The sequence below is a fragment of the Neovison vison genome, chromosome X (genome assembly GCF_020171115.1).
Source record: "Neovison vison isolate M4711 chromosome X, ASM_NN_V1, whole genome shotgun sequence".
In the NCBI taxonomy this organism is placed as follows: Eukaryota; Metazoa; Chordata; class Mammalia; order Carnivora; family Mustelidae; genus Neogale; species Neogale vison.
In genome coordinates, this window is record NC_058105.1 from 19,575,427 (window position 1) to 20,073,287 (window position 497,861).

The window sequence follows — 497,861 nt, forward strand, 5'->3', positions numbered from 1 at the left end:
TGTTTAGAGATACATGCTAAAAAGCACAAGAATAAATAAAAGCAGAGTGATTATATAAAAGTCAGAGTAGTTGTTACCTTTAGGAGGGAATAAAAGGGTTGTGATTATGGAATAGGCACAAATTGGGCATCAGCAATGCTGATAATATTCTGTTTTTTGACTGGGTGACAGTTAACATGGTTGTTTCACTGACTAAGCTGTACACTTAGGATTTATGCACTTTTCTTTAAGTGTGATATACTTCACCCACGCAAGAAAAAGCTTTAAAAATACAGAAGTAGGAAAAAGCCAAAGACAAATCCTTGTCTCAGACTGTGACCCTAAGTTTTATGTATCCTTTCAGTACCTTGCTTCCAGCAATGGATCCTAGACTTTAGACAGGAGATGGCAGAGATTGTGTCTCATTCTTCTCTGTATCCATCTGCCACAATTCTCCATTTTTAAAGCCAGCCTGACCCACACTTACACCTAAACAGCTGTTAGCCAATTGACTAGTTTCAGAGATACTATCTCTGTTGCTTTCTAGGCTCCTTCTCCTTCCTCCTATTCTTAAACTATTCTTGTTCCACTGCAATTCTTTCTCCTGAGTCTCTATTTTGTCTTTTATTTCCAGTCTTGTTCATGTCCTCTGGGCCAATGACTGAATGACCCTACTGGATTTCCTTGGCCTGAACTTCAGCAAGCCCTGCTTCTCCAAAACCTGAATAGCTACCTGCTTCACTGTGTATCTTCCTTTGCTCTTGGCTGACTCAGGTAGGTTATCCACCCCCACTATGCCCCCAGAGCTTACAGGGCCAAAGTGCCTTACGTAAAATCATCAGGGCCAAATAAGTTTCAGAATTCAGAATCTGGGAAATTTATCGAGGTAATTCTATGTGTTTGCCCATATTACATAATACCTCTAACGGGTTGTGGCATAGCTCCCCATGATCAAATACATTAATATTCTATCATGAAATACATCAATATTCATACTAAGTGTGACAAATAAAGACTGTGAATATGTTAATGTATGTTTAAAATGAATTTTAAGAATGAAACTTGTGAGAAAGTTTTTAGTTTTCAGAGTTTTGTCCTTTTGGAAGTACTAATAAGGATTGATGCTCTGTAGTAGGAACCCAGTGCTTATTTGGTAGGTGGATGGAAGCATGGATGGATGGGTGCAATACACTACATATGTTTATCCTTTCAAATAAGTGACAAAAGTGCATTTAACAATAGTATTCATAACTTGAACCAAGAGTACCCAATTTGGGATATTTTAGATTCCACTGTTGGCAAAAGGAACACTATTAGAAAAATCTACCACCTAGCCCTGCTACCACATCATGAATGGCCTGCTTTGAGTCAGGTGGCCATCCCTGAGCCAGTGGCCTCTCCTATGCATAAAACTGCAAGCCTTTTCCCTGACTTTGGGGCTATGGGCAAAGTAATACTAACTAGAGAGGAAAAATGGGCATGACAAGTACCCAGGGCTATTCTGTTTGGCTCTGATACAGAAGGAAAGGATGGCTATGTTTATCTTGAGGTGATCCTCCTTAAATAGTATGGCTCCCAACCAGGCTTTGAAAGTTATTGAGTAACAGTGAGTTTGAAGTCACCTTTCTGAGCAAGTATTAAGAGTGCAGTTACTTTATATTGCTACTTAAAGTTAAAGCTTGCTGTTTTTACTTCCAGTCATCTGGGGGTAGGTGTACTGTATCCTGTTGTGCCAGGATGCCCCAGAAACAAAGCAGGGAGTTCTAGAAGAGGCTTGCAAGGAATTAGAGTATGAGTCAAAGTCAAACCTTCAGGTTCCCATACTCAGGAGACACCAAGGAATCATGGGAAAATCCAGCAGGAGAAAATCACACAGCTACTTCTGGGACCAATGTCTATCGGGAAAACCTAATGAAGAAGGGGGATTGAAGAGAGGTTAGAAGGTTTAGCCTCAGAGCTCCAAGGAACTGGGCTGTTTGCTCCCAAAAGTGGAGACTATGAGTAACTAGGTCACATTCACCCATAGAAATGCCCCCAAGATTTTCAACCTTAAAACAAGGGGGTAGGATTTACATGATCTAAGATCTCTCCCTGATATAGTTTTCAGCACCCATGAATCTATGATTTTCTTCTAAAAATGTTTATTGTTTCTTGTGAGAGTAATACATGTTCTTTGTTGAAAGTTTTGAAAATTAGGTAAATACATGAAAGTTTACATTCACATGTCATCACACCTCTTACATATATGAATGTATTCCTTTGCTTTTAAAGTCTTAAAATCTCCCTTTATTAAACATGATTTAAAAGCCTTTGATTTGGGGAGGAGGAGGGGTGAGGGGTGGGGTCATGGACATTGGGAGGGTATGTGCTATGGTGAGTTGTGTGAAGTGTGTAAACCTGGCGAGTCACAGACCTGTACCCCTGGGGATAAAAATACATTATATGTTTATTAAAAAAAATGAAATAAATAATTTTTTAAAAAGCCTTTGATTTGTAAGTACTGAAAAATCCCTTTGCCTTGCTGGGAGTTGGGGGACACCATTTTTCTTTTTATTCTATTTATTTATTTATTTATTTATTTATTTATTTTATTATGTTCTTTTAGCCACTGTATTGTACATTAGTTTTTGATGTAGTGTTCAATGATTCATGAGTTATGTACAACACCCAGTGAGCATCACAACATGTTCCCTCCTTAGTACCCATCACCCTGTTAATCCCTCCCCCTTTCCCCTCTGAAATCCTCAGTTCTTTTACCAAGGTCCATAGTCTCTCATGGTTCATCTCCCTCTCCGATTTCTCCCCCTTCAGATTTCCCTCCCTTTCCCTATAGTCCTTCATGCTATTACTAAGTTCCATGTATGAGTGAAACAATATGATAATTGTCTTTCTCTGCTTGACTTACTTCACTTAGCATAATCCTCTCTAGTTCCATCCATGGCAGTGCAAGTGGTGGGTATTCATCCTTTCTGGTGGCTGAATCATATTCCTTTTGCTTGCTTGTTTTTATTTTCCATCTATTTGTAAAATTGTGATCATAAAATTTTGCATTTTGAGTAATACACTTAACTGTATCATGAGCATCTCTATGTCATTACAAAAGCTATGATTCTAGTCTAATTTGCATGTCCACTGGACATTGTGGGGCACACTAAAAAGAAGAGAATGTGTGCCTTATCCTTATGGAACTTACAATCTGGTTGAGAAGATGAGACTTATATACATGAAACCAATAGTGAAAAACAAGAAAGAAATATAATTAAATGTAATTTCTTGAGACAGACTGTAAGGAGAGTACGAATCCAGAGGGAGAGATTGATATGGACACTAGTAAGGGGAGGATTCCAGAGAAGGCAAGACTTAAGCTGGCCTTTAAAGGATAAGAAAAGGAGAATGAGGGGCGCCTGGGTGGCTCAGTGGGTTAAGCCACTGCCTTCAGGTCATGATCTCAGGGTCCTGGGATCAAGCCCCACATCAGGCTCTCTGCTCAGCGGGGAGTCTGCTTCCCCACCCCACCCCCCCGCCTGCCTCTCTGCCTGCTTGCAATCTCTCTGTCAAATAAAAAATTTTAAATAAAAAAGAAAAGAAAAGGAGAATGAAGAAAGAAGCATCATGGAAACAGAAGGAATTGGGGGAGGATGGACTGAGAAATAAAAATGCCTCTATGCTTTGTTGTTGATGATGAGGTACCTACGGCCAGGATTTCCAGACCCCAGGGGCTCATTTTACACACAAACAAATAAACCCAGGTCTCTAACCTAAAGGGGATGTGGAGGATAAATGCATGAAAAAATGAAGTTCTCATATTAATGTGGAAGTAGCTTAGGCTCAGACCTTTTTCAGGTTAATAATAGACTTGTTTCTTTGCTGTGTCTTGAATAGTAATGGTTCAAATGTTATGGTGTTAGTCCCCAGTTGGACAACTTCCTATGTAGATAGCTGATTACATGACTCCAGAGTCCTGGTAACAGTCAGTTCACTAATGTGGGTTGGTAATCACAAGAAGAGAGAAATAAGAAAATGCCTATGGCATAAGCCTCCTTCTCCATTCACTGAAGACACAGTTGAAAAACTCATTGAGAAAGTTAATTAAGCCACATCTGTGGTCTGAAGAGCTCCCCACTGGGACTAGAAGTTTCTTAGGGACAGGAAACCTGTGGTTTGAAAAACAATAGAAAGCTACCTTTACAGAAATACCACAATTTGAAATCCATTTGTGATGCATCAGAAAGTCCCCTTGTCTAGGGTCAGGAGACTTGCCACTAACTAGTTGTATGATTTTGACCAAATAATTCCATTACCTTTTTAAGTTCACCTCAGTTTTCTTCCTCATCTGTAAAATGGGAATTATTCCAAAGTTCCCTTTTGGCACAAAAACTCAATGAGTCTATGATTACTTTGGACCATCACAGCCTTTCAGATTTCAGGAATCCCCTATGACAATGCAAATAACTCTGAGAAAAGACTACTTCTTACCCTTGTGTTGCCAGTCACCACCACACCTGGGGATCGAAGTCCTTGGGGAATGTGACCAGGAGAGCAAGCAGGCCCAGCCTGCAGGGGTAGACACAGAAAGAAGTGGGTATGCCAAGATGTCACCAGTTAAGCAGGAGGATCTTGATAACTTCTCCTCTATCTGCCTCTCCCCTGAGTGCCCAGCAGCAGGCTGTGCCTGACTGGGTTCCTACGTAGGTGCCTGCTCACTACAGGGTGCCCTGGCTGCCAGCATGCCGTTCCAAGCCAATGGGAGAACCCTAAGGGGAAGTATCCTGGGGCCAATCATAGATGGCAGTATCTCTTTAATGGCCAGAGAGACTGCATCTTTGGCTCCTTTTCATTGGTTCAGGCCAACTGAAGGCTCTCTGGACTCTCAGCCAATGCTGAGCCATCAGCCAACAGGAGTGGGCTCGGCTGCTGGATCCTGTTTTCCTCTGAGGCTGATGGGTAGCCCTGTCGTAAGGGCTGCCCTGTCTCCCCACTGTCATCCCTCACTGAAAACTTTTGCCATGAAGCACAGAAGGCATGAACAGTGGGACCTAATCGAGGCAGCCTGATTAAAGGTAGGCATGCTGGGGGCCAAGAGCCATGCCCAGGCCCAGCTCCTTCAGGTGAGTGCAGGTGAACCAACACAGGGAGAGAAAAAGCAGGTTGAACTGGTATGAGTGGGCACTGCAGGAATGGAGCTAAGGACAGATAGTGACAGGTAGAACTCTTTTTATTTTTTCCTTCCCATAAGCCATTAGTATCCAAGTGGCTTGTCCACAATCCTATGGCGCCCTCTCTATTCTTGCCCTATAGCCCAAACCACAGCCAGGGAAGAGTTCCTCCTAAAAGGATGAGAGAAATGTGTTGGTGAAAGTGTTCTAGTTCCCAACTGGAACCTGTATTTCCTGCTTTAGGATGCCCGCAATGCCCACAGATAGATTTGGTGGCTCTGGACTCCAAGGACACATGGATCCTATCATCTATGCTCCTTACATCTCAGACTGCAGTCTTATCAATTCCTCATATGCTTTAAGAAAGGCTAAGGTTGTGCATTAAGCTCTTGCTAGTCTGGGTAGCTATCATTTTGCTCCTTGACCACTGCCACTATTATTAGTGCCCTCCAAGGGCAAAGCCCTAAACCTGGGCAGCCACTTAAGCAATTTGTACACAGGAGGCAGAATGAGACAGTATAAAAAGTTTAGTGCAAAGCCTTCCCCATTTCTGAAGATGTTCAGTCATTTATCAAACACTTGCTGAGTGCCTTTTATGTGACAAGCCCTCTGCTAGGTGCTAAGAGGACAAAGAAAAGTAAGACACATAGGCTTTTGGTGAATACCACCAGGGCAGGTCCAAGGGAAGAATGTGTCTTGAGCAGTGATTACAGACTACAATTTATGTCCTTTAGTAACTGACCTGATATTACAGTTGGTTTTGGAATCCTCCAGAAATGGCCCTTGGTAAAACCAATCAGAAGTGTCTCTCTTCAATGCCCTTAAGGTGCTCCCCTATTAAAACTTTTTTTTTTTTCAAGAAAGAATCTGCTACGAAAATTACTGTAAGGCCTTGGGCAAGTCAGTTTTCAATTCTATCTTCAAAATAAGAAATTTGGGGTAGGGGCTCTGAAGCACTTTGAAAATCTGAAAGACCATCTAGGAGTCTATAATAGTAGTCATTTAGTCCTCACTATAAATTTAAGTATCTATGTTCCTTCTTCCTGGGCATATATTTTATGCCCAGGATAATTTATGCTAAAATTTTCAAGCTTATTTTTTTCCTACAATTACGGAATGAAAGGCTTTGTCAACTGGTAAAGAAATTTCAGGGATCTGCCTACAAAAGGGAGAAGTATTTGGGAAAGGGGAATGAGGAGGAAAGGGAATATAATAAACATCCCCAATATCCTAATAATTTGTTTCATCAGGCTGTGGGACCCTGCGTTCTGCGGAGGCTAATCCTAAACCAGAGTTGCTGATAAAAGGAATCATTAAAAATAATAAAATAAAGCTCTCTTTGGGGCTTACAGTGCTTTAATACCAGGGGGCTCTTAGAGGGCTTGGTGGGAAGCTGTGAGTACATGATCCACAGGCCCAAGATGCAGGGATCACCACAGCATCTTTGGCCCACTACTCTCCCTCCTTCTTATTTCAGGTTCCTTTGGAGGCTAGATCTCACTCTCACTGGCCGTGAATATTTTGAATGACACAAAGTCAGGAAAAAGTACAGTGATTCAGAAATGCACATTATTAAATATATTTTATTGTAAAAGACAATAAGTATATTTTAAGTATATTTTATTGTAAAAGACATCTAATCAATCTGGTCCCCTGTCTGAACATGGCAGCTAGAAGAGGCAAAGCAAGGCTTTTGCATTTAACTTCAAACCAAAATAATGTGCCAAAGGGGGCAGGATCAAGGAATCCAAATCAGTGGTCTCTATTTATGTTTCTTATACGGTAGTGCTGATTTGCAGCTCTCCAGGTGCCAAATGGCATCTGGGAAACATTATTCCATCCTCCAATTGATGTAATAATTAGATTGCATAAATGGCTCCTCTGCACTCACTGCCAGCACAAAAGACAGATGTTATTGGTAAGCCAATCAATCTTTTCCCCTGTTAAAGTTTGAACCTGCGTCAGCAATTATGTTGTGGAGGTCGAAAGCCACCTAAACGAGTGAAAACTGGCAAAGATGAATTTGGGGAGGGGATTATACTACATTATTTCCTAACAGTGTATATGGTTGGGACCCAAGCAGGTACATGAACATATCCACAAGTAGACATACCACCAGGGGTCAAAAGAGGGAAAGATGGCTAGTGACATCTTCTTCAAGATTTTGCTTTTCTCTATTCCTGTAACCTGCTTCACATTTAGACAAACTTAGGGACTGAGAAAAGGATGTCAGGGGAAAGCACTAGTCACCCACATTCTAGTCCCCAGAACTTATGAATATTACCTTAGATGGGATTTTGCAGATGTGACTAAGATAAGGATCTTGAGATAGATTATTTTGGGTGATCTGGCTAGATATCTTGAATATCTTGAGTCGGAGGAAGTTTATAGACAGACGAAGAGGGGAAGGCAATATGACTAGAGATGCAGAGATTGGAGGGATGTGGCACAGCCAAAAGCCAAGGTATGCCAGCAGCCACCATGAACTGGAAGAAAGAAAGAACATAATCTCCCATAGAGCCTCTGGAGGAAGCATGGCCCTGTCAACACTTTGATCTTGTCCCAGTGAAACTGATATCAGACTTCTGGCCCCTAGACTGTGAGGTAACAAATTTAGGTTATGTCAAGCCTGACAGTTTGTGGTAATTTGCTATAGCAGCCATAGGATATGAAAATAGTCCTTCATTACTAAGCCTAGATCACAGGTCAAGTGATAAAGAATCTTCCTGTTTAGGTATGAAGAGCATCAAAATCCTCCTCTATTTAAAATATGCCTTCCATCTATCACAATGCAATGCCAAGTACTACAATCTAAAAGTCACAGGTACATGTCAATGTTTCTACTTTAGGGTAATTGTTTCTTGCTGATACACTGCAAACAGTACATATAAACCCGTGTTTAACATTAGTACTTTTGCATGAATTTATATACCCAATTTCTTCCAGCAATGAGGCAGGCCTTGGGGGGACAGGGAGGGACATTGAAAAGGTAGGGAAATACAGTAAATATGTCTAAATTGAAACCGCAATTGGGCTCAAATCAAATCTCTGTTAGTAATAACACTAAGTAGGGCCTTTAGGAAAACAAGTCATGGCAGAACTAACTTAATTTACTCTTCTGATAAGGTTACAAGTCTTGTGGATCAGGAGAATGCTGTAGACAGGCTGCATCTGGATCTTAACAAGGCTTTTGACTTAGACTTTTATAAGCCCTTTGTAGATCAAGTGAAGAAATACAGGCAGTAGGTGAGACTTCAGAGCCAGCAGGAGAGTGCGGATATGTAGACCAGGGTCTTCAGTGATAGGTCACAGGTCTCTATATCATCCCCAGTCAAATCACTTGTATCCATGACTTACATGAAGATCAAGCCAGCATTTTCTTTTTTTCTAAGATTTTATTTATTTATTTGACACAGAGAGAGAGAGAGAGATCACAAGTAAACAGAGAGGCAGGCAGAGAGAGGAGGAAGCAGGCTCCCTGCTGAGCAGAGAGCTTCGGTGGGGGGCTCAATCCCAGGATCCTGAGATCATGACCTAAGCCAAAGGTGGAGGCTTAACCCACTGAGCCACTGAGGCACCCCAAGCATTTTCTATGAAAATGGGGATGGTGGGGAGCTAGATGATCCAGCTGACAGATCAGATGTGAGGTTTCAGGATACAAAGCAATAATCAGTAGCCTGGAACATTGACCGACCCCTCTGAAATGAAATGTTCAGAACTAATCTAAAATTCTCATGTACAAAGACAGGTTTATATACAGAACAGCCATCAGAGTGTAGAAAACAGTGGGGGTCAGCAGGCACATTTGAGTCAGAAGAATGGTAAAGCTGGCAAAACAAAACAAAAACAAAGCAAAACTGTTATAACAAAAACAAAAGAAGCTAAATGTAGTCAGTGTGCCTCTCCAGAAACAATAGAGAACCATGTTCCAACTTGGGTATTTCTCATTGTCTAGGTTGTAATGGGGTTCAGTTCTGGGCAAGATTCTTTTTATCTCCCAGATGTATGTTTTCTTTTAAGAAAAAAAAAAAAAGCTTATCGAAGTATATAAAGTAAAAAGTGGCATTCTGACTGTCTCCCAACATCTAATCCCAAAGGTAATTATTGTTAACAGAATAGTATGTTTCCACACTTTTCTATGAAATTTTTTATTATATACAATTCATTAAACACAAACAAAAGCATGCTATACATACTGTTCCTGGATTTGCTTTTTATTGAACAATATGTCATGGGCATTTTCCCATGTCAGATATTAAGAGCTAATAATTATTAAACATTCTCCATGTGCCAAGTACATTCTAAAAGGCATTTCGTGCTTTAATTCACTTAAAACTCAAAAGAACCTCCTGAGGTGGGTACTATTATTACTACCCTCATTGTAGAGAAAAGAAAACAGGTTTAGAAAACTTTCTCAAGGTCACATGGTGATTAAATTTCATAGGTTGGATTTGAGTTCTGGCCCCTCCAGTTCCAGAGCTTGTGCTCTTAAAATCTATACCACGCTGCCTTCAGGACTTTGAGGGCTATTTCATTTTTAAAAATACAAACCAAGAGTTTATTGTATCTTCATCAGAATTTATTCAATCTTATATTAGTGGGCATGAGATTGTTACCTTCCAGAAGGACTTCTCAGAGCTTTAAATGTGCTACTGTGCATTATGACTCTCCTAAAATGGGGACACAGTAGGTACTGTTTCCCAAACTTCCTTAACCATCACATCCACTTGTCCTCATGGAGCATTTTGGGGACTGGAGCATTGGGGTTCAACATTTGAGGTGCATCTGCATCACTGGGGCTGCTTTTCCAATGCAAATTCCTAGGCCTCAACTAAAGTGCTTGTGATGGAGGTAGTTCATAGACCACACATTGAGAAACGCTGCCATATGCTATGAGGCTAATCTTCAGTGTAGAGAATAAATATGAGTGACTACACAACCACAGTTTTATTGGGGGGAGGGATTTTTTTTTATTTTATCTTTTCAGTGTTCCAAAATTCATTACAAGCCCAATTTTAGATAGACCAAGGGCATGAGTAGTTGGGGGGCAGCACTCTTTCTCCTTCCCTCCCAATCTATGTAATCATCTGCGACTTATCTGCTCCAATGCCAGAAACCCACAGCACAATGAAGCATTAATGTAAGATTCTCTGTGATTCTCTGTGATATAAGTTCCCAAGGGAATAAGACACCAGTAACAATCACACCACTCTACCTACATCAATAAAGAAATTGGAGAAGGAAGGAAGGAAGGAAGGAAAGAAAGAAGAGAGAGAGAAAGAGAAGAGAGAGAGAGGAAAGGAAAGGAAAGGAAAAGAAAAGAAAAGAAAAGGAGAAAAAAGGAGGGAAGGAGGGAGGGAGGAAGGAAGGAAGGAAGGAGGGAAGGATGGAAGGAAAGAAAAGAAGAAAGGAAGAAAGAAGTCACCACTGAAAGTATAAGCTAACAATAGAAGAATATTTCACATAGATCTGAACTCTTACTACTGGGACCTCTCTCTTCATTACTGTCATCTATAGAAACATTAAGAACAAATATCTACAAACCAAAAATTAATCCAATCAGAGGGGGAAAAAAACAAATATGAGAGAGTAAGATTTTTTTTAAATGGTAAACTTGGACAAGTAAAAGATGACCTGTTCATGGTCTCAAGTTATATTTGATATCATCAAATTCCATTTGCCCTTGCAGGTTATTGCTTAAGGATCACCTGAGGTTAGATTGGAGGAAGAAAAGAGAGGGAGGACTTAAAGAGGGAAAGTGGAAGGGGGTGAGCACAGCAGAATGAGTATTTAGCAAGGAGGCTCCTGGAAAGGTTCATCTCCAGTGAGTGGATAAGGGCCTTACAAGAGAAGGGACCTGAGTAACCTATTGCTGGTTTAACCCCAAGCTCTGCCCTTGAGACCCTCTCCACATATCACATGCTGAAATTTTCAAAATACCTTTACATTTTGAATCTCAAAGGATCCTTACTTCAGCTTTAAGAGGCTGTTGGGGCAGTACTACAGACCCTATTCGACAAATGGGGTTTCAAAAGTACTGGGAAGAGGGTATGCATGGGGGTTAATGGTACAGAAGGGAACTACAGATCATGATGCAGTAGAAAGTATACTGAAACACACTATTTTATATTTAGCAGAATCTCAAGCATGTCATATTGCATAGAACAAAGCTGAAAAGAAATATACATCTGATATTGACAGCTATTTCTGAAAGCTTACATTATGAGTGAACTGTATTTTCTTCTTTATACTTGTCTGGGTCTCTCCTCTCTTCAAATGCGCTGCAATGGACATTGTGGCTTTTATGCACAGGAGAAAGATAAATATTAAAGAAAAATACAGCATCAGAATGAAAAGTTCAAGTCCAGCTCTGCCCCCATACAAATCTCTTCACTCTCTGAGACTCAGTTTCCACAAGCTTCCTAAGAGCCCTAGGTTTTGGTGAAAACATTGACTGAGAGATAATGTGAGGAGTGGAAAGGAAATGTAAGGTTAAGACTGATAAGCTGCAGTAGTTTGGCTTATCTTGGGGAGTGGAAATGCTGCTTTCTGATTTCAGAGATGGTGGCTGTGAAAATGCTTTGTACATCAATGGCTGTTATGCAAGTGACAGGAATTATTGCTGTTAATGACTTCTGATTCTTCATACACATATACACACACGTACACACACACATACCTTCTTCAAACTGCTTAAAAATCCCCATTTTGGCTCAATTTTCTCTTCAATTTCCCTGCAATATTGCCTTGATAATTTCATTACCAACTTCAGGTAAAGTCTATTCTCTGCTTGTTACTAGCCAGTCTAGCTACACTGGAATCTCTACTATATCTGAGCTCATCCCCCTATACATTGTTCTGTCATTAACAAGTGTCATCTACATAACTCAAAGTCATGTCCCAGGGCTTTGCAGCAGCCTTCATACTGATTAAAGAAGCAGCTTGGTCCAACCAGGACAGGATCCGGATCTTCTTATTCCAAACCAGATTAATTGCCCCGCTAATGACCATGCTTCACCTGAGAACAGTATCTAATTTTGGAAAGAAAAAAGAAAACAAAAAACAAAAAAAAACCCTGTATGCTCCGTATCTTTCTGGAGCCTCACAGCAACACTGGGAGAAAAGTAGAGCAGGGATATACACTTTTGTTTACAGAGCAAAGAGAGAGAAAGTGACTTGTTCTAGATTCACAGAGTGGATAACAAACATCAGAATTCGAGCCCATGCCAGCCTCTTACCCCCACATCATGGCATTAGCTCACAACTGGATGTGGAGAAATGAAAACACAGAAAACAAATCACAGTGAACCTGAGCACTGAGAGATTTGGCATGATACATACCAAACCCTTTTTCTTATTGGAGTAAGACAAGACCCATGACTTGCAGTAAGACCCCATTTGGGATCTGGGGGTCAGGCATGAGAAAATTTTCTCTCTGAGACTAGCACTGAGTTCTTCCACAAATCACTTATTCTTTCCTTCATTCCTTCACTCATTCATTCACTAATCATTTATTGAACATTTGTATGTGCCATGCACTGTGCTTGGTGCTAGTGGATAAGACACAAAAAAAGGCAGAACATAGCTCAGGCCCTCAAGGAATTCACCACAGTCTATAGAAAGAAACTGGAAACAGACATGACTAACTCCAAACACATAATAAAGTAGAATTCATGCCTTGAGAGAGAAAAAATGTTCTGGTAGTCTATATATTCAGATATTCTGGAGGGGGGATCTGGGATGACATCTTGGTGTATGAGCTTGACTTATGAAAAATAAGTAGAATTTGAAGAAATGATAAATCGGTAGGAGTAGGGACTTCCAGAGAAAGAGAACAGCATGATTTAAGACAGACTTAAGAAACCAGATGGGTTGGATGGAAATCAGTGGATAATTGTATTTTGATGGAGCTGGGATTGAACATGAGAGAGGAAAGATAAGATGGGCAGATATGTTTAAGCCAGTTTGTGGTAGCTTTGAATACTATGGGCCCAGCTTCAAATTCCATCTTTCTCAGAGGCCAACCACAGTGAATGCCCAAGAAAGGATTTGGGGAATGCAACAAAAGATGGATGCTGCTCCTTGGGAGCCAGAACCAAGCCAAAAAAAAGATGATGTCTACATGGACTCCAGAAGGGGAGAAGTCACAATGAGGCTCCTTGGCAGAGTGGGTAATAATGGCGAACTGCTTTCAGAGAAAAGCTTAACTTAGTCCACTGAAATTGTTGCCTTGGCACTTTCCCCAGTTCATCTTCTGGGCCTTTACTTGCTAAATATTAAAACTGTTATGCCTTCGTCAGCCTCTCTCCCACCAATTTTGCTCATTGAGAAGTGGATTTATTTTTCAAGATATCCTCCCTGACCTTTGCCTCAGTAGTCCTCAGTTTCCCATAGCGAAAATCACTGACATCTGTCTACCCAGTTCCTTTCCTGGCTCCTCCTTTGTCCATCCTTTTAGGGTTAATCTTCCCCAGAGTTAAGTTTTTGAAGCTTTCCTCATAGTCTTAAGTACCTTACTTATCCCAGGTCCACATTCGTGGTTGCAACTACTATATCAATGACCTCTAAATCTGCAAATTCTCTTTTGAGTCTTAGGACCACACATCCAGCTGCCTATTAGACATCTCTACCCTGATGTGGCACAGTTAACTTTAACTCAAAGTATTTTCCACCATTTCAGAAGTAATCTTCCCACACAAAACATACTTTACTACCTAATGTACCATCATATGCTCTGTCATCCAAATTAAACACCTGAAAATTTTCCTTGACTCTCCCCATTCACTGTTCCCCAAACATCTAATCAATCAGCAATTCCTTTAAGTTTCTACTTCTTTAATACTGGTTGAATATATCTGCTTCTCTTCATCCCTACTGCTGGTCTCTCATCCGGATTTCTAAAAACAACCTTCTGTCTGGTTTCCTTGACCCCAGACCATGTATCACAATTCTCATGCAAGCTTTGAGTGGATATTTTTGTCAAATATCTCCTTTTCCAGGAAGCATCTCTTGGTCCCTCCCATCCACTGCTTTCTTCAAGAACTCTTCGGTCTTGCTAAGGAGATATTACAAAACAACCTCAGAAGTGTTGATATTATACCCTGTTTCTGCCAGAGGAAATGAGGGACAGAGAGATCTGTGCTTTCAGAAATGTTTCTAGGCATATACCATTGTGGAGAATCCTGAATTACATATGTGCCTAAGGCAACAGGGTCTTGTGAGTGGGCTGCAAGGGAAAAGCCAACTTTACCTTCAAACACTCTGAATTTTCTAATTTTGTACTTTTTCTTTGGCTTTCTCATGAAGATGTGACCCACTGCTACAAGGATTTGGGAAATAAAATGCATCATTAATCAAAAATTACTCTTCCCTAAAATAAAATATTAGCTCTGTTGGGTAGTTAATTGTATTATCAGAATGAACAGCTCATCCTCTTTTACAAGGGCTTTAAACCCTGATCGCCTAATAAGTGCAGGAATTATAGTTAATCTAGCTCAAAATTTAATTATGATGACTCATACCTCACAAAGCAAAGCACACAGGGGCAAAACTCTGGTGAAGTAATGTCCAAATGACCTTGACCCAAGCCTGCTGGCTGGCTCTTTTTAAGTGGGAAATTGGAAATCCTTCCTGTTTGTGAGATAGCAGGGCTATGCAAACAAGACCCACCCCAGTCTACCTCAGAGGTTTTATAGGAATGCCTACTTTAATCAAATCCTACCATGAGAAAGCCCAGAAGCAATTCTCCCTCCGGACTCTGCCTTTCCAGATCTTGTTAGGGTATTATGCAGTTAGATTTAAACAATATCGCTATAGTGAACCAGGCCGGGATGGAGTATTGAGGAATTGTATGAGACCTTCGAAATTTCAAGAATGCATCTAAATCTGGATTCAGAGACAGTCTGGGTTGATAGTGGCCTAAAAGGTCAACAGTTACTGCAGGTGATACAGCTTTGAGTCCTCTCATTCTCCTGAATGCTCATAGAACCGAGGACAATTTTCCAGGTGTTTTCTGAGAATAAAAGTATGATCAGACTCATTCATTTGTAATTTTCCACTTCTAATCATATAGTTTAAGAAGTTATTACCTCTCTGAGCAGTTACGGGCACCTAAGTTATTATCTCACAGGTTTTAATAATTCTTTATTTTTATACATATGCCAGTTGGACTCAATTGCATCACTTCTAATTAATACTTGCTAAATTCTATCTTTTATATTAAGTTATTATTCCAGCCTGTCATGACTTGGGGGATACTCTTTCTGCCCTCTAAAATAGCTGCTACTTTTCCTTACTCTTTGTCATCTGTATTTCTGAAAATTAATCCTTTTTTTCTGGCCTGTTTGAAAGTCATTTATATTCTGTCTCTACCACTTCAAGGAGTATCAAATGCCATAATTTATTTTTTGCTAAAGGTGTGTGTCCTTATCTTTCTTTCCAACCTCTAGGTTGACTTACTCCTCTTGGTATTTTGCTTCTTGGGAAAAAGAGATTTTACTGTAAGCCTTCTATGATGATAGACAAGTTAGTCATATTCCCCTCTTCTCCAGTCTGTTTATTTCTATGTAACAAACCACCCAAAATTCAGTGGCTTATAGCAACAGTTTTATTTTATTCACAATTTCATAGATCAGGAATTTAAGCAGACCTTAATTGGTAGTTTGTCTGATTTATATGATTGCTGCAGCACTAGGGCTGGACACTCCACTTTCCATATAGCTTCTTTACCTACATTTATGGCATCTTGGCCTTTCTCCCTCCCTCCCTCTCTGTATCTTTCTCTCTGTCTCTTAACATGATATCTCATACTTCAGGGCCTCTCCATATGCCTTGAGCTTCTCATAGCATTAGCTATCTCAGGGTGATGATGTGTTGGCTGGCTTTCAAGAGGTAGGAAGTGGAAACTGCCAAATTGGTTAATAGATATTCTAAGAATGGTCACAGCACCACTCTTACTGTATTTTATTGGTCAAAGCAGTCACAGGTCCCATGCAGACTCAGAGAAGTAGAAAAATAGACTCAACCTGTTGATAGGGGAATGACATTGCAGAACAGCATATGGAATGTGAGATATTGTTGCAGGTATCTTTGGAAAATACAAACTTCCATAGCTTCTATAGATTTCTGGACTTAAGTCTTGTGCTTTAAAGTACATGTGGAAAAACTGGACAATGATAGGGGTGAGGAAGAGAGAGAGGGAAAGGGAGAGTTAGAGTTTGAAATCATTAAATAAGATCAAATAAGTCTGAATAGAAGAAGCTTCAAAGAAAATTTAAGAAATTAAGGTGTTTAACTTGAAGATAAGATTATGTAGTAGATGAAACAGGGATTTGAATTTATGAAAATCTGGATTCAGCTCCTGCCATACCCCTTACCAATTTTATATCCACAGAAAAATAACTCTAATCAGCAATAAACATTTATTGAACACTTTTTATATGTTAAGCATTATACTAGAAACCTAGGGATACAGAAATGAAACAACGTGTAAACCTTTAAGTAGCTCAAAGTAAAGAAACAAATATTTGTACTAGAATATAATAAATGATATTGTAGTGGTATCATGTACTTTGGTGGTTCAAAAATAAAAAAGTTATTACCTGGGTGGCTCAGGAAATGCTTCACAAAAAAATGATCTCTTGAGCTGGATCTGAAAGAATAAGTAAGAGGTTATCATGCAGAAAGGTGAAAAGGACATTTTTAAGGGGGTGGGGAGCAGCCTAAGCAAAGACATAGAGTTATGAAACAAGGTAGTTTCTTTAAGGAACTGCAAATAGTCATCATGGATTACCCGCACAGAAGATTTACAAAAAGTTGTTACTAAAGTAGGTAAAGGATTATGGGAGTCTTTATATCCTATGTGAAGAAATTTGAGCTGTCTTATCCATGGGAACGTAGAGAATGGCATGATCAGATTTGCACAAGAGAAAATCATTCTGCGGTAAACAAGGTAAAGATTGGAAGAGACTACAAAGGCAGGAAAATTGTTGCAATAATATAAATGAGAAAGATCTGGAGCTTGAGCCGGTGCAGTGATGCTTTCAATAGCAAAAAGTGGAACAACTTACTCATGCTAAGGAGGTAAAACTGACAGAGTGTAATCATCAAATAGATGTTGAGTTTAGAGACTAAAGTGGTCTTCAGTGAAACCCATATATCTGGTTTTGGTAACCAGTTGTTTTGTGTTGCTATTCATTGTAATAAAACACAAAGGAAGAGATAACAGTTTCTGTGAGCTGAAGTGTCTTTGGGTCAAGCTTGGGGAGATGTCAAAGAGGCAGGCAGAAATACTGTAATACTGAATGGTCTGGACCAAAGATATAGTATTAGCAGTGATCAGAATAGAAATGATAACTGAAGTGGATGAGTGTGCAGAGTGAGAAGAAAAAGTGGCCCAGGAAAGATCTCTGGAGGAACATCAGTGTGTAAGAGGTAAATTGAGGAAGAGGAACCTGTAGAAAAATGGTTACTGGATTTGAAAACATAGCATTAGAAACTATCAAAAATTAAATAAAAAGAGAAAAAATGAAAAAGTTAACACAATGTTAGTGAGTAGTGAGACAATATTCATTAGGAGGACAGAAAAGGAGGAGAAAGGAAGAGAAAATATTGGAAGAAATAACCGCTAGGGGTACCTGGGTGGCTCAGTCAATTAAGCGTCTGCCTTAGGCTCAAGTCATGATCCCAGGGTTCTGGGATCCAGCCATGCATCCAGCTCCCTGCTCAGCAGAGAGTCTGCATCTTCTGACCTTCCCCCTCTCATGTTTGGTCTCTCTTTCTCTCTCTCTCTCAAATAAATAAATAAGTCTTTAAAAAATAGTGGCTGAACACTTTCTAAAATAGATAAGAATTACTAACACAATGTTAGTGAGTAGTGGGACAATGTTCATTAGGAGGACAGAAAAGGAAGAGAATGGAAGAAAAATTATTGGAAGAAATAATGGCTGAACCCTTTCTGAATTAGATGAGAATTCTTCAAATTCAAGAATCTCAGTAAATCCCAAACATAAAAAGGATGAAAAAATACCACAATGAGACACATCATAATCTAATTGATTAAAATTAGGGATAAAGGAGAAATCTTAAAAGGAACCAGAGGGGGGAAAAACACATATTACATACAGAGAAACAAATGGAATGACAGCAGACTTCGTATTGGAAATAATGCAAATCAGAAGGCATCAGAAAAAATAGTTTTAAAAGCACTTGAAAGAGAAAGATTTAATCATGCTAATAAAAGACAAAAGCTGAAGTGGTCATATCAATACATGCAAATTAGGTTTCAGAAAAAAGAGGGTCATTTCATAATGTCAAAGGAGTCCATTCATCAAAAATATGTAAAATCTTAGCTATTACACAATAATAGAAATTCAAAAATATATAATGTAACAGGGATAGATATGAAAGGAAAAAATAGACACACCTACAATTATATTTGAAGATTTCAATACCCTACTCTCAATAGTTGATAGAACAAGTAGAAAGTCAGTTAGGTTAGAGAAGACTGGAACTTGTGAAATTGATCTAAATGACATTTATAGAATACTCTACCAAAAAGCATCAGAATAAATAATTTCTCCAAGTACATATACATTTATCATGTTAGACCATGTTCTGGCCCATAAAACAATCCTAAACACATTTTTCAAACATTAAAATCAGTAATTGCACTACTGGGTATTTATTCAAAGAATGTAAAAACACTGATTTGAAGGGATATGTGCAACCCTCTGTTTGTTGCAACATTATTTACAATAGCCAAATTATTGAAGCAGCTCAAGTATCCATCAATAGATGAATGGATAAAGAATATCTGGTACATATATACAATGGACTTTAAAAGAATGAAATCTTGGGGCACCTGGGTGGCTCAGTGGGTTAAGCCGCTGCCTTCGTCTCGGGTCATGATCTCGGGTCCTGGGATCGAGTTCCGCATCAGGCTCTCTGCTCAGCAGGGAGTCTGCTTCTCTCTCTCTCTCTCTCTCTCTCTCTCTGCCTGCCTCTATGTCTACTTGTGATCTCTCTCTCTCTGTCAAATAAATAAATCTAAAAAAAAAAGAATGAAATCTTGCTATGTGCAACAACATGGATTGACCTATAGGGTATAATGTTAAGTGAAATAAGTCAATTATAGAGACAAATACCATATGATTTCACTTATATGTGGAATTGAAGAAACAAGACAAATAAGCAAAGGGAAAATAAAGAGATGAACCAAAAACCAAAATTATTAACCATAGAGAATAAGTGATGGCTACCAGAGGGGAGGTGGGTAGAAGGATAGGTGAAATAGGTGAAGGGGATTAAGAGTACACTTATCTTGACAAGCACTAAATAAAGCATAGAGTTGTCAAATTATTGTATTTTACACCCGAAACCAGTATAACACTCTATGTTAACTATACCGGATTTTTTTTTTTTAAAGTCCATTCCCCTGTGGGGATTCCCTCCAAATTGAATAATATAAAAATAAAAGCAGGCTCACATTCCCTCCCCCCAAAATTAAAATCATACAAATAGGGTCTCTGATCAAAATATAATTAAATTAGAAATAAATAACAGAAAGATAATATGAAGATTCTGAATATTTAAAAACTAAAATATACACTTCTAAATAATCCATAGTTCAAATAAGAAGTCACAAGAAAAAGTGAAAATATTTTGAGTCGAAAGAACTTGATAATGCAAGATGTCCAATTTTGTAGGTTTCAGCTGAAGCAGTGTTTAGAGAGAAATTTATACTACGAAAGGTTATATTTAAAAAGAAGACAGGCATTAAAGAGGGCACGTGATGTGATGAGCACTGGGTGTTATATGCAACTGATGAATCATTGAACATTTACATCAAAAACTAATGTTGTACTGTATGCTGGCTAATTGAACATAATAACAAAAAATTAAAAATTAAAATAAAACTTTAAAAATTTTAAGTTTAAAAAAGGAAAGATGTCACACTAAGTTACCAGAAATTAGTGAAATATAAAGCAAAAACACATTAGAGAAAATCAATGTGACCAAAATTAGTTCTTTGAGATGATCAATAAAATTGATAGACCTCTTATCAGACTGATTAAAAGAAAAATAAAGAAGACACAATTTACCAATATTAGGAATGAGGTAACAACACTACAGATTCTATAAAAAAGAAGTGATAAAAATAATATTATCAATAAAATAATGTTAAGCTAATAATTTCAAAAATTTATGTGAAATTGACAAATCTAAAAAAAAAAAAAACTACCAAGCTCACTCAAGAAGAGGTAACTTAGAGTGCCTAATATCTATTAAAGATATTAAAGAATTTGTAGTTTAAAACCTTCCCACAAAGAAAACTCTAGGTCTAGCTGGCTTTTCTGATAAATTCTACCAAACGCTGAAGTATGAAATAGCAGCAGTTCTATGAAAACATTTCCAGAAAAGTCAAAATGAAAGAATACTTCACTTCATTTATGTTTCAGCATTTGCCTGATACCAGTCAAAATTATGACAATAAAACTATAGACTAATATCCCCCACAAACATACCTACAAAATTCTTAATAAATTTTAACAAGTCAAACCCAGTAATATATTTTTTAATTAAAAAATTTTAAAATTTCTTTTCAGTGTTCCAGAGTTCATTGTTTATGCATCTCACCCAGTGCTCCATGCAATACATGCCCTCCATAATACCCACCACCAGGCTCACCCAAACCCCACCCCCCTTCCCTCCAAATCCCTGTTTGTTTCTCAGACTCCACAGTCTCTCATGTTTCATCTCCCCTTCCCATATCCACCATCTCACTTCTCTCAAGCTCCCAGTGTCCTCCGTGTTGGTCCTTATGCTCCACAAACCCAGTAATATATTTAACAGATACTACATCATGGCCAAATACAATTTATTCAAATATCACAAGATTGGATTAGCGCTTGAAAATCAATGTAATTTATTAAAAACAAAAGAAAAACCATATGATTATCTTAGAACAGAAAATGCATTAAAATTTGACATCCATTCTTGATATTTAAAAAAAAAAACTCTATGTAAACAATCCATAGAGAATATCTTCAAACTGATAAAGGACATTTATGAAAAAATCTACAGGTAACAGTATACTAAATGTTAAAAGACTGGATACTTCCCCCCCCCCCCCGCCACCACTAAGATGGGGAACAAGGCAAAGGATATCCATCTTAAACACTTCTATTCAAATTATGATGGAGGTCTGGGGCATCTTCATGGCTCAGTGGGTTAAAGCCTCTGCCTTCAGCCCAGGTCGTGGTCCCAGCGTCCTGGGATTGAGCCCCGTGTCAGACTCTTTGCTCAGCAGGGAGCCTGCTTCCTCCTCTCTCTCTGCCTACTTGTGATCTCTGTTTGTCAAATAAATAAATAAAATCTTTAAAAAGTATGCTGGAGGTCATACTCAACATGATGATGAGTGAAAAAGAAACAAAAAAAAACATACAGATTGGAAACAGATATTTTATTCCCAAACTACATGATCATCTTTGTAGAAAATCATAAGAGATCTACAAAAATATATATACCTGAAGTAATAATGAGGTTAGCAAGGTTGCAGGATATAAAATCAATGTACAAAAATCTATCGTATCCTAGTAACAAACAAAAGGACATTGAAAATTTCTTAAATATTATTTCCAATAGCATCAAATAATAGAAAATATTTAGGAATAAATTTGACAAATTATTTAGAAGACACTTACACAACATTGCTGAGAGAAATTTTAAAAGACTCATATAAATGGAGATACATACCATCTTTATGGATCAGAAGGCTCAATGTTATGACAATATCAATTCTCTCTAAATTGATCTATAGAATCATTACAATCACAGTCAAAATCCCAGCAGCCTTCTTTGTAGGTATTGACAAGTTGTTCTAAAATTTACATGGGAATTCAAAGGATCTGCATGTGCCAAAAACAACTTTTATAAAGAACAAAAAATAAACTACCTAGTTTTAAGATTTATTATAAAGGTATAATAAGACAGTATAGTATCGACATAAAGGCAGATATATATTATCAGTGGAAGAGAGTAGAGTTCATTAATAGAACACATATAGGGTCAGTTAATTTTTTTTTAAAGAGAAGTGTTTTAAAAAAATTTTAAGTATAATTAACATACAATGTTTTATTAGTTTCAGGTGTACAATATAATGATTCAACAAACTATACATTACTCAGTGTTCATCATAATTTGTGCACTCTTAATCTTCTCTATTTCACCTATCCATTTACCCACCTCCTCTCTGGCTTATCCACCTCCAGTTGTTACCAGTTTGTTCTCTGTATTTAAGAATCTGGGGTCTTTTTTATTTGTCTCTTTTTTAATTTGACAATGCAATATCAAAAAATAAATAAGCTGATTAAAAAAAGGGCGGAGGACCTGAATAAACATTTTTCCAAAGACGACATACAAATGGCCAACAGACATATGGAAAGATGTTCAACATCACTAATCATCAGGGAAGTGCTAGTCAAAAACCACAAAGAAATATCACCTTAACACTTGTCAGAATCATTAAAATCAAAAAGACAAGAAATAACAAGTGTTGGTGAGGACGTAGAGAAAACAGATATTCTATCCGTGGGAATGCAAATTGGTGTAGCCACTGTAGAACACAGGATGGAAGTTCCTCAAAATATTAAAAATAGAATTGCCATATAATCCAGTAATTCCACTAGCACTGGATGTTATACACAACTGATGAATCATTGACCACTACACCAAAAACTAATAATATCCTATATGGTGGCTAACTGAACATTATAATTAAAAAACAAACAAACAAACAAAAATCCCTGGTTATTTAAGAGTAAAAAAACTTGTAAAACACGGTTCAAAGAAAAAAAAGAAATAGAAAACACTACGTTAAAGAGATATATGCACCCCCATGTTTACTGCAGCATTACTTAAAATAGCCAAAATATGGAAGCATCTCAAATGTCCATCCATAGATGAATGAACAAAGAAGATGTGGTAAATACAGAAAACGGATGATTACTCAGCCATAAAATGAATGAGGAAACTATGGTGAGTTGAGTGTCAGTGGAATGGTATGATTGAAAGATCATGGGAAAGATAGGAAGTAAGGAAGTAGAGACAAAAGTATAGACTACTGAATTTGAGAACTTAAAAGATTGGGGAGAGCTTTAATAGTAGATGAAGGGGACAAGGGTGTCAAGATTTCTAAAGAACAGACACAGTTAAGCATTTGAATAACTTAAACCAAGGAGACCAGTAGAGGGGCACCTGGGTGGCTCAGTCAGTTAAGCATCTGCCTTTGGCTCAAGTCATGATCCCAGGGCCCTGGGAGAGAGTCCTGCATCGGGCTCCCTGCTCAATGGGAAGTATGTTTCTCTCTCTTCCCTTACCCCTCCCTCCTACTCATGTCCTCCTCTCTTTCTCTCTTTCTCTCTCAAACAGATAAATAAAATCTTTTTTAAAAGGAGAGTAGTATATAGGGAGGTAATAAGAATTAGACAATGAATAATAACATAAAGTTTAGGGAAGAGTTATGAGTAATAGAGATAGAGAATAAATAATAATGAATAATAATGGAAGAAAGGTTCTAGGGAAGATGAGGAAAGTGGGGAAGAGGAGGAGATAATAGAATAAGGGTGGAGGAACTAGAACACAAAGGTCAGTTCTTCTGAGACTGAAGGAGAAATATGAAGTGAGGGATGGTGAAGCTAAAGAGACATTTGTAGTTGTGGAGATGAGGATTTAAGGTTCACTTCAATTTTCCTCTGGGAAGTATGAGTCTAAGTAATTGTTGGGGGATGAAGGGAGAGGAGAATGAAAGGGGCTATTACTTGAGGGGAGTGATAAAGAAACTTGGGAAACAAAAATGGAAAAAGAAAGGTAAAAAGAGACGACCTGGGGCTTTTGAAAGTTTTGCTGAGTGTCCTGAGGGCCCAGCTGAGGTTGAAAATTGACTGTTAAAGGCATCAGAGTTTAGGGTGCTGCTCCTTTATCCCACAATGGGTATTATGAGATTAGAGAAATAAGGTGTTTGGAGGGACCCAAAGCTGAGACTAAATAGTGCAAGAATGGTATCTGCAGGGCAAACAGATGAAGATGCAGCCAGTGCTAAGTAAATGTGCCTGAAGATAGTGACTAGACAAGGGGAAAAATGAAGAGAAAAAGAGGGATTTGAGGTACTAGATGTCTCAATGAGGCCAAAGAGCCAATAACATAGAACCAGGTATTGCTAGGAGATTTTGGTCACAATGGAATATTGTAGTTGAGTCTCAAGGGTGAAGCTATGTCTTGTGATGTCAAATGTTTGGTAATTGTTAAGGTAATAAGAGGTTAAAGATGAGAGAGGTATGAGGCCAGGGTGTGTGGGATGAGTCTTCTACATGGATATTGTTGGGGTAACATAGGACGATGGCAGGACCTGGGGTATTAAGGAAGCCTGAGAGTCAATCCTCAGAAAATGGGGAAGAATAACCAAGAGCTTAGGAAATAATAATCACAAAAAGAGGTAGACGTTGGTTGCCCTATGCCATAAAGGAATATAATGTTCTCATATCTAGAGGGAAAGTATACTATTACTAAAAAGATTCATCTTAATTTCATTAAATTGTAGGGGCAAAGTTTTTCAATGCAGCCAATTGTGTTTTTCTCTCATGTCAGTCTTTGGAAGAGTTGGTTTGAAAACTTAGCTCATTACATCTCTGAGAGAACAAATTAAGATAATGGATTTAAAGTGTTCAGCACAGAACCTGGCACCTAGTAAGTGATCAGTAAATGGAAGCTGTGACTATTAATATTATTATATTTTTGATTTATTTTACCCATTAAGTAATGTTATCCCTTTGAAAAGGTCCTTTAGTGGGCTAGGGTTTTTCCTCTGATGCTGAAAGGCACACTTCTGTCTCTGAAAATGACAAATCTTTGCACTGACAACTATTCATAGACCCAATCACTAAAAAGATGGCCCAGATATGACTATATGATGATTAATTGACTTCAAAATATCAATGCTAGTTTCAATTTTGAGGATCTAGAAAACTGATTGGCTATGAATTCTATAATTAGAGATCATGGGGTTTTTTAAAAAAATCTTTTAAACTCAGCAATAGGCTTACAGAGGATATTCGATAATGTTCCATAAAATGAAATAAATCTTGACTCCATGTCATACCCTCAGGACAAACATGTCTCTTATTTTATTAGTAAAATTCAGTGGGCAAAGATTGTGTTTTATACTTAAAGTCAATTAAGTGGCATACCCACTCCAATTATGATTCTGGAACTTTCATGGTACAGCAAATGCATTTTGTCAACAGTTTCTCATTATCTTTCTCCCGCCAGAATGTAATCTAGTGATGAGGCAAGCCAGATTTGACAGTGACAGCATGCCCTATCCCCATCAGCTTCGAAACCACATTCTATTGTCACATGCGAGAGAGAATAGAAACAGGCACAGTGGAGTGTGTATGCAGTGGAGTGTGAATCATCAAGATCATTCCTCTCCAGCTGATGGGCACCCAGACATGGAAGACTGAGAGTCACTTAAATGTTGGACTCTCAGTTCCCATTTAGAAAAGTCTCTCTTTCCTCTAACCCTCCAACCTAGCATAATCTCTAATCTTCAGTCTCTGATCAACACAACTTCTACTCTCACTCTTGCCACAACTATTTTTCTGCATTCTGCTCACTATTTGGAAGGACTTTCTCCTTGCACCAAATTACTTCTCTTTCTCAACCTTGCCCCAAGGTTTCCTTCCACCCCTATTCCCCAAGCCAGAGAGTAGAATCCACACTGTGCAATCATTTACCTACTTTCAGGGGTCTGGATGCTCTTGAATTAAATTTTGAGGTGCTCTTCTTCAAAGATCACTTTCTTACCTACACACACCTTCCACCATTAATGTCTTTGGAAAAAAATTATACCCTCACTTCAGACCCCTTTTATTATGAAAATAAGGTAAGGCTTGATTTTAGAATGAAATCCCTCATTTTAATAGAAATCATCTTGCCTCCCTGCACACCATTAATACGATCCTGAGGTAGACAAAGAGGTCTCCTAGAGTAAAAAAGTTCGTATCTTAAAGGCCAGGAAAGTTTTCCTGTATATTTATAAGAACAAATACTGAAACACAGTAATAGACCCCTTAAATTTATAAATATTTTTCTGGTTATCTTGGCCTCAAGACACAGGCCTCACAGACCTGAGTCATTCATATTCTTTGTTTAATGGCGCACAGTCTTCATAACAAAGACTCTCTTTTTTGTTTTAATTAATTATATTTTTTCATCATTTCCAATCTCCACTCCTATTGGATTTCCTTCTGCCCCCATAGAGATCTATTCTAATATACTCATAAACATCTTTTCGATCCATCATTCACATATTTAAATGCGTATGTGATCTTGAAATTTATGGTATTTTTTGCATAAATTTTATTGCACCTTGAAACTCCCATTATTATTTCTTCACTCAACATCATTTTTTGTTTAAGATCTATTCATGTTGCTTTAGGCATATTGTTTTGGACTGAATGTTTGTGTCCCTGCCAAAACTCCTATGTTGAATCCCTAAGTCCCAGTGTGATGGTAGTTGGAGATGGTGGGCTTTAAGAAGTAACTAGAGTTAGATAAGGTCATGAGGGTGGGGCTTTCATGATGGGATTAGTGCTTTTAGAAGAAGAAACAGCAGAGAGCTTGCTTTATTTAATACAGGAAGAGAGCTCTCACCTCTCCAAAAACTAAGGACGCTATCACCCTGATCATGGACTTCAAACCTCCGGAGCTATGAGAAAATAAATGTCTGTTGTTTAAACCACCCAGCCTACAGTATTTTGTTATGGCAGCTTGAGCTAAGACATGTGTCTAGAGTATTAGTTCTGATCTTACAGGGTATTCTCATTGTATGCATGTATAACATTTTACTCATCTAAGTCCCCTAGTTGTAGATATTTAGGTTGCCTTCATTGCTATCACAAAATATGATTCCATAAACATCCTTGCACATGTCCCTTAATGGATCTGTTCCAGAATTATAAACTTAGTCATAAAGTTTATGCATATTTAATTTCATTAAGCACCTCCAAATTACTCTCCAGAGTGACTATACCAGTTCATATTCCCAGCAGCAGTCCATGAGAAAATAATTCACTGCATCATCATCTACTCATAATATTATCTAACTTTCTAATTTTGCCATTCAAAGGTGTGCTAAGCAATTTCTCATGGTTTTTCAAATTTACATTTATCAGAGTACTGTTGCAATCAGGTATGTTCCCATAACACCGGATTTCCTATTCTGTGAAATGTCAATTCACTTATTTCACTCACCTTCCACTGAGTAGATTTTTTTCTTGTTTGGAGATTTTGAAAGATATTTGTCTTATTTGTCATAAATAACTCCATCTGCTTCCAAAATGGATTTGAAATAGATTAAGATAAAAATTCAGAGCAATAGGGCAGATGAATAAAGATCAAAAGAGTGATAGGAAAATCATGTAGAAATGTCTATCCAATTGCTTTGTCTATTTTTAAAACTGTGTTATTTGAATTTTTTTGCTGTTGAGTTGGAGGAATTCCTTATATATTTTGGATACTAACTCCTTATCAGATAGAGGGCTTGCAAATCTTTTCTCCCAGTTCATAAGTTAGCTTTTTGTTCTGTTGGTTGTTTTCTTCACTGTGCAAAGGCAATTTAGTTTGATGCAGTCTCCACTTTCCTATTTTTACCCTTTTTGTTTGTGCTTTTGGTGTCATATCAAGAAATCATTGCCAAGACCAATGTCAGTAAGTTTTCCCCCATGTTTTCCTCTAGAACTTTCAAATATAGGCACTGAAATATTTATTAAGAAGGTAGATCTCATATTACGAGTTCTTGCCACACAAACACACACACACACACACACACACGAACACAAGGAAACTTTTGGATGTGATGGATGTGTCTGTTATGCTAATTTTGGCAATGTTTTCACAGGTGTATGCATATGTCTAAATTCATTGAATTATATACATTAAACATGTGCCACTTTTGTATATCAATTATACCTCAATAAGGATATTTTTCAAAAAAAATTTAGAAATGCCTTTCTAGGCAGAATGAAGAGTGAAATAGTTACCTCTACCTAACATATGTCTGAGTCTCCTAGCAGCCAAGACCAAAAGAAAAAAAATGATTTATTCAACACATAATTTTATGCTGAAGTTCTAGGATGTTAGGTCTCCTTGGTCTTTTGGCTGAGTCTGAAGAAGGAAAATAAATATGGTTTTGAGATTATAATCTGACTAAATCAAGTCTGCAAAATACAATCATCAGAACAACACTAGAAAATGTTATTTGGGGCTGAATCATCTCACTAATCATCATATCTGCAAAAAGCTTTTGAGACTTTTGTTTTGGATGAAAAATATCTTCAAGACATGTTGATTTTTAAGTTTTTTTTTAACTTTTGTTTTTAACAGTGGGAAGCAGAATGCATAAAATCATTTTGAAAATGTTTTCTCAAAACACTGTGATGCTAAACAGTGTTTAAAGAATTTAGATTTCCAAATGTCAACTTAAAATGGCCATGAAAATTGCACTCCTTGGTGCAAATGATTCTCCCACTGCTGGACTGGAGCCAGCTTGCCATAGCTTTTGGTAGAAGGCTGTACCAAGTCAACATTTTGAGGGGGACTCCCAGATGGGGATCAGGATCACTAAGAGTTAAGCCTTATGAACAAAACGATGCATGGTTGGGGAACACAGAGGCAGTACCCATAAGCCAGTGATCACTGATAGTGTCTCAAGAAAGGTAGATGGGTAAATGAAGAAATGTTCCCTTGGGCTTCAACAGTCACTCTGGGGGATCTGCTACCTGTTCAGCTAGAGTAAGTAAAATTTTGCAAACTACTTAGCCAACCCTGGTTGACTGGTACTTCTGGATCATCATGAATCCTAATGTCCCAAAGCAGGAAAAAACACTCAGCAAATAGCATTATCTATGTGTATACTATGTTCCAAGCCCTATGGCAGGCACTTGACATATGTTGTTGCATTCAGTGTTCTCAATAATCCCATGGGGTATACGATAATATTAACCCCATTCTAGAGATGAAGAAATCGAGGCTTAGAGACTTATGTGACATCCCCAAGGTCACACAGCTTGCAAGTGAAGAAACTGGAGCTAGAACTGAAGTTTCAAAACTCCAAAACCTATGCATTTAACCATTTCATTATATTGCCTATCCAATCAGCAGTGGGATCAGTTATTGAAATTATTTATTATATTAAATAATATCTTATATTAATATTGTCCTTTGCTGCTTACCTAACATTTTACATCTTTTTCTCCCTAACTAGATCATTCACTCTTTAAGGGTATAAACTGCCTTTTATGCTTCTCTTATGCACTAGTAGTGCCTAATACAGCTCTAGGAATTTAGGAGGGAAAGAAAGAAGCAAAGGACTAATATTTATATGGTATACCCTATGTCCCAGGTGCTATCCTGAGCATTTTATAAGCTTTATCTCATTAAATCCCCACACCCCTATGATGTACATGCTACTAGTATTTCTGTTATATAAACAAGGAAACTGGGGCTTAAAGTTTAAGTGACTCTCTCAGAAAAAAAGCCAGACACAAAAAAGTACATTCTGTATAATTTCTTTTGTATAAAGATTAAAACAGGAAAACTACTATATGGTGATAGAAGTGATAGGAGTAGCTACCTCTCTAGAGGGTACTGACTGTGAAGAGACATGAGAAGAGTCTCCTGGAATGCTGTAAAGTTTCTACATTTTAATCTGTATGTATGCATTTGTAAAAATTCATCAGGTTGCACACGTAAGACTGATGCACTTTTTTGTATATAAGTTGTACCTCAATTAAAAACAAACAATAACTTTGAAAAATGACTTCCTTAAAGTAGCATGATTAGTAAATGGTAGAGCTGCAATTTGAATCCAGGTCCATATGCTTCAACTCTGATGCTTCCAAAATCCCTGCCTCCTCTCACTTCAGCCACTTTTATAAGTATGGGGTTGATCTTCCTCTAGACAGTTTTTGCTTCTCCTCACAGCTTCCCTAGATGAACACAAACTGTGAGAACAGGATCCACTCAATATCCCACCCTCCAGCACCCGCCACACCCCTCATTCAACACACGAGCTTCCTTTTAATCAAGGGACCATATTTTAATCCTCATGATGTCAATAATTCAAGCAGAAGCATCCATCAAATGGACTTTAGTAATTAAAAGCTGGTGATGTTGAAATAATTATTCTGCTTACCTTCTAAACATTGGAGAGTTTTGCAACCATACAATGGAAGCAATAATAAGCAGTTTCAATTTAGTTCATCTTTTCAGCCTCACCCGTACTTATTGGTTAAAAATTCTGCAAAAGCCATTTGTTGGATCCAGTGAGGACTCCAAAGACAATGACTCTGTCAAGTGGGGGAGTCAAGTCAAGTGGGGGAGGTAGATGGGCAGAGGAATCTCTGCTCTGTCATGAGGTAAAACTCTCTGCATTTCATTCTGGTACAATATACAACTGCAAACTGCTATGAGAATTGAGAGGGAGATGCCGTTTTTAAGGTAAAGGGTGTGTCAGGGAAGCCTTCTCAGAGTGAGTTACTTTGAACTGAGCCATGAAAACTTGGACTTGAACTAAACAAAATCCACAGACTTATCCCTGATTCCTCTCTATTTCTCTCATATCCTACATCCAAACTGCAACCGAAGAAGTATTTTGACTCTGCGTTCAAAATACATCTTGTCCAGCTACTCTCTCTTCACTTCCACTGCTGAAACTGTGGACAAAGCCATAATCATTTGTCACTTGGCCTATTGCACTAGCTTTCTAACTGGTTTCTGTCCTTCCACTCTTGCCTCCAGGAATTTCTTCACCAGGGTTCACAGATCTATTAAACACATCAATCAATTGTTGTCATTTGCCTACTTAGAAATCTTTTGCTGGCTTTTGATTTTAATTAGAATAATATCTCAACTCTTTACTATGGCCTCCATAACCCTCTATGGTCTGGCCACTGCCTAGCTCTCTTACCTTATCTCCTCCCCATTTCCTTGCTCACCATACTTTGGTCATACTGGCCTCCTTACATTTCCTAAAATTTTCCAAGTGTATTCTTGCATCAGGGTCTTTGCATTCTTAGTTCCTATTACTTGGAATGCCTGTTTTGTCACCTCATTCATGTCTCTGTATGCCACCTCCTCAGAGAGGTCCTCCTTGAAGTCCCCAGCTAAAATAGGAATCCACCATTCTCTACCCCTTTTCCTTGCTTCATTTTTCTTCACAGTGCTCATCACTGCTTGACATTTGCTTATATAAATATGGCCATTGATTTATTGACTGTCTTTCCCACTAGAATATAAGCTCCATCAAAGCAAAAGTTTTTGTCTGTTTTGCTCACTGCTAAATTTCCAATACCTAGAACACTGCCTTGCACATAAATAGGTACCCAATGAATAACTTCTGAATAATACAATAAGGCAATAATACAATAAGAGATAGGGAGAAATATATTTCCAGTGGAAAATTCATTCATGCATTCATTCAAAACAGTACAAAGTACTGGGTGTAATGTATATCAGGGAAGGTAAGCCTGACAGATGTGGTCACTCTCTTCACAGAATTCCCAATCTAGTAAATAAGCAGTTGCAAACTCTGGGCTAAATTCTTTAATGGGGATGAACACTGTGGACTGTGGGAGCACACAGGAGAACTATGCTGTGATGACTAGCACAGTGACTAGCCCATGAATGGTATTCATTCATTCACTTATTCATCTACCGAACACTGTTGAGCTCCTGCTCTGTGAAAAACATGGTGCTTGGCAAAGGGAAATAATCAATTAACAAGATGACTAAGTTTCTTCCCTTACTTAGAACACAGTCAATAGAGGAGGAATGTGATTGATGTTGGGGTATAGAAAGACAAAGGTGATGGGTGGTAAATAGAAAGAAGGCAGGAAGCTGGGAGGTAAAGAAGACTGGGAAAAGGCTATTGCAACAATCCAGTCACAAAGGAAGAAGAGCTGATTTGGGTCAGAGGGGTTGGGGCTAGAGAGGAGGGGGCTGACATTGGCCCTGACCAGTCAAGTAAGATATGGCCATTTTCCCCCAAGGCACCCTTAATATGGCCTGAAGAACCCCATATCAGACCTTTTACTCTCTCCCTTCCCACCAGAATGCATGCTGGTTTCTCAACTCGGAGACCCCATTAATTCTTCCCGATATTTTACTAGGTCCTAGCACAGTCATATTCCATTACACAGAACTGAAATCTACTGGAAATAAAAATGGTGTGTGGAGGTGTTTTCTTACTGCAGGGCAAGCTATATTAACCCTACTGAGCAGCAAAGTGGAAGGGAGGCAGAAGGCAAGCAGGAAGCAGACAGGAGCCAAGAGGGGTGTGAGAGGAGGAAGGCCCCTCCCTTCTGCCAGCCAACTGGGACAAGAGAGCCTGACCAAGGACTGAGTTTCCAGAAGCCCATTCCATTTCAGATGACTTATTTAGGCATTACTTTATTTATACCCCTGCCTCATTCCACACTGCCTTCTGATATGATCTGTTGATCCTCTCCCCTCCCCTCACCCTTCAAATTAAAGGTCATCAGGATAGATTTCCTTGGGGGCCCAGGCTACACCTGTTTCTTGCACGTGCTCAAATGGGAAAATGGCCAAGGACTAAATACAACCACTTCGTCGTTGGGGAGAAAACCGAGACCCAGAGAAGTTGATGAAACAGCTCAAGATCACACAGCTAATAAATGTCTAAATACTGATTTTGTCTAGATGTGAGCCTAGGTACTCTGATATTCTTAGTTTGGGGACAACATTTTTTTATGGTTCAAATAACAGGAACTCACTTCCCAGTGGAGATCTTTCCTAAATGGAGTGAGAATGTCATTTAGTGGAAAAAGCAGATTCCCTTATAAGTTGAGGTACACTCAACTTTACAAGAAGCTAGGCTTATAAATGTGAGAGTGTGGGAAAGGAGTACATCCATGCCTATGTGGTGATTTCTATCAGTTCGTCATATACACACATATGTATACACACGGGTATACTTTCCCACTCTTCAGTTGCCCAGAAAACTGAGCCCATCACTAGTGCGAAAAGATCTTTTTAAGATGCAGTAACCATTTGAAATATGACTCCACAGTGGTCTGTAGTGCCTCAAAGTGGGTGAGAGGTGACTTCATCATTTGAGCCTCTTCCTGTTCGACTGCAGGCCCCAGTCTCTCCCTTTCTCTCTCTCACTCCCCCTACTGTCTGTCATTTTGTCTGTCACACTTGGTCTATTTCTCTCCTCTATTTCTTGTTCTCTCTTCTTTCTTATCTCTTTCTTTCATTGCTATCTCTGTCTGTATCTCTCCATCTCTCTCTCTTTTTCTTTCTCTCTCTGTTCACCACACTTCTTTTTATCTTAATTACTTGCACACCTGCTCTGTCTTTCACTCCTTCCCTTCCTCTCTCTATTGCAAAAAGCCCTCAAAGAATCTCAGGCTTCTAAGCTGACCAGCCAGAATTGGCCTGTTCAGCTCTTAACTGGCTATCTTCCTTAATCTTTCTATAAAAATAAGTCATAATTCCAACCTAGATTATTGGCCTCCCTGGGGAAAAAAAAAAACCCTGGGTCTTTGCTCCTGAACACCCCTCCAAGGACTTGGCATAGAGTTGGGAATACAACAGGTGCCCAAAAATACTCATTCCCCTGCCTTAGCCAACCCCTCCAATTGACTGTTCAGAAATCACAAGTCTATTCTTAACCTCAATACCTTCTCTTTTTTTTTTCTCTGCTTGACTTTTTAAAAAATTTATTTTTTTTCAACGTAACAGTATTCATTGTTTTTTGTACCACACCCAGTGCTTCATACAATCTGTGCCTTCTCCAATACCCACCACCTGGTTCCCCCAACCTCCCACCCCCCGCCCCTTCAAAACCCTCAGATTATTTTTCAGAGTCCATAGTCTCTCGTGGTTCACCTCCCCTTCCAATTTCCCTCAACTCCCTTTTCCATCTCCCCTTGTCCTCCATGCTATTTGTTATGCTCCACAAATAAGTGAAACTATATGATAATTGACTCTCTCTGCTTGACTTATTTCACTCAGCATAATCTCTTCCAGTCCCGTCCATGTTGCTGCAAAAGTTGGGTATTCGTCCTTTCTGATGGAGGCATAATACTCCATCGTGTATATGGACCACATCTTCCTTATCCATTCATCCGTTGAAGGGCATCTTGGTTCTTTCCATAGTTTGGTGACCATGGCCATTGCTGCTATAAACATTGGGGTACAGATGGCCCTTCTTTTCACTACATCTGTATCTTTGGGGTAAATACCCAGGAGTGCAATGGCAGGGTCATAGGGAAGCTCTATTTTTAATTTCTTGAGGAATCTCCACACTGTTTTCCAAAGTGGCTGCACCAAGTTGCATTCCCACCAACAGTGTAGGAGGGTTCCCCTTTCTCCACATCCTCTCCAACACATGTTGTTTCCTGTCTTGTTAATTTTGGCCATTCTAACTGGTGTAAGGTGGTATCTCAGTGTGGTTTTAATTTGAATCTCCCTGATGGCTAGTGATGATGAACATTTTTTCATGTGTCTGATAGCCATTTGTATGTCTTCATTGGAGAAGTGTCTGTTCATATCTTCTGCCCATTTTTTGATATGATTGTCTGTTTTGTGTGTGTTGAGTTTGAGGAGTTCTTTATAGATCCTGGATATCAACCTTTTGTCTGTGCTATCATTTGCAAATATCTTCTCCCACTCGGTAGGTTGCCTCTTTGTTTTGTTGACTGTTTCCTTTGCTGTGCAGAAGCTTTTGATCTTGATGAAGTCCCAAAAGTTCATCTTCGCTTAATACCTTCTCTTTGGAGCTGAAATAATTCCAACTGGAAAGGAGAAGAGCTTCCCAGAGCCCAATGAGCACATATGCCTCGAGAGGTCTTCAATTCCCCCAACCCCCAGTAGCGGTAAATCATTTGTCCCAAGACCTAGTCTCCTGGAGCCAGAGTAGGCCAGCCATTGGCACGGGTATTTTGGTCTGATTCCCACAATACCTCATTCCCCTCACAACCTTGCCTACAGATTTCCCCTATAGTCAGGTCCCAGTCTTTGTCTCATTGCTTACTTGTTGTATGAGCTCATGTTTAATGTTTGGTTCCCTCATTAGACAGTGGGTTCCATGAGGGCAAAGTCTGTGTCTGTCTTTTTACCATTATATCCTCAGTGCCTAGCACACCTGACACAGAGTGAGAGTGAATATGCATTTGTTGAATAAATCAGCAAACAAACCAATTATGCTCTGTAAATCTCCATTTTTCTCTCCTATAAGATGAGCAAAATACCAACTCCTTTCTAGGACTCTTAGGAGAGTGAAAGATGATAATATACGCAAAGTGACTAGCATACAATAGGGGTTCAATAAATGTAAGAACCTTGCAGTATTGTTAGGAAGACAAAAATCACATGACACATAGAGAATTAACTAGCACAGTGCCTGGCGCAAAGGAGGCCCCCAATAAATGTCCATGCCCTTCCACATCTTTACCACAACCTATAGCCAGAGCTGCAGAGGGACCAGCTAGGAGTGAGACCCCTCCCAGCTGCCTCTAGGAATATGGACTTTTACCTTCTGGAAGCCTATTTCAACAGCCCTAAGTGGGTGGACACTTCAACTGTAATCCCCGAGGCCCCGTCTTCAGCCCCTGCCCAGCCTTTCCTGACTAATTAGATGAGTAACGGTGTTTACTCTCTCTGGCTGGGCAGCTGACGGATGGTTGAGGCTACAGATCATTAACCTTTCCTGGGTTCCCAAATGTTCTCATTAAGGAGTCCTGTCCTATATCTTTTTCCAGACCCAAGCTGAGGGCTATGGGGTTGGCTGGCAGGGTGGGACTTGACTCCAGCAGTTCTGGGCAGAGTTCTCTGCTGTAGCCTCAAGGATTTTGTCTGTTCTTCCCCACCCACCTCCCACTCCCACCCTTTCCTTCAGAAAGCCTCCTCAGTGGGAAACCCCCACTGAGAATATATTACCTTTCTTGCCTCCTCTATATCTCACCGGGATGTGAGGATCAATTTGGGACTGAAGGGCTACTGGAAAGATCCTCAGAATTCTAGGATAATAGAGCCCCAGAACACCTGAGGCTTACCCTGATTCTGCATCTAATTGTCTCTGTGACTTTGAGCAAACTATCTTGCCTCTCTCTGACCTGTTTCCCTACCTTTGGAATGAGACTCTTTGGTCTTGAAGGACTTTTCCAGCTCCTGTGATCTCTGTTTCAGAGGCAGGGGTAGCGGCATATTACTATAAGACAGAACTCAAGAGGTGTTGCTCAGAAATTATGACTCCACTCCTGTACTCCAATCTATCCAGTTTCTATCTAAGAGAACTCTTTACTCCCTTCATTCTTCTCAGAAGATCTCTACGCAGGATCTTCTGTTTTCCTAGAGGTATACTTGATGATAAAACTGTAGGAAAGGAAGCCCAAAGAGCTGGTGGTCAGGATTACTATGGTAAGTAGTGACTTGTTTGAGAAAGCTGAGCATGTAGCATGACAGGGTTTGGAGGAGAGCTATAAACAAATGAATTCTCTAAACTCTCATGGAAGAAATATGCTTCTTGGTTCTGCCTCTAACTAGTAGTATGACTCTGGATGAGTCGCTTAACCTTCCTGAGCTTTAGGTTCTTTAACTGTAAAATAAAAATAATAAAAAACAGAGTAATTTAGGATACTCAGTGAGACAAATAATCTAAAGCTCTGAGCTCAGAGCCTGAATTTTCCCAAAGGGAGTCAAATCCTGCCCCATTTTATCTTGATCAAGCCATCAGCTTCTCACTGAAATTCAGGGGGTGAAATTTTAGCACATTTTCTTTCAACTTCACTACCAGCCAGTAACAGAGGCTTGGAATATCTGGCAGAAGAACGATTCTTTGAGGACCTATGGTACATATGTATTTTAATTGGGCAAAGGTATTGAATGGGAAGATGGAGTGGAGTGAGCTAACACATTTGCAGGAAGAAATTTACCTGATTAGTTTTTAGTACCCAGAGCACAGTGATGGGATCCAAACCAGAGAAGTGGAAATGACCAAGGCAAGAGTCATGGAAGGGCTGAAATATAGGACATTAAAGGAAGAAACCCTTCATGGCTCTTATTCTCTCTTTCCCCTCACTATATCCAATCAATTATAGAGTCTTATCTACCTCCTTGAATAATTCATTTAATTTAAACTCAACATTTCAGAAACTGAACTTACTGTCCCACCCTTAACATGCTCCTCCTCCCTCAGTGTTCCCCATTTCAGTGAATGGCACAACCATCTACCATAAGTCCCACATAAGACACGGGGCCACATCTTTCGCTCATTCTTCTCCCTGTAATCTGTAGTCAGTCTCCAAACCCAGTATATTTTACATCCAAAACATGTCTCAAATCTGCACACTTTTCTCTATCTTTACTCCCAATGTCTAGGCTATATTTTAAGCCAAATTGAATCAGAATCTTGGGAGGGAAGACTCAGGAATCAGTATCTTTTCAAACTCACTATATATGAGTCTAACTTATAGCCAAGGAGGAGAACCACTGCTCTATACATTATCCAAAGTGGTATTTTCAAAACACAAACCATACCTGCCACTCTCTTGCTGAAAACCCTTTCCTGGATTATCGTCGTGCTTAGAATAAATTCCATGCTCTGTCCTATGGCCTATAAGATCCTCTAAAAGGTAGTCCCTGTTGATATCTCTATTATCTATATCTTCTCCTTTCTTCTTACATGTCAGCCATGTTGGATTTTTTCTGTATTCCCAATACACTAAATCATTCCCATCTCAGAGACTGGCATTAACTATCTCAGTATTGCCAAACTCAAAGGCCAACATTGAAGTCCCTGCTCTGTTCCAAGAAGGCTATCTTGTCTGTACAAGGAAGGAAGATAAACTAAAAAGCAGTGAAGAGGCTTAGATTTTCCCTTAAATTTTCCCTCACTGCTTCTCCATCTAGGGCTCTGACATACTACTGAAATTGGTTCATACAGTGTTTCCCATACCGTCTGTTACTGTTTTGAGAGACTTGAGCTGGCCAATCCCATCTCTTCTAACAGTTTCATACTATGCACTCTAGTTAAAGTGGCCACCCAAAATACAAATTAAACCCACAATGAGATACCACTACACACACACACACACACACACACACACACACACACCAGAATGGCTAAAATTTAAAACAGGAACATCAGTACCAAATGTTGGCAAGGATAAGGAGCAACTAGAACTGTCATACTCTGCTGCTTGGAGTACAAACATATATAACCAGTTCAGAACATTTTTGACAGTACCTAACAAAGTGAAAAAAATATATCTACCTTATGATTCAGCTGTCCTATACATAGGCATATGGACAAATGAGTGTATATGTCTACCAAAACATGTATAGGAATGTTCATAGAAGCAACATTATTTGTAATAGCCCCTAACTGTAAATAACCCAAATATCCAGCAACAGTAGAGTAAATAAGTAAAATGTGCTGTATTCATACAACAAAATACTACCAATACAGCAAAAAAAAAGGAAAGAAAGAAAAAAAGAAAAGAAAAGAAAAAAGAAAAAGACCTACTAGTATACTCAACAATATGGGTGGATTTTAAAGAGATAATGAGTAAAAGAAAGCAGACACAAAGAGTACATTGAAGAACACGCAAAACTGTATTGATGCTTAGAAGTTTGACTAGTGCAATTCTTCTCAAAGCACCAGAAGCACTTGAGAACTTGTTATAAATGCACATTCTTGGGCCCCACCCAGATCTAACTGAATCAGAATCTCTGAAGGTGAGACCTGGTAATCCTTCTGTGGTACTTAAAACATTCCCCAGCATCCAAAGGTAATAAGTGCTATTATATAAACAAAGAGGACAAATTCTGAAAGGAATGGGCATGGGCTGGGTTGTGGAAACAGGACATGGAGGGACTGAGGGAATTAGAAGTGGCAGGGGTGAGGAAGGGAAGCGGGTATTTCCAGCTGGTGCTAATTACATTTTCCAGGCTACTCTCCATTTGAGCTCAGCTGCCTCCGTGTTCCCCAATCTCCACCCTCAGAATCCCCCTCTTCAAAATCCACCCCCATTTTTCCTACCCGCAGGGTAGTATTCACCATGAGCAATGGTTGCTGACCTCTCTGCCTTTGAAAGTTTCTTTCCAATTAATAGAACTCTCATTTCCATAATGGGATGAGCCAATTCTGTTCCAAGAGCCATTTCATTTGGCTGTGGCTCTGAATGGTGGTGGAGGAAGTAAGAGATCTCACCAGGTCTGCCAGAGTCATCATTTTCCTGTCCATTCCATCAGTCCACTTACTTTAAGAGCCTGTCAAGAAGAAGATGAAGTACCTAACTGGGGTGCTGTGTTCATAGCTGACTGTTAGGGTGCATGACCCTGCAGGCCCAGGAATTCACAGCACTCAACAGGTCAGCAACTAATCAATGCTGGCTTCTTGGGTACCTAGGAGCATAGAAGATTCAAATTAGAAGGACCTTAAAGAGTTTCTGGTCTATCCCCTCCTTGGATTCATGGGAAATTGAGGTCCAGGAACCCACAGCAAGCTAGTAGCTCCCTAGAAGGGTACTTAACAAATGTTCTAGATACATTATCCATGTATCTCCCAAAAGACGACTATCTGTATAAGTGAGTGGCTGCAGTTTCAGCTCTCTCTCTGCTCTTTTTCTCAGCAGAGGCTGTCTCAGAACAATGGGTTTGCAATGAGAATGTTTCCTTACTTCACTTCATTCCCAGAGAAGGAGCTTCCTTCCAGAACCCTGAGAGTTGAAGATGCCTACTTTAGGGACCTGAAGAGTCAGTTCCATGTGCTACAAAATGGTCTGACTCACCAGCATTCACACCTGTACCTGGCTCCAAAGTTTGGATTGGAGCAGCCTGGCTCTCATTCCATAGTTCATCTGTGCCTCATACTGAGCAGTACTGTAAACAATGGCTTTCCTCGACATGGGAGACACAGCACTCCTACTTGAAGAACACTGCTGTGATGAGAAAAGAGATCATGTGGTGTGGAAAAAAGATTACTGAAACTAAAGACAGAAAGACATGGATTCATAGTCCCAGGTCTGTCATTTATTAATCATATTAGTCAAATCATGTCATCTCTCTGAGCCCCATATTCTGCAACTCTAAAATGGAGCTCATATTATCTAATTTTCAGAGTCATTGTGCAGATAAAACAATGTCCCTGGAATACTTTACACAATGCCAGGCACATAGTTCAAACTCACTGAATGATATCTGATATTTTTATTAGCTGGGTAATCTTGAATAAGTCCTTCCACCTCTGGAGCTATCAGGTTCCATATCATATTTCAAATGGAGATGGTAATATCCACAAGATACAAGGATTAAATAAGGTCATGTTTCTAAAATGCCTTGCAAAATACCTGGCACATGGCAGGCATTCAACACCTGCCCCTTGAATTTGAATAGAGACCAAAGAGAACATGTATCTAGGTAGGGGCTAGGCAGGGAGGGCCTAAGCCACTGGTTTTCCAAAAGCAGGGGTCTTGACATTCAATTAGAAGAGCTGGTAATTGCAGAGCCATCAGCATTGGGTCATTTATCTTGAAGACAGGAAGCTGATCAGGGCTTGTTATGGGAAGATTTTATCCAGTAGCACCAGCTTGTTCAACATCACTTCCTGTCACTTGGATTTTCTATGTTTCTCAAGTTCTCTGGGTGACTGTGACAGGGTTTGTTTTGGAGAAACGGGAAGAGCAGAGTCCAGGACACAGACTGGCCACCGCCAGATGCCTTGATTCTATTCCTTGGACTATGGCAGCTTAGTCTGACTACTGCAGGGCAACACTCAGGCAAATGGAATAAATAGATGGTCTTTAGACAGCAAAAGAGTGTTAGACATGAGTCATGAATAAGTGCTTTAAGAGTTTAGGTAGAACACCAAAATGTCTGCTTTGGAGGGACCAAAAGGCCATTTCAGCTGGGCTTTGAAGGATGAATATGAGTTCAACAAGTAGGAGTCAGAGAAAGAAATAGTGCATGCAAAGTCAGGGAGAAGTAAAAACAGCATGGTATGTTTGGGAAAGGGATTCAGTGAGGGTTAAGTGCAGAATGTGTGAAGAATGGAAAGAAGGCTGGACAGGAAAAGAATTGTGAATTTCCTTGTAGGACAAAATAGAGTGTGGATTTGATATTTAAAGAAATGGGGAGTGTGAAAAGTTTTAAGCTGGCTTCCAATGACATGATCAGATTTGTGTTTGAGAAATCTTACCTGGATACACTGTGGAGAATGGGCTGCGGGGAGGAGAGATAGAGACATGGGGACCAGTTGGGGAGCTGTTGCAATAGTCTGGGTAAGAAACAAGAAAGGCTGTCCTAGGGTAGAAGTGATGTGGAGCAACAAGGATAAAGAAGAACTAGACCCTGGTGATCAGTGGAATGTGAGATTTGAAAGAAAACAGGTGAGGGGGTGACTCTGAAGTTTATAGTTTAAAACACTGGGTTAGTGGTGATACTGTTAACCAAGATAAGGAACGCACGGTGGGGGAGTAATGAGTTACATCAAGTTTGAGAGATATGAGAAAGATGTCAATGGACATGACAAAGGCTGCTATTTATTTTCTGTGTGCCCTGCATGGTGTATTACCCATGTTTATCTTACTGGACACTATAGTTTTATTTTCCCAGCTTTATTAAGATATTATTGACATATAACATATGTAAGTTTAGGTGTACAATGCGATGATTTGATTATCAGATATAGTGCTAGATGATTGCCACAGTAAGGTTAGTTAACACCTCCATTCTCTCACATTATTGCCATATTTTTATGTTGATAATATTTAAGATCTGCTGTCCCCACTTTTAAGTATATAACATAGTATTATTAATTATAGTCACCATGCTATACATTAGAAACAACCCTCTAAGGTAGACACTATAATTATTTCCTTTAGCTGGTAAAGAAACTAAGGCGCAAAGAGGGCCTGAGAGACATGCCAAGTCTAGTCTGACTACAGGCTTCCGGTATTTACATGTTACCCCTCTGCCAAGAGAGATAGACAAAGCCTTAAGGACAAGTTCCCTGCATAAAAGCTGTGACAGATGGGCCTATCATTGTTCTGCAAATGCCACCCAGACCCTAAATCGGCACTGTGCCAATTTCTAGTCATTTCCTATCATTCCATTTAAAGCAATTTTTAGGGGTTAATCTGGGAAAACCCCATCCTGGGAGGCTCTGTGCCACTTGGGCATTAGCAACAGAAAAGACCTTCTGATGCTGTTCTACCTGACCAGTACCTAGAAGCTTTCATGGGGTGCCATAGCTCCTTTCATTTGCTCTGGACCTAGGCCCAGACTCATTCCCAGTGGCTGCCAGAAAAATAACTATGGTCACAAACACACAGACATCACGCTGTTTATAAAGAAGCAGGCAAGTGTTGGGAGCTTTTAGTACCCAGGGGAAGTATATCAGGAAAGACTTTAGGAATTGTGGTATTTTGTCCATTTGTCTTTTTCCCAGTCTTAGATACCTCTCCATGCAAGAGGCATCCCTTCAACGATTACCCCCTGAATGGTCTTTCTTTTTTATTCTTTATTTGCCTCCTATCGACTACTTCCATCCTCAGGGGCTTTTCGAAGTCACTCCAAGACCTCTGTGGTTTTAATTAACCAAGTGGTTTGGTGCCATCAGCCTCCTTGCATCAATTTATTAGTCATTTCCTTCTTGGGCTCATTAATGAACATACTTAATAACACTGTTTCCAGCCCCGAGTCTCTGAAGCTTTCCCCTTGCCCCCCTCCCACAGTGCCTTTCTCCTTGCCAAGAACTGCTGGGACACTCATACCTTGGTCTTTTCGCTCTGTACCAGTTTGAAATTCATAAATATGAACTTACTCTCCAGGATTGAAGGAGAGTCTCTGGGTATATGAGTGGGCGTGGGGATGCATATGCATGTCCATGAGAGGGAGGGAGAGGAAAACTCTGAAAGAAACAGACATAAAGAGAACAGGGAAAGATAATGAAAAATTTTCCATAATAGGGTTTTTATCCACAGGCCTTTTGAAAATCAATGACATGTAATGCATATCCTTTATCCTCTCATCCACAACCTGCCCTCACTACCGTCACTGTGCCACCTCTCCCCTGAACATGAATCACAGGCTCATAAAATGTCACAACCAAAAGGGGCCTTAAAGACCACCTAGCATCAATTTCTGATTATTCAGATGAGAAAATTGGGGCTCAGATGGGACCAGGCTATTGCTCACTTGGGGTCACTAATAGAGGATCCCCCCTCACCCAACCACCTTGCTTCACTGAATGTGACAGGTAGTAAACAGACCGTTGGCTATTAGCAGTAGAGCACACACAGACACACATACACGCGCACATGCTCACTCACACATCTTCTACCTAAACTCCACGAGCAAATTCCTGCTCCAGGGTTAAGAGGACAGACTCAGGAACCTGCTGCTTGCGTTCAAATATTAGTCATTCCATTTGTTTAACGGGGCTGGTATAAAATTACCACAAACTAGACAGCTTAAAACAACAGAAATGTATTCTCTCACAGGGCAAGAGGCAAGAAGTCCAAAATCCTGGCATTCATGGGGTTGGTTCCTTTTGGAGAAATCATTCTATGCCTCTTTTCTTGCTTCTGGTGATTGCCTGCCATCCTTCATGTTCCTTGCCTTATAGACATAAACTCTATCTTCACATGGAGTTCTCTATTTCTGTGTCCTTTCCTCTTTTATAAGGACACCAGTCATTGAATGCAGGACCTACCCTAAATCCTGGATGATTTCATCTCAAGATCCTTAACTAATGACATCTGCAAAGACACTTGTTTCCCAACATGGTCACATTCTGAAGTTCACAGTAGACATGAATTTTGGGGAGCACTATGCAACTCACTAAAATCATAAAAATCCTCAGAGCTCCAGCCTCCTCATCTGTAAAATGGAGATAGTGATACTCCTTATATTCCTTATTCAAGGTTTTGAATATCAGATAAGTGAATAGGTAGTAAAACACTCAGAACTGTGCTTGGCACACAGTATGCACCATACTGGCATTTAAGTCCCAGTGAATCCTGAGGTCCTTAGAAAGTTCTGTCCATTTTTTCCCTTTTATTTTCTTTTCCTTTTCTTTTAAAAAAAACTCTGTATCTCCCAGACTGAAAACAGTATTTGGCACATAATAGGGGCTCGTTAAATATTTTTCAAATGAATCCATGGGTGTTTTGGAATCACACCCAAGGGAAGCCAATCTCCCCAGGCTAATGGGAACTTGAAGGACTCACAAAATTCTCTAACTGAAGAAGCTAGGATTCATCCAATCTCTTGGGGAGACAACTGAAATGCCATGAGGTTTGTTGAGGATGCAGGCTTACAAACACTGTTGAAGGACACTCTTGAGCCACTCATAGCACTAAGAGAAACCACAGAGTAGGGATATTTGAATCCCTTATCTCTGTGGATACAGCTACAGCTATGGGCGTGAGGGGAGGGAAGGAGAGGGGACACAGGCAGGCAGGCAGACTCCAGCTGCTGGCTGACAGGGTCAATGAATACCAGCAAGTCTCCGAGTACAATCCCCCAAAGGATTCTGGGGAAATTGCTAGTGGGGCTAAGAAAAACAGTACTGGAGCTCCCTATGGGCTGTGTCTTCTATCAGATATTGTCACCCAAATGATCCCCTTACTAGGAAAATTGCCTGGCAGACGCTAAGCCAGCTGTGCAACTGTCCTGCAGGGCTCTGTTACCTTTCATTCCCTACCCCCTGGGCAGGAATTTGCTCCTGAGGTTTGAATGGAAGATGCCTCTGTATATGTGTATGTATGTTTCAGTGCATGTGTGTTTCAGTGTGTGTGTGTGTGTGAGAGCATGCACGCACGTGTGTGTGTGTGTTAGGGAGAGAGAGAGTAAGAGAGAGAGAAAGAGAGAATGAGATATTCCTGTACCTGTTTGTTCGGAGGTGGGGGGGGTTTCTCTCAAGAGCAGGAATGTGTAAACTAAGCCAGCTTCCAAGGTTAGCAGAAGAGCTGAGATCCAAAATCAGCACACTTACCTGAAGCTCTAGACTGAATGCATAAAGGTGCATGTAGCAGGCAGCTGGCCAGGGTGGGCATGAGATAGAGGTATCAGTGAAACTGGAATTGGGTCACTCTTAGTGGGAATGCAGATTCATGGAGCTATCCCCCACCATCCTTCCCAGAACCATACAGTATGAGATGGCCAGTTGAGAGACAATCAATAGCTGGAATTTGGAGCTCAGTATGTGACCTGATTGGGAATTCAGTTCGTGGCCAAGATAAGGGCACAGAAATAGCAAACATGTTTTGACTAGGTACCAGATGCCAGGCACTGTGTTAAACTCTTCACTAACATTGGTCATTTTTTCCTCAGAATATCTCTGAGTTAGTTATCAATGGTATCCCTCTGTCCTAGTGAAAAAGTTGACTCTTGGAGGGCACACAGGTGGGAAGTGATAGAGCCAGAATCAAAACCTACACAGGTTGACTCCAAAGCCCACGCTCTCAACAATTTACCTGCATCACCCTCAGAACAGGGCACATCCCGAGGCCAGGGTACAAGGCTGGGGCTGTAACCAATGTTGGGAGTTTGGTCTTCAGACAAATTGGGGGCGGGGGGGGGTCTGCTTACTAGCGGTTGTTCCGCTATTGTTTTTAATTAATCGCTGCAGCAAAAATGTGAGGACTCTATGTGAGATAGTGCCCTCTTGTGGGTAGAACGGTGGTAGCAAGTAAATGAGGGATTTTTTTTGAAGATGGCGTTTTTTTCTTTATAGATTTCTTGTGTGTGATTGGACCCAGGGTACTTGGTGGGACCTAGGGTGCTTGCAGTCCCAGGAGGTCTGGCCGATGAAAAGGACAAAAGTTGTCATGAAAGTACCAAGAGAAATGTCCTCAAATGAAACAAACCGAAGACAAAAATCTGGGGCAATAATACGCTTTAAAACAAAGATGCTAAAAAGCAGTTGAGGGAAAAAATAAATATATCAGATTCAATTTCCCCTAAGAGAGCATTGGCACATGGTGAGTGCCTAATAAATGTTAGCTGTATGATGAAGACTCTCAAATTTCCCTTCTGAGCTCCAAACCACATATTCACCGTCTTCTTGGCATCCCCAATTGGATAGCTCTAAAATACCTCCAACTTGATATATCCAAAAGTCAAACTCATGACCCCTCCACACATCCCAAACTAGTCTTCTTCTAGTGCTGTTGTCATTGTGCCTCACACCATTACCACATAGCTATACAAGTCCTATCCTAGCAGTCAGGATTGTCCCCTTTCCCTCACTCAGCCCACATAGCTAATCCATCAGCAAGTCCTATAGTAATGAGTGTGAGAAGTTTAGCATCACTGGTAAAAACAGACACTTTGGAGTCAAACATGGTTAAAAGCTTAATTCTACCGTAATTAGCATGTAGCCAACCATCTCCAAGTCTGTGTTTTCATCTCTTTAATAGGGACAATAATGGTGTCTAGCTCATTGGATTGTGTTGAGGAATAAATGGATACATATATATGTCTTAGAACAATGCCTAGAACATTAAAAAAAACACTCAATAACTGGTAAATGCAGTTTTTATTAATGTGGCTTTTTTGGGGTAGCTGTTGCCTTGGCTTCCTCATTATTGTGACCATCCCTCCATGTGTTTACTTATGTAGGAAGCAGAACTGCAGGAAATGAATGTATGAAATGCTTGTAGTGCAATCTGGTTGGTGAAGCCCCAGATGACCTTAACTCAAGCAGAACAGCACAGATGGCTCAGATCCTCATCTATATTCCATTTTTGTTAGAGGGAGGTTGGTGTTGACCTGATACATACAACCTGGCATTTAGAGGAGGCCAAAGCCAGACCAGATTAAAACAATCATCAGAAACATTCATTTCATCACTGTAATTTTATTAACCGAATCCCTACTACATGCTAGACCCTGATGAGATAATTGAATCAGAAACAGCCCTGCCTTCAAAGATATCACAGTATCTTAAAGCTGCACACAAGAACTGTGGAGGCTTCAAGTCTCTGATTCACTCCCCACATGGCTGTGATTGAAGCTATTCATGGGGGATTTCTCAGCATCAGTTCTTCGATGTTTACCATAGGATAATTGCTAGACAAATCTCCTTATCAAAACCCTTACTTATATACCCCCAGAACCCTTGCCCTGAGGAACGGATCACAACCCCAGATCTAAAGTCACACAGACCAAGGGTTAAATCCCAGCTTTACTACTTTGTAGCTATGTAACTTGGAGGTGGTCATTTACATTTCCTAAGTTTCTGTCACTTCATTTGTCCAATATAGTTAATAATAGGACTACCTACCTCATGGGATTATGGAGGAGCAAAAGAGTTCATTTATATAAAGCAGTGAACGTAGTGCAAAGAGAAAGTGCTTGATTCCTATTGGCCATTATACCTAATGTACAAGGGTATAGAAATGTTCTGAGAAGGAATGATAGAGACCCTGTGAGTGTTCATGTATAGAAATCATGGAAGGGTGTCCACAAAATAAAATATTGTCTAATGTGCAAAAAGTCCAACCGCAGCCCAGTTTTATCACAGATTACCCAGTTGGGTCATAACATGGCTTACAGTGTGAAAAGTTGAGCCAGGCTAGAGGTCTTAATAATGAGATTAGAGGTCATGACGTCCTGGCTTTGAATCCCACTTTTGTATTCCAGAGAGAGACTTCTAGAAGTGGCATGTTTGTTCCACGGTAGTTTGCAGATAAGATATGCTGTCATTAACGAGAAAGTGGCCCTAGGTTGCAGTCTCATGGGCCATATAACTGGGGTTTTCATACTTCTTTGGCGGTAGGACAGAAATAGCATGCTTTTTCATGTGGTTTCATTGCAGTTAATGTTTTGTTTGTTTGTAAGGAGGCATTGTAGGTAGCTGCTGTGAATATGGTCTCTGAAATCAAACTGCCTGGGTTCAAATTCCAGCTGTTCTAATACTTGCTCAGTGACCTTGGGCCAGTCACTTCACTTTTTTGAGCCTCAGTTTTTTTTTTTTTATTGTTTAACATTTTTTTTCAATTTATTTATTTTCAGAAAAACATTATTCATTATTTTTTCACCACACCCAGTGCTCCATGCAAGTCGTGCCCTCTATAATACCCACCACCTGGTACCCCAACCTCCCACCCCCCCGCCACTTCAAACCCCTCAGACTGAGCCTCAGTTTTATCCTTTATTAAATAGTAATAATAATATACCTCACAGGATTGCACTGAGGATGAAATGAGATCACATATATGAAAATCCTGTCCCATATCTGGTACTCAGGAAGCTGACTCAGTAAGCTTCATCTCGTGGATGAGGTATTGAGGAAGAGGGAGGCTGACAAATACTCTTTACCCCAAATTCTGTCCTCCATAGTGCTTAAAATTCTATGATTACAGCCTTATGCCCTCAGTTAAGGTTTCCAGATTCTTCTTCTTGAAGCTAAATACACCAGAAGGGGCCACACCCTCCAGTGGAATCTAGCTGAGTAGAGATTGGGTCCCTGGCAGCTGGTATCCTGGAAGAGAACTGGGATAGTCACCAAGGAGAGAGGGGCCCAGAAGAGAAGTGAGCAGGTATCAGAAAAGAACTTCATCAGTCTCTCAGCTGCCCCTGCAGATGCTCTGGGCATGGTATGGGGATTGGAAGGGCCCCTAGGCACCTGCTTGCCAAGCTCAACACTTGTACAATTATGAGACGGAAGCATAATATGCAATTTTTCCCTCTACTTGTGCAGGATTTTCTTAATTAACTTGTCTTTGAACCATTAATTTTTATTGCTTGTTCTCTCCTCCCCCTCAATGGCTCAGCCAATGAGCACACCCACCTGGCACTTCCAGTCTTGTTTTTACAAAGACTCTGTCCTCAGAACTGCTTTGTGTAGTCTACTCACCCCTGACTCTGGTGGGCCCCAAATGAGCAGAATTTCATTCAACAAGTATGATTCCTAGGATCCTGTCTGGCACAGTGGAAGGAAAGTGAGCTGAGTAGCTAGGGATTTCTAAATTTGAACCTCAGCCCTGTTGTGTGATCTCAGCTCAGTTGCCTAACCTCTCTGGGTGTCAGTTTCTTTATCTTTAAAATAGGTATGAGGATACCCGCTGAAGATGATTACTGTGAGGACAGAGTGGTACGGCAGGTGTTAATACACCCTTCTAAGAGACTACCCACTTCTAGTTTCTGGAATCATTTAGCATGCAAGGAAGGATGAAGAATGGATAAGCAGTAGTGAAAAGAGCCTAGAGGAAAAGGGGGGATAATTAAAAGAGAGGTAGGTGCAAATGGAAGAGGGATGGGGAGTTAGCATACCAACTTATAGCTTCTATGCTCTGTGTTCTCTGTAAGAGAAGACTGGCCAGTGACAGAGTGTGGGGTGAGGGGGTAAGCAGGGAGGAGGTAAGCAGGAGGCTGGAGGAGCCCTGGGATCTGTCTTAGTGCTAATGTCCACATGGTGACTGTGTATAGCTGTTGGCCCCCTGCAGTGGGCTCACCACCCACAGTTCCAGAAATTGCCCTCCATCTCAGAAAACCTTTTTCCTCTCTCCTCTTTTCTCCCTCTCCACTTCCTCCTGTCCTTTCTATTTGGTTTTCTGTATTTCCCCTTTTCTCTTGTCCTCTAGAAGTTAATATCTCAATCAATATGTCTCTTCATCTCTCTGTGTCTGTCTCTCTCTTTTGCTACACACACACAGATATGCTGTACATACATCTTTATGTCTCAGTCTGTCTTGCTCTCTCACTCCTTCCCACTCCCTACCCTGATTCTTCTTCTTTCACCCTGATGGAAGAGTCTTTCTCACACTTTCTTGAACCCTGTGGAATTTCCTTACAACTGATGGAGAATCCAAGAAAACTCTTAAAAGAGGATGGCGGTGGCTGGGGCTAAGGAAGATTTACCACTGCCAGAGAAGGAGAGAGGGAGCTTTTCCTCCCTCCATCTATAAATGGCCTGAAAAAAGTCCTCTGGGACAACCCCCCCCCCAACTAACCACCTACAAAAGTGGCCCTACCATCTGTCACAGTCCCTTTGCGCCATGACGAACAGGCTGCCATCCAGGTTACAATACAGTGAAAGGAGCCTGGAAGGTGTAAGTCATCACAGGCCAAGAAAGCCTGTGGCAGATGATCATGGGAGGCTGTTACTAGGGACAAGGGAGGGGATAGATTTTCACACATTTGGCCTAGGATCTTTTCTGCTTGTCAAATGTTCACATGAACATCCTTAGATAATATGTCAAGGATCCTTGGTGTTGGGGACATAATGTTTGTATCAACCTTCCCCCCAAATGCTTCTTTATGTCACCCTAAACCACCAACCTCATCCTCACCCCCTGACCCAAGCACTTGGCTTATAGAGAGGCTCAAGCTTCAGGCGGAAGGCATGCCATGTGACCTTTTGGAGTTCGTCCAGTGTTCGACTCCACTGATCATATGCTATGTTTAGGTTCAACACCTGTTTCATAGCACAGTTCTGCTGCCTCTTCAGCAGTCCTGAGGTGGTGGTATGAAAAGAACCCTAAAACTGAAACCACAAGCCTTAGTTTGGGGTTCTAACTCCTATAGTCCTCCCATTTGCTACAGTGGTGCTCAGTGGTTTCAGGAAGCATCTCCTAGCTGAATAACCCCCCTGAAAAGGAAAAAAAAAAATATATATATATATATATCCCAAGTATTGACTCACTTTCATTACAGTGTTAAATTATGTACAAAGAGAAAACAAGCTGTAAGCTCTTGATGCTTATGGCTGATACACAATTATAAAGCTGAAACAAACTTCCAAATGAAGTGTAAACAGAAGTAAAAAACCAATAAAAATCACATGAACTGCAATGATTTTAACAAGGTGGATGATGTTGTTTTTCTAAAATTAAATTGCTGTTCAGATCGTGACTGCGGTGCCAACTGGGATGCAGGTTCTTTTGAGTGAGTCGTGCCAGGCAATGACTCAGCTCTCGTATTACTTTTTTCCTATCAGATCTACTGCTAAACTGTCACTCCTACCGCCCTCGGGGACATCATTTGGCCTTCACAGGGACTAAACCATCATTTATATACTAAGTGTTCCTGTTTTTTTTTTTCCCCTCATTAGTCCTTGACAGTGCAAGTAGGACAATGTGAAGATAATGAGATCTTTTACACAAAATGTGGCAGAGATTGCTAGTTATCTACCCCACAAACCACCCCCTTCTTCCCCTAATGTGCACAGCTAAAATGCAATATTCCACAGCCTCCTTTGTGGCTAGTGTGGCCATACCACAAAGCTGTGCCAGTGAGATATAAGTAAAAGTGTTACTTGGCATTTCTTGGAGATCTCTTAAAAGGTGAGGGGACTGGCCCTTCTTTGCCCTTTCCTCCAAATTATTTCTCAGAATGAGCAAGTATTAGCTGGAGCTATAGCAATCAACTTGGATCATGAGGACAAAGGGCATGCCTTAAGGACAGCAAGGCAGAGAGCTGGGAGGAGTTGGCTGTCCTTAACAACTGCAATGGAGCTACCTGCACACCCAATCTCTGGCCTTCTTTGACTTGATAGGGAATTAACCTTCTATCTTGTTTAAACCACTATCATTTTGGATTTATTTTCCTGTTACATGCAGTCTAATCTGATCTTAACACACCGAAGCAGATGTAAATGAGGGTCCAGAAACCCTATGGCTGACCTTAATTTTATAAGGTGGCCATCCAGAAGAATGATACAGAATAAGATTCTATCATTCAGTTTAGACTTTCATTGCAATAAAAACAAAATTTTAAAATTGTCACAGAGAACTCTAGTAACCCTTAAGAATATTCCATACCCAAAGAGACTTTCAGAGCCCAGAAGAAACTCTGACTTAGCAGTTATCACCCAGAAAGGATCTAGGGATGTAACACTCAGGTGATGAAGTACAGACTATTAAAGCTCTACTGGGGCTCCCCACACCCACCTACCATCCAGTTTCCCCTATTATTAATATCTTGCTTTAGTGTGGAACACTTGTTACAGTTGATGAAGCAATATTGATACATTATTATTAACTAAGGTCATCATTTGCATTAGGGTTCACCCTTTGTGTTCAGTTGTAGGGGTTTTGACAAATGCAAAATCTACTTAAAAAAAAAAAAAAAAGAAGCTCTACTGGGGATCACCCGATCCTGAACTTCTATCTCAGGCTAGAAGAAGGCTAAATGGGAAGCCTGGGGGAGCAAAGCACTTATTTGGGGGAAGAAGGCAGATGGCAGCCCCATGCTATCTAAACCCATGCCCCAGCCCTTTGTCCTCGCCCCACATAGTTGCATAGAAGACTGCTCCTGATGGTACCAGAAACCGGGAGCCAAGAAGGTGACTCTCATTGCTTCCTAGAATGCCAGGGGCATGAAGCAGGTGACAGGAAGGTTGAGGCCAAAATGTTAGCCAGAAAAGGTCAGCTTTCTATCCCTCCGTGGGGCCCCAGCTGCTGGACTTAGCCATGGCCCTGGAAACATGACCCCTATGACTGAAATCCCCATGCTAATTTCAAATTTAGCCCTGGGCCACAGGCCAATTCATAAACTGCCACCTCATTTGTTCCCCTTCCTACCACCTCCTCAGAGTTCAGGGCCAGAATTTGGTAGAAGAGGGGAGGTATGAAATATGAACCTCAGTTTGGCCTGCTTAACCTGTCTTCAAAAAATAAATCTTAATCAAGTCACTGGAGAGAATCCTTTCTGCCCTGGCCACAATGCTTTCTCTCTCTGCTCCCTTTGTCCCTCTTCCACTCACTCCCTTTTCTGCCTTCTTGGAGCCCTTGCCCTTGGCCAGCCAGCCTTCCTTTCCCCTGCAGTCTTTGCTGGGCCCCACAGGTTGAAGTCGTGGAAAAAGCACGTGTTTGGGCTGCAGAATAAAAGTTAATCCTGACTCTGCCATTTACGAACTGTGAGATCCAGGGCAACTGGCTCCCAACCTCTGAGTCTGTTTCTGCTCCTGGAAAATGGGAATAACAATTCTCCTAATAAAGCTGCCATCACAATTTAATTAAGTGAGACAAAATGTGTAAACATCTCCAACACCTAGTAGGAGCATTTGGTCAATATGTGTGTGTGTACACACAAGCATGTGTAGGTTCCACCAGCCGTAGCTACTCCCCAAACTTGACCTTTTTCCACTGCTTCCAGCCTCAGTGAACAGCACCTACTGCCAGCCATCCTTGGTCATTCCTTTACCTTCCATGTTTGATCCATCATCACGTAATCCCGCCAATTTTACATCCCTGTCTGGGTCACATACTGTCTCATGCTACCATGTACCTCTGTCACTGCTTTGCAACGTTACAATTTTACATTTATGGCTGTGATTATTTGTGCTTATCTGCCTTCCTATCACTGTATTCACTGTATCCACTACAGTGATGCTCATACACTTAGGTGCTTAATAAATATTGTCGAATAAATGAATGAGGTAGAGTAAGCCCAGAGTCACACAGATAGTAAGCAACCAAGCCAGGATTTGAATTAAGATTTGTCTGATTCCGAGCATGGAGCACTGGGTGTGGTGCAAAAATAATGAAACTGTTACGCTGAAAAAATAAAAAATTAAAAAAATAAAATAAAAAAATAAAAAGAAAATAGAGTAGAAAGTGGTTATGGGGGGCTGGGAGGTAAAGGGATTAGGGAGAGGTCTGAGGATCTACTGTATAACATGATGACTATAGTCGCTAACACTTTATAACTGAATTTTGCTTACAGAGTTAAATTTAAATGTTCTCACACACACGAGTAAATATGTAAAGTGATAGGTGTTTCAATTAACTAGATGAGAAGAGTCCTCTTCTAACGTACATGTATATAATATAATCACGATGTATACTTTAAATATTTTACAATTTTATATGTTAATTATACCTCAATAAAGTTGAAAAGTAATCTCAAAAAAAAAAAAAAAAAAGATTTGTCTGATTCCGGAGCTGGTGCTCTTAACCATGGTGCTAACAGTGATAAGGATGGTATACCAACAGCGTGGCACATGGGACAGCTATGGGGTGGGGCAGAAGGTCTCTCAAATAGCTTTTTGTCTATTTCTGCCTGGGGATTGGACCTTAGATTGAGCTCTTTCCCTTTACTAGTTATGGGCTGCGTCCGTGTGAATCTGAATTAGAATTCTAATCTGGTCAAGATGGGGTTTTCATCCTTTTCAGTGCTCATGCCAACTTGATCCAATTGGGAATGGTTATATGTGCATGTATGGAAGGATCAAGAAAAAGGGACAGGCAAGACTAGGCCCGGTAAAATGGAGAAAGGTGTGGACCAACATGGACTCCCTGAATGTTGAAGACAATAGGAATAGGGGGTTAGTATCACCTGGTGGTTGCACAGAAATTCTTTAAGGCTCCAGGCTCATTTCCAAGTAGAAAATAAGTGGGGACAAAAATGTTGGAGAGTCCAGGGTGGAAGTGTGGGACCAGAGTAGGAATAAGAATTATAATCATTATTGTTTAGTGTATTTGATGCTAGTTTAATCCTCACACTGATCCAGATCAGCAAAGACCAGAGTGGATAAGGGACTTTTTTGAGATCACATAGCTAGAAGTGTGTCAGAGCTAAGACTTGGACCCAGGTCTGTCTCTCCTGAGCTCACATTCTTTCCACTATGCCATGATGCTGTATATTGAAATGATAAGGAGTACGAGAAGGAAATTTGAAGGAAGAACAGAAGTCAGTGCTCAGGGCAGTTCTGCTCAAGAAAAGCAACAAGCCACAGGCTTCTGAGCCCTGATGTTCCCAGGCCCCCTTGCAAGCTGCTGGTAAAGAGCTGACAGTAATATCAAGATGACCAGTCATGTCTCCAGGCTTGCATGCTGGCCCGACACCCTATCCCTATGTCATCCCCCTCACTCTGCCTCATTGGCATCAAGTTCTTGATGCCCTCGTGTTTCAAAACATTAAGTACTACTCTCTTGGACCCCTTTCTACTCTGGTGCCTCTAAGGCAGGAGAGGAAGAAACTTTAGGAAAGCCAAATCATACAAATTTTGTTTGAATTAAAGTGAATTTAAATTTAAATGAATTTAATTAAAAATAGCTGAGTGTAGGGGTACCTGGGTGGCTCAGTGGGTTGAAGCCTCTGCCTTCGGGTCAGGTCGTGATCCCAGGGTCCTGGGATCGAGCCCCGCATCGGGCTCTCAAGCCTGTTTCCCCCTCTCTCTCTCTGCCTGCCTCTCTGCCTGTTTGTAATCTCTATCAAATAAATAAATAAAATCTTTTAAAAAATAAAATAAAGATAGCTGAGTGTCTATTCTAGAACAACATTCTAGTCTGGTTTTACATGGTCTTTAAGGTTATGAATTAAATGTACACCTGAAATACTGAACTCCTGGCTCTACCACTGACCAACTATGAGGGCCAACTGTTAGGGCAGTCACTTCCCTTCTCTGATTCTTGGATTCCTTATCTGTAAATGGAGATCATCCCTTTCTTTCAGTAGCATTGGGAAAATTAAGAGAGAATGTATATAAAACACTCCAACACAGTACAGGCACATGCACTGCTGTTATTAATGATGGGCTGTACCAAAGATAACATCTTTTTCCAGAAGATCTTAATCGTTCCTAATTACATGTTTAAGGATTGTGTTTATTTATTCATAAATTTCATTTTGAACACGATTGACAATCTTATTCTATTCAATATAAACCTTAGTGAACCTAAGGACCAAACTTTTGAGTGATCAAACTCCTATCTGTGACAAAGATGGGTTGGAAAGGTGTAGCACTTTCTGTCAAAAGTCTGCTCCTTGACTCAGGAACACATCCAATTCTAATGAATACTTTCATTTACTTACTAATTTTCAAATACATGAGGCACATTTAACAAATGTGATAAGGAAACTGTGATTTTTTTATTTAAATTCAATTAGCGATCATAACGTACACCATTAGTTTCAGATATAGTGTTCAATAATGTATTAGTTGTATGTCACACCCAGTGCTCATCATATCACATGCCCTCCTTAATGCATTTTTAAAGCAGTAAGAAAATACATGGTCAGAAAGGCCTACAGTCTCATCCCAGAATTCTGTCAATATCAGTGTCTATAAATAGGAAGGCTTGGTTTTCTCATGATCACTGGATGCTTGGCGCACATATTGGCTGAAGATATCTGTGAAATGCCCAACTGAATATTACCTACCTAACTGAATATTACAGACCACACCTTGATAGGAAACACTGGCAGTAAGTAGTCTGGAGCTCCCAGTGATGACAACAGCATGTTGGTTTTGAGGATGGGGTGGGCAGGGAACTACTGTGTTGAATGAACCCATAGCAAGACACACAGGTGAAATTGCAACACTAGAGCCTCCTTAGACATTAGTAGCAACTCCAGGGGCACCATTTACGTATACCATGAAATGTGCTCCCTCTAGAGTTGTACAGTGCGGTAGTCCTGTGCAGAACAACAGAGGAAAAGGAAATATATTCTACATAAACAGACAGATGATACATTTTCTAGAATACATGGCTTGTCTGAGTTGGTCAGAATGTAGCCTGACTGTCCAAGCCAGTCCATGGCTCTGTCTGATGTGTGTAGTTATCTCTCTGGTATGTCTGGACCTATCAGTTTCTCCAGAATGGTTAATGTTTCCAGTTTGTCAGTGTGTCCAGAGTGTTCTATCTGCCCATCAATCCCAACCATTGGTAAAACCTCTGGATTTCTTCTATACCTTTGCTAGGCCTGAGTGATGTTTCTCCAGCTTGATGTATAGCCCAAGAATGGCCATGGGTGAGCCTAGAGCAAGAAAATATTTGGGATACTTCAACAATTCCTTCTAAGACTCAGGCTCCTTTGGCCTTAGCAATGTCCCTTTGCCATGGTCCCATAAGGGAACTGTCTCCATTGGGAGGCAGGGATATAAGCCAGCTATAGAGGGAGACTTGACCCACTCTATCATATACTCCAGGTGGCTTAGGCAAAAGGGCTCTCCCTCCCTCAACCACAGCTTCTCTCCAAACCAGTCTTTCACCCCAATATAGCCTTGTCTGTGACACGACCTCTGTGGATCCAGGACCTGCCCTCTCCAACATTCTGGACTTTGTACAGAAAGGACAGGTAGGGCACTTCTGCAATAGCCATAGCTACTCTTTGTGACTATAAGGGACGACAGTTCTAGAGTCAGACACTTTGGATTTGAGGTTCTTTTTTACCACTAACCCAGCTGTGTGACCCTGTGTGAGTTGCCTAACATAATTCTTTGTTTCCTTGTCTATAAAATGGGGCAATAATAGCGTCTACTTTGTAGAGTCATTGGTAATAGTAAAAGAAATAATCCACATAAACTACAGCATATCCTTGGTCAAATTACTAAGCTTTTCTCTGTGTTAGTTTCCTTTACTTTAAAATTAGAATAGTGCCTACCTCATAGGGATGTTATGAAAATTAAATGTGTTCAAAATGTTAAAGCAGAGACCGGTACAGATTAAGTGCTATATAGGTGTTTGTTAAATAAGACAATGTCAGATTCTTCTTCACTCATTCCACAAATATGTGTCAATTACCTATCATGTGCCAGGCATTATTCTAGTCACTAGGGATGCAGAAATTAGCAAGATCAATACGATTCTTCATTTTTGTGGAGCTCAGAGGCCAGTGAGGTAAGATAGACAATGAGTCAACAGTAAAATAAACAAGACAAATGTAAAATAATTGTTTCCAGGAAGGAGGAGAAACAAGATAACAGAAAAGAGAGTGACAGGGAGAAGGCACAGGCACTGTTCCATAAGGTGACCAGGGAAGGCCTTCATGAGAAGGTGACATTTAAACCGGAACCCAAGTACAAAAACAGAGCTAGACTCCAGGAGACAGCCTTCCAGGCAGAGGAAAGAGATAGTGCAAAGATCCTGAGGTATGGTTGGAATAGAAAAAGGGAGGGATGAGCAGGAGATGAAGGCAAAGAAGCAGACACAGATATGATCACGTAGGGTCCTGGGGTCCATGTAAGAGTGTTCAAGATTTATTCTCAATGCAGTATGAAACCAGTTTCATAGCCCAACCACTTGTTTTACATTTGGTTAATGATGGGAAGTGACTGTCCAAGCTGACACATGCACACACAAAATGAGTAGCAAGTGTGGGATAAATACTAAAGTCCTGATATTCCCCAGTATCATGCATTCAATTCCCAGCCATATCATACTTAGCACAACTTATATCATATTATACCATTGCAGATTCATTGAATATCATTTGAATAAATGAAATGAATGACCCCAAAATGGGTTTCAGGTCCTCTATTCAACCAGTCCTTCTAAGCGTATGCTACTTGCTCAGCCCCATGCCAGACACTAAGGATGGATAAATGCCACAGAGTTTCTGCACAGAGAGGCACTGAAGCTGCCAGCCCTGCCTTCCAGTCTCCTGGGAAGGAGCAGGAACTTCGCACTAGGAGGTAAGATGTAGGAGTCTGGTGGGAGGAAAGCAGAACCTGCTCCTCCATGCAGGCAAACAGATGAAGTATCTATCTTCAGGAGGTCAGTCTGACATGGGGAATTGACTGTATATGCTATTACCTTCTGAAGATGACTAAAAAAAAACCCACTTATTTGTAAAAGAATGCCATTTCATATTGCAGAGGCTGGCTTTAGCAAAAGACAAAGCATCAGCAGAGCAGCCTGGACTGCTAGTTTTTTTTTTTTTTAGACTACTTTCATAATGCTCCTCTAGTTCAGTTAAGGTCATCTGGGACACCCTGTCATTCTCTTCCTGGTATTTTCAAAAACTATAGTTACTAGTGGTTATCTCTGATTATGGAGTTACAGGTGATTTTAAATTTCTTCTTTACATTGTATATATAAATGTGTTTTTGCTATCTAAAATTATGAATAGTGTCCCAATTCATTAAATATCCTCAAGAAACATGATCTCACTAATTTCTATGGAATAGTCTAAAATATATAAAATATATATATATTATATATATAAATAAAATATATAAATAAGTAAAATATATAAAATAAGGCATATAAAAATATATGCCTTAATTTATATAGTCTAACACTTAGTGTGGCAGTTTCCCAAGTGTGAAGATATTAGTAACTTTTAATTTAAAAATAATAATATTAAAAGAGGGATCCATAGTCAGGTGACTTTTCAAATTCTGACTCAAACAGAAATTCACAAGTTCCTTTTCGGTAAGACTGATCTCAGAGCCATATTACATCAATCTGTATTGGATTCTTTAAGGGAGTATAGTATGCAGCATTTCCTGTTTGTTCACGGATCCCCTTTATAGAAGTCCATCTTACTGGACTGATGCTGTATAGAAAAAACATAGTGAGATACCGCCCCAGTGTGGACATTTAGAATGTTGCAGTGCTTTACTCAAAAATCATTCTGTCATAATCATACTTGCATAGACATCTTTGCACACTCATCTGGCTTTTTTTCTAGAAGAGATTCATCTAAAAGAAACTATAGTTTATATAGTTCTAATTCTGTCCCATCTAGCTTTTTTGCTGGGTATCCATGAATCCCACTTTACAAGGGACTCCAAGAAGAAGAGTCTCCCTGTGACTGCGATTTTTTCTGCCCACCTCAGGGTCTGTCTTTTTGTACATGTGTTTGGGTGTGTGTGTGTGGAGGGGGGGTAAATAATTTTTTTATTTTAAAATGATTTTAGGTTGTAGGTAAAAAATGGGAAAATAGTACAGGGAGTTCCTTTATACTCAACATCCACTTTCCCCTATTATTAATATGGTACATTTGCTACAACTAGTGAGCCAGTATTGCTAGACTATAATTAAAGTCCATGCTTTATACATATTTTCTTTGTTTTTACCTAATGTCTCATTTCTGTTCTGGGATCCCCTCTAAGATACCATATTACATTGACTCCCAATAACTTCTTAGGTTCTTCTTTTTAGAGAAGACGACTTTGTTTGTGATGTTTGTTTCTCAGACTTTCCTTGTTTTTGAAGACCTTAAAACTTGAATATTTTCTAGAATGCCCCTCAATTTGGATTTGTCTGATGCTTTTCTCATGATTGACTGTAGTAATGCATTTTTGGCAGGAAGAAGTTAGAGGACAAGTGCCGTTCTTTTCACATCATACCAAGAGGATTCATTATTAATATAATTTACCATTATTTATGTTAATCATAGTCAACTAGCTTGAGATACTGTTTGTCAAGTTTCTCCACTGTGAAGTTACTCTTTTCCTTGCTTTCCATACTCTTTTTCTTTGAAAGGAAGTCACTCTGCCGAACCCAGATTTAAGGAGTAGAAGTAGTGCTCCATATCGGAGACCATTTTCAAACAGAAGATAGAGCCATTTATTTGTGCCTTCTTTCTTTGAATGATTTCTTTAGGTCCATATAGTGTGCAAGGCATCATGGTTATATTAAACAAAGTCTTCTTCTCTAAAAACTTCTTATCCACTTGGACACATGTTCCAGATACGATATCCTACAAACACAATGTAGTATTGACACCTGTGAAAGGTGGTTTGTTTGTTTGCTTTGGAATTCTGAATCCCCTTCAAGTTATAGAGAAAAGCAGGCACCAAAAAGTATATGGCAATGAAGGTACTCGCCTCCCAATAAAACAAGCATTAACTGGTAAAATTATTTTTTAAAAACAACACTTAAATCCTATCAAATTGTCCTAAGGCAATATGTCAAGTGAAGAAATATTTATTCAAGAAAATCTACTAAATCTTGGTAAGAAGAGTGACAACCCCGTGGCACCTGAGCCATGACTCCCTCCCTCCCTCCTTCTTCCCCCCCCCCAGCTTGATAGGGATCCTTATCTCTTCAGCCCCCAGTCAAGGAGCTCAGTAATTCCCTGAAAGGTACAGGACTCCAGAATTCCTCCTCCGCAACTATGAGCCCCGAAGGTTAAATTCCTAGTATGTGTGACTAAGAGGAATGGTGAAGGATTCTTTCCTCCACCCAGTCCCCACTGATAGAACAGAGGCTTTACCCCAGGTATGGCTGGATAAAAACACTGGGGGCCCAGTTGCCCTTGTCCCAGGTGTCTCATAGGGCAGAGGTCTGACATTAGGAAAGGCAAGCAGAGAAGACCAAAGCTCTGCCTCTGCCAAGCACCCTGGTCATAAAGCATAGGTGTCATTCTAAGAAAAGTGACCCACTGTCTGTCTCTGCACTCAGCTCTGGAACTGTGACTCAGAGATTTTTGGCCAGTGGTGTGGGCAAAAATTATGAAGGAATGACTAATTCTTGGAAAACACATTTTAATATACTCCTAGAGTCATCATAATCTTAGAAGAATAAAGATACATATGCAATAATCACGTCTCATTGCGTCACAGAGACTCCCCCAGCTCTCTGACCCCCACCTCCATCAACACACACACACACACACACACACACACACACACACAGAGTGCAAAAACAGCCCATCCTTTGGAAGTGAGAATGCTCTGTGGGCTCAGTCAAAGTTCACAGTGCAGTTGAGAGAGCAGTGAAGGGGTGGCAGATCTAGAGCTGGACAACACATCCCCATCCTGGGTTGCTACATGTTCAGTGGCCTCTTCCCTGTGTCTCTTCTGGTGCTTCTCATTTCTGCCTTATAGTTTAGGAAATGGGGCATGGCTTGTGAGGAATAAATGAACTCGTGGAAAATACCTTTAGCTTATAACTGGCACACAGTAGGTACTTAATAAATAGAAGCCCTTATTACCTCTCCTACTGATTGAATTTCCTTCAGATTGTAATTTTTATTCTAGGTAAGTGGCTCTCAGTCTTAATAAGACCCATTCTCTCTTTCTATTTTTTTAATATACTTTGTGACATCTCCATTATTATCCTGAAATGAAATTCACAGCTAATAAAACCTACACACCTACACACATGATTTCAAAAATACCAATATAATGCTCTATGATGTGAAAAAGAACAAAAAGAAGATAATTTATAATTATTTACATATTTATATAACATGTAAATCTCAGGAATTGACTACAGTAGAACACTTAAGATGAAGTGGTCTGTATGAAACCACCAATAAAGCATCAATTACAAATGCAGATTGACACAGGTATACTTTATCAGTGACTCTAATACTCTGAATGTTATTGATGTTGGTAACATGAATTTCCAAAGTGGAGAAAAACTTTTACAGCTCCTATAAAAAGTACAATTCCCTCTCAATTTACATTGCAGTTGGGTTCCTGAAAAATTTGGTGCCTACCAAAGCACTTTATGTTATGTATAACAAATTTCCATTCTAGGCTCTGATCATTTATAATCAAGTCTTTCACCTATATAAACGTCCAGCAGGACATCTGAAAGTCTAGTGACACACAGGAGCGGTTTTCATTGGGAAGACTGTCCTTCAGTTAGATTCCTGGATTCTACCTGCTATGTGTCAGTAAGAGCCCCCAGTAATTACAAAATACTCCTTAGGGCATGATATTGTCCTGTTGAGAACCTTTGGAACCACTTATCCAAAGCTGAAATCATAAGCAAAAAGCACACCTGTCAATTCATGTCTCTGTGTGTGTGCTTAGCTTTCAGATTCTTAAGGGGCAGGGGGTTCATTACCCCAAAGGAACTAAGAATACATGAAGGGATCCTGCTACATATATCTCTCTGTGTCTTCATTCTCACAATGCACACAACAATATAGAAGTATGTCACTGAATTAAACAGAATAATGTAGGTGCTGCCCAGTACCATGTGCTGGGTGTGAGGTTAGCTCAGTTGGTGGCAGAGCAGAACATGCGTCTAAAGGGGACCATGTAGTTTATTGTTTAGGAGTAGGAGTGCTTGCTCTTAGTCACATTGTCTTTTATTGTACAATTTAATATGTGGATATTTAATTCCTCTCCTGCCTCTCCTCTTCCCCAATCAAAGAAAAACTCTTACTTTCATGACCAATCACAAAGCTTTAAAGCCCTATTAGAGTCAATGCTTTGGTTAAGGCCCTAAGTCTCCAAGAAGCCCCTGAAATCGTGCACATATATTTCTCTTTTTTTAATTTATTTTTTATTTATTTTCAGCATAACAGTATTCATTATTTTTGCACCACACCCAGTGCTCCATGCAGTCTGTGCCCTCCCTAATACCCACCACCTGGTTCCCCCAACCTCCCACCCGCCGCCCCTTCAAACCCCTCAGATTGTTTTTCAGAGTCCATAGTCTCTCATGGTTCACCTCCCCTTCCAATTTCCCCCAACACCTTTCTCCTCTCTAACTCCCCACGTCCTCCATGCTATTTGTTATGCTCCACAAATAAGTGAAACCATATGATAATTGACTCTCTCTGCTTGACTTATTTCACTCAGCATAATCTCTTCCAGTCCTGTCCATGTTCCTACAAAAGTTGGGTATTCGTCCTTTCTGATGGAGGCATAATACTCCATAGTGTATATGGACCACATCTTCCTTATCCATTCATCTGTTGAAGGGCATCTTGGTTCTTTCCACAGTTTGGCGACCGTGGCCATTGCTGCTATAAACATTGGGGTACAGATGGCCCTTCTTTTCACTACATCTGTATCTTTGGGGTAAATACCCAGTAGTGCAATTGAAGGGTCATAGGGAAGCTCTATTTTTAATTTCTTAAGGAATCTCCACACTGCTCTCCAAAATGGCTGCACCAACTTGCATTCCCGCCAACAGTGTAAGAGGGATCCCCTCTCCCTATATACTCTCCAACAATTGTTGTTTACTGTCTTGTTAATTTTGGTCATTCTAACTGGTGTAAGGTGGTATCTCAATGTGGTTTTGATTTGAATCTCCCTGATGGCTAATGATGATGAACATTTTTTCATGTGTCTGTTAGCCATTTATATGTCTTTTTTGGATAAGTGTCTGTTCATGTCTTCTGCCCATTTTTTGATGTGATTGCCTGTTTTTTGAGTGTAGTTTGAGGAGTTCTTTATAGATTTTAGATATCAGCTCTTTGTAGTGTCATTTGCATAAATATTATCAGACATCTCATTTGTTTTCATGTTTGCAGTTGGTATTCTTCATTTAAGACCTGTAAGACTCAATCTAAAAGCAGGTATCAACCTAAATGAATTCTCTCCCTCTATCTCCCCACTTCTCCCCTTTCCTCTCCCACTCTCCCTCCCTCCCCATTCTTGGGCCTCTCAGTGGTCAGTGTTAGACAAATATCCTTGTAGTACTCCTACCTATGACTACTATGGAATAGATTTCTAGAAGTGTGATGGCTGAGTACATGTTTTTCTATATCTTAGGTGTTAATTTGTATTTCCAGATTGCTTTCCCTTTTACATTTGCACCTTCAATGTAGGAAAGTATACTTGACTGCACACCACTTGGATTATGGGTTTTCACTCTCCTTTATTTTGTATCAGTCTGATAGGCATAAGTAAGGTCTGTTTCATCATTTTATCCTAATTTCAACTTGCAATTCTCCACTGATAGGAAAGTTCTTTTCAAATATGTGTTTGCCCTTTTGTTGAGTTCCTCTATGAATACAATGTTTGACTGCTTTTGTCCTTCGACTTTGTTTTCAATTTGAAAAATCCATATGTTGTATATGACTGATATATCCATGTACCTGATATATATATATGTATATACATACATATACATATATCCATTTCCCCTAATCTACCTTTTCTTCCCACATAACTTACCATATTTTTAAAAGATTTGATTTATTTATTTGAAAGATAGAGATCAGAAGCAGGCAGAGAGGCAGGTTGGGGGGGGGTTGGAGCAGGCTCCCTGCTGTGCAGGGAGCCTGATGTGGGGCTTGATCCCAAGACCCTGAGATCATGACCTGCGCTAAAGGCAGAGGCTTAACCCACTGGGCCACCCAGGTGCCCCAACTTATCATATTTTTGCCTTTCATGTTTTTATGAGTTTAAAAATGTATTTTATGGTTAATAAATGGCTTCTGGCTTTCGAAAAATTAAAAAAATAAAAGCAGACATCAAGCTTGTCTTGTTCATCACCATAACCCTAGTCTCTATAACACTGTCTTATGTACAGTAAGCTTTAAATAAACATTTGTTCATTGAATAAAGAAATGAGTGTACATATACAATAGCTATTACAGTGCTTAGCATATAACTGATGTTCAGTAATTATCAGCTACTGCTGCCATTGTCATTACTGTCATTATCACCATCATTACTATAAGACCTGAGCTACATCTATAAAATGAGATTTTGTTGTATTCCTCACTTGCTGTGAACATACTGGATTCACTCCTGGAATAAATGGTAAGTAGTCCCACTACCTATTTGGGTGACTTTGGAAAGGTCGCATTTCTTTCCTTTCCAGAGCCTCAGGTTTATTCATATATGTATATGGCAATATTACATAGTGGTTCTATACACAGGTTCTGGAGCTAGTGCCTGGGTTTACTACCAGGCTTTGTCTTCTTTTACTAGCATTGTGACCTTGGAGAAGTTACTCATACACCTTAGTCTAAGTTTTGTTATCTGTAAAATGAAGATAATAACAGTATCTAACTGCATAAAGTGGTTGTGAGGATTAAAAAAAGATGGTACAGTACAATGCTTAGCACAATACCTGGCACATAACCAACATTCTAATAATAATAATAATAACAACTATAACCCAAAACTTCATCCTCTGGCAGATCTTATGAAAAGCCCTTCAAATAAATGATGCCAACTCAGGTCAGTAGGTGAAAACCTGTCAACACTCAAATGCTACTCTTGACAGTGCCCCTAGCCATTTGATCACCACCTCCTGCTGTTCCACTTCTTCCCACTGTCAGGACATCATGATTATGCTAAACCAAAATGGCAGAGTAAATTGAAAGTCGTATCTTCCATTCTGATGCACAACCCACATCCCTGAGCTTTCCTCAATCAAAATACCAAGGGATGCATGTGTCTCTAAATCCCAAGATAAATCATTTGGGCACTGGTGCCACTCAAGATTATCTGCAAACATGTTCACCTCCATCAGAGGAAATAATTAAAATCTCACATAGTCCCTTAGAGCAATATTCTTTTGCACTTGATTCAGTTGGATGACTATGTTTATAATTCCTTACATTTGTAAGTCTGATAGCTTTCAAAGAAATAACATATTAGTCACTTGGAAGGATGCAATCATCTGCAGGGTGAGGAGGTTTGGAGTAATTCAGCCACTTTGAAACTGAATAAACAGATGTCTCAGACCTCCTGACTTTTAGTTTGGAGAATTTCTCTTTGGTACCCTAATTCTCCAGGGAAAACTAAATCATTTACTTCTCTTAACAGCCAGAAAGTGGTCTCTTCATCTTGTAACAAAATCTCTCCTACTTTTCCACCTAGCAAATTTTAACCACTTTCTGAGTAATCCATATCTGGCTTACAGTGTGGGTGACCCTGCTGAATTATTGATGCTCCCACTCCTTTCCCTCATCACCTCTGCATGCAAAATGCACTCCATTCCTCTCGGTCTTGGTCTTTCCCAGTTTGACCCATTTGTCAATTTTCAATCTTTAGTTATCACTTACCACCCAGGTGCTTATTATAAGCTGCCAGTACATTTCCATCTCGTCCATCTTCTCAGCCTCTGAATCTACCACGTGAAAGGTCGTATTTCTCTATTCCAATTTCTGCTAATGGCCTTAACAACACTAAATGGGAACAGAAAAGGATTTCACCTTTCAAAAGGTGTCGATCAACTTTCAACAGATTTCCCATTAATTCTGACTGTGTTTCCAAGGATTAATTGAGCAAGACTGCTGACGTCCTCTACCCTGGGGTTGCTTCATGATGTGTAATGTTCTGCTAGATTCTTTCTGTTGTCTTGAGGGTCACTTATAGTCTAGCAAGTTATATTTAATCATAATCGGCATGCTTGACAAATGGTCTTAGGGGGCTGGTTATCTCCCAAGCACATTAGCTGTCCACTTACAGTTGAGTGGCACCCCAGAGCTACCAAACTGCCCACCTTTTTCTCACAAAGCCTAGATCCGACTTCCTAAGCTGAGGAATTGGCATACATTCCCAGTCCTAGGCTATGGTTCTGCTGTGCTTGAGGAATTGAAGCAAGGAAAAGTGCTCAACATGTAGTGCTCACTGAGTTGGTGGTGGGAGGCTGCAAAAATGGAGTAACATATGTGTAGAGACTTGCAAAGGAGTCGGTTTTTGCAAAAATGTTCCAGGACAAGACAGGCAAGAGCTCTAAAGAGTTGTTCGGAGATGCTGCAAGTGACTCACATGACATTCCTTATCCATCATCCCAGCTCCTGCCCACTATACAACTTGTTCCAGCACACTTATACAGAATAGCAGGAAGAAAGTGGAGAACACTGAAGGGAGAGCACATCCATTCTTTGTGTGAGAACTCTTGCAAATCCATGGGGAGACAAAGTTGAAGACAGAAATGAGGACTGTGCCCTCAAGCGCTGTAGTCAAGTCAAGGAGACAGAAAAGTAAGTAATTACATTAAAGGGCAGTGGGAAAATCACTATTAAGGGGGAAAATACAAGGTGCTATGATAACACGAAAGGGGTACCTGGTATCAAGGAGGATCTCTTTGGAAAAGTAACACCCATGCTGTGAAGGAAACCAAAGAGGTAGACTAGTGAGTGAAGGTGAGTGCGAAGGAAGAATGTTCTAAACACTGAGAACAGCTGCATACAGCCAGGTGGGGAGAGAGACAGAGAGACAGAAATAGAGAAACAGAGAGAAAGACATACATAGAGACAAAGAGAGAGAGAAAATGCATGCCTGATATATCATCACTGAAGTTCAGTGAAGGTCAAAGATAAGGCTGGCATAGTGTGCAGGGACCAAACCACAGAATTCCACTTGTATAGACTGAGCAAGGAAATGAGTTGGGATTTGAATAGACCTACAATTTCTATTGTCTTCTATATACATAGCATTAGTATGAGGTATTTCAGGGTCAGAGGAAGTGAAAGAAATTTAAGATGTGGTCCCTGTCTTTAAGGTATTCTGAGTTCATTTGTAGTGCACAGTCCAGATTTGAGAAAGACTTCAGAAACCCACAAGGCGTAGTGGCAGGGATCTGGTGTGTCCATAAAGTCTAGATGTTTACATAGTAGCTGCGGTACCCTAGTAAGCCCTAAGGAGTAAGGAAATATTAGGGAAAGGAGAGAGCTTTATTTAGAGACTCAGGCTCCATTAGCCCCCTCATACCAGCCCCTTGGCCCTAGACCACTGTCTTTTTTGGGGTTAGCTACATACATCCAGCAAGTCAGCTAAGGTCCTTGTCAACACTATAAGGCAGACAATGACCTTCAGCTGCATCTCCTAATGTTCTGAGCTTCAATATGGTTATCTATGAAATAGGCACAGGTGAAATCAGGGTTGGCTTCAGTCACCCTAAAAGTTCTTTCCAAAGAAAACTTTCTACACCCTGCTCCCCAAACACCTCATACTACTTCTTCATGGTGGTAGTTTGCCTTCAACATAATCAGCATTAATTCTGTCCTTCTGTGCACACTATTGTCCTTCCCCTGTGCACAGATAGAGTTTATTCCTCAAGCCCCCTTGAATCTGGGCTGGTCTGGGGCTGCTTTGACCAACTGAATAAGGTGGAAGTGCCATTACTCCAGTGCCAAGCCTAGACTCTAAAAGAACTGGCAGTATCTACTTCTTACTCTTGAAATGATGCCATATTGTGAGAAATCCAACCTAAAGGGAAAGGCCATATATAGATGCACTAGTCAACAGCTCCTGCTCAGCTCCCAGCTGAAATCCAGCATCAGCTGCCAAGCATGAGAGTGAGCCATCCTGAATGTTCAGCCTAACTGAGCTTTCAGATGACTGTATCTCCAGCTGCCATATAATTGTAACCACATAAGAGATACCAAATGAGAACTTCCCAGATGAGTCCACTCAATCCACCGAACCATGAGAGATAATGATAAATTGCTGGTGCCAGCCACTAACTTTTGTTATCATTTGCTAGGCAGCAAATGCATGCCTGATCACTCAGGTCTTTGCTATTGTGTAAATCCAGGGCTTGGTAAATTTTTCTATAAAAGGTCAGGTAGTAAATATTTTTGGCTTTGCTGACCATTCATCTCTGTCACAACTATTCAATTATACATTGTAATGAGAAAGAAGCCACAGACAAATAGACATGGTTATGTTCTAACAAATTTTTATTTATGAAATCAGGTGGACAGCTGAGGGCTTTGCCATGGTTTGCCAACACCTGGGCTAATTGAATAAAACAATCATTGCAGAATAAGAAAGACTGATAAGTAACTAGGCCTTTCCAGTAAAATTAATCTTTTAGCCAAAGTTTTCTGGAAACATGAATCTTTGACTCAGTGTTTCCCAAAGTGGATTTTGTAAGATAGACATAGAGGGAAGAAAACGTGTTGCTGTCAAATAATCTTTTTAAAGCTCTGGATTAAATCTGTTATATAAAGTTGTATATTGTCAGATTCCTCAGAGCCTTCACACACTTATCCTAAAGAAGGATACTACTAGAATTTCAGACTCAGTGCTAGACTGCTTGGGGAGGAATTTTGAAATGAGGGAATTTGGGACATCGGTTCTTCCTACATGTAAAATCCTTCCCAACTCATTTCCTAGAGCTGCTGCTATTTATCCCTCTTCATTCACCTTCTCTCACTGCTCTTCTTCAAGATTACATTTTCTATAACACCCTAGCTTTGCTGACAATAGCTCATTGCTATTGGCATTTACCCTCCCCAGGCCTTGGCTTCCCTGTTATGTAAAGCTAACAATTCTTGTAACAACTGCACTCCAAACTCCCATTCCAAGGTGATGGAGCATTCCTAGCAATGTGAAGAGTTAGAGTGAAAGCTATAACAAGGCAGTGGCCTGCTCTGCTCAAGAAACATCAAGGAAGCCACTGTGGCTGGAGCAGAATAAGTGAGGGGAAGAAGAGTTGGAAATGAAGTTAGAGAGGTAAACAAGAGCCAGATCTTACAGAACCTTGTAGACTACTACAAGGACTTTATCTTTAGTTCTGAATGAAATAGGGAGTTATTGTGAGGTCTGCAACACAGGAAAAGCATAATCTAATTTAAGATTTTAAAAACATCTCCCTGTATGCACCAAAATACAGAACCTCAAAATAAATGAAACAAAAATAGGCAGAGGTGAAAAGAGGAACAGACAAATTCTTAATTGTAGCTGAAGAACTTCAACACTCTCCTCTCGATGATTGGTACAATTAATATTCAATCGTTAAGGATATAAAATACCTGAAAATGCAATTAACCAATGGGTTCTGATTGATATGTACAGAACACTTAACCCAACAAGAGCAAAATACACATTCTTTTTAAGAGTTTATGGAACATGGGCACCTGGGTGGCTCAGTGGGTTAAGCCTCTGCCTTCGGCTCAGGTCATGATCTCAGGGTCCTGGGATGGAGCCCCACATCAGGCTCTCTGCTCAGTAGGGAGCCTGCTTCCTCCTCTCTCTCTCTGCCTGCCTCTCTGCCTACTTGTGATCTCTCTCTGTAAAATAAATAAAATCTTTTTAAAAAAAAAAGTTCTCAGCCCAGAAACAACTCCTTACTTTAAAAAAAAAAAGGGGGGGGAGTCTGTGGAACATTCCCTAAGATAGACCATATTCTGGTATGTGAAACAAGCTTCAGTAAATTTAAAATAATTGAAATCATACAGAGTATGTTCACTGACCAAATGGAATTAAACCAGAAATCTAGAACAGAAAGATACAAAGAAATACCCAAACACTTGGAAACTGAACAAGACTTGAATAATCCATGGGTCAAAGAGAAAGTCTAAAGGGAAATTGAGAAATACCTTGAACTGAATGAAAATAAAAATTTGTGTTAAATATCTAAAGTACTGCCAACAAAAAATTTATAATACTAACTGCTCAAAGTAGAAGTAAGGAAATGTCCCATGGCGCCTGGATAGCTCAGTCAGTTAAGTGTCTGACTCTTGATTTTGGCTCAGGTCATGATCTCGGGGTTGTGGGATCGAGCCCCCATGTTGGGCTCTGCACTCAGCACACAGTCTGCTTCAGATTCTCTCTCTGTCTCCCTCCTGCTCACTCTCTCTCTTTCTCTCAAATAAATAAATAATATCTTTTTTAAAAAAGAAAGAAGAAAATGTCTCAAGTCAATAACCTAAATTCCTACCTCAAGAAACTAGAAGAACAAAACAAATCCAAAGCAAGGAGGAGGAAGTCATTAATAAAGACAAGAACAGAATAAATGAAATTGATAACAAGAAAACAATAGAAAAAATCAATGAAACAGAAAGCTGGTTCTTTGAAAAGACCAATAAAATTGACAAACCATTAGGAAGACTGACAAAGGGAAAAAGAGAAAATGCAAATTACCAATATCAGGAATAAAACAAGGGATAACATTCAGTACCTGCAAATGTCAAAAGAGAATAAGGGAATAATACAAAGGACTCTATACAGTGTGGAAGTTCCTCATAAAGTTAAAAATAGAGCTATCTTATGACCCAGCATTTGCAGTACTGGGTGTTTTCCCCAAAGACACAGATGTAGTGAAAATAAGGGCCATATGCACCCCAGTGTTCATAGCAGCAATGTCCACAATAGCCAAACTATGGAAACAGCTGAGATGCCCTTCGATAGACGAATGGATAAAGAAGATGTGGTCCATACACACAATGGAATATTACTCAGCCATCAGAAAGGATGAATACCCAACTTCTGTATCATCATGGATGGGACTGGAGAAGATTATGCTGAATGAAATATGTCAAGCAGAGAAAGTCAATTATCATATGGTTTCACTTATTTGTGAAACATAAGGAATAGCATGGAGAACTTTAGGAGAAGGAAAGGAAAAATGAAGGGGATTGGAATCAGAGGGGGAGAGACCATGAGGGACTGTGGACATCAGGAAACAAACTGAGGGTTTTAGAAGGGAGGGGGTGGGAGGACGGGTTAGCCTAGTGATGGGTATTAAGGAGGGCATGTGCTGCATGGAGCACTGGGTGTTATATGCAAACAATGAATCATGGAGCACTACATCAAAAACTAATGATGTACTGTATGGTGATTAACATAACATAATAAAAAACCAAATATTTTATTTATTTATTTGAGAGAGATCATACAAGCAGGAAAGGGGCAGAGGGAGAGGGAGAAGCAGACTCCTTACTGAGCAGGTAGCCCAATTCAAGGCTCAATTCCAGGACCCTGGGATCATGACCTGAGCTGAAGGCAGATGTTTAACGGACTCAGGAACCCAGGCCACCCACCAAACTGATTTTTTTTTATTTCTTTTCAGCATAACAGTATTCATTGTTTTTGCACCACACCCAGTGCTCCATGCAATATGTGCCCTCTCTAATACCCACCACCTGGTTCCCCCAACCTCCCACCCCCTACCCCTTCAAAACCCTCAGATTGTCTTTCAGAGTCCATAGTCTCTCATGGTTCACCTCCCCTTCCAATTTCCCTCAACTCCCTCAACTCCCTTCTCCTCCAAACTGATTTTTTTTATAAAATTGACAAAATTTCTCAATGGAGGAAGAATAAACTTTTCAACAAATGATACTGGAGCCATTGGATATCCATGGACAAACAACAACTACAACAATGACAAAACAACATTTAAAAAAAATAACCTTGGGGATCCTGGGTGGCTCAGTGGGTTAGGCCACTGCCTTCGGCTCAGGTCATGATCTCGGGGTCCTGGGATCGAGTCCCGCATCGGGCTCTCTGCTCAGCGGGGAGCCTGCTTCCTCCTCTCTCTCTCTCTCTGCCTGCCTCTCTGCCTACTTGTGATCTCTGTCTGTCAAATAAATAAATAAAATCTTTTAAAAAAATAACCTTGCATCTTATTTAAAAAAAAAAAAACATTCAAAGTAGATCATGAATGTCAAGCAGAAATACCAGTTACCAATGTCAGGGAGGACTCCAACTTCACAAATGACAGCAAAGATCATAACTGTGTCAACCACCATGATTCGCTCTGCATCTTGGTGTTGTAATTGTCAAGAAAAATAAAACACAGTTAAGCACTGAATAGAACAGTGTTTTACTTACATAGAGAGAAGGCAAGATGGGCTTCAGTAGTAGGTATAGGTCCCTCCTGGCAAACACAGAAGGGCAACTGGTCTGCCTATACCACTCACATCCCTGCTGTGGACAGATACAGCTGTGGAGTTGGTTAGGTGCTATATGATGTACACACGTAAGCATAAAAAAGAGTCACATTGAGTCTGAAGCCGACAAAGATATTCTCACACGAGATGATAAGCATGGCACAGGCTGTGAGGGCCCCTTATCTCTTGAGAGAAACTTCACATTTCTATCTCTTGATAGAAATTTCAGGTCCAAGGCTCTGATGGGCAAGTCTGGGAAAAGGCAACAGATCATATAGTGGCTGCTTTCCCAACAATGCACTTAAATGTAAAATATAAAACTATTTTTTTCCAATTTATTTATTTTCAGAAAAACAGTATTCATTATTTTTTCACCACACCCAGTGCTCCATGCAAGCCGTGCCCTCTATAATACCCACCACCTGGTACCCCAACCTCCCACCCCCCTGCCACTTCAAACCCCTCAGACTGTTTTTCAGAGTCCATAGTCTGTTTTTTTTAACAATAGAAGAAAATCTTCAAGGTGTTGTGTTAGGCAACACTATTAGACTTGACACCAAAAACATGATCCATAAAAGGAAAAATTGATAACTTAGACTTCATCAAAATAAAAAGGTTTTGTTTTGCATAGAACTCTGTTAAGAGGATGACTCAACAAGCTACATATTGGGAGAAAATATTTGCAAATGATGTATCTGACAAAGGACAAGTATTTTGTATATATAATATTTTTCCAAGACATAACATTTTAAAAAAAATCCAATTAGAAAAATGGGTGAAATATATGAAGAGATTACAGGGGGGAGGATATATAGATGACAAATAAATACATGAAAATATATTCAGTATCATTAGCCATTAGGGAAATGCAAGACAAACTACAATGAACTATCACCACACACCTATCCAGAACCGCTAAAATGAAAAACAGTGACATCACCAAATGCTGACAAGGATACAGAGTAACTACTCGTGGGAATGTAAAATGGTATACTCTGGAAAACAATTTGGTAGTTTCTCAACATATTAAATATCAAGTTCCCACATGACCCTGTGTTATATGGATGAGCCAAAGACAGCCTCAGTATATTGATCCTATGTTGTTTATTTCTTCAAAGCAGATCAGGACCCATTAGCTCAAAAGCCCACCAGGGGGAGGTTTAATTTTTATACATCCTTTTGTTTTAAATATAGCTCAAACAAACAGGTTTTCAGCCATTTAGAACCTACCTTCTTGGCATACCCCACAAAACTGCGCCCAACATTTGCTAACAATAGATAAGGTAAACTCCAGGACTATAAAGCCCCCAAGCCACTGTTGTCCTTTAGAGTCCTGTGACCCAGAGACTCCCCCACCATACTGCTGAGTGACATCACCTAAGCATGTAAGCTCCCTGTTCAATCCTCCTCTCCCTCTGCAGTTCCCTTGCCATTCTCACTTTAATAAAATGAAAAAGGGGACAATTTGGACACATAGACAGACATGCACAGAGGGAAGATGATGTAAAAGGGCCATGTGATAATGTAGGTAAAAGAGGACTGATGCAGCTACAAACCAAGGATTCCCAGACAGCACCAGAAGCTAGGAAGAAACAAGGAAAGCTTCCACAAAGACAAAATCTTATAGGGATCATGACTTTGCCAACACCTTGATTTTGGATTTCTAGCCTCCAGAACTATAAGAAAATAGGTTCCTGTTGTTTTAAGCCACACAGTGTATGGTACTTTCTTACAGCAGCCCTAGCAAACTAATATAGCATGGACTATTACTTGGCAGTAACATGAATGAACTACTGTTAAAACTCAACAACTTAGAGAATTACACTGAGGGAAAAAAGTCAAATCCAAATGGTTACATACTGTATAATCTCATTTTTATATCATTTTGAAATGGCAAACTTTTAGAATTGGAGGGCAGTTTCATTGTTGCCATTGTTTAGGGGAAGGGCAAAGAGATGGGAAAGGAAGGGGATGGATATGGCTTTAAAAAAAGGGCAACACAAAGGATTCACATGGAAACGCTCTGTATCCTGACTGGTGGTGGGTACATAAACCTTTATAAGTGTTAAAATTGTACAGAATGTAATACACACATACACGTGTGCACATACACACAGATGAGTACAAGTAAAACTGGGGAAATTGGAATAAAACCAGTGAATTATATACCAATATCCTGGTTGCAATATTGCACTATAGTTTTAAAAATATTACCATTTAAGGAATTGGGCAAAGTATCAGCAATTATTTCTTATGACTGCATGTGAACCTACAATTATCTCAATAAAATTATCTGTTAAAATAAAGCATCACTTGGCTGTTAAAAACAGACATCAAAGGGAAAGAGTGACAGAAGGGACAATAGTTAAGAAAACTTTTACAGAAATGCAGGAGAAAAATAGAAGGTGGCTTCAATTAGGATTATACTAGTAAGGTAAAAGCAGTAAAGAGAAGTAGATGGATTCTGGAGGTATAGTGTTTTGTAGGTGAAACCAACAGAATTTGCCTACAGATGCCTGTAAGATGTAAGAGAAAGAGAAGTGTCAAGGATGGCCTCAAGGTTTTAAGATGTAGATGGAGAGGGTTTGGCAGTATAATGGTAAAGGAAGGGATTAAGATAGTAAAGTTTGGGGATTGGGTATCATCAAGGGAATAATTGTAGGTAGAGAAAAGGGGAAAAAAAAACTAAGAACCGAGACTTCAAAGAAAGTTCTCAAAGAAGGGCACAAAAACAGACGAATAGATCAATGGAACAGAATAGAATGCACAAATAAATAAATGCACAAAGGTATAGTCAATTAATCTTCAATAAAGGAGGCAAGAATATGCAATGAGGAAAACACTATATCTTCAATAAATGGTGCTAAGAACACTGGACAGCAATATGCAAAAGAATGAAACTGGACCACTTTCTTACACCATTCACAAAAATAAACTCAAAAGGATTAAGAACCTAAATGTGAGACTTAAAACCATAAAAATCCTAGAAGAGAGTACAGAGAGTAATTTCTGACATCAGTCATAAAAACATTGTTTTAGAGATGGTTTCTGAGGCAAGAGAAACAAAAGCAAAAATAAGCTATTGGGGCTACATCAAAATAAAGATTCTACACAGCAAAGGAAAAAATCAACAAAACTAGAAGACAACCTATGAATGGGAGAAGATATTGCAAATCACATATCTGATAAAGGGTTGGTATCCAAAATATATTAAAAAAATATCAAACTCAACACCCAAAAAAACAAATAATCCAATTTAAAAATTGGCAGAAGACATGAACAGACATTTTTTCAAAGAAGATATCCAAATGGCCAATAGATATATAAAAAGATGGTCAACATCACTTCTTCATCAGGAAAATGTAAATCATAACTACAATGAAATATCACCTCACACTTGTCAGAATGGCTAAAATGAAAAACACAGGAAATAACAGATGTTGTTGAGGATGAGGAGAAAAAGGAACCCTCTCACACTGTTGGTGGAAATACAAACTGGTGAAGCCACTGTGGAAAACAGTGTAGAGGTTCCTCAGAAAATAAAAAATAGAACTACCCTATGATCTAGTAATCAACACTACTGGGTGTTCACCCAAAGAATATGGGAATGTTAATTTGAAAGGATATATGCACCCCTGTACTTATTGCAGCATTATTTACAATAGCCAAACTATGGAAGCAGCCCAAGTGTCCATCAATACATGAATGGATAAAGAAGGAGGTGGCATGTATATACAAGGAATATTATCCAGCCATAAAAAAGAATGAATTGTTCCATTTGCAACAACATGGGTGGATCTAGGAAGTATAATTCTAAGTGAAATAAGTCAGTCAGAGAAAGACAAATGCCATATGATTACACTCATATGTGAAATTTAAGAAACAAAACAAATAAACAAAGGGGAAAAAAGAGAAGAACCAAAAAAGAGACTCTTAAATCAGATAACAAGCAGATGGTTACCAGAGGGGAAGTGGATGGGGGAATGGATGAAATGGGTGATGGGGACTTACCCTGATGAACTCTGAGTAATACATGGAATTGTTGAATCACTATATTGTACACCTGAAACTAATATAACCCTGTATTTTAACTATACTGGGATCAAAATAAAATAAAATAGAGAAAAAAATGTATCTTAAAAAGTTTAGGTTATTCAATTATGAAAGCACAGAATATTCAAGTGTATGGATTCACAGGCTATTTGCAATAATGAGTGTGTAGCCCACAGGGTGGAGATTATTGGACTAGGATATTTTAAAAGGGGACATGGGGTCTCATGACTTGAATTCATATGCCACCCAAGAAAAGTACCTCCCCCCACTGAAAGAAAAAAAAAACTCAGATAACACAAAACAAAACCCAGCAGGCTCAAAGTGGCTGCTTTCATATTCTGCAAAACCATCCCCAAGTGAGGGGAGACTTACTGTGTAAATATTGTAAAGAATTACTTCATTCTGCCACCTGATTCAGTCTTTCCACTGAGAGCTTGGCTGCTTCTCCCAGATCCAGCCTGTCAGTCTCATGGTTGATACAGGCTCCAGGAGATGTGCATCTCTGGCTGCCACCCTCTCTGTCATGCTTCTCAACCCATCTGTTGGTTGGTTCTTAATTTTCTGTACTAGTATTAGAATTTCCTTCTGGGAACCCAATTAGGGCATGCTCACCAAGCAAAACTAACATGCCCCCATATGAAATGTATACAGCAATCTTCAACATGTTAATTTGGGGGGGCTCAAAGCAACAAACAGACAGCATCACCATAATGCCTGTCACCCCTGGACAGGACCAGAGGGAAAATAGAAAGGAGGGAGGAAGGAAGAGAGAATGGGGACACTTTGGGATACAGCTGCCACCTACTGCTGTTCTACCATGCCTGGAAAAGCAATGAAACTAAAGACAATTGCTTATTTACCTAGACTCCCAAGTGGAACAACAATATCTCTAAGCCAATTAGTTACATAGAGGGTGGTAAGGTTGCTCAATCTGGACAAGTGAAGCATGGAGAGGGTTGGAGAGGAGACAGAAGCTTTCAGCTTTGAGGAACATGGTTGTCACTGTTGTTGACATGGAAATGAGTGAAAAAACTGGTTTCTGGATTATGACTTCAAAGCTCAGACCTAATGTCAGCAAAGTATGAAAGGCAGAGGGAATAGGTTTAGGTGGGGACAAACCTTCCTATAGCCAGAGCCTGCCTGCCCGTCAACTTGCCTCCACATCATCCCCGGTGTAGGTGGCTGGTACCTTCTAGGACATCCCATCATTGCAGACATAAGGGAGAGGAGACAGATGACCAGAATTCGGGGGCACTGGTTAAAAGCACAGACTCTCAAGGCCCACCCTTTCAGGCCTCCTGAAAAGGATTCTTTAAAGGACGGCTCTGGGAAATCTGAATTTTAACAGGCTCCCCCAGATAATGCTGATCTGAATCTTCTTTCTTTCTTTCTTTCTTTCTTTATTTATTTATTTATTTTGCTATTTATTTATTTAATTTTTATTGTCTTATCCACACAGTAGTCTTTGGAAATCTCTGAGTGAATGGCCCTTTAAGACCCCTTCCAAGAAGCTAGAACTGTAGTCTCTAGTCCCAATTCTAGCGAATGTAGTCTAGAAGAGAAATAGGTCAAGGAAAAAGTTGCTTTGTAGAGCCAAGGAAAAGGAGGCAAGTGTCTCCAAAGAAAAGACTAACTTTCAAGAGGCTCCAGCTCTCCTTGTGAGGGATGGTACTGTTGTAGGAACACCATGTCAAGAGTCACAAATCACTCCTGCCCTCAGTGGCTACACTTTAAGCATTTATAATAGCTCAGATAGACTGAAAGTTTACATGTTCAAATACTTTTACATATTTTTTTCTTCCTTATTTTCATTTATTTTTTTAGAGAAGGAGGGAGGGGGTGGAGGGGCAAAGAGAGAGAGAGAATCTTAAGCAGGCTGTGTGCCCAGTGAGGATCCCAACAAGGGGCTTGATCTCACAGTCCTGAGATCATGACCTGAGCCAAAATCAAGACAGACACTTAACTGACTGAGCTCTTTTTACTTCCTTATGACAGCCTTCTGAGATAGATATTATTATTGCCCATATTTTATAGGAGTAAAAGCTAAGGCTCAGAAAAGGAAATGAAATTTGCCCAAGGTCACATAGCTCTTTTTAAAAAGATTTTATTTATTTGTTTGTTTGTTTATTTTATTATGTTGTGTTAGTCACCATACAGTATATCATTAGTTTTTGATGTAGTGTTCCATGATTCACTGTTTGTGTATAACACCCAGTGCTCCATGTGATATATGCCCTCTCTAATACCCATCACCAGGTTAACGCCCCCTCCCAACCCCTCCCCTCTAAAACCCTCAGTTTGTTTCTTGGAGCCCATAGTCTCTCATGCTTTGCCTCCCCCTCTGGTTTCCCCCCATTCATTTTTCCCTTCCTTTTCCTAATGTCCTCCATGCTATTCCTTATGTTCCACACATAACGAAAACCTTATGATAACTGTCATTCCATAAGATTTTATTTATTCATGACAGACAGAGGCAGAGGGTCGAGCAGGGAGCATAATGTGGTTTGGGGATGGCCTGGGTTTTAGTAACTTTCAGGTCAAATACGGATTATTGTAGGGGGTGATTGTATGCTTCTTTGTTGTTGTTGCTATTTTTTTTCAGTCTAAACAATTATTTTTATTTTTATTATGTTCAGTTGGCCAACATATAGTACATCATGTGTACTATAGATTAAATAAATTAAATAAATAAATACATAGTGTTCAATGATTCATTAGCTGCATATAACACCCAGTGTATGCCTCTTTGAAGTGGCTTTTCTTCCTGCCTTGAGTCTCATTATTTCCCTCCTGTCTCCACACCAGGACCCATTCTAATTAACACATCACCTCTGTGAGAATTCTCCGTGAGAATTAGAAAAATGTGTCCCTTCTAAGACATGTAGCCCAATGGGCACAGGGCTTAGAGAGTATTTCAAAATTTAGGGCAAATTAGAAAAGGATGATGCTCTCTCTTGACCGACACAACCCAGAATCAGTGTATAGATTAGGAAGTGAAGAAAGGGCTGGATTACAGCCTCCTTAAACTCTTTGGCCTTACAATTTTGTGTGGGGTCTAATCTGCTCAGATATAGACAGCAGACCTCTGTCCACCCTACCCAATACTATGTCTTGTCTCTAGACTCAGAGGTTGCCCAATCTCAGGGAGGTGAGGAGTGAGGGAGCTCTTCACCGAGGGACACCCAGCTGCTAGAGAAGAGAACCAGACTCTTACTGAGCTTCTTGAATGTGTAGATCAATACCCTTTGTCCAGTTTGAGAAGTGTTTAGTCATTACCTTTTCAAATATTCTTCCACTCCTTGCTCTCTCTCCTTCCCTTCTGGGACTCCCATTATGCTTATGGTGGCATATTTGATGGTGTCTCACAGGTATCTGAGACTCTGTTCAATTTTTTCATTCTTTTTTCTTTCTGTTCCTTCAGCTTCACTAATTATTTCTTCTGCCAGCTCAAATCTGTTATTGAGCCCTTCTACTGAATTTTTCATTTCAGTGTTTATACCTTTCAACTCCAGGATTTCCCACTGTGTTTTTTATAATGTCTATGTCTTTATTGATATTCTCTATTTGATGAGAAATTGTCAATATACCTTATTTTAATTCTTTTTAAAAATTATTTAAATGTGGTTTCCTTTACTTCTTTGAACATGTTTATAATAAAGTCTTTTTCTGCTAAGGTCAATATCTGGGCACTTTCTATTGCCCAGTTTCTATTGACTGATTTTTTTTTTTGCTTGTGTATAGCCCACACTTTCTTGTTTCTTTGTATATCTCATAATTTTTTGTTGAAAATTGACATTTTAAATAATATTGTAGCAACTCCAAATTCTAATCTCCCTCTGAGGCTTGTTGTTTGTTTTTTTCATTTGCTTATTCATTTGGTGGCATACTTGGACGAATTCTGTGAAATCTATTTCAGCTGTAGTGTGTAGCCTCAGGTGTCCCTACTGAGATTCTTTTTCCCCTTTGTTTTTAAGTCTGGCTTCCTAGGGTTTGCACCTAGGTCAGCATAGCTTAGTGGTTAGTCACTGGTTGGCCAGAAGTTGTGCATAAATACCCAGATCTGGTGTGGCTTGGAAATTGCTTTCATAGTTCAGGAGAAAACTGTTCAGTCAGGGAATTGTATTTTGGAAGTACTTTTCCTAGTCATCCCTAAAAAAGTGTAGCCTTGAACACAAAAGTGTTCCATATCATAGGAAATGATTGTAATTTTATCAGGACTCTCTTTAGACTGTCTCCTTCCCTGATGTACCTGTTAAGCTTATGGCTGATTTCACTCTATTGATATCAGCAAGCTGTTATCCTCCTCTGATTTTAGCCTCTATGATTTTTTTTAATTTTTATTTAAATTCAATTTAGTTAACATAGGGTGTATGATTAGTTTCAGGGGTAGAATTTAGTGATTTATCAGTTGCATAGAATACCCAGTGCTCATTACATCATGTGCCCTCCTTAATGCCTACCCCCCCACCTCCCCTTCAGCAATCCTCAGTTTGTTTCCTTTGGTTTGCCTCCCTCTCTGTTTTTATCTAAGTTCATTTGTTTTGTTTCTTAAATTCCACATATGAGTGAAATCATGCATTTGTCTTTCTCTAACTTACTTTGCTTAGCATAATAGCCTCTACTTCCATCCACATAGTTGCAAATGGTAAGTATTCAACCTTTCTGATGGCTGAGTAATATTCCATCATATATATACATACATATATATATGATGTGTTATATATATATAACACATCATCTGTATCCATTCATCTGTTGATGGACATCTGGGCTCTTTCCATAGTTTGGTTATTGTGGACATTGCTGTTTTCATAGCATTTAGGAACCTCCTGGGGGGCAAGAATTCCTTCATTCTCTGATCCAAATAAAGTCTACTCTTTGTCTTAACCAGATCTTCCAGTCTCTGCAGATTGCCCCACACCCCTTCCCGGACAGAACCTCAGTGCCATGTCATGGGAAGATTTGGGGACACTGACTTCTCCACACAGATGCTTCCTATGGTGTGGATGTTGTGGATTGAGGAAACAGATATTACCAACTGGCTGCTGTAACCCACCCAGTGTAGATTTTTGCAGCATGGAAATGGGAGAGATGGGATATTAATGAGCTTCTACCACCTTTCCAGTGTAGATCTTGCACACCAGGGGACTAGGGATGATATAAACTACTTTCCAGGTTGCATCTGCTGAGTCCACCCACTGTGTGTCTAACATAGCTTTTCCACACAGGGAGCTGGGGGAGAAATAGATGCAGCTCTTGTGCTAAGGCCTGGCACTGTTCTTAAAGGCTTCAATCAAATTTGTTGAGCAAAACCTTCCAATTTCGTATAAGCTGATTGTGCCATCTCCAGAGATGTTAAGTTTTTCTTAGATAATTTTGACCACTTTAATAGATGTCTCTCTGAAGGAGAGGGTTTTGTAAGCTCCTCACACCAGAGAAGGGAATGTGTGAACTTTTCCTGTAAGCCTGAGATCAAGATCATGGCTGCAGGTGATTGACAACCAGAACCAAGGGTAGTATTATTAGCTGGGTGGGAAAATAAAAACACCATCATTAGTAGTATGGCTCAATACAGAATCAGGCAAGAAGAAAATGCAGCTATGACACATGCAAAATATATATGCTATAGCCACACTTGAACTGAGTTTAGAACTAATTCATCCTCATAGGATGTCAAAAATGGTTCTCTTTGTACAGCCAGCAACAGACTCATAATCTTTTGAATTTGTATAGCACTTGCCTTCTGGGATGTATGATGCTTTCTTTGGGTTCACCCCTCTCACTCTTCCTAGAGCTAGCAAGTATAAATTTGGACCCAGTCCTAACCAGGACTAAGGAAAAACTCCTTAGAGGTTCCCCCAGATAGATGATGGAGATAGGACATACATCGTGGGGGGGGCTCTAAGTTGCAAGAAAGAGACAAGGGAGGCTACAAAGTGAGACCAAATCTTCGCTTGACCCCCCCTACCAACTCTGTGACCTTGAACAAGGGCTTAACCTCTCAATTTCCTGATCTTGTCCTCATCTTTAAAAAACAGGGCTATTGATGCTTACTTTACTTGCTCTGGGAGAAGGAAACTTGCTGCCATGTTAAATAGACTTATGGAGAAGTCAATGTGGCATGTCAAAACAGAGGCCTCTGGCCAACAGTTGGAGGGGAACTGAGGCCTTCCTACAAGTTCATGTAGTTTGTACTCAGCTTAGTAGCAGATCTCAGTCCCTCGCTGACAGCTTAACTGCGACCTCACGAAAGATCCTGAGCCAGAACTATCCAGCTAAGTCACTCCTGGATTCCTGATCCTCAGAAACTGTATGAAATAATATCTCTTATTTTAAGTCACTACATTTTAAAATAATTTGTTATGCAACAATAGTTAACTAATGAAGCTATTAAATTATCTTGTTGATTTACCTTCTCTGCTCTGTCCCTAAACCTTTTAGTGGACTACTGAGTTTAGAGAGAGCACAAGCATTTAATATGGTGGGTATACTTCAAAACTTCACTGGAGGGCCTGGAAAGGCTTTATTTGATTATTATACTATTTCTTGTTTCATGGAAGAGCACTGGACTAAGAATAGAAGTATTTTCACTGGGTACATGAGTGATCTTAAATAAGTCATTTCCCACTTCTGAACATTCTCATCTCTCACATAGGGAAATAATACCTGTCATGCACACCTGTGAAGGTAATATGAAGATGAAATAAGATTATCACTGGGAATCCTAGTAAAAGAACAACCAATGTCAGGTCAGCATCAAATTGCCACTAACAATTATTTTTGTTGTTGTTCATGGGTAGGTAGAAAAACATCTTCTGAATTTAAAAAAAAACATATTTTGCTACTAATTCCTACAGCATTATGTGGAATTAAATATTCTAAGGTATTTATATTACACCAATATGCTTCATTCTAATTTGACAGTTTCCCAATTAGCAATCTTTCTGCCAGAGCAAAGATTTTCGCCTAATGAACCAAGGGGTATCAACCCTAAAAGAATAGTTGAAAGAGGTTCTCTAGTCAGAAAGGAGGTAACAAAAAGAATCTTGGAGCATCAGAAGGGAAGAAAGAATACAAAAGGCCCAAATATGGGTAAATACAAGAGACTTTCCTTCTTTTTTTAAGATTTTAAATGGAGTACGATGTGTAGAACAAAAATTATAACATTGCCTTATATCGTTCAAAATATACGTGAAAGAAATATTTAAGATAATTATAAGTGTAGGGGGTATTTAAGGATATAAAGGGAGGTTAAGTCTTTACACTGTACTTGAACGGATAAAATAATGAGATCTATAGACTGTGATTATATATACTTACAATTGACTCATTATTCACTATAGTTATGGTTTATAAAGCTGCTTGAGCAATGAATTTGTGGCTACTGAAACATTACTTCTAGTATAATAAATTGTATTATATATTTATAGTATATGACAGCATAGTAGTCTATATATTGCTGGATTTTATTTACTAAAAATTTTAGGATTTTTGTATTTATGCTGATGACAGATGTCGGTGCATAAGTGTCCTTTCTTTATAATGTTCTTGCCAGGTTTTGATAAAAAATTATGTTGGCCTTATAAAACAAGTTTCCAAGTATAACTTGTTTTTCCTTCCTCAGGAAAAAGTTGTGTTAGATTTTTTCCCCAAGTATTAAAAATTCACCAGTGTTGTCATCTGTCCTGGTATATTTTTTCCTGGGCCAAGGTTTTTAATTATTTTTATTCCTTTTTTAAAAAGATTTTATTTACTTATTTGACACAGAGAGAGCACACAAGCATGCAGAGCAGCAGGCAGAGGGAGAAGCAGGCTCCCAGCTAAGCAAGGACCCCAATGTGGGACTTGATCCTAGGAACCTTGGATCATGACCTGAGCCAAAGGCAGAAGCTTAACCAACTGAGCAATCCAGGTGTTCCTATAATAATTTAACAACTACAGAAGGTTTCACATTTTCAGTGTTGTTTTTGGTAAAGTATGTTTTTATATGAATTTGTCCATTTCATTTATATTTTCAAAGTTATTGGCATAAAGTTCTTCATAATAACTTATTTAATATCTATAGGATGTATAGTGAATGTTTCCTTTATTATTTGTGGAACTGTTAATATTTTGTATCCACTTTTTCTTGATCAGTCTTGCTAGGGGTTCATATTATTTTTTTAATGTTTTTTAAAAACCAACTTTAACCTTTATTGATTTTATCTATTACATTTATATATTTTTTAAGTTTTTTTGAAGATTTTGATTATTTATTTGACAGAGAGAAGGAGAGCACAAGCAGAGGGAGCAGTAGGCAGAGGAAGAGGAAGAAGCACACCACCACCCCCCGCAGAGCAGGGAGCCTGATGCAAAGTGGGGCTTGATCCCAGGGTCCTGGGATCATGACCTGAGCCCAAGGCAGCCACTTAACCCACTGAGCGGTCCAGGCGCCCCTATTTTTTGTTTTTTGTTTTTTTTCCTCACAACTTGGACATTTTATTTTACACTTTTTTAAAAATTTCTTATCAGCATAACAGTATTCATTGTTTTTGCACCACACCCAGTGCTCCATGCAATCCGTACCCTCTCTAAAACCCACCACCTGGTTCCCCCAACCTCCCACCCCCCGCCCCTTCAAACCCCTCAGATTGTTTTTCAGAGTCCATAGTCTCTCATGGTTCACCTCCCCTTCCAATTTCCCTCAACTCCCTTCTCCTCTCTATCTCCCCTTGTCCTCCATGCTATTTGTTATGCTCCACAAATAAGTGAAACCATATGATAATTGACTCTCTCTGCTTGACTTATTTCACTCAGCATAATCTCTTTCACTCCCATCCATGTTGCTACAAAAGTTGGGTATTCATCCTTTCTGATGGAGGCATAATACTCCATAATGTATATGGACCACATCTTCCTTATCCATTTGTCCGTTGAAGGGCATCTTGGTTCTTTCCATAGCTTGGCGACCGTGGCCATTGCTGCTATAAACTTTGGGGTACAGATGGCCCTTCTTTTCACTACATCTGTATCTTTGGGGTAAATACCCAGTAGTGCAATTGTAGGGTCATAGGGAAGCTCTATTTTTAATTTCTTGAGAAATCTCCACACTGTTTTCCAAAGTGGCTTCACCAACTTGCATTCCCACCAACGGTGTAAGAGGGTTCCCTTTTCTCCACATCCTCTCCAACACATGTTGTTTCCTGTCTTGCTAATTTTGGCCATTCTAACTGGTGTAAGGTGGTATCTCAATGTGGGGTTTTTTTTTTTTTTTTTTTGGAATGACATCTTTTTAAATCTTATCATTAGGAATTTTACATTTAGTGAAATATCTTTAAAAATTAAAGTGAAATAGAGACATTTTTAGACAGATCAAAGCTGAAAACATTTGTACCAGCAAAATTGACTACAAAAAATGCTAATGGTTCTCATTGTGTAAAATTTTAAAAGTTTTTTTTTGTTCAATGAATATTTATTTTTTAATTTATTTTCAGTGTAACAGTATTCATTTTTTTTGCACCACACCCAGTGCTCTGTTTTAATTTGAATCTCCCTGATGGCTAGTGATGATGAACATTTTTTCATGTGTCTGATAGCCATTTGTATGTTTTCATTGGAGAAGTGTCTGTTCATATCTTCTGCCCATTTTTTTAATATGATGGTCTGTTTTGTGTGTGTTGAGTTTGAGAAGTTCTTTATAGATCTTGGATATCAACCTTTTGTCTGTACATTTGCAAATATCTTCTCCCATTCCGTGGGTTGCCTCTTTGTTTTGTTGACTGTTTCCTTTGCTATGCAGAAGATTTTGATCATGATGAAGTCCCAAAAGTTCATCTTCACTTTTGTATCCTTTGCCTTTGGAGACTATCTTTAAATAAGTTGCTATGGCTGATATCGAGGAGGTTACTGCCTATGTTCTCCTCTAGGATTCTGATGGATTCCTGTCTCATGTTGAGGTATTTTATCCATTTTGAGTTTATCTTTGTGTATGGTGTAAGGCAATGGTCAAGTTTCATTCTTCTACATATAGCTGTCCAGTTTTCCCAGCACCATTTACTGAAGAGACTGTCTTTTTTCCACTGTATATTTTTTCCTGTTTTGTCAAAGATTATTTGACCATAGAGTTGAGGGTCCATATCCGGGCTCTCTACTCTGTTCCACTGGTCTATGTGTCTGTTTTTATGCCAGTACCATGCTGTCTTGGTGATCACAGCTTTGTAATAAAGCTTGAAATCAGGTAACATGATGCCCCCAGTTTTATTTTTGTTTTTCAATATTTCCTTAGCGATGAGGGGTCTCTTCTGATTCCATACAAATTTTAGGATTATTGGCTCCATCTCTTTGAAGAATGCCGGTGGAATTTTGATTGGAATAGCATTAAAAGTATATATTGCTCTAGGCAGTATAGACATTTTAACAATGTTTATTCTGCCAATCCAAAAACATGGAATGGTCTTCCATCTTTTTGTGTCTTCTTCAATTTCTTTCATGAGTGTTCTGTAGTTCCTCAAGTACAGTTCCTTTACCTCTTTGGTTAGGTTTATTCCCAGGTATCTTATGGTTCTTGGTGCTATAGTAAATGGAATTATTCTCTAATTTCCCTTTCTGTATTTGCATTGATAATGTATAAGAAAGCCACTGATTTCTGTATATTGACTTTGTATCCTGCCACGTTGTTGAATTGCTGTATGAGTTCTAGTAGTTTGGGGGTGGAGTCTTTTGGGTTTTCGCAGAATCATGTCATCTGTGAAGAGAGAGAGTTTGACTTCTTCATTGTGAATTTGGATACCTTTTATTTCTCTTTGTTGTCTGATTGCTGTTGCTAGGACTTCTAATACTATGTTGAACAAGAGTGTTGAGAGTGGGTATCCTTGTCGTGTTCCTGATCTCAACAGGAAGGCTTCAAGCTTTTTCCCATTGAGGATGATATTTGCTGTGGGTCTTTCATAGATAGATTTTATGAAGTTCAGGAATGTTCCCTCTCTCCCTACACTTTGAAGCATTTTAATCAGGAACAGATGCTGGATTTTGTCAAATGCTTTTTCTGCATCAATTGAGAGGACCATGTGGTTCTTCTGTCTTCTCTTATTAATTTGTTCTATCACATTGATTGATTTGCGAATGTTGAACCATCCTTGTAGCCGAGGGATGAGTCCCACCTGGTCATGGTGGATAATCTTTTTAATGTGCTATTGTATCCTGTTTGCTAGGATCTTGTTGAGAATCTTAGCATCCATATTCATCAGTGATATTGGTCTGAAATTCTCCTTTTTGGTAGGGTCTTTGCCTGGTTTGGGGATCAGGGTAATGCTGGCTTCATAGAAAAATGGCTATCAGACACATGAAAAAATGCTCATCATCATTAGCCCTCAGGGAGATTCAAATTAAAACCACATTGAGATATCACCTTATACCAGTTAGAATGGCCAAAATTAACAAAACAGGAAACAACATGTGTTGGAGAGGATGTGGAGAAAGGGGAACCCTCTTCCACTGTTGGTGGGAATGCAAGTTGGTGCAGCCTCTTTGGAGAACAGTGTGGAGATTCCTCAAGAAATTAAAAATAGAGCTTCCCTATGACCCTGCAATTGCACTACTGGGTATTTACCCCAAAGATACAGATGTTGCGAAAAGAAGGGCCATCTGTACCCCAATGTTTATAGCAGCAATGGCCACAGTCGCCAAACTATGGAAAGAACCAAGATGCCCTTCAACGGATGAATGGATAAGGAAGATGTGGTCCATATACACTATGGAGTATTATGCCTCCATCAGAAAGGACGAATATCCAACTTTTGTAGCAACATGGACGGGACTGGAAGAGATTATGCTGAGTGAAATCAGTCAAGCAGAGAGAGTCAATTATCATATGGTTTCACTCATTTGTGGAGCATAACCAATAGCATGGAGGACAAGGGGCGTTAGAGAGGAGTAGGGAATTTGGGTAAATTGGAAGGGGAGGTGAACCATGAGAGACTATGGACTCTGAAAAACAGTCTGAGGGGTTTGAAGTGGCGGGGGGGGGTGGGAGGTTGGGGTACCAGGTGGTGGGTATTATAGAGGGCACAGCTTGCATGGAGCACTGGGTGTGGTGAAAAAATAATGAATACTGTTTTTCTGAAAATAAATAAATTGGGAGAAAAAAAAAAAAGAAAGAGGTTGGAAGTTTTCCTTCTGCTTCAATTTTTTGAAACTGCTTCAGGAGAATAGGTGTTATTTCTTCTTTGAAAGTTTGGTAGAATTCCCCAGAGAATCCATCAGGTCCTGGGCTCTTGTTTTTTGGGAGGTTTTTGATCACTGCTTCAATCTTGTTACTAGATATCGGTCTATTCAGGTTGTCAATTTCTTCCTGGTTCAAGGAATGCATCCATTTCATCTAGGTTGCTAGGTTTATTGGCATATAACTGTAGATAATAACTTCTGATGATTGTTTCTACTTCCTTGGTGTTAGTTGTGATCTCTCCCTTTTCATTCATAATTTTATGAATTTGGGCTTTCTCTCTTTTCTTTTGGATTAGTGTGGCCAATGGTTTATCGATCTTATTGAGTCTTTCAAAAAACCAGCTTCTAGTTTCATTGATATGTTCTACTGTATCTCTGGTTTCTACCTCATTGATCTTTGCTCTAATCTTGATTTTTTCCCTTCTTATGTGTGGAGTTGGTTTGATTTATTGTTGATTCTCAAGCTCTTTAAGGTGTAGAGACAGTAGGTGTATTCTGGATTTTTCAATTTTTTTGAAGGAGGCTTGGATGGCTATGTATTTCCCCCTTAGGACCGCCTTTGCTGTATCACATAGGTTTTGGACTGAAGTGTCTTCATTCTCATTGGTTTCCATGAATTGTTTAAGTTCTTCTTTGATCTCCTGGTTGATCCAAGCATTCTTAATCAAGGTGGTCTTTAGCTTCCAGGTGTTTGAGTTCCTTCTGAACTTTTCCTTGTGAGTGAGCTCCAGTTTCAAAGCATTGTGATCTGAGAATATACAGGGAATAATCTCAGTCTTTTGGTATTGGTTGAGTCCTGATTTATGACCCAGTATGTGGTCTATTCTTGAGAAGGTTCCAAGTGCACTTGAGAAGAATGAGTATTCTGTTGTTTTAGGGTGGAATGTTCTGTATATTTCTATGAGGTCCATCTGGTCCAATGTGTCATTCAATGCTCTTGTTTCTTTATTGATTTCCTCTTCGATGATCTATTTCTGAGAGAGGCATGTTAAGATCTCCTACTATTAATGTATTCATATCAATATGACTCTTTACCTTGATTAACAGTTTTCTTATTAATTGGCTGCTCCCATATTGGGGGCATAGATATTTACAATTGTTAGATCATCTTGGTGGATAGTCCCTTTAAGTATTATGCAGTGTCCTTCTGTATCTTTGTCTACAGTCTTTAGTTCAAAATCTAATTTATCTGATATGAGAATTGCTATTCCGGCCTTCTTTTGAGGCCCATTGTCATGAAAGATACTCTCCATCCCTTCACTTTCAGTCTGGGTGTATCTTTAGGTTCAAAATGGGTCTCTTTTAGACAACATATGGATAGGTCCTGTCTTTGTATCCAATCTGCAACCCTGTGTCATTTTATGGGCGCATTTAGGCTATTCACATTGAGAGTGATTATTGATAGATACATTTTTATTGACATCATGTTACCTTTGAAGTCTTTCTTTCTGTAGATTGTCTCTATATTTCTGTTCAATTCTCTTCTTAGGATTTTTCCTCTTTTATAGAAACCCCCCCCCCTTAATATTTCCTGCAGTGTCGGCTTGGTGGTTGCATAGTCTTTTAAGCCTTGCCAGTCTTGGAAACTCTCTATCTCTCCATCCATTTTGAATGTCATTCTTGCTGGATAAAGTATTCTTGGCTGCATGTTCTTCTCATTTAGTCCCCTGAATATATCTTGCCAGCCCTTTCTGGCTTGCCAGGTCTCTGTGGACAGGTCTGACGTTATTCTGATGGGCTTTCCTCTGTAAGTAAGGAGCCTCTTTGTCCTAATGGCTTTCAAGAGATTGTATCTACAATTATGATTCCTCAATTTGACTATCAGGTGCCTTGATGTTTTTCTGGAATCTATAATCTTTGGTGGAGACCGTTCGGCCTCTAGTACATGAACGCTGGTTCCATTCGCAAGATTGGGAAAATTTTCATGAAGAACTTGTTCCACTCTATCTTCTAGACTTCTGTCTTTCTCCTCCCCTTCAGGGATTCCAATAATTCTGACATGGAACGTTTCATGGCATCATTTATTTCCCTGATTCTGTTTTCGTGACTTCTAAGCTGTTTGTTCCAGGCTTCCTCCTGATCCTTTCTCTCTAACTGTTTCTCCTCCAGATCACTAATTCTATCTTCTGTCTCAGTCACCCTAGCTTTGAGAGAATTTAGATTAGATTGGAACTCATTGAGAGCATTGTGAAGCTCATCCCTGGTAACTTTCAGTTCTGCCCTAACATTGTGAACATCACCCCTGGTCGCTTTCAGTTCTGCCCTAATCAATTCCATTTGGTCATCCATGGCTTTCTCCAGCCTAGCTATTGTCTGGATAATTGTTAGCCTGAATTCTCTTTCCGACATATTGTCTATGTTGATAGCCATTAGCTCTGTTGCAGAAGGCCCATCTCTGTATTTTTCTTCTGTTGGGCATTCCTCCTCCTTGTCATTTTGGTGAGAGATGACCGAATGGATGTATCAATCGTGGTGCAGTCAAGGTGCACCCTGGAATGCTTCTGAGCAATCAGGATTCCCCACCCAAACGAGAGAAAAAAGAAAAGAAAAAGAAAAAAAAGAGAGAGAGAGACAGGAAAAAAATGGAAGATAAAAGAGAAGGTTCAGCCCAATTGGGCCCCAAGTTAAGATTGAGGTCCCAAGGTAAGTATACAAACAAAAACAGACAAACAAAAAGACTGATAAAAGTATATGACAAAGAAAAAAATATATATATAAGCAAATAAAGGAAGAACCTCATCAAAAAGAACCCCAAGTATAAGATTTATATACTATCAGGACAAACACAAAAACACAGAAACACTGGTGGAAGAAAAAGTTGGGAGAGTGGTTATAAATTCTCAGTGTGGGCGAGGGAGGTTGTTTTGATTCTTCCTGGATGTATCTTGATATCTTTGTTAAAGGACTCAACTTTCCTAAGATAAAGGGGGATTAAAAATTGGTTTACCTATGGGGTAGCATTGATTGGGGAAAGGGGATTACCTTGAAGTTTAACTCTATATGAATATTAGAAAATAAAAATAAAAAAGGAATAAACTAGACTAAACTAAACTAAACTAAAATTTAAAAAAAATTAAAAATAGAAATGCAAAAGAAAAACACAGGTGTATGTATCAAAAAGTTCAGGTTAGAAGGCTATTATGGAATTTGATGTACTCGACAGCTCACTGGTAAATATGTTAAAAAATCATCTATATAAAATAAATGAACCAGAATAGTGTGAATGACCCAGAAAGACCAGGCACTCCCAGCCTGGGCCAGCAGGAAAATCTCAGGGAGCGATCGCTGCTTGGAACCTCTCTGGCGGTCTGGAGCTGCCCAGACAGCCGCTGCTGCCATGGTTTTGGGTACAAGCAGAAGATCCTGCATCCCCAGGGACCACGACTCGGAACCTGCTCTGCCAGCGGCCAAGGGGGAATTTATATGGGCTCTGCAGCACCCACAGGGGACCAGGCTGAGGCTTCTCTCTGAGAGGGAGGTCAGGGTGCAGTTTGCTTTCCTCTTAACCTACAAAAACCATCAAAAGCAGTCAAGGTGAGAGGGGGGAAAAAGGGGGAACAAACATAAAAACCTCCAGAGAACAAAAGCCTGAAAAAACCGGTTTCCTCAGAGCCCACCCCCTTGAGGGGGGTGGGAGGACTTAACTCAGGGAACATCATTGACTGAAAACCTCAGTCTCAGGCTCTGTAGCAGGGCTGTGTTCTGCCAGCTGGCGAGGCTCCCAGCCCTTCACAGGAGCCAGACCCCACGCATACTCGGGCACGCTGGGGGCTCAGGGACCAAGACGTGGTTTCTCCACCGCACTCTCTCTGGCTCAGCACCAGGGGAGGCTGTCCTGGGCCCAGGGACTTAAGCCCCTGTCCCTAGCCACCCCGATTCCCACAATTTCCCCACGCGATCCTTTGCTCTTTTGGAGTGCTTTCAACCAGTCTCCAAGTTAATGCTGGTCCCCAGACGCAGTGCACTCTCGTATTAGGGGTATTACTTTCCAGTCAGTCGCCTCTGGTGGCTCCCTCCCCCTTTTGTTTATCTTCCGATATCAGTCCCCGTTCCCACTCCGCTTTACCTGCCCACTGGCGTCTTCTGCCCCTGTAGAGATCCAGACGTGTATAATTCTGATCTCAGGCTGATTTCATGGGTGATCGGAGTTCTTTGGTAGGTAATCAGCTCACTATAGGGTACAGGTTGAAACAGCGCCTCCTCCTACTTTCTGGCCATCTTGTCTCCCCCTTTTGGGGGTTTTTTGTTTGTTTGTTTGTTTGTTTTTACTTGTAGTTAGTTAACATAGAGTATAATACTCTATGTTATAATAATAATAATTATTATTATAATTTCAGTTTCAGATGTACAATATAGTCAGTCAACACTTCTATATATCACCTGGTGCTCGTCAAGATAAGTGCACTCCTTAATCCCCATCACTTATTTCCCAATCCTCCCACCCCTTTCCCTTATAATAACCATCAGTTTGTTCTCAATGGTTAAGAGTCTGTTTCTTGGTTTGTCACTCCTTTTTTTTCCTTTGCCAATTTTTTGTTTGTTTCTTAAATTCTACATATGAGTGAGATCATATGGTATTCTTTCTTTGACTTATTTCACTTAGACTTATACTCTCTAGCTCCATCCATGTCATTGGAAATGGCAAGATTTCATTCTTTTTTATGGCTGAATTCTCTCTCTATAGATAGATAGATAGATAGATAGATAGATATCTCCAGTGTGATTGCTGTATTGTAGGGTAGTTCTATTTTTAACTTTTTGAGAAATCTCCATACTGTTTTCCAGAGTGGCTGCATCAGTTTGCATTCCCACCAACAGTACAAGAGTGTCCCCCCTTTCTCCACATCCTCACCAACACCTGTTGTTTCTTGTGTTTTTTATTTTAGCCATTCTGACAAGTGTGACATGATATCTCATTGTAGTTTTGACTGACATTTCCCTGATAATGAGTGATGATGAGCATCTTTTCATGTGTCTGGTGGCTTTCTGCTATTATTGTTCTCATTTTCTATTTTCTTTGAGTGAAGTTTTCTTATATTTTTCTAGCTTCTTGTGTTAGATACCTAGATTGTTGATTTTTTATCTTTTGTGTGTGTGTGTGTTTAACCATACATTTCCCTATCATAAGCACTGCTTTAACTATATCTCATAAATTTTATTGTGCATTTAGGTATAGTTACAATTAGTTAAAAGAACAGATCTTAAACATACAGTTTCATGAGTTTTAACAAAAGAATACACTTGTATAATCAAAGCTCCCTATCACTTAGAAAGTTCCCACGTGCTCCTTTACAGTTAATCATGCCCCTTCCACTCAGAGGCAATATTTTTGAGTAATGTCCAATTATGTTAATATACCACAGTTCTCTTTTTGATGAACATTTAAAATGTTTCTGCTGTTTAGCCATTCTGAACAAAGTTGCAATGAATGTTTAAGTGTTTTGGTTGACATGTTTTAATTTCTTCTAGTAACTACTTAGGAGTACAATTACTGGATCATAAGGTAGGTAATATGATGGTTAATTTTATGTATTCATCTGACTAGTTCATGGGGTGCCCAGATATTTGGCTAAACATATCCCAGTATATCTGTGAGGGTGTTTTTGGATAAGATTACCTTTTTGAATTGATAGACTTGACTAAAGCAGATTGCCCTCCTTCATGTGGGTTAGTGTCAACTAATCCACTGAAGGCCTAAACAGAATAAAAAGGTGCAGGAAGGGTGAATTTGCTTTTTTTGCCTGACTGCTGAGCTGGGTTATTAGTCTTTTTCCGCTCCCATACTACGCCTTACACCATTGACCCGAAGGTTCTCAGAAATGTACCACCAGCTTTCCTGGGTCTCCAGCTTGCGGATGGCAGTTTGTGGGACTTCTAAGCTTCCTTAATCACATGAACCAATTCCTTATAATAAATCTCTTTCTGTATATGTATATGTATATCCAGTTTTTCTGCAACCTCTGCAACATTTGATATTGACAGTCTTCTTAGAAATTTTATCCATTTTAGTTTGCATGTAGTAATACACCATTGTGGTTTTAACCTAATGTTTAATGTTGTTGAGCATCACTATTAATTATTGGGAAATACTATTCTTTGAAATGTCCATCTTTTATTCAGTTTCTTATTTTTATTATTGATTTGTAAGAGTTCTTTAAATGTTCTGAATATGAACCATTTGTCAGTAATATATTTCGCACATATACTTTTCAGTACTGTGGCTTGTCTTTTCATTTTCTTTATGATGTCTTTGGTTTCATTTGGTCTGCTTTGGTTTTCTAATGATGTCTTTTGATGTCCAGACATTTTAAATTTTTATGAAATACAGTCATCTTTTATCTCCCTTTTTCATTGTGCTTTATGCATTTAAGGACCCATTGCCTGCTTTCCAGTTCACAAAGATAATTTTCTATGAGTTGTTAGAAGAGTTTTATATTTTTAAGTTTACATATAAGTTTAAGACACATTTTGAATTAATTTTTATATATGGTGATGAATAAAGTTGTGTTTTTTTCAGTATCAATACCTAGCTGTTCCAACACCTTAATGCCTTTGTCAAAAATCAGTTGATGAAACCATAAGAGACATTGAACTCTAGGAAACAAACTGAGGGTTGCTATAAGGGAGGTTCTTGGGTGGATGGGGATAATTGGATGATGGGCATTAAGAAGGGCACTTAATGTAAAGAGCACTGGGTGTTATATGCAACTGATGATTCACTAAATTATACCCCTAAAACTAATAAGACACCATATGTTAACTAAATTAAATTTAAATAAAGAGTATTTTTTTAATCACTTGGTGATATGTAAGTTGGTCTATTTCTTGAGGCCATTTTGTTCCATTGATCTATTTTTCTTATGTAAGTACCACACTGTTAAATACTGAAGTTTTATTTTAGATAGTAAAATCAGATAGTATAAGTTTTCCTACTTGAGATCTTTTTTAAGATATTTTGGCTATTCTAGCCAAGATGCATGTGTATATAAATTATACAAATGGCCTACTTATGTATATAAAAAAGCCAGCTGAAATTTTAATCAGAATTTATTGAGAATGGAGATCAATTTGTGGAGAATTCAAATGTTAAAAATATGAAATAATTCAAGTTGTGGATGTGTTATATCCTTCAGTATGTTTAGGTCTTCAATGTTTTGAGTGTTCAGTGACCTACATATTTTTCATTAAATATATGCCTATACATCAGATAGTTTTGATGCTTTTATAATTATTTTCTTATTTTTCATATTTCAATTACTTGTTACAAAAGTACAATTGATGTTTAAATATTGGCCTTTTATCTTGTAACCTTATTGTTTTTTGAAGATTCCATAGGATTTATATGTTAACAATTGTATTGATTGTAAAAACAGAAACTCAACCAAATAGCAACAGTTCAACTTTCTTCTCAATCTTTGTGCTTTTTATTATTTATTGTTAAAAATCAATATTTTTCCTTAAGATAGTTTATTATATGTAAAATAATAAGGGTAATTATGATACACGAATAACAACATAAACTTACAAATTGCACAATCCATAGGATAGGCAGTCATGAAGAGAAGATCATGAGCAGGCTCAGACTCCACAGACACAGACCAAAGTTGTCGTCCACAGGCAGAATTTCATCTGTCTTTTAGAGAAACCTTAACCTTGCTCTTAAGACTTTCCATTTGATTTAATTAGGCCCATTTAGATTATCAGGATTATCTTCCTTACTTAAAGTCAATGGATTAAAGGCTTTAATTTCATCTGCAAGATCTTATTATAGCAATACCTGGATTAGTGTTTGATTGAGTAACTAACTGGAGGCTGTAACCTAGGTAAATGGACATATCACAAGAACCATCATGCTATGGGTATATTTACCATGTTTTTCTATGTGGTTTCCTTTTTTTCCCTCTTCATATTTCGACAAGTTTGTAGCTTGTTCCAGTGCTTACCTTGATTATTACCAACCTTTTATTATACCTTTATTCTCCTTCTACTATCTCATTTATCTGATTTAATCTTTGCTTCTTGTCTTTTTATACCCAAACATTCCCAGTGCAACAATAAAATAGAATATTTAAAAGTATAATAAAAAAAAAACTCCAGGGGCACCTGGATGGCTCAGTTGGTTAAACATCCAACTCTCGATTTCAGCTGAGGTCATGATCTCAGGATCATGAGATTGAGCCCCTTGTTGGGCTCCATACTCAACAGGGAGTCTGAGTCTCTCTCTCTCTCTCTCTCTCTCTCTCTGCCTTTCCCTCTGCTTGCTCTCTCTCTCTCTCTCTCTCTCTCTCTCAAAATAAATAAATAAATAAATCCTAAGGGAAAAAAGCTCTAGAAAAAAAAGTAGATCTGGATCTTCTCAGTGATATGGGTCACCATATACCTGGAAAAACTGACCCAGCATAGTTAACACTGAAAAATATCCCAGTGCAACTATTAGAATTTAAAGGTAAAGAAATAATGCTAAGGGCAAAAAATGAAGCAGCTTCATATGAATGTAAACCACCTTAACATCAGACTTCCCAACAACAACATGAAAAGCAAGCAAACAGCAGAGCAGCATTTTCAGGAAACTCAAGGAAATAAAGTGTGAGCCAAAGATTTTATATCTAGCTAAGCTGTCCTTCAATGGCCAATTACAACATAACCATCATTTCTATAATGATCTTATCTTCAATTACTTCCCTGAATTCAGTCAACTCTTGTTTCACATCTGTCTGTTTTTATGACCACTTAATATGTGCAGATTTTTGTATATTAATTACACCTGATAAAGCTGTTAAAAATTAAAAATAATGAATTTCTTTTTTAAAATTTTTTATTTTGTTAATTTCCTTTCAGTGTACCAGAATTCATTGTTTATGCACCACACCCAGTGCTCCATGCAATACGTGCCCTCCATAATACCCACCACCAGGCTTACCCAACTTCCCACCCCCTACCGCTTCAAAACCCTCAGATTGTTTTTCAGAGTCCATAGTCTCTCATGGTTCATCTCCCCCTCCAATTTCCCTCAACTCCCTTCTCCTAATTTCTAATTTAAAGGGTTTTTTAATTTTTTTCTTAATTATTTTTATTAACATATAATGTATTATTTGCTCCAGGGGCAGGTCTGTGAATCATCAGGAATAAACATTTCGCAGCACTCACTGTATCACATACCCTCCACAGTGTCCATAACACAACCACCCTCTCCATACCCACCCCAGCCCCAACAACCCTCAGTTTGTTTTGTGAGATTAAGAGTCTCTTATGGTTTGTCTCCCTCCCAATCCCATCTTGTTTCATTTTTTCCTTCCCTACCCCCCCAAACCTCCTACTCTGTCTCTCAAATTCCTCCTATCAGGGAGATCATATGATAATTGTCCTTCTCTGATTGACTTATTTTGCTGAGCATAATACCCTCTAGTTCCATCCACATTGTTGCAAATGGCAAGATTTCATTTCTTTTGATGACTGCATAGTATTCCAGTGTGTGTGTGTGTGTGTGTGTGTGTGTGTGTATCACATCTTCTTTGTCCATTCATCTGTTGATGGACATCTAGGTTCTTCCCATAGTTTGGCTTTTGAGAACATTGCTACTATAAACATTCAGGTGCATGTGCCCCTTCAGACCACTACATTTGTATCTTTAGGGTAAATACCCAGTAGTGCGATTGCTGGGTCATAGGCTAGCTCTATTTTTAACTTTTTAAGGAACCTCCATGCTGTTTTCCAGAGTGGTTGCACCGGCTCGCATTCCAACCGACAGTGTACGAGTGTTCCCCTTGCTCCACATCCTCACCAACATCTGTCATTTCCTGACTTGTTAATTTTAGCCATTCTGACAGGTGTGAGGTGGTATCTCATTGTGGTTTTGATTTGTATTTTCCTGATGCCGAGTGATATGGAGCACTTTTTCATGTGTCTGTTGGCCATCTGGATGTCTTCTTTGCAGAATTGTCTGTTCATGTCCTCTGCCCATTTCTTGATTGGATTATTTGTTCTTTGGGTGTTGAGTTTGAGAAGTTCTTTATAGATTTTGGATACTAGCCCTTTATCTGATATGTCATTAGTGAATATCTTCTCCCATTCTGTCAGTTGTCTTTTGGTTTTGTTAACTGTTCCTTTGCTGTGCAAAAGTTTTTTAGCTTGATAAAGTCCCAATAGTTCATTTTTGCCCTTGCTTCCCTTTCCTTTGGCGATGTCGCTAGGAAGAAATTGCTGCGGCTGACGTCAAAGAGGTTGCTGCCTGTGTTCTCCTCAAGGATTTTGATGCATTCTTTTCTTATATTGAGGTCCTTCATCCATTTTGAGTATTTTCGTGTGTGGTGTAAGGAAATGGTCCAGTTTCATTCTTCTGCATGTGGCTGTCCAATTTTCCCAACACCATTTGTTGAAGAGACTGTCTTTCTTCCACTGGACATTCTTTAGTGCTTTGTCAAAGATTAGTTGACTATAGAGTTGAGGGTCCATTTATGGGTTCTCTATTTTGTTCCATTGATCTATGTGTCTGCTTTTGTGCCAGTACCATAGAGTCTTGATGATGATAGCTTTGTAATAGAGCTTGAAGTCTGGAATTGTGATGCCACCAACTCTGGCTTTTTTTTTTTCAACATTCCTCTGGGTATTTGGGGTCTTTTCTGGTTCCATATAAATTTTAGGATTATTTGTTCCTTTTCTTTGAAAAAATTGATGGTATTTTGATAGGGATTGCATTAAATGTGTAGATTGCTTTAGGTAGCATAGACATTTTCACAATATTTGTTTTTCCAATCCATGTGCATGGAACACTTTTCCATTTCTTTGTGTCTTCCTCAATTTCTTCATGAGTACTTTATAGTTTTCTGAGTATATATTCTTTGCCTCTTTGGTTAGGTTTATTCCTAGGTATCTTATGGTTTTGGGTGCAATTGTTAATGGATTGACTCTTTAATTTTGCTTTTTTCTCTGCTGCTGTTGGTATATAGAAATGCAACTGATTTTCTGTGCATTGATTTTATGTCCTGATACTTTACTGAATTCCTGTATGAGTCCTAGCAGTTTTGGAGTGGAGTCTTTTGGGTTTTCCACATAAAGTATCATATCATCTGCAAAGTGTTAGAATTTGACTTCTTCTTTGCATTTGGATTCCTTCTGTTTCATTTTGTTGCCTGATTGCTGAAGCTAGGACTTCTAGTACTATGTTGACTAGCAGTGATGATAGTGGACATCCCTGCCATATTCCTGACCTTAGGGGAAAAGATTTCAGTTTTTCCCCATTGAGAATGATATTTGCTGTGGGTTTTTCATAGATGGCTTTGATGATAATGAGGTATGTACCCTCTATCCCTACACTGTGAAGAGTTTTGATCAAGAAAGGATGCTGTAGGGGCGCCTAGGTGGCTCAGTGGGTTAAAGCCTCTGCCTTCGGCTTGGGTCATGATCTCAGGGTCCTGGGATTGAGCCCTACATCAGGCTCTTTGCTCAGTAAGGAGCCTGCTTCCTCCTCCCTCTCTCTCTCTCTCTCTCTGCCTGCCTCTCTGCCTTGTGATCTCTGTCAAATAAATAAATAAATAAAATCTTTAAAAAAAAAAGAAAGGATGCTGTACTTTGTCAAATGCTTTTACAGCATCTATTGAGAGTATCATATGGTTCTTGTTCTTTCTTTTATTAATGTATTGTATCACATTGATCGATTTGTGGATGTTGAACCAACCTTGCAGCCCAGGAATAAATCCCACTTGGTTGTGATGAATAATCCTTTTAATGTACTGTTGGATCCTATTGGCTAGTATTTTGGTGAGAATTTTTGCATCTGTGTTCATCAAGGATATTGATCTATAATTCTCTTTTTGATGGGGTCTTTGTCTGGCTTTGGGATCAAGGTAATGCTGGCCTCATAAAGTGAGTTTGGAAGTTTTCCTTCCATTTCTATTTTTTTTTTTTTGGAACAGTTTCAGGAGAACAAGTATTAATTCTTCTTTAAATATTTGGTAGAATTCCCCTGGGAAGCCATCTGACCCTTGGCTCCCATTGTTTGGGAGATTTTTGAAGACTGCTTTAATCTCCTTTCTGGTTATGTATCTGTTCAGGTTTTCTAATTCTTCCTGGTTCAGTTTTGGTAGTTTATATGTCTCTAAGAATGCATCCATTTCTTCCAGATTGTCAAATTCGCTGGCATATAGTTGCTCATAATATGTTCTTATAATTGTTTGTATTTCTTTGGTGTTGGTTGTGTTCTCTCCTCTTTCATTCATGATTTTATTTATTTGGGTCCTTTCTCTTTTCTTTTTGATAAGTCTAGCCAGGTGTTTATCAATCTTATTAATTCCTTCCAACAACGAGCTCCTAGTTTCATTGATTTCCTCTCTGATCTTTATGATTTCTCTTCTCCTGCAGGGTTTAGGCTTTATTTGCTGCTCTTTCTCCAGCTCCTTTAGGTGTAGGGTTAGGTTGTGTATTTGAGACCTTTCTTGCTTCTTGAGAAAGGCTTGTATCACTATATATTTTCCTCTCATGACTGCCTTTGCTGTGTCCCACAGATTTTGAACAGGTGTGTTTTCATTTTCATTTGTTTCCATGAACTTTTTCAATTCTTCTTTAATTTCCTGGTTGATCCACTCATTCTTTAGGAGGATGCTCTTTAGCCTCCATGTATTTGAGTTCTTTCCATCCTTCCTCTTGTGATTGAGTTCTAGCTTCAGAGCATTGTGGTCTGAAAATATGCAGGGAATGATCCCAATCTTTTGGTACCATTTGAGACCTGATTTGTGACCCAGGATGTGATCTTTTCTGGAGAATGTTCCATGTGCACTAGAGAAGAATGTGCATTCTTCTTTGAAGAATGCTTTGGGATGGAATGATGTGAATATATCTGTGATGTCCATCTGGTCCAGTGTGTCATTTAAAGCCTTTATTTACTTATTGATCTTTTGCTTAGATGATCTGTCCATTTCAGCAAGGAGGCTGTTAAAGTCCTCTACTATTATTGCATTACTGTCAATGTGTTTCTTTGATTTTGTTATTAATTGGCAGAGGCTTTAACCCACTGAGCCACCCAGGTGCCCCAAAAGCCTCCATTTCTTTTTTTTTTTTAATTTACTTGACAGACAGAGATCACAAGTAGGCAGAGAGAGGAGGAAGCAGGCTCCCCGCTGAGCAGAGAGCCCGATGCAGGGCTCGATCCCAGGACCCCGAGATCATGACCCAAGCCGAAAGCAGAGGCTTTAACCCACTGAGCCACCCAGGCACCCCGAGCCTCCATTTCTTATTGCAACTCCCTAATAGCTTTTTTGTTTTTTACTTGGTTAGATTTTAGTTCTTTTATTTCTCCAGAAAGGGTTTCTCTAATATTGTCCATGCCTTTTTGAGTCCAGCTATCACCTTGAGAATAGTCATTCTGAGCTCTCGTTCTGACATATTATGAATGTCTATATTGATTAGGTCCCTAGCCATTGGTATTGCCTCTTTTTCTTTCGTTCTTTCTTTCTTTCTTTCTTTTTTTTTGGTGAGTTTTTCTGCCTTGTCATTTTATCCAGATAAGAATATATGAATGAAAGAATAAAATAAAAAAGAGAGGCAAAGATTCCAGAAAAATGTATGTTAACCAAATCAGAAGAAACACAAGAATGGGGGGAGAAGAAAGGGGGAAAAAGAAATAAAAATAAACAATGAAATATATATATTAGACTGGTGAATGGAACAGAGCCAGCCACTTGATTTTGGGTGTATTCTGGTCTCTTAGAAAAAATTACCTCCCAAAATTTCTAGGAAAGAAAATCTTATACATATACAAAAATAAGAGTAAACATGATGAAGAGATGGACTATGACTGTAAAGATGAAAACTTAAAAAAATTCTGAAAAAGGAATTGATAAGATAAGTTTGTTGGAAAAAGAAAAAAAAAGAGGAAAGAATGTACTCGGGCTGGAGACTAGAACAAAGCCATGTCATAGATTTAGGGCATATTTTGATCTATTAAAAGAAGTTATATCCCAAATTTAAAAAAACCTATATGTATACAAAAAATAAGGTTAAATACAATGAGGGGATAAAATATGACAATTACAATGAAGGTTCAAAAGGATTTTTTAAGAAAGGTGTTGTTAAGATAAACTAGTTAAAAAACGTTAAAAGAGGAAAGAGGAAAAGGTAAAAAAATAGAATAAGAATAAAACAAAATTTTAAAAAATTAACTTTGCAAGACTAAAGGATCATGGGGAAAAAGCCACAAATTCTATTCATTGCTTTCCCCTAGCTCTGGAGTTCCGCTGTTCTTGATCGGTGAGCTTGGTCTGGCTGGATGTTCTTGCTGATCTTCTGGGGAAGGGGCCTGTTGCAGTGAGTATCAAATGTCTTTGCCCAAGGCAGAATTGCACCGCCCTTGCCAGGGGTCAAGCTATGTAATCTGCTTTGGTTCACTCTCGGTAGCTTTTGTTCCCTGAAGAGTTTCCACAGAGCTCTGGAGGACAGGAATGAAAATGGCAGCCTCTCAATCTCCTGGAGGAGCCAAGAGCTCAGGGCTCCACTCCTCAGTGTGCCCTTAGAGAAAAGCAGTCAATCCCTCCTGTCTCCCTGGTCTCCAGCTGTGCTCTGTGCTCACCTGGCCTGTGACTGAGCATTTCTATTTCTGGCACATGGCCCATTTGGAGTCTCCAAACCCTGCAGATTCCTGCTGCCTATTGCTGTACCACTCCTCGTAGAGGAGGAAGGAGGGAATTTCTCCAGATATGCCACCTGTGGGGTCCCTGCTCAAAGAGCAGTGGTCTGACTGTGCCTTGGATCATGGTCTACGGTAACCCCAAGCTGAGAGCTCACACTTCGGTTTTGTCTGTGTAGTTGGCTTCCTCTCTCTGATACCTGGGAACTCTGCAACATTCAGATACTCCTGACCTTTCAGTGACCCCGTGGGACCTGAGACCACACTGTCCCTGCAAGGGCTCCACCCCCGCTTATCCCCTGGAGCGATGCCCCTCAATGGAGCAGACTTATAAAGTTCTGATTTTGTGCTCCACTGTTGCACGACCTGCCAGAAGCCGACCCTTCCCACTACAGTCTATCTTCCCATCACTTCGGATTCACTTCTCTGCACATCCTACCTTTCAGAAAGTGGTCGATTTTCTGTTCCTAGAATTGCTGCTCTTCTTCTCTTCTATCTCCTGTTGAGTTTATAGGTGTTCAGAATGATTTGATAACTATCTAGCTGAACTTCTGGGACCTGATGTCGTTTCAGTCCGCTACTCCTCTGCCATCTTGGCCCCCTACCTAAAGTTTTGTTTTGTTTTGTTTTTTAGTTTTGTTTTGTTTTATACTATTTTGTGATGTATTATAATTTTATTTTGTCTAATGCTTAATTTGGGGAGAAATTTTCATATCACTGAAATACTTTCATTTTAATTTTCTGATTTTGTTCACAGTGGCTTTGTGTGAGTATCACAGCCATTTTCTGTTCATTTTTAATACATTTTTAAACAATGTATTTCTCTGGAAACAATAAGGGTTGCATTAGAACATAGAGTCTAATTCGTGTTTTGATTCTAGAGTGCCCTTTTCTGTGGTGCAAAGATATGGGATTTTTTAATTTTTGGTTTGGGTGGTAGTATTATGAACTCCTCAAACTCAACACACACGAAACAGGCAAACACATCAAAAAATGTGTGGTAGTATTGATAATGATGGTGATGACAACTGTGGCATGTTTTCTTATTCTGCCATTTTTTGTTGTTGCTGCAGGATTTTTAACTTCTCTCTCTCCTTCCCTTCATCACCAAGTTTCTATGGGGTACTACTTTTCCAGTTTTTCCCTTCTCCCCAGAAGAGGTAACTTCCTGTGTCTACTTTCTGTGGTCCAAGGAACTTCTTTTTAATTAAAATTTTATTTTAAGATAATTGTAGATTCATATGTATTTGTAAGAAATGATACAGACCTCCTGTGTACCTTTATCCAGTTTCTCCCAATGGTAATGTCTTGAAACAGCATAGAAAATCATCACAACCAGGATACTGATATAGGTACAGTCAAGATACAAAACATCCCCACCAGGTGGTGGGTATTATAGAGGGCACAGCTTGCATGGAGCACTGGGTGTGGTGAAAAAATAATGAATACTGTTTTTCTGAAAATAAATAAATTGGAAAAAAAACAAAAAACAAAAAAAAAAACCACATCCCTAACACCACTATGATCACTCACCTTGTCCTTTTATATTCACATCCACTCCCCTCCTACCGCTACTTACTTCTTGACCCTTGGCAACCACTAATCTGTGTGCAACTTTTATAATTTTGTCATTCTAAGAATGTTATATAAATGGAAAACATGTAACTTTTGGGACTGGCTTTTTTTGCACAGCATAATTCTCTGGATATTCACGCAGGTTGTTATATCATAGTTTATTCCTTTTTATAGTGTGCAGGTACAACAGTTTAATGACTCACCCATTGAAGGATATCTGGGTTGTTTTCAGTTTGGTGCCATCACCAATAAAGTTGCTATAAACATTTGTGTATACATCTTTGTGTGGACATAAGTTTTTATTTTTCTGGAATAAATGTTCAGGAGTATGATTGCTGGATATATACCAGCCATATGTCTAGTTTTTAACAGAACATCAAGCTGTTTCCCAGAGTGGATGTACATTCCCACCAGCAGTATGAGAGATTCATTTTCCCTGCATTCTTGACAGAATTTGGTATTGTTATTACATTTTATTTTAGTTGTTCCAATACGTAGGTAGTGTGCAGCATTGGTGGTATAGTGGTGAGCATAGCTGCCTTCCAATATGTAAGTAGTGATATCTCTGTGGTCTAATGTTCACTATACAAATGGCTAATGATATTGAATAATTTTTCATGTATAATGTTAGCTGTAGGATCTTCACAGAATCTCTTTATCAATCAAGTTGAGGAAATTACCCTCTATTTCTTTTATTTTTCTGAGAGTTTTTACTATGAATGAGAGTTTAAATTTGTCATATACTTTTTATGCATTGATTAATATAATCATATGATTTTTCTTCTTTAGCTTTTAGGTTGATTACATTGGTTACTTTTCAAATATTGAACTGGCCTTTCAGCCCAGTATTAAATTCCACTTGGACATGGTGTATAATCTCTTAATGTGCTGATGAATTCCATTTGCTATAATATTTTGAGAATTTTTGTGTCTATGTTCATGAAGGATATTTGTCTGTGGTTTTATTTTTTGTATTGTCTTTGTCTGGTTTTGGTATGAGAATACTGCTAGCTTTATGAAAAGAAGTGGAATATTTTCTGGAATAGATTGTATAGAGTTGTTGCTATTTTTATTTAAACATTTGGTAGAATTCTCCACTGAAAGCATTAGGGCTTGGAGATTTTCCTTTATTGAACATTTAAAAATTATGATCCAATTTCCATAATTGTTATAGAGCTCTTCTGCTATCTATTTTGCATTCTGTGAGTTGTCGTTGTTTGTGCTCTCTGATGAACCAGTCCATTTTTTCTAAATTTTCAAATGTATGTGTGTAGATTTTTTCATACCATTCCCTTTTATACTTTTTATGCCTGCAGGGTATAAAATGCTATCCCTCGTTTCATTCCTGATATTGGTAATTTGTGTCTTTTCTCTTTGTTTTTGTCAGTATTGCTACAAGTTTGTCACTTTCACTGATATTTTAAAAGAACAGTTCTTCATTGTATTGATTCTATTACTTTTCTGTTTCAGTATCATTGATTTCTACTTTTATTTTTATATTTCCTTCTTTCTGCTTGCTTTGGAAATATTTTCCTCTTCTTTTTCTATTTTCTTGAGGTGGAAATTTAGATTATTGATTTGAAATATTTCCTCTTTTCTAATGTAAGCATTTAGTGCTATATATTTCACTCTCAGCCCTGTTCTGGCTGTGTCCCACAAATCTTCATATGTCATATTTTCATTTTTATTCAGTTCAATGTATTTCTGTATTTCATATTTTTATTTTTTTAAGTTAATAATTTTATTCAGAGATGCAAATTTATAACACAACACAAGCAATTCTGAAGATAAGGAGCAGTCCTGCCTGAAGTGTAGTGGCTCTAGAGAGATACCATGTAGTGTAAAATAAACCCTAGGAAGCAAGGAGTCAAACTGAGACTATGCAATCAGATACCCATGTAGACCGAAGAACTCATTAACTGACTCTACTGCTCAGTTTCTCATCTGTAAGATGATGCTCTGAAAGTATATTGCTAGTTTCCAAGTGATACTTCTCAAACTATAAAGCAACTTCTACAAAGATGCTTTAGGTTTTCAGTAAATGAAAGGGTGTTTTTCACCAAACAATAAAATTTCAGTTTCCTGAGGAACCCATTAGTTCATCAGTTTTATTTATCTATTTGACATTTCAGATTTCCTGTGCAATGAATCTGTGGAAAAGAAGGTTTTGGTATGTTTTTCTTTTTTTAATTTTCCTTGAAACTTCCTCTTTGGCTCACAGATTATTTAAAAGTTTGTTGATTACTTTCCAAGTGTTTAGAGATTTTCCTGTTATCAATCTTTATTTATTTCTGTGTTCTTTTCCATCATAGTTGGAAGACACACCTGTATGATTTCAACTTTTTAAAAAATGTGTTGAAATTTATTTTATGGCACAGAATATTGTCTATCTTGGTATATGTTCCATGCACACCTGAAAAGAACATGTATTCTACTGTTGGATGTAGCATTCTATAAATGTTGATTGGATCCTGTTGGTTGATAGTACTGTTGAGTTCTTCTACATCCTTGTAGATTTTCTTATTGAAAAATCATATTATTGAAACAGGGATGTTGAAATCTGCAACTATAATTGTGGATTTATTTGCTTCTCCTTTTAGTTCTAGCATTTTTTACTTCATGTATTTTGCAGGTTCATTGCTTGGTCCATGCACACTTAGGATGGCTTCATCTTCTTGGTGGATTGACCATTTTATCATTATATATATCACTCTCTGGTAAAGTTTTTTCTATGATGTCTACTTTATGTAACATGTGTAAAGTTAAAAAAAAAACTGAGTTGCCCACAGTACATGTTTCCAGCAACACAAGGCTCTGCTTCTTGTTTCAGGTTACAATTGATGACCAAAGGATAGAGATGCTCCAGGAAGCTCTGGCTCTCAGGACAGTTGGATGGAGTTTGAATCCCAGCTCTGGTGCCTATTAATGGGGCAACCTCAGGCAAGTCACTTAACACTTTTAATCTCTTTCCCCCTTTTTTCGAATAAAGAAGGCTGATTCTATCAGGATGAGTTGGCTTTCAGATTTAAGATGATAATCTCTGTGAGAAATGTACAGATATGTACTTGGAACAATAAACATATAGTTGCTCTTAGTACAGTAAACTGAACTCTATCAGAATTAAAGTATTTTCTCTCTGAAAGACACCAAAAAGAATATTAAATGTCAAACCACAGATTAGGAGAAAGCATATACAGAACAAATATCTGACAAAAAGTTCTATATAAAACACATAAAGATGTTTTATAACAATAAAGCAGGCAAACTTTTAACAATAAAACAGGAAAACTTTTAACAGGTACTTCATAAAGGCGATAATACAGGCATGGCAAGTAAACATATGGAAAGATGTTCAACACTCTCCAAAATAGCCAAAATTTGGACTATTAATAAGAAATGGTAGCAAGGATACAGAGAAACAGGCAACCTCATAAATTGCTAGAGGGAATGTTAAGTGGTACAACCACTGTAGAAGAGCTTGAGAGCATTTTACAAAGTTGAACATAAACTTATCCTACAGTTCTTCAATTAAACTCCAAACTATCTACCTAAAAGACATGAAAGTGTATGCACACACAAAGACCTGTACATAAATATGTGTAGCACCTTTATTCATAATAACAAAAAATTGGAAGCAACCAAAATGCCCATCAACAGGTAGATGAATAAACACATGTATTTATATCCATGCAAGTAAATACTCAGCAATTAAAAGAAACACACTACTGATATTGCATGGAGCACTGGGTGTGGCGCATAAACAATGAATTCTGTTACACTGAAAATAAATAAATAAAAAAAGAAACATACTACTGAAACATGCAACAAGATAGATTAATCTCAGAAACATTTTGCTGAGTGAAGAAGCAAGAAACAGAGAAATGTGTACTGTATAATTTCATTTACATACAATTTTTAAAAAGCAAACTATCGTGAAAGTGTGCATATCAGTGATTGCCTGGAGTTAGGGGTGAAGGAACTGACTACATTAGAGTACAAGGTAATTTGAGTGTCAGGGAGAGATGGAAATGTCCCATAGCTTGATTGTATTGGTTAATCAGGTGAATATAGTTGTCTAAACTCATCAAACTGTACCCTTTAAATTAATACATTTTATTTCATGTATCTTATAATTCAATAAACTTGATTTTTTTAAAAGGGCAAAATACTTAAACAGGCACTTCTCAAAAAAAAAAAAGAAAGAAAGAAAAAAAAAAGAAAGGATATCCAAATGACCCATAGGACAAATGAAAAGGTGCTCAACATGAATGCTTTTCAGGTAAATGAAAATTAAACCTACCAATGAGTTATAACTACATGATCGTAAGAATGAATAATACTAAAAACACTGACAGTAACAAGTGTCAGCATGAAGGTGTAACAACTATAACTTTTATATATTGCTGGCATAGGTAAAAATTATTTCAACTGCTTTGGAAAATTATTTGGCATAAAATATTGAAATTACCCATATGTCTACCCTGTGATGCAAGTAATTACACTCCTAGATATAGTTCCCAAGATAAATGAGTATGTATGTCAAAAAATAGGTTTAAAAATGTTCTCATTGTATTAGTCATAATAGCCCCAAACTGAAAGCAACTCAAAATTCCAGTAGCGGTACATGGGATAAATGTTAAATTTATACAGTAGAATACCACACAGAAATGTAAAAATAGACTACTAATAGATGCAACAATATGGATAAATCTCATTAAAATATATTAAGTGAAAAACAAAAACAAAGACTACATATTGTATGATTCTATGAGCATTACATTAAAAATAGACAAAACTAATCTATGATAATAGAGGACAAAGTAGTAGTTTTTGATAGGAATAACTGAGAGGAAGGGAGCACTACAAGCTTGCTAAATGCTGGAAATGTTCTATATTGTGGTCCGGTGGTAGTGACAAGGTATTTACATGTATAAAAATTCATTAAGCTGTATATTTAAGATTTGTGCATTTTATTATATATAAGTTATACTTCAGTAATGCACTCAAGAATGCAAACATAATAAACAATTTAGTAAAAGGACAAAGATTTTCAAATTAGACCTTGAAAACCAAATTCTGTGCTCTTTAAAGGAGGTGCTTTGCATAAAGCACAGAGAAAAGTCAAAAGTAAAAGGCTGGGAAAAGATATATACCATGCAAGCACTAACTGAAAGAAAGGTGATACAGTTATATTAGTATGATGCAAAGAATACTTAAGGAAAGAGGAATATTGCATAATGACAAAGGATAAATTTGACAAAGGAAATTGGAGGAAGATATGAAAATCATTAATTCATGCGAGATAATCCATCTTCAACAGGGAGCTTGAAAAATCATAACTCTTCATGCACACGACTTCATGTCTTCAAAATATATAACATAAATTAACTTAAAGCAGAAATTGACAAATTTACAAACATTGTTGGAGATTTTAACACATCTCTCAAAGTAACTCAGAAAATGCAGAGAAAAGATCAATAATTATACAAATATATAAGCTACACAACAAAGTTGACCTAATTGATATATATAGATAGATAGATACATAGATATAGATTACCATCTGCAAAAATTGCAAAAAGCACACTACATTCAAGACCTCACAGAATATTTGCCCAGATAGACCATATGTTGAGTGATGAAGCAAGTTTCAATAATTTATTAAGGATTGAAATACTATAGAAGAGCATCTGTTAACAAAATGGAAGTAAACTAGAAAACTAGAAACCAATAAGAGATAAATAACAACAAAAAAACCCCTAAATGTTTGGAAATTAAGCAACATCTTATAAATAACCCAGGAATCAAAACATTTCAGTGGGAAGTCAAAAATATTTTAAACTGGATGATAAAAAGTATACAAACTATGAAAATGTAGGATTCAGCTAAATCAGATTCCAGTCAGAAGATTATAGATTTAAGTGCATGCACTAAAATCAAAAAGGTTGAGCATCAGTGTTCTAATCTTCCACCTAATAAAAGCCGGTAAAAATATCAACCTAAAGAATGTAGAAGACAGAAAATGCTAACAAGAATAGAGGTCATTGCAATAGGAAGCCAATGTACAATAGAAAAAAAGGTTTTCGGTACAAAATTTGTCCCTTAAAAACATAGAATTGGGGACGCCTGGGTGGCTCAGTTGGTTAAGCCGCTACCTTCGGCTCAGGTCACGATCCCAGCATCCTGGAATCGAGTCCCATATCCGGCTCCTTGCTCAACGGGAGCCTGCTTCTCCCTCTGCCTCTGCCTGCCACTCTGTCTGCCTGTGCTCACTCTGACAAATAAATACATAAAAGATTTAAAAAAAAAACCATAGAATTGATAAACCCAGAGCAAGACAGGACAAGACTTAAAAGAACACTAATTACTAATAACAGGAATAAAAAACTATATATCTATAGGTTTTACATACATTAAAATAATAGAAGAAGTTATGAAAACTTTGTATCAGTACTTATGATAGTTTAGATAAAATGGACAAATTCTTTCAGAAACACCACCTAACAATACTGGCATTAGAAGAAATAGAAAATATGGGCAGTCTTATCTATTAAAGAAAGTGACTCTGTTGTTAAAACCTTTCTCACAAAGAAAACTCCAGGCTCAGATGGTTTCATAAATTATTTCAGATGTTAAGAGAAAAAGATGACACCATTATAAAAACATATTGTCTCAAAAATAAAGGAGGAAATAACACTAATTCATTTTATGAAGTCAGCATTATCCTTTTTTAGAGATTATTTATTTATTCATTTGACAGTGAGAGAGGGAACACAAGCAGGGGGAGTGAGAGAGGGAGAAGCAGGCTTCCCACTGAGTAGGGAGCCTGATATAGGGCTCCATCCCAGGACCTTGGTATCATGACCTGAGCTGAAGGCAGGCACCCAGGTGCCCTGAAGTCAGCATTATCTTAATACCAAAATTTGACAGAGATATTATAATAAATAAAACAATAGACCACTATTCTTTATAAACATAAATGCAAAAATCCTTAACAAAATATTAGCAAATTGAATCTAGCAATATATAAAAAGCACAACATATATGACAAAGTTGGTTTTATCTCTCAAATGCAAGATTTTTTTTTCCAATTTATTTATTTTCAGAAAAACAGTATTCATTATTTTTTCACCACACCCAGTGCTCCATGCAAGCTGTGCCCTCTATAATACCCACCACCTGGTACCCCAACCTCCCACCCCCCCGCCACTTCAAACCCCTCAGATTGTTTTTCAGAGTCCATAGTCTCTCATGGTTCATCTCCCCTTCCAATTTACCCAAAAGCACATACCCTCCCCAATGTCCATAACCCTACCTCCCTTCTCCCAAACCCCCTCCCCCCAGCAACCCACAGTTTGTTTCGTGAGATTAAGAGTCACTTATGGTTTGTCTCCCTCCCTATCCCATCTTGTTTCATGGATTCTTCTCCTACCCACTAAAGCCCCCATGTTGCATTACCACTCCCTCATATCAGGGAGATCATATGATAGTTGTCTTTCTCCGCTTGACTTATTTCGCTAAGCATGATACGCTCTGGTTCCATCCATGTTGTGGCAAATGGCAAGATTTCATTTCTTTTGATGGCTGCATAGTATTCCATTATATATATATACCACATCTTCTTGATCCATTCATCTGTTGATGGACATCTAGGTTCTTTCCATAGTTTGGCTATTGTGGACATTGCTGCTATAAACATTCGGGTGCACGTGCCCCTTTGGATCACTACGTTTGTATCTTTAGGGTAAATTCCCAGTAGTGCAATTGCTGGGTCATAGGGCAGTTCTATTTTCAACATTTTGAGGAACCTCCATGCTGTTTTCCAGAGTGGTTGCACCAGCTTGCATTCCCACCAACAGTGTAGGAGGGTTCCCCTTTCTCCGCATCCTCGCCAGCATCTGTCATTTCCTGACTTGTTGATTTTAGCCATTCTGACTGGTGTGAGGTGATATCTCATTGTGGTTTTGATTTGTATTTCCCTGATGCCAAGTGATATGGAACACTTTTTCATGTGTCTGTTGGCCATCTGGATGTCTTCTTTGCAGAAACGTCTGTTCATGTCCTCTGCCCATTTCTTGATTGGATTATTTGTTCTTTGGGTGTTGAGTTTGTTAAGTTCTTTATAGATTTTGGACACTAGTCCTTTATCTGATATGTCGTTTGCAAATATCTTCTCCCATTCTGTCAGTTGTCTTTTGGTTTTGTTAACTGTTTCCTTTGCTGTGCAAAAGCTTTTGATTTTGATGAAATCCCAAAAGTTCATTTTTGCCTTTGCTTCCCTTGCCTTTGGCGATGTTCCTAGGAAGATGTTGCTGCGGCTGAGGTCGAAGAGGTTGCTGCCTGTGTTCTCCTCAAGGATTTTGATGGATTCCTTTCTCACATATTGTGAAAATGTCTATGCTACCTAAAGCAATCTACACATTTAATGCAATTCCTATCAAAGTACCATCCATCTTTTTCAAAGAAATGGAACAAATAATTTTAAAATTTATATGGAACCAGAAAAGACCTCGAATAGCCAAAGGGATATTGAAAAACAAAGCCAAAGTTGGTGGCATCACAATTCCGGACTTCAAGCTTTATTACAAAGCTGTCATCATCAAGACAGCATGGTACTGGCACAAAAACAGACACATAGACCAATGGAACAGAATAGAGAGCCCAGAAATAGACCCTCAACTCTATGGTCAACTAATCTTCGACAAAGCAGGAAAGAATGTCCAATGGAAAAAAGACAGCCTCTTCAATAAATGGTGTTGGGAAAATTGGACAGCCACGTGCAGAAAAATGAAATTGGACCATTTCCTTACACCACACACAAAAATAGATTCAAAATGCAAGATTGGTTTAACATTTGAAGATCAATATAAGTTATCATATTAGTGGTAAAAAGGAGAACATCTATATGATAGTCTTAACATTTGCATAAAATGCATTTGATAAAATTCAGTACCAATATTTCAGAAAGTAAAAATAGAAAAGAACTTCTTTAACCCGATAAAGGACACCCACACAAAACTTAAACCCAGCATCATAGCTAATGGTGGGAGACTGAATATTTCCCCCCAAATATCAGGAGCAAGGCAACAATGTCCACTCTCACCATTTTTATACAGAATTGTATTCAAAGACCTAGCCAGCACAATAAGGCAAGAGGATGAAATGAAAGGAATTCAGATTAGAAAGAAATAAGTCAAAACTGTTTATTTGCAGACATGATTATGCTCAGAGAAAATTTCAGGGAACCTGATGAAAAAGAAAGCTACAAGAACAAATAAGTGAATTTAGCAAAGTCACTGTATAAAAGGTCAATATACAAATATTGATTATATTTTTATATTGTAACAATGAAAAAAAGAGAAAATGATACTAAGGAAATAATTCCATTTACAATAGCATCTAAATATAAACACATTTGGGGTAAATTTTACAAAATATTTTACAAGTTCTGTACAGTGAAAACTACAAAACACTGAACAGAGAAACTACAGAAGAAACAAATGTAATAATGTGACAGGTTCATGAATGGGAAGACTCAATAATGAAAGATCTCAATTCTTCCCAGTTTGGTCTATACATTTACTGTAATAACAATCAAAATTCCAGCAGGTTTTTGGAAATTGACAAGCTAACTTTAAAATGTCTATGAAAAGAAAAAAAATATATATATATATAAAATCAAAGAACACAGAATAGCCAAGATAACAAAGGAGGAGGAGAAGGAGGTAGATGGAGAGAGAGAAGGAGAGAATCATTACCTCATCTACCACCACCAAGCTGGAGTACTTAAACTACTAGAGAGGAACAATTAATGCAATGCTATAGCAACTGAACAGTGTGTTATTGGTGAAACTACAGGTGAACAAATAAGTGGAAGAATAAAAAGGGCCATGAAACAGTTCTACATATGCAGTAATTTGTTTTATGACAAAGGTATTATTACCACTCACTGGTGAAATGATAATGCTGGGCCAAGTGATGATCCATAAGGAAAAATTAAACTTGACCTCTACCTCACATTATACACAAACATTAATTCTAGAAAAAAAACATAGAAGAATTTTTCATTACATTCAGGGAGACAAATTTTTCTTCAATGGGGCACAAAACCCAAAAATGACATATTAATAAATTGGACTTTATTATAGCTAATAGCATCTTTTGATCAAAAGACAAGATAAATATAGAGTGAAATGGCCCACCAGACTGGAGGAAGGTATTTATACATATTGACAAGTATCCATTATATATAAAGAACTACACATCAACAAGAAAAAGATTGGCAAACCAACATTTCTTAATAATTGACATAAAAAATTGCTCTCAACATTATTATTCATCAGAGAAACATAAAACAATAAAGAGATCACCTACCCTATCCCTTTCCCAATCAGAATGGCTAAAATTAGAAGTACTAATAATAGTGTTACTGAGGATGTGAAGCAACTTGAACGCTCATACATCACTGGCAGTAGTGTAAATCTGATGGAATATTCTTTGATTAAGTAGACATATATTCACGTAAAAGTCTATCAAGGTGTACACTTGAAATTTGTGCATTTTACTATCTATAAAGCACACCTCAATAAACAAATACACAGAAAAAATTAGAAAAGACATGAGACATAGGAGAAATTTGGACAAAAATGTATATTTGCTCATATGAAGGAATTAGTATTAATTTGGTAGGTGTGAGAACAGTATTGCAGTTAGGTTTTGTTTAAAGTCTCTATCTTTAAGAAATGCATCCTGAAAATTTCGTAGATAAAATGATATGATGTATGGAATTTACTTCAAAATAATCCAGCTTGGGTGAGAGGAAGGAGATGGAAATACACATAAAGTAAGATTGACCCATGTGCTAATAATTGCTGAAACTGGATGATGGGTAAAATGGATTTCATTACACTCTCTACTTTTAATTTGATTGAACTTTTCCAAAATAAAAAAGTCCTTATTCTAAAAGATTATAAGCTCTGTGGGCATGCCAAGCTCCCCTACTGATTAGTGTGTTAATATAGAAAAGTTGCTTGACCTCTCTGAACTCTTGTCACCCCCACTTTTAAATGGGGATGCTTATATAACCTGCCTCAAAGAAGTTGGAAGGCTTAGGTAAGATCCTGTAGTTAAGCACTCAGCATATAGTAAGTGCTCAGTGCTGCCTGATTCCCTTATCTTCTCCTCTTTTACCAAGCTATTCCCTAATTTCCTGATGAACACAGATGGCATCCGCTTTTGATCTTTTGCTCCCTATGGGATAGTGTTTTCTAAACATATCTCAACATAATAAAGGCTGTATATGTAAAACCTACAGCTAACATCATACTCAGTGGTGGAAAACTGAGCTTTTCCTCTAAGATTAGGAGCAAGACAAGGATGTTCATCCTCACCACTTTGATTCAACATAGTACTGGAAGTCCTAGCTACAGCAATCAAACAAGAAAAAGAAATAAAATGTATCCAAAATGGTAAGGAAGAAGTAGAACTATGATTATTTACAGATGATATGATACTATATACAGAAAACCCTAAAGACTCCACCAAAAAACTATTAGAAGTAGTAAATGAATTCAGTAAGGTCACAGGATACAAAATTAACATACAGAAATCTGTTGTGTCTCTATATGCTAATAACAAAGTAATAGAAAGAACAATCAAGAAAGCAATTCCATTAATAATAAACCAGAAAGAATAAAATACCTAGGAATAAACTTAACCCAGGAGGTAAATGACCTATACTCTGAAAACTATTAAACATTCATAAAAGGCATTGAAGACAACACAAACAAGTGGAAAAATATTCCATGCTCATGAATTGGAAGAATTAATATTGTTAAAGTGTCCACACTACCCAAAGCAATCTACAGATTCAATCCTTATCAAAATTTGTATGGAACCACAGAAGATTCTCAAATAATCAAAGCAATTTTGAAGAAGAAGAACAAAGCTAGAAGCATCACAATCCTAGATTTCCAGGTATATTACAAAGCTATAGTAATCAAGACAATAAAGAATAAGCACAAAAATAGACACATAAACCAATAGAACAGAATAGGGAACCCAGAAATAAGCCCATGGTTATATGGTCAATTAATCTATGACAGAGGAGGTAAGAACATATAATGGGGAAAGACAGTATGTTCAATAAATGGTTCTGGGAAAAGTTGACAGCTACATGTAAAAGAATTTCACTAGACCAGTTTCTTACTTCATATACAAAAATAAACTCAAAATGGATTAAAGACCTAACTGTGACATCTGAAACCTTAAAACCCCCAGAAGAAAACATAGGCAGTTATCTCTTTGACATCAGCCTTAGCAATAGATTTATGTGTATGTCTCCTCAGACAAGGGAAACAAAGGCAAAAATAAACTTTTGGAACTACACCAAAGTAAAAATCTTTTTAAAAAGTGAAAGAAGCCATCAACAAAATGAAAAGGAAGCCTACTGAATGGGAGAAGATATTTGCAAATTATATATCCAAGAAGAGGTTAATATCCAAAATATATAAGAACTTACAGAATTTAAAAATAAATACAAATAATGTGGTTTAAAAAATGAGAAGAGACTGGGGCACCTGGGTGTCTCATTTGGTTAAGCATCTGCCTTCGGCTCAGGTCATGTGGGATGGAATCCCACATGGAGCCCCACATTGAGCCCCTCCCTGCTGAGCAGGGAGCCTGCTTCTTCCTCTCCTTGTGCCCCTCCCTCCCTCCTTCTCGTGCCCTCTCTCTTGCTCCCTCTCTCACTCTCAAATAAACAAAAATCCTTTTTTAAAAATGGAAAGAGGACCTAAATAGGTTTTTCCAAAGAAGACATGAAGATGGCCAACAGACACATGAAAAATTGCTCAACAGGGGCACCTGAGTAGCTCAGTCAATTAAGTGTCTGCCTTCAACTCAGGTCTTGGGGTCCTGGAATGGAGCCCCATATCAGTCTCCCTACTCAGCTGGGAGCCTGCTTCTCCCTCTGCCCTCCCCTCTCTGCTTCTCACTCTCTCTCATATTCTCTTTCTCAAATAAATAAAATCTTTTAAAAATGCTCAACAAAACTAATTAACTGAAATGCAAATCAAAACCACAATGAGCTATTATCTAACACTTGTTATAATGGCTAGTATCAAAAAGACAAGAAATAACAAGTGCTAGGAAGGATGTGGAGAAAACGGAGTCCTTGGGTACTTTGGGTACTGTTGGTAGGAATGTAAATCAGTGCATTCATTGTGGAAAACAGCATAGAGGTTACTCAAAAAATTAAAACTAGAAATCCCATATGATCCAGTAATTCCACTATTAGGTATTTACCCAAAGAGAATGAAAACACTAATTCAAAAAAATATGTACACCCTTTTTAAAAAAAGATTTATTTATTTATTTGACAGACAGAGATCACAAGTAGGCAGAGAGGCAGGCAAAGGGATGGTGGGGGAGCCAGAGAGCCCGATGCGGGGCTCGATCCCAGGACCCTGAGATCACAACCTGAGCAGAAGGCAGAGGCTTAACCCACTGAGCCACCCAGGCGCCCCTGTAACACCCTTTTTTACAAGAGCCAAGGTATGGAATAACCTAACTGTCCATTTATACATGAACAGATAAAGATGTGATAGATAGATAGATAGATAGATAGATAGATGGATGATAGATAGGTAGATAGATAGATATAATGGGATATTGACTCACCCACGGAACAAAAGTGTGATCTTGATATTTGTGACAACATGGATGGAACTAGAAGGAGTATGCTAAGTGAAATAAGTCAGACAGAGAAAGATAAATGCCATATGATTTCACTTATACATGGAATATAAAAAACAAAACAAATGAACGAGCAAAAAAGCAGAAACAAACCCATAAATACAGAGAGTGAACTGGCCAAAGGGGAGGGGAGGCAGGAAGAGGATGGGCAAAATGGTTGAAAGGGAGTGAATGGTACAGGCTTCCAGTTATGGAATGTATAATTCACAGGGATGAAATATATACCATAGATAGTAGCTACACTTGTAGTGAGCATAGCATCTTATATAGAGTTGTTGATCACTATGTTGTGCACCTGAAAGTAATGTAATATAAGTAATGTAAGTCCATTATACTTTAGTTAATTTTTTTACTTGTTTCTTTAACTTTTTAAAATTTTATTTTATTTTTTCAGTGTTCCAAGATTCATTGTTTGTGCACCATACCCAGTGTTCCATGCAATACGTGCCATCCATAATACCCACCACCGGGCTCACCCGACCTCCCACCCTCCTCCCCTCCAAAACCCTCAGTTTGTTTCTCAGAGTCCACAGTCTCTCGTGGTTCACCTCCCCCTCCAATTTCCCCCAACTCCCTTCTCCTCTCCATCTCCCCATGTCCTCCATGTTATTCCTTATGCTCCACAAATAAGTGAAACCATATGATACTTGACTCTCTCTGCTTGACTGATTTCACTCAGCATCATCTCTTCCATTCCCGTCCATGTTGATACAAAAGTTGGGTATTCATCCTTTCTGATGGAGGCATAGTACTCCATGGTACATATGGACCATGTCTTCTTTATTCATTCATCTGTTGAAGGGCATCTTCACAGTTTGGCAATTGTGGCCACTGCTTCTATGAACACTGGGGTACATATTTAGCCATCAGGGAGATTCAAATCAAAACTACATTGAGATACCACCTTACACCAGTTAGAATGGCCAAAATTAACAAGACAGTAAACAACATGTGTTGGAGAGGATGTGGAGAAAGGGCAAACCTCTTACACTGTTGGTGGGAATGCAAGTTGGTGCAGCCATTTTGGAAAATAGTGTGGATATTCCTTAAGAAATTTTTTAAAAAGCTACCCTATCACCCTGCAGTTGTACTTCAGTTAATTTTAAAAGATATATTGAGGGATGCCTGAGTGGCTCAAGCAGTTAAGCATCCCACTCTTGATTTCAACTCAGGTCATGATCTCAGAGTCATGAGATTGAGCCCCCCATTGGGCTCTGTGCTGGGCATGGAGTCTGGTTGGGATTCTCTCTCTTCTCCCCTATCCCTCCCTGCACCCTCTCTCTAAATTAAAAAAAAAGGCACAATGACACACTCCTCCACCTGAGGGCTTTAGAAGACCTAGAGTGTGGGGGTATGGGCACAAAGAGATGTAGCAAGTAATACTGGCCTACTGGGATTCCTGGGGAAAATTACCCTTACAGCCCACAAAGCCCTGGGTAGTTTTAGGTGTGCAACATAGTAACTCTTTTTTTTTTTTTGTATAAAAGAGTTTATACATTATTTGGCTACAAGTGTAGTTACTGTCTATAACCACACATCATTATTACAGTATCATTGGCTATATTCCTTATGCTGTGACTTTTATTTCTGAGACTTAATCATTCCATAACTGGAAGCCCATATTTTTTTTTAAATATTTTATTTATTTATTTGACAGAGAGAGATCGCAAGTAGGCAGAGAGGCAGGCAGAGAGAGGGGGGGAAGCAGGATCCCCGCTGAGCAGAGAGCCGATATGGGGCTCGATCCCAGGACCCTGGGATCATGACCTGAGCTGAAAGCAGAGGCTTTAACCCACTGAGCCACCCAGGTGCCCCTGGAAGCCCATATTTGAAGGTGGACATGATAGAGGTGGAGGGGTGTATGGTACCACTGATTCCCTTCCCTCCACTGGCTCCAGAGCCCGCCTGACCTAAACTCAAGGTATTTAATGCTCTTCCTTGTTTTTTCTAATTCCACACCATATAATTACCATTGGAATTTGCTACAATTTATAACACCGTGATTAAAAACATGAACACCATTTCTGCTACTAACTAGCTAACTCTGTGAGTTGCTTAACCTTTCTGAACCTCACTTTACTTGTCTGCTTCAAAAAATGGCTGTAAGATTAAGTTTTACAAATACATGTAAAATTTTTAGCTCAGTCCTGGCATGTGATCAGCACTCAGCGGTACGTTTTGGTGCATTAGAGTCTGTAGGCCAGGGGCTTTACACATACCATCTCTATTGATCTACACTCCTCGACTCCCTTTCCATGTTCCACCAGCCTGGCCAGGCACCCACTTGCCCTAAGGGTGCCCTAGAGCCCCCTTGCCCACTACAGCACTTCTCCGGAGTCCAGCCTCTCTCCTTCCCCTCAAACATAATCGCTCTATTTCCTATATCCTAGTCATTACTTGTTCTCTTTTCTCCACAAGGTGGCACCAGAGAATGCGAGGAACCAAAAAGCTGAGTGGAAACTTTGGGTTTTTTTGTTTTGTTTTGTTTTGTTTTGTTTTTCCAATTTATTTATTTTCAGAAAAACAGTATTCATTATTTTTTCACCACACCCAGTGCTCCATGCAAGCCGTGCCCTCTATAATACCCACCACCTGGTACCCCAACCTCCCACCCCCCCGCCACTTCAAACCCCTCAGACTGTTTTTCAGAGTCCATAGTCTCTCATGGTTCACCTCCCCTTCCAATTTACCCAAATTCCCTACTCCTCTCTAACGCCCCTTGTCCTCCATGCTATACTGGTTATGCTCCACAAATGAGTGAAACCATATGATAATTGACTCTCTCTGCTTATTTCACTCAGCATCATCTCTTCCAGTGGAAACTTTGAAGCAGCTTAGGAATTCTGAGAAGTTTCCTGGAGAACTAAACAGGAAGTTATTCTGCGAGAAGAGGTTTTTTTTGTTTGTTTGTTTCTTATCTGTTTGAAGTCTGCCCCAAACCAGACTTCAGGGACTGATAAAGCCCATAAGTCAGGCTATATAGCCCTGCCCATACTTTTCTTTCATCCTTCCCTAACCCTTCCTTTCCAGCTTTTGGACCAGAAGGCCTTTAAGACAAAGTATGCCTCTGAAATCCTTTCCAAAGGTTCTCTGAATCCTCTTAATCCCCTCTGCCAGGAGACAGCTGCTCCACCCACACTTCTAACTTCTCCCTGTTTCCCCAAATTCACTCGCTGGTACTTCCTGGAAAATGTCCTGCTGAGGACAGGTCAATGAGGTGGGGAGTAGCAGAAGGGAAGAGAGATAGCTATGGTTGGTTAGATTTTCAAGTCACCTTGGCTTGGGAATCCTCAAAATTCTACAGTTTGAGCATTTTCTCTTATACACTAGAACATTATTGGAATAAAATGTTATCCAAAAGGGTGCCTGGGGGGTTCAGTCAGTTAAGCAACTACCTTCGGCTCAGGTCATGATCCCAGGGTCCTGGGACGGAGTCCTGTGTTGGGCTCCTTGCTCAGCAGGGAGCCTGCTTCTCCCTCTCCCACTACCGCTCTCCCTGCTTTTGCTCTCTCTCTCTCTCTTTCTGTCAAATAAATAAATAAAATCTTTTTTAAAATGTGATCCAAAAAAAATGTGATCCAAAGATAAGACAGTTCATTAGTGGGGTTCAGGGTAGAGGGAGAGAATCAAGAAAATAGCCCTGAGAAAAAGAGGTGGTTAGAGAGTATTTAAAATGCTTCGGTTTCTACCTGTAAAATGGTGACCATAATGGTTATATATAAGGTTCTTATAAATAATAAGAGTTGCTCCTTGTAAAGCAGTTGTAGCAATACCTGGCATGTAGGAAGTGCTATTTTAATTTTATTTTCTAAGATTTATTTATTTATTTGAGAGAAAGAGTGGGGGCAGGGGAAGAAGGAGAGAGAGGATCTCAAGCAGACTCTCTGCTGAGCACGAAGCCCCAGTGGGGCTCGATCCCAGGACCCTGAGATCATGACCTGAGCTGCAATCAAGAGTTGGATCTGTAACTGGCTGAGCCACCCAGGGGCCCCAGAAAGTGCTATTTTAATTTATAGAAGTGTAATACTATGATTATCTTATTATTACCAGTCCTTGGTCACACTGAAACCCTCCAGAGAGGTTGCTTTAGGAGGCTGACCTTTTCCTCGTTCTCAGTTCCTTCAGGGACTTCAGATTCCTACTCACTCTGAACTGTTTCTGATACACCACAGGATCTACAACATTCTCCTCTAAAATGTCCTTGTTGATGAACCACCACTTTTAGCTAAAATCAATGGGCAACAAGAGGGCTGGGGATGAATAAGCAGAGAGGTGTCTCAAAAAGCCAAAATATGGCCTACTGGTGGGACCAGCCCATGGCTAGATGTCAGAGTGAGGAATTGTTAACACCAACAAGAGACCTGGAACCTTCTCCCTGATCCCATTTCCCCCATTCCTTCTGGTTAGGAACTCTAGCAACCGGACTCTGCAGCAGCTTCCCATGTTGGCCTGAGTGATTCTTTCCTTACCCTACCACACCATGTCATCATGCACTGCTTTCTGTGACTCGACTGTTTATTTCTAGTAGGTTGGGAAATGTGCAGTGTTTAAAGTCATACAGTAAAAGCCACTAATCTTAACAGAAACTGCTTCAACCAAGAGGTGGCAGAACACTTGCTTAAAGTCACAATGCCAGCTTGTTCATCTCTTCCCAAAGACTCTAGGCTCCTTGAGGGCAAGGACCTTGATTTCTACTTGATTAGTATTTCTCTCTATATAACATCTTAGACGGTGGAAGGCCAATGATATCATAGAACTAGAACTTGTCGTAAAGTCAGAAACCTTGGGTTGTGAGCAGATATCACTTACTAGCTGCATGTCCTAGGTTGAGTCACCATGCTCCTTAGATTTGTTTCTGCCTTTATAATACAGGGTTAATCATCCCTGATTTATCTTCTTTACAGAGCATGGCCAGGATGAAGCGAGAGGATGGGCACAGATGTTACTTATAATCCAGGAAGTGTCACCCAAACTGAGGCACTTAATAGGTCTGAGATAGGCATAAAGAAGCGACCAAATAAATGTTCTCTAAATGAAAGTCTTCTGTCATAGGACCACCAGCAAAGTGACCAGGACCTCAAAAGGCAAGGGTACAGGCAAGGTGTCCAGAGTCTTGAATAAATGTCTCTCTTTACGATCTTGGGAAAGGGATAGAAGAGCAACATCTCACCTCCAGTTTTCCTGTGACACAGGGCCCATTGCCCTAAATCTACCCTTACTGCCTCTCATGCCTTCTATATCCCTTCCACCTTTTCAGCTTTCTATAAATCCTTCTCAGGGAGTGAGGTTATAGGTTTCAACAAAAATTCCCAATAACAGTAGCCCCCCAGGAACTGGTCCACGCCCCACCTCTTCACAATTTACTAGCATGCACTAAGGGCAACTGCACTGCACAATTCTGGGGTGGAGGTTGGTGCAAGGGGCACCGTGATCCTTGCCATTATCACTGTGGACTCTGTGACTAGCTCCCTCTGGTGAGCAACTCCTGGAATACAGTGGGACTGGTGCCCCTGCCTGTATGTACTTCATTTCTGTGTCTATGCCCATACACAGGCTATTTCCTTTCCTTGAAATGTCCTATTCCCATTTTCCCCACCCATTCAAATCCTCCCCATCCACTGAGGTCCTATTCAATGTCTAACACCTCCACAAATCTCTCTCTGATTTCCCTAGCTGAAGTTGATCTCTTGCTTCTATGAATATCTGACACGTCAAAAGTGCAGTCCTAATTTATCTAATTGTAGCACTAATCTTTTTTTAAAAGACTTTATTTATTCATTTGAGAGAGTGCGCACATGCACAAGCAGGGGGAGAGGCAGAAAGGAAAGGGAGAAGCAGATTTCCCGCTGAGCCGGGAGCCCAACACGGGGCTCGATCCTAGGACCCAGAGATCATGACGTGAGCTGAAGGCAGACACCCAACCGTCTCAGTCACCCAGGTGCCCCTACACTTATGTTATTATTAGCAGTCTTTGGTCACACTGAAGCCCTCCAGACAAGGTAATAAGCCTTTCCTGACTCTCAGTCACTTCGATCTCTCAAGACTCCTATATGCTACTTGCCCTTAAAGTCAACACCCCATAATTTAACATGTTTAAAGGTTCTCTAGTTTCTTCATGTACTTTAATCTTCTCCCCTTAAATGTTAAGTAGTAGAGGGCAGCAACTAAGTCTTAGATTCCTCCTGGTGTAGTGATTAACATAAATAATTTTACAGGAATAATAAGAGGTACTATTTATTGAGCACTTGCAATGGGTCAGGCACATCAAATGAGACATGCTTTAAATAAGTATATATCACTCAATCCTCATGGCAACCTCGTGAGGCAGGTACTGTTCGTCATTTTTCACAGATGAGGACATTGAGGTTGAGAGAGGCAAGCTAACTTGCCTAAGCCTACAGCCACTCACTAGCAGCCTGGCTGCAGTGGTCATGCTAAACAATTATCCTCCTGGTTCTCAGAATGTGTTCTGCATCAACCACCTACATTAAAATCATTTCAGATGCATGTAACAAATAGCTACACACCCGCTCCATCTGAGCTGAATCAGAATCTCTGAGGATAGGCTCTAGCAATATTGGAGGTTTACTCCAGGTAGTGGACATTAGACTGAAGTTTGAGAACCCATGTACCATACTTAACATGGGCGTGCTAGCTGACACAGAATCATGCATGTAAATGCATATCCATGCATGCACATACATAAAAGCATACCCATCAACACATAATATTTTACATCAGAGTGGTCTTTAGGTATCCGTGAGGGAACATTTCCATCAAGTCTGCTTTTGCAGCCAAATCATCACATCATGAAATTCTCATAATGAATTCCACATTCCTGCCTCCATAGGAAAAATGGATATGAAAATATCTTGGCTTCACTGGGTAGCTGACTGGCTGGCCACCCCAACTCAGAGTTTGTCCAGCCCCCTTCCCACCCCACACACTGTGTAGTCTTTACATGAAGTTATGCCATAAGCCAATTTTTAAAGAAGGTGAAGGTGCAAAAGAGGCACAATGTGTATCAGAGTCTATGCTTGGCTAATTCTTAGTTGTGTGGACTTGAACACATAATCTCTCTTACTTCAGTTTTTTTTAATCTGGAAAACTGAGACAATAATGATAATAGTACCCATTTTACAAGATTGTTATGAAGGTTAAATGAGCAAATACATCTAAAGAGCTTGAATTATAAGTCATAGAACAAGAACTCGCTCAGTTGTACTCAATGTTATTATAGCAGTAGTAGTTATCAGGTTTTGAGTTTAGCATCCAGACCTTGATTCCAGCTGGATTTCAAGTATGTCCCTAGACAGAGACCCCCTAGAGAGCTTGTCAATATGGTGTGGAAGAATATTATTTTATGAGACTGATGCGCTACCTACTGCGCTAACAAGGCACCTATATTATTTTAAATATAACCTGGGGTGGGAGAAAAAAATAAAGTTATTATTAAAGTTCAGTGGACCCATTCCCTGGCCCTGACAGATGTTGCCAGGTTATGAGATAAAGTGAGTAGGGTGGTTTCAGAATGAGACAACAAGGAAGAAAAGATGTTCATGTCCAAAATTCCTCATATAGAATCCTTAGGGTCAGGTGTTTTCTGAAATTCATAATTTGGAGGTCTTTTAGACTAGTAATATGGTGAATACATAGTATATTATGTAACTCCCTTGGTAGGTGTTACAAACACTTCAGTATTTCAGAGCAAAATTGGTAGTCACATGAATAGGTTAAAGACTATAAACAGCAACACATCAGTTTGGGTCAAGTTTTGCTGCCTAGCTAGTTTTGGTGGCAAAGTAATGAAAACTTTAGGCTTTTACAAATTACTGAATTTGGGGATTACAGAAAATGTATCATGGTCCATGGTTGGGTAGGTCAAAAATGAGAACAAAGGAAATTAGGTGAAATTTACTAATGGGGCCATTCCAAAGGCTCATTAGTTGTAGATTGGAGGCCCATTTTGCACTTTCTCCAGCCAGCGATCTCAATCTTCCTCTAGCCTGGTGTCCCCAAAGTGCATATGACTTGAGTATAGGACTATGGATCGGCCTTAAGGCAAAGTTATTCCTGCTATGCATGCAGAGAACACGATCTTGGGGTAGTAGCACCTCATACACCAGGGCCAAGTGTTGACCATGCGTTGCATCAGGAATCCAAGGACTAGAACAGAGCAGTTCTGCCTTGCTTTTTATTTTTTTTTAAAGATTTTATTTATTTCTTTGACAGACAGAGATCACAAGTAGGCAGAGAGGCAGGCAGAGAGTGAGGAAGGGAAGCAGGCACCCTGCTGAGCAGAGAGCCCGATGCGGGGCTCGATCCCAGGACCCTGGAATCATGACCTGAGCTGAAGGCAGAGGCTTTAACCCACTGAGCCACCGAGGCGCCCCCTGCCTTGCTTTTTAAATGTATTGAGTTCATGCAGTAGATTTTATCTGTAGAAAGGGTACTACATTGTAACCAAAGAATATGTCAACCATACTATTGAAAAGTACATTGAATTGTATAATTGAAATTTTCTAAGTGAGTAGAACTTTAATGTTCTCACCAAGAAAAAAAGAAAAGAAAAGAAATACAAACATGTTAAGTAGTAAATGTGTTAAGTAACTCAATGGGGGGAGGGGAATCTCTTGCAATGTGTATGTATCTCAAACCAACACATCATATACTTTAAATATCTACAATTTTATTTATCAAGTACACCTCAATAAAGCTGAAAGAAACAGGCCTCTGATTTTATTCTTTTTTGAGTTTATTGAGTTCTCAGATGCATGAACTTGTGTATTTCATTAAATGAGAGACAATTCTGGCCACTATTTCCTCAAATATACTTTCTGCCACCTTTTCTCTTTTTTCGCCTTATAGGACTCCCATTATGTTGGTCTACTTGATCGTGTTCCATAGGTCCAGTAGGAGTTTACCCTGCCATATGGAAGGCAGAATAATAATCAATCCCTTTTGACCTTAGCATAAAAACTTCTTAGGGGAAGATGTGGATGCCTGATACAATGCAGATAAACCAAATCAAGAACAGGCTGTGGAAATTATGGAAAGTTGGCTTCAAGTTCTCTTAGAAATACTATTTGCAAGGCTGGTCCTTGGACAGAGAAAAAAATACGGAGGCCCATGTCAGTGATCATCTACCTTTTTTCTATCCCCTTATCCTTCATACATACAACCCACCATTAGTAATTTTCATTTTGTACTCAGGGAGGGATTCTGATGGAGGGGGTGCCCTACAACTACATGTAACCTCATGGAGTTTGTTGTATACCCCCTTGTGGGTACTTTCAGTCCCTCATAGGTTCAAATCACCGTAGTAAATGACATAGTAGAAGACAAACGTGTTCCTACCACGAAGTCCATCCCTACATCAGCCTGCACCAGAGTCCAAAAGGTCCATCAAAAGTCATTCCTGGAAGCTAAGGTATTTTGAAACAGCAAGATAAACCAGGGAATAAAACTTCCACTGAGGGTCAGACATATTTAGGTTCTCATCTCAGCTCTGCCCCTTATTAGCTATGTGACTTTAAGAAAAATCACCTAACCTCTCTGAACATGTTTCCTCAACTATAAAAAGGGGATAAGAAGGAGAACCATTTTACGGAGTTATGAGAATCAAATGAGACAAAGTTTATAAAGCTAAGGGGCAAAGGTGAGATGTAAATCTCACAAGCTTACTACAAACAAAGGGGTGGCATGAAAACAGAATGGGAGATTGAAATAAGATAAAATTGGATTCAAAACGTGTCTCTGCTTTTACTAGCCCTGTGACCCTTTTGAGGTTTTTAAATTAGCATGACTGGTTTTCCTTGTCTGTGTATTGAGGATAAGAAGACTTATCACAAAGGACTGTCATGAAGGCCCAGTGGGAGAATACAAGAAAACCAAACCTATGTACATACATTCCACAAATATTTATTGAACATACACAGAATATGACAAAAGAGCTCAGCAAATGGGAGATCCCATCCTTTGTCAAGTTTTCCATCCTATACCACTTCAACCCAGACAACTTGTAAAAAGCTTCTCTCCTTTAAGAAGCGTGTATTCACTTTCTTCAGGGGCGGGTACCAGCTCCCTATTTGCCAGTTTTTTCCTTTCCCCTCAGTCTCCTGTGTTTGCCCTGCCCCTCCTCACCTAAAATTCTGAGATAGCAAGGACAACACTGGTCTTGATTCAGTAGTCAGCCTCTTGCCCTGGTTCCTTCCCTGTATTGTGCCTATTTCATTTGTAGGAATCTTCTTTGCTTTTAACTTTTTCATGACAACTCTATTCACATATAATTAATAAACTACTATCATTCAACATCCCAAGCAGCTGGTCTCTTAAGTCTGCTCAGAGACCAAGCTGCCAACCCTGAATGCAGTTCTTTTGTTTAACCCTGGGCACCAATGAAAAACCTAACCCAATACATAGCCTGAGTACCTCACTTTGGACTTGAAGTCTTAACCCTAATTTCACACCAAGCCTTTAGCCCTAGCTCCAAAGGGAGACCTTAACTCTATCCATAAACTGAGCCCTTTCTGGACTTAACACTCCAAGGCCTTAACCCTGATTCAGTGGAATCTTTGGGTCTGGTCACATACTCACTGTCTATGACTGCTTCAAGAGTAAATACCTATGACTGGTATCTGACTGAGTCTCTAGCTTTGATCTCCTATTGAACTGTAACTATGGCAGCTGATAAGCTTTCTTGTGATACAGAGATCCAACCTGTCCTCAGACATGGCCTGTTACAGGCTGAGTGTCAAGCCTGATCTACAGACTGTGACCTAACTCTGGGATATACTTAATATCTTACACTGACCACAAAATGAGTACTCAGCATTGATACGGACAGAGCTCTAACCCTGACCAAAGACTGAGGCTCTTACTCAGTCACAGCCTGAGATTTAATCTTGGAAACCAACCCAGCTACAATTTCCACAGACTTAGCACTAATCAGAAAATGACCCCAACACTGGCAAGAGAATGATTACTAATCCTGGATTCACACAGAGACAAAAACATGTACAGAGACTGAGCTCTAAACTTGGCCAAAGACTGTGCCTTAATCCTGGCCAAGAAGTGAAACCAAATCATCTACAAAACTTGAGGATATATTCTGACCACATCATATGCCCTAATCCTGCCCACAAAACCCTGAGCATAGACCCAGCCAGAGACTTAACTCTGTTCAAAGCTCAAATTATGAACCTGGCCGGAAACTGGGTCCATAAATCAGACCACAGAATAATCCACTGAACCTGAGACAGACTGAGCCTTATCACTGGCCATAGATTTGGCCCTATATCTTATAGCTTCTAACTTCTTAAACTGAGTTTCTGGCCATAGACTGAATTCTTAACTCTCAACACAGACTGAGCCCTTAAGTCTAACCTCCAACCTGAGTTTTCACTCTGAAAATAGAACTGATCCTCCCCAAAATGTTAATGACTGAGCCTGAATCTTCGACATAGACTAGACCCTATCTCTGGCTAAATGCTAGCCCCAGACTGAATCCAACTGCAACTTTAACCTTAACTCTAGCCACAGACAGATTCCCAATACCAGAAACTGAACAGCATGCTAACCCTGGGCTAGGACTGAACCCAGGCCTTGAACATGAATTAAGGACCAAATGAAACAAATACTTTTCAGATTCTTTGTGTGACACCTAGCAAGATATTGAACTTTAACCCTAAGCACAGATCCAACTCACCAAGGCCAAGATCTGAGCACTATTCCTGGCTACATATTGAGTACCACTCAGGGATGAAAAATGTAAAACCTGTCCACAGATCTGAGGCCCAAAGTCTGAAGCCTATTCCTGGCTAAAGAATAATTCATCACACTGCAAGGTCGAATCAGAACCCTCCTTGTATTATTAGGCTAATAACAGGCTGAGACTGAGTACTAACCTTTGTCACAGACTGGGCCTTAAACCCATAAACAAAGTTTACTATATTAGAGGCCACAGAATGTGTCCTAGCACTAGCTTGAGGTTGAGCAATCAGCCTGGCCACAAACCTAATCCTAAATTGGGAGAGATATATCCATGACACTGGGCACAGTAGAGGCACTAAAAATTAGCACAGATTGAACTCTACTACTGATACCAGAATGCCTGCTACGCTAGCCAGAGTCTAAATTCCCCAAAGTGACAACAGGACATGAACACTCTGAACTCAAACCCTGGCAACAGCCTGAGCCTCTAAACCTGAACACAAGCTGGATCCTATGTGTTGCCTATTTACTAACCTTATTTGTAGAGTGACACATAACATCAACAACCTATATGAGAAACGTGTTTACACTCAGCCCTTAAAACCTTCTTCATAGTAAGCCTTAATCTGGCCATTGGTAACCCCTAAACTCCGGTAAACGCTTAATAGGATACAAAAATCAGCTGCATCTCTATATATTAACAATGAAATATCTGAAAAAAATTACGAAATATCCCATTTGTAAAAGCATCAAAATAATAAAATACAGGGGCACCCTGTATTGAGGTGGCTCAATCATTAAGCATCTGTCTTCAGCTCAGGTCATGATCCCAGGGCCCTGGGATTGAGCCCTGCGCCAGGCTCCCTGCTCAGTGGGAAGCCTGCTTCTCCCTTTTCCACTCCCCCTGCTTGTGTTCCCTCTCTCACTGTGTCTCTCTCTGTATGTCAAATAAATAAATAAAATGTTTTAAAAAATAATAAAATACATACAAATAAACTTAATCCAGGAAGTGAAAGACTAATCCACTGGAAACTATAAAAGCACTGATGAAAGAAATTCAAGCATATCAAATAAATAGAGAAACATACCTGGCTCATAGATAGAAGAATTAATATTGTCAAAATTCCATACTACCCAAAGTGATCTACAGATCCAGTGCAATCCCTATCAAAATCCCAATGGCATTTTAAGCAGAAATTTTAAAAACAATCATAAAATTCATAAGGACCTGAACAGACAGTTCTCCAAATGGTCTTATATAAATGACCAACACGTATATTATATGCAACTAATGAATCATTGAACACTACATCAAAAACTAATGCTGTACTATACATTGGCTAACAGAACATAATAAAAAAAGGAAAAAATGAAAAGATGCTCATTGTCACTAATCATCAGGGAAATGCAAATTGAAATCACAATGAAATGTCACCTTTCAACTGTTAGGATGGCTATTATCAAAGAGGAAAGACATAACAAGTATTGACAAGGACAGAGAAATTGGAACTCTTTTTTTTTTGAGAGAGTTGAAGTTTATTTTGCATCCTTCATATCCTCTTTTTTCTAAATTTCTTTTCAGCGTAACAGAATTCATTGTTTTTGTACCACACCCAGTGCTCCATGCAATACGTGCCCTCCATAATACCCACCACATGGCTCCCCCAACCTCCCACCACCCGCCCCTTCAAAACCCTCAGGTTGTTTTTCAGAGTCCATAGTCTCTCATGGTTCACCTCCCCTTCCAATTTCCCTCAACTCCCTTCTTCTCTCCATCTCCCCATGTCCTCCGTGTTATTCATTATGCTCCACATATAAGTGAAACCAGATGATAATTTACTCTCTCTGTTTGACTTATTTCACTCAGCATAATCTCTTCCAGTCCCATCCATGTTGCAAAAGTTGGGTATTCATCCTTTCTGATGGAGGCATAATACTCCATAGTGTATATGGACCACATCTTCCATATCCATTCATCTGTTGAAGGGCATCTTGGTTCTTTCCACAATTTGGAGACCATGGCCATTGCTGCTATAAACATTGGGGTACAGATGGCCCTTCTTTTCACTACATCTGTGTCTTTGGGGTAAATACCCAGGAGTGCAATTGCAGAGTCATAGGGAAGCTCTATTTTTAATTTCCTGAGGAATCTCCACACTCTTCTCCAAAGTGGCCGCACCAACTTGGATTCCCACCAACAGTGTAAGAGGGTTCCCCTTTCTCCACATCCTCTCCAACACATGTTGTTTCCTGTCTTGCTAATTTTGGCCATTCTAACTGGTGTAAGGTGGTATCTCAATGTGGTTTTAATTCAAATATCCCTGATGACTAGTGATGATGAACATTTTTTCATGTGTCTGATTGCCGAGAAATTGGAACTCTTGTACACTGTTGGTGGAAATGTAAAATGGTGTAGCTACTATAGAAAGCAGTATGAAGGTCTCTCAAAAAGTTAAAAATCAAACTACCCTACAATTCAGCAATCTCATTTCTGGGTATATATCCAAAGGAAATGCAATCAGTATCTCAAAAATAAATTAACATATCAATGTTGACTGCAGCATTATTCACAAAAGCTAAATATAAAAACAACCTAAACGTCCATCAACAGATGAATGGATAAAGAAAATGTGGCATAGAAATACAATGGAATATTACTCAGCTTCTAAAAAGGAAGGAAATTCTAACATTATGACAACACAGATGAATGTAGAGGACACTATGCTAAGTAAAAAAACTAGTCACTGAAGGACAAATATTGCAGGATTCCACTTATATAAGGATTCTAAAATAGTCAAACTCAGGGCCCCTGCGTGGCTCAGTTGGTTAAGCGGCTGCCTTCGGCTCAGGTCAAGATCCCAGGGTCCTGGGATCAAGCCCTGATTTGGGCTCTCCTTGCTTGGTGGGGAGTCTGTTTCTCCCTCTCCTGCTCCTCCCTGCTTGTGCGCTTGCTCACTCGCTCTCTCTCTCTGTCAAATAAATAAATAAATAAATAAATGATAAAATAAAATAGTCAAAGAAGCGGGGAGTAGAATGGTGATTGCCTGAGGCTGGGTGGAATGAATATAATGTTTCAGTTTTGCAAGATGAATAAGTTCTATATATTTACTCCACAGCATAGTGCCTACAATTAAAATTACAGTATTGTGTACTTTAAAATATGTCAAGAGGATAGATCTCATGTTAAATGTTCTTATCACAACCCCCCCCCACACACACAAGCAAGGAAATTTCTGAAGGTGATGGATATGTTAGGGCCTTAATTGTGGTGGTGTGATGGTATTATGGGTACAGACACTTATCTAAGCTAATTGATGTCTGATGGTATTATGGGTACAGACATATGTCCAAGCTAATTGAAATATATACATTAAATATATGAAATTTTTGTGTATCAATTATACCTCAATAATGCTTTTAAAAAATGGAAGGGCCATTGCCCATGATTTAACCAGGAAAATAAAATTTTCCACAAATCAAACCATATTTCCTTTTGTGCCTCATTGATATAAAAAAATAGCACCTAAGAAAAAGTAGTGTTAAATTTAGAGTCTGTATTTTGAGGAGTATAAAGCAAGGGGATATTTTAAAGGTATTGGGTTAACCAATCAACAGTATTGCCCCAGCAAACCAATATCATTATTAAACAATCTATTTTAAAATGTTTGATAAGTTGTCCCAAAACTCAATTCAGCTACTGATCATTATAAGCCTTCTTCAAGTATCTAAATAAGCAAAAAATATGTGTATTGTGTATAGAATAATACTGGAATTACATCAGTGAAAATGTTAATAGACAAATAAAAGCTTGATCAGATGGCACTAATAGCAGCACTCGGTGAACAGAAACTCTACACAGAGTCAAAATAGGACCACTATTTGCAGAATCAACTCTGACACAGGCCAAGTGTAAGTGCTAACACAGGTCACTGACTGAGCTGTGCTCCGGCCACAGAATATGGTACGACATTGGCCACTGCATGAGGTAGCTCCACAGATCATTTCTGATAAGGGATTTCAATGAAGAGAGAACATTGACCTTGGCTAAAGCCAGAAATTACACCTTGGGCTTTCTCTGGCCAGAAATCCATCCCAAATCCTATTCATATGCATAGTTGAAATCCTGGCCACAATCTCTACACTCATATTGTCCGTGGATGAAATGCTCTAACACAGGTCACTGACTGAGCTGTGCTCTGGCCACAGAATAAGGTATGACATTGACCACTGCATGAGTTAGCTCCACAGATCATTTCTGATAGGGGATTTCAGTAAAGAGAGAACACTAACATTGGCTAAGGCCAGAAATTACAGCTTGGGCTTTCTCTGGCCAGATATGCATCCCAAATCCTGTTCATATGCATAGTTGAAATCCTGGCCATAATCTCTACACTCATATTGTCCGTGGATGAAATGCTAACATTGATCTGAGACAAAACTCCAGGGCATATCACAGGTAATGACCTAAAATGACAAAAGATTGAATATTAAGCTTAACATTAACTACAGACTGAGTCCAATGCTGGACCAAGAAAAAACTTTAACCGTGAACACTAATTGTCACTTCAACTGATAAAAGACTGATCATAAATCCTATTCAAATTCTTATTTAGCTTTTTCCAAGGCAACAAGATCATCATGAACAGCAGCCACTGGCAGAGCCATCACTGGTCTTTGTTGATTTCCAAGCCTATAAATACAAGTGACTCCAACACTGACCAAAACACTAAAGTCAAACCTTGAGCTGAGCCCTATCCCTCTTTGTAGTCCATCTAAGGCTGACCCCCAGACAGCTCTGACATTAGTTTTATAATGAAGCCGCTTCCTACCTACAGTCTAAATCTTCATATTGGCCAAAATTTGAACCCAAATCTTGTATACTGACTTCCCAATGAGGTATAATCTAGGCCATACTGGAATAATGAGCGCTTCCAAGTGAGCTTTCATACCAATCAGAAACAGACTCTAATCCTTGACACAGACTGAACCATGGCTATACTTCTGGGGCCTAATGTTGATATCAGGCTGAGCCTTAAATTTGGTTACATGGTCCTTTAACAAGGGATCCACACCAACTTGTAAAGATAGCAACAGACTGACTAAGCCTTAACCTAAGCAAAGCCTGAAGCCAAAAGCATTCCACATTATGAACCTGAACAGTAACCATGGCTTGAACTTTACATTATCTCTTGACAAAACCTTAACATGGATTGATCTATAAATCCTGCCAGACTAACATACCCAGGGCCGTTATTTCACAAATTCATCTTCTTAGACTCAGGTATTTCTTTTCCTGGATATATTTTCAGGCATACTTTCTACCCACAATCAGGAGTCTCACCTTTCTATGTGTAATACACACACACACACACACACACACACACACACACACACTCTAATAAGTCTTGCAGAAATACTACTTGTCACAGCTATGTATTTTAATTATTAATCTTATTTATTGATAGATCCCCCCCAATTAGAGTATAGGTTCCAAAGGAAAGGGATGTTACTTGTTTTATTCCCCACTTCTCTAATCCCAACATCTTGAATTATGCCTGGAAAGTTGTAGGTACTCAAAAAAATATTTGTTGAATGGATGAATGAGTAGTTCCTTGCTACTCTTCTCCTTCTTATTTGACCTCTCTATGTTATATTCTAGTAATTACACTTTATTTCCTCTTGGTTCATCTATGTGGCCATTTCTTCTCAGCTCCTTTTGAAAGCAAGGAAGCGTGACTTCCTCTACCTACTCCTTGAATATATTTGTTTTCTAGGATTCCAAACTTAATCTTTGTCCTCTAGAAATTATTATTCAAAACACTAAGTGAAATTTAATCCATATTTGCTTAGTTAATTACCATCTATATACTGAAGTCTCTCAAATGTTTAGTTCCAACCCAGACCTCTCTCCTGTGCTTCAGACCTATCCTTCCTTGCAGCCACTGGTTATCTTCACCCAAATGTTCCACAGACTCCTCAAATTTTAAGTGTCCAAAACTTAATTTCTCCTATCCTTCACAAAACTTGTTACTCTTTCTGGGTTCCCTATCTAAATGAGCGGTATGACCACATACTCTGCCTTCCAAATCAGAACTTAAGAGTCCCGAGACACTCCATCCTTTCCCTTACTTTCCATATCCAAATTATCACCAAGTCCATCTGATCATACCATGTCCTTGCTTAAGATCCTGTGATAGTTCTCTACTAATTTCAGGTTAAATTTTGAACTCATTGGTATGGCCTCCTATTACTGTCTGATCTAATTTTTTTGTGGGAGGAGGTAAGGGGAGGTGTTCTCTGCACTTTCTCACATTCTTATTCCTCAGTATAAAATATGGTTGACCTCCCTACCCCCAGATGCCTTACCAGTTCTTTAAATCTCACCATTCAAGCATGGCTTCTTCCAGAAGTAGAATGAGTTTTGTCACTTCTATTGTCTTGCAGAGCCCTATGCAGACCTTTTTTAGAGCCTTTTCACATTGTATACTCCATCTCCTCTTATAGATTGTGAGCTACTTAAGGGCAAGGGCTGGTTTCTAATTCTGTAGCAATAGTGCTTAGCCCAGAGCCTTCCACAAAGCAGTTTGCTGAGTAAGTTATTCAATCCATTAAGTCCTCTTATTTTTTCACTTCTCTTTTATAATTTTAGGCAATTACCTTAGCAAAATGCAATCCCTCTTTGTTTGCATTCATTCCACTTGTGAGTCGAAAAGTTGTCCTGATCAGTAAAATTGTAGTAACCCAACTGTAATGATCAATTCAACTATAAGGATTAATCTCTAACAAAGAAAAAAAGTCAAAAATTAGGAGTGAAATCAACTTTAATAAACTATCATTTCCCTCAGCTTTTAAATGGCTTGAAAGTGCTAGATGTCTCCATCTATTTCTTTATCTACCCCTTTTAGCACAACTTTTACCAAAACAATAGTTTACTTTTTTAAGATTTTATGTATTTATTTGACAGGAGAGAGACTCATGCGAGAGCAGGAACACAAGCAGGAGGAGTGGGAGAGGAAGAAGCAGGCTTCCTGCTGAGCAGAGAGCTGGATGTGGGTCTCTATCTCAGGACACTGGGATCATGACCTGAGCGGAAGGCAGATGCTTAACAACTAAGCCACCGAAGCCCCCCTAAAACAATAATTTCTTAAAGAAATATACATTTATTTCTTATTATTCATGTTGTACTCTCTATCTGTTCTAAAACTGTTGCATTACACCAGTGACGTGGAAATTGTTCATCGTGACAACGACATGGTTTCCTTATGGGGTAAGTGAGCTTCTGTTGGGTGGGCTTAGATCACATTGCTCTGCCTCTTATGATACTACTTCAAAGGAAAAATGTGATACCCTACTGGAAACATGGTATACATTTCCCCCAGAACCTCTGAAGTGATTCTAATGCAGATGGTTCACAAAGAACACACTATGACAGGTTTAAAGGACCAGTTATTCTAAGTCTATCAGAGCATAAATAACATTTTTAAAAGTCGTTCAACCAAACTCAATGAGAATTTTAAATCACGACATAAAGTGCTTCCCCCAAAATGCTAACAGATTAACCAATAGTAAAATAAATCTTGAACCCCCACAAGCACAACACCATACCCCAAGAAGCGAGAGTCTGTAGGGCACTACATTGCAAACTACAACACCCACAATACCCTCCCACAACTGAACTCAGTGTTGATCCGACTGGAGGTAGGAATTGTGGGTATTCAGAAAGAAGGGCCTCAACTCCATCTCCCATAATCCTTTGTCCTCACTTGAGTCTCTCCGCCAATGCCGACACTAGATCCCCCCAGGAAGCACAGCCTCCAGCGGCCTAAAACTACATTTCCCATGAGGACAAGGGACTGGGCCTCAGGCTTCCCTGGTGACCAGTAACCAATAGGAGAGGCTGAAGCCGCCGTGTTGTGGGTGAGAATCTGGCCCTGGGCCTGAGCGTCCGGCCTAAGCCGGCTAGCACAAGGCGGGGAGTTGAGAAGACCGTGGCGTGACGTTTGGCGCCGCGAGGGCGCTGTACTCTCAGAAGCTGTCACGCCGGCCCGATTTTCCACGGCTGTATAAGAAGTAGCCCTTCGGTAGCCGGGGTGCTGGAGGTCAGAGAGGCAGAAAGCCCGAGTGGCTATGGCTGGGGACTGTGGGACCGAGGGGGGCTAGGGAGGAGGGTGCTTCCGGGCCGCTGTCTTCAGCGTTTAACTCCGCCCAACTCCGCCTCTGCCGGGGAGGGGGTGTCGGTACTGGGAGTCAGGGGTGGGTTTTTGAGTTTTTCCACGGCAGTTTCCTTGAGCTTTGAGCCTCGGGAGCGCGCCCTATTCTTCTTCTTTTCCTACTTCGCCCGCCTTCTTTTTCTCCTTACAACGCTATCGTCTGTCCCCGCTCCCGTCCGGTGCCACCTCAGAAATCTGAAGTTAGGGTTCTCTACCGGGATCTTCCTTAGGCGACGTCTGGACTCTTTTTACTACTGGGAGGAGTTTCCTCACTTCCCTCAGTCTACATTTCAGATTTGGACACACACCATTCCCAATGTACACACTCCCCAGTTTCCTCTGGGGGCGTGGGAATTCCTCGCCACGCCTAGGGAGTGACTTTTTGCCAAATTTTCACTTTTTGCTTCCTTGCTGGTGAGATGAAGATCTTTATCTCTTTATTGGCTCTTCCAGCCACCTGGCCCTTGCCTGACCAGATCTTTGGAGTGGAAAGGGTTTCTCGTCAGTTTCTAGAAGGGGTGGGGAGTAGTAGATAGAAGAAATTTCGCTTTTGAGGAACATGTGGTTAAGGTTCAGTGCAGTGCTTTGGTGAGAGGCAAAGGCAAGTTAGACCTCTTTTAAAAACCGAGCGCTTTTGGGTTTTCCAGTACGGACTCATACAGCACTGATATTGACAATGATTTAGGGGGCATACTGACTGCGGAATAAATTAGATGGCGAAACAGACCGTATCATTTATTTTATTATTACAAAAACGTGCAAAAAATTTGTAATATTGATGGGGTTGGGAGTTGACATTGTCCTCTGTCTTCAGACCAGTCCTGGTAGGCTTTGTGGAGGAGGTGAATTTTAAATTTCAGCTCCAAAGGAGTAAAGAGGATTTGAAATGGGCAAAGAGTAGGGAGAAAATGCTTTCTGGTACCGGAACTGGTATCTGGGAAGGGTAGATTAAAGAGAGAGCACTTTTGTGAAGGGCGGGCATGGGTATGCCTGACTGGAATAAAAGGTATCATCAAGGAGAGATTGTGAAAGAAAGAGTGTTGGAAAGCCTGGGGTCATAATAACAGGATACTTTAAAGCATCCACATAGTTTGGATATTATTCTATATCAAGCAAAACTAAAGACAAAAAATTAAGATTGGGTGATTTTTGTGTGTGTTTTTCTTTTCATCCTAGGGGAACCTGATTTGAGATCATTTCTTGGAGAACACAAAGAAGTGTGGTGGTATGTTCCAGGTGTGAGTTTAATTTAAATCCAAGAAAAACTTTGCCTTATACATGTTTTATTAGTGGCTATTCTTAGCTACACCCTACAGCTGTCATTTTAAAGCCTGGTGCTGTAAATTTATTGTCTTAAGAAATGTATTTGCTGTCCTTATACGCTATGTTATCTGAATTGTCATTTCACTGGGCAATAATAATCACTATTTATTGAGCCCATGTAATGTTCCAGGCACTATCATAAGCACTTTGTTGCATTATCTTAAGAGTTTTACGAAGTAGGTACTATTTTTCCCAGTTTTCTAGAAGAGAAAGCTAAAAGGCAGAGAAGTGAAACAATTTACCCAAAGTCATATGGATTGTAAGGAGTTGATTTGGGTTTTGGGTGTATAGATCTCTGGCTTGAAAGCCCATGCTCTCTCTGCCATGGTTTACTAGTCTCACTGTTCACTTTTGTTCTTGACTTTTTATTTGTGATAAGGAAAGATGATTTATTGTGTTGATCACCCTGGCAGAAACCCAAATGATTCACTTTTAGTTTCTACGTCAGTATGTGTGTGCTGTAAAGTAACTGCCAAAACCGAATTAGCTTAACTGCTATTGCAGCCGTAGCTAATTGTGTCTGCCAAAACTATAGTCAGTATGGCTATTTCTGAATCAGATAAATTCTCTTTAAAAGACATGCCTTACATGTAAGCTATTTGGACCTGAACAGTACTTTAGGCTTTATTATAGCTTTTGTTTTAAATGACCTCCTATGTCACTAGGTCTCCTCCGTGACCTTTGCTCACATGCAGTGCTCAGGATGCAACAGTGTATGAGATGTGAGCTCTCCCTAGGTCCATCTGGGGAGGTGTATGACCGTAATTCTGAGATAATGTGTAGTATAACAGAGATAGGGACAAAGTGCTATTGGAAGGGTAAAGGAAGGAGTGTCTAACTGTCAGGGAGAAGTCTTCTGTAAAGAGGTGACCTGACAGGTCTTGAAGGATAATGAGTTTTCCAGGCAGAGAGCAGCAGAGAGGAAGCATTCCAGATTAGAAAGAACAGTCTGTGAAAGATACGTGGCTATAGAAGAGCAAAGCATGTCCATTCAATATTTAGGAATTCAGCATGGCTAGGGTATAGATTGTTTGGGGGAAAGGAAGGTTTGTAATGGAAAAATAGGTTGGGGCTCATTTGTGAAGTACTCTGAATGCAGTGCTAAGAAATTTGGATGTGCTCAGGGTGCCTGGGTGGCTCAGTTGGATAAGCATCCGAGTCTTAATCTCAGCTGAGGTCTTGATCTCAGTGTTGGGAGTTCAAGTCCTGCTTTGGGCTCCATGCTGGGCATGGAGCCTACTTAATAATAATAATAATAATACTTTTTTAAAAAAAAGAAAGAAATTTGGATGTGCTCCCATAGGCCATTATTTTTTAAACTGTAGAATATCTGCCAGTGGTGGTTATGTTGTACTTCCACAAGCATTTTAAGTTTTAGTAATTATATATTCTGATGTGTCTCATAAAAGGTAAAACTGAATTATATCATCAAACCTAAGGTTATGGAGGAAATGGCTTAGTAAAAATAGAGAGTAAACAAGTTTTATGTTTATTTAAAGACAGATGTTAAGTAAATAATAGTGTGAATATGTTAGTACTCAAATAAAATTTGGGAATTAATGATTGTAGGCAATAAAAAACATTAAAATATTTTAGGAGAGGAGCACCATAATGAGATTTTTTACTTTAGAATGCACTGGAGGGGGGGCCTGACCAGTTAGAAGCTAGAGATGTTGAGGACCCAAGGGGGATGCATATGAGAGGAGGGAACAGATAGAAGAGACATTTAGAAGGTAAAATTAGTAGGACTTGGTAGAGGTGATTATTATATTCTGTCAGTGTCATCAGATTTATATTTGAAAGTCTCTATGTCACTTGTCTGTTATCCTTTATATTCTAAGATGTGCATGTTATTGCCCAACTCAGTCCATGGACATGATATACATGAAGGTAACACTGGAGGCTGTTTTCACGAATGGGTTTGGATTACACACAGGCATCTTCACTGCCTTATTTAGTGCCCTTGACAGCAGTGGCACAAATATTCAAGGCACTGGTAAGGAATATGAGTATGATCTGTGACCCTTAGTCATCTGAGGAACTCCTCCTTCAAGTCTCTGTTCAAATATCAACACCTCTTTTTAAAAAAAAATTTTTACTTATTTTTTAATTTCTTTTCAATGTTTCAGAATTCGTTGTTTATGCACCACACCCAGTGCTACATGCAAAACGTGCCCTCCGTAATACCCGCCACCAGGATCAACACCTCTGAAGCCTTTCCTGCAACTCTCCCTGCCCCCACACTACGCACAGACACATGCAAGCATACATGAAACAACGTTAGGCTCCTGACCTCTATGGAACCCTGCACTTACCTCTGTCCTAGGCTGCACCACACTATAGTGTGTCAGTCTGTGGATGTGTCTGGCTCTCCCCTAGACTGTGAACTCCTTGAGGGCAGAGGCCAGATCTCTTTTATCTCCGTACCCGGAGAATCCAGAACAGCTCTTAGTACTTGGTAGATAAATATAAAATGGTTATTGGATGAAAGAGATGGATACACATAGTCATATGAATGTAATTCAGAACTTTGGTACCATAGTGCCAAATGTTACGAGAAGATGAGCTGTTTGCTACATTAGCTGCTTTTGCTGAATAAAGCAGTAAATTAAAGTGACCTGAATGCATAACTTCACTAGAGGTTTCTTTCTTCCTCATTTTTTCATTTTCCTTCACTCTCCTGTGGTCCCCTTAACTTTTTCATTCTCCTCAATTATCCACCCAGCCACCTGTTCCTTAGGCCTGCTCATTGCTTTGCTCCACTTGACAGGGTTCACATTGTTCCCGTCCCAATAGTCTGCCAAGGAGCCATTCCTCCTCCACCCACCAAATGCAGTTGACTCCATCCTTGAAATCACTCTCAAATGGGTCTCCCACTCGTAGATGCTACTACTGGGACTGTAATTTGATACAACCCTTCCAGAGAGAAATTATCAGTATGTATCAAAAATCTTAAAATTGGACATAGCTTTCTATCTACCACTTCAATGTCTAGGGCTCTATGCTGAGGAAGTAAATGTGATATTTCCAGAATTTTAGCTCTCAGGATAAATATCCCAGGAAAAAAAGGAGAAAAACATAGCATTTTAAATGTCCCCAACGCTAGAGATTTGGATTGAATCAATTATGCTATATCTGTAGACTAGATTACTGTACTAAGGAGCCATGTAAGTTGATGTTGCTAAAAAAATATTTAATGATGTTGAAAATTGTTTATGATATATTAAGAGAAAATTCAGGTTATGAAGCTGACAAATTCCAGTTTAAACACACACATACACATGCACATGGTGCCACACACACACACACACACACACACATCCCCCTATGCATGCATACATTGGAAATTATTATCCTGTAATGTTGAACACACAAAAATGCAATAGTGGTTTGCTGTAAATGGTAAGGTATCATGAGTTCTGGTTTTAACCTTTTACATAATTTTCCTTTCTAATAATCTATAATAGTGTATTTGTTACTTTTTAAAAGTATTAAAAATGTCTTTCCCGTGTCTACCCCTATTATCATTACTTTAGTTTGGGGCACACCGCCCCCCCCCACATATACCCTGCAACACACACACACACACACACACACACAACTTCTAGCCTGGATGACTACTGTCTCCAACCTGCTTCCCTTCCAATCCATTTTCCACCAGTGCTGACAGAATGATTTTTCTAAATCGCAAATCTGAAGCTATCCAGTTCTGTATAAAATAGTTCAGAGACTGCCCATTGTCCTCAAGATAGAATCCAAACTTCTTAGATTGGCTTATAAAACTTCTGAAAATCAGCTCTCTGCTTTTCTCCCCAGTGTCACTTTTTCCTCCTGTGATTTACTTTTTCTTGGTGTCTTAGGCCAGTGCCTTTCATTTAATAGGAGTTTAGTTAATGCTAGCCAAATGTTGATGTGGACTGTATGGGTTAACTCTTGTGCACCAGGATTTCATTCCATCCTCAGTAAAAATATTAAATACATGCAATAGTTATCCCTACTTTACAGATGAGGAGAATTAATTTAAATACGTAGAAGTGGGAAGAAAAATCACCATCATAAAGAACATTTTTTAAAGGAAAAAATTGAAACTTCTTTCTGTAACACAGTTCTCTTCATTTTCCTGCAGCCTCGGCCAATCTTAGTATACGCTCAGACTTTGTACATTTATTTGGGCAAGTTCTATGTGACCACAGCTTAACAAGAATGGTCCAGACTGACATGATCTCACCATGTCACAGTTCACATTGCCCTATCGTACAGAAATCTTTCCTTTGTGTACATAACACTTCATGCAGGAGACACAGAAGAGCTCCAATTGCTTTGTTTTTCTTTCTGTTTTGAAATTCTGTCTTTTGGGATGGGGATGTCAGCAGAGAGCTACGGAAAACTGTGATAGAATTGAATGTACAAGAAACAATGTGTCTCATGGGAGCCAATGTCATTGGTTAATTTATTTTTTTTAAATGTCACGTAGATGTATTTTCCAGCAATCTCTCCCCAGGGAAGACCTTGGTTGAATTCAACTGTTAATCCTATTTACAGAATGCAGCCCATGCGTGCACTATATTCCTGCATTGTTAAGTGGTCTTAGACGTATGTAGTGGATTACCGTAAGGACATACAATCAGGTGAATATGGGATATCTGATTTTCTCTACAAAATGTATCAGTGTTCGTATTGTCAATCAGGATCCTGCAGCGTGGTCTTTCCTTCATTTGCCTTACAAATAAAATCCATTGTGCAGAAATGGATGCTTTTAAGGGATAGAAGTCCTAAGTGTGAATTGTCTGGATAAAATGATATTACTTTATAAGGAATTATTGCTTTTAAATAATCCAAGAGAAAGGATCTATAATTCTCTTGTTCCATGATCAGATAAGTTCCATGATCAGATAATTTCTGAACACAGAAATTACAGATAGAGGTTCAATTCATTTAATGGATTATTGTGGGCTTATTATGTGCAAAGCACTCTGTTAGACACCGCACTAGATACTTATAAATACCCTCTTTCGATGCCTTCCAGACAGAGAGGCAGAGACAGAGGTTGACCTAATGTACACACAAGAATGAGTGTGCAAGAGCAAATGACAGAGAAGATTTTAACAAGCAGGTCCATCATACAAATGAAAATCTACCCAGCTGAAAACTGGGATATGCGCCAGTAGGGACTTGTTTTTTTTCCCCCCTTCTTTCCTCTCTGGGATATATAGGCAAAAATGAGCTACCAGATAGCTGATAAGCAAATGATCTACTTCTCTGTTTACAAACAGTTTGAGAGAAGGAACAGTGACTGTGTACGGCCAGCCCTGCACAAGCCTGCTAGTGATGTGAGAGTTATGACTATGTCAGCTTTTCCAGGGTTTCTCTCTGCTGCAGAGATTTGGCAGACACCTCAGACAAATTTTATGTCTCTTAAATCTTCTGCAAGCTAGGCTTGGCTTATAGATTTATGTGTACAAAAAAAGCGAAATGTTTACCAGTTTGACATTTTTGAAGATCAAAACAGACTCAGTTTTTTTTTTTTTTAATTCAGCATACACCTCAGTTTAGTTTACAGAAGGGGCTAATTGCTTTTGCTGTTTGTTTAAAACAGCTGAAATGTTTACTTTCCAGAAGTGGCAACAGATCATATGTCTAAAGATTTATATTCCAGGCCTCAATGTTGCTTCCTCTTTTTCTTGCCTATGAGTGTCAAGTTTTGCTAAAGTCTTCATTTTCTTTCTTTTTTTTTTTTGCCTGTACTGATACACGGTATAAACCAATGCAGGACGGGAGGTGCTGTGAAATATATAGGCAATGTAGAAGAAAAATAAAAGGTCATTTTTATTAGTTCTGCCCTGCCCCCCTTTTTGGCTCTCAGTTTTTCAGTGGTCCCGTCCCAGCAAAAGGTTGTCCCTTGGTGTAATAATGACAGGTGAGAATGTGAACTGGAGAACTCTGACTACTGGTTAACAAGTCTGGTCCATATGTATCTATCTGTAGGCAGAGCACAAATGGAATTTTGGCTGTAATTCAGAAGAATCAAAGCACTGTGTGGAGAATGTTATGTAAACAACTTTACTTCATTCAGTGCTGAACTGTGAAAGATAACGATGGGGAAATCCCTAGTAAGGGCCCTTCTTGGCCACTCCAGCTGTTCTTCTTTTAGCCAGTAACAGCGGCCAGTAAGAGCTTCCTGGGGTAGAAACTGTGCCACAGTAAGACCCCATAATATGTCCTCCCACCATTTCTCCTTCCGTCAAGTCCTCAAACATACTTCACTAGGATTACTTTGGTCACATAATATTCTAATTTTTACGTTTGGAGAGATGCTGAGTTTGAGTTCAAGGAGCACTTGATATCCAAGCTCATTTATTCAATAGACATTTGAGCACATATACAGGACCAGACCCTGTGGTAAGCACTAGGAAGAGTGATCATTTAGAAGCAGTCCCTGCCTGCCCTTAGAGAGCTCACAGTTAAGTGGAGGGGGTGGAGATAAATGCCCAAACCAATAATTATATTACAGTAGGAAAGATACATTACTTCGGAGAAGGAGGTAATATACAAGGTGCCCTGGAAACATGATGAAGGGCATAATTGGTAGAGGTGGGTAACATAGACCAGAGTCTGACTATGGCAAATCACAAAGATGAGTCGAAATTGCCTAGAATTCAGGTGGAAAGAGAGGTAGGTAGGGGGAGCACCAACGCATGCAAAGTAGTCACAGGGCAGAATGGATAGTTTCGAAAAAGCTAAGATCTTGTGTGTGATTCACTGGGAGTTGGGTGGGGGACAGGACAATCTGAAATGTACCTTGTGGCCAGCTGGTGAAGGAAGTCTGCTTGCTAAGGAGCTGGGCAGGGGTGATCCAGTACAGGGTGTTAAATGTGTGAGTGACATGATTGGATTAGAGGATGGGCTGGGGCGGGGTGGGAAATGAAAGATAGAAAACATCCACCTTTTAGTTTGGAAGTCTTGAGAGGTAATCACTTGCAGTATATTTAACAGTGTCATCTGCACTAGGTTTTCTTTCAGTGTCCCCAAATCACTTTGAACAGTTGTTTCCTTCTACACATAGGACATACCTTCCTGTACTTCTTCACATGTTGCTTAGCTGAATATTCATTTTTCCACCTCAAATCAATGATCTCCGTAGTAATTGGGGCTTGATTACCATGAAGGAAATCAGAGATTCAGAGCTTAGCAACTTGGTTTAAAAAACTGTATGAGGCTTATTTATTGCTTACTGAGTCAGCAGGGCTGAGGTGAGTGCTGGGCAACTCCCCTTGGGGGTTGGGGGACGGAAAGGGACAGAGGCTGGAAAGATGACAGAAAGTGTCTGTTTTAAAAATGGGCAGCATTCAGAAAGTTGAAAAACCTTAAAGGCCACATCCACATATGGGAAGTAGATAGAAGGGCCGGAAGTATATGAATATAAAACAAGTACATGTTGAGGGTACCTGTGCTTCAGCAGACTATACTATCTAACCTGTCGGTTAAGAACATATTCTTTCCCCGACTCAGATATGTAAATGGCTTGCCATTATCCATAGGATGAAGTCCAAACTCCTTTGCATGGCCTTTGGACTTTCTGCCATCTGGCTCCAACCTACCTTTCCAATCTTCATACTTCTCTCTTACGGAATTTTTCTCCTCCAGCCAGTTACCCTTTCAGACACTGCTTTGTTATGGCCTCACCTGCATTGTGAGCCCTCTCAGGGCAGGGACTGGGCTTATTGTGTTTTTGCATCCTCTACAGTGCCTAGCATGGTGAGTTGCATATAGTAGGCACCCAAGGTATATCTATGGGTTGATTATTGAGCCCCCATTCTTTCCAGTTTCTCCACTACTATTGACCCAATATCCTCTCTACTAAAAATGGCAACTCAGACATTAGGTAAAAGGGGTCAGCATTCAACAAATTATCTTTTAACCTTCTATTTTGAAATCATTTTAAATAAAATTTTCAAAAATAATACAGGACTGTCATGCTATTCACTCAGATTCACCAGTTTTTAACATTTTGTCCTATTTTGGTTTATGCTGCCTTTTTAAAAAAATTAAAAATATATTTATTGGCGGGGAGGGGCAAAGGGAGAGGGAGAGAAAATTTCAAGCAGACTCCTTGCTGTGCATGGAGCCCAAGGCAGGGCTGTATCCCAAGACCTTGAGATTATGACCTGAGCCGAGATCAAGAGTCAGCCCCTCAACCAACTGAGCCACGCCGGTGCCCATATGCTTCTTTATATAAATACGATATTTTGTTCTGAAACATTTGAAATTGAGAAAGCTGTACTCCTTATCCCTCTCCTTTATTCTCAACCTCTTATGGTGAAAAAATTTAATATACAGAGACCATTAATGAATTGTACAGTAAGTACCCCTAGATCCACCACTTAGATTCTATATCTAACACATTGCTCTATTTGCTTTATCACCCATCCATCCATTTATACATCTTTTTATGATTTCAAATTAAGTTGTAGACAACCATACTTTTTTTCTAAATTCTTCAATATGTATATCACTGACTGGATGAACAAACTACTTTGTGCTCTGAAATCAACCAGATCATTTTGTTATATCTGCATTTACTATATTGCCAAAACTCCAGTCTACCTGTGTATCTTTGATCTATTAGGCCATGGAACACATGTCTCTTCAGTTAACTTTTGGATGTCCCTCCACTTCACCTAGTGCAGTGCCAGGCACATTCCATAAATACCACTTAATGTGGATGTACAGAGACAGAGCTACGGCCAAGGAAGGAATGATAATAAAACTAGAATAAACCGAGAGAAGAGAGGAGTATATGAGAAATGGGCCAAAAGTGAATGGGTGAGAGAGAAGGTAGGGCTTGAAGAATTGAGGGGAGAAAAGGGTTAGCCCACCTGGTACTACCAGTAGTACTTCTGTCTGCTACTTTCCAACCCTCTCTTTGGAAGGATAGGTTCCAGGAAATGAGGGACAATTGCTGCTCAGCAGACCGCATGACAAGTCTTCTTGCTACTACTTAGGCACTGCCAATTAGTATATTCATGTTGTCTCATGAATATGCTAATCTACAAGATGCAGCTTAGTTTTAGAGGGTACGGGTGGGCCACTGAAAACTTCTTTCATGCTAAGTCTGTTCTACAGGCCAGGGAGCACTTGAGTTCAATGAATCTTGGTTTTCTTTTTCTTTACAACTTTTCCTTTCTTGTTCTGTTATGAGTTCTTATGAGTACAAGGATAGATCTAATATGCATTTATTGAACAGTTTTGAGCCAACCACTGTGCTAGCTGCTATCACATCATTAATGTTTCTCAACAACCCAATCAGGTGGATACTTCTTCTTTTCCCATTTGTCAGGTGAAAAAACTCGAGAGGCAGCATGATTAAGTACTTTGTCCATAAGCCAGAACTCGAGCAACTGAGGTTTGTTTTACTTTAAAGCCCAGTGGTCTTAACCACATTGTCTGATGAAATTTTTAAAAAAAAATTGCCAACCCAGTGCACGTGCAAGGAAGTTTGTTTTCACTGTATTGACTCAGCATGTGATTTATTCCCTAAGCAAGTCCATCTGAATCACTGAATTCAGAAGGAATTCAGTCATTCAGACTTTAATCATTAGAATGTTAGTATAGTAGTGGATTCACATTGCTTGAATTCAAATTCCATTTTTATCACTTATCAGTTGAGTGAGTGTAAGCAAATCACTTAACATCAGTAAGCCTCAGTTTCCTTACATTAAAATGAAGATAATGTTTAGCATATAGCTGTGTTGTGAGGTCTAATTTAAGAAATAATGTAAAGTACTATGACTTGTCTGGCATCCAGTAGGTGCTCAGGAATTTCTAGATTACTTTCTTTCTTCCCCTTTTCCCATTTTGGGCCAGACAACTCACCTATAGCTTTCATTTGAAGAAAACAAACTGCTCCTGGGACATTTTTTTGAAAAGAAACATTCTGAAGAGGAATATTAGGTTTACTGTTTCCAAGGCTAAGCAAACACAGTTGCTTAACTCTTCTGTGAGCGTATTTCAAAGTAAGCTAGAAACAGAAACCATGAGGAGAGTTAGAGGGGTCCATCTCTCTCCTTCCTGGAAATTAGGGCCAAATTGTGACAGTTGTTTTCTATTTTGTCACTAGAGTAAATTTCACAATCGGCATAGACTATCGACCTGGAATATTGGTAACCACAGCCCCAGCCATTCCAAAGTAAGCAAGCTGAGACCAAAATCGTATATAAGTGACTTGACCAAAGTCAAACAGTGGAAAAATTTGGAGAACCCAGCTTCTTATCCAGTGTTGATTTTATGGTTCCTCTGTGGGTTCGTAGGCAGGTGAAACCAAGTTTTGATGTGTGTGCTCTTTGCAGGAATTTGGACTGATTGGACTCTCGGGGTTTGTTACAAGTTTGATTGATTCAGGGAACAGGAGGTTTTTTTTTTTTCTGGTTCAAGTCAGCTTACTGGTTGCTGCGTTCAGACTGTTAGTATTACTATTTCGTTTGGGGTTTTGCAAATTGGTGTTGTTTCTCCCTGTTTTAAGCTCATGGTTTGATTCAAGTTCTTGGTTCTTTGAAATCTTCCACTGGTATTTTTGTTTTTGGCAAAAATATTCATCAACTAAGGTGGTTAATGGTGGGAACTCATTTGAAAAGGTGGGTCAGGCTTATTGATGGCTGCTGTGAGGCGGCTTGGGTGGATTAGGGAACCATTAGTGCTTGCATTCTGGAGCTTGAAATCAAGATAATGGAAACATTGCAAAGGTTCTTGGTGCATATGTTTGTGTGTTTGTTTTTATCAGGATGCTCTGATGCTTTCATTCCCATTCTTGCTAATCTGGATTGAAACTGCTGCCTCCTACTTCATTGCCTTTTGATATATGCTGTCAGTGATGTTCTTGATGTTATCCTGATCTTTTCACTGTGAGAAAGAAGCTAACAAAAAATTATCTTCCTTGTACTTTTACCCTTTACTTTGAATCACCCTACTAAGGAACTTAGGGAATATGAATTTCAAGCTTAAATGTGCGGAAGAGTTCAGTTGCAGTGCCCGAAGGCAGAACAGCCTGATTCTGAAATACAGCCTTTGTTCCTTTTTTTACCAGTGTGGTTTAAAAAAATCTCAGGCAGCCTCCTTTGCCAAACCTGAAATTTGGCTGACACTTTTGTTAGTGGTCAGCCATGCCACAGGTAGGGCTGTGGTGGGCTGGGGGTGGGGGTTGCAGTTATGAAACCTCTGGAGAACTGTATCCCACCTGCCTGACTTTCCACATGCCGGATGAAAGTGAGTTCTGGTGCTAGGGTTGTCAGTGGCTTTTTCAAGCTGTTGACTGTTTACCTAAGCATTTGAAGGCTAGGATAGCAGCTGTGGTGGTAAAAAAAAAAAAGGCTATTTCCAATACCTCAAAAGGCAGGCACTTTCTAGGAGGTGAGGTTTTGGATGATTCCAGCTAGTATGTTTCTGCTTAGAAAAAAAAAGCTCACACTTTGGATTCATTTGCTCTCCTTACCTCCTCTCTCTTGCCCCCCTTTTTCTCTCCTCCCCTCCCAGCCCCCTCCTTTCCTTCCCCCTTTTAATAGTTCACTTCTTAGCTACCAGTCACCCAACTCTTTGTGATTCATATTATCCATTTTCCCTATTGACTTAACATAGATTTTGGATACATATTTTACTGGCATTTTCAGTATTGGCAATGGCATTCAAAGGGGGCAATTAGAGAAAGTTTTCTTTCTTCTCTCAGGAAGTGGACTCAGAGCACTTGTTTAAGGACACAGGTGGCATTAGAGGGGGCCAAGGAGAGCTGACATCTGATATTTTTGCTATAGCTCCCACTTTTTTTTGGCTGCTTCAGATTTAGCCCATGTGGACAGACACACACTTGGGTAACCACCATACAGATGGAAATCAGGACATGTGGGATTTGGCTGAACCATAGCTCCCCAAATGTTGCCTGGATCATTTAGTGCCCCAGGTGTGGCCACCCAGGACTTCATGTGCTAAAATTGTGTTCCAGCTTAAGCCAGCTGGTCACTGTATATATAGTATCAAGGCAGCTTGGAGCCTCATAAAACATGACTTTGGATTTTTACCTTGTGGATTTAGACTTTGCTGATTAACCTGAATCGCTCCACGCACACTGGGCAGTAAGGATATACCAGGTTAATAGAAAGATTTAACAGAAGGTGGTGCTCATTGTCCTGTAGCTTGGATTCTAGATGGGACATAATGTTAGACCATGCGAAAACAAATGAACTGACTTTCCAGAAAGGAAAGACGGAATTAGAGCGCTTCTGTTTCTTTAATAAACTTTGATGTATTATGTATCAGATTTAAAATTTTTTCCTTTAAAACAGTTTCCCCTCTGTGGCACTTAAAGAGAACAGTGCTTCCTTCCAACTTTAAAACTGAAAGAATTGAGAATTCTTTTTATGAAATTATATTGGCTCTTTTGATTTTTCTTATGTGATAGAGGTGCCTGACTTCAACCGTTTGGGCAGACTTTGTTTCAGAGTGTAACAATAATAATTCCATACAATTGTATAGTCTTTTTAAAAAATTTACAAAAAGGTTTTTATATCTATTATCTCATTAGCTATTCATAGGAGTCCTGTGAAGCAGTCAGGATAGGTACTATTGTGTAAAATTTATAAACAAGGGAACTTAAGCTCAGAGAAGTTAACTGACTTGTCCAAGGTAACACAGCTAGAAAGTTGTAGAACTGGAGCCTGAATCCAGGTTCCCTGATACCCAGCCCCAATAGTCCTTCAGTTGAGTCATGTTTCCTTTCTAAGCGACTGTCTGCTTTTTGTTCCTACTTAGGATTCGTCTTCAAATTGGTTTAAAAAGTGTGCTTCAGTTTAGCAGATGAGTAAAACTGAAGCACTTAGAGGCAAAGTGCCTTCTTAAGGTCATCTGTGGAGAGAGGCTTGCATATAGCTTTTAGCTTTTCATCTTGACTTTAACCGAACTGTGTTTAGGTATATGTAGGTTGTTTTCCAGTGTTAAATAGATGCACAAAAGTTGTGTGATCTTAGTGTTTGTAGGTGTGAAAGCTGCACCTGGGGAATGGAACTAGGGATGAAAAGTTGACTTAAAATAATTAGCTTCTTGCCTTTTTGTTAAGAGTTGTCTGATTCAATATAATTTAATTTCTTCATACTTCCTTTGCTTCCAGCATTTTAAATACAGTTCTTTAGGGGAAATTAGCAAATATTCATTTTGAATGTTGATTTCTCAGGAACAGGAGTAGCTAGAGGAAGGAGAAAACAGAGGGGTGACTTTTTATGCTCTATAAGACTGGGGAAACATTATTTCGTTTGGAGCTATGAGCTAAGATTTCTTCTAAGGCATGCAAATCGTAAAGTTCTGATTTGTCAACTGCATGCTGTTTCTTTAGGCACTGATGTATGAAATCCCGAACGAATTCTCCGATGAACATACTGCTAATTGCTTCTCCACCTGCTCTCCAACCTCCTCCTCCCCACCCCCTCCACTCCCAATTCAGCCTATAAGTGTCCGTCATTGGAGATGGATGGTGACACATGCAGTAATAGCAATTCATAAAAGCCAGTTCCAGCCCTTGTCTTCAAGGCTCCTGGATTTTCCACTGCCTGCTTTTGTGTAAGTGAAGTGGATGGAAGTGCTACTGGCATCAGAATCCACCTCCCTATGCTCCGTTGCTAGAGCTCAGTTGCTCGGCTGGAGCTAAGCTAAACAGAAGCATCGCATCTAAGCTGAATTATAACTGGGTTTTTTTTCCTTCAATGGGGGGGTGGGTTAGGGGTAGTGTGTAGTGAGGTTTGGGGTGCTTTGGCTTTTCTTTTTGTGGAGAGAAGAGGGTAAGGGGAGAATAACTCACATTAGGATACAACGTGAAACAGTTCCCTGAAGAGTGTCACGATGTTCCTGGTACAATATACAGGTATAGTATGTTTTATTTTATCTGAAATTTCCCTTTTGTTTCAAAGTGCATTCCTTTCTTATTTTGCCTCCAGTTCTACTGTACCGAAGGACAAATAAGGTTCTAATGAGCTAAACAAAAATATCTGCATGAAACATGCCTGCCCCTTACTATAATGTTTATACCAGATTGCTATGTAAAACCTGGGTTTTCTGTTAAATTGGTAATCCTGATTCCTTAATTGTGCGTGCTTCTCTGCTGTATTCTTGTGTTGAATTTTTGAAGTCTTATGTCTGCAACTGGTAGTATGCGATATAGCCCAGAGTGTTTGCACAGAAGACACAGTGCTTTGGAAGCAAAAAGCAATTTTTAAACACTTAGTGTGTTGTGTTTCTCTTGAGTTTTTAACTCTCATATTTGTTAATTGGTTGTCTGGATTTGGAATATAGTTAAGAGAAGGGAAACATCAAATAGGAGCATTCCAGGATACATTTAGTTTGGTAAATTTATTTTTATTTCGTTATTTAACTCAGATTGATGAACATGATCTATTATTGTTGTTTGTTCTCCTGGTAGGAAAAAAAACTCCTGGAAACAGCAAGGCTAAACATGCCAGTGGCAAATCATTTTGTATTGTAAAGTATCATTGGACCAGAAGTGTTCCCTAAGTATTCTCTTAAGCTTTCAGAAACATATTGGTCCATAATAATGAAGGAACTTGAAGACTGATCAGATATTGGTGAATGTTGTTTAAAAGACTTCTTATACAGCAATTAGAAAGGATTCTTCCAAACGAAGAAACCTCGAGAAAGTTTCAGTTTCCTACTGAACAGAACAGAAGCTGAGTTCCTACAACTATATGTTTTTATAAGTTTAAATATCATTTATTGTCAAGGACTCTCACCTCCATTCATGCTTTATTGTCCTCAAAATACTGTGGTCCTGTGCTTAAGAGGTAAAAGATCATGTTCTGTTTTGATGCGTGGTTTGACAGTTGATTTCGCTCCTCATTAATTGGGCAGCATGCAGATGATGTGGAGAAGTGAGTGAGTGACAGTATTTCAAGGTTACGCTGCAGAGCATACAGTGAACCTTAGTGCCTGGACCAACAGCTGCTGAATTGAATTGTCTGCAATTAAAGCAACAGCAGGTTTGTGTAGTCTCCCTGCAGCCTGTTTATTTGAATTTATAGCTTCAGTTTCTTCTTTGGGTAGTGGTTGGTTTGTTTCACTAAGTGTTGGAGAGTTGCGCTTTTTGGATGTTTTCTCCATATCCCGATGCGTGCTTGACTACAGAAGAGCCATCTCTGTACATTTTTAATGTGAGAAGTTTGTGGTTTTTCTCTTTGGATTAAAAACAGAGACTATCTTGTTTTCTCTATTGAAAAAGCAAATAGATACATTTTCATGGAAAATATTGCTTGGTTCAATAAATAGAGGTTTCTCATGGACCTGTCTTACTGGTTTAAATTGCTGGCAGTGAAAAATGTTGGACTTTGTTATGCTATTGGGTTACTATATCTGGGAAGAAGTTCTCTGTGCTAATAAAAGTGTTTATGTTAAAAAGATAGACATTTCTCAATTCCAGGGTGACTTAATGAATGATGTCAAACCCAGCTAGGTGCCTTTTATGACTGAATTTTATTTGCATGTCACTAATGAATACATACTTAATTTCCTCATAGTTTTACCCTATTAAAAATAACTTCTAATTACAGTACAGTTGTTGGTTATTGGCTGATAGTAGATGTGGTGTAAAATTTTTACACAGTGATTTCACATATACTTGATCAGCTTATCCTCATGGCAACCGGGTGTGAGGGCTGTGGCATTATGATCTCCATTTCAGAGATAAGAAAACTGAGACTTCCAGGATAAGTAACTGGTCTGAAGTCTCACACCGAACAAGTGGCAGAGCCCGAACTCATGGGTTAAATTATCTGATTCAAGAATTTGTGATTTTTCTCCTCATATATTGGACTGCCTCTCAGTTGTTGGATCCAGGGTAAATTTGACTTAAGCTGTTAGTCAAGAAAAGTAAATGTATTCATTTTCTTAAAAGAAAAAAAGGTCTTATTTGATAGAACTCTAGAGATTTTTTCCCAATATTTTAATATTTTATTTTAATATGTGCATGCTTTCCAGATTAATTTTATAGATATATAAAAAACATTAGTCTTTTGATTAATTTATACATCAGTATGAATGAAGGTAGAGCCTTGTGAAATTTGGGGGAATTAAAATGTTCAATCAAAAAGGTTAATATGAAATATTTTCCTTCTAAAGCAAGCTCATTTGTTTTTAATATTCTGTTTAATAAACATATACAGCTTTTTTCATGAAAGTATATGTATTTTAAAATACACTGGCCATGAATGCAAAGTGGTAAATGTTTTCAAGTTTGCATATTTTATCCAGATCAACAGAAAAAATATACAGCTAACTCGGTTTCGTATTTTTCTTTTTGTTTATCTTATCTATCTACCTATCTAAATAATTAGGCCATCTTTCTCATCTTTTTAAATTTCCAAATGGTTTCTCAATTTTAAATTCAATAATTTAAAGGGGAAAAAAACATTTTCTGTCCTACTGAAGAAGGGATTACTGTTTAAAATTGTGTTACCACTTCAGCAGACAGCCCAGATACTTAAGGAGTTCCTAATAGTTCTCTGGTAAATGGTTTTAAAAACCTCTTTAGGAAACATTCTTGAAGCCATCATTCTTAGCTCTGAATTTATTAGAGACTGTGCCATAGACTGGAGAAATGATTGGATGCTCACACCATAGACAACTCTTCTTCAGTGTTTGACAATGAATATTTGAGGATATTGTCAAGAAAAGGAACCAGAGATAGGGCCAGTATTATTGGGACCTATTTATGAGACTTTTGGAAAGATGGGAATGGATATATTGTCTCAGAGACTGTGTAATTAGAATTTATCCTTATCTAGGATGACATATTTATATTTTAACAGATCTTAAGGTAGAGCTATTATTCCTTGCTAGCAAAAAGGAAAAGAGGATGATATAAAGCCCTTTTTATCACTCTTTAAACTTAAATGGAATTTGACCCTTAAAAAAATGCAGGAGGAACTTGGGGGAGTGGGTCAGGGTTAGAGGGAGAGGAACTGGGAAAACTGGGGCTTTGGATTAATTGGAAGCTACATATTAAACTTGGTTGCAGGTGACACATTTTCTGTGCAGTTGAAAGCTCTGGCTAATACTCCTCACTCCATTCCTCTTTCTGGGAAGAAACACTAAATATAAATGAAAAGGGGCTTATTAGGACTTCTTAAAATTTGGCATTTTCTGATTGGAGAAAGGAAAAGTGTTTCATCTGCAAAACAATCATTTTTCCCCCCTGTGTTCTTTGAGGCCAAGAGAATTTAGAGAGGGAGTAGATTTCTAGGATCTGGCTATTCAGGGAGCTGAAGTTGGTTGTCTGGTGAATTTTTCCTTTCATTATATCTCTGAGTATGTTGTAGGATCATGAAGTCAGGTCTTATAGATGGTGGTATGAGGGTAGTATACACCGGCCAGTGGTGTGCTGGAGCTGGCTTGCACTAGCTTATGTAAGGGGATCACTAAGAATATCTACAAATTTAAAAATTTACTCATATCTGTCTTTTTGCAAAAAAGACTTAACGTACTCATTATGTGCAATAGTTAAGGCATGCTGTCTATGCAGGACAGTATACTGCAGATGCCTTTTGATCCTCTGAACTACACTGATCCCCATCCCTTGGATACAGCACTAATGCCTTTGAGGGTTCTTGAACCTAGCCACAAATAAGTGTACTTATACACATGATAACAATAGCTAACATTTACTGAGTACCTACTGTGTACCAGGCCATGTTATAAATACTTTGTATGTATGAACTCATCAACTTTCATAGCACTCCTATGAAGTAGGTAGTATTATTTCTATTTTAATGTTAGGAAAACTGAGACCCAGAGTTTAAGTAACTTCTGTACCAGGCCACACAATTACTAAGTAGCAGCATCAGGATTCAAACACAGGAAGTCCATCTACAGAACCTATGCCCTTAACTACTATGCAGTATGTTCTATATCTTTAAGGGCACTTCACTGAAGAAGCTGTTTGCCTTTGGTATGCCACCCATTGTCCGTACTTTTGGAAGACATAGAAAGTGTAGAGCTGTCTTTCTGCTTACCAGACTGTGGACAGTTTTGCTTTTTTCTGACCCTCAGTGCTGGTCCTCTGTGGCCAGAGTCATGGTGGATCGTTGTATCCCCAGCATCTTCTAAACATTGCCACTAGACATGTTCTTTCTTCAGATGTTTAACTAAAACAGAATCTCATCTTCTGTTGCCTCTCTCTCAATTCCCAGCTTTTTGCAAGAACAAACATCGTGAGCCAGGGTGCAGTTTTTCTTCCGTGCAGCCAAATAACCAATCATGGGACATCTTCCCTGCATCTACTCTCACTCCATTTTATGCCTAGCTGTTGGAGTGTTCTTCTTAAATGCTGATCTTGTTATATCACCTTTCTCCTTAAGCATCTAAAGGCTTTGGTTGGTGTTTTTTGCTGTTTTCCAAACAGGCATTCAGGACCATTCATGGTCTTGTCCTAGAGACACGGAGCATTATCTCTCACTATGCAAATTTCTCTAAACGCTGTTCACTTCTAGACCACTTCTAGGTCATGAGGTACACCCCAAATTTTCAAGCTCTTGTGCTTTTCCTCATGCTGTTCTCCACATTTTGAGTACCGTTCTTCCCATCTTTGACCACGCTAGCGCCACTAAACAGTTCAGCTCAAACGACACCTTCTCCTGTCTTGTAATACGTGTTTGTGGTCTGTCTTCCCCCACTAGACTGAGCTCTTTGAAGTTGAAAAACTTATTTTAGTAGGCTCTTAGCACCTAGCCTAGTGCCTTGTACATACTTGGCACTTACATGCAATTTTTAGGTCTTCAGAAGCTGTACCAAAGTTTTTCTCCTTTCCTGCCAGCTCAGGGTTCAAAGCTCTTCCCAGAGCCTGAGAGCTCCAGAAGCTGAATGGCTAGATGGCTTCTGCCCTGCCTACATATTATAGAATATTCTGTTTAGAAGATTTGTTTTGTTTCTAGCATGACTATTTCCTTGATTTTTTTCTCTGTATTCACCTTTGTTCAGATCTACTATACCTTGAAAGCTCCTTCTTTTGCCTTTGTGGAATACTTTGCACGTTTGTAGAGAGACAAGGTCTTGCCTGTGTACACATATTCATATTTATCCACACAAGAAAAATGAATCAGAATGTGTAAAATGATCAATGAAGATTTCTAATGCATAATCATAGTGTTTCTCAGGATGTGGTTTAGTAACTAGTTTGTCAGCGTTACCTAGGACAGGCGATTCAAATGCAGATTCCTGGACCCCCACCCCTGATGTACTGACTCACTCTCTGAGTTATCTGCATTGAGCAAAGTCCAGATGATTCTTCTGTACAACTGATTTTTGAGAACCACTGTCCAAAGTCAAAAATAAAATGTTTAATCCTAATCTGTATTCTCTACAGATACGAATATTAACTGTGTTCTGAAAAAAAACTGTCATTAAAATTGTTTAGATTTTTTGGTCTGACATTTTAAGTCTTGGTCTTCTTATATTTAACCCAGTACTGTCCAATACAACTTTCTGTGATGGTGAAATTTTCTATGACTTCATTGTTGCATAGCAGCCACTAGCCACATATGGCTTTTGAGCACTGAAATGTGACTGTTGCAACTGAGGAACTGAATTTTTAAATTCAGTTAAATTGAGATTTAAATAGTTACATGTGGCTATTAAATGCAATACTGGAAGTGTAGATCCAGAAATGTTGGCTATCCAGAATAAATAATTTCCTTGGGGTCTAGATGGCTATAGTGATCATTATATCAGTAAATAATCAAACAGGAAAATCATTTTCTTTGACATAGAGGACATTGCATTTCTTTTTTTGAATAGTTTAAAATTTAAAAATGGCCTAAAGTGAGTTATCCTCAGAAATGATTTAACCAATTTTGATCTCAGTTAAATTTAAATGAGATCTACACTCTGCATTTCTCATCAGTACTATTTTTCTAATCATATTGTTTTGCTATTGAGAACTGGCTGATAAAGTCCTGGTTTCTGAGCTAGGGGTAAGAAAGTTGAATTAATCAGAGGAAAGAGCTCCTGGCTCCAGTGTTTAGGTCATAGACACTTTCAGAAATTTTAGCTCTCATAGACCTGTTAACCTTTCTCTTTTGGATTGATTAGCCCCTTAGCCACTCATTACTCATTACTTTTCGGCTTCCATTTCTTTTTCTGACAAATCTTCCATGAACCAGTAGTATATATCCCCTTGCAGCATGATTTCATTATTTAAATAGCATTGAGACTTTGGAAGAGTTTGAATCAAAAATGGATTATGTTTACATAAAGAGACATAAATATAGGTACCCTGTTTTAGTGTGTGAAGTTCATCATGTGTATTTTTTTATACTTGGTGGCTTTCTAAATGAACTGAGTACCAGAATCTATGGTTTGGGGGGAAAAACATGTAGGTAAAATAATGTACTAGACTATTGCTATCTGTGGAAACTATATGATAAATAATTATGCCTGTCTGACCTGCTGCTATCGCCTGGATTCCAGTTCTTCGTACTTTTTTCAGTTGCTAAAAATTTTAGCACATCCTAAAATTTCCTTTTCTCCCTTCACATTCTTCACTTGCTTTGGCTCTGGTTTCTGTTTTCAGTGGATAACAGACCACCCCCCTCCCACCCCCACTTTTTTTGTACCATTCGGACTCCCAGAATCTATTGTATCCAGCCTCACTGAACTGCCTAGAGGAGTTCAGAGCACTCTGTAAATAGGTTCTTTTGTTTTGAGAACTGAAGAGATAGTATCACAGCTACAGTTTTGAGAAACGCATAAAGACAAAAGCCCATTTGAAACTAAAGGAAATGGTTATCCCCTTGCCTCTCCCTTCCCCCTAAAAACAAACTACATCTATAATTTTCAGTGACATTTTTACTTTATTTAGGAAGCCAGATATTTCTGCTTACAGTGAAAAAGCTTACTCTGATCAGGACTCTTCATAATTCAAACCAGGGTCGAGAAGGAAGCAAATATATTTTAAAGGTATATTATAGAACTATGCTAGGATCTTTATGTAAGTTATTTCATTTAATCTGCATTAGCTGTCTAAACAAATGTTGTTTGTCTGCATTACCCAAGGATGTATATACCGCTAACTTGTCTCCAGCTCTGTGCCTAGACTCCAAAGCTTGCGTCCCTGTTGCTTTTTTACTTAACACGTGAACTTAGGAATGGTGGTCTTTCCTATCTGGGGTGTGTGTGTGTGTGTATGTGAGTGAGTGAGAGAGAGAGAGAAGGTTCTCAGCACTAGGGTGTTTCCTCACAAAAATCCCAGATGAGAGTAAAATGAGAGAATGTAAAGAAAGCATTCTCTGTGTTTGTTAACTGTCTACCAAACAGGAGTTGGGATGTATCCAGTTAAAGCTTCTGATGAAGAAGTTGTAAAGAAAGCCTTCTTTAAATTCTTCATACACACTACTCATTGCCACTCCCATCTGCTGTGCTAAACTGCTACCTCTTGCTGCTAAATATGTCTGTCATTTTCCTGAACACTGCCCTTTAGGTGGGGCCAGAACTGCAAAGAACTAGAATTTTAATGTCCTTTCCTGAGAAATTTCCTATAGAAAATTTGCCCAGCTTATTCAGTGGAAATGGTAAATCTGGATTCACCTAAACTTTTGATAAGGACTGTGAAGAATATAAAATAATTGTGACAATGCATATTTAATAAAAATTACAATAATCTGCAAATAAGTCAGACTATTCTAGGAAAGCTTTTTGCGTGGCATATTACATTTTTTTTCTTGGTTGCAAATGTCATACAAAGTGTTTATCATCAAAAGTAAATTTGATTCATGCTTTTAAAAGTCTGCAGGTGATGAGATAGTAAATTATATGAAGAGGGCAATATGATCTGACATTTAAAAAACGAGTATATTTTTGAGTAACTGGCATGGATATAGACAAATAACTTCTTAGAGCAAAGTAGTGAGAATCCCTTTTTAATTGGTAATAAGACTATGCTGAAGTTTCCATTCTCTGGAAGTGAGATGCTTGAAATGGAAATGAGCAGTTGAAATGTTTAAAGGATCCAGGGAGAGTGGTTTATAAAGGTGGGATACAAAGTAAATACAATAAAGATCTCAGTTTGATTAGTTAGTGACTGTTGGTTCCCATGACTGTTTTGAGTGGCGTGAGCAATAAAGAGCACGATCTGGCAGAAAAAAGGATAAACATAGGCAGAAATATGACCATTGGAGAAATGAGCCTGAGATTCCAGTAGTATCTTTCCCCCTCCCAAATCGCATTCCCTGAGTGCTCTCCTCTTGGGCCTTGTGAGGGTTTTAACAAGAAGGGAAAGAAAAGGTCTGGAGAGAAAAGGTCTGAAGGACTTGAAGTGACAAGGGCATAATTGTTTTGTTAAATATTTACAGTTGTTTAAAATAAAAAGAATTCCCACCTAGCACAAACTCCCCAGAACATTTTCTTTGCTGGCCTCATATCAAGACTAGATGAATCACGAGCTGTGGGGAAGAACCTCACTCTAACATGGAATATGATCTCAGGCAATGCCCTTCTTGGAACTTCTCCATGGGGATTTATTACTGGAAGTAACAGAAGAGCTATGTTAGAACATTAGAACACAGTTCCAAGGCATGAACCCTGAGGTTAGGATTTATAGTACAGCTCCGTGTACTAGCTGGACAATGAGTACAATTTCATTGCAGATGTTTTCCATTTGAGATTTTTGATATAGGGATTTTGTGTATGCCTAAGATATCAATGAGCCAGGATAAGTCAGAATTACTTTTAGCTGGTACTGACTATATGTGTTGCCTGTACTTCACCAGTCCAGGAGGAAGGTACTTGACTTGAAGTTGTTTAGTCATTTCTGATTCTCAGGTCCACTATTGGTAAGCTGCCCCTAGCAGAATATTAAACTGCCCCTTGCTCTTATGAAACAGATGATGGATAAGCAGCTTTTCTCACTGTGTCCAAACTTTCCTTCTTCAGTATGGCATCATTCCAGCTAGTTCTAAAATGTAAAATAGAGTAGAGGACTGCTATCCCAGAAGGCTTTAAATCTAGATCATAATGGACCACCGGACAGATGATTGCACTTTATGATCCCAAGTTAAAGTTATTGACACAGAGAAAAAGCATTATAGAATGGAGTGCCAGTTTCTTATGGCATTCATGGATTCAGGCCAAAATATTTGAGTCCTTCAGCCAAGACATTCATTCTGGAGCTTGGGAAGCAACTTGTAAAAATCAGAACCCTGCATATTCTATATCTGATGAAAGGACAAAGGATGATAGAGAGAAAAGACAGAGTCCGGAATGATTTGTATTCATTAACTTGATTATTATCAGTATTAAGTGCAATGTGGGATCCTATTCTTATTAATATTTATGAAATGCTACCCTTAAAGCCATAGACTACAAAAGAGTAATCCAGTAGATGGGCCATTCCTAAATGATTGAGCCAGAGATAGCATATAAATATTAGAAATGGCCTAGACCACAGCATCAAGTTTTATTATTTCATAAGAAATCACTGTTGGGGCTTATGAATCTGGGGGGAATATGTAAATACTCATTTATTCCTGACTAATGAGGAAATGATTAAGAATGAGAAAAAGGTTTATAGATGGAAGTTTATAATATATGCATTTTGATAGAATCTTAGGATTATAAGAAACAATAAAGTCTGTTGTGTCTCCGTCTCCCACCACATACATCTACAATCTGTTACATGAACCCATCTACTCAGTCTTCAAATGGTCATCCAGCTTATGCTTTGATACTTCCAGTAATTTGCTACTTTCCACTATGAAGTAGCACATTTGATCTTTGAATAGCACCAGTTATTAAATGTTTGCATAAATGAGCCAAAATATATCTTCAGTGTCCATCCAATGCTCCTAATCAGGCATAGCACCGTTCACACAAAATGCAGCATGAATTGAACCCTTTGGGGTTATATTGTGTGCTGGCCCTGATTCTGCTTACCTCTTGGGGCTTACACCAAGCAACCTCTCCCTGTTTCCATATGGTAACCCCTCAAATGTTGGAAACAATTATCGTGTGCTTCCTACGTGACTGATTTATTTTTTATTAATGGCTTTATTGGGGTATAATTTACATACCATACATTACTCTCATTTTAAATATATAATTTAATGTTCTTCAGCATATTCAGTGCTATACAATTATCATCAAAAATTCAATTTTATAACATTTCATTACTCCCCAAATAAATAAACCCTGATCCCTTTAGCCATTATCTCCCTAACTCTGCATTCTCTCCAGTGTTAGATAGCTACTAATCCATCTCTCTATGGATTTGCCTCTTCTGGACATTCCATATGAATGGAATCATGTGAAATATGTGCCCCTCTGCATTTGGTTCCTTTCACTTAGCGTATTTTCAGGGTTCATGCATGTTGTAGCACATAGCAGTACTTCATTCCTTTTTATAACTACACACTATTCCATTGAATTGCTATACCACATTTTGTTTATCTGCTCATGAGTTGATGGACATTTGAGTCATTTCCACTCTTCAGCTGTTGTAAATAATGCTGCTCTGAGAATTCATGTACAGGTTTTTGTGTGGACATATGTGCTCATTTATTGTCAGTATATACCTAGGAGTGCATACTTGAGGCATATGGTGACTATGTTTAACTTGTTGAGGAGCCATCAAAATTGTTTTCCAAAGTGGTCACATAATTTTATAATTCCTCCAAGTAATGAATAATGGTTCGAGTTTGTCCACAATCTTGTCAACAATTATTATTATCTAATACTACTAAGGAGCCATTCTAATAGGTGTGAAGCGGTATCTCATGGTTTTGCAAATACTTTCTATCACTTTATAGACTTTCCACTTTCGTGATTGTACCATTTGCAGTACAAACATTTCTGATTCTGATGAAGGCAATTTATCTGTTTTTTTCTTTTGTTGCTTATGTTTTGGTGTCATACTTAAGAAACCATTGCCTAACTCAAGGTTGCAAAGATTTATTCCTGTTGTTCTTCTAAGAGTTTTGCATTTTCAGCCCTTATGTATAGGTTTGTGATCTGTTTTTAGTCCATGTAGTGTACAGTATGAGATCAATATCCATCTTTATTCTTTTGCATGTAGATATCCAATTGTCCCAGCACCACTTGTTAAAAAGACCATTATTTTTCCATTGCATGATCTTAGCACTCTTGTCAAACAGCAACTGATGGTAAATATAAGGGCTTACTTTTAGATACTCAATTCGGTTTCATTTTTCTGTATGCCTATCCTATGACAGTACCATCCCTTCTTGATTATTGTGGTTTTATAGTAATTTTTGAAGTTGGGAAGTGGGAGTCTTCCAACTCTGTTCTTCTTTTTTAAGGTTGTTTTTGGTTATTCTGGGTCTCTTACATTTCTACATGAATTTTAGAATCGGCATGTCAGTTCCTTTTTTTTTTTTTAAAGATTTTATTTTTATTTATTTGACAGACAGAGATCACAAGTAGGCAGACAGGCAGGCAGAGAGAGGGGGCGGGGAGGAAGCAGGCTCTCCACTGAGCAGAGAGCCCAATGCGGGGCTCCATCCCAGGACCGTGGGATCACGACCTGAGTCGAAGGCAGAGGCTTTAACCCCCTGAGCTACCCAGGTGCCTCTTCGTGTGTCAATTTCTTTTAAAAAAAAAATCTAGCTTGGATTTTCAAAGGGATTGCATTGAATCTACGTATAGAGTAGCTTTTGTTTTAAAAGGCACAAACATCATTTAGAATGGGACCCCAGGAAGGTGACTCCATACACAGTTTCCATATGCCCTTTCTTAGTAACTACACCACCTCAGAACTAAAGCTTATACCTTTTACAACTAATCTTTTATTTCTGAAGTAGCCAGAATCCCCGTGGTGTAAATAATATAAGACAACCAAATGAAGTGCCCGGTTCAGTGACCAGCACATCTCTTGCATTTGACTGAGATTTTTCCTATCAAAGTGAAGAAATCAAGAAACAACGTTGAAGGAGAAAATTGGCTAATCAGAGATGATTTCTTTTCATTCAGTCCTATCCTGGAATGCAGGCATATGTGTGTGTGCGCATTTGTTTTTTTGTGTGTACGTGTTTTGATGTCAGTGTCTGTGTGAGTGCTGAGTGGCTGTGTATGTGAGTGTGCATGTTTCTGTTTTAATCCATGTGCTCAGATGTGTGCATATGCTTATATGTGCAGTATGTATGTGTGTGTTGTTCTTGTGTCTTCTGTGTTGTTTTTGCTTTTGAACTCTAGATAATGAAATAGAGTGTTGCAAATAAGCATTGTGTCATTTCATCCTTTTAGCTGAGCTTATTGAGATTTCAGAGTTATACATGAATATGGCTGTCCCCCCTATAAAGGGGGTTTATAATCTATTTTTTATTTCTCTGCCTTTTCCCCCTATATTTATTCGCTTTGCTTTATACCATTTTCTGCATTTGCTTCTTGGTTATTGAACAATAGCTCCATTAGATCTCTGTAGTTCAACCTACCTCTCTGCTGCTGTGATCACCTGTGCTAACCTTGGGATACTGGTTTATTGACCTTTGTTCTTTTTTTTCCCACCTCTTACTACCAAGGAGTCAGTTCTACAAAACCTTTCTAATTCCCTCCTACCCCATGCCTCAGATGGTGCTAGAAGTGCTTCCCAATTACAGATGAAACAACATGTTTCTAGGCCACAACAAACGCTTCTTAGAGTATGGAGTATGAAGCCAGTCCTTAAGAATAATTCAGTTTGTACATTGAACCTTAGTCAGCTAGAAGGCTGGTGGTATATATATATATATATCCTCTAGCATTTTTTTAAAAAAATTCTCCCTGCTTTTCTTCCTTCTTTTTCTTTCTTTCCTTTTTTCATTTCTCTGATTAGTATGATGATCATGCAGATGTAGATTGGAAATGAAGGTAGGTAATAGTTGGCAAGTATTAAGTCTAGGCCAATGTTGAAATCAAGTAGAGAGGGGATATTCCACCTTGGGGAAATTTCAAAATATCAGGGGCTGGGGAGACATCTTTTGAAAAGATTTCTTGGAGATTTCTGATATGATCTTCAGTGGGTATTACATCAGCCTGGTTGAGGATCACTGAGATAAATAAAATGACTGCTCTGTCATCCATAAGCATTTTACTTTTCATCAATCTGAAATGACTCTCTGTATCTTAATAATTGCTTTTGCCTTACAAAATGAAACAAAAGAACAAATGCTGGAGACAATAGAAACTTACTTAGAGCAACTTCACAGACTGTTCAAAATGTTTGCAGTTTGCAATATCCGGGAGCCAAATGAGGTAAAGAAGCTCTTGTGCTCCCTGCAGTGATTCTGCATCTTAAATTCTAGCAAATTATGTGGGGATGGGAACACTACTCTCTGAAATGGACAAAGAAAAGAAAAATGCTCTGGGGGCCTCTCCTAGCTTCAAAATACCTTTTTCATATAATCGTACTAATGAGAGATTTTTTTTCCTTTAAGATACCGATGTCCAATGAGAAGGTTAAACCTCAATCATATTTTAGCATCAATTATCTTAATCAGCTATTCACATCAATTCTTATCTGAGGTTTCTGCCTGAGTGGCTTAAAAAGGAAGGTGTAAGAGAGGTGCATGTGTTTCCTTATCTTCTTTACCTGTTTGATGGTGTTCTGCAAAGGAACTTTCAAAAACACTTCTGTGGTAAAGAACTCAAGTGTTGGGATAGGATGAAGGTACATGATATAGGTTAATTTGATTCTTAGTTTGTCCCCCTTCTTCACCTTTCTAAATCCTATCCAATTTACCAAACTCAAATTCTACACATTACAAAAGGCCTCCCCCTTTTTGGCCAGGCTACATTGATTCCCCCTTCTCTGAATTGCAACAGTAGTTACTCTGTGTACCACCCAATCCAATGTTCAGTTTGGTATTATGTCTCCTCCTGTTCTTCAGTGAGTTTATATGTGCTAAAATTGTTCTCCTTATACAGGACTAGTGATATATGTGTACTATACGTGACTGCTGGAAGGAAATGATTGTAAGTTCTTGAAGGCAAGGACTGTGTCTTTCTTCTGTTTTGTTTTTTTATTTAAGTTTTTATTTATTTGACACAGAGAGACACACACAGCGAGAGAGGGAACACAAACAGGGGAGTGGGAGAGGGAGACGCTGGCTTCCTGCCGAGCAGGGAGCTGATGCGGGGCTCAATCCCAGGACCCTGGGACCATGACCTGAGCTGAAGGCAGTGACTTAACCAACTGAGCCACCCAGGTGTCCCTTATTCTTTGCTTTATTATTCTTCATGGCATATAGGATGGTATATTTGGGTCCAGGGGAAAAATAAACATAACTACTGTTACAATTTAATATTATTTTATGTTGTTACCTTTCTTAAACATACATTTGCAAGTGGGTGCTTATGATTGATACGTTTCTTGAAATGGTGTCAGTCACTCTGCCTAAGCTGAGCATTCTTTTCTTGCTTTGCACATAACCTTAGCTCAACCTTAGCCTTAGCTTAGGCCCTGGCTAATCCTGATGGCTAAGGCCTTGATTCTGGCTTTTCTCATATTGAACAGTGAGCAATTAGAAATACCATTTAGTAGCTTCATGAAATAGGATAGGTCTATTGAAGAAAATGTAGTAGTTTTCTCTTATTTCCCAGATTTTCAAATCTGATATATGTTTATCAATTCATCACATTGTATACATTAGACTTACACAGTGTTGTATGTCCATCATATCTCTGTCTGGGGGAAAAAGGTCTCTACCTGGTAATCGCAATAGTTTCTTTGTTAAAGTTGTCTCTGTAGAAATAGTGGGAAAAAGTTTATTTAGACAAAACCTTTTTTTTTAAACATAAACTCGAAAGGGCAAGAAAAAAAAGACCCTTCTAGAAAGACAGAGTAGCTTTTAATTCTCCTTAGCAGTTACTAGAACAGTAAATCACAGTAGCCATTGGCAGAATGTGTGTTAAAGGGATTTATATATTTAATCATTTCCCCTCTGCATTTCCTCACCCTTGTACTTCATCCTTGTAACATCAGGTAGAATACAGTGCTAATGATTGCTTCTCTTACCCCCAGGTTTAAGCTTAAAATTATGAACACTGTATAATGAAATGGTGATTTTTATTCTGTCCTGGTGGTAAAAAGGGATTTGCTGATGTGTAAAATGAGACAAAGATAAATAACAAACAGATGTTCTCACAAAATGTTCATTAAATCCCTGCCTAGTGAAAGATGCTAGATTACATGTGTTCAAACTCTAAATGTGCTAGAGAATAAGGAGCTTTTATAACTTAATGCTCAATTTAGGAAAGACTGTATAGCTTTCTCTGTAAAAATCATAGTAATCAGTGACTTATAGTCTCTTCCTCATTTCAGAGTGGCTTGTCATGACTGTTTTAAAACTTTTTTTATTGATTTTGACAGTTCCAATTATCCAAACAGACATCACCTTATTGAGAGATTATGAAGTAAAGTTTAAGTGTCCTGGATTGTAAGGCCCCACATAGGGGTTATCCAACATGTAGAAGTTAAGACTTTTCCTTGGATCATCTCCAAAGAACTGTCTGCTGTGGGGATAAGATGGTGATTGTTGGGGAGTAAAGTTGATAAGGGGGAGCAGGAAAAATACCACCTTCACTTTGTTCTTCTCTTTCTTTCATAAAATGTAGCTTATAAAATTATAGTTCTTGGCATAGTTTATTGCTTACAGCAAGGACTACCTGCTACTGGTAAGCCACTGTTCTGCTGTGCTAAGTGCTAAGCAGGTGTTTGTTTCTGGTAAGCTGTGATATCTAGTTGATGTTTCAAAGCTGTGAAGGAGTACCCAGCTACCTGGGGAAGAGGGTAGCCAGAAGAGGTAAGTTCAAAGAGATAATATTTAACCTGAATCTTGAAATATGGAAGAATTTCATTAGAAAATAAAACAAAAACTTCTCAATCAGAGTGAATAGCCTATGCAAAGACACAAAATCCTGAAATGACATGAGAAACTATAGATGGACTCCTAATGATTCAGTTTGGCTTTGTGCTTCAGTTTTTTTCATCTGGAAGTTAGGCTAATAATGATACCTGTCTTAAAATGGTTGTAAGGACTAGTAATGAGTTAATGTATGTAATTTGGACAGTGCCTGGTATTTAAGAAGCGATTAATAAGCCTTAGCTCTTACCGTAATATTGATAACTGGAGTTTGGCATTTGGATAGGAAAGTGTATAAAAGCAAAACTGAAGTAAGAAGTAGAATGGGGAAGATTATAGATTAACACTTTGATAAGGGATATATATATATATTTTTCTTACAGTTAATTAGAAACTATTATGAAGTTTTAAGCTGGAATTTTAAATAAGTGACCAGATTCACATTTTAGGTCACTCTGTTTGCCTTTTGAAAGATCTGGATGGGGCAGGGAGGGGAAAGTATTTGTGGGGAAATTGGAGCCAGAGGGATCAGTTATAAGACTATTGCAATATTCTATGTAAAAGGTGATGGAGGACCTATATTAGAAGAATGGCAGTGGAAGTGAAAGACAAGTGCAAATTCAGGAGCTACTTCAGAGATACTCGGTATCACAGACTGGCAACTGACAAATAGTTTTTTTTTTTAATTAGATTAATTTATTTATTTTCAGAAAAACAGTACTCATTATTTTTTTCACCACACCCAGTGCTCCATGCAATCCGTGCCCTCTCTAATACCCACCACCTGGTACCCCAACCTCCCACCCCCCCACCACTTCAAATATGTTTTGTTTGGCCCCTGAAGTGTTTGAATTTGAATGTCTTTATTTATTTATTTGTATGTAGGCTCCATGCTGGAGCCCAGTGCAGGGCTTGAACTCACGACCCTGAGATCAAGACCCTAGCTGAGATTAAGAGTTGGATGCTTAACCGACGCAGCCACCCAGGCGCCCAAGATTTGAATGCCTTTAAATGAAACATGCATTCTCTAGTTTGACTTGGGCTTTGTTACCTCTTATTGTATTACAGTATTGATGTTATCACAATATCACAAATTGATGTTATCGGGCCCTTTATGGGTGAGTGAGAGGGAGGAGTTAAGGATGACCCCTAGATTTCTAGATTGGATGGCTGGATGAACAAAGGTACCTTCAGCCTAGATTGGGAATTCAGGGCTATGAAAGAATTTGAGAGAAAACATGAATTACGTTTTGAGTATATTATGTTGAAGGTATCTGTAGGATATTAATCAGAATACATGTCTGTGGGTCAGGAGGTGTCTGCATTAGAGATACATATTTGGGGAATTCATTAGTTTATAGGTGGTAGCTAAAACCATTTAGGCAGATGATGTCACTCATTAAGTAGAATGCTAAAAGAAGAGGACTACACTCAACAAGAAACGAGTCAAGTGATCAGAGGTAATGTGAAAGGAGGAAAGAGCCCAGGCATAGTGTAGACCTCAAAATGTAGACTCCTAGTGTAGATTCATAGTATAGAACCACTTTGAGTGGTTCCTAACATGTGGCCCATGGATCCATGGGCTCCCCAAAACTCTTTCAAGGAGTCTGAGAGGTCAGAAACTGTCTTCCCAATAATTCTAAGATGTTATTTGCCTTTTTTTAAGTTGACATTTTTACCGCTGGTGTAGGAGCAATGGTGGGTAAAACTGCCAGTGTCTTAGCAGAAATCAAGGGAGTAGCACCAAATTATGCTAGTTAGTAATTGTATTCTTTACTACCACATACAGTTAAAAAACAAAGTCATTTTCACTTAGTAATTTCCTTGATAAACCAGTAAATATTACTAATTTTTAAAAAATCTCGACCCTTGTATACATCTTCTTAAAACAACTTTATTGAGGTGTAATTGATACACAAAGAACGGCATGTATTTAATGTACACAATTTGATCCGTACATATCTTTTAAATAACCTGTCTATCAAAATGGAAAGTATGCATAAAGTACTTCTGATGCATACATAAGTATGATAGTGTTTCCAAGTAAAGCACCTGCATGATTGAGTTGCAAACTGAACTAGCAGCTTTTTACATAGAACTCCAATTTTACTTGAAAGAACAACTAACAAACTACTCGGACTTGGGTGTCTGGCAACCATTTTCTCAAAAATAAGTAAGCCCATCACTTTAAGGAATGTAGCTGACAGTATTTATCAACAGTAAAATTAGAGCTTTCTAGTGAAAATGAGAATTTTGGAACAGTTGTATCTGCCATCATAAGCTTGAGAGCTCCCCAGTATTATAGCTTTTTCTGATGAGATCAGCAGTGATATTACTAATGTGATTTTTAAAATATTGTATAATGAAATATATCAGCACTTGGAAGATCTGCAGAACTCAGCAAAACAATATTTGTCAAATGATCAATGCATGATGTAAAAGCATGCCTGTGTAAAAGATCCATAAAATATAAGACTACAATTTAAACAGTGGATTTTAATATAACAAATTCTAAAAAGTTCATGAATATGGATTCAGATTCCCCATTACATTTATCTTAAGGAAACTATCACTGTCAAATTTTGGTGTAGTATTAGAGAAGAATATCCACAACTATCTGAAAAGACTACTCAACTACTGCTCCATTTTCCAATTAAATATTTACATGAGGCTAAATTTTCTTCATACACTTTAACCAAAGAACATACTACAAAAGACTGAATACAGAAGCAGACATAAGAATCCAGCTGTTTTGTAGTAAACTCTCTGTAAAAAACGATTTGTAAGTTTTTAAAACAGTGCCATTATTCTCATTGTTTTTATTTTGTTTTTGAAAATATAGTTATTTTTCATACCCATATTATTTATGCTAACATGTATTAGATTAATGGTTCTATTTAAATAAATAAATCAATGCTTAAGATGTTATAGTTATAATTTCTAATATAGTAGGGATTAATCGATATAACCTATAAAAATCAAAGGCTCTTTGAGATTGTCAATGTTTTTAAAAAGTATAAAGGGGTCTCAAAAGCAAAAAGTTTTGGAACTGCTGTGGTAGACCACTGAAAAAGGTGGTGGGGGCTACAAATGATGACACTTGTCTTACTGTTAAGTAGCCTTGGCTCCTACAGGGAAACTGAGATCATGAAAAAACAGTATGGAAAAATATGACTAAGTGCCAAAGCAAGTGACATAGACAGTAGGCACTAACCAAGAAAAAGAAGAGTGTGAACTAAGGTGGTAAGGGATTTGTTGGAATGGGAGACCTGGGCATAGGTAGGATTCTGTAAAACAAGAGTGGGGAAGATTATCCAAGCTCGACAATCACCATGAGCCAAGTCCCAGAGGCCAAAATAAGCATAATGTGTTCTAGGAATAGTAGGAGACCATCTTGACTGGAGTAAATAATTTGCAATGGTGAATGGCAAGAAATTAGTTGAATAAAATAGACTAGAGCAGATTATGGAAGGCTTTAAATGTCAGGGCGAGGAATTTTGATTTTACAGACAATGAGAAGCTATTAAAGCTTTGTGATTTGGGATGATGACATGATGAAAGTGATATTTCATGAAAATTAACCTAGAAGTAGAGTAAAAGATAGATTGGAAATAGAAAGACTACAAATCAATGAGGACAATAATATTGAGGACAATATTATAGTCATCCATGCATGAAGTGATGAAGACCTAGTTGTGGGAATGGAAAGTAAATAATGGATACAAGAGATAATGTGAAGGCAGAATGAATAGGACTTGATCACTTAGGAAGAGGAGATTAATTTTGTGATTGGATGACTGAGAGAATAACGCTGTCATTGATGGAATATAAAAGAGCATAGGGAGACCCATTTTAAGTAGTCAGTGATGACTAGGTAATTAACTTGTTTGTTCAAGGTATGGGATCCTCCTGATGGAAATATGTATGCATAGGGGGTCACTAGATAGGAAGTTGGATGAGAAGTATAGAACTGAGAGACAACAGGGGCACCTGAGTGGCTGAGTGGGTTAAAGCCTCTGCCTTCGGCTCCGGCCATGATCCCAGGATCCTGGGATCAAGCCCCATGTCGGGCTCTCTACTCGGCAGGAAGCCTGCTTCCCTTCTTCTCTCTGCCTGCCTCTCTGCCTACTTATGATCTCTGTCTGTCAAATAAATAAAATAAGATCTTAAAAAAAAAAAGAACTGAGAGACTACATTAGGGAGATGATTATTGGATTTGAGGAAATGAATGAGTTTTCTGAGAAACAAATTATATAAGTCAGAAGCCCAGGAACTAAGACCTATGATCTAAAGTATTGGGTTTTGATAGGGAATCAGGGTAGAAGACTGAAGAAACAATTGAAAACTTAGGAGAACAGAATAGTATCAGAATACAGAAACCAAGGAAGGATAGAGTCAAGAAGGAAATAGAAATCCACCATTTCAGATTCTACAGAGAAGAGATTAAATATATAATGTAACCTCTGTGAAAGCAGGGTTCTTTGTATTGTATGTTTTATTCAATGATGTTTTCTAAGTACCTAGAATTGTACTTGGCACATAGTGTATATGATGAATAAATGACTATATTTGGCTACTGCTGCTTAAAAGTTTTCCAAACCTTACAAATATAAGAAGGAAAATAATTAATGAGCAATGTCCTCAGATACAAACCTCTGTAGATATATTGATTCTACTTGCTTATCAGGCATGTTATTGGCAGGCGAGAATTCTACCACTGAACCACCCATGCTCAGGCATGTTATTGGAAGCTAGCAGTGTTGTTTAAATGCACAGTGGAAATGGAGGCGGATTCTTTAGCTACTGACTTGCATGTGAGGCAGCCAGAGAAAGGTAGATGATGTATGTCTCTTTGCATAACTCCACGACAGAAACACATCTGGTAGCCTTACCTTCCAGTCCTTTTAGTCCATGCTGTTCATCCGTATAGGATATATTCCTTTACTGGTGGTGTCTGATGCAGCAATCCTTCATTGAAATGAATAACCACCTTAGAATTTAAACAGAATCAGAGCCATTAAGAAATTTGATTTTTACATTTATTTTGGTATCCTTTGTAAATTTTAGTTGCAAGTCTTTCGAAAGCTCAGTGCTTTGGTTAGGTTGAAAAGACTCTGTCCAATTTGGTGGTTAAAGTAGTTTCTTTTGTTTCAGTTTTGGCATGGGTTGCCGTAATGGATACTAGAGAAATAGAGGTGAATTTACTGGAGGGAATAAGTTATTTGATATTCATGGATTTCCTCACAAATGAGTTATATAGCAATGACTGAGTTTTAAGTTTGGATTTTGGTATTAGTTATTATCAACTGCTGTGTAAGAAAGTTATCCCCAAACATCACATGTTAAATAGCAAACATTATCTTATGGTTCCTGTGGGTCAGGAATCTAGACATAGCTTAACTGGATGCCTCTGGCTCAAGATTTCTCATGAGGCTGCAGTCAAGCTATTGGCTGAGGCTGTGATCTCATCAGATGGCTTGAGTGGATGGATGCTTTTAATCTTACTTGTATGGTTTTTGGTAGACTTCAGGTCCTTGCTATGTAGGCTGCTCCACAGGGCTGCCCCATGACACAGCAACTAGCTATCCCAGAAGAGTGATTCAACAGAGTGAGGCGGAATGCCCAAGACAGAAGCCAGTATCATTTTATGACCTGATCTGAGGTGTGATATTCCATCACTTCAGCATATTATAATTGTTAGAAGTAAGTCAATACATTCAGACCATATTCAGGGGGAGGAGATTACACAAGGAATTGTGGACACCAGGAGGCTGAGCTCATTGGGAACCAACTTAGCAGCTTCCCAACCACAGGTTTGATGACACCTGTTTTACCTTCATAACTCACAGCTGAAGTTGTAGAAGGAGAGAAGATTCAGAGCTAAAGTCAACTGCTTTGTGATGAAACCAGGAACACATCCTGTCTCCTGAAGTATGAAAATTTGTATCTTCTTCTGTAAAGGATTTTAGAAAAGTGCCTAAAGCACTTTGTAAATACACATGTATATTAAATTATATATAATTTTATAAACACACACACATGATTTTTAAAGACATAGTGTATTTACTGAAACATAGTGTGAGAAGTAACTGAAAAGACAAGTGAGAAAAAATTAACAGATATAAAATTTATCTTTAAGTGATTCTTTCAGTTATAAAACCACCAGAAAGCAGAAAATGTTTGACATCAACAGTAACTACATTTTAATTTCTGTGCTGTTATTCAATTAATGTAAGTTAATATGAAATAAGATACAAGCTACAATTAAATGTAGCCCCCATATTTTTAGTGCATCTTTGAAGGCAAAGATAAAGTAGACTAAACCCGTGAGGAATTGAATTCTAAAAACAAATATAGATTACCTCATAGTTCCTTTTACCTTTTATTTAGCTCTATTACCTTTTAGTTTAATAACTAAAATTATAAAAATACACATTTTTGATGATAAAATGGTAATTTAGCAGGAAGCAGAACAATAGTCTTGCAGCAGATCTTTAAATTCAGTTTTTAACTGAATTAATTTCATGAGGTCTGAGTTGTTCTATCTAAGTCCAGAAATTATAGTATTCATTGACATTCATAAACCATTTCCCATTTACTCTGAATAAAAGATACAACCCTGTCCTTATCTATAGAGACAAAGAAAGGAATAAAGTAAGAGAGAAAAATGCTTTATTAATCATAACAAAATCAGATGCCTGTTTGAAACTGAGGAAGGAGAAAATACGTATATTTTTTAAAAGAAGTATATTCATGTATGTGTATTGCAAAAGGGTTACATTTATGAAGTAGTCACTTGCAAAGACAGACAACTTTGCTCTCAAAAGGGAAAATAAGTGAAAGAGGAAGAGCTTGTATAAGATGGTCTCTAAGGTCCCTCCTAGCTTAATGTTCCATGTTCAGATTAAAAATTTGAGGTTTACTGTACCACTGGGGATAAAAATATATTATATGTTTATAAAAAATTAAAAATTAAAAATTAAAAAAAATTGAGGTTTAAGTATTGGTTATTTGTCTTAATGAGAATGAGAGAACATACACAATTAAAATCTGTAGATATCCCTAAACTTCATTTTAACCTAAACTTTATTAGAATCAATACCAAATGTATGTGTGTGTGTGTGTGTATGCATGTGCATGCATGTGGTCAAGGCATCTGGGCTTGGAGGTTATGGAAGTGGAGCAGTGCTGTGTATCTTGCAATAGGATACTCAAATCTTTCTGTGGCCTACTAGAGAATGTAGGTAGTTGCTTTACAGGTAAACTATCTTTGTATTTTCTCTAGATTAGGAATCCATTAGCATAAGAAGAAAGCTGTGATTAGTCCTCCCTATGCCCTTGGAAATTCTGTTCAAATAGGCCTTTTTTCTCAAATTCCCCTACTAAGGTTGTTGCTCCATATTTTCTCATTCCCGCATAGGTTCTGTTTCATACTCATTTATTCATCAAAATTTTTGAGTGCTTGCTATGTGCCAGGCATAGTTCTAGGTGCTGGAAAAACATCTAGTACAAAAAAAAATCTCTGCCCTATTGCTTAGGTTCTAGAAGGAGAAGATAGGCAAATATTATACACACACACACACACACACACACACACAGAGTCTTCAGTGATATATGTGAGATATATATATATGTATATATATAAAACATGATAAGTAATTATGTGTGTATATACATATATGGTCAGTGGTATGGAAAAAGTAAAGCAGAATTAGGGGGATTGAGAGCTTTGGTAGGATGCAGGTTGTAGTTTTAAATAGGATATTCAGGGTAGCCTCACTGACAAGGGATATTTAAACAATTATTTGAAGGAGAGTGGCTATCTGAGGGAAGGGCATTTAAGCAGAGGAAACAACCAGCACAAAGAACTTCAGTTAAGAGAGTATCTGGATGGTCAAGGAGCTAGTGTGGCTAAGGGTAGAGTGAGTAAGGGAAGCAGTAAGAGATTAATTCAGAAGAATATAATTGGGGGAGAGGGCAGCTCTTACAGGGCCTTGCAGCCATTGTAAGGCTTTGGCTTTTAGTAAAGTGAGAAAACTTTGGAGGGTTTTGAGCACAGTAGTAAGGTACTCTGACTTTTAAAAGGATGGTGCTGGCTGCTATCTTGAGAAGAGATTATAGGGGTATGGGTAGGGTAGAAGCAGGGAAACCAGCTAGAAAGCAGCTGCAGTAATCCAAGCAAGAGATGATGGTGGCTGGGAGCTGTATGGAAACACTGTTAGATAGTGAGAGAAGATAGATTCGGGATATCTTATGAGAATCTAACAAACAGGATGTACTGATAGATTCTTTATGGGGTATATAAGGGGAAAGTCAAGGATGAATTGAAGGTTTTTTGGCCTAAGGAAGAAGGGGACTTTTATTGAGATGGGACTGATTAGGTGGAAAAAGCCTGACATGTACGAGTTCACTTTTGCATGTTTGTTTGCGATATTTAATAGACTTGTAAGTGGTAATATCAAGTGGGTAGGTGGGTATAAGAGTGTGTAGTGCAGTGGAAAGTTGTGGGCAAGAGCTATACCTTTGGGAGGCTTGTACATATGTAGTATTTAAAGCCCGGGGGTGAAGACAGAGAAGAGATCCAAGGACTGAGCCCTGGGTCAGTCCATTATTAAAGAGCTGGGAAGGGGGCGCCTGGATGGCACAGTTGGTTGGGCATCCGACTCTTGGTTTTAGCTCAGGTCATGATCTTGGGGTCATGGGGTTGAGCCCTCAATGGGTTCCACACTTAGTGGGGATTCTGCTTGGGATTCTCCTCTCCCTCTGCTCCCCCTTCTGATCTCAAGTAAATCTTTTTTAAAAACCGTGGGGAGAAGAGGAGGAACCAGCGAAGAAAACTGAGAAAGAATGGCCAGTGAGAGGTAGGAGGAAAGTCAAGAAAGCATGGCATCTTGAAAGCCCAACTGAATAAACTGACCGTTGATTATAATCTCTTTTGTTCTCTCTATTGCTATTGCCTTCCTTAGTTCAGCATCACATCATTACTTATCTAACCTATAACAGTCTGTTAATTGGTCTTCATGCCTCCCTTCTTATCCCCTCTGATGCATCCCCTACACTGCCCAACTTTTCTATTTAAAACACAAATTAGATCCCATCACTTCTTTGCTTAAAACACTTATTCTATTTGTAGTTTGTGCACACTCTGGTGCTTCTCTCCTCTGTGCCTCTGCCTCTGCTCATGTAATCCCTTGTGTCTGAGATACCCTCTCTACATTTCTCATTACCTAGTTAACTCCTGCTTGTCTTTAAAAACTCAGCTCAGGCACTGTCTCATTTAGAAAGCCTTCCCTGGTCTTTCCTCCGTACTTCAGTCATGCTTATATTTTTATTGTTGCTCTGAACATACTATTTTGTAATTATCTGTTTTTCCCATTTAGGCTGTTATTTCTTGGAGTACAGCAATGATATTTTACCTATCTTTAAATGTTTGGCACCTAGCACAAAGCCTGACACATAGTAGGCACCTAATAAATGTTGAATGAATGAGTGAATGAATGAATGGTCACTTTTTCTGCTTTAGATATGTTGGTTTCAGTGTAGAGGGTTATAAATTTTTCTCTATAACTTTGTTTCCAATTCTTCAATTTAAAATTCTAATGTAATAGTTACAGGACAGAATAACTGATTTGCATCTCAGATGCAGGAGCAACATGCTGAATAATAATATGCTATGGGTTTGATAGCACTGGAATATTATCTCCCCCAGTGTAATCAATATACATCTGAGTTACTGTAATACAGCCAATCCTCAAGATAGATTCGTTAGGTTCTGCATTTATCTCTCTGGGATATGTTTACCATGTAAAATAAGTTCTTATGGGAAGACTGAAATTTGTTTGTACCTCTGGGGAGAAAGAAAGAAGGTATTGCCATCCTGGACTTTTAAAAGGGTACTTAATTCTCATTTATTGGGGCACCTTGGTGGCTCAGTCATTAAGCATCTGCCTTCAGCTTGGGTCATGATCCCGGGGTCCTGGGATCAAGCCCAGCATCTGGCTCCCTGCTCAGCTGGAAGCCTGCTTCTTCCTCTCCCACTCCCCCTGCTTGTATTCCCTCTCTTGCTGTCTCTTTCTCTGTCAAGTAAATAAATAAAATCTTTTAAAAAATACTCATTTATTATAAGCTAAAAGCGTAAATTTTTTTTCCCACTGGTGGCCTTTATTTCGTAGGTAGAAATGTAAAAAATGTCCATGATGTTGCATACCTGTCATCCACCTGATTCAATAGGGTTTTATTAGAAAATAATCACATGTCCACCTAATACCTCAAATAGGTCTCAAAATAGGTTAGAATAGGTTAGAAGTATCCCTGGGAGGGAAAAACTTGTAATTTCTTTCAATAGTCCATTATAAATCTATTGTCTGTGATTTTATATAAAATTACTTGAATTTGTTCATTTGTAATTTTTAAAAATTTCACTATATTTGAGACAAAAGAGTTTTTTAGTTATGTTTTGCGTTTAAAGAAATACTTTTTAAATATTGAGGTAAAATTTATGTAATGAGATGCATCAATCTTCATGTACATTTAGGTGGTTTTAACAGATGCTTATACCCTTATAATCAACACCAAAAGGGAGAGAGAAAGCATTTTCATTATACTAGAAAGTTTCCCTATGATCCACGCTAGTTGATCTCTAGCCTACACAGGCAACCTCTATTCTGACTCCTGTCACCACAAATTATCTGTTACAGAACTTCATAGAAATGAGATCAGGTACTATGTACTTTCTTGTGTCTTGCTTCTTCTCGTCAGCATTTTTATTTTTTAGATTAACCCATATTGTTGAGTGTTATCAGTAGTAAGTTCCTTTTCACTGTTGAGTAATGTTCCATTGTATAAATTAACTATAATTGATTTAGTCATTTATCAGTTGATGCATTTTTGGGTTGCTTCCAATTTTTGTCTGTTTTGACTCTTTGCTATGGACGTATTAATGCTGTACATTCTGCTATAAGCACTGCTTTACTCTATCCTACAATTTTTTTGAGAGGGAGCAGTGGGGAGGGGCAGAGGGAGAGGGAGAGAGAAAATCTTAAGTAGGCTTCACACCCAGCACAGAGCCTAACATGGGGCTCCATCTCACGACCCTGAAATCATTGCCACTCTTCATTTGCTGTGAATGCATTTCTTGATCAAAAGGGATTCTATGTGGAATTCATGATGGTGGATGAGACATTCAGTATGTTTTTATGAAACTGACAAACTTTTAGAGTGTGCCATTTTAATTCCCACTGGCAGTATGAGTGATCCAATTTCTCTGCATTCTTGACAGCATTTGGTGATGTCATTGTTTTTTATTTAAGCTATTTTGATAAATGTCAGTGATATCTCATTGTGATCTTAATTTGCATTTCCCTAAAGGCTAGTGATGTTGAATGTCTTTTCATCTGCATATTTGCCATCTGTATATCCTCTTTGGTGAATGTCTCTTCATGTCCTTTGACCTTTTTCTAATTGGATTGTTTGTATTTTCACTGCTGAGCTTTGAAAGTTTTTTATATATTTATGTACATGAGTACATTGCCAGATATGTGCTTTGCAAATATTTATTTTGTTTTGTTTTGTTTGCCAGTCTGTAGCTTGTCTTTTCATCTGCTTAATAGTCTTTCACAGAGTAAAATTTTAAATTTTTGATGAAGTGGAGTTTATGAAATTTTTTTCTTCTGTGGATTGTGCTTTTGTTATGTCTAAGAAATCTTCACTGCACCCTAGATCCCATTGACTTTCCCTTATGTTGTCTTCTAAAAGTTTTAGTTTCACATTTTACAGACCCCATAATCTAAAATGAATTAACTTTTGCTTAACATGTGAAGATTACATTAATGTTCATTTCTTTTGCCTTTGCATATCTAATTGCTCTAGCATCATTTGTTGATTACTGTAGCTATATAAACCTTGAAATTGGATAGACTGATTCCTCTTATGTTATTATTCTTTTTCAAAATTGTTTCTTTCTATTCTAGTTCTTTTGTCTATCCAAATATATTTTAGGATGTTTATCTATATTTAGAAAAAATCTTGCTAAAATGTTTTAGAGAAAAACATTGCATTTAACCAGTAAGTCATTTTTAAAAGATTTTGTTTATTTATTTATTAGAGAGAGAGAGAGAGAGAGCACAAGCACAAGTGGGGGGCAGAGGCAAGAGGGAGAGGGAGCAGCAGGCTCCCCAGTGATCAGGGAGCTTGATGAGGGGCTTAACCCCAGGAATCTGAGATCATGACCTGAGCTTGAGGCAGTTGCTGAGACACCCATGTGTCCCCCCACCCCATATGTCAGTTTGGGGGAGAATTGACATCTTTATTATGTTGAGTCTCCCAATCCATGAACACAGTAAATGTCTCCATTTATTGATATCTTTTATTTCTTCATCATTTATTATAGTTCTCAGCATATAAGTCATGCACACATTTTATTAGGCTTATACCTAAGCATTTCTCTTGTTTTTGAACAATTATAAATGGTATATATATTTTTAATTTTTGTGTTCACATGTGTATTGCTTGTATATAGAAATAAAATAATTTTTGAAGTTGGTATTGTATCATCTGAGTTTGCTGAATTCCTCATTATTTCTAGGGGATTTTCTACATAGACCATCGTGTCATCTGCAAATTGGGACAGTTTTATTTCTTGTTTCTTGTTTTTATGTTTCTTATTTCTTTTTCTTGCCTTATTACACTGGCTAGAACTTCCAGTATGGTATTAAATAAGGGTGGTGACAGAAATTATCTTTGCTTGGTACTAATAATAGGAGGAAAGTATTCGGTCTTCTACCTTTAACTAAGATGTTAGGTGTAGTTTTTGGTAAGTATTCTTTACTAAGTTGAGGAAACCCTCCTGTTTTCTGAGACTTTTTCAAATTCTGTTTCTGCATCAGCTGATATAAGTATGGGATTTTTTTCTTTTTAGCCTGCTTATATGGTGGATAATATTGACTGATTTTTAAATACTGAACCAGCCTTTCATCCCCAGAATAAACCCCACTTGGACATGATGTATAATTTTGCTTATACCTGATGTCATTTTAATTTCCTTTCCTTTATAGGTAAAGGTATTGTTTTTCTCTCAAATATATTTTCTCTCAATATATTCTCTCATATTTTCTCTCAATATATTTCTCTCAAATACATTTTCCATATATTTTCTTTGTCTTAGTTTTCAGTACTTTGATTATGATGTATGCTGATGTGTATTTGTTTGTTTGTCATATTTGGGGTTAGCTTTTTGATTCTGTAGGTTTATTGTCTTTGGAAAATTTTCTGAAAATTTCACCCATTATTTCTTTGAATAACTACTCTCCTCCTCTTCTGGGAATTCAATCATACAAATGTTAAATCTTTTGTTATTAACGCACAGCTCCCTGAGGATCTGTTCACTTGTTTCAGTCTATTTTCTCTTTATTGCTCCTATTAGCTATTTCTATTATTCTGTCTTCAAGTCTAGTAACTGTTTCCTATGTCATCCTATTCTACTGTTGAGTCTATCCAGTGAGTTTTTTATTTTGGCTATTGTATTTTTCAGTTCTAAAATTTCCACTTGGTTGTTCTTCGTATCTTCTAGTTCTTTGCTGAGACTTTCTATTTTTTGATTTGTTTGAAGCATGTTCAGAATCGCTTCTTTTCAAGCATGTTCATGATGGCTGGTTTTAAATGTTTGTCAGATAATTTCAACATCTGTGTGATGTTTTCCTTTAAGTTGAGACTTTCTGGGTTCTTGTTATGACAAGTCATTTTTTAATTGAATCCTTAGCATTTTGAGTGTTATGAGACTGGATCTTATTTATAACTTCCATTTTAGTAGGTCTACTCTGATGGTATGCTGGTAGGGAAGTAGTCACTGCTTCATTACTACCACATGAAAGTAGAAGTTTAGCTTCTCTACTCAGCCTTCACTGATACTCTGGAAAAGTGGATGGGGACCCCATTACTCCTGATTGGTGTAAACTCTAGACCTTTGGTCCCCTCTAGACCTCTATTACCCTGACTGATGGAGGGAGTGGCACCTGATTCTCTGCTCACCTTGTGGCCTCTGCTGACATTGCTGGTTGGGAATGAAGGACCCATTTCACCTTCTCTGTTACACCACCCAAGTAGACACATTGGGAAACCTCATTAGAGACTAGAGAGGGTGGAAGTCTAGGTTCCCTACTTAGGTTTTGCTTATGGGGTGAGGGTAAGGCCCAAGTTTTTCTTATGTTTTTTTTGTCTGTAGTAGGGTAATTATTGTCTAAAAGTTTTCTGTGTTGCTGTTTGCCCCTTTCTTTTACTTTTGGCTAGAGAGATCAGGTTTTCTTGAAACTGGTTTTGTCTGTGCCCAGCGGCTTCTCCAGTATCCAGTCTGGGATATATAAAGTAAAAGAATGCCCACAGAAGTCACCACTTTGTCATTGCTTGGGTCCTAAAGTCTCCAGCCAGTCTGCCTTCTTTTCTCTACCTTTTGGAGTCTTCTTATGATTGTTTTGTATGCTTATAATTGTTTTATTTGTAATGGCCAGGTTTTTAGCTGCACTTAGTAGGAAAAATAGGGAGAAGCGTATCACTTTTAACTTTTCTGGAACCAGAAATTCGGATATACTTTTTATTATTCTAATTTACAACCTATAAGGTGCTTTTATACAATTGGTTGTATCAGCCTACAGACTCACATTTGTAATGTTCAAAATGGTAATTGAAATTATTTATTTCAATCGTGTCTTCTCTCAGCTATCTTTCATCCCTTGAATCATTTAGTTTACCTTCAGTGAATGATCTTTTCAGCTTTATTATGACTTCCTTGAATATCCTGATGGTTTTCCACAAATTTCTCAACTCTGTATCTGTTCTTACTTCTGACTCCAAACAAAGTAATTTTAGTGACCTCCTGGATTTTTTTTTTAAATAAAGGGAAAAGCCTCAACAAGTCTTCACTTCATTCACAGCTGTGCTCTATTGTCACTTCTTCAAAGTTGCCTTTCATGACCATTATATGTACACTTACTCTGCACACTTACTTTTTCTTATCACTTAACACTCTGTGATATTTGATATCTAGGTTGTTTGTTCATTGTCTCTCCTGCCCCCAAATAAAACCTTTTAAAGACAGGGATTGTGGTTTGTTCAGTGCTGTATCCCTCATGCTTAGAAAAGTCCCTGGCATATACTAGGCTCTAAATAAATATTTTAATGGGCTGAATGAATATACACTTCATATAGGATTTGAGTATATGACTGAAGGGAAAATACTAAGTCCTGGACACTTAGTCTAAGGAATTCCAACTAACTTGTGTGGCACTAGACAGTAACTTCCAGATTAGACATATACAGAGCAAACTTAGATTAAAATGTGTGAGGAGAAGAAAATAATTTTTCACTCTCATTATTTTTTTCCCTCTCATCTGAGCCACATTTCTTGTTCTATGAAAATATTTTAGAATAAGAACAAAGTCTTCCCAAAGATGGCATTTGTAGCCCTCTGATGGGGAATGGCAAATTCAAAAATTGAAGACTCCTGACCAAAGATTTCCACATTTTTCTTAGATAATGGGAGTAAGTGACAGTTTGGCCAGCTTCCCCAGGTGCATTAAAACTCACGTGGTCCCTAGAGTAACTGGATTTATTCCAAATCCAAGTCTTCCAAATGAAGCTCAAGACCTTGAGTTAAATCCAGTTTTTACAGGAGGGTAGTTAAAATGAACAGAAGCAAGCAGTGATGTCATCTGTTGTCTGCAGTCAGAACCTTGCCATATTTCTCCCCACAATGTGATTTTTGTTGCAGCTACCTATGAAGCCCCACATAGACTGGGATCTCTTCACTGGTTACAGCAAAGGAAGGGATGTGGCCTTTTCTCTTAAGATGTCATTGCACCTTGGAAGAAGGCTAGAAAGTAATGAGCTATTTCTTACTTTATATTTTAGCTTGATACCTCTCTAAGCAACTCATTCCAGGCACTGTAGATGGGGGGGGCTGTTTTACACCCTCCCAGGATGTTCATAAAAATATGTCCATTCATAAGACATATTCAGAATAGGACTTGTATATAGTATACTATAATAAAATATTAGGGCTGTGCTAAAACAAAAATGGAATTTAAACTCACTTTAATGTCTTTTCAAATGTAATAACCTTCTAGGGAAACACAATTCAGGTTTGAGAACATTTGTTATATTCAACACTTGTCCTGGATAACTGATAACACCTGAGCTATAAAACTACAGAACCACCTGGCCCTTTCCAGAAAGATTTCCTCCTGAAATTATATTATTTCTTAAATAGGCAAAGCTTTTACTCAAATGAGCTGTCTCTAGCAAGCTTTCCGTTAAATTCTCTGCCATTGGTGCAGTTGCCTTAATTTTACTAAGTGCCTGCTGGCTGACTTTGACTCCAAAAAGACAAAGCATATCTTATGGGACAGAATTTAAGCTTGGGAGGGAAAAGAAAAACAGTTGCCTTCTTGACCTCTCTGCCTTTTCCCACTACTAATGAAGATGAGAAGGAGGAGAGCCAGAAAATGGCCCTCATTTCTAACTTGATTTACCCACTTAAGAGACTTACTTATTTCTTGGAGCATATGAATATCTCTGTATTAACAGTCTTGTTGAAAGGTTGAAATGTTTCCTGCCAAAGCACAGTTTAGTCTAATTATTTGCTCCCACAAAATTATGTCTCAAATGGTTGAGCAGAATTTTGCCATTATTTGTTCTGCTGACTCAAGTTGGAGGAGGGGCTAAATAATGGAGTATACTTTTTGCTTTGTTTTTATTCTAATAAAACATTATAAGCAATTGTAGACAGTAGATAGAATGAATAATGAAGAAATTTGGTTTCTTGTAACACTGTGCTTATAAGAAAAAATTCTCTAAATTATGGAAAGTGCTTTTAACTCTACACATTTTGGCTGAACTGCAGTGAACATGAATAAGAGAACAGCCTTATCCATCCATCCACCCATCCATCCATCCATTTATTCAGTATTTATTAAGTGCCTGCTAACTCCAGGCATTGTTGATACAGCTACAAAAAAAAAAAAAGAGAGAAGTGGATCTTTTCTTCCATTTAGTGGGCCTTGATGGTGTCCTGCTACTTAAAACCCTCTTTCCTCTGAAGTCCATCCTCATTTTATTTATTGTTGTCTTCCACAACACGAGGGTGAATATCTCCAAGGTGGAAATCCTAGTCTGTTTTTTCTGTGATATTAGACAGTCAACAAATACTTGGATTAGATTGTACAAAGATTTTTCAAGGTGTAGGTGAGGAAAGTTTCAGGGTTAGCCATAGGAATATTAGATGTAGAAGGGCCCTTAAAGGTCTCCTAGCCGATAGACTTCAAAAGGTATCTATATAGGTACCTTTAGGGCTGTTTCCAGGGAATGGGGAAAGCCCAGCAGAGGGATTGTGGAACTGTTATGACCTTCACTGTGCTTCTAGCACAAAATTTGCACTTCCAACCTTTTTTATGGAGGGTATTTCTATAATATTTTATTTGAAGAAAGGTTTGGCTGCTTAAAACAACAGAAAACCACTGATTGGTCCAATACCTCTACCTTATAGATATTTTATATAGGCCTAAGAAGGTTAGGTAATTATTTTCTAGGTCACATATTTAGATACTCATACTCTTAAAACTAAAACCTAAATTTTCTAATTTCCAATTTGAGGTTCTTTTTATGACATTCTGTTGTTTACTAGTTCACAACTTTTGCATGACTAACATAATTCTTGATATAACTGAAAGAAGGAATGTTAAAATCTACTTGATCCCCCCCTTGGACATGGTTCAGTATCTCTGCGCTTAGTAACGTGACTGGCACACATAAGTGCTTAATGGTAGTTGTTGTATAGGTGGTAGTTATCCATGACTGATTCTTTCATCTGTCCAGATTGTGAACTCTAATCCTTTTAGTCTTTTCTCATAGCACTTCCACCTTCCACCATAGTTGCAGACAGCTTTCTTGCTCTTGTTCTCTGACTGCAGTCATTGGGGTGGACTGGGTGTGGAAACTGGCCCATGTATAGGAGGTTCTAACCATAGCTACCACTTAAATGGTTTTAGCTTACATGTTTAATTATTCAACACTCAACAGTTGTCTGTCAAGATTAAGAAAATAAATAAATGGTTGTAAAACATGAGCTGTACTAAAACTGCTTTTGAGAGTTTTGTTAGGTTTTTTGTTTGTTTGATTATTATAAAATGTAAGCATTATTGTGCCATCATTTGACTGTACCCTTCTCACTGCATCTCTACAGATGCAAGTTTTGTTTTAATGAGTAGTTTTAGCTCTTGCTGTGGTAGCTTCCACTTTCCTTCACCTTGCCTGTTGCCTATTTACTTCCTTTTTCAGTTGAATGTGAACTGAATTCTCTAGTTTGGATTACCAGTATCACTGACGAGGATTTTGAGCTTTCCTCAAGGGGAGGTTTCTTGGAATTGTAGTTTTTCCTAAAGGACCAGTTTAGCCATAATGCCCCCTCTCTGACACAGATATTTAAGATTGCTTTAGAGCGGGTCTGCTGCCACCAGCCACTACTACTACTGCCATTACCAGTGCAATGGGAGAGAGAGGATTGGCTTGGTAAGGCCAGACAAAATTGGGTTTTCTTTGTTTTTCCAGTTTATTCTCACTCTTGGAAGCTGTTACTTCATTCTTATTAGCATCCATAGAGAAAAGCGTTGTAACAAAAGTTTAGAAATGAAAGGTGGATCTCACCTCCACTTTAAAGGTTCATACTAAGTTTGCAACATTTAATTTAAGGCTACTTTCACAATTTTCACAGTATTCTTTTGCTCTCCACTTTTTTTTTTTTTTTGCCTTAGGGATGACTTTGTTATAATGAATGACAAGTATATTGTATCCTTGCCCATCATTTTGAAATGGATGATTATCATAAGGCAGTGTATCTACTGTGGTATAGATTTTGATATCATGTAAAATTCAATCTTTTGAATTTATAATTTAATCATTTGGGTATTCATTTTTATTTGTTTACATCAATAAAGATAACTTTGGCTTTTCTGTTCATAAGAACCACATTAATATCATTCTTAATTATAATAATTAGGTAGTACAGTTATCATTTTTAAAGTCTAGGGTTAAAGAAACCTGGATCATCATCATTTCCAGATAGAGGATGGCCAAACTATTTTTAGAAGAGATTTGAAACTGGGATCATTAGATGATTTGAGAGTATGAGACAATGACTTGGTTAGCTAGTTAAGTATGTTCTATTACTAATTCAAGTTTTTTTAAAAAAAGATTTTATTTATTTATTTATTTATTTGACAGAGATCACAAGTAGGCAGAGAGGCAGGCAGGGGGTTGGGGAAGTAGGCTCCCTGCTGAGCAGAGAGCCCAGTATGGGCTGGATCCCAGGACCCTGGGATCATAACCTGAGCTGAAGGCAGAGGCTTTAACTCACTGAGCCACCCAGGTGCCCCCTAATTCAAATTTTTATACTGTTAATGTATATAGATTATTCCTTAAAATGTATATCTAAGTTAAACAGAAGACTAGGCAGCTGTCTGGGTTTTAGTCCTGATTTTTCTGTGGATCCTCTGTCTGCTGGCCTTTTTTTCTTAGAGGTTACCTAATAGATGCCACTTTGCTAATGCATCAACTTGATTATTTCTTATAATTGGACTCAAGAAAACATCTATCACAAATAGAATTAATATCTAAGTGATATTTCTGTGCCATAGAATAATCTATTTTTACAAACTTGGGGCATTTTTTAAAACACTATATTCTGATAGGAGTCAACAGCTGCACATAAAACCAGAAATTGTTCATGTATATTAATATATACAGACAGTTAAAAACAGACTCAAGGTTTATTTATTTGTTGATCTTAAGTATGTCAGACCAATACTTATAGTGTAAAAAACACCTTCTCCAAGATCTATAAAGAACTCCTCAAACCCAACACACACAAAACAGATAATCATGTCAAAAAATGGGCAGAAGACATGAACAAACACTTCTCCAAAGAAGACATACAAATGACTAACAGACACATGACAAAATGTTCATCATCACTAGCCATCAGGGAGATTCAAATCAAAACCACGTTGAGGGCCAAAATTAGCAAGACAGGAAACAACATGTGTTGGAGAGGATGTGGAGAAAGGGGAACCCTCTTACACTGTTGGTGGGAATGCAGGTTGGTGCAGCCACTTTGGAAAACAGTGTGGAGATTCCTCAAGAAATTAAAAATAGAGCTTCCCTATGACCCTGCAATTGCACTCCTGGGTATTTACCCCAAAGATACAGATGTCGTGAAAAGAAGGCCATCTCTACCCCAATGTTTATAGCAGCAATGGCCACGGTCGCCATACTGTGGAAAGAACCAAGATGCCCTTCAATGGACGAATGGATAAGGAAAATATGGTCCATATACACTATGGAGTATTATGCCTCCATCAGAAAGGATGAATACCCAACTTTTGTATCAACATGGTTGGGACTGGAAGAGATTATGCTGAGTGAAATAAGTCAAGCAGAGAGAGTCAATTATCATCTGGTTTCACTTATTTGTGGAGCATAACAAATAACATGGAGGCCATGGGGAGATGGAGAGGAGAAGGGAGTTGAGGGAAATTGGAAGGGGAGATGAACCATGAGAGACTATGGACTCTGAAAAACAACCTGAGGGTTTTGAAGGGTCGGGGGGTGGGAGGTTGGGGGAACCAGGTGGTGGGTATTAGAGAGGGCATGGATTGCATGGAGCACTGGGTGTGCTGCAAAAACAATGAACACTGTTATGCTGAAAAGAAATAAAAAATTTTAGAAAAACCACATTGAGATACCACCTTAAACCAGTTAGAATGGCCAAAATTAACAAGACAGTAAACAACATGTGTTGGAGAGGATGTGGAGAAAGGGGAACCCTCTTACACTGTTGTTGGGAGTGCAGGTTGGTGCAGCCACTTTGGAAAACAGTGTGGAGGTTCCTTAAGAAATTAAAAATACAGCTTCCCTATGACCCTGCAATTGCACTACTAGGTATTTATCCCAAAGATACAGATGTAGTGAAAAGAAGGCCATCTCTACCCCAATGTTTATAGCAGCAATGGCCACGGTCGCCAAACTGTGGAAAGAACCAAGATGCCCTTCAGTGGACGAATGGATAAGGAAGATGTGGTCCATATACACTATGGAGTATTATGCCTCCATCAGAAAGGATGAATACCCAACTTTTGTATCAACATGTATGGGACTGGAAGAGATTATGCTGAGTGAAATAAGTCAAGCAGAGAGAGTCAATTATCATATGGTTTCACTTATTTGTGGAGCATAAGGAATAACATGGAGGACATGGGGAGATGGAGAGCAGAAGGGAGTTGGGGGAAATTGGAGGGGGAGATGCACCATGAGAGACTGTGGACTCTGAGAAACAAACGGAGGGTTTTGGAGGGAAGGAGGGTGGGAGGTCAGATGAGCTTGGTGGTGGGTATTAGAGAGGGCATGGATTGCATGGAGCACTGGGTGTGGTGCATAAACAATGAATTCTGGAACACTGAAAAGAAATTTTAAAAAAAGCAATAAAAATTTAAAAAAACCCTACCTTATCCTCCATTAAGTGAGACCTTAGTGCTTACCTTACTCTGAGCTCTTCAAAGATTCATTTTTAACCAAAATGTGAAAACACACTCCTTTCCAAATATAGACAGTTTAATTCACTCTTTTCAGGAGACTTTTAAGTACCTTCTTACCTCTCATTTATTACATTCTGAATTTAGTCTCAGGCCTCTAAAATATTTCCAAAAAAATGTTTTTTGGTCCCTTTGTCATAAAACTCTACTTCTCATTGGGAACAGTGATTTGTTGGATATTGTCTCAGTCTCCTCTTCTTCCCTCTTCTGCCTGCGTGCCACAGAACAGGCATTCTAAGCTTTACGGAGACCCAGCATGCCCATACTCAAATTTATAAAAGAAAAATCAAAGCAAGACCACATGAAGCTTGGTGGTACAGGGATGCCACGTTTTATTTTAAAAAAATGTGTTTCTAAGAAACCAAATCTATAAATTCCGTATCTATAAAAACAAATCTTACTTGAATGTACAATATTAGCTTTGCATTTTGAAATATTCCTATGTGGACTGCATCTGGCATTTTAAAATATTACTATGTGGGAATCTATCCCCAAATAGAATTTTTCAAGAAATGATTTGGATTCCTCAACGTGATCTCCCATGGTCTCTTGTGGTTTTATCCCAGTGAGTCAGGTGTACTTTCCTGCCCCTTGATCTCTGTTTTGCTGTCACATATTAATATATCAAAATGTAATTATATATTTCTATATTTATATGTGAGATATAGTTAGAATTTGTATAGGAGCCCTATAAACTATGTATTTATCTATTTACCTAAATTCCATGGTATCCAAGATGCAGGCACAGTGGGCATTGTTAGGGGTTGCTCTCTTTTTTCTGTATGTTGCCATTTATACTAAATATTCTTATTTTTCCTCTTAACCTTTACGTAACATACTAACTCTATCCACTGCTGAAGTGTAACCACTTCTGAAGTGAAACGGCATCTATCTAACAGTGTTGAAAATGCTGTTGGTTCTCTTTAGACTAGAAAGTGGACACTCTTCTTTTTTCTTTGCACCAAAAGAGTTTAACTCATCTTCAGTGTTGGCAAAGATAATGTTCTTTCGATTTGTTTTTAAAAGGATATGCACTTGTAATCTCATTTTAGACTTTCATTTTCCTCCTTAACTATTCTGCCCCTTGGCTTCATTTGCCTCTTTATAGGGAAGAATGCATCTGAGGTTTTCTTTGCTTCTACTCTTGCCATGATATGTAGACTAGTTTATGGAGAAATACATCAACTGCCTGCTGTGCATTTAAATTCCCCACTTCCCTGCTGCATTTGTGTGCAGCAGCTGAAAGACAAATAGATGAATGCAAGGCCATTTTTGTCAGTGAAAGTTTTTGGATACATACATACTTAGCACACATATCATTAGATACGAGTTTAATATCTGGAAGCAAAAGTGGTAGTATATCAACTTTGTCCACAGAGGAGAAAAGGGGTCACTGTTTATGAGAACTAAATGGAAGCATATTCTTCCTTATCAATCAAGGAAATTAAGAGATGGGCATTGGTCTTTTAGGTCATCTGGTCCCTGCCCAGGGACCAGTATAGGATTGGTCCTTGCCTTATTATATTCTTAGCGCTGATTATTTTTGTTACCTATTCCTGTAGTTTTTCAGTAACTTCAAATGCTTCTGTAACCATGGTTCTTCAACTTCTCTTGACCAGAGAAGTTCAGGTTGTATGTCACTTCAAAAGAGATGTCCCCCTTTCTTTTAGACTTTCAGTAAGCTTTATTTACCAAATTTTGTCAAGTTACTGGGACTCAACCTTTTTAAAATAACTTATGTCTACTTGGCCCTAACTTTTTCCTTACCTGTTTTTTGGGGGTTCTTTTTTTGTTTGTTTTTTGTTTTTTCTTACTGTTCTGAGTGCTCTTAAACAATTTTAAGAATTTTGTCATCATACAGTAATTTAACATTGTTAACATCTTAAAATTAGACTTCTGAGACCAGCTATCATTTCCTACAAAGGATAGAAATGGGAAGGGAAGGATGTCCAGAAACTGCCTTACTATGTTTTGTTTCCCTTTTCCTCTCCCCTAAACTCTCTCACTTCCTTTCTTCCTCTTCTCCTTCTCTTTCATACACACAAACACACATATACATATTGGTTTTATGTCAAACCAGATCATCATGGATGGGGGTGGGGCATGTAGGGAAGAGAAGGGAGGACCTGAAGTGGAATTTGGGGCATGAGAATAAGATATGTTAAAGAAGCAATGAATTAGAGAATTTCCAAGCCATTAGGGACCAGACCAAGGAGAATGTTTCCTTAGTTACACAAATGAGGAAAGTGAGGCCTAGGGAGTTAAAGCCAAATTAAATTGGCTGACTTCTCTGGAGTCCATTGTTTTGTTCCTATGCTAAGTTGAAGGCAAAAAATTATGAGAGAGAGTCAATTATCATATGGTTTCACTTATTTGTGGAGCATAACAAAAAGCATGAGGACATGGGGAGTTAGAGAGAAGGGGGTTGGGGTAAATTGGAAGGGGAGGTGAATCATGAGAGACTATGGACTCTGAAAAACAATCTGAGGGGTTTGAAGTGGCGGGGGGGGGTGGGAGGTTGGGGTACCAGGTGGTGGGTATTATAGAGGGCACGGCTTGCATGGAGCACTGGGCATGGTGAAAAAATAATGATACTGTTATGCGGAAAATAAATAAATTTAAAAAATTATGAGAGTTAAGAGTATAGTGTCAACATCCTAGATTTCCCATCTGTCCATTAATTCATTTAGTTAATCATTGTATATTTATCGATTAACTGTTTTGTGCCAGACACTGTGCTGGGTGCTAGAGAAACCATATGGCCCCTGACCTCAAGGGGTTTATAGTTTACCAAACCCTAGGAGGAAATAGTTTACCAAACCCTCGGGGGAAATAGAGAAGCAGAGAAATAGGCAATCACAACATAGAATGATTTATTTCCATAGCACATGTAGAATGCTAGCAGAGTATATAAAAGGCATCCCCTAACCCATCTTTAGGTAGCTGGGGATAGGTTCCTGGCAGAGGTTACCCAAGCCAAAGTGAGGCAGAGTGTTCCAGGCTGATGCTAAAGTATATGCAGTCCCTGAGGCAAGAACTGAAAATGGTTCAGTATGCCTAGAGAATATAGAGTGGTTAAGGGTTGAGAGGAGAGGGGGTTAAGGGGGTTAGTTAAGGGGACTGTAGTGTATGGGTAAGACTATAGAGACCAGCAGGAGGCAGGAGCCAGGTCATAAAGGACCCTATTTGTTGTGTCAGGGAGTTTGAAGTTCTGTGGTCTAAGAGTGGTAAGTCGCTGAAGAGTTTTTAAGCCAGGAAGTGACATGATCATGTTTGTCTTTTAGAAGGATCTCTCTAGGGGCTTCTGGGTGGCTCAGTCCATTGAACGTCTGACTCTTGATTTCGGCTGAGGTCATGATCTCAGGGTCATGGGATCATGTGCTGCATCAGGCTCCCTACTGGGCATGGAGCTTGCTTAAGATTCTCTCCCTCTCCCTCTGCCGCTCCCCCCTCACCCCACTCTCTCTCTCTCTCTCTCTCTCTTTTTTTAAAGATTTTCTTTATTTATTTGTCAGAGAGAGAGGGAGAGAGAGCGAGCACAGGCAGACAGAGAGGCAGGCAGAGGCAGAGGGAGAAGCAGGCTCCCTGCCGAGCAAGGAGTCCGATGTGGGACTCGATCCCAGGACGCTGGGATCATGACCTGAGCCGAAGGCAGCTGCTTAACCAACTGAGCCACCCAGGCGTCCCCCCTCTCTCTCTCTTAAAAAAAAAAAAGAAGAAGGATCACTCTATCTGCAGCTGGAGAGCTGACTGGAGTCAGAAAGATATGTGAAGAGCCTGTTGCAGAAATCCACGTGAACTGAGAGATTGATAGTTGGGGTGACAAGAAAAGTTCACATTTGAGATAGGAGGTAGAGTCCATAGGACTTGGTTACTAGATGTGGAGAACAAGGGAGAGGGAAGACTGTGGATAATTTCGGTACTGAATAGCTAGGTGGGTTGTGTGCTGTTCACGGACATGGAGAACATAGAAGAGAAAGCAGGATTATTGAGTAAAAATAATGGGTTAAGTTTGAAGTACCCAGGGCTGCCCATACCAAGAACAATCTGGACTAGAGATATGATATAGATATCAGCGTTATGAGCCTATATAGAGGTATGATTTGAAGTCATAGGATTCCCCAGAGCCAGTCTGAGGATCAGTTGCCCTTAGACTTTATTTGGCCATACACTCTTTTAGGTATCTGACAACTATAGACCCTCTCGCCATAAAATTTGTAAATATACTTCTGCATGCAATTTTAGGAGCTTCTTAGACCTCTTGAAGTACATCCGTGAACCCTTATGATGTCTAGATTAAGAACCTGTGGTTGTGGAATTAGAAGAAAAGCAGTGAGGCACTGGCATCGAAGAAGTGAGTAGAGGGAGAGGAATCCGTGAAAGAGACAAAAAGAGAAACCAGAGAGTTGGAGAGTTTCACAGAAGGCAAGGAAGAGTTTCAGGAAAGCAGGAGTGGTCGGCAGAGTTAAGTGCTGTAGTGAGATAGAATGAGATAAGGACTGAAAAATGGTGACTGGCTTGAGCAGTAAGACTGTCAGTGACATTTGCAAGCATTGTTTCAGGAAAATGCTGTGGATGGAGTGCAGTGATCAGAAGTGGATAAGAGGGGAGGAGGTAGGGACAGGGAGTGCTGGCCACAAGTTTCCAAAGGGCAGAGGATGGAGGGGAGGCTTGTCTTTTAAGACAGAATTAACAGAATTTTGTTAATACTCAGGGTACTGAGTATCTTTTAGAATTTTCTTTAAATTTGTCATGTCGTTTTCTGAGTTCTTGCCATCAAAAAAGAAAAGGACAAATAAGCCAAAGAAATTAGGTCTGTAAGAAATAGTTTCACAGCTTTCTAGTGCTTCTGTTGAATATTAATAAATGATGAATTGTGGTTTTAAACCCTTACAGTTCTATATTTTTTCTTCAATTTTGCTTAAGGTGTCCATCTATCCAGAACCTACAATGGCTCAGGCAGTACTAAATTAGCGCTATAGGTGTATTCAGGCCAGCCTGGCTGGGAATGAGAGAGGCAATAAGGCTGGCTTTAGACCCTTGATTGAGGAGCCAGCATTGTAACACCCAGCTTAGTAATTATGGGGGCTTTGTGTTTGCGTGCGTGAACCTTAGTTAAGCTTTGTCGTAGGTTTTCCAAAACAGCTGGGGCTTTTGGTCTATGAAGACATTAATTTGTGTCTCCAGGGGCTATGCATAAATCAAAGTGGGAAAGAGGGAGGAGGAGCGAATTTCTTTGTGTGAGTCCCAGTTCCCTGTTAACTGTTTAATTGAGGAGAAGGAAAGAGTCCTATGACAATTACTGAATTAGAGGTGCACTATTATCTTCTGCTTGATGTATTCGTGCTTGGTGTATTTATGCTAAGAAAGGCAGTAAACCCTGTCTCCTCTAAGAAGGCCCTGCTTTGTTGACCTTCAGCAGAAATGTAGAATCAGATTTCACAGTCCCTGTTGTTTCAAAGGGAGGCTTAATGTTGGTGGTGATGGTTGTTAATATAAACTTTGGTCCTCTTTTCTTACCATCTGCTGCGTAGTGGCCTCTCTGTCATAGTTCAGGGATAACAGCAAGAATCCCACCTGGGGAAAGCAGAGTAATGGCACAGGCCTTTGGAAATTTTGCTGTTTTTTTCCCCCTCTAGCCACAGAGAAGATAATTGGGAGACCATGTTGTCATGGAAGGAATTGTCACATTGGAGTGAATTAGCAATGGGAAGTGATCCTGGACCTAAATTCTTATGACCTTTAGAAATAGCAATATAAAAAAAGAAATATCAGCATAAATGATGCTGTGGTAAGCCAAGCCATCCCCACAACTATTGTGGATTTATTGTTCAGCCACTGCATTAATTCAACAAGAATGCCAAAATGTTGAAAAACAGAGGTTTTTCTTATCTTCATATATGCTGCCTTTTTAGTCTGATGGAGAAACAGGTGTTAGCAAATAGAATATACTCTGTAAAATACTATAGGAATTCCTACCTTACCGGTGTGTGTGTGTGTGTGTGTGTGTGTGTGTGTGTGTATGTGTTTTACTAAGCATTCTTAACATTTAAAAGCATGATCATAGAGGGTAAGGATCATGTTCTCCTCTAAAATAGTCCTGTGATGCGATTGTCAGAGTTCAAATACCAGAATTCATAGCCCATGACTCATTATGGTGTTCCTTGACATAGAAGCCAAAACCCAAATTTTATAAGTGTTTTATCAGATTTTTAAATTAATAAATATAACTAGCAGTGTTGCTTCTTAAGACTTCTATTGGTGTTGTATCTAGAGATTTAATAAGAGTAGAGTAACAGCCTTCATAGACTGTCTTCTTAGAGGATTATTTAAAAAGGGGGTAATCTATCTAAAAGATCAACTTGCACATTGGAAATCTCTCATAAACCGATTATTTTATATGCACCAAGAGTAAAAGGCATTGTTCTACAGTAGTTTGACTATTATCTTAAGATTTAAATTAATAACAAAAATTTTAAACATGCTTATGGTATGATTGCCCGCACAAGGTAATGGGTGATGTATGTTCTCAGACATCTCCCAGCATATTACTGAGTTGAACTATGAGGAATGTAATATCTACTCAGGGTCCGGTTCCAAGTCATTCCTTATGGTTAATATATTATACAAGTCTTGCTCAATGTAGCTCTCTCTATTGTACCTCAGTTGCAGACATTGAGCTTTCTCCTTCAGCGTGGCTATATAACAATAATCTTTGTAAAACACAATTTCATTAACTGCTTTAAAATTAAATAAGCAAGAGGTTGGAAAAATAAATAGTCAACTATTTCAGTTCTCTATTTAAATGATAAAAGTTGTTTAAAAATCTCATTTTGTCTGGGCTATTCATCAGCAATAACCGATTTAAAGTGTAAGTATGGTATAGGAAAATACAATTTTTAATTTATCCATAAAGCACAGAATAGAGCTATATATTTATAGATCCAGAAGAGACACTACAATTTAATCCAACCTTCTCCTTTTACAGATGTGGAAACTATGATCCAAATAGGTAAAATGACTTACCTAGGATCATATATTAAGTTAGTGGCATATATAGGACCCTATCTCAAGTTCTGTGATTCTTGCTTAGTGATCTTCTCAGAATTCTGTACTGCCTCCAGAAAATTGGAAAGGTGGAAACTGAACTCCAGCCTTATACTTTCAAAGCATACACTCTACCTCTCTAACGTGCCTGGAGGTGCTTAATCAGTACTAACCAACAAGATTAAAATTATTATATTTTTAATTCAATAAGTTACATAGGAAAGCAGCCACACAAAACGGATTGGAAGAGACACTTTGGCAGTAATGCCCGTCAGTATATGTGGCAGGAATTAGATTTACTGCATTATTATGCATCATAACCTGCAAAGAAAGCAGAGTCCCAGGAAAGAGCTACTGGACCTGGCCAGTACAACTGCTCTGCTTCAGTAAGTAACTTGAAGTTTTGATGGAATTGATCACTCATTAGCCTGTGGGCCAGGAAAAAGGAAATCAGTGAGCGAAAAGAATAATGGTGATACGAGAGTACACCTAACCTCTACCTTGCCCACATATGCCTTTACCTGAGCTGTATCTTCCCAAGATTAAAGAACCTTAAGATTAAAGTCCCACTCTACTCTGCACGGCATACGTGGGTCAAACCTCTGGAATAATGCTTTCTATCCCAGGTACTACATCTTAAGAAAAACACTTGACAAACTAGAGTAAAACAAAGATGGTCAGGGGCTGCAAAACCTGCCATATTAAGGAAGGTTAGAAACTGCAACTTTGTGCCTGGAAAAGAGAAGAGTTGGGCATGGAAAATAAGAAGGAGACTGATGTATTTTTAAGTACCTACTGTGTGCCAGGCATTCCGCACATACCTCCTTTCATCTTCATACAACTCTATGATCATACTCCTAATACAGAGTTAAGAGTAATAATACATTTTAAGAGTAAAATAAACTCAAAGATCCATTTCAGCTCTAAAATTATATGAATTGAAGTTGGTACATCTACTGGTTAGTGAGCAGCCATGCTCTTTCTAGGCCTTTTGTGGACTTTGTTGGGTACTCAGAGCTCACAGTTGGACAGGCTTTACTTCTGTTCCTATGTAGATGAGCTATCAGCACAGGTGAAGTGTAAGTTAATGCCCTGATCCATCAAATGGAGAGAAGCCATTGCAAGGGTTTGGTGCAAGAAGAAATTTAGAAATCACTGGACAAGGTCAAAAGAAATCCATTAATGAAAATTGATTAGCTTCCAGGGTTCTCTTTTCTAATCGCAACAGTTTATAATCCAAATGAATTTAGTACCCACTTTCACATTCCAGCTCTTTCACTTTATCTTAATAATTCCTTGCATTAGCTTACCATATGGTTCTTCCTTTTCCAATCTTATGATAATGTCATTTATCTATTCTTTCAGACATCTTTGTATTTCTAATATTGGCCACTTACAAAAGCCATCTATGATTCATATAGCATTCTCACCTAGAGCACAAAGGTTTTCATTTCATTTAAAAATACAAGTGTATACCATGCCATGAGGAAAATAGCAGCTAGCTAACTAACCCTTTCTCCCTTGCCTTCAGCCTTCCTTTAGCTTTCTTTGGCTACCTTTCTAAAATAAAGTATTGTATGAGAAAAATGAGCTCTTTAGGAATTCCATTACTGTCAGTGGTAGAAGTGAGAAGACACCATCATTAACCTCCTTTGCTCAATGGCTCTTGAGAGAATTGGAAAGGCAGCCAGGAGTATGGCTTATCACCATTTCCTATGGCAGAGATGACAGCGGGCTGTCACCTGGGAAGGCAAAGGGGCAGAGAGAAGCTAGTGAAGAGCTACTCTGGAGAAATACAAACATAAAAACTTAAGACTTTTCAATCAGTTGCTCCTCCAACTGGCTGGAATCCCTATAGAAAGCCAACTGAGTCTTTAAATGTGTCCATTCTTTTTGGAGACTCACTAATCAATTTGGCATTGTGTATTGTACAAAGGATCAAAAATCAGGGTCTGCCTACACTGATTGTGATCCAGTGTGTCTTGCCAAAGTTATGTGAGGTTTTTATAAAATTCCCAGATGTTCAGTCCCCTAGAGAAGGGAATTCGCTATGGTCTACTTATGTTTCACAGGTAGCCTTTCTCCCAATTTAACTTTACTAAAAGCACCAATGATATTTCAGAAACAATGTATGAGACTTATATTGTTAGAACCATTTTTATTGACCTGAGGCCTTTGATTTAGTCACCCATAAACACTTTCTTCAGAAATTCTATGATTCTAGGCTTTGCAGTGACCCTGTAAAATGGTTTTCTCTCCATTTAGTTCTTGCCAACTTAGCCTCGACCTGGAGGTCCAATATACTTGTAGACTGTCATCTTTAGTGAAGATTAACTGAAGCCTCTCTTTGGCTGATGGTGAAGGAGAGTTCAAAGATTGTACTGGCAGCACCATTTGCAATCATAAAAAAAGGTTCTCCTTTTGAAATCCTCTCCCTCTTTTTAGCAGATCTGCCTATGTCAGGGGTACACTTTTTAGCGGAATCTATTCCTCAAGTTGCTTTCAGTGTACATTATCCCCAAAGGCGAAATATTCATGGTGATACATAGGACATAACTTATGTCAGTAGAGTAATAGAATGGCAGGGCTAAATGGGATGCTATAGAACTTCTAGCTTGACATCCTTATTTTGTAGATGAGGAAACTGAGGCACAGAGATGTTGAATGACTCATCTGAAGCCATACAACTAATTAGTGTCAGACCCTAGAGAAGAACCCAGGTCTCAGGACTCCTGATCAAGTGCTTTTTCTGCTAGGTCATGATGCTTCATGCCTAGCTATTTTTAGGATTTATCTGTTATAAATATACATATATATTATATATAAGCATATATTATATAGATATGTCGGTTATGTATTCCATGAGTGGCAACATAGCCTAACAGGTAAGAGTAGATCTGGGTCTGAATTTTACCCCTTATTACTTGTGTGGATTTACACATCTAACTTAATCTCTGAGCTTCAGTTGCCTCATCTGTAAAACTGAAATAATGATACCCACCTGTTAAAATTATGGTGAGAATCAAATGAGAAAATGTATATAAAGCACTTTGCATAGTGCCCTAAACATAGTAAACTCTCGATGAATGATTGCTATTTTTACTATATAGCTTTTTTCTACATAACTCATTCAGTTCTCCCTCCCCACTCCTAAGGTTGAGAATTCTCCTGGAAATCTTAATTTTATTAACATAGTATGCAAATGTGTTAAAATGCAGCAAAATGGTTTTCACTAACCCGAGTCTAGTGTATCAGGTTTTTGCTAAGTTAATTGCAACCTAATTTGGTTCTGCTCAGTATCACATCTATTTCCACAAACAGAAAATTGTCTTTTCTAGATTTTGATTGGCAGGAATGGTCTTAGAAACTTTATTGAATTACATTAGTGTTGCTCTGTGGTGGAGAAGACACTTTCGTTATAAGCCTCTGTTCCTATGTGCTTATCTTTTTCATAAAATTACCATTTGGACTGAAATATTTTCAGCTTGTTTTCTATTTAAGAAGGGATGGAAAAAATTGGAGGGTAGGAAAAAATGGAGAAATTTCATATAACATTTTATTTGACTACTGAGTAATCACATTTTAAGATTTTCCTGTTTGAGCCTGTGGTTTCAAAATGTTAAATCCCCATAAGAACCCAGAAATGCACAACACAATTATTTTTAAAAAACAGCTTGCAGAAATTCCACAGGAAGCAACCGTGTATATATGAGATCAGAGTCTTATGAAGACATGGTACCTGGCCCCGGAAGCTTTCTTTTTCAAATTATTTTGACAATTCCAGTTTTTTTAAACAAATAAATTTATTTAAAATTGGGCCATGCTGTTTTATATTTCCAACTATCTTCCTTTCTCAACTTGGTTAAGAAATATTTGTCAGGAAAAAAATAGAGGTACAAAGTAAACAAAAAGAAAAGATTACAGAGGAATAAAGGAAAACAAGGATTCATGCATGGAACTGGAGGCTCAACTAAGAGGCTAAGGAAAGGCTAACCAGAGATTCTCAAGATGAGAAGCCAGAGCCCAGTGAATCCCCTGGTGATTTGGGTCAAATTGATGTCACCAAGATCTAAGAAAGATAGGGTCCCATTGCAAGGGGAGCTCTGTTCATTAGAGATAGTCACACTACGAGGAGCATGTCTGAAGACCTGAGAGGGCCGTGGAGGCAGCTGAAAGAGAGAGCAAGCATTTAGGCTGGACGTAGGAGTAGAAGTGGAGTACAGAAACATCAGAAGCCATAAGAATACATAGATGGCAAAGTTGGGCTCTAGAGTAGAAGCTAGAGAAATGAGGAACAAGAAGGGACTGTAATCATGTAAAGCAGTATTAAGCTACCTGGTTATTACAAAATTGACTGCAGTTTACCTTGACAACCCTCATTTAAATTGTAAACTCCATCAGAGTAGGAGTGATCATCTGTTTGTTTACTGCTACATCCCCCACACCAAGAGTCATCCTTGGCTCACCATAGGTCCTCACTAAATATTTTTTGAATGAATGAATGAATGATCTGTATAGAAGTTTAAGCTGAATAAAGATCATTATATATGTGAACTGCCTGATTGTGTTGCATTGGAGTAATGAGGAGGAAAAGGTGAAGAAGGACCTTCAACCCAAGATGTAAAACCAATGGCAGTGGAGACCCAGGCTCAGGGCAGGGGTGGTTTGGAGGGCTGCTTTTGGAGAGGGTTCCATTTGCCTTAGAACAAAATTGCCTTCATTTTTCGGATCTCCTTTTGCTGGGTCCTGAGCTGTGCTATGCTGGGATTAGAAAGGAGGGAAGCCAAAATGATGTCGTCCTGAGGAAGAGGCTCCCCATTTGATATCTTACCTGCTATGGACAGCCTGTGGTTGCTATTCCATTGCCTGATTAAAAACAAAAAAGAAATAGCCTTAGAAATCAGAAAGGCTTCTCTCCTGTTACTCTCTTAAGTTCATTTGAACCTGTACAACCCCTCTGTGGGCTTGTTATGCCAGCTTCTAGAACAGTGCCTAATACCTAGCAGGCACTCAGTAAATATTCGTGAAATGAATGACCCTCCCTGGTTATGCAGTTTTGAAAGACCACCCAGTATGCTGGGCCCTTTTCCATAGTCCCTTAAAGAAGACAGGGCTATATCGGGATGAACAGTTACAAAGAAATTGGTGAAAAGGAATGGAAAGTAATTATAATTTTATATATTCCCAAATTCTGGTGCATTTTGGGGCATCCCCTAAGTGCCTCAGTTGAGTTGCAACTCCAAATCAACATATAAAGCAGTTCTTTTAAATGTGCAGTACCAAGACTCAGGGAAGTTTAACACCTCCTTTCCTTCTAGGGTGAAAAGGAAATTTTGTGCATTCTATATGTGTCATTGTACCTGAATACTTACACTTGGGGTGAAACTTAAAACATTTATGTCTTTCTTGTGTTTCTCTGGCCCATCTGTTAATAGGTTATACTTAGATATGTAATTCAAGACTTCCTCACTCCTAATCCCAAAGCATTTGAGCATAACCACCGTTTTGCTAGAAGGGGGTGGCGTGTGTAGGCAGATAGGCTTTCTACAAGATGAAAGTTGGAATTTGAATCCCAGAAGGTTTATAAGCAGGTTTTGGAGGCTCCCACTCTAGAAGCCAGGAAGCAAAACATCATGGACAATATTTTTAATACTATGCTAGATGTGTAGGATGTGAAACTAGTACAGGAAATGTAGAACAAGAACATTTGGCAACTGTGTGCTTCCTGTCTAAAATAAGTGTTATAGAACATTAGTGGGAGGTAGTATACTAGAGTGAATTTTATCATTTTCCTTATTAGACTCCTTATACTACTGAATAATATTATACATTTTTTTCTCTTATTTTTTGTTCTTAGGTCAGATCCCAACTGTGTATGTATAAGGGGATATCTATATTTAGTTTCTATCTTTAGGTACATTTGTTTTCTTGAGTTACCTCTTCAACAACTGACATCGTATTGTTCGGGCAAGACATTTTTATTTTGAGCTCTATAAGGCTTCTGATGGGAGTGCTGTAAACTCCAGCTCTAAATTGATGTTGAAGAATCAATAAACTACTTAGCAGAGGAATAAATGGCTCGAGGTAAAAATAACCAAGTAAAATGTAAGTCCTGCCTTCTGTGCAAACATGTATAGTGAGAAGGAGCATATTTGATAGAGCCTTAAATGGTTATCATCCTCAAGGTCCTGTCCCTCATCTGGATTAACTTTGCAGATCATTTTTTTCTTTCATTCAGAGAGATATTATCACAAAGGAGATCAGAACCTGCTGATTACAGTTTGACAAAATGTTTGGGATCGTGAAACCAGCCAGATTCTTTTCCTAGAAAAGTCAGAATTATTGTCCCCCATTTAGAGTATCTTTATTTGCTAGTAATGTGTCAGTTAGTGATTGTAGAGGACCTAAAGAAGAACTCTTGCCTTCTTGAATTCTTCCTTTTTGTGATTTATTCTAAGGACTCTGTCTCTCCCCATTTGATCATTGTTTCAGATATTTTTCATGGGATCCAGGGATTAATTAATTCATTTCATAATTCAGCAAATAATATATTGAGTACCTGCTTGGTGCCAGATACTCTGTTAGATATTGTAAATACAACAGTAAAAAAAAAAAAAGATATACAAAGTTCCCTTCCCCCATTGAACTTTGAGGCAGACAAGTGAACAGAAATAAATGAGTACATATATAAAATTCTTACTGACAGTGATAAGTGCGAGGACAGACAGCTATGGATGAGAAAAAAAATGGCAGGACCTACTGAAATACCATGGAAGGAAGGAAGGTTTCTTTGAAAAGATGCATTTCAAGCTGAGATGTGATGAAGAAAAGGTGTATGTCACACAAATAGCTTGGGAGACAGCAAGCACAGGTTAAGGCAAGAAAGGCTGAAAGTAGTATCAGCAGGAGCAAAGTCTTTGAGCAGGCAAGAGATGATGGCATTGGGGAACACTCTTTCCATTTCAACAAAACAGAAGAGAAAGAATGGATAAGGATGTAGGTCAGTGTGTAGACTTGGTGATGGGAAGATGAGAGAGCTCTTTCTGATGGCTTTTGTTTTCACAAAGTATGAGGCAAGATCGTCAGCTAAAAGCAGGAAGCGGGAGAGAAGTGGAAAAGATGTGGAAGGATTGAGGAGAGAGGTGAAGATCTATCATGGTCACTTTAAAGAATGGGAAAGCAAGTTTGATGCAGAGATAGCATTTTGGGGCAGAGATGAGTGCTCAGTTGAGGCTTGTAATCATATTGAATACTTCAAATGAAAGTAAAGCCCATCAACTCAGCTATGTGAATTTTCTGCAGTCACGTTCAGTAGCTCAGGTGCAAGCCCACAAAAGGCAGTTCAATTGAATTTGACTTGTATCTTGCCATATGAATGTATCTGGGAGAACATAATGTGGTAGAATGGAACGAACGCATGACTAGGGTTTAGAGAAGACCTGGGCTGTAACACAGTCTCAAGATACTTGCAAACCATGTGACTTTAGGCAAGTCCCTTAAACTTGGTCTGCCTCCTTTTTCCCATTGGTAAGATAAGAAGGTTGGACCAAATAATCTTTAAGGTTCTGGCTCTGTGTGATTACTGTGTGATGACTTTTTCTCTTTGGGACAATTCCTAATCTCAATCAGTTTCTCATTAATAGAGTGTTGTGATAAGTGTGTATACTCTGGAGCCAGACTGCTTAGATTTGGATTCTAGCTCCACCACTTCCCAGCTGTGTGACCTTGAGTAAGTCATTTTACCTTTCAGTGCCAGTTTTCATTTTTGCAATGGGCATTACAATACCACATATTTCACTTAGTAGGGTTGCCGAAAGGATTATATGAGTCAATGCATGTGACACTCTTACAACAGCTCCTGTACTGGGTCATCAACAAATGTTAGCCATTACCCCCAACAAGTTCTAGTTTTACATCATCCCTTCAGACATAACGTGTCAGAAAGCTTGGAATTTCTTCTGCTTGCAGGCATGCATATCACCTGACCCCATATTTAGAGTACATCATTTTGTTATAGATTGGCAGTGTGGCATAGAAAAATTATCTGGGACCAGATGAGCCTTGGTTTAAATCCTGAGCTTGCCATTTACTTAGCTGTGAGATCTTGAGTAAATAAATTAATGAACTGATATTCAAAGTCCTCTTCTTCTACAAAATAAGGACAATAGAAATATTTATCTGATTGTTTGTGGGAGAAAATGAAATGAGATAGTGCATGTGAAGCACATGATAGTACAGGGCTCAGCATACAGTAGGCATTTAATCAAAGTAATTATTATGATTATGGTACCCTGCCCTAATATTTACCTTCTTATGTCAGTTCTTGAGGTATAGACAACTTTTGTTCCTGTTACTTGTTATTTTCCTGAAGCACAGAGAAGCAACAAGTAGCCCATCAGAGAGAAAGACCTGAAAATAAAAGCAGTATTGGCTAGTACATTAGAGACAGGGTAAAGCCAGAAGGGTTGGATTAAAGGGGCGCACATTGTTATTTGTTAAAATAAATACTGTAGACACATAGATTTCTTTTTAACATTGAAATCTTCCTAAGTTTAAATATTGTCTGCCAGTGAGAACAGGTTACTAGAGTCCAAGAAAATAGTATGCCTGATCTATTCCACTCTGTCTGAGAAGGTCACCATTGCCTTTCACTTCTGGACAGTGGTACCTTCCACGGATCCCTGCTGATCAAGCTCCAGGGAAGTGGCTGTTCCTGTGAAGTCCATGAGCTCCTTGACGGCAAGGCTTCACGTGAGGCTGAAAATGTAATAAAATCTCATTCATATATGACCCTCAGAAAACTGCTTTGGAAGCAGCACCTACTTTGGTTCCTATATTTGAAAATGCCCTACGGAGTTGTGTTGTTTTTTTTTTAAGGAAAAGAAATAGGGAGGAGAGCAGTTCGTTCCAATGCTCTCGTGTTCCAGGATTCAAACTAGATCATTTATAAGGCTCAGAAGGAGCTCAATTAATATCAATGTTTTAATCTCAAGTGTTATTTTCCACATGGCATTAATTAGGAAGATGAATCAGACTCAACTTTTTTCTTATCAGTTATAGTTCAAAAAATATCATATTTAATTCTAGCTGAAATCTTGGTCATTCTTGTTAAATGCATTGCATCTTACCAGCCTGCTGATTCTTGTGCTGAACTGAATGCCTGGTGTTAATGCCAAACTTTATCAACTTAAACGAAAAGTAAGCTTTCATCCCAGTCCCAATATTTCCTTATATATACTAGTTAAATAAGTAACTTAAACTAAGAAGCTAAATTTCCTTTATGAGAGCCTACAAAAAGCGGATTAGCCACTGTGAATTAAGGGCTTGCTTTCTGTCTCAGGTATTTGCTTATGTCTCTTGCTCCAGCTCTAAAAAGATTGTGATGGTACTTGTGATCTTACTGGAAAATACTGTTCTGGTGGCTGAGGCATCAACTTGGCTACTGTGATTTGGCAAGTTCACTTCACTTCTCAGTCCATTTTCCCTTCAGAAAAAAGACAATGATAATATCTGTCCTTATTTATTTTGTTTGGAGGTTGTACGATTAAATGAAACATGGATGGAAACCGTTTGAGCATAAATATATAAATCTGAAAAATTATGACTCCTCAGGAATTATTTAGGTCTACTTGTATCTGTGTTCTTAGAAAGTCCCTCCCTCTCCATAAAGAGATGTGTAGTATACTCCATCACCATCACATTTAAAGAAACACACACAGAGCCTCATGTTATCTAATATATACTTCTAAAAAATGGTTACCTAAAAAAAAAAAAAAAAATGGTTACCTTGCACTGTATAGAGTTTGATCAACACATTAATATTTGGCTATTTATGCATCCATCCATCCACTCATTGATATATTCAGCAAATATTTGTCACATTCCTGCTATGTGCCAGGTACTGTGCTTTGCTGGATGAAATTTTTAAGAATCAAGACAGGACTGATTCTGGGCTCATGAGTTATGGTCTAGTAAGGGAGACACCAGAAAGTTAATATAAAAGTTAAGTACTATCTTGGATGATTGTCAGAGTGTAATAGAGTACCAAGAAGAAGTTATAGAACCTGAGATATAGAAGGTAGAGAAGTTGGAAAGACTTCATAGCTAAGGCCCAAAGAATGAGTCATTGTGGCCTCACAAAGCTGAGGAGGAAAGACTATTCCAGAAGGGACAGTATCACTGCACAGCTCTGCAGCATTTTGGAATGTGTATCCACATTGAGAAATCAGCTCATTTATAGGTACCTCTACCTAAATTTGGAGGTACTTCATGGCTTTTCAGACCTTGTGGGTTATTGGCTCTGTTCCTGGATATACTGTGTAAACGAAATCCTGCCTTAGCATGAACTGATTTTGCTCTTTGATTACTTTTCTAACTCCGGTCTACGGTCAAACCACCCTGAATGTGCCTGATCTCTTCTGATTACTTTTCTAACTCCTAAAAGTCAAGTTCTCAATTTTAAATGTTTTATTAAGGCCTTCTTATGGTTCTGAGTGTTGTTTATATTGGTTATCACAATTGCAGATAATTGCATTTGCATTTAACATGAATTTAAATGGTTTTAATGAGTTTCTGAATTTTGACTGGGTTAATTAGTTTATTAGTAGGGAATTGTGTCCACCAACACAAATCTATTTTATCTATATAAACCCCAGCAAGTGTGTATAATTTTCTAATATTAGCGTAGGTTCAGAAATCACTCGTCTGTGTGATTTAGATAGTGACCATTTATTTATAAACCATTTATAGAACCATGTGAATCACTGTTAAAATTAGTTAAAGTCATTTCCCTCCCAAACTTTCTAGGATTTTCTTCATCACTGAGTTCTGGCTACTAAAGAGTTTGCAACTGTGTATGTTTGAACTATTTCTTGTTCACTTTTAAGAATTTTTCTATACAATATCAAAGCATCAGGCTGCTGCCTTGTGTTTTCCTCAAGCTAAAAACAGCTTACCCTCCCAATTAATGTATGGACCTAATGCAAGCATGTCAAAGTTCACCTGAAAGTAAAGAACCTTGTGGGTAAACAACAATAGGGCATAGTGAGTCATCTCACTGGATTGAACATGGAGCTACTGTTGGCAGATGCTATCATTTTTTGAGGCACAACAAATGAGTGACTTAAAATGTAATCCTGGTATGCACTTGATAGTATACTTAGTGAAAGTTTATGATATGTTATTACATATGCTTATCTCTTTATGGAACTTTACTTAAAATAAAAAGGGCACCTGAGCCCAACTCTCTTTCACTTTGGAATTTAAAAGCTGATGGGTGACAAAATAGGGCTCAGAGTTAACATAATTTCTACCATATGTCTAAGTTTAGTTTTTGATCAAAGTGAACATCGATAGTTGTAATGGAAATGTACTTCTCTATTCTTTTATAAAAGTACTGTATTGTGAAAAACTTCAAATACGGGCACCTGGGTGGCTCAGTTGGTTGGGCAACTGCCTTCATCTCAGGTCATGATCCTGGAGTCTCGGGATTGAGTCCCACCTTGGGCTCCCTGCTCAGCAGGGAGTCTTCTTCTCCCTCTGAACCTCCCCTGACTCAGACTCTCTCTGTCATTCTCTTTAAAATAAATAAATAAATTCTTTAAAAAACCTTCAAATACAGAGAACATGGTATATACGGTTATACCCACCATACAGATTTACCAAACATTAATATTTTCTGTATTTGCTTCCAGTCCTTTAAGGATACAAATGTCGTTGAGCAGTTGACGTTTACTTTGTGTCCCTCCCTGATCCCATTTTCCTACCGTCTGAAGTTGGTGTGAGTCTTTCCCACCCATGTATTTGTACAAATTTTGCAGCTAGAAACAGTATTTGGCAATTTTAACATTTACAAAATTTGTATCTTACTATACATATCATTAAGCAACTTGGATTTTTCACTCTATTTCTGAGATTTATCTATCTTGATGTGCATACATGCCTATTCATTTTAACAGCTGTGGTATATTTAATTTTATGAATATTTCTCAATGCATTTATCCACGTCCTTGTTGATAAATTTTGTAGGTTTTTTTCTCATTTTTCACTGTTATAAAAAGTACTCCAGCATACATCATTGTACATGTCTCCTGTGTATGTGTGAGATTTTCATCTTGAAGTGACGTTACTGGGTTGCAAAGCATATGTATCTTTCAACTTTATAAGAGACACCTAAGTTATTCTTCAAAGCTGTCATGCCACCATCTTTAGCTTGGGCTGCTATTATAACAACTACCATAGACTGAGGAGCTTATAAATAACAGAAATTTATGTCTCACAGTTCTGGAGATTGGAACTCTGAGATCAGGGTGCCAGGATGGTCAGGTTCTGGTGATGGCTCTCTTCCAAGTTTTAGACTGCCAACTTATATATCCACATACGGTAAAAAAGAGGACTAGAGAGCTCAGAGGGGCCTTTTATAAGGACACTAATCCCATTCTTGAGGCCTCTACCCTCATGACCTAATCAACTCCCAGAGGCCTCACCTTCTAATACTAACACATTGTGGGGAGGTAGGGGTTTCAACATATATATTTTGGGGAGACGTAAAGCATTCAGTGCATAACAACTACTTTATACTTTCTTAAAGTGGTAGAGGAAGGTTCCTATTGTGTTGTATTGTGTATTAATATTGTTCCTATTGTGTTGTATTGTGTATTAATATTGTTTTAATATGCATTTTCTTGTTTACTAGTGAGGTTTAATATCTTTCCATGTATTTATTAACTATGTAGGTTTCCTCTTCTGTGAATTGACTATTCATTTCATCTATTTTATTCATCCCATTACTCTGTTTGGTTGTTAGTCTTTTTATTATTGATCTGAAGGAGATTATTCTGCATACTAATTACTGTGCTTTGTAAATATCATCTCCCAGCCTATGGCTTGTCTTTTAACTTTGCTTATGCTGCCTCTGTTGAACAGATGTTTATTATTTTAATTAACTATAATTTATCAAAGTCCCTATTCTTTAAATATAAAACTGTATGGAAGAAAATAATCATTCCCATATGATCTAGAGTCCTCAGTAAATTAAAATGAAGCAACTTGAAGTAAGAGACCAGATTGTATTGCTAGCTTCATATAACATAAACTTGGGAGGTTATCTAGAAATGCACAAGAGTTGCAGTCACTAAAAATACAATGTGAAGGGACCATTAAAGAAAGTACATAAAGTTATATAAGATGAGGGGCTCCTGGATGGCTCAGTCGGTTGAACTTCTGGTTTCAGCTCAGATCATGTTCTCAGGGTCATGAATCAAGCCCCACATAGGGCTCCATGCTCAGCAGAGAGTCTGGTTGAGATTCTCTCCCTCTGTCCTCCCCTTACTCTCACATGCTTTCTCTCTAAAATAAGTAAATGAATCTTTATTTTTTTGTGTGTTATGTTATCACCATACATTACATCATTAGTTTTTTTTAAATTTATTTATTTTCAGAAAAACATTATTCATTATTTTCTTACCACACCCAGTGCTCCATTCAAGCCGTGCCCTCTATAATACCCACCACCTGGTACCCCAACCTCCCACCCCCCACCACTTCAAACCCCTCAGATTGTTTTTCAGAGTCCATAGTCTCTCATGGTTCACCTCCCCTTCCAATTTACCCAAATTCCCTACTCCTCTCTAACGCCCCTTGTCCTCCATGCTATTTGTTATGCTCTACAAATAAGTGAAACCATATGATAATTGACTCTCTCTGCTTGACTTATTTCACTCAGCATAATCTCTTCCAGTCCCGTCCATGTTGCTACAAAAGTTGGGTATTCATCCTTTCTGATGGAGGCATAATACTCCATAGTGTATTGGTTTTTGGTTTAGTATTCCATGATTGTTTGTGTAAAGCACCTAGTGCTCATCTTTAAAAAATACTTATACAAGATGAAAAACTCTAGAGATTTGCTGTATAAGAATGTGCATATTGGGGGCACCTGGGTGGCTCAGTGGGTTAAAGCCTCTGCCTTCAGCTCAGGTCATGATCCCAGGGTCCTGGGATCGAGTCCCACATCGGGCTCTCTGCTGGGCAGGGAGCCTGCTTCCTCCTCTCTCTCTCTGCCTGTCTCTCTGCCTGCTTGTGATCTCTGTCTGTCAAATAAATAAATAAAACCTTTAAAAAAAAGAAAAAAAGAAAAAAAAAGAATGTGCATATTGTACAGTAAGTAACAATACTATATTGTACATTGAAAAATTTGTTGAGAGGGTGGATCTTATGTTACATATTTTTTTGCCATAATAAAAAAGAAACTAAATCATTCAGTACAAAAAAAGGTAATTTGTGGGAAATCTAAGTGTTAGCTCCTTTATTTATCAATGACTCTATTCCTTGGACAAGTCATTTCACCTGTCTTCTAACTTTTTTCATATGTAAAGTGAGGAAATTATGTGGTCTCTTAAGTCCTATTCCAGCTCTAAAAGATCTATGGTATATGGAAATAAAGAATGGTTTGGATATGTTCTTACGATTTCAAACATTCATTAAGAACTTTCCCAATTTCAGGGGCCGCATGGGTGGCTCAGTGGGTTAAGCCTCTGCCTTCAGCTCAGGTTATGATCCCAGGATCCTGGGATCGAGTCCCGCATCGGGCTCTCTGCTGGGCAGGGAGCCTGCTTCCTCCTCTCTCTCTCTGCCTGCCTCTCTGCCTACCTGTGATCTCTGTCAAATAAATAAAATCTTTAAAAAGAAAAAAGAATTCTCCCAATTTCAGGAGCGCCTGGGTGGCTTAGTCAGTTGAATTATCGCCTTTGGCTCCAGTCATGATCGCGGGTCCTGGGATAAGGCAGCACCAGCCTTCCTCTCAGTAGCAAGTCTGCTTATCCAGCTCCCTCTGCCCCTCCCCCTGCTTGTGCTCTCTTGCGCACATGTTCTCTATCTCTCCCAAATAAATGAAAAATAAAATCTTTTATTCTAAAAAAGGTTTTCCCAATTTCAGACATACAGATTTTCAAGAATCCTACTAGTATTTCTTGGAGGCCTCCTAATACACATCTGTACTCCCTTTTGAACCTTGGGACCATCGATAGTGCTAAAGCAATTCCCATGCATGCTCTTAGAAGACCTAAGCTAAGAGAAGCAAGAAGAATGAAGAACAACAAGTTGTAGAAGATCAGAAGGGAAAGAGGGAGTGAAGATAGGTGTTTGAAGGGGAAGCCTTGGTACTGTTCCGTATTACTAAAGGCATGTGTTGGTGTTCTGTGTTCCGAAAGTCAGAGAAATGCCTTTACTTTGATTAAAAAAGAAACAGGTCTACTAGATAGAGGTAAACTGATCAAGTATGTGGTTCTTGATCAAATGCATCCATCAGCAGTATCTTCTGTAGAAAGCACTTCTCTTGCCAATTTAAAGATGACCCTTGTCATGGCTACTGATCTTTGTTGGCAGATGTGAATGCCTTTTGCACACTACTTCCTTTACAAGGGATAGTGAAAACTATCCCTTGATTTACAGTCAGAGCCATTACTAGATTTTTTTTTTTCAATCTGGCTGTGCTGTGGACACTCTGGGCCCAAATTCTGCTCAGAAACAATTACCTTGGAGCACCTGGGTGGCTTGATCAGTTAAGCATCTGCCTTCAGCTCAGGTCATGATCTCAGCGACCTGAGATTGAGCCCTACATCAGTGGGAAGTCTGCTTCTCCCTCCCTCTCTGGCCCCTTCCTCCCTTGTTCATGCTCTCAGTCTCTGTCTCTCTCTAAAATAAATATGAAAAATCTTAAAAAAAAAAAAAGAAACAACCATCTTATCCGTAAGGTCTGCTCCCATACCCCAGCACTGTCTCAGGTAAATAAAGACATTTAAAGATGTCTTTAAAACATCCCTCTACTTTCCATTGTCCAATTTCTTTTTCCTGATTATCTTTCCATTTCACACCTTTTTTCTGCCCGTTTGTCTATATGTTAGTAGCCTGGTTTCGTTAGAGAATCTTAGTGTGATTGGTATTCTTGTGTAAGACTTCTTGATGACGGGGAGCCTGGATGGCTCAGTTGGTTAAGTGTCTGACTTGGTTTTGGCTCAGGTCATGATCTCATGGTTGTGAGATGAAGTCCAATGTCAGGCTTCACACTCAGCAGAGAGTCTGCTTGAGATTCTTTCCCCCCTCCTCTCCTTCTCCCTCTGCTCCTCCCCTTGCTCACTCATGCAGTTGCTCTCATAAATAAGTAAGTAAGTAAGTAGGTAAATAAATAAATATTTAAAAATACTTCTTGGTAATGCTGATGAAACTATGCAAGAAGTCAGATAGCATCCAAGGCTCATAGCAAAATAAAAGGATAGACATGGCTATTCTGCCTCTCAGTACCCTTTTACATTATACTGAAGCCCCACAAGACACTAACTTTTCCTTGAATTTACTTTTATATTCTGCAGTCTTTGTCTCTGCTCCAGTGATCCCTTTTGCCTGAAATACTCTCCTCTCTTGGTCCTTCCTTCCATCTGCTTTACTTATTCTTTAAGAACCAGTTCAAATATGACTTACTGAAGAGGTTATGGAAGAATTAGTTACTCCATTTTTTAACCTCTTTGTTTATACTCTTCACATTGTGTTATGTCTGCTTGTTTACATCTGTCCTGTAGGTTCCCCAAACACACACACGTACGGGTGCACGCACACACACACACAATACACATTCTATAAACTTGTTGTGTAAGTGGAGACTTAATTTTCATTTGTAATAAAAATGTGCCCCTTTCCTAATGGGAAATATAATTTTCCTTGTAAACCGTTCTGTCCACAATTTTAATACATAAAGAATGAGAAGAGGGGGGACAAATACAAGGAGTGACTTGGTTGTGGGAATCAAAACAAACTTCATGTTAGTCCGGTCCAAGTGTATTTATTTTCTCATAGGGAGAAAATAAAAAAACGAATTCTTGGACATATGCCTGGGCCTTATTTAAAGGACCATGAAAGAGCAAATTTTCACTTCCACTCCAGTAGAACCAAGTTCTATAGCAGTGATGCCAGTCTTGGCAAGTGTGGAACTAGAATCATTACTTTAGGTAGTATACTGTCAACCTTCTTCATGACAGTGTTATAGATGCTATCTAAAGTGGGTATTCCAGCATCAACACTTGTTAAAATTGCAGTGACTGGTTCATTGTGTTTTCAACAGCTGCACATAAATCAACTCCTTCTCTGTAATGGAATGGCTAGGGCAGCTACCAACAAAGATGAAACAATTGTAATTTTCTGATACCTTTAGGTAACTAAAGCAGTATGTCTCTGTTAATAAACTTAACAAAACTCTCATGAATGTTGTCACTTCCTCCTTGTGTCACCTTTATCACCATTTCTTATTGGTCAATAGGGACATAATAGAATTTACTTCCAGGACAAAGGATTTTGAAAAACATATTGACTAGTCGTAGTGAATCAACTAAAAATCTACTGATTTTATATCATACATGAGGGCTACTGGGAGACTACCAAAAATATGTACTCCATGGCATGCTGAAAGATAAGAAATTGGTGGTTTAGTCTCTCCTCCTTTGAAGCGAGCAACAATGACAAAATGAAGACCTATACATTCCACAGCTCAATAAGATGATAGAAACCAAGTGCTTGGAGAATACAAATCAAGGAGAGGTCCTTACTTATGATATACATTTTTCCCAGAAGGCTTTTTTTGTCTTGTTAGGCTATTTACTCTCCCACCCAAATCATATTTGCTTGTTTGAGGTCTACTGTTTCTGCTACAATAAGTTGCAGATATCTGAGAACTTTGTAGATGTTACGAATTTTGAAATTTCTTCCCAAATTGAATATACCCTCCTTTATACCTAATTGGTGGTGATTTTATGCACATTTTGTTTGTTTGTTCCAGTTTTATAGCTTAATATTAGAACCTGCTCTCCTATTCAGTAAACTAGAACCATTTTCTAAACTGTTCAGATATATAACTTACCTAATCATGATTCTATCTCATTCCTCTTTACTCCTCAAGATTAGAAAGGGCCATGTCAGGAAGCCTTAGTTTTTGTTGTCCAAACTCAAAAAAACAAGTAGAGGACAAGAGACAATAAATGCTTCTGAGAACTTGAATAGGTCAGTGTTTTTGTTAATAGGCCTAATCTAATGTACCTACTGATTTGGACAAAGCACTTTATCACTATTTGACATACAATATATTTTACTTATTTATTTTGTTTATTTTCTATATCTGCTACTGGAATGTGAGCTCCATGAGGGCAAGGATATTTAACCTCTTTGGTTCACTCTTGTATTTCCAGACCCTAGCATGTAATAACTGCTTGGTAAATATTGGTTCATTGAATGAAAGGAAAGTTACACACATCTTATTGAGGCCAGTATTAGCTCATGTACCAAGGGTAACTACAAGTAAGGAAGAGTGAGTAAAAGGTAACTCACTTTTACTGAGTATTTTGCTCAGTATCAGATCTACTGTTGACTCTGTTTTACTTGTATTATCTCAAAAGTTGTATGAAGTAGACAGTATCCTCATTTACAGATAAATTAATGTTCAGGAAGTTAATTGTCTTGCCCAAAGTCACACCGTCAGTAAGTGGCAGGCAAGATTGTCATGCTAGAGTTCAACTCCAGAGCTTTGTTCTTCTACCACACCACTCTGATCTCGGAAGTCCAGGAGAACATTTATCTGTAATACAACCTGCTGGCATTTAAGTTGTAATCTAAGGGAACTGTATGTTCCCAAGTAGGGCTATATGATAGTCACCTTTATTAAGCAAACAAATTTATGTGATAGGAAATCTCTTTGGCTGACACCTATAGAGAGGATATGAATCTCTGCTCCCATGGGGAGTTCTGTCAATAACCAGGCTTGAGTCTAGTTCTGGATCTCCCTCCCATTAGTGAGCCATCACTTCGCCCCTCAATTACCCGAGTTCTCAGCAAAATGGTGTGGGGGAGTGGTTGGGCCAGATGACTGCCACAGTCCCTCCCAACTCCAGACTTCTTTTCTTTGAATATGAATGAATGGAAGGTATAACAATTTAATAGGCATTGTTTATTTTCATAGTGGGAGCTCAGATGGCTTTCTAAATGTAACTTTTCCCATTATGTCTTACTGAAAGGTCCCTTTCCCAGAAAGTAATAATGATAATTGGCCCATCATTTTTTAAATACCCTACAAAATTTTCAATCACTCTATTCCAAACGTCACAGTGACTGAACACTGAATATCTTATGCTTTCAACTCACGGGCCTTATGTTACCAAAATACATGGTTGTATTAATATTCATAATGACTTTTTCTTTCTTATTGGAAAGTAAATGATATTATAAACCACTCTGGAATGTAGCTATAGGACTCTTTGCATATGAGCAAATGTAGTTAGGGAAGGTAGCGTAATAAGTTCATTCATTAAGTCAGTCAACAAATATTAAAATTACATATGTGTCAGGCACTGTTAGGTGCTAGAATACTAAATTTGCTGTCTTTAGACCAATTCAATACCCTAAAAGCTATATTGGACAAGTTAATATCTTTAAATCCCAGCTTTCTCATTTTTAAAGGAAAATAATAATAATTGCTCTACCAACCCCAACCCCCAGAGTTATAAAAATTAAATATGAAATGGTACAAAAATGCCTTTTAAAACTATAAGACACTATAGTTATAGTGTCTTATAACTATAGTGTTATAAAACTATAGTATTGGTAGTTTTTTATTTTGGACTCCATGTGTAGGATTTTAATTAATGAGGTTCTTTAGTCCTTGGACCCCATTAGGATATTTCAGAATAAAAATCATGAACATGAATTCAGTTCATTGATTCATCCGAAATATCTTAAGTGTGTCATTGGTAATTCTAGAAGCAGAACTCTAGCTCTACTAATGATAAAAGTTAAATTATAGTACCTCTTGCTGATTTAGAAAGACTTCTTTTAAAAATCCTTGTGATGCTTGTTCATATTTTAACATTCTATAGATCACTCATTGCTCTTCTTTTTCACAGGAATTTATAGAAATATTTATGCAATCATGCATTCCTTATTTGTTTTAAATTAGTTTGTATGGGTGTTAACAGTATTTGAATCTGTGAAATGGTGGGTGCTCTTAGTGGGGCAGAGATAGCAATTTCCTATGTAGTCAGTCACACAAGGGTAGTATTTAACAGCAGTGTTGTTCTGTAACAATAGAAATGTTTGAATGAAGTGAAGTGTGCTATAGGCTGCTGCCAGGATGGGTTGTAAACTTCTCCTCTTCCCTAACAAATGTTAAATATCAGCCAGATTGTGTATATGAAAGCAACAGCTTTGCTGGTTCTATCTGCTGTAATCCATAGCATCCTTGATTTAAATGATGATGCACCCAAAGACCATATCCTGCCTAGTCTGGTAAGAGGGAGTCACCTGCAAATAGATACAACTATGTCCATGTATGTGAACTCCATCAGTTAAGCATATTATTGCAGCTGTTGTGTGGCATATGATGGACTGCTGGTTTCTTTACAAGGAAGCCTTGAAGATGAACATTTCCAGTTTGGTTTTCCTCTCTTCCCCTTCAACTGCAAGCAGGATCAGTAATTGTCATCACAAAATAAAACTCAATTTTGGGTTTTGACATTGGCATTGCTCCCTAAGTGAAGCCAGCAATAACTCCATTCACTGTCTATCTCAGTCCATGTCTCTAAGGAAATGAGGATAAGGAATGGTAGAAAGAGAATGAGTTATCAGGGAAAGATGTCCAGAGGATCATTATAAAATAGGTCCTCAGGCATTTATTGTCTGTGGAGTACGGTGTGGTATGATGTACTGCAGTGTATAAGTGTGTGTGTGTGTGTGTGTGTGTGTGTACACTTGTGCTGGGGGCAGGGGCACGGTGAGCAAACGAGATGTCATCTGCTTAGATGAAAGAAACTGTACTTACACAGCATGGCTTGGAAATAGTTCTAAACTAAAAGGAATTCAGGGAGAGTATGGAATGGGTAGCTAGGGTAGGAGAAGGGTGCTAATAGTGTTGACATGATCACAAGTAGTTAGTTACTGATGCCATCTCAGACATCATTCCTAGGAAGCTACCTTTCTCTAAGTTAAGGAATCCTGGACTTTTATTTCTTAATGCTTCTACCACATTCAGCTTAAATTTCTCCCAGAAGCGCTTACTCTTTCCCCTTTATTGATGACATTATTTGTAGAAAGAACATTTTTGAAAATATGGAAAAGCAGTTTTGAAGTCCAAAGCTGCCTTGAAACCATCATTGTAGTGGAACAGGCAGTTTTACCAAGAAGTGTGAGATCTCTGGGAATTGAAGTACTAATAGTTTATATAGCAGGGAAGTTAGCAGGTTTGAGAATGCGGAGTTGAGAAATGAATTTGGATCTGAGTTGAGTAGATATCACAGGAAGCCAGTCAGAGACTGATGTGAATTCTAAAGATGATATTAACTACTTAGTGGCAAGGGATAGGTTGTGTTTTTGTGCAAAGATCCCACACATTGAGGAATGAGAAGTAAGAGGAGGAAAGAAGCTTTAAAGCAAAATCAAAGAGAAGGGGTTGGTGAATGCAAAGGAACAGATCCCCCACAGCTAAAGTCTAGTACATGCATTGAGAGGGAAATCTGATGCTTAATTCCTAAAAATACACTGATGCTACTGGAATGTTGACTCCTAATGAATCAACTCATCCTGCCTAAGGAACAGGAAGTACTGCTTTCAACCATCTCTTCTAGTGTTCAGGGCTCCTACAAGGGTTAGCAACACCTCTGGGTACCACAGACAAGTGAAATAAATAGAGGGACTGTCAAGATGCTACTAATAGTGGTCCCAGTACCATCACTGGTTTGGCCATCACTCCCCACTACCCCGTTCCTCCAAACAGGGGTTTAGAAAATAAACCGCAGGTCTGTGTTTGAGATGCTAAAGAAGAGTATAGAATGATGGGTCTGAGTTAGAATGTCATCTGCTAAATGTCATCTGTAAAATCTTGATTATTCAAGAGCTCATTATTGGTTTGTAGATTTTCCATACCCTTGGTATTCTTTATTCTCCATTCTGCTGTCTGCCTTTTGGTAATTTTACTGCTTATTTGTTATTTTATAAGAAGGTGGACAGGGAAGGAATAGGAGAATGACAATTTTATCAGCCAATTTTGCTACCTATTAGTGAAAATTATGATGGGGAAGGAAATAGAAACCATGGGCCAAAATGAGAGGTTTGAGGTCTATATGAATTTCATTTTTCTTCACAGCCTCTATCCCCTGTGAAAAGGTGAACTAATTGTATGGCTTTGTGGGCGGGGGGTGGGGACAGCTTCCTGATAAATGGCGTAAAATCAGTCCCTTTAAAAAAGTGCTGAAAGTTCTGTTTTTCAGACCCTTTTATTACTATTATTAGGCCAGAAAATACACTATCAAGCAAGTGTCCTTTGGTTCCTGGTAAGGGGTAGATTAAAAAAATTAATGTGACATTTGTAATAGTAAGTTGTGAATTTTTTTAGTGGTGGTGGTCAGATTTGTTCATTTTTGTGAATTACCTCTAACAAGTTTGTTATTCATTAACACTATCATCTATGTTTGACCTCACATAGTTATCCCAGCTCCTATTTTAATCCCTTTTACTAGAATGACTGGGCTGTGTTCTGTTTAATTCATTTCCTTACTCCCAAACTAATTATTTAGGGCTGCTAATTAAGCCACATATGTCATTTTTGGCTTATTTATGAAGCACAGATCTAATTGTGTTATAATGCATGTTTTGGAAATGTTAAGGGTTTTTTATCATGGGTAAATTGATTTGGATCACAAAGGGCTATCCTTTGTGGTGGTCCAGGAAGCAATAAAAGTGACATTTATTTTAATAAAACGTAGCATGTAATATAGCTTGTGGTTACTTACAACGAGGGAGAAAGAAGTCAAAGGCTTAGAAAAATCACTTAATAAAATCCTAGGTAATCTTCAAGAAGAAAAGGAGTTAGAAAGATGAAGAAATACAATTGTGTTTAATAAAATATTTTTAAAACAAAATGTTAGGCAAATCTATATTTGTAGAATTAAATAACAAATGATAATAAAAAGTCAGAAGTTCTTCAGTTTTTGTATAAATTATTCATTTTTAAAAATATTACATATGTTCCAGCAAGAAAATTTTATATCACATATACATGAAACTAATATTCTTATGTTTTAGAGGGAGTCTAGAAACAACAGAAATGCCTCATAAGTAATATCAGATATGCCTTCAGTATTTGTGAGTGAAAGATGTATCATGGCATAACTAGCTCCATTCTTGCAGAACTAAAAGTTCTAGTACAGAAAAAATATTAGTACTGTTGTTTTTGTTTATTTAAATCCTACCTTTTAGGGCTTAATTAATGTTCAATTTAGAAGGATTGCAGTTAAGGCTCAGTGTGCTTGAGAGAAGTTCTTTGTTCAGAATTGCCTGCTTACTGCGATGGCTTCCTCACTTCTTGTTTCTAGGAAATCATTTCTAAATGATTAACTAGGCATTGGTACAAACTGACATAATTGATTAGTTTTTCATGACTCCTAGTACTTCTTAAAAATACAACTCTCCTGATGTCTAGAAGCCCTAAGGACCTGATCCTTGGAGTGGTTGTTGGGAGACCCAACCCTGCCACTCTCCTGCTGTGGGACGTCAAACAAATCACTTAACCTTTCTGAGCTTTAGATTATCATATGTTAATTGTATAATCATACTCTGGTCACTTCACAAAGATGTGAGATCGATATGAAGGAGAGTTGAAAAGGAGCATAAGGAATAACATGGAGGACATTAGGAGAAGGAAGGGAAAATGAAGGAGGGGAAATCAGAGGAGGAGATGAACCATGAGAGACTACAGACTCCAAGAAACAAACTGAGGGTTTTAGAGCGGAGGGGTATGGGGGGTGACCTAGCCCAGTGATGGGTATTGAGGAGGGCACATATTGCATGGGACACTGGGTGTTATATACAAACAATGAATCATGGAACACTACATCAAAAACTAATGATATACTGTATGGTGAAAAATATAACATAGTAATGAAAAAAGAAAAGGTAATAGCTTCATTCTTTTGTATGTTGCAGCTCATTTGTTGAAGAGATGGTCTTTTTCCCATTGGGTATATTCTTTCCTGCTTTGTCGAAGATAATTACATAATTTTGGGTTTATTTCTGGATTTTCTTTTCTGTTCTATGGATCTATGAGTCTGTTTTTGTGCCAGTATCATACTGCTTTGATTATGACAAATTTGTAATATAACTTGAAGTCCAGAATTGTGATGCCTCCAGCTTTGCCTTTTTTTTTTTACAAGATTGCTTTGTCTATTTAGGGTCATTGTGGTTGCATATAAATTTTAGGATTTTTTGTTCTACTTCTGTGAAAAATGCTGTTGGTGTTTTAATAGGGGTTTGCATTAAATATGTAGATTGTTTGAGATAGTATAGATATTTTAGCAATATTTGTTCTTCCAATCCATGAGCATAGAATGTGTTTCCATTTCTTTGTGTCATTTTTAGTTTCTTTTATCAGTGTTTTATAGTTTTCAGAGTACAGGTCTTTCACCACTTTGGTCAGGTTTATTCCTAGATATCTTATTATTTTGGGTACAATTATAAATGGAATTATTCTAATTACTTTTTTCTGCTGCTTCATTATGGATGTATGGAAATAAAATAAGTTTCTATACATTAATTCTGTATCCTGCAACTTTACTGAATTCTTTTATCACTTCTAGCAGTTTTTCGATGGAGTCTTTCAGATTTTCTGTATAGAGTATCATGTCACCTACAAAGAGTGAAAGTCTTATTTCTTTCTTACCAATATGGATGCCTTTTATTTCTTTTTGTTGTCTCCTGTAGCTAGGACTTCCAGTAGTACTGTGTTGAATAGAAGTGTTGAGAGTGGACACCGTTGCCTTGTTTGTGATGTTAGGGAGAAAGCTCTCAATTTTTCCCCATTGAGGTGATGTGATCTGTGGGTTTTACTTATATAGCCTTTATTATGTGGGGGACTGTTCTCTCTAAACCTACTTTGTTGAGGGTTTTTATCATAAATGGTTGTCATTTGTCAAATGCTTTTTTTGCATCTTTGAAATGATCATATGGTTCTTATCCTTTCTTTTATTGATATTATGTATCATATTTATTGATTTGTGAATGTTGAATCACCCTTGCAACCTATAATAAATTCCACTTGATTTTGGTGAATTATTTTTTTAACATATTATTGAGTTCAATTTGCTAGTATTTTGTTGAGAATTTTTGCATCTATGTTCATCAGGAATGTTGGTCTGTAGTACTCTTTTTTAGTGGTGTCTTTATCTAGTTTTGGTATCAGGGTAATGTTGGCCTGATAGAATGAATTTGTAAGTTTTCCATCCTTTTTTATTTTTTGGAACATTTTAAGAAGAATAGGTATTAACTCTTCTCTCTCTCTTTTTATAGAAGATTTTCTATTTGTTTATTTGGCATATAGAGTGAGGGAGGAAGAGAGACAGAGAGCGAGCACAGCAGGGGGAATGGCAGCCTCCCTGCTAAGCAAGGAGCCTGATGTGGGGCCTAATCCCAGGACCCTGGGATCACAACCTGAGCCAAAAGCAGCCATTTAACCGAGTCACCTAGACAACCCATATTAACTCTTTAAATGTGTGGTAGAATTTGCCTGTAAAGCCGTCTGGTCTTGGACTTTGTTTATTGGAATTTTTTTTTGATTACTGGCTCAATTTCTTTGCTGTTTATTGGTCTGTTCAAGTTTTCTAATTCTTGTTTCAGTTTTGATAGGTTATATGTTTCTAGGAATTTACCCATTTCTTCTAGTTTGTCCAGTCTGTTGGCATATAGTTTTTCATAATATTGTCTTATGATTGCTTGTATTTCTCTGGTATTGGTTATTATTTATCCCTTCTCATTTCTGATTTTATTTATTTGAGTTCTTTCTCTTTCCTTTTCAAGATTTTTATTTATTTATTTGAGAGAGAGAGCATGAGAGGAGGGAAGGTCAGAGGGAGAAGCAGACTCCCCATGGAGCTGGGAGCCTGATGCGGGATTCGATCCCAGGACTCCGGGACCATGACCCGAGCCGAAGGCGGTTGCTTAACCAACTGAGCCACCCAGGTGCCCAGTTCTTTCTCTTTCCTTGATAAGCCTGGCTAGAGACCACTTTCTTACACCATACACAAAAATAATTTCAAAATGGATTAACAATCTAAATGTGAGACCTGAAACCATAAAAATCCTAGAAGAAAGAACACAGGCAGTAATTTCTTTGACATTAGCTGTAGCAACTTCTTTCTAGCTTTGTCTCCTGAGACAAAGGAAACAGAAGCAAAAATAAACTATTGGGACTACATCAAAATAAAAACCTTCTACACAACAAAGGAAACAATCAACTAAACTAAAAAGCAACCTATAGAATGGGAGAAGATATTTGCAAATGACATATCTGATAAAGGGTTAATATCCAATATATATATAAAGAATTTATAAAACTCAACACCCAAAACCAAATAATCCAATTTAAAAATAGATGGAAGACATGAACAGACATGTGTCCAAGGAAGGCATACAGATGGCTAACAGACACATGAAAAGTTGTTAATCATCCCCATCAGGAAAATACAAATCAAAACTACAATGAGGTATCATCTCATACCTGTCAGAATGGCTAAAATCAACAACACAAGAAACAATAGGTGTTGGCAAGGATGTGGAGAAAAGAGAACCTCCTTGCACTGTCGATGGGGATGCAAATTGGAGCAACCACTGTGCAAAACAGTATGGAGGTTCCTCAGAAAGTTAAAAATAGAACTGCCCTATTATCCAGCAATAACACTACTGGGTATTTATTTACCCAAAGAATACAAAAACACCAATTCAAAGGGACATGCATTCCCATGTTTATAGCAAACATTATTTACAATAGCCACTATATGGAAGAAACCCAAGCATCCAGTGATTGATGAATGGATTAAGATGTGGTGTATATATACAATGGAATATTACTCAGTGATAAAAAGAATGAAAACTTGCCATTTGTCACAACATGGATGGAGTTAGAAAGTATATACTGCTTAGTGAAATAAGTTAGAGAAAAACAAATACCGTATGATTTCATTCATATGTGGAACTTAAGAAACAACAAAAAAGAGGGGGGATAAGAGAGAGGGAGAGAGACAAACCCAGAAACAGACTCTTAACTATAGAGAAGAAAATGATGGTTACCAGAGGGGAGGTGTGGGGGTCAGGAATGAGTTAAATAGGTGGTGGAAATTAAGGAGTGTACTTGACATGGTGAGTACAAGGTGATGTATGGAGTTATTAAATCACTATGTTGTACATCTGAAGCTAATATAACACTGTGTGGTAACTAATTGGAATTAAAATAATAACTTCAAAAAAAGGTAAAGGCAGTCTCTGAATATTAAGTTATTATTGTTAACCTAAGAAAGTCAAGTATTTATTTAATGATAACAGTATGGAAATGTTCCTGCTTTTGAGGCTTTTTTGAATTTATCTACATTTTGTCAATAAGCTCCAACTTCTCATTGAATCAGACAAGACAGTACATTTGGTGATACAGTTTGCCACTGTGCTGAGGGGCAGAAGCAACCATTTTTTTTTAAAAAATGTAACTTTCTGGATGATTTCTGGGAAACAGCAACAGATATATTGCCATTTTTAGCCTAATCATTTTGTTGACCACAAGGCAGAACGGCAGCAAACTCAGATGGGAAAACTGTAGTCATTATCCAAAGGTCAGACTTGATAAGCAGACTGCTCTTTCTTCCCCTAACTCCCATATGTCTGGAGGGGCATGTGGGCACAGGGTAAGTCAGAAATCTTACTGTCAAAAAAGTATTTAAGTGATTTTTTGCAAATAGAACTGGATATATTCTGAACAGAATAACAGTCCTGTCTTCAAGGAGTTCTTAGTCTCAAGAAATGAGGCGATAGCAGGAACTTCAGGCAGAGTCCATATCTATCTTGTTGCTTGGCTCAAAGTGGGCATTCCATAGATGTCATTTGTATAATGGGCTGAGTGAATGGTTGGACAGATGAGTAATGAATGAACAATAAACTCCAAAAGGTAACTCCTTGGCGTTACTGTTTGGGGAAGCAGAGACAACAACTTGAATACTTTTAGCAGTGTATCTTGAGAGTCAAGCATCAATTTACACTAGATATTGAAGTAATTGAAATTTAGACCAAGGGTGGAAAATACATTTATTATTTTTATTAATTTATATGTAAAATGAAAATGAAACTTAAAATTAAGAAGTCTAGCTCTTCTACACTCCATTGAAATACTGTATTATGAAGATATAAGTTATGTTGAATAGTTTATCATAATTAATTTTTTAAAATCAATTTGATTTATTTTCTACCAAAACATCTTGGAGGTAGCATTTACACTTTTTATTTCACTGGTGGTGATCTATCCATCAATAAAAACTTCAATCCTGTATAAACCCTATAAGGAAGGTAACATACTACAAGGGAAAGGATATGTAGCCAGAAGATGTGGGTTCCAGCCCCTCTCCATATTCATTATAACTTTGGGTAAATCACTGAAGCTTCCCTGAAATACAGTTTTCTCATCCACAAACCAAGGACATTAACCCTTTTCTTCATCATAGGGATGTTGTGGAAGTACTTGGTAAGTATAAAATTCTATAATAATGTCATTTATTGTTAGGGAAAGAATTAGAAATAATGTTATAGTGTTCCAAGGCTTTGGTTTCTGACATTCTGGTGTAGAAGGTGGAGTGTAGTCCCTGAATGTTGGCTACCACTCTGAGTGGTAAAGATGGTTATATAGAAGATTCCTGGGGTGCCTGGGTGACTCAGTTGGTTACGTATCCAACTCCTGATTTTGGCTCAGGTCATGATCTCAGGGTCATGAGATTGAGTGCTACAACGGGCTCCAAGCTGAGCTCAGAGTCTCAGAGTCTGCTTCAGATTCTTTCTCTCTCCCCTCCCTCTGCTTCTCCCCCATTCTCTCTCTCTTAAATACATACATAAATAAAATCTTTTAAGAAAAACATTCCTGAACATTACCTTTAAATAAAATGTATTTACATTTAATTGTTGAACAGATTGTAAGGTATAAGTTTACAATCCATTTAGATGGTAGTACTCTTTTGAAGATTTCTCTTTATATATCTAGGCTTTATTTATATTTGCCAATCTATGTGGCATATACCATGCATTTCTCTGGTCTTCAGTGACCAGAATAAAGTTGTTTCATTGATAGGCCCTCATAGCATTTGACAAGCACCAAAGTTGTTAGAAGCTTTGCTTTAATATAAGTGTCACTCCCACTAAACTGTAAAATAACCATTTCAATTTGGAGGCTTATTCTATTAAAACATAAATCAATTCACTGTCCTTTAAAATGTAACTACATTTAAGAGCAATAGGCAAGCCACAGCCATTCTTTGTGTGTTGGATGAGGTTGTAAGTGTGTCACCAAGTGCCCAAATCTGGTTGTTACTGAAACACAATCCAAACTCCAAGAGGGAAGACAACTATTAAGAATGAGCTTAGAAAAAAGACATTTTATAGATGTATTAAAATAGAAAACATAAGCTGATTAGGCAAAGTTCCAAAGATTCATTAGTTTATTAAAGTAGATTGAAATGAATGTTTGAGAGATTTAAATAAATTAACCTTTAATGAGTACCCGGGGGCCAAGGAAAAAGAATGACAGAGGATTAGGAGTATTTTGTCTGATTGTTGCATAATGCACAGTGATTAGGTTTTTTTCTGAATGCTCATTGCTGTATAACAATACTAATAAATAAAAAAGATTAAATTTAAAATATCTCCAGATTGTAATTGTTGCCTGCTCTTATGTGCACACAAATACCATGCTTGGATTTAATAGCAGTCCCTATAACTCCCGCAGAGATAGATGAAAATTTTTGTCATTACATCATTATTTTTTGAAATGTCTCATATGTGAGCAACGCTTTGGTCCAGTTAGGGTAATTTATTCCTGACATGCTGGACAGGCCTTTATCATTTTGGCATTAGATTCTTATTCTGAGTTTTGCAGTACACGTGCTCTAAATAATAGTAATTTATAACAAGTTACTTAGAAGATGTATTGGTATTTAAACATCTTTTTAAAGATTTTATTTCTTTATTTGTCAGAGAGAGAGAGAGAGAGCGCACAAGCAGGCAGAGTGGCAGGCAGTGGTGGAGAGAGAGGCAGGCTCCCTGCCGAGCAAGGAGCCCAATGTGGGACTCCATCCCAGGATCCCGGGATCACGACCCGAGCCGAAGGCAGTGGCCCAACCGACTGAGCCACCCAGGTGTCCCTAAACATCTTTAAAAAAAAAAACCACACAACGTTTCTGGACTTCCTTACAAGTTCTGGTTTATAATTGGAAAAATTCTTTTTTTTTTTAAAGATTCCATCCATTTATTTGACAGAGAGAGATCACAAGTAGACAGAGAGGCAGGCAGAGAGGAAGATAGAGGGAAGCAGGCTCCCTGCTGAGCAGAGAGCCCGATGCGGGACTCGATCCCAGGACCCCGAGATCATGACCTGAGCCAAAGGCAGCGGCTTAACCCACTGAGCCACCCAGGTGCCCTATAATTGGAAAAATTCTTAAGGAGAGTTTTTGGGAGCAGTGTTAGAAATGCTTTGGGTTTTTTTCAGGGTGCCTTAACAGTATTACTTTCAAGTCATTTATTGACTGTTTTGAGTTGGGGGTACTAGGACAGCATTCTTCTAGACCTCCCTCCTCTCTGATTTTTTTTACCCCATTACTGAGTTTTATATCAAGTTTTTATTAATGTCTTCCAGCTACATTTTTGTTTTTGTTTTACCTTAAATTCAGAGCTTGCCGATCACATGGTTCTACTCGCATTTTTTAGATGAGGAAACCTCAACAAAGATCGACTTGCTCATTTGCCAGCTAAGTTGATGGAAAAGCAGACACCATGGCCTGTGTCTTTATGACCTGTTCTTCCACTATACCTAACTGCCTCCCTCGCATTTTTCACATTTTACCAGACTGTTCTTTAAAAAAAAAAAAAAAAGATTTACTTATTTATTGGGGGGGGGAGAATATGCATGATGGGGAGGGGCAGAGGGAGAGAAATCCTCAAGCAGATTCCCTGCTGAGCATGGAGCCTGACGTGGGGTTCTATCCCACAACCCTGAGATCACAACCTAAATCGAAACCAAGAGTTGGATGCTTAACCGACTGTGCCAACCAGGCGCCCGTTAACAGATCTTTCTTAAAGTTCCAGTTTTATCACTGAAGAATCATTGAGATTGCAGGTGACATAGGCAAACCACACTGTAGCCTGATTTTATTAACAGTAGTTGTAGTTTAGACACAGTGCTTCTCCGCATTCTTCACGACATTGTACATATAGTTAAGTAAAAAGAATGATCTACTTGAGGGCAGTGGTGACTGGCTTGCAGTCCCAAGGGTTGTAAGATCTGAAGCCAATCCCCTAGGCAGTTTGGACTCTTTCTCTGGGGATAAGTAGAGAGACACAATATTTTGAATTATTTTAGCTGGTATCTCCTGGAGCAAGGAAAGGAATGCAATCCCATAATTATACTGCCTAAAATTTTTCCAAGACTTGTTTCTTTTTGTTTTTGCCAGCAACCCTTCTAATCTTTCTTTCCATTTTTTTCCATAGAAGCGTCATAAAATGGACAAATTTAGGTCTAACCAATTTATACCACACAACCAATGCAGTTTTCTGCATATTGTAGATAATGAGTAAATGAACTTACCCTCTAAGTGTTGCCTGATTTTATCTAAAAAAACAAACACACTTTGGTCAGCATATACTCATTTGCTCCATTTATAGCAGTGGTTTTCAGTCCTGGTTGCACATTATAATCACCTGGCATCTTTTAAAAACTAGATCCTAAGGCCCCACCCAGACCAATTAAATCAGATTTATAGGGGGGTAGGGCTCAGGTGTTGGTATTTTTTTTAAAAAAGTTCTCCGGGTAACTTTAATACGTAGCCAGAAATGAGATGCACTGCAAAGTATTGATCTTTCCGGGGACACTCCTAACAAATCTGTGAGGTTAGGGACTGGGTCAAGACAAAGTGCTTGCTGAAAAACAAAGGAATATGGGAGCTTCTTTTGACATTGTTCACTTTGTGGCAAACCCGATTTGGGTCACATGTGTATCAGAGAAAACAGTTGCCTTTTAGGAGCCCAAAGGGAGGACTCCTAAATACAGTTGGTTTAATGCACTGCAACTATATGGTCATGCTTGGCATCTGCCCAGGAAGCTAGGCTACTTGGTTAGATATTCATGGCCTTAGTTCATTGCTATTCTGTTTCTTCTTTCCACCATCGTCTAATGCAAGTGTGCAATTTCCAGGAAAATCTGAGCCTGTAAATATACCAAGGCTATAAATTTATCAATCCACATCTGTCTTCAAAGAATGCCTTTCCCCAGAACATAACAACAAAAAGAACCAAATGGAAGATGGAAATGGATTCAGTTAGGGACAAAATACAAGTTGGAATGATCTTTTAAATCAAAGTAACCCATTCTAAGATCTCAGGAATGTCAGTTGGACTGAAAGGATGTTTGGGTCTATTCTAGTCCTGGATTCTTCTTAAAGGCAGTTTTAGAAAGTTGCTGTGCTTTCACACTCTGACTTCACCTGGTACAACAGATTCCTCTATAGTGTAATCATTATAATTGAACTGTCCATTTGCTGCCTCTGGGGTGCCTAGAACTCTTAGGTGCTAAGGATCTGTGCAGTGTTTAAGGCCTTTACCTCAGGAAGTAACAGAACTTTAGTTTCCATGTAGTGCTCTTGTGTTGCAGAGAAATTCTTTTTTTTTTTTTAAGATTTTATTTATTTATTTGACAGAGATCACAAGTAGGCAGAGAGGCAGGCGGAGAGAGAGAGAGAGAGGGGGAAGCAGGCTCCCCACCAAGCAGAGAGCCTGATGTGGGGCTCGAACTCAGGACCCTGAGATCATGACCTTAGCCGAAGGCAGAGGCTTAACCACTGAGCCACCCAGGCGCCCCCAGAGAAATTCTTAAGCTGAACCGTTCATGGAACTGAATTCGGCTATAGGACTCTTTTTTTTTTCCAATTTATTTATTTTCAGAAAAACATTATTCATTATTTTTTCACCACACCCAGTGCTCCATGCAAGCCGTGCCCTCTGTAATACCCACCACCTGGTACCCCAACCTCCCACCCCCCTGCCACTTCAAACCCCTCAGACTGTTTTTCAGAGTCCATAGTCTCTCATGGTTCATCTCCCCTCTTTTAATGCAATCTGTCACTTCACAATCTCCTAGTAACCCTGACTTACTCTGTCAGTTGTTTGTCTCAAAGCATCTTTCTGAAATGAATTTACCTTAAAGTTAAAGATGATTAGAGTGCTTCTTCTCCAGTAGACAATTACATTGCTATATTCTGTGGCAGGGTGAAAAACAACATAGCATTAATTTTTCCAAGTTTTCTTTGAGTATTGTTAAAAGGAGAAACATCAGCTTAATCCAACATACTATAATAGCCAAAAGACAACTGCTACTAAAATGCAAGATTTTTTAATAAGACCATTTTGAGGAGTTCTTTTGGGAGGAGAAGAAAGAGAAATATGAAGGGAAGAATGGAAGGAATTTAGTAAGTCTTCCTGACCTTCAAATATACTTTGTCAGTGAATGTTGTAGACAAAATAAACCAAGTCTGAGAGCTATTATTAAAATGTTTTTCTCTCTCCTTAGCCCAATAGTATGTTATCCTGCCTCTTAGACTATTGTGCTTTATATTTTCTGGATGAATTGATATCTTTTGACAGGCTTTGTTAAGAATACATAGTAAAGGTCAAGTATAAGCCATTTGCTGGCATTCCCTGGCAGCCTTTATTTCATGGTAAATAGAGATTGGAAGTGGTTTTATTTTCAGCATAGCTTTGTGGATATGCTTCCAATGGATTGTGCTTTTTCTCATACTGAAGCCCACAAAACTTGTATGATTTTCAAGACTGAGATTTAAGAGCTTTAAAATGGAGTCATCTCATACTCCGTGCTTCCCCTCAACTCCCAGATCTAATTAGACACCAAATCCAGAGTATTCTACTTCATGAATATCCTGAAATCCACTCATTTTCCCCCATGCATTCCCACTGTCTGAAATAATGTTACTGTCATCTCTCCACCATGTCACTCTGGTGTTCTCACTGGTCTCTCTACCTCTGGTGACTTCTCACCTCCACTGTATCCTTCATTCTGCCATAAATGTAAGCTTTCTAAGGCACAGATCAGATCTTGGCAACCTTCCACCCATAGTACACAACAACCCACAAACACCCAGAAGGAACCCCAAGGTCCTAATAAGTGCTCTGATAGAAAGTCACTGTGTATTTCTGTGGCGTGAGCTTTTGGGAATTAAGAAACATTTCACTGAAGAGGTAACATTTCATCAAGGTTTTGAAGGATGAATAAAAGCTCTCCAGGTGGAAAAGGGGACAATTATAGTTCAAGCAAAGGGAATGGTATGTACAGAGCACAGAAAAGAGAACCCAGAAACAAATCCATGCATAGAGTGTCCATTGAACACCAACAGGGGTGCAAAGAATGTACCATGAGGAAAAGATTCTCTTCAATAAATGGTGTTGAGAAAACTGATACCCACATGCAAAGAATGAATTAGACCCTTATCTTACACATACACAAAAATCAACTCAAAATATGTTAAATATTTAAATATAAAATTTTAAACTAAAATTCCTAGAAGAAAACATAAGTACAAAGCTTTATGACATTGGTCTTGGCTGTGATTTCATGATATGACACCAAAATCACAGGCAACAAAAGCAAAAACAGACAAGTGGTACCACATTAAACTAAAAAACTTCAGAAAGGAAACAATCAACAGAGTGAAAAGGCAACCTACTAAGTGGGAGAAAACATAAAGGGCTAATCCCCAGAATATAGGAAGAGCTCCTACAACCCAATAGAAAAAAAACCCCTAATAACCTAGTTTTTAAAAAAGGCTAAAGACTTGAATTGACACTTCTGCAAAGAAGATGCACAAATGGCCAACATGTAAATGAAAAGATGCTTAATGTCACTACTGTCAGAGAAATGCAAATCAAAACTATAGTGGATATCACCTCACACTTGTGAGGATGACTGTTAAAAAAATGAAAAGTGTTGGCAAGGATGTGGAGTAATTGGAACCCTTATATAATGTTGGTGGGAATTGGAAATGGTACAGCTGCTATGGAAAATATATGGAGGTTCCTCAAAAAATTAGAAATAGAACTACTATATGATCCAGCAATCCCATGTCTAGGTATTTATCCCAAAGAATTGAAATCAGAATCTCAAAAAGATATTAGCACTGGCATTCTTGATAGTACTATCCACGATAGCCATAGGAAATGACCTAAATATCTGACAGATAAATAGATTAAAAATAGTAGGATTTACATACCATGGAATATAATTCAGCCTTAAAAAGGAAATCCTATAGAATGTAAGAACATGGATGAACCTTGAAGGCATTATGCTAAGTGAAATAAGCCTGTCACAGAAGGAAAGATCTTGCATGAGTCCACTTACACAAAGTATCTAGAATAGTTGAACTCATAGAATCAGAGTACAGAATGGTGGTTACCAGTGGCTGAGGGGCAGGAGGAATGGAAAATTGCTAATCAATTGGCATGAAGTTTGAATTACACAAGATGAACAGATTCTAGAGATTTGTTGTATAACATCATGCCTGTAGTTAACAATCCAGTACAGTACACTTAAAATTGTGTTAGTGGTATAGATTTTATGTTGTGTTATTACCCAGTAAAACAACTTTAAAAAAAAGAAGCTAAGATATGAAAAGGCATAGCATGTTTGAGGAATTTGAAAAGTTTGTTATGAATGAAGCAAAGCATATTTGTGGAAAGTAACAAGAGACGAAGCTGATGTAGTAATTTGGGCCAGATTTCCTGTTTATTTATCTGCCTTCCTTTCTGATTGTAATCTTTTTGAGGAAAGAAACTGTGTCTTATTGAGTCCTGAAATGCTAGGGCCTAGCACACTGCCCAGCACACAGAATTGTTTGAATGAATTTGATGAATGAGAAGAGACTATCTGTCAATATTATTTCATAGATTCAGTCATTGCAATATACATCGAATATCTCAGACTCCACGCTGGAGCAAATTTAAGATCCTGCTTATTCTTTTTTTTTAATTTTATTTATTTACTTGACAGAGACAGAGAGATCACAAGTAGGCAGAGAGGCAGGCAGAGAGAGGAGGAAGCAGGCTCCCCGCCTCATAGAGAGCCCGATGCGGGGCTCGATCCCAGGACCCTGAGATCATGACCTGAGCCGAAGGCAGAGGCTTTAACCCACTGAGCCACCCAGGTGCCCCTGCTTATTCTTTCATAGAGCAGCAAGTTAGACTTGTTTCAAATACAGATTAGTTCTTTTTTTGCAGGCTTTTTCCTTTATAGTCATGTTATCTTCTCAAGGAGTAGATTCTAGCTTTGGCCTCAGTAGTAGGTTTGACTTCAGCCCAGGGACATCTCTAGAGGAGCTAATCACTGTTGACACCCCGATACTCAGGTGGTGAAGCTATGGATCTATAAAAGATGAATTATCATGTTACAGAAATCTGTTTTCTCCTGTGTGTTTAATTTTACAGCTTATGCAGAGTTGTTTTTCATACATTCCTGATAAAACTAATCCAAAGGAGGATCAAATATTAGGAGTGCAGTAAGCATAACTCCAGAACAGTAGAGATATAGTATAGCAGAATTAATGGGGTTGGGGAGGGAAGGAGGGAGGATAAAATTTTTTGAACGTGTGAATGAAGATTTACTGTATTACCTTTAGGGAATGCTAAATATCATAAACCCATCATTGGTTAATTAGAAGGCAATTAAAATTGTAGCACAGTGATTGGATAAATAGTTAATGAAGGCTAAATGAAATGAAAAAAAAGGAAATCTAATGAAATTAGTGTGTACATTTTAGAGAAAACAAAGATAAAAACGTTATTCATGCAGTGCCTCAGTCTTGAAGGATACCAATATCCTTCTAGCATTAATTGATAAAATTAACTCTGCAAAGACCAGTCCAGCTCTCACTCTCCCCCCACCAAAGCATCCAACACTGAAATGCAGATTTATCTGACTGCTACTTTGATTTTCACTGACTTAGAGCATGTGAAATTATTTTGCTGAACCTTGTTTACAACGTATTTACTGGTGTCTTAAGAATCTGTTAGAACGAATTGCTGTGCTCTGTGTTTAGTAACTGTTCCTACTGAAAGGGTTGGCTCAGCTGAGGCTCTTGACCAGATCCAGCTGACTTGCTAGTTTTCAAAACCAGCCTAGTGGTTTCTACAGGGAGAACTGTGCTTGCTTTTGATAATTACCTTAGCTTTATGAAATCAATCAGCCTGAAGGGAAGACCTCATTACAGATCTGACAAGGTAGACTCCAGTTTCAATGCCAGAACAACTCTCTGTCCTCAGGCTCTGAAATCTGCAATTATTTATTTTATTTAGACAGAGACACCCATAATACAGTGCCTCTGGGCACATTCTCAGGCAGGTATTAAACAGATAACCTAATGGTCAGCCTGTTAGGAACCTGCCCTTTTGCTGTCATTCAAGTGGAAAATTGGTCAACAGGAATTGTAGCATGGCCTAGAGCTAGCTCAAAGCAGGCACTGATGAATCACCATCTTTCTAATCCCCACCCTCTAAGATGTGGAGAGAAGGATGGTTGCTGTGACTGTTCCCTGGGCTAAACTACAGGAAAACAAGACATTTTCTTCTGAGTTCCTCTGAAGACTGCCAGACTTTATCCTAGGGAAAATGATAAATCGCCTACCATCTGTCACTTTGAACTGTTCTATCAAATCAACATTTTTTTGAACTTTGTATCTCTGCAAGTTAACTATTTGTTTTTCATTAACATCTGGTCCCTGTGGCACCACCGCCTAACCACGCTGGTGATATATGACTAAGTTGTTTTTTCAGGTTTTAGCTAGTTCCTCTCATCTCAAGTCTCGTATGCAGTGTCAGCTGGTTAGGGACACTCAGTAAAATGGCTTCCCGGCCTTCAGGATGGCCATTCTTACGCTAACCCACTCTTACAGTTTTCATCGAGGAATGCGATTTTGCTGTGTTTCCCAACCCTTAAATTGTATAGGGGAACAGAATCCTGAAGCATTCTTCTTCTTGAAGTTAAAAATATATATTTTGCTTTCCTGCTCATGGAACTCAAGCATCTTAACAGATTTAGTTGAGACTTTTCTGGAATAATTCACCTTTTCTAGCCCTGAGACATGTCAGCCCCACAGGAAAAACACAGAGAACATTCTGAGCATAGGAAAATATGGATTTGGAGAGAAATCTTCCTTCTCCATTCCAGCTCTCATGTCACTGTTTGAAATGTTCTCCTAATATAGTAGCCAGCCGAAACAGCACTGATTAAAGCTTCGAAAGGAGGCATTTCAGTTGTAAGGCTAAAGTGTGGTTCTTTTATGTTGGAAAGTTCAAGGTGACAAAGATGGTCTTCTCTCCTAGAAATAGTATAACAAAGAGCCATCAGTGACTATTCCCAGCATTATTTATTGATGTTTTACCTTGATGGTTGTGTATTATCTGAAAGAAAAAGAGGGTTATAAAATGGATGCAGAGCTAGCATCTCCCAAACTGTAAATAGGATGTAGCCTGGGGACCTAAAGAGCCAGCCACTCAAACTTTCTTATTCCATTTTTGAGACAAATTCATATAAACCCTCGATTAGACTAGAAGAAGGGAGCTGTATGCTTATTTAGTGTCTAATATGTGCTAGACCCTAAATATACATTCTCTCATTGAATTTTCCTCACTTCCCTATAGGAGGGAGCATTATTTCCATTTTCCGGTGCAGAAGCAGTCTCAGATCAAGGGGCTTGCTTTATACCTCTTGTAAATGATACACCTAGTAACTAGCAGGTGTGGGTTTGAATCCTGGTCTATTCTAGAGTAGCACTGTCCAGTAAAATTTTCTATGATGATGGAAATACTCCGCACTGTGCTTACTACTACAGTAGCCACTAGGTGCATATGGCTACTGAGCACTTGAAGTGTGGCTTAGTGCTGCCCACAAACTGAACTTTTCATCTCATTTCGTTTAAACTTAGATTTAAATAGTTGTATGGCTACTGTGGCTAAAGGCTGCTGTGGTGGACAGCACATCTCTAGGAATTGCCTTTTCTTGGCTGTAGTTTGTAAAACAGAAATCTGTAACCTGGCGTACATAGAACTCTTAAGAAAAGATCCATATGTGGAGTTTCTTTTATAGTGTTTTCTCATATAAGGGTCTTAGTGGAAGGACAGTTTTGCCTTTGGAAAGGGAGAATGAGGTTATGCAGAATCAAGGTTAGGGGTAGAGTGTATGATCATCTACACCACTCCCCAAAGAGTCTTCAGGCATCCTAGGATAGAGGGGATACCAGGAATGCTGAAGGAACCGCAAAACCATGCCTTCTTTCCTTCATGACAGCCCCAGCAGCAGGATGGTTGGCATCCAGGGTGGGAAACAGGACTGTGGTACTCAAGTTGTAGCTGAGTTCAGTTCAATATGCATCTCTGGAGTGCTCTGACATTGTACAAGCCATCGTGCGGAGCATCATGGAGGAGGAGATTTTAACAATGACTGGGATGTAAAGTGTGTGTTAAAGCAATTTACAACCTAGTGGCAGTGGGTAAGGCAGGAGAGAAGGGAAGATAAGACAAATACTCAAAGAACTTTTATAAAGCAAGGTATGCTCTAAAGGGCATATGAAAAATGCAGATAAGATCTGAGGAGAACCAGAACAGTGTTTTAGAATTAAAAAGAAAAAAAGCCCAACTTCCTTGCTGTATTATTAGCTGCATGACCATGGGAAATTTAAACTCTGCAAGATTTCCTTTCTTTGTTGTAAAATGGGAATAATAACTAAAAATAAAACTAAGAGATCATATTTGTAAAACATTTAAGTTTGTAAAGCATTCTTAACAGCCAGTGAATGGTTGGTCCCCTGGTAGCCCCACTCCGTTGCTGTATATGTAATGGGTTGGGTGAAAGTGGATAAGGAAGAGCATCATGATGGAAATAGCATCTGAGACAAACCATCAGAGAAGGATAGTGTTTTGAAGTCTGGAAATTAAGAATTAGGTGGTGGAGCAGTGTGAGCTAAAGGTGTGGAGATAAGAAAGTAATGTACGATTCATTGAACACCAGGTAGTCCCATTTTGCTAGAGTGTCAGTCTTTTCTTTTTTTTTTTCTTTTTTTGTGTGTATATGTCAGTCTTTCCTACTCAAAGTGTGATTCCCCACACCAGCAGGATCATCAGCATTATCTGGGACTTGTTAGCAAAGCAGTCCACAACCCAGACTTTTTAAAACAGAATCTGCATTTTATTATTAGTGTTTTTTAGAATCTGCATTTAACAAGCTCCCTTGAGAACATGTGTGCACATTAAAGTTTGAAACGTGTTGGGGTAGAGTACAAGCTGGTGCTTGGTAAGAGACAGTGCTCAGAATGGGTAGGGCCTTATTTTGAAGGACTTGAATACCTGACCCAGTAGTTTGAGGAGTCCCTAAAAGTTGCTGAATGATCACAGCCAATAAAAATCTGCCTGTCACCTGTATCACAGCTTGAGTGACATAAATGTACATTTTTCCCTGGAAATGTTTATGTTCTCCATCATTCAAGCAAGTTTCTTAGTAGAAAAGGATTTGGGCCCTTTTCTTCTCTTCTCTTTTCTTTCTTTTCTTCTCTTCTCTTTTCTTCTCTTCCTTTTCTCGTCATTTCCCTTGTTCTCTTCGCTCTCCTATTAATCTTTTACGATGACTCTTGTTTCAACTAAACCAGTTACACAGAATATTGAATTCATGAAATTGACGAAAATAGGTTTCGTTTGTTTGACATCAGCTAAGACCTGGAACTGAGAAATGTTCATTGGTTTTGGCTGCTAACCCCTGTGGCTGGACAGTGATATTGCAGCCCAAATCTGTGACACATTGCAAATACTCTCTTAGAAGTAGCAAGTGGAGCAGCTCAGTAGTGAGAGCTGAAAAAAGGGAGTCAGACATTTTCAGTCGAGGCTCCCAGGGATGGATAAATCCTACAAAAGTACCTGCGAGCACATTAAGGTCCTGACCATTATCCCAATAACCCCGTGTTTCTCCAAAAGTTTTGAATTAAAAACTAATTTGAAGACCATCTACTTTCCCTTATTACCATGGAGTACCATGTCTGATTTCAAAATGAAATCACTTGGAAAATAGGACTCAGGTTACAGAAAATTGTTTTATACATGAATTAGCTATAGTGTTACTTTTGCCAAAAATTGATACTCTATTTTTTTTTTCAATCTAAATGTCTGTCTGGAGATTACTGCCTTGAATTGAATTCACCAGGTTTCTTGGGACCTAACCATTTGCTTTGAAAGGGAACTAATCCAGAGTATAATTGTGTTTCCTTTTTGCTAAGATTGTGCCACCTTAAGTCTATGGGCCACAGCTGCAGATAAGAAGTGGCTGGGACCCATAGGGTCATATTTCCCACGATTACCTGGAGCAATCATTAAGTGTTAGATTGCATCTTGAAGGTTAGCCCTCATTTGACCTGATAGTGGAAAGCTCTGTAAAGTGAATTGTGACAGTAACTATAACAGCAGCTGGGCACAAAGAGAGCATTGATCTTCTTTCACAAGAGTCATGAAAATTCTTCAGTGCTCTCCTCAAAGCCCAGGAATCATTTGCATCTGTATGGCAGACATCATTGTGTGAACTCACTGAGAACCACACTTCATTCGGAGATATTTAATTTGCTGGTTCCATTGCATGAGAAATGTCATTCTCCAAGGACCCCCACCTCCACCCTTCCCTAATATGCATACTCTCTAAAGTAGGCTCATTTGTGTTATGAAGTCAGATAATCTGTATTTTTTTTAGATTTTATTTATTTATTTATTTGACAGACAGAGATCACAAGTAGGCAGAGAGGCAGGCAGAGAGAGAGAGAGAGAGAGAGGAAAGCAGGCTCTCCACTCAGCAGAGAGCCCAATGCGGGACTCGATCCCAGGACCCTGGGATCATGACCTGAGCCAAAGGCAGTGGCTTAACCCACTGAGCCACCCAGGCACCCCAGATAATCTGTATTTTGACTTGACATGAAATAACAGCTGGTCAGCTCTCTAAATCTGTCAACCTGGTTGTAGATGAGATTATATTACTACATGGATTTGATTGTGATCATAAGCTACAGCAGTAGCAAAAACCTATAACACCAATGTTTATTGTTTTCCTTTTTTTTTTATCAATTTATGCTTCCCTTTAGACAAACTGTATATTTTGTGGGATTAGGCAGTGAGGGGACTAGGTGTGAGGAGAAATGAATGAGCAAAGTTCAAAGTTTTATTAAATTTATCCTCAGGAATAAAAGGGTAAGGACTATGAGAACTATGTAAGACTTTAGAAAATTTCTCTTTTTTAAAAGATGTATTTATTTATATATATGAGAGAGAGAGAGACAATGTGGGAATGAGAGGCAGAGGCAGAGAGAAGGGGAGAGAGAGAGAGGGAATATCCCAAGTGGACTCCCTGCTGAGCACAGAGCCCAACACCAACTGCATCTCAAGACCCTGAGATCATGACCTGAGCTGAAATCAAGAATCTGATGCTCAAATAACTGAGCCACCCAGGCACGCCAGACTTCAGAAAATTTCTAACATTCCTCTGTTAACTATTCATGAGTCCTTCATTTGTTTTTCTTGCTGTAATTATGAGTAGAACCCTTAAGAAGTTAGACATGCCTTGCTCTCATTTTAGGGACAATAAGAAAGTTAATAGTTGAATAGAATGCATCATTCTTCACAGGCAGTTTGGGGGAGATGAAAGGAACCCTCAAAATAAGGAGGCGTTAGTTTTGAAAAAGGTAAGCAAAGCAAGGTGAATCTCTGGGAACACACAAGGAATGGTCCCCAGACAAAGAAGCCCCACTACGCCCCTCAGGATTTAGACCTGTCAGGAATTCTATAGATAAGATTCCTATATTGCTTAAAAGAATGAACTAAATAACCTCAAAAGTTTCCTCCTCAGCTAATATTTTCCTAACTTAATTCCTACTAGAAAAATAGGAGAAATAGCTTCCATAAGAGATTTGAAGATAAATTCTGTGGTTTTGGTGAGAATTACAATGTGGTCATTGCTAATATTTTACATTTAAGTCGTAATTTCTGCAGTAAGAATTCTTAAAATTAAAACGGTAGTTTTCTTTTAAGAATTTAAATCATTTTATTGGGGCTGTTTTATTTACCGTAGCACTCAGCTTGAGTCACAAATACATGACACAGAAAAGCCTCTAAGTACCTATTGATTTACTGATTTATTGGTTTATTTAGTGTTGTCTTAGGGAAGAAATAAAACAATACAATCCAAGTGTCTAGAAAGCACTGGTGCCAAAGGATTTTGCTATCTCTATAGCCCTTGTTCTTAAACAACAAATCTTTGGAGACTGTATTGGGTCCCAAATAATACAAAATGTGGATTCATATTCAATGAATCAACTTACTGAGTTATATGTCTTTCTCAACTTGATTTGAGAGCATTTTCTATAAGAAACTAGGCCTGAGGGGCGCCTGGGTGGCTCAGTGGGTTAAAGCCTCTGCCTTCAGCTCAGGTCATGGTCCCAGGGTTCTGGGATTGAGCCCCACATCAGGCTCTCTGCTCGACGGGGAGTCTGCTTCCTCCTCTTTCTCTCTGCCTATCTCCTCTGCCTACTTGTAATCTGGCTGTCAAATAAAAAAAAAATCTTAAAAAAAAAAAAGAAACTAGGCCTGATATGGTGTGCTAAATTATCAGGATTTTCACATATCTGGATCATATATGAGGTGGATACACAGAAAATACTTGAAATCTCAGTTTTATTTAGTGTCAAACAAATATCTATGTGCTAGTATGAGGAACAAAATACCTAAATCCCTAAAGTTAACATCTGGGACTAAATAAAAGGCAAAACAATTACAGTCAAATATCTATGACTGAATACTTTTAATTTAGCAGATTCCTTTCCCAAACTCCAACTTTTCAAACAGCAATGAAAAGACTCAGTGAAGAAAGTAGGTTCTGTCTTTCGATCAGAGCAAATTCAGACCACTCTCCTCACATTGTACATCAATGATTCTAGAAGTTGAAATGGAATAGAAATCAAATTTAAAATATGGTAGTGGCAGTTAATATTTATTGAGTATCTGCTGTATGCCAGATATAATGCAGAATGTTCTACATACATAATTTCATTTTACTCCTTTTAACAGTCCTATGAGCTAGGCACTGTTAATAGCCTCCTTTTATAGATTATGGCTCCAAAGTTCTATAACATCTTCAGTCAGCGACTTAATAAGGCAGGGAAATGGACTAATATATTATTCTGTAAAATTATCAAATGCAAAACAAAATAAGAAAAAATTTTCTGATTAACCGTCATTAATCAGAACCTCCTAATTCCTGAGCATTCCTTTTGATCAAGCTTTCACAGTCCTGCAGTATGGTACTCAAATGATGGAGATGCATTTGAAATCTAATTATTTTAAGTAATGTTGATATAATCAGCATCAGAACTTTTAAGTCGTGGCATTAATTCTTGATTATCAGCTGTCACATCTTTACTCTAACTACATAGGTTAATAGAATGAGTCACCTACCCCCTCCCTATTGAGTATTAATTCATTCAACACTCACTATGTGCCAGGTGTGGTAATGGGCACCAGGGTTACAGATGGGGGTGAGGAGAGAGGGTAGAGTGTTGGGGAGGAGATCCTCTTAAGAAGAGTTTACAAACTTACAGGGAAAAGTTTTTTTTAAATTTACTTAGAATAGTAAGATAATAACTTTAAGTATATATATATTTTATCTTTTTTATGTTTGCAACAACTGGGTACAAATGTTATCAGTCCTTTTTTACACATTATGAAACTAAGACTAAGGGACATTATAAGAATTGCCAGATCGTAAAAGACACAGCCAGGATTTTAACCCCAATCTGTCAGCCTCCAAAATACATACTTTTTCCCCAATACCATGCCATCTTACATGGAATTTGTTTTGTTCAGTATAATACTGCAGGAAGAAATACCAAGAAAAGTTTTGCAATAGTACACTACTCACATTTGACTTGGACCACTCAGGTGCAAGAAACCTCTTCATTTGTAAATTGTATTAAAATCTTGTCCTTGTAAATAGTCTTGGTCATTATTGGAATGTTTTTTAATACATAGCAATGGTTGTTTGTTTCTTTAGTTCTAATCATGGTAGGGATTTAATAGAACATAGATATGATGCAGTGAACAGTTGACTTAAGACACAGAAGTAAGTTTTCATTCATTCACTTACTCAGGTGATATAAGGAAGAATGTTTAACAAGTTCTAGAAGACTTTTAATGGAGGTATTCCAAGTGGAGTCTGATTGCTAAAGGAATGGTATTTGTTACATGGGCTGAAACATTAGCATAGGGATACTTTTAACTAAAAACAATAATGTAAGGACATTTTGTTAGAACTTAGCATCATTTTACTGAAACTTGATTGATTTTAGCTGACCAGACTCCAAGCTTTTATTGACCTTTTACAACATTGTCTCAAGGATTAGGGGGGGATTAGGGGGCACCTGGGTTGACCCCTGCCTTTGGCTTGGGTCATGATCTCAGGGTCCTGGAATCGAGCCCCACATCCCCACATCGGGCTCTCTGCTCAGTGGGGAGTCTGCTTCTCCCTCTTCTTCTGTGCTCTTGCTCTTTCTTTCAAATAAGTGGATAAAATTGTTAAAAATATATTTTTTTAAAAAAACAAAAAACAACAAAAAAAGAGAATTATACAGCTATGGGCTGCAGAAAAATTGAGCCATGCCTAGTCAACCTGATTCCTCTTTTGATAGGATTAGAGAATCAGTGGCTAAAAGGCTTAAGAGAGATCACCTAACTTTGGTCTTTAACAAAGCTTTTGATTCCACCTTTCATGAAGTTTTAATTGAAACACTTGAAATTCCAGGTGCTGCTGCCAGAGGAGTAAGAAACTTTCTGCATGTCCCTGGCTAAACCATGTAAGACTTGGAGAGTAGACAGTGCCTTTTGCCATTTTAGATGGTGCTGGAGCAAGTAGTAAAGTAATCATGCTCCGGCATCATTTGAAAAGGATAGGAATAACGTTACCCAAACCTGGGTCATAACTCCCCGTCACTCCAGCTTACCCCTTGCAAGTTCCATATCTTTGTTTTCTTTTCTTGTTTGCTGTAGTTGTGGTTTCCTTTTTTAGCAACTGCTCTGTTATCATTGGCAGTGACTTTGACACCACAGTAGTCTAATAATTATAGCTACATTAACTCAACAACCCTTGCAGTGAAAGAGAGAATGGAAAAATGTCAAGAGATAACTGGAGAGGGGCGTCTGGGTAGCTCATTCCATTAAGTGTCTGCCTTTGGCTCAGGTCATGATCACGGGGTCCTGGGATCGAGCCCCAACTCACGTCAGGCTCCCTGCTCAGCAGAGAGCCTGCTTCTCCCTCTCCCTTACCCAACTCGTGCTCTCTCTCGCTCACTGTCTCTCTCAAATAAATCAATAAAATCTTCCGAAAAAGAGAGAGAGAGAGAACCTGAGGAAAACTTTTTCAAAGGAAGAGTATGTTCAGCCATAGCCACATTTAATGAGGGTCCTATCTCTTTAAGGAAGGAGATAGGAGATAATGGATAGCTTGTGGCCAAAAATGTTAATTTCCCAGAAACATCAGGGATCTTCTCAAAGATGAGCCACAGTCTTATAAGACCCTTTATCTTAATTCTGTACTCTTCAACAGAATTTGGAAAAATTACACCTGGCAACTAGCTTTAAGGAACTCATCTGTTATTCCTAGGCTCTTGAGATTTAGAGAGTTTTCCTCTAGTGGCTCATAATCTAGAGACATCCCAGTCCTTAATAGAGTCTGGATTTTGGCTTTCTTTTTCTTCTTTAGGATTGAACCAGCTGCCCTTTGACCCTGCCAACAACAACGAACCCCTGCAGTTTGGTAGTGCCAGTGGCCCTCTGGTCACAGAAGGCCTCATTGAGAATGGAGGGGAGTCAAGCAAGAAAAGAAAGAGAACAAATGCTCCTTCAGGTAAGCTAGGCAATAAGGCACCATCTTGAGCCAGTGATGTTGAGTCACCATTTCCCCAGAGCCTAGTCAGTGACTGGCACTGTGTGGGCATTTGTAAGAACTACAGAAATGAGAGAGTCCCCTGCCCTCAAGGAACTAATGGTGGGATAAAGAGGGGAGTGGGAAAGCACAGAGGTGAATAACTCTAATAATGAGGGTATCACTGGTGCTGTGGTTAAGTGTGGAAAAGGGGGAAAAACCAACGGGAGCACAAACGGGGAAGAGTGTAATTCAGCCTTGTGCCTCGTGGAACACTTCACAGCAGAAGTGACATTTGGGTGGCTCAGGCTGTCAAGTGTCCAACTCTTGATTTCAGCTCGGGTTATGACCTTGGGGTCATGAGACTGGGCCCTGAGTTGGGCTTTGAGATCAAGTCAGGCATCAGGCTCTGTGCTAGTTGTAGAGCCTGCTTGAGATTCTCTCCCTCTCCCCTTCTCCCCACCTCTCTAAAAAAAAAGTGATATTTGTAGCTGACCCTTGAATGGGTAGGCTTGAGACAAAAAAAGATGAGTGAAAACATTGATTTAAGTAGGAGCATTGCATGAATGAATGGTTTCATTGTATGTTTTTCCTTGTATGTACATGTGGTGTGCTACCTTCACTTTTACTTGTAATGCAGATAACTGCATATATCTGCCCCCGCCCACCGCCCGCCTTGTTTCCCACAGTACACACTCTGCCACATGCATTTTATGCCCTCATAGCTCTCTTGGAACAGGTAATGAGAAGATTTTCTTAAATCGTTTGTAACAGCCAACTTTTTGTCCTCCCCTACAATCCCCCTTTACCTTCATGTTCCATTAGCCTATTCTCAGGTTAAATTTCTCCAAAATGAGTAGGGAAGCATTAGGAGAACCACATTTTAATTCATCATTTGGCATTTTCAAATGTATCTCTTTGTTTCTTGGCTATTCATTTGAAAACAGTATCCACAGTATGTAGAGACTGACTGAAATTTGGGGGCGGGCCTAATACACATGTTCCTGGTGTTTTTGTTTTGTTCTGTTTTGGTTTTTTTGTTTTGTTTTGTTTTGTTTTGTTTACTATTACTTTTATGTTCTCTTTATAACATGGAGCATGTTTGCAAACATATAACATCCTATCAGATTCTTAGATTATAGGTCCTTCCTGCTTCCAAATCAAGGTATTTGTCAAATACAAGTTCGAAAAACAAAAACACGGTAAAACAGCTATCTGGATCCCTTGAGAAAAGAGTGATTTTTAGAGAACTGTATTTTCTGAAACATTGGAAAGGTGTAGTTTCTAGCTAAGGAACTGGTGTGAGTTCTAATCCCAGCTCTATTTCTGTCTGTGGCCTGGTGGTATTTTCTTAACTTCTCTGAGTTTTACTTTCCTCAGCTGTAAAGTAGAAATGATACTAAAACCCACCTCTTAGGATTTAAGTGCAATTATCTAGGTAAAGTGCTTAGCATGATATCAGTAATTATTTAATAAATGTTGCTATTGTTTTAATTATTATTATAATATTATGAACTTTAACTTTTTGAGCATCAACACATTTCAGGTTAGGTTAACCGTTATGGATTATTTTAGGTTAACTGTTATGAATACAAATTGTGTGTGTGTGTGTGTGTGTGTGTGAATGGATCTGCATTTTTAAGGCATGTATTTAACTCTGCTTGATCATTTAGAGGCATAGTTGTTGTACTGCATCATAATACTGTATTATAGTTTTCAGAGTTTGCTAACGAATATATAGGCCTTTTATCTCTACTCCAAAATGTCCTAGACTCTGGTAGCTTTTAAGTTATTACAGCCATATTTTGTATATATCCTGTCTCTTTTCTACAGCCTGCAATCACTTCCGATTTCTCAGTGTCCTTTCATGCAACAGCCCATTTTCTCCTTCTAATCAGTTACAAACTTTAAAACAAAACAAAACAAAAGCCCAGCCAGCTCCAAGTTGGTATTTCAGATTAGTATATTAAGTAAGAGTTAAATCAGCTGTAAGAGAACCTGCTATGGAGAGAGTTAAAGGATTTAGGGCATCAACTTTTTTTTTTTGATAAGGAGTAGTGTTATTTATTCAGTTATATTTTGTAACACCTTTTTAAAAATTTTTCTGAATTTCTTTTCAGTGTTCCAGAGTTCATTGTTTATGCACCACACCCAGTGTTCCATGCAGTACGTGCCCTCCATAATACCCACCACCGGGCTCACCCAACCTCCCACCCACCCCCTGCCCCTTCAAAACCCTCAGATTGTTTTTCAGAGTCCATAGTCTCTCATGGTTCGTCTCCCCCTTCCAATTTCCCCCAACTCCCTTCTCCTCTCCATCTCCCCATGTCCTCCGTGTTATTTCTTATGCTCCACAAATAAGTGAAACCATATGATAGTTAACTCTCTCTGCCTAACTTATTTCATTCAGCATAATCTCTTCCAGTCCCATTCATGTTGATACAAATTTGGGTATTCATCCTTTCTGATGGAGGCATAATACTCCATAGCATATATGGACCACATCAACTTTAATGCATCTATTTGGGCTGCGCTGAGACCTTTTTTGATCACTTACTCATTATTCCATTGTGTTCATGATAAGTGATGTGCTAGTTTAGAGTAATACCTCCTGAACTGTAGTTAACTCATAAGGGTGGGGAAAGGGGTATGGGTTCATCTGTGAACTAACTTTAAAAAATTGCAGTTTTATTTCTAATGAGCATATTCAGTGAGAGCGAAGTAACTGTTGCAGATATAAGATTTTAACAGCAGATTATGCTAATCTATAATTAGCCGAATCAATTTGCATTCAAATAATGAATATGCTGAAGTTCTTAAAAAAGACTATTTTCTTTAAATAGGTGAAATGGGCCCTGGCAGGCTAAATTAGCTCCCTTGCAATCTTTTTCACTCTTTGCCTGGTGAACCCTTTCTTTGTAAGTAGTATCCTTTCTTTGTAACTCCAGCCCAGGTTAAATTACCACGAATTACAAAAAGGTGAAGTCCAAATTAATGAGGTTTTACTACATAGCGAGTGTCTTATAATTGTTCCGTTGACAATCTTATGGTATTATAAATGAGCAGATTACTTTATAATCATTTTTTCTTCCTATGCAGTACTAGACATAAGGAGGAGAGAAGATATTTTGTGAGTAGGAACTTCCTTCTTCCTTTGTCACTGCCCCCTCCCTGCATCTTGGCAAGGAGGAAGGCTAGGGTTGGAAGTCCTTAACAGAGTTACCAACCATTTCAGTTCTAAGCTGAGCTATACATCCAGCCATTATATTGTTCAACCCTGTGACCCCTTTAAATCAAAGCCATCTTCTTCCCTCTCCTGTCACTGCAAATGAGGAGGGGTCTTTGACGGTAGTTCTAGTTCCTCACTATACTTTCTGCTTTTCTTCCTTTCCCATCCATCCCTCTCAGCTCATCTTATCTCATCTTTGTCTACGATCTACCGCTCTCCTTTTATATTAAAATTGATTTCTTAAAGGTCACCAGTGATCTCCAAATTGTCAAAGTCAGTGGTCTTTTGGCTGGTCTCAACCACCTTGACCTGTTTGGTTCATTTGTTGCTATAAACAACCTCCCCTACCTTGAATTCTCTCTACTACAGCTTTCCCTGGCAATATACTTTACAGATTCATTTTCCTTTGCTGTCTCCTTCAAGCACTCTTTCTCCTTTTTCTCCCTACCATTACTTTCAGTGAGTATACTATTATCCACATTTGTAGGTGAAGAAATAAAGGTATGGTAAACTAAGAGTGAACATCTAGCGAGTGATTTAGTCAGGCCTATAACTCCACATCCTATCTCTAATTACTATGCCACATTTTCAATGCTTATAGATATTGGGAGTCTGGACCTGTTACTAAAATGTATGTTAAACATTGGTGGCACACTAGGGAAATCCGTATTCATGTGAGAATAAGGTGAGCAAAGCTTAGATTTGATCATTTCTAGGATCCTTTCAAACTCTGAGATACCGTGGCCTCTTCTTTTCAGCTTTTTGTTTTTCCCTGCTACTCCCCAAAACAAGTCTTCTAGTTCAGGCAAGGTGATCTGCTACCAAACAAGCATTGTGCCCACCTACTTAGTCCCTTGCTAATGCCATTTTTTTTAATCTAGCATGATCTCTGTCTTCTTTAACCTATCAAAATCCTGTCTAACTGAAAGCGCCTAGTACAGGTCCAGCCTTCTCCAGGAAGCCTTCTGGATCATCCATTAGAATTATTCATTTGTACCTCCAAAACCTCTTGGTCATTATATTCATATGACTCATTTGACACTGATTATAGGTTACCTTGCAGATATCTGCTCATAGGAATATGTCTTAGCCTTTTAACTCAGTCATTAGACCCTTAATGGAAGGGCCCTTGACTCACATGACTTTTAGCAGAGATACAGGGTCTTGCACACAATAGATGCCCAAGAAATATTTGTTAAGTGGTGCCTGCATGGCTCAGTCAGTTGGGTGTCTGCCTTTGGCTCAGGTCACGATCCGAAGGTCTTACAATCGAGCCCTGTGTTGGGCTCCCTGCTCAGTGCGGAATCTGCTTCTCCCTCTCCCTTCCCCACACTTGTGCATGTATTCTCTTTCTTTCACTCACTCTCTTAAATAAATAAAATCTTAAAAAAAGAAATATTTGTTGGTTGATCATGTCTCTCACTAAATAATTGCTTTATTGGTCTTAATATTCACTGTTATTCTCCTATCATTGCTAGAGTGGAGCCGTGTATAAAACTGGGCACTTGGTATCTAATGTTGATCAGTTGATTTCCTCACTTGACCCTAAAGGTCAAACTCCAGACATTTGTAAGATTATATCCTTAGATAAGTCACACATCAAATCTGGGTGCTTGTGAAAAGAATACCTGGCTCTAATGGAATCTTTGACTCTTTACTAGGTGAAATTTCATGAGTTCCCAAGGGAAACTCATAGGTGGAGTTTGGGTGTCCTGGCCCAAGTCCTCTGTGAAGTAGAGCAGTAATCTGGATTAGACAATACTGCAGTTATTCGACCACAAACTCCTCCTTTATAGATCTGGCTGTTTTGCATCCTTTATCTTTTTTATCAGTTTTTTGAGGGGGTAGGAGGTGGAGGGAGAGGGAAAGAGAGAATCTTAAGCAGCCTCTGCACTCACTGCAGAGCAGGACATGGGGCTCTATCTCACAACCCTGAGATCGTGACCTGAGCCAAAGTCAAGAGACAGATGTTTAACCAGATGCTGAGCCACCCAGGCACCGCTGCAGCTTTTATCTTAAGGTGAGCTCAGCACTCTCTACTGTGTTTGCTCTCAAATTTCACCTTTTCCCAATGGAAGTATTTCCTTGGTGATGATACAGTAACACAAATTGTCGAAGATTGCAGAGTCCACTTATTCAGATGGTCCTCTATGGCTAAAGGGTAGACCACTATTAAGCCTTCATCAAATCATGATGCCAAGTTCCTGTCCATAAGATGCCAGCCACCCTCTGGTGTGAGATCCACCTGAACTTGCAGAAGCAGAGGTACCAATCTTCTTTCCAAATACTTCCACAAAAATGAAGAATCCATGAGTCAATATGGCCATTGAGATGATGACTAAAATCGAATGCATTGTTTTAAGCAACATCATGATATATTAGTATTCAAAGGAAGTGTCAGCTCTCTGGAGGAGTGGGCAACTCACCTGGGGATAGTTATGATACCAGAGTGATGATGCAGATGTGGACATTGTCTTGTTTCCATTGTCTTCTTTCATAGACCTGTTTTGAAAGAGGTTTGCACTTAAAGACATGATGCCCAGTACTAAACAGTATTATCGAAGTTCATGTGAATAATGAATAGCTCAGTATAAAAAGAGAGATTTTCAGCCATTTTCCTTTTGTAATAATGACTGAATCCTAAGAGTTCAGGATCTCCAAGAAGACCCTTCTATTCAGTAATAATTTGCATTGGTATGGTGATTCTTTCTTTCCTTAATATATTTTTAAAGTTTTTTTTTTATTTTTTTAGAAAGGGTGCAGGGGAGAGAGAGAGCAAGAGGCAGAGGGAGAATCCCAAGCAGGCTCCATGCCCCAGCACAAAGTCCAACTTGGGGCTCGATACAGACTGAGCCACCCAGGTTCCTCTCCTTAATATATTTTCATATTTGTTTCATTTTAGAGATGAAGTACTAATAACCAGAGAGAAATGACTCACTAAGGTGGGCTAGCATCTTCAGGGATGTTTGATACAATAGGGACTTCTAGTCCCTACACTCAAATCATGGAGCTCCAGATAGTATCTAAACTTGATCAGAGACCCCTAACTCAGTTTCCAAGGTTTCCTTTATAATTTCTGGAAGTCAAAATGAGACTTGACAATATGAAAGATGGTGAAGAGTTCTAGCACTGCCAACGCAAGATTAGTAAGAGGAAGTGGGCCTGAGCAGCAATAATGAGGGGTTGGTCAGACTTAAGGAAGAAATATATTGGAGTGAATTATTAGGGAAAGTTGCTTAAGCCCATTTGAAAGAGAAATATAAAAATGAGATGAGCACTCATCTCTTTGGGAGTACTTTCGTTTTTTTTTTTTTTTCCTTTCTTGCCTAGAAGAGGGGCAATGAAGCAGGAAACTTCTATGACACTTAACAGCCTTTTGATTTACCTTGGACTCACAGGGATGAGACTTTTATTTCACATGTACTTTGAAGTCCATAAATGAAAGCACTGATTGTTTTAAAAGAGAGAAAATGCCACCGTTTTATATCTTGGTGTTTGGTATTTCTAGCATGTCAGCTGAATTATTATATTGCCAAAGGCAAGAAGAGCCTATTGTTCCTTCAAATGGAATTAAAATAAGAAGAAAACTAGACTAATAGCCCTACTCAGTTTCTTTAGTCCTTTGGACATTTTTATCTGATTATAGGTTCAAGAAATAAAGCTGTATCTTGATAACTAGAGGATCAAAAAAGTGCACTGACTTCTGTCTTTCTCAGGTTGATAGAAACTCAGTGTGAAATTTTTATCTTCATGGACTGTCAGAGGGAGGGCAGATTGAAGGTGACACAAAAGAGGATAGGGATGCCTGGGTGGCTCAGTCGGTTATGCATCTGCCTTCACCTCAGGTCATGATCCCAAGGTCCTGGGATCAAGTCCTGCATCAGGCCCCCTGCTTTGTAGGGAGCCTGCTTCTCCCTCTACCCTTCCCCGTGCTCTTGTATTCTCTCTCTCTCTCACACACACAAATAAATAAAATCTTTTTTTAAAAAAAAGAGGCAGGATAGAAAAATGCAAATGTTTCTCTCTTAAGTTGACCCAACCATGGGAATAGCTTTGGAACGATTTTATGACTTTATTGTATCTAAGCTTTTAGTACTTCTCTCAGCAGACATGAAGTGTGAGTCAACTTTATGTGATGCTAATATAAAGGCTAGTTGTAGATGTTGAATCATAGTATTTTAGAGTTGGAGGCAACCTTGTCTAACTCCATCATTTTTACAAATGAAGAAACTAAGACCTAGAGAAGGGGCTTTTCTAAAGTCGGATGGTTAATTAGTGGCAGAACCAGAACCGATTACTACCAGACCCATATAATCATTTCAAGTTCGTTAGGGCTGTGGCATGCAGTTGATTCATTCGTACTGCAGAAAGTATGTCTATAACCTAGAGGAGCTAGGTTCCCCCGTGCTAATAGTATTGCATGATTTGTAGCAAGCTAACACAGTGGTATATGACATCCCATATCTGTTCTACCTGCTACACAGGGGAGGGCCCTTTGATCTCAAGCTACAAAAGGAGTTTGAGACTGGGAAACACCTATGAGGAAATTGCTTCTGTAGAGCTGAACTTCAGCAGCTCAGAAAATCATAGAATAAGCTCTTGGTGACCCCTGCTTCCTTGGCGGGGGATGGTTTGTGTTCCCTACCCCAGCCCATCCTTATGGCCACTCCATCCAAATGGGAAAAAATGTATTGTGTTTATGATTTTATCATTATTATTATTAATTATTATTATTATGTTCAGTTAGCCTACTTATAGTACATTGTTAGTTTCTGATGTAGTATTCAACGACTCATTATCTGGAGGATCTCTTTCAGTTTCTTGATTTCTAAGTAAAGACTTGTCTGGAAAAAATCAGTTTTAGAGTTCAGAGTAAGAGAATTCTTAGATTTGAAGAGGTGGTTTTCCTCTCCTGTTAACTTAATAACATTATCACAGCTACTGTCCTTCTTGGCCTTGAGGTCTGTTCTGGCCTGCTTGGCTTTATTAGGAGAAAAGAGTGTACTCACACATGTACTGAAAAGAATACTGAAGATTGTAATTTGAGTACTGGACAGGCCACTTAGGAGTAGTACTTTGACCCTGGGTAAATCACAGAGGCCTTTGTGTGTAAGCCTCACTTTCCACATCTGTTAAATGAGTAAAGCATTTTGAAAATGGCCAGATTTTTACTTCTTTTACTTTTATAGTTCCTGTTTCTGCTTGTTAGGGTTTGAGAGGGTGAATGCTTTTCTCCTTCCAGTTCTAAAACAAACTGAAAACAAACACAAAATGCCATGTGAGGAACAAAATTTGGTATCAGCTTTATTATAAGTAAAACTCAGTGGAAGAACATGGCTTAAGCCTAAGGCCTAATGAGGCTCCCTACCATCTTCAGCTCCAAATCTGTATAGTTTGATATCCACCTATGGAGAAGATTGAATCCGCAAAGCAGGCTACTTACCCACCCACTGTCATTGAGAGCAATGACTTGTGTCACAATTCAATGGAAGCTACAAATTAAGAGCAAGGTGGGCCTGTGGGCACACCACTAGAAAACATTGGGAAACCAACCATTAGAGTCCACTGTGTGGTACAAAGAAATAGGGTTGTTTTCCTATGTGTGTCAAGTATTCTCCATGTATAAAATCAAGACAGACTCCAGATGAAGCTCAACCTCCTATCATTTGATTTAGCCTCAAAGTAGTACTTCACAGTGAAGAGATTTCATTTTCACACATTTCAAACACAGAATACCGCTGCTACCATTTTAGCACGGTCATTCACATGGGGTTGCAAACTCTACAAATATTCCTTTCTCTTCCATGACCCCAAGGTATAATAATTACTTTATTACTACAGCTAATACTATAGAACACTTACTTTGGCCAGACACTATTCTAAGTATTTCAAATGTGTCAACTTATTTAATTTTTCACAGCAACTCTATGATTATCCTTGTTTTACTGATAGGGAAACTTAAATCCAGAGAAGTTAAGCAATTTGTCCAAATAGTAAACGGAGGAGATGAGATCCAAACCCAGGCAGAGTAGCTCCAAAATCAGTGTCCAGAATCAACTGAATCAGAATAGAAATTGAGGGAGGGGGCAGGCATCAGTGTTATTTATTTGAATCAGAATTGATTTATCTGATGACTGGGATGCCTGGGGAGCTCAGTCAGTTAAGCCCAGGACTCTTGATTTCAGCTCAGGTCCTGATCTCAGGGTTCTAAGATTCAGCCCTGCTAGCGAGATTCTCTCTTTGCCTCTCCCTCTGCCCCTCACTCCTCCCACGCTTGCACACACTCTCTCAAAAAGGAGAAAGAAAAAAGAATTGATTTAGCTGATGACTAAGGATAAAAGTAAGTGCTCCTTCAAGGCTTCACTTCTGCAGTCTGGCTTTCAGGTCAAAATGCCCTTGAGTTAAAACAACCTCTGTCTCTTATAAAGTAAGCAGAGCTTTGTCAGGGCACAGGCACACACCCCAGATGATCCCACTTACACAGGCAGGCTTAAGAACTAGTATAGCTACCCGTACTGCATCAGAGTAGTACGTATTCCTGGACCACCATGGTTCAGAATGTTAGACGTTTGTAGTATTCCATGACAGAGTATGCTTAGAGTCTTCTGCCAAGAACTGAAGTGACCGTAAAGCAGTAGACCAAAAGGTGGCAAATAAAAGTGGTTGTGTAAATGTTGGCTAAGTATTACAACACAGAGCAAAGAGACCTCCTAATTTGCAGTTTTCTCTTTTTCTGCTCTATTTCCTTATATGCATTTATTATCTATCAAAATAAAAATCCATGAAATTCCCTCTCTTAATAGGGTAGGAGACAGTCTTGATTTTTTTCTAATCTTCAATTTCCTTGATAATGTGAGCTATTCAGTGTAAGCCATGTAGGTTGTAGCATTTCACATTGAGCAACTGCTTGTGTTATAGAATGAATTTTAAAAATATTTTGCTTATTATACATTTGAGTTTTAAGCAAAAGCAACTTTCATCTGCAAGTCGTTTTCTGGAATGTGGTGAGTGAGGGTCGATGAGAGTGGCACAGAAATCCAGTAGAGATATGTCTGACTGCTGAGATGGAGGGCACTGTTCTGGGAGGGGAACGGGTTTCTGCAGGTGGCATTCCCTAGCTCCACTTACTTCCTTCTGCATATTGGATTCAATGGCAATAGTACAGGAGTAACAACTCTTATTAAATACCTGTTATGGGGCACCTGGGTGGCTCAGTGGGTTAAAGCCTCTGCCTTTGGCTCAGATCATGATCTTAGGATCCTGGGATCGAGCCCCACGTCGGGCTCTCTGCTCAGCGGGCAGCCTGCTTCCCCCTCTCTCTTTCTGCCTGCCTCTCTCCCTACTTGTGATCTCTGTCTGTCAAATAGATAAATAAAATCTTTTTTTTAAAGATCTTATTTATTTGTTAAAGAGAGAGAGAGAGACAGAGCACAAGCACAGGCAGACAGAGTGGCAGGCTAGAGGCAGAAGGAGAAGCAGGCTTCCTGCCGAGCAAGGAGCCTGATGTGGGGCTCGATCCCAGGACGCTAGGATCATGACCTGAGCTGAAGGCAGCCGCTTAACCAACTGAGCCACCCAGGCATCCCAATAAATAAAATCTTTTAAAAAATAAATAAATATCTGTTATATGCCAACAACTATAACCAAGTGCTTTACATATACAGGCTCAAGAAAACTTCACAATAAATGTATAAAATAAATACCACTTTCTGTTTTGTTTATCAGTAAGAAAACTGAGGCTTGGAAGAGTAAGTAAATCTTCCCATGCTGCAGATAGTCAGTAGTAGAATGACTTTAACAGAAGGGGACAAGATAGCATTGTTAATAGCATGCACTCGGAGTCCTGGCTTTGACCTTAGGCAAGTTATTGCAGCTCTTTGAGCCTTGGTTTCTTCACCTATGAAATAGGAAGAATAATACCAAGAACACAGGTTATTTGGGGATTGAGTGAGACACTGAATAAATAGTGCTTGGTACACGGTGTTCGTTAGTTCAGTGAGTATTTATATGGTCTTAATGAGTGTGAGGCACTGTGGTAGGTATCAAGAGTACAGCTGGAAATAACACAGACTGACCCTGGCCTTGTGATGCTCACAGTCTAGTGAGGAAGACAGTCATTAAGCAAATAACTGTGCAAGTAATTATTTGCAATTATGCTGAGTGCTGTGAAACAGTGACTGCTTGCAGTGAATACTCAGTAAATAAGAGCAAATATTTACTGGGTGCCTATTATATGCTCGGCGCTATTCCAGGTAGAGAACTGAGTGCAAGTGCACCATTGGATGAAGAGTGGAGGCATTTTCATGGAATTTTATTTCAGATCAGGCTTGAGGTTAACAAAGTCATCTTTGTTTGTCTAGTGCAGTCAGGGAAGTAGGAGAAAGAAGATAGACTTTCAGAAGCTGTTTGGTTAGTTCACTGAGAAGAGAAGATACCAAGTTGAGAATGTATCTTCTTTCCCCAAAATTAGTTTCTGGGGCTTATGCAACTTGTTTAATGTAAGAGGCATCCTCAGTACGAGTGGCCTTTGTATCTGGCAAGATAGAGCTTTTAAGAGGCTTGTGTGAAAAGCCACAGGGACGAGGCTTGCTGTCTAAAATGAATGCTAAGTGCTGAATTTGCCTTAGAACTTGGCATAAAGTCTGAGCAGGAAACAAGTCATAACTATATACTGTTTTCAAATGCTGATTTAAATATCATCCCATGTGAATATAGTGGTTCTACTGGCAAGCTATTTTCTAATCTGTTCTTTTTTATTCCTCTCCATAATTACACTGATCTAGGATGAACAGCCTGAGAAACATTGACTAATGCATCCTAAATTATCTCAGCAGGGTAGCCACAAAGATTTCAGCTTCTCTTGATTTTGTGCCAGGTCTCTGTTAAGCAGTTATTACCAACATTAAGTGCGTGCAGAGGGAACTGGCGATTGCCATCAGTGAAGACCGTTGTCCTTTGCCATGAGGTATCCCTCTCTCTTGGGCATAACAGGCCAAGAGGGAGATGGCTTTTACTTTTTGTCCTCCTGTCAAACAGCTGGAGAGCTTTGTGTTGAAGCCAGACTGCCCAGAAGTGTTCTCTGTCTTGGTCAGAGTGAGTCAGATAAAGGTATCTAAGGAACTTGATTCTCTGCCTTTATTCTGGAACCGTAGCTAATGAAGTTAAGTTTGGTTTGGAACTTGATGCATCTGTACCTGAAAGTCTGTTCTACATAGCTCTGTGAAGGAGGTCCAAAATTAATTTGGACTTGAAAGCGTTCTTTCATGTCATGGAAATTAATCATTTTTTCTGTCAAGTGTGTTGCAAATGTTTTCCCATGAATTTTAACATTGTTTATGTTGTCTTCTTTCAAATCAAACCTATTTTATAAAGTTATTTCCTTCTTGTAGATTCTGTTGTCATTCCTGTTAATGTAGAAAAGCACATATTTTGGATTTTTCAGAGCAGCCCTAGTGTAACAGGTTCCAGCCTGTTGTCTCCAAAATTACAAGTACATACGTCAAATCATGCTTTCTCAATTATAGTCAGAAAATTTAATCATTCCACCTATGGTGGTTGGCAGTACAGTTCTTGATCTGTATTCCAGACAGGATCCAGGTGCTCTTTGAGGGAAAAAAATAGGAGAGCAGAACACACATGTCTCATAGCTCTGGAATCTGGTATGTGCTAAAGGGAATGTGAATATGGTGTAAACACTGATCATTGTCAACACCGTGTCCCCAGCTGTCTTCTAGTGTGACACTCAGACAGCTTGTGTACTTTGGAATGTTTGGTTGCCACTTGAAAATATTTGGTTACACAGAAGAAGGTCTGGAAAAGTTCTGCCCGGTGTCTGTAGAGGGAAATGATCTGCTTCTTTTGGGACACGGAAAAATCTCTTAAATTCCCACCTGTATTCTTTGAATCTAAGAAATAAAAAGTTTGCTTATCAAATTTTAAAGATTTTCAGATTGTATTTAGCCTATTTATGCAATCAGTTTAAAAGCATTCTCAGCAGTAGGCAATTGCAAACAAATAGTATGCTAATGTATTTATTCAGTAAACTTTTTTTGGATGCCTACTGTGTGTCAGGTGATATTGTATGGCAGGGTAAATGATATGCTAATTTCTAGCAGAAACTGAGAGATGAATAAGACCTGGCTTTTGTCCATAAGATGTCTATATCTGGTAAATAGAAATTATTCCCTTCCACTGATGAAAAACACATCCCTGTGAATCCTAAAGGGACCATATTGGTTAGTTTTTAGTCAGAATTACTGAGTTTTCTTAAAAGCAATAAAACTACATTCAACTTCATTTAATCAGTACCAGTACCTGTTTCCCATATTTTTCTCTCAGGAGCCCCATTATTATACACTGTTTTCAGGAAAAGCTTGTATGAACATTCAAGTAAGCAAAACAAACTTGTCTTGTCTTTTTCCAAAATTTCCTCTGTCCAAGTGTCAGTGATGCCTTTAGGATAGATAAGAAATGGTGAAAATAATTTTGGTTTGAACTGATGGGTATTTAGATGGTAGAAATAAGAGAAAATGGTAATTTCGGGGCTTTAAGCCTTTTTAAGCCTTAAGTGCCATAAGGAATAACACATTTTTCACTGAGAAATGTTCTGGGGGTGATAATTGGCTTCCTGTTGCATACTGAACATGGCTTGAGAAGAAAATGCTTCCCCTCGATTATGAAATAGGCAGTGTTGGTATTGTATTTTTAAAATTAACTCAATAAACATTTGTTCTGATAATTAGACTACATAGAGCTTCATGCTGAGGGTACATTTTCATTTGTGTATGCAATTTAAAAGTTTCTTAAGAGTAGGTCAGCTTTAAAAAATGATTATGAATATTGGACTGATCATCTTTTCCCCCCCTCCTACCCTGCCCTCTTATCTCCATCAAGGCTTTATTTGATGTTTAGACCCCATGGTGAAGTTCTAAAGCATCAGAATTTCAAGGATAGCTCTGCAACTTGGAATGCCATCTCTCTGCACCCTGCCCTCCTCACAACATACATACTCACATCATTTCTCACAATTGTTCTTTGAAAGGATCAAGGTGACTTTGCTTCCAGGGGAGCTCCTGAGTTATTTTTACAAGTTAGCAGCAGCCCAGTAGTTCTCTCCCCTTCCTTGTAGAACAGGCTCTCAAGTCTTTCAGATTTCTTTGACCATTCTTGGCTAGTTTGCTTCCAAGATGAGAGTTTGCAGTCCTGAGCATCACCAGAAGGGCTCAACGACTCCTGTGGAGCGTGGGAGATGGTCCTCTGTTATACTGAAAGCTTAGTTTGGAATAAGAAGAGAATCAGAGCATGGAGTGGGGGTATTGGGAAGAAGAGACTTATGGAAGAAGGGACACTCCGAGATCATCTAATCCAGTGATTCTCAACCAATATGCCAAAGGGATGCATTCATCTCTGTATGTTTTTATTTGTCACTACAGCAGTAATCCTTGTGACAGGGTATTCTAATTGGAGTGGCTACTAAGAAAGAATATATGTGTAGTTGTTGTTGTTGTTGTTGTTGTTGTTGTTGTTGTTGTTAAGTGTCCTCTCCTCTCATTTTAATTGAATTGTTTCCAAACATCATGCAACAGTTCAGCGTCAGAACTGCGACTTAATCCCAGATCTCTGGACTTCTTATTCCCTTTTCTTTTTCCTTTTTCACTGTGCTCTGCTGTAAAAAAAAAAAAAAAAAAGAAAAAGAAAAGAAAAGAAGAAAGGCAGCAGATGAAAAAGGAAGGAAAGGAAAATAACTGTCTGTGGTGGCCTGCCTGCCTCCACTATCACTTAGTCCTTAAAAAGTTTCAAATGGCCCAAATTCTTAATTTCAGATCCCAGCCACACTATCTTTCCAGCCTCATCTCCTACCAGCACCCTCCCTAGAGCCTTGTTACAACAACAATGGACTTCTTGGCAGAATATGCCATGTGCTTTCAATCCATTCTCCCTGCCCAGAATATCCTTTCTCTTAGCCAGGCAAAGTCTAGTTCGCTCCCCACAGTGAAAATTATTTATCGTGGTGCTGCATACTTTGTGCCAAGATATCTGCAAGTAGTAGCTTTGGCTGAATAAATACGTACTAAACTTACACGATTTTCACCTTCTTTGAAGGAAAACATTGCCAAGCCCAGCTCTACAATGACCATGTGTAGCATTAAGCTTGCCTTGATCTCCCAGTCTGAATAAAATTCTTTCTCCTGTGTTCAAATTACCATTTTGTTCCTCTTGTAACTAGTTAATATTTCTTGTCTTATATTGTAGAAATTTATATATGCACACATAGATTCTACTAGCTTGTAAGTTCATGAAGGCAAGGATTGTGCCTTATTCATCTTTATACTCTTTCTTCAGTACACATCACAGTGCTACAAACAAAGTAGGTACCCAGTAAATGTAGTAAATGAATGAGTAAATTTTTCTTATTTTCATAATTTGTCTTGAACTAACATGTTCCTTGCTAGATTGTCAACTCTTCAGAGACTGAAGTCTTATCTTGTATATTCATTCATTCAGTCATTCATACATACATGCATACATTCCCTAAATACTTGTCATGTGCCTGCTATGTGCCAGGCATGTTTTAGGTGATAGACATATTGCAGTTAATAAAACAATGTTGGTTCCTGCCCTCATAGAGCAGACATTCTAATGAGCGAATCAGAGAATAAACAAATAGATACATAATATCAGGTACGTAGTAACCTAAAAAATAATAATAAAGCAGGTTAATGGTTCAGAATGGACAAGGGCTACAGTTTGGATAGGGTACTTAGGGAAAGACTGAGTAAGTGACATTTGAGCAGAGACTTTGTCTTGCCTTTATAACCTACTCCCAACTCTACCTCAAACCACTTTATAGCTAGTATAGAGCTAACTGTATAGTTTACCACCTATGATATTTACTGACTTTTACTATATCCTTATGAGGTAGTAGGGTAAGAGCCAGTATTAATTATTGCTTAAACCCATGGACTCTGGAGTATTGGGGTTGGAGCTGCCACTAGTCTGTGATCTTAAACAAGTCCCTAACAAGTCCCTAACATCTCTAAGCCTTTGTTTCCTAAATCTGTAAAATAGAGAAAATAGCATCTACCTCATGGGGTAATTTTATGGATTACATGAAGTAATTTATGTTAGGTTGCTTCTTATGAAGACTGCATGAAATAATTTAAATTTTTACAAATGTAGTAGAAAACCCAGGAGTAGACCTATACATGTATGGAGCTCTGAGGTAGCATGTCAGATCAGTAGGGAATGTAGAGATTATTTAATAAATGAAGCTGTAATTATGGTTATCCATATGGAAAAAAGATTAAAATAAATCCTGTCTCATAGCATGCATAGGATCAATTAAGAGTATAAATTTCAAAAACAAAATCTTAAAACTCTTAGCAGAAATTGTCAGTGAATATCTTCCTAACTTTGAAATAAAAAAAGATACCTTAAAACACAAGAAGAATTGACTATAAAATAAAATATTGATAGATTTAACTGTTTAAAATTTAAAATGTTCATTAAAATATACCTTAGAGAACAAGAAAATACAAGTTACAAACTGGGATAAAATATTCACAAAGTACTCTGACAAATGATAGCAAGAATAGATGAGGAACCTGTAAAGATTATTTTAAAGCACAAGCAATCCCATAGAAAAACGGACAAAAGACATGAACAGACATTTCACAGCATTGTAAACACTTATGGCCAATTAACTTAGGAAAAGATTCAGCACCATTATTAACCAGGAAAAATTTACATCAAATCATAATATGATACCACTTTATATCCAGTTGGTTGGCAAAAAAGTGTAAGGTGACAGTACAAAGCAGCCTTTCTTGACTGAGGTTACTGGAGAGAACAAAGTACTAATGCCCCAAAGCATCAGTTGTAACTGAAGAATCAACTTCTTTCCTGTGCACTAGAATGATATCAGTTATGCACCATCCTTGAGAGAATTGAGAAGATAGTCAAATAATTTTCAGTGTCCTGTGGTTCAGAAGATGAACTCCAGCTTAGAAAGTAAAGTAACTCAAGAACATGATTTTCTACATATTATTGGTAGGAATGCAGTAGTCCCCCCTTATCTGTGGTTTTGTTTTCCATGGTTTCAGTTATGCATGATCGACCACAGTCTAGAAGCAGATGATCCTCCTTCTGACTTATCATCAGAAGGTCACTAGTAGCCTAACATTGTATCATAATGCCTAGGTCTTTCAGTCTCACTTCATGCCATCCCCTGGGCATTTGATCATCTCACATAATCACAAGAGGAAGGGGGAGTACAGTACAATAAGGTCTTTTGAGAGAGAGAGAGAGAGAGAGAGAGAGAGAGAGACCACATTCACACTTTTATTACAGTATATTATCATTGTTCTATTTTATTATTGTTAATCTTTTATTGTGCTTTATTTATAAATTAAACTTTATCATAGGTATGTATGTATAGGAAAAAATATAGTATACATATAGAGTTCAGTACTATCCACCATTTCAGGCATCCACTGAGGGTCTTGGAACAGATCCCCTATGGATAAGGGGAACTACTGTCTAGATAAATTGCTGAGAGGACTTTGGAATGTATTTTTTCATTATCTCCTAAAGTTGAACATTCATATTCCTTATGACCCCAAAATTCTACTAGATCAATACCTAAGAGAAAACCTCTTATTCATATATGACAGAAGATACATACAAATATGTTTATAACAGCATAGCTCACAGTACAAAAATTTAGAAACAACCTAAATTCTATCAACATTAATAATGTATTAATAAAATGTAGTATATTTGTGCACTGGAATATTATATGGCATTCAGAACAAATGAACTATAGCCCTACATAAAAAAATGAATGAATCTTAGCAATAGTATCTTAGATGAAAAAGTCCTAAAATATTACAGAGCATATTATATTTTGATAAAGTTAAAAATAAAATATTTAATTTTTATATTACATATAGGTGTGATAAACCTAATTTTTAAAAAGCAAAGGGATAATAAACACAGAAATCAGGATGATGGCTGAAGGAGGCTGTCCTTGGTTGGGAAGTAGAGGGGATGTAAGATGGAAGTGAAGGAATCTTTATGATTAGATTTAGATTATTGTCAAGGTCTTAATTTTTATCTTGGGCTGTGAGTTTGCAGGTGCTTTTTACATTATGAAAAGGAACTAGCTAAATAAATAGGGGACCAGTGCTAAGAGCATGTCATAATGAAGTTTTATGATTAATCCAATTGTATGCACCTGAAAGCCTAAAATAAATGTATGCATAATGAAGTGCTTAGTCCAGTGCTTTTGATATAAAATAAAGTTGGGTATATAACTGTTGTCATTACGGGCATTTCTTCTTCCTCCTATTGCTCCTCATTTTGCCTCCTGTCAAGCAATCACTCTTTTCCTATTGTGCCTGAGAATTAATGATTAGAAATATTATTTTGCATGAAGTTATACCAAATGACTGAGAGAACCATGTTCAGAATGTAACAGTTCCTGAGTTTTCAACCTTTTATAAATCCATGAGACCTCTTTCACTAAATTGTGCTTTTAAAAAAAAGTACTCTGCATATATATTTTTAGGATATTATCAACAACAAAAATTTTTAATCTCTGTATATTATGACTTTGGTACTCAGTATCATAATAGTAATCTAATCTAATAGTGGCAGATGGTACTGAATTAAGAATTAAGACACTCTGCTAGAAGATTATAGTATGTGATGAATGCCTAGTTAGAGGAAAAAAATTGCATTCTCAGCGTGGATCTGTAAGTCTGTCAGCTATGATTATTTAATTATTTATTAGACATTACATAGTACCTTCTCTTCATTCTCTGCCACAAATATTACTTTGTTCCCACCATCAAAAGAGCTAAACTATAGCTTTTTAGGAGAGTACGTTTTCTTCTGTTTTACCATTTTATTTTAAAATTTTAAATTTGAGTAGTTGACTATGGAATGCAATATGGAGGTTCCTCAAAGAGAAATACCATATGAGCTAATAATTCTAGTACTGGGTTTTTACCCAGAGGAAAAGAAGACTCTAATTTGAAAAGATACAAACATATATGCACCCTGTTTATTGCAGCATTATTTACAATAGCCAATATGGAAGTAATCTAAGTGTCCATCAGTAGACAAGTGAATAAGGAAAATGTGGGGGAGACACACACACACACACACACACACACAGAGAGAGGAATATTACACAGCCATAAAAAGGATAGGATCTTGCCATTTGTGACAATATAGATGTACCTACAGGGTATTATGCTAAGTAAAATGGTCAAACCAAGAAAGGCAAATACCATATGATTTCACTCCTTTGTGGAATCTAGAAAACTGAACAAATGAATAGGAGAACAAGTTTTTAATGTCACAGTGGGGGAAAAAATGACTTGGAGGTTGTTGTCTGATTTTAGTATCTTTTTGTGGTACAGAATTCAGTGCAGTATAGAAAAAAGAATCCTATGAAAAATTAGAGGGTAAAGGCAAGGAAAATGGAGTAGTACAGGGGGAGGAGGGTGGAAATATAGGAACGAGAAGCCAGAAGACCTGGGGTTTAACTAAGCTCTGCCCTCATATCATTATTTGAACTTGGGCAAATTATATACCTTCTCTAAGTTTCCATTTTCTGGGATACAATGAAGAGATTAGACTCTGTCTCTTTAAGCATGACCATCTTTAAATGTAAGATAAATAGGGCGACTTCTGCTTCCAGGAAGATGGAGTAGACATACTTTTTCCTGTTCTTCCCACTGAGTACAAGTAAAAACTCTGCATATTATCTATTTTAAACATCATACTTTTTCCTGTTCTTCCCACTGAGTACAAGTAAAAACTCTGCATATTATCTATTTTAAACATCATAAAGACTAAAAGATACAGAGATGGCAGACTATTCTAGGGACATTGGAACCTGAGGAATGACATGGTGATGAGTTCCCTGGGTTTTCATTTGCCTCATATGTCTCACACTTGGAGCTAAAGAAACCAGCAACCAAGAAACCACGAATGAGTGCAGATAAAAAAACAAAGGCCAAATAAAAGCTTGTTCTCTCTAGCCAAAATATCAGGAAAAGAGGAGCCTCGTAAGATGGAAAATCTGTAGATAGTAGCTAAGTGCTCTATTGTAGCCAAATAGCACAGAAGAACTGGCCCTATTTCCACCCATTCTCAGCCAAGAGGGAAACCTGCATTTCCATCTTCAAAAGGCTCTAGCAAGGCGCTCCAGTACCCCTACCAGAGACCCCTGCCAAGGTAGTATCAGAGAAGACAGGGTACCTAGCTAGAATTTTCAACCCCATTGGCCAACAATGAACCACCCTTCCCCCACTCTCCCAGTGTTATCAGGGGGGGATCATCTGGGATGCTTGGACTTGGACTTCTCTCTAAGAGTTGACAGTTGTAATGCTGTCTCTCCCCACTGTTGCGGTGTTGGGGAAGTATTAGAAATTCTTGTCATTATCACCCAGGAGTAATAAAGCCTCCCCCACCACCCAGTGTCATTGGAGATTATGTGGGTGTCTGGAACTCATACACCTGCCCATCAGTAATGAGAAGACCACCCTGCTCAGATGTCAGTGGAGGCTGTGGAGAACTTGGGCTTCTACCTCTATCTGGGAGTAATGAGGCAGCATTCCCTTCCTCCTACTAGAATGATGTTAAATAATGCCCACTAAAACAGAAGATTTAAATAAAATCCAGAATATATCCAAAATATACAGGCTGCAATTGAAAATCACTCCTCATACAGAGAACCAGGACAGTTTCAAACTGAATGAAAAATAATATCAATAGATGCAAGCACTAAAACAGATTAGAATTGTCTGACAAAGATTTCAAAGCAGCCATGATAAAAATCTTTCAATGAGCAATTATGAACATGCTTGAAACAAGTGGGAAAAAAAACAGAAAACACCAGCAAAGAAAGTCTTAGCAAAAATATAGAAGTTATAATGAAGAACCAAATGGAAAATTTTAAACTGAAAGATACAGCAATGTCCAAAATAAAAAGCTCCATGGAAGAGATTAGTGAGAATAACAGAGGGGAAAAAATTGGTGAACTGGAAGATAAAGCAATAGAAATTACCCAGTCTGAACAACAGAGAGGTAGTAGACAAAAAAAATGAACAGAGATTCAGGGACATGTGACACTACAGTAAAAGATGTAACATTCATTTCATCAGAGTTCAAGAAGAAAAGAAGAAAAAGGGTGCAGCTGAAAAAGCACCTGAAGAAGTGATGTCTAAAAACTTAACAAATTTGGGAAGAGATAGAAACTTATGAATTCAAGAAGGTGAGCACGCCCAAAGAAAGAGAAGCAGAGAGCGAGGGAGAGAGGAACTCAAGCAGACTCTGCACTGAGCCTAACATGGGGCTCAGACTCACAGGCTGAGATCACGATCTGAGACAAAGCCAAGAGTCAAATGCTCAACTGAGGGGGTATAGCTCAGTGGTAGAGCATTTGACTGCAAATGCTCAACTGACTGCACTGCCCAGGTGCCCCTAGATTTCTGAAAACGAAAGGAAAATAAACAATCTTGAAAGAAGACAGAAAAACAACACCTTACCTACAGTAGAAAAATAATTAAAATGACAGCATATTTAACATCACAAACTATGGAGGCCAGAAGGAAGTAGCACAATATAGTTCAGGCACCAAAAGAAGTATCAACCCACAATGCTATACCCATGAAAATGTTCTTCAGGAATGAAAGGAGAATCAAGACATTCTCAGTTGGGGGAAAACTAAGAGAATTTGTCATGGGTAGACCTTATGTAAAAGAATAGCTAAAGGAAGTTTCCTAAGTAGAAAAGAAATGATAAAAGAATCAATCTTGGAATATGAGAAATAAAGAAACAACACAGTAAGCAGAGTTATGGACAAACAATCACAGGAAAGCAAGAGTGGTTATATTAACAAAAGATGAAGTAGACTTCAGAGAAAAGAAAATTTCTGTGGATAAAGAGGGTGACTATATAATGATTAAAGTATCAGTTCACCAAGAAGATAATAGTAATCTTTGATGCATATGCACCAAATTAAAATGTTGCAACAAAAACTGATAGAAGTGAAAAGGGAAAGAGAGAAATCCATAATTATAGTTAAGTAGCTTACCACCATTCTCTCAACAGTTGATAGAAAAACTAGACAGGAAATACATATTGATATAGAATAATTCAACAGTACTGTCAAACAATAGGACCTGATATTGATAGTACACTCCACCCAACAACAGCAAAATACATTTTTTTTCAAGTTCTCTGAGAAGATATACCAGGATAGACTATATCCTGGGCCCTAAAACAAATCTCAACAAATTAAAAAGAGTTGCAATCATGCAGTATATGTTCTCTAACTCCAATGGAATCAAACTAGAATTCAGTAACAGAAAGGTAATAGAAAAGTCTTCCAAACACTTGGAAACTAAACATCACACTTCTAAATAACCCTTGAGTCAAGGTAGAAGTCCCACGTAAATTTTTTTTAACGATTTTATTTATTTATTTGAGAAAGAGAGCACAAGCAGGAGAGGGAGAGGGAGCAGCAGACTCCCCACTGAGCTGGGAGCCTGACGTGAGGCTCAATCCCAGGAACCTGAGATCGTGACCTGAGCCAAAGGCACATGCTTAACCAAGTAAAATTTTTAAAAAAGAAACAAAACACATTGAACTGAAGGAAATGAAAATCCAATGTATGAAACTGTGTGGAAATCAGGTAAAGCAGTGCTGAAAGGGAAATTTATATTCCCAAATACATAAATTAGAAAAGAGGATAAATCTCAAGTCAACTATCTAAAATTCCATTTTAAGAGTGTAGAAAAATAAGAGCAAGTAAACCCAAATCAAGAGAAGGAGGAAATAAAGAACAGAAGTCAATGAAATTGAAAACAGACAGTAAAGAAAATTACTGAATCTGACCCTTTGGGGAAAAAAAAAACAGTAAAATTCACAACCCTTTAGCAGGATTGACAAAGGGGAAAAAAGAGAAAAAAGAAAAGGGAGAAAAAGAGAAAACACAAATTGCTTATATGAAAAATGAAACAGGGGATAGCACTATAAACTGCAGATATCAAAATGTTAATAAGGAAATACTACAAACAATTCTGCAGACCATGTAAATTTTTTCCAGCTTTATTGACATATAATTGATGTAGAACATTGTGGACATCTAAATTACACAGTTTGATGGTTTGATACATGCATATGTTGTGAAAATTACACCACAGTCAGGTTAGTTAACATATTCTTCACCTCACACACTTTCCATTTTGTTGTTGTTTGTTTGTTTGTTGTTGTTGATGTTGTTATGGTGAGAATGTGACAGCTCTACTCATAGCAATTTTCAAGTATATAATACAGTACTGATAACTATAGGCAACTATGCTATATTAGGTTCCTGAAACTTATTCATCTTATAACTGTAAGTTTTTACCCTTTGACCACTAGCTCCTTATTTCCTCCATACCTCAAAAACTGGCAACCAATATTCTACTCTCTATTTCAATGAATTTGACTTTTATATATTCCATATGTAAGTGAAATCATATAATATTTGTCTGTCTTTGTCTGACTTACTTCACTTAGTGTAATACCCTCAGGGTCCATCCAAGTTGTTCCAAATGCCAGGATTTCTTTCTCTTTTTTTGTAGAAGAACAGTATTCCTGTGTGTGTGTGTGTGTGTGTGTGTGTGTGTGCGCGCGTACCACCAAACATGTACTAGAGTTCCCTTTTCTTTACATCCTTACCAGCATTTGTCATCTCTTACCTTTTTGTTAAGAGCCGTTCTAATACATGTGAGGTGATATCTCATGTGGTTTTGATTTCATTTCCTTGATGATTACTGATGTTGAGAATCTTTTTATATACTTGATCATTTGCATGTCTTTTTAGGGAAAATGTCCATTCAAGTCCTCTCTGCATTTTAAAATTGAATTGTTTGAGGGTTTTTTGCTATTAAGTTATGAGTTCCTTATATATTTTGGATGTTAATCCCTTACCAGGTAGATGGCTTGTAAATATTTTCTCCTATGCCTTAGGTTGCCTTTTCATTTTGCTGGTTGTTTCTTTTGCTGTGCAGAAGTTTTCTAGTTTGATGTAGTCTCATTTACTTTTGCTTTTGTTGCTTGTGCTTTTGGAGTCATATTCAAAAAATTGTTGCCAAGATCTAGTAATTTTACAGTTTCAGGTCAGACGTCTTTAGTCCATTTTGTATTAATTTTATGAGTGGTGTAAAATAGGGATCCAGTTTAATTCTTCTGTGTATGCATACAGATTTATCGAAGAGACTATCCTTTCCCCATTCAATATCATTGGCTCTCTTGTCAAACATTAGTTAACTCTGTATGCATGGGTTTATTTCTGGGCTCTTGATTCTTTTCCCTTGGTCTCTGTGTCTGTTTTTGTGCCAGCAGCATATCATTTTTATTATTAAAGCTTTGTAATGTAGTTTGAAATCAGGAAATGTGATACCTCCAGCTTTGTTCTTTTTCAAGATTGCTTTCGCTATTTGGGGGTCTTCTGAGGTTCCATATGAATTTTAAAGTTATATGTTCTATTTCTGTGAAAAATGCCATTGAATTTTTTTTGCCATTGAAATTTTGATAAGGATTGCATTGAATCCATAGATAACTTTAGGTAGTAAGGACATTTAAAAATTACTAACTCTTCTGATCCACGAACACAAGATATCTTTCCTTTTGTTTGTGCTTTCTTAAATTTCTTACATCCTTGTCCATGGTTTTTGGTATATTCGACTTTCATTTCTTTGGTTCAGTTTATTCCTCAGTATTTTATTAATTTTGATGCTATTGTAAATTGGATTGTTTCCTTCATTTATTTTTCAGGTAGTTTATTTTTAATGTCTAGAGAGGCTACTAAGTTTTATATGTTAATGTTGTATGCTACAGCTTTACTGAATTTATCCCTTAGTTCTAACAGTGTTTGAGTGGAGTCTTTAGCATATATACATGACACATACTGTCACTTTGTGTATTAGATATATGATATATAAATGATATATAAATATCTAATATCTATATTAATCTATAAATATCTAATATAAATATATTAGATATATGGTATATAAATGATATATATCTAATATATACATATAACATGTGTAATATTACATGTCATATGTAATAATAATATGTAATATTGCATAGAATACATGTATATATTATATATACACATATGTGTATATATGTATATGACATGCAATATTATATATATGACATATGTAATATTATATGTGTATATAATCTATACATATTGAAATGAATATATTCATAAAGAAATGAAATGGTCTTTGCTGATGACATATGTAATATATATAATATAATATATAATATATATTATATGTCATTATATGTCATATGTAATATTATATATAATATAATACATAATATAATACAATATATAATATATAATAATATATAATATATAGTAATATATAATATAATATATTATATATTATAATAATATAATATTACATATGTCATATATGTATATATACATATATAATATATACATATATAATACATATGTCATATATGTGTGTATATATACATATATATAATATTACATATGTCATCAGCAAACAAAGAACATTGTTCTAACAAACCCAATTTGTTACTAGTTTTTGTAATAAAACGGTGTTAGATTTTGTCAAATGCTATTTTTTTAATCTATTGAAATTATATGATTTCATCTTTCATTCTCTTAATGTGAATTTGTTAACATTTTTTATTAGCATATACTGAACTATCCTTGTATCCCAGGGGTAAATACTCTTTGATGACAGTATATGATTCCTCAAATGTGCTGTTGAATTCAGTTTACTAGTATTTTGTTGAGAATTTTTACATTTATATTCACTAGGAATATTGGCCTGTAGTTTTCTTTTCTTGTATTATCCTTACTTGACTTCGCTATCAGGATAATGCTGGCCTTGTAAAATAAGTTTAGGAATATTCCCTCCTTTCTATTTTCTGGAAGAGTTTGAGAATAATTAGTATTAATCTTATTTAAATGTTTGGTAGTTGCTGGGGGGAGGGGGGTTGGGAGAAGGGGGGTGGGGTTATGGACATTGGGGAGGGTATGTGCTTTGGTGAGTGCTGTGAAGTGTGTAAACCTGGCGATTCACAGACCTGTACCCCTGGGGATAAAAATAAAAATATATGTTTATAAAAAAATAAAAAAAATTTAAAAAATGAATAAATGTTTGGTAGAATTCACCTGGGAAGTCATTTAGTCTTGGGCTTTTCTTTGTTGAGAGGTTTTTGGTTACTGATTCAACTTGTTATTGGTCTGTTCTGTTTTTCTTATTTCTTTATGACTGGGTCTTGGTAGGATGTTTGTTTCTAGGAATTTATCTGTTTCTTCTAAATTGTACAATTTGTTGCCATATGATTGTTCACAATAGTCTCATGATCCTTTATATTTCTGTGGTATCAGTTATAATGTCTCCTCTTTCACATCTGATTTTATTTGAGCCCTCTCTTCATTTTTCTTAGTCTAGCTAAAGGTTTGCCAATTTGGTTTATCTTTTCAAAAAAATGAACTCTAAGTTTTATTGATCTTCTCTATTATTTTATATTCTGTATTTCATTTACTTTAGCTCTGAGCTTTATTATGATCTTCCTTCTGCTAACATTAGACTGTTTATTCTTGTTTTTCTAGCTCCTTGAAGTATAAGATTATTTATTTATTGTCTTTTTTCTTAATGTAAGCATTTATCACTATAGAATTCCCTGTTAGCACTGCTTTTGCCACATCCCATAAGTTTTGGCATTTTCTGTTTCCATTTTGTTTGTTTCAAGATATTTTTTGATTTCTCTTGTTTTTAAAAGATTTTATTTATTTATTTGACAGACAGAGATCACAAATAGGCAGAGAGGCAGGCAGAGAGAGAGAGAAAGGGAAGCAGGCTCCCTGCTGATCAGAGAGCCCGATGTGGGGCTCGATCCTAAGACCCTGGGATCATGACCTGAGCCGAAGGCAGAGGCTTTAACCCACTGAGCCACCCAGGTGCCCCCGATTTCTCTTTTTGATTTCATCTTTGACCCATTGGTTGTTTAGGAGTGTGTTGTTTAGTTTCCATGTATTTGCGAATTTTCTGGTTTTCCTTCTATTACTGATTTTATTTTTCATAGCATTTTTGTAGGTAGAAAAGATACTTGGTATGATTTAAATCTTTTTAAATGGACTGAGACTTGTCTTATGACATAATATATGTTCTCTCCTGGAGAAAGCTCCATGTGCACTTGAGAAGGATGTGTATTCCAGTGCCATTTGATGAAATGTTCTATATATTTCTCTTAGGTCCATTTGGTCCAAAGCATAGCTCAAGTTCAGTGTTTCTTTGATAATTTTCTGTCTAGGTGCTCTATTAGTAGTTGAGAATGTGGTATTAATACCAGATGTTAGATTGGGAGTATGTATTGTTATCTATTACTCTGTTCAAATCTGTTAGTATTTACTTAATATACGTAGGTGCTGCAATGTTGAGTGCATATGTATTTATTAGTTGTTATATCCTCTTGATGAATTAACCTCTTATTATTTAATGACTTTCTTTGTCTCTTGCTACAGTTTTTGACTTAAAGTCTATTTTTTCTGATGTAAGTGTAGCTATCTCTGTTCTCTTTGGGATTCCATTTACGTAGAATATCTTTTCCCACTCCCTCAGTTTAAGTCTACATGATTCTTTGAAGCTAAAGTTAGTTTCTTGTAGGTAGCATATAGTTGGGTCTTGTTTTTTACTTCATTCAGCCACTCTTTGTCTTTTGATTGGAGAATTTATTCCATTTACATTGAAAGTAATTATTGGAAGGTAGGGACTTACCCTTGCCATTTTGTTAATTGTTTCTTGGCTCTTTTGTAGTTTCTTTGCACCCTTCTCTCCCTCTTTCTGTCTTCCTTTGTGAATTGATGATTTTCTGTAATGGTATATTTTGATTCCCTTCTCTTTATCTTGTTTGTGTCTACTATTGGATTTTGTTTTGTGGGTACCCTGAGGCTTACTTCAAACATCTTATAGATATAAAAGTCTATTTTAAGCTGATAACAACTTTTATCTCATACAAAATCAGTCCTTTTACTTCCCTCACACACATTTCATGTTCTTGAAATAAAAATTTGCACGTTTTTATATTGTGAAACCACTAACAAATTATTGTAGCTTTATTTTAACTATATTTTTCAACTCTTTTAACTAGCTTTAACTAGTTTAACTATGATTATTTTAACTATAAGTAGTATTAATACTTTTGTCCTTTAATCTTTATACTAGAGTTAAGTGATTAACACAACACCACATTACAGTATTAGAGTGTTCGGAGTCTGACTATATATTTACCTTTGCCAACATGTGGTATATTTTTATATATGTTTTCACATTACTAGTTTGTATACTTTTATTTTTATCTTGAAGAACTCTTTTCAGCCTTTCTTGTAAGGCAGATCTAGTGGTGACAAACTCCCTCAGCTTTTCTTTATTTGATAAACTTTTTATCGCTCCTTCATTTCTGAAGAACAGTTTTGCTCAGTAAAATATTGTTGGTTAGAGGGGTTTTGGTTTGTTTTCATTTTTGTTTTTGTAGCACTTTGAATATATCATCCCATTCTCTCCTGGCCTGCAAAGTTTCTGCTAAGAAATCTGCTTATAGCCTTTCCCTCATATGAGATAATTTTTTTCTTGTTGCTTTTAAAATTCTCTGTCTCCATTTTAGACAGTTTTTTTATAATGTGTTTTAAAGAAGATCATTTTGGATGGAAATTTTGGGATGACCTAGTAACTTCATGAGCTTGGATATCCAAAATTTCCTCCAGGTTTAAGAAGTTCTCAGTCATTATTTCTTTAAATAATCTTTGTACCCTTTTCTTCGTCTCTTTTGGGACTCTAGTAATGTATAAATTACTTCTCTCAGTGGTGTTCCAGGTGTCCCATAGTTTTTCTTTATTCATTTTTATTCTTTTTCTTTTTGCTTTTCTTACTGCATAATTTCAAAAGACCCGTCTTATGTCTGACTGCTTCTTTCTTCTGCTTCGTTCAGTCTACTGTTGAAGCTCTTGATGAAATTCATTACTTCAGTCATTGTATTCTTCAGATCCAAAATTTCTTTGGTTCTTTTTTATGTTTTCTATCTCTTTGTTGAACTTCTTATTTTGTTCTTATATTGTTTTCCTGATTTCATTTAATCATTTATCTGTTCGTTTGTAGCTCTCTGAATACCTTTAGAACAACTATTTTAAATTTTTCTCAGGCAATTTATGCATCTCCATTCCTTTGGAGTCAGTTATTGGAATTTTACTGTGTTCCTTTGGTGATGTTGTTTCTCTGATTTTTTGAGATCCCACTGTCCTTGCATAGGTGTCTGTACATTTGAAGATGAAGATGGAAAGACCTGCATATGGGGGCTTGCTGGAGTGTGATGTGACTCCGAGTCTAGTAGTGTAGGGAACCATGTGTGGGGGCCTATGGTGGTTCAGGGTTCAGGGGGGCATGATAACTCATCAGTGCAGTTCACTAGGGTCCACAGCATTGATGAATTTGTGGTCCTTGCAAGTGCTCTAGAGGTCTGCAGAGGCTGAAAGGGCTATTGGGGTCCTTAGCGGCTCCTTCAGGTACAGCAGCTAGGGAACATGGAAGGCAGCAGTGGTGGCCAGAACCAGCAGCGGCCAGCTACAGCTATGTGCCTGTGTCATAGTAGGGACAGGTTGCAGACACACATATAGTGATGGGGGCCAGGACAAGGAGCAACAGGGAGACCACACGCATACTGGCCCCTGGCTGTCAACATGTACTGCTGTGGCTGCTGGGTCTCACCACAAATACACAGCAGTAGAGGCTGGTGTCAGATGTTAGATTGGGAGTATGGGGATACAAGGCTAGAGGGACTAGTCCTGCATGCAGATATGATAATGGGGGTTAGCCATGGAGATCTAAGCTCGTGTCTCGCTTTCCTGCAGCTGTAGATGTCTGGGCTGGTGACTGATGCAGATTTCAGCCTCCAACAGGGGAAAGAAGGATCAGGGAGAAACTCAGACAGCTGGCATATTTGAATGTGAATATCTAAGGAGTGAAAACCAATGAAATCTACCGGAGATCCACAGCAACTATGCTGGACATTGGTTTCTTCAGTATCAAAAGGTGTCGGGATTGTCTGCAAAGCAAATCCCTGGGAACCATAGTAATTCCTGCTTTATAGCTGGTATTGGTAGCCCCTGCTTTTTTTCCCCTTTTCCTGGCTATCTCTGTACATCTCTGCTTTGCCAGTCTCTGGGTGGAATGAAACCAAAGAGGGTCATTCATGTGGTGCCCTGCAAGGCAAGGGTAGCTGGTTGCTCATCCCACTATTTCTTTCCCAGCAAGGGGAGCTCTTTCTAGCTGGGGTGTTCCCTCTTGGGGAACACAGAGTGCTGGCTTAGTGCAGGCAAAATGAAGTTGTTCTATGCTTTCCTTGTTGCATGGTTCTTCTCAGGGTTTTTTTTGTTATTGTTGTTGTTCCATGTATTGCTGAAGTTTCTTAAATGGACTCCAGAGCTCTCCCAGAGCTGTTTTTAATTGTGGATAGCTACAGAGTCTCTTCCAGGAAATAGAAGAGAGATCAATTTCCAATTGATTTTATGAAGCTAATATTATCCTGCTATCAATATGAGACAAAGACAATACAAAACAGAAAACTATTAGACCAATATCCCTCATGAATATAGATGTAAAATCCTTAACAAAATATTTACATACTGAATTCAACAGTATATAAAAATAATTATATACCATGATCAAGTAAATTTTATTTTAAGGCTGCAAGTGTTGTTCAATATTTGAAAATCAAGCAATGTAAAGCTAAAGTTGAGAAATTTAAAAATTATATCAATCAATACATAAAAATAATTTTAAAAATTAAATATCAGTCATGATAAAAAAAAAGTTTGAAAAAATAGGAATAGAGTATAATTTCCTCAACTTGATAAAGAGCATCTACTAAGAACCTACACCTAACATTGTGCTTTCTGATAAAAGACTAAGCTGCTTTTCCCTTAAGACTGGGAAAAAGGCAAGGATGTCTACTCCCACTACTCTTATTCAACAAAATGTTAGCATGTTTAGCCAATGAAATAAGGAAGGTAAAGGAAATAAAAGGCATACAGATCAGAATAACACTGTCTTTCTTAGTAGATGACATGATCATCAACATAGAAAATTCTGAGGAATCTACAAAGAAAAAATTTCTCCTAGAACTAATACATGAGTCCAGCAAGGTTGCAAGATATAAGATAAACATACAAAAATAACCTCTGTTTTTACTGAATCACTATATTGTATATCTGAAACTAATATGACACTGTATGTTAACAATGCTGGAATTAAATAAATAAAATAAACTGTATTTTTATGTGTTAGCAATGAGCACATAGACACTGAAATTAATAACACAACCGTTTAAAAAATCCAAATGAAATGAAATATTTAAATACAAATTTACCAAAACATGTACAAAAATCTATATGCTGAAATTTATAAACATCTATGGAAGAAATCAAATAAGACCTAAATAAAGGGAGAAACACACTGAGTTTAATTATCAGAAAGCATGATACAGTAAAGATGTTGAAACTCCAAACTGATCTTCAGGTTCAGTTCAATTCCTATCATATAATTCCAGCAAGGTATTCTCAGAGACATAGACAAACTTATCCAGACATTTATACGGAACGGTACAGGCCCTAAAAGAACTAAATCCATCTTGGAAAAAGAATATATTTGGAAGAATCAATCTACCCCATATTGTCTTGCTCTATAGCTACAGTTATCAACACTATGTGGTATTGATGGAACAATAGTAACATAGATCAACAGAACAGAATAGAAAACAGAAAAATAGACCCACGTAAATGTACTCTACTGGTTTTTCAAAGGTACAAAATTAACTCAATGGAAGGAGGATCATTTTCAACCAATGGTGCTGGAGCAATTAGACATCCATAGGCAAAAATAAAATAAAATAACCTAGATCTAAACCCCATTCTTTATATAAAAGTTAACTCAAAATATGATAGACTTCATAGTAAAATGTAGTGTTATAAAACTTCTAAGGCAAAAATAGAAAATCTTGGGGCACCTGGGTGGCTCAGTGGGTTAAAGCCTCTGCCTTCGGCTCAGGTCATGATCTCAGGGTCCTGGGATGGAGCCCCACATCGGGCTCTCTGCTCGGCAGGGGGCCTGCTTTCCTTCCTCTCTCTGCCTGCCTCTCTGCCTACTTGTAATCTCTGTCTCTGTCAAATAAATAAATAAAATCTTTAAAAAAAAGTTTAGAAAAAAAGTAGAAAATCTTCAGGACCTAGGGCTAAGCAAAAAAGTTTACTTACATGACACAAAGGCAGTCCATGAAAGCATATATTGATAAATCAGACTTCATCAAAATTATGCTTTTATTCTGTGAAAAACTTTATGGATAGGATGAAAAGGAGCTATAGACCATGAGAAAACTTTTGCAAATCACATATCCAACAAAGGATAAATAACCAAGATATATTAAGAACTCTCAATGCCAGAAGAGAAATAATCCAATGAGAAAATGGCAAAGGACATAAACAGCTATTTTATCAAAGAATATATACATATCATTAGCCATTAAGGAAATACAAATTAAAATCATGAGATATCACTTATCAGAATGGTTAATATTGAAAATAACACCACCAAATTCTGGCCAGGAGCTGGAGAAACTGAATCACTAATACATTGCTGATGGGAATGTAAAATGGTACAGCCACTGTGAAAAAGTTTGTTTTCTTAAGAAAAAAAAACTAAGCATGCAACTATTATATAGTCTACCAGTTGCACTCTTGGACACTGACCCCAGAGATATGAAGACTTATGTTCACATAAAAACCTTTCCATGACTGTTTACAGCAGTTTTATTCCTAATAGCCAAAGGCTACAAACAACCTGAATGTCCTGCATGGGATAGATTATTAAGCAAATTTTGGTATATCCATACCATGGAATACTAATCAGCAGTAAAAAGAATGAAAGTATTGATACATGGAACAACATGGATGAATCTTTAGAGAATTATGCTGAGTGGGCAAAAAAGCACCAGTCCTAAAATGTTACATACTCTATATGATTCCATTTATATAACATCTTGAAACTACAAAATTATAGAAATAGAGAATAGATTGGTGGTTTCCAGGTGTTAAGAAAGGAGTTGGTGAGAGATGTAAGTAGATATGACTGTAAAAGGACTACATGAGTAATCCTTGCGATGGAAATGTTCTCTATCTTGACCACATCAGTGACAATATCCTGGGTATTATATTGTACTATAGTTTTTCAAGATGCTACCATTGTGGTTAAGTGGGTAAAAAATACACAGCATTTCTCTGTATTATTTCTTATACCTGCAGGCAAATCTATGATTATCTCTAATTAAAAGTTCAACTACAAAGAAAAAATTAAGACCGATGAATGACCACTCAAGTGTCAAGATTCTTAAAGACAGCTGAATCCCCATTCTGAAAAGCAGTGCCAACAAAATTGATATAACAGGGATTGAGCAGAGCTGTTTTCACACTGATGACCAGTCCACCCTTTCCTCTCTGGCCATCTTGAGGCATGGACAAAGGATTCAGCTGTGGCAGTGTTTTTTGTTTTTTGGTTTTTTGGTTTTCTTTTTCTCTTTTCTTTTTCTTTTTGTCTTATCTTTGTGTGTGTGTGTGTGTGTGTGTGTAGCCTATCTAGCCTTATTGCAGAGAATGTGAAAGTGTAGGAATCAGGCTGTATTCTTTCTGGAGGTATGTTGTGTAAATTATATGGATCTGCCCCCTAAGGCCTGTAATCCTTAGTATAGAACTTTGTTCTTTCACCTGTGCAGTTTGGACAAAATGCATTGTGCATGACTGCAGGGTTGAGGACCATGAATTTGTAAAGAAACAAGCATGTGTATGAGTGAGCACAGGTATGCTAATGCTGACAAGATTAGGGAAACAGAGACAAGACAAGGCATTAAGGACAGATGAATGTTGCCACATACCCATAGAGATTCTGACATCCTCATTCCAAGGAAAATATTAGAAGATGAAGAAAATAGGAGATTAGGTAAATAAGATTTGAAAATGTTTGTAGAATGTGTGGAAATTTTATGCTTTAATGATAAGAAATATTCTGAAAAAATATGTAGCATTATACCTCCAAAGGTGAAAATTCATTTACCACAGTGCAGAGTACATTATGCCAAGACATTTGGAAGTAATGGCTTTTGCCTGAATAAATATGTTTTGTGCTGCCACAGTTTTTATCTTCTTCAGAAGCAACCATTGCCAATTATTTACTCTAGTTAATAAGTTAGAATTTTTTTAAAGATTTTATTTACTTATTTGGAAGATAGAGATCAGAAGTAGGCAGAGAGGGGGGGGGAAACAGGCTCCCTGCTGAGCAGAGAGCCCGATGCGGGGCTCGATGCCAGGATCCTGGGATCATGACCTGAGCTGAAGGCAGAGGCTTTAACCCACTGAGCCACCCAGGCACCCCAATAAGTTAGAATTTTTATGCCATGGGTTTTTGTCTCAGGTCCAAGGTCAATTTGCAGATCAATACTCTTCCTTTTCCCGAGTAGGCTTCCGCCCCCTGTTTATCCATCCAGAAAATGGGAATACTGTGCAAAGAGATTATATTTTTGAACACAGTTTTAAGCATGAAATCCATTCTGTCTGGAGAAAATATTAATGAGCTTGCCGGTAGTCAAGTTACAAACCCAAAATACCAAAAATGTAAAACATAGGTATATACTAACACAGTTCTTCAGAAGCTGCATGGAAGAAGCATTTTCAAAAAAGAAATCAATGTTGAATGTTGGATGTTAAAGAGTCCCTAACTTGGGGGGCACCTGGGGGGCACAGTTGGTTGGGCATCTGACTCTTGGTTTCAGCTCAGGCTGTGGTCCGTGGGGTCATGAGATCCAACTCTGAGTCAGGCTCTGTGTTCAGTGCAGAATATGCTTGAGACTCTTTCTTCCTCTGCCCTTCCCACCACTTCTATTCATTCATTCATTCATTCATTCATTCTCTCTCTCTCAAATAAATAAATACATCTTTTTAAAAAGTCCGTAACTTGGAAGGTGATTTAACCACAAATTGCATCCAAAGTAAAGTACACTATCCACACACAGTATTCCAAAACAAAGGGCAACATCAAGGTACAGCATTCCTAGGGAAGGCAGAATATTCATTGGTAGCATCCCAAGAAAGATACAGAATCCATGAATACAATTCCCGGGAAAAGTGCAAATCCACATATAGCAATTTAAAGCCAAGTATAACATCCCTCCCTACAAAAAAGTATGACACTAGCTAATAAGGAATCTATGTCTTTGTCTCATTATGGAAATGTCCACTACCACAACTGTTTAATATGGGCAACATTGGAGAAAGAATTAGAATGAAAATTGGTCCAGAATTTATGTTTTTTCTTGTGATCCTGTGAGAAGTAAAGAAGTCAATGAGAAAACAGAGGCTTTAGATGTCAGGTTGGCTTTAGAAATATTTGAAAGTCAAAAGTTTATCTGTATGGATTATTTCTTTCCTTGGTAACTGACAGATATGACAAGACTTTGAAGAAAAAAAATTGTATCATGGAGCCTGATCTTAAGATATGACCCCATGTGCTCAGTACTTAGACACATATGGAATTCTAGCTCCATAGAACCATAATGGAGCTTAGAGGTACATCTTCATTCTTTAGATAAGGAAACTACCCAGAGAGCAGACTTGCTGTTAGATGTTTATATAATAATAACAATGGCAACAATTATAATAATAACAACAATAGAAATAATCATAACTAACATTTTTTGGAGGTCCTATTATGCCGGGCATTATTCTAAGAGCTTTACATGGATTATTTCATCATTCCTCCTAACAGCCCTCTCAGGTTATTTATGATCATAAGCCCCATTTTATAGACAAAGATACCGAGACTCCGAGAGGTTTAGTAACAGTGTTCCATATATATTCCCATGTGATTGGAACTTTTTAATCAACCTAGACTATCGGGCAAAAATCAAGTGAATGTTCTGATATAATACAGTCTGCAGAATTCTGGGCTGCTCTGTGTTTCAGTAAAGATAAAATTTTCAGAGACAATCTACTCAGTATCTGTATTTTATGTGATCAGTTCCTTAACTCCTGTTCTCATTAGAATAGATTTTCTCAACATTCTTAACTTCTGGAAGCTTGCTTAAGATGTAAACTCAGTGAAAGATTTACAAGACATTCTTTTTTTTTTTTAAGATTTGCCTGTGCTCGCTCTCTCCCTCTCTCTCTCTGATAAATAAATAAAATCTTTAAAAAAAAAGATTTTATTCATCCATTTGACAGAGAGAGACACAGCAAGAGAGGGAACACAAGCGGGGGCGGGGTGGTGGGAGAGGGAGAAGCAGGCTTCCCACCGAGCAAGGAGCCTGGTGCAGGGCTCGATCCCGGGACCCTGGAATCATGACCCAAGCCGAGGGTAGATGCTTAATGACTGAGCCAACCAGGCATACCCTACAAGACATTCTTTTTTTTTTTAATTTTTATTTATTTTTTAAATTTCTTTTCAGTGTTCCAGAATTCATTGTTTATGCACCACACCCAGTGCTCCATGTAATACGTGCCCTCCACAATACCCACCACCAGGCTCACCCGACCTCCCACCCTCATCCCCTCTAAAACCCTCAGTTAGTTCCTCAGAGTCCACAGATCTCTCATGGTTTGTCTCCCCCTCCCATTTCCCCCAACTTCCTTCTCCGTGTACATGTCCTCCGTGTACAAAAATTTTGTTATATTTTTTAGTAATGGACAAATAAGTAACAGTGCTTAAAGGATATCACAGTTAGTGTATACTTGTGTTTTAAAGGTACCAAATCAACGTATTAGATTTCTATTTCAGAAAATCTGTATAACCTGGGCATTTTTGGCAAGCCAGGGACTATAAGTCATTTCTCTGAGAAACGTGTGTTCAACTGGCAGAGGTTGGAAAGAGATTTACAGTTTAGCTCTTATAACAGGTTAGTGCCATTAATATCAATTTCCATAGCTGCTTCAAAGGGGAAACAGAGATGGACAGCTGGCCAGGAAGAGATAGACGAACAGTCAGAGAACTAGGAATGGACAGAGTTCAACAGAGGCAAGAATAGACAGACATGGAAGGAAGACCAAGAAAGAGACATAGAGATGGGTGGGAAAAAAGAAAGGCAAAGAGAAAGGCAGATAGTTATAGAGATCAACAGACAAATTAGAAAGAAGCATATCAAATGAGATGAACAGAAAGATGCAGATAGGCAGATAAACTGTAAGGGACATGGGAAAAGGGAAGAGGGACAGAGGCAGCAGTAAGGAACAGGAAGAGAGGTGGAGATAGAAACATGGAAAAGATAGAATCAGGGAGAAAGTCAAAGAAGAGAAAGGAGTACAGAAAGAGAGAGACTCAAAAGAGAGGAAATTAAAGAACTAGAGGAAAACAAAGGCAGAAACTGAGGGAGGAAGAGAGGGTCAAGCAAAGAGAGAATGAAACTGACAGAAAAAGAGAGTCACACTCATAAAGCAAGACAGCCTGAGACACAGAAAAATGGGGAGGGGGAGTTGCAGAGAGAAACAGGAATAGATTGGGGACAGGAAGACAGAGAGAGACAGAATATATAGACTAAGCAAGAGAGAAGGAGCAAGGGACAGAGAGGGAAAGGAGGCCATACACAGAGCCAGAGCCAGACCAACAGAGAAAGAGACAATACAAGAGACAGAAAGGGACTCTGACAAAAAACCAGACAGACAGGGAGTAAGAGAAGGAAATAAATAGTGAGAGAGCCAGTGAACAGTCATACAGAGATAGTTGGCCAGAGATATATTGGAGAAGCAGGGGAGCGAGACAATGAGACATACTAAGAGATTGACAAGAGAGAAATAGAGAGACAGGCAAGGAGAGAAACAGGAAGAGAAAAAAAAAACTGTTGCAGAGAGACAGACAGATATAGAAAGATAAAGCAGAAGAGTCAGAAAGAACATGACAGAGAAAGACGCATGCTGAGATAGACACTTATGGAGACAGAGATGGAAGGAAAAGGCAAACACAGATAAAGAGGGGCGGATGGACAGAGATGGGTTGAGAGAGTGACTAACCAACTGACACAAGAGAGAAACCAACAGAGATCAGAAAGAGCAATACAAAAAAGTAGATGGAGAGATAAAAGAAGAGCCAACTAAGTGAACAGAGAGATAGGTGTGCTAGGGCTGGGGGAGAGAAAAATAGTGAAAAAGAGGGAGTTGTTGGCAAACAGGAGACTGACAGGAAAGCAGAGAAGCTAACAGAGAGGAAGGGGAGAGGAAACAGCGGAACAGTGGCGAAGGGAAGGGAGAGGGAGAAAGAACAAACAGACATGATAGAGACAGATTGATGCAAAAAGACCAACAAAAAAGTAGTCAGAAACAAGCAGACAGACTCAATCTGTTAGAAAGAGAGAAAAAGAGATGGATGTTAACTAGGTTTATCGCAGTGATTATTTCAAAATATATACAAATAGCAAATCATTATATTGTACACCTGCATCTAATGTAATATTATAGGTCAGTTAATATCTCAGTATTTTTTGAGAGAGAGAGAATGCATGAGCTGAGTGGAGGGAGAGGGAGAGGAAAAGAGAATCTTGAGCAGGTTCCATGCCCAGTGCAGAACCCAGCGTGGGGCTCAGTCTTACAACCCTGAGATCATGACCTGAGCCAAAATCGGCATCAGATGCTTAATCAATTGAGCCACCCAGGCACCCCTATATCTCAATTTTTTAAAAGTATGTAAAGCAAAGGTTGAGGGGATTAATAGACTGGGAGGAAATACTTGCAAACTATATATCTGGTAAGGGTCTAGCAGGCAGAACATATAAAGAACTTTTACAACTCAGTAACAAAAAGACTCAAACAAACAAGAAAAAAATGGGTTAAGGACTTGAATAGGCATTTCTCCAAAGATACGCAAGGGGCTGCTAAGCACATGAAAAAAATGCTCAATATCATTAGTCATTAGGGAAATAGAAATCAAAACCACAAGATACCACTCTGTATCTATTAGGGTGACTGGAACTTAAAAAATGGAAAATATCAGCTGTTTTCAATGACTTGGGAAATTGGAACCCTCCTAAATTTCTAGGGAGGTTATAAAATGGTTCATCTGTTGTAGAGAAGTTTGGTGGTTCCTCAAAAAGTTAAACGTAGAATTACCATAGGACCTAGCAATTTTACTTCTAGATATATACCCAAGAGAATTGAAAAGGTATTCAAATAGCATGTACATGTATGTTCATAACAGTAATATTCACAATACCAACAGGCAGAAATAGCCAAAGTGTCCATCAATGGATAAATGAATTGTGATGTATCTCTACAATGGACTATTATTTAGCCATAAAAAGAAGTGAAATAGGACTGCCAGTATCCAGTTCTACATGTAAGGAGCTTATAAATCACCACTCCATCCTAACAATAAGTTAGATGTTGGGGCGCCTGGGTGGCTCAGTGGGTTAAAGCCTCTGCCTTCGGCTCAGGTCATGGTCCCAGGGTGCTGGGATCGAGCCCCGCATTGGGCTCTCTGCTCAATGGGGAGCCTGCTTCCTCCTCTCTCTCTCCTGCCTCTCTGCCTACTTGTGATTTCTGTCTGTAAAATAAATAAATAAAATCTTAAAAAAAAAATAAGTTAGATGTTTATAACAGTTTTATGTGAGTGCCAAAACTTGGAAGCAACCACGATGTTCTTCAGTTGGTGAATGGTTAAATAAACTGTGGTACATTCCAGCAATGGAATATTATTCGGCACTGAAAAGAAATGAGTTATCAAGCCATGAAAAGACATGAAAGAAATTCAGATGCATCTACTAAGTGAAACAAGCCAGTCTGACAAGGCTACATTACTATATGATTCTAACTATATGACATTCTGGAAAAGCCAAAACTGGAGATGGTAAAAAGATCAGTGGCTGCCAGGATTGGGGGGCAACTGAGGATGAATAGGCAGAATATAGAGGATTTTTAGGGCAGTGAAAATATTTGTATGATACCATAATGATAGGTACATGTCATTATTCATTTTGTCCAGGTCTGTAGAACGTACATGAAAAGTGAGCCTTGGGGTGCCTGGGTGGCTCAGTGGGTTAAGCCTCTGCCTTCGGCTCAGGTCATGATCTCAGGGTCCTGGGATGGAGCCCTACATCGGGCTCTCTGCTCAGCAGGGAGCCTACTTCCCTTCATCTCTCTCTGCCTGCCTCTCTGCCTACTTGGTGATCTCTGTCTGTCAAATAAATAAATAAAATCTTTAAAAAAAAGAAAAGTGAGCCTTAATGAAAACTATGGACTTTGGATGATTATGATGTGTCAACATAGGTTCATTTGTTGTAACAAATTATCCCACTCCGGTTGTGCAACTCTGATGAGGGATGTTGATAATGGGAGAGGTTATTATGCATGTGTGGGGGCAGGGAGTATATGGGAAATCCCTGTCTCTTCCTCTCAACTTTGCTGTGAACCTTAACCTTTTCTAAAAAAAAAAAAAACATAGTCTGCAATAAAGGAAAAGGGAAAAAAGAAGGGGGAAAAAAAGAAATGAAATAGTGATACATGTTACAACATGGATGAACCTTGAAAACTTCTGCTAAATGGAAGAAACCAGATTCACAGTTTCATGGGTTATGTGATTCCATTTATATGTAATAACCCAGAATAGGCAAACCTATATAGACAGAAAGTAGATGGTGGTTGGTGGGCTTGGGAGGAGGGAATGGGGAGCAACTGCTTAAGGCCATCTTTCCTTTTAAGGTGAAAATATTTTGGAACTAAATAGAGTGATGGTTGTACAACATTCTGAGTGTATTAAGTGCTGCTAAATTGTTCACTTTCAAATGATTAATTTTATGTTACATGAATCTCATGTCAGTAAAAAGAGAGAAATAGAGAAGAAAAAGTGAGACCAAGAGAGTGAGACAGGAAGTTATAGAGAAGAAAAGACAAAAACAATGACAGACAAAGTGACAGAAAGAAAGACAGGAAGACAGTCTGAGGGACAGAAGGCCAGGCAGAGAGGGAGACTATTTTTTTTAAAGATTTTATTTATTCGTCAGAGAGAGAGAGAGAGTACACACAGGCAGACAAAGAGGCAGGCAGAGGCAGAGGGAGAAGCAGGCTCCCTGCCGAGCAAGGAGCCCGATGCGGGACTCGATCCCAGGACCCTGGGATCATGACCTGAGCCGAAGGCAGCAGCTTAACCAACTGAGCCGCCCAGGCATCCCAGGGAGGGAGACTATTAAAGGGAAAGGTAAATACAGACAGACAGACAGACACATAGGCAGGCAGGCAGAATACAGGGAGAATAGAGATGGAGTGAAATATTAACGAAAACTGAGAGGGACAAAGAGTCAAAAGACAGGGAATTAGAGACAGAACATGTAGATGCAGGGAGAGAAGAATGCTAAGAGAGGGACTAGTGTGAGGTACTACTAGAGTATGACACAGGCAGAGAGAAACAGAGACAGAAAAGAAGAGAGAGAAAAGAAAAATCAACAGAGACAGACTGGCAGAGAAAAAATAAAGAAATCAAGAGACAGACCATGAAACAGACAAACAGAGCGTTAGGAAAGAGCGAGGGAGCAACAGAGACATAGGGAGACTGACAGACTGTATGATAGACGAAAAGACAAAAACAGAGGAGCTAAGAAAGAAACAGCAAAACAGACCGGAAGAGAAACAACAACAAAACAGGGCAGAAAGACAGATTGATACAGAGGGAGGAAGAGAGAGGAAAAATATATAAAGATAGCTAGACAAAGAGACAAACAGAAGTTCAGACTGATATAAATATATGCAGACAATCAAAGGAACAAGCAAGGGTGTTGGAGAGATAGGCTGACAGACTGGGCAGATTGCCAGAGCACAGACAAACAGATACGTGTAGAAAGAAAATGACGAAGAGGGAAACAAAAACAGATATATACAGAGATAGAATGACAGATAGTTGACAGAAATAATTGACAAACAAATGAATAGAAAAAAAGGCAGAGTAGCAGAGAAACTGATAGACAGGAAGGCAGACATACAGCACCAGACAGACCAAAAGATGGACAGACAGACTGAGACAGACATGGGCAGTTGAACAGAGACTGATGTACAGAGAGAGAGAGAGAAAGAAGTAGAAAGAGATGGTCTGAGGTCATTGGTCACAGACCAGAAGGCAGGCAGGCAAAGAAAGAAACATAGACAGATAGAGTGAGATAAAGGCAGGCAGAGAAAGGGAGAGATGGGGAAGGGAAGAGATAGGGAGGTAAGAGATTGTGAGAGAAAGAATGCACAGCGGAAACCCACAAAGCAGCAGGAGGACAAAGACAGACAGAGAGACAGAGCCTGAGAGACAGACAGATAGGAATCAAGAAGGTAGGCAGACAGAGAGTGTCAAGACAGCCAAGGGCAGACAGGAAGACAGAAAGAGGTGCAGACAGACTGGGAGACTAAGAGAGAAACAGTCAGAGGAACAAAACAAAACAGCAGTCAGAAACAGACGCTGACAGAGAGACACAGGAACAAAAATGCAGGCAGAGCACCAAATTGCAAAATGTAGAGGCACCCTCTCATGCCTAACCCCCACGCTCCCTGCCATCACCACCAAAAATGCCCCTCACTACTTAGCCTTAGATGGGGGACAACAGGGAGAAATTCCAGCAGGGTACCTGAACATGCTAGAGATTTAGAGGAAGGTGGTGTCTAACAAAAATCATTCAGATCATTCTGGGAAGGGGTTGAAGTCTGAACTTTGCCTTTTGGAAACACTCCAGGGCCATGTGCTATTAGGTAGGATAGCACTGGTCTCGTGTCAATACTGTGAACATTTGTCTCTTATCAATGCCATAGAGTTTGGGTTGTTGTTATTTTGTTTTTAAGAAAACGTGTGAAATTTCTCAGAAGTCCATTGTTTGCCGATTTCCCATCATGCTTCCTTCCACCCTGAAAGAAAATGCTTTGTTTCTTTGATAATGCAAACTTATCACTTTTCTCTTTTACGGTTTTCTATTGAGTGTCTTGTTTTCATAGTTTAGAATTCATACAGCTCTCAGGCAAGTTTCTCTAAGATGTTTCTATTTAATATTCAGCTGCAGCTCCAAGGAGTTTAACATTATTTTTTAAATAAAAATTTTGTGCTTTAAAATGAAAAATCTGGGGAACTTTCTCTTCTTCCCAAAGGCATTTCACTTTAAAAGTCTTCAAGGGACTTCTGGCTTTTTCTTATTTATGACTGGCATCTGATATTTGCTGTCACGAATTATATAAATAATGTGTTAATAAATAAGATGGGCTTTATGCGTGGCCTTTTTTTGCTCCAGACTCTCAGGTGATCTTAGTCAGCCCAGTTCCTGCCCAGAAGGAGAAAGGTATGGAAAAGTGAGCTATATACTGAGGACCAGCTCAGCCTCCCTTCTAGAACCACTGGGCATTCACCATTTGGCCTGAGGGAACTAGAGGGTGAGAGAAAAACTGTATGCTTTCTGCTTTGCTAAGGTGGGGGTGCAGAGATCAGAAGTGGCCTTGTCTCCTAGAAAGTTCCCCAGTCTGCTTTGCAGAGGCCACTCATCCTATAGAGAGGAGAACAGGAAAGTCAATCCTCTAGGGTATCACCTAGTGTTCCCAGGAGAAAAAGTCACACAGCTTATGATTTAAGGTCCAAGTTGGAATGTTGTCTACTGAAACTGTATCCACACTTGGCTGGAAGAAGGATAGCTTTTTTTCTCTCACTTTCTATGAAATTACTGGGTTTTTAGAATGAGGAGGATTCCAAGACCAACCATTCCATAAATCCCACTTATAAGTGAGGAAAAAAAGGAACAGTGGTGCTATAGTAGGCAGTCAGTGTAGCCTAGTAAGTAGGGAGCTTAGTGTGGAAGACAAGCAGTGATACAAAGAAGTTAGCATCAGACAAACCTGGGCTCTGTATACGCTGTGTTATGTTCAGCAAATGTTTGACTTCTCTATGCTTCCTTCTCCTAAAAGGAGGAGATAATAGGAATCACAGGGTGGTTGCAAAGGAATAAATGAGATAATGTAAGTAAGAAGTAACATACCCCACAGCTTCTGGAACTTAATAGGTGATTGATATGTTCACTTTTATTAGCTTAGAAAGAAATGACTCAGTAGAATTAAGGCTTCTTGATTTCTGCTCTCATTCTCTGAAAACTGGGATATAAGTAGCACCCCTGAATATGTAGCAATGTACTTAATATGCACCCTACCTTTGCAGCATCAACTTTCTGTGCCCTTTGCTGTTGTTATTGTAAATTTTCACAAATTTGGGACAAATGAGAGCCTAACAAGCACTTTCCTCTAGATACATCATTTCACATTTACTTTAATCTTTAGTTACTGCCTGCAGGCCTTCTTGAATAGTGGCTACAGCCTGAGCCAGATTCCAAATTGTCCACAGGCCTCCACATGTTGAATAAACACATCTGTCCAAAGACTGAAGATTCTAAAATCAATCAGAGCCACTTTCCCAAATTGGGGGCTTGGTAGATCTGAGTAATATTCCAAGTCCGGTGTGCATTGCTGCAAATCTCTGTTACTGGGAGACACATCAGATGCAGAATAGTTTGTCTGCTGGTTGAGCCTAATAGCAGTGTGCAAAGAGCTCGCTCAGCAGAGAAGCTCTTTGAAAAGCCCTGCTTGGGGGGGGAGCACTAGGCTCACAGCTCAGAGCTGCTTTGCATCTTAAAACAGGTCATCTGTACACAGTATCAAGAGTCACCTGAGGGGTTTAACTCCGAAGTAAATTCAGGGAGATAGTGATCAATATTCTGCTGAAACCAGGAGGCACTTGGGCTCCTTTTATCTGCATGGACCATTACAAAGTTGAACAGAGGAATTAAATTCTAAAAATAAGCTGAAACTCTTGGTATTAACAGGGTCTTAAGCTAGGAATTGATTCCAGTTTCTTTTATAGTTCAGCCTTTTTCATTTGAAAGGCCATTGCCCATATAAACAGGTTTAAGGAAATTCAGACTTTCTGCTAAGTGCTAATTGCTGCCTTAAGTATACTGGGAAAAAAAAATAGAAACTTGGTAGCCTTGTCTCCTATCTGTTAGGAGAGTATCATCTAAGACTACATGTCATTTATAAGGGCTTCACTTAAAGTTCTGGTGCTTCCCTTCCTCCCTGGCCAAGGAAAATGCCTCAGATCACCCTTTTACCCAAATTTAAAAGCTTGGGTTTGATGGGACTAGCTGCTACCATCAGACAATTTTGACGGCGCCAGTCTCCATCTTCATGTTGCAGTTAATATTTAAGAGTGAGAGATAAGCATGGATGGCATTCCTTTTACATCTTCACTGTCACCAGCCTATTTTGTGCTCTAAGAACCTCTTAACTGGCCCATTGGCCTTCCGATGTTTACTCATCTGGCTTGCACACAGCTGTCCTGTTGTGATGGAGAGAGGGGACCTTCACTGGGGCCCTGGTTCTGTCTGTGCCAGGGCCCACCGTGTGGATACAACCACCCAGCTTGGTTTGGGGTTGGGGCTAAGGGGACAAAAATGTAGTCAGCTTCCCTTGAATAGACCCTAGTCTCACTTTCACCTTCCTCATCAGCTAGTTGGAAATGGGTTTGCTTCGTGCTTAGGGACTACCTTAATTGTTCTTTCCCTTGTGGTAGGCAGTTTTGTCAATAGAAAATCCTTGTTGAAGGGAAAGGGGAATCCTAGGCCCATGTCAAATTGGAGGTGATGGCAGGGATATTTAAAAGTCGTGCTGACCCAAAAAAAAAAAAAGTCGTGCTGATTTTTTTCAGAGTCCATAGTCTCTCATGGTTCACCTCCCCTTCCAATCTGAGGGGTGGGGTGGGAGGTTGGGGTACCAGGTGGTGGGTATTATAGAGGGCACGGCTTGCATGGAGCACTGGGTGTGGTGAAAAAATAATGAATAATGTTTTTCTGAAAATAAATAAATTGAAAAAAAAATGAAAAAAAAAAAGTCGTGCTGATTAAGGCAGGAAGAAATCTGGCCTCTAGGAGACACGAACTGATTTGCAGCTATTGTACTAGTATCCTCAGTACCTAAAACAAGGAGGGTATCTCAAGTAAAACGTAAGAGAAGGCAAAAAGCAAGGTCCCAAGGTAAGGAAAGATGAGGCTGAGTTTATGAGGACTCATGTGTTGACAGTGAAGCAGTTACACATGAGTACACTAGGGAAATGAAGCTATGTCAGGCTACAGATGTGGCTGAAGTTCATGATTCTGTAATTGTTCCTGGACTCTCCTGTCTGGATGAGAAAAAATGGTGAGTACAGTGTTTGCTGGCAAGCCCATCGACTCTCATTAACAGGAAGCTTAAGAGGCATGTGTAAGCTGGGAAATGCACTGGCCTTTCACCAATTGCTTGAATTGTCACAGTAGCAATTTCTCTTCACACCACTGATGCCTTCTGGGAAGTAAAAACTTGAGGTCTGATTGATTCAGGGGTTTTAATTCATCACAGGCTGTGGAGAACAAATGGCAGGTTTGTTGGGTTTTGTTTATTTTTTTTATTTTCAGCATAACAGTATTCATTATTTTTGCACCACACCCAGTGCTCCATGCAATCCATGCCCTCTATAATACCCACCACCTGGTACCCCGACCTCCCACCCCCGCCCCTTCAAAACCCTCAGATGGCAGGTTTTGAAAAAGGGCTTGAAGTTGGAGCTGGTCAACCAAATCTTTCCTGGCAATCTTTAGTACTTCATTGCCCTTTTTTTTTTAAAGATTTTATTCACTTATTTGACAGACAGAGATCACAAGTAGGCAGAGAGAGAGAGAGGAGAAAGCAGGCTCCCCTAGAAGTAGAGAGCCCGATGCGGGGCTCGATCCCAAGAATCTGGAATCACGACCTGAGCCGAAGGCAGAGGCTTTAACCCACTGAGCCACCCAGGTGCCCCTCGTTGCCCTCTTTTGTCTCTACTTTTTAAATCCTACTTAAGAACAAGTTGAGCTCAGGACTTTGTCTAAACTTCACTCATTTATACTAATGGGGGAGGGAGGGTCAGCATGACACTCCCATCAAAAGGAGGACTGCCTTTGCAGCAAGAGATCTTAGACTGATCAGGAAATTCGCAGCATTGCTGTAGAAACTTCATCAGTGGCACCCTTCAACTGGGACCACCCCCATCAAGGGAACTCAGTCCTTCTTCCCCTAGATCTTCATACAATGGACATTGCAGGGTTCTTCATGTAGTGAACAAGCAGTAAGTGATATCATATGCACTGTTCGGTTTCCCAGCTTTCTCATCTCTCAGCAGTTTCGAATCTAGATTGCAGGAAGTAGAGGAGCACCTTTCACTGGGCCGTCTTCCTCCAACAGTTCTTCATGCACCTTCTTTTTCTCTTAAAATCAAATCTATAGAACAGGTCAAGAATCTCCAAATTTTTTCCCATCTGCGCTAAAGAGACCAGGTGTTATGTTAAAATGTAAAGTTTTTTTGAGGCAGAGATCATGTGAATCTGGATGTTGGATGTTACAGTTGTTTATCAGTTGTGCTTTTAATACCTTCCTATCACAAGTGGCCATTTCAGAGTGCATTTTCAAAGTGCTTTGTGTTAACAGAGGAAAGAAAAGGCAAGAAGGGTTTTTGATTTAGTGTAGTAGACAGTAGAAATCAGAAATACCTGTGTTCAAATCCTGGTACTCCTGTGTCCTAACTGTGAGATCTTGGATATGTTGCTTCTTTTTGAGACTGTTTCCTCAAACTTAAAATAGAAATAACATCTTTATACCAACCTTGTCAGGTTGTTTGAAAGATTAAATAAGGTAATACAATGAAATTCTCTAGCATAGTGATGGATACAAAGCCAGAGTTAGGGCTTTGTAAATTATTATCTTTATACTCCACAAAGACAGAGCAAGAGAATCATCCTGTGATTCAACCATTGAGATGAAATCATTTTTATATTTGTATTTTCTAAATTTTTGTCATTGTTTTTGGAAATGTGAGGTATATTTCAGTTTCTTCCTATCATAAATATAGCATATGCTCTTTTCTCACTTTATTTGATTGGCTTAATTAATAGATTGAATGTTGTAGGATTCTAAATTATGAGAAGCTTCCATATATTCAGATAGTATCCTTAAGCTTTCTTCTTAAACCCTGGTCTCTGACTTAAACAAATAAAAGTATGTGTGTGTTTGTGTGCACATATAGACACATAGCAATCTTATGAAGAGTTCAAAATGCTATGTTTGGACTTTCATATTACAGTGTGTAACAGTTTATAGTGTTTCATGTTTTAACGTTGAAAGCAAATAAAGTAGATTTACTGAGTCTTAGATTAAACAAGGCTTCACACGGTCATTTAATTCAACTCCCCCCCCCGACCCCACCACTTCAGTACAAAATTAAATACGACACATTCCTGCCAGGCATTCATCTAACTTGTGACAAATGCTCCAAGTGACATTAGGATCCCTATTTTACAATGTAGCCACTCCCCCTCCATGGACTTCATGGGTTCTTGTGGGGAGCATGAGATATGTCAACTGTAGACCAGTAGTGCTGGCTACCTAAATGTTACCTATTATTTTTAACACTCTGTGGTTGGACCACTCTATTAGGAAATTTTTCTTATACTGAACATTAAGCTGCCTCCTGGGGTCCTAGGTTTGTCCTATAAAACATGTCAGACCAAGTATAATCTTTTTTCCACATGACAGTTCTTCACATATTTGAGTATAGCTTGCATGGTCCCAAGTTTTCTCTTCACTGAGTTAAATATTCTGGTTACCACAAAGTGTCCCTCATAGGGGAAGGTTTCCATATGCTTCACCTCAGTCACTTTCCTCTGGGGATGTTCAAAATTGCTTAATACCTTCCTATCACAAGAGAACCCAGTGGCCAGAACAAAAGATAGTGTGCCTGTTATTCCTTAGGCTCTAGAGTCCACTTAAGTCTTCCATTAATATAGTCTGAGTTATATCTGCTTTTCTAGAAGCTAGTTCATATTGTTATCTCGTGTAAAATTTGCAAAGTAAATGCCCTGTTTGTAATATGAGTCACACAGAGGTCATATTTTCTCCATCCTGTTCTTCTATGGCTTTTTTCCCCCTATATTACATTCCATTTTCATATTTTAGGGCTTGTCATTCCAGCCACTTTGCCTCATACAAATAAAGATGATACAATAGCAAAGCCAGGAAATAGTAACAGTCACTGTCTTCTAAGTGAGAATATTCTAAGCAGATTATATGTCCAAGTGCTGGTTTTCATCATCACTTTAGCAACACGCTGGTCCTTCAGAAAAGCCATGGTAAATCTATATGGTCTGATTCTTTCTTGTTTCTCAGAGCTTTCAGCCTCTGCTCAGTTTGGTCATATCTTCAAGAGAAATCATATTCTAGGCTAGTTTGTCAAGACAATGTAGAGTAGTAGCTGGCAGTATAGTATATGAGAAAGAGCATGAGCTTTAATAGCAGACATGTTTGGGTTTAAATCCTGGCAATGTCACTTACTAGCTATGTAGCTTTGGACAAGTTATTTAAAACCTAAGACTTAATTTTCTGTGGTTTTATGATATCAGTAAGACAGCTTATATACAGTAGTGTCTAGAAGATAATAATTGGTGGTGGCAGTTATTTTTGAAACTCAATTCTATCAATAAGTTGCATATACTTTCCAGCTTTGTCTTACCTATAGTTGTAACAAGCAAGCCTATTATACTTTTATCCGAAAATCATAGATTAAAATATTGAACAGGACAGGGGCCCTCCAAATTGTTGTCAGTCCATTCAAATTGTTGTCAGTCCTCCAAATTGTTGTCAGTCCATTCATCACCACCCTTTGAGCACAGTTCTTCAACTAGGAATCCAGCCAACTAAGCTGTCATTTGTTCCATATTTCTCCATCTTTTTTATAAGGCAATTGTGAAAGATTTGCTGTAAAGCTGTCATTCTAGTATCCTTTTCAAAGAAAAAAAAGTAAACAAAATTATCTTTACCTAACCAGACATGTTCTTACACCTGCTTCTCTGGTCACCACTTACTTTCCTAAGTGCTTGCGTATTGTCTGTTTATAAACCATTCTTTAACAGTGACAGCCAATAAACTCAGTCATTTTTAGAATGTGTGTTTCCCTTCCCTTTTTGAATAAGAAAGGGGAGAAAAACATAAGAAAGATTATATGTGCTCATAGAGAGTGGCTTCCCAACATTACTTAAAAAGCAACTTTGCATGGAGGACAAGGGGCGTTAGAGAGGAGTAGGGAATTTGGGTAAATTGGAAGGGGAGGTGAACCATGAGAGACTATGGACTCTGAAAAACAGTCTGAGGGGTTTGAAGTGGCGGGGGGATGGGAGGTTGGGGTACCAGGTGGTGGGTATTATAGAGGGCACGGCTTGCATGGAGCACTGGGTGTGGTGAAAAAATGATGAATACTGTTTTTCTGAAAATAAATAAATTGGAAAAAAAAACAAATCTATAGCAAATAAAAAAAAAAAAAAGCAACTTTGCCATTCACCCTGGACCAAAGAAAACTATATATGAAGACTATTTGAAAACATGTAATTATTTGAAAACACTTAATTTGGCATAGTTTCTAAGATGTGGTTAGAGTTACCTGGAGTTCATGGGGTAATTTTGTCAGAAACAGCTAGTTTCACTCTCTTGAGTTCCTCACATTTAAATATTACATTGTTCTCTGTCTCTCCCTCTCTATCCCCCTTTAATTAGTGTATCCATCTGTTTTCCTGGTACTAAGGGAAGGCTTATTGGTTGGTAATTACAGCAATATCCCTGGGCTCCCATTTTGAAAATGTGTTCCACATTCATGACCTTCCAGGCTCAGGTAACAGTTGCTCTTTCCTGGGATTCTGTCGCTTCTTGTTGTTGGCACCTGTTATTTCTTCCTACTACACTCAAGCCAGGAAGTTACTTCCCTAGAGTTTCTCAAGCAGTTCCTCAGTAAATCTGACCCTTTGCTTAGATGACCCTAATGTCTTATTAGAAAGTGATTATACCCAGGGCCTCCAGAACAAAAATGCGAATTCAAACTTCCATCTGTCGGGAAGTGTGTGTGTGTGTGTGTGTGTGTATACATGCACACACACATATACATATGTGTATATATATATACACATATGTGTACATATACATATGCATGGTGTGTGTGTATATGTGTATGTGTATGTGTATACATATACATATACATATACATATACATGAAAGGAGCCCAGAGTGTCAAATGGATGAGTGAAAGGAGGTAAGGATGAACAGTTTGCAAGCTTGGGACACTTTTGCCAGCAGTTGGCTAAGAGCCCTTGAGCTGATTCCTCTACCTCCTTCTCCTTAGTCAGAAGTCATATGTATTCCCCACAGGACAGTCTCTCAAGCCAACCATGAAGGTCCTGCAGGATCTGATCTTAACTTTTCTTTTTTTTTTTTAAATCTTAACCTTTCTGTTCAACACCATCTCTTACTCAGTCCTCACTACTATGGTTATCATGTTTTTGAATCAAAATCTGTTTAAAAAATAAAAACAAGTGATTGGATCAAAAACACTTTGTGCTTTTTTAAAAAATCATTCTTATTAACATATAATGTATTATTTGCCCCAGGGGTACAGGTCTGTGAATCATCAGGCTTATACATTTCACAGCACTCAACCATAGCACATACCCTCCCCAATGTCCATAACCCAACCACCCTATTCCTACTCCCCACCCCCCTACAGCCCTCAGTTTGTTTTGTGAGATGAAGAGTCTCTTATGGTTTGAGTCTCCCTCCTGACCTCATCTTGTTTCATTTTTCCCTTCCCTAACACCCCCACAAACCCCTGCCCTGCCTCTCAAATTCCTCATATCAGAGAAATCGTATGATAATTGTCTTTCTCTGATTGACTTATTTTGCTCAGCAGCCACGTCACTTTTTTCTTTTTAATGTGTCCATACGAAAACCTTCAGAAAGGTATAGGAGTAAATTCTCATTCAATGGATCATCTATATTAGAGTTCACATTTAGTGAGGCTTATTGTGTGCCAGGACTTTGATAAGTACTTGATGAGCATTATGTCATAGGCTCTGCATTACAGCCCTATTTTACAGAGAAGGAAACTAAACCCCAAGAGGTTAATTAATTAACCCAAGGTCATACAGTAAGTAAGTAGTAATCCTGGACTCAAACCCAGGTCTGTCTGACTCCAGAGCCAATCCTTTTAAAAAACCATTGTTTGCCTTCCATGTCATTTTATTCATGAGTGAATAGAATGATATGAAAAGCAGACAATCCTGTGCCTGAAAACGTAGAATGAATCTGTAGCTTTATCAGACATTCCTCCACCTTTCACTACTCAGATCAGTGTCCTCACAGATAGCCAATCTCATGTATGCCTGCCCCTTTTGCCTTAGCTGTAGCAATGCTCTTCCCACACCCTTCATTCACCCTTCAGCCTAGAATTGTCTTCTTCCTCCTCTCTGCCACTGAAATTCTGCCTATCCTCTAACTGCTTAATTCAATTCCATTTCTTCCACAGACACTTCCCTCATGACCTCTCCCTTTCCCATGCCCCTATAGCACTTACTGTGGCAACTATAATATTTAGCACTTTACTTTACACTATTTAGTATTTATGAATCCCTTTTAGATCAGCAGTCATGTTTTATATTTCTGTTTACCTCCATATAATCTTGTGCAGGGTCAGTTATAGAGATGTTCAATAAATATTTGCTTTGACTCTAGTAGATATATAAAATGATCAACTGAATTCATTGTGTCAAATGTACTTTCTCAGAGTTCTCCTAGCCACTGATCCCATAATGAGAAATTAAACCTATGTCAGAAGTCTTCAAATGAGTGTAAAATTACTTTGCAATATCTAGACACAGTACTAAAATCTCTGATCTTTAACTTGCACTCCTGATAACACCTAACAATAAGTATAACAAGATAGTTAAAAAAGTGTATTGGTGAATTAGCTGAACCAGCTAAGATACGGATTCTGCTTTCAGCTCTGCCACTTACTATGAGACCTGGGATAAATCCTTAACTTCTCTGAGCCCTGGTTTCCTTTTCTGGTAAATGGGGAATAATGATTTTCGTCACCTCGGTGGGTCGTTAAGAAAATGTAAAATGAAAAAAAGACATTAATTGGCATGTGTTGTAAAATGTAAAGCTTTATGCAAAAATCGGTCATTATTATTATTTTATTTTTTAAGCATTTTAAATTATCTAGGAGAGTCACAGTTATCAATTATTTAGAAGTAATTCCATCACTTCCTGTGGAAAGGACTCCAGCTTAGTCCTCAAAGCAAGTGTTAGACTCGGCACAGGGTTTCTGTGAGTTGGCTGGGATTCCTTCAGTGATAGAATCATATGTTCCTGATCTAAAAATTGACCCGTGTGGGTGCAAAGAGGAAATCACTTTGTTTTCACTGGGTAATAGGGCAGCTCTCTCTGGCTGCACAGTTGGGGCCTTTTATAATAGTACTCGCCTGCTGTGCTGCCCATGGGGTGAGTTAATGAACCACTAGAGAGCTGCTCTGAATTAAAAAGGTCATACCTGACATGAACCATTTCAGCACAAACATCCTGTTCTTTTCACCTCTTCAAGGGGGAGATTTTATTTAAGATCATCCAGGATTTACCGAAAACTTAAATTGTGTGGATGGCAGAATGGCCCTTACAAATAAATATCAGGAGAAAAAAACCCACCAGGAATCACAGAATCATAAAATGTGAGAGGCGAAAGAGCCTTTAGAGAGTATGGAGTCCAACCTTGTCATCTCACAGGTGAGGAAACTAACATTCAGAGAGGAAAAGTGATTGAGTCAAGATCACACAGAAAACTTAGTGACAGAGCTGACACTTGAAGCCGGCTTTCCACAAGTGTCCATACTTCCTGTTCACTGTGCTTGCCTCTACATGAACTCATTTAAGTTGAATGTTTGAAACTTTTTAGGTAGTGATAGCAATTTGAGTATCATTCTCCAAACTGGAAAACTTTCTCCAGTCTACTAGCTGGGAGCAGCTGGAATGACCCAACCCCATTTATTCGGAATCTGGCACTTCGTCATTTTAAAGCAGTTTGCACACCTTAAAAATTTCTGCCATTTCCTCAGAAGAGCCAAACAACCATTTTATACCTATATACTACACGGTATTTTTCTTAAGTTTTTTAAATCTTCAGGAAGGTGAATAGGCACCAGCTTCGTGAGCCGCTGCGTGGCATGGTGGGTTATAACATAAGAGTAGAAATGGAAAGAGTGAATTTTCATTTCAAGGCAACTGACCTGGTACCTTGGACAAGTCCCTTAACCTGCGTCTGTCGGATGGCAACTACAGGACTAGCAGCATGTCCGCTCCTCCCTTTTCATACTTAGCTCAACCAACAGCTTGACTCCATCACCCATTCCCTTTTGAATCTTCCAAACACTGTCTGTTAAATTTTCTTGGTTCTCTTGAAGACCTTTTCCTGCTTCCCTTTCCTTTTCCCACCTGAGCTGAGCCCAACTCTCTATTCTTCTGAAAGGGCTGTTGTGTTAGGCTGGTCCACAAGTGCCCTGGGCTGCCTGCAAGTCTTGAGATTCTCTGTTAGTACAGTTTTGGTGCTGTATGCCCAGTTTTCCCAGGTTAGGACTTCAGGACATCTAGGTCTGCTGTAACCCAGAATCTGATTATCTGCCTCTGGTTCCCTGGATCCTGTACCTAATACATTCAGTTCTTACATGACTTCCTATGAATGGCTAGACTATTAAATGTGATCAAACAATATTTTAGGTAGAAGGATAAGGGTGATCTGGAAGCTGTGTTTTTGGAAGCATTTTCAGGGGTGTGTGTGTGTGTGTGAGAGCAATAATTTAATCTTCCTTACTTTGAAGAAAAAAGAAGAGGGAAAAATACTCTGTACAGATTGGATATGTCAAGTAAACTGCTTGAATAAACTGTAGCACTGTAACTGAAGGCAAAGGCAAACACGTGAACTAAATTCTTCTTACACTGCTCTCCTGGGAATCAGGTGGACTGTTGGTGACTTAAAGTGCCTGGCCATCTTACCTAAAACTTCCCCTTTTTTCCACATGTGTATTGTGACTCAGCTATGTAAGTCTTTCAAACTCTTAAATTAGGCTGTTGTTGGACATTTTAAGATTCTTTGCAAGTTTTCCTGTGGACAGATGTAATTACTTGTTTATGAAGTAATGAAAACTTGTTTATGAAGTGTGTTAATACTTGTGGGCTACAGGAAACATTTATTCTTTTGGGCTTTCTGGGTTTAGCTAAATTCGCTCAGTTAGTGATTACAAGTTCTTCAACCCATTTGAGTTCCTTAGGGGGCTTCTGTAACCATGGCTTTATCTATGGCATATCTAGGGTTCACTCTGGTGGGCAGAGTAGCCTAGATAAAGCATGGCCCAAGTATGGAATAAGAAAATTCTCAAACCAAGAAGCAAAAAATAGGAAGTTCCAGTGATGTCTCCAAGCCATTTTGGCCTCAACTTCAGAGAGCAGCAATCTCTCCCTTGTGTGGGCCCAGGAGAACAGAGGAAACCAGATTAACTCTCAAGGCACATGGAACTTCAACTGCCTCTGTTTAGCACTCTGGAACAGGGTTTTTGGTAAGCTACAGCCTGTGGTTGAGATCCAGCCCACGACCTATTTCTGTAAATAAAGTTTTATTGGAACATAGTCATGCCAGTTGTTTACGTATTATCTCTGGCTGCTTTAGCATTCCATGAACAAAGTGGAGGAGTTATGACAGAGGCAACATGGTGCACAAAGCCTAAAATATTTACAGTCTGGCCCTTTACAGAAGAGGAGTTTGCCAGCTTCTGCTCTAGATTAACAACTAGGGATTGGATGGAAATATAAAGGTTGCTCATACTGTAATTATAAGTAAAAATAGTTTATAAATTGTATAGTTACAATCCCATAATGTTTTTTGGGTTTTTTTGTTTTTTATTTTATTTGATGGGGAGAGAGATCACAGGTAGGCAGAGAGGCAGGCAGAGAGGGGGAGGAAGCAGGCTCCCCGCCAAGCAGAGAGCCTGACGTGGGGCTCGATCCCAGGACCCTGAGACCAATTTAATCATATTGTACATACTGGTTTGTAGCCTGATGTTTTTCACTTATTAATGTATCTTGGAATCTTTCCATGTTAGTAAGCATAAATCTACAACATCGTTCCTACTGGCTACAAAGTATTTCATCATATAAATATATATCATTTAATTTATTTAACCAATCCTCTATTACTGGATTGTTGGGTTATTCCTAATTTATTTTCTTCTTTTAGCAATGTCATAAGAGACGTTCATCACATGTACATCTTTTCACACTTGTATTTCTTATATACTTTTACAATTTTTTAGAAATCACCCATTAATTTTATGATGTCAGAAAAAACCTACAGCCCTCTCTTCTGAGGGTGAATGGATGCTTTCATAAATGGAAGAGGTTTCAGTTATATTAATGTAGACACAGAGCCAGAAAGACTAGGAGGTCACCTTTCCTCACGGGTAGGTTGAAATAGTGTATTCACCCGAGATCATTAAATAACAGCTTTGCCACTTAAAGCATGTGCATCTCAATAGGTTTTTGTGAAAGCTTCTAGTCACATTAAATATTAATGACTGACGGCAAAGCATTGCTTCAGAACATAATGGCCCAAAGGATACCAGAAGGCTCTATTAAAAAACAAATAGACACACACACACAAACTCCACAACACTTCTAGCAGTATCCAATTTCTGATGGAGATAACAGAGCTGGCACCAGAAGAGAAGGTGGGAAGGACAGGAAGGCGCTATGCCATGTGGAAATGGGCTGAACACAAAGTGGAAAGCCCAAGAAGCCCCTGTCTGCCCCTATAACATCAGGGAAGGTGGGAAATGGGCAAGTAGAGCTATCTCTGCACTACTCTCAAGAGACAGCCACATCCCTATTGCTGTAGCAGACATTTAAGTGAATGGAGTTCTTAGTTCACCTAAGAATGCCTTAATTCAGACACATGTAATATTCACCTAACCCCAAGGAATGCTGCTGATTGTAGGAAGACCACCTGGGCTAAGCATTTTTCAGTGGCTCTGTAAACAGAGAACCCGTGTATGGGGAGGCCTTAAAGTCAGTGTTAATCAAATCGGATAGTTGAAAGACATCACAGAAAAGAAGAATGAGAAAGGCTATAGTGTTTGTTTGAAAATACTCAGCCAGTGTATGAATGCATTCTCCCATTAGTGATCCATCATCCAGATGGAAAAGCAAACTGGTCCTTACTGTTTCTTTCAAGCATTCACCTGTGAACAGTTATCCTTTAGAAATGAGGTGTCAACACTCAATTGGTCTTTACTCAACACTTTCCTTGGAACTTGCCCGAAGTACTACATGGTACCCATGATAGGTGAAGAGATGCCCATTTACCCAGACACCTGGAGGCAGAGGAATTTCTGCTGTCTTCTTTATCAAGCCTGTAATCCTCAGTCTTTTCCCCTTGACCATTCTCAGGTTTCTCTTTCCTTTCTCCATGCTGTCTTTCAGAAGAGAGTGTCCTGTGGCTGCCCTCTGTTGTCTCTTCTCTTCAGAAGCCAAGCAGAAAAATTCTGTTGTGCTCAGACATCTCCTCTGCTTAAAGGATCTCAGAGGAGGATTTGGTACCAGCAGCAGAGCTGCCTACAGGACTTTTAGGAACTTAGGTAGTTCTGACTTGAACCCAGAGCTTCTTATTAACCTTCATTAATGGTGTCATATATCCCCCAGTATCCAAATTTGTAAGAGCAATAACTAATAACTAATATCCCAGTGAGAGGAGCAAGTACGGTCTCTGCAGGAAAAGCCTGCTTTGCTCCTACACTGTGGGGGGAGCTCTGCACTACACTGGATTAGCTTGCCAAACTGGAAATCCTACTATAATCTGGGACACATACTTGAACTGTATCAAAAACAGAAGGATCTGTCTCTATGCCGCTGCTTCTGTCTTTCCACATCTTTCTCCCCCCCTTCCTTTTTTGAAAAGCTAAACTTCTTTTAATTTTGAGATAATTGAAGATTCACATGCAGTTTAATAGATAATACAGAGAGGTCCTATATACCTTTTACCCAATAACATCTTGCAGAACTATAATATAGTAGCATAACCAAGATATTGTCATTGGTACAGTGAAGATGCAGAACAGTTCAGTCACCACAAGGATCCCTCATGTTGCCCCCCCAACCACTGCCTTATACCAGCTACTAATATATTCTCCATTTCTGTAACTTTGGTATTTATATAAATGGAACCACACAGTATGTGACCTTTCTAGGTTGTCTCTTCTCACACAGCATAATCCCCTCCAGATTTATTCAGATAATTGTGTGTATCAATTCAGAGATTGTGTAGTATTCCATTGTATGGATGTGCCATAGTTTAATATTCATCCGTTGAAAACATCTTATTTTTTCCACTTTTTTGGTATTTTGAGTAAATCTACTATTTACATCCATGTACATCTTTTTATGTGAATGTAAGTCTTCATTTCTCTGGGATAAATGCCCAGAGTATAATGTCTGAGTCATTTGGTAGTTGCATGTTCAGTTTTTAAAAGAAACAGCCAAACTTTTCCAAAGTGCTTGTACCATTTCACATTTCCACCAGTAATATATGAATGGTCCAGACTCTTCACATCCTTGCATATTTGGTGTAGTCCTTTTTTCCCAGCTTTACTGAGGTAAAATTGACAAAATTACAAGATATTGAAAGTGTATGTGATGATTTGATATACATATACATTGTGGAAGGATTCATCCCATCAACTTAATATATCCATTACCTCATATATTTACCTTTTTTTGTGAGAACATTTAAGTCCTACTGTCTTAGCAAATTTCAGTTATACAATACAGCATTATCAACTATAGTCACCACGTTATTCATTAGATCCTCAACCTTATTCATTTTATAACTGAACATTTGTACCCTTTTGTCAGCCTTTTCCTATTTCCCCTATCCCATAGGCCCTGGCAACCGCTTTTCTACTCTGTTTCTGTGAGTTTGACTTTTTTTTAGACTCTCTGTATAAGTGATACCATAATGTATTTGTCTTTCTTTGTCTGGCTTATTTCACTTGGCATAATATCCTCCATGTTCATCCATGTTGTTGCAAATGACAGGATTTCCTTCTTTTAAGGTTGTATAATATTCCTTTGTATATATCACATTTTCTTTATGCATTCATCTGTCCACAAACACTTAGGTTGTTTCCATACCTTCGCTATTATGAATAATGCTACTATGAACGTGGGAATACAGATATTTCTTCAAGGTACTGATTTTATTTCCTTTAGATATATACCCAGAAGTGGGATTGCTGGATCATGTGGCAGTTCTGCTGTTAATTTCTTGAGCTTCCATACTGTTTCCCATAGTGGCTGTACCAGTTTCCGTTCCCACCAACAGTGTACAAGAGTCCCATTTTCTCCATACCCTCGCCAACATTTATTACCTCATCATTTTTATTATTATTAGAGACATCCTAACAGGTGCAAACTGATAACTCATTGTGGCTTTGATTTGCATTTCCCTAATGATTAGTGACATTGAGCACCTTTTCCTGTACCATTTGTATGTCTTCTTTGGAAAAATGTCTACATAGGTCTTTTTTTCCATTTTTAATTGGGTTTGTTTTTTACTGTTGAGTTGTGTGAATTCCTTGTATATTTTGGGTATAAATCCCTTATTGATATGTGGTTTACAAACATACAATTTTTCAAATTTTAGCCATTATGACAGGTATGTAATGATCTCTCACTGTGGATTTAATTTGCATTTCAATAAGGGCTTATGATGTTGAACACCTCTTTGTGTGCAAATTTGCCATTTATATATCCTCTTTGGTGAAATGTGTCTTCATATCTTTTGCCTAGTTTCTAATTGAATCGTTTGGGTTTTTTCTATGGAGTTTTGAGTGTACTTTATATATTGTAGATACTGGTCTTTTTTTTTTTAAAGATTTATTTATTTATTTGATAGATCACAAGTAGGCAGAGAGGCAGGCAGAGAGAGAGGAGGAAGCAGGCTTCCCACTGAGCAGAGAGCCCGACGCGGGGCTCGATTCCAGGACTCCGGGGTTATGACCTGAGCTGAAGGCAGAGGCTTTAACCCACTGAGCCACCCAGGCACCCCTGTAGATACTAGTCTTTTGTCAAATGTGTGGCTTGCAAGTATTTTCTCCCACTTTGTAGCCTATCTTTTCATCCTCTTAATAGGGTTTTTCATAGATCAGTAGTTTTTAATTTTGATGAGATTGAGCTTATCAGTTTTTCCTTTTAGAGCTCATGCTTTTGTTATCAAGCCTAAGCACTCTTTATAGCACTATATCCCAATGATTTTGTTTTTCCTGAGGTTTTACATTTAACATTTAAGTCTGGATTTCATTTTGAGTTAAGTTTTTTATAAGGTATCTATGACTTAGGTCAAGTTTCTTTTTTGAATTCTTTTTTTTCCCCCACATATGTCCAATTGCCTCAGCAGCATTTGCTGAAAATCACTGAATTGGTTTTGTACCTTTGTCAAAAGTCAATTATGAACATATGTGTGGGTCATATCTTTTTACCCCCAGCAACACCACCTCCATCACCGGCAAAAGAGAGGAAAGCAACTGAGGACATAATGACAATGTGCCTTTTAAATAATAGTATAGAAATAATAGTAACTAACATACATAGAGTTTTTGCTGTTTGCTAGTAATGTTATTTATTCCTCACAACATCCTATAATGCACATACTACTGTTTCCATTTTGTAAATGAGAAGATTGACTCAGAGAGGTTAAGTACCTTGCTTATGGTTAGTGGTGAATCTGAGAGTCAAATCCAGGTCTTGATCTCAGGACCCATCTTAAGTGTTAGGCTACCCCTCCTCTCAATTCCACTTCATGTGGCAGACCAGCCAACCACCCTGGCTAAAAACCAATAATCTTGAATCATTATAATGACAGCAACAGAGGACTGATTCCTATTTTGAAAGTGAAGGCAAGTCTGCACTGGTTTACAGCAGTCCTTGGTTTCTATCAGTGTCCTTCTGACTCTTCAGGAAGTTCTAACCGGGTCAGCAAACCCCTGCATATCACCTATTCTACCTGTCCCTTCAAGCTGCTACAGTACAAACCATCAAACTTCTCTGAGGCAGTGCTCCTTTTCTCATTCCATTCTTAGCTATGTGAGCCCTCTGTGTGTATATGTGTGCATATATGTGGGGGATGGAGAGAAAGAAGGAAGGCTAGTGAAGTTTTACAGGGACTTGGGCCTGGGCCGAAACTGGAAGGAGCAAAACAAGAAGGGAAGAAGAGATACAGTTGGACTGATTTTCTGAAACTGAGGTTGGTTAGTTTTCTAGCTGGAGAATTATACTATGTAAAATGGCTCAAACTTCTCTCTTTTCCCTTATGCTGATTGGGATATTCACCTAGAACATGAACATATGGTGCTCTGGGTGATCCAGAAGACAACCAGGAAGCCTCTCGAAGACCGTAGGCATTATAGGCAACTCCAGCTGAATGCCCTTTATTAAAACCTGCTATGGCTACAAATGTGGTGATTATTGCTGTGAGGCCCCTAACACATGGGAAGTGTATACTGGAAACTTCCTAGTAATTGAGCAGGCTGGCTGAGTGTCTCTGAATTTGATCTGGGCCAGTGCTTCCTAAAGTCCCCAAAGAATCTTGTATCATGTATAGGGAGCATTTTAGTTGATTATCAGACCCTGAGATTTACATTTCCTTATTCTCTCCTACTTAACTGCTTTCCATCCATTTTGCATTTATTGAGTTTTGGAGAGGCAGTACTGCCGTGTGAGGTGGTGGAAGGGGAGGGGATGCATAAAGGCATAAAGAGAAAAAAAATTAGAGAGGTGGTAGTTAATTACCAACATGTGTTTGAGAAAATGTTTTATTGAAATTCAAAAAGAACTCAGCTGTACAAATCCATAAGTAATACAAAAATTATGAAGATGTTCTGTCACTGTTGAAAACCATTTCCCTTGTGGCACTTGGAAAACATCATGACATACCAACTCCAAACACCTAACTTCTAGCAGAAGTTTTTCCAGAATTCATAACATTGCAAGCTGTCTGGAAATTTCTATAAATGTGTTCACAAGAAAGCCAGGTCAAAACAAAAAGAAAAGAAAGAAAATATTTTATCTCAAGTGGAGGAAACAACCCTGAACTTTGAATGAAGGATTCTGTGGGAAATCAGAGAGTTTGAATTCAGTATTCATCATTTTTGAAACGAGCATGGTCATTTTGAGACCATCTTCCCAAATAACCACTTCTCCTTTGGAGCACCTGAACTATGGAACTTCAAGTACAGTTTGGACTAGGAATGATCACAAACCCTTTAAGTCTCATGTCCCAAGAAGTCGTCAGGCTCCACTTACCTTTCCTATCTAGCAGGTCTTTCCTCCTCATTGAAAGAATTCTAATAGCTAAGAGGCAATGGGTGTTCTAAGTCATTTTCTTTAGTGGAAAGTAAGACAGAGAAGATATCTACTGCCCCCTGAAAAATTAAGATGCTATTTTCTCTTTAGACCTTGTTTCCAGAATAAAGCCATCCTTTTTACCTACACTCCCTTCCTTTGCCCTATGAATCACCTTACTTTGAGCTCTAGGAAGAGGGAGTTATCCATCTTGGTCTGGGAAAAATCAAGAAAGAGAAACAGCACAGTGTAATTAAACAGTACTATAAAAATGTAGGAATAGCAGATCTAAGGAACATCCACTATACCTACTGCTAATTTAGAACAACCAACATACAACCCTTTCCCCAGGGGTGGGATTAAGACCTTATAGTAAAGGGCACAGTTATGGCTCACTGGATTTAGCAGAGAAATTTCTGTGGTGCTATGCCAGCAGAGCTTGCTAGAATTCTGCCTCCTGGAACTTTGTAGAAATCTACCCTATAGAACTTCTGGGAAACCTACTCTGCACAGTGCCAGGGAAAGCTGCTCACAGGGAGTTTTCTTAGCATAGGCACTCCACTACAAAACCAGTCAAGCAAGGGATACTGGGAGATGCTGCTGGATGCTGCTGATTACCATGTACTACAGGAACTGCATGCTGGGAAAGCTGCAGGCACTGCAGAAGCCTGGGGCTGGGGAAGCTGTGTGTGCAGCTGGAGTGAGGCAGTGGGAAGGTGGGTGTTGGCACTGCAGGAGCCTGCAAGGCAAGCACACCAGCACATGAGTACCAGAAAGAAAACTCCCATCCTTCTAAAATGTTTCTCTTGTATCCCTTACTGACAAAGCTTAATATTGTGCCAACTGGCAAAGGCAAGATGTTTAAAAGGCCCAGAACCCTTTGCAGAGAGAAAGCAACAAGGGTGAATTTGGAGCTAAGAAACAATATATCCTAACTGGCACACCAGGCCAGCTCTCTCTAATCATCACTCTCTAATAGTGTTAGCTCCTAGATCCAGCTCCTGTTCTGAGTGGTCTCTCTTCCTCTTATAATTAGGGAAAGAAGGGATAGACATCAGTTACCTTTGTCCTTTGTCTTTAATTGCCCCTCACCACACCCTGTGTAAAACCAGCCCTCAGGGAAAATGACAGCGGTAGCGCTAGCTCCACTATTCAACCTCTCCTGCTCTGACTACTAAATTCAAGTTACCTTCAACCCGTTGTTCTTCATCTGCCTTCACTGTACCAGCTGCAGTGGGGACAATCATTTACCAAATGTCTAACATGTAGAGGTAGTAGAGTTCAGTGGTTAAGAGCCTGGGCTCTGGAGTCTGCCACTTACTGCCTCTGTGATCCTGGGCTAGTTGCTTAACTTCTGTGAGCCACCATTTCTTCAAATGTGAATGAAGATGTCAAACCTGCAACTCAAGAAGGTTGTGAAGACTAAGCATAAGCAATGTACCAAATATAATGCCGGATACCTAGGGTTAAAGGATAGAAACCTTCATTCAAATCTTGGCCCATCTTTTACTAGTTGTGAAACCTTCGAGCAAGTTACTTAAACTTTAAAGACTCAGTTTGCTCTTCCATAAAATGAGAACCAAAATACCTGCCTCCTAAGGTTGTTATAAGGATAAAATGCATATAAAACACTTTCTGCAGTAAAATGCACAGAGAAGGTGCTCAGTAAGTGGTAATTATACATAGAATTGTACCCACTGGACATTGTGCTATATACATCTGTTAATTTGTTTACTGTCTATGTCCATTGTCCTCCCCACACTCACCCTAGCCTCTCTACTCCAGTGCCTCTACCTCCAGAAGGAGCACAAACAATATTCTTAACCATGTGACTGCCTGTTGCTCTAGTGAACAACCCTAGACTGCCAGCCAGACATTGCTCTTAGCCCAGAGGCCCTCTTGAGATAGAGACAGAAGGGCCTAGTTATTCATTCTGGCTTATGACAAAAGGTCTTCATCTCTTGGCAAAGAACTAATTTCCTTAGTAGTTACACAGTTGCTTCTTTGAAGTTGGTCACACACCAAGGGAAGAAAGAGCCAACTCACAGACCTCTAAATCATCCTAAAATCGAAGTCTCATTCTACTTCCAGTCATTAGAGACTGTGAAGAAAAGGGAAATGAGACTAAATCTTTTTGAAAAGAGCATGTTTTCCTAATGTCATTGTGATATGCCCCTGGCAGAATACAGACCAAATGACACATAAAAACTCCTCCTTTATCGAAAAAACTTTAGGTGCTTCACAAGGAGCTATTTATACTCATATATACATATTTGGTTGGTCTGTTGCATAAGTGAAATCCCTTGGTAAGGCATCTTAACCTGTGTGTTGGAAGCTCATACAACTTAGCAGGAGGCAGGGGTAGGTGTGAAAATTGGAGGAGTCTAACTGTCCAATCAATGTCTCCCACTGGGCATGCTTGTCAGAGCTCTTCTGTGCTGTCTGCCCCCAGCCATTATTTTCAGTGTATATTCCATAGGCATTAATCCTACCCAAGGAACCTGTGTTTCACAGGGTAATCTCCTGCACAAGTAAAAGGGCTTTATTTTATTGGAGTTCTCTTTATATTATAGTCAATGAGGACTAAAGGCACTGTTTGGGAAATATTTCCTTGGAACCCACAAATAAAGACTTGTAGCAAGTTGTCTGCCTGGTCACATACTGAGCCAGTATGTGACATGCCATTTGAAACTGTTTATTAGTGTGTATCCCAAGTTTTTTTGTCTGTTCAGCTTGCAGTCTGAGAGGTGTCCCAGAAGGTAAGGCATACATGATGCTCCTGTGATATTTTTTTAACATAAATTTGTGAGAATGCCTACTTTCTCATTTGATGCTATTCCTAAGTGAAAATCTCAGGCTTGACTCCCCAGCACTAGAGTGTGCTGAACACCCCGTGCACAATATTATTTGTTTAGACATTCCCTCCAAGAAGAAATTATAATCTAACTCACCCTTTTACCAAGCCTGTACCTAAGGAACTTGCAACTGGCATCTACTCACAATAGATAGTATAGCTGCAACCGCTACCTCTAGAGAAACAGGGATCAAGTCACCTTGCCAATTTCCCACATGTCCTAGCCAACTTTCTGAGCAATTTCACTAGCATTCCTACAAAGTAAACTTAACACTAAATGGCAAAGACAAGGTTACCCAAACCAAGACCTTGGAACCCAGCTGGTCTTCTGGCAGAGAAATAATTGCTGCTCATGGCAACCCAGCTCCAGTAAGTGGACATGTACGGGTGGGAATGGGTGACACAAGGTACCTCAGCAGCTACTGATTGTCAAGGTGGGTTACGTCGACCACCCAGAGACGAGGATGTTGTTGGATTAGGATAAAAATGATTTTTAAAAAGCACAAAAATGTGGCACTTTTTTTTAAACGTGGCACTTTAAAAAAATCATTTTATTTATTTATTTGACAGAGATCACAAGTAGGCAGAGAGGCAGACAGAGAGAGAGAGAGAGAAGAAAGCAGGCTCCCTGCTGAGCAGAGAGCCCCATGTGGGGCTGGATCCCAGGACCCTAGGATCATGACCTGAGCTAAAGGCAGAGCCACCCAGGTGTCCCCCAAATGTGGCACTCTTATTTCCATTGATTCTGATGGTCTGAAGGGAGATCTCTTTGTTATTCAGCCTCTGCCATTGTTTTAAAAATGCTTTTCTTTCTCCACTCAAGCAGGAGAATGCAAGGACAGTTACTGAGATTCCCACTATATGTCTCTGCTTCTTGGTTACCCCTGCCTGACTCACCTATTACAGGGGGTGGAAAAGCTATAGATGTTAGGATTTATTTTTCTTTGTAGGCTCAAAAAAACCCCAATTTTAAATAATAACTCCTTTAAAGGGAAAAAACACATTTAACAGATAAAGAGTGGCTAGCCATTCATCCCCTGGGAAGACAGAATAAGAGAAGATAGATTAATATTTCTGTAGGAAAGGTTTTTTTCATGTGGGCTTAACACAAGGAATAACTTTGATCTCCAAGGTTTCCATGAGGATTAAGACAGAATGTTTAAAGAGACTGTAGCTGGGGGTAGGAGTATCTGCTTACTTATGCTGCATGTTTAGGTCCCCTTCCTCCAGGCAGATATTCAGACAGTGTACACTGAATGGCCTTACCAGTTTAATATTACTGAAAAAAACCTCCTGTACCAGTTGGTAAATAGGTACTGCCAAGAACCCCGCAAGTCATCATAGGCTACCCTGGCCAAAAAATAATCACTGTCCAGATCCCCCTAAATGACCACCTGTCACCCAGGCCACCCTGATCCTCCTGGCATCCCCCTAGGCTTCCCCGTGGCCTAGCAATAACGGATTGCCCCCTGGCACAGCCAAAGGGTCTCCTGGGCCCTGCTCTACTGCTAAGGTTCAGCGTCCAGTTCTGTTTGCTTATGTGATACTGGTGTTTGAATATCGTCTCTGGTTCCCTGATTTTATTCCCATGACTTGATATCATTTTGGTAGATAGAACCAACCAGTTTATCAGAGGTATCCTAAAAGAGTTTATTATTCGCTTATAAGTTAAGCTTACAAGTTAGTGAAAGAAAAAATTAATGTGGAAAATATAGCAAGATTAACTTAGGAAACATTCTTAGAAAAGTTAAGGAAAGCATTTCTATTTAATAAAATAACCTACAAGTAGTGTTAGCCACAATTATTATCAGGTATTACAGTGCTGTCAGCAGATTGAGGTAGGTAAAAACTGATAGTGCTATGCTGGCTATTTGTTCCTTTACTATGTCATATCCTGAGGATAAGTTAAAAGTACATGAGGTACCATTCCTGCCCCCCCTCCAAGTTCTTAAAATCCCATGGGGGAAATTTTGCAGACACACAGTTAGCTGTTCATACAAGGTCAAATGCTAACAGCCATTTAGAGAATCACATTAGTGCTAAGTATCTCTTCGGAGACAAGGTCAGCATACTTTCTGTGGTAAAGAACCCCCAGACTGGAAAATGTTCAGTTCCTATGAAACAAAGTAAGGGGGTTCACTTAGAAAAAACCAGGTTATCTGTGATGTTAAATTAGTACTGACTTTGCAATGATGAGTAATATTTAATGCTACAAATCCTATTAAAGAAAAACTTATTGGAATCAGTACAATGATGCAAAACAGAGCATAGAAGGATTCCTTCTGCTCCCATGGTGGAAACATATTGGATGATTTTGATTCACTTACCATCTTCTGAAATTATATTTCCTAATAGAATGCAAACATCATTGGTAAAGAAAGAAGAGCAGAGATGAATCATTATCATGAATGTTCAAATACAGAACATCAGATTCAGAAAGTTACATTATTATGTTGCCTAAATAAAACCAATCAGGATTTTCCACTGCAAACAGTCTTAGGCCTTTATATACAACACACTTGTTAAAGTGCAGCAACTGGAACACTGACGCCTTCTGGGTAATGCTGGAATTGGTACTGCTGGTTCGGAGGCTTTCTAGAAACCCGGCATTGTTCTCCTGTGTGAGGTTCTCTTAGCCCTTTTGGGGAAAATGCATTCTTCTTAATTCATTGGTATCTACTTTGCTTTCTCCATTTCCATTTAGTAATCTTCTGCCCCAGACTTCCTGCCACCAGCAGGAACTGGAAGGGGAATACAGAAAGATGGCATGTCTTGTACAAGCTTCCAACACACTCACCTTCCAGCCTTACCTTGGGATCTCTGGCACTTGCAGAATGGCTTTCCTATATGAGAAGCTCAAAAGGATTGAAGTTCTATGTGTGTATATGGTGGGGAAGAGGCTCTCTGGGTGTCAGACATGAGATTTGTGTTACTATTTTGCCTCATTCAGTGAATCAGTTCTCACTGATTGCCTACTGTGCACCAAATGAAACTTCTTCCACTTTATTCCTAGAAATCTGTCTGCCTTTTTTTTCCACGTGGGTTTGGCCCATTCGTTGGAGTCCTGAAATGTATCAACCTCAGTTCTCCTCTCTGATGAGCTTAAGTGGAATTTAATAATCCCTGCTAAATTGTCCTGTGACTCTGTCACATGGATAAAGTCCATGGACTCTAGGTTAGGTTGTAAGCATCAAATTAATTTTACTACAAAGGTCAGGCTGCTCTCCTGGCATTCTGTTTTGCTTGAAGGTTACTCACTGCATGCTTGACCAAAACCTTCCTGTCTGAGCTGTATTCAAAACAGATTTCAAGATACCACAAGACTGAAAAACAGACATTTGGAGATAAAAGACAGTGTACCCTGACCCCTGGAAATAGCAAGCAGCTGTAGTGATTTTATGTGTGCATACATCATAATCTCCAGGAGATGATAGGCATTAAGCTCAGCACCTCTTGCTCCCAAAACAAATGTCTGCTCATCTTTTCCACCTAGCTGCTCATGTCAGAGGAAAGAAATATTTCTTCCCAAATGACTTCTAAGCTTGCTTGCCCAAGAGGTGCTGCCCCTGGGGAAAGAGGGCCTATCAATGGAGTTTGACTCAAAAAAGACATAATTGTATTCAGATCATGGCAGACACCTCCATCCTGGTTCCCTTTAACCTTCATCTGTCTTCCTAATCTACCACAGGCTTTCTTTCCAGCTCACCTCCTTTGGCCAACCTTGTGAGTTCATGCACTCCTGGTGTATGTGTCTAATATACTTGTCAGTTCAAGTTCTACAAGTAACATTCATGTAATAACTTGCCATTCATACTCCTGGAAAAATCCAGAGATTAGCCATAAATTCGCATCCAGTGTATTGTCAGAACTACAATACCTTGGAGTGCCTGAGTGGCTTAGTCGGTTAAGCGGCTGCCTTCAGCTGAGGTCATGATCCCAGGGTCCTGGGATTGAGCCCCGCATCAGGCTGCCCGCTCAGTGAAGAGCCCACTTCCACCTCTCCCTGTGCCTACCACTCTGCCTGCCACTCTGCCTACTTGTGCTCTTTCTCTCTCTTTCAAATTAGTAAATAAAATCTTTAAATAAATGAAAAAAAAGGACTACAATACCTTGAAGCTATAGGAGCTGGAGTCACAAACTTCTAATAGCGTGACAGTTTCCTTTGGGCATAATTGTGGTCTCTCAAATTTCCCATAAAGAGGTAATAGTGGTAGAGGTTAGGTCCTGTAGAGGGAGATATAGTTGGGTTGCAATTCTGAATGTAATCTTCTCAATGAGAAATTTACAAATAGATCTGGGGGAGCTTTTTAGCCTGTAGCTCCTTATGATGTCAGCTTTCACCTGTGACAGTCACACTGTTGGCCACTGTATAGAGGACAATGTGTGTGTTCAGTGGTTGAGTTTTCTAGAACAATCTACAACCCTTGCCCAAGTCTCCTACAGCCAGCTCTGTTTGCAAGATAAGGCAAGGTGAGGTGTGTAGCCTGAGGCTGTGGATAGGGGAAAGTGGGAAGTGAAATGGCTCAGGAAGGCATCATCTGGAATACTGATGAATTCCGGCTAAGTCACTAGAACAGATCCAAAATGCTTTTTTCAGGAAAATTCACTCTTATTGTAGGTACCCTATAAGTGGGCTAACACCCCACTTGCACAGACACGTGAGTCAAACACCTTCATTTATTATTTTTCTTTTTATTTATTTTCAGTGTTCCAGAATTCATTGTTTATGCACCACACCCAGTACTCCATGCAATACATGCCCTCCTTAGTACCCACCACCAGGCTCACCCAACCCCCACCCCTCCAAAACCCTCAGTTTGTTTCCCAGAGTCCACAGTCTCTCATGGTTCATCTCCCCCTCCAATTTCCCCCAACTCCCTTCTCCTCTCCATCTCCCCATGTCCTCCGTGCTATTCCTTATGCTCCACAAATAAACGAAACCATATGATAATTGACTCTCTCTGCTTGACTTATTTCCCTCATCATAATCTCTTCCAGTCCTGTCCATGTTGGTACAAAAGTTGGGTATTCATCCTTTCTGATGGAGACACAATACTCCATTGTATATATAGACCATATCTTCTTTATCCATTCATCCATTGAAGGGCATCCTGACTCTTTCCACAGTTTGGCAACTGTGGCCATTGCTGCTATGAACATTGGGGTACAGATGACCCTTCTTTTCACTCCATCTGTATCTTTGGGGTAAATACCCAGTAGTGCAATGGCAGGGTCATAGGGAAGCTCTATTTTTAATTTCTTAAGGAATCTCCACACTGTTTTCCAAAGTGACTACAACAATTTGCATTTCCACCAACAGTGTAAGAGGGTTCCCCTTTCTCCACATCCTCTCCAACACATGTTGTTTACTATCTTGTTAATTTTGGCCATTCTAACTGGTGTAAGGTGGTATCTCAGTGTGGTTTTGATTTGAATCTCCCTGATGGCTAGTGATTATGAACATTTTGTCATGTGTCTGTTAGCCATTTGTATGTCTTTGGAGAAGTGTCTGTTCATGTCTTCTGCCCATTTTTTGATGTGATTATCTGTTTTGTGTGTGTTGAGTTGGAGGAGTTTTTTATAGATCTTAGATATCAGCCCTTTGTCTGTACTGTCATTTGCGAATATCTTCTCCCATTCCGTGGGTTGTTGCCTTTTTGTTTTGTTGACTGCTTCCTTTGCTGAAAACACCTTCATTCCCGAAGTAGAATGACAATTTGGCCACTTTGTCTAACAGCTGAAACATGTGGGCCACTCTTCGGCCCACAACATAGACTATCTGCCTTCCATGTGCTCACCAGAGTACTACATCTCAAACTATCTGTCCTCTAATTCTTAGCTGTACATAGGGACATGCCAACCAAATGTACTTGCCTGAGTAGCACTATCCCTAAGGAATCAGGCTCTATCAGAATTGTTTGGTTCAAAAAGGACATGATCAGGGTGCCTGGGTAGCACAGTCAGTTAAGTGCCCCACTCTTGCTTTTGAAGGTGTTTGATCTCAGTCAGGGTCATGAGGCGAATCCCCACTCAGTGCAGAGTCTGCTTAGGTCCGTCTCTCTCTCACTCTCTATCTCTCTCCCTCTCCCCCTCTGCCCCTCCCCTCATTGTGCTCTCACTCTCTCCCTCTCTCTAAAATAAATAATTTTTTTTAAAAAAACAACACGATCGTATTCAAATAATGGCAGACACCACCATCCTGGTTCCCTAACCTTATCTGTCCGTCTAATTTACTTCATGTTCTCTCCTGTTCCTCTCCTTTAGCCACTGTTCTTGTGAGTACTTTATTACTGATGGAAGTGTCTAATATACTTGTAAGTTTACATTCCCCTGATAACATTCATGTAGGAATGTACTGACACCCTACCTTTCAGGTTTTCTCACCTTTTTCCTTTAATGAGTAGGACAAACAGAACTGTCACTTTATATTTAGGTCTTTTATGAGTTTTCCTTGGTCTTTATTTTGTGTGTGAATTTGCCCACCTCCACCCCCAAGTAGGTAACAAGCTGTCCAAGAGAAATAACTGTCTTTTACTTCTCCTATATGCCTTTCAGCCACTAACAAAAAGTATAAGAGGGCCTCAATAAATACTGTTCATTCATTCATTCATTCATTCGTGCCACTAGGAAATACTGTCCTAGATGGTTTATACTAACTTATGAATTCAGGTGTACTCTTTTTTTTTCTTCTCAGAAGTAAAATTTTGGGGAGTACCTGGTGGCTTAGTCAGTTGAGCATCTGACTCTTGGTTTTGGCTCAGGTCATGATCTCATGGGTCATGGGATCAAGCCCTGCATCAGGTGCAGGCGTCAAGAGTCTGCTTGAGATTCTCTCTGTCCCTCTCCCTCTGCCCCGTGCACTCGCTCTCGCTCTCTTTCTCTCTTTAAGTAAATAAATGTTTTTTTTAAAGAAGTAAAATTTTATTCTGAGCTTGTATTATAATATGCCAGAGTTAAAAAGTATTCTGTGGTTCTCTGCTTTGTGCTACAACTGGACATTCCAACTGTAGTGACTTAAAGAATCTATGCTTTTCATTGTAGCTGAGAAAGTGACTGGAAGCTGATCTACCATTCAGTAAGCAGTGCCATCACTGAAAGAGCAGCCAAAAGCCCTTTGTTTCTGTACCTTGGCTGTCTTTATAACTCAAATTCTATTATGGAATGGTGGTAATGCCTCTGCTAATTTTCACTTAACCTCTCCATGTCTCCCTGTTTTCTTCAAAAAAGCCCATCAATATTGACCTGCCTTCCAGGGATGTTTTGAGGACATAATGTGGTAGCCACAAAAGGAGAGGACACTCAGCAGTAATTGGGGGCCTGTTCAGCCACCCAACCACCCATTATCACTAGTACTCAGATTGCTTCTAATGTATCATAATAATGCAACTTGTAATCCACATATGGGGGTAATTTATGTCAGGTGGTGATTGTTAGTAATAACAAGCTATTTGCACATATTCAGAATATAGTTGTATGCATCTCTTGTTTCTTTTCCTTTGTTTGCAAGTCTCATTTTATAACCTTTTGCCCAATCTGTTTTTACCTTTTGCACTGCATATACCATTACTTTTATTCTTTGAATAAGCTTAGTATCTCAACGAACAGCTAGAACACAGGAGACTGATTTGGAAAAGCAGTTTAAGTAGCCAAGTCCAATTAACGAATGGTGCTGGATTTTATCACTCAGCTTTATTAATGGACTTCATTCCCGCTGTATCACATTTCTTTCCCTAACACATTTGTATAAAAGCCCTTGCCTCTCTCGTTAACCCCTTTGGCTGGTGTTAACTCATTCCTGGGCATTTGTTGCCATAGTTGCAGCCATCCCTCAGCTGGAGCCCTCCTGTTAGCCCCTGCTGTGGCCATGCGGGTCTGGCTTGCTTGTTCCAGGCGTCAGCTGTTAGGCGGAGGGCAAGAGCCTTGCAACCTCAGAGGTCAAACTGCTGTCCCATATACTTAAGCCCTGTCTATATTTTTTTCTTTGCAGCAGATGGGCATGTGGCTGTCCAGCCTCAAGGCTGGGAAATGTGTATGGGAATATTACCAGCCCTCTTCTCTCTCACCCCCTCCTGGGCACCCAAGCAGGTAGCCTAGCTCCATATTCAAAAAGATGATCGATATTCCCCCTCTGTTGTTTGAATCTCTCCCTTCAACACCTGCGGCAGCTGTGGGGAATCATGCACAACTTTTGTCTGTTCAGTGAAATAATTGCCAGCAGTTTTATGGAACATTTCTTGTGTGTATTTTTACCCATTATAGATTTGATTATATCGTTTGTAGAATGGAAACGTGGCTTTTCACTGCTTACTCTCATTCTCACAAATCTTCAAGGAGAGACTCTTTCAAAAACAAAATGGAAATAACATGCAAATGGTTATGTTAATATCACACAGGCAAAAGTCAGGATCTTCAGGTGGTTCCTTAGGCACAAACTGATCAGATGATGAGCACATCCTGCATACATTTCTGTTCAAGTTACCAGCTAGAACTGTCCTATGAGAAATGACTAAGAAGAGAAAATGTTAGATGCCTGTAATGTGTGACTCCTTTCTGCCCTAGGCTCCAGCACTGACGTAGGCCAGAGCAAACAAACTCCCACACACGCAGATTGGACAGGTACAGTGGGATTTGAGGAGGATGTTTGTAGGTGGAAAGTTTCCATGTAGACACTAATACAGAGTTAGGAAAGAAAATTTAATTTTGTCTGCTCTGTGCCAGCTTTGCCAGACAGCTGGCAAGGGTAAATCTGGGAATTATCTCCAGACGTAGAAAATTCATAACTATCTAGTCTTCTACTTTGACGTTAACAGAACTGATACTAGAGCATCATCAACAGCATTAACAACTAACATTTATAGAGTATCTCATAGCTTTCAAACACTTTTACAATTGCTATATCTTGTCTAACCATCTCACCAACCCTCTAATATCAGTATTATAGTTGTCTGCATTTTTGTGATGAGGGAGCCAAATCTCAGAGATGGTAAGTAACTTGCCCAAGGTCATACAGCCAGTAAGTAGCATAGTCTTCTGATTCCAAAATCCTGAGATACCCCTGCTAGGCAATACACATAGCCCTGTCACCCTCTTTTAGCCCACTGCCATCTCCATGTCTCCAAACCTCTGGGTAAACAAATTAAGGCCCATGCAGTGATTTGCTTGGAAAAAAAAAAAAAACAAGGAAAAAGAAGAAAAAGAAAGTAACCATATTATGAAAGAATTACTGTCTTTCCAAGTGGTGTAGCCATACACCATTAAATGATATCTTTTTTTTAAAGATTTTATTCATTTATTTGACAGACAGAGATCACAAGCAGGCAGAGAGGCAGGCAGAGAGAGAGGAGGAAGCAGGCTCCCTGAGGAGCAGAAAGCCTGATGGGAGGCTCGATCCCAGGACCGTGGGATCATGACCTGAGCCGAAGGCAGAGGCTTTAATCCACTGAGCCACCCAGGCGCCCCATTAAATGATCTCTTTAACACACATGTTCGTTCATGGATCACAGACTACTACTGGAAAAGCTGCATGGGGTGGGCAGAGAAGCAAGTGAAAGGAGAGAAATGTGAGAGAGAATAGCACAAAGCAAAGCTCTTGGCAACTAAAGAATCCTTCAGAAACTCAGACAAAATATTTCTGAAGAGATAGCATTGCCCTATCTAGTAGTACTGTAAAGATACACAAGTAATGATTAACACAAAATTCAGAATAGTGGTTACCTCTGAGGGGGGATGGAAGGAATTAGGGAGGGGCATGTGAGGCCTTTACAGGTAATAATTATATTCTTTTTCTTAAACTGCATGTTGGGTACACAATTTTCATTGCACCCTTTTTTTAATACTTTACACTTATCTCTTATAATTCCCCCTTTGTACCTATTCAGTTTATAGAGAAAGACAGTGTGAATCAGTGAACAGATAGGATTTGACATATAGAAATTAGCTTTACATTTTTAAAATAGGTAGCCACTCTTGAAAGCTAGTTTCACTTTAGTTAAAAAAAAATTAAAAAGTAGCCACTTTGCTCTGACAAAGTGTCCCAGGGACATACCACTTGGTTTCTCAGGAAGTTGTGATGTCTGGGGAGGGCGTGCTTTCCCATAATTATCCCAGGGTCTTTGAGCATTTCAGCTGTCTTGTCCCTCCCCTCTTCTTTCTCACCGTGAACTTCCAGGTTCTAGGAGAAGAAAGAACAGTGGCACGGTCATTTGGAAATTTGAAATTAAGTGCTTGAACTATAACCACGGATTTACAGGTTGTTACCCAGAGAGTTATTATCTTTTGGCTTTCCTTGGTGTTGAACCTGACAGCAAATGCAGTGAACCAGTGGGCTTGTGTATTTATTTTCGTCACTGGTTGATTTCTCTCTGACCAATCTAGGAATTCTATAAGCACAGGCTGACACGAATTATGGCTTTTCTTCCATGTGGAAATAAGTGGATAAGCAAATACTCCCAGCCTGATTTTCTTTCCAATTCGTTATTTACAGGGAATTCACCCTCTGTAATCATTTTCAAATCAAATTTGCTCTACCAATCCCTGTAAGGTTTGCTCTGGAGATCATCACCAACGTTAGACATCTTTTACTTTTTAGCAGCTTATGCCCCCTCCATGTTAATGCCAATTAAAAAAAAAACATGAATGGATTAAAGGTGATGTCACTTGTGGCCTGGAGATTAACTCAGGAAGAAAATTTAAGTCACAGCAGAAATGGATAAAAGGAAGGAAAGTCAATAACTCATGCTTGTTTGCTATTTGGACTACTATTGCTGTATTAAAATATTCAAGAGAACTATTGCATTAAATGGGGAAAATATATCGTATGTAAGATAGATTCCGGGAAAGGTACTATTATTAATATCATCCCAGAATCACAAAGTGCCGACCAAATCACTTGCATATAGATTGTTCCTGGAGTAGGCTGATACAGTGGGTGTCCTCTGCCCAGCTGTCAGAGGTCACAGCTGTGGCCATAACCTCTCTTTGTCTTATTGAAAAGATGGCCATGAAAAGCAACTTTTCCCGCCTACCCTATTGCCTCCATCCTTGTCATGGAAATGAAGAAGTGATGCTAAGTAATTCTGGCTTTCCTGCACCACAGATGGGGTGATCACAAGTGAGAGCATGGATGTAAATGCCATCCATGCTTTTGGGAAAAAAGCAAATAGGTTTTGGCAGCAGGTCTGATGGGTTTGGGGTATATATAGTGGAGGAAGATGGTTAACACTGGAAAATATTTTGAGGTTTTATTAGCAGTACCACTTTAAAAAAAATGTAGCAGATGAGAAGCATATAAATTATTCCCACTGTTCTTTCTGGCAGCTCTCTTGGTAAAGAACTGGTTAGAGAGAAGCCATATTGTTCTTTTCTGTTTAAATACATACCCCAGTATTACTAATGGCTAGTTCCTCTAATGGTATTTTCCTGTCTTTTTCATAACTTAAGGAATTATAATACCCCCTTCTTTCCCCGCCCCAAATGACCCCTGTTTTCTATAAGATATCAGAGTTAATGCCCACTATTGTTAATATATTAATAATAATTACTAGTATTTTACTACCACTTACTGAGCTAGCTGCTGTGATGGACTTTTTTTTCACGTATTTTCTCCTTTAAGCCTTACCACAGCCCCACGAGAGAGATATTATTGTTGTCCTCATGTTTCAGATGTGGAAAATGAAGACAAGAGACATTAAGTTACTTCCCAAGAATCACACAACTAATAAGTGATAGGCCAGGATTATATCTAATATAAAAACCATGATCTTAACTAGTTATAACCTCATTTTTTTTTAATTCAGGGTCACACAGCATTAAAGGTTGAGAGTTTATCATGCTTGGTCTGGCCAAAGGCATGATGGGGGTTGGTGAAAGTGTGTTGCAGTTTTGAAAAAGAAATCATTTACTTTAAAACATGATGTTGGGGGGTTGGCAATGTGAAGTTCTGTATGGTACAAGCTATTATTTTCTGATTATTTGTTCAATTAAGGTGAAGTCTGAAAACTCGACTTAGGCTGCTTGTCGAGGTAAAGAAGCTAGAAAGGGCCAGAATTGCTGGCACAAGGCAGAGCCATTAGTCACTGCTTCCTGTGGCTGTATGCGTATATATAGCATCGCCCTTAATATCTGAAGATGACTCTGCTGAGGCAGCCAGTTCTCAAGCCAAAGTTCCTATCTTCAGTAGAATTTAACACTTGATTTGTTTATAGTAGTCATGGCCAGTGTCCCACCCCTCTGACTTAGACCATAGCCTTGTAGTTAGTGACTCACAAAGCAATTCAGCAACAGTCTAATACCCATCCTCTTAAAGTCCAACCAACTGGAGAATACAAAATTACTCTAGTTTTTAATATTATACTTTTAGGAGAGAGGAGTAATAAGTAAACTGATACAGAAAATATTCTCTGCTCACGCCCATTCCCCCAAAGACAATTTCTATTCTAGCTTTTAGACCTGGCACAAATACAGCCTTATCTCCTACACCTTTTAAGATACCCACAGTACCATCATAATTGGTTTATCCTTCGAAACTTACTTCCATCGCTTCTCCAGATTAACATCACTTCCTCTGTGTTCTGCCTTCCTCTCTACCACCACCTCTCCTTTCCTCCCAGCAGAGTAACTGCCTCCCCTTCGTATCTCTGTTTAGCCAGTATCAAGCTATGCAGTAATTTGTCTATCTTTCCCACTAGTCTGTGAGCCCCTTTAAGGGCAGGGAAACATGGATTTTTCACTCTTGTACTACCAAATAGTGCATGGATTTAACATGTTTGTTAAATTAATATTCAGAATGGATCCTGAAGCCCTGCCTTAATCTTACTCAGTGATTCAGCTAGAGCTAGCACAGATTGACCACTTGTGTTTTCACCACAGTCTTGTAAAAGGAGCGGCATCATTCTTATTTATACACGAGGAGACCAAAGTTCTGTGTTTCTTTAATTTGTAGGAGGCCTAAGAGTTATCTTGGGTACTTGCTCAACAGGCAGATTCCTCAGCACCACCCCGATGGAAACCTCAGCTGTGGACCCTGGAACATGGCTGGTTAGCAAGCACCCCAGGCGATTGTGATGCACATGATTGGACCGCACTTTGACAAACACAGGTGTGAGTGATTGCTACACAGCAAGAAAAGAGTCAAGCCAGAGTTGAAACCCAGCCTCTAAATTCCAGATCTAGTTATATTTCTCTTTGTTGCACTCTGTCTCCTATGGCAAGCAAGTAGACTCAAACATGTTGGAAAGATTTTCAGGAACAAGGGCTAAAGTAAGATGGCTTATGGATTAACCCCAGGACTACTTTTTTTTTTCCTCCAAGAGATCTTGCCAGACTTCCAACAGCATAGCAGCAGGGATGTCAAATTACCTCTTACAAAACTTACGTCAGGAAATCATAGACCACAGAGCTTTGGGAACTTACAGAATTTATGCTTCTCTTTTTTTTCTTTCTCTGTCCTCCCCCTCCCCACCAACCATACCATTAACTTAGAATCTGTTGTTCAACAGGCAGTTAGCACAGACATTAAAATAGTTGGGGGGTAAGGTATTGTTTTTGTGGCCCATTTATGCTTTTGGTGTTTTTGTCTAAATATTAGGTAAGGAAATATGGAATGAATGCAGTGATGCAATCTCAAAACTAAACCACCATAGTCGACTATTCAACCTAGACCAGGGTAGTATGAGTTCACTGGGGTCTCAGAAGCCCAGGAGGCCAGGGATGGGAATGACAGACCTTAGTCCAGAAAAGCCCAACAGAGTCTCCAGTGCAGCTAGCCCTTGCTTTTCCTGACTGAGAAAGCTTCCAAGATCCTAATGGTGGAGCATATTGGACTTCCCGGACCCCTGCCTCCAACCTCAACCTATTCTCTTGGCTCACATACAGCTTATAACCTTGAAGTGACAAGGACTATTCTGAGATTCTTCAGTCTGTGCCAGCCCATCTTGAAATAGCAAAGGAGGCCCCCAGCTTCAGCTCAGAGAAGGGGGAGAAGAGACCCCCACAGGGCAACCAAATGGTTTTTTTCTTAACGGGAGCTAAAACAGTGGAAAGATAAAGATTAAGTGGGGTTAAGATCATGATTGATTATTTGCTCAGCATTCTTTATAGTATAGTTGTATATAGCTCAGGGGTTAAAAGTATGGACTCTGAAACTGTAACTGCCTGAATTTACATTTCAGTTCCAGCATTAACTCCATCTGTGACCTTAGGCAACTTCTAGCTTCTTTGTCTTTCATTTTCCTTATCTGTAAAATGGGTATGATGAATATTACCAACCTCATAGGCTTGTGAGAATTAGATTACGTAATACATATAAGGCCTTAAAATGGTGTTTGGCACATAATAAGCATTTAATCAATACTAGGAATTAATATCATTATTGTTAGGTGAATAATACAGGTGAGTAAAAAGGCTAAAAAGTGTGCGGAACTTGCCTAAAGTCACACAGCTATTAAATAGTAGAGCCAATATTTGATGTGGCGTCTGTCTGGCTCAAAATCTATATTTCTTCCACTATACCTTGTTGCCTTTACAAATGCAGGATATATGCTGTGAGTTCCTTGGAGAGGTGTATGCCAAGACCTGTGTCCTTCTTCTTCCTTGCTAGACCCCACCCCCACTGCAGCTGCCATGTGGAGGGCTGGCTTGGCACTCTAGCTTCTTGTATGTCTAGTTAAAAACCTTGAATATCCATGGGACACCTGGGTGGCTTAGGCAGCTAAGTGTCTGACTCTTGATTTTAGCTCAGGGCCTGATCTTGGAGTTGTGAGATCAAGCCCCACTTCAGGCTCCGTGCTGGGCGTAGAGCCTGCTTAAGATCCTCTCTCTCCCTCTCCCTCTCCCTCTCCCTCTGCCTCTGCCCCTCCCCCATCAAAAAAACTACCTTGAATATCCTTGTAACTGCTCTAGTATGGAGGTGGCTGCGTCCAGGACCCTCCAGCTTATCGACTAAACCAATGAAGCTTCCAGGATGAGGGTTAGTTTGAGAAACCACTCTCTACACTGAGGTTCTCGTCTGTATACCTTGACAATCAAGTTATTATCCCCCAACCTCTACCCTGCCACTCTCACAGCCCTTGTGAAAATGATTACCTACAATATAGGCTAGCACAGAACCTTTCCCCTTCCCTCCCTACCCTTCCTTCCTCTTCCCCAAGAAAGAATATGTTGTGACATCCTGATCCCCTTGAGGGTCTCTTTGATCCATTCATGGAAACACTCATAGGGAAATAAAGCCCTTGCTTGTCTAATAGTATCATCTTTCTCAAGCCATCTAGGAGTCGTGTCTTACAAAAGCTCCTGTCAGTTCTCTCACCCTGCATAGCCATGAAGCAAGCTGTGGTGTCATTGCTGGTGACGTCTGGAATCAGAGAGAGTGGGATGTGCCTGGGGCTTCAGTGCATTGTTCACAAATAATGATGGATTGTTAATTTTCAAAGAAAATGAAGAGGGATTCAAAATAGCCCCTGCAATGCACAATATATTGTTTCGTGAGCAATAAATACCAAACAAGATAAAACCTTGAGCCCTAGGCTTAATGCAGAACCAAAACATGATTTATCCTGCTGTTTACTTTCCCTTAGCCAGAGAACAGAAAGCACAATGTTACTCTGTTCTAGGACACCCAACACTGCCCTTTTGCCATAATCTTTTACAACATGTACTTCTTGAGTGCCTACTGTATGTAAGGTCCTGTATGTTGTGCTAGAGATGGTGTTTTCTTCTGTGTTCCATGCAAGTATTTTCTAAACTTCCTCTCTCTTTCCTTTGTCACTGTATTCCTAGTGTTATTTGCAAGACTTCCAAGGCACCTAGACTCTCCACTGTGAGGATCATTTCTTTGGTGTGAAGCATAAAATTAGCCATGCTAAAAATGTTAGTGGATTCTTGATGGAGGAAGTGGTCCTATTTGTTTTGGTACAGTGGCATAAGGGAGTAGCTGGGAAGTGGGATTGGCTGCACATGTGGTAAATGGGAAGGGATTGTGAGGAAGCCAAGGGTATGGGATACCAGGGTGGCTCAGTCAGTTAAGTGACTGCCTTCAGCTCAAGTCATGATCCCAGCATCCTGGGATTGAGTCCCACGTTGGACTCTCTGCTCAGCAGGGAGCCTGCTTCTCCCTCTGCCTGCCCTCCTCCTTGTGCTTGTATGCTCTGTCTCATTCTGTCTCTTTCTCTGAGACAAGTAAGAAAGTAAGTAAGTAAATAAATAAATAAATAAATAAAATCTTTAAAAAAAAAAAAAGAAGAAGAAGAAGAAGCCAAGGGTATAAAGCACTCTCCAGTAAGAACACATGGAAATTGCTGCAGTGGAGCAAGGTTTCTCAGCCTTAGCACTATTGACACTTTGGGTCAGATAATTTTTTTTCCTGTGGCAGGGATTGGAGGTATCCTGTACATTGTAGAATATTTAGCAGTATCCCTGGCCTCTACCCACCAGATTCCAGTAGCACCTCCTACCGCCAATCATGATGATCAAAGGTATCTCCAAATATTGTCAAATGTTCCCTGATGCAGGAGTGGGCAGCTTAGCCCCAGTTAAGAATTCCTGCTATAGAGGACCTAGGGAAACACCCACCTGTGTAATGATGAACTCGATAGCCCTCCCAGCTCAAGTATTTTATAACTTTATGCTTTCTGTCGTGTAATATCGTATAGTGGTTAAGAGCATGAATTGTGGAATCAGACTGCCTAAGTTTGAATCCTAGCTTCACTGCAAGCTAACTGTATGACCATTGACAGGTTGCCTAACCTCTCTGTTCCTGTTACTTCAACAGAAAATGGGGATGATGAGAGGTCTTACTTCATAGGGTTGCTGTGAGTTTTAAGTGAATGTACATAAAGTGCCTAGAACAGTGCCTGGCACATAATAAGTATTAAATAAGTATTAAGTATCTTTAGTCTTGTTATAATTACTATCATTAACACTATTATTCACCATTTATCTAAGTACTGGTATGTTCCAGAGGTCTGTTTCACCCAGCTTTGGACCACTATCTTCCTTCTGCAGAAATGACTAGAGGGCTAAGCCCACGGTGCAGTACTACACAATGCAAAGAGATTTTATTTGGCTGTGGGTCTATGAAATAGGCTTTGCAGGTAAGCCCCACTTTATACAGTTGCTGGGTTCTTCCAGAGTTCACTTATTTAAAAGAACACTAATTGACACCTACTTTGAGCTAATCATTGTTGAATATGATAAAAGTAAATGAGATTTATATCCCCTGCCCTCAAGGAGCTAACAAATATGGCTGCTACATTCACATTTATTTTAGTAAGTTTAATTACCCTTAAATTTTCAAAGAAATTCAGTCAGTTCCTTTTTACCCAGGAGGAATTCATTTATGATGAAAAACATCTTCCCATCTACAGATAAATCTTCCTTAAAGTTTGTATTTATGTAATTGTTGTTTTCTTATATATAATCAGCATGTTAAGATTATAACACCTCAAATAATCACCATTTATCTTCCCCTCACTCTCCATTTAAAATTTTCAATATTTAGTCCTCAGAAGAAACCCACCAAAAGAGATTTTATCTTAATAAAACAACAGAGTAGTATCTGAATAGCTTGGCACCTGCTATACACCTACCTTCTTCTGGGAAGAAGAATGTCTTTGCAGGACCCTCCTACCTATGTCATATATTTCCTCATGCATTTGTTTAAAATCATTTATTAAACATCTGCTCTGTGTCAGAAACAGTGTCTAGGCACTAGAAATAACAAAGAGGAATAAGGGAATCCAGAGTCTAGGAGGAGAGGCAGACACAGAGAGGTGATCAAGAATACAATGTGAAAAGGGCTATCATAGTAATGTGTTCAATGAGCTAAGGGAGCATAGAAGATAAAGGGCTCTTTGAGAGGGAGTTCAGTGAGATGGATAAAACTGTGGGCATTAATACCAGAGCTGCCTGGGTTCATTTCCCTGTTTTACCACTTATTAGCTGTGCAGTATTAAGCTGATCACTTAAACTGCCTGTGCCTCTGTTTCATCATCTGTATAATGTATTGTTATAATTCCTGTATATGCTTTGTCTCTCAGTAGACTTTGAATCCTTCAAGGGCTAGGACTACTTCATTATGATCATCTTAATTATTACCATGTTACTGTTACTACCTACCAAGTACTTACTATGAGTCAGAAGCCATGCTGAGTTCTTTACCCACATTATCTAATTTAATCTTCAACAAGCCTATGAGGTCGATACTATCACCTTCCTAAATTTGTAGCTTGCCATTTTTTTAATCATCAAACCCAGTTCTTTATTCAGAAGACATACCATAGTATGTAATTATTTTATGTTTGTCTGTATTTTAATATCTACCTCTTGCACTAGAGAGCTTCATAAGAACAAGGCTGAGGCCTGTTTGACTCACCATATTGTCTGCAACGTCTAGGATGGACCCTGACACATAGAAAATGTTCAGTGAACATACAGCAAATATAAAAGGAAGCCTGGAAGGCAGACCGGCAAGAAGAAAAGAAAAGGGAGAAACAGAATGAGCATATTATGGTTACTTAGTAGAGCTAGATTCTGGTCCCAAATCATCTGACTCTCAAATGCATATTCTTGATCACTAGGCAAGATTGCTTCCTACTCTTAACAAACCTTCCATAAATGCTGGTTGACAAAACTCTCTCCTCCGCTTTGCACAATACTGTGTAATAAAATTACGGCTAGCATAAAAGCCAATGGATATAAGCCTGGGCATAAGAAAGAGAATTACAGGAGAGTAAATTGCCAGAGAAGGACAGCGTTGTCTTAATAAAAAGAGTATGGTTGATGAGATAACACCAACATACTGAACTTGTTTCAAAGGAAATAAAGGAAACATATGAAATAATTAATTCTACTATAGAATGGGTGTACCACAGAATGTGTCTGTGTGTGTCTGTGTGTGTGTGTTTTCTTCAAGATCAAATAACTGACAATAATTGACTAGTTCAATCAACTGAAGTATAATATAAAAATAAACAGATGGCAATGACTTGATAGTTATGGAGCAATACCACGTTAAAATGGCTAATTACTTCCAAGTATTTTATTCTTCTGGCACTAATGAACTTTTGCTCCAAAGTGCCATAAATTCAATCAACTTACCCTAGAAGGCATTCATTCACAATTACTCTACAACTTGTGATCTCTTGAGGAGTCACCACACAAGGCAGAACGGAAAACCAGCATAACAGGAGATGTTCTTCAGATGGGTAAGGAATTTTGAAGACTATTTGACAGCACTTGATACTTGACTTCTCAATATTCTTGGCCACTGCCAGTGAATGTAGGACTTATGGGAAAATGAGCAATCTCTTCCTTTAGTGACATGGGACGACTTTTATAACACACTTAAGGAAATTGCTAGATGTCCATTTTTAGTCTAGAAAGTGAATCAGGTCTGGACTTAACTTTTCCACCATTAAGTGATGATTCTAAACAGATGTTCAGCACAGCATATTTTGTTACTGCAGACCTTAAATCCAGATTGCTGCCAGACAGAAGATCATCTGGGATTTCTCTTTGAAAGTAAAAATTTACAAGCTTGCTGATATGTACGACTGTGCCTATATGGGAGAAAGATTATAGCTAATGCTATCAAACTAAATTATTAGTTGGGTTCATCTATCTCTAGTTGTAACCCTCAGTAAATTTCTACATGTCAATTCAGTTGTCCTGGAAAGAGAATTAGTTTAGCAAATATGCTATCCCTTTTAAGACAATTTTATCATTCTGAAAAGGTATATAAATAATCAGTTGCCACTGCATGGATTGCTTTTTGCTCAAAATCAATGTAAGTTGACTTTCTTTATTCATTCATCCAAATTTTTCTTGAATTCCTACTTTATACCAGACACTGAAAAGAAACAAAGACACCTAAAACCAAGTCCCTTATGTAAAGGAGCACACAGGCTAGCTAGCAGAAGAGAAACATGTAATTCAAGAGAGACTATAATTCAAGGCAGTCGATGATAATGTTCAGTTATTCTTGCTTCCTAGAATGCCCTTAAACCCTAATCCTCCATTTACTACCTGGAGGAAAATTCTATCCCTCCTTAAAGACTCATTTCAAATTATTCTTACGCAGTGAAACCTTCCCTAGTATTCCTCTTTCTCTCTGTGCCCCAAACACATACAACCAAAAGCCATTCCAGCAGATTTAATTATTCCTTCTCTATTCTCATAGCACTTTCCTCATAGTTTTACTGCAGCACTTATTAAAATAATTTATATTTAGTTGTTTATATGTCATGCTCTCATTGTATTATGAGTTTTTCCAGAGCAGTAAATGAATTTTGTTCATCTCCATATTTCTAGTCACTAACATATGACCTGACATATAGTAAGACTCAATAAAAGTTTGGTTTAGGGGAAAAGAATGAGAGAATAAGCAAACACATAAAAATCAAATTCTAGATAAAATGTTAATGATAATACACTAGGAGGGAGTAATTGATTCCAGGGAGGTGGTTTCACAGACAAGGTAACATTAGATGACCCGTGAAAAATGAGTAGGATTTGACAGGTAGAGATGGGTGTTGGGGGAATGAAGGGAAATGAAAAAGCAGAGCTCCTTAAGAATTTAAGAACTGAATTTATTGTAGCAAAATAATGCTGTTAATTACACATGGTCCTTATCTAAACCATCTGGTTCATGTAAACAAGCCTATCAGGAACTCTACTTGCTAACATTTTAATAGGCACTGAATTAATATGTATTTTTAAAATAGTAATACTGTGCTATCCTTTTTAAAAAAAAAAACTGATAATTTAGATAATTCTCTCCCCTCCCCAGAAATTAGTCCAGAGTTTGGCTAGGTTGGTACATTGTAAATTCTCATTTTTTGATCTCAGAATTCTTTATTAAGAATAATTCTTGGGTTATGAACATTGGGGAGGGCATGTGCTATGGTGAATGCTGTGAACTGTGTAAGACTGAAGATTCACAGACCTGTACCCCTGAAGCAAATAATACATTATATGTTAATTTAAAAAAGAATAATTCCTGATTCTCTTATGTTTCCCAGAACTACAGAGCCAACGAGGAGCCAGACTCTTGCAAGAAATTATTTTTGGTATGGGGGCCCAGTCCTTCTAAACCTAGATGTTTCCTCTTGAAGTCATTCTGCAGCTATTAGAGAAAATCAGGGTGCACATTCAGTAATCTAAAAAGGCCCCTTCCAGCTATAATATTCCCTAAAACGTGTCTCACCTGGACTGGAGATTGGATGTTCAGATGAACCAAATAGTCAATATGTAAACTCTTGACCCAAAGGTTATTTGATGCCCCATGTTTGTTTCCTTAATAACATTTACAGGGAGACTATTTCTAGCCATAATATGCCTTCATAGGAGAGCACTGAAAACTGGGTGTGAGGGCTAGAGTTTCTACCCATAGAGAAATTACCAGTTCTGAAATGTGACTTCTGACTATAGTAACAAATGCTTAAGGCCATTAGTCACTCTGTGTGGGGGCGGAGGGAGTGGTTTATGGAGAAGATACATAGACAACATAGAAGAATGATAAAAACTAATATTTCAGAAATAATGTTTCTGGAAATTTGCATTTACTTGTTCTGACCATTTAGTGCCCAAAAATAGCACTTTTCTTTAAAAAAAAAAAAGGCCAAGAATCATCCCTGATGTTCCCAGGTTAGAAGGATGTGATAGATGTTAGCAAATAGCAAGCTACTATTAGAAGGGTTGCCTTCAGGAGTATAATTGGCAGGAGTGTACGTGAGAGGTAGGAGAAGAGCCATGGAAAGATTTTTCTAAGGCAATAATTAATCAGAGGGAAATTTCCCAAAATAAGTCTTTCTGTGCTCCAATGACTTATGATTATATATCTCCCAACTATGAAGTATATACATGCACACGCACATATAACCCACTTCAATGTCTGCTTATGTCATCACTCCCCTCTTGCTTCTGTATCTAATAACTACCCATCACTCAAGACATGCTCTATAGAAATCTGGCCCATTTGTTCAAATCCTATCTTCTCCAGGAAGTCTTTCCCACCTACTCAAGCCACAGTAACTTTTCATTCCATAAACTTCAGTAACATTTCTGGTCAATTCCATTCAATTCTTTGATTGTTTCTTAATTGTTCACTGGAGATAATAAAGTGAAGTGGCTAAAAGTATATAACCTGGGTGACCTCGGACAACATAGGTGATCTTCAGAAGCCTCATCTATTAGGGGTACCTAGGTGGCTCAGTGAGTTAAGCATCTGACTCTTGGTCTTGGTTCAGGTTTTGATCTCATGGGTCCTGGGATCCAGCCCCAATCACGATCCTGCTCAGTGGGGAGTCTGCTTAAAGATACTCTCCCTCTCTACCCCTCCCCCACTCTCTCACGTGCACACACTCTCTCTAATATAAACAAATCTTTAAAAATAAATAAAATAAAATCCTCTCATCTATTAAATTGAGATATAAATAGTTCCTCCTGTAAAGTTGTTTTAAAAGTTAAATGAGAATAATGCATGCCAAGTGCTTTACCTAGCACGTAGTGAGTGTTCAATAATTATTGGTAGTAATGGATGAAGGTGGTGAGAGTGGTGATAATAGTAATAATCATTACCACCATCACTGGTCCCTCAAGTTAGATTGGAGAGCCTTTGAAGGCAGGGACTGTGTATTCTATCTGCTTCTATCTATACTCTCTGATGTACCCCTAATTCCCCAAACATTTAGTTGGCTAATTTGAGATCTGTTGATTGTGTGTCCATTTCTATTCAATGCTACTCCCTCAAAGATATGAAATAACATCAAAAATATAGTTTTTCATTTCTTATTGCTACTATGGAAGCCCTTGGATGATTTTTCTTCGTTTGCATGCATGAGTAATTTGGATGGAAGCTGCTGAAGTAATTGTAATTCAACTAGAATATGAGAAGAATGAGAAGCATCCCAAGCTCCTATGGTATATACAGTTGGGGAAAAAAACCCAGAAAACTATAAAACTCTGATGAATGAAATCAAAGAACTGGGGTACCTGGGTGGCTCATTCAGTGAAGCCTCTGCCTTTGGCTCAGGGCATGATCCCGGGGTCCTGGGATCAAGCCCTGCATTGGGCTTCCTGCTCAATGGGAAGTCTACTTCTCCCTCTCACACTCCCCTTGCTTGTGTTCCCTCTCTCACTGTCTCTTTCTCTCTGTCAAATAAATAAAATCTTTAAAACAAAAACAACAAAAAAGATTTCAAAGAACAAAATAAATGGAGAGATATTTCATGTCCATTGATAGGAAGACACAGTACTGCCAAGATGTCAGTTCTTCTCAACTTGATTTGATGCAGTCCCCATCAAAATCCAAACAAGTTATTCTGTGTATATCAACAAACTGATGCTTAAGTTTATATGGAGAGGCAAAAGGCCCAGAATACCCAGCACAATATTGAAGAAGAACAAAGTTGGAAGGCTGATGCTACCCAACTTCAAGATTTACTATAAAGCTACAGTGATCAAGCCAGTGTGGTACTGGTGAAATAATAGACAAGTAGATCAGTGGAGTAGAATAGAGAACCCAGAAATAGACTCCACAAATAGAGTCAACTGATCTTTGGCAGAGGAGTAAATGCAATACAATGGAGCAAAGATGGTCTCTTCAACAATGTGCAAGAACTGGAAATTCACATACCAAAAAAAAAATCTAGACCCAGATTTCATACACATCACAAAAATTAACTCAAAATGGATCATAGACCTAAATGTGCAATGCAAAGCTGTAAAACTCCTAGAAGATAACATAAGAGAAAACCTAAAGGACCTTGGATATGGTGATGGCTTTAAATACAACACCAAAGTCATGATCCATAAAAGAAATTATTGATAAGCTGGAGTTCATTAAAATTAAAATCTTCTCTTTTGCAAAAGACACTGTAAAGAGACTGAGAATACAAGCCACAAATATTTGCAAAATATGCATCTGATAAAGGACTGTTGTCTAAAATATACAAAGAACTCTTAAAACACAGTAAGAAAACAACCCAATTTTAAAATGTGTCAAAAAAATTTTAATAGATACCTCATTTAAAAAGATATGCAGATGGAAAATAAGCATATGGAGAGATGCTCCACATTATGTACCATCAGGAAAATGCAAAGTAAAACAATAAATACCACTAGACAACTATTAGAGTGGCCAGAATCCAGAACACTGACAACACTAAATACTGGTGATGCTATGGAACAACAGAAACTCTCATTTATTGCTGATGGGAATGCAAAATGGTACAGGTACTTTGGAAGATAGGTTGACAGTTTCTTATAAAGCTAAACATGCTCTCAGTACAGTCCACTGATTGTGCTGTTTGGTGTTTACCCAAAGGTGGTGAAAACTTATGCCCACACAAAAATGTGCACATGTATGTTTATAGTAGTTTTATTCGTAATTGTCAAAACTTAGAAACAACTGCAGTGTCCTTCAGTAGGTGAATGGATAAACTCTGGTGCATCCATATGATGGAATATTATCCAGGACTAAAAGGAAATGAGCTATCAGACCATGAAAAGACACGGAGGAACATTAAATGCATACTACTAAGTGAGGAAAGCCAATCTGAAAAGACTGCATGTTGTATGATTCAAACTATATGACATTATAGAAAAGGTGAAATTATGGAGATAGAATAAGATCAGTATGACCAGGGGTTGGGGGCAGGGAAGGGTGAATAAGCAAGCACAGAGAATTTTTAGGGTAGTGAAAATATTCTGTATGATACCATAATGATGTATACATGTTATTATATATTTATTCAAAACCGTGGAATGTACAACATCCTAAAGTAAACTGCAGCATTTAGGTGATTATGATGCATCAGTGTAGACTCATCAGTTGTCAAAAATGCGCTTCTCTGGTGCAAAATGTTGATAATGAGGGAACTGTGCATGTGTGGGGGCAAGGGGCACATGTGAAATCTCTGTAACTTCTCCTTAATATTGCTGTGAACCTAAAACTGCTCTAAAAAAAGTCTTCATTAAAAAAAACACACAAGGGAAGGAAGGAACAGAGGGAGCAGAGAGAAAGAAACACACTAAAATGCCATCTGGTAAACTTCTTTCAAATTCTATGACTTACTGCCAATTCAAGCCATATTATTTTAACCCTTGTAAAGAGCTGGCATTAAGGCCCCATCTACCATTTGTCCATCAGTCCATTTCTGTAAAGAGTTTGATAGTTTGTTAAGCAGACTACATACTGAAATCTTAATACAACTAATTATTTTGCTTGTCATTTCTCTTTAGCTGATAATAGTAGAACTCTGAATGTGGATTCCACTGCAATGACACTACCTATGTCCGATCCAACTGCATGGGCCACAGCAATGAATAATCTTGGAATGGCACCACTGGGAATCGCTGGACAACCAATTTTACCTGGTATGCTATTTTTAATCACATCACAAGTGTTTCTTTTTATTGGCCATGTGGTAATAAATATAACAGTATGACACAACTTCTTTTGAAGTTGGCATTTACCAGATTCTGCCTAGAGCGTGCATTTTTTGTAATATGAGCTTTGTGGGCTGGGTGGCCAGAAGTTACTAGTATACTCCCTATCGCACTATGGGCAAGGTAGGAATATATCTGATGCAGGATATGGTCATTAAATATTTAAATAGCTCATTGAAATAAAAGACAACAAGATTTGGCAAGGAAGGGGACAAACACGGAGTGGAAATGAGATTTGACTTAGACATCTCAAAAATCAGATTCATAAAGTGGGGAAAAGGAGATGGTGGGACCATCCCAAAGTTGTTCATATTGAATAACTGTTTCAATTTTTTTAAACAAAGTAACCAGTAAGAGAATGGGCATGGTGTACTAATGCCATCTCCACTAAAGATAAAATCAGAAGAAAAATGCCACGGCATCTGAAGCATTTGGTTTAAACACACACAAAGAAGTCTTCTGTGCTGTCAGAACTATTAACTATTAAAATGGATTTGTGAAGACATTAGGAAATTGCCATCTCAGGAAGCCTTGGTTGGGTTCTTTTAAAATACCCTAAACATTAATCTCCCCAGGTTCATTTAATTGTGATCCTTCTTAAATGAATGACAGAACCAGGCTGATCAAGTACCTTGCTACTCAAAATATAATCTGCATAATCCAGGAGGTGTTAAGAAGCCCAGAATTTTCAACCCCAGCTCAGAGCTACTGAATCAGATGCTGTATTTTAACATGATCCCCAGGTTATTGACAAATACAGTAAAGTTGAAAAATGGATCTAGAGTGATGCCACTTTGTTGTGCCATTTGTTTATATAGTTAATGACCCCCACTCCCCCCAAAATAATTTCACAACTCCAGTTCATATTTTGAATCCTTGTAAGTTATAATGGGAATGTGGTAGGGAAGGCAATGATGCTTAATAATCTTAATAATAAATTAAGAAATGTGATTACATAGAAACTGGGAAACCAGCATTAAAGTGGCCAAATATAAAGAAAAAAAATATGTGAACTAGAAATGGCTGGAGAGCAAAGGAACTTGGATTTTATATATGTCAGAGGCAAAGAACTCTCCCATCGAACTATACTTCATGCTCTAGACTATAGTTGACTAGATCGCATCCTGCTCCGTTAGACCAACATGTTTGAAATGAGCAACCAGGGATCCTTTGAGGGCCGAATGATTGGACCATTGAACTCCTTGGATTTTGAATGACTATTGGGGGCAGTCTGGAATCAACAGGTGCTATGACAAGAGCCAGTATTACATAATAGTTAAGTGCTCAGAACCTGGAGTCAATCTGCCTGACTTCCAAGCCTGTTTCTTTCACTACTTTATTTTGAGTTGTTAAATATCTTCTAGGAGACTCAGTTTCTTCATTCATAAAATCAGACTAATAATACTTAACCCCTAGGGGTTTTGTGACAATTAATTGTGCTTAGAATGATGCCTGGCACGTAGTTAGTGCTCAAACATGTTGGCTATTGTAATACTTTAAAATCATTGTTAATATATTTCTTACAGATATTTCTAAAGGGTATAATAGGTCTTTAAATTTAGTTCTTCATTATTTCACTGTAATACAATTTAAAACTAAAACATTATATATTATTTTATAGCTCCATATGGAGTTGTCCTGAGTCACAATCTCTTATACTATAGAGTTTATGGAAATCTGAACTGTATGGATCTATGACCTGGGAAAAATATTGAGGCCGTATCTGCTCTGATGCCAAGGGGACTCTATGTGAGTTATAGCAGATAATTTGTAAATTACCACATCAAAACATAAACCTGTGCTCACACAGTAATCTTTGATACTTAGCCACCTGTCTATAATGTGGAGGGAGAAAAGCTTAGCATTGAGAGTAACAAAATCATCCAAACCATCATTATAGGCCCAAAGCTTATGCTGGGGACAATAATTGGCCTAAAAAACTGGATAGGTTTTCTTAACAGTAACTCAGAGTGCTGTTCTTGCAGAGAAGGTATCTTGCTTAGTATTTAACAACATAGCAACATAACATAACAACATAACAAGCAGTCAAAGACAGACTGCTTGGGTTTGCGATCCTTGCTGTGCTGCTTGCTAGCTATATGCCCTCTCTCTAGTTACTTGACCAGTCTGTACCTCAGTTCCTTCATCTCTAAAATGGGAATAACTGTAGTATCTACTTCATAGGATTGTTGTGAAGATTAAATAATATACTTAGCTCAATGTTTGGCCTATAATAAGCACTCCATAAAGGTTTATTATTACTATTAGTGGTACTATATTCTGTTTAAGATAAAGGAAATACTAAAATACCTCCTTCAAATGGCTGCTAAGCTGACACTTAAATTGAAACATTTGGGTGCTGTGCAGCCACTGTCAGCTCTAATGAGTGTTCCTCACATCCACTTCCAACGAGACATTTGAAACGCCGAGAGTGATTTTAATTTCTACTTCTAGCCCCCTTTATCTATATCCTATTTTCTTAAGCACTATGAAGAAATAGATTCTCAGGGTCTCCTTCAACTTTGTGATTCAGTGATCTTTTAGCTATGCTCTAGGGAAAGTTATTTGACTTTTTGGAAACCAGGTCTTAAAAATGCAGATTTTTTAAAAGATTTATTCATTTATTTATTTGAGAAAGAGAGAGAGAGAGAGGTTGTGTGCATGAGAGGGGGAAGGGACAGACAGAGGAGGAGAGAAGCAGACTCCCTGCTGAGCACAGAGTCCCACACCACGCTCTATTACACCACCCTGCCATGGTGACCGAAAGCCCAAAACAAGAGTTGGATGCTGAACTGACTGAGCTACCCAGAAGTACGGATACTTAGTTTAGTAGTGCCCTTCTTGTCTTAAAAATACGTGGGACAGTAGTATTGGGCTGAGACATACTTTGTGAAGCTACCTATAAAATTGCTTGAATTTTGGGTGAACTAATTTTTCTCCTCTCTGTATTATTTTAGGAAGTCAGTTTAACGACTGAGATTAGAACATGGATTCTGGTTCTGGATTGCCTAGGTTCAAATAAATCTGTGTTCTACCATTAAGTAGCTGTGTAAACACTGGCAATTTACCAAACATCTCTAGACCTCAGTTTCTACATCTGTAAGACAAAGATAATAATAGCACCTATGTCATAGGGTTGTTGTGAAGATTAATGAGTAAATAAATACGTTAAAGTCCTGGAATGATGCCTGGTTCACAGTAACCTCTCAGTGAACTTAACAATTATTACTGTCTCAAGTTCACATCTGATATATAGCTCACAAAAAATTGAATTATGCCTCATTTGTATTCTTAGCAACAGTGAAGTGTAGTGAATGCAGAAACAAAATCTTCCCCAGGAAAGGTGCTGGATGATGGCACCATTGACTGCTCCCTGTAAATCTGCAGGGGTGTCCACAGAAATGGAAGGTTGGCACCACACTCCAATGCTGCATGCCCTTCTTTTTTCCCAGGTTTTGGGAAAGTGTCCCTATTATCTTTATTATGTAACATTTTAACCGAATGGGCTAAAACGTCCCCAATCTTCTCTCTGCTCCCTCAAGATTCCTTAAAATGGAAACGGCAGCCAATGAGCCACATGGAACTGTTCCCTGAGGTCACCCACTAATGGCTCAGTAATTCAACAACTTTTCTGCCCCTTAGGTTTCCTACTGAGACAGCATACCTTTTTTTGAGTGTTGTCTCATCTGACCTGTGACAACAGAAAAGGCTTTCAGCATTGATGAAAAACAAATGATACATAAGCTTTCTCGACTTTCCCTGAAGAGCTCAAATCCATACTGTCATGGAAGCTGAGTCTCTTGGACACATACTTGTCATCAGGGCAGTGGGGAGCAGAAACAGGCCAACTCTGGGGTTTGGTTGGGAGCTCCCTTTCATCTAACATGGTGTTTTGTACAGCTGCTGTTCAGTAAAGTTAATCCATAATGATGGCAGATTAGGAGGTTCCCTCTGACTGGCAGCTGTCTTTCCTGCAGGAATATTTGTTTTTCCAAGCTCGTCAAATAAGACTAATGTTAGTTTTCACATGAAGAGAGGGACCAAAAAGAGTCAGACCTTCTGTTTAAGGAGTATTGTTCTGCCCATCATTGCAGATGAATCCAAGAATGAACCAATTATTGAATACTGTGTGCTGCTTCCTTTATTTCCCCCTCAATTAAAATATCCTTAGCATCCAAATGTGGAGCCTATAAAGTCCCAAAGGAGAGAGTCTTTTATTATGGTGTCTCCACTTTATTGACTGTGTCACCTCCATAATAGGAGATGTTGGAAAGTATGTACTTACGGATCTTATTCCCAGAGCAAGACACTGCCCATCCATGGGCATTGTCCTTTTTAAGAAGACAGTGCTCAGGATGCCTGGGTAGCTCAGTCAGTTAAGCATCTGACTTTGGCTCAGGTTGTGATCCAGGGGTCTTGGGATCAAGCCCCCCATCAGGCTCCCTGCTTCTCCCTCTCTCTCTGCGCCCCCCCATACTCTTTCCCCTCTCAAAAAAAATCTTTTTTTTTTTAATTTGTCAGAGAGAGAGAGGGAGCGAGAGCGAGCACAGGCAGACAGAATGACAGGCAGAGACAGAGGGAGAAGCAGGCTCCCTGCTGAGCAAGGAGCCCGATGTGGGACTTGATCCCAGGACGCTGGGATCATGACCTGAGCCGAAGGCAGCTGCTTAACCAACTGAGCCACCCAGGCGTCCCAAAAAAATAAAATCTTTTAAAAAAAGGCAGGGGAGAAGAAGAAGACAGCTCTCACCGAACCCAGAAGGCCAACTCTGATGGGAACAGAAAGAAAGAATGGGATGTGAGACACATGACAGGCCACTGCTCTCCAAGCTCTCCAAGGAGAGCCAGATTTGTGGTTCCATTATTTTTAATATCTTCCACAAAAAGAATATGCCTTCAGTGGCAGATAAGGTTGAAATCCTGAGAAAGGAGAGCACTATTCATCTGCATGGTGGACACTTCACTGAAAGCCAATGACATGTAAAACACTGTAATGAACAGAATTAGTGCCTCCATAAAACAAGCTTAAAGCCTACCCAGTGATCATATTCTCAAGACTCCCCATGGAAACTATTACAAAACGTGGCCAAGTGATATCATTTGCACATTCATTCATACAAGAAATATTTACTGAGGTCTGCTATATGTGAGGTACTGTGAGAAGCCCTGGGGATAAAGCAATGAACAAAAAAGACAAGTTTCCTGCCTTCATACTGGCCTCAGTACTTTTAGAACCCCCATGTTTTCTCTCTAATACATCTCATGTGTGAGATGCCTCTTGAATGACAAATCAGCGGCTTCCTATCCATTTTGTTCATTTGTGCTTTTATTCATCCATCCATTCATTAAAAGTATATTGAGCTAGGGTCAGGGGGATCCAAAATGGGCATGGCTCAATCCTTGCCTTCAAGCTCAAAGTCCAGTAGCAGAGGCAGCAAAGTCAATATCACGACACTATAATGTAACAAATGTCTACATAGAAACATACAGAAAAGTACTGTTTTAGCCAGGATAGGATTGATAGGTAAGTGGTCATGATCTAGGAACATTCACAGAAGTGGTAATATTTTAGTTCAGTATCCAGGGATATATAGGAATGTGGCAGGAGGGAAAAAAAGAGCTAAGGATAGTCCAGGAAGCGGAAATGATGCATCAATGACTGAAAAGTATGTAAGAGTGTATGGTACAGGGATAATGATTAAATGTTGAGTGGAATTACATCACCCCATTCCATGAAGACTTTGAGGCAGCTTGTAAGTAAGGTTATAATAAAAAAGAAAAATTATAAGTAAAATAAACCAGTATCTAGGAAAATATAAATGAGTATCAGAGGTGAAGACCAGGTAGGGAGGTTAATTAGAATCCAGATGTGTAGGTTATAGGATCCTACCCAATTTCTAAACGTGAGCCATACAGTGACCAGATAACCAAAACAAAAAGGGAAACCTGATCAATTACATAATTTGCATTTTCCATGAGGAGAAAATACACCAAACCTCAGAGAAGTCAAACTTTTCATAGCCCTTCACAATTTTGTGTGTGTTCGATATTTGTGTTCTGAAAGAATCTTTTCACAGGGAGCTTCATATATAGGAATGGAGACTAAGTGTGGTAGCTGAGTGATTTCTGAAGCCCAAGCATGGGTGTGTAGCCCAGGACTAGTCAATTACTTTCCCTAGTTTGTTGCAAAATGTAAGAACTAAAAATATAGTGATTTCTACATAAAGCTAAATTTGCACAATTGAAAGCACTGTTCTTTATTCTGAGATTATAGACTTTCTATATTTTTGGTTTTAAAATATTCTGTCTTTTATGAACTATGCAAATGGTACACTGGCTAGTTTCTGCTATTTTTCTCCACACCTTCTCTTGGTAAATTAAGAGGGCGATAATTAAATGTATACATGTATGTAATTTTATTTTATTCCTCTCTAAAATCTTGAAATCTGGGAACCACAGATGTAGTGTGAAATGTCCTCACTAATGCCCCTCTACAGGTGTTCACAACATCCCATGGTGAGAGTCAAAGTCATGATCCTGAATCTGTCAAATGTTCCAACAAGGCAAGAACACAGTATAAATAAATAGGAAGGAATAGGTGGAAGATTGGCTAGAAAAAGTAGATATTTGAAAAAATTCATACTAAAGAAATAAAGCTTCATTAGTAGAAATTTGAAATCAAAGTTGAGACTTACTAGGATGAGTCTTTGTGAACTAAAATTGTAACATATAACCCACCCAAGCCTAGTTTGCGACCTTATTTGCCGTTGTACATGAACCAGGCCCTGCTTCAACTTTCTGGCTGGCCTGAAGCAAGGGTTTGGATGATCTTCTGCAGAAGCAGGCAAATATTGGTAGAACTTGAGAGTCATTTTGCAAAAATTTGGAGACTTGTGCCCTATTTCCAAGAGGACTAATGATAACTGCAGGATCATCTCACAGTGTAGCCAGGCTGTCGTAGAAATATGTATTCTCTCTTCACCTCAGTGTGCAAATGATGGCTTGAAAAGTCTTTTTGAGGATTTGCATGAAGAGGAGGCAGTCAAGACTATAATGGGTTAACATTTCTTAATACCCAGGCATAATTCTTAATTTTCCAGTGAATTTTGTAGGAGCTCTAAAGAAAAAGCAATAATGTCCCAGAAATGTGTACCTGAATTGGAATCAAAATTCTCTGTGAAATACCTTAATATATTTAGATCCCATTTGGAGCACTTATTTTAGCCTAATCTGTGGTTGCATTACAGTGGTTTTACTGTGAGTGCAAACTACCCCCTGGTGCTTAAAGAGTCTCTGGAACATCTAACAGAATAGAAGTACCTTTATGGGCAGGGCAGCCCTTGAATGGGGGGAAGTCACTAAGTTCAGCAGAGCATTCTGAGGGCATGAAGGGGCTCCCAGCTAGCCAGAACCAGGCCCCGGTTCTAAAAAGGTAAGAGCAACAGTAAATGTGTCGTCTCCTACCTTTGCCCACCTCCACTTCATACACTGCCACAGTTTCAACTTCTTCTGTGGGTCAAAGTTGAAACAATGGATTTAAAACAAAAGCTTCTAAATTACCTAATAGTGTGGCAATACATAGATCAAACATCTCAACAGGAAGTTCTAGGTATAGAAATAAGCAACTGGATGATAGCCTTTTGGACATAAATATTTGAAGGCCTGCTCCAGGTTGAGTAGTTAGAAACAGAGTTTAATCTGACAAGGAGTATCTTTTTCTTCCTGTGGATTCATGGACTTTGTGGGAAGCAATATAGAGTAATGGTTGAGAGTATGGTTAGTAAAAGCCACCTACAAAATGGCCTTACAGTGTTAATTCTGAGCCTCAATTTCCTTATCTGTAAAATAGTAATATATTGCCCATTCCTTAGAATTACGAGGATTAAATGAGGTGATATGTATAAAACCAAATCATAACCTAGAAATTAATGTACACTGAATTAATGAGTAGCAGTATTATGGACACCATCCCTCTTCGCCTGCCACAGAAATGCAGTTTGCATTTTATAGGAAGAACACCACTGTGAACCATCCTGCCAGAAAGTATCAAGGACTGAACCATGAAATTGGCATGTGTGGTATCTTTGTCAAGCTTCAAATATGGTCAGCCTGTAAGGTTCCTAGTGTTTTGTAGACATCTATAGTCTTAGTCCACCTAGTAGAGTGTTAGTCCCCTGACATTGTTTCAACTGGCCCACTTCCACACAGCAACAGTACAGTGACAACAGTTTCTCAAGATAGTGGCTCTGGGGCCTCGGAAGGTCACAAAGCACCTTTCAATAATCTAAGAAAAATCATGATCAGTCTAGTTTGGGGGCTTAGTGTACTATCTCCATTCATTGAAAATAGCCAACTCTGTTGACTAATCACATCCCATTCCCTAGCCATACTGCATACTTTATATATCTACTGCTGTATGACAAACTATTTTATAACTTAGCTTAAAAAACGGTCATTTTATTCTATTTTATGAGTTTCTGGGAGAAGAATTTGGGTAGGACTCATATGGGCAATTCTTCTGTGCCATATGGTATCAACTGGGATGTCTCAGCTATGGTAGGCTTGTCTGGAGGTTCCAAGACAACTTTATTCATATGCATGGCAGCTTGGAAGGGACAGATAAAAACACTGAGCTCAGCTGGATCCCTCTCCTTCCATTTACTCTAAGGCCCTCTCCACATGTCTCTCTATAACCATACTCCAACATGTTACACGGTCTCTTGAAGTTTCAATAGCAGGTGTTCCCAGAAACAAGAAATGGAAATGGTATCTCTCTTAAGGCCTGAGCCTGAAAATAGACACAAGACTTCTTCTGTCAAAGTAGTCTGGAGCCCATCCAGATTCAAATGGGGGTGGGCAACATAGACCTCACCTCTTAATGAGAGGAGTCTCAAAGAATTTGTATCTACCTTTAATCTGTCACACTGGGACCAAAAAAATGTATGGAAGCACTTTGTTGCTCATCTGCTTTTTTTTTTTTTTTTAGAATTTTTTTAAGGTTTTATTTATTTATTTGACAGACAGAGATCACAAGTAGGCAGAAAGGCAGGCAGAGAGAGAGGAAGGGAAGCAGGCTCCCTGCTGAGCAGAGAGCCTGATGTGGGGCTTGATCCCAGGATTCTGGGATCTTGACCTGAGCCGAAGGCAGAGGCGTTAACACACTGAGCCACCCAGGCGCCCCTCATCTGCCATGTTTTTAATCATACCTGTTTCACCTTACACCTATAACTGAGTTAATTCATTAAAACAATTGTCATAGTATACTGAGAGGCAGTGTAGTGGTTAGGAGGAGCATTATAGTTAGACCAGCCTAGATTTGAATCCTAGTTCTGCTTCTTACTGGCTTGTAATCATGGGCAAGTAACTAAATACTCTGAGCCCCAATTTCTGTATAAAATGAAGGATAATAACAGTAGCTGGTTCACAGGTTTGCTGGAATGTGATTTTATAAAATGCTTAGCACAGTGCCTAGCACACTGTAAGCACCCAGCAGTTTGGGTGTTGATAATCGGTGATACAGCATTTTAACTGCGTGAATGTTTCTAAACTAGACTATGAGGCCGAGGATTTTGCCTTACTCATTCCCTCAATCCCAACACCTGGTACAGGGCCTGGCATCAAACTATTGAATGGATGGACATATGGATCACTGAATGGCAGCATAGAAATGGTATGTGCCTCCAGTGTAACTCCCTGGCTCAAATGTGTAAGGAGAGCAGAGGATGATTTTACTTCCAGATAACTACTCTAGGTTGAATGTGCCCAAGTTGCTAGGGAGCGGGAATGTTTAAAGCTACAGTGAAGTATTACTTGAAATCTTGTAGCAGAGCTGCAGCGCAGAGGAGCAAGCTGGCCCAACTAACACCGCGTTCATAGCATGTCTACTACACTGAGATTTGGGGAAGTTCATGAATCAGAAGAGGGAATACAAACCAATGCCTTATGACAGTTCCAGGCATGGCAATGCCAAGAGTCAGAAGGCTGTAAGGAAAAGAAGAGATATAAAGGCAAAACAGGGTGTTTATTGTGGGAAGGACTTTAGAAGAATACCTTGGCCTTTTCCATAATCCTTATAAGATGATTTCAAATCTCCTCCAAAATGAATTTGAATTCCTAAATTGAATTCCTAACATAAATGTTAATACTATGCACTTGTTAGTGTACTTGTCAAAGCCAGGCTGGGGGCCTTGACGAGGGAGATCATTTCTCTTGACGTTCTATTCCCAGTGTGTTTCAAATTGTTGGACTTCTTTGATTTTTCAGGTTCTGCAGTACTTGTTTAAGTCCAGTGTTTTCAAATGGTTATTTTTTGGTTGGCATTGGAAATTCACATCAACTTTGGTGCTTAATAGTTGAAGATAAACAAAAGAATAATCAATGTGTTAGGAGTCTTTGAAATGTCTTGTGCAACCTGCCCTCCAGCAAGCCCTGCTAGGCAATGTAGCCTATGGAACTCTTGGCATATTGAACACAAGAAAGAAAGGGAGTTTATCTATTCTCACTTTAGCCATATGTCATGAATACATTTGCTTTTAAATGAATTTCATAAAATATTAATGTAATCATACCAAACAGAGTGGTGAGTACATCAGTCAGGAGTTATATTTATCCTGTGTATTTGTTTTTTGTTTGTCATTTATTAGTAGACAGTACATGAAGACAGGCATTTCTTTCTCAGCCAAAGCGGCAGAACTTGTTTAATGAACTGATGTTTCTGTAATCTGTGCTAAGGTAGAGTTGTGAGTGACAGAGCTATATGAATAACAATGAGGAGGCAGGCAGAACAATAAAAAAGAAGACAAACATTTCAGTTGGAGGGGAAAAATAGATGGAATTGTTTAGCTGGCACACAGTCTAATCTGATCTTTTCCTACTGAAAATTAACAGTTTGTAAATGGGTGAGATAATGTTAACAGTTTTTCCAAAATCATATACACAAGGAATCACATTTTCCAAAGACATAAATGGCATTTTTAACCACAGTGCTCTTATTCTATAGCATAGAAACACGGGGTATCAGGGGCCTAAGATGGAAAGGAAAACCTGGACCCCCGGCCCCCATAGAGCCTGACATACAAAAAGCTATCAGAAATGCTTATAGAATGTGGGAATGAATGCCTGAATAAGTGAACTTATTGATATGTGTACAAATGTTTTGACTGGAAGGATGGAAACTTAACTGTCAAGACACCCACCTGTCATGCCAGAGGTTTTCATATCTGTTTTGTCCTTTCATCCTTTGAGCTAAATGTCATCATTTATCCCCACTTTTATCAAAAAGGAAATAGTGTTATATTACCAGATATTAAGAAACCTACTTTAAGGTCATGTAACTAGTATGTGGAGGAAACTAGAGATATGAGAGCCACAGGGAAGAAAGAAGGGAGTGTGTGTGTGTGTGTGTGTGTATGCACACAGTCACATGCATGTGTACAAGTGAGTTGACATGTGAGAGTAAAAGTAAATTTGTTTTCAGAAAAAAATCTCTTATTTCTTGGAAGACATCTTTTTTTCTTCCCATACATATCTGGGGTCTTGATATTTCGGCATGTGGGAAGATAGGGAATGTCCCAGCTTTTATGGGCTGACTTTGAATAGAAGATGCGCATGTGCTACCCGCCTGCCCATCTGCCTGGTCATAAGACTCACTTTTCTGGGCCTGTTATACCTGAAGTTCTGCTTCTCTGTTGACCACAGATTTTTTTACCCTGTTTAGATCTACCCATTTCAGTATCTTAGAGAGCCACGCAGGGGATTCAGAGCCAGCTTGAGGACATGCTTTTAGGCATTGTTCCCTCAAGCGTCTGTGGTGAGCAGAGTAAGGTTTTTGGGAGTCGGACCTGCTGGTGCTACTGCACCTACCCTTGTATTAGCAGAACTCCTTATGCAATACTTTGTTTGCAGTGCATTGTGCATTCTTTAGCAGAGGACGGTGGTGAGAAGTGGGGAAATAAGGAAGTAGAATGCACTCCCTTCTCTCAAAGAACTTGTGTTTCAATATAGAGACAAAATTTAAATGAAATCAGTATCACCCTTAGACCCAGGCAAGTGGGACCATTGCCTTAGGTTCACATCTCAGGGACCTCATGCTTTGAAATGCCTGCCCTGATACTCTCTAAGTCCCCATCTGGTGCTAAGGACCAGCCAGGTAGGTAGTGTGATCAGGGTAGGTGCCCTGAGTCCAGAACAGATCCTGTATAGGTTCTAATCTTACGAAGCACCTTTCTTGAAATTTTTAAATTTCCTCTTCATTGCCTGGAATTGACCAAGATGCACAGTGTTGTCTAAGCAAGGAGTCCCAATCTCATACTGAACTTATGTGGATCCCAGTCCTCCTTTCTCCCCTTTGGGGCACTCTCCAATCCTCTACCCCCCATGTGGGGTCAGCCAGATTCTCCAAGAAGCTTTGGAACTCCTGCCTATGGAGTCCTCTCAGAGTCTTGGTTCCAGGAAGGCAGCCTGGTAAGTAAATCACTCTAGCTGCCTGGCGTGGCATTTCTTTCATAGTATCTCATGAGATTATGCCACTGAATAGTGGTGATGCTGATTTAGGGTAAATCAAACTGTGTATGTAGATGAACCTCACAGAAAAAACATTTGTGAGGGCTCCTACACATCCAAGAAGCATCCCTGAATGAAAAGATGATGCAAAATAAAATAAAATTCAGTGGCAACAGCTGCAAAACAGTTTTTCAACACAGATTTGAGAATGAACCAGAAATATCTGGAAAAAGTTCTTCAGGGAGAATGGCCTTGAAGAGTTCTTTAAGGCAAGGCTTGAAGTATGGGGAGAATTTGGGGAGGCTCAGATGATTCCAGGCAGGGAGAATAACATGAACAAAAGCACAGAGAATGGTTATTTATCAAGTATTTTTTGTGCTATACATTATGCTAAGCACATCACATTTATCATTTTGTTTATTTGTCACAGCTCCCTATAAGGTAGGGGTTTGTAAATGAGAAAATGGAGGTTCAAAAGATTCATCCTGCTAAGCAAACCAGGTCTTCCTAATTCCCAAATTGTATGCTCTTAGTACCATGCTATACTGCAAAAAGACAAGTGTTACAAGGAAGAGGAAGAAGCCTTGTCCAAATGGAGTGGAGGGTGTGCGTTGGGAACTAGTGGAAGGCAAGATCAACAGACAAAGCACAGTCATAGTATGAAAGGCCTGGATATCAAAATGAGATATAGAGATAAACAGATTGGTCAAGCAAAAACAGACCTATCCCAAAAGGAAAATGCACAAGTAGAATATGATATTTAATCCTGGCAATGCTAATACCATGTTTTCTTAAATATTTCGCCTCTGTCTTAGAAAGGTTTGGTTTGAAATTTATAAGGTAATATTCTGCCTCCACTTGACCTTGCCTGGTGTCATTTATTGCTCTCTCTTTTCTCTCCTTTTTTTAGATTTTGATCCTGCCCTTGGAATGATGACTGGAATTCCACCAATAACTCCAATGATGCCTGGCTTAGGAATAGTACCTCCTCCAATTCCACCAGATATGCCAGTAGTAAAAGAGATCATACACTGTAAAAGCTGCACGCTTTTCCCTCCAAATCCAAGTAATATTCTGCTTTTCCTCCACACAAGTCACAATGTTTTGGTGTCTAGGAAAACTCTTTTTCAAAAGAATACCCAAGGGCTTCAAAGATGTATGTATAGAAGCTTCACCTAGAAAACAAAAGACAGGAAAATTTTCTCTTACGAGGCACGGCTGAATTTTATGCACAGAACAGTAGATTTTTGTGTGCTGGTTGCAGTACAAGTGATAAAACATGTTTCTAATGCCATCTGGTAAGGAATTCAAGTGTGTTCATACAGAAAGAGACACCGGACACAAATTGTTTAACACTGTCATTTAGACTCTGTTTTTCATAACTGGCCTGCATGCTGATGATGGCAGTAATAGAGTGTGTCTGAGCCTACCTGAGGCACATACGAGTGTACATCTGGTGCTAAGAATCCTCCACTGCCACCAGATATTCACACATCACTCAAACTACTGCTATTCCACTGACGGGCTGCAGCAGACAGTGGGGTGAGGTTTAACTTGCAATGAGGGCGAAAAGGAATACTGAGATGAAGTCAAGCCACTTGCATCCATCCAGGCAGTGAAATTCATGTGGAAATGGTCTAGGGATCTGTCTTGTCGGTAACGAATAGGTTTCTCTTTAGACTCTTAAAAACATCTGCAAAGATATGGTGGATATATTTCACTTAAAACATAGCAGCAGTAATTGACTCCAGACTTTTTTTCTGAATCTATTTGGGGTTTTATTTACTTTAAGCGATCAGAAGTTATTTCTACACATGACTCAAGCCTCATTAAAGCTTTTTCCACAATTCTAGTGGTGGTGCTGGGTGGCCTACTTAAGGGAGCTGTTACCACAGTGCTGAGATTAAAGCTGTTAAGGGACACATTCAAGGATTCAGGCCATAGATCAAATGAACTTGCCTTATCACCATAAACAGAACTTCTGTCATGTGACTTCAGACAACTGTTTCATCTCCTACCTTACATAGGAATCGGTTAATCATGGAATCAGGCCCTGGCAGGGACCCAGATTCTACTTAGGATAGTCGGCTCATAACCGAGAGGATTTTAGAATCAGTTGGGGTTGGTTAGACAAATCACCTTGGTCCCTTTTGTTAATGAAAAATGTTAATGCCTTCTTCAGGTCTTTGAACTTGAAGGTCAGCAGAATACTTCCTTCCAGGCCAATAAGAAATCTAGGAGACTAGCATCTCAGAGGACTGAATTGGGAGAAGAGCTAATATGTCACAGGAGAATTAGGGAATGGAGACTAAGATTGTCTAGTAGACCTTACCTGCCAGCTCAAGTGGCCATTCCTGGATTTGTGTTTAGTGCCCAAGTAAGTGAATGGCACTGTGACACACTTGTCTCTTACTTTTACTGCCACTGTCCTTACAAAAGGGCAAGGACTTTTTTCCCTTTCTTCCCGTGTATCACTTTTGGATTAGAGAAAGCTGTGCATCACTGGTACTACCTTTCTTCACTTCAAAAGCCATGAATTTAGGCATTTCCAGTGTTAAAACCTCCTACATATGTAAAGGTAGAATCCTGCTGGTATAACCATCCATTTATTACATAATCAGCCTGCATTAGGCTTCATTGTCTCAATCAAAATCAAGTCCACTGTAACAGGATGGCTCATAACATGTAATATCTAGGTGGGGAACAAGTGATGACTTTACAGGCTATTCAGTTGCTGAATTTCCAAAGAATAACAGATACCTTCTGTATAACACGTAGATGACATTGTTGAGCAGTCCCTAAAAGAATATAGACATACGCAGCTTAAAGAGGCTCTAACCTTATTTTTAAGAGGCTCTATTTTTTTTATAGTCTCTTGGGAAAGAAAGAGACAGACATCTCTCAAATACATTTATCTTTCTCCACCTATACCATGCCTTTGTAGTTCTGATCTAAAAGGGCCACAGAGTGAAAGGGAACATTTTACCTTCATGATTTAATCATTTAGTTCTTCATCCCTGTGTTAAGATTATGGACAGAGCAATTAGTGCCAGTAAAATGGTGGCTTCTGGGAAGGAACCTGGCTTTGGATTGAATTAAAAACAGACCCTTCTGACACAGCTTAAAGTAAACTGGTGTTCTATTTCCTGTTTAGAACTTGGCTTTTGTTACGAGGGGTCTCAGGTTAATTGTATAGGGGGTAACGCTAATGGAGAGGATTCCCTTAGTTCTGTGATGAAGACATGGCAACTATGATTTTTGTTAACACCCCCAGACTGTGAAGGTGTGGTGGGAAGAGGGATTTGGTATGCCTGAATCCCTTATCTTCTCCAGAGCCAACCAACCTAAACTTGTCTGCCAGGCCTTGATTATAAACCCCAGTACTTAGCCTGCCTCTGGTATATTCAGCCTCTGTCTCTGGTATATTCTCTTGTACTCAGTGGCCTCTCAAGGAATAAGGTCCTGTGAGCTGGGGACTTTCAGTCTCTTTATGCAGCCATCGAATCTGCTTCTGTCATGCTTCACTAGAAAGTATCATTACCATCACTTCCTTACCCCTTCTCCCACCTGATGCTTCATCCAAGTGCTTGTCACATATACAGAACCCAAAAGTCCTCGGGCTCCCATTACCCACAAATGCCAAGTCCAGCTCCTAACTTGACAAACCTTTCACTGGTATGCTTCTTGTGACTGTCTTCAATCCTTCATTTCTACTTGCCACTTACCCACCCCTTAGTCAGGTTTAACTGCTTCCCCGTGTCACATTCCTCTCCAGCCCAACTACAAGCCTATCTTCTTCTGGAACATTTCCATGTGAAAGATACTGAAATTAAAACAGTAATCATTCATTGCTCTAACGCATTTTCACTTAAATATTGGGTGTTAGATACAATGGATAATTTTTTACCCCTTAAATTACGTTATCTCTCTGCTGTTTTTAGTACTAGTGACCCCTTCATCCTTCTTGAAACAATACGTCATTTGGAAGTATAACAATGACAAAGACCACTAGAGGGATTGTAGATCAACAAAGAATGACAAACAAGCAGAGCGCCCTGAGGAATTCCAACATTTCAAAATTTAAAAGAGAAGCAGGAGGTTGCATTTCTGTACAAAAACCATCTTGACTAGCTCTTTCCAGTTTTTTTTCAATTGTCTTTCAAATCTTCTTCATTTATGCTTTGCCCCACCCCTCTATCAAAATGTCCCTTGTTTAAGAACTCTAGTGACTTTATAATACTAAATTCAGTAGTCAGTTCCCAGTTCTCCTCCTAATTGACCTAATAGCCAGATATGACACAGTTGGTTACTCCTCACTCATTGGTATGCTTTCTTTACTTGGCTTTCAGGATACAACGCTATTGGTTTTCCTCCCACTTCAGCTGATAGACCTTCTGCATGGAGAGGTTGCATTTTGAGTCTACTGTTCAGTTAACAGGAAACATGGAATAAATGGTGGAATATCACCTGCCATGTGTGTACGGGGATGTGGGAAAGCACCCAAGAGCACTTTTTTAATTTTACTATCTCAGAACAGGCCAACCTCATTTTGGCTCCTAGGGCTGGGTTCTATAAAGAAAATTAGAGAAAGTGGGTAAATTGAGAATTTTTTAAAGATTTTATTTATTTATTTGACAGAGATCACAAGTAGGCAGAGAGAGAGGAGGAAGCAGGCTCCTCACTGAGCAGAGAGCCTGATGCGGGGCTCAATCCCAGGACCCTGGGACCATGACCTGAGCCGAAGGCAGAGGCTTTAATACACTGAGCCACCCAGGTGCCCCTAAATCGAGAATTATTAAAGATCCACCAGTCTTCTGGCTATTTCCAATCAGCTGGAATTACATTAAAATATATCTGACCCCTGCTCATTGTCTAGGGGCCTTCAGTCTTGGGCTGTCTAATAAAATCAACTCGAAGACTTTGCAGTACATAAATTCTGGCAAACCAGGGGAGTGATCTGTGATGCTCCTTTGAAAAATAAGATATGTGCAAGTGGTTTATAAGTCTTCCACACTGCCCCCTGCCTCACTTCTCAAAGATCAGCAGTGACCCTCATCTTAATGCTGATTACCCCAAAAGAGCTCCTCAGAGTAGGTGCTTAGTTGTAATTAGAGTTGCTAGAAACCCCTCCTTTTCTATTACTAGAGATTAAATTACTCTGTTATCTTGAATCATTTTACATGAAGTTTTCTTCTCTATCTAGAGTAATGGTTGGGGTGTTAGAAGAGTTCAGCACATTACCTTATTAATAGGTAGACGTTGAATTTGCCCTCCTATGGAGTTATCCTTGCTGTGCCCAGAACACTGTATTTCCGTGGGATTAAAAAATCAGGCCCAGACAAAAAAGTGCTTTGAGCTGTTAATTAAAGTACAAGTACTGTCCATTAAGGAAGATACTACAGCCCATTGCCTTATTGAATGGCATACACCTGAATCTCAGCGAATGCTATCAAAGAGGCTTTCTACATTTACCCAAGGAAAATAAATAAACCCCAGCATTCTTGACCCCACTCTTAGTGGTTCTTATGCTTGCTTACTTACCAGTTACCACAGAATAATCACAGCATCTAATAGGATGATGACTTAATCACAGAGTTTTTAAACCTCACAGAATTTTTAAAGGGAAAAGCCTTTATATTTTCAGTGCTATATGTAACTGTGGCAGTAACCAGACATTCCTTAGAGTCTCTCAGTGGACCAAATGTACACCTAACTAAATAAACTTAAATAATATAAAAAGGCGATCATTTGCTCCACAAAAAGCTTCTTATCAAATTCCTTAAATAGTAAACTTCCGAATGATTCTAAAACAGGATTTTCAGCTAAAGCCCTTGATTTGAAAACATGGCTCTGTGTTCCATGGTCAAAACCATATGTGTCTTCACAGCTGTAGATTCCTCTATTGAGAAGAGTGATTCCTTCCCAAACCAAGCCTTATCTGAAGATCTGGATAAAGTAAGGAGCTGGGAATTTAGAAGTCCAGGTCTTGAGCAACCACTCCACTCCAGACTTGTGGTAGGGCTTTAGAAAGCCTCAGACTGGTAATCAGGAAACCCAGGTTCTGTAACAGTAAATAATAATAATGCTACAGTAACTACTATTTACTGGGAACCTATCAAATGGTAGGCATTGTACCACTTGCAATCTAGACAGTAGATTATTATCCTACAAAAACCCTGTAGGGTGGAAGACAGTATCCTGATTTTACAGATGAACGAATAAAGTTCTCATGTTATGTAATTTTTACAAGGTCCTATAGACAGTTATTAAGTTAAGGTTTAAATCCAGGTTTGCCTGCTCCAAGTTCATGTTCCTTCTCTTTCTATCTAATTTGGTGACCTTGAATGAGTCACTCAGCCTCACGCAGCTAAGGTTTTTCTCCGTAATGTGAGAAGTTTAAACCAAGTCAGTGGTTTTCAATCCTAGCTACCATTAGAGTTGCCTGAGGAGCTTTTAAAAAACAATGCACAGGCTGTGTCCAAACTAATTAAATCACTCATTGGAGTGGGCCCAGGATTTTTTTGTTTGTTTGACTCCCAAGTTGGTTCTAATGTGCTGTCAGAATTGAGAATCACTGTTAAGTGTATGATACTAGAATCCTTCCATTCCTTGAAAATTCAGAAGCAGAAGTCTCAAGAGATACTGGACCTCATTTTTCCCCTTTTTGGCTAAAATCAAATTGTGCCAGTGCCCATGACTAAAACATTTCAGATTCCTGTTCACTAGATTATCTTCATTTTCCTTTTAAACTTCTCCTATGGAACAAAAGAGTACAAAGTGAGTTCTTGAAATGACAGAAATTTTTAAGATTAACAGAAACTTTATAAGTTCCCTGAATCCCTTTACCCCCTTTTATTGACTAAATAGAGAGGAAGAGAGCATCATGAGAACCTGATTATTCTGAGCCACACTGATAAGACAGAGTGGTAGCAAAATGAGGAAGCTAGAGATGCTCATCCCCAAGGAGGTTCCCAAATCATCCACTTGCCAACTTGGATAAGCGTCAAGCAGGGACCTTGTCCTGATCTACAAGTGAGGCTCATTTATTTTTGCATTGGAGCTGTAATCACTAGCTGTTAAGCTCTCCAAATCTTGAGCTGGGAGAATTATTATACAGAGCTGAATGGAAAGACTGGATTACACAAAATAAATCCTTACAGATACAAAACCAACACTAAAAAAACCCTTGACCATCATGCTTTATTTTGTTGGGCTGTGAACTATAGAATTTTACTTGGAAAATGCTTGGATACATACAAATAGCAAGACAGAGCTGGCAGATACAGCAGGCTTAATGTATAAGATGAGTGAGTAGAAAGCATATTTTTTTAGCAGAGAGAGAATCGTCCATTAAGTAGGTTTTTAATGACTCTCTATAGCCAAATTTATCTCACTTTAGTTAATGATTTCCCAGACGAGCTTACTTTCTCTGCTGTCTTTCATACTTCCCTCTAAATGCTGCAGGATTGACTCTGGACCTCACCTCTCCAGCCAGAAATTGGAAGAAGGACTCACTGGTATCAAAAGACAAAAACCTAGAAAGATGGTTTATAGTGCGGCTGACTTTGTCAGCCAGATCGTTCTGGTACCCATAAATATTTTTGTAAATATTTACCCCATCATTGTCAAATTAATTCTGAAACAGTTCCTTCAGTAAGCATGAACTTTCAGTAACAACTGAATTAAGTAACTATTCTCTCAGGGACCTTGGTTCCAAGAATTCCAGAAAGTAAGAATTTAAAGTGAGTGGGATTTCTCCCCAACTGTCATCTTAGCAAAAATGACTGAAAATAGGGCATAGCTGAGTTGTCCTAACAAAAGTAAAGAACAGAGTTAAAGAACTTCTGAATGAGACAGACAGACAGGTCTGAGTCTTTATTGTTTTGGCATCATTGTCACCAAACCATTGAATAAAATGATTTCCATGTTGAGCGGAGATGAGTGCCTTAGAGGCCACGTGCTTCTGGCACTTGGGTCCAAGTCTGATGGGGACCATACAGCTATCTCTGGGACATGTTCGTTTTCTAAGAGGTCTGTCCCAAGCGAACATCTTAATTTTGTAATCTAATTTTTTATTTAATTGCCTTTCCACTCAGATCTTCCACCTCCTGCAACTCGAGAACGACCACCAGGATGCAAAACAGTATTTGTGGGTGGCCTACCTGAAAATGGGACAGAGCAGATCATCGTGGAAGTGTTCGAACAGTGTGGAGAGATCATTGCTATTCGGAAGAGCAAAAAGAACTTTTGTCACATTCGCTTTGCTGAGGAATACATGGTGGACAAAGCCCTTTATCTTTCAGGTAAGTGTTTAGTTATGAGCAGTGTGCCCACCAGACACAATGCAGAGATTGCAGCTCAGTGTATTTGCATTTGTGGCAGATAAAGAAGTTTAGGCTTAATGGCATCCCCTCTTGCCTTCAGAGTTGGAAAATGAATGTTTGCACCCAACTTCTTTAAAGTTCTTTAGCAGTTCTCAGTTGCTTCCATTACCCAGAACTCCTTACTTGTCACATCTGAGGTCCTTGATTACTTGGCTTACCTCATAACACCATCTCCTAGTCCTTCACTTACATACCATGTCCTAACCACACTAAGCTAATTCTAGTTCTCAGAATGTGCCATGGTGTTTTATGCATTTTCCTCTGACTATAATTACCTTTTCCATCCCACCTGCCATATTCACATCCTCACACCTCAAAGCTCCAGTTCAAGCATAACCTCTTCTGGAAAGCTTTTTCCAGAAAGCTTTTTCCAGAAACCTCTTTCTGGAAAGCTGACTTCTCTTCCCACTGTGCCCCAAGAACCCCTTTCTTAGCACTTCCACAGTACCCAGTGTTTCCTCCTAGCATAACGCCTATAGCACCATGCCAGAACTGTCTCTTTCCACATCTGCCTCCCTGGCAAGAGTATGAATTCCTTAAGGGAAGGGGCTGTGTCTTATTTAACTTTGAATCCCCAGCATCTAGGAAGAGGGGAGGTCAGTTAGATGCCTGTTGCAACAGGCAAGGGAAAACGTAATGAGAGCATGAAAAAGTAGGCTGGTAACAGGGAAGGAGAGGAGGAAGAGGATGTAGAATATTCCTTTTTATTAATTTTTTAAATTTTACTTCCAGTTAGTTAACATCTAGTGTGATATTAGTTTCAGGTATACAATATAGTGATTCAGCACTTCCATATATCACCCAGAGCTCATCCTAACAAGTGCACTCCTTAATCCCCATCATCTATTTTCCTCCATTCCCCCACCCACCTCCCCTCTGGTAACCATCAGATTGTTCTCTATTGTTAAGAGTCTATTTCTTCATTTGTCTGTCTCTTTTTTCCCCTTTGCTCATTTGTATTGTATCTTAAATTCCACATATGGATGAAATCATATGATATTTGTCTTTCTCTGACTTATTTCACTTAGCATAATACTCTCTAACTTCATCCATGTCATTACAAATGACAGGATTTTATGGCTGTATAATATTCCATTGTGTATATATACTACCTCTTCTTTTTTTTATTTTCACTACCTTTATTTTTATTTTTTATTATTTTTTATTGTTATGTTAGTCACCATACAGTACATCATTTGTTTTTGATGTAGTGCTCCAAGATTCGCTGTTTATGTAGAGTACTCAGTGCTCCATGCAATCCGTGCCCTCCTTAATACCCATCACCGGGCCAACCCATCCCCCCACCCCCTTCCCTCTAAAATCCTCAGTTTGTTTCTTGGACTCCACAGTCTCTCATGGTTCATCTTTCCCTCCAATTAACCCCCTTCATTCTTCCCTTCATTCTCCTAATGTCCTCCATGCTATTCCTTATGTTCTACAAGTAGGTGAAATCATATAATTGACTTTCTCTGCTTGACATTTCATTCGGCATAATCTCCTCCAGTCCCATCCATATTGATGTAAAAGTTGGGTATTTATCATTTCTGATGGTTGAGTAATATTCCATTGTATATATGGACCGCATCTTCTTTATCCATCCGTTGAAGGGTATCTCGGCTCTTTCCACAGTTTGGCTGTTGTGGACATTGCTGCTATGAATATTGGGCTATACTATCTCCTCTTTATCCATTCATCTATCAATGGATGCTTGGGCTGCTTCCATAATTTGGCTATTGAGATGTAGCATACTCTTACTACATTTGCTAAGTGCTGTGAAATGTACAGAAGATTTGATAGCACTTAGGAATGATAATGGAACATTCCACAATAGACTGTTTTAATAAAAACTTAAAGGTGTTGCAAAACTCTGAAGAGTTGTACATAAAAGACAACATGCTGCTCAGGAAGTATCCATCTAAACATGCTCTGTGGCCACAACTATGTCCTAGAAACATTTTCAAGGCTGCCAGGGGAAAGGGGATTGCAATCATCAGTGATGTGAAAATAACTAAATTTTGCCCTTTAAATTTGAACCCACTCCCTGAAATCTCATAAGTGATAGAAATGCCCTGAATTGGATGGCTGATTAAAACAAACAAAAATCCTTTAGAAAAGAGGCTGGGAATGTAGAAATAACCATTTTTTCTGTTGGAATTTGAGCATCTTAGGGAACTGGCATTGTGCATGATGTACCAATCTCATAACGTCACTTATAACATAACATCTGTTATGTGTTTATGCCAAGCTTTCATACCATCTTCTTGTTTGATCCTCTCCATGATCCTAGGAGAATAGGCAAGGTAATCATTAATAGCCATTTTTCTGATGGCTCAGATGATCAAATAAGAGGACTAAGTGTGAAAGTGCATTGTACATTGTAAAGAGCCCTGGTAAAATGTGCTTATGAAATGTATTTATTCTTCCTCTTTCTAAAAAGAGTGTGTAGTGGTTTTTGTGTTAAGGGGCATTATTCTTTATAACAGCTTCATTGAAGTATAATAATTGACATACAATGAAATTCACATATTTCAAAAATACAGTTTGGTTTTACTGACACATACATACAGCTATGAAACCATCACTACAGTCAAAATAATGGACATATTTACCTCCCCCAAAAGCTTCCCTTCGTACTCCTTTTGTGACCCCTTCCTCCTACCCTACCCTTCTCTTCCCAGGCCACCACTGCTCCATTGTCTGTCAGATTAGTGTGCATTTTCTAGAGCTTCATATAAATGGAATCATATATTATGTATGCTCTTCCTTCCTTGGTGTAGACTCAAATTTCCATTTGGTATCACTTTCCCTGTGCTTGATTTTCCTTTAACAATTTTTATAGTACAAGTCTGCTCCTGATTAATTCTTTCCACATTTGTATATATCAAAAGTAATTTATTCTACCTTTCTTTTTTAAAGAGATGTTCTCTGGATGTAGAATTCTGGGTGGGCAGTTTTTTTTTTCTTTCTCAGATGTTACTTCATTATCTTCTTGCTTGTTTTGTTTCCAATAAGAAATATGATGTTATCTTTTTGTTTCTCTGCACATGTCTTAAGTCTATGGAAGCTTTTAAGATTATTCTCTTTTTTTATTACTGGTGTTGAGAAATTTGATTATTATATGCCTGGTATAAGTTCCTTCCTGTTTCTTGCACTCAGATTTCATTGAAATTCTTAGATCTCTGAGTTTTCATTAAATTTGGACATTTTTCTGTCCTTATTTCTTCAAATATTTTCTTCTATTCCCTCCCCTCTCTCCAGTCAGGGGCCCAATTAGGCTATAGTAGGCCCCTTGAAATTGTCCCACATCTCACTGGTACTCTGTTCATTTTCTTTCAGTCCTTTTCCTCCATATTTCATTTTGAATAGCTTATATTACTGTGTCTTCGAGTTCATTAATCTTTTCTTCTGTAGTGTCTAATTTGCCGTTTGTCCTGTTCAGTGAATTTTTTTCAACTTAGATATTGCATTTCAAATCTCTAGAAATTTGATTTTGGTTATTTTTTGTCTTTCATGTTACTAGTTAATATGGTTACATTTTCTCTAACTTCTTAAGTATATGAAATCTGATTATAATAATTGTTTTTATGTCCTTTTATATTAATTATATTATCTGTATCACTTGTGGGTCTGTTTTGATTGGTTGATTTTTTAAATCTTTCTTGTGATTTTCCTTCTTTGAATATTGGGTAATTTTTTTATTGGATACCAAACATGAATTTTACCATATTGGGTACCAAATATTTTTCATTCCCATAAATATTCTTTAACTTTGTTCTGGGATGCAGTTTAGTAACATGGAAAAATTTTTATCCTTGTAGGTCTTGTTTTTTAAGCTTTGTTGAGTAGAACCAGACCAGGATTTAGTCTAGAGCTCATTTTTCTCCACTAAGGCAAAACCCTTCTGACTACTCTACTCAGTACTCTGTGAATTATCCATTTTTTTTCCCTGCTCTGGCTTGTGGAGAAGAGAACTGTTCCCAACCCCATGTGAGCTCCAGAGGTTGTTACCTCTAATGCATAGGTAGTTTACACACACACACACACACACACACACACACACACACACATCAATGTACAGCTAAATAATAATGGAGGACCCTCTGCAGATCTCTGAAGTCCTTTCTTTGTGTAGCTTTCTTCTTTCCAGTACTCTGCCATATAAACTCTGTCTGCCATAGTCTCCCTGGATTCCTAGTTCAGTCTCTTCAACTCAGGGAGATCACCATGCCTTGACTGAGTTCCCCCTCCCTGTCCTGAGGCCTGGAAACTCTCCATGTAATAAACTGGAAAAATCATAGGGATCGGTTCATTTGCTTCTTGTCTCTCAGTGATCTCTGTCTTCAAGGCCCAATGTCCAGTGTCTTAAAAACCATTGTTTCATATATATTTTCCATATTTTTAGTTATTTAAAGCAGGAGTTGGTCTGCAAGCTTATGCTGAGAATGAATTGAGATAAATGTGTGTGGAAGCAGCTAGCTCAGCTTCTGAAACTTAAAAAGCTAATAAAAATTTATTAAGTGTTTTTTACATTTTTGTTAATAGATTTAACTTGAGTAGTACAGCTGGCACAAAAAGTGGACATATGGACTTGAATCCTGGTTTTCTGAATTCTGATCTTATACCACTAGATTGTAAGCACACTACCTCTTCTTTTTAAGGATCCCAAATTATGTATCACCTGGTTCACATACCACTCCCCATCATATCCATTTTTTCCCAGAAAAAAAAGGTTCAGTGTTGCCAAATACATCTAGGAAGTAATTTGGAGGATTGAAATGTCAAGCTGATCCATTTAAATTTTATCAAAATTCTATATAGTGGTATGACTAACACTCCTGAAGTTATCCAAAAACACCACAGTTTGAGGCTTCCTTTCCCATTCTTCCCAACCCATGGTGCCATATGAGGCACCATATAAGGCATCATTCTTAATACCATTACCCCTAGAGCCTCCCTCCACCAAGGGTAGGGTGGCAGATGAAGGAATAGAATTCCTAGGAACAAGATTGCCCCAACCCATAGAATAGTAAACTGTGATCAGAAATGGAACTATAGGGCACCTGGGTGGCTCAGTGGGTTAAGCCTCTGCCTTGGACTCAGGTCATGATCTCAGAATTTTGGGATCGAGTCCTGCATTGGGCTCTCAGCTCCGCAGGGAGCCTGCTTCCTCCTCTCTCTCTCTCTCTCTCTCTCTATTCTCTCTCTCTGTGACTACTTGTGATCTCTCGCTGTCAAATAAATAAAATCTTTAAAAAAAAAGAAATGGACATATACTTCTAGTCTTTTGATGGTTCACCTCGCTAGTAGTGGGGAGAGAATTTAAAGTTGTGTCACTTGAAACTGCTACAACCACATTGGAAGAACTAAACTTGGAAAAATACTTAACAGTTGTTCCCACTAAGCTACTCTTGTACTCCTCTCTCTGCCTCTTGTGCACTTAGGTTACCGCATTCGCCTGGGCTCCAGCACTGACAAGAAGGACACAGGCCGGCTCCACGTCGATTTTGCGCAGGCTCGAGATGACCTGTATGAGTGGGAATGCAAACAGCGCATGCTCGCAAGGGAGGAGCGCCACCGTAGAAGGATGGAAGAAGAAAGATTGCGCCCGCCCTCCCCACCACCAGTGGTCCACTATTCAGATCACGAATGCAGCATTGTTGCTGAAAAACTAAAAGGTACAGAAAGCACTTGCGCTTTGTGATTAAAAGAACCCCTTTCTTTGGGGGAAATTTAATAAATATATTTGCATTGTTGGCACTTATCCTTTGCATTTCCCACTAACGGATTCTAAGCATTTCTTGTGTTAGAGTTCTGCAGATAGAGAGGTGTACCTAGTAACTGAAGAATGAAAAAAATTAGCCCACACCTGTGTCTCTCCTCCTTCACTGCCTCAAGGGATGACGTTTTTCTCTCCAAACATGAGTAGGACAAGATACATTTTCCCCACTTTTCTACATCAGAGAATTTTAGCTGTGATTCATGACTTGGGACCTGTCAGCATCCCATTTCATTGTGGATTACAAGTTAGTTTTGAATGGTAGAAGTTGATGTCAGCCTGGAAAACTCTGGTAAAAATCCCTTTCCACAGATAAGAAGATGGGGACCCAGAGAGTGGTCACAGTGTCCATTCTTAGATTGCTCAGAGACTTAGTTACCACCAACCAAAAGACGACTTCTTTAATCACTTAAAATGGCTAACTTATTTCATGTGGTGATTGTGGAGACTTGGAGACATTGCTAAATCAGACGGTTCTCCCTATAGTTTTTGTTCCTGTTTTCGCAGCTTGACTCTCAGAGCCATTATTCTAATTTAACGTTAATTGCCCTGCCTGGCCTCCTGTGGTAGTCATTTAAATCCGGTCTTTTTCATTCTCCAAATATGGTTGATTTTATTGGATGAATGCTGGTGTCCTATTGATCCTGTTGATGATACCAACCTGGCTCTAATGGTATGAATTTTCCCTGCTTCTTGTGCTCTAGACTCAGCACGATGCTGCTAATTCCACTTTCCAAATAGGTCTCATTCACCAAACTTGTTTGCAACATAATAGCCTAAGGGATTCACTCATTTTAAGAAATCCTTCATTTAGGGGCACCTGGGTGGCTCAGTGGGTTAAGCCTCTGCCTGCGGCTTCAGGTCAGGGTCTCAGGGTCCTGGGATCAAGCCCAACATTGGGCTCTCTGCTCAGCAGGGAGCCTGCTCCCCCACCCCAACCCGCCTACTTGTGATCTCTCTCTCTCTCTCTCTGTCAAATAATAAATAAAATCTTTTTTTAAAAAAAGAAATCCTTCATTTGGATTATTTTGTCTTCCTGTAAGAGAAGAGAGACATAGAGTAGAGACAGAAACAATGGTACATTCTGAAAAGCTGGAATGGCTGAAAGCATTGGTAAAACATCAAGTTCATAACACACCAAATAAGTCAATCTGATTTTTTTTATTTTTAGAGAATGAATGTGATAGTGTGTGGACCTCATGCAAAAAATGAGCAGCAAACATAAAGATTGTATGCAAGTAATGAAATAAAAAGTTGTTTTAAAGGGAAGCCTTACCTCTCATTATATGTCTACACTGAAAAATGGCAAGAGGCAAGAAGTTAAAACCACAGTGAGAGCTATTCCAGTGGACTTAAGGGTTTCTGGCCAGACAGGGATGTGGAGCCCTGGAACAGGCCTTCAGTGGGATGCTAATGGATCTCTCTCCCAGGAGCCTCTGACAGAATATATAAGTGCCTATCTCAGGAAGCTGGGCCAGAAGCTTTGGATAAGTTGTGCTACTATTTTAACATCAGGGAACAACTCCTAACTAGCTGCAGAAATCTACTTGGAGGGTTCCTCAGGCAAGAGAATCAGGATGTGGAGAAATGTAGAACTAGAATGAACTACATCAAAATAGATTGTGACTGGGACTGAGTGAAAAGCCTGAGGCTGTGCACTGAATGCAGGAGTGATGCTATAAAAGGTCAAATATGTAAGTGTTGATGCCTAAAGAGCTACCCGTGTAACTCTTTCTTAAGGCTCCCTCCAACACTGTGATTTTCTGGATCCAGGATATAGTTACTATCAAATTCAAGCTAACTCAAGACTCAGGTTTACTTTTCCTTATTAAAAGAACAGGAATTCATACATTGCATACCTGTACACACACACAGAGAGGTTAAGAAATTCTCAGTATGTGAAAACGCTGATCAGTAAACTTTTACTCTAATCAGTGAACTCTCTATTAGCAAAGAAAATGTTTTTAAAAAAAGAAACAATTCTCTTTCTGAAAATTCTTCATAGACTGCCACCGGTCTGACGACTTTTGGGGTCTTTCGTGCTTTCAGCTGGCCTGGCTACCTGCTGCCTGCGGGTACACGCACAGCTCCTCATCCTCCACGGTTCATTTAACAAGCTCTTCCAATGAGCCACAGTGGTCTCCTTGCCAGCCTGTTGGGTAGACGGAGACATGGCTACTTTTGATGATTTAAAAAATCCTCTTTTTTCAGATGATTCCAAATTCTCCGAAGCTGTGCAGACCTTGCTCACCTGGATCGAACGGGGAGAGGTGAACCGCCGCAGCGCCAACAACTTCTACTCGATGATCCAGTCGGCCAACAGCCACGTTCGCCGCCTGGTGAATGAGAAAGCTGCCCATGAGAAAGACATGGAAGAAGCAAAGGAGAAGTTCAAGCAGGCCCTTTCTGGAATTCTCATTCAGTGTGAGTAGAAGTCAGAGTTCTGTGGAAGGATGAGAGGGTGCTTCACTTAGACTCTACATTCCCCACGAGGGAACCAGGCCTACAAAGCCATCCTGTATCGAGGGCCAAGGACCCCTTCTTCACTGCCTCGTGCTCTCCTTAGATTGCCAAATGCCCAAGCTCCAGTTTAATGGGATACATTTTGGCACCTCCTGTATTCATTTTTTTTTCTGTTATATCTCCTTCATCTTAGAAACAGCAACACCGAACCATGGTCCTGTGCTTTTACTTTTGCTTGTTTTCAAAGTAAGTTATAAGCAGCCTCAGGCCTTAGTGGAGAGTTTGGTATTTGCTAAAGTTAGATTACAGCATCAGCATTTATAAGCTCTGTGCTTCAGATTTGCATCATTATCATATTATGTTTTCTCAGATACTACATTTTAGTGAAAGTATAATTATGTTTCCCAGGGTGGTTGAATAGAAGTCAAATTTGCTACTTCTACCTGTTGTTTTCACTTTGCTTTCTTCTTCTTCTTTTTTTTTTGTCTGGATGTTATAGACACTGGGTGGGATGGGAAGCCATCAAAATGGCCATTTTCAAAAAGAAGTACTACTCCTGGCAGCTCTTTCTGCCCATGAGTCCTGTCCCTGTACTTGAATAAAACCACCTTTTTGCACAAAAAAAGAAGAAGAAGGAGAAGGAAAAGAACTACTACAAACCTTTACAAGGACTCTTAAATGAGACAGATTAGAAAAATTCTCAACTGATATTTTTAGTTCAACATATTATACAACTATGCACTCTTACTTTTTTTTTTGAGTAAGGAACTATATTCACCTTAAAAATAAGAGTATAGTTTTATGATTTGGCTTTTAAACAGTTAAGGCCCACTCTTCCCATATGTGACTTCCCACACTTGACTCACACATAATTAGGATTAAGGAAGAGTTCTTTCACTTTCCATTTTTATTTTGAAAATATATTATGGGCATAGAATCCAGGCAGAGAAAGCATATGTTTTTAGGACTTCAGAACAAATAGAAAAAAAGAGCAGCAAGCATCATGGGACTATAAATCCCTAAATCATTCACAGACAAGTTACAATCAGGGCTATAAAGAAAAAAAGTAACGCCTCTGGATTTTCTTAGTGTGACTACCCACCAGGAAGAGACTCTTATCCTTCTGTTTCTCTCCCCCAAAAAGTCTTGTCTAAGTTTCCCTTCTCTTGAGCTAGTTAGGTAAAAGCACCAGAGTATTTGTACACATTTTTCCATTTGACATTTTTAAAGAGACTCTGAAAAATATGCTTTAGGACTGCACTTGCACAGTATTCTTCCATAAAACTTCTATTTCTCCAGTCAACAAGCCCATCTACACAGACTTAAAATAGATTCCGTTCATCTTGGATTCCGATTTGATGCTTCTGGGTCAGTATACCTCAGGATAACAATAGGATGGATTCTGTTGAAGTCAAATATGCAAGCTCATTTTGTTTATAAAAGAAGCCTATGGTCAGAAGGAGCTGGTACAAGTTCGCTGCTTGCTGCCATGCTGTGCTGGGTCCGTTAGTACTAAATTACATTAGTACTAAGTCACATTCACCGCAACTCTTGCCTCACCTGCCTGGATAAATACAGACTGCCTGTATTAAAAATTTAGTCACCATTTCACCCCAAACCTTCTAGAGTTCCCTTTCTTCATTCTGTATATTGGTATCTCTGCCTTTGAGTCTTCTTTAAGATCATGGTACCCCAACGCATGTAACATTTTCTGAGCACAACCGTAGCCTACTGGTGTCATACGAGAGATGTAACAAGCCTGATGCTTCTCTTACTTCTTTTCTCCTCTCTTTCGCCAACCCTGGATGATACTCCGACCTGATTCAACTGCTGATCTGACACTGCAGTTGAGCAGATAGTAGCTGTGTACCATTCCGCCTCCAAACAGAAGGCATGGGACCATTTCACAAAAGCCCAGCGTAAAAATATCAGCGTTTGGTGCAAACAAGCTGAGGTTGGTAACTTTTTACTCTGGTAGCCCCTCAGGGGGACAGTTTCTTTCTTTAACAAGTTATTGATTTGGAGTTTAGTCAGAGTTAAATAGTGCCAAGCTCCCATGGTCACAACAAGGCTCTAATGAAACACTAAGATGTGTTCTATAGCCTGTCACTGTGACCAGACCATGTGCTGCCAAAAGGGTAATAAATGTGCATGTGTTGTCTTGAATGCATTTTGCTTGATGAAAACCTGAGTAGTGAAAATGTAGCTGTGATAATTGTAAGTTTACTTCTCCAAGCTAGCTAGTCTTGAGTACAATGATAATTACTGACCCGTGTGTCTAGTGTTAGAAATATTAGGGCTGTCTTTTATTTATTAGAGCATCCTGAAAGTCCACACTGCTGTTACATTGGAGCGTTGAAATTTCTGAGCCTCTTTGATCAAATCCACTCAGCCATCTTTATAGGTGGCAGCTTTAAAGGTAACAGAGGACTCTGATTTCAGATTAAGGTTGACACCTAGCTCTGTACTTGTGCTCTGGTGACTTTTAGCACAGAATCTGTCTGATGTGATTAGGTTGCTATCCTGAGTCCAAGATTTAAAACCGAGATGGGCGGTTTGTTTTCACGGATCTACCTTTGGAATGGTGTTACCTATACTTCAAGTTCTTCTGTTCCTGTGGGCAGCTTCCTTACCCGGCCCCTGACACTTTTGATCTGTGTGTGCAGCAACTTTTTCAACTTTGCTTCTGAATCCTCTTTGCTAGTGTGGTAGCAGGTTGTCATATTCCTTAACACTTATATAGCATTTGTAAGGCATTTACATTTTATAAAGCACTTTCACATTGTCTCACTTACGTGAGCTTCCAGTAGATGTGGTGTAGTGGAAAGAGCACTGGATCTGGAGTCAGAGAATCTAGATCACAGCTGTGACACATTGCAGCTCTGTGACTTTGACCAAGTTAGTCAGACATTTCCGGTCTCTATTTCTTCACCTGTAAATTGAAGATATAATGAAAGCAGTCGTGTGGGATTAAATGAGAAAAGAGATATGTAGAGTTTGGAAAATGTAAATGCTATATAAATGACAAATAGTAATATTTCAGTTTATCATTCTTAACTCCATAAGGGATAATAACTAGATATGATAGCCATGGTTTACACGTGAAGAAACTGAGACACAGAAATGTTAAGGGATGTACTCAGATTATACAGTTAGTAAGTGATCACTTCAAAACTAGAAATTCTTCTCGGAGTGTTGATGTAAACTGTCTTGTGCTCTTGAGTGAGTCATTTAATCTTTGTGGACCTCAATTTCCTAACCTATAAAATGAAGATAGCAATCTATTCTTTCTGTCCTTCATGAGGCATAGTTTGTGTGGCAACAATTTGAAAACTGTGAAGAGCATTTAGAGGAAAATAAGCCAAACCATGTTCATAAACTGATAGCTTCTGAGCCATCAGTTCTGGCTCAGCAAAGGGACCTGGGAGTCACTGAAGAAAACTCCCTGAAGACATCAGCCCAATGGATAAATAGGATAATACAAAGCTCATGATATTTTAAATTATTTTTTTAAAAAGAGAATTAGGAACAAAACAGGGAGCTATTGTCTTATAGTAGCACAAGATGATTTCAGAATCCTAGGGCTACCTGATTTTGTTGAGCCTCAACAAACAAAATTCAACATTTCAATTCAAAAGTTAACTGAAGCACATTCTCTGTCTGAGGCATTATGACAGGCAGTTCAGGACGAGATGGTCTTTGCCTTCAGGGAGCTAGAAAGGTAAAGAAAGTGATCAAGGGTGGGGAGTGGAGTTTAATACCCTAAATTGAAAATATCCACTCTTTAGTCTGAGCAGTTCAGAAGAATAAAGTTTGAGGGAGAATGCTCAATATGTCTTATAATTGTAGAAAAGCAGTTTTAAGTCTTTACTTTTCTTCAATATATATATACATGTATCCATTCTCAGGGTGGGGAAAAGCTGTCTGAACTGCCCCCCTCCCAGTGGAAAGCCCTGCCAGTATAAAAATGTCTTTTCATAGGAGGAAGGAAACCTCTGGTTTGAGCACTGACTTGTCCAGACCACAGCCCTTCTATAAATGACTTTGCAATAAAATATTTCCATGAATATTATTTATCAAGGCTCTCTGTAGAGAAGTATAGTTCTATCAAGCCTGCCTCTCTGGTGGGTACGTACTTGAGTTTAATTATCTTCTCAGCAAAGATAGCCTATAAGCTGGACATTTCTCTGGCCTGTAGAGGAGAGCTATCCACTCTATCACCTAATACTGTGGCAGAGCTTCCTTGACAGAGTGATGAGGATAAAGCACATGGCTAGCATCATTGTTAAGAGCTACATGTTTCATAATGTATTTTGTAGACTTTGTAGAAACCCAGAAAAATGCTTCCTGCCTATTGGATTGGACTAAATTAAGACCTACCTTGAATACCTCAACCTTGATAAGTAAAACTACTGAAAGTGGAACATAGCTCATGACCTTCCTCTGGCATTGCATTTCCCAAACCTAAAAAAGACCTCTTCTACTTTACATGGGTACCTCTTTAAATCATGGCTTTTTTTTTAACCTCTGCATACTTTAACTTGATAATTGGAAACTCTAGAAAATGACTGCCATCCTCTTAAATTGGGGCTGTCTCTGAGCACCCCACTGAGAACCAGAGCATCTCAGTGGCTTAAACCAACTAGACCGGCTTTTTCTTGGCGTGTGGTTAAAAGCTACAATTCCTAAGCCAGAGGTTTCATTAAGGTGAAAGTTTCTGACATTTAGCCTTTTTCACCAGTTGCCTTTGAGAATGACCTAGCCAGTACCCTCCTCATGTCACAAAGCACCTGTTCCTTGTCTTATTGTCATCCTACCAGCAGCCAACAGTGTCTTACTCTGCTGAGAGTGGGGTGGTTAAGAAGGGGAAGTCCCCACCTTCAGGGAGCTCAAGCTCTCGCCTCCACCTCCGTAACATATGCTGGACATACTAGTTTGCTAATAAGTCTTTCATTGGTTTACTTTTCTGATTTATATGTGTGTGAGGCTCCTACTGATATAACTGAAAAGGGTAATAAGAGAAAGCTAAAGTTCCTCTCTTTACTAAAAATTCGTATCTACAATTACTTTACTGACAGCTCTCTCTACTGTAGAAACTCTTTTTCTATAGAACTGTTTAAAACCTTGTGTTTCTCTCACTGAAAAGCTGGCCTAGATTAGACACTAAACCTTGGATGATATATAGAAACTAGAGCCGTAGCAGTAGGCACTAGAACAGACCCACTTGCATCCTCCCCACTATGAGATTTTATACCATCAGGCCAGAGGAAAGGGGGCTTGACAATTGCTAGCATTCTTGTAAAATGAGATACCGTGATTGCTAAAATAACTTTCTAGATTTCTAAGTCTATCATTCCAAACTCTGAAGAACTGTTTGCAGACAGATTGTTCAAGTTATCCCACATACCCTTGTTTTAGGACCCATGTGTTCTAATACGAGCTGTTAGCTCTCAGGCATCAGAACACCTATTAACACACTTTGAATCAACCTAATTTTTATTTCCATGTGTATCATACAATGGGCATTAGGAACTTGTGTTTGTGCTTTGCTTCATTGTACTGAATGATAGCTCAGATTCAGATTTCTGCGTAAGTCTGGAAGCTATCTGTTCCTTTCCATTCCTTCATCTGACCCTTCCTCACCAAGTATCTTGTTAATGTTGAAAGTCTAGGTAAGTACAGTTTTGTTACACAATTAAAAAGGAACTTTGCTTTACTGATAACCTTGTTACTATCATAACAGGTGAGTAAGATGAATTTAAGTTCACATAACTTTTTGTGGAACTATAGAATTAAATACTTAATGTACAATGATTGCAATTTGATTACTTTATCATAAACTTTAAGTATCAGCTGGTACAAAGGTGATTCTGTGCGTTTCCCTCTGTCTCCGATTTCAGTTTAATTCTATGTTAAAGTTCTTTCCCCTCCATTGTGGAGCAGTTTGTGAATTTCTAAGTATCAGAAAAAGTTATCATTAAAACAGACTCAAAGTCATCATGATGTATTTATAGAAATCACTAACAGTTTACTGTTCAAATGAAAAATATCATAGGTTAACTGTGGTCAGGAGAATGAAAGAGAAACTTGAGGAGTGCTATCTTTCCTTTTTCAATACAGTCCCTCAGTGACATGGCCCAGTCTATTTCAGGTGGAGATTTATAAATGAAAACTTCCAGAAAATGTTTATGCCTGCCATTGCCACTCTTTTGGTTTCAGCCCTAGATCCAAACGTCAGGCTAGGAAAGGGGGCAAATCTGGGAGACAGCTAGTTCCCTTGCTGCCTGCACTTCAGTGGCTCAGAGTCCCCTTCCTACCTGTACCTGTGCCCCAGCTAGGTAGAGTATCTTCCTTAGGGAAATTACCCTAAGGATTTACCTTTTAGTCCTTCACTCTGAAGGTATTTATTAGGGTTTGCTTCCCAAAATAGAGCTTTCTTGACCCAACCAGAGAGACAGAAATAGGTATCTTAGATATCAAGTGCTTTAAAGGTAAGGCTTTCGTGGAATTAAAAACATACTTGCTTTACTTAGGGGTACTGTCATTTGCTAAATGCTCCTCATGAGTTTGCCTTGCTGTGATATCCTATAACCTCTGATGTTCTCTTTGCCTTTATCTTATTCACTGTCTTTCTATTGGATACTTGTAAGAGAGTAACAATACAGGGCTTAGTTTCTTTGTGGCTAAGGGGGACTGCCTGATGGTTAAGTTAGCAGTCTCTAAGCTCCGCCTCTTTGTATGCCTGACTGAACAATGGAGAACAAGGTCCCCTTCGTTTTTCTTACCCTCATTTCAGTATCAGCTAAAGGAATTGGTAACTCTTATTCTTGAGGTATTTTCAGGCATTGAGGTAAAATTTACCCATAGGTCTTTCTGTTTCTGGAGATTTTTTTTGAAGACATGAAAGACCTCTAGATAAGCTGTATTGCTTGGTTAAAGAACTTTTTATACTTCTTAAAAGAAATTATGCTTTCTTGCCCAGCTGGAAGCAGAAAGATGTTTTGTAGGGCTGAGCAGCTACTGGGCATGTCTTAGCTCTCAGCTAGATCTTCCTGCCTGGGGACATTTCCCTAGAAGGAACACAGTTTACTCTGCTGAGAAGCACAGTAACTTTCCCAGAGTCAGATGACATGTTTGCGAATTGAGAATCAGTCTCTGCTTACACCCTATGACAGGCTACATTTTTGTTAGGCAACTAGGAGAGCCACAACTTTTCCTGATGCCACAAGTTGTACAATATTCAAATTTGCCAGTGTCAAACCTCATTATAATCACCTTGCCAGTAACTGTTCTTTGAAGATAACTGAAACCCAGACTCCTGAGACAGAATGAATTCTTAAAAATGAGCAATCCCTTTCTTCTCTATGCAATGAGTTTGAATAAGACATAGCAAACCTCTCTCTTGACACAGCCCTTTAAAGTTCATTTTTCTCAAGCAAGTCACTGTTTTCTTCTATTTTAAGTAATGCCCCTGTAGCACATGAGAGATGCTATGTTAGTAGTTCTATTTTCTATTATTTCTGTTTTTTTATTACCTCTTAATTACCTGTGAAAATACTGAATACCTTGTGTTTTTAAAAGGGACTTTATCTGTAGTGAAAACTTATCTTGATATAGAAATTATCATTTTTCCTAGTAAAAGGCATAAGAAAGGAGAATATTAGTTGAGATACTGATTAACTATAGCATTAATTATTAAGAAATCCATTTGAAATATTTATAATCCCCCTAAATGGAGGCAGTTTTCACCAGACAGCATTGGATATTTCCTGTATTATGGCCCAACTGGGGCTAACGTAGGCAGGGAATTCTCAGCTCAATGCTGAGAAGCCTCTGACAGGCATGAAGTGGCCTCTAAATGATTGCAAAGTGCTCTAAAATGCACAGTTTTCATGCTGACTTTTTTAAAAGTGACTTCTCCAGTGTGATCTCCATCATTTCCAAAAAGTTCTTCATGCCTACATGAAGATCTGTGTTTATAGCTGGTAGCACTTCCCTCCAGCCTAAGGAACTTTCTTTCACATTTCTTATAGTGTAAATCTTTGGATGACAAATTCTTGCATTTACATTGTCTGAAAATAGATTTAATTCATCTTCATTCTTCAAAGAATTTTTCTCTACATATAGAATTCTCAATAAAGAGATATTTTTATTTCTTCCTGCACTTTAAAGATAATGTTCTCCTGACTTCTGGCCTATATTGTTTCTGAAAGAAATCAAAGTATTCAGATTGTCTCCTTGTATATAATATGTCTTTTTTTTTCTTCTGGATGCTTTTAAGAGTTCCTCTATTCTTCCAGTTTTACTGAGAGTAAAACTGACATGTAGTACTGTATAAGTTTAAGATACACAGCATTATGATTTGACCTACATGGATTGTGAGATGATTATCACAATGAGTGTAGCTAACTAAAAAATTAGAGTTTCTCTTAATGTTTTAGTTTGTAGCAATTTGACTATGATGTTCTTAGACCTACCTTTTTCATACATCTCCTGCTTGGGGTTCCCTGAGCTCTTCAAATATATACGTTAATGTCTTTCATCAAAGTTGAGACATCTTCAACTATTTTTTCTTCAAGTATCTTGAATCATTTCATCTCTCCACTCTGTGATTCCAGTTAGTTTCTCTGTTCTTCAGATTGGATAAATTTGTATTGTTTTCTCTTTAAGTTCTCCCTTTGTTCTGCCATCTCTATTGTAAAGTTAGGCTCAGCCAGTTATTTTTATTTTGGATATTATATTTTCAGTTTTAGAATTTTCAGTCGGTTCTTTTTTAGTTTCTGTTTCTCTGCCAAGATTTCCTATCTTTTCATTCATTATGAGCATGTTTCCTTTCCATCATTGAGATAGTTTTAATAGCTGCTTTAACTCCTTGTCTGCTAACTCCCATATCTGGTTCATTTCAAGTTTTATTTCTGTTGATAATCTTTTCTCTTGAAGGTGGATCATCTCATCTTAGTTGTTCATAAATCAAGTAATTCGGGGCTTTGCCTGCATTTTTTGAACATTTTTCTTTTAAGGCTCTGGTTATATTCTGTTATGTTCTTCCAAAGAAGATTGACTTCAGTTTCTTTTGTTTTAATGGTCAATTTACTTAATTGAATTTAAGCTGACAATTATCTCTCTTAGCAGCTCAAATCTAGGTTCAGTTTTTTTAGACTTAGCTGTTTTGTTTGGAATCTCTCCTGTGCTTCCATAGTTCAAGGGTCATACAGAAATTTGAGCAGCTATTACAGGCAGAATTTGGATCTCTCGCTCTTTGGCTGTCTCCTTTCTGGGATCCCTTCCTCACTTTCCTGTGGCTATCTTCTTGATTTCTTTAAGACATAAAGACAGGGTTTCCTGTTAAAAATGTGGCCACCCCGTGAGCTGCTAACTATTGTCTGCTGTCAGACTAAAAGGCTCTTAAAAAACTGAGAGACCCACATCCTTCTTCCAAGTGTCAGCCGTTCTTTAGGATATGCCTGCTTTTGTTCGCTCCCCAGTGCCATCAAGTAGTTAGGGGTTTGGCTTGGTTTGATTTTGTGTCTTGTTCAGAGTATAGTTATTATCCCTGGAAAAGTTCATCTGATAGAAGTTCACTCCTGACAGCTCATATTTGATGTTAACTTCTAAACCTGCAAAAGTTAGATTAAGAGTTCTGTTGAGTGGGGCGCCTGGGTGGCTCAGTGGGTTAAAGCCTCTGCCTTTGGCTCAGGTCATGATTCCAGGGACCTGGGATCTAGCCCTGCGTCGGGCTCTCTGCTCAGCAGGGAGCCTGCTTCCTCTCTCTCTGCCTGCCTCTCTGCCTACTTGTGACCTCTGTCTGTCAGATAAATAAATAAAATCTTTAAAAAAAAAAGAATTCTGTTGAGTAAGTCTGTAAGTAGAGAGGGAAGAGGATGGAGATGCAAAATTTTTTTAAGTATATTTATTGACATAGGGAGGGATTACAATTAGGCAGAGAGGCAGACAGAGAGGGGGGAAAGCAGGCTCCCCGCTGGGCAGGGAGCCCGATATGGGTCTCAATCCCAGGACCCTGAGATCATGACCCGAGCTGAAGGCAGAGGCTTACCCACTGAGCCACCCAGGTGCCCCTGGAGATGCAAAATTAAAGAATTTGTTATGGGAAAGTGAAAATGGTAGAACCCTTCAAGGAAAATCCAGAAATCCACTTAAGAGGTGAGAGGCCTTTCATGACCAACAGTACTTTCTAATATAGGAGGGATATAAGAATCATCAACTGCCAGAGCTCTGGATATGGAAAGAATGCCTTACGGAAGACAGAATGTACAAAGTCTGCTTTGTCTTTCAAGACAGTTTCAGCCCCAGCATGTCCCTTTGTTCTTGCCTTAGGAGTACTCTGAAATGTTTTCATATGTCAAAAAACCCTGCTTCATCTTATCCTTAACTCTGTTCATTTCTTCAATATTTTCAAAGCTTCCCCACTAACAAAGAACAACTTTTAACATTAGGAAATTCGCAACATACATAATGATGAATTAATGGGAATCAGACGAGAAGAAGAAATGGAGATGTCCGATGAGGAAATAGAAGAAACCACAGAAACAAAAGAAACTGAGGAATCAGGTAAAGATAATTCTGCTTTGTTTCATTTAATTAGCATCTACTTGCAGGGATGATATTTTAAAACTTCTAACATCCAGTAAGGTATGGGCACAAAACCATCAGCCTGGAACCAGCTAGAAACAATTGGTAAAGCCATAGAAGTACACAGTGGTTGAATATCAACCCTGTGGCTAAGGATCTTTTTATTCACTCCCATCTTCCATTACAGTCCCAAATTAAAAGTGGACTGTCTTCTCTTAGGAAGGCTAGACATTTAGGCAGCACTTGATTTGGATTTATTAATAATATGTTCTGTAGTAGAAATCATAAGAGAGCTTACACATAAATAGACAACTAGCCAAACATTTTAAAAAGTATTTAGATCCCTACATCATATATATACCTTACACCAGTATTTGTAACAGATGGATTTAATATTTAAGTTTTTTAAAACTTAGCAAAATAAATTGTGGAAAATATAGGAGTTGGTTATATAATTTGGGGTGAAGGTCTCCAAAGACAGAAATCATAAAAGATACTTTTGATAAATTTATCTTCATATAAATTAAATATTTTTCTTTAAAGAATCACAAAATTAAAAGACACTCTTCCAACTAAGGGGAAATGGCTACAATATATGACAACCTACCTATCCACTGCCTTTTATTGTGGTTACTAAGGGGTTTATTAGGAACCAAACAGGAGTCTACAGACAGATGTTTGGGTAAAGGGTTTTGCTCTTAGTGTAGTCAAGACCTCACCATAAGACAGGCCACGAGATTGTGGGTCCCCAGTGGAACTCATAAGGCAAACCTGCTGAACAATATGACACTACGTTGCCTTTCAATTTCATAACAAACCAGGGAGAGAATTACCAGAAGGGGGATTAAAATATCAGCCAAAAGTCCAGTGTTTTCAGGTAAGCCATTCTAGACAGTCTTAGGAGTCAGTAACGTACAATGGACAAAGCACTGGACCTAAAGTTAGAAGACCTGAGTTCTAGTCCCAGCTGTGTTCCTTTTGATGCCAGAGGGACTTCTGTCCCACTGAACTCAGGTCCCATCCTTGTAAGAAGTACATTATACAGTCTAACAGGAATGTCGGGATGGCTAAACAAATTCATTCATTTAATAACTGTTGCATGCCAAACACTGTGCTAGGCATTGGAGATATCTTAGCAAACTGTCCCTACTGTTTGGTGTGTGTGTGAGAGAGGAAGAGAGAAACAGAGACAGAGACAAAGACAGAGACCTACAGAGAACCAATTGACTATAATGCAAATCAGAATTTCTTGGTTTCAGTATTTGCATATTGAAGTCAGCAGCTCTATAGATAGCCACTTGAGTGGCCCTAGAATCTTTACTCCATGAACAGAAATTCTTAAGGAAAGGCACTACCAAATCAGACTTTTAAAAAGGCATTTGTAGCTGTTGCATCTGAATTTCCCCTACTTCTACCATATCTTAGATCCCTAAACATCTGAACCTCCATATATATTGAATAAATCCTTTGTAATCAGTAGATAATATTTTCAGAATAGTGAACTAATTACTGCAAATGCATACTATAAACTTAAAGCTAAAAAAAACAAAATTTCATAATAATTGAGTTATTCAAATTAGTTAACCGCTTAGCCAAGATGTTTTATAGCTGACTAATCTTTGACTTATAGAACTGTCTCCATCTCAGTATCTGCAGTATTGTATACAGTGTTAATCCAATGTTCCCCTGAAATGAACGTGACCATAAGTTTGAATATTTGCTTGATAAATTGCTGAATTTAAGGAGTTATTGAGGGAAGGAGGGTATATGGGAGATTCAGATTAAATGCACTTACTAGTGTTATATAATTGCATTTTGCTTCTGTATTTCTTTGGAGTTAAAAGCTGTATTGGCTACTGCACAGAATCTTATTCGTTTAGAGACTGGAAACTCCCTGACAGATCATCTTATAGCTATTTTCTTTCCTGTTCCACATGCCAGGATGCTGCTTTGTCAAATAAAGCTATCTACAATAGACTTAATGGAGCTTAGCAAATAGCTTTTCTCCCAGAAGGTTTCAATTCATTTTAATTCAAGGACTTTTGTGCATTTTTCTTCCCTTCGATCGTATCTAATTTTGTTATCTTGCTTTTGTAGTAGTCAACTGCAGAAATTCTGCTCAGTGTGAGCCAGTAAGTGGGTCCTTAGGTTTTATCTAAATCAGCTGCATGTTTTAGTTTCACTTGGTTCCAATTAAAAGCTTAAGCATTAGATCTAAGAGTTGGTTTTTTTTTTCTCTCTCCATGCTACCAAACTTGAATTCCAGGAGCCTAGAGCATGTGTCTGGTTAAATTTTACTTCCTAAAGAAAGCAACAGTCACAACTAGCCTCAATTACCTTTCCTTGGTAACTTGGTAACAAAATTTCTATTCTTCAAGGGATTCTGTATTACCCAGCCCATATTTGTGATGTACTACTGGAAACCTTCTTGCTGTGGAAGAAAGAACTGCTGTGCTCAAAGCAATGTGTTGAAGAGGGGGAATCACATCAAAGCAAATCATGATAGTGTAAAATTATTCTATTGTTAGCCATGATGGAAAGTACATGTGCCCAGTAAACCTAAGAGCAGCTGTTCCTTTCAACATCTACTGTCTGCCTTCTCCACTTAGACTGCTGGTTCTCAGATCTGATATATATAAGCATCATTGGGTTACCTATAAAAAATCAGATTTTCCGGGGTGCAGGGTTTGATTAAATAGATCCATAATGAAGTTCAGGAATTTGCATTTTATTAGGCATCCTAAACAATTTAGATGCTGGTGGTTCAGGGAGCACATTTGGAAAACATTGACTGAGACTCATTCTCCTTCATTGTTCTAGCCAAAGTTTTCACTTATTTTGGTTTCCAATCTCCTTCCCTCCCTCACCTCTCATTATTCCCTCTTTCAGAGCTTGATCAATTAATTAACAAGAACTACATCTTATAAGGTTATGGAAATAGAGGTGCAATAAGTGCAAATTTACATAAAATATAAGAAATACCACTTGGTTCTAACCTGTAAGGTACTGATTAGAATGCAGCAAGGCCAAGAGATACTAGTGTGGCCAGAATAATTGGCATTCAGTGAAAATTGATTGGTATCTTGAAAGATGAACAGGCTTGGATGAGAAGAAGGAGAGTAAGAAAGTTTCTTGATATGGAGGCTGGAAAGGAGAAGGAACAGGGCTCAGAGAGGGAAATAAAGATGATGGGTATAGGGGGATAAAAGATTGAGGGGACAAGATAGGTCCAGATGATGAGGAACCATGAATGCCAAGGTTACATTTAGCACAATAGACAATATGGCACTATAAGCATGTCTTAATCATGGCACTAGTATGATAAAAGGAAATAAATTTATTTAGGAAATAAATTTTGGAAAAAGAGAAACCTGCCAGAGACCTTTATAGGAATTTAGATATAAAATGATGAAGCCTGAGACTAGAGTGAAGGTAATGGGAACTCAGATAAAATAGTAAAAGAAAAGGATATAACAGAAAATATAAGATTAAAGATGCTAGGAATCACTTCAGAAGAATAACTAAAGTCTGTGGCGCCAGATTGGATATAGATGATGAAGCAAAGGCAAGAATTTGAGATGAGGCTAAGTTTCCTAGCCTAGGAGACTGGAGGGTCAGTGGTCATATTAGTTCTTTAGGGCTACTGCAACAAAGTACCACAAACTGAGTAAACAATAAACAATAGAAGTTTATTGTCTCACAGTTCTGGAAGCCAGAAGCCTGAGATTAAGGTGTCATCAGGGTGCACTCCTCTTCAGGGCTATGAGAGAGAATCTGTTCCATGCCTCTCTCCTGGATTCTGATAGTTGGCAATCTTTGACACTCCTTGGCTTGTAGATGCATCATCCTGATCTCTGCCTTCATGTTTACATGACATTCTCCCTGTTTGCATGTCTCTGTGTCTAAATATCTCCTTTCTGTATGTACACCAGTTGTATAAGTCCATAAACCCACTCAAATGACTTCATTTTAACTTGATTACCTCTGTTAAGATCCTTTTTCCAAATAAAGTCACATTCTGAGGGCTTCAACATAAAGGGTCTTTTTGGGAGGGGGGCGTTACAACTTAAACATATACTAGTACCACTGACAGAAATGGGCTAGTACATGGGATTGATTTGTAGAATATGAGATCAGTTTCAGATAGTAGATAGTTGGGAAATAGATATAAAAGATTTATATTCAAATCAGGGTTCAAGAAAGTAGAAGGAATAGAGAAGATGGCAGTACGGAGGTGTTGGCTGAAGCTTGGAGAATATGATAAATGATTGTGAAAAACCAGTGAGAGAAAGAAGAGCAAAGGGCTAAATACAGAACTTTGGTGGCTACCCACAGTAAGGGAGGAGGAAAGAAAAGGAGTTTGCAGAACAGTTCGAACAGTCTACGTGCACCTGGATGGCTCAGTTGGTTAAGCATTGGACTCTCAGGTCATGATCTCAGGATCCTGGGATAGAGCCCTGTGTCAGGCTGTGCACTCAGTGGGGAGTCTGCTTGAGGATTCACTGACTATCTCCCTACCCCCTCTCTAAATAAACAAACAAATAAGTCTCCGTATTTTTTTTATTTTTTTTTAACTTTTAATTTTTTATAAACGTATATTTTTATCCCCAGGGTTACAGGTCTGTGAATCGCCAGGTTTACACTCTTCACAGCACTCACCATAGCACATACCCTCCCCAATGTCCATAACCCCACCCCCCTCTCCCAACCCCCCTCCCCCCAGCAACCCTCAGTTTGTTTTGTGAGATTAAGAGTCACTTCTGGTTTGTCTTCCTCCCAATCCCATCTTGTTTCATTTATTCTTTTCCTACCCCCTTAACCCCCCATGTTGCATCTCCACTTCTTCATATCAGGGAGATCATATGATAGTTGTCTTTCTACGATTGACTTATTTCGCTAAGCATAATACCCTCTAGTTCCATCCACGTCGTCGCAAATGGCAAGATTTCATTTCTTTTGATGGCTGCATAGTATTCCATTGTGTATATATATATATCACTTCTTCTTTACCCATTCATCTGTTGATGGACATCTAGGTTCTTTCCATAGTTTGGCTATTGTAGACATTGCTGCTATAAACATTCGGGTGCATGTGCCCCTTTGGATCACTACATTTGTATCTTTAGGGTAAATACCCAGTAGTGCTATTGCTGGGTCATAGGGTAGTTCTATTTTCAACATTTTGAGGAACCTCCATGCTGTTTTCCAGAGTGGTTGCACCAGCTTGCATTCCCACCAATGCTGTCGGAGGGTTCCCCTTTCTCCACATCCTCGCCAGCATCTGTCATTTCCTGACTTGTCAGTTTTAGCCATTCTGACTGGTATGAGGTGATACCTCATTGTGGTTTTGATTTGTATTTCCCTGATGCCAAGTGATGTGGAGCACTTTTTCATGTGTCTGTTGTCCATCTGGATGTCTTCTTTGCAGAAATGTCTGTTCATTTCTTCTGCCCATTTCTTGATTGAATTATTTGTCCTTTGGGTGTTGAGTTTGATAAGTTCTTTATAGATTTTGGACACTAGTCCTTTATCTGATATGTCATTTGCAAATATCTTCTCCCTTTCTGTCAGTTGTCTTTTGATTTTGTTAACTGTTTCCTTTGCTGTGCAAAATATTTGATCTTGATGAAATCCCAATAGTTCATTTTTGCCCTTGCTTCCCTTGCCTTTGGCGATGTTCCTAAGAAGACGTTGCTGCGGCTGAGGTCAGTTTTTGGTGGGATCCTTGTCTGGTTTGGGGATCAAGGTGATGCTGGCCTCGTAAAATGAGTTTGGAAGTTTTCCTTCCATTTCTACTTTTTGGAACCGTTTCAGGAGAATAGGAATTAGTTCTTCTTTAAATGTTTGGTAGAATTCCCCCGGGAAGCCATCTGGCCCTGGGCTTTTGTTTATTTGGAGATTTTTGATGACTGTTTTCAGTCTCCTTATCTGTTCAGGTTTTCTATTTCTTTCTGGTTCAGTTGTGGTTGTTTATATGTCTCTAGACATGCATCCATTTCTTCCAGATTGTCAAATTTGTTTGCGTAGAGTTGCTCATAATATGTTCTTATAATTCTTTGTATTTCTTTGGTGTTAGTTGTGATCTCTCCTCTTTCATTCATGGTTTTATTTATTTGGGTCCTTTCTCTTTTCTTTTTGATAAGTCTGGCCAGGGGTTTATCAATCTTATTAATTCTTTCAAAGAACCAACTCCTAGTTTCATTGATTTGCTCTATTGTTTTTTTGGTTTCTGTTTCATTGATTTCTGCTCTGATCTTTATGATTTCTGTTCTCCGGCTGGGTTTAGGGTTTCTTTCCTGTTCTTTGTCAAGCTCCTTTAGGTGTAGGGTTAGGTTGTGTACTTGAGACCTTTCTTGTTCCTTGAGAAAGGCTTGTACCACTATATATTTTCCTCTCAGGACTGCCTTTGCTGTGTCCCACAGATTTTGAACTGTTGTGTTTTCATTATCATTTGTTTCCATGAACTTTTTCAATTCTTCTTTAATTTCCTGGTTGACCCATTCATTCTTTAAAAGGATGCTGTTTAGTCTCCATGTATTTGGGTTCTTTCCAAATTTCCTCTTGTGTTAAGTTCTAGCTTCAGAGCATTGTGGTCTGAAGATATGCAGGGAATGATCCGAATCTTTTGATACCAGTTGAGACATGATATATGACCTAGGATATGATCTATTCTGGAGCATGTTCGATGTGCACTAGAGAAGAATGTGTATTCTGTTACTTTGGGATGGAATGTTCTGAATATATCTGTGATGTCCATCTGGTCCAGTGTGTCATTTAAGGCCTCTATTTCCTTGTTGATCTTTTGCTTGGATGATCTGTCCATTTCAGTGAGGGGAGTGTTAAAGTCCCCTACTATTATTGTATTATTGTTGATGTGTTTCTTTGATTTTGTTATTAATTGGTTTATGTAGTTGGCTGCTCCCACGTTAGGGACATAGATATTTAAAATTGTTAAATCTTCTTGTTGGACAGACCCTTTGAGATGATATAGTGTCCTTCCTCATCTCTTATTATAGTCTTTGGCTTAAAATCTAATTTATCTGATACAAGGATTGCCACCCCTGCTTTCTTCTGATGTCCATTAGTATGGTAAATTGTTTTCCACCCCCTCACTTTCAATCTGGAGGTGTCTTCGGGTCTAAAATGAGTTTCTTGTAGGCAATATATAGATGGGTTTTGGGTTTTTATCCATTCTGATACCCTGTGTCTTTCAATTGGGGCATTTAGCCCATTAACATTCAGGGTAACTACTGAGAGATATGAATTTAGTGCCATTGTATTGCCTGTAAGGTGATTGTTACTGTATATTGTCTCTGTTCCTTTCTGATCTACTACTTTTAGGCTCTCTCTTTGCTTAGAAGACCCCTTTCAATATTTCCTGTAGAGCTGGTTTGGTGTTTGTAAATCCTTTCAGTTTTTGTTTGTCCTGGAAGCTTTCTGTCTCTCCTTCTATTTTCAATGATAGCCTAGATGGATATAGTATTCTTGGCTGCATGTTTTTCTCATTAATGCTCTGAATATATCATACCAGTTCTTTCTGGCCTGCCAGGTCTCTGTGGATAAGTCTGCTGCCAATCTAATATTTTTACCATTGTATGTTACAGACTTCTTGTCCTGGGCTGCTTTCAGGATTTCCTATTTGTCACTAAGACTTGTAAATTTTACTATTAGATGATGGGGTGTGGAACTATTCTTATTGATTTTGGGGGGCATTCTCTGCACCTCCTGGATTTTGATGCTTGTTCCCTTTGCCATATTAGGGAAATTCTCTACAATATTTCTCTCCAATATACCTTCTGCTCCCCTCTCTCTCCTTATTCTGGAATCCCAATTATTCTAATGTTGTTTTGTCTTATGGTGTCACTTATCTCTTGAATTCTCCCCTCGTGGTCCAGTAGCTGTTTGTCCCTCTTGGTCAGCTTCTTTATTCTCTGTCATTTGGTCTTCTATATCACTAATTCTTTCTTCTGCCTCATTTATCCTAGCAGTGAGAGCCTCCATTTTTGATTGCACCTCATTAATAGCTTTTTTGATTTCAACTTGGTTAGATTTTAGTTCTTTTATTTCTCCAGAAAGGGCTTTTATATCTCCCGAGAGGGTTTCTCTAATCTCTTCCATGCCGTTTTCGAGCCCAGCTACAACCTTGAGAATCATCATTCTGAACTCTAGATCTGACCTATTACCAATGTCTGCTTTGATTAGGTCCCTAGCCTTTGGTACTGCCTCTTGTTCTTTTTTTTTGTGGTGAATTTTTCCGCCTTGTCATTTTGTCCAGATAAGAGTATATGAAGGAACAAGTAAAATACTAAAAGGGTGGCAAAGACCCCAGGAAAATATGCTTTAACCAAATCAGAAGGGATCCCAAATTGTGGGGGGGAAAGGGGGATAAAAAGAGGTTCAGAAAAAAAAGAAACAATTAAAGAAAGAAAATGAATAAAGAAAAAATATGAAAAAGAAATATCTATACTAGATAAACTAGTTTAAAAACATTAAAAAAGAAAAGTTAAAGTTAAAAAATTTAGCAGAAGAAGAAAAAAAAATTGAAAAAAAATTAAATTAACTGCAAGTCTAGAAAATCTTGGGCAGAAAGCCATGAGTTCCGTGCTTTGCTTTCTCCTCCTCTGGAATTCCGCTGCTCTCCTTGGTGTTGAACCTGCACTCCTTGGTAGGTGAACTTGGTCCTGGCCAGATTTCTTGTTGATCTTCTGGGTAGGTGCACTCCTTGGTAGGTGAACTTGGTCCTAGCCGGATTTCTTGTTGATCTTCTTGGGGAGGGGCCTGTTGTAGTGATTCTCAACTGTCTTTGTCCCAGGCAGAATTGCACCGCCCTTACCAGGGGCCAGGCTGAGTAATCAGCTCAGGTTTGCTTTCAGGAGCTTTTGTTCCCTGAATGCTTCCCGTAGAGTTCCAGAGGACGGGAATGAAAATGATGGCCTCCCGGTCTCCGGCCCGGAGGAGCCGAGAGCTCGGGGCCCCACTCCTCAGTGTGCCCTCAGAGAATAGCGCCCAATTAGTCCTGTCTCCCTGGCCTCCGGCCGCGCTCCGAGCTCACCGAGCCTGCGACCGGTTCAAGGTAACCCCGAGCTGAGAGCTCACTCCTCGGCTCTGTCTCTGTAGCTGGCTCCCCCCGTTCTAAAACCTACAAGCTCTGCGACACTCAGACACCCCCATTCTTCTGTGATTCTGCGGGACCTGAGGCCACGCTGACCCTGCATGGGCTTCACCCCGGTTTAGCCTCTGGAGCGATGTCCTTCAGTGGAACAGCCTTTTAAAAGTCCCGATTTTGTGCTCCGTTGCTCCGCCGCTTGCCGGAAGCCGGCCCTTTCCCCCGCGGTCTGTCTTCCCTGTCACTTTGGATTCACTTCTCTGCCAGTCCTGCTTTTCAGAAAGTGGTCGATTTTCTGTTTCTAGAATTGCTGTTCTTCTTCTCTTCAATCTCCCGTTGGATTTGTAGGTGTTTACAATCTTTAGATAAGTTATCTAGCTGATCTCCTGCCACCTGATGTAGTCTCAGCCTGCTACTTCTCCACCATCTTGACTCCTCCCCCTAAAGAAGTCTTTTCAAAGGGAAAGAGCAGCCTAAGAAGCTGGAAGAAAAATAGAAAAACATTGGATTATAGGGCCCATGAGAACAATCTATAGAAGAAAGAAATTGAGGACAGCATTGGGCAAGAACTATTTAAGTAGGGTGATAGAGCTGGGGCCAGAACATATGACATTAAGGAGAGGAAGTGGACAAAGACCACAGGTCAGGAAGTTGGGTACTAAGCAAAAGCAAATGCAGGCATTATTAATGGCAGTTAGAATGGGTGACAAAGTTAAAGTTAAGTTTTTTGTTGTTGTTCAATAGAAGGGAAGGCAGCCATGGAGAGAGCAAGGTTGAAGATGCTTGAGAGTGAAAGAGTACTTATGGATAATTATGGAAATGGAATCCTGGAGAAGAATGGGAAGTGATCCAAACTCAGGTGGAGTTTTCTTTAGAGTCTTTAGAGAGGGGAGAACCCTCTTCCTCTGAGACAAGGGAGGTAAAGCTAAATGTATCATTCCATGCTTCTCCATATACCCAGAGATTGGTCAGCTGTTGATTAGGAAAATGCTTTGGAAATAAGACCATGAGGAAACAGGAGCAGACTTGGAATATATACCCTGGGCAGGATGGAAGGAAGAAATCAGTGAGAGGTAAGAAACCCACCAGCAAGGCCAACATGAGTCTGTATTGACCAGGACTGCCCAGTTCTGCAGCTTCCTATAAGAGTCCTCTGCAGCCCAGGATAAGGTGCAGACAAAGTTGAATCAAGTGACCATGAGCTAGAAATTGGCATGGTAAGACTGGCTAATAGTTTTCAGGAAGGTGAAGAAATATAGAGTACTAAGGAGTTTGCAGTGGAATCTGTTTAGCCAGAAAATAGTTAATGGACTGGGTGAAGTTGGCCACTCCAAGAAATTAAAGGTCCCAGCAAAGAAAGTGAACAGCATCTCAGGGTGATGAGAGGCAGTGAAGTAACTGACAGATGAAGATACCGTGTTTGAGAGCAGAATTTAGAGTACTCAGAGGAGAAACAGTGAAGTCCCTGGTGCATGCATACTGGTAGAAGCCCCACTGAAGTAATGACCTGCAGAGGTAAGGAAAGCAAGGCTTTGGGAGGTCAGGGAACTCAAAAATTTCCCTGAACTGGCCTGCAACCACTCATATCATCTCCCTCTCTCTGTTGACTGTGTTCTTTTTGGCTTTTTCTCTTTGTGAATCACTCCAGCTCAGACTTTTTTGGGGACCCTTGAGAGGAATGTTGCACATTTTCCCTTCTTGAATTTGGTAACATTTGTTACACATCTTTCTTCAATAATTTGGTGACATTTTTAAGCATCTCTTATAATGCAGCTTTGTGAGGATAGCGAACCCCCTGAATTTGCTTCCATTAAAATTGTTGTTTTCTTTGTACCATCAAAGAGACTTAGGCAATAATTTTTTAAAATATTTTATTTATTTATTTGACAGAAATCACAAGCAGGCAGAGAGGAAGGCGGGGGGTGGGGGGTGAACAGGCTCCCCGCTGAGCAGAGAGCCCGATGTAGGTCTCGATCCCAGGAACCTGAGATCATGACCTGAGCTGAAGGCAAAGGCTTAACCCACTCAGCCACCCAGGTGCCCCTAGGTATTAATTTTTTAATGGTACAAAATCCTTTTAGATTTTTTGTCATAGAAAAACATCTGGAATTTTGCTCTGAGTGGCTCCTCTAAAAAGAGGACTTTGCAGCTGCCTTCATACTTTCATAGTGCCATGATGAACTGGCAGCCTTCAGATCTGAGGAGTCATCCCCATAAAAAAGGAACGTTTTCCCCACATAGGAAATAGTCAAAAAGGAGCAGCCAAGAACTAATTATGGCAAGATACAAATAAATTCACTGTACTATGCTCTTTGGTATCAGGACTAATGGATTCACCTACTCAAACATATTATTAAAAGGTAATATTGAACTTTTCAATGTTCTGGCAATGTACAAAGAACTCCAACTTCAGAAATGGGCCAATTAATATTAAGTCTGTGAAAGTAAAAACTTGGTGTCCTCATTAAAATGACAAAAACCCTCATTTCAGGGAGTGGGAAATACATTTCATAAGTAAGGTGCCCTGGTGGCATTAGAGGAGATCACATTCTCTTTGGCTTAGTGACTTGTGCAAACTGAGGAGATTATTATCTGTTTGCACTTGGCTACAGGAATCTATCTCCTCATGTCAGCATGCCCTTTCCCCCTGGGAGAGAAGCAGTCTCTCCTCCTCATTTGCTCAGAGAGAAAATATTTTCACATTTAAACTGGAGACAGCACCTCTAACCATTCTCCTAGATCTCTACCCTTTTCCACATTTCTCCACAAGACTCATAAGACATGAGCATAATCACTAGCCTGCAGTATAAGAAGAAACAAAAGGAGGAAGATGGAAATATCACTACTTAGTATTGAGCCATGTGCCTTGCCAGAGGACAAACATGCAAACCAAAGCAGAAATGAGTAACTGTCTATCTGCAGCAGTCACTTGATTTACAGAGGAACCTCTGTGTTATTCGGTGGAACTCTAGTCCAGTTTGCGATGCTATCCTTGGTACTGATCCAACAAGCAAATCAAATATTTCTTCACATTGGCAGATAGCTTGTGTCCTTTCTGCCATACACTTTCCTATATACAGTCATCTTCACTTTTAGCATCTTCTTTCAGTGCTGTATTGTGAGGAATGCTGCCTGCCCAACAACAGGTATCCCAGCTGTTGGGAGAGATGGCGAGGATAGATAGTATTTACAGTGCTGGGACTTCAACTCTTCGTGTAACTGTTTTCTCTTCAGAGACCAAAAGCTGTATGATTACAGCAAAAATTAAGATCCATAATAAAATCAAACATACAATGAATGTGTCATGCCAAATTTTTTCATGATTTCTGTTAAAAACTAAAATATAAGGTTCAAACTGCCATACCAGGATAATTGCATAGCCATTCACAAAACAAAACAAAACAAAACAAAACCAAAAAACCACATGTAATAGGAAGGATTGCCACTCTCTTATTTGGACAGACAATCTGATTACATCAGCCTGCATTGGTAGCTGATTGTTTCAGGAAAACCCTCAGGTTGAAAGCACAGAATTAAACCCCACCCCACCCCTGAAGGAGCTTTCTTTTAAGAATACGGGGTGCTTTCTTCCTCAGAATATGGTTTTATTCTATATATTTCATCTTTGTAAAGCACAACTTCCTTCCATTTATTGTAGAGAATGAATCTTTTCTTTATAATCCTTTTAGAGAACACTTCTTCCACCACTTATAGCTCATAATCTTGAAGATTTGATTTCCATTACTTTCTTTTACTTTCTTCTACCCAAAGTCCCTCCCTCATAAGTAACTGAAAAAATTCACACCTTTGACAAGTTGTCTTTTAACATTCTTTACATTTAATATACAGGTTTGTAATTTTGATTCATTTTGATAACATCTCTTTTTGGCTTTCTGTTGTTTTAGGAATCAAAAAAGGAATAAACTACAAATTTTTCCATCAATTTAGACTGTGAGCCATAGAGATTAGTGGAACCTCATTTTTTACCATTATCATAAGCCTGGTACAGGGAAGGTCCTTGGTGTTTGTTGAATGAATGAAAATCCTCTGACTAAACATTTTGTAATAGGTTTTCAGATTTTTGGCCTTCAAAAATGATCCCTAACCATAAATAAAGCTAACCAGCTTTCCTCTTGTGTCTTAGGGTTTTTTAATTAATAAATTAATGTTTTAGAGCAGTCTTAGATTTACAATATTAAACAAGAAGTAAAGACCTTCCAAATGCCTGTCTCCCCCACACACATCCATAGTCCCCCCACCACCACTACTGACATCCTGCACCACAGGGGCACATTGGTTATAATCAGCAAATACATCATTATCACCCAAAGTTCATAGTTTGCATTAGAGTTCACTCTTGGTGTTGTACATCCTATGAGTTTAAATGTTTAAAATGTATGTATCTACCATTATAGTATCATACAGAATAGTTCCACTGCCCTAAAAATCCTCTGTGCTCTGCCTGTTCATTCTTCCTTCCCCCTAACTCCTGGCAACAAGGTTAGGGATTTTTTTTGTAATCTTTTTACTGACTCCATTGTTTTGCCTTTTCCAGAATGCCATATAGTTGGAGTCATACAGTTACGTAGCATTTTCAATTGGCTTCTTTCACTTAGTAATATGCATTTACATTTCCTCCAAGTCTTTCCATGACTTAATCACTAATTTCTTTTTAGCACTGAATAATATTCCATTTCTGGATATACCACAGTTTGTTTACCCATTAATCTACTAAAGAACATCACAGTTGTTTCCAAGTTGGGGAAAATTTAAAATTGCCAGAAGAAATCTGCTATAAAATCCATGTGTGTATTTTTGTGGGGACATAAGTTTTCAGTTCACCTGGGTAAATATGAGGGAGCACAATTGCTGGATTACATGGTAAGAGTATGTCTAGTTTTATAAGAAAGTGCCAGTAGAATTTTGCATTCCCACCAGCAATGCAGGAGAGTGTCTGTTTGCTGCATATCCTTACAGCCCTTGGTGTTATCATTGTTTTGGATTTTGGCCGTTCTAATAGGTGTGTAGTGGTATCTTATTGTTCTTTTAATTTGCAGTTCCCTAATGATGTATGACATATGACATATGATGATGCTTAGATACCGTGGATATATCTTTGATGGGGTGTCTTTTCAGGTCTAATTTTTTGGCATTTATCTTGCTTGATTGATGTTCTCTGAACTTCCTGGATCTGTGGTTTGGTGTCTGGCAATAATTTGGCGGGAAAAGTTCAGTGATTATTGCTTCACCTGTTGCTTCCATTCCTTTATTTCCCTTCTAATATTCTTATGACATGTATCTTTTGTGGTTGTGCCATAGCTCTTGGATATTCTGCTTGAGGTTATTTTTTTAATGCTTTTTTTCTCTTTGCTTTTCAAGTTAGGCAATTTCTATTGTCATACCCTTGAGCTCAGAGATTCTTCTCTCAGCCATGTCCAGTCTTTTAATAAGCACATCTAAGGCATTTTTTCATTTCTGTTACAGTATTATTTTTTTTATCTCTAGCATGTCTGTTTGATTTTTCCTTAGAATTTCCATCTCTCTGTTTACATTATCCATCCATTCTTTCATGGTATCTTCTTTTCCCATTAAAGCCCGTAGCTTACTAATCATAGCTGTTTTGTATTCCTGGTCTGATAATTCCAACATTCATGCTGTATCTGACTTGTATTCTGATCCCCATTCAGTCTCTTCAAACTGTGTTTCTTTGGTTGGTTGGTTGGTTTTTGTTTTTGTTTGTTTTTTACCTTTTAGTATGCCTTGTAATCTTTTGTTGAAATCTGGACATGATGTCCTGGATAAAAAGATCTCCAGTAAATAAGACTTTAGTGGTGTGGTAGTTAAGTATTGGAAAGCATTATTTAGTCCTGTGATCAGGTCTTTGTCTTTTAGTGAGCATATACCTCCGGACTGTGAATTTCATAAGTGCTTCTCAGTTTTTGGTCCCCCCCTTACTTGGGGCAGGATGTCTAGAGGGTATTTCCCTTCTCCAGGTCAGTTAGGCTTCAGTAATACCCTGGCAGGTTAGGCTCCAGTAAAATAGTTTCTTATGAAGGCAGGCCTTGTTAAGAAGAACAGAATGCTCCGGTGTATTTCAAAATGGTTTCTTTTCCCTATCGCCTGACGGAAGCACAAGGGGGATCTTTCTCTAATATTCATTGTAAGGACTTGGTTATGCTCCGAGAGATAAAATTCATGAAAGGATAGAGAACTTACTATGACTGAGTCCCTCTGGAATTTTTTTTTTCCCCTCTGGAATTTTTAAATCTCAGACTTGCCCACACTGAGCCTCCAGCAATTAGCCAATTACAATTTAGGTTTTTTTACTTGCCACCAGTTCCTGTGGAACTTCCTGCCCATAGGTTTCTGGTCTGGTAAGTTATGATTCTCTAGATTCTCCTGTCACTCCGGTTTCAGGGGCTGCAGTTTGCCCTGTGACTTCACTTCTCTGGTGGATCTAAGATAAGTTGTTGATTTTTCAGTTTATTCAGCATTTTAGTCTTTGTTACATTGGAATGGTGACTTCTAAACTCCTCACACACTAGACCAGAAACCAGAGTCTAGTGACTTAATTTTTACATTTACCTTTCCTCTGTAGGATAGTAAAGATTACACTTTTATAAAAACTGCCTTGCAAGATTATCACATGGACAGTCATCAGTTCAAGAAAGATGGCCCTACACTTTATCATTACAGAACTCTTATCATTTGCTGCCTTCCAAATAAAAGTGACCAATGTTAGCTGGGAATATCTGAGTTATATTTGGGGTGACAAATATGAAGCATGATGGGGATTTCAGGGTGTTGGAATCCTATGTTCCTTTACAAAAATGGTTCTGTGTGCTTTGGGGTCCATCTCTTGCTGCCATGGCCACCTCAAACCTAAAGTTGCTCAAGAGATTTTCTTATACGTGTCAGTTGAAAACTACCAAGTTTTCATGGGGCTAAGGTGAACCACAAAGAGTATGGATAGTATGGAGGTTTGACTTTATATTGACCGCTTAACTTTAGTATCACAGGCAGAAACTCTGAAGGAAGAAAATGACAGCCTCCGTTGGCAGCTCGATGCCTATCGGAATGAGGTAGAATTGCTCAAGCAAGAACAAGGCAAAGCCCCCAGAGAAGATGACCCAAACAAGGAACAGCAGCTGAAACTCCTGCAGCAAGCCCTGCAAGGAATGCAACAGGTAAAGGCTCTTTGGTGTTCTGAGCTTTTAGGAAGGCTAACATCAGCTCCTCACCTGGAAAAATGTCCCCTGCCAGCAAAGAGAATTGTAAACCTCTTATTTTTCTTGATATTCTGTTCTCTGGCATAGCCGAAGAAAGGTCTATGTTATGGTTAATGAAATATTCTGGCCAATACAAAGGTTGCAGTGGATCACCAATTTTCTTTTTCTGTTTCTTAAAGATTTTATTTATTTATTTGTCAGAGAAAGATCACAGGCAGGAGGAGTAGCAGGCAAAGGGAGAAGCGGGCTCCCTGCTGAGCAGGGATCCTGATGTGGGACTCAATCCCAGGACCCTAGGATCGTGCACTGAGCTGAAAGCAGACATTTAACCAACTGAGCCATCCAGGTGTCCCGTGGATCACCTATTTTCTTTTTTTAAAGATTTTTATTTTTTTATTTGTCAGGGGGGTGGAGCACGAGAGAGCGAGCACAGGCAGGCAGAGGCAGAGGGAGAAGCAGGCTCCCTGCTAAGCAAGGAGCCCGATGTGGGACTCGATCCCAGGATGTTGGGATCTTGACCTGAGCTGAAGGCAGCTGCTTAACCAACTGAGCCACCCAGGCATCCTGGATCGCCTGTTTTCAAAGGATGTACATTCAGTAAAAATACTTGACACTCAGACTACACCAAACATAATCTAATCTTTTCTTTCTGCTTCAGAAGGTGCTTTGGAATCTGTACAGAGCCTCGAGGTCTTTTTGAAGGTCTTCAGTTACTTAGATAGAAAAAGTAGTATCTGCTCGATCCAGTGCTGGACCATGCAGCCTGTTAGAAGAAATAGCAGGAATTTTACCTTGCTTTTTTACTATCAATGCTTTAGGCACATAATATCAATTGGTTTTTATTTTGTTTTGTTTTCACAGTCATTTCTTTGAATGAGTTTACCTGCACATTACTCCAAGTATAAAAAGTAAAGTAAATAGATGCATCCAACTGTAATTGCATTCAAATACAACAGTGTGAAATAGATGCTCAATGTCTGAATGTTTTATGTAAGCATCAGCACAGTGAGCCTACCGTTTAAAAGATATTACCATCTGTTCCCATCATAATAAAGGAGTAGTATTTTTGAGTAAGGGTACTATCCTCTTCTGTCTTGTCAGATGACCAGCCATTTTCCTTACAATTTAAATTGAGCAATATTTTTTAATTGTATGCCTTGAATTATCGGGGGCAAAGCTTATTGCTGACAGGAAATCACAAATTGTGAACAAGGAGTCTCTTCTGGCACTAGGAGCCCTGTGTTCCTATTATTTCTGCTACCACTGTCTTCCTGTGTGACAAGCAATATCACATTAATAGTTCCCCTTTCCTATTAGTAAAATGTGTGAAGTAATGCTTACCTTCCTTTTACTGTCACTATGGAATTATTTAATTAGAACATGTAAATTATATCTGAGATCTTTCCACCAAAAAAAATGCATCTCTTCAGCTAGACTTCAAAGAATTTTGACAACATATATTGTACTGTGTGTGTTTTAGCTCTTCCAATGGTCTTCTTCAAGCCTCTGAAAAGCAAAACTTTGGAAACATTTTTTGTTGTTTTTCCGCTCTTACCTTGATTTTGAAACCATTCCACAGAAGGACAGTTCTGCTACTGGAATACAATTTAAAGATGATGAACGTTTTTTTTTTTCATTTCTTCACTTCAGAAACCTCTGAGAAAATTAGGTCTCTACATCCTGACAAATTAATTTCACTCATTTTGATTACTTTTTATTGGAAAATAGCCTTGTAAACAAGATAAAGGTTCTCCTATCTTATCCCAAAAAGAAGTATAGGCTAACATAGTGGTTAAAAGCGTGGACTGTAGTCTTGACTCCACCTGGGTTTAAATCCTAACTCTGCCACTTACTATCTGAATGGCCTAAGGCAAAGCACTAAACCTCTGTAAGCCTCAGGACTATGTGTAATAGGGTTACTTGAGGTTTATATGAGATCACACATATGAAACCTTATCCACATGTGTGACACATGTTAGATGCTAAATAAGTAATATTTTTGTAATCGTGATGATGATGATGAATCCAGTTCCTTGCCTACTGATGTGGAAACAAACATTTGTGAAATGTTTCCCTCACAGAAATTGAACTTGGCTTGGAAAATGACTATTTGAAAGAATGCTTTACAACATTAAGTTCTATGCAGCCACCAAGATGTTGTCCACATGAGATTAACACTATACCCCTTCCTTACCCCTGGCTGAAATAGAAAAGTGAAGCGATTAGATCATTTAGTTTCTCAGATGCTTTCTAAAATATGAGCAAATCCAAAAGAAGTTTCTAAGAGCTAGATAAAATAACTTGAAGTGAAAAGTACCTTGATTTTCCCTTTGGTATCTCCGCGTGGAGAGATGATTGTGTGGGCTGGAAGAAAGTGAGACAGGCCAGCCTACTATCTAACTTCAGCCAGGGTTTTGAAATGAAGTGTGGCTCCTCAAGACTTGATTGTCTTTGGTCTGTCTTGTAGCATCTACTCAAAGTCCAAGAGGAATTCAAAAGGAAAGAAGCTGAACTTGAAAAAGTCAAGGATGACAAATTGCAGGTGGAAAAAATGTTGGAAAATCTTAAAGAAAAGGTACATCGGCATCTGTGAACCCTTGCCCTTGCCCTTCCCCCCACCTTTTGCAGTGGCAATGAAAATGCCCTGCAAGTTCCTGGAGAAGGAACCACCCTAGAATGCTTGGCTGAGTAGGGATTAAAAGCCCACTCTCTGGGGTAATTCTTGAATGAAGGGCTCTGCCTTTAGATGTGAGCCCTTGGCATATCTAAGGATTCTGGAGAGTGTACTTTTCAATGAATACAAAGTTAGTCCATCCCTAAAATTCCTCAGTCTTTCCCTCTTGGAGAAGACCAGCATGTATACTTCATTCTTGCTTCATCTTGCCAAGCAAATAGCAACATAGAAAATGCAGTTGAAAAAAAAAAAAGGAAATGTGGGTGACACAGAGTACCTTTAATGAAGCGTTTCATTAAAGGAAGATACCCAAGTACAACGAGAACATGGGCATTTCTTTGCAGACACTCCATCTAGTGTAATGATGAACAGCTGCAGGTGAAATAGCCAAAACCCAAAGGGGAGAAAACGTGTGGAAAGTAAATAAAAGACAGAATATTCTAATGCTTGATGATTGCAGCATAGAAGGGCAAGATGGGACTTTGCAGCAATAAAAGCTGCCAGTGAGGGCCTCTTAGGGAGCCTCCTAACATCTGGATAAGTTACTGTGTCACAGGCAGGAATCAGGTGCCCAGTCTACTTGAGGTGTGTAAAGTCTACTGATGGTGTCTTCCCAGCCGACCTCCGTAATCATTTGTATGCCTGAACATTCAACTGAAGCAATCCTCTGAAAAGGAAGACCCATTGACTGTAACTGCCTGATTTTAATGTCTCAGAAGGAAGAGATTAGGAGCTCAGACCAAGAGCAGTCAACCAAGAGAAATCAACAATGCTACAGTTCCCTAAGAATTTGTGCTCTTTATCTCTCGCGCTCAGCTCAGAAAGATGCAGTGCATATAGGCCCAGGGTGTGTTTGCCAGCATAGTGACTTCCCCCAGAGTGCCATTGAGAACTGGCAGCCTTGATGTAGTTGAAACAAATGATTGAAAGTGTTTTCTTCTGGAGGCCATTTGCAATATGCTTTTAATTCTTCCACTTCATAAAACCAGCTCACTTTCCAGTTTTGTGGGTGCTATTAAAGAAATGAGTGCAATCCCAGAGAAATTCATTTATCAAGCATTTAATTGAAAAGTGCCAAAGCTGCTCTGTGTAGCAGGAATTTCCCTCTACTTCCAGAGCTGCTAAAATGTCTTAGAGCTGCTACATAGCTGTTTGGCTTCCTGCGTAAAATGGAATGCGTAACCAGAAGACTGTTGATAGACATGAGGTTATGCTAATAACATTACGCTTAGGATTATTCTCTAGGATTGACATCACAAATTAATTTAAGAGCATTTTTGGCGCTTTAGTGTAAGCCACTTTCTGCTTTATAAAGTACTTCATTTGAAGAAGCAAGAGGTCAAATGGCACGGAAGAACCTTAATGTATTATGCCTTAGTCTGTTTTTCATCCTGAACCTGAATATACCACGAAGCAGCAGCTAAAGAGGATAAGGAAGGAAAGCCGATTGATAATAGGGAAAATATGAGTCAGGATGTTTTTTTACCTGTTACTGTAAGCAAAGCTTCTTTTAGAAAAAGTCACGGCAGTGCATTATAAACTGATCTTCTCTGGGAAGCTGATTTGTGACCAAATATTTCAACCTGACACAATTAGGTTAGGAAGCAAAGTACCATTACGTTAGACTGCAAAAATAATTCCAGGTTGAAAGGAAGGCAATAAGTTTTGGTGAGAAGGGATCTCTTTTATTTTTGTTTGGGTTTCTTGACAGTAAACCATAGTGTGAGTTATTGTGTTTTGCAATATAACAAGGTGACTTCTGTCTGTCTTACTGCAAAAAGAGCTAGCTCTTGGAATCTGCCAGTAAAATTCAAGCTGATAAACATCTCTTCAATATGCCTTCCAATTTTTTAAATGCCAGCTATAATAAAATTGAAGTCAGGTTTCAGTAAGGCTACATTTCTATTCAGGATGGCTAAAACTTCTTAGGATGTGTTTACATCTTAAATCAACCCCAATCTGTTAAACTCTCACACTTAAGAAATGGCTTACTGGATCATTTAATGTTTTAAGGGGGTTAGAAGGAGATGTACAACCCATGGCTTAGAAGTGAGCCAGTATTTTAAATCAAACTTGGCATGATGGTTACTGCCTGGATTGGATTCTAAGGGCCAAAGATTGAGTAGGTCATCAAGAAAGCCTTCCCTTCTGACTACAGCCAGGAAGCCTGTAAATCCACAAAACAACATGTCTTGTAGCATAGACCATTCATTTCATTCATGGGCAACATCCTGGAAGCTTTGAAGGCATCTTTAAAGAAAACAGAAGAACAACTGTCTGTGCCAAGGGCTTGTGGAAGGGAAAAAGTGACAAAGCATTTGAGTCAGCCATGATCTGCCCCTGCTAGGAGCATTTCCCCAACATTTTCTTTTCTAATAGCAGTAAGACTGGAAGCAGAGATTTCTTTTATTCCTTCTTCTCAAGGCTCTTCCCTCACATTTAAAATACAGAAAAGATGTTCTCAGTGCCAAAAGAGAGAAAGAAAGATCCATGAAAGGTCTGGACGTATTTTTCAGTTTGATTGCTGGTCATTAATTTCACCTGAGTATCTTTTATGAAACATACATGCTATGCTCAGAAAGAGAGAACTTTCAACATCAAAGAAAGCCACTGAGTAAAGATATTTTGGTCATAGTCATTTCTTGATATGAAGTCAGGAATATCCTAACTCATAATGTCTTTGTGAGGGAGAAGAGAGAGTTGATAGTCAATAAATGGGAGCTCTAATTTTTAGTTCAAAAGCCAACAGTTGATTATTTGGGAGTAGATTAGCTACACTGTAGATTCCCCACTCAGAGATGGGACCTGCCTTTAGCAGAGTGTGGACCTAAACTTGAAAAGAACAGTCGTTTTGGCAGTGGCTGGCCCGGCGTGAAACCTAGGCTCTACCACGTCCTAGAAATGTGATCTAAGGCAATTTACCTAATTTACTTAAGCCTCGGTTTCCTCATTTGTAGAATGGAGATAACACATACCTAACAGGGCCTGGCACCTAGTAGGCGGTAAATGTTGGGTCTGGTTCCCCAGATTACCTGTATAGAGTCAAGAATGATGAAGGCGGGGGAAAAAAAGTGGCAAAGATGAATGTCTAAATTTTTCTGTGTTTTGGAGCCATGTAAAGAAGTTTTGGATGATCTGTGATGCTTTTGCATAAATTAATGTTATTTTCTCTCCCATTCAGTCATCAAAATTGTACAGTATCACTTTTGGGGTACTACATTTAAAAGTTCCCTATTGTATAATCAAATCCAAGTCTGCTACCCAGTAAGGTGAACTGACTCAGGAAGCATATTATTCCCACAGGAAAGCTGTGCTACTAGACTGTGTACATCAAGCCAGGACAGTGACTACCCTCTTGAGAAGACCCTGAACAGCAGCCCTATCAAATCTGAGCGTGAAGCACTGCTCGTGGGTAAGGAACACACGTACAACGTATTACCTGTGGTGGAGGGGGAAAGGGTTTCACCTAAGATGAATATACCCACCAGGCACTTAAAAAGCATGACAATGCACGGACCCAGAGTCCTGAAGACGACAGGATAAGAATAAGTGTAGACTTCATAGAAATGGTAACAGCAGCTCCCAATCCTCCTCAAGCTCCTGTGGTTGCTGCCACATCAAATGTGTGGGTGTAAGCACAAGAAAGGGACTGCTGGAGAAACACGTTGTGCATTTTTTAAATCTCTATGTGAGGATAGCGGAGCCCTCTCACTCCCGCTCAGGGTTATAGCGCGCACGCTGTTTGGTAGAGAACTTTCCCAGATGAACCTCTGGAGGAAGTATATGCCTCTTAGAAATTTTTCTTCCAGGTTACTGGCAGATGACTCAGGAGGTTGTCTGTTGAGTGTTGGACACTGGAGGGCTCGGACGAGATAAATGCGAGAATTGCTCTCATTATATTAAAATCATCCACAGAGGCAAGATAGAGCACCTGCTTGAGGAGTCAACAGATCTGGTTTCCCATTTGACCTTACAATTTCCTTTGTGAGCTTCAGGAAGGAAGCACAATGGGCAGAATCATATTACCTGTCTCAAAGGGCAGCTGCGAGTATTAAATAAGATAATTCATCTGAATCCCTTAGCACAGTGTGCAGCCCACAGGAAATCCTCAGTAAAATGAGAACCATTTTGCACTTAACAGTATTCTGCACAAATTCTTGTGGACTTGATATTCCTTTTGGAGAATAGTGACAGCTTGAAGGCCTAAAATATTCAGTCATTTCCAAGGGGCTGATACTGGGCCTCAACAGATAATCCCAGCTGCTTTCTAGGAAGCTGAACCCCACAGTGGCCCCACCCCAATCTCAGAAGTTCTTCACACCCATTGGCTTCTACATAGTTTGAAGATTTATCTGCCTTCTTTGGTAATGGATATTGTAGTCAGATTTAGCACTTTGATATGTTAATAAAGATGCACAAGGGGATCTGCCATTGAGTCTTCAAGAAAAGTGACAACTTATTTCCATTTTACAACTCAAAGTTCTTTAACAAATTGGCATGGCAACGGGGAGAACTGACAGAGAGAGAGAGTAGAGGGAAGCCTCTGTGAATGGATAGTTCTAGAAACTAAGATTCTTAAGATAAGTGTTTCTTGTTTTTCTTTTTTTTTTTTCTAAAGAATATAGTCTTGGGCTGACAGAAAGGAAAATCTATTTTTTAAGATTGGTTCTTTGGGTATGAACCCACAGAAACTGCTTAGTGTTTTGAAGCCTATGGAGTTATTTCTCCTCATTTGACAGACAGCCTGTCTTGGCTGTAGCACCTAGAATTCCTTTGGACATGAACGTCTTTTTTAGAATTTAACTTTCTCGGCTTCAGTCAGTGTATAGCAATTCCATTTACTTCATCATTTAAGAATCACATAGCGTTATAAGTAATAGCATCCATTTCGAACAGATCTTGAACTCTATCTAATCAGCTCCTCCTGGATCCCCCAGCCCACCTCCTTGCCCTGTGGTTTTTGGAGGATTTTCACAAAGAACTAATTTGAACTTCAAGCTACAACTCAGACTGGTGATATTCTTTATCAGTCACTTGAAGGAATAGACAAGTTGTAGTCTATAAACCAAATCAAATTTCGCTTTTATTTCTTGGCAGTTCTCAGCAAATTCAATTCTGGGACTATTTGATGTTAAGATCTTATGAAAAGAGAGGAATTCAAAAAATCCGAAGAAAGAAATAGTAGGCCTTTGAACAATTTATGTTCTACCTGTTGCCAGAGAAAAAGTATTAGAACAGTTAACCTGATGTCCAGAACAATCAAGGCAGTATGTCTAGCTGCCAGTCACGCTATAGTTACACTGAGTGAAAATTAGGTACATTCCTGAAGGCTCTAAACTTCTATTTTAAAAGATGTGTTACTTGAAGAAATTTAGAGCTCTAAGCACAAACAAATGCTAGTGACCACTTGAGTGAATGAAATGTTTGGCTTTTCTTTATGGAGCTGCTCACAGGATAAAATGAAATATAATCAGCAGATTCTCTTGTGAGAGGCATGAAGTGAATCAGGCAAAGTACCTGATTTGTACATTTACCACAACAGCAAGACATTATTAATGCATAAGAAGGTCAAGTCCAATTTAAAGACTGTGCAGAATAACTGCAAAAGGCCAGCACACTGTAAATTCATTATAAAATTCCAAATTCATTGTGAAATGTAGAACTCCAAGTGTCTTTAGCCATCATGAATGATAGAAGTGACTCTTCCAATGCCAGCTTTTCCACAGGTGATACAGTGTTGTGAGAGGCCATATATGCACTGGGTTGTTGTACCGATTAAATGAATAAAATGTATATAAACTTATAATAGTGCCCGGTATGTAGTATGTGGTACATGTGAGTCAGCTCTCATTTTGAATATAATGCTCAAGTGTAACCTCTGTGGTATTGTCATTATAGGGATTATTTCCACATTTCTTCACGTCCACCCATTTGGAGCAAGCATTGAATACATCTGTTCCTACTTGCACCGTCTAGATAGTAAGGTATGTGGGGTCCTGAAATGGGTATGAGGGGTCGGAGGGTACTTTCTTCAAGCGTAAGTAAGTCGTTACTAATCACTGTAAGGAAATTTCCCTCGACTATTCTCATTGCAGTGCAATGCAGAGCTTCTCTCTTACGGGCAGGGTGACCGGCTGCTTCCGTTTGCCCGGGACTGAGGGGTTTTCCAGGACTCGTGATTTCCAATGCCAGAACCAGGAAGTCGTGGGCAAACCTGAATGACTTGTCTACTCTCCTTCCCAAGATACATCTTAGAAGAATTTTCCTCCTTTCTTTTAATTTCTGTATAAGCTACAAATAACCCCTCTCTCTCACCAGTCATACTTTCGTACTGACCTTTAGCCATTAGCAAATGCTAATGTTCAGAACTAGAAGCCTTACTCCAGCCACCATTGCCATTACCTAATGTTGAAATGATCAAGGCAGAGGCCAACACAAAACAGAGGAAACAGTAAGTCTGTGACGTGGACTCAAGTTCTGCTCCCAGCTGATCTCATGGGTCACTTCCTTCCTGGGATGATGTTCTATGGGGGACACAAAGCGTCAGGGACAAGGGTAAATATTAGTTCCCTAGAAAGTTAAAGATGCCTCATAGAAGCAGGAGGGGACTCTTGACTCCTCAGAATAAATAAACCCAAGATAGATAGTTTTTTTTCAGAAGCTGCATTCAGTTACATGTGCTCGTGGATTATATTCAGTATTTCACAGGACCTGAGGCTCTTGAGATGTGGCCACTGAAATGCAGATTCCTGATAGCTAGATGTCCAAAATGTTAAGCCATTTAAGCATATGTCCTCTTAACAGAGGCGCTTGCCCATGTGGGCATCCAGCTGGGGTGGCGCATCCTTCTTGTGGCATTGGTTTTAGTTTGAGCCAGCGCGCCCCTTTCATTTAGCTCTGGGGAGTGAAACCATTCGGCAACTAAAAAGCCCATTTGACAGCAAAGGGAGAGACTGGATGTGAGCACTAGGACCTAGTGGTAAGTTGCAGTGGTATGAAATTGTCAGTAAAAATGATCTGGCCCTTTTTTCCTAAGTTGTAAAAAAATAATGCTACATTTTATGTTAAAAATGTGAGCAACAGGGGCGCCTGGGTGGCTCAGTGGGTTAGGCCGCTGCCTTCGGCTCAGGTCGTGATCTCAGGGTCCTGGGATCGAGTCCCGCGTCGGGCTCTCTGCTCAGCGGGGAGCCTGCTTCCTCCTCTCTCTCTCTGCCTGCCTCTCTGCCTACTTGTAATCTCTCTCTGTCAAATAAATAAATAAAATCTTTAAAAAAAAATTTAAAAAAAATGTGAGCAACAGGAAGACATTGAAGGGAAAGGGAAAGTGACCCAGCCCACCCTTCCAGGACCATCACCGCTAACAGTCTGGCATATCTTCTTTCAGACCATTTTCCATACGTATGCTGCACCCATGTTGTACAAATACATCCAGAAACATTGTATATTTATAGTTTTTGGAATGGAGATTCAACTCCATGATACTCTGCATGTGCATCTTTCACTGAACTGGCTACCGTCCACTACTAGCACTAGGAACGACCTCACTCCTACTCTTGGCCCATTTTCTCCTGAGCAGCTTCCTGCCAGAGTAGTGACAGGGCCTCCCAAAGAGCCTGCAGTGATGCCAACAGAATTGTTGGGGCGGGGGGGTCCCTCCGTCCAACTTGAGGAACATTCAATGCGGCGGCAACAGGGTTTCTCCAGGATCCCCTAGTGCTCTTCAGTAGAGCCCTAGTAGCCAGGTTCACAGTTGGGAAAGATGCTACTCATGTCAAGATGACCACCTGAAACAAGTCCTAAAGGGGCCCACAGATTTTTGATTTTGTGTGTGTGTGTGAGAGAGAGAGAGAGAGAGAGGTGTGGGGAGAAGGAGACAATACACAGAAGTAGAAATACAGGGCATTCCTTATTTCTGTCATTTTTCCTTTGTAAAGCAGTGCTTGTGTGAAGAATTCTGTCCTGCCTCCCTCCCCTCCCAAGGCTCTGCAGCTTCAGTAGGCCTCCACACAGCAGCAGCGGCACCGATCGGCTGTCATTCCGCTGGCTGCAAACCCAAGCCTGTCCACACAGCTGACGCCAGCTCTTTTCATTAGAAAGCTCGGTGGTGATCAATCCCCAAAACGTGATGCGAAGTGAAAGGAACTAGTCACAAAAGACTATATATTGTATGATTGCACATATAGAAAATTTCTAGAAAATTCAAAGCCACAATGAAAAAATCTGAGCCAGGGATTGGGAGGGATAATTGACTACTAAGGGGCATGAAGGAAGCTTCTGTGGGTGATGGAATGTTCTAAAACTAAATTGTGGTGGGAGTTGCCCAATTGTATAAATGTACTAAAACTCACTACACTCTACACATAGAGTAGGTGAATTTGTTGTATGTAAATTATTACCTACATACGGCAGTTACACAATCCGTGCAAGGGAAGCCCAGGGGGCCCTGTCCACAGGCCAGTAGAACTGCTTCTCAGTGAAACTTCTCTGTCTGGCCCGTAGATCTGCACCAGCGATGTGGAATGTCTCATGAGCAGACTGCAGCACACCTTCAGGCAGGAAATGACCGGGGTCGGAGCCAGTCTGGAAAAGAGGTGGAAGTTCTGTGGCTTCGAGGGCCTGAAACTGACCTGAATGCTGCGGCCTCACAGCCTGGGCTCCTGCAGAGAAACGTGCCATAGACACGCCAAGGAAGTGATTTGTATTCTCAATGGTTTTCAAGTGAAGTGCTTTAAATTTGCTGGGTCAATCCCAGAATATCTTATGAGTTAAAATAAGGATCCTAGAGCAGCACCTCGAGCTACAGGCCCTAAAAAGACATGGACTCAAACCCTCAAGCACTGTAACTTGCTCCCCTTCTGTCGGTGGCGTGTGTCTTTTATTAGTGATATTGAACAAGGCCTGAGGCTAAAGAGTATTTGGGGTATTTTCAGTGTCTGTACTACTGTCCTAGAGTTTGGTATTTTTTTAAACACTGTTAATTGAAATGTTTTGATTATTTGTATGTGATTTGTTTGTGTTTTAAACTTCTCTTCGCATTAATGTTGCTACTGATAAGAGGAATGAGAGGAGCACTGGCTACTCCGTAAATGACATGGTCTTTCCGATACCCAGTAAGCCAGTCAGTGAATAACACAGCATCTTCTAGAAGGTGCCTGACCAGGCTCCTCTTTTAAAAGAGAAAGCATGGTTTGTGGCTTTTTGCAAAATTACTGTGAACCAAAAGTTGACAAATGTTCCAAAGTTATTTTCTCTAATATATCAGATTAAAAACATCTAGATGTATTCACAGAAAGCAAGTGTCCAGTATGACTGGCATGTGTTTGTGCTATTCAGAATCACCTTGTAAATAGTCTGCTTTTAAAGGAGGGCACATTTAGTTTCAGTGAATGAAAACACACATGTGTGCTTGTGCACATGCACGTACACAAACAAGTTAGCAGAAGGGATTCGTTTTAATGCCTTCCCTCTGGCCTTCTCACGAAGTCTGTTGGTCCCTTTTCTTCTGCCATCCGCGTGTTGAAGTGCAAACCGTGTACCGCTGTAAATACTATGTTCACTTCAAGCTGAATGTTTGCAAACAGTTGATACGAGTATTAGTAGAAAATTCTCGGTAATGAATGAGCCTGGGTGCATGGGGCTTCCTGCCAAGAGCTTAGCTCCACCTGGAGCACCGATGGCTGGGGGCACCTCCAGTTCTATGGTGCCCACCAGCAGACTGCAATGGCAAACTGTATGTGGACCCGTCAGGAAGTCCTCCTTGATGGAAACAAAAGAGAAAGGATGAGGATTGGGGGCTAATATCCTGAGGCACAGATTATCTTTTCTTCTGTGGTGTTGCTGGTGCTTAAAGTAACACAAGCATGCCCTCCCTTGAGTCTTGATTCAGAAAAAAAGAATGTACTAAGTAAGCAAAGCCAATGAAAAGTATTTCAGGAAAATACTTTGTAAATGAGATGTCAGTAGTGTTCAAAGTTGTATTTTTCAAAGATAAATATTCCTTTTTTATACCTCAGCTTGGTGTTCTGTTTTGAATTACTTGCTCTCTAGTCCTTTAGTGAATCATCTCAATTTCTTCCTTGGAGTACCAGGATGTTGAAAGAAGATGCTAAACCTTCTCCTTGACAACTCGAAATAGGGCCCCACAGCAGCTCGGTCTCCCGGAAAGCTGGCTTTCCCCTGAAGTACCCAGCTGTGGCAGGAGCAGGGAGCTAGGATTATTTTTACTCTAGCCCCCTCCTGGAAGCATTCTCCCTGTCGTCAGCATTATAGAAGCCTTTGATTTGTCAATCACAGAGGGCCTTGAATGCCTTATTTTAATAATATCTCTGAAATCAAGGGAAATTCGCCACTTATCAATTAGTTCTTATTTAAATAACTTAAATACCATGACACTTGAAACCAACAAATTTTAAAGCACCCGTTAACACCCAGACCCCTTGCTATCCTTCACTTAATCTCCTTGGGCCACAAACGGTCTCTTTCTATTATTTCCGCCCATTTTGTCCAGGTGTACTCCTCGCAGCTGCTTGAAGACACTGCCTCTGAGGGTCACCGTTGGCTAGACTGCAGTGCCCAGTTGCTTCATCAAACACCAGTCTAGACATTGCTGTGAAGGCATGTTTGAAAAGATATCATTAACGTTGAAACTGGTAGACTTTGAATTGAAGCAGATTGTCCTCTACAATGTGGCTGGGCCTCATCTAATCCATTAAAGACCTCAAGTCCTCCGAGGAGAGAGGAATTGTGTCTCCAGGTAGCCTTTGGATTCATGACTAGCCTTAACGCCCGCCAGAATTTCCAGACTGCTGGCCAGCCCTACAAATTTCAAATTTGCTAGCCCCCACAATCACATGAGCCAATTTCTTAAAATAAATATGTGTCTGTGTGTGTGTGTGTGTGTGTGTGTGTGTGTATGTACATCCCACTAGTTCTTTGGAGAACCCTGACTACTATGCTAGTCCAGAGTTGTCATAATGTTTAAAAATAAAATCCATTTGCATTATATTACATAAAAAAACTGCAGCTCACGCTATCTCACAATTCTTTCCATCCATTATGGAAATATATTAATGAAGCTATTTTGCCTTACAAATGCTCAGTGCTATTTATCCTAATTATTGTTCTGTTATTCTGCCCAAATTTTGAAATACTACTGTTTTGTTATTTTTAGGAGATTCAATACTTAGATTTTTTCCAGATAATAATGAATAGAAGCATTTTGTAATTCTACAAATGGTTGTTTTATCTCTCTCCCTAGTCCTGTGACATCTCTAGTTCTGATTCTTTAATACTACCAAGTTGCTTGTTATAACGCCCTCAGTGAAAATGAAATAGTTTTGGGAGCAAACTAAGCCTTACCTATGTTCTGTTTATACAGGGTTTTGTTCTGAATTGGGCCCAAAACTTTATGTTTTTCACAGAATACAGAATAAACTATATCCCTTGAAAAGATAGCATAGAAATATAAGACCTTTGACTCACCTGCTGGAACTGGGTAAGCCCTTGGGATTCTTAGCTCTGTCTTGGACAGTCTCTCAAATAGAGCCGGATTCACTTTTCACCATCCTTGCTACCATCTGCTGAGCACCTGTTATGCTATCCTGCTGCCTACAGTCACTTCCGGCCTGTGTGTCAAGTTACACAGGCACAGTTTCCCTATGGGTAAATTTAAGGAGAAATAGTACCTGTCTGAGAGTGGGGGTAGAGTCATCAAGATAGCATGTGCAAATTGCCCAGCCAGTGCCTGGACCTTAGTGAGTTCACAGTGAAGAGTTGTGACGATGATTCTGATTCAGCCAAAATTAATTATAAGCTATGACCTTACCCTCGTTTTTGTGGTCACACCTGGAATTGTGGAGCTACATCATGTTGCCGAACCTCAAGAAGGGAAACAGCTATGCAAAGATCTTCCAAACATGTATTCAGGCCCAGGCACCCTTCCAGGCATTATGGCATATAAAAGGAGTAAGCCTGGTGCTTGCCCTCAAGGAGCTATAAGAGTAGGCTTTAACATGGTGGACTTAAATCCTTCACCCATAAAAGCTCAGCATGAATAATATTCTGTGTTGACCAACTGTCAATGGTGTGAAGGAGGTGGTAGGGATGGCTCACTCTTGAGACCTGAATTATTATTCTCTGTGCCCCCACGCATTCCCCCCACATCCAGTCCCAGAGTATAAATTCTAGGAGAGTATGGTCCTCATTTGTCTTGTTCACTCTCACATCTCAAAACCTGGTACATCATAGATGCTCAGTAAATGTTTGTTAAATGAGTATTTGTGTAGCACTCTACAAACTACGTTCATATGCACTAATAATATAAGCTAACATTGATTAGTAATTCCTACTTAACCGGTGATATGGGTGTATATGTGTGTGTGTGTCTCTCTATCTAGAGAGGCAGAGACAGAGAGATTTATTTATTTTTACTACAACTGTGAATAGTAGATAATATTATCCTAGGTTTTATTGGAGACTCTGAGATGTAGGGTAACTTGCTGAAGTTTCTAAGAAGCAGAGATGAGATTTGAATCTTAGTCTGTCCAACTGGAAACTTAAAACTTCCTACTGCTCCAATATGTTATTTATCCTTCATATCAACCTATTTGGTATTACCATAAGACCCACGTTGTTCATTCACATGCCATTTAAAGCACCTGATATATACAACTCTTAGAAATTCAATGGAGAACAAAACAAGACCTGTCCTTCAAGAGTTTACACTCTGGTGGGGATGCCTGCTCAATGACATAGTCACATACAAGGTACTACAGGGGGACATCATGGAAGGCTTCACTAATGTTAAGAAGCTTGAAATATGGTAAGAGGAGAAAACAGGTTCAAACAGGTTAAACTACTTGCCCAAGGTACATAGCTAGTGGGGATAAAGCCCAGGGTTTGAACCCAAATCTGTCTGTCTTCAATTCATGCTTCTTCTGTTATACCATGGTGCCCAAGGTCACCTCCTAACAATGTCACTTAACCTCTCTGAGCCTTTGGTTTTCATCTATAAAATGGAAAGCATATTTCCCTGAAAGTGTCATTCATAAGGCTTTGCTCAATGCAAAGTGCCCAGTACTAACCCTGCCTGGCAAAAGTTTTTAAAAATATCTATAATTATTATTCAACTAATAATAAATTAATAATGCTTTGATAACAGCAGAGCTACCTTTCTAGTGTCAGGAATCCTATAAGGCCACAGAGTAACTTAAGAATGAGACCTGGGATACAAAATGCACAGAAGTCCGTTGCATTTCTACACAGTAATAATGAAGCTGCAGAAAGTGAACTTAAGAAAGCAATCCCATTTATAATTGTACCAAAATAGTAAGATGCCTAGGAATAAACCTAACCAAAGAGGTAAAAGACCCGTATTCTGAAAACTATAAAACACTGATAAAAGAAATTGAAGGTGACACAAAGAAATTGAAGGTGACACAAAGAAATGGAAAGACATTCCATGCTCATGGACTGAAAGAACAAATATTGTTAAAATGTCTATACCATCCAAACCAATCCACACATTTAATACAATCCCTATCAAAATACCAACACTATTTTTCACAGAACTAGAACAAAAAAATCCTAAAATTTATGTGGAACCACAAAAAGCCCTGAGTAGTCAAAACAATTTTGAAAAAGGAGAACAAAGCTGGAGGTATCACAACTCCAGTCTTTGAGTTATATTACAAAGCTAAAGTGATCAAAAAAGTATGGTAATGGCACAAAAATAGATGCATAGATCAATAGAACAGGATAGAAAAACCAGAAATAAACCCACAATTGTATGGTCAGTTAATCTTCAACAAAGCAGGAACAAATATCAAGTGGGGAAAAGTCTTTAGGTCTGGTGTTGGAACAACTGGAAAGCTACATGCCAAAGAATAAAACTGAACCACTTTCTTATACCAAACACAAAAATAAACTCAAAATGGATTAAAGACCTAAATATGAGACCTGAAGCCACAAAAATCCAGAGAAGACAGGCAATAATTTATCTGATGTTGGCCATAGCAACATTTTCCTGGTTGTTTCTCCTGAGGCAAGGAAAACAAAAGTGAAACTGAGCTTTGGGACTACATCAAAGGAGAAAGTTTCTGCACAGTGAAGGAAACCATCAACAAAAGTAAAACTCAACCTATGGAATGGGAGAAGATTTTGCAAAAGACATAGCCAATAAAGGATTAGTATCCAAAATATATAAAGAACTGATATAACTCAACACCCCCCCAAAAAAATAATCCCATTTAAAAATGAGCAGAAAACATGAAAAGACGTTTCTCCAAAGATGGCCAACAGATACATCATAGGGAAATGCAAATCCAAACAACAATAAGATATCACCTCACACCTGTCAGAATGGCTAAAATCAGAAACAGAAACAAATACCAGTGAGTATATGGAGAAAAAGAAATCCTGTTGCATTGTTGGTGGGAAGGCAAACTGGTGAAGCCGCTCTGGAAAACAGGATAGAGGTTCCTCAACAAATTGAAAATAGAACTACCCTATGATGCAGTAATGCCACTACTGGGTATTTACCCCAAAAATACAAAACAATTAATTCAAAGGAATACATGCACTCTTATGTTTATACCAGCATTATTTATAATAGCCAAACTATGAAAGCAGCCCAAATGTCCATGGATAAGGTGAATGAATAAAGAAGAGGTGGTATATACTTACAGTGGAATATATTATTTAGCCACAAAAGGATGAAGTCTTGCCATTTGCAATGACATGGATGAGCTAGAGAGTAGAATGCTAAGTGAAATCAATCAGAGAAAGACAAATACCATATGATTTCACTCATATGTGGAATTTAAGAAACAAACAAAAAATAAGCAAATAAAAGAGAAAGAGATAAATCAAGAAACAGACCCTTAACCATAGAGAAAAAGCTGGGTATGGTGAAAAAATAATGAATACTGTTTTTCTGAAAATAAATAAATTGGAAAAAAAAAGCTACAAAAAAAAAAAAGGTGGTAGTTCCCAGAGAGGTGGGTGGGAGGTGAACTAGATAGGCAATGGGGATTAAGAGGGGCACTTGTTGTGATGAGCACTGGGTGTTGAATGGAATTGTTGAATCACTGTATTGTACACCCAAAACTAATACAACAATGTATGTTGTGTGCCTGGGTGGCTCAGTCATTAAGAATCTGCCTTCGCCTCACGTCATGATCCCAGGGTCCTGGGATCGAGTCCCACATCAGGCTCCTTGCTCAGCAGGGAGTCTGCTTCTCTCTCTACCTCTGCCCCTCCCCTTGCCCATGCTCACTCTCTTTCTTCTCACAGGACAGACCACGTCCCATTAATGTGGATAATAATTAAATGGGATAATAATCCCATAAATAAGGAGGCATGTGTGGCCTTATCTTCTCTCCCATATCCCAAGATCCATAACATCATCCTATTCTTTCAGTGTGATGGAAAGCTTTGAAGATCTCAACTTCCCTGACTTTTTATCCAGGTGGATGGTATCAAAGGCATACTGAGGCCATTACTTGGGGCAATGGAAGAAAGGAAAAGGAATTGATTATACCCACATGTGAGCATTGAGACCCAAGTCCAGAGCCTTATGAAGATGATCTCAGATCTTGGGTGGAAAATGGGATGCAGGACGTATTAAAGACTGTTCTACCTAACTGCATTCACTCCAGGTCTGATCAACAGCCCTCTCGAGCACCAGACCTCTTCAATCTTAACTCATTAATATTCCTCAAGAAACACTTTATATCATGCTTCAGAGTGTTTTCAGAGCAACCCTGTACACAGATATTATGTCATCTGATCTTCACAACAGCTTGTGAGCTAGCAGGGATGGATGGCTCTCTCCCCATTATTACAGCTAAGGAAAACAAGCATCAGAAGGATAAGGAGCCATATCCCAGGTCACACATCTAAGTGGATGGTGGAGCTGGGATGAAAATGCAGGGTACCCGAGTCCTCCCAATATCTATGCCACTTCATCTTCAGCCTCTGCCTAGTATGGGTAAGAGAATAGGAAGTAGGTGTCCTTAACAATTTTCAGTGCCATGGACCCTTAGGAAATCTGGTGAAGTTCATGAACCCCTTATGAGAATAACATTTTTAAATGCATGAAAAAAAAATACAAAGGAACCCAACTATATTGAAGTAAGTTACCAAAACACATTTGTGACAGAGTAACTTATGTGCTTCTTTAACACATTAAATAGCAATACATAATGACAGGCCTAATAACTACTGTAATTTTGAAGTAGCGATAAACACAAATATTTCAAGAAAGCTGGGATAACTTATGATACAATGGTATCCATGATACTGGTGAAAAAGTCACAGATAACCTTGAACTCCTTACTTTGTTGCCTGCATTTGTAATGGAAGAAAATGCTACATTTCAGTGAGAGGTTAGTGAAAAATCTAAGTGTAATATTTCCATCCAAGTTCACATGCTTCCTAAATTCTACCCACAATCTTGAGGTTGATGAACTACAAAGTGAGAACGCCCAAAGTGGGGCCAGGATTAATTTCAGTAAATACATTAATATTTATAAATTACTTTATAATCCACTTACAGTGGATTAATAATCCACCATCCACTTACAGTGCCCATCACATAGTAAGCTCTATATATGTTCATTCAATAGAAATATCTTTTAAGCAACACATTTTACAAATGATAGAGAAACTGATTCTTAGCCCATTTTGAAATAGTGGAACTCTAAGGCAATGTATAAATAGCAGGAAGGTCCCTCAAGTGAAGAAGTAACAAATGAGCTTCAGTGTGAGCAAACACAAAGAACTGCATTTAGAAGAAAATGAGCCAAATGCTCTTCACAAGATGTTAGTCTCCAAACCATGAGTTCTGGCACAGGAAAGGGATCTGGGAGTTGTTGGAGAGAAGTCCCTGAAGACATCTGTCCAACGTGTGGTTGGAATCATAAAAAGGCAACAAATTCTAAACATGGTAAAAAAAAAATAGAAACAAAGTATGACATTATCTTATTCCCTTAAAAAAATTGTTTTGTCCCAACACCAGTTAAACAATGTGTTTCTTGTGGCTGGACCTCAAGATTTGAAACTCAACATTTTAATTCACAGGTTGTTCAAGCACTTGAACATTTCTGTTCAACACACTGCCAGCCAATGGGAGATGCAAGAATGAATATGACATATTGAAGAGAAACAAAGAATCAAGAGTGTGGGTGTGTTTTAATACATTAATGAACATGTTCTACACTCTAGACCAGGGCCATATAGTCTGAGAGATAAAAACCTGGAATTCAGTGTTTTTCATATAATAGGCTCTTGTTCCTCTCTCTCCCTCCTTCTCTCTCTCTCTCTCACACCACACACACACACACACACACACACACACACACACACACACACAACAGCATTTTGTAAAGCCAGCATTACAATCATGCCTTGTTTACTCAGCAAGAGAAGACATCTGAGAATTTAAGTGAATTTACCAGGTAACTGAAACACACTCCTTCCAATACAAATCTTTTTACTTTAATCGTTTTAAATGAGAATGTTTCTAAGATGTTTTACATCATTTCCTGTGCAGTTAAACAGAGGATTCTAGACCTGTGCTGGCCTTGCCATGATGATTCCATATGGCCACTAAGAACATTAGTTGTAATAAAACTTCTGGGAAAGAACATTCTTCCCACTAATTTAATAGTACAAAGAACAGTGAAAGGGCTGATTCTCTCATAAACATCCTTCCTCATTAAAGGGCTAGAACCAGCCTTTGGCATCCCTGACTCCCTATGCTCACCCAGGTTCACCGTTCTAGAAACACCGGGGCTAAGAGATGCTCACAGAACCACTAGCAGAGATGTTACTCTGAATCTCAGCTGTCTAAGGGGCCAAAGGTGTGTGCCTCTCTGCTGTCCTAACAGCATGGGTCAGTATTCTCCAACTTCTGCCCCAACATGCTGGTAAGAAATATGACCTTGAATAGGCAACTTGGTTTATTAGGCAGCTATGCCAGGAGAACTGGACTTCCTGGTTCTGTCACTAGCCCCGAGACCTTGGGCAAATCCCTCAACCTCTGGGTCCCATAAGAAGGACAGCCAGAGAGGAGATGCTAACTAGATTTCTCTTTCTTGTTCACCTAACAGAACCAAGTAGGGTCATGATACAGGTTTCTCCCGTGATCTGAAGGTTGGCTTTATGCCACTTTTCTTTTACAAAATACCTACCTTAGGGCCTTTCACTTCTTCTAAGTGAAAGAAATCCAAAGAGGATTTTCACTTTTATGAAATGGTAATTGCTTTTTTGCTTTACATCATTGCAGCTTATGAACGGTTTCATAGGAATGCTCTACTTTAAGATAGCAGGGAAAATTATACAGTCTGTCAGCCTGTGTTGGCTGAGGTTGATGACCACTGCGATATGGCCAGTGTTCAAAAAGTGAATCTGCAGTATTCTCAAGCTAGCAAGCCAGGGACGGTGCAGGACCAATGGCCCACAGGAGTCCTGAGAGACAAGGGTGCAGGGAGGCACAGGTAGAGAAAGACTTTGCTTCCATCTGCCCACATGAGCCCTCTGGCAACTGTACTCACTTCTTCTGCCCCCAGTTGGCCCAAGACCCCCTCCTTCTTTTGGCAGAGCACAAGGACAAAGTGAGATCATTCCTACTACAGGAGCCAGGTCCCAAGGCCAGTCCAAAATAAGACTCTCCAGGGCTGCCTTAGTGTAACTCTCTGCTGCATCCAGCGTCAGAGTTGGGGCCCTTAGCACCAGCCACTTAAGCTGGGGCCCATCCTTGAGGCTGTCCTCTGCCGGGGAGTAAAGGGGACTTGTTAAGCCTGTTGGACTCCCAAGGCAAGCTGCTCACACCACACTTATTCATGGCGACAGTGGGCTGGATTAAAAACGTCCAAGCTCAGGTTCACAGTGAAGCACCTGCATCTCACTTGCATAAAGGCTATTGGTCCAGAAGACCACACACTCTGAAGGATTCAGTGGCTCCTTTACTTCTTCATTTCTCTCTGAAACAACCAGATAGGTTTACATGGCATCAACATAGATTGGTTCCCGACGGATGATACCCTGACAGGCTGCAGGCCCCAAGAAGTGTGAATGCCCTTCAAGTTCCCTTTCCATCTCTCCATGCCCAGCTGGGTCCCTAGCTGAGGGACTAATACTCGTCTCGGCATCTAATAGCCAATCTCAAGGGCTCTTGCCTTTCTTAGCCTTAAGAACCTGGCCCACTGGGACATCTGCTCACCCCAAAGCTGGGAGCTGAGACTCAATCAATTTCACTTGCTTGCATGCAGCTGCCTCATGGTTTTCATGGGTCTCCCAGCACATGCGCTGGTGCAGGTCAGGCATACTGTGCTTTTCACCGCCCCAGGACAGCAGCACTGCATGTAGTCGAATGGGGCAATCTTTAGGGTACCACTCTGCCCAGGACAAAAAGAGAATGCCAAGATCTCAGCCAAGGACCACAAGGCAAGCAGGATTTGCTGAGTCTTTTGGTTCTAAAAGTCCCCTAAAAACTCCCAAGAAAAAGGGAAAGATAAGTAAAAATGAAAATGAATACAAAAGTTTATGCTACCCTGAGCATAAGGGGACAGGCACAACCTCTCTGACGGTGGAAGTGTAAACAGTAAAACCTTTCAGAAGGGAGAGAGCTTTCAAAAAAAAAAAGTGTAGTCATACAATATTCTAACAGTTCTACTTCTGGAAATCTGTCCCTACAGAAATAAGCAAAGGGCTATGATGACTATAACAAGGATATTTAATAGTAAGCTAGTAGAACCAATCCAGATGTCCAAAATAAGAACTAAGAGAATATTATGAAGCCACTAAAACTGATAATGATTCAGGAAATATTCAAGATATGTCTATTGTTGAGTGAGAAAAGTAGGCTATTTCATATCTGGACAGCATAAGTTTTGCTTAACATATGTAAATATATATGTATATGTGTCTGTGGACACATGCAAAGAACAGTAAATACCCAACTGTTAGCAGTGACTGTCTCCAGATGGGCTTTTTTTTCCCCTATGCTGTTCTATTTTCCAAATGTCTTTTATTGAACATGCATTACTTTTTTTTCAGTATTCCAAAATTCATTGTTTGTCCCTCACACCCAGTGCTCCATACAATACGTGCCCTCCACAATACCCACAACCAGGCTTATCCCACCCTCCACCTCCCCCCTCCAAAACCCTCACTTTGTCTCTCAAAGTCTACAGTCTCTCATGGTTTCTCTCCCCCTATGATTTCCCCCACAATTTGTCTTCCCCTAACATTTCCCCCAACTCACTTCTCTCCATCTCCCAATGTCCTCCGTGTTATTCCTTATGTTCCACAAGTGAATCCAAATGATAACTGACTCTCTCTGCTTGACTTATTTCACTCAGCATAATCTCTTCCATTCCTGTCCCTGTTGATACAAAAATTGGGTATTCATCCTTTCTGATGGAGACATAATACTCCATTGTATATATGGACCACATTTTCCTTATCATTCGTCCATTGAAGGGCATCTTGGTTCTTTCCACAGTTTGGCGACCGTGGCCATTGCTGCTATAAACATTGGGATACAGATGTCCCTTCTTTTCACTACATCTGTATCTTTGGGGTAAATACCCAGTAGTGCAATGGCAGGGTCATAGGGTAGCTCTATTTTTAATTTCTTAAGGAATCTCCACACTGTTCTCCAAAGAGGCTGCACCAACTTGCATTCCCACCAACAGTGTAAGAGGGTTCCCCTTTCTCCACATCCTCTCCAGCACATGTTGTTTACTGTCTTGTCGATTTTGGCCATTCTAACTGGTGTAAGGTGGCGTCTCAATGTGGTTTTGATTTGAATCTCCCTGATGGATAATGAAGATGAACATTTTGTCACGTGTCTGTTAGCCATTTGTATGTTTTCTTTGGAGAAGTGTCTATTCATGTCTTCTGCCCATTTTTTGACGTGATTATCTATTTTGTGTGTGTTGAGTTTGAGGAGTTCTTTATAGAAATTGTAGTGTCATTTGCGAATATCTTCTCCCATTCAGTGGGTTGCCTCTGTTTTGTTCACTCTTTACTTTACTGTGCAGAAGTTTTTGATCTTGATGAAGTCCCAAAAGTTCATTTTCACTTTTGTTTCCTTTGCCTTTAGAGATGTATCTTGAACAAAGTTGCTATTGTCGATGTCAAAGAGGTTATTGCCTATGTTCTCCTCTAGGATTTGATAGATTCTTGCTTCATGTTGAGGTCTTTTATCCATTTCAAATTTATCTTTGTGTATGGTGTAAAAGAATGGTCGAGTTTCATTCTTCTACACATTAACTGTCCAATTTTCCCAGCACCATGCATTACTTTTATAGTCAGGGAAAAACTTATTAAAAGAATGTTTACATGTAGGGAAAAAATCTTATTTATTAGATTGTACAGTAACAGAGGCTCAAAGCCTTCAGGTCAAGCAACCATAATAGCCCTTATCTCCCTCTAGGGGTGTCTATTTTCAGATTAAACCTCTCCCCCCTTTGTCTTGTTTGCTTCTTATCTGTGGGTAGCCTAGGAACCCCATCATCAAGGCTGTAAAGAACTCAGAGTTATGTGAGAAACATTGAGTAAAGAACTGAAAGGGAAATCAGAGAAAATCATTGCTTTGTGACTCAAATTTTTATTTCTGATTCTATAACCTTTGTGGCCACTCCATTTCATACCATGCCCCAAAGTAAAACTCCTTAGTCTGGAATTCCAGCACTAGACTTGATTTTTAACATTGTTTCTTATTTCTACTTGCCTTTGGGTACCCACTTCAGCCTGACTGAATTCCCTGTGCTTCCCCGTACATCTCCAAGTCCAAATACTACCCACTCTTCAAGGCCCAGGTCAAGTGGTATCTCCTCCAATAAGCTTTTCCGGATTCCTCCCACTCTCTGAATGACCTCTCCCTTCTTTTAGCCCCACAGATCAATTCTCAGTTCTCACATTAAGTCCTACAGAGAAAGGGATGGACGCAGAGGGCAACATTGGTCCTGCAGTTTCAGTAGGAGTGGCGGCAAAAGCCTGACTGGAAGAATTTGAAACTAAATATTATAACCCTTTCTTTTTTTTTAATTTATTTATTTTCAGAAAAACAGTATTCATTATTTTTTCACCACACCCAGTGCTCCATGCAATCCGTGTCCTCTATAATACCCACCACCTGGTACCCCAACCTCCCACCCCCCCACCACTTCCAACCCCTCAGATTGTTTTTCAGAGTCCATAGCCTCTCGTGGTTCACCTCCCCTTCCAATTTACCCCAACTCCCTTCTCCTCTCTAACACCCCTTGTCCTCCATGCTATATTATAACCCTTTCAAAGAGTTTTGTAATGAAGAGGATCAGAGAAGTGAGGCCAAAGCTGAACGGGGGGGTGGGGGGGGATGGGACCAAGAAAGGATTTTTTAAGAGAGAAAAGTGACAATATTATGGCACACTGCTGAGAATAATCAAGAAGATAGGGCAAATGGTCAACAAAGAAATTTCACAGGGAGAGGGAGTGAACTAGAAAGAAGGAAGGCAAAATTAAAAGGAGAAAGGAAGGACAGGGGAAAAGAAATATAGGAAGCAGCAAGGGGCAGAGAGCAAGAGAGAATTAAATTTTTCACTCTGGGCATACAAAAGATGATCTTGTCCATTAGGCTCTTTCTCTCTGCTACAAAGACTGACAGTCAAATGTCAAGAGCGGTGGGGGGGGCGCCAGGGTGGCTCAGTGGGTTAAAGCCTCTGCCTTCGGCTCAGGTCATGATCCCAGGGTCCTGGGATCGAGGCCCACGTTGGGCTCTCTGCTCAGCGGGGAGCCTGCTTCCTCCTCTCTCTGCCTCTCTGTCTACTTGTAATCTCTGTCTGTCAAATAAATAAATAAAATCTTTTTTTAAAAATGTCAAGAGCAGATAATCTGGCTGCAAGGGTACAGGTCCTGAATCTGTGACTCTGGGCAAGCTATGCAACTGCCCTGTGCCTTGAAGTCTTCATTTATAAAATGGGTATGATAACATTACCTTCCTCATAAGGCTGTTTTGAGGCATAAAGTGTTTAAAGTGCTCAGAGCATGATGGACTTGTGAGCTGTCATCATAATCAGGAATTCTCAAAGGCCAGGAATCCCCGCCCCCCCTGGGTCTGTCTCTACTTCTATCTGCAATATGACTTCATTCTTTCCTCTCACTACTGTCACCAATAACTGCAGAGTTTCACAGTTTAACAAAACTAGCTCCTCAGGGGAGAGATCATTATTCAACTACCTTCTGCTCTTAAATGCAGGAACATTGGGGAGGGGACTCATTGACCAACTTTGTTCAAGTGCCCAGACCCAGTGGCATGGGGCTAAGTGCCATGTAAAAACAGTGGACATTCCTGAGGAAACTGTATACATAGATGGGGTTGTTGAGCCTTGCCAAGGAGAAAAGATTGAAAAATAAAGGGCTATGAGAGTTTTTGTAAGAACAAAGAACACAGTGAAGAGATTGCAGCCATGTGGCCACAAGCCATGGAATGTCAGTATCCACGAGGAGCTGGAAGAGGCAAGGAAAGCAGTCCCCTTTCGATCCTCTGGAAGGAGCATTGCCTTACGGAAGAATTGCTTTGGGCCCAGTGATGTTGATTTCAGATTTATGGCTCCAAAACTGAGATAACAAATTTCTGATGTATTAAGCCAAAAGTAAGAAAAGAGAGAAAGGGAGGGCTCGTCAGCCAAAACAACTGCCACACCCTCCTCTCCCCATAGCCTGCCTTTGTGCCGACACTGAAAAAAGGAGAGCACAGGGACAGTATGAGGATTCCTTATAGAGATTCTGCTAATATGAAGAGGGTTCTCTCTGGTCTGGACCCTTGATAAAAATCGAAATCTGGGTGTTGAGCAATGAACCTCCTAGTGTAGGGGGTCACCAGGAGGCCTGCCTCCTGGTATACTTGGTTCCTCTGGTTACAGCCCTTGATAAATTACAGCCTGAGAAGGTGACCCCCAATTCTATCCTAGCCTGGAACATTTCAGCAAGACTGCCCACCTGAGGACTGATGTTTGTCTCTAGATCACTTGAGTGTGAAGGCTGATGAGTATTCTACCCTTTTTTCCTGATCTCCCCATTTTGAGCAGCCTCTGCTGTGTGTTTATGCCCCCCAAATTGTAAAACCACAGTCTTGCCAAGATGGAGGATAATTGGAATGCCAAGATGTACCACAGAGCAAAAGCAGCTGGAAGCCAGGGAGCCGAACAAGTGGCCGTGAAAACTTGGTAGGCATAAGACGGTCAGGGCTTGGACCAGTGACAAAAACAGGACTGGAGAGGAAGAGAAAGATTTGAGAGACATTACACACACACACACACACACACACACACACAGACACACACACAAAGTAAATGGACAAGTGGCCCCAGAATTAAACTTTAGTTATGCTTCTCTAGGCAGATACTGAAAAATATACAACCTTTAGGTTGGGTGGGCTCCTGATCTTACATTATAATAAGTCAGAATGACTTTTGCTTTTTGTATTGTCTCTCTGATGCCTGCCTGACTTTCAGATACTGGTCACCCAGACTTCAATAATTCCTTCCTTCCTTCCTTCCTTCCTTCCTTCCTTCATCAAGTTGAGCACCTATGGTGCCTAACATGCTTCTGGTAACCAGGAATACACCAATGAACAAAAGAGAAAAACATCACTTTTCCACTTTCTTGTGGACTTAACATTCCAGTGGAGGGAGACAAACAATAAATAAATATACACGTGTGTGTTTTATGAGAGTTACATGATGATATGTGCTATTTAAAACTAAAGCAGAGAATACTCATTAAGAAGATGAGACAATAACCCATGCAAATAGAGGAGAAGGGGGAGGTCATGTTGGGCCCAAGAGACCCTAACAGCTAAAGAGCATTGGGGGGTTTTAAAGCAGAGAAGCAATAGGATCTAGCACCTGCACTGAAAAAATTGCTCTAAAAGCTGCATTAAGAACACATTGTGGGGTGTGGGGGTGGGAAGAGCAGGAACACAGTGAGGAGGTTGCTGCAATAATCAAAGAGAGATCATGGGAGCTTTGGGTGATAGCAGTGAAGGCCAAAAGTGGCCAAATGGAGGAAATATGTAGATATTGAAGCTAGAACCAACACGATATTCATGATGTGAGGTGTCAGAGAAAAAGAGGAGTCAAGGATGACTTCAAGGTATTTAGCTTGAGAAACTGGGTGGATGAAGAGCCATTACCTGAGAAGGGGAACACTATCAGGTGAGCAGACTTGAGGGGGAAATTCAGTTCTGATACGTTATGTTGGAGACATCTATTCTAAATCCCAGTGAAAATGACAAGTAAATGGGTAGATAGAGAAATCTGGAGTTCAGAAGAGAGGTCTGTGCTAGAGATATAAATTTGGGCATTGTTCACATATAGATGATATCTAAAGATATAATTCAGGATGAGCCACAAAGGGAGGGGCCTTTGTTAGAAAAGAAGTTCAAGGACTAAGGCTTAGGGCACCCCAATATCAACAAATTAGCCAGGTGAGTGGGAAATTGCAAAGGAGACTAAGAAGGAGCTGAGAGAAATGTTAAGAGGAAACCATTTTAAAGGTTGTCACAAAAATCATTATCATATCTGTGGGAAAAGCAACAGAGCCTGTAGTGTTGCCTGCAAAACAGAATGAGTGGATGAGTTAAAATTAAAATCTCTCACCAATCCTGATTGATCTTTATGCACCAACTGTATATTAAGCAGCATGTGGACTTTGGAGGAGGACTTGGGGTCACCAGACAATTTTGCCAAATTAAAGACACAGGCTATCATCTGGGGATATTACTGTTCAGCTCCCTCCCTCCCCCGCCCCACCCAAAGTTCTGGGAGTAAAGTCCCTGGTCCTTATTTGATCTATATCTAGATTTCCTTTCACCAAATCCTGTGCTCAAGCCTGGACTTGGAAAATTAGCTCACTCTGAAATACTTAGGGAGCGTCATAATGAGTTTCATTTTCAGCTGTTAAACTTGATGGAACTCACAGAAATGTTTAAAAAAAAATCGACTGTGACAACCCTGACAGGAACCAGGATCGCTACTAGCAGTGGAGGAGTGTGGGTACCAGGGCATCTCCCCAAGCAGCAAAACATAGGTGGTGATGCTGAGAAACAATCACAAGGGTCAAAGCTGGGTTAGGGCAGAAATAAAAGGAGGGGGCTTTATTTTCCTTCCATTCATTATACTTCCACTTTTCTTACCACTAAGATACATTAGTTATATAAACACTTCTGGATAAAGAACCCACAGAGAAACAACAAAAGATCTTCAAATGTTATTTGCTTCTCTACATATCTATAGACAAGAATATTAAGTCTAATAGCACTCCTGTGATGGTTCTATCATTACGGCTGCAGCCTGTAGGAAATTCTCATTTTGAAATCCCACCTCTTGAGACTTATGATTGAGAGGAAAGAAAGACATTTTTAAAAACCTGCTAATGCAGTGTTATAAATTTGGTTTTGTGAACCAAAGAAGAAGAAGAAGAAAAGAAAGAAAGAAAGAAGGAAAGAAAGAAAGAAAGAAAGAAAGAAAAGGAGGAGGAGGAAGAAATCCATGAATATAGTGTATTTTATTGGAATTACAAAATATCAAAGCTGGAAAGGCCCTCTAAGACCACCCAGTCCAAGTCTCTCTTTTTAAAAATGAGGAAACAGAGTCTCAGAGCAAGAGAATTCAGAGCTGGAACATTCTCAACTCCCACTCCCAGCTCGCTCTTTCTTTTCACTACACTTGAACATGTACTAATGGAAAACAAATTAAAGCAGAAGATTGCAAAGGGGTTAGAAAACCTAAAATTGCTCATAAAGGATTGTTATTTTCTCAACTGGTTTTTTGCAGCACCAGAAAATTCTAGTTGAAGTAATCCACAGAGCAAAACAAAGTGGATGACAGTCAAATACTAATCACCACTTTCATTTGAAAGCATTGTTATTTACAGCCTTTCTTTATCTTCACAGGGTGAGACTCCACATATGTAAAAATTGAATTTAATTCCATTGAAAGTTTGTTATAATGACTACTGAAAATCACGGGTGATTCATGGTCCCTCAGACACACCTGTTATGCCAGCTAGCAGCTAAAATTCCCCACTAGCATTGTTGGAACCCAAGGGTCAGTCCCTCTGTGAAATGTACGGAGAAATTCAAACTACTGATGGCATCGGACTGGAATTTTTGTGAAGAGCTAAAAAGATTAATTGCATGTGCGCATGTATGGGGGGCCAAGTGTGTGGAACTAAATACCACTCTTTCCTGAACTCCACGGGGAGGCACTGGAAGTCCCCTGGAGCGAACCATCTTTAATAGCTCAGTTGGGAGCTGAAAGTGTAGCGGGAGCCTCTTGACAACAGGAATAGAAAAGGGGAACTATTGTGTTTGCCCGCATGCTTTTATCGTCGCAGATTTTCCATGTGCCCTTTAAGAGTAATAATTTTTAAAAGTGATTTTGCGATTTAGTTTCCATCCTTTGTTCAAGCCAGGAAGCGGCAGCCACTGCAATCAGGAGAAGGTCTTTTGAAGAAGGTAGTCTTCCTCTTTGCCAGAGCAACCTGGGGTTAAATTAGTGGCCAGGTTCTAGCCTTCTCCCGCTGTCTGTGAGAGAGAACATCCGCTCTCCAGCCATCTATCTCTCACTTTCCAGTTCATTCCTGGCCTGGAATTGGACAATACTGGCTTCTCACCCACCACCAAACCTAGAGAGGGAATCACCTAGAGATGCAGACCTAGTGCTCCTTTCATGGAAGTCCTTTCCTTTCCAGAACAAAAGCACTGATGTCAACAGATGAAATAAAAAGGCAATTCTAGGAGTTAAAAGTACCATTTTAAATTTTAAGTTGACATTTACTCTAACCAGTGGAAAATATGCCAGAAGGATATAGCAGATAAACTTAGGAATCACAAAGCCACTATTCCAGTTGGGGAGATAAAATGTACACATTCAGTAATAGCAAACAATATAAGAAAATACAGAGACTAAGTGAATCATGTGCTAAAAATTCACACAAAAAAGAGAACAATTAGGCTAGAGACCTCAGTGAAGTCTTTGTAAAGGAAGGAGAACTGCATGAACAGGAAGTACAGTGACCACTGTATTGATCCAGGAACGAGTGAGGACACCAGCCTATAACGAAGAAAGTCAGGTAGAAGAGATGGGGCTTTGAGAGACAGAAGAGTCTGGACCTGATGGGCTGGCCAATAGGGCACTGAGAAGGTCTGGGCTTAGGAACAGTTTAGGAAAAGCAGCACTGCAAAAGAAAAAAAAAGGAAGACAGGATGGAATGAGGAGAGAAATAGACAGAAGGGAGACAGTTATGGCATGCTCAGCAAGAGACAATGAAGGCTTAGATTACAGAATTACAAAGAGAACTGAAATTAGCAGGGTGAAATGTGACCGACCTGAAAGAAGAAGAGCGAAAGGTTGGACAATTTCAATTTAAACAATTTTGTCTCTGGATGCTGTGCACCTTTGATGATGCTCTATGTCATTGCTCTGGGATAAACAGGAATGAGAATCAATCTCTCTCTCTCTCTCCCTCTCTCTCTCTCTCTCTCTCTTTCTCCTCTCAGTGTGTGTGCGTGTGTGTGTGTGTGTTTTACATACTAAGTAATTTCCCTATCCCTTTTCCTACTATTCTGAGTGGAAATGTTAGGAAGAAAACAGGGAGGTGGTCATAGGAATTAATATATACAGATACCTTTTTTGGCTTAAATTAATGACATTTATTATTTATTATTTCACATAATAGAAATCCAGAAGTAGAGTAGACCCCAACCATAGTCCAGTCAAGTGCTGGAACAATTGGCTATCCATATCATGTAAAATGAAAATGAAACTTAATCCTTATCTCACAACAGACACAAAAATTAACTCATAATGATATTCACAATCCAAATACCTGACATAGGACATCTATCCAGAATATATAAAGAACTCTTGCAACTCAAAAATAAGAAAGCGAACAGTCTGATTCTTTTTAAAGAACAACAGATCTAAACAACATTTCACAAATAACATATAGGAATGGTCAATAGGCATATGAAAAGATGCTCAATATCATTAGTCATTGGCAAAATGTAAATTAAACCACAATGAGATAGCACTCATTACTCACCCACTTGAATGACTAAAACTAAAGACTGACAATAACAAGTGTAGGTGAGCTGGATCACCTGTAGATCAGCTGGAACTCTCATACTCTGCTGGTGGGAATGTAAAATGGTACAAACACTTCGGAAAGCAGTTTGGTAGCATCTGGTAAATTTAAACACACACACAAGCTTAACCATATGTCTCAGAAATCCCACTCCTGGCTATTTTCCCAAGAACTTTAAAAACCTATGTCAATAAAAAAAAAAGACCTATAAATGCTCAGAGTAGCTTTATTTATAATGGCCAAAACCAGAAAAAACTTAAATGTCCAGTAGCAGATGAATAAGCCAATAGTGTGTTTCCATACAGTGAAATTCTAGTCAGCAATACAAAGGGACATGTTACAGATACACTTATTTTCGTGTATGAATAGCAAAGTCCTTACGCTGAACAAAAGAAGACAGACACAAAAGCGAACCTAGTGTATGACTTCACTCATATCAATTGCTGTACAAACTAAAATTAATCCACAGTTACACAGAGCAGATTCATGATTGCCTGGGGCCAGAGGTGGTGAGATTGACTGCAAAGGAACTTCTGGATCCATGGGCATTTTCCCCATTTTGATTGTGGTAATGATGTCATGGGTGTATATATTTGTAAAAACTCATCAAACTATACAATTCAAGGGGCGCCTGGGTGGGTCAGTTGGTGAAGCCTCTGCCTTCAGCTCAGGTCATGATCTTGGTGCGGTCCTGGGATTGAGCCCTGCATCAGCTCCCTGCCCAGTGGGTAGTATGTTTTTCCCTTTCCTTCTGTCCCTCTCCATGCTTCCTGCTCTCTCTCTCTCTCTCTCAAATAGGTAAATAAAATCTAAAAAACAAAAGAAAACCTATTCAACAGGGTACAATCTGTTGTATGTAAAGATTTTTAATTCTTTATTTATCATGCCACCAGAAGTGGAAGTGGTATACTGTAGTGATTAATGAGTGCATAGCCAATACTTCCTCTTTTCTTTTTTTTATGAAAAAGTATAAAATCTGAATGAATTCAAGCATATAAATTACAGAAAATAATATAGCAGATTCCATTGTGCCTACTACTAAGGTGAAATTGGTGTAAATACTTTATACTATGGAGCTCTAAAAACAGAAGAAAAAAATTTTAAAAAGAGGTAAAAGATACAGGTGAAGCCCACCTTCCATTCCTTCTCCCTCCCTTTCCTCTCTCCAAAGAGAAACATTTTCCTTAAGTTGATGTTTATTAATCAGCTATTTGCTTTTAAACACTAACTATAAAAATGTATGCCTATAAATAATGCATAGCATTGTTTTGTATATTTTGAATGTATATAAATGGAACCTACTGCACGTATCTTCTTCCAAATTGTTATTATCACCTGACATTATTTTTTAGATTATACGTATTGATATAGATAGATCTATTTCATCCATTTTAATCACTATGTGAATAAGTCAGTTTATTTAGCCATTCCCCAACCCAGGAATGGTACATTGTTTCAACTTTGCTACTTTTCTATATACTTTTTAATATACTTTTTTTAATATACTTTTTTCCAATTTATTTATTTTCAGAAAAACGGTATTCATTATTTTTTCACCACACCCAGTGCTCCATGCAAGCCGTGCTCTCTATAATACCCACCACCTGGTACCCCAACCTCCCACCCCCCCGCCACTTCAAACCCCTCAGATTGTTTTTCAGAGTCCATAGTCTCTCGTGGTTCACCTCCCCTTTTATACATCGTCATATGCATTTTGTACTCATTCCTACAAGAGTTTATTAGGGTAAGTACAAGCAGTCAAACAAAAACACAGAAACAGACTCCTAAATACGGAGAACAAATTGGTAGTTGCCAGGGAGGAGAATGGAAGAAAAAAAAAGAAGAAAAAGAGATCATTAGGGTAGACGTATAGATGTGAAATTGCTGGTTTGAACAAGGTTTTGGTTATTTATGCTGCATAACAAACCACTCTAAAACTTAGTGCCTTAAAAACAGTAACTCTCATGTATTTTCATTCATAAATCTGTAATTTGGGTGGAGATGGCTCATTTCTACTCCACAGGGCATCACCTGGCTGGTGCCATTGAAACTGGACTAACCACTTCCAAAATAGATCATTCTCAGTCCTGACATGTTGGGCATCAACTGGGAGGTCAGCTACCACTCTCAGCCAGGGACCTCCGTTCTTCTCTACATGTTAACTCTCCATATGGCTGCTTAGATTTCCTTACAGCGTGGTAAGTGGATTCCAAAAAGTCCCAGGCAGAAAATCAACATTTCTTCTGATCTTGTGACTAAAATCTTAGAACATCATGTCCATTATATGCCACTAGTCAGGCCAGATTCAATGGAAGGAATGACAAAAATTTTAAATGACAGCCATTTTTAATTGGCCACATTTTCTCCCAATCATAAATTATTTACATTTCTCATGCATGCAAAATATACTGACCCACTCAGTAGAACCTCCAAAAATTTGAGATGCTTTGACATCAGGTACAAGTTTGAGGACCAGGATCTCATCAGCTAAATCAGGTCTAGGTGGGGAGAAGTCTTCTCAAGTGAAGTTCCTTAGGTAAAGATCCTCCCCCACATTCCCAGCCTATCATGGATAGATACATAGTAACTGTACTGGACACTCCTATTCACACAGGAGAGGAATGGGAGACGTAGAGCACCCCATAACAATTCTGAGATCCAGGGGGACATATATCACTGGTCTTTTTTTAGGTTGGTTGGTTGGCTTGTTTTTAGGGCTCAGTCCTGATCTCTAGGAAGGATTGTCCATAGCTCTTGGCTCCACCCTCTGAATCACCCTTTCTTATATATAAGAAACGGCCCATGGACAGGTCAGACTTCTGGAACGGTGGTAGAAGTTTGATGAAACTTTCTGCAGTGAAATGATCATTTCAGTATTGAAAAATTATTTTTGAAAAACATTCAAAGTCTCTAAAATTTGTATTAAGGACATAACAGCAAAAGAAACATTTATCCAAGAAAATCTGCTAAATCTCAGTAAGAATAGTGAAAGTCTGTGGCATCTGAGCCCTAACATGTTCCCATGCCCCACCCCCTAGCTCTGTACAATGAAGCAGTTGTGATAGGAAGACAGGTGCTCCCTTTCCCCACAATTCCTAATCTAGAGCTACAGCTTCACCCTGGGAGAGGCAAGCTGCACAATGTCTTTCTTCCTCCCAAGCCCTGTGTTGCAGGCTCTATTCTGAACAGGAGAGTCTGAGCAAATGGAAACTACTTTTCCTCATTTAGCTACCATTCATAGGCCAAGGGCTCTGCTGGAGGAAAGACAGGATGCAAACAGGAGCACCCAACTGGCACCACCCCAGCTCACTCATACAAGAGAGATTCCACTATGGCAGCGGCAAGCTATGACCATCCCTAGCACCCAGCAGTAAAACAGGAGGGTTACTCTGGAAGAAGAAGGCCGCTGTCCATATCCCCTGCTCCAACTGTACTGGGACAAAGGTTCTGCCTAAGCTGAGGGATAGGGCAGAAGGACTGAGTGTCTGACAACCCTACCTAAGATAATGGACTTTATCTTTAAAAGAACATGAAGAAGTTCATACCTGAGGGCATTGTTCAAAAGAAAGGAACTTCGGGGCGCCTGGGTGGCTCAGTGGGTTAAAGCCTCTGCCTTCGGCTCAGGTCATGATCCCAGAGTCCTGGGATCGAGCCCCGCATCGGGCTCTCCACTTCTTGGGGAGCCTGCTTCCTCCTCTCTCTCTGCCTTCCTCTCTCTCTGCCTACTTGTGATCTCTGTCTGTCAAATGAATAAATAAAAAAAATCTAAAAAAAAAAAACTTTATAAAAAAAAAAAAAGGAACTTCTGGTGGCAAGCATTGAAGAGAGACTGGTAGCTGCATGAAAACAATAAGCAAAATGGCAGACCAGCCAGAAGATTAATAGAATCTGGAAAAGAAAGAGCCAAGAAGAGCCCATCCTGGGATCACACTCACCACAGAGGCCAAGGTCTCTTTGAGGAGACATTGTCATTATACTTTACTTCTTTAAGCATGGTTTATTTTGGTTACTTTGTTTCTTTGAATATATTTGTAATAGCTGCTTTGAAGCATTTGTGGTTTTTTTCCCATTACCTCACATCCAAAGACACATAACATTTTGTCCCATTATTAGTGATGCTAATTTAATCACTTGTTTAAGGCAGTGTCTTTCAGACCTCTGTACTATAACAATATCTTTTTCCTTTGTAAGTAATGCTAAAATTGTCTTAATATTGGCAAGTGAGGGCCCATGTGAATCAGTCCTTATATCCTTCCAACATGCCCTGCAGGTTTGGACCACTTCATTTTTTCCTGGCATCATAGATTACCTTAGGCTCATCTGTTTTTTTCCCCTTGCCACATACATGGACTCAGTCATTTCTCCAAGGAACTATGAGAGTGTAGCCCTTGAGGGCTCTAGTTTTATGTAAGGATCTCAATTCTATCTGCTAATCTCAGGCAGGCCGATGGGCTTATCTCCTATACTTACATAAACTCCCATAAACTCAGGTGCCTTGGTTGTCAAGACTAACATTCCCCCATGCCAGACAAGCCTTAGTTTCAGCTGGCATACTTCCCACTCAGTTTCAATTTCCTTCCTAGGCTCTGACTCCTGGAGATATCCTTTCTTAATTGTACACTCAACTACACATTTTTAAAAAATGAAATATTTTATCTTGCAATAGGTGTTTTATAGTCAGAGAACTGAAAATCTATCTCATCTGTCAATCACCGTTATGTCTAATTGTGGAATTTGAAAGTATTCAAGACTTAAGAAGAAAATTCAACAGAATTCTACTGGGTTTCTTCTTTCCTGGACAATTTCATGGACAATTTTTTCCTCTAGGCTGAATGAAAGACCACAAGAACCCCTTTTCTGTCTCAGGCCATTCTCTGTGTTCCTTTCTTTATAGGGGGCTGCAAGACCTTGGCTTCCTCTCATCTTCTTTCCATAATTGCTAACTCTTCTGCTCTCCCATACTTGTGGTTATGGAAGGGGCCACTGTCTCCCTACCTTCTCCCTTCCTTGGGGTTCCAGATGATCACCTGCCTTTAAGCTCTTCTCATTTTAAATGTTTTATAGCTGATCATGTAAAGAAACATACAGAGGCTAGCAAACCAGGAGAATAATATACAGCTCTTAGTTATAGTCCTGATTCTGTTGACCTTTTGTATGAGAGGGACCCTGACACAAATTTTCCCAAACTCCAAAGATCAGTGTGCATCAGACCGCAAAGAACCAGCTTGGTTTCCCAACATTGGATTGACTCCTTTTGGCCCAGCCCTGCCTCTCTCTGTACTTAGTGAATAATGAGTGCGCTATAGGGGATACTGGCCTTTTAGAAGATATTTTTTAAAGATTTTATTTATTTATTTGACAGAGAGAGAGAGTACAAGCAGGGGAAATAATGGAGGAAGAGGGAGAAGCAGGCTCCCTGCTGAGCAGAGAGCACAACTAGAGGGCTCAATCCCAGGATTCTGGAATCATGACTTGAGCTCAAGGCAGACACTTAACCAACAGAGCCACCCAGGTGCCCGGCATTTTAAAAGATCGCATTGATTATACGTCAACAACTGTATGGCAAATGCACCATTCTTCAACAGCAAGTAGGGCTCATTGAAATTCTGATTTGATAACAATAAAAAAACAACAAAAAAGGTATTCTTCAGAGATCCACTTATGTGCTAGAAAACTGGAACTATTGGAACATCTGCAGCACATTATATTATCTTAGGATTTTGCTTTATTTTGGAGAAGAGTAAGGTGGACGTATTTAGAAGGGGATTGCTAATTTCATCTCCATGTACCTAGATAAGTATTAAAAATATGTATTTCTATAAATCAGCCTCCCAGAATTTGATCAAATCTCCCTTAGCAATTTCATACCAGTTCTCCACAGACAAAACCAAGGAATTAAGGCAACAATTCCTCCTCCACTTCGTGTAAATGAGCCATTTCATTTTGACTCTTGAAACCAAGCCTCTTTAATGTATCCTCATGAGTGTACGAGCACAATTCTGAGAAAAAAAGACAACCCATGATTAAGATAAAAATGTTTCTGAAACATACTGTTCATGTGCCCTGAGGCCAAGAATGAAAGTTTCTATGGTCAAAATTCCAAAATCGAAAAAAGTTTTATTCCATTAATCCAGGGATTCCTATCCTAGGGTCCATATATTCCTACAGGTCTGTAGCAGACTTCAGGAAGACTTTGAGCTTCTCAAAATTGTGTACTAACTTGTGTACAAGGGGAGGATTAAAGCTTATGTGTATTCTTTTGGGAGTGGAGGGCATGGCCTTCATCAGACTCCCCATGATATTTAGAACACTTAGCAAAATGGCTGGAATAATTATATTTACCACTGGACTGTACTAGTTCTTCCCTATACCCCAAACTACCTCTTCCTACAGTTACTTAATACAGATATTCTCTCGAGGTATTGGCAACCTCAGAAACAATAATGAAAACATTTTAAAAATACTTACTGTGTGCCAAGCACAGTGGTAAGTGTTTTTAGTACAGTATCATATTTAATGTTAACCATAAAATCCAGTACCCTATTGCATAGTGCATAAGGAAACAATATGGTTAGGGTTAGACTAATATTTAGTCTAATTAATATTCAGGTTTAGGAGTCAGACTAATATTTTGCAAAAGATGAAGAAACTGATGCTCAGAGAGGCTAGATAACTTGCCCAAGATCACACAGGCCATAAGTGACAGAGCTGAACCATGAATTTAAGATTATCTGACTCCAGGGACTGTGTTCTTACACACAAGAAAAATCTTTTAAGATTTTAATGCAATGTTAAAACAATTGTTCATCAACATTTGTAATATTTTAATGTGGTAGAGAGGAGAAGATATAGATACATATCTTCATTTTCCCTTTCCTGTGACATTTTCCCTTACCTTGGTCTTTCTGCAGGTGACAGAGCCTCACATGCAGTAATTTGTGCTCAAACAAGCATAATGAGACAGAGCCTAGACACTGTGCATACATAAGCCAAACAATGCACAAAACTTCCAATCAACTAAGCCATTCATGCCAGATTTATGAAGAGAAAAGAAAAGGGCAGAAGACGTGACCAAAATATACTCACTGAGAAGCACTTTTTGTCCACCGCCACCCCTGCTTTATTGCCTTGTTAAACAAGAATTATAGCATAAAGCACATGGCTTATATCACAAGCAGGTGACAAGTGGTGCTGGTGACCTGCAGCTCTTATCTACCCCTAGCAGATTCACTTATAGTCCTCTTCTGTCTCAGCACACTTTCCTGAATATAAACGTGCTTGCTAAGTGCTCTGGACCTTGCTTCCATTCTTTCCAGCACTTGCCTTGGGTAGGAAACACACAGCATGTTGGGACTAGACATGAGAATCCATAGTGAAACAATAGTCTTCGTTTCAATAAAAAGAGGGAGGGCTACTGTGTCTCTGTTGCAGATGGCATTAGGGGAGGAAGAGAAGTAGTCAGAATATTAAATTGCCTTTCTTTGCATGCATGGTCAGATTTTCTATTCGAAATTCAGCAAGCTTTGAAAATATGTCGCTGTGCACCCTCCAGGCTTGGCAGTGCTTCCTTTTCTGTCGGGATGAGTGCCCAGCCTCAGGGAATAGTTCCTTTAGATGTCAGCTATACACCTTTCCTAGACAAAGCTTCTAACAGCTTGACTTATTCCAAAGAACCCTCACAGCAACCGAGAGGCTATTAGCGTGGTTAGATGTCAGGTAGGCTGAGTTGCATTTGCAGAAAAGTAGAGAGATGGAGATGAGAAGGATATTGTTCATAGAAGCTTTCCAATGGGGATAAAAGCCACTGAGAATCTGTAGTAGAAGAATCTTAGGCTCTTTTCACCAAGGCGGCATGAAGGTCTACATTAAGGTTAGCTTCCAGAGAATTCTTCAACTCCAGATTGTAGTGTCCCAAGAAAATTATACCCCTTAGGAAAGATTGGAACCTTTCCAGTATGATACTTGGAAATAACATTTTGAGCCTGTCAGCTTGAGGATGTCAGCATTATCACCCTACACATTCACTCATTTGCACAATACTTAAGCAAATATTACAAAAGTATCTCACATTTATAGAACATTGGGGACTTTCCTAGCACTTCCACGGTGCCTTTTATCAAAGGCAAAACTTACTATCTGCATTTTACAAGCTAATGAATCAAAAATATTTATTGCGAGCCTACTATATACATAGGCTACACACACCATACTAGTGTAGAGTGCATAATAAAGCAGCGGCTTCAGTGATTAAAAGAACAGGTTTAAGAGTTAGTACCTGGCTTTGAGTGCCCTCTCTGCCACTTACTGACTATATGACCTTAAAGAGATGACCCAGCCTCTCTCTTCTGTAGACTGGATATCATGACTATCTCATGGAATTTTTGTAAGTATTAAATAAGGAGATAATCTATGTAAAGTGCCTGGCACTGCACCTAGCACACATAGAGCTTGGACAGATATGAGAGGTGACAAGCAGGTAGAATCTACTGAATTTGTTTGCACATTAGGTGTCGGTAGTAAAAGAGAAAACAAGAGAATAAGACCTAGATCTCTGAGTTGGGCAGTTTGATGTAATAAAATGTCATCCATGGAGGTGAGGAAAACGTTAGTTAAGGTGGTGGGTTGAGATGAGGAGTTTGGTTTTTTTCCAAATTTCTATTTAAATTCTAGTTAGTTAACATATAGTGTAATATTGGTTTCAGTAGAATTTAGTGATTCATCATTACATACAATACCCAGGATTCATCATAACAAGTGTCCTCCTTAATGCACATCACCCGTTTAGCTCATTCCCCCCACCCACCTCCTTCCATCAACCTTCCATTTTTCTCTATTAAGGGTCTCTTATGGTTTGCTTCCCTCTCTCTCATTTTTTTCCTTCCTATATGTTCATCTGTTTTGTTTATTACATTCCAAATATAAGTAAATTCATATGGTATTTGTCTTTCTCTGACTGACTTATTTGCTTAGCATAATACTCTCTAGCTCCATCTATGTCATTGCAAATGGCAAGATTTCGGTTTGTGATGGCTGAGTAATATTTCATTATATATATAATGAAATATATATATATATATATATATAGAGAGAGAGAGAGAGAGAGAGAGAGAGAGAGAGAGAGATTCATTTTGGACATATTATGTTTGGGGGGAGACATCTAATACATAACTGGATATGTCCAGAGCTGCACGGAAAGCTAGAGATGTGGATTCAGGAACCAGATGGTAGCTGGATTTCAGATACCAGAGGGTCATTGAAGCCAAGGGTATGAATGAACTCACAGAGATAAGTGAAATCCTGAGGAGTTACTATGTTTAAGGAATGGGATGAAAAAGAGCTTGCACAGTATATTGAGGAATAATCAGAGAGGTAGGAGGAGAACCAAGAAAGAATGTCACCATGGAAATAAAATGTAAAGAGAATTTCAAGAAAAGAATGGTCTTATTCGCAATGGCCAAGAGATGCAAACAACCTAAGTGTTCATCAAAGGGTAAATGGATAAAGAAGATGAGTAGATGCTGCTATAGAAATAGAGACAGAGATGGATAGATATAGATGATACAGATTATGCAGTGGAATATTACTCAGCCATGAGAAAGAAAGACATCTTGTCATTTGTGACGGTGTGGATGGACCTTGAGGGCATTATGCTAAATGAAATAAGTCAGACAGAGAAAGAAAAATACTGTATGATCTCATATGTGAAATCTAAAAACTCCAAAGTCATAGAAACAGGAAGTAGAATGGTGATTACCAAAGGATTCCAGTCAAATAGTAAAAACTGTCAGTTATAAGATGAATACGTTTTGGGGATCTAATGGATGGCATAGTGATTATAGTTAATAATACTGCATTATATACTTGAAAGTTGATAAGAGAGTAGATCTTAAATGTTATTACCTCAAAAAAAAAAAAGGAAATCATAATAATGTGACATGATGCGGGTGTTAGCTAACCCCATGGTGGTAATCATTTTGCAATATATAAGTGTGTCAATCAACAGGTTGTACACCTTAAACTTATACAACATTATATGGCAATTATATTTCAATTTTAAAAAGAAAGAAATGGTCATTGTTGACAATTACCAAAATGAATTAAGTCAGATGGGAACACAGAGTCCATTGGATTGGAGAAAAGGAACTTACTGGAGCCCTTGACATTAACTCAGAGGAGCAACAGGGAGTAAGGGTTGGAAAGAAGCCCTATGGTTGTGGATTAAAAATAAAGTGGAATGAAAATGAAAATAGGGAACACAGGCCATTCTCTGGACAAGCTTGCATGAAAATTATATAATATAGATGGGAGGAGTAAAGAGTTAGAGGCATCCAGAATTAAGGAAGTTTTGTTTCATTTTGGTTTCCATTGTTTCTTTTCTAAGATTGGATATCTCTGAATTTGCTAAATAAACATTACACAGAGAGAGTGTGATTTCATGCACAAGAGTTAGAAACAATAATGCATTAGGTAAGATTTCTGAGACTGCTGGTGGGAAGAATGGAGCGGTGGTGCTGAGGGTATCCAAAGCAAAGTCAGAGGGACTGGCATTAACAGAGAAGTCCTCTCTGATAATAGGAAGGAAGCAAGTTTGCATAGATGCAAATGCATATAGATGGAAATAGATTGCTAGGTATACATTAAGGAATTGAGGGAGTTCCTGTTCAGTGGCTTTTGTTATGTGTCCAAGGAATCACTCATACTCCGAGATTAAGGGGGAAGTTATGGGGTAAAGGGTTTGAGAAGAGTAGAGAACTTTTGAAAATAGGCCCTAACAAGAATGTGAGAGGACACTAAAGACAAAGAGCAGGATGGCTGAGCAGCACTTAGCACTCAGGGCTCCACCAAGGTTAGAAATGTAAATTTGCAGTGATCTCAATCTGAAAAATTTTGTGATTTTTCTCCATCAGTGTTTAGCAGCCTGGGGAGAAGAACAAGGGAGCTAGAAGTTTGGGTTAATTTAGAGTTTGAATTTTACATGGTGGACAAGCAGGTGGAAGAATAAAAGCAAGATTCAGGGGCTCACATGATGAGCCATGGGATCTGCAGAGGGAGAAATCTACAGAGGGGGGAAAGGTGCTCGAAGGGAGATAATAATTAGGAGAAAAATGAAGTTGTTTGTTTCACCTATATCAAGGAATGGATATGGTCTGGATATGAGAGTGAGAAGTTTGGAAGAATGCAGACTTGTGGACAGAGGGATGTCAGAGGATTAGATATCAATGATGAAATGTGACACGTTCTGAGGTGCAGCCTTGGAAGAATATGGCTGATGTAGAGGGGAGGTGGAGTCAAGGAAGGGTAGAGAAGGGAAAGACCAGGAAGTTGGATAGATTACCTCAAATGATGCCACCTGTGTGGAGAAGAAGATAGTGATTTGGGTAGCAAATGTTTCAGCAAATAAAAGGAAGCATTCAGGGGGCTGGAAAATGACAGAGGAAAGAAGGAATAGAGGACAGTGGACCTGGATGATACAAGCCTTGATGGGGAAAAGCTTTCTACGTAAGGACAGAGGAAAGGTCAGTTGGAAGTGTCAGAATCAAAGATAATACTGTTCTGAACCCAGTCCTATAGTTTTTGCCCATAGAAGAGTAAACAGGAAGTACTCAGAGAGTCACAGAACACCCCTACACTGGGAGAGAGCTAGGATTCATTTGAGGGCTCCAGAAGGTACTGTGGAACATGTTGATAGAAAGAGTAGTAGGGCAGTGAGTTCAGAGTGAGGCTGGTGTGGAGGAAACACAAGGTGGTTTGAGAATGACCAGAAATGAGATTTTAGATAGGATAACCACAGAGGTCAACATCGGAGGCTCAGATGTCAGACTCTTGAGGCTCTAATCCCAGCTGTACTGGGATTCCTAGCTGTGTGACTTCAAAAAAGTCACTTTACCTCCCTAAGCTTCCTTGATAAAATAAGAATAATAATAGTACTGACCTCACAGAGTTATCAAAAAAAAAAAAAGGTTAGATGAGATGCTGTGTGCCTAGTATGTGGTAGGCATTCAGTAAAGGTTAGCTATATTTGCAAATGTTGGTGAAAACTAATTCTGGCCTCTCCATTAGCTCCGGGCTTGTGTAGCCAACAACTTACTTTACATCACCACTTGGATATCTCACAGGCAACTTCAACTGTCTAACACTTTATTTATGGGCTTATCCACCTTCCCCTTCTTCATTCTCTCTTGTCCCCTTATGCCATTCCCCATTTCTATGAATGACGTTTCCACGCACCCTGTTCTCCAAATAAAAACCCTCGATTTTATCCTTGATTCCCCCCTATGGAGTAGCTCTCTATATCAAACCCATCACTAAATCCTGCCATTTTTACCCACGGAATATCACTCAATTGGGACCATCTGGGCAGTGTACATGACAGAACCCAGTTAAGGCCTCTATATAAATTTCTAAGATTCTGGCAGCAGGTGCAGAGATTACTTCTCTTGTGGCCACCTAAGACAAGTCTTTTAAGCCAATTCCCTTGCTTATCAAACTTGCCACCTACAAATCAAAAGTGATTTGCCTCCTTCATTCTCTCCTTACCCTCCATGTACAAAGGCCAGTTTGCAAACCAGAAATACACCATTTTTTTTCTTCCTTCCCTGCTTAATGTTCATTAGGATTATTTCACTATTTTGAATAATGTGGTTATGGGTACTCATGTGTCTGTGCAGATAAACGCTTGTGTTCCTCTTGGATGACTACCTAGCCATGGGACTGCTGAGTCACATGGTAAGTTTGCATTCAACTTTTTTTTAAAGGAACTGGCAATGTCTCTCCTATTTTCCATTCCCACCAGCCCCAGTTTCTTCACTTAGCATTGCCTATTTTATTAGAGCCATTCTAGCAAGTGCTATAGTGTTGTGTCACTGAGGCCTTCATCTGCATTCTCCTAATAATTAATAACGTTGAGCATATTTTATGTGCTTTTAGCCATTCATACAACTTTTTTAAAAAAGATCTCATTTATTTTTTTTGACAGAGAGAGACACAATGAGAGAGGGAACACAGGCAGAGGGAGTGGGCGAGGAAGAAGTAGGCTTCCTGCCAAGGAGGGAGTCTGATGCAAGGGTTGAACCCAGGACCCTGGGATCATGAACTGAGCCAAAGGTAGACACTTAACAACTGAGCCACCCAGGAACCACCATTCATGGAACTCCTTTGGAGAAATGTCTATTAAGAACTTTGTCCACTTTTTGAGTTATTTGCATTTTATTATTGAATTATAAGAGTTCTTTAAATTTTTGAATATAAAGCCTTTATCAAATATATTATTTGCAAAACTTTCCCAGTCTATAGCTTATATTTTTACTTATTTAATGGTATCTTTTTAAATTAAACTTTTATTTTGAGATAAGCACAATTCACATGAAGTTGTAAGAAATAATACAGAGGGGTGTCTTGTTGGCTTAGTCGGTTGAGTGTCTGACTTGATTTCGGCTCAGGTCATGATCTCAGGCTCATGAGATTGAGCCCATGTTGGGCTCCATGCTCAGCACAGAGTCTGCTGGAGATTTTCTCTCCCCTCTCTCTTTCTCCCTCCTCTCTCTCTTTCTCCTCTTCCCATTTCTCTCTCATTCTCAAAAAAAAGAAAGGAAGAAGGAATACAGAATTCCCATGTACCCTTTACCCATTTCCTCCCTCAGTAATAGCTTGCAAAACAGTACAATATTGCAACCAAGATATTGACATTGATATGGTCAAGATACAGAACAAGTGCCATCCCCACATGGGTCTCTCATGTTGCCCTTTTATAACCACACCCAACTCTCCCTTATTTTTAACTCCTGGCAAAAACTAATTTTTCTCCATTTTTATGTATTTTTCCTTTAAAGAATATTACATAATTTACATTATACAATATGTAACATTTCAGGATTGGCTTCTTTTCTTTTTTTCACCTTCATGGAGGTATAATTAATAAATGAAACTGAAACATATTTAAAGGATACAATGTTTGATATAAGTATACTTTGTAAGAGGATTCCAACCATCCAGTTAATTAACACATCACATTACATATTTCCCTTTTTTTCGATTATACAATATTATCAACTATAGTTACCGTGTCATACATTAGATTCTCATCTTATAACTGAAGGTTTGTACCCTATTACCAGCCTCCCCTAGTTCAACCATTCTACTCTCTATGAGTTTGAATTATTTTTAAGATTCATGTAAGTGATAAAAACAGCATCTGTTTTTCTCTGTCCAGTTTATTTCATTTAGCATAATGCCTCTAGATTCATCCATGTTGTGGCAAATGGCAGGATTTCCTCCCCCCTTTTTTTTTCAATAGAGAGATAGCAAGAGAGAGCACAAGTGGGTAGGAGAAGGAGAAGCAGACTCTATGCTGAGCAAGGAGCCTGATGCAGGGCTCAGTACCACGACCCTGGGATCATGACCTGAGCTGAAGGCAGATGCTTAACTGAGTGAGCCACCCAGGTACCCCAGGATTTCCTTCATTCTAAAGGCTGAATGATGAACAGAGTGGTGAAAGTGGGCATCCTTGTCTTCTTCCTGATCTCAACGAGAAGGCTGCAAGCTTTTTCCCATTGAGGATGATATTTGCTGTGGGTCTTTCATAGATAGATTTGATGAGGTTCAGGAATGTTCCCTCTATCCCTATACTTTGAAGCGTTTTAATCAGGAACGGATGCTGGATTTTGTCAAATGCTTTTTCTGCATCAATTGAGAGGACCATGTGGTTCTTCTGTCTTCTCATATTAATTTGTTGTATCACATTGATTGATTTGCGAATGTTGAACCGTCTTTGTAGCCCAGGGATGAATCCCACCTGATCATGGTGGATAATCTTTTTAATGTGCTGTTGGATCCTGTTGGCTAGGATCTTGTTGAGAATCTTAGCATCCATATTCATCAGTGATATTGGTCTGAAATTCTCCTTTTTGGTAGGGTCTTTGCCTGGGTTGGGGATCAGGGTAATGCTGGCTTCATAGAAAGAGTCTGGAAGTTTTTCATCTGCTTCAATTTTTTGAAACAGCTTCAGGAGAATAGGTGTTATTTCTTCCTTGAAGGTTTGGTAGAATTCCCCAGGGAATCCGTCAGGTCCTGGGCTCTTGTTTTTTGGGAGGTTTTTGATCACTGCTTCAATCTTTTTACTAGATATCGGTCTATTCAGGTTGTCGATTTCTTCCTGGTTCAATTTTGGTAGTTTATATTTTTCCAGGAACGCATCCATTTCATCTAGGTTGCTAAGCTTATTGGCATATAACTGTTGATAATAACTTCTGATGATTGTTTCTACTTCCTTGGTGTTCGTTGTGATCTCTCCCTTTTCATTCATAATTTTATGAATTTCAGCTTTCTCTCTTTTCTTTTGGATTAGTGTGGCCAATGGTTTATCGATCTTATTGATTCTTTCAAAAAACCAGCTTCTAGTTTCATTGATACGTTCTACTGTATCTCTGGTTTTTACCTCATTGATCTCAGCTCTAATCTTGATGATTTCCCTTCTTATGTGTGGAGTTGGTTTGATTTGTTGTTGATTCTCCAGTTCTCTAAGGTGTAGAGACAGCTGGTGTGTTCTGGATTTTTCAATTTTTTTGAGGGAGGCTTGGATGGCTATGTATTTTCCCCTTAGGACCACCTTTGCTGTATCCCATAGGTTTTGGACCGAAGTGTCTTCATTTTCACTGGTTTCCATGAATTGTTTCAGTTCTTCTTTGATCTCCTGGTTGATCCAAGCATTCTTAAGCAAGGTGGTCTTTAGCTTCCAGGTGTTTGAGTTCCTTCTGTACCTTTCCTTGTGATTGAGCTCCAGTTTCAAAGCATTGTGATCTGAGAATATGCAGGGAATCATCTCAGTCTTTTGGTATTGGTTGAGTCCTGATTTGTGACCCAGTATCTGGTCTATTCTGGAGAAGGTTCCGTGTGCACTTGAGAAGAATGAGTATTCTGTTGTTTTAGGGTGGAATGTTCTGTATATATCTATGAGGTCCATCTGGTCCAATGTGTCATTCAATGCTCTTGTTTCTTTATTGATTTTCTGCTTCGATGATCTGTCTAATTCTGAAAGAGGCATGTTAAGATCTCCTACGATTAGTGTATTCATATCAATAGGACTCTTTATCTTGATTAACAGTTTTCTTAAGTAATTGGCTGCTCCCATATTGGGAGCATAGATATTTACAATTGTTAGATCATCTTGGTGGATAGTCCCTTTAAGGATTATGTAGTGTCCTTCTGTATCTCTGACTACAGTCTTTAGTTTGAAGTCTAATTTACCTGATATGAGAATCACTACCCCAGCCTTCTTTTGAGGCCCATTGGCATGAAAGGCTGAATGATATTCCATCATATATATGTATATATAGAACGAAAATATTATGTATATAATATGTATATACATATGTATATACATATATGTATATATAGAAAGAAAATATAATATATAATATACAATATATATTTCTTTATGAAAATATTATATATAATATTTTTATGAAAATATTATATATATTTTTATGAAAATATTATATATATAATATTTTCTTTATCCATTTGTTGACAGATTGTTTTCACACCTTGACTACTGTGAATAATGCTACAATGAATGTGGGAGTACACTTATCTCTTTGATACAGTGATCTTGTTTCCTTTATATATATATACCCAGAAGTCATATTGCTATATCATATGGTAGCTCTATTTTAAATTTTTTGAGGAACCTCCATACTGTTTTCCATAGCAGCTAAAACAGAATATGTTTTCACCAACAGTGTACAAAGATACCATTTTCTTCCCAACTTCACCAGCATTTATCTCTTGTCCTTTTGATAATAGAGTTCCTAATAGTATGAGGTGATATCTCATTGTGGTTTTGATGTACATTTCCCTGATGATGAGTGAGTTGAGCACATTTTCATTTACCCATTGGCCATTTTGGTATCTTCTCAGAATAATGTCTGTTCAGGAACTTTGTTCATTTTTAAATTGTATCTTCTAGGTTTTTGCTATTGAAATGTATGAGTTCTTGTATATTTTGGATACTAACCCCTTACTGAATATGTAGTTTGTAAATATTTTCTCCCATTACCTAAATTTTCTTTTCATTATGTTTATGGTTTCTTTTGCTGTGCGGAAGCTTTTTAGTTTGAAGTAGCCCCATTTGTTTTTGCTTTTGTTGCCTTCGTTTTTGGTGTAAAACCCAAAAAATATTTGTCAAGGTCAATCTCAAGCTGTTTAACCTCTATGTTTTCTTCTTGGAGTTTTCTGATTTCAGGTCTTATGTTTACATCTTTGATTCATATGGAGTTAATTTTTGTGTATGGGGTAAGATAAGAGTCTAGTTTCATTCTTTTACATGTGGATATCCAGTTTTCCCAGCATCATTTTTGGGAAGGTATTCTTTCCCCATTGTCTATTCTTAGCTGTTTTATAAAAAATTAATTGGTCATATAAGCATGGGTTTATTTCTGGGCTCTCTATTATGTTCTATTGACATATGTGTCAGTCTGTATGCCAGTATCATACTGTCTTCATTACTGTAGCTTTGTAATATGGTTTGAAATCAGGACGTGTGATGTCTCCAGCTTTGTTGTTCTTTTTCAAGATTGCATGTCCTTTATGGTTCCATATGAATTTTAGGGTTGTTTTTTCTATTTTTGTGAAAAATGCCATTGGAATTTTGATTGAGATTGCATTGAATCTGTAGATCACTTTGGATAGTATGGACATTTTAACAATATTGTTTCAACCCATGAGCATAATATATATTTCCATTTATTTATGTCTTCAATTGTTTTCCTTAATGTCTTATAGTTTTCAGTGTACAAGTCTTTCCTCTCTTACCCCATACACCTCCTTAATTAAACTTATTCCTAAGGATTTTAGTCTTTTTGATGCTATTATAAATGGGATTCTTTTCTTAATTTCTCTTTCTGATAGTTCATTGTTAGCACTTAGAAACACAACATAATTTTGTATATTGATTTTGCATCCTGCAACTTTACTAAATTTATTAGGTTTAATGGTTATTTGATGGAGTCTTTAGGGTTTTCTATATAATACCATGCTATCTGCAAAGAGGAACCATTTTCATCCTTTCTTTCAAATTTGGATGCCTTTTATTTCTTCTTCTTGCTTAACTTCTCTGGACTTCCAGTACTATGTTGAAGAAAAGTAGTGAGAGTAAATATCCTTGTCTTGTTCATAATCTTAAAGAAAAAGTTTTCAGTTTTTCACTGTTAAGTATGTTGTTAGTTGAGGGCTTGACATATATGGTCTTCATGTTGATGTACATTCCCTCTATACTCAATTTGTTGAGAGTTTTTAACATGAATGGATCTTGAAATTTGTCAAATGCTCTTTCTGCACCTATTGCGGTGGTTATATTTTTGGACTTTATTTTCTTAATACAATCTATCACATTCATTGATTTGCATATGTTGAACCATCCTTGCATCTGATGAATAAATCCCATTTGATCGTGGTGTATAGTCCTTTCAATGTATTATTGAATTCAGTTTGCTAATGTTTTGTTGAAAATTTTTACATCTATGTTCTTCAGGGATACTGGCCTCTAATTTCCTTTCCTTATAGTGTCCTTGTCTGGCCTTGGTATCAGGGTAATGCTGGCCTCATAGAAAGAATTTAGAAGTTTTCCTTCTATATTTTTGCAAAAGTTTTAGAATAGATATTAACTCTTCTTTAAATGTTTGGTAGAATTTAATCTCTGAAGGCATCTGGTCCTAGATTTTTGTTTGTTAAGAATTTTTTGATTACCCATTCAATTTTGATACCAGTAATTGGGATGTTAAATTTTTCTATTTCTTCATGATTCAGTCTTGGAAGACTGCCAAGCTGATTTGACCCTGGACCCTCGGGCAACAGTTTAGTCAAATCCATTCAGGGAGAAACTAGGAGGTAGATAGATTTTGTGTGTTCCTTCTAAATGGGAGGGGGTACTCTGCACCTATTTAAAAACTGTGTTTTTATTTGCTATGGGACTCACAAATACTAGCCCCATTAGCTTTTAGAACTAGGTGATTTGGGGGCCTACACTTCAGGTGGTAGTCATAAAAATTATGGCAATAGATGTGCAGGCTCTTTCCAGGGAGATACTGGCAACTTGGTTTTATTGTTGTACACAGTTAGAAGGAGAAGATTGGGGAAGTGCCCACCAGCATTTTCAGAGCCCAGAGAGGACTGCAGTCATCATTTAGCTTCATGCTAATTTAAAGCCCAGGCAGCAGCTTGGAAAGTATGCAGTCAAACCCTTTCCAGGGAAAGACTGAGAGATGAGTATTGTTGCCTGCTCCCTCTATACTGAGCCCTGGAGGATTACCACCATAGTGAGTGCTTGCATGCCATTAAGAATCACATGCAAGCAGTTAGAAGCATTAGATGCTTGTTCTATAGAAATGGAACACATGAACAGATGTCCCATTGGTTTTCATAACTAAGTGTTTGGGAACCTGTCCCCCAAGTGGAAATCTTAAAATGTGGGGCACTAGATGTGTGGTACAAACCTTCTGTTCTCCAGGGAGAAGCTGTGAGTTGGAAATTCCCTCCCAATCTTTTGGTTCTGTGCTGGGGGTGGTGTTTATAGCAAGAGTGTGTCTTACCCTTTCCTATGTTTCAATGTTTATATCTTCTCAGTCACCCAGTATTTAGGAGTCACTTAATCTAGTTTCTGGATTTCTCTCAGAGGGAATTGTTCCAGGTATAGCTATACATTTGATGCATTCATGGAAGGAGGGAAATTCAGGAGCCTCCTCTGTTTCCATCTTGGTCTGGAGTCCTCCTGGACTGGATTTTTTTACTCAGCATAATTCCCTCCAGATTCATTCAACTAGATGTGTCTACAAATCATTCTTTCCTTCTTCATTGCTGAATCCATGGTGTGTATATACCACAATCTGCTCAATCATTCACCTGTTGAAGAACATTTGGGTTGTTATACTTTGTGGCTATTGAAAATAAAGCTTCTATAAATGACTTATTTAATAAAGGGTTAATATCCAAAATATATAAATAACTTATACAACTCAACACCAAAAAACCCCACAAATAATCAAATTAAAAATGAGCAGAGGGTATTATAGAGGGCACAGCTTGCATGGAGCACTGGGTGTGGTGAAAAAATAATGAATACTGTTTTTCTGAAAATAAATAAATTGGGAGAAAAAAGAAAAAAAAATGAGCAGAGGACCTGAATAGATATTTTTCCAAAGAACATGTCCATATGGCCTATAGACACATGAAAATATGCTCAACATCAGTAATTATCAGAGAAACACAAATTAAAACCACAATGAGATATCACTTCACACCTGTCAGAATGGCTAAAATTAAAAAACATAAGAAATAACAAGTGTTGGTGAGGATTTGGAGAAAAAAGAACCTTCCTGTATTATTGGTGGGAATGAGAACTGGTGCATCCACTATGAAAAACAGTGTGAAGTTTCCTCAAAAAATTAAAAATAAAATTAACCTATGATCCAGTAATTCCACTAGAGTGTATTTACCCAAAGAAAATGAAGACACTAATTCAAGAATATATATACACCCCTGTGTTTGTTGCAACATTTTTTGCAATAGCCAAGATATCAAAGCCACCCAATTGTTTGTTCATAGATGAATGAATAAAGATGTGATACACAAACACACAGACACACACACACACACACACACACAGGACTATTACTCAGGCATAAAAAAAGATGATATCTTGCTATTTGCAACAACATGGATGGATCTAGAGGGTATATTGCTAAGTGAAATAAGTCAGTCAGAGAAGACAAATACCATATGATTTCAAAAGAAAAAACAGACAAACTAAAAAACAGACTCTTAAATATAGAGAACTAAGCTTAGTGAGGAGTCTGCTTGAGATTCTCTATCTACCTTTCCCTCTACCCCTCTTCCCAACTGTCTCTCCCTCAAATAACCAAATCTTTAAAAAAATTTTAAATAGTTTGGGGGTGGAGTCTTTTGGGTTTTCCATATAAAGAATCATGTCATCTGCAAAGAGAGAGAGTTTGACTTCTTCATTACCAATTTGGATACCTTTTATTTCTCTTTGTTGTCTGATTGCTGTTGCTAGGACTTCTAATACTATGTTGAACAAGAGTGGTGAGAGTGGGCATTCCCCAAACTACTAGAACTCATACAACAATTCAGCAATGTGGCAGGATACAAAGTCAATGTACAGAAATCAGTGGCTTTCTTATACACTAATAATGAAAATACAGAAAGGGAAATTAGAGAATCGATTCCATTTACTATAGCACCAAGAACCATAAGAAACCTGGGAATAAACCTAACCAAAGAGGTAAAGGATCTGTACTCGAGGAACTACAGAACACTCATGAAAGAAATTGAAGAAGACACAAAAAGATGGACGACCATTCCATGCTCTTGGATCAGAAGAATAAACATTGTTAAAATGTCTATACTGCCTAGAGCAATCTATACTTTTAATGCTATTCTGACCAAAATTCCACCGGTATTCTTCAAAGAGCTGGAGCAAATAATCCTAAAATTTGTATGGAATCAGAAGAGACCCTGAATCGCTAACGAAATGTTGAAAAACAAAAATAAAACAGGGGGCATCACGTTACCTGATTTCAAGCTTTACTACAAAGCTGTAATCACCAAGACAGCATGGTACTGGCATAAAAGCAGACACATAGACCAGTGGAACAGAGTGGAGAGCCCAGATATGGACCCTCAACTCTATGGTCAAATAATCTTCGACAAAACAGGAAAAAATATACAGTGGAAAAAAGACAGTCTCTTCAATAAATGGTGCTGGGAAAACTGGGCAGCTATATGTAGAAGAATGAAACTCGACCATTCTCTTACACCGTACACAAAGATAAACTCAAAATGGATAAAAGACCTCAACGTGAGACAGGAATCCATCAGAATCCTAGAGGAGAACATAGGCAGTAATCTCTTCGATATCAGCCACAGCAACTTCTTTCAAGATATGTCTCCAAAGGCAAAGGAAACAAAAGCGAAGATGAACTTTTGGGACTTCATCAAAATCAAAATCTTCTGCACAGCAAAGGAAACAGTCAACAAAACAAAGAGGCAACCCACGGAATGGGAGAAGATATTTGCAAATGACAGTACAGACAAAAGGTTGATATCCAGGATCTATAATGAACTCCTCCAACTCAACACACACAAAACAGAAAAAAATATCAAAAAATGGGCAGAAGATATGGACAGACACTTCTCCAATGAAGACATACAAATGGCTATCAGACACATGAAAAAATGTTCATCATCACTAGCCATCAAGGAGATTCAAATTAAAACTACATTGAGACAAATATCATATGATCTCCCTGATATGAGGAAGTGGTGATGCAACATGGGGGCTTAAGTGGGTAGGAGAAGAATCCATGAAACAAGATGGGATAGGGAGGGAGACAAACCATAAGTGACTCTTAATCTCACGAAACAAACTGTGGGTTGCTGGGGGGAGGGGGGTTGGGAGAAGGGGGGTAGGGTTATGGACATTGGGGAGGGTATGTGCTTTTGGGTAAATTGGAAGGGAAGATGAACCATGAGAGACTATGGACTCTGAAAAACAATCTGAGGGGTTTGAAGTGGCGGGGAGGTGGGAGGTTGGGGTACCAGGTGGTGGGTATTATAGAGGGCACAGCTTGCATGGAGCACTGGGTGTGGTGAAAAAATAATGATACTGTTTTTCTGAAAATAAATAAATTGGAAAAAAAAAACTACATTGAGATATCACCTTACACCAGTTAGAATGGCCAAAATTAGCAAGACAGGAAACAACATGTGTTGGAGAGGATGTGGAGAAAGGGGAACCCTCTTACACTGTTGGTGGGAATGCAAGTTGGTGCAGCCTCTTTGGAGAACAGTGTGGAGATTCCTCAAGAAACTAAAAATAGAACTTCCCTATGACCCTGCCATTGCACTCCTGGGTATATACCCCAAAGATACAGATATAGTGAAAAGAAGGGCCATCTGTACCCCAATGTTTATAGCAGCAATGGCCACAGTCGCCAAACTGTGGAAAGAACCAAGATGCCCTTCAACGGACGAATAGATAAGGAAGATGTGGTCCATATACATTATGGAGTATTATGCCTCCATCAGAAAGGACGAATACCCAACTTTTGTAGCAACATGGACAGGACTGGAAGAGATTATGCTGAGTGAAATAAGTCAAGCAGAGGGTGTCAATTATCATATGGTTTCACTTATTTGTGGAGCATAACAAATAGCATGGAGGACATGGGGAGATAGAGAGGAGAAGGGAGTTGGGGGAAATTGGAAGGGGAGGTGAACCATGAGAGACTACAGACTCTGAAAAACAATCTGAGGGTTTTGAAGGGGTGGGGGGTGGGAGGGTGGGGTACCAGGTGGTGGGTATTATAGAGGGCACGGATTGCATGGAGCACTAGGTGTGGTGCAAAAACAATGAATACTGTTATGCTGAAAATAAAAAATAAATTTAAAAAAAAATTAAATAAATAAATATGGAGAACAAACTGTTGGTTGCCAGAGAGAAGATGGGAGGGGGAATGGGTAAAATAGGTGAAGTGGATTAAGAGTACACTTATTGTGATGAGCACTGAGTAATGTATGAATTGTTGAATCATTATCTTGTACACATGAAACTAATATAACACTGTATGTTAATTATACTTGAAAAAATATATGTAGGGCATAAAAATAGAAAGAAAGAAAGAAAGCTGCTTTTAAAATTTATGTATAGATTTTTGTGTGAACATCAATTTTCATTTCCCTAGAAGAAATGAGCAAGAGTACAATTGCTTATTGATGTCTTTTAAAGTATAAATGTTCTTAATTTTGCTGAAGTCCACTTACCAACTTTTTTTTTTTTCCCAATTTATTTATTTTCAGAAAAACAGTATTCATTATTTTTTCACCACACCCAGTGCTCCATGCAAGCTGTGCCCTCTATAATACCCACCACCTGGTACCCCAACCTCCCACCCCCCCGCCACTTCAAACCCCTCAGACTGTTTTTCAGAGTCCATACTTTTTTATGCATTTGCTTTTGATGTTATATCTAAGAACTCAAAGTTAGGAGTTCCCAAGGCCATGATTTTCTCTCATGCTTTCCCTATAAGTTTTACAGTTTTAGCTCTTATATTTACCTTGATTATCCATTTTGAGTGGAGTTTTGTTTATGACCATTATGGGGCCCAAGTTCATTCCTTCTGCAAATGGATATTCAATTATCCCAACATCATTTGTTAAAAAGACTATTTTTCCCTATTTAATTGCCCTGATGCCTTTGTAGAAAATCAGCTGACCATAGCATAAAGGCTTATTTCTGGATCCTCAATTCTAGTCTATTGATCTATATGTCTAGCCTTGTGCCATCAGCATCCTGCTTGCTAACTATAGCTTTATAGTAAATTTTGAATTTGAGTAATATGGTCCTTGAATTTTTTCTTTCTTTTTCAAAATTATTTTGGCTTTTTTAGGTCTTTGTATATCCACATAAATTTATGATATATTTATGTTTCTATAAAAAGAGCCTGCTAAGATTTCGATAGGGATTGTAGTGGTTTATAGATCAATATAGTGAAAATGGCGATCTTGACAGTACTGCATATTCCAATCTATCAACATCAAATGTCTCCATTTACTTAGGTTTTCTTTAATTTCTCTCAACAATATTTTGTAGTTGTTATTTATAGATCCTTCACTTCTTTTGCTAAGGGTATTTCTAAATATTTTTTGACGCTTTTGCAAATGGAATTATTTTCTTAATTTCAGTATCTGATGGTTTATTATTAGTGTGTAGCAATACAATTTACTTTTGTACATTGATGTTGTATCATATAACCTTACTAAACTCATTTATTTTATTTTTTTTAAAGATTTTATTTATTTATTTGACAGAGAGAAATCACAAGTAGATGGAGAGGCAGGCAGAGAGAGAGAGAGGGAAGCAGGCTCCCTGCTGAGCAGAGAGCCCGACGCGGGCCTCGATCCCAGGACCCCGAGATCATGACCTGAGCCGAAGGCAGCGGCCCAACCCACTGAGCCACCCAGGCGCCCACTAAACTCATTTATTAATTCTAATAATATTTTGTGAATTCCTTGGAATTTTCTACACCATGCAATCTGTGAATAACATTCATTTTAATGCTACCATTCCAATTTTGATGCATTTTACTTATTCATTTATTTATTTATATTTATTTTTGCTTTATTTCACTAGATAGATACCCCAGTATAATGTTGAAAGAAATATTAAAAGCACACACCCTTGTCTTGTTTCCAAACTTATGGGAAAGTATTCTGTTTTCACTGTTAAGTCTGATGTTAACTGGATGGATTTTTTTCATAGATACTCTTTTTTAGGTTGAATAAGTTCCCTTTGATTTCTGGTTTGTTGCATCATGAACGAGTGTTAGCTTTTGTTAAATTATTTTTCTGCTTCTCTTGAGATGATCATGTGTCTTTTTCTTTATTCTATTAATATAGTATATTACATTAATTGATTTTCAGAGATTAAACCAATCTAGCATTACTAGACTAAATCTCATTTGTGTCATGGTGTATAATCCTTTTTATATGTTACTGAATTTGGTTTGCTAATTATATTAGTTTTCTATTGCTGCATAACAAATTACCACAAACTCAGCAGCTTAAAACAACACCCATTTATTAGCTCATAATCCTATAAGTCAGAAGTCTGGCATGTCATGATTGAGCTCTCTGCTCTGGGTATCACAGGCTAAAATCAAGGTATTGGTCAAAATGAGTCTCATCTAGAGGCTCTGAGGAAAAAGTATGTTTCTAAGCACTTTCTTGTTGGGAGAATTGAGTTCCTTGTCATTATAGGACTGAGGGACTTGTTTCCTTTTTGACTAACATCTGGGAGCTGCTCTGAGCAGTTACAGACTGCTGACATCCTCGTTCTCTCCATTTTCAAGTAGCAATAGCATATCAAATCCTTGTCATGCTTCGGATCTCTGACTTGCCCTTCTGAGACCAGCCAGAGAAATCTCACTGCTTTTAAAGGGTTAACGTTTTTAAATAGGACCCACCTGAATCATTTCCCTATCAGTCAACTGATGTAGGACCTTAATTACATCTGCAAAATTCCCTCACAGCAATACATAGATCAGTATTTGATTAAATAACTGAGAAAAAAATGTGTTTACACCTACGGCCAGGAATCTTGGGGGACCATGTTAGAATTTTATCACATTAATATTTTGTTAAGTGTATTTGCATCTATGATCATGAATGATATTGGTTTGTATTTTTCTTTCTTTGGAATATCTATGATTTTGATGTCAGGAAATACTGGCCTCATAAAAGTTAGGAAATGACCCTTTTTATTTCTGAAAGTGTCAGTGATTGGTATTATTTCTTCTTTAAATATTTGATAGTAAAACCATCTTGACATGGAATTTTCTTCTTTGATAATTTTTAAGTATTATTTCATTTCCTACTTGTTATTGGTCAATTCATATTTTCTATTTCTTTTTGAATCAACTTCATTACTTTCCCTTTTTCTAGAAATTTGTCCTTTGCATGTAAGTTTCCCAAGTTATTGATACAAAATTATTTATAATGCCATATGTATTTGATTTAATTATCTCCCCTCCCAAAATTCATGTCCATCCAGAACCTCAGAATGTGATTTGGAAATAATGTCTTTACAGATGTAATCAGTTCAAAATGAGGTCCTATTGGATTATGACCATTTGGACCCCAAATCCAATGACTAGTGTCCTTATGAGAAGGTCATATGAAGACACAGTGTAGACACACCTATGGAGAAAGCCTTGTGAAGACAGAGATTATACTTATGACACAACCCATGGAATGCCAAAGATTGCCAACAATCACCAGAAGCTGGAAGAGGCAATGAAAAATTCTCTCCTAGAGCTTTTAGAGGAAGTGTGACTCTGTCAATACCTTGATGTCAGATGTCTAGCCTCCAGAACCATGAGATAATAAATTTGAGCTGTTTTAAGACACCCAGTTTTTTGGTAATGTGCTACAGTAACCCTAAGAAACTAGTATTCCTCCTTATAGTTCTTTTAATTTCTTTAGAATCAGTATAAGTCCTTTCTTTCATTCCTGACTTCAGTAATTTGTGTCTTTCCTTCTTTTTTGGTAGTCAGTTTAGCTAAAGATTTGTCTATTTTGCTCACCTTTTATCAAAGATCAATTTTTGTCTTTACAGATTTTTTTCTATTTTGTTTCCTCTGTCATTGTTTTCCATCTCATCATTGTTATTTCCTTCTGCTTACCTTGAATTTAGTTTGCTCCTTTTTTTGATTTGTTCTGTTTTGATACTTAGGATAGAAGTTTAGATTGTTGATTAGATTCTTTTTTTCTGACATATTTTCTGATATAGGCATTTAAAGCTATAATTTTCTCACAAAGCACTGCTTTTAGTCACATCCCATAAATTTTGGTATGTTGTGTTTTCATTTGCATTCAGTTCAAAACATATTCCACTTTTCCTTGTGATTTCTTCTTTTGCCTATGGGTTATTTAGAAGTATGATATTTAGTTTCCAAATATTTGGGGATTTCCAAGATTTGTGTCTTTTGTTGATTTCTAATTTAATTGTGTTGTGATCAGAGAACATACTTTGCATTTCAACCCTTTCTGATTTATTAAGACTGTTTTATGGGTCATTGTGCTCTATTTTGAAGAATAGTCTTCATGTGATTGAGAAGAATATATATTCTAGAATTGTTGAGTGGAGTATTGTATAAATATCAGTTAGGTCAAGTTGGTTGATACTGCTCAAGTCTATATCATGTAATTTTCTGTCTACATGTTCTATCAGTTATTGAGAGTATTGAAATCTCCAACTACAATTGTCAAATTATTTCTCCTGAGTCTCTGTTTTTAGGTTCATGTATACTTATAACTGCTATATCTTCCTTATGTATTGACTCCTATGCTTTTGAACTGTCTGTCCTAATAATATTTCTTAAACTCTATTTTGTTTGATATTAATCTTTTACTTTCAACCTATTTGTGTCTTTTGAATCTAAGGGATGCCTCTTGTAAGCAGCATGTAGTTGTATCATGTTGTTGTTGTTTTTTTTTTAATCCAGTCTGACTGTAGCTATGTTTTGTTTAGGATATTTAGACTATTCACATTTAATTTAATTCTTGTTATAGTTTAATTACATTTGCCACTCTCAATTTGTTTTCTTTTTTTAAGATTTTATTTATTTATTTGCCAGAGGGAGAGAGAGGTGAGAGAGAGCAGAAGCAGGGTAAGTTGCAGGCAGAGGGAGAAGCAGACTCCCCACTAAGCAGGGAGCCTGATGCAGGACTCGATCCCAGGACCCTGGGATCATGACCTGAGCTGAAGGCAGCCACTTAACTGAGCCATCTAGGCATGCCTCTCAACTTCTTTTCTATATGACTATCTTTGCTCTTCTTCATTAACTGACTTCTTTCATGTCAAATAAGTATTTTTAATGTATCATTTTAAGTTCTCTGTAAAATTTTTTAAATGGTTATTTTCTTTTTTTATTTTATTTTTTTTAATTTTCAGCGTAAAAGTATTCATTTGCACCACACCCAGTGCTCCATGCAATCCGTGCCCTCTCCAATACCCACCACCTGGTTCCCCCAACCTCCCACCCCCCGACCCTTCAAAACCCTCAGATTGTTTTTCAGAGTCCATAGTCTCTCATGGTTCACCTCCCCTTCCAATTTCCCTCAACTCCCTTCTCCTCTCTAACTCCCCTTGTCAAATTTTTTACTCTATTTTTTTGTTTTGTTCATGGGTATTCTAGGGATTACAATATTTATCACAATCTACTAACTTATTACAATCTATTTCAAATTAATGCTAAATTCTGATAAGCTAGAGAAACTTTGTTCCAATATAAAGCAGTTGATGCCTTTCACCTTTGTGCTATTATTGCCATATGTATTAGAGCTCTGCATATTTTTAATCCCTCGAAAGGAGTCTTCCAAACGTAAGGACAAAAAAAAAAAAAAAAAGAAAAGAAAACGTCCCTGGTTCCCATAAGATTAGAGTCATAGAGCCTTGCATATGCTAAAAATGAAAAATAAACCGTAGCTTTCTGTAGTGTCCTTCATCATGATGACTCTTAACTCTTTATGGAAAACATACATACGCATATGTGCACGCGCACGTGCGTGCAGAAAACCAAACCAAACCAACTAAACAATCCAAAACCCTATATAAACCTGCAATAAATGTTGGGAAAGCAACCACCCACCCCCAGAAGAAACGCCTGCAAGCCACATGTACAATGTACAATGCATGGGGAGCCTATACTTGAGGTTGCTTACTTCCATGGAAGACATTTCAGGATACCATGAGTCTCAGATGGCCCAAGTGGGCTTCTTTCGACATGTCTGAATTGTGTGCACAAGTAGAGGAAGGCTGCTAGGAGACTAAGTCATCAGAAACTGGGAAGCCTGTTTAGTTCCACCAGTGAAGGCCCAGCTTTTGGGGAGGAACCAACGCTCAGGGAGATGCTCTGGTCTTCATTTGGTTTGCTTCTTGCTACTGCTGTTGGTAGCAAAAACCTGCCATGTTTTGATTGGAAATGGAAAACAACTGATGGATGGGATCCATAGGTGGTCATGCTTTTTTGCGCTTGGATTTGTTTTCAGTCAAGGGGGAGATTTTGAGCCTCTGGTCTTTCATGACCTCTCCACAAATAAGACTGAAACAAAAGCTAAAAAAAAAAATCTCTGCATATTTTAAGCCCAGTAATATATTATAATTATAGCTCTATGTGATCTTACATGTCTTAAAGAAGGGAATAAATGAGAAAAATATGGTCTTTTATTATCCCACATATGTACCACTTGTGGCACATGTCATTTCTTCCAGTGGATTTGAGTGTACCACATGTCACTTCCTTTCAACCTGAAGGACCTTAAGTTCTTAAATCATTAAAGTTGTCTTTTTAAAAATATTTTATTTATTTATTTGACAGAGAGAGAGATCACAAATAGGCAGAGAGGCAGGCAGAAAGGGGTAAGCAGGCTCCCCACTGAGCAGAGAGCCCAATGCGGGACTCAATCCCAGGACCCGGAGATCATGACCTGGGCCGAAGGCAGAGGCCTAACCCACTGAGCCACCCAGGTGCCCCAAAGTTGTCTTTTTTTAACTTTAAGTATTTCTTTTAAGGCTGATGTACTAACAAAAATTATCTTAGTGTTTGTTTATCTGGAGATGTCATATTTTGCCTTTCTTTTCTTTTTTTTTTTCCCAATTTATTTATTTTCAGAAAAACAGTATTCATTATTTTTTCACCACACCCAGTGCTCCATGCAAGCTGTGCCCTCTATAATACCCACCACCTGGTACCCCAACCTCCCACCCCCCCGCCACTTCAAACCCCTCAGATTGTTTTTCAGAGTCCATAGTCTCTCATGGTTCACCTCCCCTTCCAATTTACCCAAATTCCCTACTACTCTCTAACGCCCCTTGTCCTCCATGCTATTGGTTATGCTCCACAAATGAGTGAAACCATATGATAATTGACTCTCTCTGCTTGACTGATTTCACTCAGCATAATCTCTTCCAGTCCCGTCCATGTTGCTACAAAAGTTGGATATTCGTCCTTTCTGATGGAGGCATAATACTCCATAGTGTATATGGACCACATCTTCCTTATCCATTCATCCGTTGAAGGGCATCTTGGTTCTTTCCATAGTTTGGCGACTGTGGCCATTGCTGCTATAAACATTGGGGTACAGATGGCCCTTTATTTTCAAATGTTATGTTTATGATAAATAAAATTCTTATTAAATAGACCTTCCTTTTTCCTTCAGCATTTGGACATGCTATCTCCCTGACTCCTGGCCTCCATTTCTTCTACTGAGAAAGTTGATAATTGTACTGATGCTGCCCTACAACATAATGAGTTTTTTAATTATGTGCTGCCTTCACAGTTTTCTTTGTCTATGGCTTTAAACCATTTGACTATAATGTGTCTTGGTGTGGATCTCCTTGTATTTTTCCTACTTGGGTTTTTTAGGTTCTTAGATGTGTATATTAATATTTTTATCAACCCTGGGAAGGTTTGGGCCATTGTTTCTTCAAAAAATTTTTGCCCCTTCCCCTTTCTATTCTTTTTCTGCTCCTGTATCTCTCTACTCCCATTACATGGTTGTTCATAGGCTTACTGTTGTACCACAGGTCTCTGTTCATTTTTCTTCAATCCTTTCCTTGTATTGTTTGTGTTGGATAATTTCTATTGAAATTACCTGTCTTCAAGTCCACTGATTCTTTTATCATCTAGAATCTGTACCTGGGCACATGTAATACATTTTTTCATTTTAGTTATTATAAATTTCAACTTCAGAATTATCATTTGGGTTTTTTTAATAATTTCTAGCTTCTTATTGAGAATCTCTATTTGTTGATTTATTGTTGTCAGACTCACATTTAATTCTTTCAACATAGTTTCCTTTAGTTCATTGTACTTATTTGTACTACATGCCTTGAATTCTTTGTCTGCTATATCCAACCTCTGGGGAAACCTGGATATAGCTGTCACTGATGTATATTTTCTTGGGTGTGGATCACACTTTCTTGTTTATTTGTCAGTTTTGTGGGGTTTTTTTCCTGAAAACTGGATATTTTGTTTTTATTTTTTATTTAAATTAAATTAACATATAGTGTATTAGTTTCAGAGGTTGAGTTTGCCACAGATACCCACTGTTCTTACCCAAAGCTCAGCAGTTGGTCAAGTATAAATACCCCTCAGAGGGGCCCCTCAATGGCTCAGTGGGTTAATAACATCTGCCTTCAGCTCAGGTCATGATCCCTTGTTCCTGGGACCAGGCCATACACCGGGCGACCTGCTCAGCCAGAAGCCTGCTTCCCCCCTCTCCCTCTGTTTGCCGCTCCCCCCTGCTCATGCTCTCTCTCTCTCTCTGTCAAAAAAAAATGGTGAAAAAATAATGAATACTGTTTTTCTGAAAATAAATAAATTGGAAAAAAAAGTGATTGACAATTCCAGTCAATGGTAAAAAAAATAATAATAATAAATAAATAAATAAAATCTTTTTAAAATAATTACTTCTCAGAATGTTGAATGACTGTTTAATTTCCAGAACACCAAAATAGTTGCTTTTGGGGGGATGGATTGCCTATCTTTTCACTTAGCCACAGCCTAAAGTCTTGCTCCTGACAGACTTTAAAGTTTTTTTGCCACTCAAATGGGTATTTAATGGTTTTTCACTATGGTTCTCATTTGCATTTTCCTGATAATTAATCAGGTTGAGCACTTTTTCATGTTTATTGGCCATTTGAATTTCTTCTATTACCAAGTACTTGTTTGAGTTTCCTATTTATTTTTCTCTTAGGTTGTCTCTCTTTTTCTTTCTGATCTTTAAGTGTTCTTTATATATTCTGGACATGAGTTTTTATTGCTTTATAAATGTTGCAAAATCTTCTTTACATTTGTGGCCAGTCTTTGAACTACTCTCTTATGATATCTCTTGATTAAAAGTTCTTAATTTTTCATAGTTCAACTTTTATTAATATTTTTCTTTGTGCTTACTATTTTTTTCTTGTTTTGTAAACTTTCTTTACCCTGAGGTTATGAAGTGTCTTCTTGTGTTTACTTATAAAACTTTTGCTATCCCATTTAGGTCTTTTTTCATCCTGGAGCTGATTTTTATATACTTAATGTGTGTCGTAGGGATCAGGGTTGTTTTTTTTTTTCTTATGGAGACCCATTTTTTTAGCATTATTAATTGAAAAATGCATACTTGTCATGCCACTTCAGTTTTATATGAAGCATCAATTTGTGTATGTGTCTCTGTATTTCCAGATTCTACTCTGTTATGGATTATTTCTCCCCATGAAAATACCACCCACCTTAGTTGCCATAGATTTGTAACAAGTGTTAATTACACCAAAATTATAGACTGATTTGGAGAAGAAATGTTATCTTTCATATATTGAGATTACAGCTGATTTTTCCCTCAAATTTGTCAAGGTGGCAGAATTACACCAATTTATTTTCTTGTGTTAAGCCAACTTGCATTCCTAAAATGAACCCAACTTAGTCATTATATATACATTTTTTTGAGATATACATGGACTTTATTTTATTTTTTTTCCAATTTATTTATTTTCAGAAAAACAGTATTCATTATTTTTTCACCACACCCAGTGCTCCATGCAATCCGTGCCCTCTATAATACCCACCACCTGGTACCCCAACCTCCCACCCCCCCCGCCACTTCAACCCCCTCAGATTGTTTTTCAGAGTCCATAGTCTCTCGTGGTTCACCTCCCCTTCCAATTTACCCCAACTCCCTTCTCCTCTCTAACACCCCTTGTCCTCCATGCTATTTGTTATGCTCCACAAATAAGTGAAACCATATGATAATTGACTCTCTCTGCTTGACTTATTTCACTCAGCATAAAGCAGTGCTGACTTCAATTTTCTAACATTTTGCTTAAGATTTTTGCATCAATGTTCATGAATGAGATTTTTCTATACAGATCCTCCTCAATTTACAGTGGGATTATATCCCAATAAACCCAATGTAAATTGAAAATATCAAGTCAAAAATGCATTTAATACATGTAACCTACAGAATATCATAGCTTATCCTAGTTTACCTTAAATGTGCTCAGAACACTTACATGAGCCTACAAATGGGAAAAACCATCTAACACAAAGCTTATTTTATAATAAAGTGTTGAATATATCATGTAATTTATTGAATACTGTACTGGAAGTGAAAAACAGAATGTGTGTATGGTTACAGAGTGGTTGCTAAGTGTATCAGTTGTTTACCCTTGTGATCACTGTGGCTGACTGGCAGCTATAGCTCACTGCCACTGCCCAGCATCACAAGAGAGTATCACACCACATATCATGAGTCAAGGAAAAGATCATAGGTCAAAATTCAAAGTATGGTTTCTGTAGAATTTGTATCACTTTTACACCATTGCAAAGTATAAAAATAATTAAGTCAAACCATAATAAGTCAGGGACTGTTTATAATTATTTCATAGTCCTCTTGTTGGATCTTGTTATCAAGGTTAAACTAACTTTGTAAAATGAGTTGAGAAGTATTTTGTTTTTCTATTCTCTGGATATGTTTATGCAAGTTTGGGATTATTTCATTTTTGAATATTTGGTAAAACTCACTGGTAAAGCCAGCTGGACCTGGGGTTTTTCTTCACAGGAGGATTTAATTACAGATTCAATGTGTTTAAGGCTTATAAAAAATTCAGGTTTTCTGTTCCTTCTTGAGTCAGTTTTGGTGAGATGTCCTTTTACTTCCACTTCATCTCTCTGAAAATCACCTTCTACGTATCAGCTGACAAAACTGTTCCAAAAAGCAAAGCAGACCATACCATTCCTCTGTTTTAAAATGTTTTAATGGCTTTTGGTTTCATTAATAAAACAAAAATGAAAACTATTTGTCTTTGCCTCTAATATCTTGTTTGAATTGTTCCCTGCCTAACTCTACAGCCTCATTCTCTTCCACTCTCAACCTTACTTACTCTTTAGCCACACTGGCCTTCTCTCTGTTCCATTATATAGAAACAAACTGGTTTGGGCTTTGTGTTTTCTGTATCCTCTGTCTAGAATGCTCTTCTCTTGGGGTGCCTGGGTAGGTCAGTGGGTTAAGCCTCTGCTTTTGGCTCAGGTCATGATCTCAGGGTCCTGGAATGGAGCCCTGCATTGGGCTCTCTGCTCAGTGGGGAGTCTGCTTCCCCCCACCTGCCAGCCTCTCTGTCAAATAAATAAATAAAATCTTAAAAAAAAAAAGAATGCTCTTCTAAGTGTAACAATGCTGGCTCCTTCTCATTCTTTATATTTCTCTGCTTAAATATCTCCTCAGAAAGACTTTTACTGAATGCCTCATCTAAATAGGTTCCTCTGTCATTTTCCTTCATGGCACTTAACAATAATTTGCAGTCCTAATTAGTTTTTTAAAATTTATTTATCCTCTATTTCTTGCTCTAGACTGTAAAGTCCTTGAGGCCTGGAATATTGGTTGTCTTATTTACCATCATATTCCTAGTACCTAGCCCAGTGCCTGGAACATAGTAGGCACCCAATAATTTTTATGAATAATTAATGACCCTAATCAGACCTCAGATATGGATGAAGGGCATAGCTTGGTTAGGGTTGAATCAGGATATAAGCAAATTCACTCCAAATGGTTAGTAAAGACAGGAAGTTCAAGTGAATCTGATACTCAAAAACAGTGAACAAACCAGAATTGAATAAGGGCCTTGAATACTAGACTAAGGAAACCTTATTTTTACCCTAAACACATCTGAGAACCATTGAAATTTCAGCAAGAATAGATTAAAGGTGCCCCAGTTTTTTTTTTTCCCCAATTTATTTATTTTCAGAAAAACAGTATTCATTATTTTTTCACCACACCCAGTGCTCCTTGCAAGCTGTGCCCTCTATAATACCCACCACCTGGTACCCCAACCTCCCACCCCCCCGCCACTTCAAACCCCTCAGACTGTTTTTCAGAGTCCATAGTCTCTCATGGTTCACCTCCCCTTCCAATTTACCCAAATTCCCTACTACTCTCTAACGCCCCTTGTCCTCCATGCTATTGGTTATGCTCCACAAATGAGTGAAACCATATGATAATTGACTCTCTCTGCTTGACTGATTTCACTCAGCATAATCTCTTCCAGTCCCGTCCATGTTGCTACAAAAGTTGGATATTCGTCCTTTCTGATGGAGGCATAATACTCCATAGTGTATATGGACCACATCTTCCTTATCCATTCATCCGTTGAAGGGCATCTTGGTTCTTTCCATAGTTTGGCGACTGTGGCCATTAAAGGTGCCCCAGTTTTAATACATAATAGCTGAGCCAGAACTAAAAGCAAGTTCTTGACTACCATTTCTCTGTATTGGGTAGTTACTCTAAGTAATAGCACTTGGAGTAGAAATGTAAAAGTACAGTAAAGTGATTGGGCTCTACACTCACCCTACCCATGTTCACATCTCAATTCTACGATAACCTCTTAACTGTATGGATTTGGACCCCAGGTTCTACATCTATCAAATGGGAATAACAGTACTTATTTCTTTTCTTTTCTTTCTTTTTTTTAAAGGTAGAACTTTTTAAATTAATTATTTATTTGTTTGTTTGTTTGACAGACAGATCACAAGTAGGCAGAGAGGCAGGCAGAGAGAGAGAGAGAGAGAGAGGAGGAGGAAGCAGGCTCCCTGCCGAGCAGAGAGCCCGATGCAGGGCTCGATCCCAGGACCCTGAGATCATGACCCGAGCCGAAGGGAGAGGCTTTAACCCACTGAGCCACCCAGGTGCCCCAACAGTACTTATTTCATCAGACTCTTTTGGGGATTAAATGAGATAGTGTATAAGGGCATAGTAAGTGCTCAATAAATGGCAGTTGTTATTAACTGCATGCATCCTCCTATTTCTTTTTCCTTATCAGTATTTTCTATTTTTTCTACAATAAACATATTTTGTATGGAAAGACTAAATGGTGGAATTTAAATAGATGAGAAAGTGACTTTAAAAACAATATTCCTTCAGCTTAAAAGGACCATCTCATCTCCCCTTTTCTTGCATCATCTTTTGAAAGACAAATGTGAGTCTTCAGCAATAAATCTCATTGTCTTTTCTGAATTCTTTCTGATACAGTATTAGAGGAAGGAACACCAAGTTGGACTGGGAGCTCCTATTTTTCAAAGATTATCATTTATAGGGTTTCAAGATACAGAAGAGGGAAAAATTTAAAGGAGAGTCTTCATTCATTTTATTCAGAAATAAAATTTCTGAATTTCAATTCATTCCCTTGTTAAAAGGAGTAGGAAGGATGCACACAGAGAGTCTCCAGCTGAAGAATTAACTTCTAACCTGCTTGAAATTTCAGGAACCGCTCATGTGAATAAGCTCAATTTCACACTCTGTTCTTCTCATCTTCAATATCCAAGAAAGTAAATTCAACAGAAAACGGTTCTTTTAGGCAGTGCCACATCAATTTACTTAGTGTTTCTCAAGTGTTAGTGCAGCTGGGAGAAGACAAGTTGGCTCAATTCAAAAGGGCAGAAGCATGAGCATTGCTGAGCTACAATGCCCCTAGTGGCCTAACACATTAGCCTATTCCTTGTAGTCCCCTTTCTGTAGGGTTGCTGGTTTCCAGAGTTGAGTGACCTAGATACTTTCTACATAACAACTTTTTAACCCGGAACCCACTGATGGGTTTCAGGGGTTCTCTGAACCCCCTAAAATTATGTGCTCAGTTTTGTGTGTATGTGATTTCATCAAATTTCCAAAGGACACTATGACCCAAAAGCAGACACAGCACTAAAAACAAATGTGAATGTGACGTTACATTTATCATTGTTATAGTTTATAAATGCAAAGAATTAAAACCTTACTGGATTTGTAAAGCCATGAAGAGGAGGGCCAGCAACATGGATTAGAAACCTGCATAAATGGTTTAAATAGAGAGACTCTCAAAATGTCACTTGCCTTAAATATATCCCCTCTATTGGTTTACCAGTGTGCCCAAAACTCTTCTCAATAGCATATCCCTGTAAAGGCTTTCTTTGATTAGGCTCAAAAGCCTCTGGGGATTCCCATTCCATTAATAATAGGCTAGGTTATTCAGAAGAACCAACTTGCCAAAAACAAGAAAAAATCCTAGATAATTAATAAAAATATTCCTTTAAAAATATTTACATGATTAAAACATACTGTGAGAAATGCAAGGTCATTTTCAGGAAAAAGCCTGATTTCAGAGAAGTAAGCTGAGTATCAGAACACCAAAGCCACTTGAGCCCTAAGAGCATTTGCTGATACTGTACACTCTGAGCATCAGTTCCACAGTCTCAAGAGGCAAAGTGCAGAGAAGTCAAGGCTCAGAGTCTGCCTAAATTAAGGAGTCTTAAAGGATACCTAACCCACATAAAGCAGACACTGTAAAGGGCTCTAAGTTAGGATATGGACAAATCAAAATTCAAATAGCTTCCCTATATTAATGAGGGCTCAGTCAAGAAAAACAGAAGTCACTGAACATATACCAAGTATGAAGAATTTTAACATAAGGAAACAGACTTACATATCTGCTGGAAGGGCTAGAGGAACAAAGGTCAGGGAAGCGGCTGCCAGAATTCTCAACCTGCAGCACCAAAGCAGGTGATTCTTTTTTTAAAATTATTTTTATTAACATATTAATGTATTATTTGCCCCAGGGGTACAGGTGTGTGAATCATCAGGTTTACACATTTCACAGCACTCACCATATCACATTCCCCCCCAATGTCTATAACCCAACCACACTCTACCTACCCTCCCACCCCCAACAACCCTCAGTTTGTTTTGTGAGATTAAGAGTCTCTTATGGTTTGTCTCCCTCCCTCCTGATCCCATCTTGTTTCATTTTTTCCTTCCCTAACCCCCAAACCGCCCACCCTGCCTCTCAAATTCTTCATATCAGAGAGATCATATGATAATTGTCTTTCTCTGATTGACTTATTTTGCTCAGCATAATACCCTCTATTCCATCCACATCATTGCAAATGGCAAGATTTCATTTCTTCTGATGGCTCCATAGTATTCCATTGTGTATATATACTACATCTTCTCTATCCATTCATCTGTTGATGGACATCTAGGTTCTTTCCATAGTTTGGCTATTGTAGACATTGCTGCTATAAACATTTGGGTGCACGTGCCCCTTCAGATCACTACGTTTGTATCTTTAGGGTAAGTACCCTGTAGTGCAATTGCTCGGTCGTAGGATAGCTCTCTTTTCAACTTTTTGAGAAACCTCCATGCTGTTTTCCAAAGTGGCTGCACCAGCTTGCAGTGTAGGAGGGTTCCCCTTTCTCCACATCCTCACCAGCATCTGTCATTTCCTGACTTGTTAATTTTAGCCATTCTGACTGGTGTGAGGTGGTTTCTCACTGTGGTTTTGATTTGTGTTTCCCTGATGCCGAGGGATGTTGAGCACTTTTTTATGTGTCTGTTGGCCATTTGGATGTCTTCTTTGCAGAAATGTCTGTCCACGTCTTCTGCCCATTTCTTGATTGGATTATTTGTTCTTTGGGTGTTGAGTTTGATAAGTTCTTTATAGATTTTGGATACTCCCTTTTATCGGATATGTCATTTGTGAATATCTTCTCCCATTCTTTCAGTTGTCTTCTGGTTTTGTTGACTGTTTCCTTTGCCGTGCAAAAGCTTTTGATCTTGATGAAGTCCTGATAGTTCATTTTTGCCCTTGCTTCCCTTGCCTTTGGTGATGTTTCTAGGAAGAAGTTGTTGCAGCTGAGGTCGAAGAGGTTGCTGCCTGTGTTCTCCTCAAGGATTTTGATGGATTCCTGTTTCACATTGAGGTCTTTCATCCATTTTGAGTCTATTTTTGTGTGTGGCATAAGGAAATTGTCCAGTTTCATTCTTCTGCATGTGACCGTCCAATTTTCCCAGCACCATTTGTTGAAGAGACTGTCTTTTTTCCACTGGACATTCTTTAGTGCTTTGCCAAAGATTAGTTGACCATAAAGTTGAGGGTCTATTTCTGGGCTCTCTATTATGTTCCCTTGATCATAGTACTACTAGGTAGCACTATGTACTAGTCTAAGTACTAGAAGTCCTGTTTTTGAAAGCAGGTGATTCTTAAGAGATAACCTGGAAACCTCTGTGAATCTCAAGAATCCCTGGCTAGTTCCCATCAACATGTATTTCTGACTCCTTTATGGTAAAAATCTCAGTTCCTAATAACATTAGCATACTTACTTGCTTCATCCAATTATATATATATATATATATATATATATATATATATATATTTGTTTCAAAATTGAAATACTATTAACAATATACCTAATGAGGAAAGCTGTCTTTGTAATTCTGTGTCTTTAGAATATATCTTACCAAGTACTTACAGAATAGTGTGCTCATAAGTTACTTGAAAAATTATTGATCAGGTTCTTTGAAAGTGTGGTAGAACCTTGGTGGAGCCATCGTCATCTAATCCAGAAGTTTCTTTACAGAACAATTTTCTCACAATTAAAAAAATTTTAACAAAATGTTGAAAGAACTGTATAGTGTATGGCCACATACCTTCTACTTAGATCCAACTTTTTTTTTATATTTTGCCACATTTGGTTTATATGGATAGATAGTAGATGTACATGTTTTATTTTTTGCTGAACCATTTGAAAGTTGCAGGGATCATGAGAGTTCACCTCTAAATTCTTCAGCATGCAACTGCTAAGAATACATTCTCCTGTATAACCACAATATTATTATCACCAACACAATTAATAATAATTCCTTAGTAATATCTAATAGTTCATATTAAAATTTCCCCAATTGTCCTTAAAATATCTATAGCTTTTGTAAAAACAGAATTTGTGAAATGCATTTGGTTTTTATGTCTCCTTAGACTCCTTTAATCAAGAACATTTACTCTACCTATGACATTCACTCTTACTGAGTCCAGGCACATTTTCTTATAGAATGTCCCATATTCAGGATTTTATTTTATTGTTTCCTTCTGATGGCTTTAATTTGTTCCTCTTTCCCATGAATTTCTTATAAGTCTGAAGTTAGATCTAGAGTCATGCTGTCCAAAATGTTAACCACCGGTACATGTGACTATTAAGTGTTTGTAATGTGGTTAGTTAAAATGAAATGTACTAGAAGTATAAAATATGCAATAGAATTTGAAGAATTATTTTAAAAAGTAAAATATTTCATTAAAAATGTTGTATTGAAAAAAAAATGTTGTATTGATTCATGCTGAAACAATATTTTGTATATATTTGATTAATTAAAATACATTATTAATATTAATGTCATCTATTTCTTTCTACTTTCAATGTGGCTATTAGAAATTTAAAATTAAGAGTGCCTAGTGGCTCAGTTGGTTGGGCAGCTGCCTTCAGCTCAGGTCATAATCCCAGCGTCCTGGGATCAAGCCCCATGTCAGGCTCCCTGCTCAGTGGGGAGTCTGCTTCTCCTTCTCCCTCTTTCCCTTCCCCCCTTGTACCCCCCCCTCAAATAAATCAATAAACTCTTTTTAAAAGGGAAATTTAAAATCACATGTGTGGCTTTATTATATTTCTTTTGGACAACATTTGATAGAGGTTTGATTAGATTCAGGTTAAATGTTTGGAGCAAGAAAACTTCACTGATGATATCGTGTACATCATACTGCATCACATTAGAAGACTATCTTAGTCCATTCTCACTGCTGTAAAAAAAAAAATACCAGTCTCATCTACTTCTCACAGTTAGGAAACTGGAAAGTCCAAGATCAAGGTGTTGGCAGATTTGGTGTCTGGTGAGAACCTGCTCTCTGCTTCATAGACAGTTGTCTTTTCACTGTGCGCACACATGGTGGAAGAAGCAAGAGAGCTCTCTGGGGTCTCTTCTATAGGGGCACTAATCTCATTCATGAAGGCTCCGCCTTCATGACTTAATCACCTCCCAAAGGCCCCACTTCCAAACACCAACACATTGGGGGTTAGGATTTCAACCTATAGATTTGGTGGAATACAAACATTCAGTTCATAATATTCTACTCCTTATCCCCCCAAATTTATGAATTTCTTGCATGCAAAACACATTCACTCTACCCTAACAGTTCCAAAATTCTTAACTGGTTCCAGCATCAATTCCAAAGTCTGAAGTCCAAAGTCTAATCTAAATATCATCTAAATCAGATATGGGTAAGACTAATGGTCTGATCCATCCTGAGGCAACTTTCTCTCCAGCTGTGAATCTGTGAAATGAGGTAAGTTGTGTGATTCCAAAATGTAATGGTAGGACAGGCAGAGAACAGACTTTCCTATTCACAAAGAGAGAAGCAGAAAGATGGAAGGGGTAATGGGTCGCAAGTAAGTCCACAACCTAATGAGGCAAATTCCATTTTAGGCCTTAAATTTTTAGAATAATCCTCTTTGGTTTGATGCTTTGCCTTTCAGACCCACCTCAGTAGCAGCATCATCCCTACCACTTGGTTAGGTGCTTCCCATGACAACAGTCCTCTGCAGAGGCCCCACCCCTGAGGCCTGAACAGAGAGGCAGCCTCATCCTTGGAAACACCTCCACCCCCAAGGCCCTTGCACTCTGAATCCTAGTGGGAATGGCACCCCTGATGATCCCTGAATCACCTGGCAGAGGGAGAGTTCATTCTTCCCTTGTCTTGAAGAATAGTACCTGGCTTCTGTTGAGATGGCTGTTTAAGTCCATGGTTCATACCCACTTTAATCTCCTTATCAAACCATCACTTGGCTACACCCCTAGTTCTTTTCTGAATGTGCCTTCTCATTCTTTGCAATATGGATAGACTGAGAATTTTCCAAATCTTTAAGTTCTGGCTCCTTTTTGCTTAACAATTCTGTCCTCAAATCACTTTTCTCTTCTCACATTTTACTATAAACAGTGAGGAGAAACAAGACTTTCACATTTTGCTTAAAAATCTCTTCAACTAGGAATGCCTGGGTGTCTCACTCTGTTGAGTAACTGACTCTTGGTTTCAGCTCTGGTCATGATCTCAGGGTCATGAAATCAAACCCCACGTCAGGCTCCACATTGGGCATGAAGCCTGCTTAAGATTTTCTCTCTCTCCCTCTCCCTCTGCCACTCTGCTCACTCTCTCTCTCTCAAATAAATAAATCTTTTTTTAAAAAATAAATCTTTTCAGCTAAATATCCAATTTCATCTCTCAGAAGTTCTACCTTCCATAAAGCACTAGTACATGAACACAATTCAGCCAAGTTCTTTGCCACTTCATAATAAAAATCACCTTTTCTTGATCGTTCAATAACATGTTCCTCATTTCTGCCTGCGACTTCATCAGAATGGTCTTTAATATCCATATTTCTAGCCACACCCTGTTTATGATTACTTTTTTAAATTAAATTTATTTATTTTCAGCATAACAGTATTTATTATGTGTTCTCTGTGAGACTGAGGTTTCCCCACATCTCTCCTCTTTCTTTCTGAGCTCTCATCAGATTTTCCTTTAAAATTCCTTTCACATTTCCAACATACACCTCAAAACTCTTTCAGCCTCTACCCATTACCCAGGTCCAAAGCTGCTTCCACACATTTAGGTATTTGTTACAGCAGCACCCCACTTCTCAGTACTAGTTTCTAAGTCAGTTTAGGCTTCTATAACAAAAATACCACAGACCGGGTGCATTGAACAACAAACATTTATTCCTCACAATTCTGAAGGCTAGGAAGTCTAAGATCAAGGAAGATGAAGATTCAGTGTCTGGTAAGAACCCACTTCTCAGGGCGTCTGGGTGACTCAGTCATTAAGCATCTGCATTTGGCTCAGGTCATGATCCCAGGGTCCTGGGATGGAGCCACACATCAGGCTCCTTGCTCAAAGGGGAATCTGTTTCTCTCTCTCCCACTCCCCCAGCTTGTGTTCACTCTCTTGCTGTCTCTCTCTCTGTGTCAAATAAATAAATAAAATCTAAAGAAAAAAAAAAAGAAGCCACTTTCCAGTTCGTAAACAGCCATCTTCTTGCTGTGTCCTCACATGGTGGAAGGAGCCAGAAAGCACTCTGAGGTCTCTTTTGTAAAAGTACTAATCCCATTCACCCTCATGACTTAATCTCCTAAAGGTCCTGCTTCCTAATACTATCACACTGGAGGTTAGCATTTCAACATATGAATTTTGGAATGGGGTGTGGACACAACCAGTCCATAACAGAGGCATATAATGTCAGATTATCCCATGATTAATTATTTGTTAGGTTCAGGTGGTGACCTCCAGATATCATTAAAGCATAGTTTTCCTTTTGTAATTACTAAGTAAATTGTGGAGTGATTTTTCAGCACCATGTGAATATGCTTTTTTCCTAACAACCTTTTATCTGATGGTTATAAAATACACTGATGATTGCTGCCTGACCCAGCCAGCAATTATTACATCAAGTGTAATAAAATAATGACATCTCTAATTCTATCATTCTTTGACATTCTACTATGAAAAAGAGCTTTTCTTTTCTCTGCTATTCTTTTATATAGATATAGATTACAATAGATGATGAGAGGTAACTAGATAGATGAGAGATACGTAGATGATAGGGATATCACAAAGGACTCATGGATTTTTTTAAAAAATCAATGTGTTATTAAAAATTATAATCATTCTTGTTTTGATACTCAGATTGTTCCAAATTTGGCCAGAGGGTTCCCCTTCAAGCTGTCTCCCATGGTCTTTTGATATGAGCCCATTATTCTTTTTTTAAAAAAGATTTTATTTATTTATCAGAGAGAGAAAGGGGGAGAGAGCGAGCACAGGCAGACAGAATGGCAGGCAGAGGCAGGGGGAGAAGCAGGCTCCCTGCCGAGCAAGGAGCCCGAGGTGGGACTCGATCCCAGGACGCTGGGATCATGACCCGAGCCAAAGACAGCTGCTTAACCAACTGAGCCACCCAGGCGTCCCTGAGCCCATTATTCTTTGTGTACTTTGCTGCTTTCTGGCACAACAGGTTGTCCCATACATCCTGTACTTTCCCTGCTCCAGATCTGGAATCAGCTATTTCCATAAAGAGCCTTTGCTTTCTTTTAGTATAAAACAGTATTGAGAAACCAAGGTCTGAATGCTAGATAAGCTCTTTGATACTGAAGTATCATTACTTTTAGGTCATTTTCGTTAACAGAGATGGGAGATGTGGTTTTTTTGAGTCATGAATTTATATGCATACAAATAAAATTACTGTGACAAACAACTTAAAGAAAAGCACATTTTTCAAGGTGCCTTACTGGCTCGGTCAGTGGAACATGTGGCTCTTGATCTTGGGGTTGTGCATTGTACCCCCATATTGGATGTAGAGATTACTTAAAATTTAAAGAAAAAAAAACTTAAAAAAAAAAAAAGAAAGAAAGAGGGGCACCTGAGTGGCTCAGTTGGTTAAGCATCAGACTCTTGATTTCAGCGTGGGTCATGATCTCAGGATCATGGGACCAAGCCCCATGTCAGGCTCCACGCTAGGCATGGAACCTACTTAGGAGTCTCAATCTCCTCTCCCTCGTCCTCTGCCCTTCCCCCACTTTCTCAAATAAATAAATAAATAAGAAAGAAAAGTACCTTTTTCTTCAATATATTTTATATTTTTAATACCTATATTTTTCTTACTTAGGTTTATACTTAATTATTTCTGGTTAGCAAATAAATATATTTTCATTCTAGAAAATGTACACAGAAACATGTAAACAAAAGCAAAAGAAGAAATCACACAAAATCCCAGCAGCAACCATTTCTGATATGCTAGAATACTTCTTCCCTGACTTTTGTCTATATATTTCCCTCGGTGCTTCTAAGGGCATATTGTCTGTAAAATTTTGTATCTTTATTTTTAATCTTGTAAGTCTTTTCAAAATTCATTGAATAAATTTTTATCAACACATTTTTAAAAGACTATTGTATTAGTTTTCTATTGCTGAATAACAAATTACCACAAAATTATTGGTTTAAGACACAAATTTATTATCTCATGTTGTCTTTGGGCCAGAATTCCAGGCATGAGTTAGCTAGGCAGTCTACTCAGGGTCTTGCCAAGATGAAATCAAGGTGTCAGCAACCAGGGCTGTGCTCTCATCTAATGCTCAGGGTCCTCTTTTTAGCTCATTCAAGTCTGTGGCAAAATTCAGTTCCTTGTGGTTATTTTCTTGTTAGCTGTCTGTCAAGAGTTGCTCTTGGCTCTTAGAGGCCAATCTCAGGTCCTAGCACACGGCCCTCTCATAAGCCAACTTACTTCTTCAAAAACAGAGTCTCTATCCAGCCTGTTACAATATAAATATGCGAGTGACTATCTCATGATGTCTATCATATAATATAACCTAGTCAAGGGAGAATTATCCATCATATTCATATGTCTTGCCCACACTTTAGGAAAGGAGGTTATGACAGGTGTGTATATCATGGGCTGGAAACTTGGAGGCTATTTTAGAATTCTGCCAACTACAACCATAGAATATTTCATCCTGTGTTTGTACCATAAGTTATTTAACAAGTTTCCTATTATATACCACTTAGTTTGATTTCAAATTTTTAAAATTATAAGGAATATTACATTGACATCACTGAAAATGGCATATTTTTATCAAAAGTCTTATAATTTATGTTTATTTATTTATCCAATTGTAATTCTCAAGATGAGAATTGACACTAACACTTCACAATGAGGCTTTTAACAGGGGTTACCCCTTTTCTATCATGTGACCCTTGAACTTTTAGACAATGATTTTTAACAGAATGTACCAGGAACAGGCATTGTAAAATTCTTACTCAACTCTTCTATTAGGTCTCCAAAGCAGTCACTGAGTATTGCATTGTTTTTGTGCTATGCGCAAATGGCAAATCCTTTGTCATTTTTCACTAAGATTTGAACACTTGACCCAATTCATACGTAAATCGATTCCCAGAAATTACCATTCTGACTGAAATGTCAAGAACATTTTACCCATCCTTAAGTATACTTTAAGAAAAGAACTCTGAATGAATTCTGTAAAATACAAAAGGGTTGGGGGAGGAACAAGCATCTTATATAAGGATTAAAGAGAAACACTAGTAAAACTAGAGGGACTGAACTGAAATTTAATTTGGATATTTGGGGCTGGTTGTTCCCAGCACTCATCCACGTGCAGTATTTGAGAACTGGATTCCTAGAATCAGAGATCTGAGATGACAGCGTGGTATTTGAGGCGGCTTTTCAAGCCTCATCCTGTCACATACACAAAACATGGGAAGTTAAATATAAGAGTATTGGGAGGACCTGAGGACAAAGTCCCACCTGTAAGAGTGGGGCCCTACTGATATCCAGTACACCTTGCCCTGGGTTACATGAAAAAGCCTCTTCTAACTTTAGAGTTCAATGTTTCTACAATACTCTGATTTAGGATTCATGCCAAATAATTCGAAATGAGTTTTAAGATTAAACATAATCCAGGGGTGCCTGGGTTGCTCAGTGGGTTAAGCCACTGCCTTCGGCTCAGGTCATGATCCTGGAGTCCTGGGATCGAGACCCACATCAGGCTCCCAGCTCTGCAAGGAGTCCGCTTCTCCCCTTTCATGCGCGCTCTCTCTCTCTCTCCCTCTCAAATAAATAAATAAAAGTTTTTAAAAAGATTAAACATAATCCAAAAATAGGACAAAAACATGAAATCAGAATGGAGGCCATTAAGGAAGTAGAGAGACTCATACTTAATCAGAAACACAGGGAGACAGATATCCAGGTAATGTTTTTTCAGAATAGTGATGAACTTTGAGACATTAGGAAGTCACCATTAATATCCTGCTAAATAAGCAGTAGTGCCATTATCGTTTTTCTTTTGCAGAAAAGGATTTTGAACCACTGGCCTCAGAATCACACTGCCTATGCTACAATCTTGGCTAGCACAATGGATGGCCTTTCATGATGTGCCCACACCTTTCTGCCAGCCTTCATGTCTTCTAGTATCCCCTTCTCACACTAGGCTCTGGACAAACAGAAACACCTGCACTTACACAAGTGTTCCATGTAACCGCAACCCTCCATGCCTTTGTTCCTGTTATTCCTCTGCCTCAAATAGCCTCTCCTCTACCCCCAATCTGTCTAGTGAACACCTAGTCATCTCTCATCTATGAAGCCTTAGTTGAATCTCTCTGGCAGAACTGACCATTTCCTCATCTATGACCTTGCCATGCACTGAAACACTTACATATTTTAGAACACTTTATATATTTCCTGCTACAATACTATGAACTCCTGAAGGGGAAATAACATGTCTTTTCATCTCTGTATTCCCAGTGCCTGGCACATAATAAATGACTAAATTAATCAATTTTGAGGCTAGGTTGTAAAAGTAATTTCATAACTGTTTTTAACATCATTTAAATTATTATATAATCCCACAGTGACTACTTTGAAGGCAAGAACATTAATTTGAGGGGATTATAAATTCTGGCAAGTTGTTAAAAACCAATCACATTAACTTTATCCTCACTTTTCATGCTGTGTCCTTAAAGACTAAGTATTAAATTAAGGGGTGCTTTGCTTTTGCTTTTTCTGGCATATAAATCAAGATAGGCCAGGTTTTATTGCAATAACAAACAATTTCAAGATCTCAGTGGGTTAAAAGAGGCTGAGTTTTTTCTTTCCCATCGCAGGTCTGGGTGACTATATTGGGTAACTGTCCTCCATTAGTTGGCTCAGTATTGCATTTCTGCTAGCACAGTATTGCCCCATTTGGCAAGACAGAGGAAGGGAGTACTAGAGAATTGAGAACCAACAATTAAGTGTTCCACATAGAAATGAAGCATATCATTCCTGCTCATATTCCATTTACCAAAGTAAATCATATCACATCTAACTTCAAGAAAGGAGAAAAGTATAGTCCCACTCTGAGCCCAGAAGAAGAAGTACCAGTAATATTAGTGAGCAACACTAACATTTACCACAGTGGGGCACTGGCAGACCCCATCTAGGCAAGGAACACTGTTCTCAGGCTACCTTTTAAATTATGAGCCCAGTTCATATGTACCAACTTAATTTCACTCTTCTTAATACCCCTGCTTTTTCCTTCACCATCCCTTTATGGAGCACTCCTAGGTGCCAGACTTTATGCTAGATGATTTCCTAGCTATTATCTTACTAGATTCTCACAACTACCTTAAGAAACAGCTCCTATTGGGGCACCTGGTGGGGTCAGTCAGAAGAGCCTGCAACTCTTGATAACAGGGTCGTGGGCTTGAGTCCCACACTTGGTGTAGAGATTAATTAAATAAATAAATAAATAAATAAGAAATAGGTCCTATTATTGCCACCATTTGGCAGTTATGGAAACCGAGGCTGAGAGAGATTAAATGATTTCAACAAGGTCATAAGTTATGAAGTAGTCAAACCAAGAAACAAGAACCAAATCCGTAATATTATAAAACCTATGTTGTGTCCATTGGACCAAACATATGCTCCTGTCCACAGCCGAGCTCTCCAACTCTGCTCAGCCCCCTTCCCCTCCCACAACTCCAGGAGCTCACTTCATTACTGATTTCCCACCCTCACTGATTTACTTGAACCTCAGTCTCTCTTCTTCTACCCCCTTCCTGTCAGTTGTTCAAAAATCACTTAGTATCCTCCCTTTGAAATTGGTTTTCTTCAACCAGAAATCTCTCCTTCTTCTCTCTGCCCTGTTTCTACCCAACCTCTGCATCTACCTATGCCCTGTTCTCTTCTAATACTCTGCAACCTGTCCTCTGTCTCTACCAGCCTCCTGGTTGCAACTTCTCTGAAGCATCCCAAGTGACCAAATCCAAAAATTAGGCACTTCCATGTGACTTTGTCCATTGTAGTGACTCAGAAACATTCCAAACTCTTGGCCCTTGCCTCCTAAAAACTCCTTCCCCCACTCCAACCTCCAGAGAATAGCACTCCTCTATCTATCATCTCTGTCTCTATGTGTTCCTTTGCCTCCTTCTCTCTCTTCCTGTGGACATTCTCAGGTTCTATTCACACTTTCATGATTTCTCTTCTCTTCTCTTCTCCTATGGACTGAAGTATGTTCGCTCAAAATTCCTATGTTGGGGACGCCTGGGTGGCTCAGTTGGTTAAGCAGCTGCCTTCGGCTCAGGTCATGATCCCAGCGTCCTGGGATCGAGTCCCACATCGGGCTCCTTGCTCGGCAGAGAGCCTGCTTCTCCCTCTGCCTGTTTCTCTGCCTGCCTGTGCTCGCTCACTCTCCCTCTCTCTCTGACAAATAAATAAATAAAATCTTTAAAAAAAAAATTCCTATGTTCAAACTCTACCCCCAATATGATGGTATTTGGAGATGGGGCCTTTGGAAGGTAATAGAAGTTAGATTAAGTCATGAGGGTGAAGCCCTCATGATGAGATTAGTGCCATTATAAGCTCATTTGCATTCCCTCCCCATAGACACACACACACACACACACACACACACACACACACACACACGAAGGTAGCCTTTTCTAAGCCAGGAAGAGAGCTTTTGCCAGGGAACCAAATCTGCCAGTACCTTGATTTTGGACTTCTACCCTCCAGAACCCTCCTATTGTTTAAGCTCCCTAGTCTATGGTGTTTTGTTACGGCAGCAGAAGATGACTAAGACACCTCCACTTCCTTTTTACTTGCCTCTCCTCTCCTCTCTCTCTCTCTCTCTCTTCTGTCGCCCTCATTATCCTCCTCAGTAAACACATCTACTCCTAGAGTTTCAACTCTCACCATTACATACACAGCTCTGTGATATAATCACAGTACAATGTTAGAAAAGTTAGACTGCCTCTCCAAGACAGTTTCCTCATTTATAAAATGAGAGTAAATATGATGCTGTACTTTATGCCACTGCTGGAAGGACTAAATGATCTGCTGAATACAGAAGAGTTTATACAGTTCATGGCATATAATAATAAGTTCCACAGATATGTGGAGTTTTGTTTTCTGTTTTTCTGCATAGCTGAGTAGATAGAGCCAATGTAGAGAAAGCAGTTGAAAGTATGGTAGGGAAACCATTTTGAAGAAAGGGCACAGACCTCAGATTCTGGCATGGTTAAACCTCAGTTAAATTCCAGTTCTACCACTTATGCACCTTGAAACCTGGACAACTTTCTTAGTTTTTTGAGTCTCAGTTTCCTCATCTGTAAAATCGAAGTAAGTATACTTTCATCAGGCAGGCATTTAAGCATGGCCCCTCATACTCTGGCCTCAATGTACTTTTCTAGTTTTCTGACCCACTATTTTCCTAAATATACTGTATGTTGTAGCCAAACCACATTACTTGATGCTCCCTATGAGGAAATTAATCATTACATTGAATTCTTACAAGGTAGCATGGTGTAGTTGAGTCAAACAGACCTGGATCTCAGGCCCAGCTCTGGCACTTAGTAGCTATAAAACCAAGGGCAAATTATTTACTCTCTCTGAGACACAATTTCCTTTTGTGTAGAGAGAAAATAATATAATAATGATAATAAAATTCATCTCAGTGCCTCAACCTTACTAGCAGAACACACAAAACCCTTTATGATCTGGCCCAATTTAATTCTCTAGCTTTACCTCTCACCATTCCATGCTCACATCTAAGTTTCAACCAACTGAACTGGTTTTATCTCTCCCCAAAGTCATGCCCTTCCTCACCTCTGGATATTTATACAAACTACTACTTGTGCCTAGAATGTTCCCATTTCTTCCCCCTACTCCCACCCCTTTTTTCCCCTTGCCTAATTCTGACTTACATTATAGATCTTAACCTGAATGCCATTTCTTCCAGGATACCTTCTCTTCCCTGTTCCCAGACCATGTTAGGTACTGTTTTTTTGTACTCCCACATACCATTCATGCCCCCAAATTATATCTTCTGTTTACTTCCCTGTGTCCCCAACTAGTTGTGAGAACTATAAAGGCAAGAGCTATAGCTTCTCCAATGTCACCCCCAGAGTGAGGACATCTCTGGCAAACAATCTAAAATCACTGTGTACATATTACCCTACTTCAACTTCTTCAGAGTCTTAATTATCTGAAACTATCATATTTACTTATTCATTTATTTGTTTGTTCTTTGTTTTCCTTACCAGAGTGTAAACTCCACAAGGAAAGGGACTGTGTCTTATTCTCACAAATTTCCAACTTCTAGAAGAAATGTAAAACATGATAGGAATTGTCCTCATTTGGGTTTAGGAGACCCAGGGAATAGAGAGAATATTTTCCAAACTTAAGAAAAGTTACATGCAGAGGGGTTTGACACAATTTAGAGTATAAGAGTATAAGTATGTAGTTAATAGGAGAACTGTGAACAGCTTGGAATGCTGGACAAATGCATTTTTTTTTTACTTAACCTGGTAGACAGAGGGAGCCAGAGAATTTTTGCACTGAGGAGTGACATAAGGTATGAGGTATGTGCATATATATTGGAAACATAAGAACCAACAGGATGATTAGAAAGTACCTACCATTTTACCCTTTGGAAATCAAAAGAGGGGTTGCCTAACCCACTGTATTAGTTAGGATTCTAAAGAGAAACAGAACCAAAAGAGAGAGAGAGAGAGGTGTTTGTGCACAGAGAGAAAGGGATTATAAGGAATTTGCTTCTGTTAATTATGGAGGCTTGATAAGAACAGAATCTGCAAGGCAAGCTGGTAGCCTGGAGATCCAGGGAAGAGTTGATGCTGCACCTCTAGTCCAAAGGCAATCTAGAGGCACAATTCCTTCTTGCTCAACAGAGATCGATTTTTGCTCTCTTAAGGCCTTCCACTGATCATACGAGGCTCACCAACATTATGGAGGGTCATCAACTTGATTCAAAACCCACCACCAATTAATTTTTGGTCATTTTTTTGAGGGTGGGGAGGGACAAAGGGAAAGAAAGATTTAAGCAGGCTCCACACCCAGGACAGAGCCTGACACAGGGCTTGATCTCATGACCTTGAAATCATGACCAGAGTGGAAAACAAGAGTTGGACTCTTAACCAACAGAGCCACCCTGGTGCCCCCTCCACCATTGTTAATATCATCCAAAAAACACCTTCACAGAATCATCCAGAATAATGTTTGACTAAATATCTGGGTACTTTGACACAGCCAAGTAGATACAGAAACTTAATCACACCTACACAGAGCCAATGTGTACTGAGAACTCATTATAGGGACTAACTAATCTCGTCTTGTTCAGAAAACCATGCAGCCTAGGGGTGCCTGGATGGCTAATTGTTTAAGCATCTAACTGGCTCAGATCATGGTCTCAGGGGTCCTAGGATCGGCCCCACGTCAGGTTCTTGTGTTCAGGGGGAGTCTGTTTTTTCCTCTCCCTCTTCCTCTGTCCCTCCCAATCGGTGCTCTCTCTGTCTCTCTCTCTCAAATAAGTAAACAAAGTTTTTAAAAATTAGAAAACCATGCAGCCTACTAGAAATCTAATATCCTCCTCACATAGTTTAACTTATATTTAAAAAGTAGAAATACCATCCATGACTTCCCTAAACAAGCCCTTTTCCTAGAAGTATTAATTAACCCAGCACTAAGAGAGTCTCTACCAACTCCTGCCATTTCAGAAGCAATTTTATCTTCTGTATGTCAGAGCCTTTTTGAGTTTTTAGTATGGATTGCTTTGAATGTATGTGGTGAAACTGGAGAGAGAGGCAGGGTCAGGGAGCAGGGAGCAATATGTGCTTTGTGGAAAGACAAACATGAGGTTACAACTATATTTTTAATACATAATTATTTTAAAACTTGGTGATGAGTGTATTTATGTTTGCTATATTATCCTTTTTTTACCTGTGAAGTATTTGAAATTTTCATATCTATATTACCATATATGATCTATATAATTATATTTAAATATATTTATACTATATATAAATGGCTCAGTAAATTCAGGTCATATTTCTAAAGTCACACAGAGTTCAAACAAGATTTGGGGTGATGCCAAAGCCCTTACTGTTTTCATTCTGTCTCACAGTACCCATTAATAATGCCATCTGTATAGTCATACCAATTTTCATCATCAGTTGCTTTAGTCATGGCTAGATAAGCCCTGTTTCTTCTCCCCAAATTCAATGCAATCTTCACAGCACACTGTTAGCCAGCTAAGTTTCAGCAGCACTACAAACACAGCCCTGGGAAAATACCATCAAGATGATTACAAACAGGGACGCCTGGGTGGCGCAGTTGGTTGGACGACTGCCTTCGGCTCAGGGCGTGATCCTGGAGTCCCGGGATCGAGTCCCACATCAGGCTCCCAGCTCCATGGGGAGTCTGCTTCGCTCTCTGACCTTCTCCTCGCTCATGCTCTCTCTCACTGTCTCTCTCTCTCAAATAAATAAATAAAATCTAAAAAAAAAAAAAAGATGATTACAAACAAAGATGCCTGTTAATGAAAATTCCAAAACATCTGTCATAAGGTCTGGTTTGAGTATTTCCCAGTGTAGATAACAACTATATGTGTATTGACAATTCTTAGTAACTGCACCAGAGCCAAGATGGGGAATAAGGTAGTTATTGGTATGAATTTGTTTGCTTTTATGTTTGGGAATAAATTACCCTTGGATCCTGTCACTGTCCTGTAAGGTTTCAGTTACAGCTGTATTACCAAGGCAATAGTGTAAAAGACCTTCTGTTAGCAAGGCCCAGATAGATGCATTGGCTTGAAAACAAGATGGAGAGAACAAAGGTGTATCTGGAAAATGCCACACAGCAGAGGACCTATAACAATCCTCAAAAACTATAACTATGTCTAGAGAAACGATGTTGGCCATCACATCTACTATATGTAACCACCAACCAAAATGTATTCCTCACAAATCCTCCAAATCTCAGAATATGCACAAGCAACAATAAAATGATTTTACAGAGTTAGGAGAAGGCTTGGGCAAACAATCATAACACTGACACCACGGTCATTTTGTTTAGCTCCCAAGTACAAATACAATATAATCCAAAGCAGACTAGTCATGAGTGCTAGGTACTTACTCTTTTGACAAATTTCCCTCTCTGATTTAATAATATTTAAACTTTGGGCATTACAAAAGTATCCAAATTGGGTGTATTAGTTTCCATGGTCTGCCATAACTAACTACCACAAATCGGTGGCTTGAAAGAACAGCAATTTATTGTTTCGGGTGCCTGGGTAGCTCAGTCGGTTAAGCAGCTGCCTTCAGCTCAGGCCATGATCCCAGGATTCTGGGATTGAACCCCGCATCAGTATCCTTGCTCAGAAGGGAGTCTGCTTCTCCCTCTGCCTGGTGCTCCCCCTTCCCTACTCTCTCAGACAAATAAATAAATAAAAATCTTTAAAAATAAAAAAAATAAAAATTAAAAATATATATATAGTTTCAGAAGCCTGGGTGGCTCAGTTGGTTAAGCCGCTGCCTTTGGCTCAGGTCATGATCCTAGGGTCCTGGCATCGAGTGCCACATCAGGCTCCTTGCTCAGTGGGGAGCCTGTTTCTCTCTCTGTCTCTGCCTGCTTGTGCGTGCTCTCTGACAAATAAATAAATAAAATCCATACACACACACACACACACACACATAGTTTCACAGTTCTGGAGGCCAAAGTCCAAAATCAAAATGTCAGGAGAGCCAGGCTTCCTCTGATGGAAAAGAATCTTTCCTTGCTTCTTCTTGGCTTCTGGCATTTGCTGACAATCCTTCACATTCCTTGGCTTGTAGACACATCATTCCGGTCATGTGGACATCATCGCCTTGTGTGGTTTTGCACCATCTTCCTGTGTGTGTTTGTCTCTGTATCAAATTTCTCCTTTATATACAGACATCAGACTGGATGAAGGTGCACTCTAAAGAACTCATTTTAACATGATTACCTCTGCAAAGACCCTATTTCCAAATAAGGTTGTATTCTGAAGTATTGAGGGTTAGGAGTTCAACGAATAATTTTTGAGGGACATGATTCAACACATAACTGGGAGGCCAGAAACAATTAAAAAACGGAGGACTTTGGGAATAAATAAAAAGAGCAGAATTGTCTTTAACTTATGGCTTAATAAATTAAAAAGCAGTGTGATGTAGGATAGCATCCTGACTAGTGTCAGGGCCTTGGCCTAGCCTCAGACATGTCATGAATCCCCTTCCTAGACCTGAACAAATAAGTTGACATCTTTGAAAGTCAATTCCCTTTAAAACAAATGGTTTCAGGACACCTGGGTGTCTTGGTCAGTTAAGCATCTGCCTTCAGCTCAGGTCATGATCTCAAGAGTCCTGGGATTGAGCCCCATTATCAGGTTCCCTGCTCATCTGGGACTCTGCTTCTTCTTCTCCCTCTGTGCTCTCTTGCTCTCTCAAGTAAATAAATAAAATCTTTTTTAAAAAGTACTTTGGACTTATGGTCTCTAAACAACCACGATTTTTTCATTTAGAGAAAAGCAAACCAAAAAATCGAATTCAATATAATACATGGTGGGTGGCTTAGGAATATAGCCCTTGATTTAGCATCCTCTCCAAACTTGAATGCCACCGTCAGATTTATGCAGGGTAAATAGAGGAATCAAAAGAAAAAAGAAAAGAAAAGAGGTGGAAGGTGGACAATGATTTCCAAAGATAAAATTTATATCAACCATCACAAAGCCCTGGAGCAGTCCACACAGAGGGCCATGTGGTCTGTTGCACTAATTAGGTCAGGTACACTGGAAATATTCAATGATATGACCACATTGAAGCAAGATGGCATAATTATGAGGATTCCTTAAACCCTTGGTTTGAGAATCTAATGATATTTTTCCTGCCTCCCCATTCTGTTTTCCAAAAACAGTAACTGGCAAGGAAGCAGTTAATGGTTGTGCAACTACTCAGGCTCTGTTCTAAGTTATTTGCACACATTATCTCATTTTTTTAAAACCCTATGTAGTAGGGTTTAAAATAATGATCAGCATTTATTGACTGCTCACACTGAGCTTGGCACTTCATATGTATAATTTATTGCCTCAGACAATACAAAATACTGTTAAGCACAATGATTCCCATCATATAAACAAGGTACCATGGGCTCAGAGAAGTGAGATAATTTGCCCAGGTCCACACAGATAATAAGTGGCAGAACTGGACTACCTGGCTTCCAAGCCTAGGTTCCTTATATTATTTTACCATGCTAATGAGGAGAGACTGAGAGAGAAGGATGAGGGAGGGAGGCAGGGAGAGAGAGCATGATCCATGGATGACTATATTAGTCTTCTGTTGGGATGCCTGAGTGAATCAGTTGGTTAAGCATCTGCCTTCAGCACAGGTCATGATCCCAGGGTCCTGGGATCCGGCCCCAAGTCGAGCTCCTTGCTCAGAGGGGAGCCTACTTCTCCTGCCTCCGCCCCTCCCCCTGCTTGTGCTCTCTCTCTCTCTCTCACACACACACACACAAATAAATAAATAAAATCTTCGGGCACCTGGGTGGCTCAGTGGGTTGGGGCCTCTGCCTTCGGCTCAGGTCATGATCCCAGGGTCCTGGGATCGAGTCCCGCATTGGGCTCTCTGCTCAGCAGGGAGCCTGCTTCCCCCCTCTCTCTCTGCCTGCCTCTCTGCCTACTTGTGATCTCTCTGTCAAATACATAAATAAAATCTTTTAATAAATAAATAAAATCTTTTTTAAAATAAAAAATAAAATTAGTCTTCTGTTAATAGAAGAGGCCATGAGAAGGACAAAAGGAAGAAGGAGACATGCTATACACTGATGGAGGAAAATGAAACTCTTCTACAGAAGAGATTCACAGACCATTCTTATCAATTCCATTCTAAGCGACTGTGAATATTAGAGGACTGTTCCAGGAAGGGGAGATCCCAAGGAGGACTAGCCATGAGAGGCAATTAATTAACAACAGATCCACCGAATGAGATTGTGTGTGGGGTGTGTGTCTGTGTGTGTGTATGTTTGATGAGAAAATCAAGGCAAAACAGCAGCAGATGCTGAAGTAATACTCTCCTTTTGGAAGAAGGGAAGTTGGGACAGGGCATGCAGCTATAAGACAAAAGCAAAAACATCCCAAGGAGAATGTTTTTGTTAGTTCTTATTACCCCATGGAAATGACCTTCGATCAGGATGCATAATCACCATATTGCATCCAATTACAAGTTGAAGATGAAACATGATTGCCAGTGTCATGTTTGTATCTAATCAGAAGTTGGGAGACAATTATGGTAATGATGCGAGATGTTAGGGGGAGCTCATATCAGGAGGAGAGGGCAAACCTTGCTTAAGGACTAATCTCTTCTCTGCAGAATAGTAAAGGTGAACTGGGGCTCTAAAGCCAAGCCAGCTAAAGGATACTACGGGGTCTCAGACTGCAGAAAGATTTGCACTTTGGAATGCCCAGGAGTGCCACTGGGGTAGAGAGAGGATGGAGATCACTGACCCATGGTTTTCAAAGTTTGAGTTTTGGACCCTGGCATCTTAATCACTTGCGGTGCTGATTCCTGGGCCCCATTCCAACCCTCCTGAACTGGAGCCTCTGAGGATGGAGGTCCAAGAGACTAAATTTTTACAGAATATCCAGGGGCCAATTCTTCTAATGTGTCCATTTAAAAAATGGTGGATCAAAGAGAAATGAGATGTTGCATACCTCAGCTAATACCAAATATAGGCCCTTGGGTCTCATCACTTGGCATATATTTTTTTAATGGATGGTTACCAATAGTGATGTTATAAATTATGGGTGACAAAACACAGAAGTTCTTTGCAGTCTTGAATTTTGAGGATTTTAGCAAGGGCATATTATTGCACCCTTCTTGTAACTTAGTTTAAAACCTTAATTATGGAACTCTAGAGTGCCAAGAAATCTGACATGTGGATTTACATCTCTTACCCTTCTATCCTCACATTTATGCTTTCCCTTTCAAAACACCTTTAATCAGGTCAAATAAAATGAATCAATCCCCAAAGTACACACACATCCATTTCACTAGGTATTTGCTTTAAATGACTTTTATTATCATTAAACAACAAGGAAGGATTCTTGCGTGGTTCAATCGGTTCAAACTCTATGTTTCGGCTCAAGCCATGATCTGAGATTGAGCTGAGTCAGGCTCTGAGTTCAACACTGAGTCTGTTTCAGATTCTCTCTCTCTCCTCCTCCTCCTCTCCCCCTGCCCCACTTGGGCGCGCGCTCTCTCTCTCTCTCTCCCTCTCAAACAAATGAATAAATAAAAAATCTTTTTTAAAGAACAAAAAAAAACCATAATTTATAATTTACTTGGTACCTACTATGTGTCAGACACTGGGCTAACCACTCCAAATGAATTACCTCACTGAACACGTGCAACAATCCTCACAGGCAAGTACCATTAGTATCATTTCTATTGTACATAGGAGGAACTGGGTTCAAAGGAGTTATGTAAGTTAGCCAAGGTCACACAGCTGGTCATGGGGGAAGCCAGGATAATAATAAACTCTTGAGTGCCTTGCCCTGCAGCAAAGAAGGGAAGCCAAAATACACATGCTATAAAATAATAGGAAATTCACAAGCCCTGCAGGGTTGGCTTTGGAATGCAGTAGGTGATTTTTGGCAGCAGAGCAGCCTCCCTAATTAAATTTATTTGGGCCACTATTAAAATTAGTCTGCTGGTGCTGAACTCTTGTCAGCTGGGACCACTGAGGAATAAGGCTTGACCTCATTTTAAAAGAGCCAATGAATAATCCAAACTTAACTGTATTTAAAAGAGTAAAACTGATATGAGATTAAGAGTAAAGCAAGGAGTCTGAGCAGTGTGCTTGGTGTTCATATCTTGAATAGAAGCACTTGCTTTCACATTGAAATCTCCTACTTCTTCAAGCCAATTTATAGCTTTCATCTTCGTGCTCCCCACAGATTTACTCTTTATAGTAATATCCGTGTCATCTAATGACAAGATGCGATAACTAATGTGAGGTTGTGACTGACCCCTAATATTCCCACACTGAAACTCTATTAGATTCTACACTGACAGCTCCTTCTGACTCCAATCTACGAGCTTTGCACTGAGCCAAAGAGTACAAGGTCCCTCAAGAGCAAAGCAATTTATTTAAATAACACAGTTAAGTAGATGGGAAAATGTGTTGCATTCAGAAAGTCAACACTCTCCCGCAGAAAGCAAAAAGCCCAGTGTGGCCACTCCCAATGTAGTGGTGTAACGGGCACACGTTTCTCTGACTCCCACTTCAGTCCTTCTGTTGGGTCATTTCCCAGTTCATTTCAGTAGAACCAGCTAAATTAGCTTCTGAAAGATGTATTTGCGAGAGGGTTGTAAGCTTTCTGTGAGGAAAACCCAGACTTTGGCTTACTGCCCTCAACACCCAGGGACTTTGACAACCCCGGGAAGGACAGATACTGAGGATCCAACATGCTTGTGTCCAGATGGGTGCAACAGAGCAAAAAGCTTGATCTTCCCACTGTTTAAAGAGTTTCTTGGACTCCTTTCTGTTCAGAAAGATTCAAGGGATCCTTCCTACTATCTAATGACTAAGAGCTTCTACTCCCCCCAGGGAAGGTGAAAACATCTAGTTTCTAAGGTCATGTTTACATCCTCCCCTTGCAGTGGCTGGGAATTCCTTGACTGTAAGATGTGTGAACATGGAAATGCAAAGTCTGCTCAAGCAGAACTTGAACTGCCATTGATTCCTTTCAACTGATAGAGGTTTAATTGGTTGTGTAATGAGGCTGCCTAGGTGCTGAGCGCAGCCTGTGCTCAGGAGAGAGCCATTTATACTGTCTTTGAAGCCCACCAGAAATTGTGTCAGCTCCCTACAAGGAGGGCTGAGCCAACTGCAGCTGTCAGGTTGTCTCTCACAGAAGCTGAAGAGAATCAATCAGGCCAGAAATCTTTTGGAGGAAGCCTGGGTGATGGGCAGGCATTGAGAGGTGTGTTCTTAGCATTCTCCTGAGACACCAAGGCTCTATATGTAGGCCTGAACAAACTTTTGTTACTTTTTCCTTTTCTCGTGGCTCATTCTCATCCTTAAAATATTTCCTCTCATTTCTCTTCCTTTAGTCCCAATCTGAAAAAGAAAATTATGCTCCTTTCCAAGGACAATCCTTCCACTAATTCTCATCTTAGCCCTCCCCCTCCATGATCTCTGTACAAGTTAACCAGTCTCTTTTTCCCCTAGACCCCTTCCTCTCTGCCTTCAAAGACGCTCAACTCCATAAGCCTTCCATTCTGGCCCTCCAGGCCATCAGTTGCTAAGACTCACTCACCTTCCTTCCACTACCACATTCATCCCTTTATGTCTTTGAAATCTGGCTTCTACTCCCACCATTCTACCAAAAATATTCTTTACGGAGGTCTCGAATGCATCCTGATAACCAAATATGGTAGCCTTTGCTTCATGTTCACTCTCTTGACCTTTCTCAAGCTGTTGTTTTACAGAAGAGCAGTGGTCACCAATCTAGGTCATTATTCTGTGCTCAAAAAACTTTAATAGCCCCCTAATCCCTGCTAAATAAAGGGCAAACTCCTTAGTCTGGCTTTCCAGGCCATGATCTTCCTTCCCACCCTCACTCCCCACTTCTCCCTGACATACTTTTTTTACTCTGACCTAAACCACTCCCTGTTTCTAGTACACATTGTGACTATTTTATTGTGGCAAGAAAACTTAACATGAAATCTACCCCCTTAAAAATTTTTAACTGTACAATACAGTATCATTAACTATACGCATGATGTTGTACGGCACATCTCCAGAGCTTACTCTTCTTGCTTAACTGAGACCTTCTGCTGATTGATTAGTAACTCCCCATTTCCCCCTTCCCCAGCCCCTGGCAACCACCATTCCACTCTTAGAGTCCACAAATTTGACTATTTTAGAGACCTCATATAAGTGCAATCATGCAATGCTTGTCTTTCTGCAACTGGCTTATTTCGCTTAACCTAATGTCCTCAAGGTTCATCCATGTTGTCCCGTATTGCAGAAATCTCTCCTTTTAAAAGGCTGAAAAATATTCCATTCATGTGTCTGTCATATTTTCTTTACTCATTCATCCATCAATGGGCATTTAGGTTGTTTCCAAATCTTGGCTTTTGTGAGTAGTGCTACAGTGAACATGGTGAAGATACATCTTCAAGATCTTGACTTCATTTATTTTAGATAAATATACAGAAGTGGCATCACTGAACCATAGTACCATATGGTTCTATTTTTTTTATTTTTTGAGGACCCTCCATACTGTTTTCCATAGGGACTATACCATTTTGCCTTCCCACAAACAGTGTGCAGGTCTTCTAATTTCTCCATATCTTTGCCAACACTGGTTGCCTTTTGTTTTGTTTTGCTTTTGCTTTTTTATAATAGCCATCCTGACATGTGACTGTTCTTGCCTCCACAAAATTTCTTACACCATTCATTCCATTTGTGATATCCTCTATCATATTTTATCTAACTCCATTTTATTTTATTTTTTTTATTTCTTTTCAGTGTAACAGTATTCATTGTTTTTGCACCACACCCAGTGCTCCATGCAATCCGTGCCCTCCCTAATACTCACCACCTGGTACCCCAACCTCCCAACCCCCGCCCCTTCAAGACCCTCAAGTTGTTTTTCAGAGTCCATAGTCTCTTATGGTTCATCTCCCCTTCCAATTTCCCCCAACTCCCTTCTCCTCTCCATCTCCCCATGTCCTCCATGCTATTTGTTATGCTCCACAAATAAGTGAAACCATATGATAATTGACTCTCTCTGCTTGACTTATTTCACTCAGCATAATCTCTTCCAGTCCCGTCCATGTTGCTACAAAAGTTGGGTATTCATCCTTTCTGATGGAGGCATAATACTCCATAGTGTATATGGACCACATCTTCCTTATCCATTTGTCCGTTGAAGGGCATCTTGGTTCTTTCCACAGTTTGGCGACCGTGGCCATTGCTGCTATAAACATTGGGGTACAGATGGCCCTTCTTTTCACTACATCTGTATCTTTGGGGTAAATACCCCAAAGATATTTTTTGTTTTGTATATTTGTGTATTTGTTTTGTGTATTTTGTGTTTTGTGTATTTAGTCTAACTCCATTTTAATAAATGTTTCTTGAGCACCTATTTTGTGCCAGAGCCAGATCAGATACCACTTCACTTTGTGAAGCTTTCTCTGGTCCTACAAACACTGGGTCTCCACAGATTTTTTTTTCTTTTTTTATATTTTCCTTGTGGAAATTCAAATTCTGCAAAGACTTTAAAGGTTGTGTTAGCCCTCTATTAATTCATACCCACTGTAAAGAGAGAAATCATGTCTTTGTTTTCCTGCTCTCTTCAGCACAGTGCTTTCTTCATAACATACATGCAATAATTTTCTGTCAAATAAATTCAGACCATGCAATTAATGATTCCCACTCACAATTCCAATAAATTCTGAGACATTTGTCCTACTAGGTCCTCACTCCTCCCAAGGTCAACAAGACAAATATGCCCCCTTTGCACCCTTCAGCTGGGTAAGAATCGTAAGGCTCCAAGAACATCATATGCCAGCAGTACTAAACAAGGCATATGTGAGTGATACCTAAAAGGGCAGACTTTTCAAAATAAAGAACCAACACCAAAGATGCAGAGATTGTCAGTTGCCATAGCCAGCAATGCCATATGCCAAAAAACTGAAGCCAAAATTGTGAGTGCAACATCACATAGAAGATGAGAAAACATAAAGGTCTTCTGAAAAATTGATGTTTCAAATTTCCTATATGCTCCAAACCCAGTACTAGCATCATTGTCATAAAGATACTGAGACTCCAAAAAATCCTTAGACCTGAGCCCCTTGTGTTTGGGGTGGCTGTAATTTACCTGAAAGTAAAAAGCTTCCAGAAAAGTAGATGCTTAGCAGGAGATGAAAAGGCTGAAACATCAGAAATGCCTTCATTTCACAGAAATAACACTAATTTAGTGAAAAAGGGAAGTGAGCTTTGGAGAAAAAATATATAGTTCCACCATACTCTAGGTAATAAACAGCTACTTTTCTATGGGGTTGAAAGCGAGTGAAAGGAGCAGCCAGGGTAGCTCAAGGGCTAAGGAGCATATTTGGGCTTTTATTATTTTGCAGTGAGAGCTGACCTTGTGCTTTTCATTTTGGGGATAAGAACAATGTATCTGGGAAACATCACAGGCTTTGGGGCAGATCAATCCTAGTTCAAATGTTAGCCTTGTGCTTATTTTTTTTTCCAAATTATTTATTTTCAGAAAAACATTATTCATTATTTTTTCACCACACCCAGTGCTCCATGCAAGCCGTGCCCTCTATAATACCCACCACCTGGTACCCCAACCTCCCACCCCCCCGCCACTTCAAACCCCATATGGTTTCACTTATTTGTGGAGCATAACAAATAGCATGGAGGACAAGGGGCGTTAGAGAGGAGTAGGGAATTTGGGTAAATTGGAAGGGGAGGTGAACCATGAGAGACTATGGACTCTGAAAAACAGTCTGAGGGGTTTGAGCCTTGTGCTTATTAATTGTACTTTGGACAACCTATTTAAGTCCTCTAAGTTTCAACTTTCTCAACTATAAAACGGAGGTAATTCTACCCATTTTGCAGGTGTCTGAAAGGCTAATGATAATAACAATTGCATTCACTGGGTAGCAGGCATTCCAAAGTTAACATGCTTGTTATTAACTCACATGTGGCATCACACAAGCATCCAAGCTAAGCTCTTTTAACTTCCCTATCTTTCCTATGAGGAACCTGAGACTCGAAAGAGTGAAGTGATTTATTCCAGGTCATACAGCTAGTGAATGACACAGCCAGGACTGAAACCTAAATCTGGATGTCCTCTTATTCACTACAGTAGTCAGCCTTGAGAAAGACCGTCTTCAAAAGTAGTCACACTTTCTCCCCAGGGCTAAGACTGAGGACAGTTGTCAGCTTATTTTGGTTATTAGACCCTGAAACTTGGCCTTTTCAAGGTTTTTGTATATGTCTTTTTCCAGTAACTCAGAGTAGTCGAGGCAGAGATGGTCATAGTGGCAGCAACGGTAATAATAACAGTGATATCAGCTCACTGTTATTGATGACTTGCTATACATCAGGCACTGCACCAGACACTTCATATACATGAGCTTGCTCAACCTTCACAACAGCCCAGTGGGGTGGACACTATTCTTAAATGACATAATGTATGTTAAGTGTCTGGCTTACTCTGTAGGCTCAGTAATTGCTCCTTCTTATTGTAAATATTGTTTTTTAATAAGTTTGCAAAATATAAAGCACCCATAGAAAGGAGGGAACCATCGTTTTTCTATTAAGAGCAACCATCCCCAAGGGGAACAAAAGACAACTTAAAAGAAGTTAACTACATTAGGTTTTATGGGCAAGAAATAAAAGAAATCCCACCCACTTGTTTTCACAATATAAGGTAAAACTATTCAATAAATAAAAGTGACAAAAGAAAACTTTGTTTCCATTTTATGTGTAAACAAGGGAAAGAGGCCTTGAGTTACATGGGAAGTGGAACAGAGAAGCAGCCCCTTTCAGTCTTTTGGGAGTTCTGGATTTGGGAAAATCAAAGAAGCTTACGCAAACTACAGATCCTTCCTTTCCCTGAAATTTCAAGGAGCTCATAGCCTCTCTGAAGCCCATCTTTCACACTCTCTGTCCCAAGAGGAACATGGAAAGAGAATGAAATCAAGTCAGCAAGAGGAGGAGAGAAGAGAAACAAAAATTTTTTAAACAGTCAGTATGCTCTGTTTGACCATTTATCAGCCACTATTTCAGAAGACTTTACCCCTACACCCCTTCCATCTTTGCCACCTTAATGTCACCTCCAGTTATCACTCAGCAAGCTTGGCAAACCCAGGATCATCAACCCTTCACCTTCACTAACTTCCTCTCCAACTTAATCATGCTCAGCCCAAAGGTGGTGCAGACTCCATAATTTCTCCCGTTGGTATCACCCACTCAACTCCTCCCCCCTGAAAATTAGGTCTCTCTGCAAAGCACCTCTCCTTCTCCAAGGCCATCTCAGGGTACTAAGGCCTGCCTCTTAACATCCAGAGGTCTCTTTTGAATTTATGCAATACTCACATTGGACTTGACTTGGAGAAATTTTCTGTATATGTGTGGGTTTGTGTAGGTGGAGAAGGGTAAGAACTCAGAAAATTGCTTCAAGTATTTCTAAATTAATCCCAAGGTCACATCGAAATGATAGGTCAAAGGTTTCTCTATCTTTGCACTATGGTATAAAAATAGCTTCTCCTTCTTGCTCTTGACTCTTCTCTATTTCTCCCAGACAATTTCTATTTTCAATTCAAGGCTTTGGTGCACTAACCTATTGTACTTCTCTGAAAAAGCCTGATATTATGATGTATTTTAAGATTTCCAGGGACTCTAAGCACCAAAATTCAAGTGTTCTTGCAATTCACTGATGGAGAATGAAAGCAGGTGGATATTTATCATCTGTATGTGAGCAATGACAATTAGTGATTAGAAGCTCAGGGTCATAAAATACTGCATGAAAGGCCATTACATTTTTTTTTATTTTTATAAGATTTTCCTTTTGTAAGTAATCTCTACACCCAACATGGGGCTTAAACTTGTGGCCCCAAGATCAGGAGTTGCATGCTCCCTCAATTGAGCCAGCCTGGTGCCCCAAGGAAAGCCATCACTTTAATATGCTGGGCCTGTGCAATATTCATGATAAAAGGTGAACCTTTTTAAAAAATGAAATTTCTATTTCAGTCAGAAGGAGCATCTGCTGGGCGAGTAATTTTCTGGAAGGAATGGAATTTTACACCTGTCACAGAGCCCCTTCCCTGTTAGGCCTTTTAAATTAGAAAAGGTTAATTATTTCATGTCTGGTTATAAAGACTTCATCAAGATTTCTTGTGAAATCTGATTAGAAGGCAAATATCTGACGTTGGCCTGATAGAGATCACCACTGTGTCTTCTGCAGCTGGGTCAGTATGCCTAACCTGACAGAGCACACGTGGTGCTTGGTAATGAAGAGTAGTGAGTTAACATTAAAGAGTTTAGAGAGTTGGCATTAATCAGACATACATTACTATGATTTATTCTTTGAAACTAAGGAATTTAAAAAGTAAAAAGCCTGGCATTTTCCAATGTTAGGCATGATAGAAATCAGTCTTATTTTGACTATATCAGGGTATTTTTTTCTTTGTTTTGCGACATAGTCATTTAACAACTGAGGTTACAAGTCTGTAAGTTTCCGAGTATTGCTTCTGTTTCCAAAACAATGGGAATTTTGGGACACTGTTGCTGATGATACGGTTCCCATTGCCTATCAGCTTGCATCCAAAGTTGGTATGTTCTTCATTTTCCTGCCCCTTTGCCAGCTGCTCAGTTGGCCACCACATTCAACTTTGGCCTGCATCTATAACACACATGAAAGGCTTCCCTTCAAGGGCTTCATTAATAGCTTTCAGCATCTGCTTGCATTCCAAGCATTGAGTACTAAATCAAGAGAGGGCCTGGCATATGGCTGCATTGTTCTACGTAGAAAATGAAAAACATAGGAATGCACCCTCAACTACTGAACTTTAAAATTCCATCCACTGCTGGCTTAAAGCAAAAAACTTAAAGAGCCCTGTGTGTGTGTGTGTGTGTGTGCATGCGCGCGCATGCGTGCACACAGGCACATGCACACATTTGTTTGTAGAAAAAGATCTGAAAGTATCCACATCAAAAATACATCAAGATGTTAATGGTTACCTATAAGAACTGAGATTGGGGGTGAGGGTGTAAGGAAATTTCTCTCCTTATACTATGTAGGTCTTTCTATTATTTGAATTTTTTATAATAATTACACAGTCCTTTTATTATTAAAAACAAAAACTAAAATATATATATAAGCATAGAAAAAATTGGCAAGGGTTCACATCAAAGTGTTTAGAATTGTTACCTCTGGAGGGTAGGATTAGAGAGAAGGACTTTTACCTCTTTATAGATTGTATATGCTTATAAATTTTAAATAGTTAGATTATGGTCCTGTTTTCTTTTTTACATGTAACACTATGTTATTTTCAAATTAAAGTTTTAAATTACTTTAAAAAGAATAATGGGGAGCATCTGGGTGGCTTAGTTGGTTAAGCATCCAACTCTTGATTTTGGCTCGGGTCATGATCACAGGGTCATGGGATCCAGTCCCACAAGAAACCTGTTTAAGATTCTCTATTTCCGGGACGCCTGGGTGGCGCAGTTGGTTAAACGACTGCCTCCGGCTCAGGGCGTGATCCTGGAGTCCCGGGATCGAGTCCCACATCAGGCTCCCAGCTCCATGTGGAGTCTGCTTCACTCTCTGACCTTCTCCTCGCTCATTCTCTCTCTCACTGTCTCTCTCTCTCAAATTAAAAAAAAAAAAAAAAGATTCTCTATTTCCCCCTCTCTCTCTAAAAAAACAAAAACAAAAAAGATAAGAATCATTACAGAAAAGTGTTCTAGACCTCATGAATTCTGTTAATATCTATTATTTGCAATGACTGATTTGGTATTCCCATATGCTAGTGGTATGATTTTAAGTCTAACAATTTCCACTTTGTTTTCCTATTATCATTGAAGGATTTGGGATTATAAGCAATCATATGAGTCTTGGCCTATTGGATAAAGTTGAGAAGTAAAGCATAAACTTTCTGTGCATTCTGTAGAATGTAAGTTTTTCAAGTTCAGAGATCTTGTCTGCTTTGTTCACCACTACACCCCTAATGGCTAACATATAGCACATATTCAATAAATATTTGTTGAATGACTAGATGAATAAATGTTCAAATTAAAAGAAAAAGTGAGCCAGTCAGATATCTTTATAGTGAAAGAGCAGAGGATATGCCATGTAGATGGTAAGAGAAGAGAGGAGCACTGTTTAATGGGAAAAAAAAATACCCCACTGAAATGGGGAGTCAAAGCAACCTGGATCTAACTGACTGGATGAATGACCTTTTCCTGTCTCTGGAACTCAATGTCCTCATTTGTTGAGTGAGAGAATTAGAATAAGTTTATAGTATTTGAATTGTTTATAACAATGGGCCCATATTATTTAAAAGAGGGCATGTAAAATAGTTACAAAAGTAAAAATTCATATACAGTTGTCTGAAATGATGTTCACCTAGCATTATAATGATGGTTATTTATGGAGGTTTATTTTCATTTTGCCTTCCTCAACTTATTAAATATTTAATAATGATCATGTATCATTTTTACAAAAACAAATATCATTGCACTATTTTAAAGGGATGATCAGCCTATGGGAAAAAACCAAAAGAATTACTGTAATTACCTAACATGATTAAAAGGAAGGCATAAGGGTTACAATCCCTAAGGTTAAGATCAAACCTCTTCCAGGCTTGACACCTCTCTGGAGGTCATGGGGTGCCCAATGTCCAGCATGCTCCTGTTGAGACCACCACTCCACTTCCCCCTATAATCCCCATTACCAATTGCTATGCACTGAACAAGGCAGCAGTCCCAAGAAGAGGTTACACTAAAACTGGCCATCTGCTCCCCAGCCAAGAGATCATTGGGACTCATCAAGTTTTAAATGCCTATTTACTTCAGTCATCACAAAAATTTCAAACTACCTAGATGACCCATTATCTTTCACATTATTTTCCACATGAAAATGAATTCCTACATCCATTAATCAGAGTCAATCTACCACCCCTCCTTAAACTTCCCCAACCCTTCTGTTCTGCTGTCTGCAAAATCCTTGACATCCTTAATTTCTCTAAAATTTTCCTTGAATTTCATGCTTTATCAAAAACTTGGCTCCCTTCTGAAGACACTGCTTTCTGTACAGTCTTAAGTGGTGACTATTTTTATTCATACATGATGTACTAGTAGGCTGAGGGGCAGGGTATGTGTCCTTGATTTTCCTTGGCACTGTATGTTCATGGGTCCTCCCTCAAACCCCTGACCCAACTTCTTTTAATCACTTTGCTATCAGACTATATCACCAGCTACACCTCCTTATTGCAGTCATCTATTCTCCTGTTCAGTCTCCCTTATTCATTCCTGGTTTTAGCTCATGGGTTTATTTTTTCTCACAACTGCTCATGTCATCATTCTTGGAGATTTCAATATCCATGTGGAGTCTACATACATACATACATTCATACATACATACATACATTGTCTATGTTGTAAACAATCCATCCAGTATTCTGGCCTGTCCGTCGCTTGACCTCCAATCCAAAGATCTTATCCTCTTACCAAGCTCAGCCACCCCGTTCTAACACTCATTTCTTAGAGCTTGTCATTATAAATTACTGCAACATCTTAAAAATCTCAATTTTAGTACCCTAGTCTCATCTCTTTCTAATTCCCCCTAATAGATCTACTCCACTAATCCTCCTACCCCTAACCATTATTTTTTGCTCTCCATTACCTCCCTCGTATCCTCATTTCCACGTTTATCCAATTTAGATCCCATGGTACATTATTATAATCACTCTGTGGCATCCATTCTCAACTCTCCAACTCTCTTTTCCACCATCACACCTACCTGGAAAAACCTGAACCAAGACTTAATTGGATTCTCCATCTTCTTTTTTTTTTTTAAGATTTTATTTATTTATTTGACAGAGACATCACATGCAGGCAGAGAGGCAGGCAGAGAGAGAGAGGGGGAAGCAGGCTCCCCACTGAGCAGACAGCCTGATGCAGGACTCGATCCCAGGACCCTGGGATCATGACCTGAGCTGAAGGCAGCGGCTTAACCCACTGAGCCACCCAGGCGCCCTCTCCATCTTCTTTATATCTGTATTCCAGCAGCTGATTCTAGCTGGAGCAAGTTTCAATTTAAGCTTCACAACCTCAAATCAAAAGTGGCCTCTCATGCTCACTAGAAATCACTCCAAAACTTTTATCTCTAGCTCTGAATCCTTTCCTATGTTCCGGGCTCATATAGCTAACTGCTTGCAGTATTGGACATCTGCACTTGAACGTCTAATAAGCATCTCAAATTTAATTTGTCCAAGATCAAACTAATTTTTTCCTGTATATCAGCTCTTTGTCTACATTTACTATCTCAGTTCTTGCTAATTTCATCCTTCCAGCTTCTCAAGCCAAATGCCTTGGAGTCATCTCACATTCATCTCTTTATTCATCTCTGTACTCTTCAGCAAAGCTTTTTTGCTCCATCATCAACACATATTCATAACCAGATCACTTCTTTCTACCACTATGGTGCTGTCCTGGTTGAACCTCCCCTTATCTCCTGCTAGGATTACTGCAACATCCTCCCATTTGGGGTTAAATGTGTCCCCCAAAAAGGTATGTTGGAGTCCCCATCCCCCAGGACCTCAGAATGTTACCTTAGTTGGAATAGAATCACTGGGGATATAACCCAATAGGTTAAAATGAGGTCATACTGGAGGAACATGGGCCCTTAATCCCATATGACTGATGTCCTTAAAGAAGAAGAGAGAATCACAGAGAGAAGCTGCCCATGTGATGATAGATACACAGGGAGAAAGCCACACGACAACATAGGCACAGAATGAAGTGTTCTAGCTACAAGCCAAGGAATTATAAGGATCAACAACCAACAGGAAGAGGCAAAGATGGATTCTATCCTGATTATCAGAGGGAGCATGGCCCTGATGATAATTTTATTTCAGACTTCTAGCTTCCAGCTCTGTGAGACAATAAATTTCTATTGTTTTAAAGCCACCCCATTTGTGGTCCAAAAAACTGATGTACCTCCTAACTGGTTTTTGTTTGTTTGTTTGTTTCTACCCTTGACTACCCACTGCCTCACTTTAATGCAGCAGCCAGAATAATCTCGCTAAACCTCTGAGTCAGATCATGTCTTTCATCTGTTCAAACGCTGCAACGGCTCCACTTTTCATATAGACTAAAAGTCTTACAGAGGTCTGTGAGTCCCTATAAAATATCTTCCCTTTTTATGAATCTGGTCCCTTCTATTACTCTCCCCCACATTCACTCTGCTCCAGCCACACTGACCTACTTTGCTGTCCCTCAAACTTTTGCACAGTCTTCCATCAAGTCTTCTCATTTGATGTTCTCTGTTACGACAATAACAGAGAGTGCAAATTCCTGAAGGCTTGCTTACCTTTAAGCTGAGTGTGGCCCATATGTGCTTTGTGGCTTATATAACTTTACATATAAACACATGCATACAGGCTAGAATTGTTGGGGGGGGGAATCGTGGTTTTACAAACTGCCCACTTGGAAAGGCCATATGGTTTAATGACTAAATAAATAAGATTTAGGGAGTCTAGAAGACCTAAGTTAAGGGGCACCTGGGTGGCTCAGTGGGTTAAAGCCTCTGCCTTCAGCTCAGGTCAAGATCCCAGGGTTCTGGGATGGAGCCCTGCATGGAGCCCTGCATCGGGCTCTCTGCTCAGCAGGGAGCCTGCTTCCTCCTCTCTCTCTGCCTGCCTCTCTGCCTACTTGTGATCTCTGTCAGATAAATAAATAAAATCTTTAAAAATAAAAAAATAATAAAAGACCTAAGTTAAGTCATCAGATTACTTAATGGTGAAAGAAGGAAAATGACCCATCTGATTTTTATTTTAAAAAAAATCACCCGGGGCGCCTGGTTGGCTCAGTGGGTTAAAGCCTCTGCCTTCAGCTCGGGTCATGATCCCAGGGTTCTCCGATCGAGCCCCGCATCGGGCTCTCTGCTCGGCGGGGAGCCTGCTTCCTCCTCTCTCTCTCTGCCTGCCTACTTGTGATTTCTGTCTGTCAAATAAATAAATAAAATCTTTTTAAAAAATCACCCCCCTCATCTGTAAAGTGAGAAAATAAAAATTAACTGCACTATTAAATTAGATGATGCATGCAAGGTACTTGCCACATAGCAAGCATTGGTAAATATCAGCTATTGTTATTACTAATCAATGAAATTTAAAAGAAGTTTAAATATGAGTACCTAGACACCAAGAATAATTATTTTGAGGTCTACTGAAGAATAAGCTAGGTTAGAATTTGAATGGACAAATTTCCCTTTAGGACAAGTGTGGGCTTAAAAGGTTCTTAATAAAATTCATATCAAATATTTGTGGAACCCTAGGATTTCACCAAGTACAGATAGAAAATGATGCTGTTTGTTTAGGTCTCTCTCAGCACTGACACTTTCTGACCATGTCCAAATGACGTATTCATCATAGCACCCATGAACTGAGTCTTATAATGGGCTTGTTTCACGGCCAGAGTTCCCCAGAAAGTATTGCCACCCTTCAGTACCTCCTCAAATAAACCCAGCTCTGCCCACACACACCCCCCAATATCAGGATCGATTTGCCTTTTTTTCAGAAACTATAAAACTCACAAAAGAAAATGTTTAATCTATAAAAATTGAAATTAGTCTCATAGTTCCAAAGCAAGGATGACCTACTAGGACAAGATCACTGACAGGGTACTTGTGATGATT

At 38.9% G+C, this 497,861-nt stretch overlaps 1 protein-coding gene across 3 annotated transcripts; it reads left to right on the forward strand.

The window, feature by feature from the left end:
• Positions 1 to 139,169: 139,169 nt before the first annotated feature.
• Positions 139,170 to 405,987, forward strand: ENOX2 (ecto-NOX disulfide-thiol exchanger 2). Of its 3 annotated transcripts, XM_044236076.1 has the most exons (15): positions 139,170 to 139,187; positions 140,475 to 140,534; positions 246,113 to 246,256; positions 337,046 to 337,180; positions 350,664 to 350,819; positions 357,850 to 358,056; positions 363,579 to 363,812; positions 366,125 to 366,337; positions 368,224 to 368,330; positions 376,831 to 376,945; positions 393,084 to 393,259; positions 395,769 to 395,876; positions 399,279 to 399,387; positions 401,874 to 401,959; positions 404,475 to 405,987. In XM_044236076.1, exons 4-15 carry the CDS (start codon positions 337,084 to 337,086, stop codon positions 404,604 to 404,606), a joined length of 1,740 nt encoding a protein of 579 aa, XP_044092011.1. In that variant the 5' UTR covers positions 139,170 to 139,187; positions 140,475 to 140,534; positions 246,113 to 246,256; positions 337,046 to 337,083; the 3' UTR covers positions 404,607 to 405,987. The 3 variants fall into 3 exon arrangements, with proteins under 3 accessions (XP_044092011.1, XP_044092008.1, XP_044092010.1); XM_044236073.1 differs by lacking the exons at positions 139,170 to 139,187; positions 140,475 to 140,534; positions 246,113 to 246,256 and adding an exon at positions 328,848 to 328,896; XM_044236075.1 differs by lacking the exons at positions 139,170 to 139,187; positions 140,475 to 140,534; positions 246,113 to 246,256; positions 395,769 to 395,876 and adding an exon at positions 328,848 to 328,896.
• Positions 405,988 to 497,861: the final 91,874 nt, after the last annotated feature.

Bases quoted from the DNA above. Each gene is read 5' to 3' on its own strand.
- ENOX2 (XM_044236073.1), top strand. From the start codon at position 328,848: ATGCAAAGAGATTTTATTTGGCTGTGGGTCTATGAAATAGGCTTTGCA. The intron at 350,820-357,849 runs GTAATATTCTGC...CTTTCCACTCAG, and splicing joins GCTTTTCCCTCCAAATCCAA to ATCTTCCACCTCCTGCAACT. The intron at 358,057-363,578 runs GTAAGTGTTTAG...TTGTGCACTTAG, and splicing joins CAAAGCCCTTTATCTTTCAG to GTTACCGCATTCGCCTGGGC.